The sequence below is a fragment of the Sus scrofa genome, chromosome 9 (genome assembly GCF_054392235.1).
Source record: "Sus scrofa isolate SSC_HxYL_T2T_F1_AM1 chromosome 9, Sscrofa_HxYL_maternal_Yorkshire_Landrace_v2.0, whole genome shotgun sequence".
In the NCBI taxonomy this organism is placed as follows: Eukaryota; Metazoa; Chordata; class Mammalia; order Artiodactyla; family Suidae; genus Sus; species Sus scrofa.
This window is the reverse complement of record NC_139391.1, coordinates 111597334-112150827: the sequence shown is the minus strand read 5'-3', so window position 1 is coordinate 112150827 and position 553494 is coordinate 111597334. Positions and strand designations below refer to the sequence as shown.

General features: G+C 38.7%; 7 protein-coding genes, 5 long non-coding RNA genes, 1 other non-coding gene and 2 pseudogenes across 40 annotated transcripts; 5 read left to right on the top strand and 10 right to left on the bottom strand.

Annotated features, from left to right (window-relative positions):
* Positions 1–8105: 8105 nt before the first annotated feature.
* BCAP29 (B cell receptor associated protein 29) lies at positions 8106–53744 on the bottom strand. Of its 6 annotated transcripts, none has more exons than XM_021102603.2 (8): positions 52861–53262; positions 52659–52765; positions 47736–47836; positions 39471–39621; positions 37743–37878; positions 32731–32839; positions 15928–16028; positions 8106–10868 (listed from the first exon to the last, which is right to left on the bottom strand). In XM_021102603.2, the coding sequence occupies exons 2-8, from the start codon at positions 52748–52750 to the stop codon at positions 10833–10835; spliced, it is 726 nt and encodes a 241-aa protein (XP_020958262.1). In that variant the 5' UTR covers positions 52751–52765; positions 52861–53262; the 3' UTR covers positions 8106–10832. The 6 variants fall into 6 exon arrangements, 5 of the variants coding, with proteins under 5 accessions (XP_020958262.1, XP_084833584.1, XP_020958263.1 ...); XM_084977458.1 differs by having other exon boundaries at positions 52954–53262; XM_021102604.2 differs by having other exon boundaries at positions 53048–53262.
* LOC146400089 (small nucleolar RNA U109) lies at positions 29245–29379 on the bottom strand. Its single transcript, XR_014816940.1, has one exon. It is a non-coding gene; the product is annotated as a small nucleolar RNA U109 (small nucleolar RNA).
* Positions 53745–56021: 2277 nt separating the features above from the next.
* Positions 56022–66765, bottom strand: DUS4L (dihydrouridine synthase 4 like). The gene is given in 7 exon segments (XM_021102600.2): positions 56022–56444; positions 57937–58163; positions 59633–59755; positions 60772–60889; positions 63244–63365; positions 66663–66735; positions 66738–66765. Coding segments are annotated over 7 exon segments (951 nt in total). The 3' UTR covers positions 56022–56184.
* Positions 61163–61254, bottom strand: LOC146400088 (U2 spliceosomal RNA; annotated as a pseudogene).
* Positions 66766–71944: 5179 nt separating the features above from the next.
* COG5 (component of oligomeric golgi complex 5) lies at positions 71945–348960 on the top strand. 4 transcript variants are annotated; one of them, XM_021102595.2, is made up of 22 exons: positions 71945–72056; positions 80110–80249; positions 89629–89686; positions 92420–92474; positions 92574–92643; positions 114412–114532; positions 192460–192590; positions 220580–220745; positions 231703–231815; positions 232065–232142; positions 246565–246646; positions 270842–271046; positions 279087–279248; positions 281770–281869; positions 307350–307460; positions 308924–308986; positions 320236–320339; positions 323235–323472; positions 329498–329574; positions 340310–340436; positions 340847–340926; positions 348227–348960. In XM_021102595.2, the coding sequence occupies exons 1-22, from the start codon at positions 71966–71968 to the stop codon at positions 348339–348341; spliced, it is 2487 nt and encodes an 828-aa protein (XP_020958254.2). In that variant the 5' UTR covers positions 71945–71965; the 3' UTR covers positions 348342–348960. The 4 variants fall into 4 exon arrangements, 2 of the variants coding, with proteins under 2 accessions (XP_020958254.2, XP_084833578.1); XM_084977452.1 differs by having other exon boundaries at positions 92420–92491; XR_014816125.1 differs by lacking the exons at positions 307350–307460; positions 308924–308986; positions 320236–320339; ... (3 more) ...; positions 340847–340926; positions 348227–348960 and adding an exon at positions 283452–285816 and having other exon boundaries at positions 281770–282641.
* GPR22 (G protein-coupled receptor 22) lies at positions 135827–141493 on the bottom strand. 3 transcript variants are annotated; one of them, XM_084977453.1, is made up of 4 exons: positions 141455–141493; positions 141069–141307; positions 139199–140140; positions 135827–137461 (listed from the first exon to the last, which is right to left on the bottom strand). In XM_084977453.1, exons 3-4 carry the CDS (start codon positions 139276–139278, stop codon positions 136135–136137), a joined length of 1407 nt encoding a protein of 468 aa, XP_084833579.1. In that variant the 5' UTR covers positions 139279–140140; positions 141069–141307; positions 141455–141493; the 3' UTR covers positions 135827–136134. The 3 variants fall into 3 exon arrangements, with proteins under 3 accessions (XP_084833579.1, XP_005667791.1, XP_020958256.1); XM_005667734.4 differs by lacking the exon at positions 141455–141493 and having other exon boundaries at positions 139101–140140; positions 141069–141447; XM_021102597.2 differs by lacking the exon at positions 141455–141493 and having other exon boundaries at positions 141069–141447.
* Positions 212002–216939, top strand: LOC146400087 (uncharacterized). The gene is made up of 2 exons (XR_014816132.1): positions 212002–212742; positions 214638–216939. It is a non-coding gene; the product is annotated as an uncharacterized LOC146400087 (long non-coding RNA).
* On the top strand, positions 335222–337046 carry LOC146400086 (uncharacterized). The gene is made up of 2 exons (XR_014816131.1): positions 335222–335357; positions 335451–337046. It is a non-coding gene; the product is annotated as an uncharacterized LOC146400086 (long non-coding RNA).
* A 272-nt stretch (positions 348961–349232) lies between the features above and the next one.
* On the bottom strand, positions 349233–377112 carry HBP1 (HMG-box transcription factor 1). 13 transcript variants are annotated; one of them, XM_084974273.1, is made up of 13 exons: positions 376908–377112; positions 373743–373859; positions 372308–372358; positions 368179–368362; positions 365713–365941; positions 364952–365090; positions 364492–364603; positions 364292–364404; positions 362116–362272; positions 361374–361518; positions 354246–354563; positions 351415–351556; positions 349233–350319 (listed from the first exon to the last, which is right to left on the bottom strand). In XM_084974273.1, the coding sequence occupies exons 4-13, from the start codon at positions 368345–368347 to the stop codon at positions 350302–350304; spliced, it is 1542 nt and encodes a 513-aa protein (XP_084830399.1). In that variant the 5' UTR covers positions 368348–368362; positions 372308–372358; positions 373743–373859; positions 376908–377112; the 3' UTR covers positions 349233–350301.
* LOC110262252 (uncharacterized) lies at positions 376429–403847 on the top strand. Of its 3 annotated transcripts, XM_084977461.1 has the most exons (6): positions 376429–376728; positions 377273–377367; positions 381605–381655; positions 382959–383064; positions 402571–402659; positions 403559–403847. In XM_084977461.1, exons 4-6 carry the CDS (start codon positions 383009–383011, stop codon positions 403669–403671), a joined length of 258 nt encoding a protein of 85 aa, XP_084833587.1. In that variant the 5' UTR covers positions 376429–376728; positions 377273–377367; positions 381605–381655; positions 382959–383008; the 3' UTR covers positions 403672–403847. The 3 variants fall into 3 exon arrangements, 2 of the variants coding, with proteins under 2 accessions (XP_084833587.1, XP_084833585.1); XR_014816128.1 differs by lacking the exons at positions 376429–376728; positions 377273–377367; positions 402571–402659; positions 403559–403847 and adding an exon at positions 377588–377686 and having other exon boundaries at positions 382959–384711; XM_084977459.1 differs by lacking the exons at positions 376429–376728; positions 377273–377367; positions 381605–381655; positions 382959–383064 and adding an exon at positions 401370–401615.
* On the bottom strand, positions 379903–383331 carry LOC146400085 (uncharacterized). The gene is made up of 3 exons (XR_014816129.1): positions 383226–383331; positions 381565–381679; positions 379903–380722 (listed from the first exon to the last, which is right to left on the bottom strand). It is a non-coding gene; the product is annotated as an uncharacterized LOC146400085 (long non-coding RNA).
* PRKAR2B (protein kinase cAMP-dependent type II regulatory subunit beta) lies at positions 385649–492314 on the bottom strand. 3 transcript variants are annotated; one of them, XM_021102599.2, is made up of 11 exons: positions 491735–492314; positions 469377–469412; positions 426909–426961; positions 419741–419824; positions 405957–406063; positions 400944–401097; positions 395303–395404; positions 393715–393789; positions 391067–391132; positions 390792–390930; positions 385649–387615 (listed from the first exon to the last, which is right to left on the bottom strand). In XM_021102599.2, exons 1-11 carry the CDS (start codon positions 492036–492038, stop codon positions 387482–387484), a joined length of 1254 nt encoding a protein of 417 aa, XP_020958258.1. In that variant the 5' UTR covers positions 492039–492314; the 3' UTR covers positions 385649–387481. The 3 variants fall into 3 exon arrangements, with proteins under 3 accessions (XP_020958258.1, XP_084833580.1, XP_084833582.1); XM_084977454.1 differs by lacking the exon at positions 395303–395404; XM_084977456.1 differs by lacking the exons at positions 385649–387615; positions 390792–390930; positions 391067–391132; positions 393715–393789; positions 395303–395404 and adding an exon at positions 396456–399573.
* On the bottom strand, positions 471887–475377 carry LOC146400084 (uncharacterized). Its single transcript, XR_014816130.1, has 3 exons — positions 475323–475377; positions 474743–474941; positions 471887–474556 (listed from the first exon to the last, which is right to left on the bottom strand). It is a non-coding gene; the product is annotated as an uncharacterized LOC146400084 (long non-coding RNA).
* A 15730-nt stretch (positions 492315–508044) lies between the features above and the next one.
* Positions 508045–552883, bottom strand: LOC110255501 (uncharacterized). Of its 2 annotated transcripts, none has more exons than XR_014816124.1 (3): positions 552785–552883; positions 550770–550870; positions 508045–508394 (listed from the first exon to the last, which is right to left on the bottom strand). It is a non-coding gene; the product is annotated as an uncharacterized LOC110255501 (long non-coding RNA). The 2 variants fall into 2 exon arrangements; XR_014816123.1 differs by lacking the exon at positions 508045–508394 and adding an exon at positions 550008–550478.
* LOC100622054 (large ribosomal subunit protein uL22m pseudogene) lies at positions 549298–549926 on the top strand (annotated as a pseudogene).
* Positions 552884–553494: the final 611 nt, after the last annotated feature.

Here is a 553494-nt window from a genome sequence, read left to right as displayed (position 1 = left end):
AGGTTTGTGCCTTTATTTTTATTTTATTAAAAATTTTATGACCACACCCATGGCATAGGGAAGTTCCTGGGCCAGGGATTGAATTCAAGCCCCAGATTCGATCTATGCTGCAGCTGCTGCAATGCTGGATCCTTTAACCCACTGCTCCTGGCTCGGGATCAAGCCCACACCTCCTCAGTGACCCAAGCACCTGCAGTTGGATTCTTAACCCACTGAGCCATAACAGAACCCCTGATTTGTGGCTTTAAAAGCTCTCTTTACTCTGGTATGTATGCAGTTTAGGAGAGAGGAGAAGTGTGTGTTCCAAGAGTTATCTTTTTGCCGTTCTGTTTTCTTTAGGTGAAAATCCAACATCTGATATTTTCCAGGGTTGGAAGAATTTGGCAGCTGCCTTCTTGTGCAAAAACTAAAGGCAGTAGGCTCTGGGCACGTGGAGCTTGGAGGCCCTTTCATTTCTGAGATGTATAATCGTGGTTGGGATTCCCTTGGATATCTGAGTCTAAAAAATTCTCCACACTGAGAACCAATAAAGTGTTATGGGAATCCGATCACAAAAAACATTTTCAAAACTCTCAAATAGTTTCCTCACTATGGTAGAATAATGCCCCCCCACCCCACCTCTCCTGCCGCCAAAGATGACCATATTCTAATCTCTAGATACTGTGTGGGGTTTTTTTCTTTTCTTTTTCTTTTTTCTTTTTGCCTTTTCTAGGGCCGCTCCCGCAGCACATGGAGGTTCCCAGGCTAGGGGTCGAATCGGAGCTGTAGCCGCCGGCCTACGCCAGAGCCACAGCAACGCAGGATCCAAGCTGTGTCTGCAACCTACACCACAGCTCATGGCAACGCCGGATCCTTAACCCACTGAGCTAGGCCAGAGATGTAACCCGCAACCTCATGGGAGTTCCCAGTTGGATTCGTTTCCACTGCACCGTGACGAGAACTCCCCTAGATACTCTTAAGTATGTTAAATTACATGGTAAAGAGGAATTAAGGTAGTAGATGAAATTAAAAAACAGATAGTAGTGGGGAGTGCCCTGGTGGCCCAGCAGTTAAAGACTCAGTGTTGTCACTAACACGGTTCGGGTTACTGCTGTGGTGAGGATTTAATTCCTGGCCTGGGAACTTCTGCATGCCTCGAGTATGGCCAAAAACATATACATATTAATTTTTAAAAAGGCAAATGGTGGAAAATTAGTCATTTTTTTATTTTTTATTTTTGTCTTTTTGTTGTTGTGGCTATTTCTTGGGCTGCTCCCGCGGCATATGGAGGTTCCCAGGCTAGGGGTTGAATCGGAGCTGTAGCCACCGGCCTACGCCAGAGCCACAGCAACGCAGGATCCGAGCTGCGTCTGCAACCTACACCACAGCTCACGGCAACGCCGGATCATTAACCCACTGAGCAAGGGCAGGGACCGAACCCGCAACCTCATGGTTCCTAGTCGGATTCGTTAACCACTGCACCACGACGAGAACTATGAAAATTAGTCATTTTTAAGGTAAAGAAATCATCCTGGCTTCTCTGGATGGACAGAATGCAGACACGAGGGTCCCGAAATGCGAGAAGGGAAGTAGAAAACCAATTCAGAGTGTGATGTGATGCAAGAAAAACTTCACTTGTCCCTGGCTTTGGAGCAGAGGAACGCTGAGCTGGAAAAGGCAAGGAAACAGGTCCTCCTCCAGGGCCTCCGGAAAGAAGCAGCCCTGCTAACACTTGGCTTTTAGCCCCATCACACTCACTGCCCACTTGTAACCTCCACATTGTAAGAGACTATTTTGGTGTGGTTGTGAAACTGACAGCACTCACAGCCTGAACCTAGCCAAAACACACACTGGGACTTGAACCCACGTGCCGCAACTTGAACCCAGCCTAAAACCAGATTAGGACTTAAACCCAGGGTTTTAAATTAGAATTACTCACCCTGTGTCTGGACTCACTGAGGTTCAGGTTTTTATGCCTCGATGCAGAGGAAGTCAGTGAGAGACAGAGTGGTAGGCAAGAAACAGATTGATCAGGACAGGATGCTTGCGAGAGAAGCAAGTGGGCAGGCAAGGAGGCTCTGCCCGAGGATCAGGTGGGCTACAGTTTTATCATTCAAGGGGCGTAAGGATCAGAAGGGCCTGCCTCTTCCTTTCTGGAAGTAGTGGCTCCTCCTTGGTATCCAGTAAGTTGTGTATCAGCTGAGGGGCAGTCTTCAAACTCTGGCCCTTGGTCTGAATTTAAGGCAGGCTTCATCCCATTCCCCAGCCAATGACCTGAGGTAATTTTCACCCCTCCCCTAGTTAAGCAAGGCTGTCTTGTTCTGATGGTTTTCTGGAACTTAACAGGGGTCTCCCAACATCTCCCAGGTTTCCCTCTTTATGATCCTCTACTGGGCCTTCTACAACCACCTGTGCCTACTCTAGCCCTAGCAGTTGTAAGCAACATTTGTGGTTATGTGTTACAGTAGCAATAAGAAATGAATGCATTTATTCTAAAATAAAAAAAGTGATTGTAGTTCATGTTCTGTTAAATTTTGAAAACCTTTCCAGCATTGATGATATGAACATGCCATTAGTTGCCCTCCAATTTCTTACCTAGAGGCAGATTTATATGGAGTTAATGCGCTATAGTCCTTGGGTGTCTCAAGCACACAGGTATCCTTGGACTATTGGAGTGGTAGAGTACAGCCAGGAAGCAGTCCTGATGAATTACCCAGAGAGCCTTAGATGAGAAGGACCTGGAGCTGTAAGGCTCTAGCAATTGGTTGGCATTTCTGCTAATATTCTGAACAAATCCTCCTGTTCAAAACTAATTTTGCTTTGGTACTTTTGTATTCTTTTTCTTACAGAGATCTCCCCAAACTTTATCTGCTTTAAGACCCTCCAAAATCATAGCTCTGCCCCTGTTCTTGCCTTTTTCTTTTCTTTTCTTTTTTTTTTTTTTCTTTCAGTTAGAGGAGTTCCCTTGTGGCTCAGCAGGTGAAGGATCCTGTGTTATCACAGCGGTGGCTCTGGTTACAACTGAGGTGCATGTTAAATCCCTGGTCCGGGAACTTCCATATGCTGCAAGGCATGGCAAAAAACAGTGCATGCTCAAAGAATTAGAAACGTCACACACACAAGTGTGAATATATATATATTTGAATCATTGAGAAAGGAAAAATGAGTTGCTTGAGGAGTTTCCCTTGTGGCTCAGCAGAAACCAACCTGACTAGTATCCATCTACAAGGATGCAGGATTGATCCCTGGCCTTGCTCAGTGGGTTAAGGATCTGGCAGTGCCATGAGCTGTGGTGTAGTTCACATAGGTGGCTTGGATCTAGCATTGCTGTGGCTGTGGTGTAGGCTGGTGGCTACAGCTTCAATTCAACCCCTAGAGTGGAAACTTCCATGTGCTGTGGGTGCAGCCCTAAAAAGACAAACAAACAAAAAGTGTTGCACCTAAGGTTCCAGTGGCTCATAAAACACCCCAGACCCAGGCATTTCCACAATATCAAATCTCCTGATGGGACTTGAACGGAACTAGGTTACTGGCCAGGAATAGGGATTTGTTCATATTTTTAAGAAAGTTGGTCAGGAAGTTCTCATGATGGCGCAGTGGTTAACGAATCTGACTGGGAACCATGAAGTTTTGGGTTTGATCCCTGGCCTTGCTCAGTGGGTTAAGGATCTGGCGTTGCCGTGAGCTGTGGTGTAGGTTACAGATGTGGCTCAGATCTGGCATTGCTGTGGCTCGTGTAGGCCCACGGCTACAGCTCTGATTGGACCCCTAGCCTGGGAACCTCCATATGCCACAGGTATGCCCCTAGAAAAGACAAAAAGAAAAGAAAAGAAAAGAAAAGAAAAGAAAAGAAAAGAAAAGAAATTTGGTCAAAATTGTAGCTGATTTTGGAGTTCTCTTGTGGTGCAGGAGGTTAAGGATCTAGTGTTGTCACTGCAGCAGCTTGGGTTACTGCTGTGTGAGGCTTCAATCCCTGGCCTAGGAATGTCCACATGCCACAGGTGCAGCCAAAAAAAAAAAAAAAATGTAGCTTATTCTATCATAATCTTAAGGCAACAGGACACACTCTAAAGACAAGGAGAAGAATCATCTGAAGAGAATTGGAGGCATTAGAATTGAATTCAACCCAAATAGGCAAACATTATTGCATTCCTATACAAACTGGGCACTGGGCTTTCCTAGAGCAGAAGGTGAGGTGTCAGGGGAATGACAGCACTTATTAGTTAGGGAAAATCATCCTAAATTTCCTCAGCATACATTTTCATTACACAGAATTGGGGGGGTCTACTTTTAAAACATATTTATAAAATTTTCCTTTCAGAATATCCCTTTTCCCTTCTTTCTTCCTTTACCATTGGGTACCGGTTGTTTTTGTTTGTTTTCCTTTTTTGGCTGCACCTGCAGCATGTGGAAGTTCCTTGGCCAGGGATGGAACCAGAACCACTGCAGGAACCAGAGCCACAGCAGTGACAATGCTGAATCCTTAACATGCTGAGCCACCAGGGAACTCCTGGATACCAGTTTTTGTATAATTTTCAGAGTGGTGTAGGTCACATACGCAGCTTGGATCAGAAGAAGTTCTCTCTCTCCCTCTTTTTTTTTTGCTTTTTAGGGTCACACTCACGGCATATGGTGATTCCCAGGCTAGGGGGTCTAATTGGAGCTACAGCTGCCAGCCTACGCCAAAGCCATAGCAACGCCAGATCTGAGCTGCATCTGCAAACTACACCACAGCTCATGGCAATGCCAGATCCTTAACTCATTGAGTGAGGCCAGGGATCGAAGCTGCAACCTCATGGTTCCTAGTTGGATTCATTTCCACTGTGCCATGACGAGAACTCCCAAAAGATGTTCTTTATGTGTTTTACCTCACTTAGATCTCTCAATAAGTCCATGAGGTAGAGTCTTGCTGTCACTATATAAACAAAGAGACTGAGACTCAGAGTGAGATTTGATCCGGATGGTTTATGCATATAAACTCCGTGCTCTACTGCTTCTAGAGCATTTTCTGCCAATAAAGATTCTCATGAAATGTCCAACCACAGGGGATCATCACATGCTCTGTGTCACAGGACAGTGGGTTTCATGCCTTTTCTGTCCTCACATACTGGGTGGTTATGGCACAGTTCCAACACTGACGTTGGATGCCTGGAAGGGTAAATCTCAGTGATGCAGTTAGTGCTGGACTGGGCATGTATGCTTGACCATAGGTAGCTTGAAAAATAAACCCTGACCCCTCAGGTGGTGTTTATATAATCTTGGAGGTCCTGTTGTAGAAAAGCATTCATTGATGCAGGGGAGTAAGAGTGGGTCACAAAATAGTTTGTATAGTATGACCTAATTTTGGGGTTTGTATTTTTATGTTTTTTGGCATGCAGAAGTTCCCAGGCCAGGGATTGAACTCACGCCACAGCAGCCTGATGATGATGGGTCCTGGGGCTGCTAAGCCACCAGGGAACTCCCATGATCTCATTTTTGTATATGTTTGTGTATGTATATAAGAGCATTAACCAAACCAACTGTATTTTTTCTGTGGTTTTTAGGTTTTCTGTTAGTTGTGTGTCAATTTTGTTTCCAGAGGGGAAAAAAAGAAAACGAAATAAATTTAAACTTTTCAGAAAATAAATCCCCATGGAGGGTTATTCCAGGAAGCCCTTGACTGAGAAGTGGTGATCCAGAGGTCATTTACATTCTGGGAAATTGGCAACCTCTGGAAGAATGAAAATGAAATTCTTTGCCATAGGTGTTGCTTCAGGGAGAACAATGATTTCGGAAGGAGCAATAATACACTCTGGAGAAAGTTGGCTGACCAGGGAAGCATCTGGTTTAGGGGGCAAAATGAAACTTAAAATATGTTCTTTGCTCAAATTTAGGAAAGGGGGGGTGGGCAACAAGACCAAAACCCTGTAGGAACTTAAGTCTTTCTAATGTTGTCATGATTAGATCTTAAGCTCTTTTGTGTGTGTGTACAAGGTGTCACTGAATGCTCTTGAATTTGTGTGATATTTGTTCTCCTTGTGGTGAAAGTCACAGTGAAAAGGACAAGAGACCAGAGGTCTACTTTCCTTTTAAACTCTTATGATGTGAGATGCACAACTATTGCAGGGGCACATTGCAGGCCACTGAAGGACTAATAAAGCTTAAGTTAAACAAAAAAGCTTACATGCAGAGGAAGTAGAGATGTAATTTAAAATCATGATCCTGGAGTTCCCTGGTGGTTCAGGGGCTTAAGGACCTGGTGTTGTCACTACTGTGGCTCTGCTTAGAGCTGTGGCTCAGGTTCCATCCCTGGCCTGGGAACTTCCACATGCTGCGGGTGTGGCCAAAAAAAAAAAAAGGAAAAAAACAGCATGATGTAAATATCCTTATGTAAATGGCAGGGAAGATGAGATGAGCCTGAATAAACAGGAAAGAGAAAGAAAAAAAGGTCAATGAGTTTGTGCTGTAAGAACAAAGCTTTTAATTCATGTCTAAGCTGTAAAGAGAAATAATGCTTTAAAAACATCTGCTGTCATTCATTTCTTAAACTATGTAGTGAGAAGCAATTTGGGAGAGGTGAATGCTCTATGGTGTCGGGGACACAGCATCCTGTGTCCTATTCCTTTAGCTCACATGCCTCAATCTCATAATCTTCAGGCAGCAGAATGAAGAAGAAAAAGAAACTGCCACCATGTGACATTCCTTCCTATTTCTACCTACAAGGAGACTGGAAAATATTGTCCTTATGCTTGGCAGCTGTGTGTAAAAACATCCGGATACCACCACAGACGCATGAAAGATTGGAGGTTGGGCCACGCCTAGTACCCTCCGCCACAAGCATTCATTTCGGAGTATTGCAACCTTGGCCACGTTGACACTTGGGGTCAGATAACTCCTTTCTGCGGGGGGCCATCCTGTGCATTGTAGAGTGCGGGCAGCAGCACTCCCTTAGTTGTGACCATGTGAAACACTGCTGAATGTCCCTCGGGAACATCTTCCCTATGCCCTGTGGGGAAATACCTGTTCCACTGTGTGCAGAACTATGTAAGTCTCTGAGCAGGAGACAAAACCCAAACCATAAATGAGATAAATTTCAGACAGTGATGAGTATGAACATACAATATGATGCCAATCATCACTAAAATAGGGCAACAAATAGGGTTGGGATGCAGGAGGTAGTGTGCACGTACAAATGCTGAGGGAGAGCACACAGCTCGCTGCACAAGGAATCTGAACGCAGGAGCGGTTGGTGGGGCAAGTGGACTGAGGTGAGGCTGGAGAGTAGGTGGGGGCCTGATGAGGCCTTGGGAGTTTGATCTGAAGTGCTATGGGAAATAATCATTAGGCTTTAAGCAGGGAGTGCTAAGCTTTCTGAGAACCTGTGCACAGGGGAGCAATGAGAGGGAAAGCAGGGAGCCAAGCAGGAAGTTGTCGTAGCCCAGGCAAGAAGTGATAATGCCTTGGTGTGGCAGTGACAGTAGGAATGGAGATTTGAAGGAGAAAAAGAAGAGGGGAGATGGCTAAGGCCCTCTTTGGGGAAGACCAGCTGGAAGAAGAGTGTCGGGTTTCCACCCATTGTGACATTCGATCCAGCCCGTTACAGATTTGTCTTGTATGTTCCTGCTTTAGTTTCTTGCAGCTGCTGTAACAAATGACTACACACTTGGAGGCTTGAAACAACACATTTACTGTCTCACAGGTCTGCTGTCCAGGATCAGCTTGTGTGGTGTGCACGGTCGTGCTCTCACGGGAGGCTCCTACCTGTCCCTTGCCTTTTCCAGCTCTGGAGGTCACAGCACTCCCATCCCTGCCTCCGTGGTTACAACGCCTGCCCCTCTTGTGTGTGCTAAGAGCTCCCTTTGCCTCCTTCTTAAAAGGATGGCTGTGACTGCACTTAAGGCACACCCAGATTATTCAGGATAATCTCCCCATCTCAGGATCCTTAATCTCATGGCTTGCCATGTATCATATTCACTCTTGCCAGAGAAGAATATTCCCAGGTTCCGGGGATTAGTACATGGATATCTGGGCAGCTGTTGGAAATCACTTATGTCTACAGAAGGAGAGATGAATAAAGTTGTATGCTTAGAGATCAAGTGGAGAACAATACCGTGAAATAATGCTATTTAGTAAATTGATTAAAGAAATGCTAGAAAAAAGGAAATATTTTTTATTAGTGGAATTTCAAGAATTCTATGAAAGGTAGGCTGAAGGATACATTCCAAAGGGCTTCACAGATAACCGTTCTAGATATTGGTCAAGATATAAAAGGACGGATGTTTGCAGGCTGTATAGTGGGTCCTCAAATGCAAGGTGTATCACACGTCAGTGGGGTTGGGCATGGCTCTTCTCTGCGGTGGGATGCAGATGGGATAGTGAGAAGGCTGTGGATGAGGGGGTGGGAATGCAGAGCCAGACCAACTCACAGAGGCAGAGCAGGATGACAGGAGTAGGTGCATCCAGGCGGCTGTGGCTGGAAGGTCTGAGGAAGCAGTTAAATTCCAGTCTCCTGATTGGGGTTCTGGGTAATCTAGTTACCAGTACTGGGGTCCAAGATAGGGCCAGGCAAGCAAAGCGGATGAATAAGGGCAAATTCTAGACGCTCAGCTAGAACTTATAAGTGTGACTTCTTGGAGTCTGGACTTTCAAGGTAGACTTGCAAGCAGGAAGAATCTGACAAAACTCAAGTAACTGACAGAGAAGGGCAAGAATAACACTTTGTGTTTGAATCTATAATACAGCCTAAGATTAGAAGTCATTATTGACAGTAGGAACACAACTCAGTATACAGTCTAAATCCATGGAGTACGTGTTTATGATAGGATTTTCTAAGCACTATCACTGGCGAGGAGAGTCCTAAGAACCAAAAGGCAGAGTCTGAGATGCATTTGGTGTGATGCAAAATACACAGACACAGGGGCCAAACGTCCTGGTTCATACCTTGGCTAGTGTGTGTCAATATTTTGTTTGGCAAATTATAGTTAATTTGTATATAAAAACTGGAGTGATATCTGGGGAACAAGGACACTTGAATTCTAGACTCGAATCCTCACCCTGGATCTAACTATCCGTGTTAACTTGGGAGAGCTGCACACTTTAGGGGTTTCACTTTGCAAACCAGTAAAATTGCGGGTTGAGGACTAAGAATACTTACATGGACACTTTAAAGTGCATTCTGGGACTTTTTCAAATCTTTCGGCTCTTCAAAGGTTGCCCAGACTTTCTCCTGGCTGTATCGTCTGAATAACTTTGAGAATCATTGTGTTCTCTTAGTTTATAGAGTAATCCTTAAATAAATGTTATGATTCCCTTTTGGAGATGAGAAAATGAAAGTCTAGCAAGTTTGCGTAATCTTCAAATCATGTGGTTATATGAGTGGTGAGGCTAGGATCAGAGTTTGGTTCTGCCAATTCTAAAGCTGTGCATTTTCTACTTTTCTGTATGTTTTTCTGTTATCACATTTGATTCCTGTTCACCAGGCCAGGATCCCAAACACTCAGTATCTACATCCTCACCCTGGTAGCTCACACTTGGCTATTTCTAAATTGCTGCTTGTTCAATTTTCTCCTCTGTCTGCGTTCCCTTGCCTTGTTATTTCTGGTGCTGTCAGCCCATATGGTCTACCTCCCATTTCTTACTCTGCTAAATGTCTCCTACATGTCTGTTTTCTATAGTAACTCCTTTTATCTGAAATGAAATTCTTATGGACTTGCTCATTTCACACACTTTACCATGAAAACAATTAAATATGCCATGAAGTTCATGCTAAATGATAATAAACAAAATATAAAATATCAGGAAAGTAAAAACTTCAGTAATTATCTTCTATTTTCTTTTATATTTAGGTTTTTATGAGACAAGGAAGATGGCTTTCAAGTCTAAACACTGGAACAACCTAAATAACATTAATATTACAATCATCCTCTTTTAAAGGAAACTAAATGAATAGCTGAATGGAAAAATAGCTTTCAGAATACAGAAACATCTCAGAGAAACTGTGACACCAGTGTATGTATGTTTGAGGTAATGTCTGTATAATTAGTAACTCTCACAGCAATGGGCAACACTGCTTTTTGGATATGTTATACATTAACTTTCTAAGTCAAAAATTTCACCTTGCAAAATAATTTCAGTTGTGCTATGGCAGTTACGCAGATAGATGTAAACTCCATTCCAAGATGGACTTTAAAGAAGTAGAATGCTTACTAATTACGTGTTATTAACACAAATGCAACAAAAATAGTCCAACAAGTGCAGAAGCACAGTAACAAAAATATAATTATCAATATAGCTGTCTTATGAGAGTAAACTATAGTACAATCAGGTTTAAAAAAACAACTTAAGGTCACTGTGTTTATTTTTTGCTCTTCCTAACTCTTTCTGATAACTATAGTGGCTAAATTCTAATCATTTATCCTCATTTAATCTTCCTATGAACAAATCTGCTGATATTGAATACTATTTTCCAATACATCATCATCTGATTAAGTAATTATTATTACTGGAAATTCACTGAAGCTTTCAAGGCTATTTAATGGTTTCATGCACTTAAAAATCTAATTTTGGAAATAACTAGCTAATGAATTTTTCCTGTTATTGGTAAACAGCCACCATATACCAGTGTTACTATCAGTATCTAAACAAGGTGTTTGACATGCTTATATTTTACTTCAGAGCTGGAAGACAGGCTTTACAATATGTCTGGAACATCAAATATTGTGATAATGCCATTATGATAAGAGCCTATACATGTAGCATTACAAAAAATTCTGGCTGGTATATTTTTCTGAAGTGAATTTTAAATTTTCTAGAGGCTAACATGATAACAAATTTGTCATCTTGACATGGTGTATCACAATCTTCTTTCATAAGGTTCACAGGCCTTTCTTACTGCCTTTCCGTGCATGATCCTGCAAGAAAAAAGTATGACCTAGGTAGTTATAGTGAGAAACAGATTCATAAATAGGACAAGTACTTTTAAAAAACATTCTCTTCTCTGTGTATAGTTATTAACTATGAGAAAAGTCAAATGAAAATATAGATTGAGATGGCATGCCCACTGTGGCTCATCAGTTTAACAACTCGACTAGTCTCTGTGAGGATGCAGGTTCGATCCCTGGCCTCGCTCAGTGGATTAGGGATCCAGCTAGGTGGGTTAATGATCCAGTGTGTTGCCCTTCAAGCTTCGGTGCAGGTCACCATGCGGCTCAGATTCAACCCCTAATCTGGGAACTTCCGTTTGCCGCAAGCATGGCCCTAAAAAGAAAAAGAAAGAAGGAAAATATAGATTCAGAAAGCCTCAAATTTTAAAAAACTATGAAATTTGTAGTTTTACTTGAAGAAGTGTCTGGGGGGAAAAATAATACCCCTGATAAGTTCACTTTTGCCCCTGCTTTAATCTAGCTTGCTTTCATTTCACAGGATGTACTTGGGAAACAAATTTCTAAAACTCCCCTCTTGCAAACTCAATTAGGATTTTTGGCAAAGAAAGAATGAAGGGAACCAAAAAACCCATATGGGATGGCCTTATCTTTTTTTTCCATTCCTCAGATATTTGCCAACAGAACTAGCTTCTCAAATTATACTCTTTGCTAATCACAAGATGACTATAATACATCATTTAAAACTGGGGGGAAAATGGCATAGAAATTAATCTTAAGAGATCATTTGCACTAAGAAGATAGACATCTACACTGAGAAAAACATACCACAAAAAAAAAAGGAGTTGTAACGTTACTGCCTTTTATGGAAAGCCCATCAAGCTGCTGTTCAGGCTGAGCATTAACGCTTCTAAGAGCACCTTTTTTTCCTTCCTTCTTTTTTTAAAAGTTTTATTGAAGTATAGTTGATTTATAATGTGATAATTTCTGATGTACAACCAAGTGATTCAGTTCTAGTGGAGAAGAGGAAATTCTAGCACACTTTTGGCAGGAATATAATCTGGTACAATCACTATGGAAACCAGTATGGAAGTGCCTTATAAAACAAAAAATGGAACTACCGTATGATTGATCCAGCAATTCTACTCTTAGATATTAATCCAAAGAAAATGAAAACACTAATTTTGGAATGAATGGCCAATGAGGAACTGTTGTATAGCACAGGGAACTCAAGAGCACCTTTAATGGCAGGAACTCTAAGCAATCAAGTCAGAAGACAGGACAAGAGGCGGCAGTTTGAGTAAGGTGCTGCTTTTATGTGCTGATACATATCTCACCACTTTAGCAGAGCTAAATGGAGCTGCTATTCTAGACAAGTCCCTTAAGGGTGATTTTCCAAAATGAAATTTAAAAAGAGGCCAGTGCTGATGGGTCTGTGCTGCCAATGACCCTTAGTAAGTCCGTGTTTTCTAGAAGAGAGCCAGGGCAAACAAGGAAAAGCAAAGACTACATATTTTGAAGGGAGTGTTTTCTAATATTTATTCAGTGCCTCTAACAGGGAAGGGATCAGATGGGGAAATCCAAATGGATTTAAAAGATGTAAAGTGGAATTTGCGTAAAGAAACCAGCTTTTTCCTCTCTCACCTGTTTCCTTAATCTTTTAACAGTCCTTTATTTTTATGATTTAAATTTAAAGTAAATCAAGGATGTATAGTTGAAAAGCTATATTTCCCAATGAACTGTGTGATGTAATTCAATTACTGAGGTTGGTTTAACCATAGAAGTAAAATTCATGAAGGACAATTTGATACAGCTTTTTAGTGTAAGTGATCTACAGCAATCTTTGGCTTCTCAAGTGGGTTCAGAAGTTGAATATCAAAGAGTAAGAGGCCGCTTTCTAAGACAATGGTTCTCATTTAATGACACTTAAGTCTCAGACTCTTATTCAGGTTCTCACACTGGACAATGGTAAGCAGGTAGATGGGAAAAAATTGTGTCCAATAAAGAAGTTAGCACCTTATGGTTGTAGAGAGTTATTCTTATTTAAAGATAAAGTGCTTTCATGCACAGGATCTGATTTAATGCTTACAAGATATTACGATCCTCATCTAAGTACTGAAGAAGCCAAGGTGCATAAATGTCAAGTGATTCACAGGGCTGGTAAGCCATGGAACTGAGAGCTTTTTTCCTTCAAACAGCTTTTTATTACAGGGAATTGGTTCTCTAGGTGATGAGAGAGCAGACCCACTAAACAGTAGTAAGGCACCTCGGGGATTACCAACAGCAGAAAACCACCACCACTCTTCAGGCTGGAGGGCAATGCGGGGGATAGCGTTACGGATTCCAGGAAGGAGGCCCACCAGATGGAAGCTGCCCATGGGTACTGGAACCGTGGAAAGAGATGAGACAGCGGGAGAAAATTTGGGCTTTCCCCCTCTTCCCGCCTTCAGTCTCCTACCAGTGCCTCCCTTTGGCTGAATCTGCCAGAAGCTAGGGAATGGATCCCACAACCCACGGTCCAATGACTAGCAGAGAGAGAGAGCATGGTGGCTAATGATGCACATTCTGGAGAAAGATATCCTAACATTGAATACTATCACTTTTCAGTGATATTGGGCACATTATTTAACATTGCTGGGTCTTGTTTTCCTCATTCACAAAAGAGGTTATTAAAATATGTATTTTAATTTGGTGGGCTATGAGAGAGTATGCAGGATAATATATATAAAGCTATCAGCTAAGTGCTTGGTTCAGAGAATACCCTCAGTAAATGCTATCTATTAAGTATTTCAAAAACCTAGATATAAGCAGAAATTAGATCAAACCCTAAATGCATCAAGGCTCTCAACTCTAGGCTTGGCATTTGGCATATATGGGATGGGGTCATATTTTTTTTTCTTTTTAGGGCCGCAACTGCGGCACTGGAGGTTCCCAGGCTAGGGGTCCAATCAGAGCTACAGCTGCTGGCCTACACCACAGCCACAGCAATATCAGATCTGAGCTGTGTCTGTGACCTACACCACAGCTCATGGCAATGCTGGATCCTTAACCCACTGAGCAAGGCCAGGGATTGAGCCTGTGTCCTCATGAATGCAGGAAGGGGTCATTTTTTCAAAGACACAGGTATAATGACTATATTGGGAAGGGATTGCTCACGAAAGCTTTTGAACATCTTTTATCAAGAATGCATAAGCTGCAAGCTTAAGCTTTTTTCTGGGGAAAGAAAATGGATTGAGGGCATCTCGATGTCACATACATTCTTCAGGGATTAAGAGAATTACTAGCTGTTTCCACAATGGGGACATTCAGCAGTGGCCACTCGCCATGAGAAAATGAGGGTGGATTCCTGCTTCTCTTTTTGCCATGGTTTCTGACACCAGGGACAGAATCCACCAGTGCAGATACTCATTCTTGCACCCTGACCTCACAAATGACTATGGGTATCCTGGATTTGGAGCACACGGGGTTATCTATCCTTCTCTGTCTGCCCCATTGTCTAAGTAGGCTAATTAAATCAAACATGCAACTCAACTGGGAATACCAGATTACAAATGTTCTCTGGACTCTCTCTTGACTGGTTCTAATCAAGGTGAAAGTGGCTGGATGAGAGTAAGTCATCCTTTCAGTAAAACTTCTAGAGAGGAATTAATACTGACAACAGTGAATTATCAGCCATTATTCTTTGGGTGTTGACTACCAGACAGGCACAATGCTCAGCACCATTCACATTCTATTTAATCCTCCCAACAAGCCAGTGAGCCTGGTGTTATTATTGTTCTGATTTTCCAGATGAAGGAAAGTGAGCCCCAGAACAGTGACATAACCTGCTTGGGATTGCAAAGCTAGCAAAGTTTATTAGTTGTTCCAGGACTATTAGTTATTCCAGACTAAGAGTTATTCCAAGTCTGTGTGATTCAAAGCTATGAGCACAGTGCTTGCTTGTCTTGTGCTTGGCAATGCTACTTCCTCAAGATACAAAGACCACTGATATGCAGGGAAGTGAGTCCAGGACTAAGGCTTCTAATACAGGGAAATAACTATTGAGTTGTAATTGCTAATAGGCCTTGAATGAAAGCCACCAACGCTGCCAAATTCTCAGGATAAACCCAACCTGAAAGCAGAAGAGCACAGACTCTCCATCTTGGGAGGAACTGGGAGGGCCAGGCTTACCTCTGGAATGGTCTCTTCCCCAAATTCTCCCCATACATGGTCAAAGCAGGCTGGGAAATCAATTCAGGTCAGGGGCTGGAAGCCCAAGAGAGAAGAGGAAGACCAGCCCTAAATGGGGGAATGTAGGGAACTGACTCTTGAGGGACTAGAGGGCAAGAGAGAGAAAACCACGAGAGACTTTGTGGTTCAACGACAAAAAGGTGTCCTTCATTTCCATTTTTCAAATCCACTCTGCAGGTGAAACATACATTTAAATGCCACAGGCTTTGTCCTAAGATGTTTAAAATAGTGGGACAGAAGGAGTAGTGTAATGTGGATATTCAGTCTTTGGCTTTATTTTGACATTCACAAGGCAAATATTCTAAATGGCAAACTAAATTTTCCTAGACCCAGTTTCTCTCTCTCTCTCTCTCAGGTGGAGATTCCCAGCCTAGGGGATGAATTGGAGCTCTAGTCACTGGCCTATGCCACAGCCACAGCAATGCCAGATCCGAGCTGCATCTGCAACCTTACACCACAGCTCACGGCAACGCCAGATCCTAAACCCAGTGAGCAAGGCCAGGGATTGAAGCTGCGTCCTCATGGATGCTAGTCAGATTTGTTTCTACTGAGCCATGATGGGAACTCCCAGTCTGTTTTTCAAAGCTGCCATTTTTATGGCTCATTTCTTTTGCTCAAAACATCACCAAAACTAGAATGCTGTAAGTTAGCATAGCAATAATTCTCTATGTTATAATTATCTTGTATTGCATGCAATATTCCAATCTTCACCCTCCACGTAAAAACTAGATTATTTAATCACTTAGCGAAGTCAAGATTAAGTACATCCTCTTGACTTGGGAAGGACAAATAACCCAAATAACTGATGTAGGTAATTACTATTTCAAAAAGCTGAGGCCATGAAGTGGATGTCACCCACCTGAAGTTCTGAGTGTTCTTTCAGGAGTAAGTCGTACTCTTTTGAAAGTCGCTCTGATTGCACCTTCATTGTCATCACATCGTTTTGTGCCTTAGAAAGGGCTAGAAAATAACAAACAAAACTTAAAATTTTTATTTTGAAATAATTTCAAATTTACAGAAAAGCTGTAATACTTATATGGAAAATTCCTTTGTAGCCTTTACTCAAATGCACCAATTGTTAATGATGTGGACATTGTTACTGTATTCTCTCTTTCCACATACACACAATTATTTTCTTGACCTATTTGAGAATAAGTTCCAGACATCATGCCCCTTTACCCTAACTACTTCATTGTGTGCCTAAGAATAAAGATACAGGAGTTCCCGTCATGGCGCAGTGGTTAACGAATCCAACTAGGAACCATGAGGTTGCGGGTTCAATCCCCGGCCTTGCTCAGGGGGTTAAGGATCCAGCGTTGCAGACGCGGCTCAGATCCTGTGTTGCTGTGGCTGTGGCGGAGGCCAGTGGCTACAGCTCCGATTTGACTCCTAGCCTGGGAACCTCCATATGCTGCGGGAGCAGCCCAAGAAATGGCAAAAAGACAGAAAAAAAAAAAAAAAAAAAGAATAAAGATACATGCATAGTACAGTTACCAAATTTAGGAAATTTAACACTAATCCTTAATTGCTTTTTTGTTCTTTTGCTTTTTTTTAAGGGCTGCACCTGCAACATATGGAAGTTCCAAGGCCAGGGGTCGAATCAGAGCTGTAGCTGACGGCCTACGACAGCCACAGCAACGCTGGATCCTTAACCCACCAAGTGATGCCAGGGACTGAACCCGTGCCCTCGTGCATACTAGTCGGGTTCTTAACCTGCTGAGCTACAATGGGAACTCCACAGATAAAACTTTTTGTCTCTGTTAAGCTATATATATATGATATGATAAACATTTAAGTCTACATATTGTGGAGAAGACAATGAACAAATGTGTAGAAGGAAAGAGTAGCGTAGGATGGACTGGAAAGATTGTGGGAACCCTGAATAGCTCTGCATATAATTCTGCATTTGTAAATCTTTAGGGTAGGAGTTACAGGAAGGAAAGTGTGATTTATAACTTCAAAGTCACTTTTTTGGCAAGATGAAATTAAATTATAGGTTCTATTTATAAACAGTTTGGTTTCCTTTCCTCTTGAGAAGCCATGATACGGGCATTTTTATATATGAATATCTAAGTCATTACCAACCAAGGTGGCTTTTCTATCAATACTTTCTAGACTATTGTGTCAAATTAAACTCTATGCATTGTTCTACATCTGCACTGCCCAATAAATGCTCTAAATCAGTGTTATCCAATATGGTAACCACTAGCTACCTGCGGCTATCAAACTCTTTAAATGTAGCTAGTCCAGTTGAAGAACTGAGTTTTAAATTCAGTTTAACTTAAATTTTTAAACAGCCATACATAGTTAGTACCTAGTCATTCTGGACAGCCATTACTTCCACAGATCCACAAATCTAAATTAGGTATTAAGAGTTGAGTTCGACAAGTTTAATGTGTCACTTGGTAAAGAAAAGTATGGGTTAGATGTGGAGGAGAGATTTCTGGTAGTGGTTATATTTCCCTGGGACCATAGCTACAACATAAAGATTGGGCATGAGGCATTTCCAAGATGAAACTTGAAAATATAAAACATGGTTTATTTTTAGGACCTTCCTTACTAAAAATGCTTAAGAGCCTGGACTTTTGGTATGTAACAAGCAGGGAAGATTCCATAACTTAATTATGACTGAACAGTCTGGAGCTTTTATTAAGCAATTCATCTTAAGTTAAAAATGATTTATACTTATATTTCTCCATGAATTATTTAATAAATTCAATAAATCTTAGATATCAACTCATTAGATCCTTATTAAAGAAATGAAAGATACCATTTTTTCTCAAGAATTGTTAGGAGAAAGATGAGTCAGGTGGGCCTACAAATCTGCAAAAGCAGCTAGAAAACTACTTGGACAGCCAAAAGTTTCTTCTGATCATTACTGGGATGAAGCTACAACAAAACAACTCCAGGCAAATCCTGTTTTTCTTACACTTATTAAGCCAAGGCATGAACTGTGTTTCTGATTTTATTTTGTATTTCAGTGGATATTCATTACCCTAATGAATACCATCTTATTGTTTTCACTCCAATTAGGAGAGCCTGTTACTTTCTCTAGGAGCCTTTTGGACCGTTTCCCAGTCCTTTTTCTATCTCTCATTTTATAAAAATTACACTACTCTGTTTTGGTTATCTTCTACCTCCTTCTGGAACTGCTTTCATGACTAAGGGATTATATAAATTTGTTATCTGACATTTGAATATGCTTGTTTTACTTTGAACCAGGTTATTTTGGAAACAGCATATACAGGGAAGACATAAGACAGGGAGGCTTGAGGTGATAGATCTAAGTCACTGTTTCAATTTTCTCATCTGCCAAAATGAGCTGCTATCATTTGCCAGTGGTGCTATGCAAATGCTGAGATTATTTCAGGAGAAAACTGGCCAGATTCAGTTATGTTCACTAAGAACTTTTTGAGGCACATGAATTATTTATTAATATAAAGAATAACCCCAGGAGTTCCCGTTGTGGTGCAGGGGAAACAAATCTGACTAGTATCCATGAGGATGAAGGTTTGGCCTCCGGCCTCGCCCAGTGGGCTGGGGATCCAGCGTTGCCCTGAGCTGTGGTGTAGGCTGCAGATGCAGCTTGGATCCTGCATTGCTGTGGCTGTGGTGTAGGCTGACAGCTGCAGCTCTGATTCCATCTCTAACCTGAGAACTTCCATATGCTGTGGGTGCGGCCCTTAAAACAAACCAAAACACCCAATTAATGTTACAGTGACAGATAGGAAGCCAAAATGCTAGTGTAAAATGACATGTAAGGAGACCAAAAAATATTTGTGCCAAACCTGTATCTATGGTGCAAAATTTTAGAGACATTGGCATGATAGCTCAAGTTGGCTGTTGTACAACAGCTGTGAGGATTGGGCCAGAGGAAGATATTTTTAATTTGAAAAATTTCCATACATCTAGTGTTGATTTCTTTTCAGTTCACTTGGTACTATTTTTGAGAACTCAAGAGTGTGCAGATATAAGAGCTACGTAGCACTTAATCCTTACATGTACTATTCCTTTACAGTGATCAATCACTGGACTGTTAATCCACAGTAATGACTCCAAAATACATAGAAAGCAGACACACAAAATTCTGTTCAATAAAGAACATTTGTTGTGGTTTTAATCATATTATGGTTATTTTTGTACACGCCTATACTGCCAGGTACACTCGGGAAAGGTTTGTTTTATTCATCGCTTCAATCATTACCCACTCTCTTTGAAACTCACATCCATACGTTGATAAGGTGTGTGGATTCTACTTCCTTTATCTCTTGCCAGTCCATCCATACATTCACTGATCTCTGTCAGCACTGTCCTCCTTCCTAGTTTTAATTATCAAAACGGATTTGTTTCTTAGCTAATTGACTGATTGTCCACAGTAGTGTCAAAGTGACTGCTTGATCCTCTGCCTAAAAACCCTCCAAATGTTAACATATAAACATGGTGAATGAGGCCCTTTATGATGGATCCTGAGCCTACTTTTTCTTTTGTTCATACAAGTGACATGTGAAAGTTCCTGGGCCAGGGATCAAACACCCACCACAGCAGTGACCTGAGCCACTGTGGTGACAATACCAGATTCTTTTTTTTTTTTAACGTTTTAGGGCCACAATGCGCATATGCAAGTTCCCAGGCTAGGGGTCAAATTGGAGCCACAGCCACGCCAGATCCGAGCCTGCAACCTACACCACAGCTCATGACAATACCAGATTCTTAACCCACTGAGCGAGGGCAGGGATCAAACCAATATCGTCATGGATCCTTATCATTAACCACTGAGCCACGAAGGGAACCCCCCCAACACCAGACTCTTAACCTGATGAGCCATCAGGGAACACCCCTAGGCCTACCTCTTTCACTCTTAGATGCTTCTACCTTATTTTCTGCTCCAGTCACACTGAGCTTCTTGCAGTACTTCAAAAAGGCACACTCTTTCAGTTACATGCTGCTCATTTTGTTAAAACTTCCTAGCCCATCTTCCCACCCTAATCTCCCTGCCTTACTCATTCTCTCCCATTTCATCTGGCTAATTAATATTTACCCTTTGAAATGTCAGGAAATTATCTCTGATCTCTTCTGCTGGCTTCTACTTCATCTTGAGTGTAATTTTAATATAGCACTTACCATGCTGAAGTGTAATTACATCCCCACCAGACTGTGGACTATTCAAGAAATGAAGCTGTGTCTTGTCTCTCTCTCTGTTCTGGGCACTTAGTACTGTGACTAGCACATGGTAGGTGCTTAAAATATGTTCCTTAAAGGAAGGAAAGAACAGACAAACAAAAAGCCTAACATTTAAGCACCTGAAAGAGTCACTTGCTGGGAACCAGTTCTTTTTTTCAAAATAAGATGTCCGGTAAGCAATGAGGTGTCACTTTAGTTACCTGATGGGAATCCTGGTTGCAACCAAAAATAGTTACATCTTTTTTTTTTTTTTTTAATGCTTTTTAGGGTCATGCTATGGCATATGGAAGTTCCTAGGCTAGGGGCTGAATCGGAGGTATCACAGCCGTAGCAATGCCAGATCTGAACCTTGTCTGTGACCTGCATCACAGCTCACAGCAACGTCGGATTCTTAACCTACTGAACGAGGACAGGGATCAAACCGGTGTCCTCCTGGATACTAGCTGGGTTTGTTACCGCTGAGCCATAATGGGAACTCCATAAATAAATTAATAAATAAAGACATATCTGTACACAAAAGTTACAAAAATTTATGTAGATACTCTATCCTCAAGGAGCTGGAGCAAAACTCCCTACTTTTTTTTTTTTGGTCTTTTTAGGGCCACACCCATAGCGTATGGATGTTCCCAGGCTAGGGATCAAACTGGAGCTGCAGCTGCTGGCCTATGCCACAGTCACAGCACCATGGGATCTGAGCTGTGTCTGCAACCTACACTGCAGCTGACAGCAATGCCAGATCCTTAACCCGCTGAGCAAGGCCAGGGATTGAACCCTCGTCCTCATGGATATGAGTTGGGTTTGATAACGGCTGAGCCCCAGTGGCAACTCTAAAACTCCCTATTTCTTAAGCATGAGCTGCACATGGTGACTTCCTTTCAAAGACTACATTATGGAAAAAGGGGGGGAAAAAGTAACTTTGAAGTAGAGAAACCTGACAAACACTACCTCAGCTAGGAGTTTAAGGTCAACATCAACAGTGGTGAAGTGTGGGTGTGTATTCTTGATATAATATGATGAAAATGGCAATTTACCTCTGTGACTTTCTTCTGAAGTCCCCAGATACCAGTCTAATTATGGAAAATATCAGAAAAATTCCAATAGAGAAACATTCTACAAAATAACCAGTACTTCCCAAAACTATCAATGTCTTCAAAAATAAGGTAAGTCTGAGAAACTGTTAGAGTCAAAAAGAGCCTATGGAGAAATGCAACTAAATGTGGTATCCTGAACGAGACAGAAAAAAGGTGAAAACGGAGGAAATATGAATAAAGTACGGGCTTGGTCAGTAATAATATATCCATATTGGTTCATTAATTACATAAATGTATCATATCAATATTAGGCTTGGATAACAGGAGACACTGAGCATGGGGTACATGAAAAGTCTTTGTACTATCCTGCCTAGTCTCCTATAAATCTAAACTTCCTTGACATAAACTTTATTTTTAAAAAGTACAGTGGGAAAGACCTTACACAAAACATATGTATTCCAGACAAAATATAGTAAAATTCTTAGGCTATAAGTACTGAGTAAGAACCTATCAAATATGACTCCCCAAATTCCCCTGTTTTAAATAAATGAAAATTTAAAATTTTTTGTGTAAAATCTTATGATGTTTTAAACTTTTTAGAGTATGTATTAAAAAACCCACCAAAGTAGTAATAAAGTCATTGAGTTGATAGTGAGGAGGTAGATAATAGAAAAGCAGATATTCTAGTGAAGCAGCATTGACCTAATACATTTCAAGAATATCGAACTATAGGTCATTTAACCTTCATGCATAAATCTTATGTGTAAAAGGCTTAAGTTACTTTAGAGAAAAGTTGAGGGGCAATATGATTATAAATACCTTATAATATTTAAAATTAGGGTTCATAAAACAACTTTTTAGGGTCTAAATGTACAGCAAATGTAGAAGGGTGGTGAGAATTAAGCTCCTTAACAGCGATGACAAATCTTTACTGTTTTCATCCCAGTCTCTAACTTCTGAGAGTCCATGAAACATAAGAATCCTTCCAAAGGTTCCTACTGCTCTTGATGGTAGGAGATGAAGCTGGTACCAAGATGAAACTGCCCCAAGACAAGGGAGTCATCCACATGTTTATCCACTCAACGTGGGATGCACACCAGCATCAGGCATTCTTCTAAGCGATGAGGATGAAGAGACAGCTATGGTCTCTCCTCTCATAATACCCATTTTCTGGTCAGGCAGGATGACACACAACAAAGAAACCGACCAACCAATAGAGGGTGGTGTGCAAGAAGTTAAAGGAGGGGGGTGGGCTAGAGAACGACTGTGTAGCTACGTTAGGCTGAGAAGTTCCTCGAAAGAGGTGAAATTTAAGCTACTATCCATTCTGTCTGCTGAGGGTGCCTAGAGAAGAACACACCTAGGTCCAAGTCTTATTTTCTAAATACCATTCTCCACTTAAAAGGCTCACTGGAAGAATGGTTGATTCGTGGGCTAGAGGAGGAAAAGCAAAAGATGAGCTTGGAATATCTTGTTATACCAGAATGGCAGCGCTGAAGAATGGGGGCCTGACAAAATGGGACACAGCCTGAAAAGACTCCCACTGGTCAAATCTGAGATGATCGGAACAATAAAACATAATGCTTATAATAAATTATAACCAAATGAATATATTAAACAAGCAAACATTAATAACTGGGGGGAAATGGGAAAGCTCTTCCTTACAACAGTAGTGCATCTCATAAGTGGAGAAGGGATAAGGGAACTAGAAAATCATCACAAAATATAAAAACAGTAAGTGAGAGGAAACTATGAAAAGAGGAAAAAGGATAAGGCAAGTATGTTTCATTTGGGTAAGTAAGGATACAGGGCATTTTGGGGGTATTATTTTTGCATCTCTCCTGTGATTTGAATCATTATGTGATTTGAATTTATGATGTCTGAATAAAAAGTTAAATGGAAAAAAACTGTTACGAAGTAGAGCAACGGGGCAGTGAGAGAAGAAATATAAGATGAAAGGAAGTTTTTGGTTCTTTGGGGGGGAATAAGAGATGCCAAAGGATGTTTGTAGGATGACAGGAAGTGAGGAAGAAACTGCAGAAACAGTCAGAGTCCTTGAGAAGCATAGCTGGGTTGGGAGCCACAGCAAAAGATGAGGGATTAAAACTTAATCCATTGTAGCCTAAGAACAGGCAGAGGTCAGAGCCCAGCTGGGGGAAGATGGCAGTTTCAGTGGTGAGAAGATGTTTTTTTATTAATTCTTTGTGCCCAATGATTTAGAATTTAGAAGTGAGATGAGAAGATCTAGATTTGGAGAGTTGAAAAAGCGAAGATTTTAGAGAAGTGCAATAGGACTGCCAGTGTTGAGGGCCCGCTTGAATGCAGTGACCATTATTTAAAAGAAGTAGTTCCTTCGGCAATGCTGACATGTTTAGGCACAGGTACCAAGTAGATGGATATCTGACCATCACAAGCTAGGTCCTTGAGAAAGGAGGGGAGTGAAGAAGGAAGGAGGGAGAGGTAAGGGAGAGGGGAAGGAGGGGAAGGAGGGATGCAGTTTACAGGAGACTAATTATGATGAACTATGAAACTTAAATTGGATGAGGGAAGAGAGGGCAATAGGGTTTCGGGGTGAAATTTATTAGTATTTATTGAATACTAGGCCTGGAACACTAGGTGCAAGGTGGGACAAAGAGCTGACTTAGATGTAGTCCCTCTCTTCACAGCACTTATAATCTAAGTAAGAAAGACAAAGAAACAAACAAAAATTTCAACAGTGTACACTATTAAGTAAGTAATCACAAGGAAATACAGAGGTCCAGAAGAAGGCCACTCAACCCAGCTTGAAGCGAGAGAGTTTCAGGGAGGCTTCTTAGAGGTAGCAACGAGGAGCTGAAGGACGAGCACAAGCTATTGGAGGGTAAAGAAGAAAATATTAGAGGCAGACAGACCTGCAGTCCTGGGAAGAGGTGAAAAGTGATGAAACACCACCGCAGGAGAACTAGAAACTTCCATATTTAATAAAGGAGAAGGATAAAATTTAGACCGGACAAAGTGGGGGCAGGCACAACTGGAGATGACACTGGAGGACAGATCACAGAAGACCACGTGTGCCATTGTGAAGAGCTTAAAGGTGACAGGAACCAAGAGAAAGTTTTAAATAGTGCACAGGCATAATCAGATCTGGGGTGTTGAAAAACTGCTTTAGTGGCAAAGAAGGCAAACTAATGGCGGAGAGACTAAACTAGGACATGCTTTAGAAGACTGCCTACTTTGCAAGAGGAGGAGTAAGACATTTCTGGAATAGAAACAAAGCTGCCCAAATAATTAGAGAGTAACATTAATGAATAAAACCAAAGACAGCTTTATTTTTCACATGCAAATAACAAAGGGGAAATGAATGACTTTTTTGCACGTGTCTCAACTTCTCCACCATCACTGGGTATACTGGTGTGCGCAGGCCTACCCTCTGGGTTACTGCGAACATGAATGAGGTTTATGGGTAAAGCGCTTTTGGGTTTTAGAAAAGACATGGACTTAAGGCATGCTGATACTTATAAAGATTACTGGCACTCTGGGCCAGGGAACTGATGAGTAGGTTTTCTAATTTAATAAATTAAATCAGCCCCACTGTTACATTGTTGGCGAAAGAAACATCAATATATGCATAAAGACTTCCTTCATTAATCTTAGTTAGGTTGCTAAGTAATGTATTTAAGAAAACAATTTTGGCTCTGTTATTTAGCAAAGAGTAATTACAGATTACATTAATGTGCCTGCTTTGCACTTAAAAGTCAGGATGTACATTTTAGGCAGAACACTGTGTAGGCATAGCTTATACAAATTGCTTTGAAAAGGCTATGCTTTATAAAGCAATTTCATGTGTATGCACAAGGAACACATAGACTCCAGAAGAATTTACAAACCATTATATATGAGAAGTGAATGAGTCAATTTACTTTGAGTATAAAAACTAGTTTTACCATATATAAGCATATATAATTTCTTAAATTATCTGATCAACATTCAAGAAGCACTTAGGTGCACGGCAAATTTTATAACAATAGTAACAGCAGAAACCAATCTCTTCCCTATCATCTCATTTATACTGAAAAAGGTATTATTCTTTATTTGAAGACCCTTAGTAGGGGTTGGTAAACTACTTCTGTAAAGGGCCAGATGGTAAATATTTTTAGCTTTCTATGCTTTGTGGACTCTGTCCAGTGTACTTAACTCCACAGTCACAGAAAATACGTAAACAAATGATCACGGCTTTGTTCCAATAAAAGTTAATTTCTAAAATCAAGGCAGTAGGCTGGATTTGGCTCATGGGCCATAGTTTGCTGATCCCTGTCCTAAAACACACTTAAGAGTCTTAACACTTTCTCTTAGATTATAAACATAGTCAAAAGAATTATAAAACATCTGAACACGAGAGGAGAAGGATCTAACTGATACTGGAAATTTTAAGAAACCTCCTAAGAAGCTCCCCATTTTATCTCTATCAATTTTCCTCAAGGAAAAAGAACAAAGGCTCTACAGTCAGGGGTGCTGCAATGAGATTTTGCTTCAGGAAGAGAAGGTTTTTCCTTCTTTCATTTTCCAGCTCATTTTCCCAGGTGACTGCTTTTCAGAAGTGTTTTCAGAGCAGAGTTGTCCAGCTTAATTTCTATACGTTATTTGGCAGCAAACACAAACCTGGCACAAGCTGATCCTATCTGTATGTCCATCAACATAGAGAACTATGCTTGATTACATCCTTACCATCTGGAACATTTCTGTTATTCAGTGTGCATTCGGCATTCTCCACTCCATGGTGGTTTTTGTTTTTTTAGGGCTGCACCACTCCATGTTTTTTAGTAAACTAATTCATATCATACAGGGCAAGAAATAAATTGTTGTCAGTTTATGTGTATATGCTGGATCAATCCATCTGGGCTATAAGCTCTTCAGGGAAGAGACTGTTTTCTCTTGCTTTAATGCCCCTCAGGGAGCTGATAAAAGCTTCTCCTCAGGTAGCATCAGTTATGCCTGCTGGTTTTGTCAATGGAAAGATATCCTTGAATTTCTGTCTCAAGTTACTATCATCCCTGTAGCTATTGCCTTCTGGTCACAGGATGACACTAAAACAGTTTATTTTACATGTACAGGCCTGGAAACAGATAAAAAGCTCACAGAAAAGAAAGGTGAAAGTAGTCCACAGCAAGAAAGCCTTCTTCTAGTTTAATAATAACATAAACTGCATGTGGAGAAACATAAACTAATAAATGTCAATATATCTTTTATTTTTAAAAAAAACCTTAAAAGGTAAAACCTGACTAAAAGGATGGGTCAGTTTTAAATAACTGATATTCTATAAATTATATACGATCTATAGCCACATCTGTCAAACTATGCTATTCTTTCAAAACATGGGACTTTTATTTTTCAGTTAATAAAAGAAGGAAAGGAGATGTTAAAGAAGCAGAAACTTCCATAGGAGTTATCAGAAAATATGTTTTTTCTTATTCAAATAATAAAAACTCATTTAAAAGGCCATAAAGCAAAAAAATGACTAAAACCACTTTTTTTTTTTTTTTTTTGGTCACACCCACACACATGGAGTCCTGCCAGGGATTGAATCTGAGAGTCACAGCTGTGACTTATGCCACAGCTGCAGCAACACCAGATCCTTTAACCCACTCTGCCGGGATAGGGATCGAACCTGTGTCTAAGTAGCAACTGAGTTGTTACAGAGACAATGTCAGATCCTTAACCCAATGAGCCAGTGGGGACTCCTACCAAGTTTTTTAAAGGATTACAAATTTTAAAATAAGCTGGTGGCTTCGATATAACTGCAAGTTAAAGACTGTTGAGTTTGGAGTTCCCTCCTTGGCATTGTCACTGCTGAGGCTTGGGTTTGATCCCTGGACCGGGAACTTCTACATGTTGCAAGGGTGGAAGAAAGAAAGAAAGGAAGGGAAGAGAAAAAAAGTAAAGAAGAGAAAGAAACAGTTTAGGACTTCTTGCTGTAGTGCAATGGTATTGGTGGTGTCTCTGCAGCATCAGGATGCAGGTTTGATCCCTGGCTTGGCACAGTGGGATAAAGATCTGGCATGGTGCCAACTGAGGTGTAGCTTACAACTATGGCACAGATCAACTGCGTCTTTATCTGATCCCTGGTCAGGGAACTCTGTATGCCGTGGGGTGGCCAAGAGAGAAATAAAAGAAAAGAAAAGAAAAGAAAAAATCACTTAGGATCATATTAAATAGAGTCATCTATTGAAAAAAAGATAGTTCACTCCAACAAGAGTTTGCAACTGTAAAATATGCTTAGGTTAAGACTTTGAGAATCTATTTATTTATTTACTTACTTACTTATTTTGGCCGTGCCTGTGGCATGTGGAAGTTGCCAGGCCAAGGAATGAACATGAGGCAGAGCAGTGACCTGAGCCACCCTAGTGACAATACTGGGTCCTTAACCCACTGCACTGCAAGGGAACACTGGGAATTTATTTTCAGATAGATAGATGGCTCAAATAGTTCCTCTATATGGAACTAGAAACCTCACAGTTTTAACTTTGTATAAAAAGCTTTAGGTCTTATTCTTGCTTAAGACTAAAGAGGCAGGAATTTGGGGTTACTGGTACATAGAATAGTAGTTATCTTGTAATTTTTCTCTCTTATCTGGATCTTGAATTTCTCTCATAATGCACCTCAAATATTTTCATTCCTTGGTCCCTATGTTAGCACGACTTGTTTATTGGGGGTGACGATTCTTTTACAAACTCTAACATCTTTAAGGATAGGAAAGTTGGCCTGTAAAAGGAAATGCTAGAATGCTAGTTCTTTTCAAGGTCAGCCATGGTGTTTTGGAAGCATATCCAGGAAGAGAACTGAATAAACTAGTTCAGAGTTGAATAAATGAAACCTTGTAGTTGATAAACTAGTTTAAGTAGTGTTAGAAGATTCCATTTCCTAGTCCAACTCTAAGATCCCTGTTATATGTTGCCAATACTTAGGCACAGAGAATGAACCTTTACCCACAGTTTCTGTTTTGCTTGTATACATTTTATTTAGGTACCATTTAAAATTTGCTTTAAAGTACTACTCCTGGGTATTTATCCAAAGAAAACTAAAACGCTATTTAGAAAAGATACATGTACCCCTATGTTCACTGCAATATTATTCACAATAGCAAGATATGGAAGCAGCCTAAATGCCTGCCAGTAGATAAAATGGATAAAAAAGTCTGACATACACACACGAATACTACTCAGCCACAAAAAAGAATGAACTCTTGCCATTTGTGATGACATGGATGGACCCAGAGTATATTATGCTAGATGAATTACGTCAGAGCAAGACAAACACTGTATGATTTCACTTGTATGAGGAATTTAAAAAAAAAAAACAAGAGAATTTAAAAAAAGGGAGAGACCAGATTTGTTGTTACTTGAGGTTGGGGGTGGGGAGAGGAGACTCAGATGAACATAGTTGAAAGGTAGAAACTTCCAGTTAGTTATAAGCTAAGTAAGGACTCGGGCTATAATGTACAACATTATAAATACACTGAACGCTGCTGTATTTTATACATAAAAGTTGTTAAGAGAGTAAATCCTAAGCGTTCTCACCACAAGGAAAAACTTTTTTCTGTCTTTATTTTGGTACCTATTTGAGAGGGATGCTCACTAAACTTTTTGTGGTAATCACTTCATGATGCGTGTAAGTCAATTTATTATGCTGTAGACCTTAAACATATAGTGCCGTATGTCAAATAAATTTCAATAAAACTGGAAGAAAAAGAAATAAAACAAAATTTGCTTTATCCTCAATAGGCATGCTTTTTAAGGACAGTTTAAATTATGTTCCATGTTAAATGATCTTACAATGAATATATTATTTGAAAAGTTCCTAAAAAATTGCTGATAGAAAGAAAAAGAAAGGAAGGAAGAAAAGGAAAGGAAGGAAGAAAAAAGTACCAAAGAATAAGGGCAGGGTCAAGGAATTTGCCTCACTTTTTTTTTGGTCTTTTTCTTTGCCCTTTATGTAGGACAAGTACACTAGAATAGTACTCAGCCTCCACTATTAGACTGGCAGCCCTGACAACTTTCAATGTGGCATATTATGGATATACTTTTGCTCCTCAAGGAATGAGAAGGAGACATTTCCATACACAACTCATTCACTTTTAAAATCCTATCTACTTTTACCACTGCCTGAACACAAGCAATGACTGTACAGCATATACTTCCTCTAGTTTTAAGAATAAACTCTGCTAAAGTATTAAGAATAAATACAGGGGAGCTCTCCTAGAAGAGTCCTTTGGAGTCATTCTTCTTGGACATCAGAAGATTTTCCACTACATATAATGTCTGTTCTATGAGAGCTTGTGAACTTTATAAATTCTTCAGAGCTTAAGTTCTCATTATTCATGGCAGTGCCCTTTCCCAATTACTCCACACACTGGGACATCAGAGTTACCATTAAACAGATCATTAAAAACAACAGATCAGGTCTTTACGCCTGACTAAGTTAGTCCTGAGTGTAAATTGGGTGCTTTGGGCCATGCACACTCTCTTTTGGCTCACTAGGGTCACAGTATTGCACTGAAGCACAGGTAATTTACTAACTCTGGTCAAAATCCTGAGCTGGTGGTAAAAACTGATGGGGATACTCGCACTACTGAGAGACTGAGTGCCCTTATTACCTGCCATCAGAATAACACTTTTCCAACTTGGGGTGAATCAGTTTAAATAGACATTTGGATTCATGCTTTGCTTCCACTAATATATTTGGAAAAAATGTTTCATGTAAAGAAACACCAAGAGTTCCTGTTGTGGTTCGGTGGGCTAAGGACCTGATGTTGCCTCTGTGAGGATTTGGGTTCAATTCCTGACCTGGCTCAGTAATTAACGAACTGGCAAATTGATGTTGCTACAAGTTGTAGAATAGGCTACAGATGTGGCTCGGACCCGGTGTTGCTGTGGGTTGTGGCACAGGCCTGCAGCTGAAGCTCCAATCTGATCCCTAGCCTGGGAACTTCCATATACAATTCATATGGAAAACTCTCTATTTACCTCTATTAAAAAATAAACTACATTGCTTTTCTACTCAGTTATCAAATATAAAGAAACTTTCTGAAACAATTCTTAAAGCACTGTCAGCCTCACTTTTAGAAATCAATAAATATATTTGAATGGTACTATGTACAAAGCACTGTGCTGCTGAATTCATTCAAATCTTGTATAATTAATTTCTTAGTTCTTGTCTCAATGAATGGATTTGACTGGTATAGGCCAGGACAACATAGCCAGGGTTATATTTCCTTTAGAAATAGAACTTTGGGGAATTCCCTTCGTGGCTCAGCGGTTAACGAACCCAACCAGGATCCATGATGATGTGGGTTCAACCCCTGGCCTCGCTCAGTGGGTTAAGGATCCAGTGTTGCCATGAGCTCTGGTGTAGCTTGCAGACATGGCTCGGATTCCGTGTTGCTGTGGCCATGGTATAGGCTAGTGACTGTAGCTCTGATTCGACCCCTAGCCTGGGGTGCACATGCCATGGGTGCAGCCCCAAAAAGACCAAAAAAAAAAATGGAATCTTGATCTTCTCAAGGTCAGTAATAATGTTATCTAAAATAAAAACTCTGGGTAAATGAAATGTGTTCATAAAATACTACATATCTTGCAGGAACCAAACAGGACATACCCAAACAGGTAAAATCTGCTTTTACCTCAACACTTTGAAGGTAGTTTTGCAGTCTACACTTCAAACACAGAAACTTGGTATCTCTTGTTATCAGATTATAAACAAAATGCCTATATTATCAAAGAGTTCATTTTCTCCAAATATCTGAATTACCTGTTCAAGAAATATTGAGTTTCTTCACATTAATCAAAATAATATGAATTTAGAGTTATACATCAGACTTGTGAGGTTAAAGCTCAAAGTATCTCAGAAGTGGAATTTTTGAAAGGCAAAGGGAGAAAAACTAAGCTGGCCAGGGTTAAGAGAGGTGTTAAGCTTTTCTTGTCTGTACTACTCTGCTTACAACATAAGGAAAAGGATCCTTGACAGATATGAAAAAAAGAAGGCAAGAATTTATAATAATTTTTAAACTAATTAAAGGCATTTTGGAAATAGTCCCTTGCATTCTTCAGAAGGATTAGCAGCAATATTTTGTGCTGGGTAAAAAAAGAACACTATTTCTCTTCTGAAATGTCTGATTACTAAATTTATTTTCATACAAATGTTAAAACTTCATGGTCATGTTCCAAATCTTTTGGAAATGCAGAAGAGCCAACAGTGCAAACTATTACAGGATTTAGAATTTTGGGCTATACTATACCAACCATATATCAACCCTTGTCTAGAAGGTTAATTTTTTAACCTATGGCCTCTAAATGATTTTCTTTTTACTTTAAATAAGGAGGAAAATGACTATATATTTCATATCATATGAAATACCCTATGGATGCTTTTAAAAACAGAATTAGCTTTTATCTTTAGGCCTTCCATCTCAAATTCAAATATATCTTGGTGAACTTAACCCTACCCAAACAATTTAAATAGATAATCAATACCAGCAAGTTATAGTATAGAAATGTCAATTATACAGAGGCCTATTTTTTAAAAAATCCAGCCTTACAAACGGCATAAAGAAAGTCTTTGATTCAGTCACTGACCATTCTCCAGTTCATTTGCAACATAAAGTAGTGGAAGAGATCTGAAACTGGAGAAGGTCTTTGCACTGATCATCGTCTTGACTCTGGCTGAGTTACCCCAGTGTCTGGACTAAATCAGGCCTGTCAGACGCAGGAATGTTGCTCAGGGATCGAGCCATAAACTTTTATTCCGAGCTTCCTGGAATGCCAATGGCCTTGTGGTATCTACTTGTTTGTGCTCTGCGGCCCCAGGCAATAATAACTTGTTCTCGAATAAGATGAAGAAAACTGAAATAGCTGCCTTCAGTGAAATGGTGTTGGGACGCCCTAGCCCAAGCCCTCACTGAAATGTCTTTTGGAATGCTATGTTCAAACTCTCAGCTGACATCCCAGACTGTGACTTACTCTATCCCCAGCCATCTCTTTCAAGGAACGTTTTCTGGCAGGTAGAAAATATGAGAGCTTGCGATAAGCCAGGTATTTTCCTGTAACCAAAACTGTCCCCCTGTGGTTGCTTCTTTCAAAGAAGCAATACACTATGATGGAAAAAGGTGATTCATTTTCCAAAAATGTGTTTACAAGCAACTCTTTAGGAACATATAGCTCTTTTGCTAAGGCAGGAACATCTGTATTTACAACACAGATCTGAAACACCTACATGTTTTTTTGCATAACAGAGCATGTTTCTCTTGGCTGAAACAATGTTTTATCTTCATATTTGAGCAGGAATTTATAAATAGGTCACTCACTGTTTTAGCCAGAAGAACATTTAGCCATTAGTTTTGTTTTGGGGAAAACAATGAAGTGTAGTAGCATAAAATATCATGATACTTTTTCTACTTCTGCACACGCATACACCGTTACCATCTGAAACCTTCTTTAATTCAGTTTGCAGTTTTTCCTTGTCTTCGACTAGTTTTTTATTTTCTTCTTCCAAAATGTGATCTTCTTCTTTGCCATAGTTTTTCAAAAGCTATCAGAAAAGAGAGTTATAGAAAGAAGTAAGCTTGGATTGCAACAGTCAGACATTCTTCCAGGAAAAGAGCTGAATAACATATTTTAAATTACTAGTCTTTATTTTATTCTTTGTCCTTTTCAGTATTTTATACTTTTCTAAAATGTACTTTTGCTAACAGAAACTTGATACTAGGCAAACACACATACAAAATTTCTTCTATGATTAAAATCTCTGAAATGAAAATAACAAGCATTTCTGGTTAAGTTAAATTAAAATTGTATTTTCAAAAATATTCAGATAAATAATGTGAATGTCTTTTCCTTAACTGAGTGATGTAAATCTAAAGAAAAAACATTGTTCTGAAGATAATATTAATTGGAAAGCCACTGTGTTCCCATTGCAGAGCTGTCTACTCAGAAGAGTTTTATATAGATGAATTTATAATGGATAAAGATGGATAAGTGGAGGATAGAGATGGGTAAGTGGAGAATGACTGGGCCACCTCTATGCTTGGAAAAGTCTACCTAATTTTCATTGAACAGTCTCCAAATTGCTTTTATTCAGTTACTCCTTTATAATGTTCTTTATATTTTCAAATCTATTCTGGCTTTTCAAACACTTATTTTATGTTTGAGGCTTATCTTTTCTAGGCAAGAAAAATTAAGATCTGAACAGTAAAATACGACTAAAATAAAAACATCATTGAGTAAACATTTCATAATCTGTATGTCCAGATAGAAACCATTACTGTTAATAGAATTAAGGAGCTGACTTATCTAAAAGAAATTTTAAGATGTTAAGCTACCAAGAAAGGCAAATTAGATTAAAGTTTAAAAAACAGAACATGTACATACTGGTGTGGGTTATTTGACTAAACAAAGTGGCAGCAATTTGATACAGAAGGCTCCCACAGTCAGGTAAAAAAGCAACTCAGGGCAATTTTAAACAGAAAAGAATTTCCACTGCACAGTGATTCCTTTTCTAACATAAGCTGATATATTAAACAAAACTCACAAATTTCTGTTGAATACTGCTACTCCTATGCAAATATTTTACAATGCTAGTACTATAAAGAATAAAAACATAAGAGAAATATGGTTTCCGCTTTCAGGTAACTTTGATCTAACAGAAAGGATAAGACAAGCATAAATACTATACCACAAGATAAAATACAGCACTACTAGTACTACTGTTGTTATAAAGGAGATTCAGTAGATCCAAAGGGGGAATTAAAGCTTACATGAATATATTACATAATTCCAGGAAAATTTTTTAGGAGATAAAGGACTCAAGTACCTATTAAAACCAAAGAAGTCTCGTATCTTCAAAATTAAAAAACAACAAAAAATTTTTTCAAAGAGTAGAAACTAGGAAAAAACCCTCCAAGTCTTTATAAATTTGTTGACTACTTCAAGTTCAAAACAATCCTGTTACTTCACCGATTTCAGTTCACAAAGTCTCCAGTGATTGCCCAAATTGGAAGAGAGTGACTGAGTTACAGGAATGTTTACACTGACTGCTTGAATTATTATATGTCACTGACTTGGAAAAGTTGGATTTTGTGTTGGTCTTGTAAATAAGCTTTCATTACTGCACCTATAAACTTGTTCAACTTTATTATGTGTAACTTGATGCTAGAGAAAGACCAAGAGCTCCGGAATCTGAAATTCAATAGTTACCAGTTACAATAATGCACGTGTTCAGTGTCCCACTTACATTTCCCACCTTGGTAAGTGGCCCCCGAAAAAAATAAAGAGGTAAAGCTCTGTCACTGCTGTTATATTAAAGTAGCTAAATTAAAAGTTAATTGGTCTTTCGTAATTATTTCATTAAATGAGTATTGGAACAGAAAGGGGTCCCAAGCACCATCTGCAAGTCATTTCATAGGCTGGCATTTGATTGAAGGGCATGAAATACTGTGGTTAAGAGTGCGGATTCTAGAGGCAGCCTGCTTGGATTGAAACCTGAGTTCTTTCTCTTATTAGCAGAATGATTTTTGTGCAAGTCAACCTTTCTGTGCCTCCGTTACTTCATCTATAAAATGCAGATAACAACAGTACCGGCCTCATAGGGTTGTTGCAGCAATTGAAAGCGTTAATACCTTACTGTGAAGCATTTGAACAATCTTAGCTATTATTTATAACTTGAAGCCCAGAAGAAATAATGTGACTTGCCCCAGGTCACAATGCTAATTACTGGCAGAACTGGGACTGGCACCCAAGTCTTTTGGGCTTTAGGGCAGAGCACTCTCCATTAGATAATGTGTCTCTGATGGAGAATGAAGGGATGTTTTAGCAATTTTATCCTTTCTCAGCTGGTATTTCAAAACATGTCTTGAAAAAGAAGTCATTTTTGACCTTCTGACCTATGTCCCTTACTGGTCAACCAGTTACACTTTGGGCACCGATATTTATATTCAGGTTGCAGACTTTCTCTCTGATGTGTACTAGCTTCAGCCTGGTTTATCTGTGCACCTATTGTGTATCTAGAGCCACTGACTGAGCACAGATAATGCAGAAGCAGGGAATCAGGAAACCACGGGACCAAAGGAGAGGGAAAAAAAAAGGAAGAAATTGTGGCGGAACAAATAATCAGTAATCATGAAATAAATTTCCTTGCAAGTTAGTGACTGGTTCTGAAAACAATCTCAAAAGAAATGTTTTGTGGAAGGTGCTTTTTTCTGAAGGACAAGACTAATTTAATGATTTAAGTACATTAATTATAGACATACACTATATACAGAGAAAAATAATAGCACCCAAACTACAAAAACACTTTCCATTTTTTTTTTAGAGCTCAAGAGTAAGAGGAAAACTCCTAAAGAATATGAGGGAAAAAAGCAGTGTTCGACAGTAGTTACAACTAATTAACATGATGGGTGTAATTTTAAATCAAGACCAATACATCGTAAATCTACAAATACAAGGCTGTGTGCTTTTGAGTTTAGCGGTCATATATTAACCGAGGCCTTGAGGTTTTTGTTTCGTGCAATGAGATCAAAGGATAGAAAATGAAGCAAATAATATTAAGGTACAAAACGAGGCTGACTGTGCTGGTGAAACACTCCAGTGACTATCGCTTGCTTCTGAATACAGAAACACCCAACAGCTTGATTTCCCAGACCTGTATTTACAATGAAGGGAAAAATTACATGACATATATGGATCAGTGTCTCTTCAAAACAAAGTAATAAACGAGTGCTTATTCTCTAAAAGTTTCCTTAAAAGATGCTGGTCATAATCAACCCAAAGAAACATTTTTCAATCCTGTTTCTATGAAAAAAGGACTTTACCTTTTTGCTGCAGTGGAAATAACCAGACAACATAGGTAAAACATGGGTTTGAGTAGATGACCATGACACTATAGCATCAAAAATATTTTTTTTTTTTTTGCAATGAGTTTTGCCTTAATAGGTTTTAGAAAGTTTTATATTGTACTATGTAACAGCTAATTCATTTACAACTAGTGAAAGGTGATGCTTACAGTTCTTTTCTCTAAGAGGCCGGAATAATTTTTAGGACTTGGATAATTCTCTTTTAGAACTTGGATAATTCTCTACTGTTGGATTCACAACGCCTTTTTTTTTGTTTTGGCTTTTTGGCTTTTAGGGCCATACCTGCTGCATGTGGAGGTTCCCAGACTAGGGGGTCCAATTGGTGCTGTAGATGCCGGCCTACGCCAGAGCCACAGCAACTCGGGATCCGAGCCGTGTCTGCAACCTACACCACAGCTCACGGCAACACCAGGTCCTTAACCCACTGAGCAATGCCAGGGATCGAACCCAAGTCCTCATGGATGCTAGTTGGGTTTGTTAACTGCTGAGTCATGATGGGAACTCCTGGATTCACAATACTTTTTACATAAATATAACTTGGTCTAATATATAGACTGCTTGTACTTCATTAAGTTATAGTAGGGAAATAACCTTATTGCATTATTTTAGGAATAGTTCTACCGGTTCTTTTTTCATTTCTTTCTTTCTTTGTTTTTTAAGGGCTGCACTTGTGGCATATGGAAGTTCCCAGGCTAGGGGTTGAATCAGAGTTACAGCTGCCAGCCTATGCCAGGAATCCCAGCTGCATCTGTGACCTACACCACAGCTCATGGCAATACCGGATCCTTAATCCACTGAGCGAGGCTAGGGATCGAACCCGTGTCCTCATGGACACTAGTTGGATTCGTTTCCACTGAGCCACGAAGGGATCTCCTGATTCCTTTTTTAAGCAGACAAAGAAAGTATTTCAAGGAAAACTTATAGGGCCTAGTATGAACTGAAAACAAGCTATGAGATCTGACCTCTAAATTTTAAACTTAAGAAAAAAATACTCAAAGTAATTTTGTATATTCCATTTGTTCTTTTTACTTAATGTGGAAAACATCACCTGATACACACTCTGAGCAGCAGGAGAAAGACAACATGGCGTTCTCAAAGAATTATCAGCAACAGAACCAAATTAAAGATTTAAAATATCATATGCAGTTATCAATCTACGTCAACTATTTCCCTCTGCTTCCTACACAAACATCATTTAAAGACAAAAAAAAAAAAAAGGGCTTAAAAATAATTTAACCAAAAGGGAAATGGAAACATAGAGACTTATTAAAACTTGCTTTAGGTAATTAAGTAAAACTGACGGTAACAAAGGAATTAAAATTCATCCTCTCAAAACACTTGTTTTCTCCCTGGATCACAGGAAGTAGGTCCAATGGAGTTAACCTACTATGGAGGGAAACTGTGAGAAAACACAAATCTAAAGATAATAAAATACTTCTGAAACATACTTTCATAGAATATTGTTATCACGGTATTCTACTTATCAACTATGAAAATTCTCTTTTTGGTGCTGAAAAATACTCTAACACCCCTTGGGAATATCAACAACATTCATATTAGATTTTAAGAAGAAAATTTAAATACCCGTTTTAGTCTTTCATTCTCTTCCATGAATTTTTTGGCAGCCTTGTTGGTACTTTCTGCTTGACTTTTAAGTACTCCTTTGTTTGATAACTCTTTTGCCAGCTGAGTAATAAGGGTAACCAGGCGTCTCAACACTCTAAGAAAATAAAAAAATGTCAGAGTAGTGTATCAGAAACTGCGACCTTAAGCAGTAATTATCCAGTGACTCCCCTTCGGGTATGGGTGTGGAGGCGGGTGATGTTTAAGGGAAAAAACCATATATGTATAAATATATATATTTGGCTTCACTCATGGTATATGCAAGTTCCTAGGCCAGGGGTCGAATCTGAGCTGCAGGTTGAACCAACGCCACAGCTGCAGCAAAGCCAGATCCTTAACCCACTGCACTGGGCTGGGGATCAAACCCATGCCTCCCAAAGACATGGACATGTAACCCACTGTGCCACAGGGGAACCTCCAGAAATATATACCTATTTTTAATCCAAGACTTCTAGTCAAAACAAGCCTATGTCTCATTTTTTTAAAAAAAAAATCTTTGCTAGAAGACTAGCATTTGTAATGAAGATTCAGTGGTACCTATTTTCTTTGTAGAGGCCTTTGGCCAGGAGAAATAGAAAACTGAATTTCAGTGTGGCAGGGCTAGGAAGAATTTTAATTTTACCTCAGTTCAAAATTTGCTATTTAAAGAGCACTATGTGAGGCTGGCCAAACCTAAAAACTATTCACTGACTTCTATTTATGGGTAACTTCCATTGTTAGCAGTACTAATCATTATCTTCAGTTATTCATTCAACAGATTATTTTCTCAGGGACTGGTTAAGTGTGAAATGCTGTGCTAGGCCCTGGGGACTTGGCAGGAAACAAGACACAGTTACTGCTCTCAAAGAGATTAGGTTCTAGTTGGGGAGGCAAGAGTTAAAGCAGTATTTAAGGAGTCCCTGTTGTGGTGCAGTGGAAATGAATCTGACTAGCATCCATGAGGATGCAAGTTCGATTCCTGGCCTCGCTCAGTGGGTTAAGGATCTGGCATTGCCATGAGCTGGAGTGTAGGCAGCAGATGTGGCTCAGATCTCGTGCTGCTTTGGCTCTGGCACAGGCCAACAGCTACAGCTCTGATTAGACCCCTAGCCTGGGAACCTCCATATGCCGTGGGTGCAGCCCTAAAAAGAAAAAAAAAAACAATGAATGACACTTGAAAAGTACATATACCACACATTCTGTGGGAGTGTACAACAGGAGACGCACCTACTATGGGGGAATGTTGCTTATGGATCTCAGCTTTCCTGAGAAAGGGGCTGAAGGGTGAGTTGAAATTAGCCAGAGAAAGAGGAAAGGGAAGAGTTTGTGCCGAAGGAAAAGCTGGCATGAAGATCCTAAAGCAGAAAGGAATTAGGTATACAATCAGAACTCTGATGCAGAATGAATGAATGAATGAATGAACAAACGAGCAGTGCAGGGCAGTGTGGGTGGAACGCGGCAAACATGTCAGAGAAGCGTATGAGAGGAGGCTCCAGAGAGAAGCAGGGGCCAGACCATGCAGGGCCTTAGGGGCCTATCAAACCTACAAGCCATGACTATGATGTAATATTTGAGTGTGTCATCTGAGTTCTTTTATAAAGATGTTAGCAGACGAAATAGCCCAGAAGAAAAAAAATCTATATAAAATAGGCAGAAAAAAATGAGAAACATAAATCATGTTTTAAAATTGTGCTTAAAAAGGCAACTTACAGCCAAAAAAATAATGAAAATCCAGAAATGTAAAGATTTCTTTGAGACCTAAAGAGTTTCATTTGTGTATGTTCATAGGCAGCAGGTCTGCTAGCTGAGCTCCTTTCAATGGCATGAGCTGAGGAATACTTTCTTACTTCTCTTACAGCATCTATTAGAGAAAAAGAAGGAAATATTACTTTCAGCTTTAAAGAATACAAAGTTATTATTAAAATGGGAAGCAGTTTTAGAATAACTGACCAAACTTTTAGACAATGGACTACTTTAGGTGGAGGCTCTCTGTCTTTCCTCTGCAGTACCTGGGAGGGTATCACACTCAGTAAGTGGATAGTGGTAAACTTCGAATGTCACTGCATTTTGCTTTTTACTATTCATCTGGTACTCACCATCACTGCGCTCTCACCTCTAGCTATACTGCATCTATTATCTTTTACTTTTTCTAGCCCTAACAGGTTGGTTAAAATTCAACCTATTGACAATAACATATATCCCACCACGACCAATTCCAGGAGACTATCTCATTTCTCTTATTGCACTAGTATTTTATTATATCTATTATTCCCCCCCTTTTTTTTCTGGTCTTTTGTCTTTTTAGAGCTGCACCCTCAGCATTTGGAGGTTCCTAGGCTAGAGCTTGAATTGCAGCTACAGCTGCTAGCCTATGCCATAGCCACAGCAACACCAGATCCAAGACACATCTGCAACCTATACCACAGCTCATGGTAATGCTGGATCCTTAATCCACTGAGGCCAGGGATCAAACCCACAACCTCACAGTTCCTAGTCGGATTCATTTCCACTGTGCCATGACAGGAACTCCCCCTCACTTTTTTTTTTAAAGCTGAAGTATAGTTGATTCTCAAAATTTCAGGTGTACAGCAAGGTGATTGAGTTATATATTTGTATTCTTATGCATTTTTTTCATTATAGATTATCATAAGATATTGAATATAGTTCCCTGTGCTATACAGGAGGTCCTTATTTATTTTATATATAGTACACTATTACTTTAAATTATTTATTAAATTGTTGAGATTTTAGAAATAGTTGATTACACTGATGTTTCCACTGACATAGATGGGTTAAAATGAGATTGATCTATGGTGGCACATGGTCTCCCAACTGGCTTGTGGATGGCACCTGCTCCTGGAAATGTTCAGATAGCTGCTCTTTGACGCATTTAATTCTGCTAAGCCTTTAGATTCAGGGGAATCACTTCTTTCTAATGGAAAACAGATTTCATATTATAGCATCTATAGTGCACTCTTAGTCACTGGATTCTTGTAGTCCTAGGGAATATATCTGCTTAGAAGTCACAAAGGCCATCACTTCTTTCTAATGGAAAACAGATTTCATATTATAGCATCTATAGTGCACTCTTAGTCACTGGATTCTTGTAGTCCTAGGGAATATATCTGCTTAGAAGTCACAAAGGCCATTGGAGGAGTTCCTGTCATGGCTCAGCAGTTAGCGAACCCAACTAAATCCATGAGGATGCAGGTTTGATCCCTGGCTTTGCTCAGTGGGTTAAGGATCCAGCGTTGCTGTGAGCTGTGGTGTAGGTCGTAGACAGGGCTCAGATCCCACGTTGCTGTGGCTCTGGCATAGGCCGGTGGCTACAGCTCCAATTCGATCCCTAGCCTGGGAACCTCCATATGCCACAGTTGCGGCCCTAAAAAAGACAAAAAACCCACAAAGGCCAGTGGAGTTAACCAAGTAGGTTGCTCCTTTCATGTGGCCATCAGCATTCACAGGAAAGAGTTATTGCCATACAGGAGAGAGATTCTAGGTGGAAAATCAAGGCCATTTTTACCACTATTCTAATTAACTAATTATTATTTTTTTGGCTGCACCTGTGGCACATGGGAGTTCCCAGACCAGGGATCTAATCCGAGCCACAGCTGTGACCTACGCCACAGCTGCAGCAATGCCGGATCCTTAACCCACTGTGCCAGGCCAGGGATCGAAACTGCGCCACTGATGAGACAACACTGGATCTTTAACCCGCTGCACCACAGCAGGAGCTTTAAAAAAAATAGCAGCTTTATTGAGATAAAATTCACATACCATAACATTTACCCCTTTGTATAATTTGTGAATAATTCAGTGGTTTTGAGTATATTCACAAAGTTGTGTAACCCTCACATTAATATTTTCATCAACCCAAAGAAAAACCCTTATATTCCATAAGAATATCATCCTTCCCCATCCCCCATCTCCTGGTAAACACCAATCTACTTTCTATTTCTCCACTTTTGGCAATTATGAATAATATTGCCATGAACATTCATGTATAATTTTTTGTACTGACACAGGTTTTCATTTCTCTTGGTACAGACCTAGGAGTGGAACTGCTGGATGACAACTCTACATCTAACTTTTTGAGGAACTGCCAAACTTTTCCAAAGCAGCTGTATCAGTTTACATTCCCACAAGAGGTGTATAATGGTTCCAATTTCTCCACATCTCCACCAGTACTTGTTATCTGTGTTTTTTTTTTAAATGATTTTAATTTTTTTCCATTGTAGCTGGTGTTAACTGTGTTTTCGATTACAACCATCCTGATGGGTATGAAGCGGTTTTGTTTTGTACTCCCCTGATGGCTAATGTGTTATGGATCATTTCACATGCTTATTGACCATTTGTGTATCATCTTTGGAGAAATGTCTATTCAGATCCTCTACCCATTTTTTTTTTTTTACTCACTTTTAAATTGGGTTATTTGCCTTTTGATTTGTTCTCCAAATGTCCATTATACTTTTGGGGCGGGGGCAAAACGGTGGCATAGGGAAATTCCCAGGCTAGGGGTCAAAGTGGAGCTACAGCTGCCAGTCTACATCACAGCTCATGGAAACAGTGGATCCTTAACCCACTGAGTAGGGCCAGGGATTGAACCCGCATCCTCATGGATATTAGTCAGCTTCATTTCCGCTGAGCTGCAATGGGAACTCCTTTTATACATTTTTTTTTTCAAACTGGGAGTTACATAATGGGCATTCACTGCATATATTTATGTCTCTTTGGCCTCTTTTTAATGTAGAATACACACAAAAAGACACTGACTAAATTGACAGGCCAATTGTTCTATAGAGTCCACATATTCTAGATTTATCTGCCTATGGTGTAGTAATTTATCTGACTGTAGTAACTTGTTTCCAAAAAAAAAGTAACTCCTGTATTTCCAAAAAACTAGGCATCAGATATAAAGATGTGATTGGATCAGGTTTAATACTTTTGGCAAGAATCCTTCATGGCTGATACCATAAAATTTAGCCTGACCCATACTTTTTGTTGCTAAATTTGATTACTTGATTAAGATGATGTATTAGAGTTCTTAAGAGAAACAGAACAACAGAGTGGGTGTGGGGCAGGGGTGGTGGAGAGGGAGGAAGGGAGGGGAGGGAGATACTTACTTAAAGGAACTGGGACATATAACTGAGATATAATTCACATACTGTAAAGGCTTTTTAGGTCCAGTATTTTGAATGGGACTAAGCTGAATCCACAGATCATTTTGGGAAGAATAAACACTGTAATGATAGTGAGTTTTCTAACTGATAAAAATATCTTCACTTATTTTCACCTTCTTTAATTTCTTCCAGCAATGTTTTTGTAACTTTCATTGTTGAGATCTTGTACATCTTTTTTTTTTTGTCTTTTGTCTTTTTGTTGTTGTTGTTGTTGTTGCTATTTCTTGGGCCGCTCCCGCGGCATATGGAGGTTCCCAGGCTAGGGGTTGAATCGGAGCTGTAGCCACCGGCCTACGCCAGAGCCACAGCAACGTGGGATCCGAGCCGCATCTGCAACCTACACCACAGCTCACGGCAACGCCGGATCGTTAACCCACTGAGCAAGGGCAGGGAGCGAACCCGCAACCTCATGGTTCCTAGTCAGATTCGTTAACCACTGCGCCACGACAGGAACTCCCGATCTTGTACATCTTTTATAAAGTTCTTTTCTAAGTTTTTTTTTTAGGCTTCTTAGTGTACTTATAAAAGGAATTTTTAAAGATTTCACTTTCGAATTACTGCTTATAGTACAGAAATGCACTTCATTTTTTTTCTTTCTTTTTGGCTATGTACGTGGTATGTGGAAATTCCCAAGCCAGAGATCAAACTTACACATCAGTGACCCAAGCCTACAGCAGTGACAACACTGGATCCTTAACCCACTGCACCACCAGGGCACTTCTAGGGCTGTTTTATTTTTAACTTGTAATCCTTTTGCTTTCTATTTTTTTTTCTTGACTTATTATTATCTTGGTTAAGAAATTATCACTTAATTGAGTAAAAATAGTGAAAGTGGACATCTTTGTCTTGCTCCCAATATATGGGGCTAACTTTCTTTTCTTTTTTTTTTTTTGTTTTTAGGCAAGAAATAGATTTATTAGGACAGGACGCTTGTGAGAGATGCAAGCAGGCAGGCATGGAAGCTTTTGGGGCTAACTCTCAAAATGTGACAAAGGATGATGCTAGCTCTAGGTTTTGCAGATGCTCTTTATCAGAATGAGGAATTTTCCTATTTCTAAGTTGCTAACTGAAAAAAAAAAGATTCAATGTTTTCAATATGTTATAAAATAGTTAACACAATAAGACTAGTTAACAACTATTACCATGAATAGTTACAGAATTTCTTTTCCTTGTGATAGGAACTGTTAAGATCTACTCTTAGAGTTTCTGTTGTGGCTCAGTGGGTTAAGAACCTAACACAACGTCTGTGAGGATGCGGGTTTAATCTCTGGCCTCACTCAGTGGGTTAAGGAGCCAGCCTTTACTGAAAGCTGTAGTGCAGGGCAGTTTCAGCTCTGATCTGGTGTTGCTGTGGCTGTGGTGTAGGCCTCAACTGTGGCTCCAATTCAACCTCCAGCCTGGGAAATTTCATATGCAATACAGCATTTTAAAAATTTAATTTAATTTAATCACATCTGCAGCATGTGGAAGTTCCCAGGCCAGGAACTGAACTTGCTCCACAGACCTTTAATCCACTAGGCCCACTGGGGAACTCCTACAATATCATATTACAGACCACAGTCACCATGTTGTATATTACAACGACTTGTAACTGGAAGCTTGAATCTTTTGACTCTTTGCACCCATTTCACTCATCCCAATGCCTGACAACTACCAATCTGTTCTCTGTATTTATTAAGCTTGATTTTATTTTACATTTTTAAGATTCCACATATGAGTGAGATCATACAGTATTTGTCTTTCTCTGACCTATTTCACTTAGCATAATGCCCTCAAGGTCCATTCACATAGTCACAAATGGCAAGATTTCATTTTTTTTAATGGCTTAGTCATTTCTCACATTGCCTCAATAATGTAGTAAAAGCATGATAACCACTACAAAACAACTAAAAACAACAAACAAAATAGTACTTATGAGTTATTGTGAGCAGGCCAGAGGAACCAAATAGTACTATGCAGGTCGTTATTCTTTGGCAATGAAACATGAATAATATACCTAAATCCACTATGCAAAAAAATACTAAAGATTAAGCAATACCATCAGAGAATAAATGTAAATAGTCATAGAAGGTACTTGTAGAATGAATCACTTGCATAATAATGAAGAGCCCATGTCTGAAAGGTGGGGTGGGGGAAACAATAAGGGGAGGGTGTGACACAGTCAGTTTTCTATAAGTCACTTGGAAATAGTCTTTTCTGGGATCACTGTGGAAGCTTTCAAATTCCTGAGATGCATTTCTGCTCACACTAAATTTATTCTCCTGGGTTCCTGCTTCCTTTCTGCCTGTTCCAACTTGCTTTAAAACACACACAGATGCACTCACACTTTTCAGTTAGTACCGGCTCGAGGAACATAAACACCTTGTAATGATTACCTTATTGAGAGATAACCAATAAGGAAAAAAAAAATCCAAAATAAAAGATGAATTAAGTTTGAGTAATTCAAACTACTGGGTTTGGATTATTTATACCAATGGCAGTCTAGTGGATGAGAACACTGGACTAAGTACTTACATACGTTCTGCACTTAAACCTTCTAACACCTCAGGGAAGCAGGTGTTACTACCCTACTGTTGTGAAATGGAAACACTGAGGCTTTGTGGCTAAGTCCCTATCTGCCTGTCTTTACCATCCACGATTAAAGCTCCTGCGTTCATCATTTATGTTCTGATTCTTTGGGAATTAATTACTCCCTTTGCCCACACAAGTAGGCTCCAGCCAGTAGTCAAGATTCTGCTTTGTGTCCCTGACCCCTGGCCATAGTTTATCCAATGAGGACAGGACACCTGATGCTAGCTGGTCAGATTTTTTTCCCTTAGAATTGGAACTGGGATTCAGAAATGGCTAGTGAATACATGTAGCTGGAGTGACAAAACTTGGCGACTGTATGATGCCTATTTAGTGCCCTGGGAGTAGAGTCTGGACAGATAAGGAAGAATGAAGTAGACCCAGGGAGAACTGCCAAGATACAAAAAGGACACTTCAGTGCCTAGGAACATGGCTTCCTTCCTTCCCTGGGCTGCTCTGAAACAACTCTCTATTTTATTTTAAAATTCCCCTTTCTTGCTTAAGTGAGCTTGAGTTGGTTTCTGATATAAGTAACCGAAAGAAACTTGGCTGAAGTTTCCCTTCCTTATACGGATATGTGACAATTTTCAGTAGAAATTCTTATGATAATTTTAGAGTTAGAAGGTCACAATATACTTCCAGAGCTGGTAAGAGCTTCAGAGATTATTTCCTCTCTCCTTACTTTGCAAATTGATAAGCCAAACTCAGATGAAATGACATTCCAAAGGTGTTTTAGTTCGCTGGTGGCAAAGTTGGGACCTGTTTTCCTTAATGTTTTTTACTTGCTTCGTGTTATTTCTTCTATGACTGGAGATTCAATCACTAACATTAATAACATACCATTAATGAGACAAGTACATTTTAAACTGAGGCACAAACCCATTCACACCCTGATACAATTACCTACTCATACCTTCTCACACCAGTTACTCCCAGTTCATAAAGAGGATTCCACTTCAGAGGTTGGTGGTATGGAATGTGAAAACATTTTCTCACAAAACAGTGGCATCCATGGTGGTTATGGCCCCAGGTCGGCCCCTGTAAAACCTACCTAACCCACAACATAATTCCAAGGGAATTCTGAGGGAAAAGATACTCTGCAACGGGTATCAAAGGCTCATGTGCCAAGAGGTAGCTGGGTAATCTCGGACAAATTAGTTAATCTCTCAGCTACTCCTAAAAAACACAGTAATTATTTAGAATCATGGAATTTCCGGTTTGACAAGAACCTTAAAGGTCTACTTCTAATTTCTAAGATACTTGTTATCATGAATTTTCAAATATGCTGAAAAACTAGTATAATAAACATATTTCCACCACATAGATTCAACAATTGTTAGCGTTTTGCCATATTTGCTGTACTTGTCCTTTTTTTTTTTTTTAAACCATTTGAAAGTAAGCTGAAAACATAATGACACTTTACTTCTAAATATTTCAGCATGCAGCTCCTAAGAATAAAGATATACGCCTATGTTACAGCTATTGGTAAATGTTTTCTATAAAGGGCAGATAGGTTTTAGACCACATGGTCTGTTTCAGCTTTCCCACTCTGCAGCTGTTCATGGAAACATGCACAGATAATACATAAACAAATACACGTGGTTATATTCTAATAAAACTTTATTTATAAAAATAGGCATTTGGTCTGCAGGCTGTAGGTTGCTGACTTCTGCTATATAATAATAACACTGTTATAACAACTAAAGTTAACAATAATTGCCTCAATATTATCTAACAATTAGTCCACACTCAAATTTTTGTAGTCTTCAAATGTCTGTGTCGTTGTTTTTCAATCAGGATTCAATCAAGATTCACACCCTACATCTAAAACTCCTTTTGAGGGCCTACTGATTCTATTCCTCTGTTTGTCTCCCTAACAGCTAGGCCCTATGGGTGCCTAGGTCCCTACAATAACAAAGAATTGTATAACTGCTAACTGAAAACTAGGCTATGTATCGCTGCATATAAATCTTAAAACAATGTCAAAGAGATGAAAAACCATTGTACTCTGCTGAAATGTATGCTTAGCATACAGAACAGTAATATCTATCAATTACCTATCAATATATCAATTACCTAGTCTATACGCTATCAATATACTATATAACATAAGGTCAACTGTATACCAAAGGCACCATAAACTTAAATAAAAACTAATGAATTCATTAATAATAATGATAATAACAATTATAGTTAAGCTTAGTCAAAGAAGGAATCAAGTACTTACCTAGAAATAGAACAATCAATAGGACTATAATAGTAAGAAAAGCCTTGTTCCAGAAAGTTGCAATTTTACCCCAGACGCTAAATGAAAAAATCTTCTGCCATCTGTAAAGCAATATGATTACATTAGGTTTAACAAAAATTAAAAGAAAATTTTCAGATACCTTTCTAAATACTGAATTAACACTTTGGTAATTATGTAGTGAGTGAAAAGAATGACAAAATTTTAAATTTTTATGTCATATTAGAGAATTATCAGTTCTTATCAAAAATAATGTCTCATGAAATATAGGACAACTTCTTGCAAATTTATAATAATATGACATTTGCTTATCTTTGGTCTCGTGGCTTAAATATTCTAAAGTAAAAATAACTGAAAGTAAACACACATTGGGAGTTCCTGTTGTGGCTCAGCATTAACAAACCCGACTAGTATCCATGAAGTTGAGGGTTTGATCCTTGGCTTTGCTCAGTGAAGTAAGGATCCGGTGTTGCAATGAACTATGGTGTAGGTCACAGACTCGGTTTGGATCCAGGGTTGCTGTGGCTGTGGTGTAGGCCGGCAGCTGTAGCTCTGATTCAACCCCTGGCCTGGAAACTTCCACATGACCAAAAAGAAAAAAAAAAAATATATATATATATGTATATATGATCAAAATCTTAAAAAGGAGTTCTTACAGCAAAATGTTAAACTCCTGATAGAAGTTATCAGTTTATACCTTCCCTAATAAGGATAATAACTCAGAAATAACAAATATTTATTTTCCTAACAACTAGCAACACTTCAGGAGTAGGGAGATCTGACTCTCTATCCTATTTATTTTTTTAAAATAAAAATAACAGATTCATTTTTAACATCTACTTCAAGTAAAAGAGCTTCTCTACTTTTACCACAGGTAATTTAAAAAATCACTGAGGTGTTATACACATCTTAAATATGTGCCTTGATGGATTTTTATGTATCTATATACCCATGTAATTACCACCCAGATCAAAATCTAAATATGGAGAAAATGAAATAGGGAAATAGTCTAGATAGAATGAACAATATAATCAAAGAAAGTGTGGTAAAAAAGCATCGATTATAAATGGCAATGAGTGGAGTTCCCGTCGTGGCGCAGTGGTTAACAAATCCTACTAGGAACCATGAGGTTGAGGGTTAGATCCCTGGCCTTGCTCAGTGGGTTAAAGGATCCGGTGTTGCCGTGAACTGTGGTATAGACTGCAGACACGGCTCGGATTCCGAGTTGCTGTGGCTCTGGGGTAGGCCGGCAGCTACAGCTCCGATTAGACCCCTAGCCTGAGAACCTCCATATGCTGCGGGAGCAGCCCTAGAAAAGGCAAAAAGACAAAAATAAATAAATAAATGGCAATGAGTGACAAAGTATTCCATCGCACAATTCGAAGTGTAACAATCTTTGCACAAGGGCATTTAAAATGAGGAACACAGAGTTCCCATTGTGGCTCAGGGGAAATGAATCTGACTAGCATACATGATGATACAGATTTGATCCCTGGCATCGATCAGTGGGTTAAGGATCCAGTGTTGCCTTGAGCTACGGTATAGGTGTATTCTGCAAAGCAAATAGTCAAATTCTTACAACTTAAAAAAGTTTTAAGCAGTATCTGTCATGGTGCAGCGGAAACAAATCCACCTAGGAACCAGGAGGTTGTGGGTTCGATCCCTGGCCTCGTTTAGGGGGTTAAGGGTCTGGCATTGCTGTGAGGTGTGGTGTAGGTCGAAGACACGGCTTGGATTCCGAGTTGCTGTGGCTGTGGTGTAGGCTGGCAGGTGTAGCTCCGACTGGACCCCTAGCCTGGGAACCTCCATATGCCGCAGGTGGGGCTCTAAAATAAAAGCAAAAAAAAAAAAATAATAATAATAAAAAATAAATTAATTAAAAAAATAAAAAGTTTTAAGATTATGTTTTGAAAACAACTCTAATTAATAACATGACATTGGTGGAGCGAGGGAGATTGATACAGATGCAGTTTCTTTTGCTTCTATGCTTCTGAACCAAGGACACTATTCAAATTTTACATTACAGAAATCTGCATCTTTAGAAAGAACACATGAGCGGCAACACCTTGATCTAGGTCCAAATGCAAAGTCACATTTGCAGTAAAAAAGGGAGCACAAAACAGATCCCCTACAGGGAACAACTAGAAGTTTATAAGGCTAATTCAAGGAAAAGCTAATAAGAGCTACTATATGGAATCCTCATTATAGTTCTGTTGTAAGCACTTTTACATGTTTTGGCTCATTGAATCACCTCAACCACCGTAAGAGGTGGATGCCCATATTACCTCAATTTTACAGATGAGGAAATTGGCCAGAGAGGGTAAATAAACACCCAAGCTCACATAATAGCATAGAGAGCTGGCATGCAAACTCAGGCAGTCTGACCTCTGAGCATGTATGTGTTTTGTTTTGTTTTGTTTTGTTTTTGGCCAAGCCTGCAGGATGTGGAAGGTCTGCGCCCAGGGATCAAACTCACCACACAGCTGGTACCGGAGCCAAAGCAGTCACAATGCCAGAGCCTTAACCCACTGGGCCACCAAGGGAACTCTCTGAGCATGTGTCTTTAACCAGTGGGTTATGTGAGAAAAAAGTAGACAGACAAATTAACTGAAGACTGAAGGCTTTTCTTTGAAGACTATGGTGATTATACACATAAAGATGAAAAGGTGTGGATACACACAGCAAGAACATATCGTAAATGATCTGTATGCATACATATTTTTCTTATGTACATTTGTATACGAGAATATATTTATATAATGTATGTACATATACACACATCTATCAAATAGCTACTTGATTAGGATAGGAAAAAATTATATTTGGCAGGAAGATAATGATCCATAATTTATGGGCCATCTTTCATGGAGAAAAGATCAACTGACAAGAAAAACTCTGTCAATTCTTAAGCCTTATTTACAAGTCAGATGTTTCTTTCTTTTGAATGTAGGATTCTACTGTTGCAAATATTGCCAAAAAACTTAACAGGGTCTTACTGAGGATTTGAAACAAAATTAACAGGATAAGAGATAGGATGATGGAAAAGAAAGGCTGAAAGACAGATTCTTGTCCAGAAATGCCACAGATCACCTAGATAACCTTAGGCCATTGTACACAGAATGAGTGGGCTGAGGGAGTTCCTTGTGGTGCAACAGGTTAAAGATACCAAATTTTTACTGCTGTAGCTCATGTCACTGCTGAGGTGCAGTTCAATCCCTGGCCCAGGAACTTCCATATGCCGCAGTCCAAAAAAAAAAAAAGAATGAATGGGTTGAATAAAATCATCCTGAAGACCCCTTCTTATGGTATAATTTTCTCTTCTGTAAGGAAAAATAATGACACAGCTAATAGATAAATACAGAAGTGAGTAGAAATCCAGGCAGGAAAGATGCAAGTTAAAAGTTGTGAAAGATTATCAGACCCTGAGTGTAGATAAAAACTTTCATAAGTCTTTTCTGGTCAAAGGATTTTCCTAAATTTGAGTAGGTTATCTTTAGGATCTCATTTATGAAAGATTTTCTTTCATGTGAACAAATGTCATGAAACATTTTTTTTTTTTTTTTTTTAAATGGCTGTACCTGTGGGTCCAGGAATTGAATCTGAGCCATAGTTGCAGTAACGCTGAATCCTTTCTAACCCATCGCTCTGGCCTGGGGATTGAACCTGTGCCTTTGTAATGACCCTAGCCTGTTGCAACTGGATTCTTAACCCACTGTGCCAGAATACAGAGGGAACTCTTGCAACTTTTTTTTTTTTGGTCTTTTTAGGGCTGTACCAGCAGCAATATGGAGGTTCCCATGCTAGGGGTTGAACCAGAGCTATAGCCACTGGTCTATGTCATAGCCACAGCCATGTGGGATCCAAGCTGTGTCTGTGACCTACACCACAGCTCAAGGCAATGCTGGATCCTTAACCCACTGAGCAAGGCCAGGGATCAAACCTGCATGCTCATGGATACTAGTCAGATTCATTTCCACTGAGCCACAATGGGAACTTCTGTCTTGCAACATTTTTATACAAGTATTTCATCATGGAATCTGGATTGAAAACTGAATAAGTGGATCCAAGGCTTCAATTAAAATAGTATTTAATGCCTTGTGAAGGTCCTTTATTAGCATTTATAATATATTTTCATTAATTCTGTGTGACGATAAAGTAGTAAAAGTGCCATTAAACAAACATTAATGAACTAGTGAGGCCAAAACTAAGAAACATTTATAGGCTTAAATTTCTTTCTTTTCTTTCTTTTTTTTCAGGGCTACACCTGTGGCATATGGAAGTTCCCAGGCTAGGGGTTGAATCAGAGTTGCAGCTGCACCACTATCAGATCCCAGATCCTAGCCAACTCTGAGACCACAGCTCACAGCAAAGGCGGATTCTTAACCCACTGAGCGATCAAGGATGGAACCTACATCCTCATGGACACCAGTGGGGTTCTTAACCAGCTAAGCCACAACAGAACTCCTAAGCTTAAGTTTCAAATCGTCATTCCACTGTCCCAGTGAAACCACTTCTGCATCCATGCTGTCCTGGAAACATCATTTACCATTTACTTTTATTGAGTTCATAGTTCTAATTCAGGTCAATAAAACAAAGGTAAAAGCTGATGTGACAAGGCAGGTGTCAAAAGTATGACTAGTGCTTTATTACATCTATTAATCAACAGAACCAGAAGGCCTACGCCCTTTTCCTTTTAGAATGGAGTTATGTGTACATATAACTTTTATATAAAGTGATATTTTAATATGGTTATTATACATTACCTAATTGGTGTGTGAGTTTATCTTAAAAGCACCTTTTATATAATCACTTAAACTCTTAATCTGAAAATTTTTCCACGACACACTAAACCACCTAAAGAGGTAATGGTAAATTGATTATTGTAAGGATTTGGAGGTTTCCTACCTCTGAGGAGGAATAAAAGGTAGACAGAAGATTAAAATGAGTCCTATTTCAGCGTAAAGAAAAGTCGCAACAGCCGCCCACTGAAGTGTCATTTTTTTTCTTCACACCTAAATAGAGAAAACATTTTATTTTACTCTGCCGCCTTTCTGGGTTAAAGGCCAAGCCCCCGGGGAACAATGCTCCCTCCCCGCCGCCGTCCGACCTTCCCCTAAACCGGAGGCGCCCGGCGGTGATCCGCCGCGGGGCCAGAGGGGAGGGAGCAGGACAAGGATGGGCCTGGAGGCCGGGTCTCCACCTCCCCGGCAGCTGTGCAGAACCGGCCCGGGAGCCCTGGCTGCGCCGCGGCCGTGCTTCCCGTCCACCTTGGCGGCGTCAGCAGCCTAACGCACCCTCCGCTAACGCCCGCGCCCTGGGGGCCCTCCCGCTCCGCGAACGCGCCGGGGGCAAGACCAGGCCCGTGGCCCAACCGCGCGGGGGGGGAGTGGCGCGACCCCGCGCTCCACGCCGCCTCGGGCACCGCGGCCCCCGGGGCCCCCGCCGGGCCTTACCCCGCCAGCCGCCGCCCGGCTGCCCGCGCTGCTCCGCGGCCGCCGACGCGAGGGACGTCACACGCCGCAGCGGGGGGAGGGGAGCGGGGCGCGCCCCACCCTGACCCGGCCCCCGGCCCCGGCCGCCGAGCCGCCCGCTCCCTCTCCCCGCTGGGGCCTGGGTCCCCGCCCCCGCCGACCGAGGTTGGAGGTGCGAACACGATAATTAGCAATAATTGTTTTCTAATTGGTGGTGGAGTTCGTGGGTGACTGACTCTTCGATCCCGTGCTTGGGGCTCCCAACTACAACTTATGCGCGAGAGCCAACTTAAAATTTCTGTTTCCGTGGTAGGGGTGCGGTTAACCGACGTTCGGAAAGAGCTTGGGGCAAGGCGCCTGAGCGGGAGCACTGGTGAGGGTGCCGCTAGTTCAGGGGACGCGTCTAAAACGCTCCCCTTTCCTGGTTCGTATTTTGCCATAGGTAGTTTCATGGTCCCGAGTTAGGCCATGTTAAAACAGCAAAGTAATTTGATTGGGTAGTTGGGCCGCATTTTCTTCTAAGAATGTAGCGTCAAAACACACTTCGTGTAACGTTTTCTGCTCTTGTTCAAGGGCTGGGAAGAGGAAATACATTATAGGGTGATGTTTGGGGACTGACAGGAAAGGAAAACAATGTGGGTATGGGTTTATTCTTCCAATTACTATTTTACGGGCTTTCAAATTGCGTGAATATACTCAAGTTATTAACGGTTCTCCCCAGTATTAACCTGTTATTAACGCACATGAAAGGTATTATGCTAGAGACAATTGTTTTGAGAACGTTAAAGAAACGATGAAAATAAAGGGGGGTGGTTATTGAATACAAAAAGACCACATTTAAGTCAGTGCTTTTTCTTCTCACAAATATACTTGATTACATAGAAACGAAATTTACAACACAAAATTAACCATGAGGAACTTAAAAAAAAATTCGTTTAGACTCCTTGCCTTTCTACACCGGTTCCTTGGAAAAGCTGTGCCCTTTAATTACGCTGTTGTTCTCACAACACTGAAGTATTTGCAAACATAAAAAATGACTTAAGTTTTGACTACAGCTTCCTATTTGCTTATACACTATTTACATTTAATGAAAAAGCCGGTTATCCTTAAAAAATCCCGCTAATTTTATAAAATTTGGTTGTGATTATCGCTGTACAACTATAAATGTAATAAAATTCATTGAGTAATTTAAAAATAAACAGAAATGAGAGCAAAGAATGTGCCTAAAAAATGGCAACACAGTGCTTATGTTAAAATGGATTCATTTAATATCCCCAAACTCTTGAACTAAACTGTTTTAGATTATAGTCTCTTTATAACCGTTTTTAGTTATAATAGATGAGTATATTAATTATGGAACTTTTATTTTAACCCAAGATAACTCCTGCAGTAGCACATTCACCACCAACAAAATTCTACTAGTATATTCCCAAACCATGGAACTTTAAAGTTAAAACATCAACTGCTGAAAGGCTTAAAAATAACATTACTAAAAACAGTGTATGAAAATTAGGTTTTTAAATTAAAAATAAAAACCTGGTTGCCATTCTCCAGGAAATAATACTTCAAATATACATTTGCCCGTTGGTATCTTTGGGGGATTGGTTCCAGGTCTCTCACAGATAGGAGTGTCTGTGGATCCTCAAATCCCATATACAAAATTGTCTAGCACCAGGGACTGACTGTGTAATCATATCCAGATTAGCTACCAAACTTTTTATACTTAGGATGTGGGGATGGAAATAGCTCTCAATCTTCTAAGGATCTAGAAGCCTCAAAATGTGACAAATTTAATGTCACTTAAAGAATTTCAGGCCCTAGAAAAAGACAAAAAAAAAAAAAATTCATGGAATCTTAGTTTTAAACATAGAAAACAGCACATCTAACCAAATTGTTACATACTATTTATTTGCTTTTATTATATTTTTTAGGGCCACACCTGCAGTATATGGAAGTTGCCAGGATAGGGGTTGAATCAGAGCTACAGCTGCCATAACCACTTGGGATCCGAGCCTCGTCTTCGACCTACAGCACCTACATTGCAGCTCACAGCAACACTGGATCCTTAACACACTGAGTCAGGCCAGGGATTGAACCTGTGTCCTCACAGACTTGTCTGGTTTGCTTCTACTGAGCCACAACGGGAACTCCCTGCCTTTTTTTGTTTGTTTTTTTAGGGCTGCACCCTTGGCATATGGAGGTTCCCAGGATAGGGGTCTAATCAGAGCTGTTGCTGCTGGCCTATGCCACAGCCACAGCAACGTCAGATCTGAGCTTTGTCTTCGACCTACACCACAGCTCACGGCAATGCCAGATCCTTAACCCACTGAGCAAGGCCAGGCATCAAAGCAGCAACCTCACGGTTCCTAGTTGGATTTATTTCCACTGCACCACAACTGGAACTCCAGTTAATCCCTGTTATATACAATTTAAGACAATTACCTTGAGTGTGGAATTCATGAATTAGGAAGTGGCAGTTTGATTTTCCAATGTATACTTTTAATTTAAGCCCTGAATGCAATTTTATCCAGAATTTCTTGTTCTTTTTCATTTATAGAGATGTTGGTGTTTATTTTCTCAATTTTTGGCACTTATTTTCATTTAAAACATACTTCATGTCAACTTACAGATACTGTATGAGTCATCTTTGTGGTATTAAAATAAAAAGTTTTATTTAAAAATGTTAAAAACATGATTAGGGAAAAAATTCTCACATTTTCTAATCAATAATAGGATTCAAAGCAATGTTTGTCAATGTTTGAACCACCTGCGGTCTTCTTTAAAACTAAATTTTGGGTCCACCCTAGAGATCTACTGAATCACAATCTAGGAATGATTTTTAAAAATCCTCTCAGGGCACTGTTTTTATACTAATGTTTGGGAGCCAATGATTCAAAGTAAAAACCAAAATGTGACCTTGGTTGGTTTCCCTGCACGTATAAAATGAAGAATATATTAATTTAGGAAGACCGGTCAATCCCATAATGGTCTGTAAGGTAATCCAAGACTGCAGATGTGCTAGACAAAGCATTAAATACTTTCTTTTCTTGCCTTGAAGTTATCTTTTCCATCATGTACATTAAATGCTGATGGAAACACATATAAGGAGTTCCAAGTTCAAGAGCAATGTCAACCCAGTCCCAGATGCATTTCAGTGGGGTTTCCTCATATCCAGCAAACATGGCCGGGTTTGCTAATAGTCCTCTTGCAACCATCACACCTACAAATTAAAGCACATCACATGTGTCCACACATTAAGAACTCATAGTTAGAAGGTCAAACTCAATGAAACCAACTGAATATTTAAAAATAACTTAATACAAGATTTCACAATGCCTTAATATTAGTCTAATTCTTAATAAACAATTTGATACTTTTTATAAACCAATTAAGTTTAGATGAACTCATAGACTTATTTTTACTATTATTATTTTTTTATGGCTGTATTCCTAGCATATGGAAGTTCCCAGGACTGGGACTGAAATTGAGCCACAGCTGCAACCTATGCTGCAGGTGCGGCAATGCCAGATCCTTTAACCCTCTGCCCTGGGTTGGGGATTAAACTTGCACCTTCAAAGGGACTTGCGCTACTGCAGTTGGATTCATAGCCCACTGTGCTGTAGCAGGAACACCAAACTTTTTTCAGGGGGGCATACCTGGAGCACGTGAAAGTTCCTGGGCCAGGAGTCACATCGGAGCTGCAGCTGCCGGCCTACGCCACAGCCATAGCAATGCCAGATCTGAGCCGTGTTTGCCACCTACACCACAGCTCACGGCAATCCCGGATCCTTAACCCACTGAGCCAGGCCAAGGATGGAACCCGTGTCCTCATGGATACTAGTCAGGTTCATTGCTGCTGAGCCACAATGGGAACTCTGACCTTTTTTTTTTTTCACTTTTTAAATTTTTTTAGATCTTTTTAGGGCCACACTCACAACATATGAAAGTTCCCAAGCTACTTTAATCTGAGCCGTAGCTGCCAGCCTATGCCACAGCCACAGCAACGCCAGATCCGAGCCACACTGGCGACACTGCTACAGCTTGCAGCAACACTGGATCCTTAACCCACTGAGTGAGACCAGGGATCAAACCTGCATCCTCATGAATACTAGGTGGATTCTTAACCCACTGAGCCACAACTGGAACTCCCAGATCTACAGTTCTTGTAAGATTGTTGTGGATCCTATAATTTCAAAATTATATCTATTTTTCCACAGTATATTTTTTATTTTTTTTTAGAAGACTTATACCTTAAAAAATTAGTCTTTAGGATTTTTTTTTTTTTTTAGGGTAAATTTGGATTTTCTAGCAATAGGTATCACAGGGCTTGGTAAGACAAAGTTTAAGGAGATTATGAAACTCCAGAACAGTTGGGGTTTTTCTGGCTCTGTGACCACTCGCATTCCTTAATTCTTATTTCTATTCTATGTTTTATTTTACTAACAGGCTATGTGGAAGATTCTTAACTAGTCCCTCACTGGATGAGATGGTGGCAGAAAAGTAAACTGAATTAACCTACCCCGATTAAAATAATCTGTTAGAAGAATTAACATCATTTAAATAAACTGCTTAGTTTAAATAGGTATAACAGGAAAACATGACTCCATGTGAAAGGAAAATAATGAAAATCACATTAACATGACTTTGCTATCCCTACTCTTTAATTTTTTTTGCTAATTAAAAGACAAAAAACTCAAGTACTTATTTCTTACCATCTGTCCCAGTCATGTGCCACACATTTTCTGCTTCTTTTAAGCTTCTGATGTCTCCATTAGCAATTACAGGTATAGACATACTTTCTTTAATTATTTTAATGGCCTCATAGTGAACTGGCTGATGTCTTTCTTCAACAGTTCTTCCATGGACTGTAATCCAGGAAACTCCTGTTGCTTCAGCCTTCCGACAGAGATCTACAGTTCTTGTAAGGTCACTGTGGATCCTATAATTTCAAAATTATATCTGTTTTTTCACAGTACACAAATCTTAACACTAAAATCAATAAACTAAAACTGTTTTATCTAAGACGTTATTTAGTTAGCTTTACTATAGCATATATTACCACGTGCTACTATCAATAAGGTTCAAGAATCATTTCCTGTTCAAGACCTCAAATTTAGTTTTTTCACTACCGACAATAATAGGATGACAAATTAGTTTTACCTAGGGCTCCTCTCTTTTTGCCTTGATAACTGAAAAATTCATTGAAGTATTGCCACAGATGAATTCAAAGTTGCTATCTTGGAGTTCCCGTCGTGGTGCAGTGGTTAACGAATCCGACTAGGAACCATGAGGTTGCGAGTTCAGTGTCTGCCCTTGCTCAGTGGGTTAACGATCCGGTGTTGCTGTGAGCTGTGGTGTAGGTTGCAGACTCGGCTCGGATCCCGAGTTGCTGTGGCTCTGGCATAGGCCAGCGGCCACAGCTCCGATTGGACCCCTAACCTGGGAACCTCCATATGCCACCGGAGCGGCCCAAGAAATAGCAAAAAAAAAAAAAACAAAAACAAAGTTGCTATCTTAATATTTTCTGTGCATGCCCCCAATCCTTAAGTGGGAGGACTATAATAATTTATCTTGAAATACCAAAAAATGAATTTCTAGTTTATTTTCTTTTCATTGTGAAATTTTAGTGCAAATATCCTGATTTTCTACTCTGGGTATTAGGACTGTTTCTTAGCATTAATTAATTAAATAGTACACAGAAAAAGTTTCTTTTGAGAAAGAGCTTTTAATAAAGAAAAGTTTTTAATAAAAAATAATTTTAATAAAAATAATTAAAAATATTTTAATTTTTGTTAAAGATACAGAGAGGTAGGCATTTTGGATCATAAATAAAAATTATGGTTATCTTTCACTTGCTAAATGTCTTGTTTCAATATTTTCATATACCAGATATCTCCACACCCCCAGACAAAAAGGGTATTCTTTTTTTCAAAACTTTTCTTTTTCTTTTTAGGGCCGCACCTGCGGCATGTGGAAGTTCTCAGGCTAGAGGTCGAATTGGAGCTGCAGCTGCTGGCCTACACCACAGCCACAGCAACACCAGCAAGACCTGAGCTGCATCTGTGACCTGTGCTTCAGCTTGCAGCAATGCCAGATCCTTAACCCATTAAGTGAGGCCAGGGATTGATGAACCTTCATCATCATGGACACTATGTTGGGTTCTTAACCCACTGAGTCACAATGGGAACTCCAGACAAAAGGAATATTCTTGGAGTTCTCTTGTGGCACAGTGGATTAAAATCCAACATTGTCATGGCAGTGGCTCAAGTGATTAATGTGGCACAGGTTTGATCTCTGGCCTGGGAACTTCCATCTGCCATAACACCCCCCCCCGCCAAAAAAAAGGAATATTCTTTTATTTCTTAAGTAATGGACTATCTTGTCAATAGATTAAATTATTATCTTTACCTTATTTTAATAGATACTGAAAATCTGGGATTTTCCACTTGATTCCTCACTTGTTTCACCATATCTTTAACAAGCTCTGGCTTGTTTATTAAGCAAGCTCCATAACCTTCTGCTAATGCCCACCTTTAAAAAGTAAACACAACAACAAATACATTGTAAATAGCTGGAAGACAAGATAACAAATTCTAAAAGCACTGTAAATGCATTTATCTATTTCTCTATCTAGCAATGTGGAAAGGAACCAGATTTTTAAAATTCATAGATCCAACATTTCTAAGTGTACTGAGATTAGCAAAACATGTTCCCAGATTAAGGAGTATTTAGGGAAACAGTTTGCACTGGCAAGTGGGAAAATTCAAGTTCATTCAACCAAAACAGATTTAAGTATTTGTAATTAATTGCAATTACTTCAGATTTTTTAAATTCCAAATTTGATGTTTATTGTACATAACAAGAAGTTTTATTAATCTTAAGAGTAGAAAGATATTTTTGACTTACAGCATTCCAACACCACTAAAAAGCTTACTGAATTCTCCTAATGAGTACACAAGTATGTCTAATCTGTTTTGGATTATGCTATACATAAAACCTTGCTTTTATTCTTTGAACACTTGTTAAATTATTGACAGATAATCTAGTATAGTGCCAGGAAGGTAAGGATATTATCATCACATTAAGTACATCTTATCAACACCCAGTTACTCAGACTCAACCAAATAACTATGGTATAGAAAGAAAAGGTCAGTTATAAGAAGGTATTCTTACAACTGAAGTAAGAGAAGAAAGTGGTGATTTCCCCAAATCACAGTTATAGTGTTTAGAGCAAGTATGTATGACATAGCAGTAAAAATACATTTTAAACATTAGACTCTCACATAACTACTTATGGATGAGGTTCAAGGCAGATCCCCACAAAAAAATTATAGTGATGAGATGAGACAAAAACTTGTTAAGGGTCTACATACTGTTTTAGCCATGATTTCTAAATAATATTTCCTTATTTTTTCTTTTTATTTAGAGCTCAAGTTCTTTATTTTCCTTATTTTGTAAGTTTTGGAAAACCAGAATGATAGTTTACCATATTCACATAGGTTTTTTGTAATCTTTTTGAAAATTCTTCCAACTTCTTTGAGCTTTACCTCTGAGGGCAACCACAGTTAATGTCTATTCCATTTGCATAAGGACAGACAATACGAGCAGCATCAGATAGAAGTCTTGCATCATTAGCAGCAAATTGAACAATCAATGGGCAATCACCTGATAAAATGAATAGCTCAACATTAAAATTCACAGAAACACACGCATATACACCATACGCGCACACACACAGAGATAAATTCTAATGTTTGTGCAGTATAAAATAACTATTTTTAGCCTAAGAAGATCTGTTCAAACAAGATAGCATTAAAATAATTTAAAATATTTTAAACTACATGCAATCATGCAATTTACACTGGTATAAATTCTAATGTACACAATTTGATGAGATGAAAAGTCTTATTAACACTCTTGCCAAACAGACCTCTTTCTGAAAGATGAAAATTAGCTTAATGAATTCCAGAACGATTTTACATATACCTGTAAAACTTCACTTGATCTTAGCCAAAAGGCCAAGAAGCGATTATACCTGTAAAACTTAAACAAATGCGAACATTTTATGTACTTTGCTATGCCTACTGTGTTTTCCTCCGGATGTATCTGGGACCTGTATTCAGCCTGTCTTCCTCTTTTTAGTGGCATATTCCACTGCAAATGGGTGGGCCGTACAGTGAGAATCTAGAAAGTTTTTCACTTGTGACTACTGCAAACAATGCTGTGATGAGGATACTCTCATATACACGCTTTTATGAGTATATTCATAGAGTAAATTCCAAGGAGTATAACTGTTGGGCAGGCATCTAACGTTCTGGAAGATACTACGAAATTTTCTTTCAAGTTTACCAGTACAGATACACACCAATGTGGATGACAGCTGTGGTTCCCTTACAACTTATTTTACACTATATACCCAATACCACATATTTCTATTTGGGGCCTCCCTCTTCATATTCTTTGCACAGTTCTCTATACACCATTTTTCTTTTAGTTGTCCCTTTTTTATTATTAAAATTTTTTTAAAACAAAGAAATCAGCCCTGCTCTCTATCATAAATATTATATTTTCCCCAGTTTTTCGTTTGTCTTTGAGTATATCTGTGTTCTTTTCTTACATATAAAAGTTTAAAATTTAATACAGCCAAATGTATTAGAGCCTCCCTGGGTTTTAAAGGACACATTTTCTTAGATTTCTGGGTATCACTGTAGTTCCAATGATTCAAAATTTTTCTTTTCCTTGTCTTTTTAGGGCCACACCTGCAGCATATGGAAGTCACCAGGCTACGGGGTTTAATCACAGCCACAGCCACAGCAATGCCAGATCTGAGCAGCATTTGTGACCTATACCAAAGCTCAAGGCAACGCTGGACTAACTCACTTGAGTGAGGCCAGAGATCAAACCTGTGTCCTCATGTATACTAGTCGGGTTCATTACCGCCAAACCACAACAGGGACTCCTGATTCAGAATTTCTATGGCAGTCCACCGATTTATAGGAATGGATTATCACAGAATAGCAAAGTTTGCTTTTTTCTTATTTAACAACCATTTAAATATATTTGGTCAAACGCATTTTCAATTCAGTGCTAGAAGCTGAGGACACATCAATAAGACATAGTTCCAACTCTCAAGGAGTCTAGTGGGGGAGACAGGTCTGAGAAGAAATTAGAGTTGCAACAGAAAGTACATGCTTAGGAGAAAGGACATGAAGGGACAGTGACTAGGACAGTTTGTTGGCCACAACTTGAGAGCGTTAAGAAGCATGAACTGTCCTTTCCCAGAGAGATAGGGATCTGGGGCACAGGCATGACTAAGGACATTCTAGGTAGAGCAGTGTGAGAGATTAGGGCATGTTCAGGGACTCAACAATAACTTATAAAGTCAGTGGGCCATGGAGAGAAACTAGTGGAAGGTAAAGTTGTAAAGCATGTATTCAGAGGCTAGATCATAAAGAAATTCACATATTATCCATAGGGGCAGGAATTTTACTCTTTAGGTTGGTAGTTCACAATCACCTGGAGGGCTTTTTAAAACACAGATTGCTCAACACAGAGTTTCTGATTCAGTAGGCCTGTACTGGAGTCCAGAAATTTCCATTTCTTGCAAGTTTTCAGATAATGATGTTTGGGGAAATCACACTTTGAGAACCACTCGTTTAACAATGAGTGATCCGAGGAAGATCTTGAACAGGGAAAAAAGTGATCAAATGTACATTTTAGAAAGGTCACTTGGGGCTGTCTGGAGGATAGTTTGGAATAGGGTAAGACCAGAGGCTGTGAGACAGGAATCTTATCTCAGAGTCCAGGTGAGAGGATGGAGGCCTTAATGAAGGCTGACCTACACTTTGATATATTATCAGGCACTGAATAAAAATGTATTTTTAAAAACTTATTAAAACATACAAAAAAATCAAAAGATCTTAAAATTTCTAAATTGTGTTGTCTCTGATTAGACAAAAGAGTGTTGAAAGGGTTTTTTTTAAGTTTTACAAAGGCAGCAAACTCTGGCTTTCACATACCTTGGTTTGTGGTAAATTCACTGTCTCTGGCTTTTACGGATCGGACAAAATCAGCAGCAACTATCATTGGTGTATAGCACAGATCGCAACTGTACTTTCTTACGAGTGTTCTAAAAGCCAACCTGTGAGCACATAAAACTTTAATTAGGCATTTAGAAAACATCATAATCCTGCATACTTCAGAGTTTAATTTAGTTAATTATTAAATATTTAGGGAAAGCTCTGCCTATGGGAAGATGCAGTGGATGTACTTTTCCCCATTCTTCCTTCTTCCTATAACTAAAAATTCTGGGTATTATATGTAAAATAAACATAAGGCAACTCTGAAACGTGGAGAGAAGAGAGCAGATGGGCTAGTGACCTCAGGCAGGACCTAAGGAATAACAATGGTGAGTTCTCTGGGTTTTCTTTTGCCTCGGATATCCTGGAGACAACAACAGCCTCAGCAAGAGCCTACTCTCTCTAACCAAAGGACCAGGAAAGGGGCAAAAAGTTTTGAGATTACAATGGCTCTACTCCAGCCTAACACCAGAGAAAAAAACACGGCTCCCACATCCACAAGCAAAGGTCGAGTGGGGAGCCCAGACTTCTACCTTTCTACGTGGTGTTAGAGAAGACCAAGTAGGGAGCTGGGACTTCAATCCCTGCTGGCCAGTAACACAGAGGGTATCAGTGGACATGATGTGGGGAGCCTGGAATTCGATACTTAGCAGGCAGTAGCGAGGTGCCCTGTGCCCTCCTCTCTCCTCCCACCCCACTCCCCGCAGGGAGTAGTGTCAGAGAATGCCTAGCGAAGAGCCAGACTTTCATCATCGCCCAGCAGTTACCAAGCCTCCCCCTGCATGGGGAGCTGGAACTCTCACCCCTCCTCAGCAGTAATGAGAAGCCTCATGCCCCCAGGATGTCAAAGGAGACCATGTGGAAAAGCTAGACTCCTGCCTCCACCTGAAAGTAATGAGGTCGTGCTTTCTCAACCTTCTCCTGCTGTGGTGGTGTCAGAAAAAGCTAGTTAAAGCAGAAGCTTCAATATTCAGAATCAATCACTGTAATCCACCCTATTAAAGGCTAAAGAAGAAAAAAAAATCACATGATTGCACCAACTGATGCAGAAAAAGCACTTGACAAAACAGTATTCATTCATTCATGATTAAAAAAAAGCAACAACAACAAACTCAGAAAAACATGGAAACTTCTCAACTTATTGAGAAGCATCTACAAAAAATTCCACTGTCAACATTATACTTAAAGGTCAAAGACAGAATACCTTCCACCTAGATCAAGAACAAGGGAAAGATATCTGCTCTCATTGCTCTTATTCAACACAGGAACTTCCGGTCAGTGAAATAAGGTGTGAAGAATAAAAGGCATATGATGGAAAGGAAGAGGTAAAACTATCTCTATTTGCAGATGACATGATTGTCTTCTTAGATGATCCCAAGGAATTTATAAGAAGAACCTCCTAGAACCAATAAGTTAATTTAGCAGGTTCACAGGATGTAAGATCAACACGCATAAAGCGATTTTACTTCTATATACCAGCAATGAACTCATGGACACCGAAATTAAAAGTACAATAATAACAGAGTGTAAGCCTTACAAAATATGTACAGAATTTGTAGGCTGAAAACTATACAACACTGATGGAATAAATCAAAGAAGATCTAAATAAATGGAGTGACATACTGTGCTCATGAGGATACTCAACACAGAAAATGATTCCCCAAATTGGTATACATATTTAATTAATTCTTATGGAAATTCCAACAATATTTGTTTGTGGATACAGAAAAGATCATCCTAAAATTTACTTGGAAAGGCAAAGGAACTAGAAAAAGACAAAGTGGGATTTGGTCTAATTTCAAGACTTATAGCTATGTAATTAAGACTGTGTGGTACTGGCAGAGAGAAAGACACAGATCAATGGATTAGACAGAGAAAGCAGAAAAAGAACCACAGAAACATACCCAACTAAGTTTTGATAAAGATGCAAAAGTAAGTCAATAGTGGAAACACAACCTTTTCAACAATTGTGATGGAGAAATTAGACATCCATAGACCAAAAAAATGAACCTCAGGGAGTTCCCATTATGGCTCAGCACGTAAAGAACCTGACTAGTATCCATGAGAATGTGGGTTCGGTCCCTGGCCTTTCTCAGTGGGCTAAGGAACCAGCATTGTCATGAGCTACGGTGTAGATCACAGACCGGCTCAGATTCCACATTGCTGTGACTGTGGTGTAGGCTCGCAGCAGCTACAGCTCCAATTTGACCCTTAGCCTGGGAACTTTCACATGCTGCAGGTGCAGCCCTAAAAAGCAAAAAAAAAAAAACAAAAAACCCAACCAACCAACCAAACAAACAACAAAACAAAACAAACCCCCCCAGCCTAATCTCATACTTAAATGAAAATTATTCAAAATCATAAACGTAAAACACAAATTAGAAAACTTTGAGAAAAAAACATGGGAGAAAATTTTCAGTATCCAGAGCTACAGAAATATTTTTATACTCGACAACAAAGGTACAATTTTCAAAAGGGAAAACTGATAAAATGGACTTCATTATTAAAAAAAAGTTCTTTTCTCCAGAAGCCCTTGTTAAGAGGCTGAAAAGACAAACTACATGTTGAGAGAAAATATATGCAAACCACATATCTGACAAAACAGTAGTATCTAGAATATACAGAGAACTCAAAACTCAAGAGTAAACAAAACCAAAACAACTTAAAAAAAAAAAAAAGGCAAACTGATTCAAAATCACACAAAGGGCTTGAACAGACGTTTCTCCAAAGAGGATATACAAATGGCCAATGAGCACATCACTAGAAAAATACACATAAAAACTGACAGGAGTTTCCTTGTGGCTTAGTGATTTAGGATCCAGCATTGTCACTGCTGTGGTGAGGGTTACTGCCATGGCAAGGGTTAGAGCCCTGGCCTGGGAACTTATGCATTCCGAAGCCAAAAAACAAACAAATACAACCAAAATGAACAACAACAACAAAACCCTCAGCAGATAACATGTTGATGAGAATGTTGAGAAACTGAAATTCTTGTGTACTGCTAGAAGGAACGTAAAATGCGGATGAATAGATAAACAAAATGTAGAATATACATACAATGAATATTATTCAGCCTTAAAAAGGAAGTTAATCCTGATACATGGCACAACACAGGTGAACCTTGAGGCTCACTGAATTCACTTGAGGCTCAGTGAATTAAGTCAGTCTCAAAAAGACAAATATTGTCTGATTCTATTTAGGTCATACACATACCAGGCAGGTGGTAGCACCAGAACTTGAGCCTGGATTATGATCCCAAAGCTGGGCATTTGAAGATCTCATGTGGTGGGTGGTCTTACAAAGTCAGAGCAGAAGATGGAAATCACATCTTAATTCATTAGCCATTTAACAGTACTTACTTTGAATATCTAACCATTGGAGCACAGACTTTTACCAGCTGCCCAGAATGAAACAATTCGATTGGATCTTTTTTTCTTGACATGTTGTGTAGGCACTCTTCATGAACACAGATTTGTTTCAAATCTGAAAAAGTTTGCATTAAGAAAAGTTACTTTCACTTGATGAATCTCATCATTCTTACAATTTCAATTGCCAAGAACTTATATTTTTCATTATGCTTGTGGGCTTAGGAATCTTATCACATTCTTTTCACAGTATCAAATATGATACTACAGAATTCTGACTCTATTAATAAGCCACATATAATTTTCAGCACCCTGTGAAATTATGATGATTATTCTGTACAAATTATGTTTGTTCAAATCAAATACTAACAGTTTTCAATCTATACTTAACTCACTATAATAACATTTTCTGCTCAAATTAATAAATGCTCAGGATGTGGTGATGTAGTAAATAACTTTTCCTAGAATGCATACTAAGATTTTCCACATTACTTTTTAGTTTTTCCATATTATTTTGGCATTGAGAAATCAAAAAATTTTAATTGAATCATTTCATATATAATACTACGTATGTCTGGCATTTTGAAGTACCTTGTTTTATCCAGGAAAGTTAAATGGCATTAACAGGACTTTAAGTAGTTAGTGTTTAGAAAAAACACAGGTATGTTTGGGAGTTCCCTTGTGGCTGAGAAGATAAGGATCTGTTGTTGTCACTGCTGTGGCTCTGGTTACAGCTGTGGCGCTGGTCCAACCCATGGCTCTGGATGCCTCAAGTGTAGCCGGGGGCGGGGGGGGGGGGAAGAGAGAGAGATATACTGATGTGTTTAATGTTATTATTTGTTTTTTAGGGCTGCATTCATGGCATATGAAGATTACAGGCTAGGGGTCGAATCAGCTGCTAGCCTACACCACAGCCACAGCAATGCAGGATCCTTAACCCAGAGTAAGGCCAGGGATCAAACCTGTGTCCACATGGATGTTAGTCAGATTTGTTGACCACTGAGCCACGACAGGAATTCCAATGTTATTATTTTTAAAACTTTAAAAATTTAAATGTGGTATTATTTCTTGAAAATTTCAATTGTAATCACTTAAAAGCATAGTACACCCAAAGAGGGTCAAGTGATTAAATTAGGTAATTCCTAAGTGTTTTAGAGTTGCTGTACTTAAGATCCTATCATTCAATAGTGTTGACTGCTTTCCATATTCCAATTTCATCCTTAGTAACTGAGAAACACTTATGGGGCAACTTCAGAAAAGTCTAATTGCTCAACATGCGATTTTTTATTTGGCTAATCCTGAAAGTACTGATGGAACCTAAATTATCAACCATCAATTTCAATTTCCTTAGATAGGATGTACAGCTGGAATAAGATAAACTTATAATCAGTTTATCACTGTTTATCTTCTTACTGTTATAAGAATTTAGACAGTTACTAGCTTGTTTCTTTAAAATTCATGATTAGAAAGATGTAAGCCACCTACATTGGTAAAGTATAAAGGAAAAAGAAAGTAGTTGCCTTTTCATGAATTAAACCTGCTTCTTCTCTCTTCATGCCATATCCTGGTTATGCCATCACCATCCATCCCCATGCACTCAAGTCAGAAACCTGTGGCTTGTTCTCCACTCACCATCTCCTACAGGTGTGTCAACTAAGTTGTACCTTTAATTAAACCTTAAGCACATGTTGATTCCCCTCATACTCAGTGTACTCATAATCCTCCATCCTGATGACTCTTGACAATCTTTTCTGAATCCCAGTTGATCTTATTCAACAAGGATTAAGTTCCTACTACATGCTGGGAACACAGATGAAAATACATTTCCGGTGTATTAAGAGTTAGACTTACACAACAACTCTAATACACATCATCAAACACAATTTAAACACTGAAGAATTAACTGTCTATATAAGTGCGGGACGTCAACAATACAGGAGGGACAGCTTGGGCTGACACTACGTGGGAGATGGGGAAGTGTTCAGTTACAGAGAACAATGCATACAAAGCCATGCAGGCCTGAAAAGGCTTGATGTTTTCAGTGAACCATTAATAATAGTTCAGCACTGCTTGAGTTGTAACTAGAGAGGGCATGAGAGGGCCTTATTAGTTATGGGTCTTAGATACCAGGTTAAGTTTTGGTAGATTTTGTACTGCAGGGCCTTGGTTCTCAGCAATGTTTTTACCTCTGTGGGTGATTTTTACATATGCACTCAACATGTTAACCTGTGCATATGACATACTTCCATGGGCATGTATTTTTGTGTAGATTGTTTTTTCTCTCCTTGTATATTAGTTGTAATTGAAAATTTTTAGCAGGGACAATATATGGCACAAATGAACCTTTCCACAGAAAAGAAAAGCATGGACTTGGAGAATAGGTTTGTGGTTGCCAAGGGGGAAGAAGAGGGAGTGGGATGGATTGGGAGCTTGGGGTTAATAGATGCAGACTATTGACTTTAGAATGGATTAGCAATGAGATCCGGCTGTGTAGCACTGGGAACTATGTCTAGTCCCTTATGATGAAGCATGATAATGCGAGAAAAAAGAATGTATACACGTATGTGTAACTGGGTCACCATGCTATACAGCAGCAAAATGACAGAACACTGTAAACCAGCTATAATGGAAAAAAATAAAAATCATTATATAAATTAAAAAAAGAAAAATTTTAGCAGGGAAATAACATGATCAAATTTCTGTTTTAGAAAGATTTCGCTGGAGGGGGTGGGACTGTTGGTAAACTATCAGTCAGAAGACCACTGCAGTAGGCCAGGCCATGTGTAATGGGACTCTGGAAGTGAGGATAGAGAAAAGGGAAGACATTTATGAGCTATTTAAAAATAAAAATAAATTAGCAAGACATTTAGAGGTGGAAATCACTTGATGACACAGCATTTATGTAGTAAGAGAGAAGTGGAGTATGATGTGTACACTTCTGGCTTTAGAAACTCGGTGGATGGCAATTTCAATCAATAAAACAGAACCAGAAGGAGGAAGAGGCTTTGTGAAACATGGGTTCACACCTAAGCACACTGAACTTGAGATTCTCAAGGGACTTCCAGGTGGTGATGCCGCATAACTGGTTATATAGATGCAGTGCTCAAGAAAAAAACTAGAGATATACACTGAGTCTTTAAACTTTAGAAAATATGTGGAAACTAAAAATATGGACAAACAACTTGTGGATGCCACACCTCATAGAAACCTTTAGAAGCACCAACATTTAAGTAAAAGAGAGAAAAAAGAATTCAAAAGAGACAGATGAGTTCTAGAGCTGGGAGGAATAAACCTGAAGTGTGATATTCAAAAGCGCCAATAGAGGGGATGGTTTACAAAGGAGGGAGGGAATTAGCACCTTCTTTTCTTTTTTTTGTCCCAGCAGTGGCTTGATGGGGATTCTCAGTTCTCAGACCAGGCTTGAACCTGGGCTGCAGAGGTGAAAGGGTGCAGAGGTGAAAGGGCCTAGTGCTTACTAGAGAACCAGGGAACGCCCAGGGTAATAAGCATCTTAAACATCACGGAAAAGTAAGGTAAGCACTAAAAAGTGTCCAGTGGCAACTAGGTCATTAGCGACTTTAGCAAGAATAATTTCATTCTTCTTCATTCCTTTAGTCCCTGTATATGGCACTAGGAAGAACTCCTTTAATACATTTTTGCTGAATGAATACATCAGCAGGATGGACCTGGGGAGCTTTCAAAACCAAGCAGGATGCCCAAACCATACCCCAGCCCAATTCCATGCGAATCTTTGCGATTAGGCATCATTGGTTGTTAAAGCTCTCCAGGTGATTTTTATGTGCAGCCAAACTTGAGAATAAATCAATCCACATCTTCCAAAGCACCTGGTATTATTATTTGTTTAAACGGGTTTCTACCTACCATTAGCTCCTTTGGGATAAGATAGGAATTGAGTCTAATGTTTGTAAATTCATGCTGGTATATATAGTTGGGACTCGAAACACTTCATCGAATGAATATTACGCAACTTTTCTAAAAACTTTCAATGTAAAAGCCAGGGAAGGAAAAACAACCCATACTTCAAAAAACTTAAGTCATTGTTAATATTCAAATATTATTAAAGCCAAATTTTGTGTATACAGAATATGAAACTTATGTGAGTCTGAGCACACTGCCCTTGGCAATTTGAATAACCTCTATTCAGAACAATCAATCTTATTCACAACATGCTTGAGATCAAACAAATTATTTAGGAAAAAACCTCTGAAACAAAGTCAAGAGAAAGCTTAAAGCAGTGCACAACTATTTGCTTACTTGAGTTGTTATGAGTACTTAAAGCTTTTAGGCTTATGCAGTACTTCGTACAGCTTTTGGCAGAAGTATTATTACCACACATTCTCTAAATTCTGTTAGAATGAAAGAGAACCTTTAGCTCTAGAGCTGGGAAAAGCCGATTCCCTGTGTACATACTATATACAAAGGGAAAGTTAATGTTTCTTTTCACGAAGTAATGCTTAACCTCCTTGCATATGTGTGGTTGATCTGGTAACATATTAGCATTTATCGCGGGACAAAGAGAGGTCAACAATGCAGATGTAACAATGGAGAAGATATAATGGGAACTAACATGATTTTACAGCTATCCATCAATTTGTAACAAGGAGAAGTCTGGCGTCGCTCATAACACGTGGCTGAAACTAAGCGGTAGATAAAGCGTAAGGTCACCGTCTGATGGAAGGGTTGGTAGAGGTTGAATCCCACTCGTCTGTTCCTGGTTCAGTCTTCCTACTTCAATGACTTTCACCTCTCCTAATTCTCCCCACTATTCCCCCCTGGCAACTTTCCTCCCCAAGCTTTTCCCGCCTGCCTTTACCCAAGAATGCCAATCAAGGCGCGTTACGGATAAAACTGGGTAGGTATTAACTCCCACCAGCTGTGCAGCGAAACTCCCAGAAACCCCCGCTCTCTTCTCTTGCCTCCATCAATACGCCCCTGCTCTTAGGTTAAATACTTGCTTTGGCGGTAAGTGTTGCGGCCACATTCCGGCGCTCAGTTCTCTTCCGCCTAGGGAACTCCGCCAGCCCCAGGAGCGCGGCAGCAGACGGAGGAAAGCGGCGGCCCCGGATCTCGGTTTCTCACGTGCGCCTGGCTCTCGGAACCCACCTGCTCTGGGGTCCCCTGTTCCCAGCCCGCATCCGCCCAGCGGGCACCGCACAGCTGATTCTCCACGCCGCCGGGGAGCCGCGGGCCGGGCGGAGCGGGTGGCGCCGAGATTCTGCGTCATCACCTGGGCGGGGCGGGCCGCCGTTGACGCCATCACCTCCGCACCTGCCAACATGGAAGGTGACGGCGGCGTAGCTGTGGCTGGTTTTAAGGCTCTGGGCTCTGCAACGGCTGCTGCGGCAGTCAGGGAGCTTCTGCAGGACGGTAAGAAGTTGGGGTCTGGCCGGGCAGGGAGTCTGGGGAGCTGTTCTCTTCCGCCTCTGGGCCCGGGTGGTGTACTCGAGCCGTCGCTTTGCAGAAAGTTTTCCTGTCTCTACTTGACCACTCCCCTCCGCCCGGCCCCCTGGCGTCTGGGTGCTGGCCTTGCCAACCTCTTTATCCAGGGACTTGCTGTCCCCTTGGCTTCCAGGTGTCCTGGGGGATATTGGACTTATGGAAGCTCCTCATTTCAAGTCTCCCCTCCACGCGCTTGGGGCTTCGCTGATGTTCGGAGTTCCCATACGCAGCGGCCCATTGCTACCGCAATTCTTGACCGAAGATTGAAGTGTCCTATTCCCTGAACAGTAAGACATGGAACAGATAAGCGCGTGATGAAAGCGGCCCTCATTTTTAAGTAAAGTTGGAAACATTCTCTCTGTTAATGAATTCTTGGACTACACAGGTGGCCCAACTTCAAGCTCGGCTTTGTTTTTTTACTGGGCGTTTATCCACAGCCACACGTGGCGGAGGGTTCGGAGCATTAATCAGGCTGGGATTACTCACAATGTTTTGAATGTAGCAAGCAGGTTTATTGATAGTTTTGGACAGAAGTTGTTAGAAATAAGTTAGACATTGTTCGTTTGAGAAGCACATAAAATTGCGTTACTGAAGTTAACATGCTTCAAGTCTGTTTTCCTTCAGAATAAAGTTTTAAGTTTTTAAGATCCTTCTCATCCGTTTTCAATTTTCTTCTCTAACCTCCATCACGGTTTACTTTGTATTTAAATCACTTCTGTACTTAATCTTTTCTACTGCGTTGTAAAACTCGTTTTATACTCTACAGATTTAACAACAGTACGTTGCACACATTAGGTGCAGAATATGTGATTTTGTTTTAAATTGAACATCTCAGTAAGAAGGATATGCACACATTTGTAGACCAAAATAATGAACGAATAAAGTTCAAAAAATTTTGTTTCCTCTGTTGTATACATTATTATTGATCTTAAATGACTTGCCTCATGATTTATATACTTTTGTCAGAATTAACAAATGATGTTTGCTGAACTAGATTGCGTTAGATTCTTTAGGTTAGGCTCTATTGCTAATCCATCTTTGTATATTAATTTAAACTTAGTTTAATCAAGTTCTGCGCTCCTGATAATATGTGCAGTTCCCACCCTCTAGCTCACCATTTTGGTAGGGAAAATAGTCTTATAGAGCTATAAAGATAAGCGCTGTAATATAGTGTTGTAAGTAGCAGTGGAATTGTATATTCAAAGTCAAACAATACAAAGAAGATGATAACTGGGAGTGGTTAAGTGAATGTCAGGAAAGGCTTTCTAGATGGTTTTGGAAGGTAAATAATCCTCAGTTCTGCTTATTGTATTTTCATATTTATTTCTCTTTCCCATCTTCCACAGTAATTATTTGATTTTTTTTTAAACTCTTTTCAAACCTCTCCCTTGAAGCTTAACAAATGATTTTCAAGTTCCCTTAAAAAAAAAAAAAAAAAGACTCTACCAGATATTGGGCATCCTCCATATCTTGCCATTAAACCTAGAAACTAAGCCTACTCTACTCTTCTCCCTCAAAACGTTCCTAAAGAATTAAACATTTCCATCAGTAGCAGTGACTCACTATGTCAGGAATCTGCCAGTGATACAGGATAGGATTAATAGGGTTAGTGAGGAGATGCATAGTTGGAAATTTTTTGAGGTGTTTCTGATGTGCCTCCTATAGGAATGAGGGAACTGTATGAGAAGCATTATATAACTTTTCTGTTTAAGGAGAAAAGTCTGTCCTTAGTATTCAGCCTTTGTTGTATTTGATCTTTGTAAGATCTTTGACACTACTGACCATTAATTTCTTTAAACTGTCCTTTGTTTTTTTTTTTGTTTTTTTTTTTCCTTCTCTGCTGTTTCTCTTTCTTTCTGAACACTTAGTTTCTGTTTTCTTTGTTTCTTTTTTTGGGGGGGCACACCTGTGGTATAAGGAAGTTTCCAGGTTAGGAGTCAAATCAAACCTGCAGCTTTCAGCCTATGCCATAGCGAGGGCATTGTTGGATCTGAGCCGTATCTGCGACCTATGCCTCAGCTTGCAGCAGTGCTGGATGCTTAACTCACTGAGTAAGGCCAGGGATGGAACCCACATCCTCACAGATATTATGTTGGGTTCTTAACCCTCTGAGTCGCTACCGGAAGTCCTAATTTTTTAGATTATAGTATAGTTGATTTACAGTGTTGTGACAATTTCTGCAGTACAGCAAAATATACACAAGCACACATTCCTTTTCTTAAATTATCTTCCATTATGGTCTATTCCAAGAGACTGAATATAGTTCCTTATGCTATACAGTAGGACCTCAATGCTTATCCATTCTAAATTTACATCCACTAACTCCAAACTCCTAGACCATCCAACCCCCCACCCCCTCCCCCTTGGCAACCACAAATTTGTTCTCGATGTCTGTGAGTCTATCTTGTAGATAGGTTCATATGTGCCATATTTTAGATTCCACATATAAGTGATATCATATGCTATTTGTCTTTCTCTTTTTTACTGACTTATGAGAATCTCTGGTTGCATCCATGTTGCTTCAAATGGCATTATTTCATTCTTTTATGGCTGAGTAGTAGTCCGTTGTATAAGTACTACATCTTTTTTTGTTTTGAAATTTTTTTATTAGAGTTGATTTACAATGCTCTGTCAGTTTCTGCTGTATAGCAAAGTAACCCAGTTATATATATATATATATATGTACTCTTTTTTTTCACATTATCCTCCATCATGTTTCATCACAAGTGATCAGATATAGTTCCTTGGGCTATACAGCAGAAGCTCATTGTTTATCTATCCAAATGCAATTGTTTGCATCTACTAACCCCAAACTCCCAGTCCATCCCACTCCCTCCCTCCTGCCCCTTGGCAACCACAAGTCTGTTCTCCATGTCCATGAGTTTGTTTCTTTTCTGTAGATAGGTTCGTTTGTGCCATATATTAGATTCCAAATATAAGTGATGTCATAGGGTATTTGTCTTTCTCTGACTTACTTCACTTAATGTGAGAGTCTCTAGTTCCATCGATGTTGCTGCAAATAGTATTCTGTTCTTTTTTATGACTGCGTGGTATTCCATTATGTATATATACCACATCTTCTTAATCCATTCATCTGTTGATGGGCATTTAGGTTGTTCCCATGTTTTGGCTATTGTGATAGTGCTGCATTGAACATACAGGTGCTTGTATCTTTTTGAATGGAAGTTTTGTCCCCATATATGCTGGGATTTGTCCAGTGGGATTGCTGGATCATATGGTAGCTCTGCATTTAGTTTTCTGAGGTACCTCCATACTGTTTTCCACATGGTTATACCACTTTACATTCCCACCAACAGTGTAGGCGGCTTCCCTTTTCTCCACACCCTCTCTAGCATTTGTTATTTGTAGACTTACTAATGATGGCCATTCTGACTGGTGTGAGGTGGTACCTCATTGTAGTTTTGATTTACAATAATAATTAGTGATGTTGTACATTTTTTTCATGTGCTTGTTGGCCATCTGTATGTCTTTAGAGAAATGTCTATTTAGGTCTTCTGCCCATATTTCAATTGGTTTGTTTGTTTTCGGGTTGTTGAGTTGTATAAGTTGTTTTTATATTTTGGAGATAAAGCTCTGTTGGTTGCATTGTTTGCAGCTATCTTCTGTCATCATGTAGGTTGTCTTTTTTTCTTTGTTTTTCTTCTTTTTTTTTTTTTTCGTGGTTTCCTTTGCTGTGCAAAAATTGTAAGTTTGATTAGGTCAAATTGGTTTATTTTTGTTTTTATTTCTGTGGCCTTGGGAGACTGACCTAAGAAAACATTAGTATGATTGATGTCAGAGAATGTTTTGCATGTGTTTTCTTCTGGGAGTTTGATGGTATCTTGTCTTATGTTTAAGTCTTTAGGTCATTTTGAGTTTATTTTTGTGCATGATGTGAGGGTGTGTTCTAGTTTCATCACTTTACATGCAGCTATACAGTTTTACCAACACCACTTACTGAAGAGACTTTTTCCCCTTTTACATTCTTGCTTCCATTGTCAAAGACCGATTGACTGTAGGTATCTGTGTTTATTTCTGGGCTCTCTATTCTGTTCCATTGATCCATATGTCTCTTTTGTACCAGTACCACACTCTCTTGATTACTGTAGCTTTGTAATATTGTCTGAAGTCTGGGAGAGTTATGCCTCCTTCTTTATTTTTTTTTCCCCCACTCAGTATTGCTTTGGTAATTCTAGGTCTTTTATGCTTCCATATAAATTTTTGGATTATTTGGTCTAGTTTTGTGACGTCATGGGTAATTTGATACAGATCGCATTAAATCTGTAGTTTGCTTTGGGTAGTGTGGCCATTTAAACAATACTAACTCTTACAATCCAGGAGAATGTTATATCTTTCCATTTATTTGAATTGTCTTTAATTACCTTTATTGACTTCCTTGGTCAGGCTTATTCCTAGGTATTTATTTTTTTGATGCAGTTTTAAAAGGTTTTTTTTTTTTTTTTTTTTTGTCTTTTTTGTCTTTTGTTGTTGTTGTTGCTATTTCTTGGGCCGCTCCCGCGGCATATGGAGGTTCCCAGGCTAGGGGCTGAATCGGAGCTGTAGCCACCGGCCTACGCCAGAGCCACAGCAACGCGGGATCCGAGCCGCGTCTGCAACCTACACCACAGCTCACGGCAACGGATCATTAACCCACTGAGCAAGGGCAGGGACCGAACCCGCAACCTCATGGTTCCTAGTCGGATTCGTTAACCACTGCACCATGACGGGAACTCCAGGTTTTTTTTTAATGCTCCTTTTCTAATATTTCATTGTTACTATACAGAAATGCAACCAATTTCTGAATGTTAATCTTGTATCCTGCTACTTTTCTGAATTCATTGATCAGTTTGAGTAGTTTTCATGTGGAGTCCTTAGGGTTTTCTATGTATAGTATCATGTCATCTGCATATAGTGATAATTTTACCTTTTCTCTTCCAGTTTGAGTACCTGTTATTTCTTTCTCTTGTCTGATTGCTGAGGCTAGGACATCCAGTACTATGTTGAATAAAAGAGGTTAGAGTGAACACTTTATTCTTTCGTTGGTCTCATTTCTTTTATGTACACCCCCCCCACACTATTGTGGTGTTTTCCTGATTGTGAACGCTATCATGCCTATTTTCCTTTTTTAATCGTAAAATTCCTTCCTAAGGCATCTGGTCTTTTTTTCATGGTTTGAAAATTAATACACAGATTAATGGTATGGTTCTTACCTCTCTTCTGAACTATAAAACTAATTCTGTTGGCTATTTCTATTTTGAGCCTGAACAAGCACTGCTGATTCTACATATGAAATCCATGTGTGAACATAGCCTAGGTTCTGTACATTAAAGTAAAATGAATTTTTTGTTCTTTTCTTTTTAGGGCCGCACCCGCAGTATGTGGAGGTTCCCAGGCTAGGGGTCCAGTCAGAGCTTCAGCTGCCAGCCTACACCACAGCAACACAGGATCTGAGCTGTGTCTGTGGCCTACTCTGCAGCTCATGGCAACACCGGATCCTTAACCCATTGAGCAAGACCAGGGATCAAATCTACAACCTCATTGTTCCTGGCTGGATTAGTTTCCGCTGCACCATGATGGAAACTCCAAATTCTTTTTTTTTTTTTTTTTTTTTTTTTTTTTTAATTCCCTCTCCCCTAACCTTTTCCTCTGGCAGTCTCTGTTACTGTTAATTAAGTGTGGTAAGTTAGATGTATGCTTGTTCCCTATGTAGGTAGTGAATTCCTTGAAGGCAGGAGTGCATTCATGTTCATCTTTAAACAAAGATTCCTGGTTGGCTACTTCATGAGAAGCTGAATTCCCTCTGTCAGTTAATCAAGAAACTTAAGAATTCTCTTTTAACTCTAGGTCTATCAAATCACCTATTTTCAGCTTGTCTCTAAGTTTTATATGTTACAGTGTCAATATTTACTGAATTTTTCTCTTCCTTGACATTATTAGTGCTACCGTTTTTGGTCTGGTTTTCATCCTGTCACTTGGGCTGTTAACGTACCATCTTACTAGCCTCTGTGGCTCTATTCTGTCTGTGGATGTTCTGGTAAATGAGCTTTCTGGGAAAATCGAAAAAGCCCTCATTTTGTATTATATGTCAATTTTCATAGGGTAAATACCCTCACCATGATCAGTTTTAAGATAACTATATTGTGGAGTTCCCATCGTGGCACAGTGGTTAACGAATCCAACTTGGAACCATGAGGTTGCAGGTTCGATCCCTGGCCTTGCTCAGTGGGTTAAGGATCCAGCATTGCTGTGAGCTGTGCTATAGGCTGCAGACATGGCTTGGATCCTGAGTTGCTGTGGCCATTGGCTGCAGCTCCGATTCGACCCCTAGCCTGGGAACCTCCATATGCTGTGGGTGCGGCCATAGAAAAGGCAAAAAAAAAAAAAAAAAAAGATAACTGTATTGTGAGGTCAGCTAGCTCACACAATTCTTGAAAATTTAACAGTTGGCCCTCTGGAACCAATGTGAGCTAGCCCCAGGACACCACTGCAGGGCCAATCCGCTTTTAGTCATCTTCCATACTGCGGCCAGAATCCGCTCTACAACACAATGCTAACAGAGCTCTTTCTTGGCTTTGAAACCTTAAATGGGATATAGTCTGAACATTTTGGATGTTTTTGCCCCTTTTCAGACTACACCCCAGCCTTCCTTTGGAATCTCAAATCCTGTTACTTTTGACATTGTTCAGTACACATGCACACTGATCTAGACATACTGAAGTCAGTATTTCCCCTATTTCTCACAACATGCCATTGAATTTGCTGCCTTTAAACTTTCTGTCTTGAAATTGCTATCTCCACATCTCTACCTGGCAGGATTCTTAATTCTGAGAACAGTCTGGCAAACTTGAAGGAAATGGGATTCTCAAAATTAAGGCCAGTTTCCATCCTTCACTCAACTCCACTTTGAGAGTAGTCAGGAATGAGTCTTTGCTTTTAGCAGAATGAGACTTCCAGCTGATATATAGACTAGTTCATTCAACCAGTGTTGAGCACTTGCCACGTGTCAGACTCTGTGGATGTGGTAGTAAACAAAGTAAAGAACCTTGTTCTCATGGAGCATACATTATACTCAATATAGACAATTGATATTTTTTCATAAGTACTTTGTTGTGCTTATTCGTTTCATCATCTCTGTCAAGGCAGTCTTAAGCAGATCTACCATATAGTTAGGAGCTAGTCATTTATACCTACATTGACTTCACTTCTGTGTATCTATTTTTAACTCATAACTCTCTCCATTTTCCTTTCACAGATTTCTGGATTTTTATATGGAAAGATATCTTCTTAACATCTAGCATCGCTTCTTTTTCTTCTTTCTCTTCAGGGTCTACTTTCAACAGTAATACCTATAATTTTGTAGTTTCCTACTTCTATTCAAATTGCACATTCACTTTATTATAACAGTATGTGTGCATTGATCTAGAGATACCAGAAACCATAAATACCAAATATAGTCAATTTTCCTGCTGTCATCGTCAGTGACCTTGTTTTCTTGAGTTAAAGGGTGTGGTTAGTAGTGATTTTTTTAATCTTGTACCTCATATTTTTCTTTTGATTCTCTGGCAAAAGCTAGCTTTTAACAGTATGCATAGTGGTCCAGAGTGTGGGTTCTGCAGCTAGACTTCCTGGATTCAAATCTCAGGGAGGTTGCACAAGTTGCGTGCCCTGACTGTGTCTTTCTTCGTCTGCAGAAAGGGAAAGATGGTTGTTCCAACAGTGTTGTTTGAATATTGAATGACTGAGTATGTATAAAGTGCTTAGATCAGTGCCTGACACATAAGTTCTTAGTGAATGTCACCATTCTTCTGCTATTCCACCTGCCCCTTCCTTCTCATGTATAGTAGAAAGCATTTATAACAGTCCGTGGTGCATAGAAAGACCTCAAAATATGTTTCACTATGATTGTAATTGTCCTCTTGTTTAATACCTGTAGTTTAATGCAGTGTAATTAATAAAGATTTTTTTCTTATTTTTTTCCCAGAATGTTATAGTGATTTTTTAAATGAAGACTTTGATGTAAAGACTTACACTTCTCAATCTATTCATCAAGCTGTAATTGCTGAACAACTAGCAAAACTTGCCCAGGGAATCAGTCAGCTGGATAAAGAACTACACCTACAGGTAATTCTAATCTTCTGGATTATACAGATTATTCAGGCCAGGGTGCTAATATATCACTTTAATAATCCTTTTGTTATTTAAATGCATACTTAGGTGAACAAATGCATATATTTCATGGTGTAGCATATTTTTCCAAGTATACTTTTTTTTTTTTTTTTTTTTTGTCTTTTTGCTATTTCTTTGGGCCACTCCCGCGGCATATGGAGGTTCCCAGGCTAGGGGCTGAATCGGAGCTGTAGCCCCTGGCCTACACCAGAGCCACAGCAACGCAGGATCCGAGCCACCTCTGCAACCTACACCACAGCTCACGGCAACGCCGGATCCTTAACCCACTGAGCAAGGGCAGGGACCGAACCCGCAACCTCGTGGTTCCCAGTCGGATTCATTAACCACTGCGCCACGACGGGAACTACTTCCAAGTATACTTTTAAAGTTATCTGTAAACTACTTCTTCTTTAAAAATTTTATAAATATACTTGATTTACAATGTTCTGTAAATTTCTGCTTACACCAATCATACATATATACATTCTTTTTCTCATGTTGTTTTCCATCATGTTCTATCACAAGAGATTGGATATGGTTTCCTGTGCTAAATAGCTTGACATCATTGCTTATTCATTCTAAATGTAATAGTTTGAATCTACTAACCCCAAACTCCCAGTCCATCCCACTCCCTCCCTCCTGCCCCTTGGCAACCATAAGTCCGTTCTCCATGTCCATGAGTTTGTTTCTTTTCTGTAGATAGGTTCGTTTGTGCCATATATTAGATTCCAAATATAAGTGTTGTCATAGGGTATTTGTCTTTCTCTGACTTACTTCACTTAATATGAGAGTCTCTAGTTCCATCGCTGTTGCTGCAAATAGTATTCTGTTCTTTTTTATGACTGCGTGGTATTCCATTATGTATATATACCACATCTTCTTAATCCATTCATCTGTCGATGGGCATTTAGGTTGTTCCCATGTTTTGGCTATTGTGATAGTGCTGCATTGGACATACAGGTGCTTGTATCTTTTTGAATGGAAGTTTTGTCCCCATATATGCTGGGATTTGTCCAGTGGGATTGCTGGATCATATGGTAGCTCTGCATTTAGTTTTCTGAGGTACCTCCATACTGTTTTCCACAGTGGTTGTACCACTTTACATTCCCACCAACAGTGTAGGCGGCTTCCCTTTTCTCCACACCCTCTCTAGCATTTGTTATTTGTAGACTTACTAATGATGGCCATTCTGACTGGTGTGAGGTGGTACCTCATTGTAGTTTTGATTTACAATAATAATTAGTGATGTTGTACATTTTTTTCATGTGCTTGTTGGCCATCTGTATGTCTTTAGAGAAATGTCTGTTTAGGTCTTCTGCCCATATTTCAATTGGTGTTTGTTTTTTTTTTTTTGTTTTTTTTTTTTTTGTCTTTTTGCCATTTCTTGGGCCGCTCCCGCGGCATATGGAGGTTCCCAAGCTAGGGGTCTAATCAGAACTGTAGCTGCCAGCCTATTCCAGAGACACAGCAACGCGGGATCCGAGCTGCGTCTGCAACCTTCACCACAGGTCACAGCAACGCCAGATCATTAACCCACTGAGCAAGGGCAGGGATCGAACCCGCAACCTCATGGTTCCTAGTCGGATTCGTTAACCACTGCGCCACGACGGGAACTCCTCAATTGGTTTGTTTTCGGGTTGTTGAGTTGTATAAGTTGTTTTTATATTTTGGAGATAAAGCTCTGTTGGTTGCATTGTTTGCAGCTATTTTCTCTCATCATGTAGGTTGTCTTTTTTTCTTTGTTTTTCTTCTTTTTAATTTTTTTTTTGTTCGTGGTTTCCTTTGCTGTGCAAAAATTGTAAGTTTGATTAGGTCAAATTGGTTTATTTTTGTTTTTATTTCTGTGGCCTTGGGAGACTGACCTAAGAAAACATTAGTATGATTAATGTCAGAGAATGTTTTGCATGTGTTTTCTTCTGGGAGTTTGATGGTATCTTGTCTTATGTTTAAGTCTTTAGGTCATTTTGAGTTTATTTTTGTGCATGATGTGAGGGTGTGTTCTAGTTTCATCATTTTACATGCAGCTGTCCAGTTTTCCTAGCATCACTTGCTGAAGAGACTATTTCTTTCTCATTTTATTTTCTTGCTTCCTTTGTCAAAGATTAATTGACAGTAGGTGTCTGAGATTATTTCTGTATTTTCTATTCTGTTCCATTGTTAAAAAGTGAATATACCCATCTCTCCTTTTAGTCATACTTTATTTTCATCATCTTAACTGATGTGGAGGACTATAGGTAGGCAAAAAAATAGGATGTCTTTGATAAAGATAGTAGAAAATGGAATTTTAGAAGCAGAACAATGTGAATAAGAAAACCTGAGGAGTTCCCGATGTCAGCTGAGCAGTAATGAACCCGACTAGTATCCATGAGGATTTGGATTCAATCCTTGCCCTTGCTCATTGGGTTAAGGATCCAGCATTATCATTAGCTGTGGTGTAGGCTGACAGCTGCTGCTTTGATTCGACCCCAAACCTGGGACCTTCCATATGCCGTACTTGTGACCCTAAAAGCAAAGAAAAACAAAGCAAAACCTGTTGTGCTTTCACTGCTGTGGCGTGGGTTCAATCCCAGGTCTGGGAACTGAGATAAAACATAAAGCCACTGCACACCAAAGCAAACAAACAATCAAACAAACAAAAAACAAAAAAACATGAAAAACAAGAAGGAAGGAAAAACTGGGGTGTTCCTATTGGCAGTTCACATTTTATGAGCACAAAATGTAACATTTGATGAAATTATAGTAAGTTGGTAAATTCGTGGTGAATAGAAGGGTAGTTAGGAGGTGGGTCCTAGGCTCAGTTTTACTGTTACTTTTTTTTTTTTTTTTTTTTTAAACTGTTGTACCCCTGGCATGTGGAACTTCCCTGACTGGGGATTGAACCTGTGCCACAGCAGTGACAGTGTCAGATCCCACTGAGCACTAGGGAAATCCGAGTCTTGCTTTCTCTAAAAAAATATGTGTAATGGATTGGAGTGAATAATGGGGAAAAGGATATTTTAGTGGAAAATCTTGGAGATTCCTCCTGTTCTATAATTGTAAGGTTTTACAAGTTTGTTTTATGGTGTCCTTCCTAGTGTTACCTTTTTTTCTGAGCAGGCACTTAATAAATATTTAAATGAGAGAACAAATACATCAATAATTGATTTACTGGGAAACCTCGATCTGGTATAATATGAAATGTGTCCACTTAAATTTTTTTAAGTTTCCGAAATTTTATTCACTAATTATAATTGATGTTTTGGTTTTATCTTTTTTCATTTTATAATGGAAAAAATAAAAATCAGTTAAATTTATGTTTTACTTTATCTACCAAACGAGCAGCTTAGGACTAGGATGATGTCTAAGATCAATTTAACTCCAAAATTCTGGTTTTATAGTTAATAGATCATTGTTTATTGAAAAACATTTATAAGACAGTTTTAATTGTCAGGCTTTGCATTAGGCTGTGAAGATAGAACAATGAACACATTTCCTGGCTCAAAGGATTCATAGACCAGTGGCAGATGCAGATAGAAATAATGGCAGGCAAGTAATACCTGTTTTAAATAGAATTGTACCAAGTTTTTATGGGAGCAGGGGAAAACACACTTAACTCTGCCTAGGTTTCTCAGGGGTAACTTTTTGCAAGAGCTACCTGAAATTCTGCCTTTTTGTGGTTGACATTTTCCTTATTCTTTGCATGTAATACCTTATCTGAAGGAATTGATAAAAACTTAAAATATATTTAGCATCTCCTAGAGGGGGCAAGTTATAGTTGTTTTGGATGTGAGGTAGAGGAAATTTTTGAGTCCTAGTATGATAACTGAGCCTTTTCCAATTATTTTTCTGCAGAAGCAAAATTGGGATAGTGCTAATGAAACCCGTAAATAAAATATAATAAAAAAATTTAAAATATCTGATGAGAATACAATCATAGTAGGAGACCTTAATACGCCCCTCACATCAATGGACAGATCCTCTAGACAGAAAACCAATAAAGCAACAGAGATCCTAAAGGAAACAATAGAAAAGTTAGACTTAATTGATATCTTCAGGACACTACATCCAAAAAGCAGAATACACATTCTTTTCAAATGCTCATGGAACATTCTCAAGAATCGACCACATATTGGGACACAAAGCTAACCTCAGTAAATTTAGGAGCATAGAAATTATCTCAAGTATCTTCTCTGACTACAATGCCATGAAATTAGAAATCAACCATGGGAAAAGGAAAGAGAAAAAACCTACTACATGGAGACTGAACAACATGCTACTAAAAAACCAATGGGTCAATGAGGAAATCAAGAAGGAAATTAAAAACTACCTTGAAACAAATGATAATGAAGACACAACCTCTCAAAATCTATGGGATGCTGCGAAAGCAGTGCTCAGAGGGAAATTTATAGCAATATAGGCCTTTCTCAAAAAAGAAGAAAGATCCCAAATTGACAACTTAACCCTCCACCTAAATGAATTAGAAAAAGAAGAACAAAAAAGTCCTAAAGTCAGCAGAAGGAAGGAAATTATAAAGATCAAAGAAGAAATCAATAAAATAGAGACTCAAAAAACAATAGAGAAAATTAATAAAAACAAGAGCTGGTTCTTTGAAAAGGTGAACAAAATTGACAAACCCCTGGCCAGACTCACTAAAAAGAGGAGAGAAAGAACCCAAATAACCAAAATTATAAATGAAAAAGGAGAAATCACAACAGATACAGCAGAAATACAAAAAACCATAAGAGAATACTATGAACAACTATATGGCAACAAGTTTGACAATCTGGAAGAAATGGACAATTTTCTAGAATCTTACAGCTTGCCAAAACTGAATCAAGCAGAAACAGACCAACTGAACAGACCGATCACTAGAAATGAAATTGAAGAGGTCATAAAATCACTCCCTACACATAAAAGTCCAGGACCAGATGGCTTCACAGGTGAATTCTATCAAACATATAAAGAGGAATTGGTGCCCATCCTCCTTAAACTCTTTCAAAAGGTTGAAGAAGGAATACTCCCAAAGACATTCTATGATGCCACCATCACCCTAATTCCAAAACCAGAGATACCACCAAAAAAGAAAACGATCGCCCAATATCATTGATGAATATAGATGCAAAAATTCTCAACAAAATCTTAGCCAACCGAATCCAACAACATATCAAAAAAATTATACACCATGACCAGGTTGGGTTCATCCCAGGTTCACAAGGATGGTTCAACATATGCAAATCAATCAGCATCATATACCACATTAACAAAAAAAAAAGTCAAAAATCATATGATCATCTCAATAGACGCAGAAAAAGCATTTGACAAAGTCCAACATCCATTCATGATCAAGACCCTCGCCAAAGTGGGTATAGAGGGAACATTCCTGAACATAATCAAAGCCATTTATGATAAACCCACAGCGAATATAATACTCAATGGGGAAAAACTGAAAGGCTTCTCAGTCAAATCTGGAACAAGACAGGGATGCCCAGTCTCACCACTGCTCTTCAACATAGTTTTGGAAGTCCTAGCCACAGCAATTAGACAAACAAGAAATAAAAGACATCCATATAGGAAGAGAAGAGATCAAACTGTCACTGTATGCAGATGACATGATACTATACATAGAAAACCCGAAGGACTCAACCCAAAAACTACTTGAACTGATTAATAAATTCAGCAAAGTAGCAGGATATAAGATTAACATTCAGAAGTCAGTCGCATTTCTGTATATCAGCAATGAAATATTAGAAAAGGAATACAAAAATACGATACCTTTTAAAATTGCACCTCACAAAATCAAATACCTCGGAATACACCTGACCAAGGAGGTAAAGGACCTATATGCCGAGAACTATAAAACTTTAATCAAAGAAATCAAAGAAGATGTAAAGAAATGGAAAGATATTCCATGTTCCTGGATTGGAAAAATCAATATTGTGAAAATGGCCATCCTACCCAAAGCAATCTACAGATTCAATGCAATCCCTATCAAATTACCCATGACATTTTTCACAGAACTAGAACAAACAATCCAAACATTTATATGGAACCACAAAAGACCCAGAATCGCCAAAGCAATCCTGAGAAACAAAAACCAAGCAGGAGGCATAATTCTCCCAGACTTCAAGAAATACTACAAAGCCACAGTCATCAAAACAGTGTGGTACTGGTATCAAAACAGACAGACCAATGGAACAGAATAGAGAACCCGGAAATAAACCCTGACACCTGTGGTCAATTAATCTTTGAGAAGGGAGGCAAGAACATAAAATGGGAAAAAGAAAGTCTATTCAGCAAGCATTGCTGGGAAACCTGGACAGCTGCATGCAAAGCAATGAAACTAGAACACACCCTCACACCATGCACAAAAATAAACTCCAAATGGCTGAAAGACTTAAATATACGACAGGACACCATCAAACTCCTAGAAGAAAACATAGGCAAAACACTCTCTGACATCAACATCATGAATGTTTTCTCAGGTCAGTCTCTCAAAGCAATAGAAATTAGAGCAAAAATAAACCCATGGGACCTCATCAAACTGAAAAGCTTTTGCACAGCAAAGGAAACCCAAAAGAAAACAAAAAGACAACTTACAGAATGGGAGAAAATAGTTTCAAACAATGCAGCTGACAAGGGCTTAATCTCTAGATTATATAAGCAACTTATACAACCCAACAGCAAAAAAGCCAATCAGTCAATGGAAAAATGGGCAAAAGACCTGAATAGACATTTCTCCAAAGAAGATATACAGATGGCCAACAAACACATGAAAAAATGCTCAACATCGGTGAGTATAAGAGAAATGCAAATCAAAACTACCATGAGATACCACCTCACACCAGTCAGAATGGCCATCATTAATAAATCCACAAATAACAAGTGCTGGAGGGGGTGTGGAGAAAAGGGAACCCTCCTGCACTGCTGGTGGGAATGTAAACTGGTACAGCCACTATGGAGAACAGTTTGGAGATACCTTAGAAATCTATACACAGAACTTCCATATGACCCCACAATCCCACTCTTGGGCATATATCTGGACAAAACTTTCCTTAAAAAAGACACATGCACCCGCATGTTCATTGCAGCACTATTCACAATAGCTGGAACATGGAAACAACCCAAATGTCCATCGACAGATGATTGGATTCGGAAGAAGTGGTATATATACACAATGGAATACTCCTCAGCCATAAAAAAGAATGACGTGATGCCATTTGCAGCAACATGGATGGAACTAGAGAATCTCATCCTGAGTGAAATGAGCCAGAAAGACAAAGACAAATACCATATGATATCACTTATAACTGGAATCTAATATCCAACACAAATGAACATCTCCTCAGAAAAGAAAATCATGGACTTGGAGAAGAGACTTGTGGCTGCCTGATGGGAGGGGGAGGGAGTGGGAGGGATCGGGAGCTTGGGCTTATCAGACACATCTGATTACAAGGAGATCCTGCTGAATAGCATTGAGAACTTTGAGAACTTTGTCTAGATACTCATGTTGCAACAGAACAAAGGGTGGGGAAAAAATGTATACATGTAAGGATAACTTGATCCCCTTGCTGTACAGTGGGAAAATTAAAAAAAAAAAATCACTGAGATGGTTAAAATTACAAAAAGTATACTGAGGTATGTATTAGGGCTTTAGTACAAGGAGCAGAAACCCCTCTAGGTATTTAAAGCAGGGAGATATTTAATACAGAGCATTGGGTGGACATGGTTGAAAGATCTACTGTAAATCCAATACCGAGGCCTGAAATCTCCTGCTCTTACCTCTCATAACACTGAAAGTTCAGCTTCTAGATACTTGGTAACACAACTCTGGAATGATCATTATGGCTTTCTCAACTGTCTTCAGTTTTTCAGGTCTCAGGATCTTGCTTACTAGCTGAAACAGTAATGGGAAGATAGCCTTCCTGTTTTTTCTGTCTTCTAAATCTCTTGGAAATTCAGTTGACTGCAGAGGAATCTGGGAACTTGTAGTTGTTTTTTTAGGTTTTTCAACCTTTCCAAAGTAGCATAAGGGACAAAGAAGAGAGAATTAAGGAAAATTCATTTTGTTAGGAGGGATGTATTAACAACCATATCAGTGTATTGGGGAAAATTCAAACATCTTCCTGATAAGGGACATAGGAGACCAAAAATAATATTTATTTTAGATGGATGTGATAGAGGAGCTTGATTGAATGATAGTGATATCTGAAACAGGACAAAGTAGAGGATGTAGGGGTTCCAGTGAATGAATCTTTGCTGATTAGGAGCTTCTGTTTACAGACTAGACATGAAACTTCTTATTGTAATAAAGGGTACAGAATAATAAGGATTCCTGCATTATTCTAAAGCTTTGCATGATTTCTTGATGTTTCTAGGAATCTCTTGCATGTGGCTTTTAATGCTTATGTTTTTTGATATAATTCTTCACACTTCCCTCATTTTCTTAAAAATATCAATCTTCTGCAGGGAAGACAGTTTGCTGCGACAGTGGGAACCTAGAAGCAGGGAGATGTTCAGGGATAGTTGGGCGTTGATTCTGTTATCTTTACAAATTAGAATGTATTCTTGATGATGCTAAATTAAGTTCAAGAACTAGCACTATTTGCAATAGCCAAGACATGGAAACAACCTAAATGTCCATCGACAGAGGAGTGGATCAAGAAGATGTGGTACATATACACAATGGAGTATTACTCAGCCATTAAAAGGAACAAAATACCAGCATATTTAGCAACATGGATGGACCTAGAAATTATCATGCTAAGTGAAGTCAGCCATACAATGAGACACCAACATCAAATGCTTTCACTGACATGTGGAATCTGAAAAAAGGACAGACTGAACATCTCTGCAGAACAGATGCTGACTCACAGATATTGAAAAACTTATGTTCTCTGGAGGAGACAGTTTGGGGGGTGGGGGCATGTGCTTGGGTTGTGGGATGGAAATCCTGTGAAATTGGATTGTTATGATCATTATACAACTACAGATGTGATAAATTCATTTGAGTAATAAAGAAAAAAACTAGAAAAACCTGATGTTTGAAAACATCCTTTGAAGGGAATTAGCATGGCAAGAATTAGCTGTTATTTTGTTTTTCAGTTTTGGTACACCTACACCTGCACATCCCACTAGGAAATCAAGAAGCTAGTGAAAACACTTCTTTGGCTGTATGTCAAACTCTAAGCGTGTTTGTGTTCCTGTCGATTGTTCATCTCAAACACACCTTTATAATTTACATCTTTCTTTTTTGTTATTAGCATTTTCCTCCTTTGCATATAGGGAGAGACCTTCAATTCTACAAAAGAAAAATACCTAATACTTGGAATGCTTATTATTCATTCTTGATTTTCAGGTCGTTGCAAGACATGAAGATTTATTGGCACAAGCAACTGGGATTGAGTCTTTAGAAGGTATATTTCCATTAACTGTCATATAGAGCTAGTTCAGGGCTTGGAAACTTGACGTGAAGGATCAGAAAGTAAATATTTTAGACTTTGCAAGCCATGCTGTCTTGGTTGCAACTACTAAGCTTTACAGAGTGAAAGCAGCCAGGTGCTATGTAAATGAACGTGTATGGCTGTGTTCCAACAAAACTTTAATAATTAAACTGCTGACCCCTGAGCTAAACTATCTGGGTTTAAATCCTTGCTTTGCCACTTACTACATGTGCAACTTTGGACAAGTTATTTAACCTTTCAGTGCCTGAGTTTTATTTATAAAGAGGTATAGTAATATGTACTAACATTGCATTATTTTGAGGATTAAATGCTTAGAACAGTTCCCGGCACATAGTTAGTACTTCTGTAACTTTTAATGAATGAAAACAATAGTGAACACCACCAAAATAGTGGAAATAGGCTTGAATTCTTTCCTTATGTTTACTTTGATTTTTTGAAGAGTTTCAAAGAAAGCCGTAGTAGAATAACAATACAATGGATTTTTATTATGAACCCTCTTATTTTTGTTTGACTACATCTTATGAATTTTTCATTTGCTCTTTAATGAAGTGAACTACATTTCATAAATATGAAATGTTAATATTGTATTTTTTATTTTCACTTGTGTTGCGATCGCTGTTATTAATCATTGCACATCAAAAGAGAGCTAAGTGATTTTTTTCCCTTTGTTGACCAAATTCTCAAAGGGAAAGGATATTGCTTTCTGTGATGCAGTGTTCTTTAATGCTTCCCCCAGTGTGTCTTATGCATACTCAAAGGTATTATTCTCACTAAACACACTGTTTCTAAAGCATCCTGATTAAGAACACAGTATTTCAGAAATGATAGTTTGACTATTATTTGAATATTTAGGATAGATAGATATCAGATTATGTTTGTGGGATAATTAAGAGGGTCTAAATAGTGACTTCCTATTGGAAATTGATTTTTTTAATCTCGTGATATTTTTAAATGTTTCTGGAAACAAGGAAACCATACTTTGTGGGTTTTTTTTTTTTTGAACTATAGTTGATTTATAGTGTTCTGTTAATTTCTGCCATAGTGCGCAGTGACTTGGAAGCCAAGAGAAAAAAATGTTTTAGGGAGGAAGGGAGTCATGAGGGAATTCCCTCGTGGCATAGTTGGTTAAGGATCCAGTATTGTTGCTGCTGTGGCTCAGGTCACAGGCTTTGATCCCTGCTTAGGAACTTCCACATGCCACAGGTACAGCCAAAAAAAATTAAGTCTTTTATTTTTAAAAAAATGTATCATGGATTTCTAAGAGTTCTAACAACATGAAGACAGAACTGACAATAGAATTTGGCACCTTGGAGGTTTCTGGTGACTTTGACAAGATGTGTATTGGTTGAGTATGTGTGAAAGCTATTGAGAGTGGGTTGTGGAAAGAATAAGATGTAAGGGAGTGATGATCACAAGTAAAGGGAGTTCATTCTTCAAGTTTTAAGGTCAGTAAACCATAAAACCAGCAGAAAAATGGAAGTCCTTGGGTCCAGAAAGGATTCTCTTGGACTGAGCCATATTAAAACATATTTGTATGTGGATAGGAACGTTAATTAATTCTAATATTTCTTCATCAAATATGTAACAATATCTACACTTAAATTGACTTAAATGTTATGTTTCAGAGCTATAGCTCTGGCAGTTGGATATAGAAACTGAATTTTAAAAGAATGGAGCTCAAAAGAAGTATCTATAATACTGGAAAACCTATTGAAGGGAAATAAAATAGTAAAGTTTAAGATCTATCTTCCTGAAAATAATTTTACAGTTTGGCAAATAGTTCTTCATCATGTTATGCGATTAGTAAGGGCAATAATATACTTGTTGTCCATTATTTATTACTGGGTTTAGAGTATACCAGGCAGAGAGTACGTCATTTCCACATTGTTCAGGGTTTTGTAGACCAGGCAGTGGACATAGGAGCAAAGGGGAAACTTTGGAAGGGTTTTAGCAAATGGGTTGTATGATATAATTTGTACTTCCAAAGATCACTCAGGCTTCTTTGTTTGTGATTGTAGTACAATGCATATTAACATGAAATTTACATTTTGAACTATATAATTCAGTGGGTTTAACTACATTTGCAGTGTTGTTCGACCATCTCTATCCAGTTCCAGAACTTTTTCATCACCCCAGATGGAAATTTTACACCCATTAAGCAATCACTCCCCATTCCTTGTCAGACTTCCTTAGTGGAGCAAGGATTGGAGGGGTAATACCAGTTAGAGGCTTTTACAGTGGTCTAGGTAAAAGAGATTGGCTGCTTGAATTGTGATGATGGCAGAAAAAAAAATTGAAAACTTTCTTTTTTTCTTTTTGTTTTTTTTAAACCCAGATTTTTGTTTTTTTTTTTTTTTGTCTTTTGTCTTTGTTGTTGTTGTTGCTATTTCTTGGGCCGCTCCCGCGGCATATGGAGGTTCCCAGGCTAGGGGTTGAATCGGAGCTGTGGCCACCGGCCTACACCAGAGCCACAGCAACGCGGGATCCGAGCCGCGTCTGCAACCTACACCACAGCTCACGGCAATGCCGGATCGTTAACCCACTGAGCAAGGGCAGGGACCGAACCCGCAACCTCATGGTTCCTAGTCGGATTCGTTAACCACTGCGCCACGACGGGAACTCCTTAAACCCAGTTTTGATAATTTATAAATTTGTCAAGTAATATAAGCTGTTATGTTTTTGTAGGTGTTCTTCAAATGATGCAGACAAGAATTGGAGCTTTACAGGGAGCTGTTGATAGGTACTGTTATTAATTTTGTAAGTAAATGAAATGGAAAGATTTTTATACATTAATATTTTAGAGATAATTTTGTCACTTCTCTCTTTGTTTTTCCTTTAGGATGAAAGCAAAAATTGTTGAGCCATACAATAAAATAGTAGCCCGTACTGCTCAACTAGCAAGACTTCAGGTATGTTCTCATTTGTCACTTCTTTATACTTTTTGATTAATTTTGTTTTTGTAAGTGGAAAGATTTCAAAAGAATGAAAATTCTGAGGCAGTAAGAATATGAGAGAAAAGGAAAAATACTAAAGCGCTTTAAAAGAAGATATCCAGTTTAAAAAATAAAAACAAACTACTATTCAAGTGAATTATTTTCGCTCTTATTGTTGGAGTGTATAATCATTTTACTAACTTTTTAGAATTCAGAATTATTTAATAGAGAACACAAAGTAACCTAATGTTTATTCTTACAGTTCGTTATGATCAAGTGTAAGGAACCCAAAACTCTGGCTTATTCCAATAGTAGTACTTATGGTTATTCAGGAAATTCACTTTTTGACTAAAATTTAGTAATTTTCTAGCTTTATGGAAGAGATACACAAAACATTTAAAATTTTATTTTCCACATAGTTTTCACGATTATTCAAGGACTATTTGCCTGTATTTAGATATGTAGATTGTTTCATACTTTGTACAGTGTAGGTACTATTGCTGTGATTAATTTTATACTTACAGTGTTTTTCCCTCTTTGGATTATTTTCCTAAGAAATCTGGGAAATTTGCACTCTGTTTTACAAAGCAAAGTAAAAGTTTCTTTTGTTTTCCTCACTCCCTTTTTACATTTTATTAATGTAATCTGAGGGCCTGATACTTTCCTGTCTTTTTTGTTTTTTTCTTCTTGTGTGTCTTTTATTAGTAGCACCTTTCCCTTCCCCCTTGGGGAATCTTATTTACCATTGTTCTATGTCCTTTTCCTATTGGTTCCCTTATTTCCTGTTGTTTTTGTCTACAATTGTACTATTTTATCCAGGCCCACTCCCCTGTTTTACCTTTGATAATTTGGTCTTTAATATTCAATGTCTGCTGTATGCCAGAGCTTTGGGAATCCCAGGTCATTTTGGTGTCTTTCCTCAGTTCACTAAATATCACCAAACCTTACTCTGCTCCAGACCATGGCCTAAGTCTCTGACTGGAGGCATCATTATGACTGTGACATCTTCTATCAAGTAGCTAAGAGTAGGGGAGACAGGCTGATGATTACAAGGTATTGCAATAAAGTCTATAAACTGTCGTAATTAACACTAAAGAATGTTTACTATATGCTCAGTGCTTTACCTTCATTATCTTTTTCCTTATAGTAATCCTAAGAGATTGTTTTATAGATGGAAACATTGAAAGTTTTCCGTCAAATTACTTTTAACCTATTTTTGTCTGATTTTATTTTATTTTTGTCTTTTTGCCATTTCTTGGGCCGCTTCCACAGCATGTGGAGGTTACCAGGCTAGGGGTCAAATCGGAGCTGTAGCTGCTGGCCTACACCACAGCCACAGCCACACAGGATCTGAGCCGCATCTGCAACCTACATCACAGCTCACGGCAACGCCAGATCCTTAATTCACTGAGCAAGTCCAGGAATCGAACCCGCAACCTCTTGGTTCCTAGTCAGAGTCATTAACCACTGAGCCCTGATGGGAACTCCCTGTTTTTGTCTGATTTTAAAGTTTATTTCTCATAAGCAGCATTTATATGTTGGGTCTTGCTTTTTTAACCAGTCTTTAAAAATCTGCTTTTTAATTGAGATGCTTAGACCGTTTATATTTAATGTGATTATTGACATGGTTGTGTTTAAGTCTTTCATTTTCTTATCTGTTTTCTGTTTGTCCTGTTTGTTCTTTGCTCCTTGTTTCTTCTTTTTCTGCCTTGTTTGGTGTTAATTGAGTTTTTTTGTGATTGCATTTATTTCCTTTGTTGGTTTATTAGCTCTAACTCTTGCTTTTTTAATTTTACCGATTGCTCTAGGATATATTGTATACATTTTAACTGCTCAGTGTACCTTCTAGTGATATTATAGCATTTCACGTATAGTATATAGACGTTATAATAGTATACTTTCATTTCTTCCCTCCCCACTTTTGTGCCATTATTATACATTTTACTTTTACATTGTTATAAACCCACAATAGATTGTTATTGTTTTTCCTTCAACAGTCATTTTTTAAAGAGATTTTAAAAGATAATTTACCTCTGCAGTTGCCATGCTTTTCTTTCCTTTGATTAGACCCATATCTCTAGGTGGAATCATTTTACTTGTCCCCTAAGAACTTCTTTTTAACTTTTTTGTGGTGTGGATCTGCTGTTGATAAATTCTTTCAGCTTTTGTATGTCTAAAGAAATCTTTATTTCATCTTTGATTTTGAAGGGTATTTTTGCTGGACGTAGAATTGAATGATTTGTTGCTTTCAGTACCCCAAAGATACTGCTTAGCTGTTTTCTCATTTGCATTGTTTCATATGAAAAATGTGTGATCTTTGTTTTTCTTTACATAAAATTTTTTTTCTCACCCTGTTTTTCAGGTTTTCATTTAGCACTGGGTTTTGAGCAATTTCACTATTATTTGCCATTGTATAGTTGCTTTGTGTGTGTGTGTGTGTGTTCATTTTTGCTTATAGTTCATTGAGCTTTTTTATTTGTCGGTGTAAAATTTTCATCAAATATGGAAAATTTATGGCCATTATTTCTCCAAATAGTTTGTCTCTCCCTGCCGTTTCTTCTCCTTCTGGGACTACAGTTAGTAATATGTTAGGTGTCTTGAAGGTGTCCCACAGATGACCCAGAGCTGACTGAATGCTCTATTCATTTTTTCCCCCCACAGCCTGCTTTTCCCTGTGTGTTTTATTTTGGATAATTTTTATCACTTTCACTTCAAGTTTACTAATCATTTCTTCAGTGCCAATCTGCTGCTAATCTCATTTAGTGTAGTTTTCATTTTAGACATTTTTGTTTTTATCTCCAGAAGTTTGATATGGGTGTTTTCTTTACTTTTCAATTTATCTACTTAACTTTTTGAACATATGGAATATTACTAAAATAACTGGTTAAATGTCTTTGCTAGTTTATAGCGTGTGCCATTCATACTACAGGCCAGTGTTAGAGCATTTCCATCACTGCAAAAAGATCCTTCATTGTGTGTTTGTCATTGTCTTACTCCATTCAAGCTGCTCTGACAGAATACCATAGATCGTGGCTTATAAACTACAGAAACTTAATTCTCACATTTTTGGAGGCTGGAGGTGCAAATCAGGATTACAGCGCGGTTGAGTCCTGGTGAGGATCCGCTTCTTGGTTGCAAATAGTCATTTTCTTATTATATCCTCAACTGGCAGAGAGGATTAGAGAGCTCTCTGGGGTCTTTTTATAAAGGCAATAATCCCATTCATGAGGGCTTCACTCTTATGACCTACTTACCTCCCAAGGTCTCTGCCTCCTAATATTAGCACTTTGGGGATTAGGATTCCAACATGTGAATTTTGTCATTTAGCCTGTTCTAGCCACCAATCCCTCTTCCTTCCTATCCTCGGTCCTAGGGAACCATTAATCTATTTTCTGTCTCTATAGATTTGCCTTTTCTGTTAATTTCATATAAATGGAGTCATAGGAGTTCCTGTCGTGGCGCAGTGGTTAACGAATCCGACTAGGAACCATGAGGTTGCGGGTTCGATCCCTGCCCTTGCTCAGTGGGTTAAGGATCCGGCATTGCCGTGAGCTGTGGTGTAGGTTGCAGACGAGGCTCGGATCCCAAGTGGCTGTGGCTGTGGCGTAGGCTGGCAGCTACAGCTCCGATTCTACCCCTAGCCTGGGAACCTCCATATGCCGCAGGAGCAGCCCAAGAAATGGCAAAAAGACCAAATAAATAAATAAATGGAGTCATATAAGATATACTAAATAGCCTTTTGTGCCTGGCTTTTTACACTTTGCATAATGCTTTAAGATTCGTCCATGTCATAGATTGTTAACAGTAGTTCATTCCCCCCCCCCTTTTTTTTTTAAATTGTTGAATCTGTCCATTTTATGGACATAGCACTTTTTGTTTATCCATTCACAGTTGCAGACAATTTGGATTGTTTTTAGTTACTGGCTTTTTTTTTTTTTTTTTGCTTTTCAGGGCCACACTCAGGGCATATGGAAGTTCCCAGGCTGGGGGTTGAATTGGAGCTGCAGTTGGTGGCCTACACCATGGTCACAGCAATGCCGGATCTGAGCCACATCTGTAATCTACATCACAGCTCACTGCAATGCCAGATCCTTAACCCACTGAGTGAGGCCAAGGATCAAACTCACATCCTCAAGGATCATAGTTGGGTTTGTAACCTGCTGAGCCACAACAAGAATTCCTCTAGTTACTGTTTTTTATGAATAACATTGCTGTGAACATTTGATTACATGTTTTTGCCTGGACTTCTGCTTTCATTTCATTTCTTTTATTCATTTTTAAACTTGGGTTATTCAGAAATATTTTAAAAGTTTTACATGGCTAGTTATATCTCATTGCTTGTTTTATTGCTAGGTCAGCTAACTCTGATGATAAAACAAAAACTTAACATGTGCCTTAACATCATTTCATTGTAATTAATAGTCATCTACAGGAGTTACCATTCATACAGTAATGGCAAACTTATTTTGTAAGGAGTTCATGTAATACATTTTTTAGGCTTTGTGAGTTATGTGTCTCTTGGCAAGTGTTCAACTAATGTTGTAGTTGGCTCTGTTTTGGTAAAATTGAAGGTTAGGTCTGGCCTGCTTCTTGTTAACTCCGGTTCTGTATGTTGAAGTTGTGATTGATATAGGATATTCAGCTAATAAATCAATTTTGAATGCAATGTTGGACTTTCTTTTCAGTTGTATATTATGTATAACTAGCAGTGGATTCTCACATTCCTTTGCACATTTTTTTGGTATAACTCAGACTGTTGTTGTCCTTAAATTGTAATCGATGTGTCAATGCTTTTGTGAAGTCCTCTCCTGCTCTTCTGGTAGAGCAGAATATTTATTTTTTATTTTTTTTGCTTGTTTGTTTCTTTTTGTTACTGTTCATTTTAGGGCCACCCAGGTGGCACATGGAAGTTCCAAGGCTATGGGTGGAGTTGGAGCTGCAGCAGCTGGCCTGTACCGCAGCCACAGCAACACCAGATCTGAGCTGTGTCTGTGACGTATGCTATAGCTCATAGCAATGCCGGATCCTTAATCCACTGAGCGATGCCAGGGATCGAACGTTTGTCCTCATGGATCCTAGTTGGGTTTGTTACCACTGAGCCAAAACAATGAGAACTCCTATTGTTTGGTTTGTTTAATGTCCTAATTTATTTCCATTATAATACTTTCTATGTAATGTTCCCTTTCCTCACACTCTTCTATAAGACTAAGCTCCTTGAAAGCTGTGATAATATATTGTTAATATTTGAATTTCTAGCAGTAGCATAATGTTACATACTGTATTAAATACTTAAGAAATAAGTGAAATGATTCGTTCTTGGTCTGCCCTAGTTACAGTATTTTTTAAAAATAAGAAGCATGTATTACTCAACAAGAAATATAGTAAGAATTTTTGATGGGCTTATGCATGTCTCTCATAACAGCTTGAGAAATAGAGCACATGAGAAGAATTTGAGTGTCTTAGTCTTTTTCTGAAGGAGGAGAGATTTGGGCTCTTTCAGAGATAACCACTGAGGAGTATGTAGACAGTGACGATACACAGGAACCTGTCTTAATAATCAAAGAGGCACCACGGGACAATGGAATATTGCTTGGCCTATAACAGCACCCTCATAATTACTCTTTCCTGTAACTCAGTCTCTGCAACTTTACGGCTGTGCTACTTTTTTTTTTTCTTTTACAGCCATTAAGGATTAACCCTCATTCTCCTTTTCACTTGCTCATCGTTTCTTCTCATTCTTGTTTCTTTTGTCCCAAAGCTTCTATTTTTTACCCCTTCAGCTTCTGCCCTATCCTGCACACTCACTTTGCTGAGGAAGAACAGTGTCTGTCAGTAACAGTTCTTGGTGTTTCTTATACAAGACAATATAGATTATATAGTTATACAGGAGAATACTGTACTTACAGGTTACTGGTGACCGCCTTGATATGGCTTCCTTTGAGCTAGCTTTGTTTCCATGACCTAATCGGTCATGGCTGAGGACCTGAAATACGGTGAACCACACATAAAGAATTGCCCAAGGGAGTTCCCGTTGTGGCGCAGTGGTTAACAAATCTGACTAGGAACCAAGAGGTTGCGGGTTCAATGCCTGCCTTGCTCGGTGGGTTAAGGACCTGGTGTTGCTGTGAGCTGTGGTGTGGGTCGCAGATGCATCTTGGATCCTGCATTGCTGTGGCTCTGGCATAGGCCAGTGGCTACAGCTCCTATTAGACCCCTAGCCTGGGAACCTCTGTATGCCGCAGGAGCGGTTCAAGAAAAGGCAAAAAGACAAAAAAAAAAAAAAAAAAAAAAGTTGCCCAAGCTGAAGAAGGGCGTGGGTACTGCCAGTGCTGCTCAAAGCATGGGAGCTATGGTTATACTTTTTTTTTTTTTTTTTTTTCCCGTCTTTTTAGAACTGCACCCACAGTATATGGGGGTTATCAGGCTAAGGACTGAATTGGAACTGTAGCTGAAGGCCTACACCACAGCCACAGCAACCCCAGATTTGAGCTGTGTCAACAACCTACACCATGGCTTACGGCAGCATCAGATCCATAACCCATTGAGCGAGGCCAGGGATTGAACCTGCATCCTCATGGATGCTAGATTTGTTTCCGCTGAGCCATGATGGGAACTCCTGCAGTCTTACTTTTATGTTAAAATATACATTAAAACAATACTTAATCTCCATAGTTAATTTGCGATTTAAATATTGCTTTTTAGAATAAGGTTTTCATTTGAAACTAAAAATCATTGCATTAAGTTTACTAGAATTTTTTTTCTTATGAAAGAATAGAGTAATATTGTTAACTGATTACTGAGGAAAGTAATTATGCTGCTTAAATCTTAATAGACTTGTCTCTATAAAGTTAAATTTTATAAAGGTTTTTTCTTTCAGACACAGATGGAAATTAACTTTTTTAGCTTACAAAACTTTATATATGAAGATCTAGAATTAGTTTTATTAGCAGAACTTTTCAGGACCATTAGTCTTTATGTGCGTCATATGATGTTGATTCAGTGATAGATTATTGCTTAATTTTAGGCGATAAATTAAAATTTAATGTAAGTTCACTTCTTTGCTTTCAACTCCAGACCTTAAACATGTCAGAATCATGCATTTCTTTTCTCCCCTTTGTTTAGTACAGTCTTTTGAAAGTAAGTTTTAAGAATCTTATTTATTTTTACTACCTAGGTAGGTATTTTTGATAAAAAGTTTTTTCATGTTTATACAAGACTTTATGAAAAGTTTCAAGTATTCTGAATCATTCAGTTTTTGTAATTAGGTTTAAAAGTTATGTATCATCATTTATTTGTGACTAAACTGAGGTTCTGAAAGTTAACTTGTTGGGAGTTCATACAGCCAGTATGCAACAGCCTTAAGACTATGAAGTAGAATTTTCTTCTCTAAATTTAGTATTTTTGGATTTTGATTCTGTGAAATGTGTAAAAATGTAGAAAATATTTTTCAGAAGCTTACTTGTAGGTATAAATATTAAAATCAAATCTAGGTTCATAATAACACAGATGCAGAGCTCTGGACTGGGAGTTATGAAACCTGACTGCATTCTTCAACCCTCTAGCTGCATGAACAATGAACAAACTTGACTTTCTTCCCTTGCTGTGGCTTGTGGATATAATTGACATATAACATTGTGTAAATTTAAGAGGTATAATGTGATAATTTGCTACAGGTATATATTGTGAAATAATTAACTGCAATAGGGTTATTAACACATACTTCATATAATTACCATTTTTGTCGTTGTGGTCATGGTGGTGTGTGTTTTTTTGTTTTTTGGTAGTATCTTTTAACAATGAAAGTTTGGACTGGATTTATGAATTCTCTTCCAGCTCTAAAATGCAGTGATTCTCTGAAGCTGTGATAGTTTCTTTTATGAATATTTTTATTTTTCATGGTTTATAAGCATGAGAAGTCATAGTTTGTGTTTAAGATAGACACTTTTTATTATTGTTGTTAAATATTAGCCCTCATTTTCTGTACTCTTATTGTAAAAAAATATTACACTCCTGTATAGGTACAACTAAACTGAATAACTTTGGTCAAGTTATTATAAAGAGAGAAAGAAAAGAAGAGAAAAGAAAAACATCTAGGTACATTTTGATGTCTTTGTTTACAGTATTTACTTTTTCTGAAGTTGAGGCACATTCATCTTAGAAATTTGTTGCCATTCAGACTGCTTTGAAATCCAAGGGTGCTTTTGAGGTTTTATATTAACTATTTTTGTTCTGTTCACTTTGTCTAGACATTTCCATTTTAAACTTTGGGGAAACTTTAATGTTGTTGTTTAATCTTTTTATTCTTGGAGCTCCTAATTTATTTAAATGCATTTGGTATAAGAAAGCAAAAAAGAAATAAGTAGGAAGTTGTTTTTGCCTTGAATGTAAAATCCCTATGATGTACCCTCAATTAGATAAAGTACTTTTACAGTTAATTTCTTTGACTTTTTATCCTCATTACACTGTTTCCAGAAAGCCTTTTCTTTCTTCTAGCAGAAGCTTCCAACTTCATCTATATACAGGAATACTTGAGTTGAATTTAATTATCACCCTAAGAATCCTCTCTATCTTAGCTCATTTTAGTAACATCATTTGCTTATGAACTGCCTCAGAGTTTTTCAGAAAGAAATTTTTAAGAGCTTATTATTCCTTACATAGGGTATTTAAAATTTTTAAACTTGAAAATTATATAAGTAAATGAGTTTTAAACTTTCAAATCTTTTAAGTTTTTAGCACTTTTAATTATGTTTTTGAAAATATAACAGCTTTATTGAGGTATAATTCACATACCTACATGTAACTTCTTAAATCTTTAAAAAATTTTTTGCTTTTTATCATTTTACTTTTTAATTTTTATGTAATGCACACATATTAGCTTTTCAAAGTTTTTTATTGAATTTTTTAACTTTGAAATTATATAAGAAAGTTTAAGAAAATCTTGCAATACAGAAGGAAGAAATAGTTCATAAAACCTTTTGTTTTACACTCGTGTTTTATATGCATGTGGTTTTCATCATACTTTTTTGTGTCGTTTTATCTTTTTTTTTTTTTTTTTTTTTTTTTTTAGGGTCACTCCCATGGCACATGGAAGTTGCCAGGCTAGGGGTCAAATTGGAGCTGCAGCTGCTGCCCTACAGCACAGCCACAGCAATGTGGGATCTGAGCTGTGCTTGCAACCTACACTGCAGCTCATGGCAACACCAGATCCTTAACTCACTGAGTGAGGCCAGGGATTGAACCCACATCCTCATGGATTCTATTCAGGTTTGTTACCACTGAGCGACGACAGAAACACCTCATCATACTTTTGTAAGGTCTTTTCTTAGTTTGCCGTTGATATGATGTTAACATCTTTTTTTTCTTTTTTCTTTTTTTTTTTTTTTTTTTTTTTTTTGTCTTTTTGCCTTTTCTAGGGCTGCTCCCGTGGCATATGGAGGTTCCCAGGCTAGGGGTCTAATTGGAGCTACAGCTGCCGGCCTACGCCAGAACCACAGCAACGTGGTATCCAAGCCGCATCTGTGACGTACACCACAGCTCATGGCAACGCTGGATCTTTAACCCACTGAGCAAGGCCAGGGATCGAACCCACAACCTCATGGTTCCTAGTTGGATTCATTAACCACTGCACCATGACGGGAACTCCTTATCTATCTTGTTGTATGTGATTATGGCTTATTTTACTGGCCATATAATTATCCACCAAACAAGTGAATTACCACAAAGGAAGGAAGAGGGAAGATAACAACAACATAAACACCATGAAAACATAAAGAGCAGGTAGGAGAGCAAACCACTGCTGATGGAGGTGATGCTGTGCTAGTTTGGGACCTAGTATTCACAGGGCACAGCAGCCTTTTTTTCTGCCCTGGAAAAGCCACTTTGTATGTAAGAAGTTCCATCATCATGAGACCATCATGCTGTGAGGAAGCACATACCAGCCATGGGGTGATGACAGGGAGAGATGTACCGAGGCACCAGACTTGAGAGTGAAACCTCCCTTTACTGAGCGCAGCTTGAGTGAGTAATCCCAGGGATACCACATGGAACATTTGACCCCTGTCTCAATTGTGAGAAATAACAACTTGTTTATAATGAGTGATTTGGGGCTGCTTTCTTTTGCAGCAATAGATAATTGATACAGCAGCCAAATGGATTTTGAAGTATAGAGACTGCCATCCACATAGAATCCAGGGGATATTGTTCCTATGAATATTTCCTTAGGAATATGATTGAAAATGTACTTGAGACAGTCAAAATGACCAGAGAAACATCAAAGTAAAAACTAGTGATGAGCCTTAGAACTAGGAATAAATGAGGGATAAAAAGTAGTGTGTCGTGGCTCTTATGACAGAAAATTCAACTGTAAAAACTTTGTGGGGAGAGTATGTACAGAACAGTTTTTGAGAACTTTCTTTAGCAGTCTTATTTGTGTTTGTAGTATTGGTTTTGTATTCAGGTAATTTTTTTTCTGTACAGTAAAGCAAACAAATACTTGTTTTAAAGTGTTAATTATAGTTGATCTATAATGTGTTAATTTCTATTGTACAACAAAGTGATTCAGTTATACTTACATGCATATCCATTGTTTTTAAGATTCTTTTCCTATATAGGTTATTATAGAATATTGGGTAGTTTTGCCTGTGCTATACAGTACGTCCTTGTTGATTAATCTATTTTATGCATAGTAGTGTGTATATGTTAATCCCAAACTCCTAATTTATCCCTCCCCCTCACCTTTCTTCTTTGGTAAGCATAAGTTTGTTTCCAAAGTCTGTAAATCTGATTGTTTTGTAAATAAGTTCGTTTGTATCATCTTTTTAGATTCCATGTATAAGTAGTATCATATATTTGTCTTTCTCTGACTTGCTTCACTTAGTATGACAATCTCTAAGTCCATCTAAGTTGCTGCAAATAGTATTGTTTCATTCTTTTTTATGGTTGAGTAATATTCTATTGTATATATTTACCATATCTTCTTTATCCGCTCCTCTTTTGATGGACATTTAGATAGCCTCTGTGTCTTGGTTTTTGTAAATAGTGCTGCACAGAGATTGGGGTACATGTATCTTTTTGAATTATGGTTTTCTACAGACATGTGCCCAGAATTGGGATTGCTGCATCATACGGTAGTTCCAATTTGAATGTTTTGAGGAACCTCTATATTGCTTCCCATAGTGGTTGAATCAGTTCACATTCCCACCAACAGTGTAAGAGTGTTATACCTTTTCTTTGCATCCTTGCCAGCATTTATTGTATGTAGACTTTCTGATGATGGCCATATTGCCTGGTATAAGGTGGTACTTCATAGTAATTTTGATTTGCATTTCTCTAATAATTAATGATGTTGAGCATCTTTTCATGTGTTTTTTTGGCCATCTTTCTTATCTGGAGAGATGTCTATTTAGATCTATCCATTTTTTGGTGGGGTTGTTTTGTTTTGTTTTTGATATTGAGCTGCATGAGGTATTTGTATATTTTGGAGATTAATCCCTTGTTATTCACTTTATTTGCAAGTATTTTCTCCAATTCTGTAGGTTGTCTTTTCATTTTGTTTATGGTCTCCTTTGCTGTGCAAAATCTTTTAAGTTTAATAAGGTCCCATTTGTTTATTTTATCTATTTACTTATTTATTGCTTTTCAGGGCCACACCTGTGACATATGGAGGTTCCCAGGCTAGGGATAGCTGCCAGCCTATGAAGCAGCCATGGCAACACCAGATCCAAGCCACATCTATGGCCTATGCCACAGCTGGAGGCAATATCAGATCCTTAACTCACTGAGCGAGGCCTGGGATCAAACCTGAATCCTCAAGGATACTGATCAGGTTCTTAACCTACTGAGCCACAACAGAAACTCGTTATTTTTGTTTATTTTCATTATTCCAGGAGGTGGATGCAAAAAATATCGATGTGGTTTATGTCAGAGAGGGTTCTGCCTGTGTTTCCTCTGAGAGTTTTTTTATTTTTATTTATTTATTTATTTTTTATTTTTTTGTTTTTTTAGGGCCACATTCATGACATATGGAGTTTCCCAGTGTAGGGGTCCAGTCAGAGCTACAACTGCCAGCCTACACCACAGCCACAGCAATCCCAAAACCAAGCCACATCTGCAACCTACACCACAGCTCATGGCAACGCTGGATCCTTAACCCACTGAGCACCTCTGACAGTTTTATAGTATCTGGTCTTACATTTAGGTTTTTAATCTATTTTGAGTTTATTTTTGTGTATAGTGTTAGAGAGTATTCTATTTTTATTCTTTTACGGGTAGCTGTCCAGTTTTTCCAGCACCACTTATTAAAGAAAGTGTCTTTTCTCCATTATGTATTTTTTCTGCTTTGTCATAGATTAGTTGTCCATAGGTGTATGGGTTTTCTTCTGGGCTTTCTATCCTGTTCCATTTATCTGTCTGTTTCTGTGCTAGCACCACACTCTTTTGATTACTATAGCTTTGTAGTCTGAAGTCGGAGAGCCTGATATGTGCAGGCCCATTTTTCTTTCTCAGGATTGCTTTGGCTCTTCCAGGTCTTTAGCATTTCCATACAAATTTTAAAATATTTTGTTCTAGTTCTTGAAAATGCCACTGGTAATTTGATAGGGTTTGCACTGAGCCTGTAGATTGTCTGGGGTAGTAAAGTCATTCTGACAGTATTGGTTCTTCAAATCTAAGAAAATAGTTTATTTTTCTATCTGTTTGTTTCACCTTTGATTTCTTTCAAAAGTGTCTTATAGTTTTCAGGGTACAGGTCTTTTGCCTCCTTAGGTAGTTTTATTCTTAGGTATTTTATTCTTTTTGATGTAGTGGCAAATGGGATTGTTTCCTTAATTTCTCTTTCTGATCTTTTCTTGTTACTGTATAGAAATGTGAGTGATTTTTGCGTCCTGCAACTTTATCGAATGCACTGATGAGCTCCAGTAGTTTTCTGATAGTATCTCTAGGATTTTCCATGTATAGTGTCATGTCATCTTCAAACAGGGACAGTTTTACTTCTTTTCCAATTTGGATTCCTTTTATTTCATTTTCTTCACTGATTGCCATGGCTAGACTTCCAAAACTATGTTGAATAAAAGTGGCAAGAGTGGACATCCTTGTCTTGTTCCTGATCTTGGCGGAAATTCAGCTTTTCACTGTTGAGAATGAGCTCTGGTTTTGTCATATATGGCCTTTATTATGTTCAGGTTACCTCTATGCCCACTTTCTGACGGGTTTTTATTATAAGTGGGTGTTGGATTTTGTCAGAAGATTTTTCCGCAGCTATTTAGATGATTTTGTGGCTTTTATTCTTCAGTTTGTGTGGTGTATAATACTGATTTGCAGATAATGAAAAGTCCTTGCATCCCTGGGATAAATCCTTCTTGATCATGGTATATGATTTTTTAAATGTATTGTTGGATTCAGTTTCCTAGTATTTTGTTGGGGATTTCTGCATCTGTATTCATCAGTGATATTGGCCTGTAATTTTCTTTCCTGTTGTATCTTCATTTGGTTTCAGTATTAGGGTAATGGTGGCCTCATAGAATGAGTTTGGGAGTGTTCTTTTCCCCTGCAGTGTTTTTGTTTGTTTGTTTGTCTGTCTTTTCTAGGGCTGCACCCATGGCATATGGAGGTTCCCAGTCTGGGGGTCTAATCTGAGCTGTGGGCACCAGCCTACGCCAGGGCCACAGAAACGTGGGATCTGAGCCATGTTAGCAACCTAAAACACAGCTCACAGCAACCGCTGGATCCTTAACCCACTGAGCAAGGCCAGGGGTGGAACCTGCAACCTCATGGTTCCTAGTCAGATTCGTTTCCGCTGTGGAACTCCCCTGCAGTGTTTTGAAATAGTTGCAGAAGGATAGAAATTAACTTCTCTCTAAATGTTTGATAGAATTCACCTGTGAAGCCATCTGGTCCTTGACTTTGGTTTGTTGGAGGTTTTTTGTTTGTTTGGTTTTTTTTTTTTGTTTGTTTTCCTTTTTGACCGCACCCACAGCACATGTCAGTTCCTGGGCCAGGAAACTATGCCACAGCTGCAGCAATGCTGGATCCTTATCCTACTGCTCTGGGGTGGAGATTGAACTGGTGCCTTCACAGAGACAAGCTGGATCACTAACCCTCTGTGCCACTGGGGGAACTCCATGCTGTTGGAAGTTTTAAGATTACAGTTTCAATTTCAGAACTTGTGATTGGTTTGTTCATATTTTCTGTTTCTTCCTTGCTCAGTCTTGAAAGATAACACCTTTCTAAGAATTTGTCCATTTTTCATTCTAAATTGTCTGTTTTTATTGGCATTCTGTTGGTTGTAGTAGTTTCTAATGAACTTTTGTATAATCCATGGTGTCAGTTGTAACTTCTTTTTCATTTCTAATTTTATCGGTTTGAGCCATCTCCCTTTTTTTCTTGATGACTGGCTAAAAGTTTCTTAATTTTGTTGATCTTTTCAAAGAACCATCTTTTAGTTTCATTGATATTTTCTATTTCCTTTTCTTTTAGTTTCATTGACCCTTTCTATTGTTTTCATCTCTATTTATTTCTGCTCTGATCTTTATAATTTCCTTCTAATTTTGGGTTTTTTTTTTCTTTCTTTAATTGCTTTAGCTATAAGTTCTTTATTTTAGATTTTTCTTTTTCCCTAAAGTAAGCTTGTATAGCTATAAAATTCCTTGTTAGAACTGCTTTTGCTGTATCCTGCAGGTTTTGGATTATCATGTTTTCTTTTTCATTTGTCTCTAGGTAGTTTTTGATTTCTTCATTGATTCATTGATTGTTTAGTAGCATATTGTTTAGTATCCACATGTTCATATTTTTTTGCAGTGTTTTTTTTTTTTTTTCCTATAGTTGATTTTTTTTTTTTTTTTTTTCCTGTAGTCTTATAGTGTTGTGGCTAGAAAAGATGCTCAATGTGATTTCGGTATTCTGAGATTTAACAAGGCTTGATTTGTGTCCCAGCATGTAATCTATCCTGGAGAATGTTCCATTTGCATTTAAGAAGAATGTGTATTCTGCTGCTTTTGGGTGGAGTGTTCTATAAATAATGATTAAGTCCACCTGGTCACATTTCATATGATTTTTTTGTTTGCTTTTTTTTAGGGCTATGCCCATGTCATATGGAAGTTCCCAGGCTAGGTGTCAAATTGGAGCTTCAACTTCCAGCCTCTGCCACAGCCATGGCCACACCAAATCCAAGCTGCTGCTCCACCTTTCTTTTGATTTTTAGAATACCTTTTTCCATCCTCTCACTTTTAGTCTATATATGTCCTTAGATCTGAAGTGGGTCTCTTGTGGGCAGCATACTCTCCTTAGGATTACTGATTTTGTGCTCATATTTGTGTGTTGATGATTTCCTACCTTTACTGTATGTTTGCCTTCCTAGTAAGCCTTCTCATTTGTAATTTTCTTGTTCCTTGTTGTGGCCTTTTCTGCCTAGAGAAGTTCCTTTAGCACTTGCTCTAAAGCTGGTTTGGTGGTACTGAAGTCTCTTAGCTTTTGCTTGTTTCTAAAGCTTTTGATTTTTCTGTTGAAATGGAGCAAGAACATTGCTGGGTAGAGTATTTTGGGTTGTAGGTTTTTGCCTTTCATCACTTTAATTATATTGTACCACTCCTTTCTGTAGTATTTCTGCTTAAAAAGCAGCTGGTAATCTTATGGGTTTCCCTTGTATGTTAGTTGTTGCTTTTCCCTAGTTGCTTTTAATACTTTGTCTTTAATTTTGATAAATTTGATTAATATGTGTCTTGGTGTATACCTTCTTGAGTTTATCCTGTATGGTACTCTCTGTGCTTCCTTGAGTGAGTGTTTACTTCCCCACATTAGGGAAGTTTTTGGCTATTATCTCTTCACATGTTTTCTCTGGTCGTTTCTCTCACTCCTCCTTCTGGGTCCCTGTTTAATGTGAATATTGGTGCATTTAATGTAGTCCCACAGTTCTCTTAGACTGTCTTAATTTCTTTTCGTTCTGTAATTCTGTTCCACCCGTCTGTCTTCCGTCTCACTTATTTGTTCTTCTGCTGCAGGTATTCTATTGATGCCTTCTAGTGTATTTTTCACTTGGGTTATTTTATTAATCATCTCTGTTCATTAAATCAACAATTTCTTTCTTTTCTTTTCTGCTTTTTAGGACCACACCTGTGGCATATGGACGTTCCCAGGCTAGGGGTCGAATCGGAACTGCAGCTGCTAGCTTGTGCCATGGCTACAGCAACGCAGGATCTGAGCCACATGTGCGGCCTACACCATGCTCATGGCAATGCCAGATCTCTGTCTCCGACTCCCTAAGTGAGGCCAGGGATTGAACCTGCACCCTCATGGATACTAGTTGGATTCTTTTCTGTGTGCCACAGTGGGAACTCCAAAAGCTTCAATTTCTTTGTTAAGCATTTTTTGTGGTTTCTCAATCTGTGGCTCCATTTTTTTCCCTGAGATCTTGAATCATCCTTACTATCATTATTTGGAAGTATTTCTCCTGTAAGTTGCCTAGCTCCGCGTTCCTTAATTGTTCTGGGGTTTTGTCTTTTTCTTTCATCTGGAGTTATTTCTCTGCCATTTCATTTTGTCCTGCTGTCCATGTTTGTAGTCTTCTTTGTGCGGGCTGCAGGGGTGTATGCTTCTGGAGGCTACCCTTTTGTGTGTGAAGTTGATCCAGGGGCTTGTGCTGGCTTCCTAACGGGAGGGACTTGTGCCTCAAGTGGCACTGGTGTGAGGAGCCAGCTAGTTCTCATCCCTCTAGTGGGTAGGGCTGTGTCGAGGGGTGTGATTAAAGGTCACTCTATACCTAGGATGACTTTAGGCAGCCTGTCTGCTGATGGGTTGGGCTGTGTTCCTACCCTGTTAGTTGTTTGCCTGGGACTTCTGAGCAACTTGAGCCTGCAGGCTCTTGTTGGATGGGGCCAGATTTTTCCAAAATGGCAACTTGACTGGACCTCCACCTCTACTGTCCTGCCCACCCCCACCATGAGCCACAGCCAACTCCTGCTTTCCCAGGTGACCCTCTAAGACACCAGGTAGGTCTGATCTAGATTTTTAGGGAGTTCCTGCTTTACCCGTAAAACCCTGTTTGTGTCCTCCAAGAGTGGAGTCTCTTTTTCCCCCAGTACTGTGGAGCTTCTGTGCTCAAGCCCCACAGGCCCTCAACACCAAGTGCTCTGAGGGTTCCTCTTCTCAAAGCCAACCCTCTAGACTGGGGGAACCTGACATGGGGTTTAAAGCTCTCACAACTGTTGAAGAGCATCTGCACTATAGTTATTTTCCAGTTTGTGGTTTGCCTACTTGGTGTGTATGGGGTTTGCTTATATCAGGAAAGCGCTCCTCTATTATCTTGCTGTGGCTTCTTGTCTTTTGGGTGTAGACTCTTGTTTTTGGTAGTTTCCAGGCTATTTTGTCTATGGTTATTCAGCAGTTGTGATTTTGGTGTATTCATGAGAGGAGGCAAGCTTGAGTCCTTCTACTCCACCGTCTTGTCTCTAATCCTTCACAAAAGAATAATTTTTAATAGTCTAATTCTGTTATTTCTTATATCTCTGGAACCAGAGGTCTCTGTATGGGAGAAATAATTTAGAGACATGTGTAAGAAGATTGTGAACACACCGTGCTCCTAATTTTTAATTGCAAGTATCAGTATGAACTCAACAGATATTTTAATCTTATCTTAAAATGGTATATACACTGTATGTATATATTTTAGTACATATAATGTTAATCTGAGGATATCTATGTGTATTGTGGAATAAAGCAAATGAATATTTATGTGATATTTTAATTTTGACATTTCCTAGCTGTGTCTAGTGATAAGTCTCAGAAATGAGCAAACTTGGTTTCCAAAATGTGGTCTTCAGATGCTACTGACTTCTAAATGTAACCATGGCTTCTTCAATAAATCTTTGATTCCAGATTTGGGGTGAGAAGTACACAAAATGATCCTGGAATGTTTTTATACCATATATATGAAGAAAACTCTCAATAACTTCTAGTTAGAGTCATGGCAGAAGATTTCAGGAGCTAACTTGAAGAGGCCCTAGGGTGACCAAGTATGTCAATTTGAGCACTTGAAGTCCCATGTTCTGGGGAACCTCTTAGTGTTGGCCAAGTCAGTACAGATGATCAGCCTCAGAGGTGCCCACTGGCCAAAAAATGGAACCATGTAAGGATAAGAGCTATAATGGACTGGCATTTTTATTATGTTTAAATCTATAAGTTCATAATGACACCTAAAACAATGAACTGATAGTTAATGTTTGGTGTGTATTAGGAAATCAGCCCTTAATTTTGAAAAGTGATAAATCAAGAGGAAGAATCCAGTGTTTATTCTTACTTTTCTATACCAGTGGACAGTACCACTGGTAAACAGGTGTAGATGAGCTAGAGTTTCTTGTCATAGAGACATTTTATATGCTAGGAAGTAAGGACAAAATGATGAAACTGGAGTATAACCATTTTGTAGTCTTACTATGTTTTAGTAGATTTTGACATTGATTATCAGTGGCTGCTAACAACACAAAAAGAGAGAAAATTATACATATGTTATAAAAACACTTCTACCAAATGAAGAATTTTGCCCAGAATATTAGACCTGAGTCCAGTGAAGCTGCTTATGTCCACCTTCTAATATATAGGGAATACAGAAGATAGAGACACTTGTTAAACTACACTCTGGCAATGCAACCAGGAAAACTCAGTCTGTGGGAAACTATAGGACAGATGATCCTGTACATTCAACAGATTGCAAAGGAAAAAAGGAGATGCTTGGAGAACCATATAAATTTTATTTTATTTATTTAATTTTTTGTCTTTTTGCCTTTTCTTGAGCCGCTCCTGTGGCATATGGAGGTTGCAGCCAAGCCGCGTCTGCAACCTACACCACAGCTCACAGCAACACCAGATCCTTAACCCACTGAGCAAGGCCAGGGATCGAACCCGCAACCTTATGGTTCCTAGGGGGATTCGTTAACCACTGCGCCACGACAGGAACTCCTATATAAATTTTAAAAAGAGCAAAGTAAACTATAATACTTACATATCTACACTTCAGTGATAAAGTCATAAATAAAAGTAAGGAAGTGATGATCACAAAAGCCAGAATGGTATCTTTCCATGGGTTTTGTCTCCTGATCTGCATGGTAGTCCTAAGTTCACTTAGCTAATTTTTGTGGTTTCCTTACTCATAATATCTAAATTCACCTATATTTTTAAAGACTTGATCTTTTAAGATCAATTTAGATTCGCAGCAGAATTGGGAGGAATATACAGATTTCTCGCACATCCCTTGCCCCCACACATACGTACATAGCCTCCACCTTAATCAACATCTGCCACCAGAGTGACACATTTGTTACAATTGATGAGCTTACACTGACACATCATTATCAAAGTCCATAGTTCACTCTTGATGTACATTTTATGGGTTTTGAGAAATGTATAATGACATTTATCTATCATTATAATATCACACAGTTGTTTCAGTGCTTTAAAAATCCTCTGTCTCTTCATTCCTCCTACTCCTGGTAACCACTGATCTTTTTACTGTCTCCATGGTTTTATCTTTTCCAGAATGTCATATAATTGAAATCATATAGTTTGTAGCCTTTTCAGATGGACTCTTAGTAATATGCATTTAAAGTTCTTCCTGTGTCTTTTCATGGCTTGATATATCGTCTTTTTAGGGCTGAGTTACATGTTTGTATTATATTTGATAATAAAAGTCTGAAATAAAAGATAAAGAAGAAAAGGAAATTGATTGGAGTGGAGGCAACTATATTAGGAAACCATGAGAGTAGATGCCTTATAGATTATCTAAGATGTGTTGACTGAGGGTTTTATTAAATGCTCTCCTGAGAAGATTCAATATAATCTGTTAGTAGACAGTCACTGAGCTTTATTAAAAAGGGGGCTGGAGTGCTGAAAACTGTGTTTCTAAGAAGATAAATCTAGCAGGATGAATTTCAATAAGAGACTGGAAAGCTAGCAAGGAGACCACGGTGTTAAGGTAAAGGTGATAAAAATTGGATTAGGGTGACGACTGTAGGAATAGAGGTAAAGTAACTGTTGTGAGTTATGCAACAGAAGTATAGTCACTAATACTTGATGACAGCTTAAGTAGAGTTGAAAAGAAAAGCATTAGAAGTAAGCTCAGTGATTTCATGTTTGAGGGCATATCCTTTATTGAGAAGGTATTGGGAAATTCTGGAAGGACAGTTCTTGGTGATTAGACTAAACAAGAGCTAATATTTCTCCCCATGATGTTTTCATAATCTAAGAGGAATGACTGCTAGGGATTGTACATTCCAAGTAGTACATCTAAAAAGGTAATTCTGACGAATGGGAAACTGACAACAGTGGTTGTTTTTGGTAAGTGCATAGTTGGGACACAGAGTTATAATGGTGACTTTTTTTTTTTGACTTTTTAATCTTATTAATCTGCTGAATTTCTATTACATATTCAGATAATAAAATTTAATTAAAAGATAAAGATGCCCCGATCTTTCAGCTCATAGAGGGAAATCCTTATTTTGGTGTTCTTTTATTATTTTAAGTACTTCAGACTATACTTACTTGGAAAAGCAGTTAGGTAAATGTTTTTAGTACTTGGTTGCCTTTGACTTACATGTTTTGGTAAACATTGTATATTTGTGTATGTTATGCATGCATGCGTGTGTGATTGTAGCTGTGTGTGGCTCTGGGGTGTGTGTGTGTGTGTGTGTATTTTACTCAGAAAAAAATGTTTAGCTGGAGCTTCAGGGACCCTGTCTTCCCAGTACTTTTAAGTCTTATTGCTACCAGTTAGGATTTTCCTCCTCAGATGGGAGGTTTCTTACTTCTGAACCAGCTTCAGAGCTATTCAGAGATGGTGGTGGTACAGCAGCATAGATGGTCTCTCTTTTCTTTATTATCACTACTGAAGGTGAAAGTCACTACATGTATGTTATTCCATCAGTCTCCCTTCTCATTCTCCACCAGGTGAATCGCCCTAGATTGTCTTTGTAATAAAGTATCCTGAAATACGCAAGTATTTATTTCAATGCCAGATCCAATAGGATAAAGGTAAAGTCCTTGCAGATAGATAAGACCCAGTATTGGATCTGGCATTGAAAAAGGGAATAAAGGTGATCTGTAAGTGATAAGAGTTTTTTGTTTGTTTTAATAACTTTCCCTTTTACAATTTGTCACTAATGATTAAAAAAAGAAAAACCTATTAGGAAAAATCAGTAAGGCCTGCTTATTCTTTAAGGTCAAATGAAATTGGGAGTTTTAAGTCCATTCCCTTGGGGGCACATGAAAGAGACTAGGATTGAAAACAATAGGAAACAGTAGGGAGCTAAGCAGGTGTCGCACAATGGTTGTCAAACTTGGCTGCACACTGGGACTGCGTGAGGATAGTAAAAACAAATACCGATGCATAGCTTCATAGAGATTCTGACTTAATTGGTCAAGGCTCTGTCTAGCCTGGACATTGGAACTTTCTGAATCTACGCACTTGAATTTAATGAGGTCAAGACTGACAACCGCTGGCCTAGAGAATAAAAACTGGTCTAGGACTTAGGGGATGAGTACTTGGGTTTTATAGCACGTCAATCCCAAATTCTCTTTGTTTGTGAAATGATGCTTTTTGAAGACTTGTGATTATTTATGTTTCTGATTGGTGGAGAACAAAAAAAAAAGAATGAATGATTCAGTCATAAAAAATGAAGGAGTCTTTAGCATCTGGAAAGAATAGACAGATGCACATAGTAATAAACCTTTGTGGATTGACTTGACTTATTTAACATTGCACAGGTTGCCTGTGATTTGCTTCGGAGAATAATTCGAATCTTGTATCTCAGTAAGAGACTCCACGGACAACTGCAGGGGGGGAGTAGAGAGATAACAAAAGCTGCTCAGAGTCTCAATGAACTTGGTAAGTTCTTTTGTTTATTGATTCATTCATTGAAGGAAATTTGTGTAGTTTCCAGTTTTTGGTGATTGTAAATAGAACTACTTCAATATTTGCATACAGGTCTTACTTAAGATTTCATTTCCCTAGGAAAAATGTCCAAGAGAAATACTGTTTTTTAGAATATAAATCCCATGTTGACATTATGCCTAGAAGATATATTGAATTCATTGCTTCATTTGTCATTCTTTTCTCAAACATTTAGAGCAGCCTCTTGACTTCCAAGGGTTTTGCAGTCATGGTTTTGACTATTAACAAGTTGCAAAGGTCCATGATAAAGCAGTTCATAATTTTTCAGGGAACATTTTGAATATCTACTGAGTGCACATGGAACTAACACCTGCATTTTAATGAAACTTGGTGGTTTTCTTCTTTTCATGCGGTACTCAGTTTTTCTGAAGTTGATATGCTTAGTGAATTTGTACCTTTGTAGGTTCAGAAGGTCTTTGATTATATCCATCTCAAATATCAAGAGTCTACTTATTCTTAGTAATGTGCTCTGAAAGTAGTTATGTCAAAAGGATATCAGAAAGATGTGCATTATATGTTCTTTTTGAATTTTCCTATCTTTGATATTTAAATTACATAGTCATGCCATAATGCTTTTTCCCTGCTTCTTTACTTAGGAAATGTAATATCCTTCACAAATCATGCTTCAACAACATTTCAATTTATAATATTCAGATGCATTGCTTAGACACATCATTGGGAATATATTAAATTTGTGACAGTATGTTTGGAATATATTGTATAAAAATTAATTTTCAAGCAGTGAGTAATGCTTCAGTGTTTTTTCCACAATACGTGCTAGATACGGAAATGTAAAAATCCTAGTATCGTCAGTTATTTTTTGCTTTATCACATTTAATTTCTGTGCTCCAAAAAATAAACTTTAGGATAATAGAATTATTAAAAACAAACTCAAATTATTCCGAGGTTTATTATGTATATTTATATATTTGTCATCACTGACACTCTTCCATATTAAAAAAACTGCTAGATTTTGATTATGATTATCATCTCTTTTAGAAACAACAAATGCTATAATGCAAATGATGATGTCTTCTTTTTTATTTTTTTATTTTTAGGGCCACACCTGTGGCACATGGAGGTTCCCAGTCCAGGGTTCAAATCAGAGCTGTAGCTGCTGGTCTATACCACAGCCACGGCCACGGCCACATGGGATCCAAGCCGCATCTGCGACCTACATCACAGCTCATAGCAACGCCGGATCGCCAACCCACTGATCAAGGCCAGGGATTGAACCTGCATCCTCATGGATGCTAGTCAGATTTGTTTCTGCTGAGCCACAATGGGAGCTCCTCTTATTTTTTAAAAAGCAGGCACAATTACCTTTCATAATTGTTGCTGCTGTGTAGAGTATAAGCTCATCCTTCCAATGAGACATTGGCTTTACCCAAAGTTTTATAAGTATTAAATAAGGGCAGGTTGTTGAGAAAGGTTAGTAAATGGTGAAGTTATCTCAAAATGGATTGTGTTAATTTAAATTTTTAAAACTTTGCAGATTATCATTTTAAAGCCAAGCAGAATTTGTGAAGGCATCATGTCTTCATCATTCACCACTGTGGTTCAGTCTTGGCTAGTTCTGGCATTGTCAATAAGGAGGAGCCAAGAGGGGGATAAAAAAGTGTCTACATTTGGAATTACTATTTTAATAAAAGTAATGATTTCATAATCACTACTGTAGTTATACATGTGCAGTAAATGACATTTCTATGCTTGGAACATCTCTTTATTATCAATGTCTGTATCTGTCTGGTTATGGTTCTCATTAGAAAGAATAAAATGATGAAGAGTAGCAGGCCCTTGAAATTAGCTTAAAACCATTCTCTCAAACTTGAGAGGTCTTGAGGCTTGAAATGTAGTGACCAGATAAAATACATTGACATCTGGAATTCAAGTATATTCTGAGGTACTTTGGGGAATGTCAGTGCCTGCTAATGGGCACAGATTTCTCTTTGGAGTGGTGAAAATGTTCTGGAATTAAACAGTGGATTGTTGCACAGCCTTGTCAATACACAAAAAAGCCAGTGAATTTTATGTTTTAAAAGGTTGATTTTTTTATTTTTTATTTTTATTTTTGGTCTTTTGTCTTTTTAGGGCCATACCAAGGGCATATGGAGTTTCCTAGGCCTAGGGGTCTAATCGGAGCTATTGTTGCTGGCCTACGCCAGAGCCACAGCAACACCAGATTGAGCTGCGTCTGCAACCTACACCACAGCTCACAGCAATGCCGGATCCTTAACCCACCGAGTGAGGCTGGGGATCGAGCCTGCAACCTCATGGTTCCTAGTCAGATTTGTTTCTGCTGCACCAAAACAGGAACTCCAAAAGGTTGATTTTTATTCTACATGAATTATGTATCAATTTAAAATTATATATCAATTTAAAAAATATATTCTGGTATCTAGTGACGATTATCTCATGCTGGTACATTTTCTTTTTTAAAAAATTGGGGTCTAAGTTATATACAGTACACTGCAGCATGTTGAAAATGTACAGGAGTTCCCATTGTGGATGAGTGGTTAAATGAACCCAACTAGTATCCATAAGAATGCAGCTGCGATCCCTGGCCTTGCTCAGTGAGTTAAGGATCCAGCATTGCTGTGAGCTGTGGTGTAGGTCGCAGACATGGCTCAGATCCCATGTTGCTGTGGCTCTGGCGTAGGCCAGCAGCTTCAGCTCTGATTTGACCCCTAGCCTGGGAACTTCCATATGCTGTGGGAGTGGCCCTAAAAAACACTCACACACAAAAAAGAAAGTGTACAGTTCAGCAAGTTTTGGCACAAAACCATCCCTAGTATTAAAATAGTGAACATAACCCTCACCTCCAAAAGTTTCCTTATGCCCCTTGATAATTCCTCCTCAGGCATTTATGGATCTGCTTTCTGTCACTGTGGATTAGTTGGCACTTTAAAGAATTTTATGTAAATGGAATCATACTGTTTGTATGGTTTCTTGTTTTTGTTTGTTTTATTTTGTTTTGTCAGCTTAATTATTTGGAGATTGACCCATGTTGTGTGTATCAATAGCTTATTTTGTTTTATTGCTGAGTAGTTTCCCATTATATGGATATCATACAGTTGGTTTATGCATTCACCTGTTGAGGATATTTGAGTTCCTAGTTTTTGCTGTTACAAATCAAGTTGCTGTGGACGTTCATATGAGGTATATGTATGGACATTTGCTTTCATTTCTCTTTGATAAAAATGTAAGTGTGGAATGGTCAGATCATGTGGTAAATGTATGTTTAACTTAAAGAAATTTCCCAGCTGTTCCCACCCGAAGTGTATGAAAACTCCAGTTTTCCTGCATCATTGTCAACCCTTATTATAGTCAATCATCTTGATTTTAGCCATTCTAATAGGTGTGGATTAGGGTCTTGTTTTTGAGTTCACCCACAAAAAATTTACTAGAGCTAATAAAGGAGTTTAGCAAGATTAAAGAATATAAGAGCAACATGCAAAATTAGTTTTATATCTATATACTGTTAACAAGCAATTAGAAATTGAAATTCAAAAATACTGCTTTAGCAAGATTAAAGAATATAAGAGCAACCTGCAAAATTAGTTTTATATCTATATACTGTTAACAAGCAATTAGAAATTGAAATTCAAAAATACTGCTTACAGTAGCATCAAAAATATGAACTATTTAGGGTTTAATTTGACAAGATACATAAGACCTGTATACTGACAACTAGAAAACATTGTTTAGAACAATTAAAAAAGACCTAAATAAATAAACCTGTCCATGAAGTGCAAGACTTTATAGAGTTTATTAATAGGCCCATTCTCCCTAAATTTATCTGTATAAATTCAACATAATTATAATCTGAATCCCAGCAAGCTTTTATTAGAAATTGACAAACTGATTTTAAAATTTGTATAGAAATGCAAAGAATCTAGAATAGCCAAAAACTTCTAAAAGAAAACAAAGTTGGACCATTGTCCTACATGATTTGAAGACCTCTATTACAAAGATTTATAGTAATCAAGACAAAAAATAGATAAGTAGGTCAGTGGAATGGAATAGAGAGCCCAGAAATAGATCCACACGTGTAAGAACAGCACATTTAGTGGAGAAATACAGGCTTTTTCAACAGATGGAACTGGGACAATTGGGTATCCATATGAAAAACAGAACTTTTATTCAGACTTCACTTCATACAAAAACATAACTAAATTCAATGGATCATAGTCCTAAAACTAAAACTATAGTTGTACCTCACTTCATAAAAAAATAATAACTGCAAAGAGATCATAGTCATAAAGGTAAAACCTAAAACTATTGAATTAATAGAAACAGAACATTTTTTATGATTCTGAATTAGAAAATGATTTCTTAGATGTATCAACCAAAGCACACTTCACCCACACAGAGAAATTTATAAATCAGACATTTTCACAATTTAAAGCTTCTGTGAGTGTTACTGTTAGAAGAATGAAAACAAAAGCTATAGAAAGAAATACTTGCAGGGTATGTATTTAATAAAGAATTTGGAGTTCCCGTCGTGGCGCAGTGGTTAACAAATCTGACTAGGAACCATGAGGTTGCGGGTTCGATCCCTGCCCTTGCTCAGTGGGTCAAGGTTCCGGCGTTGCCGTGAGCTGTGGTGTAGGTCGCAGACGCGGCTCGGATCCTATGTTGCTGTGGCTCTGGCGTAGGCTGGCAGCTATAGCTCCGATTGGACCCCTAGCCTGGGAACCTCCATATGCTGCGGGAGCAGCCCAAGAAATGGCAAAAAGACAAAAAACAAAAACAACAAAAAGAATTTGTGTCTAGAATATATTAAAAAAAAAAAACTTTCAACACTGGTAAGAACACAACCTAATTAAAAAATAGGCAAAAGATTTGAACATGCACCAAAGCAAAAGGTGAATGGCACATATGCACATAAGATACTCAACATTATTAGGCACTAGGGAAATGAAAAGTAAAATCATGCTGGTCGGGAGTTCCCTTTGTGGTTCAGTGGTTAACGAATCTGACTAGGATCCATGAGGATTCGAGTTCAATCCCTGGCGTCGCTCAATGGGTTAAGGATCCAGTGTTACCATGAGCTGTGGTGTAGGTAGCAGATGAGGCTTGGATCCCACATTGCTGCTGTTGTGGCTGTGACTTAGGCCAGCAGCTGCATCTCGGATTTGACCCCTAGCCTGGGAATTTCCATATACTGTGGGTGCGGCCCTAAAATAGCGAAATAAATAAATAAAATCATACTAGTGTCTTATTGACCGAATAAGAATTATTTAATTGCAGATTATTAGTATGTAATGATTAAAAAATAAAAATACATAGTGCAGATTTCATTATTGTATCATATTGATTTATGGCTTCATTAAATTTGAGACTAGATGAAAATTTAGGTGAGTCATTACAAATTGGTAACATTTTTTTGTAAGCATTAGTTAAGATGACATACTTAAATCACACTTAGGGTATTCTGTGTTGTGGTTGTGGGTTAATTGTTGTTAGTGACTTAACATTTTGCGTCAAAGCTTTATTGAGTAATCATTTAAAGATCATTTTTTAGAAGTGTAATCAAGCAATAAATTTTAATCAAGCAGTTGGATGTGATAGAAAGTATTTTCTTCATTTTTATTGTGTGATCTGTTCCTGAGTTTTGTAATTTAGTTGCTAAACTGCAGTATATTAACACCATATGTCATGACAAATATGATAGATGAGCCGCAACAGGAACTCCAACAGACACCTTTGTTATGCAGAGATATGAAATGTTAACTGACGATTTTAAAGTAAACAGCTATAATGGGGTGGAGCTTATAAAATATCCTGCCTGCTCTTCTGATATCATGGCTAATGATATATTTTTTCCCTTTTGCTCTTAAGAAACAGATAATGAATAGCCTTAGGCCACATCAGAGATTTGTAAGGGTAAATAATTTGGGTGTTAAAGGAGACCACTTTTTTTTTTTGGTCTTTTTAGGACCGAACCTACGGCATATGGAGGTTCCCAGGGGTCAGTCAGAGCTGTAGCTGCTGGCTGCCACAGCCACTGCAGTGTGGGATCCGAGCGTGTCTGTGACCTACACCACAGCTCACAGATCCTTAATCCACTGAACGAGGCCAGGGATCGAACCCTCATCCTCATGGATACTAGTCGGGTTCGCTAACTGCTAAGCCATGACAGGAACTCCTAAAGGAAACTATTTTTTAGTCTAATCAGGTTTGCATATTCATTTCTGTGCTGATATGTTTTAAAAGCTTATTATGTGCTTATCTCTAAGACTGTTTTAGAGTTATCCTAAAACAGGATTTATAAAGACCATTTGTGATCTTTGGGACACTTGGATGTTACTTCAGATCTGGTTTAGACATGTGATGGAACCTAGTTATAAGCCATACTTACTTAATTTCTAACAAAAATAAGAATAGTATTTAGTCAGGATTTCATAGACATTTCTTGTACAATCTTCTAGTAAGGTTAAGATAGGGTTAAGTAGTTCAAAATATTATTTGTCTTTAAACTGTATCCTGAGGAATTCTGCTTGGTCCTCTCTTAAATACTGAACTGTGGTAATTGCTGGATGGAGGGTGAAGAGAGAAGGTATTTTGTTTTTTTGTTTGTTAAATGTGGTTTGGGAATATTTAAGAATAGCCATCTAATTGTTGTGGAAACTTGCCATCTGAAACAGTTGTAGATATTGTAGATATTGTAGAGGGTGTTAGGCTGTAGCAATGAAACTAAAATCTGAATGGAAGTAGCTGGGAAGACTTGTGATGGCCAATGACCTAATGAACAAATCGGGTTGACTGGGCACTTGGAACCTAGTCATTTTAACATAATAACTAGAGCAACACAATATTCACAAATTTTCCTTTTGTCTAAGTAATATTTACCTTCCTGACACTTAGAGACTTCAAAACATTATAAAATTGTACTGTAAAACAACATAATTGTTCCTGCTCTGTAGTTTGTAATTAAGAGACAGGAGAGCATAGTCTTTGAAGCCCTCTAGAGTTTAAGTCCCATTTTTATCCCTCTTGCTAATTGTGAATTTTGACAAGATAAATTGTCTCTGAGATTTCAAAGGACCCCTGGGTAGATTTAGTGAGACAAATTTATAGATTGTCTTTGACCATGCCTAGTATATAGTAGGTCCCCCAAATGTTGCTATTCTCTTATCCTTCCTTTTTTTTAGAAATAGAACTGAAGGATGAATTTACATACTATTTTGAAGGTCACATTGCTTATACATTGTCATTGGTGGTTGTGTGTTCTTGTGTGTGCAAAAATGCCGTCTTTTTTGTTTTTCCTTAAAAAAATCATAGGATGTAAAGTACATTTCTCATGCATTTTTTTCTGGTAACAATATTGAAATCTTACTATAAAGATTTTCAAGTTAAATTTGGGTGCTGGTGTAGAATAAACACATTTAAGTGAAAATCAAGTCTCAGATACTGAGACAAGAAAAAAATACTTCTTTAAGGAACTAGAGTAATCAATCCATAGTGGGTTTTTTTGTTTTTTGTTTTTTGTTTTTTGTTTTTTTTTTTTTTTACATTACACAACTGCGTTGAAAATGCATTTATTATGTTTTAAAATAAAATTTTAGAAAAATGATAAAAGCTGTTATTGATTGCTCTGTGGCAAATGTTACGCTCAACATTGTATATTGAGGCTTCACCACAGTCCCCGGAGGTAGATGCAGTCATTTTACAGATGGGGCAACAGAATCTGGATGAGATTAAATCATGGTCCCAGGATTACACAGCTATTAAGAAGTAGACTTGTACTTGCAATTATTATTTATTTCTTTCACTTGTACCTAGTGCAGGTGCTAATGAGCTCCAAAGTATGAGACTCAAGAATTGTGTGAATTTGGGACTTTTGCAAATTGGGGTAGAGGCCAACAATATTACTTGTTAGTGGAAGTTGAAAGACCCATGAAACTTAAAAAAAAAAAAATTAATATAATTGTTTCTCTTTTCCTCCATTGATGCTGACTGCATTTTTCTTTTGAGATAAGAGATTGGTTTAGGATTTAAATTATTCATTTTGAGTATTCCAAGAAAATAAAAATATGCCTTAGATAGGGGTTTGTATTTTGCTTCTGATTATTTAAATGTATTCTAGAGAACATGTAAGAGTATTAAATCAGCATTATTTAAATAGACTTCAGAATTCCAGTTGTGGCTCAGTGGGTTAAAAACCCAACATAGTGTCCGTGAGGATGTGGGTTCAATCCCAGGCCTGTTCAGTGGGTTAAGGACCCTGTGTGGCCACAGCCTGTGGTGTAGGTCACAGGTGCAGCTCTGCTGCAGCTCCCATTTGACCCTTAGCCCAGGAACTTCCATATGCTGTGGGTGTGGCCATGAAAAAATAATAATAAATAGACCTCATAATTTAACATTTTATTGAAGTGTAAAAAAGATGCACAATCTCTAAGTATACAGCTTAATAATTTTTTTTTAGTTTTGATTGCCTTTCCTAATTAAAAGTACAAGATAATAGTTGAAAACTTTAAAAAGGAACCTGCCAAAGGCTGAAGAAAGCACAATTAATGTACCATCTTTCTGGAGTTGCCCTGGGTTTTTTAAATGAAAAATGTTAAGTTTCATGTATTTTAACTTTTTTTTTTTTTTTTTTTTTTTTTTCTCTTTAGGGCTGCACCCACAGCATATGGAGGTTCCCATGCTAGGAGTCAAATTGGAGCTACAGCTGCTGCCTACATCATAGCACAGCAACATGTGTCTGAACCGCATCTGTGACCTACACCACAGCTTGTGGCAACACCGGATCCTTAACCACTGAGCAAGGCCAGGGGTTAAACCCGTATCCTCATGGCTACTAGTTGGGTTTGTTAACCTTTGAGCCACGACAAGAACTCCATGTTTAACATTTTAACTTTGGGAAAATGCAATAGTTTGAATGTTGGTTGAAGAAATGAGAAAAATGCTATCTACCACTATGCTAGTTTAAAGTAAGCCAAAAAAATTAAGTAACTATGGTCTTTTAATGTTTTTAAATCTACAAACTGTGGCAAAGGAATGAGTAGTTCATAAAGTATGCTTATAAGGAGTTCCCACTGTGGCTCAGTGGAACTTCCATATGCTATAGGTGTGGGCCTTTGAGAAAAAGTATGCTCATAAATGAATGTGACATAAAACTAAAGAGAAACAAGACCTGGATATTGACAAATTATCTCAGTCTGGGCAGTATCTGTGAGGAAAATGTCTGTTTTAAAAATATTTTGGTGACCAGTTAATTTGACTTTCAGAGGCTCAGTTATATTTAGGTTTCATTTAATATGATTTTTTCTTTTTTAAGGGCCTCACCTGTGGTATATGGAAGTTCCCAGGCTAGGGGTCATATGGCAACTGAAGCTGTCAGCCTACGCCATAGCCATGGCAACACCAGGTCTGAGCCATGTCTGCTACCTATACCGCAGCTCAGGACAACACTGGATCCTTAACCCACTGGGTGAGGTCAGGGATCAAATCCTCATCTTTGTGGACACTGCAGACACTAGTTGGGTTGTTACTGCCGAGCCACTACAGGAACTCCTAATAGTTTCTTTTTCTTTCCTTCTTTCCTTCTTTCCTTCCTTCCTTTTTTTTGTATTTTGTCTTTTGAGGGCCATACCCGCGGCATATGGAGGTTCCCAGGCTAAGGGTCTAATCGGAGCTGTAGCTGCTGGCCTAAGCTACAGCCACAGCAATGCTAGATACAAGCCGTGTCTGCAACCTACACCATAGCTCACGGCAACATCTAATCCTTAATTCACTGAGTGAGGCCAGGGATCGAACCCGCAACCTCTTGGTTCCTAGTTGGATTTGTTTCTGCTGCGCCACAATGGGAACTCAAATAGTTTCTTAATTTGTAAAATTATTCTAACAATATACTACTTGTGAAAACTAGGAAATTCAGGTATTTATTAATTGCTGAAAACTAGACAGTGTAGGTGTAGTTATCTCCTATGGATTCATTTTGAGAACCCTCCCAATTGCTTTCTTGTACCTTATTAATCTATGATACATACACTTTTGCACTTAATATTATATTATGGGTATCCTTCCATGTTAATAAACATAAATCTGTGTCACTTTAATGGCTGGATAATATTCAGCTGAAAACTTTCCAATAATTTGTGTGAATAGTCTAGTGTTGTTAATTATTTTTATCATTTATGTATTAATTACTAATATAGCTATCCTTTGATGACTATGCTTGGAGATATACTTTTGCATAATTATTCCCTTGCTTCTTTAGGATAAATTTAAGAAGTTGAATTTCCTGGTCAGAAGTTGTATTTCAAATTTTGCTTAATATTTCAGAATGAGAAAATACCTACAACTTTGTCATAACTAATGGACATGAGCGTTTTAAAATTATTTGCCAGTCATGTGAAAAACAATATAATGACCTTTTTTTTTTTTTTTTAACTTATTCTAATTTGCATTTGTTTTTGCTGTGTTTGAACAGTTTTGTGTTTGTCTTTTGCTTTTCACTTTGAGTTACTTGTTCTTGGCCCATTTCCTATTGCTTTGTTGGTTTATAGGTATGTATTTTTTTTAAGATTTTAATTTTTTCTATTATATTGGATTTACAGTGTTCTGTCAATTTCTGCTGTGCAGCAGAAGTGACCCAGTCATCCATCCATATTTGTGTATATGCTTTTTCTCACATTATCCTCCATCATGTCCCATAACAAGTGATTAGGTATAGTTCCCTGTGCTATACAGCAGTAATCTCATTGCTTATCTATTCCAAATGCAATAGTTGAATCTACTAACCACAAACTCCTAGGCCATCCCACTCCCTCCTCCCCCCTCCCAATTGGCAACCATAAGTCTTTTTCAAGTCTACAAGTTTGTTTCTTTTCTGTATATAGGTTCGTTTGTGCCATATATTAGATTCTACATATAAGTGATAAAATATGGTGTTTGTCTTTCTCTTTCTGACTTCACTTAGTATGAGAGTCTCTAGTCCCATCATTGTTGCTATAAATGGCATCTTTCTTTTTTATGGCTGAGTAGTATTCCATTGTGTGTATATGTACCACATCTTTTTAATCCATACATCTGTTGTTGGACATTTAGGTTGTTTCCATGGCTCAGGAACTGTGAATAGTTCTGCAGTGAACATAGTGGGTGCATGTATCATTTTCAGTTAAAGCTTTGTTCTGATATATACTGGGAGTGAGATTGCCAGATCATATGATAATTATGTATTTAGTTTTCTGAGGAACCTCCATACTGGTTTCCATAGTGATTGTACCAATTTACATTCCCACCAACAGTCAAGGAGGGTTCCCTTTTCTCAACACCTTCTCCACCATTTGTTATTTGTTGACTTGTTAATGATGGCCATTCTGACTGGTATGAGGTGGTCCATCATTGTAGTATTGATTTGCATTTCTCTAATGATTAGTGATGTTGAGCATTTTTTCATGTGTCTGTTGACCATCCATATATCTTCTTTAGAGAAATGTCTGTTTAGGGCCTCTGCCAATTTGTCAATTGGGTTGTTGGTTTTTTTGCTGTTGAGTTCTAAGAATTGTTTGTATATTTTGGAGATTAAGCCCTTGTAAGTTGCATCATTTGAAACTATTTTCTACCATTCTGTATGTTGTCTTTCTGTTTCTTTTTTTAAGGTTTCCTTCTGTGTAAAAGCTTGTAAGTTTGATAGGTCCCATTGGTTTATTTTTGTTTTTATTTCTTTTGCCTTGGGAGACTGACCTAAGAAAATATTTGTATGGATAATGTCCTAGAATGTTTTGCCTATGTTCTCCTCTAGGAGTTTTATGGTGTCCTGTCTTATGTTTAATTTTTAAGCCATTTTGAGTTTATTTTTGTGCATGGTGTGAGGGTGTGTTCCAATTTCATTGATTTACATGAGGCTGTCCAGTTGCCCCAGCACCACTTGCTGAGAAAACTGTCTTTTTCCCATTTTATCTTCTTGCCTTCTTTGTCGAAGATTAATTGACTGTACGTGTCTGGGTTTATTTCTGGGCCCTCTATTCTGTTCCATTGGTCTGTATGTCTGTTTTGGTACCAGAACCACACTGTCTTGATTACTGTAGCTTTGTAATATTGTCTGAAGTTTGAGAGAGTTATGCTTCTGGCTTGGTTTTTTCCCTTCTGGATTGCTTTGGCAATTCTGAGTCTTTTATGGTTCCATATAAATTTTTGGAGTGTTTGTTCTAGTTCTGTGGAAAATGTCGTGGGTAATTTGATGGGATTGCATTGAATCCGTAATTTGCTTTGGGTAGTATGGCCATTTTAACAATATTAGTTCAACCAATCCAGGAGCATGGTATATCTTTCCATTTCTTTGAATCGTCTTTAATTTCCTTGATTAATGTTTTATAGTTCTAAGCATATAAGTCTTTCACTTCCTCCCTACAGTCAAGTCTAGGACCAGATGGCTTCACAGGTGAATTCAACCAAACACACAAAGAAGAGTTTATATCCATGCTTCTGAAACTTTTCCAAAAGGCTGAAGAAAGAACACTCCCAAAGATTCTGTAATGCCACCATCACCCTGATACCAAACCCAAAGATACTACCAAAAAAGAATATTATAGGCCAGTATCTTTGATGAACATAGACAAAAAATTCTCAGCAAAATTTTAACCAACCAAATCCAACAACATATAAAAATGATCATACACCACAACCAAGTGGAATTCATTCCAAGTTCACAAGGATTGTTCAACATATGCAGATCAGTGTCATACACCACATTAATGTAAGAAAAGTAAAAAACCACATGATCATCACAATAATGCAGAAAAAGCATTTGATAAAATTCAGCATCCGTTCATGATAAAAACTCTTACTGGGAGGGTATTTTCACATAAAGCCATTTATGACAAACCCACATACAATAATAATACTCAGGGGAGAAAAGCTGAAAGCCTTCCCACTAAAATCTGGAACAAGACAAGGATGCCCACTCTCACAACTTGTATTCAACATAGTATTCTAAGTCCTAGCCACAGTAATCAGGTAAACAAAAGAAAATAAATAAAAGGTATCCAAATTGGAAGAGAAGAGGTAAAATTGTCACTGGATGCAGTTGACCTGATACTACATGTAGAAAACCCTAAGGACTTCACACTAAAACTGTTCGAACTGATCAGTGAATTCAGCAAAGTAGCAGGATACAAGATTAACATTCAGAAATCATTTGCATTTCTGTATACTAACAATGAAATATTAGGAAAGGAATATAAAAATAAAATACTTTTTAAAATAGCACCCCCCAAAATAAATACCTAGGAATAAAACTGACTATAGGTGTATATTTTTTATGCAATAGAGGTAACTTAGCTTTACTTTATAAACTGTAAGTATGATTCCCAGTTTTTTGTTGTTGTTTTTTTTTTTTAATCTTACTGTTTGATTTTAAGTGCTGTTTCCTTTCTTCAGCTTTTCTGGGGTATGTGCTCCTTTTCCTTTGAGGTCCAGTGCTCTTCATATCTGCTCTTCCTGTAGTTGTATTTTGCCTTGTGATATTGATGTTGACAGATTGCCACCACTTTTGTAAGTGCATACAACCCAAACCTTTTATGAAATGTTTAAATTTGGGCAAGTGAGGGCTTAAGTGCTATTACAATGAGCCTTATAAAAGCGCTTTTATGATAACACATTTGCTTATGGTAGTAACTAGTATTTTATGGTTATTAACTCCTCTACAATTTCATCTGGGCATTTTGCAATCTGCCTACTAGGTCCTGTGACATATGTTATTCATTAAGGTTTTAGAAACAGTTCTGTAGTTTGAGGAGTTAGTTGTGTTGTAGAACCAGTGAGTGTGTTCGTTAATATAAATGATACTGATAAAAGAATAAAAGTAAAAGCTTCTCATTTCTAATCCCTTGTGTTTAACACCAGTGATAAAATATTTATGTGGTGTCTTTTATCATGTAGTTGAAAGCAGTTTTTTCATTTTCATTCATTATATCAATTCAGACTGTATCTTTGAATCATTGGTAGTTAGATGACTTAATGAGGATTAGAAATTTGGGGCAAAGTAGATTTATCTTAAAGTAAGTTGAGTGCTTTAACTTGTCATTTTAGAGTTTGCTAACAACCATCTCTGTGCAAGGGCGGAATGCCATTTGCCAGATGTTGGTATTTGCCTCAGCTCAGGTTTATGGTTTTGCAATTAACCATTTCTCTGCCAGTTACTTTTTCCAATTTTGTTGAGAATATTTATGGAAGTTTTCTCTGAAGGCTAATCAGTCTATTCGTTTCTCTTAATTAATGAATCTCTGAAAATTGGGGACTGAGGGGATGAGAAGAGAGAGTACATTGGAGTTATCTGGGGCCTTTTGTTTTTTGTTTTGTTTTTAAGAATACCTGTCTTGGGAGTTCCCATCATGGTACAGTGGAAACGAATCCCACTAGTAACCATGCAGTTGCGTGTTCGATCCCTGGCCTCGCTCAGTGGGTTAAGGATCTGGCGTTGCCATGAGCTGTGGTGTAGGTCTCAGACGTGGCTCAGATCTGGTGTTGCCGTGGCTGTGGCATAGGCCAGCAGCTACAACTCTGACTAGACCCCTAGCTTGGGAACCTCCATGTGCCACGAGTGTGGCCCTAGAAAAGACAAAAAAAAAAAAAAAAAGAATACCTATCTTATTGTCAGTTGGAAGTGCCATATCTCTCTTGGAACCAGTCTGATCAGCCCCGTAGATGTGTTCAAAATGGTTACAATTCACTGTTGTAATATTCTAGAATCTATCCTTGGATTAAACCAGAATTATAGGGGTTTTTGTACCTGGACAGTATTGTATTACTCATTCCCATATAATTCTTTTTACTGACTTTTCCTTTAGTTTGATGGCATTATTGTACATTGAGGAAAATTATAATGATCAGCCTTATGAAAATCCTTGTCTTTTTCTATAAGGTTGTTGTGTTTTTTGCATCTTGAAGGACCTAAGAAACAACCATATGAGACTTTGATTCTCTTTAAAGTTATTATAGAAACATTGCTTATATATTCTATACCTTCTGAGAAGATCCATGAAAGGCAGTGCTTTCTGGTCTCAGTATTAAGATTAGTTTGTACTGAAGTTCCCTGGTGGCCTAGTGGGTTTAGGATACGGCTTTGTCAGTGCTGTGTCTTGGGTCACTGCTGTGGCGTGTGTTCAATCCCTAGGCTGGGAAGTTCTGCGAGCTTGAGCACAGCCAGAAAAGAAAGAAAGAATGGTTTGTACGTTGAAAGAGCTAGAGGATGTATATTTTATCGATTTGTTAAGAGTCATGTAATCAACCCCTTTTCTATCTGACCTAAAAGAACACATAAGGAACAATTTTTGACTCACTTCTTGTAAGAATTTAAGACTTAATAAGTGTTTTGCATTTTTATTTTATACTGGGATTACTTTTAATTTAACTTTTTTCATTCTTTTCATCATAACCTTATTATCTTCTCTTGCTCCTTTTTCTTTTCTCCCTGAAAAATTGGTGGATGTGTATTGGTAGTGTGCCTTGTTTAATACCTCTCAGAAATATATGACATAATTGCTTTCATGGAAGCAGTGTGAGGAAAATGACCTCAATCCCAGACAGACTCAGTTCTCCTTTTTTATCTTATTTGATGTTTCAGGGTTTGATAATGGTTATAGCGTTGATACTGGTGGCCCTGACAAGAATGACAGCACTTTCTACCACTCGCTGGTGGAAGTACAAAGCTGTCATGCCTGAAAGCCATGGATACAGCTTGTAGAGGTCTGTAAAAAAATGTGTGACTAGAAGGGTAGAGATACTTAGAGTTGTTTTCCCACATTATTTTCTACATCTCAGTACTTCTCTGTTCCAGATGTTTGCAAATTATTAGACTGTTATTTTATTCTACTTCTTATAATGTCATATATATTATCATATTACTAATCTGACCAGTCTGCTGACTGGATTTCTTTTTTAATCCTTTTGTTGTTTTGAATGCTTTTTAGAAAAAGTCAGTCTTCAAATTAGTTTTCTTCTGTGAATTCTAACCCACAATTCTGTGTTCTCTTTGTATTTCTCTAAGAGCTGAGTATCTCTGAATATTTTAGATCCTTTTCGTGTCTTATTGGAGTTTAATTATCTTGTAGTTCTCATTTACCATAGGATCTGATCTTCCTTTTCCCTAACATTATTACTAGTCATCTCATGTTTAGCTTTCTTGGGTTCCCCATAGGGGGCTCACATTCAGGAGTACACACAGGTATCCATCTTTGAGATGTAAAGAAAATAGGCACCAGAAGTTTTCCCTAGTTTTTAACTTTCTCATCTTACTGAGTGGAAAGAAAAGAAATAGATTATTTTATGGTTTTGCTCTTGCTTTTAAACTCCATTTAGCAAAATACCCTGCTTCACAGTTTGACAAATTACCTTTCTTACCTTTTTGAAGCTATTTAGTAGAATAGTAAAAGGTTTAAGTATTTGATATTTTATCAGTATTATTTTTTGTGAACTTTGCTGTATTTTTTTTAATTTTTGAAAATTATTTTTATGCAGCCATTACAAAGAATGAAGGAGATATAGTTGGATGGATATTTATAATAAATTATTAGGAAAGAAACAAAGGGTGATATTTATATTTTTTTATGTTACCTTGGAATTTCCCACTAAGTGTTCATAATTTTTTGTAATTAATAAATTACTAGGAGTGCCCATTGTGGCTCAGTGAGTTAAGAACCTGACACAGTGTCTATAAGGATGTGGGTTCAATCCCTGGCCTTAGTCAGTGCTGCAGCATGGGTCACAGATGCAGTTCAGATCTGGTGGTGTTATGGTTGTGGTGTAGGCCTCAGATAAAGCTCCAATTCGACCCCTAGCCTGGAAACTTGTCTATGCCATGGGTGAGGCTGTTAAATAGGAGAGAAAAATTGCCAAAGAAGAAAATACATTTAATGTAAAAATCAAATAAACTAATATGTAAAATATAAATTAAAACATCAAATTTTCATTTTCATTTTCAATAGTTTGTAATAACTAGAAGAATAATGTTACTTATTTTACTTAATTGAATTTTCTGCTTTGCCAGAAATTCTTTTTGTTATCCATGTACTCAATACAAAGTGTAGTGAAAAAGTACTTAGAATATTGAGGATAGTCTGATTTCTTGTGATCCTTTTTATGGGCATCATTTTTAATTTTTTAATCTCATATCAGTTGTCTTACTAGTCAGTTGGCATATCATAATGATTTTACCCTCACCTTGCCTCTCACATCTGTACGCTCTTTTGCAGAGCTACTGCCAGCACTTTTTGCCAGGCTTTTAATTACCTTTCAGGGTGATAGCAGCAGCTTCCCATCCTGTTTTACCCAGCCAATAATTTGCTTTCTCAGCTTCCCATTTCTTTGTATTTCTCAATCAACTCTTTCTACAAATTGCTGTTTATGTATTTATTTAAGCTCTTTTTTTTTTTTTTTTTTTTTTTTTTTTTTTTTTGGCTTTTGGCTTTTTTAGGGCTGCACCCACCACATAGGGAGGTTCCCAGGCTAGGGGTCTAATCGGAGCTGTAGCTGCAAGCCTACGCCACAGCCTTAGTAACGCAGGATCCGAGCTATGTCTGCGACCTATACCACAGCTCACGGGGCAACATCAGATCCTTAACCCACTGAGCAAGGCCAGGGATGGAACCTGCAACCTCATGATTCATTTCCGCTGCGCCACAAAGGTAACTCCTAAGCTCATTTCTTATTTTGTTATTCCCCTCCTCCGATTTCTGTGCTGGCATTTGAGGCCTTCTGTCTTTTGGTTCTACTTTCACTTATCAAATCAACTTCTCACTACTCTATTTTCTTTTAAAGAGAACAATATACTGTTTCCAAAATGTGCTTTAATGGCTTTCCTCAACAGCCCTTTTGTTTACATTGTTCTTAAGTACAACATAATTCTTAAGTCTGTTAAGAAATTTACTCCTTTCAAATAATATTTGCCACGTTCTACTTTTTAAATAGATATTACCATACTTTTACTACCTTGATTCTAGATTAAGTTCTGAGGGTAACATATGAACTTCTGACATATAAGTATCTGCCGTAATGCCTTCAACTTTGTAAGAATTCGAATGTTAATTGAATTACCAAGCTTATTACTTAAGTGTACATTCATAAAATATGATAAAATTAAAAGTTTTATTGACTTCGGGAAGTAATCTTGAAATAATTGTGTTGAATAAATCCCTACTAATAAGCACTTGCTTTCTTACACTTCTTAGATTTTTACCTTTAAATCTAATCTCAGTGAAATGAGTTTTATTTTTTTAATGTCTGAATAACTGAGGTTTTTGTATAATTTTATTTGGGGGATTAAAAAATAGATCACTTACCTAAAAGTTGACTTATCATGGGTGAGAAGTACAGAATAATTATGAATGGCATTTTAAATAAAAGCATAATTATAAATCTTTTTATACTATGTTCGAACATCTGTTGGGTACTAATTGGTAGAGTGAATAACAAGCTCCTTAAATTACGAAATAAAACAAAAGAGAATATAACAGTTCTTGTTGAGCTCATCTTTGTTTAGTTTTTAAAAAATAATAGTAATTCTATAGTTTTGAAGAACTAACTCATGTAACTGTATAGAAATAGATATCTATATCTGTGATTTATGGCAGATGGGTAGAAAAATAAAATTTTAGGAATGATACCATATTGAATTTACTGTTACCTCTGTTGCTTTTGCATTAAAAAATTTCCTTCCAACATGAAAAATTAGCATTAATGCTTTTCTGGGTAAAATTATTTCACGTAAAAATTTACATGTTGTGGTAAAGGCCATCATAAGAAAAATATACATATTTCACCTTTTCATTGAACAAACATTTTTTTAAAAAGTTGTTTGAGCATCTCATTCTCTCTCTGAGCTGCTTTTAGCTGGGATCAGTAATTGCAAACATATTTGTGACTTGTTTTTAAAAGCTGAATTTTAACAGAAATATTTTGGTTTACGTGTTACATATTATTTAACACTAAAAAGCTTATGAGAGATTATCTGGTAAACTGAATGTTCTTTGTTGTAAATCTGGTGGGCGCACTTTTGTCTATTGAAAAGATCATTATATATTGGGCAGAAATCTTGTTGATTGTTTCAGTGTCAAGTGTGGAAGTAGTAACAATTTAAAGGACAGTTGTATAACATTTGCCATTTATTCCTTATTTTGTTATATTTCTTATTACAGAGAACAAGAGGGCATGAAAACAGTTTAAGCAAATTTATTAGAAAAATGTTTTTTAGGAGTTCCCGTGGCTTAGCGGAAATGAATCCGACTAGTATCCACAAGGACGTGGGTTCAGTCCCTGGCCTCGCTCAGTGGGTTAAGGATCTGGCGTTGCCCTGAGCTGTGGTGTGGGTTGCACACGCAGCTCAGATCCTGTGTGGCTGTGGCATCCGGTGGCTACAGCTCTGATTCAACCCCTAGCCTGGGAACCTCCTAAAAAGCAAAACAAAACAAAGCAAAGAAAAATGTTTTTTAACTGAGTTTTTCAGCACGTTTATAGACTTAAAGGTTAAAAATATTTAAAACACAAAGGATTTTTCTTAATATGAAAAACTCCTTTTCTAGGGAGCTCCCTGGGAGCCTAGGACATTAAGGATCTGGTGATGTCACTGCTATGGCATAGGTTTGATCCCTGGCCTGGGAACTTCCACATGCTGTGGGTGTGGCCAAAAAAGAAAAAAGGAAACTTTTCTAAAAACAGTCTAATTTTTATTAAGATTATAAAACTAGATATTAAAACTTTAATTAAGCTAAGAAATCTAAGTATAAAATTAGTTTAAAAATGTTATTGTGTCAGAAGATATTCTGTACCAAATAAATTAATCAAATGAAAAATTTCTTAGTATTTTTATGGAGTCTTGATTTCTCTTTAGTGTTTCAAAAAGTAAGTCTTACTTAATGCTACATTTTGTCAAATTGAAACATTTCTTTAATTCCATAAAAGAGCACAGAGTAAGGCAGAAGGAAAATGCTTCTCTGCCAAGATTTGACACTGTGTTAACATTATTATCAAATATATATCACTATTAAATTTGTCATGTAACTTCAGTGAATTCAGTGCATGGTGCTCATTTCCCAAAGGGCTAAAGTATTCAGCAAACTAGATTGGAGGAATTTCATTTATTTATACAAAAGTGGTATATTATTAGGTTATTTGACATAAAAATTTTTTGTTTAAAAATGAGTTGCTGCTTGATTTAGTGAATACAGTATGAAAAAAAGAATAAAGTATTGTCCAATTAATCAGTTATAAGGTAGCAACTATTTGCCTACTTTAAAAAACTTATTGCTGTTTTTCAGATATAGTGATAATTAGTACTCACTGATAGATTGCTGGATTATAATAATTGGAAAATACTTGTTTGATATGAAATTCTCAAGCCTGATATCTATGGTTCGGATTGGTAATTTCATAGTTTTCTGACATGAATTGAGGATTGGAGACAAAATGCTTTGTAAGTTAAATTAAGTGCTATAGAGTTAAAAAAAAAACACAATATTTATTCCCACTTTAATGATTTTCAGAGTTCAAAGAACTACTGTATTTTGAAACACTCAGTTCTGATAGTGTAAGAATATTTTGTAAACTGTATTAGTGTAACGGTGCTGTGTATCTAAAATTAGAAATAGTTGGCTTTTCTAAAATGATACATAAAGTCTTTTTTTTCCCTTCCTTATATTCAGATTTTAATAGTTAACCTCTGTTAACCAAAAAAGTCCTACATGAATAAAGTTAGGATGTTAGTTTATTTTAATGCACTGGTTTTTACTGATATACTCTATTAATCCAGAGCATTTGGCTTAGACACAACCAAAATGAGGAAGGAGAAAAGAGGCTTTAATTTTCTTCCTTCCTCTTACTGTCAGTTTATTTGTGTATGATCAGCATAGTGCCCTCAATCTTAGAAAAATCAATCTCTTTTTCATAATATACCTCAGTTTCAAAGTTTCCCTCTCTTGGGGTGCACATACAGGGTTGTTTTGTTTTTTGGTTCTTAAAATCCTGATACGTCCTACAATTTCCTGTATTCTAAAAAGGATAAAATTTCATTTTTTTGATATATCAAATACTGTAGCAAGTAGACATACTAGGGAAACTAATATAGTAGTATAGAAAATCCTAGATCATTTTGATTGTTTGGAACCCATAATTTTGGTTTTTATGTTAAAATGCTATTCCACTTCTCAGCATATAAATATATTTATAGTTTGTGGCCTAGAAACAATACACTTAAAAAAAAAGCAAGAATACTTGTGTCAGTTATTTTAAAGTTATACACTGTTTTAAGGCTATGTATTTATTCTTTAGAAAATATGACTTACATGAATATCTTCTGATGGACATAATATTGACAAAATATACACGATATTATCTTAACAAACTGCCATGCAACAAATACATTAATGAAGAAATTGAATATATATGACCTAATCTAATCTTGACATTTACATTGAAAATTTACAACATAACCAGTACTTAAAATGTTTTTCTTATATTTGGCAGTAATTTCATTTTTTACAATTTAAATTTAAAACTTCTGAATGTGGGTTTGGTGAAACTTAGGCTTTTCCCTAGTCTGTGACAACCTGAGGTACTAAACATTTTTCTCGTATTTCACTGTCTTCAAAGGGAATTTTTTTATTTCTTTTAGGATCTATCCAAGAGTTATGTATTACAGCATTATTAGGCATGGGATCAGCTTCCACTATGGAAACAACTCGCTTTTTCATTTTACTTTTTAACACCTTTTGAAATTTTTGTCTAGTGAATGCATATAATAGAGGGTGAAATATAGTTGTTCCATAACCCATGACTAGAAAACACAACCTTAATTTTACTAAAAGGTCACTTGGGCCTAAACATAAAATGGTGGTATTTAAAACAGAAATTGGTGTCCAGCAGAGAAGAAATGTAGAAATAATCAATAAAGACATTTTGAAGACCCTTTTTTGCCTTTCTCGTCGTTCACGGTGTCGTTTCACAGCTCGCCGGAGGGCAATTATTACCGAGACTGAAGTTCTAACACCAAAGACTACATTTCTCCCACCACTGCTTTGTGACATGTCTGTAGTCTCATGTTGTGTGGTTAGAGAAATCGTTTTTTTCTTTCTTGCTTTCTTCTTCTGCCCTGTTGAGAATCTTGTGCCTATTCGAATATTAAGAGCCTGAAGTATTTTGGTGTATGTGATTAGCATCACTATGACAGTGAAAAAGAATATTGGGATCTGTACTAGCAGGTGATAATACATTCCCAGTTCAGTGTAGTATTCATTCGTACTGACACACAAAAGTGTCTTGTTTTCCCATGTATTTCCACTTTGAAGGCTGAAAAAATTTACCTCAATAAAGGGAATCAGGAAAGAGAAAAATGAAAAAATCCAAATGGATATCATTAGCATTACAGCTCTGCCCATCGTCAGAATTCGGTTCGCAGGCTTTACAGAGATGTCATATCTGTCCAAAGTGATAGCAAAAACGTTGATTGCTGTTGAGACACTTGCAAAAGATACACAGGCCTCGTGGAAACAGCAGATGAGAGCAGTGTTACTCTCCAGTGAAAGCAGAAGGATAACTATAGTTAGAGGAATACATCCCACACAAATTATTACATCAAGTACATGAAGATTCATTGTAATAATGTTACTGACAGAGTTGATTAAGTTGGATTTCATGCAGTAAAGTACCAATACGGTGAGGTTGCTGCCAAGTCCCAACACAATTTCTAACATAAGAAATCCGGTGAGAGACACTTGAAAGCTTAATGGATATGATAGTGGTTGGTACATATTGGTGTTGATGTCATCAATGTCATCTCGCACTGTAATGTTAGATTCAGACTGCATGTTGATTTCCAGAATGGGAGAAAAACACATTCTTTTGGAGCAGTTGGTTTTTTCCCTAGAAAGTGAAATAGAATAAACTATTTGATATTTGGCAATTTAAATGACGTATAAAACCTGTGTTCTTTGTAAAAAATCTTTTTGTGTACTTGGTTTAATTTTTAAGTTTGTAAACTATTCATGGAAAATGTAGAATTAGGAAACATCGAGGTTGCATTGTTTTGATGTAAAAGGAAATTGGGTTCCCCATTTGAAGAAATAACTGTGGGGATTACTCCTATATAGTTGAAAATTATTTAATAAACTAAAAAGATTTTCTTATTTGGGTGTTTCAAGGTTATTATTCGAGATACAGTATAATTTTATAGAGTGAAACTACCCAGTATGCAAAACTAATTTTAGCCCAGTGTTCTAAGATTTCATTTTAAAATGTTGTTAGCAGGTGGAAAATAAATGCTATTTTACTATGTTGTAGCATAATTCGTGTGGTGTTACTATTCCCATGAGATTTGAAATGAACAGGACAAATACTCATTTAAAATGGTAAATGGCACAGAGCATTAGTTTGTTTTAAATCACTTTGTCCATGTCCTTAATTCAAATTCATATCCAGAAGTCAACAGTGTACTTGGGGATACCTGGAGTTATTTCCCACCAAAGTAGGCAGATGATAAATATCTCATATTTCGAAGTGAAAGTGCTCACTGAACATTAAAATAAGTCAGCTTATAAAAATTGGAAGAAAAGGGACATTTTGAAGTAAAAACGCCACAAACCTTGATAAAAGAGCACTAATCACTCCTGTGAATGAATGACTTAATTTTGTGACCATGCCCTTTCGCATCTTGTGAAAGGAGAAAATTGAAATTTAATATATTAAGAAATAGCCATTTTTGAGATGGAAAAGAATGTGTATGAATTGATTTTATTAGTTTAAACAGAAACTTTAAAGTGAAAAATGAAATTTTAGGGAAAACAAGCATCTGAAACCCATTTTCTGAAGAGTCTATTAAAGTTACACATTCCCTGTGAATCCTTTTGTACAAATCACCCAGTGTATATCATTTTGAGGGAAATTAAAAAAAAAAAAACAAACTCTTGCTAATTCATGCATATCTGTATTTTAATATATAGAAGATTAGAGTAATTTATAAAATAATGTCTTGTTTTATAGGCTAAAATGTCAGTAGTTAGTATATTAGTTAAAGATAAAATCATACAACCAACTATATTTCACATTTCACGTACAGCATTTTGACTGAAAAATCAAATTATAAAAGCTAATTTCAGAATTTTCAGGATTCATGTTAGCCTTTTGCTTGATGTAACCTTTAACAAGTTTTAGAATACAGTTTTATTTATGCATACTGTTTTAGAGGTAGTAATTCAGAAACACAAATAACATTATTAATTTCTTTTCAACTTGATATAAAACATTACTGCAGTCATATATTTGAGTAGGTGAAGGTCTTAGCCAGCACTGAAATCCTATACAAATGGGAAATTTTAAAATGTGCCAAATTTTCTGATCTGACAGATTAATCAGGTCTTTGTCACATCACTTAGATTTAGAATTAAATAAAGCAGAAATGTCAAGTTACATGATGATTAAGGAAAAGGCATCTACTCTAGGGCAAAGGTCTTTTCTTTTGTAAATGTTAAACAGTGGTGTGGGGCGCATGCATCTTCTGACCTACCTGTTTGCTGTTGCCTTATGGGCCTTTTGGCTCACTATAGCAGTTTTTCACAGTATGATACGTGATGTCAATTGACAGATTTTGACATGAATTTTTACCTGACAACAGTGAAGTAGCTGTGTTTTATTTCATGTCTTGTAGGAATGCTTTCATTTTCTCTCCAATACTTCAACTGCATGAATTGTGAGATTTAGTTGGCTGATGGATTTCTAAAGACCAGCACAAAATATTTGTGTTTGTTTTGCCTTAAAAAGTCACGACCAAGAGAAACTTCCTCAAATGATAGGCATTATGTTTCCCTTTGAGAGAATATATGATGGTGTCTCTTTATTTTCCAGATCATGTGAAAACAAAAAAGGAAACATAAGGTGTCTAGTTTCTAAAATGTACTTAGACATCCTTTGTTAACAAATGTAAATCTCTTTCTATAGCAGTCCTCATTATTTTGAAATGATTTCTTGATCATATAACTTGCTTTATATTATAAATCCAGTCCATGTTCTCTTGATAAAAACCATCCGCTATTTAATTTGGTTTGTTTTCATTAGAAGAGGATACATAATTGGCCATAAAACTCAGCTGGAAAAATCCTTTAGTAGTATCAGTTGATACAAATATCAGAATATTTAGTGCAGAGAATACTTGCTTCAGCTTCATTTAGCCTGCTGGTAATGAGTGTCATTCTTTTGGTAATCCATGTTGCATTGTTTTTTCAAGAATCGGTGGCTCCACGGTTCTGCTATGTTAAAGTATAAACTCCCCCTTGAAAAATGCTCACCATTTTGTTTTCAGGCTTTTACAGTTGTGTTGTTTTTCATTTTGTGGCTATTTTATATACTATCATCTTAGGATGATTACCGTCGATGTTATATCCCAGCAGCAATGTAGACCTATATTCTCTGGTTTTAACTCCTTGATGTCTTAAAATCATGTGTTGCAAGAATATCCTGCAGTTTGTGGTTTAGACAGCTAGGGAGATGATCAGTCAGATGCATTCTTCATACTGTCAGTTGTAAATACTGAATTAGCTGCTTTGGACCCTTGTGAAAAAAGAAAAAAATTCGTTAAGGAATAGGGTTCCTACTAATTTCCAGTTAATTGAAAGTTACTTTAGTTTTCTTTTTTTAACACCATACACAGAATTTGTTATTAAAGTAAGCAAACTGTATGATGAGAGCCCTAGCTTTTGCATAAATTTAGGGGTTTCTTTAAATAAAATATTCTTTTTGCTAACAAAGATTGTAAATATTGTTATTTAGTAACAGAGTTAACATTACAAATATTATCATGAGAGAAAAGCTGTATATTTTTAAACTAATTTCTGTTCTCATTTTAGAAGCCAACCTGTATTTTCAGAGCTTAAGAGCAACTAGCTTACATTAAACATACTGTCACTTCTTCTTTATAATAAATTTAAAAATATTCCCTGCTATAAAATACTGTAGCTTAATTATTAGCACATGGTTTGAATTTTAACTGATTAAAGCAGATTCCATGATAAAATACTATCAATTTCCACTGATGAACTGTTCATGTAATTGAAATGTAAAGGGTAATACAAAATGTAACTGCAAATTCAGTAATTTTCAATGGACATGCCCAATAATAAACTTAACCTAAAATTGAGTAATAGATGACATCTAAATAGTAAACCTGATTCTTTCAAGAAATAAAAGCATTTTTTGAATGCTTGAGAAAGAGTGCCGACGACCTTAGATATTTAGTATAACTAAAGTGATTTAAAAGCTGATATCTTCATAGTGATTCAACAAAGAATTCTTTTTAACATTGCATCCTAATTACATCTAAAAGATAATCATGTCTTAAATAGCTCTAAAAGGTACATGTTTAGCAATAAGTAAAAATAAGCAAATAACTCTTAAAATTTAGGCTGAAATTTTTCAAAGTATTTTACCCCACTTGCCAGTTCAAAAGCAGCTGTATACTGTGATAAGGAACACATCTTACCTCTGCTAAAGACTTGATGTAGTTGAAGCGTTTCCAGTTTTGATTGATTCATTTTGTTCACCTGTTAGTAGAGGACTGGGAGAAGAGACTCAGAAACACCTCTTCGAAACAGACCTTAATGAAAATATGTGACTGTCCTGTGCCATTGTTTCAGCAGTACTGCTAATGTATGGTACATGGAGTGCTGCTTAGAGGCTGCTGCAGTCTCTCACTCTTCCTACTGTGGAATCAATAAGCATCTGAAAATACATAATGAAAGTAATTTAACATACTGAAGGCTTCTTGTCTCCAGAGACAACATTTAGATTCAGTCTTTCTCAAAAGGAATGGCACTGCTTTTCAGAGGAAAGCCTGTTCTGGGCAGCTTTTGCAGAATGACAGCCTACCTTGTCGCTCTCTCCACTGCAGAGAGATGCAGTGCATTCACTAATTTTGATTGGTCAGTTGTATTGGGCTTAAATTGTGCTTCATATGTATAGCAGGGATTCCCCCCCCCCTCCTGTTTTATATAAGGATGCTTTTTTAAAAGGCTATATTTATAAGTGGTTGTATGTTGCTTTTAAATAGAGCATGAGTAAATTAATCTTTAAAAAAATGTGTATTCTATTCTGGTTTGTTGTTCACATATGCCAAACATTAAAAAATATAGGGAGGTGGCAGGAGGAGGGGGAGCAAGAAGGAATTATATAGCAAAATATATATATTCTTTTTAAAGCCTTGGATAATACTTGAAAGTATTTTGGTTGTATATGTGTTTTGGATTGAGATTCTTTGTTCTACAAATAGAAAGCCACCACATCTTTATTGTGAACCACATTGAATTTCAACTAGTTTGTTTGTATTCAAGTCATCTTCTCTGTGTGCTCAAAATTGTTGTGAACATCTCAAGGTGTTAAAACATTGTCATGACTGCAAATATTCATTTGTTCAGGTATTCATTCATTTCATTCATTCATTGAAAATGTTAATAGAGCTTGATCTAAGGTGATTATACCCTAAAATATATTTTTTTAATCCAATGCAGTTAGCATAGTCTCAGTATGTGAAGATTTAATCCTGTGCATTACTTTTGAGATTACTACTCAGTCTTCACCTCTGGTAATCTGTTTTTTTCAGTAGATAAATACCAATCATGTGTCATAATATTTTATTTCACCTGGCTATTTCTGTTTTTATCCTGGGTTAAATCCACTTATAGTGGATTGCTATGCCTTAATATTATATGCAGCTATATGCTAACGTTATTGGGTATATATATAATTACATATCTTCATAAGTTACAGAGCTAAATTATTTTAGGATACATATGCTATAAAAGAATAAAAATAATGGTATAAGTAACTTAAAATATTACTTTAAAATAAAATTTCTATTAACCTTGGTAACTTAAAAGTAATTTTCAGTATTGAGGAACACATTTTACCAAGGAAACTTTTTTAGGTTTGAGTATATAAACTGTCTGTGTTTTGTATCTGTTAATAAAATAGAAGGCATATTGCAATTCATTGAATTACTAGAATATTGATTACCTATTTCCATTTTCATCCTATTTCCATGGATTACCTATTTCCATTACTATTTCTAATGTTTGTCATCTGCATTTTAAAAAATGTATGCTACGTTTTTACTTTGTAGTTGGAATTGTTCATAACTTTTGGAAATCAGTATGCATTTTAATAATCTTCCATTGCTTGTGTTTAAGCTTCATAGGGGCCTGGCTGTATAGTATATGAGCTGTGAATTGCATTTTCTTATAAATTGAGAATAATGGGGTGGAAAATTTTGTTGTGAATTTCTAAAATTTTCTGCACAGCTTTGGGTGACAGGAGTTTGAGTAATGATAAAAATTAAAATATTGCACTACCTTTTATGCATTTTGCAAGTTGAAAAAAAGGATCTTAGAATGCTACTCATGTTCAAAGATAGCACATGCATGTGTGCACATACACAATATTATGTGAAGTTTAAAACTAAAACCAAAGAAAAGATAGCATCAGTTGAAACTTGTGGTAGAGATGAGAAGTTATTAACATAGTGAAAGACATACAGTGCTTTTCTGCCGGAGAATTTAAGTATTCGCTTATATTATCATCAAAATATCCCTGTGAGGTAAAGGAAACAAAGGCATAGAGAAGTTTAATGACTTGAAACAGTCGAAGTGAGTTAGCAGCAGAGCCAGGGTTAGAATTCTGCAACCCCCCCTCTAACTGTAGCAAGCCCCTCTCTCTTTAGAAAAGTTATGAAGGTACTTGGGACTTGTACCAATTGGATGATTTGGATTCAGTCACTACTTATTAGTCATTGACTTTGGGCATGTCAGGTATTCTCTGGGTCACAATATAGCTTTGACTTTTTAAACTGATATATACTTCTGTGCTCTGTTCAGCTTTCTATGAGGCAGTATTTCCAAGTTATATACTAAAACTATTTTGAAAAAATAAATTCTGGGATCTCTGTAAGAAATATTGGCAGCAAAAAAAGTTCAGGTCTAGGCATTGCGTTTTATTCCTGTGACTTGGACAATATGTCACAAGTAATAGTTACTTCTTACGTCATTCAGTGCTTAGGTTAGTTTTCTTTATAAGAACCCCAAATTGGTTTGGTGATTATAAGTTTCTCTGACTTCTTAGCAGGATAATTCAGAATTCCTTTGCTTTTAATTTTAACAAAGATGAAAATATCTGAACCCCTGGATTGAGAATCAGAGTATATTATTTTCAGGAAAAAATTAATAAAGTATAAATGTCAGAATTTACCAAGATTCCTATTTCCATAGCAACAGATTTTCACAATTTGCATGTAATGTATTTTGTATTCCTATAGGATACTAACTTTGAAAAATGCTATAATTAGTGTTTGAAATCAGATGCTATAAAATCATTTTGTAGATTACTTATCAATTAGTTAATTAATAACCTGGCAAAGCAATTTAACTTTCCTAATGATAACTAAGCAGTAGATACAAATCTTACCCTCAGATGTCTCTGTTAAAATCCTTTTTCATAAGTTGTATGTTGCTTTTAGTTATAAATATTTTGAGTGACTTTTTTTAGTTTAGGAACTAAAATTTCTAAAATTCCTGATATGGGAGTCTTTGATGTTAAATTTTTTATATTTGCCCCCTTAAGTTTGGACACCTGTGAGCATGAGAGAGTACTTTATTGTTCACATTTAAATTCACTATTCGTATCATATCATTCTTATCTAGCTTGTGTCTGGCTCTGATGCTACGTTTTTGATGATTTTTAATTTGTAAATTGAAAAACTCAACTTTGTGAAGTGTTGGATTTAACTATAGCTAATGGTGCTTTGAAATTGTTATCAAAGGATATATATGCAAAAGCAGTTTTTAATTGTCAAAAAAATCACTTTTTAAATTATATTGCTTAAAGGGTACATTTTCATGAGCACTTAATAGTTAATGCTTAATTCTCTCTCATATTGGAGACCAAGGTAGAAAGGATTATTTCAGTTTAAAGCCAATTGAGAAATTTCATTTGGCTTCTCAGCTTTAAATTTTTTTCACAACAAATGTTTTACCAGAAAAATAGAAATGGACCATCTGCTGAAACCTCCATCAAGTGGGGAGTAGCCAGGGTAGTAGAGAGTCAACAACATTAGTGATTCATTATCTGTAAAAAGAGAATAATTGAAAACTGATTGTGCCTGGGTAAAGTACATGCATCAGAACTGTATACTCTCAACCAAAAAACTCCACCATGTGTTCCTCCCCTCCTTCCCTACCTCACCTAAGGAGGGCATTTAAATTTTTTCATTTTCATTTTTCACAGTATGTGATTATAATTCATTTGCCAGAAACTATTGTAAAAATAATGGCATTTCTTTCCATTTTTCTCATTCATCCCTCGATTTTGGACCCTGTGACTGTTAGTACTTTTTAATCTCCGTCTGTTGTCCTCCTCTTGGCATGTTGTTTTTGGAGCTTTGTCCAGATTATTTCCACCCCTGCCCCCAATTTTCTGGCTCTTTTGACTGCCTTATATCCCTTTTTGCATCTTTAAATATGGATTTTATTGATGTTTTTGTCTTATATTTCCATCATAGAATTATACAAATATGTTTGTGCTTTTTTTTTTTACCACATTGATTTCTCTTTCTATTCTGTTGCTGCTTCATTTTTATTTAATTCTCCTATTTCAGGTTATTATGCAGAATCTAATTCCTTTCTGTGTTCTGAAACCAAGTTAGTTGATTAACTAGATTATATATTTAACAAAGCTATGGCAAATCCCCTCTTTCTGTGCTATTATGAGTCCTTTGATCTGGGGGAGACGTAGCTGAATGCCTTTCTATGAAATAGTAGTCTATCGTTGAGACTAGTTAGATGCATACTTTTTTAAGAAGGCAGCCATTTTTATGTGTAAAGCTAGAAAATGGTGGAGTTCAGCTACAAGCTCAGTAATGTCCATGGTACTGCTTGGGGTATCCATTTGGGAAAATGGATACATTTTAAGGGTTTACTGATAGTTGGAGTTCCCGTCGTGGCTCAGTGGTTAACGAATCTGACTAGGAACCATGAGGTTGCGGGTTCGATCCCTAGCCTTGCTTAGTGGGTTAAGGCATTTCCATGAGCTGTGGTGAAGGTGGCAGACTCGGCTCGGATCCCGCGTTGCTGTGGCTGTGGTGTAGGCCAGCAGCTACAGCTCTGATTCGACCCCTAGCCTGGGAACCTCCATATGCCGCAGGAACGGCCATAGAAAAGGCAAGAAGACCCCCCCCCCCCCAAAAAAGAGTTTGCTGATAGTTAAGGTCTGTGCTTACTGGTGACTTTCTGCTAGTAAAATACCAAAATATATTTTCAGTTATTGCTACCTTCTAGTCCCCATTTAGGGACTTACCATCTATAAAAAGTCCTGCTAATATCTACAAAAAGTTCTGATGTGATTTTGATTGATGTTGCAGAGGATTTATGGATCAATTTGGGGGGATTGATATCTTAACAATATTATCTTCCAATTTATGGGCATGACACCTCTCATTTTTAGGTTTTATTTGATTTTATTGGTGTGTTATAGTATTTAGCTTATAGATCCTGCACATATTTATTAGATTTGTACCTAATTATTTAGTGCTATTAAAGTAGTACCTAATTTTAAAAAAGAAACAAAATCACAATTGTTTATCTTTGGTTTATAAAAACACAGGGTTTTTTGTATATTGAACTCATGTCCTGGAGCTTTACTGAGCTTGTATATTAGTTTTGGGAGCTTTTTTGTGAATTCCAATGTGTTGTCTATACAGACAATAATGTTGTCTGCAAATAGAGACAGTTTCCTTCCTTCCTTCCTTCTTTTTCTTTTTTGTTGCTTTTTAGGGCCAAACCTGTGGTATATGGAAGTTCCCAGGCTAGGGGTCGAATTGGAGCTACAGCTGCCAGCCTACACCACAGCCACAGCAATGCAGGATCCAAGCTGCATCTGTAACTTACACCACAGCTCATGGCCACACCAGATCTTTAACCCTCATGGATCCTCTTTACCACTGAGCCACAAAGGGAAACCCCGGGTTACTTCCTGAATCATGTGGAACTTTTATTTCTTTTCTTAGCTTATGTTACTGACCTCTGGTATTAGATTTGATAGAAGTGTTTTAGGAGAAACAATCTGCCATGGGCCCTAAGCATCCGTGAATATCCCAGGGCATGCTGGGTATGCTAAAAATGAAAAGACCCAACTGCTCTATACCTGGTCCATTTCTCAGGTATGTGTTTGAATCTGGCAGCCTCGAGGGTTGCAGTAATGACTCCCCAAAGAGAAGACTTGGTTCTGCTTGTTGTGATGCAAACCCACTGTATCCAGAGTATCCACCTAGGCCCCTCTGCTAAGAGGACTTGCACGGGAAGGTGAACTGTCAATGACATGATCCCTCATACTGCTTGCTGTGTCTTGAGTCCTTTGCTTCTGATCCAGGCATCCTAAGTCTTCTGCCAGTATACATGACAGAAATAGGCAAGCTTCGTAGCTCTCAAGTAGGGTAAAATCCTTGATCCTTCACGATTTTTGACAAATTTGGCAACAGGGACGTGCTGTTGACCAAAACATAACTTGCTACAAAAGAGTAGACAAGGGCCCTCATGGCCTGGTTTAGAGGATGTGAGATCCAGTAGAAATCCAGTAGCAAATGCTCTTATTTAGTGGTCGGCTAGTAGATTTCCGACTGAGTTAAATGTTAATGAGTTTTTAGAAGCTAAGCAGTGAGGGAACTAAACAAAGCTACCCAAATGGTACTTTGGTTGTTGCTCGCGTTCTAGACTGTAGATAGAAAGAGTGTTAGTACATCAGTGAGGCAGCAAGCCTCTGAGCCTAGGCAGAAGGCATTATGGCCATAGCTGCTGAATGAAGGTCTTCCAGGAGCTGAAATAAAAGGCGTCAGCAATGAGGATACAGAGCTTTGGGTAGTCTTAATACATTTTAAGTTCATTTGTTGAGTCTCGGTAGGCAGCCACTTGAAATTGAATGTAAATGCAAAGCCTTGACTATTGTACAGAGCTGCTTTTTCCCTTTTTGCCTTCTGACTCCTCTCTCCCCCTCTTCTCTAACCCGAGCTGTTAAAATAGAGGCCAAGGGGACCTCAAGGAGGGGGAGGAATTCAAACTTCTATAGCTCTTTTAGATAGTAGTGCTCAAGCACCGTCCAACCTGGTCGCTTGGGGAGAAAGCATAGTAGGTGGCAAGAAGACTGAAGGCACTGGGGACTGCAGGGTGAAGCTGTCACAGGGTGCACAGGGGCAAATTAAGAGCCTCTAGGCCCAGGGGTTTACAGGAGCTCCGAGGTATAGGGGAGGAAGCGGCAGCAACCCTGTGGTGAGGAGCCAAGCAAAGAAAAGCCTCCCACCACCTCAGCCCTCTTCTGCAAGCTAGCCTCTCCCACTACCCTGTACTCCCCAGGGTCCTGGTCAAATAATGGTGTCTCCGGTAGCTGTGGTTATAGTCCCTTTTTGTGTGTGTGTTGAATTCTTTGGTTGGTGTTCCTGCAGGAGGCAAAACTCAAATTGAAGGAAAGCTAAAGTGTGGGTGGAGCCTTTGTATTTTTTCTATGTCCTGTTGTTCTGGCTTTATGTGCCAAATGTGTGTTTGGTATTGATGTTTTTTACATGCTTATGTTGTGAACGTTTATAAACTTGCAGGAGATGTTTCCCATTCCCTGGCTCCTGTATGTCCCCTCCCTGGTGATCCAGCATAGTGTTATCATCCCAGGAGCAAAGAGAAAACCACAGCTTTAGTTACAGACATGGTGGCTGCTACAGTGCTCAGGCCGTTTCTTAGTACAGCAGTGCCACCTGCCTGGCCAAGCCACCAAGTGCACCTCTTTTGAACAGGCCTCCTGGGAAGGTCTTGTTAAAACCAGGCATCTGACCCATAGATGCCTCGTGATTCTCTGGCTTCATGTCACCATTTAGAGTGGAGCAAATATAACTTGAACTTGATGACTAATGAGGAAGGGCCCAATAGATTTTATTAATCAAACGAAAATGGCTTGTTCAAGGGTGCAGCTGGCCTGGCCTTAGTGTAATACTGGTTTTGCATGAAGGGATGAAAGCATTCCCTTTTGAGGAAAACTTTCCTTTCATTCTACCACCTGAAGCAAACCACTGGTTCACCAGGGCCCTATATTCACAGAAGTTCCTGAACATCCTTGGGCCTGGCTCACTGATGGTTTGGCCAAGTTATAATTTGATGGTATTGCCGTGACCTGTGGTATAGGTTTCAGACGCAGCACATATCTGGCGTTGCTGTGGCTGTGGCATAGGCTGGCAGCTCCAGCTCCAATTCGACCCCTAGCCTAGAAACTTCCATATGCTGTGGGCGCGGCCCTAAAAAGACCAAAAAAAAAAAGTATCCATTGTGCTGCTGCAGCTGTTGTACATCAGTGTCAGCTACAGAAAATGAGAGTGGATATGATCTCTCCGTTTCTTTCTCATAGCTCTGACCAGTACCCTTGTTGACTAACATTGTTATATTTTTACTGACTCTTGGGCCGTTGCCTATAGCATAGCAGCCTTCAGGTGTACCACTTGGAAGATAGGTGAAAAACATCTGTCTTTGGGACTGCAAACCATGGAAACAAATTGTAGCCACCAGTCAATTTGGGTTACTCAAGCCTGTACCTCTCAGTTGCTGTCATTTTTACTTGGACGCATTATCAAAAATAGCGATATATTCACCATGGTAGACTGGGTAACCATGGCATCCTGGGTTTCAGGAAAGGGGACTTCTCAATGTCCCTCCTCCACTTCTTCTCATAGTGGAATTCCTTTTCCTTTACTAGGAGTATAGGGGTTTTGCTTTTCCTTCTCCTAGCTTGAATGGATTTTCGACAGTATTCTGAAAATAAGAGTGTTTGTTGTACATCCTTCAGTGATTTTAGGCCTTTATTTACCCCTGTACTAGAGATGGTAGTAAGGATCCAGGCTGAACATGAAGTTCATGAACCTGAATCCTTTTTCTCAGTGATTGCTGTTTCCATCCCCAAGCCTGTACCATGAGGGATGCTTTCTCAGCTCTCTCACTCTGCACCTGGTCTGTTTTGGTGCGAACCTCGTGAAATGTCTGACAAAGAACCTGTGAATGGGTGTGCCTTCCTTTGTATTTGTGGCCTCCATGGGATCTATATTTTCTTACTAGCACACACTCATCCTTTAGCTAAGTTATTTTTCATGGTGTCCAGTGTTTCTTCCCTCTGAATTCAAGTGCTTATGTCCCTGTTCATCCTTCATTTTTTCTTTTCTACCTTCTTTTGGACTGAATGACTTCTGCTATTCCATTTTAGTAAAAATTACTATTTTTAGTAATTAATGAGTAATAAAATGGATTAGTAAATAGTCTATTGACCTATTAGCTATATCTTTTAGATTTCTTAATTTAGTGGTTGTCTCAGATTTTATGATAACTTTTAACAGTCTTTTTACAAGTAATAGATCACATCACATATATATATATGTTAGATTCTTACTCTAATAATATCACTTCCTTTGGCCTTCTTCCATCTTTTGTGCTATTTTTTAAAAAAGTTTACTTCTCCTTATGTTACGAACTTCATAATAGGTCATTACTATTTTTTAAGCAGTCAGTTATCTTTTAAATGTTAAAGATAAAAATTATGCATATATTTGTAATTTCTGATACTTTATTTTTGTACATCAGAGATTCTGGCATTAAGAACTTTGACTTTTTTTGTAGTACAGGCTTTCTGGCAACAGGTTGCTTCTACTTGTGTCAAAGGTGTGTTCCTTGTGTCTTCATTTTTTACTTATTTTCATTTTATGTAAAGAACTATATTGACTTTTTTCTTTTGTCATTTAAAATTTTGTTTTCTCTGTGCATAGTTTCTGATGAGAGGTCTGTAATCAGTCTCATCTCTGTTCATTGTTATGTAATTTGACTTTTTCCTCTGGCCCTTTTTAAGATTTTATTTCATTGTTTCCACAGTTTAATTGTGATGTACTTTGATACGGTTTCTTTATGTTTACCTTCCTTTGGGTTCTCGTATATTCTGGGATCTGTGTTGTTGGTACTTCTGTTATTTGTTGTTTGTTTTTTGTTTTTCTCATCAAATTTGAAAAAAATCTGTTTTTCAAGTATTTTTCCCTTCTCATATCTTTTCTCTTCTTCTGGAACTCTAATAATGTGTATTTAATAATGTGTATTACATAAAATTAAGCCTCTATTCACTGATATTTTGTAGTTTTAGTTCGGGTTTTGTTGGCTCTGGTTTTAGGTTAATTGATCATCTCTCTCTTTTTTTTTTTTTTTTTTTGTCTTTTTGCCATTTCTTGAGCCGCTCCCGCGGCATATGGAGGTTCCCAGGCTAGGGACTGAATTGGAGCCATACCCCCGGCCTACGCCAGAGCCACAGCAATGCAGGATACAAGCCGCGTCTGTGACCTACACCACAGCTCACGGCAACGCTGGATCCTTAACCCCCTGAGCAAGGCCAGGGATGGAACCCGCAACCTCATGGTTCCTAGTCGGATTCGTTAACCACTGCGCCACGACGGGAACTCCCTAATTGATCATCTCTTTTGTAGTATCTGGTCTGAATTGAGCCCTTCCCTAGGCACATATCCATTCTCTCTTATCAGTTTTTATAGTTCCCATTTTCTCTTCATTGTGCTCATATTTTTCTTCAAATCTGTAGACATAATTATAGTTAGATATTTTAAGATCTTTATCTCTTTCTTTGATCATCTTTTTGCATCTTGATATTTCTAATAATTTCTGATTGACCATTGTGTTTGAATACTGTAAATGGATTTTGTTGTTTTCCTTTAGTGAATGTTGTACTTTGTTCCTTCAGGTAGCCACGTTACTTGTGGATCAACTTGATTCTTTTGAGGGTTTTTTTTGCCTTTTTAGGGCCATGCCCATGGCATATGGAATCTCCCAGGCTAGGGGCAGCAGTTGAATCAAAACTGCAGCCACTGGCCTACACCACAGCAGTGCGGGATGTGAGCCAAATCTGTGACCTATACCGCAGTTCGTGGCAATGCCAGATCCTTAACCCACTGAGTGAGGCCAGGGACTGAACCTTTGTCCTCAGGGATACTACTCAGATTTGTTTCCTCTGAGCCACAACAGCAACTCTGAGGTTTGTTTTTTAAGCTATGTTGGGGTAGCTTTAGAGAAACATTTACACTAAGACTAATTTAGCCTTACTGTTAAGGCATGATCCATAGATCTATAACAAATTCCCCTGTGTGCATTTTTTCTTTCTTTTTGCTTCCCAAGCTGAAATATCTTGCAGTGCTCTCTCTCTTGAGCTCTGAGAGTTGATCAGTTTGTAGCTTTCTTTGCCTGGCCTCTATAGTCTTATCATATATATTCAAAACATAATATTTCTTTGAAGACTCAAGAAACCTTATATAGAAATTTCTGGAACTATTTCTCTGTTTAGCTTACTTTTTTTCTGTGTCAGCTTCTGGCTGCCTCAGCCTTCCTTAACTCAAATTTATCCCTTCAGTATGTCTAGATCATTTTGCTCTACGAGGGTTTTCTCTTACATTGTAGGGGAAGTGTATTGAGGCAAAAGACCTGGATGATTATAGATTTCACTTCGCTTGTTTTCCAGGGATCACAGTCTTGCATTTTCTATTGTCCATTATCTGAAAGTAGTATTTTCATATAATTTGTCCAGTTTTCTAATTGCTAGGTTAAGTGCTATACTAATTATTCTCTTAGTTTGGAAGTTCCAGATTTGTTTTTAAAAACTTATTATCATGGAATTTCTTTTAGCAATTGATTATGAACCATCTTGCAGCATTCCTTTTATCAATGTCTTAAAATTATTAAAGTCTTTGATGACTTTTACTTTTTATACCTGATTTCTTTAATTTCTTAAGTTACAGTCTGGTAATATTTTATATCATGTAATTCAGGTTCTTTGCATATAAGGTAATACTTGTCTGCACAATTTTGTTTTGTAAGTGCTTCTTTTTTTTTTTTTTTGGTCTTTTTGTCTTTTTAGGGCCACACCTGCGGCATATGGAGGTACCCAGGCTAGGGGTCAAATTGGAGCTATAGCCGCTGGCCCACGCCAGAGCCACAGCAATGCAGATCTGAGCCACATATGCAGCCTATAGCACAGTTCATGGCAACGCCGGATCCTTAACCCACTGAGCGAGGCCAGGGATCGAACTGGCATCCTCATAGATGCTAGTCCAGTTTGCTAACTGCTGAGCCATGACAGGAACTCCTGTAAGTGCTTCTATTAATTTTTTTCCCAGTTGAAGAAAAAGATGACATTGCTGGAGAAGAGATCATATAGCTAGAGAGATTAATGCTTTCACAAATTCTTGTAATCTCTAGTCATTTCCTCTTCTCACATGTGCTATTAGATAGACAAGGGATTGACAGGCTTTTTCTGTAAAGGGCCAGATGGTAAATATTTTAGACTTTTGGGACTACATACAGTCTGTATCGCATATTCTTTTTTTCATTACTAACTCTTTAAACATGTAAAAATCATTCTTACCTTGAATGTTTGGCCCATGAGCCTTAGTTTGATTACCCTTGACATAGACCGGCACAACTTTGTTCAAGGAACCTTATCCTCTCTCTCATGTTTTCTTTTTACCAGAAAACCTTATTTCTTCTTCAATGAAAAAAGTAGAATCTTGGCATTTCCTGTTCTGGTACAGTGGGTTAAGAATCTGACTGCAGCAGCTTGGGTCGGTGCAGAGGTGTCGGTTCATTCCTGGCCTCGCGCAGTGGGTTAGGATTTGGTGTTGCTGAAGCTGTGGTGTAGGTTGCAACTGAAGCTCAGATTCAGTCTCTGGCCCAGGAACTACCATATACCATGGGTGAGGCCATTGGAAAAAAAAAATCCGAAAAACAAAATGAGAAAACCAGATGCTTGAAACTTGTCAGCTTCTTGCTTCTTATGTATGCCATCTCAAAGCCTATCTAGACTTAAGTTATTTGTGTTAAGTGAAGAATGTATGTATACCTATTCTTTAATTTAAGCCTAAACCTAATATGTGGATTCCTGCTTTCATCCTTTTCCAAGTTCATTTACACCTTATTCCATTTTGCTCTCATATATGTTGTCTTGCTTCATTCTTCCAACTGTACTCCATGACTATGTGCATATTTGCTCTCTCTCCTGCTGTTTTGAATATTTATGACATCTTAAAATGTTGATTTTTAAGGAAAAAATTCAAACCACTAGAGCAGTTTATCTTAGACACTTTTAGTTAAATTTAAATTGCAAATATGAAAAAGTTGCTTTTAAATTGTTATAAAGTACATAGATATAATATGTTTTTAACAACACATACTCATTCTGAGTTGATCTCGGCCGTATTTGTCTTCATTTTATAAATTAACAGCTCCCCTGCCCCCAAGTGACAAGACTAATAGAATTAGAACATCTCAAGCAGAAATGTTCTGTTATGGGGAGGGAAATCGTTCTCTAAAAGGCAAAACATCAAGTACAGATTTTTTTTTAATTAAAAAAAATTGAAATCAAACTAGATCTAGGCACATTGTGTTGCAGGCATCACTTCACAAATCTGCCAACGCATGTCCTTTCTGAGATTCAACACAGCTGCTGTCCCTATCAGTCTCTCTTCTCTCCTCTTCTTGGTAGTGGTTTGCATTGGTTGTTTTGGTTGATGATAGGGAAAGAAAAAATACCAAAGAATCTCTTCCTGATCTTTCTTATGATATCATGGATTTAAAAATAAAACAATAATGTGAATCAGTAGCAACTTCTGGATCACTCTCATACTAGAAACATGAAGGGCATTAGGTGTTTTAAATATAGATGAGTCCATTTAAACAAAAAGATAAACTTTAAGGAATAAGGTTACTTGTAAAGAATAAGACACATTTAAAAACTACATGTTCTTACAACAGTTTGTTCTATTCTTTTTTCTATAACACAGTTATTCCTCCCCCGCTCCCCACACAACAGATTTGTAATGTAAGAATAGAATCATGGTTCAGCCTGCAACTCCCAGAGGTAAAACACACAGTACTAGACTTCCATCTGTAGATTTTACTTTTCAGATTTCATGTCATTTTCTGAGTTAAATTCAAATTTGAAATCATCTTAAGCTTTCAAGGACTGTATTTATTATGTTAGGTTGTTGTCTTAAGTGGCTACCTCATAAAGCAGTTATAATATTAGGTGCAGTTATTCTTTGATTAATCTTTTGAAATCATATATACTACAATTTGGCAGTGGTTTGTGTCTTTAAAATTTTAATTGTTAGCTGTTGTCTTATTTGATTAGTTTTATAATGGTCTTTTACTCTTGAATTTTCCTGTCCCTCCCTCTTTTTTGATGGATATACAACAGCATCATTTACAAGTGTTTTATCTGTAGTAGAGAATTTCTAAAAAAAAAATTTGAATTGGATGTTTTGGATATGTAAATATAACTCAAAATTACTCAAAAGTAAGAAAAATACTGAGTTAATGGAAAAGATTCATAATACAATAATTTAATATTTTTAAATGCATGTTTGAGGAGTTCTCCTGAGGTGCAGTGGGTTAAGGATGTGGCATTATATCACTGCAGCGGCTTGGATTGCTGCTGTGGCATGGGATTGATCCACGGCCCATAAATTTCCACATGCTGTGAGCATGACCAAAAAATTTTTTTAAATGTATGTTTGACATTGCACTTGTATTTGAGTGTATTTGAGCCTAGAATAAAGAATCATAAATATATTGATATTGTAATAGCTTGTCAAATACTTAAATCTGTTGAATTACAGATAAACTCTTTTACTAGTATAATCAAAATTTGTACTGTGCTATGATGCTCTTTTTTTGAACATGTGACATAATGAAGATATTTCAGATAAGTTAAAAATACAGTTGTTTTCACTAGCTTTAAAAAGATCAGTAAAAGTGTTATCACAATGATTTATGTTACCTGGGGAAATTGCTTTGTGAAAACATTAAATCAGTTAACATTTTAGGTTTTAAATGTTTTTCACTTGATTTGGAGGATTCCCTGATGTACACAGTGTTTTGTTTATTTACTGAGACAAGAGTCTGAAACATGTTGGAGTTGCTGATGTTCAGGGAGTCATTTAGTTAATATGTGAGCCTAATCCTGACCACCTACCCAGTCTCATCCTGGTTAGTTCTCTGTATTGTTCTTTCCTTCTCTCTTTTTGTCTCTTTAGGGCTGCACCTGCGGCATATGGAGGTTCCCAGGTTAGGGGTCAAATCAGAGCTGCAGCCACTGGCCTACACCACAGCCATAGCAACACCAGATCCGAGCCACATCTGAGACCTATACCACACCTCACGGCAATGCCGGATCCTTAACCCACTGAGCGGGGCCAGGGATCAGATCTGTATCCTCGTGGATACCAGTCAGATTCATTTCCTTTGAGCCACTACAGGAACTCCAATTCTCTGTATTTTTCTGATTTTCATTAGTAATATTATATAAGTCTCATAAGAGTCATATTTAAAAACTAGGAAATTCTTGAAGCTCTTATTTATATCTTTTGAGTGTGCTATATTAATATGGAAGATTTTACTCATGTACTTTCAGCTGTAATTCTTTTACATGACTGTTGTTCAGGAGGTTATTTTAAATAATATGAAAATCACCATAGGAATGTCTGATCAATAATCTCAGCTAGTCATTTAACAGATATTTGTTCAGTACCTTTTTTGTGTTGTATGTAAAGTGGTAGGGAAAGAGTGATAAATGAACAGGTTTGTAGTTTACTAAGAGAGGCAGACAAATATAACCATGATGGTATAGAGTGAGTACAGTGCTAAGGGTCAGGTATGAGTTGCTGTGGAATCAGAACAGGGACAGTAAACTAGAGGGAGGTGTTTCAAGAAAGCTTTCCAGAGGCGGTAGATAAGCTCATATGAATGATATTCAGGATAAGCCAACTCATGGGGATGGGTAGTGATCCACATTGGTGGAAGTATATTAGACAGAAGAGATAGCCATTTCTAGCAGAAGTTTGAGGAAGGGAAAACAAAGGAAGAGGACAGGAAAGTGGGAGAGAGAAGGCCAGATAGTAAATGGTCATGCAAGCCACGTTAGAGAATTTGAACTTTTACAGAAGAGCAGTGATGACTCCAGTAAAGGCTTTTAAATAAGAGAATAACATGGTCAGACTTGCTTTTTTTTTTTGGGCTGCACCCACAGCATGTAGAAGTTGTTGAGCCAGGGATTGAATCTGTGCCGCAGCAGTGACCTGAGCTTCTGTAGTGGCATCGCCAGATCCTTAACCCGCTGCACTACAAGAGAACTCCCAGACTTGCACTTTAGATAGCAATGCGAAATGGATTGGAAGATTGGGAATGTAATTAGAGACAGGGAAACCTAGTATGTTAGGGAAGAGTTGATGGTGGTAAGAATTATTGGAGTATTGAGGATGGAACAAAGTAGAGATGCATTTTAAGCACTGAGATTTGGTCAAAGGAGTAGGGCTGCTCACTGAGTTACAGAGCTTGGTTTGCTGAGGGATGATTTTAAGTGTATATTGAGACATGTTGAATTTAACATGCTTGTTGGACACCCAGGTGTAGGTGTCTAATAGGGAGCCATTTTTGTGGATTTGGAATACAGGAGAAAAAAAGGGACACCAGATACATATCTGTCGTTATTTCCACATATAGACAGTGATTAAATATGAAGAGGAATGGAGTTGAATCCCCCAAAGGGAGTAGAAGTAGGATTAATCACTGAGAAATTACAATATGTAAGGGGTGGGTATAGGAAAAGAAAACTAAAAGGTGATAGCTAGAGAGGTGGAAGGGTATGCTATGATGGAAACTAAGAAGAGATAGCATTTTAATCCTAGAAGTAGTCAATACTGTTAGATACTGCTGAAACTATAAGTAAGATTGAAAAGTGGTCTTGGGATTTAGCCAAAAAAAGTAGTTGATGACCTTAGCAAGCACTGGCATTGCAATCAAGTGAAAACTGGTGTAGGTGTGTCTTCCATATGACCCTTTCAATGGAGAGTTAATTTCAGGTGTCAAGTGTAGTTATAAAGCATTTATTTCATGTTTGTCCAGGGTGGGGGGTGGGGAGGAACAGTGTGAGAGTGAAATAAATTTGTGGGAAATTATTTTTGAAGACTTGTAAATGAGAATACAAACCTGATTCTTAAAATGCTCTAATTTGAAATTTTATAAAGGAGAAGCAGAAAGAGGTGCCATAAACATAATTTGGATTTGAAATAAGTGGTTTAATATAAACTCTACCAATTACTAGGACTTTCATTTTTGTAGATAATACATTATTATTGACAGAATTTACTGAAATAATATATGAAAAATGTTTAGCATGATGCCTGACCAGGTGTTCATGTGTATATTTATATATGTGATATATTGAACACTTTATATATAACTGAAATAAATTAGAAATTTAAAAGAAAAAATATTTCTTAAATCATACTGTTCCTGGGGATGTGGTAAACAGAATAATAGTCCCCCAAAGATTTTCATGTTGTATTTCCTCAAACCTGTGAACACATTACATTAAAAGAGATGTAGCAAAAGAGACACATTACAGCAAAAGAGACTTACTAGATAATATGAGTATGACTACTGACCTTGAGATGGTGAGATTACCCTGGACTATCTGGATGGGCTCAGTTTAATTCATGGGCCCTTAAAAGTGAAGACCCTTTGCCAGCTGGAGTTGGAAGAGATTCTAAACCATCCATGTCCTGCTTACCCCTATTTCAGAGGCTGGATCCCTAGTCTTTAAAATTGTGCAGAATTTCCTTTTCTTACCTAACAGATTGACATTTACTCAGTTCGTGGGTCATAGTTTGGTATATAAGGCAAGAGCCTTATTAACATAACGGTAGGCTTATCATTTTGAGGAATATTTTGAATTTAAAAGTATACTTATTTTCCTAAATATAAATAAATCCCTGATTGATGGAATTTAAAATGTTTTAATGAAGTGAATAACTTTAGACAGTGGGGGAGGTTTTTCAGCATTAGTCATTAAAATTTAGCACATATGGTTTAAGTAAATGCCAGAAGAAATACAAGTAATATGCTGTGAAAATTCAGAAGATACATTATTTACAGTTCGGGAGCATAGAAAAGATGTTATATGTAGTTAGCACCAAAGATGGGATTTTGGAAAATGGGAAGGTGCAAGCATTTAGGGTTAAAGGGGAGTAGTTACGATTCTAGGTGGAGCAAAATGGAAGCTCTAGCTTATTGGTTAAATATAGTAGATTGCATGTGCACCTTTATGTCTGCCTTGTTCTTAAAATTCACTAAAATGGCAGTAAGGGACTAAAATGTATACATTTACAAGGACAAAGAATCCATAAGGAGATACAGCAGATGAGAGGAATTAAAGAACTTTGCAACATGAAAAGCAGATAGATGAGGAGTAGTTGAATCATTGAAGTGCATAAAGTTAAAATGTTAATACTTGCAAAGAGGGAAGCCAAGAAGAAACATGTCACCCCACAGAATTATGGAAAGACGCAGAATTAGAAGATCATAGCTCTTAAAGATAGGGAGAGGAATGGGACTAAAAAGAAGGGGAAATGTTGAATTTCCTCTAAGCCATCACTTAGAACTTTGAGGAAAGCAGTTTGGTGTTGGAAAACAGGTGCCTTGACTGGTAATACTCTATTAGCAACTATACCCTGCCTAAGATCCATTCGTATGGTCATTTGAAGGTTAACAGGACAAATCTGGAAAAACTGAAACAGATGGTTTCTCTAAATCTAGGGACGATAGAAGAAAGGAAGTAGTAGTTTGGTACCCTTCAGTTCCCTGTAGGCAAATCTTTTCTCCTCTTTAATGGCATAGCCCTTAGTTTTAGCGCTGGGTTTTCTCTTCTTGTCTGAATCTGCCTTGAATGAAGTGTTTGTATGGTGAGCCTCCTCTCTAATTGTGTGCTATAAGACTGTAATCTTGTTAAAGCCGTTCTTGGCTCATCTATCATGATAATGGCCACAAATATATTTCTGCTCACTTTGTGTGTGTGTCTACTTAATAAGGGAAACTGCTATTTTCTTCCTACTTTTCTGCCCTGTTTTCCTCTCTGCTTCATACTGAGCATATGCATTCACATATTCCTCTTTGCCTCTTTTACCAGAAGGAATAACTAAAACTAGACTATGTTGTAGCTGCCAGAAGTTTTAAATCTCTTACTGATTTCTGTGGAAAAGTTCGGAATTAAAACTAACTAGAATTAGAGTTCCCATCGTGGCTCAGCAGTTAACAAACCCAGCTAGTATCCAAAAGGATGCGGGATTTGATCCCTGGCTTCACTCAGTGGGTTAAGGATCCGGCATTGCCGTGAGCCGTGGTGTAGGTCACAGAGGTGGCTCAGATCCCGAGTTGCTGTGGCTATTGTGTAGGCCAACGGCTGTAGCTCCTATTCAACCCCTAGCCTGGAAATATCCATATGCCTTGGGTGTGGTCCTAAGAAGACAAAAAACAAAACAACAACAACAACATACCAGAATTAATCTTCTGGTAATTAATTAATTCAAACAAGTATTTATTGAAGTTGTCCCCTCTCTTAGATATGGCCCTAAGCACTAGAGATACAACAGCCTAATTTCTGCTCTCAGGTAGATTATAAGAATGTTTTGTGGGGCAATTTGATAAGTAAATACATATATGGTGCTATTTACTGATAGGGAAAATACTGAGGGAAGAGCAGATTTATGGGGAAATAATTCATTTTAGATATACTAAATATATCTAAATATATTTTAGCTACCCAGGAGGAGATGATTTGTCAGGGAGTTTATGGAGGAGGTTGGGGCTGAGAATATAAACTTGGGGTGAGTAGTGTGTGGGTGATAACGACCCTAGAAACTGAGCTCTTTCTCAGCAAGAGCCCTGGCTTCTTTTCTTGTCCCCTCATCCATAGTCTCTTCCCTTTGCAGTTCACTCTCCAAACTTAAACTTCTACTCTTTTCCTCCCCATCACCTCCTTCCTCTGGTTTCTGCTACTCATCCCTCCTATGCCCCTCTCCTGCTTTTTTCCAGCATATAAGTATCATTTTGGCACAGAACTTCCTCTTTTTCCCAGTTTTTCAGATTCTGGTAAAGTACAGTCTATCCTGACTATACCCTCATCCAGGCTCCCATGCTTCACAATTTCCAGTCTGTTACCACCATGGTGATTTTACTAAGGTTTAAGAGCTCATAATGGCATTTTCTCTGGTCTCACATCTATAGCCTCTACTCTCTGGAAACCGTGTGGATAAAGGAAAGGAACAGTGTTGTGCCTGTGTTGGATGACCTACTTAATGGATACTTGAGATTCCAGAAAACTCCATCCTTTGGGTAGAAATCTTGGAACCACTGGCTTTTGGACGGAGAGGGCAAGTAGTGAGGCATCTAGCAATGTTTAAAAAGGACATAGCATCGCAAGAAAATTGAATTTGAGGACTGTGAATTTAATCCAATATTAAAATAATCAGTTAACTACATTGACAGTTAAATTTTTTCTTCTTATGGCAGTGCCTGCAACATATGGAAGGTCAAATCAGAGCTGCAGTAGAGGCCTAAGCCATAACCATGGCAAAACCAGATATTAGCCGCATCTGCATCCTGCATTGCAACTTGCGGCAATGTGGGATCCTTAACCCACTGAGCAAGGCTGGGGATTGAATCTGCATCCTCACAGAGGTAACATCAGGTCCTTAACCTATTGAGCCACAGTGGGAACTCCTACATTGACAGTTTAAATGACAACAACTGTCTAAATAGATAGAGTAAAACTATTCAGTATATTAACATCTATATTGTAACAGATGTTACAATACAGTAACAACAAATAATAGGGGATGCCCTTAATCTGATTAGGAATGTCTGTAAAACAAATGGAAGGAGAGCCAGGTTTCAGTTGGAACAGAAGATATAATTTGTTCACAAATTTTGTTTGTGACTCTCTAAATTATGTTTCCCCTCATGGCCTTTTATTTCTAAGTACTTAAATCATAGTTTGTAATTACTTATTTACAAGTACTGTATATCAACACTTTGGCTGTGGATAATGTAAACACCGCCATGCCATGGCATGAAAGTAACAGCTGCATCTTTCTTATGAACTGTTGTTCAGGGATGGTATAAAGGAACTGTGGATGATGTCAAGGAACCAAGCTTCTTCTCTTTTTCTACTCTACCACTCTTACTTTTATCCAGAGGGCCTCAAAAAGAGTGCTGTACTTCTAAGTATCATGTTTAGGTTCCAGATGGGAAGAAGAAGTCCACAAAGGAAGAGGTTGTGTCTATCTCAGGAAGTAAAACTTTCCCAGAAATCCTTGACAGATTGGGTAACTCACTGCCCTGAACAAAACTGAAGTTCTGTTAGTAATGAAGAAGGGAAAAGTGAATATTGGCTGGGCAGCTTGCTTTTAACAAGTATTTAGTATACTACTGTTATGGGGAAACAGGAATTGCAGCTTCTATGGGGAATATCTGATTTTGTTATTGTTAAAAGCATATTAGAAAACATTAAAATGATGGTTTTAATATAATGAATGATATATTAATACATAATAAATAAAAGTAAACAAATATGCACATAAAAATCATGTTAAATCTTATTGTTCCTGTCTGAACAGTGAGATCTCGAGGAGCAATGGTCACACAGTGGCTATTCTGTAATAATTGTCCAAGAAAGGGAAAGACACACTCAGTTCTGTTCAAGCACCAACACCGAGGATCTTGAAGATAGACAGTATCACATAAGCAAGAGAAGATAGACAGTATCACATAAGCAAGAATAATAAGTCTTATTTCAGTTTCAGATAATTGTTTTAAAATAAGTGACATTGTGCACACATAATCATAATGCAGTAGCTTAATGTCAAGTAGAATTCACTGGGGCTAGATACTCACCTTTTTGGAGCAGAGTGGGTGGAGGAAAAGAAATTTGATAAAGGAGGAAGGAAATCATGTGGCAGTCAATTCCTTGATGTCCTATATTGAATAAAATTTCTGATTATAATAACTTGCATTTCTGTAAAACATTAATATTTTCTAAAGTTTTCGCAAATATCTCACTTGACACTCATACTAATCCAGGGAGGTGATCCCAATTTAATCAGTGAGCAAACTGAGGCTCAGAAAGTTGTTTGCCTAGAGTTTCTTGGCCTATGAATGAAGAAATTGAGACGGGATCTCTCTGATTCCTAACTTGCAGTCTGGATTTTGGGTAATACATGCTGTTTGACCACAAATTATGTTACCGGATGTCTTCTCTTAATTAAGTCAGATATTATTGTAAATGCACATTCACTTTTTTAAAAAGATGCATTATAGGTATATGATTTATTTTAATTATTAAATAATAACCTTTTAAAATCTTTAAAGGGAGGAACAATGAGTCTTGATATTTGCTGACCCACCTGTAATTCAACTTTACTGTAGTTTCCTATCGCATTGAGTTTTTCATTAGGTGAGCCAATGAAGTCCCCCGCCCTTTTGTTAAAGTCAGATTTAGTTTTGTTTGTTTCAGTTGCAAGCAAAAATAAGCAATATTTTAAAAAACTTAACCAATATAAGTTTAATATTAATACTCTGCTTAAAATAGAAAGCTTTTTGGAATTCCCATCATGGCTCAGGGGAAACAAATCTGACTAGCATCCATGAGGACGCAGGTTTGATCCCTGGCCTTGATCAGTGGGTTGAGGATCTGGCGTTGCCGTGAGCTGCGGTGTAGGTCACAGATGTGGCTTGGATCCTGCATTGCTGTAGCTGCGTTGTTGGCCAGCAGCTACAACTCCAATTCGACCCCTAGCCTGGGAACCTCTGTATGCCGCAGGTGTGGCCTTAAAAAGACCAAAAACGAAGAAAAAAAGCTTTTTGGGGTAAGACATACATAACAAAATTTGATACTTTAACCATTTTTGTGTATAGATCTATGGAATTACATACATTCACATAGTTGTGCAACCATCATCATCATCTGCAGAATGCTTTCATCTCCCAGCCTGAAACTACCCATTCCATACTAACTATCCATCCTCCTTGCCCCTCAGTCGCTGGCAACCATTTTACTTTCTGTCTTTTTTAATTTGACTTCCATACAGGTACTAAATCTGTATGGAATGATTCTGTTTTTGTCTTTTTGTGACTACCTTATTTCACTTATATAATGTCTTCAAGATTGATCCACATTGTAGTTTGTGTCGGAATTTCCTTTTTAAGGCTAAATGATGTTCTATTATATGTGTGCACCACATGTTCTTTATCCATTCACCTATCTACGAACATTTGGTGTGCTTCTACCATCTAAATATTGTGAATAACGCTGCTGTGAACATGAATATACAAATATCTGTTCAAGTTTCTGCTTTAGAATCTTTTTTGGTATATCATAATTGATCAATCATGTCTTCCACAGCAGCAGTGCCATTTTTACATTCCCACCAACAGTGTCCAATGATTGTAATTTCTTCACATCCTTGTCAACACTTGCTATTTTCTGGTTTTTGATAGTGGCCCTCATAGCGGATATAAGGTGATATCTTATTGTGGATTCGATTTACATTTCTCTCATTATTAATAATGTCAGGCATCTTTTCATATGCTTGTTGGCCATTTGTATATCATTTTTGGAGAGATGTCTCCTTAAGTCCTTGGTCCATCTTTTAATTAAAATTTTTTTTTTTTTTTTGCTTTTTAGGGCCTCACCTGCAGCATATGGAGGTTCCCAAGCTAGGGGTCCAAATAGCCTACACTATAACCACAGCAACATCAGATCCAAGCTGCATCTGTGACCTACACCACAGCTCATGGCAATGCTGGATCTTAACCTACTGAGAGAGGCCAGGGATCAAACCCGCAGCCTCATGGTTCCTAGTTGGATTTGTTTTCACTGAGCCACAGTGGGAACTCCCCTTTGTCTATTTTTAAATTGAGTTGGGTGTTTTGTTGTTGTTCTTGAGTTGTAGGAATTCTTTATATATTTTGAATAATAACCTCTTATCAGATATGATTTGAAAATGTTTTCTCCTGTTCTGTAGGTTGTCTTTTCGCTTAGTTGACTGTGTCCTTTGATGCACAGAGTTTTAACTTTGAAAAAGACGAGTCAAACTTGAACAAAGTTGGGGGAACTTAAACATTCTGATTTCAATACCTACTCTAAGGTTATAGTAATTAAGATAGTTTGATGCTGCAGTAAGGATGGAACTATATATACATTAATGAAATAGAATTTTAGATTCTAGAAATAAACTGTCACATTCATAGTTACGTCTTACAAAGCTATGAAGACAATTCATTGGGGGCAATGAATAGTCTTTTTACTAAGTGATGCTAGGACGAGAGGTCACCTACATACAGAGAAATGAGTTTGCACCTCCTTACACCATGCAAAAAAGGAACTCAAAATATGTCATAGACCTAAATATAAGAGTTAAAATCAAGAACTCCTAGAAGGAAATGTGTATTTTTTTGGACTTGGTTTCTTAAATAAGACACAAAGAGGATAAATGACAAAAGGAAGAATAGATAAATTGTACTTGATTGAAATTAAAAACTTTTGTCCATCAGTGACGTCATCAAGAAAGTGAAAAGATAAGACAACATCAAGAAAATAAAAAGACAGCCCATAGAATGGGAGATAATACTTGTAAATCATGTATATGACAAGGTACTTGTATGCAGAAAAATATAAAGAATTCTTTCAACTCAAAAATTAAAAAAGACAACCCAAATAAAAAAATGGATAAAAGACTTTAATAGATATGTCTTAAAAGAAGATACACAAATATCCAATAAGCACATGAAAAGATGCTCAGCATCATTAGACATTAGGGGAATACCAATCAAAACCACAAGAAAATACCACTTCATACCTGCTAGAATGAAAAAGACAGTAGTAAGTGTTGGTGAGAATGTGAAGAAATTGAAACTCTCATGTCTTGCTAATGGGAATGTAAAGTGGTGCACTAACTTGGAAAAGAGTTTGCTAGTTTCTCAAAATGCTGAACATACAATTACCATACACCCCATCAATTCTACTCATAGTAACTAAGAGGAGTGAAAACATAAATCTGCATAAAAACTTATACATGAAAATTCATAGCAGCATTATTCATAATAGCCCCACATTGGAAACAGCCTAAATGTTCATCAACCAATGAATGGATGAAGAAACATCTATCCATATGTGGAATATTATTTGGCAATAAAAAGGAATGAGGTACTGATACATGCTGCATCATGAGTGAACCTTGAAAACATTGTGCTAAGTGAAAGAAGCTAATCACAAAAGACCAAATTGTATTATCTTATTTATGTGAAATGTCCAGACTAGATAAAACCGTAGCAACAGAAAGTAGGTTAATGATTACCTGGAGCTGGGGCAGAGTGGGTTGAGGGGAGAAGCAGAAATAGGAAATGACTGTTAATAGGCATGGAGTTTCTTTTTGGGGTGAAAACAGAGTTGTAAAATTAGATTATGGTGATGGTTGTATAGCTTTAAACATATATATATATTCTTTCTATGGATTCTACATATATATGTACAGTTTAAATGGGTGGATTTGATGGTATGTAACGTATGTCAAACTAGAAAAACAGAATACATAAGATTATTTTATAAAATCATATGTATAAAAACAACAGAACTTACAACCAAATGCTGAACAACCTTCAATCAAATGGACTGGAAACTTTCAAAAAGATATCTTACTCCAGAAGACAAAGAGAAGGCCACATCAAGAGGTAGGAGGGGCAATTATGTGATATAAGCAACCCCATACCTCCTGGGTGGGAAACCCCACAGACTGGAAAGTAACTGTTTCACAAAGACTCACTTACAGGAGTGAGAGTTCTGAGCCCCACATCAAACCCCCACATGTGGGGATCCAGCACTGGGAGAAAGAGCCCCCAGAGCATCTGGCATTGAAGGCCAGTGGGGCTTGTGTGCAGGAGCTCCACGGGACTGGGGGAAACAGGAACAGAATACACATTCTTCTTAAGTGCACATGGACCATTCTCTAAGATTGATCACATCCCGGGCTACAAATCCAACCTTGGTGACTTTAAGAAAATTGAAATCATATCAAGCATCTTTTCCGACCACAACGCTATGCGACTGGAAATCAACAAGAAAAAAACCTGCAAAAAAAAAACACAAACCCGTGGAGACTCAACAACATGCTACTAAATAACCAATGGATCACTGAAGAAATCAAAGAGGAAATTAAAAAATACCTAGAAGCAAATGACAACAAAGATGGAACACTCCAAAACCTATGGGATGCAGCAAAATCCGTTCTAAGAGGAAAGATTATAGCAATACAAGCCCACCTCAGCAAACAAGAAAAAGCTCAAATAAACAAGCTAACGTTACATCTAAAGCAGCTCGAGAGAGAACAGACAAGACCTAAAGTTAGCAGAAGGAAAGAAATCATAAAGGTCAGAGCAGAAATCAATGATATAGGAACAAAGAAAACCTTAGAAAAAAATCAATGAAACTAAAAGCTGGTTCTTTGAAAAGATCAGCAAAATTGATAAACCCTTAGCCAGACTTATCAAGAAGAAAGAAAACTCAAATCAATACAATTAGAAATGAAAAAGGAGAAGTAACAACGGACATTACAGAAATACAAAGGATCATAAGAGACTACTATATGCAACTATATGCCAATAAAACAGAAAACCTAGAAGAAATGGACAAATTCTTAGAAAGGTACAATCTTCCAAGACTAAAGCAAGATGAAATAGAAAAGATGAACAGACCAATCACAAGAACTGAAATTGAAACTGTGATTAAAAAACTTCCAACAAACCAAAGTCCAGGACCAGATGGCTTCATGGGCAAATTCTATCAAACCTTTAGAGAAGAGCTAGCACCTATCCTTATGAAACTATTCCAAAAAATCACAGAGGAAGGGACACTCCCAAACTCATTCTATGAGGCCACCATCACCCTGATACCAAAACCAGACAAAGATACCACAAAAAAAAGAAAACTACTGGCCAATTTCACTGATGAACATAGATGCAAAAATCCTCAACAAAATACTAGCAAACTGCATCCAACAATACATTAAAAGGATTGTACATCATGATCAAATGGGATTTATCCTAGGAGTGCAAGAGTTCTTCAATATCTGCAAATCCATCAGTGTGATACACATTAACAAACTGAAGAATAAAAACCATATGATCCTCTCAATAGATGGAGAAAAAAGCCTCTGACAATTTCCAGCACCCATTTCTGAAAAAAACCCTTCAGAAAGTGGGCATAGAGGGAATCTACCTCAACATAATAAAGGCCATGTATGACAAAACCACACAGCTAACATCATTCTCAATGGTGAAAAGCTGAGAGAATTCCCATTGAGATCAGGAACAAGACACTCTTGTCACTACTCTTCAACATAGTTCTGGAAGTCCTAGCCACAGCAATCAGAGAAGTAAATGAAATAAAAGGAATCCAAATTGGAAAGGAAGAAGTAAAACTATCCCTATTTTCAGATGACATGATACTATACCTAGAGAATCCTAAGACTCTACCAGAAAACTGGTAGAGCTCATCCATGAATTTGGCAAAGTAGCAGGATACAAAATTAATACAGAAATTGACTGCATTTCTATATACTAACATTGAAAGATCAGAAAGAGAAATTTACCATTGCATCCAAAAGAGTAAAATACCCAGGAGTGAACCTTATCTAAAGAGACAATAGACCTGTACTCTGAAAACTGTAAGACACTGATGAAAGAAGTCAAAGATGACACAAATACATGGAAAGACATACCATGCTCTTAGATGGGAAGAATCAGTATTATCAACATGACTGTACTTCCCAAGGCAATCTACAGATTCAATGCAATCCCTATCAAATTACCAAGGACATTTTTCACAGAACTCAAACAAAATATTTTAAAGTTTGTCTGGAAGCACAAAAGACCCAAACTAGCCAAAGACATCCTAAAAAAGAAAAATGGAGCTGGAGGAATCAGGCTCCCTGACTTCAGACTATACTACAAAGCAACAATCATCAAAACCATATGGTACTGGCACAAAGACAGGAATATAGATCAGTGGAACAGGATAGAAAGCTCAGAATTAAACCCACACACCCACAGCCAACTAATCTATGACAAAGAAGGCAAGAATATATACAATGGAGAAAGGACAGCTTGTTCACTAAGTGGTGCTGGGAAAACTGGATAGCCACATGGAAAAGAATGAAATGAGAACACCCCCTAACACCATACACAAAAATAAACTCCAAATGGATTAAAGACCTAGGTATAAAAGCAGACACTATAAAACTCTTAGAGGAAAACATAGGCCAAACACTCCGACATAAATGACAGATCCATCTCTTAGAGTAATGACAGTCAAAACAAAAATAAACAAATGGGACCTAATTAAACTTAAAAGTTTCTGGACAGCAAAGGAAACCCTAAACAAAATGAGAAGACAACCCACAGAATGGGAGAAAATATTTGCAAATGAATTAACTGACAACGGATTAATCTCCAAAATTTATAAACACCTCCTACCGCTCAATGCCAAAAAAAGAAATGAACCCATCAGAAAATGGGCAGAAGATCCAGACAGACAGTTCTCCAAAGAAGACAAACGGATGGCCAAAAGACCCATGAAAAGATGTTCTACATCACTCATCATTAGAGAAATGCAAATCACATCCACTATGAGGTACCATCTTACACCAGCCAGAATGGCCATCATCAAAAAGTCTACAAACAATAAGTGCTGGAGAGGGTGTGGAGAAAAAGTAACCCTATTACACTGTTGGCGGGATTGTAAATGGGTGCAGCCCCTGTGGAAGACATTATGGAGATTTTTCAGGGAACTAAAAATAGAACTACCATTTGATCCAGCTGTCCCACTCCTGGGCATCTATCCAAAGAAAACCATGACTCGCAAAGACACGTACTCCGATATTCATTGCAGCACTATTTGCAATAGTCAAGACATGGAAACAACCTAAATGTCCATCAACAGAGGAGTGGATCAAGAAGATGTGGTACATATACACGATGGAATATTACTCAGCCATTAAAAGGAATGAAATACCGGCATTTTTAGCAACATCGATGGACCTAGAAATTATCATGCTAAGTGAAGTCAGCCATACAATGAGACACCAACATCAAATGCTTTCACTGACTTGTGGAATCTGAAAAAAGGGCACAATGAACTTCTTTGCAGAACAGACACAGACTCACAGACTTTGAAAAACTTACGGTTTCCAAAGGAGACAGTTTGGGTGGGGGGATGCACTGGGTTGTGGGATGGAAATCCTATAAAATTGGGCTGTGATGATCATTGTACAACTATAAATGTTGTAAATTCATTGAGCAATAAAAAAGTGATATATATATATATGTATTTTTATTTTTTGGTCTATTTGCCTTTTCTAGGGCTGCTCCCAAGGCATATGGAGGTTCCCAGGCTAGGGGTCTAATGGGAGCTGTAGCCACTGGCCTTCGCCAGAGCCACAGCAACGCAGTATCCAAGCTGTGTCTGCAGCCTACACCACAGCTCGTGGCAACGCCAGATCCTTAACCCACTGAGCAAGGCCAGGGACCGGGTTTGTTAACCACTGAACCACGACGGGAACTCAAAAAAAGTGATATTTTAAAACAAAATAAAATCATCTGGAGACTGTACCTTTTTTTTTTTTTTCTTTTTGCCATTTGTCTTTTTGGGCCACACCTGCGGCATATGGAGGTTCCCAGGCTAGGGGTCTAATCGGAGCTGTAGCTGCTGGCCTACGTCAGAGCCACAGCAGTGCCAGATCTGAGCGCGTGTGCAACCTACACTACAGCTCATGGTAACGCTGGATCCTTAACCCACTGAGCAAGGCGAGGGATCGAACCGGCAACGTCATGGTTCCTAGTCTGATAGCTTCTGCTGCGCCACGACGGGAACTCCGAGACTCTACCATTATTATACTCATTTTTAAAGTAGAAGAATCATTAGAATATTTTGGTTTTTGAAATTTCTTTACCCTTTATATGGGTAACAACTTATATACCTAGTTTATGTGATATGATCATGGTTTAATGTAGGATCTGGTCACCCAGACTTTCCTAGGAGTGTCTAAGTGCTATTTTAGGATTTATGTAATTAGAGACCTCCTTGCAACTCTTTCAAAGCTATCACTTTCGTAATGTGCTTACCAGAGCTCCACCAGGATCCTTGTTTATTTAATCCCTTTGAGAGTTTAACTAATATGTAGTAGTTCCGTAAAGATTCTATGTAGTAAAATCTATATTTGTATTTTTATAGAAATAGTGTATTTTAGGTAAAATTTGAACAGTACTCTTTGTGATATTCTAGTACTTAGTCTCTTTCATTGTTCAATTGGTTTTTCATGCATAATTTTTTATTATTTTCTTGTAATATGGAGCTGAAGGACAAGAAATGAAAATGGTGGAATTGACCTCATGATCTCCATTTTATTTAGCAGCGTATCTGATTCCTGTGCTTTAGGCCTAGATAGTTTTTTTTTTCCATTTTCCTAACTCCTCTTTGTCGTCATAATTCATTGTGAAAACTGTATTCTGTAGCTCAAGAGCTCTTAAGCTAAGAGAATACGGGGAACTTTCTGGTAATGGGCCAGTGAGTGTTGTATTAGAAGGTTTAATGGCTTATCCTGCAGCATTTCTGCCTGTGGAACCTTCAGTGACTTCAATTCTCAATGAAGTTCTTTAGTCTATAGCTTCAAGCCTAAATGGGCTGATTTTAAATGGGGGGAAAAAAGTAAATATATTGAAGAAAAGATGTATTAGTTTTTCCCAGGGCTAATCTAAAAATTTTTCGGAAACTGAGTGACTTAAAACAACACAAATTTATTCTTTCACAGTTCTGGAGGCTAAGAGTCTGAAATCAATGCTATTTGCAAGGCAATGCTGTGAAATTTCTAGGGGAAGAATCCTTCTTTGACTTTTCTAGCATTTGGTTGCTGCTGGAAATCCTTAGTTTTATAAATCTTTGCCTCTGTCTTAACATGGCTTTCTTCCCTGTGGGTCTTGGTCTTTGCATGGTATTCTCCTTTGCATGTGTGATGGAGTCTAAATTTCCTTATTTTATAAGGACTCCTGTCATTGGAGTAGGGCCCTTCCTAGTCTAGTGTGACCTTAATTGGATTATATCTACAAAGAACCTTTTTACAAATAAAGTCACATTTACAGGTATTGGGGGCTAAGGGTTTTTTGTTTGTTTGTTTTGTTTGTTTGTTTGTTTGTTCTCTTTTAGGGCCACACCTATGGCATATGGCTAGGGGTCGAATCAGATCTGCAGCTGCTGGCCTGGGCCACAGCAATGCAGGATCTGAGCCGTGTCTGCGACCTACACCACAGCTCATGGCAACACCAGATCCTTAACCCACTGAGGGAGGCCAGGGAATGGAATCCTCATCCTCATGGATCCTAGTTGGGTTACCACTGAGCCACGATGGGAACTCCTGGGGGCTAAGGGTTTAGCATGTCTTTTTGAGGGGCACAATTCAATTTATAATAGAGTATGTTTTGTTTTTGAGTATATTTAACAAGTTGTGAAATAATTTGTGAGTGCAGTGTTTTTACAGGGAATTTAGATGAAGTGAATTTGATTAAAAGCAATGAAAGATAAGAAAGAGAAAGAATTATCAACTTTGGGCCATTGTCAGTTTTGATGTATTAACAAAGCCAAGCCTTAACCACGCATCTCTGGTCTCCTGGTTTGAAGCCCCTGGTGGTTTGGACCCCTTCATTATTTCCTCCCTACCCTCTACTCTTTGTGTATGCATTGCTTTTGGAGAGAGTTCTTAAAGTGTTTATGATCAGAATAGATGAAGTGCTTTAAGATCAGAGGAACTAATTTTTGTGGCTGTTTTGTCAGGTAGGCCCTTCACTACCTCACTGCAAAACCCTAAACCCATATAACAAGTGGCAGTTGAAGATCACTTGGGTATTTTTCTGGGTCCGTGACCACTGGCAGATTCTAATACTTCACCTTTTGCCAGCACTCCAGTTCCTAACTGGAGATATCCTTATCTATTAATCAGGTTCTTTGTTGAGGCCAACTGAATCTACTCCTGCTAGTTTAAGTAGAAAGGAATAATTCAAAGATGTTAGAGTGTATGAAGAGAGCAAAGCTTTCTAAAATCAAAGAATCAGAGTTTGATCTTGAACAGCCAGATGCTTGAAATATTCTGCCACACTTGTAGGACTGTTCTGTCCATACTACCATTGGTTTCACTTCCCCAAACCTGCCTTTAAAATGTAATTATAAACTTGGGCAAGATAATTAACTGCCCTGTGCCTCAATTTTATTGTCTGTAAAGTAGAATAGATGCAAATACCAAACTAAAGGGTTGTTTTATTATGTGAGTAACTTACAAGTTCTTAAGATGCTGTCTGGACACCCTAGTGTATTAGTTTGCTAGGGCTGCTATAATGGAAAACTATAATTTGGATAGCTTAAACAACAGATATTTTTTATCTCACAGTTCTGCAGTCTAGAAGTTAGAGAAGAAAGGAACCGCCCCCATCTTTGCTTCTAGGTTTTTAAAGCTGGCGTAATAGTTAAACTGGCATGAAACAGATTAATAGGAGAAAAACTAATTTCATATATAAGGGAACCCTACAGATGTGAAGGTCTCAGACGTCAGGCAGTTGAGGCTTGTGTGCCATCTGGAGCTAAGGAGAAGGGGACAGGAGTCCAGGACAATGGAAAGTGCAGATGTTGGCTAAGTAAATATTTGCCATGCTGCGCAGGTAAGCCTTGCTTTTATGATTTAAAAAGTCTAACATTAGCTTTCTTCCTGGTACAGACTCTCCCTAAATTCATTTAGACAGTTAGGTGACAAGTAAAATAATAAACTCTTTCCAAGTGTGTTAGGCCTTGCTTTCCTTAAGCTCAAAATAATCCACATGCCTGGTGGCACATTTGGGGTTCACATGTTCTGCTCCCTCTCAAAGTCTAAAATCAAGATATTGGTAGGGTTCATTTCTTCTGAGGACTTTGAGGAAAAAATCTGTTGTGTGCCTCTCCCCTGCTTATGGTGGTGTGGTAATCCTTAATGTTCTTTGTCTTTTGGGAGCATCACCCCAGTTTTTCCCTTCATGCTCAACATGGCATTCTCCCTGTGTGTTGGTGACTATGTCCAAATTTCCCCTTTTTATAAGAATATCAGTCATTAAATTAGGAACCTCACTTAACTAACTCTATCTGAAACTACCTTATTTCCAAACAAGGTCATATTTTGAGGTACTGGTGTCTATAACTTCAACATATGAATTTGAGGAGGGGAACACAATCCAACCGTTAATGAATAGTAAGCACTGTATGATTGTTAATTATTACTCTGGTATTCTTTTTTTTTTTTTTTTTTTGTCTTTGGTCTTTTTAAGGCTGTACCTGCAGCATATGGAGGTTCCCAGGCTGGGGGTCGAATCGGAGCTACAGCTGCTGGCCCACACCGCAGCCACAGCAACACGGGATCTGAGCCGTGTCTGCAACCTATAACACAGCTCACGGCAGTGCCGGATCCTTAACCCACTGAGTGAGCCCAGGGATCGAACCCACGACCTCGTGGTTCCTAGTCGGATTCAGTAACCACTGAGCCATGACAGGAACTCCAATTACTCTGTTATTCTGATAACTAGTTGTGTTATGGCTCTAACTCTTCTAATCTTATGCATCAATGTGTTTCATTTGTAACAGATGGGTTTTTTCTTTTTCTTTTTTTGTCCACACCCACAGCATATGGGAGTTCCTGGGCCAGGGATTGAATCTGAGCTGCAGCTGTGACCTACATCCCAGCTGTAGCAACACTGGATCCTTAACCCACTGTGCTAGGCCAGGAATCGAACCCACACCACTGCAAAGACATCTGTAGCAACACAGGATCTTTAACCCACTGCACCATAGCAGGAACTCTGAATATTTATTAATAAATAAGTAATAAATGGAACCACATAATGTGTGCTTTGTTTTATCTATAGTTTAGAGAGTAACTATTTTTAGGGGAGAATTTAATTCTGTAAACCTTAGTAATTATCACTAATAAATTTCATGTTGTTTTTCCACATAAGGATGCTTCATAGTGTGAGTTTTTCGATTTTCATGTAGCTATACAATGTTGTATTATGTTTTTTAACATAAAATTAATATGGCTAGAAGTTGTCATATTTCATATATATGGAAAGAAGATTTACAGATCTATGGTTATAGATGTTTATTTAATGAATACTCTTTATACAAGAATAAGATATATGGATATGTATACTTTTTTTTTTAAGTTTTCAGGGATTTATTGGTTGATGAGCTATACCACAATCTACAGAATTTCAGAATTTACTTTTCTGAGTAATTTCAGTTTAGGAAGTAAAACATAGTGTTATCTTAATGGAAGTGGGCTTGTGAACATTTGCACATTTTGTTATAGTTGAAAATACAACAGAAGTCCTAAGTTTTAGTATCTTATTTGGGGAATAAAAGTTCAAATAATAGGAACAGTTATTTTTCCATTAATACTAAAGGAAATTAAATTAGTTTTAGAATAAGAAATTGGAGAAACAAAGCATCTTATTGCCAATTATAAAAATTAGACAAGTATGAAATTCTATCACCTTTCTAAAAAAATAAACATGCCGAATAGTATTTTAAATCCATACATCATTTTCTAATTCCTTTATAATTTGTCTTTGAAAGACCTTTCCAGTCTCACTTTGCCTACATCCATGCAGTAGCCTAGACACAGACTTGATGTTCTTAAATGGGTTTACCTTTTCTCATAATTTCCTTCCAAATACTGCCTCCTTCTCATAGAAAATTCTGGTTATCTTTCTGTTTTACTCCTTCTTTGAAAGGATCCAGAATTCTTTTAGACATTTTAAATCTCACCAGTTTAATCATTTTACAGTATTTTTAGCCTGTCAACTTATGAGTTACAAAATGGTATTTGGATATGTATACTTCTTATCCTTTATATTATTGTGTCTTGGTGCTTTATATTATATATTAGATTCTTTGTTGAGTTTTTTTAAAATCAATCTGAATGTTTATTAAACAATGGAGAGTTATGTTGTTAATACACAGCAAAATTCCCCTTTGCTCTTCTTTCTTCCTTATGGTCCAAACCCTTTGTCTTTGTTGAGATTTTTAAAGGATTTAAAAAAGGAATTCTATTAGTCAATTTATATGGATTTTGTTTCTTTTGTTGGTGATTTTTTTGGGGGTAGGGGGCAGTGCCCACGGCCTGCCAAAGATCTCAGGGATCAAATCCGCACCATAGCAGTGACCCAAGCACCAGCAGTGACAACACCAGATCCTTAACCTACTGAGCCACCAGGGAACTCCTTTTCTTTTCCTTTATTTACCCCTCACCCACCTTGTGAAAGTTCCTGGACTAGGGATCAAACCCAAGCCACAGGAATAACAATGCTGAATCTTTAACCACTAGGCCACCAGGGAACTCCAATTTTGTTTCTTTTAGTTTTACATCTAAACCAGTATGGTGTAATCATTGTATTTTCCTAAGAGTGCTCAGTGAGTGCTAGTGCTGCAAGATCTTCTGCAGTTGGAGGGGAAAAATGAGAGATAAATAGATTTGGGAAATACTATCTGTAATATGCCTCTTTTTGATGATTTGATTGCATATTGGTGGTTCTGAGAATTAGGGAAACCTACTTTATATTATGGGTTTTTTTTTTTTTTTTTTTTTTTGGTCTTTTCTAGGGCCACTCCTGTGGCATATGGAAGTTCCCAGGCTAGGGGTCTAATCAGAGCCATAGCCACCAGGCCTGCACCAGAGCCACAGCAACGCAGGATCCGAGCCGGATCTGCGACCTACACCACAGCTCAGGGCAACACCGGATCCTTAACCCACTGAGCAAAGCCAGGAATCAAACCCGCAACCTCATGATTCCTAGTCAGGTTCATTAACCATTGCGCCACGACGGAACTCCTTTATATTATGTTTAACCCAGCATTTCCTAAATTTATCCTAACACCTACTAATATAGGTAGAGTCAGTGTCCATCAAACATTTAATCTTTTGGATTGTCAGGACTCCAGAGAAGCAAGTCCCTCTACTATCTACAATTAGGAATTATGCGGTTGTTGTTAGCTTTCTGGGACAAAAATCTTTTAATGTATAAGTTTATTGTTAAGCTTTTTGGTTAGGAGGATTATAGTTGTTTTGTGGTTTATTGGCAAAGCTATAATATAAACATTTTGAAGGGTAGGATTGATGTCTGTTGTCTGTGTATATAAGGCAGTATCTAGCACATGGGAGACATTTAAATGGCTGTTTGAGAGAGAAAATCAAAATTACTCTTGATGTCTTTCATAAGTAAGATAAACAAGGAAAATGATTTTTTTTTGTTGTATTTCTGTTGCAATTTTTCATGATTAAAAAAAGAAAGCTTCATTGAGGTATAATTAAGAGATAATAACTTGCACATGTTTAGAGTGTACCATTTGATAAACTTGGACATACTTCTATGATGAGAACCTTGACATCAACACTGTCAAGGTAACAGATACACTCATCACTTCCAAAAGTTTCCACGTAAGACTTCCCTTGTCATCCTGAGGGAAACCCTGACCTCCACTCTAGCTTCCATTTTCTAACATTTTATAAATAGAATCACATAATATGTACACTTTTTGGGTCTGATTTCTTTATTACAGCGTAATTATTTGAGTCAAGTATATTGTTTGTGGGGTAAAGTTATTCATAATATTCCTTCTTTAACCTTTTAATATTGGTAGTTTCTTTAGTGATAGCCTCTCTCTCAGTCCTGATATTGGTAATTTATATGTTCTTTTTTCTTACTCATTTTACTTTTTTTTTTTTTTTTTTTTTATCTTTTTAGGGCCGCCCCCAATGCATATGGAGTTTCCCAGGCTAGGGGTCAAATCGGAGCTACAACTGCCAGCCTGTGCCACAGCAATGCAGGATCTGAGCTGCATCTGACACCTACACCACAGCTCATGGCAACACCAGATCCTTAACCCACTGAGCGAGGTCAGGAATATTATGTTTTACTTTTTCAATCTTACTTTTTTTAAAACTTATTTTAAAAAATAAAACTGTTGTTAATTTACACTGTTGCCTTAGTTTCAAGCATATATATAGCAAAGTGGTTCAATTATACATACATACTCTTTTTCAGGTTTTTTCCATTACAGGTTATTATAAGATACTGAGTATAGTTCCCTGTGATCAATCACACTAATCTTCTAAAAGAACTAATTTTTGGTTTCATTGATATGCTCTAAAATTTTCGATTTCTACTTTGTTCTTTATTATTTCCTTTATCCTGCTTGCCTAGGGTTTTGTTTTTCTTTTCTAGTTTTCTAAGTTGGATTAGAGTTTCACCTGCTTAAAACCTTTCTTCTTTCCTAATATAGGTCTTTACTGCTATAAATGTCTGTTTGTTTTTGGCAGTATCCTGCAAATTCTGCTATATTGTGTTTTCATTTAGTTTAAAATTTATAATTTCTTGATTTCTTCTTTGAGCATGAGGTTTTTTTTAAAGAAGTTGTTTTGAATATATAGCATTTTCTACAAAAACTTTTTTTTCTTTTGTTTGTTTTTTAGGGCCACACCCGCGGCATATGGAGGTTCCCAGGCTAGGGGTCAAGTCAGAGCTACAGCTGCTAGCCTACACCACAGCCATAGCAACCCCAGATCCGAGCTACATCTGTGAGCTACACCACAGCTCACTGCAACGCCAGATCCTTAACCTACTGAGCACCATTTACTGAAGAAACTGTCTTTTCTGCATTGTATGTTCTTGCTTCCTTTGTTGTAGATTAATTGACCATAGGTAGATGGGTTTATTTCTGGGCTTTCTATCCTGTTCCATTGATTTACATGTTTGTTTTTGTGCCATCACCATACTCTTTCTTTCTTTCTTTCTTTTTCTTTTTTTCTTTTTTTTTTTTTTTTTTTGCACATCTGTGGCATGTGGAAGTTCCATGGCCAGTCAAATCTGCATGGCAGTTGTGACCCGGGCCACACCTGTGGCAACACTGGGTCTGTAACCCTTTGTACCACAAAGGAACTTCCAGTACCATACTATTTTAATTTACTGTGACTTTATAGTATAGTCTGAAGTCAGGGAGTGTGCTTTCTCCAGCTCCATTCTTCAGTGGGTTAAAAATCCAGTGTCAGAATTCCAGTTGTGGCTCAGTGGTAATGAATCCAGCTAATACCAATGAGGACATGGATTCGATCCCTGGCCTCGCTCAGTGGGTTATGGATCAAGCGTTGCTGTGAGCTGTGGTATAGGTTGCAGACGCAGCTCGGATCCGCATTGCTGTGGCCATGGCGTAGGCTGGCAGATACAGCGCTGATTCAAACCCTAGCCTAGGAACTTCATATGCCACAGGTGCAGCCCTTAAAAAAAAAAAAAAAAAAAAAAAAAAAAAAAAAAAAAAAAAAAAAAAAAAAATTCCAGCATCATTGTTGTGGCTCTGCTACTGCTTTGGCACAGGTTTGATCCCTTGCCTGAGTAATTTTATATGCAGTGGGCACAGCCAAAAAATAATAAAACATGAAAAAGATTGTTTTGGCTGTTTAGTTAGGGTCTTTTGTGTTTTCATACAAATTAAAAAAATTTTTGTTCTACTTTTGTGAAAAATGCCATTGGTAATTCGATAGGTATTACATTGAATCTGTAGATTGCCCTGTATTGTATGATCATTTTATCAACATTAATTCTTTCAATCCAGGAGCATACGCTATCTTTCTATTTCTTTCATCTTCAGTTTTCTTTATTAGTGCTGTATAGTTTTCAGTGCATGGGTTTTTCATCTCCTTGGGAAATTTATTCTTAGGTATTTTTTCCACATGCTTTTAAACAAGTATTTTTTTACTTTAGCTTTCTGATATTTCATTTTTAGTGCATAGAAATGCCATAGATTTCTGTATATTAATCTTGTGTTCTGCTGCCTTGCTGCATTCACTTATTCTAAGAGTTTTTATGTGGATTTTAGGTTTTTCTATATACAGTATCATGTCATCTATAGATAGTGATAGTTTTACCTCTTCCTTTCCAATTCGGAAACCCAAAACAAGCCAAAGAAGGAAACTAAAAAAGATATCAGAAAATCAATGAAATTGAAATCAGAAATAAAAAAATCCATCAAACTGAAAGTTGACTCTTTGCAAATATCAATAAAATTAATAAACCCCTAGTAAGATCAAGAAAAAAGGACAGAAGACATAATTGACTACCGATTACAAGACTGAAAAAGAAGATACCACTACAGACCTCACAGCATTAAAAGAATAGTGAAATATTATGGATATCTCTACAACTTACAAGAAATTATTAGAACTCATAAAAAATGATCTGAAATTGAATTCCTTCAATTTGACATGCTGTTCAAGACATTCTGAATAAGAAATCTACAAACCTGATGGTTTCCCTATAATGGAAAAAAGAAACAGTCCGTTAGAATACAATAGAAGAAGGAATACTTCCCAGACTAAAAAAAAAAAAAAAAAAATGTTACAAACGTTATCCCTTAAGAATATAGACATAAAAATCCTCAAAATATTATCAAATCAGATTACTCTGCTAAAAAAACAGAGACGTTAAAAAACAAACAGAACTATAGAACCATCTCTCTTAAAAGCATAAATGAAAAAATTCTCACCAAATTTTAGCAAATAGGATCTAACAATATATAAAAAGAATAATACATAATAATTGATTTGCATATATTGAACCATTCTTGTGATCCTGGAATAAATACAACTTTATGGTAAATAATCCTTTTGATGTATTGTTGGATTTAGTCGCTAATGTTTTGTTGAGGATTTTTGCATTTATGTTCATCAGAGATACTACTTATCTATAATTTTCTTTTGCTTGTAGTGTCTTTGTCCTATTTTGTTATGAGGGTGATGGTGGTCTCATAGAATGACTTTGAGAGTGTTCCATCTTCTTCAGATTTTTGTAATGGTTTGAGAAGGATAGGTATTAATTCTTATTTTTGTGTTTGATACAATTCCTCAGTGAAGCTATACAATTCTATACTTTTGTTTGCAGGGAGTTTGGGGAGTTTATTTTGCATTTTTTCTAGTATCTTGAGGCATTAGCTTGCGTTATTGATAGCCTTTTTGTCTAATAACACATTTTTCCCAAGAACACATTTAGTGTTATTAAATTCTTCCAACCCCTGCCCCAGTTGAAACCCACAGATTTTGACATTGCTTTTTCATTTTCATTCAGTTCAGTATTTTTAAAAAAATTTTTATTATAGTCAATTTGCAATGTTCTGACAATTTCTGCTGTATACAGAGTGACCCGGTTATACCCATATACACATTCTTTTTCTCATCCTTCATCATGTTCCATCACAAGTGATTAGATATAGTTCCCTATGCTGTACAGCAGGATCTCATTTCTTATTCATTCCAAATGCAGTTATTGCATCTACTAACCCCAAACTCCCAGTCCATCCCACTCCCTCCACCTCTCTCTCCCCCTTGGCAACTACAAGTCTGCTCTCCATGTCCATGAGTTTGTTTCTTTTTTGTAGATAGGTTCACTAGTGGCATATATTAGATTCTACATGTAAGTGATATCATATGGTATTTGTATTTCTCTTTCTGATTTACTTCACTTAGTATGAGAGTCTCTAGTTCCATCATTGAGGCTGTAAATGGCCTTATTTTGTTCTTTTTAATGGCTGATTAGTATTCCATTGTGTATATGTACCACATCTTCTTAATCCATTCATCTGTCGATGAACATTTAAGTTGTTTCCATGTCTCCACTTTTGATAATCATGCTGCAATGAACATAGGGGTGCATGTATCTTTTTCAATGAAAGTTTTGTCTGGATATATGCCCAAGAGTGGGATTGCTGGATCATATGGTAGTTCTACATTTAGTATTCTGAGGAACCTTCGTACTGTTTTCCGTAGTGGTTGCACCAATTTACATTCCTACCAGCAGTATAGGAAGAGTTCCCTTTTCTCCACACCTTCTCCAGCATTTCAGTTCAATATTTTTGAAAAAAATTTCTCTGAGATCTTTTGTGGTCCATTGATTATTTAGAAATGTGATGTTTAACTTTGGAATGTTTGGAAATTTTATATTTTCCTGTTATTGATTCTTAGTTTGATTCTATTATGATTTGAAGAACTTCAGTATGTTTTAAACATAGGAATGTATGATTTCAATTCTTTTAAATTTGTTTTATGACCTAGGACATGCTCTCTTTTGGTTAATGGTCCATGTATAGTTGAACAGAATGAATATTGTTTTTATTGGGTGGAGTGTTCTGTGGCTGCCACTTAGATTCCCTTGGTTTATAGTGGTGGTTATTTTTTCCATTCCTTGCTGATTTGATCTCATGCTTTTCAGTTGCTGAGAGGAGGGGTATTAGCTCATACTTCTGGTTAAATTGGAAGGTAGGCACTAAATAAAGCACCTGAAATAGCTTTCTGGAGGGGAAAAAAGGTTGGTTTTATATAAATCCATGTTTTAGAACTATAATGTCATATCAACAGCACCATAGTTAGAGAGTTAGGAGAAGAAAAAAACAACTGTGGCCAAAGGAAAAACAGGAACTAGAGAAAATACACTGGTGTGTCATCTTCCTTTTTTTTTTTTTTTCTTTGGCCCTGGGCAATTTTTTGTGTTTGCTGAAAAAAGAGTAAGACTTAGAAAAGGAAAACTAATCCCCCTTTTTAATAGTAAGGGTTTTCTCCACCCTAATGTGAGAGCCAAGAAAAAAAGTAAATCTTTTGTTAGTAAATTTTCATGAGGCTATGAGGAGCAAGAAGGATCAACTTGCCCTGAGAAGTGCTTTGGAATTGAAATAGAAAGATTTCACTCAAAGGAGTTTTCTTTAAGCCTGAGGCTTATTTTGTGCATAGTTTAAGCAGTAGTATCAATTAAGCATTGATTACTAAAGTCCAAATTTTAATGTTTGTTTTTATTTTTATTTTTGTATTACTGAACTCCTTAAGATTATCTTTTTTTCAAGGCCCTTCTTTCTTCCCTCCATCAAAAAAAAAAAAAGATGTTAGTAACTGATATTCCACTTATGAAAACAATGTTATTTACATGTTTTGGGTGGTTTATAAAACATTTTTCAAGCATATCATCTCATTTGATCCTGTGAGATTTATAACACATTTTTTTTTATTCCTTATTTTTGGAATCTCAGAAAGGTTAAGTGATTTTTATCAGGTCATAATATTGAGTAGGGTAACACTGAAGTATTCTTTTTCTTAATTCAACATTCTTTCTATAATACCCTGTCTTTGAAAGGATGTACCTGTTTTATCTTAAACTAGAATAGAACTGACTTTAATTAAAGAAAAATTTTATTAATTATACAAGTGCTCCAGTGATTATGTATTATTTAATTTTACATAAGGATAAATTTTGAAAATTATTAGAAACCTTTAGTCAATTTTCAGACATTAACTTAATCCTTATATAAACTTGTTTTTAAAAATCCTTTGAGTATTCTTTGATAACTGTAAATTGTGTTTTTAATGGTAATACTTTTATGTGTTTAATTTATTTCAAATTATTTTTATTCTCTTACGAATTTTATTTTTTCAATAGAAAAAAATTAGAAAATGTGTGTATTAATAGTTGTGAAACTTCTCTTGTAATTCATTTGGTTAAGGAATTATTTTCCTACATAGTTGGAATAAGTATTTGGTATTGTTTAAAATTTCTTTCTGTGATCAGTTTTATATATTCTGAGAAGCTTTTATTAATGATTTTTCCTATTTTGTCTAGTTGTATTTTGATATTTATATATTTAAATCTTACACCTTTTAAACCTATGTTATTTTGTTCTCTATGTAATCATTTTTTTACTTTTGTGTAAATACCACCTTACTTTCTAAAATTTTTATAATTTCATTTTTTTCATTTTTATTATATATTATTAAAATCATTTTGCAATTGTACATAAACATTTTTCTTGAAAATTTTTTTCTGTAAACCTGTTTTATCATCAGATTCAAGATATCAACTTAAATATGACTAAAGCGTGTCAAATATAAACAAACTTTTTGTACCTAGAATAAGGAAATGAAAATCAGTATATGTATGTAATTGTCATTATTGGAGTTTTGTTGGAGTTTTTTCTTCTTTTTATGGCTACACCTGCAGCATATGGAAGTTCTCACATGCCAAATCAGGGCTGCCGCTGCCGGCCTACACCGCAGCCAGGGCAACACTGGCTCCCAGCCCCATCTGCGAGATACTGCTGTTTGGAGAACACTGGATCCTTAACCCACTGAGCAAGACCTTCATATTCATGAAAGCTATGCTGGATTCTTTACCCTCTGAGCCACATTGGGAGCTCTATGGAGTTTTTGACATTTACTTTTTCTCTAAGTTTAATTTTGAGGTTTCCTTAGTGAAACAATTTTTTTTTTAATGAGGAGGGAAGGTAATTTTTAAAACAATCCTATCTTAGACTTCACCATTTGTCACAAGTATCCTGGGATGATGATGTTGTTGTCTTTGCTGCTATTATGATAATGGTGATGATGATACACCTTCAGTAAGTGGATGCTTAGATTTCATTGTTGATTGAATGAATTATTATTATTATTATTGTTATTATTTTGCTTTTTAGGGCTGCTCTCATGGCATATGGAAGTTCCCAGGCTAGGGGTCGAATCAGAGCTACAGTTGCTGGCCTCCACCACAGCCACAGCAACGCTAGATCCAAGCCATATCTGTGACCTATACCACAGCTCATGGCCACCCCAGATCCCTCACCCCACTGAGCGAGGTCAGTGATCAAACCCCACATCCTCACAGATCCTAGTCGGATTTGTTTCCGCTGCTCCACAACAGGCACTCCCTAGACAAATTAATTTTATCAGTGTTATAACCCTGCATCATCCATGTTGATTGGTGTTGTTTTGCGCTTGTTGGTTGTTTTATCTCAATTTAAATTTGTTATTTAGCTCAATATTCTCTAGGAGCTGTGTTCTTTATAAAACACATGATGTGATGGCAAAGAAGATTGATATTGCAGGCCAGTTAAAATATAGTCATTGTGATAAGCCCTGATCTTACAGTGCTATTTATTTTTACTTAAAGGTAAACTTTTTATTGAATGGATTCTTCAAAATCAGCTTTCCTTTTTAGATTATTTGTCAGTCTGCCATGCCAGATAAGCCTTTATAAATCACAGCCTTACATTTTGCTATTTGCTTTTGTAAAAAATAGGCTTCAGTCTAAAGTTTCTAAATAATCAGTGCTGTGTAGAAAAATCAGAGGTAGAGCTTTTTTTATAAATCGTGTAATTGTATGATTATATTCTGGAAACAGCCTTAGGAAGTAATATATAAATAAATAACTAAAAATTAACAAATTAAGAGACTGGGAAAATATTCATAGCAAATATGTTAGACAAACAGTGTTATTGTATAATTAATACAGAGTGATCTAAAAAAGGTAGGGAGTAAAAATTATGTAGATAGTCTCAAAAGGAGATGCAGATAGTGATAGTTACTCAGCCTTATTATTTAAAAATTCATGTTAAAAAAAAATCATGTCAGACCTTCATTAAGAACATACTTCTAGCAGCATATAAAACATTCAGTGCAGTCTTAATATCTAGTTAAGTAACACCTATAGGTTATTGGAAATTGTATAAAGTGTTACAGCTGTTTTGAACAGTACTTACACAATTGATATCAGTAGGCTTAAAATTGCTACTTCAATCCAGTAATTCTGCTTTATCTTCCAAGGAAGTGTAGTTATAGATATTTTAAATATGTATTGTCTTTATGATAAATATTTATTCCATTTAGGCAGATGGCTAAGTAATTTTTGTTCATTTATTTGATGAAATATTGGGCAACTATCAAAAACTGGTATTTTTAAGTACAATCATGGTATGGGTGAATGCTTATAGCATTAAGTTGCAACATTAAGACACTGTGCTTAAGTAAAATACAAAAAATTGAACAAAATAACTCATGGGTAGGTTAAAAAGAAGGGCAAGATTTAAAGTAATAGAGTAGAACTTTACTTTTAAGCACAAACAAGATTTTAAGTATTTTAGGAACATCTGAAGGTTGCTTGAAATTTCTCTGAAGTGCTGATCTGATTTGTGCTCTTTGCAAAGTTGGTATGTAGGAGGGAGTCACTTTCATCAGTAAGTGACTATAGCCAACTGCCCAGTCCTGTATGTCAATTTTTGCTTTTTCTGCTCTTTCTCACATAAACATCTAGGGGGAGGATATATGCTATTTTGAAATTACTTGAGGATTTGAAGATATCATAAATTTCTGAGACATGTCCATGTATATTCCAGTGATCCACTTGGCAGTTGTGGCCTCCATGTTGTGGGATTATATAATTTCCCTTATTTGAAATATTTTTCTGGATTTCAGGAACTCTTAGAACATGGTACTTTTAAAAGGAAAAGCCTTTTTTCTGTTACTAGTTAATAATGCTAATATTAAACTCTTTTCAGGAGACAGGGCTACAGTGTCTTCATATTCCATTACTCCCATATAGATTTTGGAACTTTTCATCTCTAGAAGTTCAATTTGTGCCTTACTTTATTACCCATATCTTTACTAACATGTTTAGTCTTTTCTGTTTTGAACACATGAAATAAAAGTTATAATAACTATAGTAATGCCCTTGTTTATAGTACTCTAATCTGTGCCATTGGTTCATACTTATTTAATATTTAATGGAAAAAAAAAGCAAAAATATTTTTAAAATGTGTAAGCTACACATACTACCTATCAAGTTTAAATATTAGGATATTGTCAACATGTTGTGTCGCATATCTCTATAACTTTTCCTAATGTTGCTAATGTGTGTATGTTCCTTAAATAATAAATTAATCTTACATCACGTAATATAATTTACCTCTTGCTGTATGTATTCTAAAACTTGTTCTTCTTCTTTAGTGTTACGTTATTGGGAGATGTCGATATTGATGTGTTTACTGGTCATTGTTAGTTTTCACTCTTCTGTAGAAGCATTTTGAATGAATGTATTTTATTGTTCTCCATTTGATGGTCATTTCAGTCATATACAGCCTTGTTTTGTTTTTAGCATTGCTGTTACGAACATTCTTGTACATGTCTTTGGATGTACAAATGGAAGAATTTCTTTGAGTTACATGCCTAAGAATGGCATATTTTGGTTATAGTGATATTCATATGGAATTTTATCAGATTATCAAAATTGGCTTCCAAAGTGGTTTTATCTCATTTACAATGTTTCTGTTTATATACACACATATTATATACACATATATGCACAGGCATGCATATACACAAACCAACATTTGTATGTATATATGTATTTACTGTTGCAGTTACCATTGTAGAAAATACCTTTCTACTCAAATATATTCACTTTTTTTTTCTTTTTAAAGATGACTTATTTTAGAAACAGTATTAGAGAGTAGAAATTTGTTATTATCTGGCCACTTTATTTTAATTTTTATGTTTTTGTTGACTTCCCGTTTGCTCTAAAAGCTGTGCATGTGTAACATATTAAAATAGTCCTATAAAGTTTATTATTAAAAATAGTGATCCTCTGCCCTTTTTTTCTGCTCACTTTACTTTTCCTCAGTGATAACCATTTTTATCATTTTTTTGCTGATTCTTTTGATATTTACCTGAGATAGCTCTAATTCACCTGCCTGTATTTACACTTCTTAATTTTTAACTTCTTTGGCTCCCCACTTTGAAGCATGATTTAACCACCTTCATTTCTTCCAACTTCCAGCACAATCCCAACTTTTACAACTTCATCTCTTTTACCCCAAACAAATAATTCAGTGCTAATGTTATTATGAAAAGTTAATGCATAGCTGAGTCATTTAGAAAAAAGTGATTTTCTTTTCTTTTAAACAGAAGAGGATAGTAGTAAAGGTAGAGGCAGTAAGGATTTTGAAATCAGTAAGGAGGCTTTATATTGCAAAGGAGGATTTGTGGAAGGAGATAAGAAATCAATGGAAAGTCATAGATTCTGTGAATTGGAGGGTAACATGATGAGAATGTTTATTCTGGTAGTTATGTGTAGTAATGACTTGAACATTGAAAGCCTCTTAAAATGACTGGCATGTGTTTTAGTTGTAAATAATTTTTATGCCATTGAGGTTTAGTTTGAAGACTAAAGAAATAAAAAGAAATGCGAAATTCCAGGAAATAGTGCAATAAATAGTCACTAAGATCAGGTGACTTTCATGGGGCAAAACAAAGCATAAGAAGTTTATTCTAAAATTTTAGTACTTTTAGGCCGGCCAGTGAAAATGGAAAAATCAGAATTCATTTTTCAGTATCTTAAGTTTCAAAAAGTAGAGTACATTTGACCAAAAATTTTATGTTTATAATACCCATCCTCTTAATAACAAAAAATTAAACTTTGTTTCCTAAAATTTTTGATTGAATTACAGTTAATTTACTGTATTTCAGGTATACAGCAAAGTAATTCAGTTGTATATATATATATATATATATACACACACACACACAGATACATGTATTTATACTTTTTCAGATTCTTTTCCATAAGTAATTAAAGGATATTGAAAATACTTCCCTGTGCCATATAGTAGAATCTTGTTGTTTATCAATTTTTTATATAGTAGTGTGTATCTGTTTTATATATAGTAGTGTATATCTGTAGTAGGGTGTAGTAGTGTGATCCTCCATACCATTCTCCATAGTAGCTGCACCAAATTTACATTCCCACCAACAGTGTAGAAGAGTTCCCTTTTCTGCACACTCTCTCTAGCATTTATTGTTTGTAGTCTCTTTGATGATGGCCATTCTGACTGGTGTGAGGTGATACCTCATTGTAGTTTTGATTTGCATTTCTCTAATAATTAACAATGTTGAGCATCTTTTCATGTGTTTTTTTTAGCCATCTCCATGTTGTCTTTGGAGAAATGTCTATTTAGATCTTATGCTCATTTTTAAATTTTTTTTTAGATATTGAACTGCATGAGTTGTTTGTATATTTTGGAGATTAATCCCCTGTGGATTGCTTCATTTGCAGAGATTTTCTTCCATTCTGTGGGTTGTCTTTTCATTTTGCTTTATGATTTCCTTTGCTGTGCAAAAGCTTTTAAGTTTAATTAGGTCCCATTGGTTTATTCTTATTTTTATTTTCATTACTCTGGGAGGTGGATCTGAAAAGTTACTACTGTGGTTTATGTTAAAGTGTTCCACCTATGTTTTCCTCTAAGAGTATCTGGTCTTAGATTTAGGTCTTTTAAACCATTTTGAGTTTATTTTTGTGTGTGGTATTAGAGAGTGTGCTAATTTAAATCTTTTACGTGTAGCTGTCCAGTTTTCCCAGTACCACTTATTGAAGATCGTCTTTTCTCCATTGCGTATTCTTGCCTCCTTTGTCATAGATTAATTGACCATAAGTGTGTAGTTTTATTTCTGGACTTTCTTTCCTGTTCCATTTATCTACATGTTTGTGGTTTTTTGCCAGTACCATACTGTTTTGATGACTGAAGCTTTGTAGTATAGTCTTAAGTCAGGGAACCTGATCCTCCAGCTCTGTTTTTCTTTCTCAAGATTGCTTTGGCTATTTGAGTTCTTTTGTGTTTGAATGCAAATTTAAAATTTTTCTATTCTTGTTCTGTGATAAATGCCGTTGTTTTTTTTTGTTTGTTTGTTTGTTTTTCTTCAGCTGCACCTGCAGCATTTGGAAGTTCTCAGGCCAGGAGTCAAATCTGAGCCACAGCTGCAACCTAATCCACAGATGTGACAATGACAGATCCTTTAGTCACTGTGCCACAGCAGGAACTCCACCATTGGTATTTTGATAGGAAAATCTGTAGATTACCTTGGGTAGTGTGGTCATTTTAACAGTATTGATTCTTCTAATACAAAAACACATGTGTTTGCATCATCCTCAATTTCTTTAATTAGCATATTAAAGTTTTTGGAATAGAGATATTTTGCTTTCTTAGGTGGGTTTATTCCTAAGTATTTTGTTCTTTGTGATGCAATGGTAAGTGAGATTGTTTCCTAACATCTTCCTGATCTTTTGTTGTTAGTATATGGAAATGAAGTTTCTGTGTATTAATTTTGTATCCTGAAACTTTAACTTTGGTAGTGTCTTTAGGAATTTCTATATATGGAATCATGTCATCAGCAAACATTCATAGTTTAACTTTTTCCTTTCCAATTTGGATTTATTTTACTTGTTTATGTTCTCTGATTACTGTGGCTGGGACTTCCAAGACTATGAAAATCTTACCCATCCTCTTGATAACTTTGCTAGATATTTTGGTTGAATTTCTTTTTCTCTCATCTATTAGATTAAATTTCTCTCATATAAGTAAACAAAGAGATGAACAATATCATTTCTTTTCCACAAAAATTACTAGTCTTATAATTTTCTCACTAAAGAGATGATGAGTACATTAAATCCAAATAGATCACTTTAATTTCCTCATACATGTTTTTGGTACATGAAATGATTCAACAGGTATTAGTGTTAAGTGGCTAGAAAGATAGTTCTGGCTGTGTACACCACATTTATTGGGGTTTAATTGTTAGAGTATAAGGGTCTCATATTTCAAAATTTGTCATTTTAGCATATTTTGTATATTTTACAACTTCTACATGTTATTAATATATTTTATTAAACTTGCAATACAGAGTTCCCATCGTGGCTCAGCTGAAACAAACCTGACTAGGATCCATGAGGATGCAGGTTTGATCCCTGGCCTCGTTCACCACAGTTGCCATGAGCTGTGGTGTAGGTCGCAGATGTGGCTAGGATCCCGTGTTGCTGTGACTGTGGTGTAGGCCAGTGGCTACAGCTCCAATTCGATCCCTAGCCTGGGAACCTCCATATGCTGCAGGTGCAGTCCTAAAAAGACAAATAAATAAATAAATAAACTTAGAATACTGGTTATTTAGTGCTATCATTGTTCTAACATGGCTAAATTTAGTTCCCTGAAAAACTGAGCCTGATGTGATTTTTACCCTTTTACTGTGCAAAGTGGAAGACTATAGGAGGAATACTATCTGACCTCTAAATACAAAGCTTTCTTCTCTCTGAGACTTGTGGGATTGGCTTGAGGTGATCTAGTGAGAAGACTGAAGTTGGATAGACCTGAATTTAAATTCTGCTTTAGTGGTTACCAGCCAAGGTGATTTTGTTCATAATGTAGTATTTCTAGCAAGGTTGTTGAGACTATTACCTATAATATAAAATTAATAAATACACATGTCTAATTTAGTGCCTTCCACATGTCAGGTCTCCAGAAATTGTAGTTACTGTAATTGAAATCATCATCATCTTTTTGTTGGTGGCACTAGTCCCCTCGATGTGCTTCACAAAAATTAGATGTAAAGAGGAGTTACCACTTGGGTGCAGTGGTACCGGCAGGTGTCTCTGGAGTACTGGGATGCAGGTTCCATCCCTGGCCGGCACAGTAGGTTAAAGGACTTGGTGTTGCCACAGCTGCCAGAGTGGATCACAGCTGCAGCTCAGATTTGATCCCTGGCCTGGGAATACCACATGCTGCGGGATGGCCAAAACAGAAAAAAAAAGAATAGGTATAAAAAGACATGGCACACTGATAGCTATTGTGTGTGACAAAAACAGGAGAGGAATCCCTCCATTCTCCTGAGTGGGTGGGTAGTATTGCTTCATTTTACCCCCTTCCTCCCCTCTGCTCCTTTTTTGCCTGTATCTCTTTTATTTAAATGCAGGTTTTGGGGGAATTCACATCGTGGTTCAGCATTTTAAAAATGCTCAGTTAGCAGTAACCACTATTAGTTGCCCTTTATGTTGTTTCCTTTTGTCCTCTTGTGTAAAACTATACTGTTTAATCAGCAAATATTTGAGTGCCATTAAGTGATTAGTTAACACTGTTCTAGATGCTTTAATGTAGTTTCACCTAGGCAGTACGTTGTGATTCAGCTGAAGAAAAATGCAGTAATATCTAAGTGCTAGAAATATATTTTTTATTAAGACTTAAAGTTAAAACATTAGTTCTCATTAGAATATAGTGAAAAACACATTTGACATTCAGTTGAGTAACTGGAAAATAGTCATCTTTTATCTAAATCTGTTTTATTTTTTGAAAATAATTTATCTTGTTGAGATAGAAAATATGACATTTAAAGCTCTAAGATGCATAGTGAAACCTTGATCATTATTTGTAGCATTTTAGTTACCTTAGTTATGTCTAAGATTAAGCCAAAAAGTAAAAAAAAAAAAAAATTAAAATTAACTTCTAAAAATTTAAATGTGCAGAGACAACTGTTGTTAACTTCTTGGTAAATATCTTTTCACACTTCTTGCTCTGCATATATAATTCTATAAATAGAGTTTATAATTCTATAAATTGTATAATTGTGTTAATAGAATTAACAGTTTCTAGAATTATAAACTGCATATAATTGTTATATATAATTATACAGAGTTAATTTGTCTATAATTTTCTTTGGAAAATTCTTCAGTGTAAATAACTATATTTTATCTTATGATAACGTAAACTGTCAGTATGTTAAAGTTTTTTCATTATTAATTAATCATTCTCCAAGCTATGGATATTTGTTTCAAATATTTTGTTATAGAATAACTTTTAAAACTGTCTTGCAACTTGATAAATTTCTAAGATCATCAGGGTATTTGTTAAAGTAAATTTGGCACACTTTTTTTGTGAGCTGTTGATGTTACTTTGAGTTTATAATAGTCATGATTTTGTTCTTGCTTTACCAGTTCTATCATATTTGGAAAATTTTCCTCCAGAGTAAAATTACTTATTAAGTAGTTATTTTTTAAGTTGAAAATCTTTCAGATTTTGAAAGAGAACAGTGTTCAACAGCAAATCTATAATCTTTCAAAGAAGTTGAATGTGATGCTTTGATACCTTGATATTTATTCTATACTGAAATATTTAAATGTATGTGTTTTTTTTTTCAATAGATTATCTTTCTCAAGGAATAGATCTTTCTGGAATAGAAGTAATAGAAAATGATCTACTTTTTATTGCAAGAGCTCGACTCGAAGTGGAAAATCAAGCTAAGCGCCTATTGGAGCAGGGTGTGGAAACTCAGGTAATAAAAACAATGCCACCTTTTTAATGTGAAAAGTATGTCATTATCTAGATGAATATTTGATTTTGTACTTAAAAGATTAATATATTTCCTTATTTTATCACTGAGGAACTCTTATCTACAGTTTAGCTGGAGATAGGTCATAAAAGTAAGTACAAGGAAATTTAAAAATATATACATATTTATTTTGCCAAAAATAGATTCTGGTAGTTTCTGTTGTGGCACAGTGGAAATGAATCTGACTAGGAACCATGAGGTTGCGGGTTTGATCCCTGGCCTCGCTCAGTGGGTTAAGAATCTGGCATTGCCGGGAGTTCCCATCGTGGCGCAGTGGTTAACGAATCCGACTAGGAACCATGAGGTTGCGGGTTCGGTCCCTGCCCTTGCTCAGTGGGTTAACGATCTGGCGTTGCTGTGAGCTGTGGTGTAGGTTGCAGACGCGGCTCGGATCCTGCGTTGCTGTGGCTCTGGTGTAGGCCAGTGGCTACAGCTCCAATTCGACCCCTAGCCTGGGAACCTCCATATGCCGCGGGAGCGGCCCAAGAAATAGCAAAAAGACAAAAAAAAAAAAAAAAAAAAAGAATCTGGCATTGCCGTGAGCTGTGGTGTAGGTTGCAGATGTGGCTGGTATCCCACATTGCTGTGGCTATGGTGTAGGCCAGCAGCTACAGCTCCAATTTGACCCCTAGCTTGGGAACTTCCATATGCCATGGGTGTGCCGTAAAAATACGATAGATAGATAGATAGATAGATAAAATAAAAATAGATTCTAAGATTTCTAATGTATGATGTATATATGAAATTTATTTTTAAAAATTTATGTGTAGATAGGTAATTAATAGATGTTAAGTATGCATTTTTTGTCCAAATCACTGGTACTCATTGAAGGTTTTCAGCAACTCCGTAAGGATGGTATTATTGCTGTTGCCATTTTACAAATGGGAAAGCTGAACACTTAAATAATTGGTCAAAGATCACACATTCAGTAAATGGTATAATTTAGCACACATTAAGCACTATAATCCCAGAATCTGGCACCCTTAATCACTGTGCCAGAATTTTTTTTTTACTTAACTTGAGATTTCTTCTAAGGTTTTGTTTTCCTGGATGCTTAATTTTCTGGATTAGAAAAAACCTAAAGGTATTGATGTAGTAGAATTAAACAGAAATCTCTGTTCTTCTGCATTTGTATTGCACCCAGATATTTTCTCCACTTTTGTTGGGCTCAAATACAGGTTATTAATATCTGTTTATAAATTCATTTTCTTTAAACCAGGAATTTAATTTTGTGCACTTGTATTTGACAAAAGTACTTTTATAAATACTCAATTCTTAATCTCTAAATCAGGAAGGTACTTATTTGACTTCTGATTCTTAAATGTTGCAATTAAAAATAATGCAATGTCATTTACTGCTTTAAATGAACTTTTAAAGTTGATTATCATATATATAATCAAAAGTGAACAAATACTGCTGTGTGAACACACCTATGAAATCAAAACTAGGTCAGGAAATGGGACATTACCAGCACTTCTGGCATCTCTTTCTTCACTCCCTCTCACAATCACTGCTCTCTACTTTCCCAAAGGTAGCTTTCGTTCTAACACTGGAGTTTAGTTCCATGGGCTGCCAATTATGTTTTAAATCTAGATCTTCACTATGAAGATAAAATGCTTATACTATTAAAAAATAAGATACTCGTCTACATCAAATAAAAGAAGATACTTTATTCTCAAAGAAATAGCCAAGCAATTGCAAGTCACCTTTGAATTAAGAAAATTGGTATCAACCCAGCTCATTTAGTTGTAAGAAAGGAAGCAATTAACATTTCAGAACGTACAGTATTGCAAGATTTTTGTATTCATCTATATGTTGGTATTATCACTACATCAGGGATTTAAACCTTTATTTATATATATGCTTTTTAAAATTCTTTACCTGTGAAGTTTTTATTGCTATGTATTATGTATATGTATGCATATATCTTTAATTTGTGCAGTTCTTAATATTTTACTGTATTTTAGATTCACGGGAATAAAAAATGGTCATAAGGAAACAGTATCCCAGTTTGTAGAATTAAAAAATGCTGCTTTTAATAGAGATTGGGGATTTTAACTAAAAGAAATAGTTACTTTTAAAGGCTTATTTTTTTATTGTATTTTTATTTCTGTAAAGTGGGAAAATATTGTCTGGGATACTTGTTCCTAAGCAAACTATTTTAGGTATGTTATTTTGTGTACATTTTAGTAATTGTCAAATATGACTGCTTCAGTTTTTAAAATTAAACTAAAATTGAACTGATAAGAGATAGCAACAACAACAACAACAAAAGACGAAAAAAAAAAAAAAAAAAGATAAAAAAAAAAAAAAAGGGAGTTCCCGTCGTGGCGCAGTGGTTAACGAATCCGACTAGGAACCATGAGGTCTCGGGTTCGGTCCCTGCCCTTGCTCAGTGGGTTAACAATCCGGCGTTGCCGTGAGCTGTGGTGTAGGTTGCAGACGCGGCTCGGATCCCGAGTTGCTGTGGCTCTGGCGTAGGCCGGTGGCTACAGCTCCAATTCAACCCCTAGCCTGGGAACCTCCATATGCCGCGGGAGCGGCCCAAGAGATAGCAACAACAACAACAACAAAAGACGAAAAAAAAAAAAAAAAAAAGATAAAATTGAACTGATAAACTTTTAGATATTTTAAATATTGATAGAGTTGTTAGATATCCAGACTGTGAAAAGTTATACAAAAGATTATATGAATCTGACTATTGTTGTTTAGCAAGTGGCCTGTATCTAATCAATGAGATTAAGTTATAAAGAAGAAAAATTTTTAAATACTGTGTGTCTACATGTGTAGATGTGGAATGATCTGAGTGAGACCAGGGAGCTATAATTCTGTTGTATGCTTCAGTGTAGTTTAGAGGAAGGATAGATTCCACTCAGTGGATGGAAAATAATAAGACCGTATATATTAAATTATCATAGTTTATTGACATTAGCCATTAATATTTTCTAATTCATTTGTCTTATTAAAGTCCATAGGTATAAAATAACGTTCTTAATATAATTTGGCTTCCTACATAATTTTCCGAAAGGGAGAAAATGTACTGACTTGCCAGTTTTAGCATTCTGGTTCATTTCACAGTTTTTACGTTATTTCTCCTGTGTAAATTTTTACTTGTGTTTATAACATCATTTATTTCCACATTTAGTCGTGTATGTCTATCTCCCTCAGACCTGGGTTCTCTGGGTTATTTTCACAAATAAAAGTCAGGTTTCTGGCTTTGCAGAGCTGAGAAGATTAAACCCTTATCAATAGTGATGTCCCTGAGATAATATCCTTGGGAAGCAAGATGTCTTCCCGAATGGAAAGAGCCTGTGTTTTGGAGGCTCTTTCCTTTTCCTCTTAGAAGGCAACAAGATAGAGGTGTCATCCAGTGGTGTCAGCAGGCAGTTTAGGAATTAAGGCGAAAACTAAGCTTTAGTGAATGCCCGTTCTCTGCCAGGATTTCACTTAGTTATTTCACTTAGTTGTTATCTCAATCACAGTTAACAAATACATGAGGAAGATATAATTATCCACTTGTTATAGTTAAGGAAACAAAGGCCTGGGAAGAGTAAGAAATCAGCTGAATAGTACTTAGCCAGCAAGTGGTAGAGTCATGATTTCCTCTGTTCTTCAACAGGACAAAGCAGTTTATTCTAATTTTGTTAAATAAATACATTTTAAGTCTGGAGTGTCTGATTTCCTACATTCTTCAATAGGACAAAGCAGTGTATTCTAATTTTGTTAAATTTTGTTAAACACATTTTAAATCATTTGCAATTTGTGTAACAATTTATATTGAAAAAGATTTTATAGTGTAAAAATTTCTTTGGGAAGTCTCTATATGATGAACAATCTAAACCAGTTTTTCAGTATTCCTCAGAATTTTTATGCTTCTCTGGCCATCTTTTTTGTTTGTTTCTTTTTCTGAAGTGACTGCTTTAGACCCTGCACTTTCCATCAATCTTCTCCCTCACCCCACACACCAGTGAGGGCAGATGCCCTTAATTTCATGGAGGTACCTCTTATACCACCTCTATTCTGGATCCCATTTTCTTTTTTTTTATTTTTATTTATTTTTTTTGTCTTTTTGCTATTTCTTTGGGCCGCTCCCGCGGCATATGGAGGTTCCCAGGCTAGGGGTCCAATCGGAGCTGTAGCCACTGGCCTACGCCAGAGCCACAGCAACGCGGGATCCGAGCCGCGTCTGCAACCTACACCACAGCTCAGGGCAATGCCAGATCGTTAACCCACTGAGCAAGGGCAGGGACGAACCCGCAACCTCATGGTTCCTAGTCAGATTCGTTAACCACTGCGCCACGACGGGAACTCCCCTGGATCCCATTTTCTTAGGAAACCTTATCTTGTTTATATTCCTGTCTCTCATATCTTCATCATCTCTCTTTTACTCTTCTCATCAGCATTTAAATATACATCTTTTATGCCACTCTCCCCTGTGTTTTGTTTTTCAGTCTCACAAGCTTTCTTTTAGTTTTTCACTTGCCAATGTTTCGTCCTCTGTTAGGGCTTTCATGTCCTTTTTATACTTTCTCCACTTCCCATTATAACAGATGCTGCAGCTTTTATCTGTTAGATTCTCAAAATATTCTTCCATTTATAAAAAATCATTGAAATTGTTAAATATTATTATTAATCTGACCAGCATCCATGAGGCCTCACTCAGTGGGTTAAGAATCTGGCGTTGACATGAGCTGTGGTATGGGTTGCAGATGCCACTTGGATCTGGTGTTGCTGTGGCTGTGGCACAGGTCAGTGGTTACAGTTCCAATTTGACCCCTAGCCTGGGAACCTCCATATGCCGTGGGTGCAGCCCTAAAAAAAACAAACAAAATCAATTTCCGACGTTAACTCAGCTTCTCAAAAATGTTAGTGATCTTCTTTTATTATGTAGTTAGTGGCCATCATTTTCAGTATCAATTAATTATGAAACTTAAATTTACTAAAAGAAAATTAGAGTAATTGGTAGCATTCTTTTTTCAAAACCAGCATTTTAAAAATAAATGCAGGTAAATTGTTTTTGATCATTACTCTTTTCCCTAATTACCTAAATGTGCTATATTCATTTTGTAAGTTTTAATAGGTTTATAGTATAGAAAATCTCCACTACAGTATTATAAAATATTTGTCTTGGTAGCCATAAACTAAAAAAATTATTTAGATACTAAGGAACCGTTGTTTCTTCCTACATTGGAAAACTATAAACTTCCGATTTCACAAAACCATATTATTTCTATATGGAAAAGGTTTGTATTGATACCATTGCCATTTCCTTACAAAAAGCTCAGAAGCTCAGTAGGATTGATGACCTAGAGTACATCTTCTGGTGAAGCATGCCGTTATCACTACGTTAGAAAAATCTTCGATTCGACTCGCAGTCTTTATCACAAACATGGGGCTAGGTATGGAAACCATCTGCATCTCTTCCTTGACTCCTATTTCTTTCTTTCTCTCTTTTTTGATGATCCTGAGAATATTTGATTGAAAGAAGCCAAAGAAAGAGAGTAATCTTAAGGTATTTTCAGGATTGCAGCAAACTCCATTACCTTAAACTCTGACTAGCTTTCAAAAATAGGTGATAGAGATTTTGATTTGGATGAGTTCCTGCATCACCATAGATACCAGGCCCCCACAGTGAAAGGATGACATTTTAATTAGAAAAATGGCTTTAACTTGTGAATTGCAGGCTTCTCCAGTAAACAAATCCAGGACTTTCTGGAGGTTCTAGGATGGAGGAAGATGATGTGCTCACTTGTCTTTAAAAGTCATCAAGAAGAGGATCTCTCAGCTCCATGCTGGGCTGTAATCTCCCCTGAGGAATTGTTGCTAGTCCTGGGAGGTAAACATCCACAAGCATACCTTTTTCCTGAGTCAGAAAGCCTCTGTGCTCAGGTCCACAGAGTGCTGGTGCTTATCAGTTGTCAGCTAAAGTACTATGACAGCATGATCTAGACAGAGTCTCTCTCTCTCTAAGATGACAGTATAGAATTGAAGTTCACTAAATGAATGTCTGTGTAGCATGCAGTAAGTGATTTTGATGTTTTGAACTCTTTTTACTTTCGTAGTTAAAAATTCTGAATTGTTTCCAGCACAGGAAGGGTACCAATTCAAATGTGTTGTATGGAAGATTTATGAGAGTTAAGCATATTCTTAAGCTCCAAAAAGAGCTTTCTGGCAAAGTTGAACCCATTGATTCCTTTTGTCATTAATTATCATAGTTCAGCATGCAGCAAGTCTCTTGTGGTCCTTTTTTCCTCTATGTGCCTAACGAACAGCAGCAGTATACTTAGCATCAGTTGATTTATCAAGCTGCATATCTACTGTAAGAGGTCTAGCTTTCCTATTGTTAGCTGCTAGTTTTCCTGGCTGGTCTCATGAATTCTAGAACAGATCTTATTGTTTGAATCTACAGAAACTCCTTTTGTATATTTGGTCCCAATGGTTTTGCCATTTACTAAATATGTTTCAATAATTTTTCAACTCTGGTAGGAAGTATTTTTCTAAACACACATTAAACAGTTTGAGAAGATGGGTGAGATGGGTGAAGGGGGCCAAAAACAAACTTCCAATTATAGAATAAGTAAGTCATGAGGATATAATGTACAGCATGGTAACTATAGTTAATAAGTCTTCATTCTGTATTTGAAAGTTGCTAAGAGAGCAGATCTTAAAAGTTCTCATTACAAGAAAAAAATTTTTCTATTAACTAGACCTAAATTGTGGCAATCACTTTGCAATATATACAAATATCAAATTATTATGTTATACACCTGAAACTAATATAATGTTGTTTGTCAGTTATACCTCAGTTTTTAAGACATAAATGTGATTATAGTGAGGGCTCTTCAATTTACACAGATCTTTATTTTCTTTATTTTACTTAGCCTCAGTAGATAATTTGCCACCCCCTCCTCTCATCTGTTTGCTCCTATCACTGCTAGCTTTCCTTAGATTTTTACCTGATCATCTGAATGTTTTCCCTAAAGCTTAATTAGTCTTTTACTTATTTAGCATGTGCTCACCATTTTATCCTTAAATTTGAGTGGAAATTAACCTGAACTCTTATTTAAACTCTTAAATCAAGGGTTGGCAAAACTACAGTCTATGGACTGTTTTTGTATGGCCCACATTCCAAGAATTGTTTTTACATTTTTAAATGGTTGGGGAAAAAAAAAGAACAACATACAACAGAGACCATATGTGGCCTCCAAAGTCTAAAAATATTTACTGTCTCGCCCTTTAAGGACATTAAAAAATGTGCTGTTCCCTGCTTTAAATCATCGTGTTTTCTTCATGATGGGTGCTTTAATGTTTTCGTTCATCTTTTTCTTCCTCCCAGCACTGTTTCCTCATTTTCAGTATTTCAGTTATCATATGGTATTTCTCTTTGTTTTTATTTTATGCTAAATATGAAGTATTAATGTTTTTCTCATTTCTAAATTATGTGATCATATTATTTTCTTACTCTTTAATATTGTCTCTTGTCATGAACAACCTACAGTAACATTGGTTGCTTTTTTATCTTACTGCTTTCTTGCAGTATAGATTCATCTCTTTAACTGTGTCTGCTTTCAGCCTTAAGGTCTTTTGATATTATTGCTTTACATAGTTTTTCAGTTCATTGAATGGCATTTCATCTTCATCCTGTCCTGTGAATGATTTTTTCAATAAATAACTAAATTTTCATTGTATTTCATATAGAATCCTATCACTACTCTCTGGTTAAATATCAGTAAATATTCTTTAATTTTGTGTACTTGTTTTCCATTTCTCAAAAATTATGAGTTTTTCAAAACCTTTCTTTAATGCTCTGTAATGACCTACATGGGAAAAGAATCTGAAAAAGAATAGATACATGAATAACTGATTCCCTTTGCTGTACACCTGAAACTAACACAACATTGTAAGTCAACTATACTCCAATAAATTTTTTTAAAACCTCTTCATTATATTATTTTTAACTCAATTTAAACAATCTCATGCTAGCTTTCTATTAGAATAGTAAATACTAAAAATTTTATTTGATAATTCAGAAAAAAATGAAGAACCAGGCAACCACTTTGCATCACTATAGATTAATTTGCATTTTCCATAGTTTTATGTAATTGGAGTCATACAGTGTGTTCTTTCCTGTGTCTGGCTCTATCCATTCAATATAATTATTTTGAGATTGAATCGCATTGTGTGCTTTGGTAGTTTGGTCCTAATTAGCGTTCCATTTTTTTGAACTACATTTATCTGTTCACTTATTAACAAGCATTTGGGTTATTTCCAGTTGGGGGCTACTGCAAATAAAGCAGCCAGTTACATGTGTTTGTGTCCACAGGTTTCCTTTTTCTTGAGTAAATACCTAAGGCAAAGAGTGGTTGAGTTTTTGCAAAGAATGATATGTTTACTTTTTATAGTGACTGCTAGTTTTCCAAAGAGGTTCTGTCATTGCATGTTCCCACATCAGTAGATTGGAGTTTTGGTTCCTCCAGATCCTCACCATAATCTGATCTTGGCAGTCTTTTTTTTTTCTTTTTTTTGGCCACACTCAGGGCATGTGGAAGTTCCCAGGCCAAGAATCAAACCCATGCCATAATTGCAGCCTGCACCACAGCTGCAGCAACACTGGATCCTTAACCCACTGTGCCAATTTCCTTGGCAGTCTTTTAAATTTAAGCCATTTTAATGGGGATATAGTAGATTCTTAGTGTAGTTTTAATTTATCTTTTCTTAATTGCTGTGTGACAAACTTTATAAATGCCTAATAGTAAAAGGTCTTAGCTAACATTTAAAGACTTGATGTTGGGAATTCCCTGGTGGTTAGGACTTGACACTTTTACCGCTGTGATCTGGGACCTGAGATCCCACATCAAGCTGCTGCACTCTGGGCCAAACACACACACAAACACACACACTGACTTTACTGTCTTCTTATTGGTCTATAAGAATTCTTCATGTATTCTGGGTACAAGTATTTTGTCATACATGTGAATTATAAATATTTTCTCCCATTCTGTGGCTTGCCTTTTTCTCTTTTAGCATTATTATGGATGTGTGATTTACATACCATAACATTTGTGCATTTAAGCATGTAGTTTGATGAGTTTTACTAAATTTATACAGTTGTGCAGCCATCTCACAACCTAGATTTTTTTTTTTTAATCTGTCACCATAAAACAATTCCCTCTTAACTCTTTGCCGTCAGTTCCTCCTCCCACCCCCAGACGCAGGCAATCACTGATTTGCTTTCTGTCTCTCTAGAGTTGCCATTTACTAAAAATGTTATATAAATGGCACCATACTGTAGATAATCTTAAATATCCAGTTTCTTTTACTTAACACAGTGTCTTTTTTAGGTTCATCTGTGTTGTTGCATGTATAATAAGTAGGCAGTTTTACTGCAGAGTAAGTTCCAATCTATAGATCTGCACACTTTGTTTATGTATTGATAGGTTGATGGACATTCAGTTGTTTACAGTTTTGGACTATTATTAAGGATAATGTTGCATGTTTTTTTTAATACCCCTTTACATAGAAAAGCCATATTTTTTAGTTTTGATAAAGGTTAGTTCATCCATGTATTCATCTGCATGTTAAATAAGAAAATTTTGCCTACCCTACAATTGGAAAGCTTTCCTCCTGTGTTTTCTTTCAGAAGTTTATACCTTTATGTTTTAAGTTTAATTTCTATGTGCAGTGTAAGGTTCGTTTTTTTCCTCCTAGACATATTCAGTTGTTTGAGCACCTTTGTTGAAAAAGATTATTTTTTTCTCTCTTGAATTACTTCATTGTGAATTGCATATATTTTGGCACCTTGAGAATATTTAATTGCCTGTCAGTCTTTCACCTAATGGTTTTAACATCTGTGGATGATTTTTGTCTAAATCTTTTTTTTTTCCAACAAAGATTGTGAAAGAGTAATTTTCTATTTTTATTATTACTCTATATTTGTTAGCTGTGATTCTTTGTAAAGAATAATTTTCACTCACTAATTATGGCTACTTGGTTACCCTGAACTGAAGTTCCTTTTTAAAATGATGGATAAATATTTAAATTTTGCATTTCATTACCAATTTACGGAGTAATGAGTTATTTATATAATGAATCACCTCCAGTGGTAGGAAATGAGGCACAATTGTGTTCTCTTTTGGTTTTCATTTATTTTTTTAAAGTCTTATTATGGATTCACATTTTTGAATATTATGTTTTAATCAGTTTGGTGTTGGATGGGACTACTAGAGCCATAACAACAAGCTAGACCAATGGTGACTGAAGCAGATAGGGGTTTGTCTGGATGTGGGTGGTGGTAACATTGGTTCACCAGCATGCAGGCCTTTCCGTTCTGCCTTCCTTAGTACCCCCTTGCTTGTCACATCATGGTCACAAGATGGTCACACCATAGGCATTATGTCCATGTTCAGGTATGGAAATGGGGCAGTTGCAGCTGCCAGCCAAAAGGCATTGTTACAAAATCCTTTTTCAGAACTCACCCAGCAGACCAGATATAGGTCTTGCATTGGCCAGATGAGGGTCTCCTGGTCACCTTGCTTTTAGGAGGACTGTGAAAGCAAGTATCTAGCAAAGAGGAACACACCTGTCAGCATGGCTTAAACTACTCATGAGCCATTGCTACCCTGCAGTGTACATCGCCACCCCTGGGGAAAACTGGGTTCTTACTAATAAGAAAGAGGAAATGAATTTTAGGGAATAACTAACAACGCCTGCCATACATGTCTTTGGTAAAGCACAGAATGACTAGAGTTATTATGTTGTATTGCTTTATTTAAAAGTAAGCCGTAGGAGTTCCCCTTGTGGTTCAGTGGATTAAAGACCCAATGTAGTGTCCATGAGGATATGAGTTTGATCCCTGGCCTCAGTCAGTGGGTTAAGGATCCAGCATTCTGCAAGCTGTGGTGTAATTTGCAGATGTGCCTTGGATCTGGTGTTGCTGTGGCTGTGGTGTAGGCCTACAGCTGAGGCTCCAGTTTGACCTCTAACCTGGGAACCTCCATAGGCTGCAGGTGTAGCCCTAAAAAGAAACAAAAAAGGGGAGTTCCCATTGCAGCTCAGTGGTTAAGGAATCCGACTAGGAACCATGAGGTTGTGGGTTCGATCCCTGGCCTCGCTCAGTGGGTCAGGGATCCGGCGTCACCGTGAGCTGTGGTGTAGGTTACAGATGTGGCTTGGATCCTGAGTTGCTGTGGCTGTGGTGTAGGTCGGTGGTTAAAGCTCTGATTAGACCCCTAGCCTGGGAACCTCCATATGCTGCAAGTGTGGCCCTAGGAAAGACAAAAAAAAAAAAAGAAAAGAAAAAAAAAAGCTGCAAATATACATTTAAATTAAAAATTTATTTTAAAAGAGTAAGATTTGGGGGCTTGCCACATTAATGTCTCATTATAACTTATGTTTTCCTATAAATTTCATTTTATTATTGGGCACAATTTTAGTGTTCTTGAAATATCTGCTATTACCTGATACAATGAGAATATTATTCTAAGTATTGACATCATTTAAAAACTTTTTACTTAATGCTAAACTATAAATTCATAAAGACTGCATTCTTCAGGTTCATTTTATAAAGAAATACGGACGTTACAACTACAGATGTGATAAATTCATTGAGTAATAAAAAAATAATAAAGAAATGCGGATGTTAAAAGAACTTTCTTCTCTGTTGATCATCTCTTTACCTTCTCTGTTTTCTTAAGCTCCCTGTTACTTCCTTTTCTGCAGTACCTTGCACTTCCAGTCCATGTTCACTTTCATTCTTTTCTCTTCTTTTTCTTTGTACTCTCATTTGTCCCATGCCTTTTTATAGCTCTTCATTTTTTCTGTTTCTTTTCAAAAAGGGCTATAATAGAGTTGATTTCTGGTTGATATGATCATGTTGCACTATTAAATGTTCTTCTTAGTCTCTTAATTTCATTTGGGTTATGCGCTGTTGACTGCTGATTGTTAACAGGTTCTGAAATAATCCTATTAGGTTAGCTGAGACGTACATATCAAGCATTAGTGGGCTGTGTGCTACTGAATCAGAAAAGCCACTGGTAAGCTCTGGATCACAACCGAGGTAGCTAATATAATTCTTCCTTTTAAATTGTGTTATTTAATGTGATTCTCTCTTCCTTTAGTCCTTGTAATCTCCCATGGGGCTCCATTAAGCTTTCATTGTTTAGACATGTCATAGCTTCAAAAAAAGTGTCAAGTGTGTGTATCATGTTACAGCACACAGATATTATAAATTGCCATTAATGTTTTGGCCTTTTATATTGTTATTGTGTATAAATGGTTGTGAATTTGAATATTAGAACTCCCAGTTATCGTGCATGATTTAGGTGATAGGCTTTTTATTGTCTTACATTTACCTAAAAACCACCCAGTTTTATTAAATACATAGTCTACTGAGGGAATGGTTTAAAGAATTACCTGATTTGTGATAAAAATTCCTAGGTCTGTATCCTTTACATGCTATCAAAAGTAAAATAAGAAGCTATGTTTTTTTCCAGCAGTAGGGATCGTCTATATAGCGAAAGATACCTGTTCTTTGAATTTTTGCTTGAAGTGACTTTGTGTCTTGCTTACTATAACCTTTGTGTTTTTCAGGAAGCCATTAGGTCGCGTCCCTCTCTCTTCCTCCCCACCTTTCTCTGTCTTGAAACCTCAGTAATAATCAAAACAAAATAGCAGCAGCAAAATTTATATTCTTTATTTGTCCTTTTCCTTTTGTTAGCTCATTGTATTCTTTTATATACAAAAGCTAAAGAAAAAGAATGTAACTGCTGAAGAATTATTTCATTAGGGGAAGGTAAAATGTTAGTCTTGGCGATACAAGAGTTATTTGGTCCTTGCAGAGTGCATCCCTGATCTTGAACATTTATGTGATTTTTGCTTCTAATTAAATAAAATTCTGTCACCTTTTCCATTTCTAATTTAAATTTCACGAAGCTTTTAAAATTCTATCAGACTTTTGATTTAATACTGTATTTATGCTCACAGAGGTCATCTCATTAACTGTAGCTTAGTTAATGCTAGAATATTGCTTGCTATTTTATGGAACAATCTTTACAAGAGTCTTGCTATATCTCTGTTCCGTTAGCTCAGCGCCAGCTGTTGCTTTGGTTACAGTGTTCCTGTTTTGGCAAGCTTTTAGGGATCCTAAACAACCAGGCTTCTTTTTTGACTATATTCTTAAGGGATTTTATTTTCCTCCCATGTAATGCTAAAGAGATGTTGAAAAAGAAAGGAAAAAATTACATCATATGTATTTGTTTCCAAAGCTGAAGGAATAATTTTAGTTTAATAAAGAAAATGGTTGTGCCATCTCCTGAAATGTTTTTGAAGAGGTAGAAGTCTATCTTGACCTATTTATGAAATTAGCCTTTTACTCTATTACATGTTTTTCATTTACTCTTATATTACAGTTTATGAAGTTGGGAAATTTCATATAAGATTAAGTGATTTATTGAAGGTCACAGTGACAATTTGTAGAAAATTATTCTTAGAATATTGACTCTCGTTTAAAGAGAAGACATCATCTCGAAGACATCACTACTTTTTCAGTAGAAGTTTATCTCTTTCTAGAAAGCACGGTATTTTTCAAATGTATCTATTCTTTTTTGAGATCTCTTACAAATACCTGCAAAACTGATATAATCTGGAAATGTAGAGTCAAATGGTGACAGGATGATCTGTTTCAGAGTATGGATTAGGGGATGATAGGGCCAAGGCCTAGAGTCAGCCTGCCACTTAGCAACTGTGGGTCTACCTTTTGATATCTTAGTTTCCTAACTGTAAAATGAGCATCGTAATAGTTATTCCAATATAACTATTGCAACACAGTTCCAATACACAGTTATGTTGTGTTGACGAAATAAAATCATTGGTTATAAGGCCATTTTAATCATTACTGTCTGGGGAGAAAGCGTCTCCATATAGTACACTGTTTCCACAGTTGAGAGTGGACAGTGCAATGAATGTGGCCCTCCCAAGGTTCACAGAGTGCCAGGAATGAGCCTGGTTTTTTTTATAAAGGAGGGGAGGCTGGGTAGGTGGTGTAAGGAAACAGAGAAGTCCTAGAGCTGATCCTGAAGCATTGAGAAAAGAGGCCCAGAAAGCAGGCAGTTCCAAGTTGAGTAGCTGATTAAATTATTCACAGTGTATTTGTCAGGATTATCTGTGGAATGATAAAGAGGATCCTATTAAGCACAATTTGTGATTTTTCTGATTTAAACCATGCAAAAGTTGTGATTTGCAGGAGAGAATGGGGAGCCAGGTGAATGAGGCAAGGAGTTGATTAAGTGTCTACTGCTGAGTTAAAACCATCAAACTTCCCAGAGAACACAGGGACCCTGAGTACTAGGAAAGAGTTTTTTCCTGGGCACTTTTCAGGGAGACTTACCTTGTATACAAGCAAGATTGGCTGGCCTATTTGTACAGAAAGATAAAATAAGTACCGACCTCCCAACAATGACCTGTAGGTTGCTAGCATTCATGCTGAGGTTGTATCAGTTTGCATTAATATTCAAAATAAGAACCAGGTGACTTATTCTGAGAATCACCCCCTATTTTTCTTATTTAAGTAGCCTTTCTTGGTAGTTCCCATTGTGGTTCAGCAGTAAAATACCCAGCTAGTATCTCTGAGGATGCCTGTTCCATCCCTGTCCTCACTCAGTGGGTTAAGGATCTGGTGTTGCCTTGAGCTGCGGTATAGGTTGCAGATGCACTTTGGATCTGGAGTGCTGTGGCTCTTGCTGGCAGCTGCAGCTCTGATTCTACCCCTAGTCTGGGAACTTACATATGTCATGGGTGTGGCCCTAAAAAAGCAAAGTAAATAAATAAATAACCTTTCTTTCATCAAGTAATGATAGTGGATAATTTTCTTAAATGTTCTTACTAAGCAAAGTAGTAGCATTCATTGGTCATTCTCCTACTTACTTTTTAACTTTATTTTTCTGTTTAAAGAAAACCAGACTTTTCTTAATTGGTACTTACAATTATTTGCAAATAATAATTGTTATTTAGGAAAAGCATTAACTTTTTTTTAATTTATTTTTTACTGTTATTTCCCCCCAACACACTTATTTTTTTCACTGTACATCATGGGGACCCAGTTACACATACATGTATACATAATTTTTTTCTCCCATTGTCATGCTGCGTTGTATCTAGGCATAGTTCTCAGTGTACACAGCAGGATCTCATTGTTAATTCGTTCCAAAAGCAATAGTTTGCATCCGTTAACCTCAAGCTCCCAATCCCTCCCATTCCCTCCCCCTCCCTCCAGGGAAACCACAAGTCTATTCTCCAAGTCCATGATTTTCTTTTCTGTGGAAAGGTTCATTTGTGCCATATATTAGATTCCAGATATAAGTGATATCATATGGTATTTGTCTTTCTCTTTCTGACTTACTTCACTCAGTATGAGAGTCTCTAGTTCCATCCATGTTGCTGCAAATGGCATTATTTTGTTCTTTTTTATGGCTGAGTAGTACTCCATTGTGTATATACACCACATCTTCCTAATCCAATCATCAGTTAAGGGACATTTGAGTTGTTTCCATGTCTTGGCTATTGTGAATAGAGCTGCAATAAACATGTGGGTGCATGTGTCTTTCTTAAGGAAAGTTTTGTCCAGACATATGCCCAAGAGTGGGATTGCTAGATCATATGGTAGTTCTATGTATAGTTTTCTAAGGCACCTCCATACTGTTCTCCATAGTGGTTGTACCAGCTTACATTCCCACCAGCAGTGCAGGAGGATTCCCTTTTCTCCACATCTCCTCTAGCACTTGTTATTTGTGGACTTATTAATGATGACCATTCTGACTGGTGTGAGGTGGTATCTCATGGTAGTTTTGATTTACATTTCTCTAATAATCAGCGATGTTGAGCATTTTTTCATGTGCTTGTTGGCCATCTGTATATCTTCCTTGGAGAAACCTCTATTCAGGTCTTTTGCCCATTTTTCAATTGAGTTGTTGGTTTTTATGCTGTTGAGTTGTATAAGTTGCTGGTATATTCTAGAGATTAAGCCCTTGTCATTTGCATTGTTTGAAACTATTTTCTCCCATTCTGTAAGTTGTCTTTTTGTTTTCTTTTTGGTTTCCTTTGCTGTGCAAAAGCTTTTCAGTTTGATTAGGTCCCATTGGTTTATTTTTGCTTTTATTTCTGTTGCTTTGGGAGACTGACCTGAGAAAATATTCATAAGGTTGATGTCAGAGAATGTTTTGCCTATGTTCTCTTCCATGAGTTTGATGATGTCTTGTCTTATGTTTGAACTTTAAAATCAGACATTTTAATGTTTGAATCCCGGCTCTGCCATTTATTCTTTTTTTGTTTTGGAACTTCAGCTAACTTCTCTACTCTTCAGTTTTCCCACCTTTCATTAGGGAGCAATAGTAGCTATTTGGAATGTTTTTTTGGGGAAAGATTAGACATCACCTGTGTAAAGCCCCTAAAATAATGCCTGGTTCATAATAGGGCCTTACTGTATGACTACAGCAGAAACATTATTTTTACTACAATTATCCAGATCCCTTGGCCTTCTTACTAAACCTATCAAATTAGGCTGTCTGAAGATGAAATCCAAGCATCCGTATTTTTATTTTATTATTATTATTATTGCTATTTTAGGTCCACACCTGAGGCATATAGAGGTTCCCAGGCTAGGGGTCAAATCAGAGCTACAGCTGCTGGCCTGCACCACAGCCACAGCAATGCAGGATCCGAGCTACGTCTGCAACCTATGCCACAGCTCACAGCAATGCCAGATCCTAACCCCCCCAGCAAGGCCAGGGATTGAACCCACATCCTCATGGATCCTAGTCGGGTTCATTAACCACTGAGCCATGAAGGGAACTCCTGTATTTTTAAAATTGTGTCAAAATACACATAACATAAAATTTTACCATCATCATCCTCATTCAGTGTACAGTTCTGTAGTGTTATGTAGGTTTGCATCATCACGTATCCATCTCCAGAGCTCTCTTCGTCTCCCTGAACTGAAACCCTGTAACCACTAAACAACTCCCATTCCTCTCTGTCCACTGGCCCTTGGCAACCACCATTCTATTTTCCGTCTCCATGGATTTGTCTACTCTAGACACTGTCTTCACATAAATATAACTATCTTCATAAAATGTAATCATATGGTATTTTTTGAGACTGATTTATATTACCTAGCATAATGTGCTTGAAATTATCCATGTTGTAGCATGTGATATAATTTCTTTCCTTTTTAAGCCTGAATAATATTTCATTACATGATTACCACATTTTCTTGATCCATTCAGTGAACACTTGAGTTGCAAGCATATGCATTTTTACTAGGGCTACTGTCTTATTAAATTACCACAAAATAGGTGGCTTAAAACAACAGAAACTTATTCTGTCACAGTTCTAGTGGTTAGAAATCCAAATGAAGGTGTTGCCAGGGTCATGGTTCCTCTGAAGGCTGTAGGGAAGAATCATGTCTGGCCTCTAGTGGCCCCAGTCAGTCCTTGTAGTCCCATGGCTTATAACTGTTATCACTCCATTCTCTGCCTCTGTTGTCAAGTGGCCTTTTTCACTGCATGTAGTATTCTCTCATAAGAACATCAATCATTGTATTGAGAGCTTACTGTAATCCAGTATGACCTCATCTCAACTTAATTATACAGCTGCAAAGACTCTGCCCCCAAGTAAGGTCGTATTCTGAAGAGTTGTCTGGACATGAATTTTGAGGAGACATATTCAACCCACTACAGTCTCTAAAATTTAATCTGTTTGGAAAGCATTTAAACATCTGGCATCTTGGTCTGCCATAACAAACAAGACTGGATGGCTTAAGTAGCAGAAATTTATTTTCTCATAGTTTTGAAAGCTGGAAAGTCCAAGATCAAGTTCTGCTGAAGGCTCTCTTCCTGACTTGCAGACAGCCGTCTTCTCTCTCTGTCCTTACATGTAGGGAGCGTGCACAGGCTTTCTGATGTCTGTCTCTCTCTCTTTTTTTTTAATAATGATTTTTATTTTTTTCATTATGGCTGGTTAATAGTGTTCTGTCAGTTTTCCACTGTGCAGCAAGGTGACCCAGTTACACATACATATATATGTTCTTTTTCCTCACATGATCATGCTCCATCATAAGTGACTAGATATAGTTCCCAGTGCTATACAGCAGGATCTCATTGCTTATTTATTCTAAAGGCAATAGTTTGTATCTATTAACCCCAAATTCCCAATACTTCCCCCTCCCCCTTGGCAACCGTAAGTCTGTTCTCCATGTCCATGAGTGTCTTTTCTGATGTCTCTCTTTATAAGGTCACTAATGCCATCAGACCAGGGACCCTCATGACCTCATCTAACGCTAATTAGCTCCCTCACCTCAACATACTATTGTCGGAGTCCCCATCGTGGCGCAGTGGTTAACGAATCCGACTAGGAACCATGAGGTTGTGGGTTCGGTCCCTGCCCTTGCTCAGTGGATTAAGGATCCGGCGTTGCCGTGAGCTGTGGTGTAGGTTGCAGATGCGGCTCGGATCCCACGTTGCTGTGGCTCTGGCATTGGCCGGTGGCTACAGCTCCGATTCGACCCCTAGCCTGGGAACCTCCATATGCCACGGGAGCGGCCCAAAGAAATAGCAAAGACAAAAAAAAAAACAAAACAAAAAAAAACCATACTATTGTCGTATTGTCATTGACATAGCCTTGGGAGTTAGACCCTCACTGAATTAGGGTGGGGGTGGGGAGCAGGGAGCTGGGACAAACGTTTAGTCCATTACAGAATTGAAAACCAAAATACATATTTCAGGAGTTTCTGTCGTGGTGCAGCAGAAATAAATCCAACTAGGAACCATGAGGTTGTGGGTTCGATCCCTGGCCTTAGTCAGTGGGTTAATGATCTGGTGTTGCTGTAAACTGTAATGTAGGTCGAACATGCAGCTTGGGTCCTGCGGTGCTGTGCTGTGGTGTAGATCAGCGGCTACAGCTCCAATTCAGCCCCTAGCCTGGGAACCTCCATATGCCTCAGGTGCAGCCCTAAAAAGCAAAAGCAAAAGCAAAACAAAATACATATTTCACATTAGGCAATATTTGGGAAGGCCATTACTTTTAAAAGTAGTGATAGGTAATTATGATTGTGCATACACATTCACATAAAACTTGCTTATATTGCCTTGAGAAAAAATTACACAAATTTATGATTATTTAATAGTTTAAATTTCATCTGTCATTTATTTAATCTATTATCTTTGCCCCAGAAAAAACCGTGAAGCATTATAGAATGATATTTTAGCTTTTTTTTTTTTTTTTTTTTTGTATTTTGTCTTTTTGTTGTTGTTGTTGTTGTTGTTGCTATTTCTTGGGCCGCTCCCGCGGCATATGGAGGTTCCCAGGCTAGGGGTCGAATCGGAGCTGTAGCCACCGGCCTACACCAGAGCCCCAGCAACTTGGGATCCGAGCCGCGTCTGCAGCCTACACCACAGCTCACGGCAACGCCAGATCGTTAACCCGCTGAGCAAGGGCAGGGACCGAACCCGCAACCTCATGGTTCCTAGTCGGATTCGTTAACCACTGCGCCACGACGGGAACTCCTATTTTAGCTATTTAAGCATAGACCTTTTCTGATCTACATTTTTTTGTCATAATCTCTTTCATTTCCTATTATTTACTTTAGACTTTATAATAAAAATAATCAACAGAAAAGTACATACATCATAAAAGTGCAGCTCAATGAATTTTTCACAAAGCAGATGTACATAACCAGCATTTAGATTAAAAAAACTAAAACCTTACAAGTCTTTCACATGCCTCCCTTTTCAGTTAACAAGTTCGTCCAGGTGATTCTTTTATATATACCAAAAGTTTGAAGGCAACTCAGACTTTACACTTCTAGATTTGTGTAGTTCTCTTTCAGGTGTTAGATTAGTGGATTTAGTTGTCCTTCTATGTGTTTTCATTAAACTCTCCATTGCTCCTCTCATTTATCACAGTAGATTCTTTTGTTTTGTTTTGTTTGTGGTCTTTTTAGGGCCACACCTGAAGCATGTGGAAGTTACCAGGCCAGGGGTCGAATCAGAGCTGTGGCTGCTGGCCTATACCACAGCCACAGCAACTCGGGATCTGAGCCACATCTGTGACCTACACCACAGCTTACGGCAATGCCGGATCCTTAACCCACTGAGCGAGGCCAGGGATCAAACCTTCGTCCTCATGGATGCTAGTCAGATTCATTTCTGCTGAGCCACAATGGGAACTCCTATCATAGTAGTTGCTAATTGCTGCTTTAATGTCTTTATCTTCCATTAGACCATAGATATTGAAAGGTCAGACAACAATGTATTTGCTTTCTTTTTTCATTACTGATGTCTTGTACAGTGCTAGTATGGAGTGAATGATACACGTTGAAAGATAGTAAAATCACTGTGTTTTACTATTTGTAAGAGTAATAGAATTCATCTAGTTCAGTCCCCTCATACACATGAGGGAACTAAAAACCTATAATTTATTATCAATCACAGTCCAGAAAAAGCCTCTGGTCAAAAATACGTGGTATTTGTCTGTTTTGAGGAAGAATGGTGCGGAAGGGACACTAATGTTCTTTATCGTTAGGAGATGCTGTTCATTTAAATTATAGCTTGACTAAATTATTTCATTTCCAATTTTTTTGATGGTCCCAGTTTTAACTTTGCTGAGAATATTCTATCATCCTAATTTCTGTCCTCTCACCAATTCTGTTCTTTATTCCCTTAAAGATTTATAGTTTCTAACACCTCATTTTCATTATGTATTATGTCAATTTAGCTTGCTACTCAGACTACGTTCCTGTGATTATTCATCTCAAAAGTGTTCTCATTTCCTACCAAGAATGTCTCTTGGCACCTTGGACCCAGCGTCTCTAACAGCTAGTACTTGATTAGCAGTGGCCTTTCGCCCTCCCATCCCACCACTCTCCCCCCCACTCACCCAGGTGATCTCCCTCTTTGGATTATCCTTTTTCTTTTTCCATGCTTTTAGTCCCCCACACTTGAAGCTTCAGTATATGGTAGATTGTTTCTTACCTCCTGTCCATTGTAGTCAGTCAGTGTCCAGTTTCTTTTCAGTGTTTCCGAATCTTTTATTCGGTCCTGTTCTTTGTATTCTCATCCTAACTCCCTAGTTCAAGCTATGGTTCCTTTAAAAAAAAAAAGAAATATTGCCTCAGCTAATGTAATTATTTTTACTTCCTCAAATAACATAGATTATAATATTTAGAAAACATGAATGACTTAACTAATACCAATGTATAATATGGAAATTTCGCAGAATGCTATTCCAGGTTGTCAGTGACCAGACCCTTATTTGCCTGAATAACATTATCCTTTTTTTTTTCCATGTATGCAAAATTCCAGGCAATAAAACCTGTATATGACTCAAGCATACTTTGTAGCTTTCCTCTATTAGTTCTCTGTTTATTGTGTTCTTTTTACCAAAAAATTCTGTCTTCACATGAATAAATGATTCTTATTTTTCAAAGTCTTACAGAGTCATCTAGTCGGGTGGTTACCAAATGTTGGTTCCCTGGTGGCTACATCTGAAGAACTTTGAAAATACAGTAACCAGGCCTCAATCTGAAGTTAGAATTCTAACTAGTGGACTTTGAATTTTTTGAGTTGAGGTCTTGTTGGCTACATTTCTATTAAAAAAAGTTCTTCAGGTGGCTTTGGGATTCCTTCTTTCATCAGTCCTCATCATTTTTAAATTTATAAATTGGACATGAGGAGAGAGCTGAGTCCCTCAGAGTTACTTAAATAGGATCTATTGGGTAACTTTACTTATTTCAGTGCTAACTAAAGATGAGGTGATAAGAATTTCTTAGGAACTGGAACAAAGACTATTCTCAGCATTAAGAATTTTTTTAGAATATTAATAAATGATCTGAGGGAATTCCCGTCATGGTTTAGTGGTTAACGAACCCAACTAGTACCCATGAGGACTTGGGTTTGATCCCTGGCCTCGCTTAGTGGGCTAAGGATCTGACATTGCTGTGAGCTGTGGTGTAGGTAGGAGACACGGCTTGAATCTAGCATCGCTATGGCTGTGGCATAGGCTGGCAGCTCAGCTCCAATTTGACCCCTAGTCTGAGAATCTCCAAATGACACAGGCGTGGCCTCGAAAAGACAAGAAGAAAATAAATTATCTGAGAACCAATGTTTTCTATTACTCAGATACTGAATATCAGGCATTTTATATTAGTTACCTCAGTAGTCTTTTCAACATTCACACAAATACATTAGCAAACTACATCAGAAAGTTTACTTGTTCACTTCCTCAACTGATAATTCTTGAATACCTATCTTTCTAGCACTTGTACTAGAAGCTACCAGTATAGCACTGAACAAAAACTTGGACCTTCCCTCAGAGATATTAAAATCTGATTAAGAATAAACATTAATTATGTAAAGTAAAATTGTATCAGTGATCAGTTGTCCCAAGGCACATGGCTTATCTATAGCACAGCTGGGTTTTTGTCCTTAGACTATCTAATTTTAAAACACCACATTCTTTCCACTATACTATGATGCCAGCAGATCAAAGTAAAGGTAATGAAAGTTTGTTGAGCTCCTCTTCCTATCTTCAGTGCTAGATCAGCTATACAGATTATTTCATTTACCTCTGAGGCTGATGCTATTATTTGCGTCACTGAGCAAATGAGGAAACTAAGTCTCAGGGAGGTTAAGTAATTTGCTACCATTTTGGCCACAAATGTGAGGGCTTGAATTTGGATCTAAATGTGACTCCAAAGTCTGAAATAGAAATAACAAAAGCTTGTAATAGGATCAACAAAGTCAAAAGGTGGTTATAAGGATCAACGAAGTTAAAAGTTGGTTTGATAAGATTAATATATGTTGATAAACATTGAAAAAAACTGATGAGAGGAGGAAAACTATTTGTTAAAAGAGCCGCAGATCACCAGTACTAAGAATTAAAAGAATTGATCTAATTATAGATCCAACAGAAACTAAAAAGTTAATAAGAGAATATTAGACATAGCTTTATACCAATAAATTAGAAAATTTAGATGAAATTGTGAAATTTCTAGAAAAACAGCCTACCAAAATAACAATGGGAAAATTAGAAAATCTGAGTAGTCTTACTGACAAAATTGAGTTTTTAAGTCATTAAACACTTTTATAGAAAACTGCCAAGACAGGTAGCTTCACTGGTGAATTCATCCATGCACTTAATAAATAAACTAGTGATATATAAACGGTCCAAGAGTTGAGAAAGAGTGAACAGTTAACTATTTTTTAAGGCCAGTGTAAACTTGAAATCAAAATAAGAATATTATGAGGAAGAAAAATTACTAGCTATCTTAAAAATTGATTGAAAAATACTAAACAAATATTAGCAAATATAATTCTGGGATATCTGAAAAGGATAATTCATCATGACCAAGATGGCTTTAGTTTAGTTTAGAATTAGAATGTAATTTCTTCAATAAAGAAAAAATTGATAATCTCAACACATACAGAAAGAGCATTTAGTAGAATTCAGCACCAGTCTATGAAAAAAATACTCTTGGTAGACCAAGAATAGAACTTCCTTAATTCACTTTTGTTACTTCTACTCAGCAGGTTACTGAATATCCTAGCAAGGGATAAGAAAAAGCAATAAATGAAGAATGACTGTAAAGGAAGAAACACAGATTATTCAAAGATAACATGATAATGCAGGAGGATGAATGGATAGGCTAAGGTAGATTTCTACTCTGAAATACTCCATAGTAGTGAAAATGACAGCTATTGCTACCTGCAATGACATGGATGAATTTTACAAATAAGATATTGACTAAACAAAGACAAACGTAAAATAATACTTTATGGCTCTATTTATGTAAAATTCAAAAACAGGTCAATCTAATGAATGGTGTTAGAAGTTATGATAGTCATACTATCTGGGGGTTTGGGATTGGCAGATACACACTCTGGTATATGGAATGATTGGCCAAAGGGGACCTCCTGTATAACACAGAGAGCCGTACACAATATTCTATAATCATCTCTGTGGAAAAGAATTTGAAAGAGAATGGATATGTGTACATGCATAACTGAGTCACTTTGTCGTTCAGCAGAAATGATCACAACAGCTGTACTTCAATAATACTTTAACAAAGGAAATTACAGGAAAAAAAAGTAGATGATGAAAAGAAACTTGATCTTCGTAAAAATGTAGAGTGGAACAAAGAGGGGAGTCAGAGCCTTTATGTAAGGCAGTGAGTTTAATATTTATGTGTTCATGGCTGACTCATGGCTAAAATTAAAAACTTGAAACTGTACTCAAAAAAAAAAAAGAACAGTTGTGTTTAGAGTTTCAATGAATTATGTCTAAATAAATATACTTCATCCATGAATGTTTGTCCTAAAAAAAAAAATAGTATTTAGAGACATGCAGTTGGGGAAACTATACAAGATTGACAGGTTCTGCTAATACTTGTTTTCATGGTATAGGTGGTAGTTACATAGGTGTGTTCATTTTGTGATAATTTTTTTTTCATCTTTTTAGAACCGTACCTACGGCATATGGAGGTTCTGAGGCTAGGGGTCAAATCAGAGCTGTAGCTGTTGGCCTACCCCATAGCCACAGCAACGTGGGATCTGACCCGCATCTGCAACCTACACAACTCTTGGCAACGCCGAATCCTTAACCCACTGAACGAGGCCAGGGAGTGAACCTGCATCCTGCATCCTTATGGATACTAGTCAAATTTGTTTCTGCTGAGCCATGATGGAAACTCCCCATTTTGTGATAATTCTTAAAGCTATGTTTATATAATTTAAAAATTCCTCTGTATGTGTATTAAAGAATTTTATCTCAAATTATTATTTAGATAATAAATTTATTTCTCAAGTAACAGATGATATGTTTATATTAAACTGTGAGTATGAATTACTGGCATTAATAGAAAAACTGGCATTAATAGAAAAAGCAAGCTTAAAATTACATCTAGAATTTTTCTAAGTAGTATAAATTATTATACTATTGCTAGTATAGCAATAGTATAATAATTTGCTATATTAGATGCTTTTTATTGAAGTATGTTTGACATTTCATGTTGGTTTTAGTACAACAGTGATTTGACATCAAATACATTACTAAATGATCATCATGATAGGTCTTATTACCATCTGTTATATGCAAATTATCACAATATTGTTGACAGTATTTCCTAGCTATACACTACATCCCTGTGACTTATTTATTTTGTAAGTGAAAGTTTGTACTTCTTAATTCCTTTCACCTACTTCACCTAACCCCTCAAGCTCCCTCCGCTCTGGCAACCACCAGTTTGCTCTGTGTATCTCTGTCTGTTTCTGTTTTGTTTGGCTTGTTCATTTGTTTTGTTTTTTGCACTCCACATATACATGAGATCATAGAGTATTTATCTTTCTGACTTATTTCACTAAGTATGAACCCTCTAAGTGCATCCATGTTGTCGCTAATGTCAAGATTTCATTCTTTTTATGGTTGAATAATACTGCAGTGTATCTATCACATCTTTTTTATCCATTTATCTATCGATGGATAGTTACTTCCATATATATTGGCTGTTGTATAACACTTCAGTGAGCATAGAGGTACATATGTATTTTTGAATTAGTATTTTTGTACTCTTTGGCTAAATACCCAGAAGTGGAACCACTGGATTTTAGGGCATTATTTTTAACTTTCTGAGGATCCCTGTACTGTTTTCCATAGTGGCTGCCTCAGTTTATATTCTGACTAACAGTGTACAAGGGTCTCCTTTTTTTTCCCACATCACTGCTAACATTTATTTGTCTTTTTGATCATAGCCATTCTGATATTGTATGCTTCTTTAATAATGCATTGTACATGTTACCATTTTGAAAAGGTTTTAGTTAATTTTTGGAGTAGGAACTTATAAAGACTCCATTTTAGTTAGATCTTTGAAGTGAAATATGACCATTAACATAAACATATAATTTTCATGGAATTCCCTGGTAGTTCAGTTAGTTAAGGATCTTGTGTTGCCACTGCTGTGACGCGGGTTTGATCCCTGGCTGGGGAACTTCTGCATGTCATGGACACGGAAAATAAAACAACACACAGAAAAATTCCCCCCCAAAAAAATGTACATTTAACTTTCAGTGTGCATTCATTGTAAGCTGTTGAAGTTACAGAATTAATTGTACATCACTGAAACCCTATATGTTGAGGAACTTCTTTTCAGGTCCTTTGAGGATAATAAAGGCAATAAATATAATTTTATTGTATGTATCTCTATTTCTAGTTTCATAAGATGGAAATAGTCTTCGAAATTGCTCAAGCAATGCTTTTTTTAGACTATGTAGACATTTGAATAGTGATAGGAAAAATTTCTTTTCCTTCTTCTAATTTTGATTCTTGATATCCACTGAAAAGTAAGAGAAGAAAATCACTATGGATGGAATGGAACTAATAGCAACCCAAAGTGCTATACCGTGTATTTTTAGTTAATAATTTTGTATAAAATAGCTGTCTCCCTTTTTCTTTATTAGTACATTGATACAGAATTGACAGTATAGCCTAGATAAAATTCTATTATAATCATATCAAATTGAATTTGTTTCATTAAAATATATTTTAGTAGGAGGCAATGTCCATTGGCTTCTTTTTCTTGTCTAATTTTTTAGAAAATCTAAAATGGATATTGGCATTCACCAGCCATGTTTCCTGATATTTTCCTTAAGCTGATTCTTCTCTACCTCTGAGAGAGAGTGTGTGTGTGTCTGCCTGCCTGCCAGCATATACTATTACTAACACCAGTAGATTTCAGAAATAACATTTTTTCTTATTTGTAAACTTAACAGTCAAGAAAATGTTAGTGAAATTACTTAACTTTTTAACTATATGCCATTAATAACAAACACTGAATCATAAATTAAAGAGAAATTTCAGCTGTTTGGGCCTAGATATATATACTGCTGTACAAGATCTGTCCTGATGATTCAGTCATTTACTTAGTGACAAGTCCAGCAAACTATTTATATCACTGTGGACCTAAATCTATTCATCAAGAGTATTTCTGCTACCCATCTCTTTACTTACCTCTCTCTGCTTCAGTCACTCTGCTCCAGCCACCATCATGGCCTAATTGCTGTTTCACTAGCTACCAAGCACAATTTACCCTGTACTTTGGTTGGTGACTTTGCCCAGAACTGTATTTCCTCATATCCTCCTAAGATTTCCTACCTTACTGGGTGCAGGATTCTGTTTATGTATCATTCTAGAGGTGACTTCTCTGACTTTTCCCTCTGTATTATTCCATATCATTCTTTCTTCTTACTCCTTCCCTTTTGCGGCATTTATCACTAGCTGCTATTCTATTTATTTTTTACATATTTCTCAGTAAATATAAGATCCATGAGGGCACCTACTCAGTTGGTTTTATTTATTACTGTATTTCTAGCACATAGAAGCAAGATAGACCCATAGTGAGAACTGTTTAAATATTTGTGATTTGAATAAATAAATGAATGAGAAATGTAATGAATAATAGTATCAGTCTGCATGGCTCAGTCCTCAGTTAACTGCAGAATTCATTTATTTATTCTGTAAATGAATGTAGGGTTCTTTTTAGTTCCAGCATGGCTGTCTTCATAAGGATTGGTGATAAAATTTAAATACGCTCTAATAACATAAAAGGTTTTTGATTTTGTTATCTTTTGACAGGGAAAAGGAAAAGGGAGAAAGTCATACATGTGGTATTGAACTTTATCTTTTATGAAATAAATGACTAAAAGTAATATATGTTTCAAATACATTGCCTTTGCTCTTGTCTGTGATAATTTTAAGATATGGTAGTAAAAATAAAACAATAAAATAAGGTAGTAACTGTTCAGGTGCCACTTAAAGTTGTGGATTCATGCTGGTTTTGTTTCTTTTCCTATTTATATCTATTCCCAACCAACCCCACCACCACGTTTTTAAAGAATCCAACCCAGGTCGGAACAGCTCTTCAGGTTTTCCATAATCTTGGAACTTTGAAGGATACTATTACCAGTGTCGTGGATGGATATTGTGCTACCATAGAAGAAAATATCAACAGTGCGTTAGACATCAAAGTTTTGACTCAGCCTTCCCAGTCAGCTCTGAGAGGTATGGATGCGGTTTATATTTAGCTTCTTTATTTATTTATAACTGAGAAGTTCTTTGAATAGTATGTGAAACACTCAAGTCTCAAAGTAATCCAATGACTCATTTTTTAGTAGACAGAAAATGAGAGAAGAAATTATGTTTTAGAATTTATTTATAACTTTTTTGTCTAATCAGTGACTTGAACTGGCCAATTGGTATATTCAGAACTTCTAGATAAAAACTATAAACTGTGTCTTCTTTTAGTTCAGAGGAAACAGATGCAAGGAAAAAAAGAAACATTTTTTTTTTTCTTTCTGAAATCCTTATCCTCATATGTACTTACTGAGGCAGAAAATATTTTTTAAGGAAATACGATCTCTATCTCATCTTTCTGAGCTTTTTCTCCTGATTCTGGTACTCAGGAGCAATAATGGCTAAATATAGTGGAGATAGAAGCTGATCAAAGCTTTGGGAACATTACAACTACAGCAAACTCTAAAGAAAACAAAATGCAGTAGATTCACAGTGGGGTAGGTCGATTCAAGGTAGCAGTCCTAAGCCTTTTCCTGCCAAAACATGCATGATGATGACATCCACTTGTGTAACACACTTCATACACAGGAAAGATTACACTTTTTGTGTACATCTCATTTTTCTAAGCGATGCAAACTCTGCACTTCTCTGCCTATGGTCTGTCTGCTGTGCAGTTAATATGGATGAACTGGGCTTGCTCCTAGGAGAGACCAAGTGCTCTTTGTTTATGTTAGATTCCATCCCTCACAGCCATTCCTTAAAAGATCCCCTCTGTCTGCCACATCATTGGTTTTTCTTTTATTATGTCTCTTTCCCATCACATAGAGTCATGCTATTTATTGTATCTTCTGTGTAAAGACGGGCAAACACATCTATCTTGACTCCATTTCTTCCTTCAGTTTTCTGTCTGATTTCTTCGTAGTACAGACAAAGTCCCGAAAGTGTTGGCTATACTGTTGTCTCCAGTTTTTTTCTCTTCCTATTTTTCTATTGAAGAAGATACTCTAATATCATAGAGTTGTCCTCAAGGATAAATGACACATGTAAAATTAATAACAGAGTTCTTGATACAGGGCTACTATTTAAAAAATTGCAACCATTGATTATTATTTTTATGTTTGTTATATAAACACAGCCTTAAATAACACAGGATATATGTCACTCATAAATAATTTGCACTAGATAAAAAGAGATAAAAGAATCTCAGATCTTAAAGGGATTTTCAAAGGTTAGCCCTCGCCTCTGAATAGGTCTGTATTAAGACCATCCCAAAAGGAGAGCTTTGAAAAGAAATTGCCAGAGAAGATTTCACTGTCAGCTTTTCCCTGCAATTATTCTCAGAAAGTTTGATCTAATGTTTAAATTTCCAGAAGCAGTTTAATCTCATTCCCTCCTGTATTGTCAAGAATAGAAAAAATTGAAAGCAGTTATTCTCATGCTGTCAGTCCTAATGTATGCCCCCCCCCCTTTGAAAGGATAAAGAGTTTTAAAGCCTTATTATCATCTGTTGAGGAGTGGATACCATGATTTAATGTCGAAGCCTTAAGCATAAATCCTCTCTTATTTTTAAGAAGAATAACCACTGTTATTTTTTTAATGTTACCTTGGCAGTTTTAATGTTAATTTCCTGATCTTGTCGATTATGTAGTAGAATGTCCTCTTTGTTGGAAATACACATTAAAGCTTTCCTGGGTGATAGGGCATCATGTCAATAACTTATTCCCAAATGATTCAGGAAAAAATATCTTCTCTATATTTTCAAATTTTCTATATGTTTAAGATTGTCTCAAACGTCTAAAAATAAGTAACATTATGGAGTTTCCTAGTGGCTCAGTGGTGAACGAATCTGACTAGGAACCATGAGGTTGCAGGTTCAATCCCTGCCCTTGCTCAGTGGGTTAACGATCTGGCGTTGCCGTGAGCTGTGGTGTAGGTCGCAGACACGGCTCGGATCTGGATCCCACATTGCTGTGGCTCTGGTGTAGGCCAGTGGCTACAGCTCCAATTCGACCCCTAGCCTGGGAACCTCCGTATGCCGCAGGAGCAGCCCTAGAAAAGCAAAAAGACAGAAAAAGACAGGAAAAAAAAAAAAGTAACATTATTATAATTTTAGGGGAAAACATGTTACCCAGGATGTATCCGAAAGTTTATAATTCAATAAGAAAAAGATAAACCACTCAATTGAAAAAATAAAGACTATAAATAGGCAGCTATAGAAGAACACATCCAATAGACAGGAAAAGATGTTCAGCCTCTTTTTAGAGGATATGAATGAGTTAGAAGGGAATACAAATGATGCAAGATGCTATTTCTCAGTCATGAAATTGGCAAAATCTTAATCTAAGATAGGACCAAATATTGGATGAATGCAGAAACTCCTGTACTCTGATTGTTGGAGAATAAAGTGTTTCAACCACTATAGTCAGTTTTATCAAACTGATATCCAAGGTTACACATGGCATACCTTGGGAGTTCCCTGGTTGCTCAGTGGATTAAGGATCTGACGTCACTGCTGTAGCATAGGTTTCAGTCCCTGGCCCGGGAACTTCTGCATGCCACAGATTTGGTGAAAAATTTTTATAAATGGGTATACCTTATAATCTTACCTTTTCTCTTATAAAAATATACCCTAGAGAAACTGGCATCTATGTATAAGAATTTTTATTTTACTATTATTCGTAATAGTTAAACTTTGAAAATCATCGTTTGCACTGGAAAAATGAATAAACTTGAGTTACTAAGTAGACTAGTATACAATATTTAAATTAATTTATCAATATAGATAATTCTGAACACCCTTAAATGAAAAAAACAGGTTTCAGAAGGATACAGTATGATACATACTAAAAGCCTAAGAACATGACAGACTGTGCTATATATTCTTTTATGTGCATACATATGTAATGAAAGTATAAATATATACATTGTAATAATCATTAATTTCAAAATAACATTAGCTTGGGGCAGGGAGGGAGATCAAGGAAAATGAGACTAGGAAGGAAGGGGTATACAGGGACCATCACTTTATTTATTCATCCTTTTTAAAATTTTTATTTTTTAAGACTATTTTTTAAAGTAGTTTTAGGTTCACAGGAAAATTAAGAGCAAAGTATAATTTCTCACATACCCTCATCCCTACACACAAGCCTGTCTCATTATCAACATCCCTCACCAGAGTGCTGCATTTGTTATAATTGGTGAACCTACATTGATATGTCATAATCACGCAAAGTCCATAGTTTATACTAGCGTTACTGTTGGTTTTGTATGTCTATGGGTTTGGACAAACTTATAGTGAATGCCATATCTCCATCAGTATAATATCAAACAATACTTTCATGTGCCTAGAAATCCTCTGCCTATTCATCTCCCTCATCCCAGCCCTCATAATCACTGATCTTATTATTGTCTCTGTATGAATATAATTAATGCTTTTTTCAGAATGTTATCTTGTTGGAATTATACATTATGTGGCCTTTGCAGATTGGCTTCTTTCACTTGCTAGTAAGCATTTAAGTTTCCTCCATGTCTTTTCATGGCTTGATAGATTTTTTTTTAAGTGCTAAATAATTTTCTATTGTATGGAGGTACCACATTTTATTTATCCATCTACCTAGTGAAATATTCTGAGTGCTTTCAAATTTTGGCATTTTGAACAAAAGCTTCATCTGTGTACAGGTTTTTGTCTGAACATAAGTTTCAGCTCTTTGGGGTAAATACCAAAGAGTACAGTTGCTGAATTGTATGGTAAAAGTATGTTTAGTGTATTAAGAAACGACCAAACTGTCTTCCAAAGTAGTTTTACCATTTTGTGTTTATGCTGTCAGTAAAAGAGGGTTTCTGTTGCCCCATATCCTCACCAGCATTTGGTTTTACTGCTGTTCCAGATTTTGGCCATTCTGATAAATATGTACTAGTATCTCAGCGTTGTTTTAAATTGCATTTCCCTGATGATGTATGATGTGGCACATGTCTTCGTATGCTTATTTGCCATCTGTGTATCTGCAAACAAAGGCATTTTTACGTCTTACTTCCCAGTGTATGCCTTTCTTTCCCTCTCTTGCCTTATTGCATTAGCAAGGACTTACACTATAATATTGAAAAGTACTGGTGAGAGGGGACATTCTTACCTTGTACCTAATCTTAAGGGGAACACTTCTCATCATTAAGTATGATGTTAGCTGCATTAATAAATAGTCTTTATTAAGTTAATAAAGTTTCCTTTATACTTAGTTTATTGAAAGTTTTTAACATTAATGGGTGTTGGATTTTGTCAAATGTGACCAAATGTATTGATGTGATCATGTGAAGTTTTTTTGTTTGTTTGTTTTAGCCTATTGATGTGATGAATTACATAAACTGGTTTTCAACTATTGAACCAGGCTTACATACCTGGGGTAAATCCCACTTGGTGATACTGCCAAAACCTTTTTATACATTTTTGGATTTTATTTGCTAATATTTTGTTGAGGATTTTTACATCTCTGTTCATGAGATGTTGTCTGTAGTTTTATTTTCTTGTGTTATCTTTGCCTGGTTTTAGTATTAGGGTAATACTGTTCCCATGAAATGAGTCACAAAATGTTCCCTCTGCTTCTGTCTTCCGAAGAAGGTAGTAGAGAATTGGTATAACATCTTCCTTAAGTGTTTGGTAGATCACATTGGACCCATCTGGGCCTGTGCTTTTGTTTTGGATCACTATTAAGTATTTATTCAACTTCCTTGATAGTTATAGGCCTGTTCCAATTATCTCTTTATTCTTGTATGAACTTTTGCAGATTTCTTTCAAGGAATTGGTCTATTTCATTTGGGTTATCAAATTTGTGGGCATAGAGTTGTTCATAGTATTCCTTTGTCATACTTTCAGTTAACATGGGATCTACACGGTGATATGTTGTCTTTCATTTCTGATATTAGTAATTTGTATCCTCTCCCTTTTTTCCTTAGTTAGCCTGGATATAGGATTAAAAATTTTACTAATCTTTTCAAAGAACCAGCTCTCTGGTTTCATTGATTTTCTCTATTCATTTCCTATTTGCATTGTCACTGGTTTGTGCTGATATCCTTATTATTTCTTTTGTTTCTTTGTCTTCAGTTTACTCTTCCTAGTTTCCTAAGACAGAAACTTAAGTAATTGATTTTAGATCTTTCTATTTTTTTTAAGTAATTGATTTTAGATCTTTCTCTTTTTAAATATATGCTTTCATATCATTAATTACCCTCTTTATTTCTTCTTAACTTTTGAGGAATATTTTTGCATAGTACAGAATCTTAGGCTCTTTTTTTTTTTCTCAACTTTTAAATATTTCATTCTGCTCTCTTCTTGCTTGCACAGTTTCTAAAAAGTTGTATGTAACTCTTTGTTTCTCTATATGTAAAATTTTTTTTTCCTCTGACTTAGGATTTTTTCCTTCTCTTTGATTTTCTTTAATTTGAAAATGATATGCATAAGTTTTGCTTGTTTTTTAGTTTTTTGTTTTTGTTTTTTTTTTTTTAGCATTTATCCAGCTTGAAGGACTCTGAGCTTCATGGATCTGTGTCCTGATCCTTGACATTAGTTTGGGGAAATTCTCAGTCTTTATTGTTTAAAATATTTTTTTCTGTTCCTTTTTCTCATCTCCTTTTTATTTTACCATATGGTATGTTATACCTTTTGTAGTTGTCCCAGAGTCTTTAGATATTTTCTTCTGTTTCATTTTGTTTTAAATACTTTTTGAGGATTGTATCGATAGATCCTTTAGGTCACAGATTCTTCCTCAGCCATGCTCTGTCTACTAAAAAGTCCATCAAAGGCATGCTTCGTTTCTGTTACAGTGTTTTGTTTTGTTTTTTGTTTTTTGGGTTTTTTTTTAATCTCTAGTAGTTCTTTTTGTCTCCTTCACAGGGATTTTCATCTGTTTGCTCTCATTACCCATCTGTTCTTGCATGTCTGCTTTACCCATTAGAGACTTTAGCATGTTAATCTTGAGTGTTTTAAATACCTGGTTTGGTAATCTCAATACCCCTGCTTTGTCTGGTTCTGATGCTTGTTCTTTCTCTTAAAATTGAGTTTTTGACCTTTTGTTATACCTTGCAAGTTGTTCTTTTTTTCTACAGGTACTGCTGTAAATAGGTCTTTAATAATGTAGTGAGATGTGTGGGGAGGGGAAAGCATTTTATGGTGCTATTATTAGGTCTTACTCTTTTAGTGAGCTTATACCTTTGTACTTGGAACTTCACACAGGTTTAAAATTTTCTTCTTCTTCTTTAGGTGGGGAAGGATGACTAGAGTGGGCTGGGGTTGGTTATTTCCTTTCCCAACTCAGTTAGGATCTGATAACACCCTAGCAGGTAAGGTTCTCATTAGTTTTCATTAATTCTCCGGAGACTAGGCCTTGTTAAGAAAAGAGTGCTCTCTGCTCTTAAAAAAAAATAAAATAAAATAAAATTAGGGAGTTCCTGTTGTGGATCAGCAGAAAATGAATCTGACTAGTATCCATGAGGATTCAGGTTCGATCCCTGGCCTCACTTGACAGGTCAGGGATCCGACATTGCCATGAGCTATGGTGTAGGTCACAGATGCTGCTTGGATCCCGAGTTGCTGTGGCTGTGGCATAGCCTGGCAGCTGTAGTTCCTATTTAACCCTCAGTCTGGGAACTCGCATATGCCACAGGTGTGGCCCTAAAAAAAAAAAAAAGAAAAAAAAAATTGAACTACATACAGCAGTTCCACTCCTGGGTTATCCAAAAGAAAATGAAAATACTAATTTGAAAGATATATGCACCTCTATATCTGTAGCAGCATTATTTATAATAGCCAAGATATGGAAACAGCCTAAGTGCTCATCAATATATGAATCAATAAACAAAAAGTGATATGCAGTGGAGTATTACCCATAAAAAGAATAAACTTTTGCCATTTATGGCAAAATAGATGGCTCTAGAGGTATTAGGCTAAGAGGTATTAGGCTAAGTGAAATAAGTCAGACAGAGAAAGATAAATACTGTACAATTTCACTTACGTATAGTCTCTAAAACAAAACAAATGAACATAACAAGACAGAATGAGAATCATAGATACACAGAACAAACACATGGTTGCTAGATGGGAAGTAGTTAGGGGAAGGAGAGAGATAGGTTAAGGGATATTAAGAGGTACAAATTTCCAGTTAAAAAACAAATGAATCATGGGTATGAAATGTACAGTGTGGGAAATACAGTCAATAATTATTTAATGTTTTTGTATGGTGACAGATAGTCACTAGGCTTATGGTGACCATTTTGGATATGTAGTAGTATATGTTATATACCAGGAACGAATGTAATATTGTAGGTCAATTATACTTCAAAAACAAATAGATACACTCAGAAAAAATTAGATTTGTGGTTGCCAGAGGTAGAGGGGAGGGGAAGAGGGAATTGGATAAAGGCCATCAAAAGCTATAAAATTCCAGTTATAAGATATGTAAGTACTAGGAATATCATGTGTAGCGTGATGAACATAATTAACACTGCTGCTGTGTGTTATATATAAAAGTTGTTAAGAGAGCAAATCCTAAGAGTACTCATAACAAGGAAAAACATTTTTTTTTTCCAAAAAAGAAAAGAACAAGAGTACTCTGGTGTATATCAAAATGATTTCCCCCATGCTCCTGCTGGGAGCCTGAGGGGATTTTTCTTCATTATTCATCATGTAACCTAGCTGAACCTTTGAAGGTAAAGCTCACAATACTGTGGGATCCTCTTTTGCTTATTTAACTCTCAGAGTTGTCCACACTGAGCTCTAGCAATTCATTAGTTACAGTTCAGGTCTTCCCACCTTGACACTGGTTCCCACAGCATTTTCCGGGGGAGGCTTTGCTCTGGTGAGGAGCTATTCCCACCTGAGACAATTGTATATTGTTTTAGTATTAGCTCTCTGGTCCATGTACACTTTTCCTTAGTATTCCTTGTACAGCATTGCAAATAATTTTAAGAATTAATTAGACCTAGTTTTGAACAGTAATTATTATTATTATTTTTTTTTCTTGTCATGGCTGCACCTGTGGCATATGGAAGTTCCCGGGCTAGGGGTTAAATCAGAGCTGCAGCTGTAGACTTATGACCATAGCCATAGCAACACTGGATCTGAACTGCATCTATGACCTATGCTGCAGCTTGCAGCAATACCAGATCCTTACCTACCAAGTGAAGTCAGGGATCAAACTGTATCTTCACGGATACAGTTCTCAACTCTCTGAGCCACAATGGTAACTCTGGAATTACTCATATTTTTAAAGCCAATGTCTCTCTCCTTTATATGTCTCTTTTCTTATTGCTTTCCACTATTATCAGAGTAAAGAATAATACCATCACTTTACTAAAGGAATATGTAGTTCTTTTCTAAAGTTGGAGTTGTGGAAAAATTAGAATGAAAAGCTTACAAACATAGCTTCTTGTTTTCTTGATTCTTGCCCTCTGTAAAAGCAGGATAGACTAGTCATTACTGGGCTCTTGTACTGCCTGGTTTTTAAGCTTAATTTGGATTGAAATGTATGCTTTTCAGTTTGAGTTTAAAATTGCTTCTTTTTATGTTGAAACATTTCAAATCTGTACAAATAGTTGTGTGTATCTCTTATATCCAGTAACATTCTCAGGCATCACTGTCACTCAAGAAATTTCACATCGATAGGTTAATATTATTTTAGCATGTAATCCTAGTCAGTATTTTTTAGTTATTTTCACAAAATATTCTTTATATCTGCTTTTCCTCCTCCCAACTTGAGCCAGTCAGCAATTACGCTTTTCTGTTGGTTATCTTGTCTCTGCTCTCCTTTAATCCAAAACAACCCTGCTGCCTTTTTTTGCCTTTTAAGGCATAAACACGTTTGGAGAGCCCCACAATCTGAATTTGTTTCTTCATGATTTCATTCAGGGTGAACAAACTGGTAAGATGATAATGTTGTATATTTCTCATTACATCATAGCAGGAAGCACCAAAATTATGTCAATTTGTCTCATTATTGCTTATTGGTTATTATGGTGTATGCCAGATTGCTTCTTATAAAAACTACTCTTTCCTTTGTAATAAGTAAGTAATTTGTGGTCGTATTTTGATAGACCATGTGAATATCCTGTTCTCCGTAACATTTTACCCAGTGTTTTAGTGTCCAGTGATAATTTTTCCCTCAATTATTTACTAGTTAGCAGTTATAAAGTGATGATTTGCTTTTTTCTAATTTTGTCATTCCTTCTGCTTTTATTAACTGACACTCTTCTGTAAGCATCAGTTCCCACACTTTTTAATCAACTAGTATATTATAGACCATTGTCATCATTATTATTTTGGACGGGGATTCCCATTTGTCTCTTTTAAAAAGAATTTTTTATTGTAGTTGATTTACAATGTTCTCTCAGTTTCTGCCATACAGAAGTGACCCAGTTACACGTGTACATACATTCTTTTTCTCAATTACCCTCTGTCATGTTCCATCCCAAGTGATTGGCTATAGTTCCCTGCCTGTTTGTCTTTGAACATGTATTTTGTTCTCTGGTGCAATATATACCAGGTTCATCTTCTGTTTTTTTTTTTTTGTCTTTTTTTTTTTTGTTGTTGTTGTTGCTATTTCTTGGGCCGCTCCCGCGGCATATGGAGGTTCCCAGGCTAGGGGTTGAATCGGAGCTGTAGCCACCGGCCTACGCCAGAGCCACAGCAACGCGGGATCCGAGCCGCGTCTGCAACCTACACCACAGCTCACGGCAACGCCGGATCCTTAACCCACTGAGCAAGGGCAGGGACCGAACCCGCGACCTCATGGTTCCTAGTCGGATTCGTTAACCACTGCGCCACGACGGGAACTCCTCATCTTCTGTTTTCACTGCTCCAGATAGGGAATCACTTTTTTTTTTTTTTTCCCAATGAGGTTTTTTTTTTTTTTTTTTTTCCAATGAGTTTCTTTTATTGGGGAATGGTGCCATGGATTTCAAAATTTGGGTATTAAGAATACTCTTTTCTATTAAAGAGTTGTCATTTCTCTCTTTTTAGAGAACAGAATTGGCAAATACGTCTAATTCCCATTACGTATTTGTATCTTTATTCAGTTGATACTGAAAGCCTTGGTTTGTACCATTCTAAAATATAGCTAAACTAGTTTCAGCATTACTTTCAAGCAACACATCTATTAAGTACCATGTAATACTCTGTTACAATTCTTTTTTCACCTAAATATATCTTACTAAAGTCAGGATTCTGCAAATTAAAATTACTTGAATTAATTATTTTCCCATGCGTGGTTGTATTATTAATTTGACCATTAGTTTTATGTGTTTCTGTATTTTTTGTATTAAATTATAGTTTGTTTTTTTCATTCTTTCAAAATTTAAATTTATCTTGAAATATGTAAAACACTTATGTGGTCCAGAGACTTACCACTTCTGTCCATGTTCCTTTCACCCGGAACTGTCTTCCACCACCCCAGCTCCCCCTTCTAGGAAACCCTTTTCATTCATTCTGTTCTCCGTATTATCTTTGCTGGCTATAGTGTGTGTGTGTCTGTGAGAGAGAGAGACAGAGGGAGAGAGAGATATCTTATGTCCCTTCCTTAAACACAAAAAGTTAAATTTTTTTTTATTATATCACTCAAAAGAAATTCTTATTTCTTGAAATTCCTATTGTGGCTCAGCGGGTTAAGAACCCAACATCATGTCTGTTAGGTTGCAGGTTCGATCCCTGGGCTCGCTCAGTGAGATAAGGTTCCTGCCTTGCTGTGGCGTAGACTGGCAGCTGTAGCTCCAATTCCACTGCTAGCCTGGGCACCTCCATATGCCATGTGTACAGTCATTTAAAAAAAAAGAAAGAAAGAAAAGAAATTATTATTTCATCAAAAAGGAACTTCTCAGTTTTTAGCCTTCATGTGCTTTTTGTAATATATACTTTGTTATGTTTGGAAATTTTTGTTTTTCATGGTTCTTTTTGTCACATAAACAGGGGGTCCTGGACGATCTACGATGCCAACGCCAGGAAACACTGCAGTGTTTCGTGCTTCCCTCTGGACCAATATGGAGAAACTTGTGGATCATATTTTTACTGTTTGTGGCCAGGTAGATATTTTAGAGATTTCAAAAACCATTAATTACAGGTTAATTCCTGGTTATTCTAAGTTGTATGACCTTGGGCATGTTTCTTAAAAATCTCTAAGCATTCAGATTACCGATGCTAGCTGATTATAATGTTTGTAAGAGTGGTAGCAAAATGCTTTTTTCCTTACTCTTTCTAATGCCAATGCTTTGTACTTATTTCATTTGAAAATACTCCATTATATACATTATCTCTCTCTTTTCCTTTTTTAGGTACAACATCTACAAAAAATATTAGCCAAGAAGAGAGATCCTGTCTCTCACATTTGTTTCATTGAAGAAATAGTTAAGGTATGTTTAAATGGAAATATTATCTCTTTATTGAAGAATTCAGGAAGATACTGAACCAGTGTTGTGTTTCTATCTTACATAGAAGCTACATATCAAATAGCTAAAGGGAAATAAATGTCTTGACAGCCACAAGTTTTCATTGCATGCTTGTTTATTGAGTAAATGCTAGCTAATACTATTTATAGACTAATTTCTGAAGTGCGTATTGTAATTTCACATTTTCTGTCATATAAATGATTTATTGTAAAAGTTTTTTGAAGTCCCAATAGAGTAAGATGAAAAATTTTGTCATTTAAGAGGTTTTTTTATTGGTTGTTATATTGTCTTATAAAGTCTTCTCTGAAGATGGTAGGATCCACTCAGTTAATTATTCCTATAAAGCACATTGCTATATTAATTTTTCATTTTCTAAAGTCTGCCTTCTGTTATCTACCAATCTACTGCCTCATAGGGCACAAAAATTCCTTCTATGCATAGAAATCTTTGAGTCTACAGTTTATTGATTCATTTTTATGTTTTTGATAATGATGACTGGAACAGCTAATTATTTTATTCATCATTAAATCTTGTGTGTGTGTGTGTGTGTGTGCTTTTTGAGCCACACCCGTGGCATATGGAAGTTCCCAGGCCAGAGGTCAAATCAGAGCTACAGCTGCTGGCCACAGCCACACAGGATCCAAACTGCATCTTTGACCTACACAACAGCTCATGGTACTGCCAGATCCCCGACCCACTCGAACCCGCATCCTCATGAATACTTTCGGATTCATTTCCACTGCGCCACAACGAGTTTGCGCCAAACTCCAGGTTTCCAGCATCCTGGTGTAGATAGTTTCCTTTGTAGTTCATTTTGAAATATATTATTTCCTGTGTTGGGGATCTCTAAAACCACCCCCAAGTTTGGTGATTTGTTAGGAGGAGTCACAGCACTCAATACATAGTCCTGCTTGTGGCTGTAATATATTATAGTGAAAGTATATGAAGCAAGTTAGAGGAAGACAAATACTGGATGATTTAACTTATATGGGAATCTAAAAAACAAAACAAATGAACAAACGTAAGAAAATAGAAATCAAGTTAAAGTTACAGAGAACAGATAGGTGGTTGCCAGAGGGAAGGGAGGAGAGAAGAAGAGAAGGGAGATTAAAGATACAGACTTCTAGTTGCAGAGTAAATGAGTGATGGCTATGAGATATACAGTTTGAGGAATATAGTCAATAATTATGTAATATCTTTGTGTGGTGACATATCATGGTGATTATTGTTAATCATACAGAAATACCGAATCATTGTGTTGTGCAACAGTAACTAACATAGTGTTTTAGGTCAGTTATATGGCAAAAACAGACAAACTGAAAAAGAGCTCAGATTTTTGGTTACCAGAGACAGGGTTGGGAGTGGGGTAAGGTGAGAGGATATTGAATGAAGGCAGTCAGAAGGTACAAACTTCCAATGTCAAGATAAATAAATGCTAGGGATAAAATGTGTAGCATGATGAATATAATTAACACTGCTCTATGTTAGATGTGAAGGTTGTTAAGAGAGCAAATCCTAAGAGTTTTCACCACAAAGAATTTTTTTTTCTGTTTTTTTAATTCTGTATCTATGTGAGATGCTGGATGTTCACTAAACTTATTGTGATAGATGGTGTATGTAAGTCAAATCATTATGCTGTGTACCTGAAACTCATACAGTGCTACATGTCAGTTATATCTCAATAAAAACTGGAAGAAAAAAAGTATCTGGGAGTTCCCATTGGGGCTCAGGGTAAACAAACCCGACTAGTATCCATGAGGATGCGGGATTGATCGCTGGCCTTGCTCAGTGGGCTAAGGATCCTATGTTACCTGTTGGTGTAGATGGCAGATGCAGCTCAGATCCTGCATTGCAATGGCTGTGGCGTAGGCTGGCCTGGCCACTGCAGCTCTGATTTGACCCCTAGCCTGGAAACTTTCACATGTTGCTGGTGCAGCCCTAAAAAGAAAAAAAAAGAAAAAGTATCTGAACCAGAATCAACATAGGGTAGGTACATAGGGTGAAGTCTGAAGGAAACACTAAATGCAAGCTTCTAAGAGTCCTCTCCTACTAGAGTTAGGACACACTTAATTCTTCCTCCAGTAGGTTGTGACAGCATTTGTGGAACACTGACTTCCATAGACGCTCACCTTGAGCCTGAGAGCACTAATAGCAGATCTTCATTTTTATGGGCAAGCAGCTACACATGGTAATATCGCTCATTTCTTCTGGCTGTGGCCATCTTTCTACCCAAATTCTTTGCATCTTTATATGGAGTGGCTTGATTGCAGGCTTTTACTATCTAATTCCTTGTATATGTTTTTATTTGTTTTCAATAGTTTACTTAATATTCTGTTAACAACATAACAATTATAATGAAACCATTATATTCAAGAGTCTAAAGCAAAGATTAAAAATAACACGCCATTTAAAGAGACTTTTGTTTGTTATAATTATTTCATTGGGCAAAGTTTCTACATAAAACCCGTGTATCAATTCTTGTCAAAAATCAGAGTGAATGAAGACTGGCAACTTATATGGGCCAGGTTTTTAAAGTGTGTGAATTATAACTGATTAAAAAGATTTATTAGGACTAGGGATATATGCTTTCATTTCATTCATCCTTTTTATTTACTTACAAAATCTTATTTAAAATAAAACCAATAAAAATTACTTTTTCACACTGTTTTTTAAGAATGTAGTCATATGCAACACACATAAATATTTAGATTTATAAATTTTAAAATAACTTTACAGTTTAGTTGATACTGTTTTTTGTTAATTTTGCTTGTTTTTTTTGTTGTTGTTTTTGTTTTTTTGTGGTTTTTTTTTGGCTTTTTAGGGCCACACCCACAGCATATGGAGGTTCCCAGACTAGGGGTCAATTTAGACCTATAGCTGCTGGTCTACCCAACAGTCACAGCAACACCAGATCCAAGCTCCATTCGTGACCTACACCATAGCTCATGGCAACTCCAGATCCTTAGCCCACTGAGAAAGGCCAGGGATCAAACCTGTGTCCTCATGGATACTAGTCAGATTCCTTTTCCCTGGGCCATGAAAGGAACTCCTGATAATTTTTTTAAGGTAATATTTATTAATAAAAATTTAGTCCTTCTTGGGGCTTGGGGTTCATTGTTCTCATCTGTATTCAGAAACAATCAATGTTTTTTAAAAAGTCCAAAATAACTTTTGACTCCATATATTTGGGAATTCCAGGGCAAGAAAAAAGTAAAAAAAAACTCTAGGAAAAATATCCATTATAAATTGCAAAGACAGCACATAAATTTTAGTATATTCACTATAATTTCTTCAAATAGTCTCTTTCATTATTATAAAGCTGTAAACACATACTCTTGCTAATTATATGATAAACAACAATGTAAGAATGTTATTTGGTTGAAATAGTTATCAATGACAGGAAAACCTTTGTAAAAAAATTAAAAAGTGTAGGATTTTTACGATGATTTGAGGCCCTAAGTAATGATCCTTAAGATCTTTAGAAAAATTTAAACTTGAAAAGGTGATGACATGTATCAGGTGTCTTGGGTCATTGAAGGTCAATATCTAGACCAAGAGCCTCTTGTAATTTCTTTTTGAAGAAAAGGTTATAAACAGAATGTTTTTACACTATTAGTTTTTTTTGCAGCTTTACAGTTTTTAAGGATATTTCCTGGTACTGAAATTTCTTTGTGATTTAGTGGTTTAGTTTTTTTTTTTTTTTTGTCTTTTTGTCTTTTTTGTTGTTGTTGTTGTTGTTGTTGTTGTTGTTGTTGCTATTTCTTGGGCTGCTCCTGCGGCATATGGAGGTTCCCAGGCTAGGGGTTGAATCGGAGCTGTAGCCACCGGCCTACGCCAGAGCCACAGCAACACAGGATCCGAGCCGCGTCTGCAACCTACACCACAGCTCACGGCAACGCCGGATCGTTAATCCACTGAGCAAGGGCAGGGACCGAACCTGCAACCTCATGGTTCCTAGTCGGATTCGTTAACCACTGCGCCACGACGGGAACTCCAGTAGTTTAGTTTTTTAAATCTTTGAATATATTAAAAAAAAAAAAATCAGGGAGTTCCCGCCGTGGCTCAGTGATTAGCAAATCTGACTGGGGACCATGGGGTATGGGTTTGATCCCTGGCCTTGCTCAGTGGGTTGAGGATCCCACGTTGCTGTGGCTCTGGAGTAGGCTGGCGGCTGCTGCTCCATTTGGACCCCTAGCCTGGGGATCTCCATGTGCTTCGGGTGCGGCCCTAGAAAAGGCAAAAAGAAGTGTTCCCGTCGTGGCGCAGTGGTTAACGAATCCGACTAAGAACCATGAGGTTGCGGGTTTGATCCCTGGCCTCACTTAGTGGGTTAAGGATCTGGCATTGCTGTGAGCTGTGGTGTAGGTTGCAGACGTGGCTTGGACCCAAGTGGCTGTGGCTGTGGCATAGGCCGGGAACCTCCATATGCCGTGGGTGCGGCCCCAGAAAAGGCAAAAAGACAAAAAAAAAAAAAAAAAAAAATTAAAACAGCGTAAATAATTCAAAATAAAATGATTTAGAATTTGTCATATGCTTTCTATAGTATTTATTTAGAAATTAATGCTTTGTTTTCCTAGAAAGATGATTTGTAGCAAATACCTTTTTATCAGATTGCAGTCTACCAGAAAAAGTTCATTTTTTAAAAATTTTGTAGGAGTATAGGTGACTTACAGTGTTGTGTTAATTTAAGGTGTACAGCAAAGTGAATCAGTTATATATATATACATATATACATTTATTTTCAGATTCTTCAGAAAAAATTTTTTAATTTATTTATTACATTTTTATAAGGAAAAGTCCATATTTTGAAATTCACTGAAAGCTCAGTTAACAGATATTTTCTTTTGGTTTATAATATTAATATAAACAAACTTACACTATTAAATCATGTCGGGTAGGAAAGTTAGAAATTCATTTTCCAGGTTTCTTTGTTTTTAAGCCATTTGATTCTTTTTTTTTTTTTTTTTTTTTTCAAAAAATCCTCTGGTTCTTTATTTTAATTACAGTTAATTACCAATATATTAGTTTCAGGTATACAAAATAGTGATTTTTAAAATGAATTTACTGTATTCAAAGTTATAAAATAATAAGCCATTTGATTCTAATGTTTCTGTAATTCACTGTAAAACGGGATGGAACTTAACTTCTTGCCAACTTATTTTCAAAAAAAACTTACTTTGCATTTTCCTTTGTTAAATGCTTTTTACAATTATTACTCTTTTATTGTACTTAAGTACCTACAGATTTCTTTTAAAATTAATGGACTTTATTTTTTATCTTTATTTTTATTTTTTGTCTTTTTGCCTTTTCTAGGGCCACTCCTGTGACATATGGAGGTTCCCAGGCTAGGGGTCGAATTGGAGCCGTAGCCACCAGCCTGTGCCAGAGCCCCAGCAACTTGGGATCCGAGCCGAGTCTGTAACCTACACCACAGCTCACGGCAATGCTGGGTCCTTAACCCACTGAGCAAGGCCAGGGATTGACCCCGAAATCTCATGGTTCCTAGTCGGATTTGTTAACCACTGAGCCACGACGGGAACTCCTGGACTTTATTTTTTAGAGCAACTTAAGTTTTACACAAAAATGAACAGAAAATATGATTTATTTATTAGGTTATTATAACATCTGTTATTCATTATGCAAAACATAACTGTACAACACAATGAGCTAATCCTAATATAAATTATGGACTTTAGCTATCAATAATACATCAATCATGGTCCATCAGTTGTAACAAATGCACCGCATCAGTGCAAGCTGCTTACTGCATTATGCAAATGCGTAATTTCTTGTATCATCATTATAGTATCATACAAAAGAGGTTCAGTAGTTTCATTTCTTTGAAAATCCTCTATACTCTTCCTGTTCATCCTTCACCTACTGATCTCCTTAACCCCTGGCAACCACTGATTTTTTTCTTTCTTTCTTTTTTTTTTTTTTTTTTTTTGCTTTTTAGGTCCACTCCTGGCGCACATGGAAGATACCAGGCTAGGGGTCGAATTGGAGCTACAGCTGCAGGCCTACACCACAGCCATAGCAATGCAGGATCCAAGCCATGTCTGCGACCTATACCACAGCTCACAGCAACGCCAGATCCTTAACCCACTGTGTGAGGCCAGGGATCGAATTTGTTTCCGCTGTACCACACTGGGAACTACCCCCACTTTTTACTGGCTTTAGACTTTTGTCTTTTCCAGAGTATCGTATAATTAGAATCATTTAGTAAGTTGTCTTTTCGTACTGGTTTCTCTCATTTAGTAATATGCATTTAAGGTTCTTTCGTGTCTTTTCATTGCATAATTGCTTATTTCTTTTTATCACTGAATAGTATTTCATTATATGAATGTACCTAGTTTGTTCACCCATTCACCTGTTGAAGGACATGTTGCTTCCATTTTTTGGCAGTTGTGAATAAAACTGCTGTAAACATTCATGTGCAGGTTTTTGTGTGGACATAAATTTGAGCTCATTTGAATAAATACTAAGGACTGTGATTACTGTGTTTTAGACTATGTTTAGCTTTGTAAGAAATGGCCAAACACGGAGTTCCCGTCGTGGCGCAGTGGTTAACGAATCCGACTAGGAACCATGAGGTCACGGGTTCGATCCCTGCCGTTGCTCAGTGGGTTAATGATCCGGTGTTGCCGTGAGCTGTGGTGTAGGTCGCAGACGCGGCTCGGATCCCATGTTGCTGTGGCTCTGGCGTAGGCCGGTGGCTACAGCTCCGATTCTACTCCTAGCCTGGGAACCTCCATATGCCGCGGGAGCGGCCCAAAGAAATAGCAAAAAAGACAAAAAAAAAAAAAAAAGAAAAAAAGAAATGGCCAAACAGTCTCCCATCATGACTGCATCATTTTGCATTCTCACCAGCAGAGAAACAGAATTCGCGTTGTTCCACATCTTCACTAGCATTTGGTATTGTCAGTGTTTGGGGCTTTAGCTATGCTAATAAATATGTACTGCTATCTCATTGATTTGATTTGTATTTCCTTATGGATTTTTAAAAGATTATGTTTATGGGGAAAATTCGATTAGTTAAATTTCTAAGACTTTATCTGTAGGAGAATGAACGGACTGCCTTGCCATGCTCATTATTTAATATTCAATTGTTAAAGTTGATTCGGTGCTTAAAATATCTTAAAATATTCTGGAATAATTTTTATTAAGTGTAGTTATTTTTAGCATTTGGACTGCCAAATATGTGAAAGGTCACCTTTCTGAATACCTGTTCAAGTAGTGTTAAAGGCAGGATAGTACGGTGATTAAGAACTGGCTCCTTGAGCCTTAGTATCAATCAGAGCTAAGATTTCCTTCATTGATTCTGCAACCATGAGTAGGTTCTGTAATCTTTCAGAATGTCAAATATCAAATGAAGATGATAATTCTACCCTTAGATCTGATGTATTCTGAGGGAAAGTTAGATAATGGAAATTTAATTCAGAGATTGGCTCAGTAATCATGATTATTATTTTAATTGTTCTTTTTAATCTTTGAAACTTTTATTCAAAGGTCACAAATAGACTGTAAGGTAATAAAGAACCCTACCATGTGAGAAAGTCAGTTGTTTTAATGGTTTTAATAAAATGATACTCATGTTGAGATTCAGAAATTAAGAAGTCATGCTTCCTTAAGACAGTATCAAGGATTTACTGTCAGTGTTTCATGGTTGTATGTCTCACTTTACTAAGGAATCATGAGTTTATGATCTAACATTTGGTAATTTTATAGTCATGAAAACAATGAAAATGATTTTCCTTCATTCTGTGAGGTCTTGTGAGAATTGTTAAATTACTGTTCTTTTATTAGGACAAAAAACGTATTTACTTTAAAAACTTCATTTTTGAAGATAATACTGCCTAATCTGCCTTGCTGTTTTTAAGATGTCTGATTTCAGATGATAGAATTCATAGTCTAATCATAGTAATGTACAAAAGGAGAAAAAATGATCCTACATGATGATAGTTTCTGGAATGCTTTATAAGTTCAGAAGGTTTTATAGTAGATGTTCATCATGTTATAAAGAGTACTTAAGATGTAAAGAGGGCGTAAATGGATTGAGTATAAAATAAAACTGGGCCAATTATATCAGGTATAACAAATCTTAAGAGAATAGTTTTGATGTAGAGCCTTTCAAAAGTTTTTCCTTAATTAAGAAAACTGATGCTACTTCTGCTTAATTTAATAAATGCTCTAACTTGTAAGTTTAGCCCATTATTTCCTGTTCATACTGTAATTTGAAAAACACACCTTTATGCCTGTCAGTCATATTAATTGCTTATGGCATTTAAACATGGGATATACTTTTTTCCCTTTTCCATATTATATTTTCCAAAGCTTACTTAAATGGAAAAATGGATTCATTTTATTTATTTTTATTTTATTTTTATTGTAGTTGATTTATAGTATTCTGTCAATTTCTGTTGTACTCACTTAATTTATTTATTTATTTTTTGGCTTTTGTCCTTTTAGGGCTGCACCCATGGCATATGGAGGTTCCCAGGCTAGGGATCTAATCGGAGCTATAGCTGCCAGCCTACGCCAGAGCCACAGCAAGACCAGAGATCGAACCCACAAACTCATGGTTCCTAGTTGGATTTGTTTCCGCTGCGCCATGACGGGAACTCCTCATTTCATTTTAAATTAGTTTTTAGACATCAAAAATTCAGTTTTGGTATTTTTTAAAACCAGTTAAAAGTTCTAGTATCACTATGTAATTATCAATACTATATGTAACACTTTGTTTGAAAGTGAGTGTAGCAAATTATTGACAAATTATTCAAGATCCACACATTGGAAAAAGGTTGTGGATTCTCATCTGTAGAATTAAGCCAATTTAGCTGTATGTGGGAGTATAGATATGATACTTTCATTTTCTAAGCCAGCAATTTTTATCATCGAACAGAATCTTGTAATCATGTGTGTAGGATGTATTAGGCTTTATTTGGAATGTGTTCAGCATTTTGAGCAGCTATAGTACTAAGAAGAATTTTAACTATGAAAAAGAATGTGATTTCTTTTGCCCTTTTAGACGTTTCAAATGATTGGGTAATAGTACATAGGACTCAGAAAAAAATTTAGAACAGCCAAATATGAAATCTTTAATATTATGAGAAAAATGTTTAACTATTTATCAGTGGCATTTTGATTTACAAGATCAGGTAGCAATAAGCCAGTTACATTTCTAAGTCACATCCTATCAATAAACAGTTGTATCCATATGTGTTAGAAGATTTTCACTTTACCAGTATGGGGACTAGTTTTCGTTTTTGTTTTTGTTTTTAATTAAAGCATAGTTGATTTACAAGGTTGTGCCATTGGGGGCTATTTATTTTTAAAGGCTCTCATCCTGCTGTAAAACAAATTTTAGATGTTAGAAAAGCATAATTTTTAATATGCTCTCGGCTTTGAAAAAAGTAAGAAAATCTCTGAGGGGCCTATACATACATAGATATCCATAAGCGGATAGAGTAGTTGAAACTGCAGTGGAGATTTGTGAGCTCTAAGTCATTGCAAAAGCCGGAGTTGCCCTGGGGTCACATGCCCACATCAGCAATGGTCTCTGGCCACTGGGCGCTGGGGCTCTACTGTGATGGAGGAATCTTGCATTAAACTGAGACCTGTGACTGTGGCTCACATGTTCCTTGGTTGGTAACAGTACCAACAGTACCTACTCCCACGAGAAATAAACACAGATCCTCTGTAGAAGAAGCATTTCTAGTTTTTGCTATCAGAATTCTCCACATGTTAAGGTCAGCCAACTATGATCTCACAGTTAAAAATCACCAGTCCTATAAATAAACTAGAAGCTATGATCGAGAGTCACCAGGAAAAATAAAGACAATGAAAAACAGGTTTTAGATTCCTAAAGAACTTCTGAAGGACATTATGGATTTCAGATGTTAGAATTTAGCAATAAAGAATCTAAAATATCTGTATACATTTTAGAAGTAAAGAATGGAATAAAAAGTGAGAAACAAATGACTTAAGAAATGACGAGGTAGGTCAAAGAAGAACCAAGTAGAACATTTAGAAATTAAAAATAAAATCATTGAGGGAGTTCCCCTTGGGGCTCAGCACGTTAGGAACCCAACTAGTATCTATGAGGATGCAGGTTAAATCCCTGGCCTTGCTCAGTAGGTTAAGCTTCCAGCATTGCCTTGACCTATGGTGTAGGTCGCAGCTTAGATCCCAATGTTGCTATGGCTGTGGCGTAGGCCGACAGTTGCAGCTCCGATTTGACCCCTAGCCTGGGAACTTCGTTATGCCACAGTTGAGGCCCTAAAAAGCAAAAACAAAGTAATAAATAAATAAAATCATTGAAATAAAATTTCAGCAGATAGGTTAAATGGATATTTTATATTATTAGCAGAAATTAGCAGCCTGGCATATATAATTGATTAAATTATTCAGAATGCAGCGTTAAAAAAGAAGGAAAAAAAAGAGGAGTTCCTGTCCTGGCACAGTGGTTAATTAACGAATCTGACTAGGAACCATGAGGTTGCAGGTTCAATCCCTGGCCTTGCTCAGTGGGTTAAGGATCCAGCATTGCCATGAGCTGTGGTGTAGGTTGCAGGCGCAGCTCGGACCTGGCGTTGCTGTGGCTGTGGTGTAGGCCGGCAGCTACAGCTCTAATTAGACCCCTATCCTGGGAATCTCCATATGCCACAAGCGCAGCCCTAGGGAAGATGAAAAAAAAAGAGACAAAAAAAAAAAAGAAAGAAAGAAAGAAAAAAGAAAAGAGTATGGAAAAAACAAGAGCTTAAAAATTTTGGAGGATTGGGAATTCCTGTCGTGGCTCAGCAGTAACGAACCCAACTGGTATCATTGACGACGTGGGTTCAATCCCTGGCCTCACTCAGTCAGTTTAGGATCTGTCATTGCCATGAGCTGTGATGTAGGTTGCAGATGCAGCTTGAATCCTGCTTTGGTGATACAGGATTCAAGCTACAAGCTGTAGCTGTGTAGGCCAGCAGCTATAGCTCCAATTCAACCCCTACCCCTACCCACGTGCCATGGGTGCAGCCCTAAAAAAAGACCAAAAAAAAAAAAAAAAATCTGGAGGATTGAATGAGGCTTTACCATAAGGCTAATTAGAAAAAGAAAGCTAATTTAAAACAACAAAATGGGGCCTCTGCTGTCATGAATGGAGCTTATATTCTAGTGGTTGTTCCAAGTTTTAAATGAGATAATATCTGGTATCGCTTATTACATAATGGACATTCAGAAAACGTTAATTCTCAGTTAAGTTTCAAATATATTTCTAGAGTGTAGGCACTTTGTCTAGGTTCTTCTCTGTTTAAAAGTACCTACTTCTTCACTTTGAGGTTTTGGGTGATTTCTCACTAAGAAGGAAGAAGTAGCCAGATTGTCTGGGACTCAGTGTTTTCTTTCAAAAGGGCATGTTTAGGAATTCTTGCTGTGGCTTAGTGGGTTAATGATCTGGCATTGTCTCTGTGGTAGCATGGGTTTGATCCTCTGTCTGGCAGTGAGTTAAGGATCCAGTGTTGTAACAGCTGTGGTGTAGGTTTCAGTTGTGGCTCAGATTCCATCCCTAGCCCAGGTACTTCCATTTGCTGTGGGTGCAGACAAAAAAGAAAAAATGAGGGCGGGGGGACAGCGAAAGTCTCAGATTTAGAATTTTCTTATTAACTTTGGTAATTCTAAAAAGCTTTGAAGAATTCCTGTTATTTCTAGAAATCTATTTCAGTAATTCCATGGAATTACAAACATGATTTACTTCAAATGATTTTATGATTAATTGTAGGAATAGATAATGACATACTCAAAACAAATACAAGAAAAAGCCTCTGGGGAAGATAAAAGCAAACAAAAATAATACACAGTTCAAACACAGATAACAAAGAAAGCATAAAAGGAGATGATAAAAGCAAAAGCAACCTGTTAGGTAAACATATTTGATTTGTAATTTCTTATTAAAAGACAAAGTGTTTAAAAATAAAATGTTATCAGAGTAACATCAAAAAAGCAAATGACATAGAAAGAATAAAAATAAATGAATTGACAAACATTTCTAAAGTGAAAGCCATAGGGACAGTATTAATTTCAGATAAAATAAGACAAATAATAGTACATAGATTAAAAAGTCACACAGACTTGATAGTTTCTTCAACAAAAGGTGCCAGATACAGCATGATACATCCTCTTAAGAATAAAAGGAAGAGGAGCCTCATGGCCCCAAAGGGTTTATGAGGGGTCATTAGCAGGGTATACATTAGCAAGGAGAACCAAGGTGCAAACCTAGGTGCACTGGGTTGCTGCAGATAGGTGCTGCGGTCTGCAGAAGCACAATGGTGATTCTCTAGATGCTATGCATAGATAGCTGATACTAAGCTTCCTCAAATGCTAATGATTGTTAAATGCCTAAAGGTCAGAATAAAAGCTCAATCAGCAACCAGCTATGTGAGTTTTAAAATAATTTAAAATAACCTATATCCTGCACCTACAACCCCTTTCTCACTTGACAAAATCCTAAAGAACACAGTAAAAGCAGTGTGGTTTCTTGAGGCAGTGCTCTTGGTCCCTGAGACCTTGAGTCCCCCAGTTCCCCCTTTACTTAAGAAAAAAAAAAAAAGGGTACCAGAAAAACGATCTCTCTGTGAAAAATAAGGAAATTGAACCCTTACCTTAAACCAAATTCAAAAATTAATTCAAAGTGAATTAAAGCCCTGCATCTGAGACCAGAAATTGTAAAACTCCTAGTAGAAAACATACTGCACCTTAAGTCACAGTTGTGGCTCAGATTCAATCCCTGGCCCAGGAACTTCTATATGCTGCAGGTATTGCCATAAAATTAAAACAAACCAAAACAAAACACTAACTCATGAAGTGGTAACTCCCCACTTTCCTCTTTCTCCAATCCTGGTAATCTCTGTTCTGCTTTTTGTCTCTATGAATTTGTCTATTCTAGATCCTTCATATAACTGGAATAATATAGTATTTGTCCTTTTGTGGCTGGCTTATTTCACCTGACTAGTATCCATGAGGATGTGGGTTCGATCCCTGGCCTCGCTCAGTGGGTTAAGGATCCGGCGTGGCTGCAAGCTGCAGCATAGGTTACAGATGCAGCTCAGATCCTGTGTTGTTGTGGCTGAGGTGTAGGCCAGCAGCTGCAGCTATGATTTGCCCTGGCCTGGGAACTTGCATATGCCTCTGGTGTAGCCACAAAAAAAAAGAGGAAGGAAAAAAATATTGACCCAAGGGTTTTTTTGTTTGTTTGTTTTTGTGGGTTTTGTGTGTGTGTGTCTACAGCCACCAAATTTTCTCATCTTAGAGGGAAAGCTTTCAGATTTTTACCATTATGATGTTAGTTGTAGACTTTTCATGTGTTGCTTTTACTATGTTGAGATAATTATGTAGCATATTCCTACCTTATTAGTGGTTTTATCATGAAAGTGTATTGAATTTTGTCAGACTGCTTTTTTGTACATCTGTTGAGATGATTACATGGCTTTGTCCTTCATTCTGTTAATGTGATGTATTATAATAGTTCTTCAATATGATGAAAAACATCTACTAAAAAAAAAAAAAAAAATTAAAGTATGGGAGTTTCTGTTGTGACTCTGCAGTAATGAACTTGACTAGTATCCATGAGGGCACAGGTTCAATCCCCTGGCCCCACCTGTTTAAGGTTCTAGCGTTGCCATGAGCTGCAGTGAATGTTGCAGGTGTGGCATAGATCTGGTGTGGCTGTGGCTGTGACATAGGCCGGCAGCTGCAATTCTGATTAGATCCCTAGCCTGGGAACTTCCATATGCCACAGGTGCTGCCCTAAAAAGAAAAAGAAAAAAAAATTATAGTTGATTTACAGTGTTGTGTTAGTTTCAGGTGTATAGCAAAGTGATTCCATTTTACATATCTATTGTCTCTATTTATTAGTCTTTAGATTCTTTTCCGTTATAGGTTATTGTAAGAAATTGAATGAATGTGGTTTCCTGTGCTATACAGTAAGTCTTTGTTGGAAAAAGATCCTCTTTAAACTCATGCGTATGATATACTGTGCACGTGTTGCATAAAATCTTTGCATAAAATCAGTTTTGCCATCACTTTATAAGAAATTAGCAATGATTTGATTTGACTTTTTGATGATACACAATATCCATTTCTTTTTGTTGTTGTTTTACTTTTTGGCTGCTCAAACTCACATAGCTAGTGAGTAGCAGAGAAGGGTGATGACTGCTAACCTGAATATGAGACATGATTGAGACATAAACATATTTCTGCTTAGTTACTTAACAGTTCCACTATTTGATAGTTAGATGTCTTAGGAATTTTAACTTAAATATGTTTTAATACATTTTCAATGCTATGTCTTCTCCATTAATTTTTTTTTTAATTTCATGAATATATCTCATTTTTTGGGTCATAGGATGGACACTCTGAAATTTTATACACGTTTTGGAATTCAGTTACTCAAGCACTTTCTTCTCAATTTCATAAAGCAACAAATTGTAAGTATAGTATTTATTTTACAAAATCATTACAAAGTTTTTCATTTACTTTAAAATTTATAAAACATATATTTTTAAAAACTCCTGGCTCATTGTCCTTTTTTATGTTACCTACATATTCAGTTCTAAGAGTTGTATATAATTTTTATATTTTTAACATACTTAATTTGTGGAATAAAATTCTCCAGAAGAATAAGTTAATTCTGCATAATTTAGTCAGAAGAACTTTGTCTGCGTTTTTCCTATGTAAAGAGTGTTTGATGTTGAAGAATTTAGTTAATGCCTGTAGAGTATTTTCATTCCTAACATAGAGATATTAGAATGCAGAGAATTTATAACTTTTTCCTTGTTGTTAAAATGAAGATTTGATGAAGGAACAGATGAAATACCTACATCATGAATTTAAAGTTGCTTTTAACCAAATATCAAAATTTTTCTTAGTTTGTTTCTGTAATGAAATAACAGCACAGCATAGTTCTAAGCAGTGATATATACAAACTAACTAGTATCTGCTAAGTGTTTTTGTCTAATCACTGAATGTAAAAGCATTGGATGTTCCTAGACCTTTTAAAAGGGTTTCAAGAGTTTGCATTGAGTTTAGTTTTTTATTCATATTTACTGAAAGTACCTAGTATATGGAAATACTTAGTCCCTCACAACCCCAGATTGAATAACCACACTCTCTGCCTCCCTACTTGGATTTCAAAAAAGTATGTAGTAAAGCTGTGAATACAGAGGAGGTCTTCATGCGTGGCCAGGGTTTATTTAGGGACTGTTTCATCCCATCTGCAAGTATAAACCACACTACTCAGAGAATACCCTGCATTAGCGATCTGTTTTAGTCAGCTTTTTTGAGATATATTTTACATACAGTAAAATTCACAATTTTGAGCCGAAAAATCTATGCATTTTGACAGTTGTTTATATCCTTAGGACCACATCACAATTAAGATGTAGAACATTGCCATCATCCCCCAGATGTCCCTCATGCACTAGTTAATGTCCTCTTCCCACCTCCTGGCTCCCCATAGCTAATAAGCTTTCTATCAATGTAAATTTGCCATGCAGTTCCCCTTCCTGGCGCAGTGGAAACGAATCCGACTAGGAACCATGAGATGGTGGATTTGATCCCTGCTCAGTGGGTTAAGGATCTGGCGTTGCTGTGAGCTGTGGTGTAGGTCGCAGACAAGGCTCTGGCGAAGGCCAGCAGCTACAGCTCCGATTAGACCCCTAGCCTGGTAACCTCCATATGCCACGGGCACGGCCCTAAGAGGACAAAAGACAAAATATTTATATATATTTAAGTTTGCCTTTCCTAGATTTCATAAAAATGTAATCATGCAGTATGAGTTCTTTTATACCAACAGAGTTAAAGATTTATTCGTGTCATTGCGTATTATCAGTAGTCCATTTTTTAAATTGCTGATTAAAATTTTGTTTTATAGGTGTATATACAGTTCATCCAGTCCCCAGTTGAGGGATAACTGGGTTGTTACAGTCTGGGGTGATTATGTAAAGCTACTGCAGTCATTTACATAAAGGTCTTTTGTAGACATATGTCTTCATTCTCTCAGTAAATACATAAAAGTAGAATTTCCTGATCATTTAATAAGTATATATTTAAATAATTGCTAAAGTATTTTTTAAGGTGGATTTCATTCCCATCAAGAATGTATGGTAATTTCATTTGCTCTACATTTTTATCAGTTCATGACATTATCATTTTAATTTTAGCCATTCTTGTGTTAGTGGATTTTCATTGTGGTTGTAATTTCCATTAGCCTTAAAGACTAGTGGTGACCATGTTTTCACATTTTTATTTCCCACCTGTGTATCTTCTTTCGTTAAGTCAAAATTACTGGAGTTCCTGCCATGGCACAGTGGGATCAGAAGTATCTTGGAAGCACTGGGACACAGGTTAAATCCCTGGCCAGGCACAGTGGGTTAAAGATCCCGTGTTGCCGCTGCAGCTTAGATTGTGACTAAGGCTCAGATCTGATCCCTGGCCCAGGAACTCCATATTCAGCGGGGTGGCCAAAAAAAAAAAAAAAAAAAGGAAATATCAAAATCACTAACATTTTAGTTTCATTTAATTTTTTTAGCTTATTGCTTGTCTTAGTGAGTCTTAGTGATATCTTTATATATTTATTATTAATATTTTCAAATATCCAGATTCTAGGTCATTTCTCAGATGTATGCTTTGCAGATATTGTCTGTGTCTGTGGTTCGCCTTTTCATGTTCTTAACATTATCTTCCAAATGACAAAAGCTTTTAATTTTGATAAAGTCCAATTTATTAATTTTCCTGTTATAATTAGAATTTTTTTTGACCCAAGAAATCTTTGTCTGACTTAAGGCCATAAGTATTTCCTCTTATGTTTTATTTTGGAAGTTTTACTAGATTTGTTTTGGAGTTAATTTTCATATATGATGTGAGATAAGGGTCAAAGTTTTTTCTTTGCATGTATATCTAAAAAGTTATACTCTGCCTATTGACTGCCCTGGAGCTTTTGTTGAAAATCATGTTGCTATGTATGTGTAAGACTATTGTTGACCCTGCCTTGTTTCATTTTATTTTTGCACATCTATGTTTGTATAAATATCATATCATCTTAATTATTAACATACAAGTCCTCCTAATTTATTTATATATAATTATTTTGGTTATTCTAGGCCCTTTACATTTCCACATGTATATATTTTAGAATTAGGTTATTGTTCTTATAAAGTTTCTCCTGGAATTTTGATTAGGAATGCATTGAATCTGTTGACCAGTTTGTGATGAAGTCACATCTGAACAGCATTGAGTCTTGTGATCCACAAATGTGATGTATCTTCCTGTTACTCTAGGTCTTTTAATTTTCTCTTATCAATGCTGTATAGTTTTTAGTGAGCGGGGCTGGCAAATCTTAAATTTATTACAGTTTCATATATTTTGATGCTGTTGTAAATGGTTCTTTTAATTTTACTTTACAGTTGTTCATTGTTAAAATACAGTTGATTTTTATGTACTGTCCTCGCATCCTTGACTTTATTTGCACTACTTATTCTAGTAGCTCGGGGAGATTTCTAAGGACTTTTTATATCAGTGATCATATAGTCTGCAAATAAAGACAGTTGTACTTCTTTTCCAATCTGGCTTGCTTGCTTGCTTTTTTCTTCTTTTCCTTTTCTTTCTTTTCCTTTTCTTTCATTTTTTTTGGTCTTTTTTTAGGACCACTCCCACAGCATATGGAGATTCCCAGACTAGGGGTCAAATTGGAACTGTAGCCACTGGGCTACCCCACAGCCACAGCCATGCCAGATCTGAGCCACGTCTCTGACCTGCACCACAGCTGATGGCAATGCCGGAAACTAAACCCACAGAGCAAGGCAAGGCCAGGGGTCAAACCTGCATCCTCATGGATACCCGTCAGATTTGTTTTGGCAGAGCGATGACGGGAACTCCTGAAATCTGGCTTTCTTTTTTTGTCGTCTTCCTACACTGACTAACACTTCCAGTATAGTGTAGAATTGAAGTGGTTTTTGCTTTGTTCACAATCTTAGAAAGTGTTCAGTTAACTTTAATAAGATCTTAACTGTAGGTTTTTCAGTGATGCCCTCAATCAAATTGAGGATGTTCTCTTCTAATTCTAATTTTTTGACAGTTTTTATTTTGAACTGTTGTTGATTTTTTCCATTGATTATCTGCAATCATTTAGATGATCAAATGATTTTAATTATTTTAGTCTGTTAATATTATGAATTACATTGATTTTTTTTCACTATTGAACTAATCTTGCATTCTTGGATAAATATCACATGGTCATGATGCATTGTTATCCTTTTTATATTTTTGGATTCAAATTGCTTCAAAAAGTTTAAGATTTTTGATTCTATGTTTACAAGATATTAATCCTTAGGGGTTTTTTCTGTTGTTGTTTCTTGTAATGCCTTTTCCAGTTTGGAATAAGGGTAATGCTAACCTCAGATAATAAATTAGGAATTATTTTCTCCTTCTCAGTTTTCTCAAGCAGTTTGAATAGAATTGGTATTTATTTTTTCCCTACGTAGAATTCACCAAAGAAGTCATCTAGGACTGGAATTTTCTTTATAGGAAGTTTTAACTACAAAGTCAACTTTTTTCATAGATATAGGATTACTCCATTTATTTCTTCTTGAGTGAGTGTTGAAAGTTTGTCTTTCAAAGAATTTTTCCAGGTCATCATAGTTCCCTAATTTTTTGGCATAAAGTTGCTTGCAATGCTTCCATATTACCCTTTGAATGTATATAGAATCTGATGTGATATTCCTTTTCTTATTCCTGATGTTATTAGTTTCTTTCTTCTCTTTTTTCTATTTTAACTAAAAGTTTATTAATTTCATTCATCTCAGAAATCAACATTTGATTTCATTGATTTTTCTGTTTTTTATTTTAAGTATTATTTATTTTTTCTCTTTGCTTTGAGTTTGTTTTGCTCACTTTCTTGTTTATTAAGGCTAAATAAGTTCAGATTATTTATTTAAACTTTTCTTTCTTAATATAAATGTTTATGTTACAAATCCCTGAGTTTTATATACCACAGTCAGGTTATTATTTCCCCACACGTACAGAAAAATTAAAAGAATAGTGAAATAAACACACACACACACCTTTGACTCAAGTTAACAGTTTTCCAACTAAATCAACATGTTTATTTGAAATTTACAATTTATGAATCTGTTTAGGAGATAGTTTTTCAGATATTCAACTATATTATTATGTAAATATACCCTTTCAATAGTTTCTTGCTCTATGTTTAAAAGTAATGTTTTTTTATGAAAATAATTATAACCATGAAATTTTTTTAGTGTTTAACTTTCACACTGTGTGCTGCTTATGTTTAATGGAATACATTCAGTAAGAAAATACAAAGATGTAAATTTACCTACAAAATAGATAAGCATAATTATAAAATTTATCAATGCTTCACTTTATAGAATAAAAGAAAGCAAATGCAAAGGCTGTTTATAGTTGTTTCAGTGTTTCTGTTTTCAGGTTTTCATTAAAAATTTACTTTATCGGAGTTCCCGTCGTGGCGCAGTGGTTAACGAATCCGACTAGGAACCATGAGGTTGCGGGTTTGATCCCTGCCCTTGCTCAGTGGGTCAAGGTTCTGGCGTTGCCGTGAGCTGTGGTGTAGGTCGCAGACGCGGCTCAGATCCTGCGTTGCTGTGGCTCTGGCGTAGGCTGGCAGCTACAGCTCCGATTCGACCCCTAGCCCGGGAACCTCCATATGCTGCAGGAGCGGCCCAAGAAATGGCAAAAAGACAAAAAAAAAAAAAAAAAAATTTACTTTATCACTTTAAAGACTTTATAGACACCTTGGAGTTATTCTAGACCATATTTTATTTCCTTTCTTTAATTTGCATTTTGCATATTTCTTGCCTCAACATGACAGGAATGTACAAAAAAAACCCATAGCATACTTGAAATTTTTCAGACTTTGTATGTACCATTACATCTTCCAATAGTGTTTATCACTGGTTGATTTAGCCCATTTTTTACTAGAAATTCTATAAGATAAAGTTCATCTCAATGGATCACACAAATACTGAGAGAGTTTAACCCTAGGAAGTGGGACTGGAATGGAAATACCCTTCTCTCATTCAGTCCTCTGTGTCAGTTTGGGGTCTGGTTGATGAGTTTTCTTCTCATCATTACTTTTTTTCCACTCTTTGCATGTCTAATAATTTTTGATTGAGTATCAGACATGAATTTTACCTTGTTTGGTACTAGATACTTTTGTCTTCCTATAAATGTTCTTATTCTCAGATATTGTAAAGTTACTAAAAAATTATTTGGTCCTTTAGAGTCTTGCTCTTTAGATTTATTGGCAAAAACTGAGCAGTGTTTATTCTAGAGCTAATTATTTCCCACTACTGAGGCTAGACTCTTATTACTCAACCAAATAGTTTGTGAATTATGAGGGTTTTTTTGTTGGACTCTTTCAGGAACAGACACTCTTTTCCATTCTTGTGTGAAGAATAGGTATAGTCTCTCTAATCTTTTTGCTCTAACTACTGCCCCTACCTCCCCCAGACTCCTGGAAGTTTCCTCACACACATATGCTGGTTGGTGTCTTGTTGAATATTGAAGGAGAACCATTTGCAGATCTTTGCAGTTCTCTGTTAATGCCGCTCTCTCTTCTCGGGCATGCTGTCCTATGCATTCCAGTTGCTTCTCTCTACCTGGTCTTGGAGACCATAAGGGCAGAAAAGTCTCTTCCTCTTTCCTCCGTCTCAGCCTGGAAACTAGTGCTGGCAGTTACAGGGTTCAGCTCATTTCTTTCCTATCTCTCAAGGATCACATTATTTCATGTTTTTTCTGTTGCTTTGGGGGTTTTTTTAGTTGTTTCAGATAGGAGGGTAATTCTGGTCCCTGTTCCTCCATCTTACTAGAAAGAAGCAGAAGTCCCTCATCTAGTTTTAAGGACAGTGATTAAAATGATGTTTAAAAATATTATATGATATGTGTGTGTTTAATAGTACTGTCATTTACTTAGCATTGGTCATCTGCATTCGTATTTTCCTTAACCATTACAACCCTTGGCACTCTCCAAATGCCCTCTTTTTCCCATTCTGCTCACTTGAGTAATATCCTTATCTCCTGGGTCATCAGGACAGTTAATGTGATGAGGAAGCTCAGTGTTCTGTACCTTCTTTCCAAAGTAAAGCCTTTTTTCCTCCCTTTGGGCCTTAGAAGGCAAGGTAACTGCTTCAAAGCCACCCATTTACAGGTGACTGCCTGCCTGCTTTGTTTACCCTATCTCTCAGCAACATCATTCTCTTTTTTTATTTTGCATTTCCATTTTTCTTTTGATTTTTCCTCCTCTGATAATAGAAACTAAAACAAAACTAGGAAGTTTGTCTTTCGTTACTATCCAATCCCTCCTCTTTAATTCAGCAGTGCTCAAACTACTCTCAAAGAGTAGTTTACATTTTATTATCTTCATTTTCATACTGTCAGTTTCTCAACTAGATGTACTCTTGACTATCTTCCATTCTACTGAAATTGTTTTGAAGTAAGCAATGACTCTCTCTCTTTTTTTTCTTTTTTTCCATATCTTTTTTCTTTTTGGCTGCACCTGCAGCATATGGAGGAAGTTCCCAGACCAGGGACTGAACTGGAGCCACAGCAGTGACAATGCCAAATCCTTAACCACTAGGCCACTGGGGAACTCCACCCTACCTTTTCATTACCAAATCTGGATGTTTTTCTAATCCTGTGGAACTTAACTGGCTGATGTAGTCAAAGAAGCCACTGAGAGAAAACACAGTATTTTTAGACAGAAAAAATGCCATCACTATTTTACATTCAGAATAGTTGGTTACTTTTGCTAACATTATTACTGTAATAACTTCCTTTGGGAGAACTCCAAAGTAAGTTTTTTTGGTTAAGTACTGTCCATTTATATAGCACATACAGTCCCTGAAGTGTACTGTAGTACTTCTTAAAATTATAGACAGGCAATATTAAGGAAATGCAACCATCTGCAGAAGTGAAGTTATACACAATGTAACAGATTGTCTAAGTAATATTTTGCAGAAAATATCTAAAGAGAAAATTTCCTAGTTAGGATCATGTTCTTTCAGATTATAAATGTTCATGCTTAGTAAAAAGAAGTTCTGCTAGATATAATCTAGGGGTTTGACAATTAATTTTCTTTATTTAAAAGAAAAGGGGCCTGAATTTGTCACCATGAAGATCCAAAATGGCTTATATAAGAAATGTTCTGCTTTAATTATCTATGGCTGATAGTTATTTCCAAGATAATTTCTAAACTTTATGTCTATTATTTCTCTATTGCAGTTTCCAGATAATAATGTTTGTTCTCCAACCTGTTGGGTTATGATACATACATTTTTTTCAAGTCTCAATAAAAACATGAAAAATATGCATCATCATTTTGAACTCTGAAATGACATCATAATTCTTCTTTGTAATTTAAAGATTTTCCCAAAATGTCTTATCTCCCTTACTTAGTTTTTCTCCATAGCTCTTATCACTTCCTAATACACTGTATTATTTGTTATGCCAGGGCCCTTCTCTCCATCCACTAGCATGTAATTCCCTATAAGACATGGAATACTGTATTGATCAGGCACTTCAATGTCTGAAAGAGTACCTAGCACACTGTAACGCTTCATTAAATGCTTGCAGACTGGAAGGAAGGAAGCAAGGAAGAAACAATGCCACTGTCCTTTTATAAAAGCTTAAAACTTAAAAACAGTGCTTATTTGAAATGTGCTTAAAATATGGTAACAAGTAAGTCTTAAAATATTTAAATCCCTTTGTGCAGTATTAGTCTCTCAAAATTGTTAAGCAAGTCAAAGAGATGATTCATACAATTAAGAGAGCAACATGGTATATATGTATCTGTAGTGCTTTGGAAAATCAAGTGTGAATAAGAGAATACACAGGAGATACACACATTTGAAGATTTAGAAAGCTTTAAGCCTTGAACTATATGCTAAAACTCGGTATTGCTTTCTTTTAAAAAATACAGTGATTGGAGTTCCTGTTGTGGCACAACAGAAATGAATCCAACTAGGAACCATGAGGTTGCAGGTTCAATCCCAGGCCTCACTTATTGGGTTAAGGATGTGGCATTGCCATGAGCTGTGGTGTAGGTCGCAGATGTGGCTCAGATCCTGCATTGCTGTGGCTGTGGCGTAGGCTGGCTGCTGTAGCTCTGATTGGACCCCTAGCCTGGGAACCTCCGTATGCTGTGGGTGCAGCCGTAAAAAGCAAAAACAAACAGAAAAAAAACCAAAAATACATTGATAAATCAGGAGTTCAGCCTTCTTAAGAAGTAGGGGGATAAACAAGCTATACAATTATTAATACTTTATTTAATGTAGCTTTTTTTAATGTAGAATAGTGTCCATGTTAAATGAGATTTTACTGTGATGCATTTCTTAAAAGTTAATGTACAACTTAAATATATATACTTGGGGTATCTCATCCCTCATTTTAAGAACCTTTCAGCATTTTGATCCCTGCAGCTGAAGCATTCTTTCGTTACAAAGTTTTAATGAGTTTATAGGGAACCATACTATGCACCATATATAGCACATAAAGAAGAAAACGTGTAGCTTGCTCAAAAAGAGAATTTGAAAACTTAAGAAGAGTATTTTATGAAAGTACTCAAAGTTTATATAACCTGAAGGAAAGAAAATCTAATCATAAAGCAAGTTTTTAAAAACTTTCTTTGGCAGGACAAATTTGATCATGTAATTCTCTGATAAAATACTGCATTGAGAAAATTATGTTGTAGGGAGTTCCCTGGTGACTTAGCAGTTAAGGATCTGGGTTAGTCACTGCTGTGGCGCAGGTTTGATCCCCAGCCTGGGGACTTCTGTGTGCTGTGGGCACAACAAAAAAAATTTATGTTGTACATACTAATAAAATATTGTAAATCAGTTGAATCTAACTTTCATTGATTTCTCATTGCTCTTTTAAAAAATCATCATTAGAGTAAAATGCATGGGATCCTTGAACAATGTGGTGTCTCAGAGCACCTTCTGTGCAGCAAGAAATCCACATGTTGCTGTTGTTGGCCCTCCAGATTTGTGATTCTGCATCTGTGAATTCACCTAACTGCAGACTGTGTAGTAGTACTGTAAAAAACCCACGTATAAGTGGATGCATTCAGTTCAAACCCATATTGTTCAAGGGTCAACTGTACTCATTTAAAAAAGTATGAGTATCATACTTAGATACCTGAGTGAATTTTCCACATCTCAATACAAAATCAAGATCCAGAAACAGAATGTTACCTACATCCAGAAGCCCCCCTTAGGCTGCCTTCTAGTTCCTGCCTGCTATTCTCCTAACAAGAGTAACCACAAATTTTTTTTTTTTTTTTTTTTTGGTCTTTTTGCTATTTCTTGGGCTGCTCCCGCGGCATATGGCGGTTCCCAGGCTACGGGTCTAATCGGAGCTGTAGCCACAGGCCTACGCCAGAGCCACAGCAACGCATGATCCGAGCCACGTCTGCAACCTACACCACAGCTCACGGCAACACCGGATCATTAACCCACTGAGCAAGGGCAGGGACCGAACTCGCAACTTCATGGTTCCTAGTCGGATTTGTTAACCACTGCGCCATGACGGGAACTCCGAAACCACAAATTTCTGATGGTATGGATTTTTTTATTTTAATTACGGTTAGTTTGGAGTTCCCTTCATGGCTCAGCAGTTACGGAATCTGACTAGGATCCATGAGGACGTGGGTTCAATCCCTAGCCTTGCTCAGTGAGCTAAGGATCCGGCATTGTGGTCAGCTGTGGTGTAGGTCACAGATGCAGCTCGGATCCTGCATTGCTGTGGCTGTGACGTAGGCTGGTGGCTATAGCTCCGATTTGACCCCTAGCTGAGAAACTCCATATGCCGCAGGTATGGCCCTAAAATAGCAATAAATAAATAAATAAAATAAAATTACTGTTATTTTATATAGATAAAACCATCCAGTTTTACTCTTGTGTTTGTTGTCCAAATCTCTTGCTCTACATGTTTCTAAGAGTCTTAGAGATTGCTGCATGTACTTGTAAGTCATTCTCGGCATTATAAAATAATCCATTCTGTGAATGTGTTAGAATATATTTATCCACCACATTATAGATGAGTGTTGAGGTGGTTTCCCATTTTGAGCTATTTTAAGTAATGATGCTTGGCAATTGTGTCCTTTTTTCTTGGGAATAAACCCAGAAATGGAAAATAGGTAGTTGTGATAGACAGAATAATAGCTCTCCCAGAAATTTGCTTGTGTTACCTTACATGGCAGAAAGGATTTTGCAGATGTGATTGAACAATCTTGATGTGAAGAGATTATCCTGAATCTTCTGGGTGGGCCCATGTAGTCATAAAGGTCCTTAGAGGGGTGCAAGGGAGGTGAAAGTCGGAGAGGAGATGTTACCGTGGAAGTAGAGATCGAAAGGATGCAATTGCTGGAAGGGGACCACAAGCCAAGGAATGGAGGCAAGTGGAAAAGTCAAGTAAAAAACCTCCTAGAACCTCCAGAAGGAAGGCAACTCTCATGACACCTTAATTGTGGTTTCACTAAACCAAGTTTGTACCTCTGACCTCCAGAAGTGCAAGACAATACACTTACATTGTTTTAAGCCACCAAGTTTGTAGTAACTTGTTTCAGTAGCTGTAGGACATGAATATGGTAGGTGAGTATGCATGTATTTAGTTTTGGTAGACATTGCCAAAAAGTTTTCCAGCATTGCTATACCATTTTAAACTCCCATTGACAGTATGAGTCCCAGTTTTTCCTTGTCCTTGCAGCACTTGGACTTTCTGGTTTTTGTTTTAGCCTTTCTGATGGATGTTTAGTTAAATCACATTGTGGATTTAATTTTTATTTCCTTTGTGATTAATGATATTATTCATTTTTTTCATATATTCTTTGGCCATTTGCATATGCTCTTTTACAGAATCTGTTCATTTTCTATAGAATTGTCAGTCTTACTGATTCATAGGGTTTTATTTGCATATTATGAAGTATTTTGCTGGATTCTTTTCTCTCCCTTTGGCTAACCATGTCAATTTGAGTTGGTTTGGAGTTGCTCCAATTTATTAAAACTTTGTCTATCTCTAGTTCTCTCTTTTTCTTAGGCACTCTTCTCGTAAGCTTTTAATTGCGAAGTTGGAGGGTCTTTTTCTCCTCTGCCTTGAAATAATTGTGGTTGACCTAACTGTCATCCAGAGATTTCCAGACAGGCTCTTTCGCCTCTCACCACATGAAGCTGCAGAATCTGGTGACTGTCTTCCTAGAAGGAACACCTGCTTCTGTTTGTAGCATGTTCTCTCCCCACCCCAGGTGGTCTTGTTTCCTGAGAATATGTTCACAACAAATATGAAGGATGTTTTACCTCTGCACTTTGAGGCTCTAGACCTGGTTCCCAGCTTTCCTTGCAACTGCATAATTAAGTAAATCTTCCATAGGATGCATGGGTTGAAAATAATTGTTTCAAAATATTCACTCCAGCCCCACGAACTAAAAAGTTTTGCCAGTTTCCCACTTTTCCAGCAGAGGTTCACTGTGTGGGCCAAGCTTGAATTTTTGAAAATAGATCTGCCCTCTTTCGTTGTCGCAATGGGAGCAAGGGTCTGCCTCCATTCTTTTCCTGTTACTCTCAAGATACAGCCCCAACCTGACACTCTGGTCCTTTCCTATCTCTTTAGCACTCATTTTTTCTCCTTTGTAAATTTCTTTATCTCTGTACTTGAGCTTTAGTTCTTGAATGAATTACCCTCTTTCTTTTTTCAGTGTTTACAAATACCTGAAACACACATTTCTATTCTCTTTCTCATATGGATAACTCACTCTCATCTTTCCAGTCTCAGTTTAGAAACAGAGTGTTCCTCAACTCGTCCCTCCCCCACACACACACACAAATATGGGTATGACATCCTCTTTCTGCTCCCACAAAGCTCTCACATGTTCCCAATTTTAGTACTCACCCCTCTGCATTGTAATAGCTCACTTCCTTGTCTGTTTCTCCCACTGGGCTCTAGAGAAAGCTTCTCTGTGTACCTCTGTTCCACATTATATTCCAGTCACATAGGACAGTGCTCAGTACAGTAGACAACCTATTGAAATGGATCTCTAAAATGTTAAATTAGTATTAAAGGCTTTAAGAATTAGGAGGAAATCTGAAGAAAAAACAACCTGTAAGATAAAAATACTCATTTAAAAAGTAAACATTTATAAGATAAACGAGACCCTAAAATATGAAGCACTTTTAGGAAACAAACAGTACATATATAATAAACAGGTATGTGCAAGCATGGTGTAAAAGTATTAGGATTATTATTATAGGATAAAGAATAGTCACATAATTTTTGTTTTGCCCTTATGCCTTTATTTTATTTTTTTGCCCTGAGCATTTTATATCATCACTTATAAAGTAGGAAGCAGTTTCTTTGAGGTAAAAGAAAGCAAATAGGAGATGAAGATATTTAATTAAATCTTCCATGAAGATTTGTTGAGTGGATAAATGTGATCCAGTAGTTATGGAAATGATTAAACTGATCAGAGTTGAAGAGTTCCAGTAGTTATGAAAATGAATAAAGAGCTCAGAGAAAAAAAATCTTCTCTTTGCTTCATATAGTAGGGTAAATTCCAAGTGGATCAAAGAATTACATGTAAAATACAAAGCCATTCAGGTGCTACAAGAAATATAAGTGAACAAGCTAGGAATAGGGAAAACTTGTCTGATTTAGTATACAGAAACAATGATGAAAAGATTGATAATTGATTATACTTAAAAATTTACATGGAGGAAAAACACCTTTAAGTAAAATAAAAATACAACAAACTAGAAAAATACAACTTACATCAAAGCAAAGGAGTTAGTGTCCTTGATATTCATAAAGCTTCTAAAATAAGAAAAACAACAGTACAGAAAAAAATTGTGGGTATCTCTTAAGTGCTCGAAAAAGATGCTCCGTGTCACTCAGAGAAATGCAAAATAAAAGTGCACAGAAACTCCATTTCTCATCAAGTTAGCAAAAAGTCAAAAAAGTTTGATAACACTCTGTTGTCAAGCCTATGGTGGGGGGACATAATCACTCTCACACATTTTTTTTTACAGTAAAAAAAATTTTACACATTGTTAATTAGCATACCAACTTTAATTTCTAAGAAAATTAATGAAATATACAAGTATCTAACAAAATTATACAAGCAGTTGTTTTTTACTCTGCTGTTCTACTTCTAAGAATGTCTTCCATAAATGCACTAGCAAAAATATCAAGAGGCATATTTTGGGAATATGCCCAGTTGGCTGTTCATAGCATCATTATGTGGAAAAAACTGGAAACAGCACAAATGTTCATAAGTAGAAGATTAGTTAAACAAATGGTGATGCATCCATAGAATGGACGGTGCATCCATAGAATGGAATGCCATGCAGCTATACAAAGGAATAAGAAATAAAAAAAGAAATGAGGAATATTTTTATATACTGCCATGGAGCAATCTCCAAATTATATTGTGTAAGTTCTTAAAAAATGAGGTGTAAGAGGAGTTCCTGTTGTGGCTCAGCAGGAATGAGTCTGACTAGTATCCATGAGGATACAGGTTCAGTCCCTGGCATGAGCTGTGTTGTAAGTCGCAGACTCTGCTCAGATCCTGCTTTGCTGTGACTGTGGTGTAGGCTAGTGGCTACAGCTCTGATTCGACCCCTAGCATGGGAACCTCCATGTGCCTCAAGTGTGGCCCTAAAAACTCAAAAAAAATAAAATGAGATGTAAGTAAATACATGTTCTTGCTCATATTTTTAAATAGTATAAGGATAAACCAGAAAATCCAGGAAAAAAAAATGTTTACCAGTAGTGTGGGAGGGAGCTTGTGAAGAATGCATTGGAGAATCCAGAGATAAAAGCTAGACTTCTTTGAATATACTTTTTTGTGGAAATTTAACTTTGAAGTTAAATAAATAGCTTATATAGTTGTAAAACAAAATTAAAATGAAAGATGAAATTACTGGAGTTCCCACTGTGGCCTAATGGTAACGAACCCAACTAGTCTCTATGAGGATGCAGGTCCGATCATTGCTCAGTGGGTTAAGGATCTGGCATTGTCTCGAACCGTGGTGTAGGTTGCAGGCACTGCTCAGATCCCACGTTGCTGTGACTGTGGCATAGCCTAGCAGCTGCAGCTCCAATTTGACCCCTAGCTTGGGAATTTCCATATGCCACAGGTTCAGCTCTAAAAACCCAAAGAAAAATAAGCGAAAAAAAAGAAGAAATTACTGAAAATCAAAAGAATGGAAATCTTAATGCAAATATATGTCCAGTTGGAAGCACAACTACACAGAGGCACTCTTTCATTTGATTTTTTACTTTACTCATTTGACTACCTTTTTTAAAACTATTCTTTAAAATTGGAATATGGTTAATTTAAAATATTGTGTTAGTTTTCAGGTTACAGCACAGTGATTCAGTTACGTATATTCAGCTATATACGTAATATATATGCATATTTTAATTCTTTTCCATTATAGGTTATTAAAAGATATTGAATCTAGTTCCCTGTGATATAGAGTAGTAGGTAGGTTGTTTATCTATTTTATGACCATTTTGTTGTTAAACACAGTAATATGTCTTCATAGCCCTACTGAAATATACTTACAGGGTAACAAAAGCTTTCCCCAAAATACATTAACTCTTTTCAATAATTGTATTCTTTATAGTAGTGTTATTGTTAGAATGTTGTTTGTGTGTTGTGGTGTAAATAATTATGTTTTTGTTATAGTGAATCTGGATTTTCAGCATAGGTGAAACAAGATATTAAAATGGGTATGATTGACAACGTATTTTTCTTTAAAAATATATAATTTTATTTGCATTCATTTCAGAGCCTTGCTCATCAAAAAAGCCTAGAAATAATGACCATTTCATTAGTACTGAACCCCTCTAACACTAATGTTATGGTTTTATTTTTTATTTTTATTTTTTTTGTCTTTGTAGTGTCACACCCTCGGCACATAAAGTTCCAAGGGTAGGGGTCGAATTGGAGCTTTAGCCGCTGGCCTGCTCCACAGCCACAATAACACTAGATCCAAGCTGCATCTGCAACCTACACCACAGCTCACGGCAATGCCAGATCCTTAATCCACTGAATGAGGCCAGGAAGCAAACCCCTGTGCTCACGGATACTAGTTGGGTTCGTTACCACTGCTCCACCACGGGAATTCTCTGATGTCATGGTTTTAAAACTTGATTTCCCATTAAAAGAAATCACAGTTCCTTGAAGAAATGGCTGGTTTGGGGTTTGGGGCAGGATATATGCAGGATAATTTTGTAACATCATACACTAGAAAGCACAGAAGATATGAAGACCAAGACTATTAAGATTGAGTTAATGACTCAGGAAGCAATTTGAATAGATATATCTACCAGAAGGAATAAATTTAGCATCCAGAAGCATAACAGTCACAAATGATTGAAATTCATCCAGTATGTCTAAATCCATGAGTTCATAATGATACAAAAAAAAAAATACTCTTTGGTTATCCTTGGTGAAACCATGGTAACCTACTCCTTACTTTGAAAAGTGGTAGATAAAGGGGGAAAAATTAAGCATTTTTCCTGCTTTTCTTATACAAATGCTATGTCAGAGAAGCCAAATAATAGCATTTTTTACTTATAAAAATATTATCTGTAATAAGTATGCAAAGAATGTTACAGTATATTCATTTTGGAATCTTCTAGTAGATCTGGGCAATGACTATTAATGGACAGCTAATATAAAAAGGCAGATAATACACAAATTCAGATGCTACGTATGTAGTAGTCTTATCAGAAATTATAGACCCTGGAATCAGAAGGAATCTCTTATCAGTTGCAGTGATTTTAAACTTGGTTGCACATTAGAATCACTTGCAGAGTGTTTAAAAATTTCAAAGCCTAGGCTCCAGTTACATTAAAGTTTCTGAGGGTGAGGCCCAAGCATCAGGATATTTTAAAGCTTCCAAAGTTGTTTGTGCAGCCAAGCTTGAAATGTACTGTTTAAGATCCAGCTGATTATTCACAGGAAGTTTGGGGATCAGAGAGTGTGATCTGCAAAATCCAGACTGCTCTGTAGGATATATGACCCAGTTTCTTAAGTAAAGAATTAAAAGGAATTTAAAAAGAGGAATTATATATGATGAGGCTTGATGATATATCAACTTCTTATAATATAGGGACTATTTATGGGTCCTAAATCAAACAAACCATAAAAAGGTCACAAGTCAGTCATGTAAATATGATCACGGGTAATTTTTTGAAGTGTGATAAAAGAAGAACTATGGTTATTTTTTTATAGTCTTTACTATCAGAGATACATGCTGAAATATTTATCAGTGAAATGATATGATGTTTAAAATTGGTTCCAAAGTAACTGGCATTAGTGGAAGAGGATTGGCTAGAGATATAGATAAAATAAGATTGAGTTGATAAGTGATGGATAGGGAGAGGTTCTCTTCCTATTATATGTTTAAAATCTAACATAACAGTTTTTTCAAAATCTCAAGGGAAATATTTAAGACAGGAGAAAGAAGTCAGCAAAGAAGAACAAGAAAAACAGATCAGAAGAGTAGAAAACCCAGGAGAGAACAGGATTATGGTGAGATTCACAGAGGAGTGAGTGATCAGCAGAGATCCAGTGAGAGGAGATCAGACAGACACCCACAGGTTTTGGCAGTCAGAATGGGACTGTAACTTTTATCAAAAGAGTTTCAGCAGCATTCTGGCAGTTGGAAGTCAGTTGCAGCCTGGAGAAGAGAAGGAAATGTGTGTAGATGACTAATACAGGGAAGGACAGGACAGTGAGGACAAGTCAACTGTTAGAGGGTCAAGGGGAAGCATTTGCCATGTTATTTGTACTTTCGGTTTTTTATGTGATGAGAGCATGGTCAATCTTTTCTTTTTAATTGATGGGAAGCTAAAAATACAGAAGAGAATAATAGTCTTGGAGGAGGTGAAATGAGATTAAATTAAGCATGGAAGTTGAAAAATTGATCGTATGTAGAATGGATACCTGTTCCTGTGAAGAAGGCTGAAAACTAGAACTATTATAGGGGAATAGAGGGTAAGAAGTTGAAGGCGACCTTTATTTTTATTGTGACCTTTATTTTTTATTAAGAAATAATGAGGAGGGCCATCTTCATATCATAAATGGATTCAGGGTTAACTAGTGAAGAGTCTGGAGGAGAATGTCTATAGATTTTATATTCCTCCTAAAAGGGAAGGTTGTGGTATAGATGCATACTCAGTTGGTACTGGATTCCATAACTTTCTGTTGCTGCTCTTGTGAACAAAACCAAACCAAAACAAAACCTAAGAAACCTTGTAGGAACCATAGCCAGATATTTTCAGACAGTTATTCCATCCTATTTTTATATATATAAATATATACTTATAAATACACATTTATAAATATTTTTATATATTTTTGTGTATAAAATATATTTTATGTATAAAATACAATTATGAATATATGATACATGTAAATATGTGTGTTTTAAAATATACGTATTTATAAATATACATATTTGTATACAAATATTGTATGTATATATTTAAATATACATATTTATATAATTTATATGATTATGTGTATATATATAATTTGTACATGTGGCTAATCTTAGATTTTGGGTTTTTTTAAAGTCAAATTCTCCATTCAAAGCTTAATGTTTTAGTCTTTGATCAGATTTTCCATTTAAAACTTGCCTTTTACTGTCTTTTCATCTTAAATGGGGTTTCTCGGAGGTTTTAAAAGGTCTGTTTTCTATTCTGATTTAGCATTATTAATTCATAATTTTAGAATTAAATCAAAAGATGTTAATCCTCAATAAAATATATTTACAATTAGTTTTAGTTCATATAAACATTGATTTGCTTTTACTATATGTCTTGGACCATAGATTTCTGGAACTTAGAAGGAGTTCTTTTTATTACTAATGGGAAAACGTATTAATCATATTTTATTCTGTACTTCTGAACTACTTTTATGGTGTATTGAGGCTATTTTTTTTCAAAAATACTTTAAACAGGAGTTCCCGTCGTGGCGCAGTGGTTAACGAATCCGACTAGGAACCATGAGGTTGCGGGTTCGGTCCCTGCCCTTGCTCAGTGGGTTAACGATCCGGCGTTGCCGTGAGCTGTGGTGTAGGTTGCAGACGCGGCTCGGATCCCGCGTTGCTGTGGCTCTGGCGTAGGCCGGTGGCTACAGCTCCGATTCAACCCCTAGCCTGGGAACCGCCATATGCCGCGGGAGCGGCCCAAGAAATAGCAACAACAATAACAACAAAAATAAAAACAAATAAATAAATAAAATACTTTAAACAATTTTTATATGAAACTTGACTAAGAAGGAGTAAAAAAAGTCTATAGTATATGAGTATTTGAAAAGTAGGCATTTGTCAGACTGCTTGAGAGAGATGCTGAAGCAGGGGGCCTAGAAAGTCTGACCCATAGAAACTGAAATAATAAATGTGTTTTTAAAAATAAGCAGCTACATTTGTGGCAATTTATTACAAACCATTGGATACCTAATGCAATTATGAAACCAAACAGTTTCCAAAACATACCAAACCCAGTATATTACTGAAGTCCTTTGCTTTCATAGAGCTAGGTGATTAAGTGCAAGGCTAACAGTTTTTATTGGGAATTGAACCAGTTAGGAAAGAGGTCAACTAGAAATGAGTAGTAATTACTGTAAAAAAAGGAAGGACTCAACCTGGCTATAGTGGCTGATTCTCTGAGGCCAAGGTATCTAAAAAACTTGGCAAGTTGTTAAAACAAGAGCAGTGGTCTCTGTTGGGATAATCCTTTGCATTTGCTGTTTCTTCCATCTGAATCCTTCTTTTCCCATATATCCAGGTAGGTCACAGCCATGCTACACTCAGAGAGGTCCTCCCTGTCTGCAATAAATAAAATGTCACTCACTATTTGTTCTCTAACCTTGCCTTACTATTCTTCAAAGCACCTAACACTGCCTGGCATTATGTTATACACTGACTTGTGTATTGTCTTTCTCCTTCACTAGAATATAAGCTCCTTAGGGGTAGGATCTTTGCTTGTTGTGTTCACTACTATATATGCACCATTTACAACAGTACTTGTCATGTAATAAATGATAAGTAAATATGTGTTGAGTGGATAAATCTACATTCCAGATTTCATACTGACCAGAATTTTGTTGTCTGAAGGTAGGTGGGAGTTCTAAGGAGTAATGCCCATTGTTGGTCCAGACCCTAGTCAGTGGCCTACAGATGAGGTATTTCAGCCACTCCACTGGGAGATGGAGTAGCAGAAGCATAGATACAGACTGGATTTAGTGTAACTACTCAAGACTAAGGCAGGAGCTGTGAGATAGAGCAACTATTAGGACCATCCTCTAAAGCCTTTGAACCAGGGGGTCTGGGAGTAGTAAGGCAATTAAGCCTAGGCTATTAGAATCTAGGAAAATAATGTATTCCATATCTAGACTTTTCTTCATTCTTTTTTCATTTTGTTTGTTCATTCAATAATTCAATTCCTGGTATTTAGGTAAAGGAAATAAAAAGACAAGTCAAATAATATCCATGTTCTCATTAAATTTGCATTTTAAAGGAGGAACATAGACAGTCAACACAGATTAATGAGTAACTTCTTACAGTGTTCATTACTATGAAGAAATCTTTGTAAAACAAGGTACTGGAATAAAGATGAATTTCATTTCCCTGTTAGTGTCTGTATTGGAATCAGTAGTTACTGCTCAAAAAGAACTGTTGCTCTTACAAGGGTATAATCTGAGTAACGAATTACTAAATAATGTGATTAGTAACCTGTCATTTTCTATCTAGAAATTATTTTTTAGATTATTAAGATGTGCCATATGTGTTCCGTAGACATTTATCAAATGATTGATTATAATCAAGTTTATAGGTAATTAATGTGAACATTTGATAAATACTTATAAAAATTTAACTTCAAGATTTAATACACACAGAGTTCTATCGTGGAGCTTCGGAAATGAATCTGACTAGGAACCATGAGGTTGCGGGTTGGATCCCTGGCCTCGCTCAGTGGGTTAAGGATCTGGCGGTGCCTTGAGCTGTGGTGTAGGTTGCAGACACAGCTCGTATCTGGCTTTGCTGTGGCTGTGGTGTAGGCCGGCAGCTACAGCTCCAATTAGACCCCTAGCCTGGGAACCTCCGTTTGCCATGGGTGTGGCCCTAAAAGGATAAAAGATGAAAGATAAAAAAAGAAAAAAAAAAGAAAAAGATTTAACACACAATATTTATTTGTAAGCTTTAAGTATATTTGACTTAAGTAACTTAGAATTGATTAATCACTCACATTTACTAAGATAATGAAGTTTGACTATCTGAAACCCTCAGCTGTGATTTGCTCTACTCTATCATTAAATATTTGCTTGTTTCAGGCAATGTGCTAAGTACCAAATATGCATTGAAGAAATCAAGTATTGTCCTTGTCTTCATAGAGTTTATAGTCAAGTTGGGGAAACATATTTTAAGCAAATGAAATTAGAAATTACGGTAAATGCAAAGAAGGCAAAGAACAGATTGTTAATAGAATATCATTTAGATTAGAGGAGTTGAGAACTGTAAAGGATCTGAGATTCTGCCCTACTTAAAAAGACTAGCCTGCCAAAGTTTTCTCAATATTGTCAAAAGACATGAAACTCCTGGGTCAGAGCAGAAGGATTTTCTTACTCACAGCACAACAAGCTGCATGAGTGTTGGCGTAGTTGTTTGTACAGTTCTCATGCCTCCAGGTCATTTTGAGTCCAAGTGAATGACTGGTATGCTCTGAGTTTGCGTCATGGATGAGAACCTTAAAGCTTGGAAAATTTACCACTTTTGTCTTAAGCAATAAGCTCTTTGTGAGCAGGGCAAAGTTACCTCATCTTTCAGGGTTGCTTACTACTAATGCAAACCCAATAAACAGACTGTATAATTAGAGCAACCAGGAAAAAAAAAAAGGCAACCAGGGGCTTGCACTACTGCCATACCCTGCAAGAATGTGGGGAAACTCAGGAGCATGGTGAATTGCTTCTTCATCAGAGAATAGGGATTTCAAAGAAGTCCTGAGTTTTGTTGGTTTTTTTTTTTGTTTTGTTTTGGGGTTTTTTGTTTTGTTTTTTGAGTTTTACTACAGTATACTTGGTGTACAATAAACTGAATATAATTAAAGTGAACAGTTTGGTAAGTTTTGACATATATGCACAACCACGAAAGCATCACAACAATCAAGACCAGTGAACAGGAGTTCCGGTCATGGCACAGTGGTTAACGAATCTGACTAGGAACCATGAGGTTGCGGGTTCGATCCCTGGCTTTACTCAGTGGGTTAAGGATCTGGCATTGCCTTGAGCTGTGGTGTAGGTTGCAGACGCGGCTTGGATCCTGCATTGCTGTGGCTCTGGCGTAGGCCTGCGGCTACAGCTCCAATTGAACCCCTAGCCTGGGAACCGCCATATGCCGCAGGAGTGGCCCTAGAAAAGGCAAAAAAAAAAAAATTTAAAAAAAAGACAAAAAAAAAAAAAAAAAAAAAAAGACCAGTGAATATATTTATCACCTACAAAACTCTCCATGTACTCCTTTGTAATTCCTCTCCCTGCCGTCTCCTTTCTCCTTCCCCAGGCAAATTCTGACCTACTTTTTATCACTATGTGTTAGTTTACTTTCCCTAGAGCTGTGTACAAATTGAATGACATAGCACATATTATTTATTCTTATATGTCTTTCATGCAGTGTGATTGTATTTAGATTCATTCATATTATAATGTGTACTTACTGCTAGATAGTATTCCATTGTGCAACTGTACTACGCTTTGTATATGCATTCACTTGTTGATGGACATTTTGGTGGTTTCCAGTTTTTAGCTGTTACAGCTAAAGGTGCTTTAAATGTTCTTGTGTAACTCTTAGGAACATATACTTTTATTCTGTTGAATAAACATATAGAAGAGGAATAGTTTGATCATGTGGTAGGTATATCTTTAACAGTATAAGAAAAGGCCAGACTCTCTTGCCAAATGATCATACAGTTTTTCCTTTCCTCCAATAGTATATGAGAGTTTCAGTTCCTCTATCTTTATCAACATTTGATTTTTTTAATTTTAGCTATTCTAACAGGTATATAATCATATATCATTGTGATTTTTGGGGGGGGGACTTGACTCTAAAAACAAAGACAACAACAACAACAAAAAATAAGTGAGACTGTGGCAAACAGAAAAGCCTCTGCACAGCAAAGGAAGTCATCAACAGAACAATAGGGCAGCCTACTGAGTGGGAAAAAAATTTCCAAATCGTATCTCTGATAAGGGGTTAATATCCAAAATGTATGTAGAATTCATGTAACTCAATAGCAAAAACCCAAACTATCCAGTTAAAAAATGGGCAGAGGATCTGAGTAGACATTTTTTTCAAAGACAGTATACAGTTGGCCAACAGGTACATGAAAAGATGCTTAACGTCACTAATAATCAGCAAAATGCAAATCAAAACCACAGTGAGACATCACCTCACAAGTGGTGGAATGGTTAGTATCAAAAAGACAAGAAATAGGGAGTTCCCTTGTGGTGTAGTAGGTTAAGGATCTATTATAGGCACTGCTGTGGCTTAGGTCACTGCTCTGGTGTGGGTTTGATCCCGGGCATGGGAACTTCCACTAGCTGCGGGTATCTCTCCACCCCCACCAAAAAAAAAAAAAAAGGCAAGAAATAGCACATATTGATGAGGTTTTAGAAAAAAGGGAACCCTTAAGCACTGTTGGTGAGACTGTAAACTGGTGTAGCCACTCTGAAAAACAGTATGGAGTGTCCTCAGAAATTTAGAAATTGAACTCATTCAGCAATTCCTCTCTGGGTATTTATCCAGAAATTTTCAAATACATTTTTCTGTTACTGATTTCTAATCTAAAATTATTTTGGTTTTCATGCTTTGAATGACTTGAAATCTTTTAAATTTATTCAAGCTGTTCCATGGCATCAGAAATCGTTGATTTTTGGTAAAAGTTTCATGAAAATAATGGTTACTTTAGTGTTTTGGATGAAGCACTCTTTAAACGTCAGTGAAGTAGGAGTTCCCTTCATGGCTCAGCAGAAATGAATCTGACTAGCATCTATGAGGAAGCAGGTTTGATCCCTGGCCTTGCTCAGTGGGTTAAGGATCTGGCGTTGCCATGAGCCTGTGGTGTAGGTCATAGATGTGGCTCGGATCCCACATTGCTGTGGCTGTGGTGTAGGCCAGCGGCTACAGCTCCAATTGGACCCCTAGCCTGGGAACCTCCATATTCTGTGGGTGCGGCCCTAAAAAGACAAAAAAAGTCAGTAAATTTTGGGTGTTGGTGGTTTTTTGTTTTTTTTTTAATGCTTATTGATTTTCCATGTATTTGTTTAAAAGTTATCGAGAGAATTAAAATCTTCACCTGTAATTATCGATTTGTCTCTTTTTCTTGTAAATTAAATATCTAAGTGTATGGTCCACATATCAAGTGTAGTAAATAGTCTAACATTATTTTGAAAGGCCTAATTAAAATGCATCTTCAGTTTGTCCTATAATGTAGGCTATTTGTAGCACCATCTTCATACATAAAATAAATTTTTATTTGCCACATTTTATCTTTTATCTAATCCATTTTATTGTTTTGCTTGGCAGCTTCTATGTTTTTGAAACATGCATTTGAAGGAGAATACCCTAAATTATTGCGTCTTTATAATGACTTATGGAAGCGTCTTCAACAACACAGCCTAAGTATTCAAGGAAATTTTAATTCAACTGGAACTGCAGACCTCTATGCTGACTTACAACACATGGAAGATGACACACAAGACGTGTTCATACCAAAAAAGCCAGAGTATGAGTACGTTGGTTTAACTTGTTTGTTGGCATGTTAAAGATTTTGTCTTTTATTTGTACTCTAACTTAGAATTTTGGAAAACACTAATCTTTCTGAGGATTCATAATAATCCTTATTTCTTTATTTACCTTAAAAGACTTCATAACACTTTTAACTGAAGAAGGTTGAACGTTATCCTTCGTTGAGCAGTCTGGTTCCTAATTAGAATCCATTGTAAAGTATAACGCCAAGTAAGGTGACTAGAAGCTAAGAGATGAGCATGTCATTATCATTTATCTTCTGTTGCAGTATACCTGTAATTACATCAGATAGCATCATTATAGATGGACTAGTGACATAAATGTGATATAAAAGGAATGTGTTCAGGAACTATAGTGAAAATATATCTTCTTGTGGGAGAAAACTAAGCACCGTCAAAATTAAACCTGAAAGTCTGTTGGATTATTCATGAAGTACAGTATATGTAGCCATAATTATGGGCCACATTGGGAAACAGTGTACCATCTCACTCGGTTTAAACCAGCCAGCTTTTCTTCCTAAATTGAAAAAGAGTATTATTTTCAAATTTCTGTCTGAGCACCAAATCAATCGATTGGCTTGCACACCTTCTTTAAATATTAGGATCATGGAATTCCCAATGTGGCACCATGAGTTAAGGATCCAGCGTTGTCCTGCAGTGGCTCAGGTTCAGTCCCTGGCCTGGGAACGTTCACATGCCATGGATGTGGCCAAAAAATAAATAAATGGAACACTAGGATCATATTTATTCAGATGAGACCAACTCAAGTAACAGCAGATTCTTATCACCTGCCTTGTAAGAAAAACCTTGGATAGATTTGTGCTGTTTTAATGTCTATTTCTCTTTCAGTTTTTTCCCCCCTAAATAGTTCAAATTGAATTGTATTCACTGTAGTATGAAGTTCTGACTGGTAAAATATAGGCTGTAGACGTTTTGACTTGCAAAATAAGTGGCATAAGGGTAGACTAGAGTGATAGGAAGGGAATGGTTCTCTTCTGTTACTCTTTTATGCTAAGCATGGAGACTAGCTGAGGACTAATGCAAGAAGGGGACAAGAGCACCGAACCCAGATCTGTTGATCTAGAAAGATCTAACATTATATTAAGGTTTTTTTTAAGCATATAAAACAGCATATATAATATCATTCTATTTCTGGCTTAGTTTTATTTTTAAATTCATCTGCTTGCACTGAAAAGGTCTAGAAGTACACATACTAAAAGATAATACTGTTTTATCTTCAGGAGGTAGAGTTTTTATATTTTCTACTTTTATTTTAAATGAGCATATGTTACTTGTGTGGGTGGGGAGAAAGGCAGTAAATTGATCGTGGAGGGAAAAAAATTTAGGAAAAAGCAACTGTGTTTTGACTAGTGGGACATCGTTGTCACCTTTTGGAGACTAACTTCAGTAAAGTAGTTGGTGGGGAAGAGGAGGGACCCATGTTCTAAGAAGCCAAAAAATAATGAGGGTAATAAGGAGCCAAATGCAATAGGTTTTATGTATTCTTTTCAGAAGTGAGGCAGGGAAGAAAATATGTTTGACCATGTTACCTGAGCCAAAGGAAAGTTTTTTTTGTTGTTGTTTTTAACGATGGAGAGTTGAGAGTGTTTATAGACAGAAGTAGCCAGTGGAGAAAGAGATAAGAGGTACAGGAAAGAAGAGATAATGAATGGAACAAGGCCTTAGAAGAATCTGAATGGCATTAAGGCACAAATAACCAGGCTAACATTTTTTTTTTTTTTTACCATTGATTATTCGTGCTGAATTTTTGTAAGCCTTTCTTGCTATAGAGAAAATAAAACAAGATAATTTGATAGAGTGCCTTATGTTGGGTGGTCAGGGAAGATGTTTATGAGAAGGTAACATTTGACCTGAGATCTAAATGCTGTGAAGAAATCAAACGTGGAAGATTTGGAGTCAGTTTTTTGTAGGCAGAGAGAAGAGCAAATTTAGAGTCTTTGAGAAAATTAAGATGGAGAGGTTGAGGAATTGAAAGCTAGAACGCAATGAGTGAGGAATAGAGAGGAGTATAAAATTGGGTCAGAGAAGAAGGGAAATGTCGGATCATGTAGAGCTTTATTCTTCATGACTTTGGAGTTTATTCAAAACAGTGGAACCATTGCTTTTAAACAGAGGAATGATAGGAACAGATAAACAGTTTAAAATTAGCGCTCTGGGAGTTCCTGTAGTGGCTCAGTGGAAATGAATCTGACTAGTATCCGTGAGGACGCAGGTTTGATCCCTGGCTTTGCTTAGTGAGTTAACAATCCAGTATTGCTGTAAGTTGTGATATAGGTCTAAGATGTGATCGGATCCTGAGTTGCTGTGGCTGAGGTGTAGGCCAGCACCTACAGCTCTGATTCCACCCCTAGCCTGGGAACCTCCATATGCTGCAGGTGCAGCCCTAAAAAGACAAAAATAAAATATGCACTCTGGGAGTTCCCTTTGTGGCTCAGTGGTAATGAACCTGACTAATATCCTTGAGGATGTGTGGATTCAATACCTGGCCTCGCTCAGTGGATCAAAGATCTGCCATTGCCATAAGCTGTAGTGTAGTTCGCAGATGTGGCTTGGATCTGGCGTTGCTATGGCTGTGGTATAGGCTGGCAGCTGCAGCTCTGATTCAACCCCTAGCCCAAGAACCTCCATGTGCCATGGGTGAAGCCCTAAAAAGAAAAAAAAAAAAAAAAGAGCACTCTGGCTTCTGTGTGGACTACTAAAGGTCAGGGTTACCACAGGGGAAGAGAAGTGGAAAATGGAATCTGTTTTGTTTATCCATATAAGAAATGATAATGGCTTGAAGTAGGATGAATGGATGAGATGGCAATAACTGTTCACAGTCACGATATAATTTAGAGGGCAAGCCAGTAGAACTTGCTGGTAGATTGGATTTGAGAGGACACAATGAATCAAGGATATGCTTGGACCTGTTGGGAGAAGACTAATGGCTGGAAGACATTGTTTCTTTCATCAAGTAGTATTGAATTAAGTTTTTTCTTTTGAAACCGTTGAATTAAAGATGCCATAGAGCTGTAATAGAGTTGTTGAAAAGGTAGTTGAATGTGAGTCACAGTTGGAAATACATATTTGAGAGTCATCACTATGCAGAGCTTTAAAAATCATGGGATTGGGAGTTCCCATTGTGGCTCAGTGGTTAATGAATCTGACTAGGAACCATGAGGTTGCGGGTTCAATCTCTGGCCTTGCTCAGTGGGTTAAGGATCCAGTGTTGCCGTGAGCTGTGGTGTAGGTCGTATTTGCGGCTCAGACCCCATGTTGCTGTGACTCTGGCGTAGGCTGGAGGCTACAGCTCTGATTAGACCCCTAGCCTGGGAACCTTCATATGCCTCGAATGTGGCCCTAGAAAAAACAAAAAATAAAAATAAAAATCATGGGATTGGAGGAGATTCCGTATGGAAGATTTATATAAAGAGAAAAGGGAACCTTGGCCCAAGATAGGGACTCCAAAATTTATAGATGGTTCAGAGGAGTGGCAGCCCAAAGGACTAAGACAGGGGAAAATGGTGAGATAGGAGGAAAACTAAAAGTTGCGTCAGTTTAAGTTGGAGGAGGAATGGTTAACTGTGTCACATACTGTTGAAAAGCTGAAGAAGCTTAGGACGGGAAATTGGCATCTTAATATAGCAAAATAAGGTTGTTCAGGTCCTAGATGTGGAATGGTAGATACAAAAGCACTGTTAGAATTGATTGAAGACAGAGTAGGAAATTGCCTTCTGGGATGACAGCACTCCCCAGGCCACTGACCCCAGTGAACCTGTGAAAACTGTTAAAACCAAAAATAGTAATAATAATAATAACTTAAAGCATCTGAAAAAGATTTTAAAAGCAAACAGTAGATGAAGAATCATCTGCTCAAGAAAATCAATGAGTGTTCAGTGGAAAGAATTCTGTAAGAACCTGTGATATTAGAGCCAAGACTGTTTTTTTCTCCCTCCCACTGTCCAGCTCAACAAGGCTTACACTCTCTTCCAGACTGGTTGCCAAAAAACAAAGGGCTCTCTCTACCTGGCTCTCTCTCCCCAACTCCCAGCTGGAGGGCTTTCTTCCTAAGAAGAGCAGAACCACAGCATTGTTCTATCCTACCAATTAGCTCAAGCTAAGTCTCAGAGAAATGAGATCAGTACATGGGTGCTTACTATGCCCAATACCCACATGTTGTAAATGTTTTATCACAATAAAAACAAAGCATATTAAGCAAATTTTTTAAAATATGTTCACACAGATATTTGTACACCAGTAGTTATAGCAACCTTCAAAATAGCCAAAAGACAGAAATAGCCCAAATATCCATCAACAAACAAATGGGTAACCAAAGGTGGTATATCCATACAGTGGAACACTATGCAGCCATAAAAAGTCATGAAGTACTGACACATATTACAGCATGACTGAACCTTGAAAAAATTATACTAAGAAGGCAGACATAAAACTCATACACTGATACTATTCTTATGAAAATCAGGAATAGCAAAATATTTTAAAAAGGAATAGCAAAATCATATAAAGTATACAACATGTGAAATGTATTAGTGGTTTCTCAGGGCTGGGGATGGGGTGAGAGGGGTAAAGGTTTAAAGCTAAAGGGTATGAGGTTTCTTTTGGAGAGAAGTGTTCTAAGATTGACCATGGTGATGGTTGCACACACCTGTGAACATACCGAAAACCATTTAATTGTACACTTTAAATGGTTGAATTGAAAGTAAATTTCAGTAAACCCGTTTTTTAAAAAGAAAATGAGAAAGAAGGAGGTATGTTCAGTTTTTCTGAGAGGTTATGTTATAAACAAAGGAATTAATAACTCTTTCCTTGAGTTAATAAGAAAATCACGGAGGGTAGATGAATTTACAAAGAAAAAAGGGAAAACAATTACAGAAATACCAAGCTGACAAAGGTTATTGCTGGTGGTTTTGGTCTTAGTTTAAAATAGAAGCAGATGGTCACTTACAAAGAGTGAAGGGCTATGAAAATAGAATTTGAATATGTTGAGCTCTGGGTCTCTTGAAATTAAGGATTTTACATAAATGTGTAATAGAGACAATTTGATTTTTCTCTGTAATGCTTGGGCAGCTTAGCAGCAGATAGAGAGGCCATCTAAATGAGATTTTCTTAGAGCTTTGCAAGGAAGATAAATTCAAATATCAGGATGTTAATGAGAACACCTTGCAGTAGTTGGCTGTGGATGAGGACAGAAGACCTGGTAGGCTACTGGAGGACAAGCATAGCAGAGGGTGCCTTAGCAGTGATCATTGTAAGGTCAGAGTAGAGTCTTTTGAGTAAAATCTAACGCTTGTATTGATCCACAGGGCCCAGCATAAGTGTCCGTCTTTTCTCCTAGACTTGATGTTGTCCTGCTCTCCTGTCACTAAGTGCTCTGTTCCTCTAACTTTCTGGCAAACATGGCCAGGTATGGTCTCTTCTCGGGGCCTTTGTGCTTGCGGTTCTGTCCTCATAGAAAATGCCTACCCTGGAAATCTATGGAGCATGTTCCCTCCTTCCCCTCAGATCTGCTCACCCCATATAACATTGGATGAAAAAAGCCCTTCGCCTTCCTTGCCTTATTTTTCTCTTAGAATCTATCACTCTCCATTGTATTCCATGTTAACTCATTTAAAATTTTTATTTCTGAAGTTCCTGTCATGGCTCAGCAGTTTACGAACCCAACTCGCATCCATGAGGACTCAGGTTCAATTCCTGGCCTCACTCACTGGGTTAAGGATCCGGCATTGCCATGAGCTGTGGTGTAGGTCGCAGATGTGGCTTGGATCCAGCAGTGCTGTGATTCTGGCATAGGCCAGCAGCTGCAGCTCTGATTCGACTCCTAGCCTGGGAACTTCCATATACCACGGGTACAGCCCTAAAAAGACAAAATAAAAAAAATATTTATTTCTTTTGTGTGTGTGTGTCTCTTAGAAGCATGTAAACTTTTAGACAACAGGGAAGTTAATTGCTGCATTTCCCTCACCTAGGCATGCTGTAGAAATTTAAGAGAATTTGTAGGAGGGGAGGAGATGGGATAAGTTGGGGTGTGGAAAGTTGTCTTTAAGCTCTTAGAAGTGGAGCAGTTCAAAATGACACCTCAAATATGGAGGCTCCAAAGTAATGCAAAATGGAGTTCCTGTCATGGTGTAGTGGAAACTAATCCAACCAGGAACCATGAGGTTGTGGGTTCGATCCCTGGCCTTGCTCAGTGGGTTGGGGATCCAGCGTTGCCATGAGCTGTAGTGTAGGTCACAGACGTGGCTTGGATCCCGCGTTGCTATGGCTCTGGAACAGGCTGGTGGCTACAGCTCCGATTAGACCTTAGCCTGGGAAACTCCATATGCCGCCCATGCGGCCCTAAAAAGACAAAAGGCAAAAAAATAGTAAGAAAATAAAAAAACAAAGTAATGCTAAAATAAGGGGGAGTTCCCCTTGTGGCTCTGCAGTAATGAACCCAACTAGTTTCCATGAGGACATGGGTTCGATCTGGCATTGCCTTGACCTGTAGTGTAGGTCGCAGACGCAGTTTGGATTCCAAGTTGCCATGGCTGTGGTGTAGGCTAGCAGCTACAGCTACGATTCAACCCCTAGCCTGGGAACGTCTGTGTGCTACAGTTACGACCTCAAAAAGGAAAAAAGAATTACAAAAAAATAAAAGTAGTCTTCTAGTACAGGACAGGTTTTAGAAAAGTTGTCTGTTTTCCTATAATCACCACGGCTCCTTAGAACAGATTTGGAGAACAGGAGGAATGTTAGGATTTATAATTTAGTGTTGAAATTGCTGCAGAAGAGGGAAGAGCCTTCTTAGGGTCAGTAAATGACAGGAGCAAAAATAGGGAAGACATTTAAATAGCTCGCGTGGACTTCAGTAGAGGGTTGCCTCAGACGGATTTAGACGCTAGTTCTTCCCTGTTCCCGTTGTGGTCTTTCTGTCTTCATCTATTACAGAAGTTATTCTAGTTAGTACTTTACCTGCAACGTTTCTTCACTAGACTGTAAAGCAATTTAAATCTCCATCTTCCCAGCACTTAACAAGCGCCTGGGACATAGTATTCTTGTAGGGTAGCAAGGGTGGAAAAGGAGAAAGCCAAGTTTCCTAGATCTGAAGGAGCAAGTCGCATGTTTTCAAGATTAGCATTTAGGATGAAGACTTTGTTGGGTTTGTTTGTTTTCTTAAGACAGTGGAAGGGCAAGTGGAGTGATCATAAACAGGGGTGCTGTGAGAAGATAGAGTTTATTATAGGAGTAAGCAAGCAGAAAGGAAAAAAATGGTTATAGGTGTTTGATAGTAGTTGTCAGAGGTAAGATACAAGATCCGATAGCTGGGCAACTAAATGAAAATCCGCAGGAATAATTGAAGACACGGGAGAACTAAGGAGGAAAGAAATGTTTATTAGGCTGTTTTAGTTTGTGAGCAGTGTTGTAAAACAAATTAACGTAGAACTCCAATTGGGAGTATTGATGTGATTTATGTGGTTATGTGGGACATTTGCAATACTTTTTATTTTGTCCCCATTTCTGTTAGTAACATTTTTGGCACCTGAAGACTGGTAAAAACCTACCCCTGTATACTTCCCTCTCAGACACTGAGCTTATACCAGGGCAGCTGTGTGTGGAAATGGGTTGAGCCAGTGGGAGCAGGTCTCTGCACACTTGGCCTCTCTTGTCTGCTCTGTTAAAAACAGGCTAAATGAAGGCAAGACCCCATTAGAATTAATAAGATTTTGCAGTGTTATTCTCTTAGTTTCAAGTGACAAACTGCAGTAGATACTGGTGCATACTATCTTGCAGTTAGACCTAGAAATTATGTATGAATTAAAATGTTTAGTCCTTAATGAGTGTTTAACTATGAAATGTATTTGTAAATATATTTATACATTTTTAAACATTTTTTTTTCTTTTCTTCACATAGAGCTACATTTTATATGGGAGATATGTTTTTAAGAAAGGCATTTACAACCTGATACAATAGCATTTAGTTTTGTATAATTTAAGTTCATTTTTAACAAACTTTGTTTCCACAGTCCAGAAAAGGCTTTGAAAGACGCACTACAACCCTACGAGGCTGCTTATCTGTCAAAATCCTTATCTCGACTCCTTGATCCTATCAATTTGGTTTTTCCTCCTGGTGGTCGTAATCCTCCTTCTGCGGACGAACTTGAAGGTATCATTAAAACTATAGCAAGGTATGTTATATTTTATATAATGACATATCATAAAATGCCTGCCACATTAGTTAGTGATGTATGAGGGCAGTACGTTTTCTTTCCTTTTTTTTTTTTGTCTTTTTTTGAGGGCCACACCCACAGCATTTGGAGGTTCCCAGGCTAGGGGTCTAATCAGAGCTGTTGCCTCTGGCCCATGCCAGAGCCACAGCAATGCCAGATCCGAGCCGCCTCTGCGACCTACACTGCAGCCTATGGCAATGCCGGATCCCCAACCCACTGAGCGAGGCCAGGGATCGAACCCACAACCTCATCGTTCCTAGTTGGATTCGTTTCTGCTGTGCCATGATGGGTACTCCAAAGGCAGTACATTTTCAATTTATCTCAAATTATTCAAGCAGTTAGTCTGGCAATTAAAACAAGAGCTTTGCAGTAAATGAGTACACATGTAGTAAGTACTTGAGATTCCAATTAATAAAACCATTTAAATGCGGTCCAAAAATAGTCAATTTACAGTTATTCTGTATCTTGTCAAGGATACAAAGTAAGGCAACCTAATTCTTTATGCCATATTAAATTTCTAAAATTACACAGGAAAGTAAGTATAAAAATAATTTTACAAACTGATTAAATAAAGCACAGAGATAAATTTTTTAAATCTTAAATCCAGAAAGTACCTCATGGCATACAAGGATTATAATCCTGATTAGGCTACTCATGTTTACTATTTTAAGCTTTCTAAGTGAATGCGACAGCTTTTAAAACCTCCTCGAAAGGAATGTGTCCTGGTAGAGGTGCCACCTGAAGGCTTGCAGACAATGTGATCATACTGTTGCCTTTAGACATTTTACAGCCACCCAGGTTAATCTGCCTTTGAGACTAGTTCAGTTTCTGTCATAGCTAACAAGTTGTCCGAACAGTAGGTCTATACATTTATAGGTGAACATTTTGAAGAGTAAAAATAGTAGTTAGGCAATACAGGATCAAGATAGAGAAGTCTAGATTCCTTTAGGTTACCAATTTGAAGATGGTGATTCTGAGGCGTTTCAGGGTAAGGATAAAAAGCCCCCAGGTGGAGTTCCCGTCGTGGCGCAGTGGTTAACGAATCCGACTAGGAACCATGAGGTTGCGGGTTCGATCCCTGCCCTTGCTCAGTGGGTTAACAATCCGGCGTTGCTGTGAGCTGTGGTGTAGGTTGCAGACGCGGCTCGGATCCCGCGTTGCTGTGGCTCTGGCGTAGGCCGGTGGCTACAGCTCCGATTCAACCCCTGGCCTGGGAACCTCCATATGCTGCGGGAGTGGCCCAAGAAATAGCAACAGCAACAACAACAACAAAAGACAAAAAGACAAAAAAAAAAAAAAAGCCCCCAGGTATAAAATGCATAAGCGTATTTCCTATCTGTACAGTGTCAAAATTGCTCAGCATCTTAACCCTAAATCTTTCCACAATTAACTTGACTTTCCAAAGTCCGACTCTAGATTTTTTACCGTAATGTCTCTGTTATCTGGTTAGTACAGTAGTCACAAAAACAGCCTTAGATGCAGCTTGATCTCGTTGACCTATTTGTGGACATGTTGGAGCTCTCTCTCCCATCCCCCTGTGCAGCTTGACGTTGCTGTGATTGGTTATAACCTGAAACTTGAAGAAGCAAACTTATGCCATTGTTTAATAGAATGTGAAAGTAAACATTCATAAAATTATGTCTCACTGTTATATGAGAGGGCATTTTTGTCACACATAGTATGCACTAGTTCTGTTTCAAAGTCCTTTGCTTTCTTCATGAAGAGAATCTGGTCAGTGCCAAGCTTTACTCTGCTGCTTCAGACAATCATTACTTTTCTTGCTTTCTACTTTGTGTGTGGGTTTTCATGCAGTTTTTAACTCCTGGTGTACTTTCCATGGTCTTTATACTTTTTTTTTTTTTTTTTTTTTTTTTGCACTTAGCTCAAATGTCTCAATCTAATGTTAAAGGTGGAAATAAGCATGAAAAATACTTAAAGAATCCAAATTTTTAAAACTTCGAATTAAATCCTTTTTACACTTTTGATACATTTAAAAAAGCCACTCTATCAAAATAGCATGAATTGGCATAATTCCTGCAGAAACTGAGTTATCTTTATGTGTTGTGTAATTTATATTTTTAGCCTGTGTCCTTCCAGGGTCACCATTTCCATTCAAGAGCTGTCATTTCCTTGCAGATGTCTATGATATGCAGTGTCTCTAATTGCACTTATCAGTTTTAACAAGAGTGCTACTTTTAAAATCTGTACACAATTTACTCTCTTAATCACAGCCTGAACCCACACATGACATGCTTTTATTAAAGAGAAACTGGTCATTAGCTAAACCATCTCAGAGCACTTGTTCCTAATGCTGAATTTAGGATGGAAAATGCAACAATGCAGTAAGTTCTTGGAAGCAGTAGTGAAATCTATAAAAAGAATCACCACATTGTTTATTGAGTTTAGGTTTATGTGTTGCTCTTTACTTTGTTGATGAACTATGTTGTTAATAATTAAAGTCTGTTTTTGTTTCCTTCAGTGAACTAAATGTAGCGGCTGTTGATGCAAACCTCACATTAGCTGTGTCAAAAAATGTGGCTAAGACCATCCAGTTGTATGGCATAAAATCAGAGCAGCTGGTAAGAGATAGTCCCTTCTGTAAACTGTCGTGACTTTGTTTAAAATTACTTATTATATAGTACTTGAATTACTATAAATATTGAATTGACTGAATATTAATTTACTAGAAAATGTTACATTGAAATTTTGAAACTTTCCTATGAATTTAAACCAGAAAAAATGTTAACATCTCTTTAAAAACTGACCCTCCTAACATTGTTACATTTTCAGAATGCAGGCAGGTTTTTTGTTTGTTTTTTTACAGCCACACCTGCAGCATGTGGAAGTTACTGGGCCATGGGTCAAATCTGAGCTACAGCTACAGGCCTCTGCCACAGCAACACCAGGTCCGAACCACATCTGCAACCTATGCCACAGCTTACAGCAACACTGGATCCTTAAACCACTGAGCCAGGCCAGAGATAAATCCCGAATCCTCACAGAGACACTGTTGGGTCCTTAACCTGCTGAGCCACAGGGGAACTGAACTCCCAGGTAGGCTTTATAAGACTTTAAAAAATGCATGTGCCACTTTATAGGCTAAATCATATATATATATTTAAGCATTATTATTTCAAATTGATCAGATTTACTCTCTCATGTGACCACTCCAGATATCATTCATGTACTGTTACCTAGTGTGGAACTGATTTGAACCATTAGAAAATGATTAGAAGAAGTGAAGTGCTTAACATTGTAGAAGAAAAATGTTGATTTACTTTCTGAAAGTTCTAACCCTAGACCATAGAAGCTTAATTCCAAAATTACTTTACCTGACTTTTTTTTTTTAGGGCCACACTCAAGGCATGTGGAAGTTCCCAGGCTACGGGTCAAATCGGAGCTACAGTTGCCAGCCTACACCACAGCCACAGCAACGCAGGATCCGAGCCGCGTCTGCAACCTACACCATAACTCACTGCTACGCCAGATCCTTAACCCACTGAGCAAGGCCAGGGATTGGGCCCGCATCCTCATGGATTTTAGTCAGGTTCGTTAACCACCGAGCCAGGACAGGAACTCCAAAATTACTCTACTTGAAACAGATGTTTGCATATATTTAAAATAATAGCTGCATAACTGAATCGTAGTCTTATTCTCTACATTAATGTTTTAAAGTTACATATGTGTGCTAACTGAAATCCGAGGAACAAGGCTTTAATCCAAGGCCGAAATCCAAGGAACAGCTGTCATTGATGGACTAATTTTAGAGAATGTGACAAAATTTAGTATCTCTACTGTCTTTATAGTAGTAGCCAACCAGGATGGTGGTTTTTTGCTTATGTGTTTGTTTTTTTGGCCTGACTGCTCCCAATTAAAACATTGTCGAATGAAGTGCAACTGGCCCTTGAGCAACTTGGGGGGTTAGGGAAACCTACCCTCCCTGCTTTTAAAAGTCCATGTGTAGGAGTTCCCTTTGTGGCTCAGTGGTTAATGAATCCGACTAGTGACCATGAGGTTGTGGGTTTGATCCCTGGCCTCGCTCAGTGGGTTAAGGATTCAGTGTTGCTGTGAGCTGTGGTGTAGGTCACAGACGCAGCTTGGATCCCGTGTTGCTGTGGCTCTGGCATAGGCCAGCGGCTACAGCTCCGATTCGACCCCTAGCCTGGGAACCTCCATATGCCACGGGAGTGGCCCAAGAAATGGCAAAAAGACAAAAAAACAAAAACAAAAACAAACCCTCTGTATGGTGGTTTCTCCTTATCATCCCTTTGGTGTAGATGGACCCAACCAACTGTGGATCATGTAGTACTGTAGTATTTACTGTTAAAAAGAATCCACATGTAAATGGACCCTTGCAGTTCAAACTTAGGTTGTTTGAGGGTCAGCAGTAACCTGGTTTTACCTATGTCCTAGTAGTTCCAGTTAGTTCTTGAAAAAATTTTAGAGTAGGATGCTAACAAATTGAACTGAAGGAATTTGCATAAAATGATCCTTGGTGGTAAAAGTCGTATCATGAGGCTTGCTGCTTTCAGTTCCAATGGATGGCCCCATTTTGTTTGCTTAGTAATTTTCTGTTCAATTATTCTTGCAGCCTTGACAAATAATTTAGAAGCATCTTTTTTTAAGCTTTGTTTTTTGAATACTGGGCCTGTAGAGACCCTGGAAGCTCTTTGTAGGTAATTAGATGACTAATTTTTCTCTCAAACTTTTTTAAATAGAAGCATTATTAAGATGTTTATTACTTTTAACAACATGGTTTAGTGCTGTAAAATGAAACTCTATATCCAATAGAATTCAGTGTAATTACTGAAAGGGTCAGAAAAAAATATCCTTGGAGGTGGTCTCACCTGAAGACAAGATTATTAAGTAAGAGCCTGCATTTGTTTGGAAAGTATTTCACTTTTCTGTGTCATGGAGGGCAGCAATAAATGTAGCATGTGACTTCAGTTAAGGCGGTAATGATAAAAACTTTGAAAAAATTAAAATATATGAAAAGCAGTTGATTGAATTGATGCTGTTGGTCCAGTAGTCTGTGACCCTAAATTACTCAGGCCTACCAAACCTACAAGTCACTGACCCAAAAAATTTTTAACTAAATTTTTCCTTTTTTTGAAGTGTTTTACTTTTCTACTTTCATTTTAGTGTTTAAAGATAGCCTAAGCCTTAAGAGTACAAAGAGCATCATATGCTTTATTTTTTTTTAAACGTTATTGATTAATGCCAATTAACATTTAAATGTTCATCTCTTATTTTTTGGCTCTTAATGACACTATTTCTGCCACTTTTTTCTGTTTTTAAATTTGACAAGTTATGTTATTTGATCTTGCCATATTCTTCTTCCTTTATAATTATTTCACTGAAAACATTTAGAGAAAAATAGCCAAGTATTAAATCTTTAAGGAGAGAAAGATTGAAACACATTTTAAAGTAGAATATCTATTCTATCTGTAAATGGAAATGTTGACTTGAAATTTGGTATAACTAAGTCTCTAAATGGAGAATTCTTTTTATAAATGAAATGTGTAAGCCTTAAGTCCTCATGGTTGAAAAGTGATAGAAATCAGATCCTTAATGAATGTTTAAGCAGTGAGATAAAGGAAAGTAGAATTTTGACTGTTTTCAAAAAGGGTGACTTGAAAATACAAAACTTGAAAATGTAGAATGAACAGTTTTCCACAATCTTAAATTTGTTTTCCTAAAGGTTAGTTGAGGAATTTTCTTGGCTATCAGAATCTTTTATCATGCTTAACTATGGCTTTAATTCACATCAGGAGAAGGAATCATGAAAGGGTTTTTCAAGTTGATCCTATGGCCATCTAAACTCACTATGTACATTTGTGTATATTCTTTCATATGCCTATAAAAGCTATATGTTTTTTCTTTTCAACCTTTTTATTTTAGCATTTTGGGTAGGATATAGTAGAATATAACATAAATTATATACATAGTACATATATTTGCTTATAGTAATCTGAAATTAGTTTATCTTTATACATGTATTTTTTTTTCTAAATCTTCTTTGTTATTAATCACCAAAGTTTTGTATTATTTAATCCTAAAGCTCTGTAGGGACAAATCTTTATATAACTTTTTTTCTGACTCTTGTGCCAGAGAATTCATTTTTAAGGTTAGGGTAGGACCATAAAAATAAGTACTATTATTAAGCATCTCTAGTGGTTTGGATTTCACCAAGCCATTAAAATGTGTTATCTCGTTTATTTCATAACAACCCTTGAAATGGGAAGTATCAATATCTGCCACCATAAAATGTGGAAATAAGGGCTAACAAAGGTTGGTAGCCTGCCCCATATGACTGCTGAAAGTACAGTGCCAGCTAGCAAGCCTTGAAACTAGTACTGAGACTTCAGATTTGAGTCTAGTCCAAGCTTTAAAACTCTGTTGTACAACACAAGTACATCTTTCTTTTTTACTTAGGTAATTTTGTTTTGTGATTTATTTATTCTTTTGCCATATGACATAGAAAGCTGTATCTACTATTTTAATAAATGCCCATTATCTTTATGTATCATAGTTTATTTCTTTGTTCTTAATGGATAGTGTCTTAGTCCTTTAGGGATACTATAACAAAATGCCAAAAACTGGGTGACTTATCAACAATAGCAATTTATATCTCATAGTTCTGGAGACTGGGAAGTCTAAGATCAAGGCATCATCAAATTCAGTATTTGGTGAGAACCCCTTTCCTGGTTTGTAAATAGCTCTTTTTCTGTAAGCTCACAGGGTAGAAAGGGCTAGGGGACTTTCTCAAGCCTCCTTTATAAAGGCACTAATCCCATTCATAAGTTCTCTGCCCTCTTGACCTAATAACCTCTCAAAGACTCTACCTCCTAATAAATACTATCACATTGAGCATTGCGTTTCAACATATGCATTGAGGGGATACAAGCATTCAGACTATAGCAGATATTTAGGTGGTTTGGTTGTTTAATCAAGAAATAACAAGGATTGGAATTCCCATTGGGACGAAGCAGAAGTGAATCCAACTAGTGACCATGAGGTTGTGGGTTCGATCCCTGGCCTCGCTCAGTGGGCTAAGAAACTGGTGTTGCCATGAGCTGTAGTGTAGGTGTAGGTTGCGGATGTGGCTCGGATCTGGCGTTGCTATGGCTGTGGCATAAAGCAGCAGCTATAGGTCCGTTTTGACCCCTAGCCTGGGAACCTCCATGTGCTATGGGTGTGGCCCTAAGAAGCAAAAAACAAACAAACAAACAAACAAAACAAGGAAGAAAGGAAAAAAGAAATAACAAGGATTTAGCCTGGAATTCTCACATCTGAGCTATAGATCATAGGGTTTGCTTCCTTGAACGTGTATTTAATTTAGTATGTATCATGAATACTAAAGGTGGTCTTTTGTGAAAATGATGTCAGTGTTATTTTAGACTGTCTCCATTTAAAATTTGTTGTTGTTGTTGTCTTTTTAGGGCCACACCTGTGGCATATGCAGGTTCCCAGGCTAGAGATTGAATCGGAACTGTAGATGCTGGCCTCCACCACAGCTCACGACAGCGCCAGATCCTTAACCCACTGAGTGAGGCCAGGGATCAAACCTGCATCCTCATGGATGCTAGTCAGATTCGTTTTCGCTAAGCCCGGACAGGAACTCCTCATTTATTTACTTGTTTATTTATATATATATGTTTTTTTCCTACTGTACAGCATGGTGACCCAGTTACTTACATGTATACATTCTTTTTTCTCACATTATATGTTCCATTTTAAGTGACTAGACAGAGTTCCCAGTGCTCCTGAGCATGATCCCATTGCTAGACCATCCCAAAGGCAACATTCTGCAACTATTTACCCCAAGCCCCCAGGCCCACTCACTCCCTCCCCTTCCCCACCTTGGCAACCACAAGTCTATTCTCCAAGTCCATGATTTTCTTTTCTATGGAAAGGAGGAACTCCTCTTTTTAAAATTCTTATTTATTTGTCTTGACCACAATTGTGAAGTTATAATTAATTTACTAAGTAGAATATTATGTTCCAAATACACACACATGCCTATAGATGTATAAATCATAACGTTTTTGATTGAACTGAACAAATTGGTTACTTAATGGTGATATACTGGTAGTTTGTAGAGTCATGAAATGTGACCTTTAGTAGAAAGTGTCATTAGACCTTGCTATCACAAGTTGGAAACAATATTTTTCTTATTCCATATGTATTAAAAAGGAAATTAAAATATTAGTATATAAGGGAATTACTATGGTACCTTGATAATTTATAAACTATTGTGATGACAGAGTTACAGGCAAAGATACTAGTAAGTATTCCTTTTAAAAGGTGAATTGTTAGGGAATTTTATGACAATAACTATTATCTGATCGTTTCCAGGAATGACATATGGACTCTTAGTGTAAATGTCAAATGTTATGAACTGTGAAAAAGTAGATTGGCATTTAATTAGTTTGCAGACCATTTGAAACAATAATAGGAATGACATTTAAGGGGAGGTTTCAACTTCAGTGCAGGTCGGTTACTGTGTAAGACGGGGTCAGTAGCTCTCGATGGTAGTAGGTGTTTTTTTTTTTTTCAAACTTTGTAAATATACACTTTATTCTTTGTATAATTAATAAGTAGTTTGAAGATTTGACATTCTTCTAGTGAAAGAAAACCTACAAGTTTGGTATTTAAATGATGATATAGAAGCATATGAGTTTAACTTTTTTAGTTTTAAAAGGATTGTTAAATGCAGATTTAAATGTCATCTACCTGAAAAATACTGTTTCATATAATATCAAATGGTGATAGCCTATGTTATTAACATTCTAATAAAAGATTTTTTAAAATATGAAATCACTTGGCAGAGTTTTTATATTATATGCAAACAGAAGAAAGGTATCAGTAGATTCTCTTGGGCTAAATGCACTTTAGCTGTTTTAAAAATACACTGATCTCTTTGGGTTACCTGCCCTCTGATTATTGCAGTGGCTCAGGTTTGCTCCCAGGCCAGGGAACTTCTGCCCGCTGTGGGTGTGGCCAAAGAAAAATTAGGATGCAAACTAAAATTCACTACAGTTGAGTATGAAAGAATCCATTTGCATCTAAGAAGTGATTGATTGTCTTTATCCTTTACTATAGCAAGCACATAGCAGCTATCTTTTGAGCTAAAGTCACTAGTATGAATTTGTGCCAATTTAGAGTATTTTCTGAGACATACTTTTAAAAAATGGTACATATGAAAAGAATTCTCTCTGTGCTAGGAATCCAAAAAGTCTTCTTTCTCCTTTGTGAGCAGCCTTTTTGAAAAATCATTGTTCTGTATCTTTGGATAGAAATTGTTCATCTCAGAGGTTTGTGAAGGGGTTTCAAGCCATCTTGTGTACCCCAGGAAATTATAAAATGTTATTTTGTGTGAGTTTTTTCTGGAAAAATGTTGTAACAGATTTTGAAAAGGTCTATGACCCCCTCCTCCCAAAATAACTAAAAAATATATGGAAAAATCTCAAATATTTGGAAGCTAAATAACATGCTTTCAAATAATTTCTGGGTCAAAGAAGGAAATGTAAAAATATATTTTAGGTAAATAAGCCATATCAAAATATATCATGTCTTAAAACTCATGGGATGCCGTTAACTTAGGGAGGTACAGAGCATTAAATACTTATATTGGGTGCAAAAAACGGGGGGGGTCTCAAATTACTATTTGAATATTCCACCTCAATTAGGAGAAAAAAAAAACAGATCCATAGCAGTTTAATTTAAAGAAGGAAATAATAAAGACAAGAGCAGAAATCAATAAAAAACAGAAAACTGGTAGAGAAAAATCAATGAAACCAAAAGCCTGTTCTGGAATTAGTAGAGTGGCTTTTGTAAACTCAGTGTACATGAAGGGGAAGAAAGAATAAAGAATTTCTTTCTGCCCTCCGGGGTTCAATAGCTGGATCTATGAAATAAACTGACAATAGGCAGCTTAACAGGAAAAACAGTATACAGATTTATTAAAATTTTAATAGTGTGTGCATGCATTAGGGCATCACAGGGGGAAAAAGTGAATACCTTAAAGAGAGATGGTATTTAAACATTTATATCCCCTTTTAATAAGGGGTGGGGGGGTATAGATTACTTAGGAGGAAATTAATGATTTTTAGAAAAGTTGAATGGGGTCTTAGAAGGATAAATGGAAGATACGATACTTTGACAAACTTGTTTTGGGCATGATGTTTCCTTGTGGTTTCCTCTCCTGTGATAAAAGTCAATCTTCCCTGGCTAGTGAAACTTGTAGGAGGAGAACTTATACTTGGACTCCTTTCTGAGGATCTGCCTTTAGATAGTTAAATAAGGTGAGTTCAGAGAAAGGCTTTCCTTGTAGTTGCTGTTTTTCAAATGCCTTGAGCTTAAAATAATCAATATACCAAAGCAGATGTTTTGGAATGGCTTGTAATGAACTCCTTTATACACAAGGTATACAAAAATCAACTATTTCTATTTATCAACTGTAAACAAAAATATAATTTATTTTTAAAAAACACTATAGGGGTTCCCATCATGGCTGAGTGATAATGAATCCAACTAGTATCCATGAGGACATGAGTTCGATCCCTGGACTTGCTCAGTGGGTTAAGGATCCAGCAGCCAGCAGCTGTGGTGTAGGTCGCAGATGCAGCTTGGATCCCTCGTTGCTGTGGCTGTGGCCTAGGCTGGCAGCTACAGCTCTGATTCAACCCCTGGCCTGGGAACTTCCGTATGCCATAGATGCAGCCCTGAAAAGGAAAACAAAACGAAACAAAACCCACTATTGATAGTGGCATCAGAAAATACCAAATTCCTAGGAGTTCCCATTGTGGCTCAGCAGGTTAAGAACCCAACTGGTATCCATGAGGATGCGGGTTCAATCCCTAGCCTCACTCAGTGGGTTAAAGATCAGCATTGACACAAGCAGCAGCTTAGGTCACAGATATGGCTTGGATCCATTGTTGCTGTGGCTGTGGTATAGGCCAGTGGCTGCAGCTCTATTTCTCTCGCTAGACTGGTAACTTCCATGTGCCGCAGGTAAAGCCCTAAAAAGAAAGGGGTTAAAAAAAAAGAAAAGAAAAGAACAAATTCCTATGATGAATTCAATAAAATAAGGGCAAGAGTACACTGAAAACTAAGTTATACCAAGAGAAATTTAAAGAAGAATTAAATAAAGGATGACATATACCCTGTTCTTAATTTGGACCACTCAGTGCTATGAATGTGTCAGTTCTTCCAGAATTGTTCAATGTAGCAGTATGCTTTTTATCCCTAAAGGGAGATTTGCTCTGCTAGATATCAAGGCCCGTTATAAACCTATAATTATTAAGGTAGTGAAGTATAAGCTCAAGGTTAGAGAAATGGAATGTTGAAAAAGAAGCAGCGCCACACATAAATGGTCACATGATTTGTGACAGAGATGGCACTGGAGAGAAGTAGGGAAAGGATAGTCTTTTCAGGAAGTGGTGGTGTTTCCTCAGTGGTCTTATGGGGAAAAAAAAGAAAGTTGACCTTTACCAGAGACAAAAATCAATTGTAGGTGGAGCGCAGATCTAAAATGTTAAAGGAAAACGTAATAGAAATGCCTGCACATGTACATCATGAGAGATGTATTTCAGTATTGCTTGTGATAGCCTCAAACTAGAAACAACCCAAATACAAATTAACAATAGAATGGGTACATAAATTCTGAGGTATTCTTCAGTGGAATTCTATATATCGTTTAAAAATGAACAAACCATAGCTTACATACATTCCTATTCAAATGAATCTCAGTCATAATATAGAGCAAAATATAAATATACATAATAATGTTACTGTAAATGAAATAATAATAATACACCGTGTTCTAAATAATTGCATTTTATGAAGAAGTCACCTTGCAGAAGGAAGCCAAAGACCGGGATTGAGCGGGAACCACATGAGAAGGTGTATGGACTGCTAGTAATGTTTAAATTTTTAATCTGTGGTTATAAGAGTTTTTGATATGTGATAATTCCTTTATTCTTCCATTGACTTTTTAAATTTCTATCTTGATTTTATACTTCAATTAAAAATACTTGGAGTTCCCATCGTGGCTCAGCAGAAATGAATCTAACTAGCATCCATGAGGATGCAGGTTTGATCCCTGGCCTCACTGATTGGTTTAAGGATCTGGCCTTGCCGTGAGCTGTGGTGTAGGTCACAGATGTGGCTTGGATCTGGCATTCACGTGGCTGTGGCATAGGCCAGCGGCTACAGCTCCAACTTGACCCCTAGCCTGGGAACCTCCATATGCCATGGGTACAGCCCTAAAAATACAAAAAAAAAAAAAAAAAAAAAAATGCTTAACAAAACTGTACAGGGATGGATATAGGTGGTGCCTAGGTATATCCTCGCTTTATAGGAGATTAGTCATTCATTCTAAAACATATGAAAGATTTGGAGGACTTTATAAATTTTGGAAGCTGTTTAGTGAATCTCTTGTATTTAATAAACTAATCTTAGGGGAAAAAAGTGGAAAAGGACACACAACTCAGAAGAAGAGTTGCCTTTTTGTTCTTCCTTAGTTCACCAACCATTCACTTCTCCCCAGTTTAAACCTCCTAAAATAAACTAAGCAAAACAATGTAATATGCTCTGCATTTTAGAATTTTGGGGAGGGGGTGCATTTTTTTTTGAGTATAGTTTTTTTTTTTTTACTTTTTTATGGAAGTATCGTTGCTGTACAATATTATATAAGTTTCAAGTGTGCTGTATACTGATTTATAATTTTTAAAGGTTGGACTTCATTTATAGTTACTATAAAATATTGGCTATATTCCCCCTGTTGTACAGTATATTCTTGTAGCTCACACCTTGTAGTTTGTACCTCTAACTCCCCTAACCCTATATTGCCTCTCTCCCTCTTCTCTTTCCCTCTCCCCAGTGGTAATCACTAGTTTGTTCTCTATAACTGTTGTCTGCTTCTTTTTTGTTACATTCACTATTTTATTTTTTAGATTCTCCATATAAATGATACTGTACAGTATTTGTGTTTCTCTGATTTACTTCACTTAGTATATAGATTTTTCACTTTTGTTAATTCAAAACGTATGCGAGCACCATGATGGCTGAGAACCCTATTTAAAATCTAATTTCTAACAGCAATCATTCTAATAATCTTGAAAGAGTAATAGTAATGACACAAGAGTATTGTACTCTGGGGAGCTGAGATCCCCTTCCTTCCTTTCTCAAACATCCAAAGAAAATCCTTCAAGGAAATATTGATAGTTTGGGAGTTCAGTTACAAATCAGTGAGAGAATAGCTTTGTAGTCTTGTGAAGATTTCTATATGCTGACTTGGAAAAGTCTCAAGGTATATTATTAGGCTAGAAAAAGAAGTTGAAAATAGTACATTTAGTCATCCCACCTGTAAGTAAAATAGATGTGTGAAATAAATGCTGTTTTATGGTTTTTCTGTTTCCTTTTCCTTTTTTAATAGAAGGCCACAAGGACCTATTATTGTCAGACTCGAGAATTGGACTATGGATGTGCAGAGAGAACTTCTGTTTTTCAGTTTATACTTTTCAGTTATCTCTTTGCAAGTTTTAAACAGAAGAAGTAATTTAATTAGTAGCCAAAAGGATTGGTCACACCGAATGGGGCTGAGGAGACGGAAACAAGTAGCTTTTAAAATCCAGGAGAAATCTAAAAGTTGTTTGAAGGAGTTTTAGTTGTGGACTTTGGTTTTACCACCCTGAAGTGGCATGTTGAGCTCAGGGCCCCTAGTTCTAAGCAGTCTACTCTTTCAGCTTTGCTCATATGCCTGGTCTCCTGGATACTGAAAGACTAGAAACTGACTAAATGCTCTGGCTTTCCTAGAATTCCTATGATCCACTCTAATATCCTTGAAGCTGTAGCCTCAGTTCTAGATTGCAGCAGCCCTTGTAGGGTATCTGAGGGCCTTGGCCTTCACTCTGAGAGGGGAAACTCTTTAATGGTTGAATACAGAAGGAGGAAATCTAACTCAAAAGGAAGGACTGAAATACAGAAAGGGGAGTTCCCATCGTGGTGCAGTGGAAATGAATCCGACTAGAACCTATGAGGATGCAGGTTCGATCCCTGGCCTTGCACAGCGAATTAAAGATCCGGCGGCTGTGGCGTAGGCTGGCAGCTGTAGCTCCAATTCGACCTTTAGCCTGAGAACTTCACCATGTTGCAGGTGCAGCCCTAAAAAGTAAAAAAATAGAAATACAAGAACAATATTGTAAGCATACTCACTTGGTAAGTATGTAGGTAAGTCTAAGCTTTAGTTGTATAAAATAAATAATAGTGACTAATTTGGGGCATGTAAATTTAAAAAAACCCTAAATTACAAGTCCACTTTAAAGTTTAGAGTAAGGAAGGTATAATGAATTTTAAAGCATTCTAAAATGCTTGTATTATTCAGGAGGATTATAAAGCCATAGATAATTTGACTTGAGTATAATTATAACAATGTAATTATGGCCACTGAAAGAATAGAAATAGAATATATAACTTCTAGGGAGTTCCTACTGTGGCATAGTAGGCTAAGGATCCAGCATTGTTTCTCTGGCAGAGCAGATTCAATCCCCAGCCTAGCGCAGTAGGTTAAGGATCCACTGTTGCCACAGCTGTGGCATAGGTCATGGCTTTGGCCCAGATTCAGTCTCTGGCTTGGGAGCTTCGATATCCTTCAGGTGAGGCCAAAAAAAAAAAAAAAAAAAAAAAAATATATATATATATATATATATATATATACACACACACACACACACACACACACATATATACATATATATGCATATACATATATACATAGATATATACACATATACATATATATAAATTAACAGGAAAAGTGGGTAAAAAAGAAAAGTACCAGGTCCCTAAAAAGCTGAAAAGTAAATAATAAAATGCCAAAAAAACATATAGAAATTTCATAGTAAGATGGATTCCAAGTATATCATTGATCATAGTACACTGCCCAGTGACGTGTCTTAAGTTGAACAGAATTAATAACTAAATTTTAGTTTGTGCAATATACCTAGAACATAAGGACACATAAAGAATAAAAGTAAAGGAGTGGAGGAAAAATGTTTCAGGCAAATAGTAATTAGACAAAAGCTGATATAACTGTATTAACATCAGGCAGAATAGACTAAAGCAAAAAGCATCATTAAGGGTTGGGGAGAGAGGTGTCATAAAATGAGAAAGGGAACAATTTACTGGGAAGGTATGAGAATTCTGATAAACCTTACAACATAATAAGACAAAGTGGTTGGAATTTCAGAGAAAAATTGACAAATCTACTAACAAGATGGAAAGTTGTGGTGTTAAGGAGGTCAGTGAGGCCACGGTAGAATGGTACTCTTTAGAACTACTTCCTAAGACTCCTCAATTATAATCATTTATGGCAAACATAGAATGACATTGTCAGATTTTGCAAAAGAAATTGGTAATTTTTTAGATAGTCATTGCTCTCAATCAGGTAATTAACCTTTTTTTTCTGGTTTGATCTTATAAATACTGCTATTATAATGAGTGCCTCATTAGCTTGGAGCTCAATTGTACATTTTTTTATTAGTAAGACTTCAGTTAAATTGAAAATTACCTTTATATATAAAGAACTTCTTTGCTATGAAAATTTATAATGAATACAAGATTATAGGTTTAATTATACTGGCACTTATATCTCTCAAAAACTGCCAAAGTACTAGTCTACATACAAATATGTGAACTACTAATTATTTTTTATTAAATTTTATTGGCTAACTTTGGCCTTAATAGTAGGGTGCTGGGATTCTGGTTTTTCTGTGTCCCTCAGGGTAATAAACCTAATTTCTTTTGGAAATTCTGTGGTTTGAAATTCAGTCTGTACTAAAGTTAAATTACTCTAAATCAAAGAGGTCATTCTCTATATGTCAAGGTTTTTTTCTGTTGATTAATAGTCTTAGAATTCATTATTGGAGTTCCCATCGTGGCGCAGTGGTTAATGAATCCGACTAGGAACCATGAGGTTGAGGGTTCGGTCCCTGGCCTTGCTCAGTGGGTTAAGGATCCGGTATTGCGGTGAGCTGTGGTGTAGGTTCTTGGCTCGGATCCTGCATTGCTGTGGTTCTGGCGTAGGCCAGGGGCTATAGTTCGGATTCAACCCCTAGCCTGGGAACCTCCACATGCCGCGGGAGCGGCCCAAAGAAATAGCAAAAATACAAAAAAAAAAAAAAAAAAAAAAAAAAAGAATTCATTATTGGAAGATGGGGAAAGTTCAGTAGACGTGACAGTGAACCGTTCTCTTTTCCTCAAAGAATTACAATATGCAAATTTATGACTCTAAATTTAATTAACAAGGCCAGCATTTTAGGAGCCAGTCATTGGTCATGGGGAGGTGGAAACTGCATCTGTTGTTCAAAAGCCTTAGGTCCTTTGAAGAAAAATAAAGTAAAAGCTCCAAGTGATCCATTCCTGGCAAACTGTGTTTTCTTTCCACCCACATGGGATTGCCAAATCCCACATGCCGGGTAAAATTTTTGACTTAAAGAACAGGAGCATGGGGGAGAAGATGTAAAGGAGGTTGATAACAGGTCTTTTTAAACAGTATACAGGATATCTGAGCAATACAGCTTAGAATTACAAAGTTGTATTTGATTCCTTTGTTGGTTTTATTCATCTCTCTGCTTTAAACAAGATTTGGTTTCCAGCTTTTCAGTTACATGTTTACTGTCCAAAGGGAAAGCATCTCAAGCTGTCATCTCTTTGCTGTCAGATTTATGTGAAGATTTAGTCTGATGTCAAGATGTAACATTACCATTGAATCTGTTCTATGATTGAATATACCTATCCTTATTTTTAGCTAAACAGATGTGTAGTATAACACCTCTATTTTATTACTATTAAGTAGTTAAATACTTGACAAATTCAACAGTCTGAAATATAAATAAGAACCAGGAAGGACCTAAAAACGTCCTCTGAACTTCTAGAGTTGTTATCACAATGTCCACGCACTAAAGTAGCAACTTAATTCTTAGAGAAATCTCCTAGCTTTCATGTGGTTAGACCCCTAGTTTCCTAATTTAAAGCAAATTAGACAAAGATGAGGGGGAATAAGATCAAAAGGAAACTGGCACCTGATTCTCTTAGGTAATAAGAGAAAGATTGTTAAAATCATCAAAACTTAAAAGGGAAAAACACAAAATTTCAAAAGATATAGTAATCCAAAGCCATTTAGTGAGTGAAGGAGCAAGCAGCCATATACACTGTATGAAGCTCTGATACAGTTACTTTTAAAACATAGATGTGTAATAGCACAAAAACACCTTCACTAATGAACATGTGCATGGTTAATTTAAGTAGAATTAGCCTTCTTAAGGTATATATTCTGTGTATCTTATTCATGAAACCAGAAAAGTGTCAACATGCACTGTAGCAAGAGTTTCATGAAAGTATTTTCTGAAAGTTTTAACACTTAAGGAAATGTTATTTATCAGCAAAGTTTGGTTAGGTTGACATGCCAGGAAAATGAAGAATTGCTACGTAAACCTGTGGATTTGTCCTTTACTGTATACATTTGCAGAAACATGCCCTATGTCCGGATTCCAAATACAGTATTTCTAATGTATTACATTACAGTGTAATACATTTCTAATGTATTACAAACTGTATTTAGTGTTAGGGATGTTAGATAACTTAATTGTGAGTGTGTGTCTATATATGTGTGTGTATATATATCATAAGATAATTGGCATTTATAGTAATATAATTCTTATGTTTTTGGGTTTTTTTTTTTTTTTTTTTTTGCTTTTTAGGGCCACACTTGTGGCATATGGAGGTTCCCAGGCTAGGGGTCTAATCGAAGCTACAGCTGCTGGTCTACCCCACAGTTACAGCAACATGGTATCTGAGCCACATCTATGACCTACACCACAGCTCACGGCAATGCTGGATCATTAACCCACTCAACAGAGGCCAGGGATCGAACCCGCAACCTCATGGTTCCTACTTGGATTCGTTTCTACTGCGCCACAACAGGAACTCCTTATGTTCTTTACTCTGAACCAAGTATTCTGTGATGAAAGCATTTGATAAGTAAATATAAATAAAATTACTTTCATCTGTGTCACAGATTAGTAGATCACAAGAGGCCGTATTTCCCAAGAACGTTATTTTTTTTTTTCTTCTTTTTTTGGCTGCCCTAAAACTGGGCCAGGGATCAGATCCCAGTGCAGTTGGGCTAGGGGTCAAATTGGAGCTGCAGCTGCCAGCCTATGCCACAACCACAGCAGTGCCAGATCCAAGCCATGCCTGCAGTCTACATTGCAGCTCATGGCAACGCCGGATCCTTAACCCACGGAATGAGACCAGGGATCAAACCCATGTCCTTATGGACACTAATCGAGTTTTTTACTGCTGAGCCACTACGGGAACTCCTGTATAACAATTTCTAAGTGTGTTCTACAAGTGAGCCTTCTAGACGATGGAATTACACTGTGCCCTTTACTAGCATTCTGGTAAGTTTCTACATTATGTAGTCCTTCATACTATTTAACATTTTTGCTTCATTTCTTTCTAGTCTTTTGTGAGAGCAAACTGCTAGGCACAGACAAATCGGTGTTTTTGGCTTGTTTTTTTACAATTAGCTCTGTAACATAAGCATTTCCCACTGTTACTTGTTCTAGCATGTGAATTGCCTAATATACCCAGCTATTCTCTTATTCTTAGACATGTAGGGCTTTCCATTTTTTCTGTTTTATAAGTAGCATTATTCTTGTGTATATGGCTTTATTATTTTCTTAGGATACATTTATTTGAAAAAATTTTATTGACGTGTAGCTGATCTACAATGTTGTGTTAATTTCTGCTGTACAGCAAAGCGACTCAGTTATATATATGTGAATTCTTTTTTGCAAAGATACATTTCTAATGGGGGCTATGTAAGAATAGTTATTTTGAGGCTATGGGAATATATACTCATCAGCATCTCTTGACCCGGAAAGCATTTAGGTGAACTATAGAATATACTTAGAATTATTGACCCATATGTCCAGAAAAACTGATACAATGTCATTCAGGGATTACAAATATCCCTTTCCTATGTCGGGCCTAAGAGATTTGTAGTCACTGCCTGGAGTGCTGTGTTACAAGACCGTAACAGGGACAGAGTTGATTACTGAAGTCTTCTATGTGTGGGAGGGGGATGTGACAATCTGAGAGCTAGATATTTGCCTTTTATACACTCCATTAAAATAATATAAATAATAATATAAATAACCTTTTCTGTGTAGTTTTTTAGTTTTTTTTTTTTTTTTTGGTTTTTTTGTTTGTTTGTTTTAACCGCGAACTCCAAAATTGGATAGAAAGCATGTATGAAGTCAAAAAAAAGTTTTCTTTTTTTTTTTTTCTTTTTTAGGGCCATGCCCATGGCATATGGACGTTCCCAGGCTAGGGATCTAATTGGAACTACAATTGCGGAACTACACCACAGCCACAGCAATGCGGGATCCAGTCTACATCTGCAACCTACACCACAGTTCATGCCAAGGCCAGATCCCAACCCACTGAGAGAGGCCACGGATTGAACCTGCATCCTCTTGAATCCTAGTTGGGTTCAGTAACCCCTGAACCACAAAGGGAACTCCCAAAAGAATGTCTTAATATAAATTTCACATTAAATTTTTTTATTTTGGTAGCTATAATACAAATATGCTCACCACTTTGAGAAACATAAATATAGATATAATAATAATTGAAGGTTCATCAAAACTTATTTAAGTTTTTGTTAAAAATATCCCATTTAGGAGTTCCTGTCATGGCACAGCGGTTAACGAATCCGACTAGGAACCATGAGGTTGCGTGTGGGTTCGATCCCTGGCCTTGCTCATTGGTTAAGGATCCGGCGTTGCCGTGAGCTGTGGTGTAGGTCGCAGACGTGGCTTGGATCCCGCGTTGCTGTGGCTCTGGTGTAGGCCGGTGGCTACAGCTTCGTTTCAACCCCTAGCCTGGGAACCTCCATATGCCATGGTAGTGGCCCTAGAAAAGACAAAAAAAAAAAAAAAAAAAAAAAAATCCGATTTAACATAAAAATGTCAATGTTTTGTCTTGTTTCCATGTGGAGAGCAATGTAGATTGGTATATGTTTCACATTGTCTTAAATCTATGAAATTCTAATACATAATAATACTCTTTTCCTCATTTGTTTTATATGTGATTGCAAAGAAATATTTTTTAAAGTATGACCAAATTCACATAAGGAGTTTTCTTATACTCTTGACATTTCCTTAGCAGTAATGGAAATTATAGATAAATAGAACACTGGTGGTATTTTCATGCTATCTGGAAAGTAACTTAGCCTTCTCTCTTGTTCATTTTAGACATTCTTCTGAGTCACCAACTTTTTAATTCCCCAAAAGTAGTTTTCATTAGATTATCTGAGTAGAAGTTTAAAGGTTTCATCCAACTCATCTGTTGAATTATCAGTTTTATTTCTTGTAGCCCTCAGATGTGATCTTAGGGCGATCTTGGGGACATTTCATTTACAAATTTACAATTATATAAAAACATTTATCATGTTAAACTGTATTTACATAGCTTATCATTGTTTCAAGAATTTCATCTCAGTTGTTTCTCATACATTGAATTCACACAAAGTTCCTACTGAGCTGATGTACAGAATTAGAATTTCTGAAAAGTATGTTCTTCACATAGTTAAAAAGGAATAGTATGTCTTGTTATTTGTCATCAGAACCCTCTTAATTGTTAAGGATTTCTTTACTCTTTGGATTTCCTTTCTTCCCATGTGCATGTCGGGGGGTGGGGTAGGTACGTGGGGGTATATAATTTTTATTTTATTTTTTATTTTATTTTTTAGTGATTTTAATTTTTTCCATTATAGCTGGTTTACAATGTTCTGTCAGTTTTCTGCTGTACAGCATCATGGCCCAGTGACACACATATATATACATATATATATTCACACACATTCTTTTTCTCATATTATCCTCCATCATGCTCTATCACTTATCCTCCATCATGCTCCATCACAAGTGACTATATATAGTTCCCAGTGCTGTATAGCAAGATCTCATTGCTTATCCATTTCAAAGGCAATAGTTTGCATCTATTAACCCCAGATTCCCGGTCCCTCCCAGTCCCTCCCCTCCCATTTGGCAGTCACAAGTCTGTTCTCTATGTCCATGAGTTTCTTTTCTGTGGAAAGGTTTGTTTGTGCCTATATTATGTTCCAGATATAAGTGATAACATGTGGTATGTCTTTCTTTTTCTGAATTACTTCACTTAATCTGAGAGTCTCTAGTTCCATCCATCTTGCTGCAAATGGCATATGACCCAGCAATCCCACTCTTGGGCATATATCCAGACAAAACTTTCCTTGAAAAAGACACATGCACCTGCATGTTCATTGCAGCTCTATCCACAATAGCCAAGAAATGGAAACAACCTAAATGTCCATTAACAGATGAATGGATTAAGAAGATGTGGTATAGGGAGTTCCCGTCATGGCACAGTGGTTAACGAATCCGACTAGGAACCATGAGGTTGCAGGTTCGGTCCCTGCCCTTGCTCAGTGGGTTAACGATCCGGCGTTGCCATGAGCTGTGGTGTAGGTTGCAGATGCAGCTCAGATCCCACGTTGCTGTGGCTCTGGTGTAGGCCGGTGGCTACAGCTCCGATTCAACCCCTAGCCTGGGAACCTCCATATGCCGCGGGAGTGGCCCAAGAAATAGCAACAACAACAACAACAAAGACAAAAGACAAAAAAAAAAAAAAAAAAAGAAGATGTGGTATATATACACAATGGAATACTATTCAGCCATTAAAAAGAACAAAATAATGCCATTTGCAACCACATGGATGGAACTAGAGACTCTCATACTAAGGGGTGTGTGATTTTTAAAACTCAAATGCAGCTCTTTTGGTTTTCAACATCTTTCCAGACTTTACTAAGCAGTATAACTTGATTGACCAGTATGTGTATTTTTAATAGTTTAGACATTTGAATCTTTTACTACTTCTCACTTTCTAGTCTCCTAGTTGCTGATGCTTTATAGCCAAAGCTATATTTATTCACCTCCATTTAATTTTACTCGTCTCAAATGAGGTGGCCTTTGAAAGAACAACAATGGGAAACCATTACTCTGGTCCTCCAGTCATTGACCTGATACCTAGTAGAGCATCTTCTACTTTAAGATGCCTTGCTGAAAATGTATGTGAATTAGTGAAGAATCAGTCTTAAGAAGTTCAAATGAAGAAAATAACTTGAAACAATGAAAATTATTAACAGCTGAAGAAGTGTGGAAGCTGAAATGAAGAATGTCTGCTCTGGAGTTCCTGTCATGGCTCAGTGGTTAACGAACCCGACTAGTATCCATGAGGAGGTGGGTTCGACCCCTGGCTTTGCTCAGTGGGTTAAGGATCCAGCATTGCCATGAACAGTGGTATAGGTTGCAGACACAGCTCAGATCCCATGTTGCCGTGGCTCTGGCGTAGGCCAGTAGCTATAGCTCCGAATTGACCCTTAGCCTGGGAACCTCTATATGTTGTGGGTATGGCCCTAAAAAGACAAAATACAAAAAAAAAAAAAAAAAAAAATGCCTGCTCTGTCCAAGAACTTCATTACCACAACCAAAAAGGAGCCAAAATTCAGTCTCTACCTACCAGCAGCTTCATTAGCCTTTGGTTCTGATTCCTCAGTCCTAATCTGTACCCATGGTCCTTAGCCAGTCCTGTCATAGGCTGGAGCTTGGAGAAGTGGGTAGTAGGGAAAAGGACTAAGCAAAAGGGATGTGAGAAGAAAATGAGAACAAGACCTAGAATGGCTGGAGGTAAAAATGATAATACCTTACATTGTTATGGTATTTTACAGTTTAGAAAGGATACTTTGGTATCGACTGTATTGTTAGTTTCATGTTCCAGATGAAGAAATTGAGGCCACAAGTTACTCACCTAGCTAGTGGTAGAGAAAAGTCTAGATTACTAAGTCTAGTGTTCATTTTATTGTAGACATTTTAGGAACAGCAGGAGAATAGGTAAAACAAACTCAGGTAAAAGCATGAAGTGGAATACCACATAGCAATAAAAAGGAACAAACATGCTGGGTGAAAGAAGCTTTATATTCACGTTCATAAAAAACTTTACATAAAGATATAGAATAAACAAAACTAATCAGTGAGATGAAGTCATTGGTAGCAAATATAGTCTTGTCTACAAGTTATTTTGAGATGCATCAAAAATATGAAATGGATAGAGGGATGGATAACATAAGCAAGTATTATGAAATGTTAATTATAGACTTTAAGTGGTCAGTAGATGGGTTTCTACTTACAAGTCTTTTAAGTGTTTGTAATGTTAGAAAAAATAGTGTGTTAACTTATAGTGTTTTTGAAAATAATATGTGTGAGCAAAAATTTATAAAAAAAAACTTTCCCAAGAAGAACACAGTGGCAGCAGGAGCTGGTAAAAGACTGAATGATATGTGAAATACTGTCTTTGGAACTTGTTAAAAATATCTTTCCATATTGTCTGTGAATCTAGCTGCACTTAAAGCCAAGACTTATCAAGCCAGAAAGGGAGGATTGACTGAGAAGTGGGATAAAGGACCCTTCTGCAGTGATGTGGTTAGAATTACACAAGTAAAACCATTTGCCAAATCTTGATGAACTGTGCACTTCATGTCTGCATTTCATTATACATAAATTTTACCTTACAAATAAAAAATGTTTAAACGCGTATGTAAATATTAAATTCCACTTCATTCTATGCATGCGTAAGTGTTTAGGGGTAAAGGGGTAAAGCATACTGATATCTAAAAATTACTCTGAAATGATTCAGAAATATAAAATGAATTGAAGATAAGTGATAGGTATATAAAACCAACTGTAAGATGTCATTTGTAAAGTCTGGGTTATCAGTATATGGGATTCACTGTTTAGTTCTTAAAATCTAATGGAGAAGATGACAGGGAACTAAATCAGAGTCCAGGCAAGGGAATCCCCATCGTGGTGCAGCATAAACGAATCCAACTAGGAACCGTGAGGTTGTGCATTTTGATTCCTGGCTTTACTCAGTGAGTTAAGGATCTGGTGTTGCCATGACCTGTGGTGTAGGTCGCAGACGTGGCTCGGATCCTGCATTGCTATGGCTATAGCATAGGCTGGCGGCTGTAGCTCCGATTGGACCCCTAGCCTGGGAATCTCCATATACCTCGGGTGTGGCCCTGAAAAAAAAAAAAAAAAGAGTCCAGTCAGGGTATTGAAAAAATAATCTATAAATGGAATTAATTTAGAGTTATTACGGGAGTAAGTAGCATCGAGGACACCCAGTGCCCAGATTTTGGTGTCTAATACCACTTCCCACTAAAAGAAACCAGGGCTTCTTTGGGAACATGGCTGATTCCAGATAAAAATATTGTATCAATGTAAATTTATGAAGCTGATTAGTGAATGAAGGTTTTATAAGAGAATAGTCCCACTTTAGAAAATACACCCTGAAATATTTAGAGATAAAGGACCATAACATATGTATGATTTAGAAAAAATTACACATATACACGTGAGAGAGAGAGACTACAAATAATAAAGCAAATGGGGTAAATTGTTAACAGCAGGTAAACCTGGTTCCTTGCATTATTTTTATTAAAACATTTTGTAAGTTTGAAATTATTTTCTTCAAAAAGATGATGGCAGGGATGGTGCTGGAAAGAAACACAGGACGATTCAATTAGTTAAGGTTTTGGACTGATTCTGTTCTGCTGTAAGGCCAAGATAAGTGTCAGATTATCTTTCAGTTTTCAGTCTTCTCGTGTTACATTTTCACCTTGATATTTAAAGTTTGTTCCTTGTTTTTGGTATAGTGATACTTCATTTTTAGTTCTTTCATAGTGTCAGTGTTTTGCTCTTATAGCTGTAATATTTTCTTCACTGGACTTTTTTGTTTTGTTTGTCTTTTTAGGGCCTCACCACGGCATATGGAGGTTTCCAGGCTAGGCGTTGAATCAGAGCTGTAGCTGCTGGCCTAGCCACAGTCACAGCAACATGGGATCCAAGCCACATCTGTGACCTACGCCATAGCTCACGGCAATGCCGGATCCTTAATCCACTGAGTGAGGCCAGGGATGGGACCCAAACCCACGTCCTCATGGATACCAGTTGGGTTCATTAACCACCAAGCCAATGCGGGAACTTCTCTTCACTGAACTTTGTAAGTGAATTGAATTTAGCCATCTTATTATCTTAACCTTAGTTTTCACAGGCTTTCAGAGTTTTCAGAGGGTTTTCAGATAACCCTTGTAGTGTCAGAAGTTTTCTTTCTATACTTTTTTGTCTTTTTGCCATTTCTTGGGCCGCTCCTGTGGCATATGGAGGTTCCCAGGCTAGGGGTCTAATCGTTGCTGTGGCTGCTGGCCTACGCCAGCAGCCACAGCAACTCGGGATCCAAGCTGCATCTGTGACCTACACCATAGCTCATGGCAACGCTGGATCCTTAACCCACTGAGCAACGCCAAGGATCGAACCCGAAACCTCATGGTTCCTAGTCGGATTTGTTAACCACTGAGCCATGACTCCTTTCTGTACTTTTTTAAAAACAGCTTTATTAAAATATAATTCCCTCATTTAAAATGTACAGATCATTGGGTTCTTTTTTTTTTTTTTAAAGCATATTCACAGTCAAATTTAGAACATTTCATCACCCCAAGAAGAAATCTCCTACCCATTAGCAGTCACTCCCCAATTTCCCCTTTAACAATTACTAATCTACTTGTTGTTTCTGTGGATTTGCTTATTATGGATATTTCATGTAAATGTAATCATTTAATATGTGGCCTTTTGTAACTGGCTTCTTTTTACTTTCAAGGTACAGCTGTGTTGTAGCAGGTGTTAGGATTTAATTCTTTTTTTTTTCTGAGTAATGTTCCATTGTATGGATATACTACATCTTATTTATCCATCGCTAGTTGGTTTACATTTAGGTTCTTTCCATTTGGGGCTATTTTGCTGTGAATAATGTTGTTGTGAATAGTTGTATACACGTTTTTGTCTGAATATGTGTTTTTATTTCTTTTGTGTATGTAACTAAAAGTCAAATTGGGGGTATATACTCACCCTGTTTATCTTTGAGGAACTACCAGATTGTTTTCCAGAGCATCTACTCCATTTTAAATTCTCACCAGCAATGCACAGTTTCTCTCCATCCTGGCAAACATGTTATTACCTGTCTTTTTTATTGTAGCCTCCTAATAGGTATAACATGGGCCTTTCTATACTTTTAAACCTTGCAATATGATCAGTTCTCATTAATAAGATGATCTCAAAAAAAAAATGATCTCGACCCTTTTCTAGCACTGAGCATGTCTCAATTAAATGTGGAATACGTAAAATCAGTGGAAATAAGATATGAAAAACTGTCTTCCCATTTCTTTCTGAGGACTTCAAAGTTATTCGGAAAGAATCTCAAGAAAAGTAAGAGATTGGATTTATTTTTAAAGGCACAGCTAGAATCATAACTTCTAAATTCCATGATAGACAGATACATATTTAGCATCTGACCCCCTGCGTCTACCATAAGCATCATTGCCACCGTAATCTCCAGAGTGCCTTCAGAGCCTCTCCCTACCTCAGCATAGTACAGGGCCCACCATCTGCTTTCTTTCTCCTGGGGGCTCAGATCTTCTGTTCCTGTTGGCTCACCACATTATAGATTAAATTGGACTTTTAAGCTCATCGGAGAACTAGCCATTAATTTTTAACATAGTTTCTGTAGGAAAAGTACAGGTTTTTTTTCAGTCCACCAACTTACAGATGACTGTTTAAGAACACAACTTACTTATAGGTTGGTGACTCTCTGTGTCCATGAGGAAAGACATAATAACTTGGAGTTATTTGACCTAATATCAAAAAGCTTTGTTGACTTAAAGCCCGTCAACATGGATTGTAACTTTAACAAAGGATTATTCTCTTTATTTTAATTTTTGTTTTTTTTTTTTTTGTCTTTTTGCCATTTCTTGAGCTATACCCGCGGCACATGGAGGTTCCCAGGCTAGGGGTCCAATCGGAGCCACAGCCACCAGCCTACACCAGAGCCACAGCAACGCGGAATCCAAACCGCGTCTGCGACCCACACCACAGCTCACAGCAATGCCAGATCCTTAACCCACTGAGTAAGGCCAGGGATTGAACCCGCAACCTCATGGTTCCTAGTCAGATTCATTAACCACGGAGCCGTGATGGGAACTCCCAACTTCCTTTTTAACCTATGAAAAATAAGAATAATATCCTTCTTTCACCACTCATTTCACTGGAATATTATGATGACTATCAAATGAACATAGTATGCAGGTTAGGTTTATTTCTTCCTTTCTCCCTCTCTTCCTTTTTTTCTTCTTTCTTCTTTTTTTGGGGGGCGCGGTGGGGCGGCTTACTTCCAAAGTTTTGAGTAGAAAAAAGACTGTCGGCAGAAGGTATCCTTCAGAAGTTCTGTGCTTATGTATCAAAATAACAGCACATACTGGACTTTGGGGTTGCACTTCCCTCAGGAGAGCATCAGCTGTGACGGACTGATGAAGGATGTTCTTCCCGCGCAAGACTAATTAGGCTTCCGCACCTATGGTGTCGTCTCTACAGAGATTCCTGGCTCTGCCTAAGGTCCAGAGCTTGACCTGAATATTTCCAATTAGGATTCACTTTGTCAGGGGACCATAAAGTTCCCCCCAGTTATTTATTTATTTATTTATTTATTGTCTTTTTGCCATTTCTTGGGCCACTCCCGCAGCATATGAAGGTTCCCAGGCTAGGGGTCGAATCGGAGCTGCAGCCACCGGCCTACGCCAGAGCCACAGCAACGCAGGATCCGAGCTGCGTCTGCAACCTACACCACAGCTCACAGCAACGCCGGATCGTTAACCCACTGAGCAAGGGCAGGGACCGAACCCTCAACCTCATGGTTCCTAGTCGGATTCGTCAACCACTGCGCCACGACGGGAACTCCTCCACCCCCCCCAGTTAAATATGAACTTTTGTGAACTCCTCCACCCCCCCCAGTTAAATATGAACTTTTGTTTTGGTCATTTCTTTTTGTGTTGCATTCTTACAGCTCTCCACACAAGGAGATGCAAGTCAGGTGATTGGGCCTCTTACAGAAGGGCAGAGAAGAAACGTGGCAGTAGTGAATTCACTATATAAGTTGCACCAGTCGGTAACAAAGGTAACCTTTATTTTAATTAAGTTCTTTTGACTTAACTGCAAGTTCTTTCTTCTTGTCCCGATTTAAACCACTATGAATTACTATTTCATTTTTTGCAGAAGAATACAATGAAAATATGATTGTGAAATACGCTGAGGCTTGAACTCTTTCTAAACAATATTTGATCCTGATTCTTACTATTTATATGGCTTTTTGTGTATACACTTAGTTTAAAACACATGAACTGTAGATCCTCAAGTTTGCTTGGTGTAGTCAAGTTTATTGAACAAATGATTTAAGGATGAATTGTACATGCTTTATACCTATTAGAAAACATAATTTAATATCCTGTGGGTGGTAGTAAATTACAGTAAAGCTGGTAATGACAAGAACTCGTAAGCCCTTTAACATGTCAGAGAGGTTCTATCTTTGCCCCCCAAAATGGGGGAGGAGATGCATTAAAAACAGTGAACTTTTATGATATAATCACTGAAGACAACTTGTAGGTAGAAATTTTCTTTTTCTGTTGTTGTTCTGCTAATTTTTTTTTTCAAATGACTGGATATTAACTTGTTTGCCTTCATATATTATGTCTAAGATGAACTGTAAACTTAATTTTGGGAAAACATCACTTTCCATCCCACGTTTGATTTAGTCACTTGTGTTTTCTCCCTATTAATGATTTTCAAAATGTTTGGTAAGTACAGAGATGGTTAGAAGCCAAAGATTAGAGGATGTTAAAAAATTTGACCTCTAATACGAGCTTTTTGTATGTTAGATTGTACCTTAGAATATTATAACAATTTTTGATTTACTTAAAATTTTTAACAAGTTCTTTTATCAATTATGGGTTTCCAAAAATGTGTATTTTTGCATGCTAAACAAAATCTATTTTTAAAAGTTATAATCAGGTAAATCTCAGAAAACTAAATAACAAAAGTAAATAAAGAATATATGATATAGTTTCTATTTCCTTTAATTACTGTAAAGAGCCATAAGCAATGAAAATTTACATTTATTTAGCCTGATTTAAATGCCTTTACTGATACTTTCAGAATTTTGATAATGTTGGCATTGATTTGTAAAAAAGGGAAACATTTGACATTTGTATTTTAAAGACTTGTTAAAAATTATAATCAACCTCAAAAAAGTGAGTCTGAGTTTTTTAAAAGAAGTAAATATGGCTTTAGACTGACCTTTTCAGGTTAAAACTTTGTAATGAAAAACTAAAGTGCATAAAGGAAAGCTACCTCTTAGAATTCTTAGTGTTTCAATTATTTGAAGTAGATCTTTGCTTTATGTTGGAAAATACTTTTAAACTTACCCTAACTACTAAATACTAATGAATTTTTAAAACATGTATGAGATACTACTCTCAAGTAATGATAGTATTTTATATGTGGCTTGTGGAAACAATTTAATCATGTTCTGATCAAAATTAGTGTTTATAAAAATAAATAAAACTATAACTGGATTTATTCTAGGTGGTTTCCAGTCAGAGTTCATTCCCACCAGCAGCTGAGCAAACTATCATTTCAGCCCTAAAGGTAAAGGAATTTAATCTTTGACTCTGGGAGTGGGTTTTAGAATTATTTGTTTGGATGAGTGGGAAGTGTCACATTTTAAAAATAGTTCAGAATCTTCTACATTTGCCAAAAGTAGCATGTTGATAATTATCCTATAAAGAGAGCCTACATGTGTGCTTATATCTTCTAGAATTTAAAAATAGACCGTGTTGATGTCTGCAGACTGTATTCCACTTATGATCCTTGTATCATAAGCTAGAGAGGCAAGAATCTTAAAAGTATTCACTGCACCTTAGGGAAGTACAGCCCAATTATCCCAGCAAAGCAGTGGTTCTCCACCAGGGTGATTTTGTCCCCTAAGGGACATTTAACAATATATGGGTACATTTTTGATTGTCATGACCAGGGATCAGGTGCTACTTGCCTCTAGTGCTGGAAATTCTATTAAATATCCTGCAGTGCACAGGACAACCCTCCAAGAATTATCAGGCCCAAAATGTCAGTAATACCAAGGTACTCTAATGTGTTTCTGTAAGGTGTGACACCAGGGACAATTCCCATTTTTACATGTAACATAAATATACTCCCTTTCTAGTACTCAGGAAGTCTGAGAATCTGAACTTCTGAGGTCAGATTCTGTCCATAGGTAAAAATAACGTTGGGGGAGTTCCTGTTGTGCCGCAGTGGAAACAAATCCTGCTAGGAACCGTGAGATTGCAGGTTCCATCCCTGGCCTCACTCAATGGGTTAGGGATCCGGCATTGCCCTGAGCTCTGGTGTAGGATACAGACGCGGCTCGGATCTGGCGTTGCTGTGACTGAGGTGTAGGCCAGCAGCTACAGCTCCGCTTAGACCCCTAGCCTGGCAACCTCCATATGCCACACAGGTGTGGCCCTTAAATGACAAAAAAGATGAATAATAATAATAATAATAAAAATAAGTAATATCGGGGAGTTCCCGTTGTGGCTCAGTGATTAAAGAATCCAACTAGGAACCATGAGGTTGAGTCCCTGGCCTCGCTCAGTAGGTTAAGTATCCGGTGTTGCCGTGAGCTGTGGTGTAGGTCACAGATGCAGCTTGGATCCCGCGTTGCTGTGGATGTGGTGTACGCTGGCAGCTGTAGCTCTGATTAGACCCCTAGCCTGGGAACCTCCATGTGCCTCCGGTATGGCCCAGAAAAACCAAGTAATAATAATAATATTGGCATGAGATTCAGATTCAGAGCCACGGTGGAGATTCATGGTTCATAATAGGTAACTCTTTTAAAAAGAAGCAGACAATTCATTCTTATAATAGTAAAAGGTACCCTTTATTTAGCACCTGCCACTTGCCAGTCACATGCAGTATGTTGAAATATTCAATATTCAAGTTATTATCAAGACAGCTATTATAAAAACAATATTGAAGGCAGCCGTTAGGTATTATTATCCCCATTTTATACATCTAAGAAATAATACTTTGCTCAAAGTCATATAGCTGGGGAACCTAAATCTCAGTGACTCAAAAGAATCCTGTTTATTACTACATCATCCATTGCCACCATCATCCATTCATTCATTTATTAAATGCTTGTTTAATACTAACTAAATATATAAGTAACTTTGCATATAGTAAAGCAAAGTCTGGAGCTCAGCTGCTTATATATGAATCCTGTCTCTGTTTCATAGAGCTATTTATCTAATGACCTCAGACAAGTTAGTAAGTTTTCTCTTGCCTTAGTTTGTACATCTAAAAAGTGCTACAGTATACCTTCACAAAGGCAATAAGTGTCAACTATTAGATTGAATTTAGGTCACTTGGGTACAGTTAAGAGAGAGAGAGAAAAAGAGAGATGGTCTACCAGTAAACTCCAGGGAGATATATTTAATACAAAGAAAGAACAATGAGAGTGAGGAAGAAAATTGGGAGAGATGGTGTCACAAATCCTAAAGGAGAAGGGAACTTCTGAGGTCAGATTCTGTCCGTAGGTGACATAGGTGGGGGATTTAACAGACCGCAAAACTTAAGGAGACTAAATTCATATATGAGGTAGGAGGAGACAGTCTGTTTTTCCCCCAACATAGTAAAAGTACGCTTGGATGTTTTCTCTCTACCTTTTTTCTTTTTCCCAGGTGTGCTTATCTCATTAGGATGAAGTATGACAAAGCTGCCATAATAAGAGTAGTTTTTTAGTAGGAGTTGTTCAGTTTATTGATAATCAATAGATACTATAAAGTCAAGCCAGTAAGACAGACCAAAGGTCCTAATGTTCTTGCTTCCAGGCAGCGAATAGATGTGGTCTTCATTTCTGTGTATAGCTCTACATTTTGTCTTTATTTTCTAGCTGTAGCTGTCAAATATTCTTTTTTCAATTTAATTTTTATTTTATATTGGAGTATAATTGATTACAGTGTATTCGTTTTAGGGGTACTGCAAAGCAGTTCAGTTATACATATAACATATATCCATTCTTTTTCAGATTCTTTTCCCATATAGGTTATTACAGAATATTGAGTAGAGTTCCCTGTGCTCTACAGTAGATCCCTGTTGGTTATGTGTTTTATATATAATAGTGTGTTTATGTTAATCCCAAACTCCTAATTTACCTCCCACCCGCTTCCCCTCTTGGTAACCATAAGTTTGTTTTTTTTGTTTTTTTTTTGTTTTTTGTCTTTTGTTGTTGTTGTTGTTGTTGTTGCTATTTCTTGGGCCGCTCCCACGGCATATGGAGGTTCCCAGGCTAGGAGTTGAATTGGAGCTGTAGCCACTGGCCTACACCAGAGCCACAGCAACACGGGATCCGAGCCACGTCTGCAACCTACACCACAGCTCACGGCAATGCCGGATCGTTAACCCACTGAGCAAGGGCAGGGACCGAACCCGAAACCTCATGGTTCCTAGTCGGATTCGTTAACCACTGCGCCACGACGGGAACTCCCCATAAGTTTGTTTTTAAAGTCTGTGAGACTTTCTTTTTCGTGAATAAATTCGTTTCCCTTTTTTTTTAGGTTCCACCTATAAGCAATATCATATGATATTTATCTTAGTCTGACTTACTTCACTTAGTATGATAATCTCTAGTTGCATCCATGTTGCTATAAATGGCATTATTTCATTTATTTTTATGGCTAGTATTTCATTCATATTTCCATGGTATATATGTACCACATCTCCTTTATCCATTGTTCTATCAATGGGCATGCCTTGGCAGTTGTAAATAGTACTGCTGTATGAACATTGGGGTGCATGTATCTTTTCAAATCATAGTTTTCTCTGGCTATGTGCCCAGGAGTGGGATTGGTGGATCATATGGTAGTTCTGTTTTTAGTTTTTGAAGGAATTTCCATACTGTTCTCCATAGTGGTTGTACTAATTTACATTCCCACCAACAGTTGTAGGAGGGTTCTGTTTTCTCCACACCATATCCAGCATTTATTGTTTGTAGACTTTTGATGACGGTCATTCTGACTGGTATGAGAAAATACTTCATTGCAGTTTTGATTAACAGTTCTCTGATAATTAGTGATGTTGAGCATCTTTTCATGTGTTTTTTTGGCCATCTGTCTGCCTTCTTTAGAGAAATGTCTAGCTCTTCTGCCCATTTTTATTTTGGCCACACCCACGGCATGTGGAAGTTCCTGGTCAAGGGATAAAACCCACACCACAGCAAGGGCTCACACCACTATAGTAACAATGCTAGATCCTTAACCTGCTGTGCTAAAAGGGAACTCTGATCTTCTGCCCATTTATTGATTGGATTGTGTTTGTGTTTTTTCTGTTTTTTGGTGTTGATCTGCATGAGCTATTTATATATTTTCACAATTAATCCCTTATTGGTCACTTTGTTTGCAAAGATTTTGTCCCATTCTGTGAGTTATCTTTTAATTTTGTTTATGGTTTCCTTTGTTGTGCAAAAGCTTTTAAGTTTAATTAGGTCTCATTTGTTTGCCAAACATTTTTTGATCACTACCCAAGATAAATACATTTTACATTGTACTCGTTACATAATACATAGCATTTACAAATGCATATGCATATATAGTTGCATATGTAAAGAATATGCGTCTATACACATTTCTATAATTGAAACAAAGATTTCAGAAAACAGTACTTTTCTTATTTTGTGTGATGTAGTCTATTTTATATACTCATCTACTACTTTTTAAAACGTTCTGTTACTGGTCCACTTAACTGATTTTTTGACCCCTAATGATCAGAACTCATGGTTTGAGAAAGTCCATTCTGTGGGTTAAGAAAGAGTGCCATGGAGTTCCCTTATGGCTCAGCTGGTTAAGTATCTGACATTGTCACTGCAATGGCTCTGGTTACTATAGTGGCGCAGGTTCAGTCCCTGGCCTGAGAACTTCTGGATGCTGCGGGCAGGGCCAAAGGAAAAAAAAAAGAGTGCCTGCAGTGTCCCTGCTAATTAGAAACTGAATTGCTTGTGTTAACAGACTTCAATGAAATAGTGTTGGCCTTGCTTTTTAGTTAAATTTTATTAAAAATCATTATGACATACTACATGAAGAACAGTAGATCCAGTCGTGGTGTAGCCAAAACAAATTGACTAGGAACCATGAGGTTGCAGTTTCGATCCCTAGCCCCTCTCAGTGGGTTAAGGATCTCGTGTTGCCATCAGCTGTGGTGTAGGTTGCAGATGCAGCTTAGATCTGATGTTGCTGTGGCTCTGACGCAGGCCTGCAGCTGTGGCTCTGATTCAACCCCTAGCCTGGGAACCTCTATATGCTGCGGATGTGGCACTAAAAAGAAAAAAAAAAAAATTGCAGAACAAACAAAACCCTCTGACTCAAAGAACAAAAGAGAATCTTGTATTTATCAAACTGTAGGAAACTTAAGTACATCACTTTGAATTAGGGTAGAATGTTATAAAGCATAAATGACTGCAGCCCAAGAACCAAAAATCTATATGCTTTTATTTCTTGACAGTAAAGATACTAAACACACTTTTTTTTTTGTCTTTTCTAGGGCCTCTTCCCGCGGCATATGGAGGTTCCCAGGCTAGGGGTCTAATCGGAGCTGTAGCTGCTGGCCTACGCCAGAGCCACAGCAACACAGGATCTGAGCCACGTCTGCAACCTACACCACAGCTCATGGCAACGCCAGATCCAGATCCTTAACCCACTGAGCAAGGCCAGGGGTTGAACCCACAACCTCATGGCTCCACTGCACCATGACGGGAACTCCCAAAACACTTTTTTTTTTTTTTCCCACTGTACAGCAAGGGGATCAAGTTATCCTTACATGTATACATTACAATTACATTTTTTTCCCCCACCCTTTGTTCTGTTGCAACATGAGTATCTAGACAAAGTTCTCAATGCTACTCAGCAGGATCTCCTTGTAAATCTATTCTAAGTTGTGTCTGATAAGCCCAAGCTCCCAATCCCTCCCACTCCCTCCCTCTCCCATCAGGCAGCCACAAGTCTTTTCTCCAAGTCCATGATTTTCTTTTCTGAGGAGATGTTCATTTGTGCTGGATATTAGATTCCAGTTATAAGTGATATCATATGGTATTTGTCTTTGTTTTTCTGGCTCATTTTACTCACTATGAGATTCTTTAGTTCTATCTGTGTTTCTGCAAATGAGTGAGGTCAGGGTTTGAACCGGCATCCTCATGAAGTTGTGGGTTCAAACCCTGACCTCACTCAGTGGGTTAAGGATCCAGCGATGCCATGAGCTGTGGTGTAGGTCACAGATGTGGTGTAGGCTGGCAGCTGGAGCTCCGATTCCACCGCTATCCTGGGAACTTCCATGTGCCATAGAGGCAGCCCTCAAAAGAAAACAAACAAACAACAAACCCATATAATTTTTTAAATAGACAAAGAAAAATCTATTTGATGAAACAATGCCATCTATAATTTTAATAGGTCCCAGTAAACCAGGAATAGAAGTTGTTCAATCTGATAAAGGCCACCTAGGAAAACACTTTACTTTAAATGGTAAAATACTGAATGTTTTCAGGAACAAATTGACCAGCCCACTCTCACCAGTTCTAGGCAACATGGTACTGGAGGTTCTAGCAGGTCAAATAAGGCAAGGAAGAGAGGCATCAAGCTCAGCACAGAAGAAATAAAACTGCCTCTATCTGTACATGGAAATGATGGTGTACACAGAAAACTTAACAGGTGGGAAAGGTTTCCCACTTAGGCAAAATATTAAACAGAAGAGAGAGCATTACACGGAACGCCTTCATATAAAGGATGGGTAGAGGTTAATAACTGCCAAAGTCTGAAATAACTAAGACTGCAAAAAACCTGAAGCCTCAGCAATCCAGAATATTCCCTTGTATAGAATACCAAACCTACACAACAAAGAACCGTCATACATAAACTTGCAATATAATCACTATCCACACAAGACAATCTCGGTAATAAACGGATCAGAATTACTGGACTAAGGTGTTTAAATGCTACTTACAGATAAAGTGGTTAAAATGATTCTAAATGTATACTCATTAATACTAACTATACTATCCATGATACAGTATACAGTGCTTGTAACATGAGATGATGACCTTCAAACATTTAATTTTGGATAAAATCTCAACAAGGTAGAAAAGACAAGACTGTTATGTGTTTGTACCCATACTTTTTAGTAAATGAAAAGTGTGTTTTGGGAGTTCCCATCGTGGCACAGTGGTTACTTTTTAGTAAATAAAAAGTGTGTTTTGGATGAAAAAATGCTCAACGTCGTTGATTATAAGAGAAATGCAAATCAAAACTACCATGAGATACCACCTCACACCAGTCAGAATGGCCATCATTAATAAATCCACAAATAACAAGTGCTGGAGGGGCTGTGCAGAAAAGGGAACCCTCCTGCACTGTTGGTGGGAATGTAAACTGGTACAGCCACTACGGAGAACAGTTTGGAGATACCTTAGAAATCTATACATAGAACCTCCATATGACCCCACAATCCTACTCTTGGGCATATATCTGGACAAAACTCTACTTAAGAGAGACACAAGCACCCGCATGTTCATTGCAGCACTATTCACAATAGCCAGGACATGGAAACAACCCAAATGTCTATCGACAGATGATTAGATTCGGAAGATGTGGTATATATACACAACGGAATACTACTCAGCCATTAAAAAGAATGACATAATGCCATTTGCAGAAACACAGATAGAACTAGAGAATCTCATAGTGAGAAGGAAATAAAGACAAAAAAACAAAAAAGACAAAAGCAGAAATTAGTGAAACAGAATAACAAATAGTAGAGACAATAAAGCAAAAAGTTGGTTCTTTGGAAAGATCAATGAAGATGATAAACTCACAGCTAGACTGATAAATAAAAAGGTGACACCAATCAACAATATAAAAAATGAAAAAAAGGTTATCTGTATAGTTCCTACAAACATTAAATGGAGAGTAACAGAATATTCTCTCCATTATTCTGACAAATTAGATAACTCAGATGAATAGACATATACCTTGAAAGTCACAAAGCATCAAAGCTCATTCAGGAAAAAACAGATAACCTGGATAGCCCTGTAAATTAAATGTGTAGTTATAAACTATCTCAAAAAAAAATTCATCCCAACTGACTTCACTGGTGAATTCTACTATGCATTTGAGAAAGCTACACAAATTTTTTCAGAAGACAGAAGAGGAAGAAACACTTCCAAAACCAAAGAATTATAAAAAAGAAAACTATAACCAATATCCTATATTACTTCAGATACGAACATCTTTAAAAAACTGTGTAAATCAAATCCAGGAATACATAAAAAGGGTAAGACCATCATGACCTGTAAGATACTTCGTTAACAGCATGAAGAACTAAAACCATATAATTTTTTTTTAGGAGTTCCCATTGTGGCTAAGCAGAAACAAACCCGCCTTTAATTCTGTCGATTTTTGACTCCTCAGTTTTGAGTCTCTATTACTCTATTAGCTCTGTTATTTATGTATCTGTATTTATCATTTTTTATGCCTTACTGATGAACTGACCCTTTTGTCATTGTGAGATACCCTTCTTTAGTTTTGTTAATACTTACTGTCATGCATTCTATTTTATCTGATCTTAATTTAATATCAGTCTCTTGTCTTTTAAAGTTTACCTGATGTATATTCTGTCCATTTACTTTCAACTCTTCTGTGTCTTTATTTTCTAGATGCATCTCCTGTAGACAGTATAAGTTGTTTTGCCTTCTGGTCTATTCTGATAATCTCTGTATTTTAATTGTGGTGTTTAGTCCATTAACATAGTACAGTTACCAAACAGGCTTTATTATTTGATTTTGTTTGTCCCCTTTGTTTTGTTTTGTTAATTTACCCTTTTCCTCCTCTTCTGCCTTCTTTTGGATTATTTGAAAAGGTTTTTTTAATTTCATTTTAATTTATTTGTTGCATTTCCGTCTACAGGGCTGTGTGTTTTTGGTTTTTGTTTTTAGTTTTTCTGTGGATGTGTGCATCCTTAACTTTCCTCAGTCTTTTAGAGTTAATATTGTACTATGTCAAGTGAAATATAAAACTTTGTATTTGTCAAAGTACCTTTATATCCACTTTCATGTAGTGTGATTTTCTTGGCTTAAAATTTCCATTTTGACTCTTTTTTTATATTTTCAGTCACTCAACTGAGATTTCTTACTATTTTTTTTTATTAGGGGCATTTTTTTCTGTACCTCACTGAAGTTCTTGCCTGCATAATAATTGTAGAGTCTGTATCATTTCAGAGTTGTCAGCTATTGATTGTCTTGTCCCTTTAGAATTGATAACATTTCCTAGCTTTTTATATGTAGCCATTTTTAATATATCCCAGACAGTGTGGACATTATATTGTGTAGACTTGGTATTTTTTTGTATTGCTCCTAAAGGGTTGACAGGAGTTCCTTTGTGGTGCAGTGGGTTAAGGATCCAAGTGCTGTCACTGCAGCAACTCAGGTTACGGTCATGGCACAGTTTCAAACCGTGGCCTGGAAATTTGTACCTGCTGTTCTTCTTTCACAGTGTCTCCACCTGGTCTGTCATCTCTATTCTTGCTGCTCTGATTTGGTTCAGGCACTCACCACTTTTGCAGGTGTACTCCTAACCTTTAGTCTAACTCATGCAGTCTACTGTCCAGCATGACTTTTCCCAAATTCAGATCTTTTCTGTTTCGTTTTGTCTTTTAGGGCCACATCCGTGGCATATGGAGGTTCCCAGTCTAGGTGTCCATTCGGAGCTACAGCTGCTGGCCTACGCCACAGCCACAGCCACATCAGATCTGAGTTGCATCTGCGACCTATACCACAGCTCACAGCAATGCCAGATCCTTAACCCATTGAGCGAGGCCAGGGATTGAACCCACAACCTCATGGTTCCTAGTTGGATTCATTTCCTCTGTGCCACAATGTGAACTCCCCAAATTCAGATCTTTAACCACTTTTTTTTTATTGCTCAAAATCCATCTTTGTTTTCCCAGTCCCTTCAAGATAAATTCCCATCTTCTGTGGAGACTACACAGAGTGCATCTGCTGTCTCTCTTTTACGTGGACAGGCCCCTCACACTGTGTTGAACACTTTTTAGGTCCCCAGATGCATCAGCTTCCCCAGGCTCCTTGCCTTTGATGGATGTGCTCCCAACCTCACCCACCCCACAACTCACACTTGGTTCCTACCTATTTTGATCTTTTAAGTACAGTTCAAGCAATACCTTTTGTGTTTCAAAACCTCTCAGGCTAAGTTGGAGGTCTCTCCCAAAGCCCTCTATACAGCATCATATCACCACAGCGTATCTGTTGTCACTAGGTTCTAAGCTCCTGGCAGGCATACTGTGTGTGCACACATTCTCTCCTGCTCTCTGTCTGTTTTCATCCTTTATTTCAGGAAGGAAAGCCTAGAGGGATGCGGGGAGGGGGGTTAAAGAGAAAATGCAGAGCCCACCTTTCTCTCTCAGTCCTATATACATATGCTTATTTTTACCAGAGATTTATGGCTGGAGATGACATTTAGGAATTTAATGAGTAAAGGTCCTATTTAACCTTCTCTCATTGATTTTAACCGTATGAGCCATCCATTTTCCTTATATGTAATCATATAAGGAAAAGTCATCTATTTTCCTTATATGTAATCAGCATTGAAGCATATATAAAATACATAAAATTTAGATTTGTGTGTGTTTACAGAGGCCCAATCTAATTTTCACAGTGAAAAGTCATACTAGAGTTCCTGCTGTGGTGCAATGGGTTAAGAATCCAGCTGCAGTGGCTTGGGTTGCAGCAGAAGTGCAGGTTCAATCCCTGGCCTTGCCCAGTGGGATGAAGGATCTGGCACAGATGTGACTTGGATTTAGTCCCTGGCCTAGGAACTTCCATATGCTGCAGGTACAGCCATTAAAACAAACAAACAAACAAAAAAAAAAACCCCAGAACTCCTCGTACCTAAGGCCTAGGGTCTTACATAACCTAACCAGTGATTATACCTCACAGTAGAATAGTTTCTCAACCTCAGCACTGTTGACATTTTAGGCTGGGTAGTTCTGTCGTGGGAGCCTAACTTCTGCATTGTAGGAAGTTTAGCAGCATCTCTGTCCTCTTTCCACTAGATGCTAGTAGCAGACGCCTCCCCCACCCCAGCTGTGACAGTCAAAAATGTCTCCAAACATTGCCAAATGTCCTCTGTGGAGCAAAATTGCCCCCAGTTCAGAATCACTGCTATAGAATGCTACAAACAGAAATCTAATCCATGAAATGTCTAGCTGTTCTACCCTCTAAGAATCACTAGCATATTTATTATATTCAGTCTGATCAAAAGCATATGATGTTCTAGTTTTGAAGAATTACTTTTGGTCTTGCCTCACTCTTTTAGAAACTTTTTAAAATGTGTAAATTTGATCTTTGCTTCTTAAGTGGCACTATCCCTTCTTTTCTCTAAGGGTTCATTTGGGCATTTCACTTGCTAAAAATTTAAGACAAGTGGGGGAGTTGAAACTTTCCACATTTTTTAAGCCTTAAAGATCATTACTGACAGCAGTTAGAAGAGCAGACTTATGTTGCATTAGTATAGTTAAACTGTGTATAGTCTGAATTTGATATAATAAGAAAATGTTTAATCAAAGTGCTTCTCACAACTCCAATTCCTTGGTGTTTGGTCATTTTAAATTTTACCTGTTTTGGAGTCTGCTGATGGTCTAGCAGTTAAGGATGCAGCATTGTCACTGCTGTGGCTCAGGTCACTGCTGTGACTTGGGTTTAATCCCTGGCCTGGGAACTTCCGCATGCCACAGATACACAGCCAGAAAATAAATTTTTCTTCTCCTTAATTTCACATTCTTTTCAGGCGATCCATGTGCTAATGGGAAACGCTGTGCAGCCCTTACTGACATCAGTGGGAGATGCTATAGAGGCCATCATCATCACTATGCACCAAGAAGATTTTTCTGGGTAATAACTTTCAATCAGTGTCTTCACTACCTTTTTTGCATTTGTTTTCCATTCCCACCTCCACCTCTACTCTTTGGGCCCTGTACGAATTAGAGCCTCTTGTGATGGGGTTGGCTTCCAACCTTATCTTGCTATTTTATTCATCGAGCACCATTAGCAGATTAAATTTTTTCAGTTCTTGTTTTCATCATTTCTCTCCTGTCATTGAAACATAGAATCATTAACATCTATGGGACTCAGCACTTCAGGATGTTTGGTACCGCTTTCCCTTTGCAGTTTTACCTTTTTCCTCACTTCTCAAAAATAGCCTATGCTTGAGCCTCTGGTGTAAGCATGGCGTTCCTTGTACAAAATGTCCTGCCTCTGCCACTCTGCTAGTCTGATTCCTGCTCTGGCTTTGGGGGTAAGATCCTGCCTAACCTCATCCAAAGATGACTTTCCTTTCTCAGAGATCTTATGGCAGTCTAATCTGGTCATATCGCTCCCAGCCACAAACACTCTGGTATTCCATAGCTGTTTCATGTGTGTACTGCTGATCTATATCATATGTATCTTGAGAATAAGAATCATAGTTCTGGAGTTTCCGTTGTGGCTCAGCAGTAACGAACCTGACTAGTATCTATGAGCACCTGGGTTTGATCTCTGGCCACACTCAATTCGTTGAGGATCTGGCATTGTCACGAGCTGTAGCGTAGGTCACAGACTCCGCTTGGATGTTGTATTGCTGTGGCTGTGGCTTAAGCCGACAGCTTCAGCTCTGATTAGACCCCTGGCCTGGGAACTTCCATATGCAGCAGGTGCAGCCCTAAAAAGAAAAAAAAAAATCATAATTCCTGGCTTTACTGAAATGTTTTAAGTAGAGTAAAATGGTTTTGACTTAGTATATTAGAAAACTATCTCTAAAGAATTTGAAATAGTTATTTGCACATTCTTAGAGTGATTAAAAAAATTAGCCATACTAGAGAGCTAAACACACATATATTAGTGTGTAGCTATGCGTTTTATATGCCTACTTCATAGTTACTATTTTTTAACTATCCTGTATATTTATATTGTTTTACAGAGGATATGCTTTATTAAATTTCTGACCATTAGTCTGTAGAAAAATTATGTGATTATTATACTGTCCTTTAATTTTTCATGTCATTTATTTCATTAGCAAGGTATCTTGAAAGATGAAAAAGTCTCACTGAGGACCCCAGAATGACTGGTGACACTTGGCATGCATGCGTTTCTTTAGTCCTGCCCTCTGCCTCTGTGCGTGGGCCCTTGTTACAAAGACCCTCACATTTCTGCCCAGCTTCCTACGGGCACTACATCAATTGAAAACCTCTTACTAAATGCTTTGACATAATTGGGAAAACTGAGCTTTAGCAATTGCCAAGAAAATTGCTAAATAAATATATTCTAATAAATTTAAAATCAAGCCTCTAATCCACACTGAGAATTACTAATATGTATTTCAGAATTTTGTCTAATATGTAGTTTTACTTATATGGACACATGCTTATGGAACTTGTTTTAGTATGTTTTCTAAACCTCAAGGAAGTCATATCTCTTGGCCAGATTAAAATTCTTCAAACAATCTTCCAGAGTCGTACCAAGATGATGACAGTGCTTTTGAAAAAGCATAAGAAGATTAGAAAGAGATTGGTCCTTTTTAAATTTTTTGCTGCCTAGCCTTTTGGACTGACAAAATCTGAAGAAAGATAAGCCATGATGGTCTGACTTTGGCAAAACCAAACCCCATGTAAAGATTGCCACCCACTACTTACTAAGGTGTTCCTGTACTCTGAACCAGGCAGCACCCCACCTTGTGACAGTGGCAGGTGGCAGCATTCTACTGTGTCTCCTCCGTGGCCTGGCCATAGTTAGGACATTCTTTCTTACACCTGAATGGAATCTCCTCCTGCTGGAATGTCATGTGCTTTGTCTGTTTCTGTCTGCTTTCTGGAAGTGGAAGACCTCTGGTTAGCATCCTACTTGTAATGACCATTGCTGTATTTTAAAATAATTGAGTTTACCTCAGTCTCTTGCTCTGGGCATTTGCATCATATCTGCTGTTCTTCCCTAGACCATTGCCAGTTCTCTACATCATTCTCAGAATATGGAAACAGTTATTTTTTGAAAAAGATTCAGCAGTCTATAGCCAGTGAGCTCATTGGCTAGCTAATTAATATCAGGTGATTTCTAATTTTGGCATAACTCTTCTTTCCTATAAATATTTCTCATTCTTTTCATATATTCTTTAAAGAGCAATTATAAACACTTATAAATTATAAATAGTATTTCATGGAGCATCAGCTGGCATCATCTGTTGATCCAAATTAAAGCCTTTCCAAACATCATCTGGGAGGAAAAAATTGCACACCATGTGTATTGTTACATAACCAGTTCCACAGTCAGAATTCTACTATTGGACTGATTGGATTAAATAGCACAAGCGCAGAGCTATCTTTGCCAAGAATTTGGGGAAGGCAGCATTTTTCTGTTGCTACAAAGTGTAAAATCCTATTTCACTATCTATTATTGATGTATTCCATTTTGCATCCACATGTGTGCGGATGGCGAGTTGTAAGCTGCAAAAAACCTTGGGAGGTCAGAGTGCATGAGGCATTTCAGTGAATCATCTAAGACAGATGGCTGTCTGTCTTGTTCTTCATAGATTGTCCGTAAATTGACTCCAAGATTCCTTCCGTCATCTTCCTAGCATCCTAAAACAGTCTTTGGAATATAATTTAAACATTATTTTATGCGCTTTAACTCTTAGCAAAAATAAACAATGCCTTTTCTACTGTAGAGGAATGAAATTGCTTAGGAGTGAAATAGCAGGCAGAAGGGAGATAAAAGTCACATAGTGTCTTTAAGTGCCCTGGCTGGTGTTTTCTTTTGCAGATCATCCCCCGGCCCAGAAAAGCCTGATGTTCCCTGTTCTCTCTACATGAAGGAGCTTCAGGGTTTCATTGCCAGAGTTATGAGTGACTACTTTAAACACTTTGAGTGCTCGGATTTCGTCTTTGACAACACTGAAGCCATTGCCCAAAGAGCCATTGAACTTTTCATCCGCAATGCCAGTCTCATAAGACCTCTTGGTGAAGGTGGGAAAATGCGACTTGCTGCTGATTTTGCACAGGTAAATAGATACACAGCTACAAAGGGAGGAAAGTTTCAGCCTCAATATTATCTGTTAAATAAAAGACTATGTATTCTTCAGTGTTTTAAAGAGTTGAAACATGAAGAAAAGTAAATCCAAACCTAATTGGTTAAAAAAAAAAAAAAAGGAAAGAATTTAAAGACACTTTCATATCAGATTTTTTTTGTATTTAACAAAAGAATCATCAAGCATCTTTGGAATTTCAAGATTAAGTTGAAGGTAGCTCATTCCACAGTAAAGCAACATTCACCAATTTTATGTAATATGGGGCTCTTTCACTATTTTACTGTCCCACCACATCAGTATTGATAAGAATAATTGATTAACGTTGCTGGAAAATAATGTAGGCCATGAAATTTATCCTTCAAATAGTGGAAAGGGGCGGTCTGTTGTCACGTAAAGCTTCGACACATCCGTAGTCCTCTGTGGCCAGTTCAACATTCCGGGACAGTGTTCTAATTAATTTATGTGCACAGAGGACTAGGTGAATTATTTGCTCTCCCTCTATTAAATAAGAGTATCTTTCTTGTGCATAGCCACCCTCGAAATTATTCCACGCTATCTAATAAGAATGAGGTAGAGTAACATTTAAATAGCAAAACCATAATCAGCTCTTATGGAAAGGTTTTTTTCTTTGTTCTGTAGACATATTTTTTTAAAAAGCATTGGAATAACATCAGAGAAGAAGAAATGCCTCGAACATCTACTTTCATTAAAAAGATTCAGAATTCATATTTAAATTGCATGTCAAAGGTTAACTCATTTTTTTAAGGCTTTCAAAGCTGTTAGCTTTGCTGGTCTAAATAGTTACTCAAATGGAATATTCCTATGTAGTGTGCCAGATCCTACCTGTTTATAAACAGAGACAAATTGAAGTGTCGACTTTACTTCTGTGTGTATTTGGGAGCAAGTCTTGGTTCATTATTCCTGCTCCAAGGAAAGGCTCCGGAGGGCTGAGTGATGGTTGTGGACCCTCCCTCATACCTGATGGTTACAGCAAGGAACAGGTACATATCCTAATGTTTCAAGAGCTGGGCTCTTTGCATATTACTTGGTCTAGAATTAGTCACTTTCACCCCCTGAGACTACTAGGTCAGAGTAAAGAGCCTTTGTAAAATAGGCGTTTAGTAGCCTCAGCATGAAAATAGAAAATATTGGAGTTCCTGTGGTGGCTTAGCAGTTAAAGAACCTGACTAGTATCAATGAGGATGCAGGTTCCATCCGTGGCCTTGCTCAGTGGGTTAAGGATCCGGTGTTGCCATAAGCTGCAGCGGAGGTCGCAGACTCTGCTGGGGTCCCGCATTGCTGTGGCTGTGGTGTAGGCGGACAGCTGCAGCACTGATTTGACCCCTAGCCTGGGAACCTCCATCCATGTGCCGCGGGTGCAGCCCTAAAAAGACAAAAGACCAAAAAAAAGAAAGAAAGAAAGAAAATAGAAAGTGTTACCATTGGTCTGGTTCGTTTTGCCCTTCTCTTTATTTATCAGCTTAATTCTCAGGCATCTGTACATTTTGCTGTTCTAGGTGAACTCCAGCTCAACCTTTTACTGGAGTTACAGGCTGCTTATCGAAATGAAAAGACAGTATTATACCAAGACCTCCTCTTATTTGTTAAAAACACTGTGAGCTGTACTCAAATGGGTGCCTGTTCTTCTTTTCCCCTTTCCTCCTTCATTTTGTTTTTCTTTTCCTTTCTGTTCTCTCTGCTGGGTTCCCTCCCCCACCAGTTTATTTGCATTCTGCTCCAGCTGGTTCTTGAGTCACTTTCCTGGAGGCAGCACTTCAAGTCCAATTAGAGTGGCAGCAGAGCAGGAGATGGCCAAAATGAGAGCGCTGCAGGAAAAAGCTTTTTGAATTTGTTTTTTTGTTTTAATGATATGTTTCTGTGTGAAAGCTGGAGAGCATGGTCCTGTAACCCTTGCTTCTATAGCTAGCACCTGCTCAAAGTAGGGCAGGGTTGCACTCCCACTTTGCTTAAATTGTAGTCAGCATTGCTTCTTTCTTAAGCCATGTTGCCCAGTAAACCACACCTTTTCTCAGGTCTCTTTGATTAAGATAAATGAAAGCCACCAATCATTATGACTAACCTAGGCTCCAAGGCAGCCTTTGTTTTCCAATTCTTTTATAGAGGAACTGCATTTACCCAAACAGCCTTCCCTCCGTATTGAGTATATTTTCTAGCCCTGCAGTGACACTATTTGCTGCAGCCTGTGTGGTTCACTCCTGGACAGTGTTCCCGTTTCAGAACATCGTGCCACTCACTGTGTGGTGGTTCCCTGGTCCTAAGGGGTGTGGGCACAGGAAAGACAGGTGCAAGCACTTCTAAGGTGAATTGCATTTGTGACCAGTGGCTTTGGCAAATAGTATCCAGCTGTTACATCATCCCTCCATATCTTAAAAATGTTAAATTGGAATTTGGGGTTTTTTGGGTTTTTTTATTGTGGTTTCTTCCCACAACTGCAATTATGTGATATTGTACCTCAGCTTGCATCCTTGGCTGGAAGTGTTTTTCTGGAGTGAGTTGAAACACTTAAATGGCGCCACCCTGACACTTATATTCATGGCAGGCATCACCTGGGACTAGAAAACCTTTTGGCTGCCTAATTATTGAAAGTTCTATCAATTTGTATTTGAAATTAAAGCTGTTGAGGTCCCTGGAATTAAGAATACACAGATCCTCTGTGGGTTTGAAAAGAGTTCTTTGATCAAAGTGCCTGCTCTTCTGGCATAAATAACAGAGAAAGACCTCAGAAGAAACCAACAGAGGAGGTTTCGGAATGCTGATTATGTAGCATAAAGTCCAGTTGCAAAAACAGCTAATGATACATGGTAAAGATTTCTTACAATCCTAGCTTCTCCCCGTGGCACCATTGCACAGGTGAAAGAGAAAGCTGTTGCCGAGTGCCATCTGGAGGGTTCGCGGTGAGGGCAGTGCCTACATACAGCCCACTTAGGAATCAGGTCAGGGCATGAGGTGGTTTCCTCCTGGTAATTAATTCCCTACTGTGACCACATGGTCTCTGTGTTTACCCTAATCCCATAGCAGCTCTAAAGCACGAAGCCTGTCCAAGGCCGCTGGGGCTCTGCTGATGCAGAATCTCTCTGGGGGCTTGTCCACACTGCCCTCTGAACCACACATTTCCCTCTGACTCTCAATTTCATGTCTTTCCTGAGGAAAAGGATGGCTTTTGACGTTGGCATTGAATTTACTCAGGGGTATGCCTAGGAATTTCTATTTATTTCTAGTGCCCTTTCAATAGACCTTTATATCTGTCTTGCTTTTTGCCTGAAACTATAAATTTAGGGAAAAAAGAACCCAAATAATCAAGATTCTGATTCCTCTTGCCTTTTCCCTTGAACAGTGTCAGGCAGGAGTGCCCTCGGCGTATCCAGAGACGCCCTGTGGTTACCCAAATGTCTCCGGTGGGTGAGGAGCAGCTCTGTAATTAGTTCACCGTGCCTGCAGAGCCGCCTGTTCACCCCCTCCAACAGGAGAGCTGGGGAGAGGCGGTCACAGATGCCATTTTTGTATCCACAGCTAATTGCAGAGTCACCTCCTCTAAAAGGAACACTTCTGCCCTTTAGAAACACGGCCTTTATTGTTTAATGGAACTCTGGCAGAAGAAAACAGTTTTTAGTACCCTAGAGGTCTTTTATGGATGAAAAATTTATTTTAAACATTTAACATTTTGAAATTACCCTATGGTGGAGAAGTCTCCTGCAGTCACCATAGATTACACAGCCATTCAAGGTCATATACTCTGATATCATAATTTTGTCCTAGCCACTTACTTGTATTAGCTCAGTCCTGCTCAAATGCTAAGGCCAAGGTTGTTTGGTTTATCTTTGAAGATGATGAAGCCCACTGGAGTAAGTGAAAAAAAAAAAAAATTGCCAAGAACATTTCATGAAAAATACTTAACATAATTGCAGTGTGTAGAAAACCATTATACATATGCAGTGCACGCCCACACACAGAGTCATAGGTACATGATAATCACATTTTTACTCTGTGCTCACTGTAAAACAAATGGCACATTCAGTGGGAAACCAGAAACTGCACTGAGTACACTAAACAGGTCCCAAGGAACAGCCCATAACCCATTGGCTCAAAGCTGCTCTCTTTTGCATTTTTGGGCAGAGTCTGACTTTTATTCCTCAGATTTTTCTTTTTTTTTTTTTTCTTAAGCTGCAGTGTGCAGCAGCTTGATCCAACCCAGGCTGCAGTGGTGAAAGTGCCAAACCCTGACCACTAGGCCACCAGGAAACTGCTGATTTCTCTTTTTATTTACCTGTTCTTTTGAATTTTATTTTTTTTTTATTTTTTTTTTTTTTGTCTTTTTGCTATTTCTTGGGCCGCTCCCGCGGCATATGGAGGTTCCCAGGCTAGGGGTCGAATCGGAGCTGTAGCCACAGGCCTACGCCAAAGCCACAGCAACGCAGGATCCGAGCCGCATCTGCAATCTACACCGCAGCTCACGGCAACGCCGGATCGTTAACCCACTGAGCAAGGGCAGGGACCGAACCCGCAACCTCATGGTTCCTAGTCGGATTCGTTAACCACTGTGCCACGACGGGAACTCCTGTTCTTTTGAATTTTAGAGAGAGAAATTCACTCACTGGTCACTGGTCACTGGTCACGAGTCACCCTCAAGACCACCTGGAGGAGGAAGCAGCCCTTCAGGGCTCCCCTGATACTCAGTTCATACATTTGATTTCACCCTTGTCACTTTGCTGAATAATAATCAGAATGTGTCTGTGTGCCCATGTATGTACACACGTACCTTTCTTACAATTTAGGTAAAAAAAAAAAAAAAAAAAAATTACACTGTTTAAGTAAATATATATCCCCCTCCTGGATAAATTTGGGAGCACTCCTTGAAGGCAAGACCATCTAATTCATCTTCTCATCTCCATGTCTTGCTTGGTACCTGGAAATTAATTGAGAGTCAAAAATGTTTCTCAAATAAGTGAAAGATTAGGTCTGTATAGTCTTCCAGTGGCAAGATGTGAGCAGTTCTTCGGAAAGGTGGCCAGTAGGACAGAAACCCCGTTTTTCTTTCATATGTTTTTCTTTTTTTCTTTCTTTTTTTTTTTCCCCTATGTTTTTCTTAAAGATGTTGATTTATCAGGGAGCAGCCTTTTCTCAGACATTTTCTAAACTATTCTTTACCACGGTCCTGATCTTAATGAGTATGGCGAAATGGTTTATCATCTGAGTACCAACCACTATGCAAACATTTTATATATGCATTGACAAAGAAAAGGTATCCTCTAAAACTCCAGTTAATGACAATAAAATTTCCAGTCAGAGGAGGAAAATAAAGAGAAGTGAAAGTACTAGTTGCTAAATTCTTCAGTCAGGAAGCAAATTAATTCGCTAACAATTTAAAAGGGGGAAAGTTTCTAAAATACTGATAATAATTGCCAGCATTTAACAAGTGCTTATCATATGCCATGCACCTAATGCTTTGTGAAATTAATTTATTTGCATAATTTTATGGAAGATATTACCTATTTTTGACAGGTGAGGACCTTGCAACTTAAAAGAGGTTGCGTCCATGGCCACACAACTTGTCATCATTGGTTAGGAATTCTGACACAGATGTGCTGCCTCCAGAGTCAGGGCCTTATCACTTGAGCCAGCCTGGTAAAAACTGTCATCATTTATGTTTAATGTAAAAAGGCTTGTGATGCCTGCTTAAAGTACAGGCCCACAGTCTCGAAAACCTTCCTTTTCCTGATTTTTCAATGGAAGAAAAAAAATCTAAATTTTCTCCACTTACATAATAAAAAATGTTTTTCTATTTTTTTGAAGGAATTATCTCATCTTTTTGTGAAAGTTATCCAAGTTCTTGCCTTTTAATAAACTTGACTTTCAAAACTTGCCTCATAGTATAGACAAAATTTAATTTACTGCACACTATAACTTTCTGTGATCCAGGTGTGCCTCCAGTTCGCTTCAAGAAACTTATAAAGCTTTGGGGTATCTCTTAATATTTCAGATGGAGTTGGCTGTGGGTCCGTTCTGCAGAAGAGTATCTGATTTAGGAAAGTCCTATCGAATGCTCAGGTCATTCAGGTAAGACCTAGTTCTGTTACCACTGTTAATATCTCCATATCCCATTAGCAGATAAACCCGCTCCTATTCTTGGGGAACTATACAAATTTGCCATTAGTCAACCATTTCGTGACATACAACAATGGCATTTTCATATGATTTATCCTGAAAATTATTATTTAAAACCAGAAACTTTGGCGTTCCCATTGTGGCTCAGTAGAATTGAATCTGATTAGCATGCATGAGAATGCAGGTTCGATCCCTGACCTTGCCCAGTGGGTTAAGGATCCGGCATTGCCATGAGCTGTGGTGTAGGTCACAGACATGGCTTGGATCTGGCCTTGCTGTGGCTGTTGGTGTAGGACGGCAGCTACAGCTCCAATTAGACTCATAGCCTGGGAACTTCCATATGCTGCAGGTTCTCCCCATCCCACCCCCACCCCCGGCACAAAAAAATAAAACCAGAAACTTACACAGAACTATATGCAGTGATGTGTCTTTGTGTGTGACAGTTCACAAGATTGAGCTGGTAAATTTTTTTATTATGCTCTCTCTAGGGGGATTTTTTAAAAGTCCTCGGTTTTTATCGAAATATATTGAGCTTATTGAATACCAGGCAGTTCATAATTACACAGACATCTTTTTCTGAAAATTTTACTTGTTCATTTATTGTATCCAACCCAATCTACTTCTCAAAAGATTATAGGTTGCATTCCATAACAAAACTATTAAAGTATTCAGGGAATGACTATATGACTTAGGTTAAAGATGGCTAATGTAGGAGTTCCCGTCGTGGCGCAGTGGTTAACAAATCCGACAAGGAACCTTGAGGTTTCGAGTTCGATCCTGGCCTTGCTCAGTGGGTTAAGGATCCGTTGTTGCTGTGAGCTGTGGTGTGGGTTGTGGGTGCGGCTTGGATCTGGTGCTGCTGTGGCGTAGGCCAGCGGCTATAGCTCCGATTAGACCCCTAGCCTGGGAACCTCCGTATGCCGCCGGAGCGGCCCAAGAAATGGCAAAAAGACAAGAGACAAAAAAAAAAAAAAAAAAAAAAAAGATGGCTAATGTTAGTTGAGCACAGAATATAGGATTGAGCTTCCTAGAAACTAGTTCAAAAAGAAAAAGAATGAGTTAATTCAAACTCATGAGCTAAATTTAACAGAAAAATCCTTTTCGGTGTTCAATGCTTGGATGAGCTTTTTACCGACCAAAATTTTAAAGAATATTAAAAAGCTGAATGACCAGGTCTTAAGTATAAGATTTTAGAAGAAAAAAAGATATTTTTCAATGGCTATTTATTCCATATGCCAGATTTCCCAAACTCTTTTTCACATCAGGACACACATAGCAAATGTATACACACAAATAGATGGCCATCCCTGAGGGCCTGATGGATTGACGCAGTACTTATGGCCATTTTCTGAGCATACCCTACCAGATGGGAAGCCTTGGTTTCACTTACCTGTAATATCCAAGAGCCTAACGGTTTGTGAAAGTTTCTTTATAAAAGGCAGGTAAGAGAGTCCAGGCCTGTGACTTTCTATAAACTGACTCTCTTGGTACTAGAAACTAGAGGAGTAAGCCGTATGTTCTTTAAAGGATTGCGTCACGCCTCAAGTCAGCCAAGCTTTTGGTAGAAAATTCAGATATAATGTCTCTTGAAATGTAAGAACCCAGGGTTGTTGATCAAAAGTGGAGGCTTATCTTTTACTTTGCCTATCTGTAATTGGCATAGTTGGCTGTTTTTTTTCTGTTTGTTTTGTTTTTTTTTTTAATTCCAACCTAAGAGACTGAATTGTTTTTCTCAAATGCCCATCTGTACAGAGTTGGATTTCAAAAAAAACTGAAAGTGGGATCTCAGGCATTTTCAGATACCTTCTTTGGATGAGCTCAAAACTTTTATAAAGTATTTAAATAGTTTGTTGCACTCTTAAGGTTTGGAACTATGAAATATGGACAGGTTGAAGGATTAAGGGATACTGAGGTTACTGATCCACCAGTCCTCTGTATGTACCATAAAGATAACCTTAATAAAACTCCTGCAAAGTCACTTACTTTGAGTAAGATGGTAACACGGCAGTCCCAGATGATAAAATTCTGCCCTGAGGATCTTAGTGAGCTGGAGAATATTAACCACCTAGTTATTTTAAAAAGTATGGGAAAAGCTGTGCTTTGGGATTTGCTCTTTTAAGAATAGGCTATTATTTTTGATAGTCCTGGCTCCCATGTTTAGTTATTTATTCCGTGTATGTACTAAAATAGTACTTATCTTCCCGTTTGCTGAGGCGAGATGGCCTTTATCCGAGTGCTTTTAAAGTTGTGTCACAGTATGCAGCTACACATTCTGAGGGTTTCACATAAGAACAATTCTATTTTAAGTCACTTAAAATTTTCTGTCAACCTCAATTTTCACACACACACAAAAAAAACGATCCTAAAAGGAGTATTTAACCCCGTGCTGTACAGTGAGGGAGGGGGGAGTATGCTGGGAGAAATAACAATTAAAAAAAAAAAAGGGAGTATTTAAATTTTGAATATTGACACCTTCTAGTATCTATTTAATGAATAAGAAAATAATGATTGGTTAGTGTATAATTCTTTAAAATCCTGTGTTCTTTATAGCTGGTTCCTTCATGAGGCACTTGTCAATCTAGGTGTGTTTCAAAAATGTGACCATGACTTACAGTAAGAGATATTTTATGTTACCATCTGCATATACTTGCATAGATACACACTTAAACCCATGCCAACCCACATGTATGCCATGAAACAGTAATTACTCTTTTTTTCTTTATTATAGTTGATTTAAAAGTAATTACTCTTTCTTCAGGTGATATTCCCTGATATTTCTTTTTCATTGGTTATTTGAGTCCATTCAGTTGGTTTCACAACCCACTCATGTTTGGCATCCAGCAGTTTCACACCTTTCTCAAAGGGCTCTTGACTCGAACTTCAGCTGCTGTGGTGACGAGGACAGAGTTTTGTTCCTTTACCTACAAAGATTTATGCTTTTTTCTCCAGGGACTCTGGTACCCTGAGCTCTTTCTGCAGACCCTCAACTCCCAAGGCCTTGACACATATATAGGGTCATCCGAGTCTTGCTTTCTCCATATCTTGAATTCAGTGAAAAATTCTGACAGAGATTTATATCTACCAGTATATTCCCACAGAGATACTGAACCTACAGAAATCTCTTGGATTGATTCTAGCACTTTCTCAGTTGTTTGAGAGGTCTTAGACAACTATTTGATACAGGCTTTAGGATTAAATAGATCAGGAAATAAAATGGAAGCATAGTCTCTTCTGGGGTTCAAACCTAGCCCTAGTCTCAAAAGGTTCCAGGCCCTATCTTTGGAGAAGAGGGATGCCAGCCAGTAAGGCTGCCTCTGCTATAAATGTTGCCGGGAAAGGCCCTGGCCCTGCCAGCTTCTCTGCAGTTGTCCTAACCCAAGAGGGGAACTGACTTAGGACTCTTACCCCTGTGGAGGTCCTCCAGAATTCCTTCCTAGAGAGAGGGGAAAATCAGTACAGCGGCATCTTTATTCCAGTAACCCATTTCTAGGCCCTTAATTTGCTACCTGCAAAAACTTCTTGCAAGATCTCTCTCTTCTCCACAATTAGCCCTGAGCAGTTGCAGGAGTTCTCGTTGTGGCTCAGTGGGTGACAAACCTGACTGGTATCCGTGAGCCTCGCCGGGTGGATTAAAGGATGCGGCATTGCTGTGAGCTGAGGTGTAGGTCACAGACACGGCTCGGATCTCATGTTACCGTGGCTGTGGCTTAGGCTGGCAGCTGCAGCTTCAGTTTGACCCCTAGCCTGGGAACCTCCATGTGCGGCAGGTGCAGCCCTAAAAAAAGAAAAAAATATATGTATGCAGCCATTAACATAACTTGATGTTGTTATTTAATATCTCATAATATGAAAAATACTTCCTATTGCATCACAAAATGGAAAAACAGGCTGCTCCACAGTATGTATGATATGGAGCCTGACTGATTTAAAAACAGTAACGTGTATGTGGAGAGAGGAAAAGCGAAGGATAAACCTCAGAATGTTACCTTTGGAGAGTAGCATTGTTACCGGTGAGTTTTCCTTCAGAGGTTTTCTGTATTTTTCAAATTTGGTACTTTGGTTGTTTTATATTTGTACTTTTTTGTATATTTGTTTTATATTTGGTACTTTGGTTGTTGTATATTTGTTTTATATTTGTATATATTTAACAATCCCTCTTGCATTGTTTCTCCTATTTGAAAATAACAGCGGAGTCTAAAAATAATATAAAATATGCTAAAACATGATACAGTGGGGTGGGGGGGGCAAGAAATATAGGCAGCCAAATGCCCAAAACCCAGAACTTTAGAAGCAGTGGCTGCAGGAGGAGGCAGCGGACCCAGTGCCAGAGAGAGTGACAGTGCCAGGCAGGGACCCTTCCAGTCCAGGCCCCAGGTGCAGCCCTGCGCCCCCGCCCCTCCCACACACACAGGGACACCCCAACCTTAGCCGCCCGCCCTTCCCCCATCAGGCAGCCATCTGTCGCAGAGCACTTCTCCTTGATGGCAATGTTAGTGGACTCTCTTTTAATGAGGCCAGCAAGCGTCTTGCATATATTTACATTTTACTGTCTACTGAGAGTTTCTCAGGCAGCAGGAATCTTTTCTTATGCTGGAGAGAGTGCACCTTTGGAAGGCTGCGACCTTAGGGATTTGGCCCTGTGTGGTTTGCATTGTACACAAGACGCACCAGGCCCCCTCCTTGTCCACCCCTCTGCAGCAGGACAGTGTCCCCCAGGTAGTGTCAGGGATGGAGGTTACTTTTGCCTCCCCCTGTCAGAGCAGATGGGTGTGGGGCAGAGGACAGGAAGAGCCGCAGGCCTCTCACCACTCAGGGCCAGACCCTGCCTTCGGGAGGCCTCTCACCTTCACCTCCCCCACCCCCACTCCCCCAGCCCCCCAGCCCCAAGTCATGTCCACCGCCTGCTCTGCCAGAAGCTTCCTTTTCATGATGTCATGAAAGAGCACCGGAGTTCAGGAGATCTGGGCTGTTGTGATAGATGTTAGGGAGAGAGGGGCGCTGGGAGACCAGAGCCAGCAGGAAGGCGACCTTAACTATAGGACTCTGAGCGTTTCCCGTGTCTGCAGTTGACAGCCGCAGTCAGACGCTGCTCCAAATGGCGCACTGACCCTGCCTGCGGGGCTGCAGGGCGCGCATCTCTGCCGCTCCCCCAAGAGCACCTCCTGCACTCAGCTCCCCTCCGGTGTTCTCAGTGCTTTCTTTCCACTTCATCCAGCCCCTGCAGTAATGATTTCCCCAAGGGTTCTGCGTGGTTAACGCTGAGTTTCTGATGTCAGCATTGAGGCCAGAGGCGGCGACCTCTGGGGCTTGGTGTGCTTTGCTTGGTGTGCTCCTCTTAGGCAGTGCTGGGAGCACCTGCGTCAGTGAGGAGGGCAGGAGATTTCGTGTGTTAGCGTTTTCATTCCAGCAGTCATGATGTGATGGTTTATCTTGCTAAGCCTGCGCTCAATGTTGTGCTGGTATTTTCTCAGTTTGCCCTCACAAGTGCAGCTCAGAGCCTGGGATGGATGACCCCCAGGAAGTGGTCGAGGCTGAGGGGGCCGGGTTTTCAGGGCTGCACATCTGAAAAATGTGTGAGAGTTGCAGAGCTGTGTTTCAGACCCAGGGCTGCCTGACCCCAGAACCTGTGCTCCTGACCCCTGCGCTGGACAGCTTATTCCAGAAGCTCCCCTTCGTCTTCACTCAACTGTTCCTAGAGCAGCTTGCGAGTCCTTAACTGAATCGTTCAGGAAAAGGTCAGAAAATATTGAAGAGAATCTAAACTCCCCACTGTGGTGGTGACCTCCTGCTACGAAACGCCCCATCTCCCTGTCTTCCGCCGCCCACAGGCTTCCGGGAGATGCCTCAGGAATCTTGAGCCAGATGTGCCCTCTTATTCCTGGAAGAGGACTGCCTGAAGCCGCCTTGGTCCACTGGGACCGACAGCCTGGACTCCAGGACTGGAACCTTGGGGGGTCCCGAGCCCTGATTCATCCCTGGTCACCAGCCTCCTCCCCATCCCTTCTGGCACACCCACGGCCCCTCCTGCCCCCATATCTGGGCCTCTTCCCTTCTCTCTGAAGCCCCACTGTGTCCAGTGCAGGGGGGAGTCCTGGGCCCTCTCCACCCTGCCCCCCTCATTTCTCTGCTGACTCCAGATCTCAGGGCACATTCTCAGTGGTCTGGCTGCCCCCCAGGTTCGGAGCAGAGGTAGTGGCCAGCGGCGCAGGTCATGACCACTGATGCTGGTTGCAGACAGGGAAGGACTCTACTCTTCCTTCACTTCGTAACTGGCCTTGGCAGAAGCCCGCCAGCTCCACAGCTGTGGCTCACTTTTTAATGTGGAGGTCTTCGACTAGAAATAGAATTTTTTTCTGATGGGGCCTAATACTTGATTAATTAAGACCATCAGCTGCCTGTAAAGATTCACCTTGAAAGTGTTGCTATTTTGAGTATTGGTCTTTAAGAATGATTTTGTGGCATTTGGGGTATCTGCGTTTCATAGCACCTTAATTTCCTTTTGTTCCTTGTATCACTTCAGATGGTGATTAATTTTTTTAACTTGCTGGTATTTCAGATTCCACCTGGAATCAGGGAGAAGGGAGGTTTTCATGCTGTGTTCTTTCAGCCTATTAAAACAGGCACCAGAAGCAAAATGTATGCATTTGATGTGCATAGGTAATTATGTCAGCGACGCATAGTATGTAATCAGATCCAGTTTTGCTTTCCGTGGCTCTTTTGGCGGTCCTCTTAGCGGCTAGAGTGGACGATTTGGTCTTGGCAGAAAAGTAACAGCTGTGACTCAGAGCTCCAGATGGACAGGTGATTGATCAAAAGACCCTATTTCAAAATAAGCTGGTTTCTACCAGCCCTGTCCTGGGCAGGCTCCTTGCATAGCTCAGCTGGGCTGCTGGGCGTTACAGATCCTTCCTCTCTCCCACCGTCTCCCTCCCTCTTTTCCATCCTTCTCCCCTTTCTGCCCTTGTATTTTTGCAGTTTTCATCAGGAATATATTGAAGAAGGAGTTCCCCTCGTGCCTCAGTGCTTAGTGAACCCAAATAGCAGCCCTGAGTTTGCGGGTTCGATCCTTGGCCTCGCTCAGTGGATTAAGGATCCTGTGTTGCCATGAGGTGTGGTGTAGGTTGCAGACACGGCTCGGATCCCGAGTTGCTGTGGCTGTGGCGTAGGCCAGTGGCTGCGGCTCCGGTTGGACCCCTAGCCTGGGAACCTCCATATACCGCTGGTGCAGCCCTAAAAAAAAGTTGAAAAAAAATATATTGAAGGAGGGAGTTCTCTGGTAGCCTAGTTGTTAAGGATTTAGTATTGTCACTGCTACAGCATGGGTTTGAACCCTGGTGTGGGAATTTCTGCATGCCGTGAGTGCAGCCAAAAATAAAAATATATATGTAGAGAGAGAGAGAGAGAAAGAAGGAAAAAAAGAAAAACACAAATATTCAAGCCATAAAGCTAATTTAATTGCTATACGTAAGTTTCAGATTTGACTTTAAACTTCCTAAAGCCAAAGATGAAAGAGGAACAGAATTAGCCATGTAATTCTCATTTTCAGGAGGAAGGAAATACACCAACTCTTAGGAAAAAGTTCAGTGTTTCTTAGTAACTCATCTAAGGCATATGTACACGGATTTCATATAGGGAGCACTGAGAGAGTTTGGGGACAGAAATTCTCGGCAGTTTGATGTCATCAAGGCAGAAAGGATTCCATATGGCTGCTCTTCAGTAAGTCGAGGGCTGCCATACAGGGCTGACCCCTTCCCCCAGGTCTCCTCATGTCACGAATTAGGGTTCAAGTTGAATCCTACTGTGTCACAGGACCAGGGACAGCCAGGAGACAAGTGAAGGCATGAGTTCTCCGTCCCCCCACATCCCTCAGAGTAGCCTCTCAGGCCCGCCAGGCCTTTAGGAGGAGCCCCAGCCCCCACAGCCCTTTCCCTCATAGAGCTCAGACATGGGTGCAGCCACGTCGGTGGGTGCCTGGCCCTGGGCTGAATCTGGACCTTGGGCTCTGAGGTGTTCACCGTCTCCTCTGGGACAGTTTGTGGGAAGTGGAGCTGGGTACTGCCTCATCCCCTTCTCACCCAGAGTCAGCGTCCAGAAGCTTCTAAGACAGAGCCACTCCTTGGTCCACAGGTCCTTCTGGTCATGCCAGGTGAAAATATCTCCAAGAGAGGCTGGGACGATATGTTCAAGTACAGAGGCGACTAAGGGGACACTTTGACCCAAGGAGATAATTTGGGGTACCTAAAGAGATAATAACTGCATGGCCTTCACATTTTTTGCGGGGGGCGGGGGAGGGGGAAGGGTGGCCATGGCATGTAGCAGCTTGATGTGGGCTCTCAGTTCCCAGACCAGGGATTGAACGCCAGGCCGCAGCAGTGAAAGCACCAAGTCCTAACCACTAGACCACCAGGGAACTCCCAGCTGCATGGCCTTCAGATGGTGTCCTGGAAACATTCATTTTTACACATAGGTTTTCCTGTAGGGGTTGTTGACAGTTTGAAGTTGTACTTTCTCCAGGGGTGTTTGTTTCTCGCCGAGAAAAAAGTCTGTTCTAAAAACAGGATGAGTTGTTGCTACAGGTGATATCCTAACAGAAGCTGGCCTGGCAGAATGAAGAGCCAGGCTGCCCAGGTTTGAGTTGGTGCTGTGCCCTTTCCTAGCCTTTATTGAATCTCTCTTCCCCTCCGTCTGTCTATCTTTAAAATGGGGATGTAGCAGTGCCTACCTGACAGGGTTGTTTGGAGTTCACATTTATAAAGCTTTTAAAGCAGTGCCTGGCACACTGTAAGGGCCATATGTCTGTGGCAGCCCTTGCTGCGGTTTTTAAAACTAGGAGGTTTGCTTAGATGGAAACAGGGCCATCCACACCCAGGGAAGGACTTGCAGGGATGCCTGCAGGCAAAACCCAAACCCCCTCAGCAATGTTTCCTCCATGACGAGGTGCCCGATGCACTGCCTGAAGCTCTGCCGCGTGGAAGAGCTTCTGAGATGACTGGCCTGGCAGGTGCACCACAGGCAGCCATAGGGCGCCTTCGTCGCGCTCTCACGAGGGGCCTGCTTCCCAGCCGCCTGGATGGCTGGTGGGTGGCAGGCAACACTGGCGAACTGAAATGTGCCCACTGTCGCTAAAGGCAATAAATTATTGAATAATGTTATCTTACAAAACAGTTGCAATTAGAAGAGTCCTCACCAAGTCTAAGTTTTACTTTTAGAATAGTTCACATAAAGACAGTCTTTCTGGTAATATTCTGGATCCAACCAGAACCAGCTGTCTGTTGAGAACACTCCCGACTCTTGGCATCAAACCGTACCATCAGTGTGACGTAGAAGTGGTCTCCAGTTTGTGCAGGCCTTCTGCTGTAGACTGGAGTGAGTATCCGGGGCTGAAGAGAGAGGGTGCAGAGCTGTTCTACACGCTTCACAGTCGCTGCTGCTCTGTCAGGAGATGTGGCCGCCGTCTTGCCTCTTGAGATTCAGCCTCTACAACTTGGCCTGTAATTAACTCTTATCCCTCTGAGCCCAAAGCCAAGGAGGGGTCAATAAAGGCGTCAAATTCTGCTTGCTAGCCTTTTGACAAGGTGATTGGTAATAGTGTAGATTTGCTTGCAGGTTTCATAAAGGGCACAAACATCCCCAGTTTGGTTCCAGACCACTGCAATCAGGCAACTATCACAATACAGCAAGTCCAAAGTTTTTGGTTTCCTAGTGCACATTAAAGCTATGTTTATACTATACCGTAGTTTACTGAGTGTGTAGTAACATTGTGTCTAAAATAAACAATTGTACATAAACAATTGTACATAAAACAAACACTTTATTGTAAAAAAAAAAAATAATGCTAAACCATCATCTGACAATGCAGGGTTGCCACAAACCTTCAATTTGTTAAAAAAAAAAAAAAAAAAAAAAAATCAGGAGTTCCCGTCGTGGCGCAGTGGTTAACGAATCCGACTAGGAACCATGAGGTTGCGGGTTCCATCCCTGGCCTTGCTCAGTGGGTTAAGGATCCAGCGTTGCCGTGAGCTGTGGTGTAGGTCGCAGACGCGGCTCAGTTCCCGAGTTGCTGTGGCTCTGGCGTAGACCAGCGGCTACAGCTCCGATTGGACCCCTAGCCTGGGAACCTCCATATGCCGAGGGAGCAGCCCTAGAAAAGGCAAAAAGACACACACACACACACACAAAAATCCCCACCATATCTGCAAAGCCCCATGTGTCTGCGTGGATGGGGTTACGCAGACACACGGTGTACAAGTATGAAGGGATGTTCAGTGAGGTAGTGATTTCATAGATACAAGGACATAAGTGCCCTTTGAACATTGTGTAGAAAATGTGTGAATTTACCCACATTATAGTCCAAGGAAGCATTTTATATAAAATGAAAGCTGAAAGTTTTGACCACCGTAAGAATCCCTTAGTTGTAACTGCTTGAAAGCTTTAAGGGTATGCTTTGATTTTAGCAGGTCAGCCTGCGTGTGTGTGTGTCTGTGTGTGTCTGGATTAAACAAGGGGTTCAGAAACAGTTGAGAATTAGCCAGTCTAGGAAGAATGGTGGCGTTTGTCCTTCTACTGCATAGCACGCTGCTATACTCCTACTGTGCAGTTAGAGTCTACTCATAGGCTGAGTCTTCTACCGAATCACCTCTTTCCATATTGCACAGCATGAAATAACTTCTGTCTTTCCTTCTTTTAGACCACTGCTCTTCCAGACCAGTGAACACATGGCCAGCAGTCCTGCAGTGGGGGATGTTATTCCATTCAGCATCATTATTCAGTTTTTGTTCACAAGAGCACCTGCTGAGCTGAAATCTCCCTTCCAGGTAAGGAAGTGAAGCCAGAACCCTCGTAGGCATCTTCCCTCTGAGGCTAGTAGTGCGGCGCCTACTTGCCGAAGGTGCCTTGGCCTTCTCCTGCCTTATTTAATCTGGGCAGTGAATGATTAAGGAAGGAAAATCCCACTGCCCAGCTGCTACTGTCTCCGCAGAATAAAAATCATCTGAGGCATCTCAAATTAGCCCTTTCAATAATAGTGACACGAGTCGTTTGTGTTCCTAAAGCTTTTTTGACGGAGGTGGGGTGACCCACCCTCAGTTGGCACATCGGGAAGGCCCTTTGGGAGGCAGAAGGGTGTGAGGAGGGCTGCCAGGGCAGGTGTTTGGGGTCCTCTCACCCCGGGGCTGTCCTCTGAACCCTGGGGTGCTCATTCCTCTGATTGGGTCTCATCCTGCAGAGGGCGGAGTGGTCCCACGCACGCTTCTCCCAGTGGCTGGATGATCATCCCTCTGAAAAGGACAGGCTCCTTCTCATCAGGTAAAGCCACATGTTCCTGAGCCCTGAAGCCCAGGGCAGGGCATGGGAGGAGCAAGGAGTAGGGTGCCTGTGGGGTGCTCCTCCGGGCGGGGGTGTGCTGAAGGGGGAGCTGTTGGGCAGCCGGGTTTTGTTGTCTTTGTCTCTGACATGCCCTCTCGTGGTGTTCCCGGCTGGAGGCAGCCCTGAGAACCATGCACTTCTGGTTTGGTAAACCTCAGCCATAAAAGACACCTTGCCTTTGTTGCCAAAACCCTGCCTCTGTACACTGGCACTGAATTAAATCCCACAGACAGTTTTGGGTGAAGAAAAGAATAATAGCTTTATTGCTTTGCCAGGCAAAGGGGGCCATAGCATGCTCATGGCCTCAAAACTGTGTCCCTTCCTGGAGGGGACAGCGAGGCATCTTAAGTGTTCAAGGAGCAGGATGTGATCTGCTGTGGACCACCTGATTGGTTGGGGCTGAGGTAATTGAGAGTCAGCATCCAACCTTCTGGTTCCAGTCGTGCTTGTGGGCAGCGTACAGTTAACTTCTTCCACCTGGTGGGGCTCCAGTAGCTGCAGAACAGCTCCAAGCACGTAGCCCTTGAGGAGGAACTAAAGGTCCTTGACTTTGTTGCCTGGCCAAACTATCATTTTGTCTTGGCTTGACTGTTTTCCTTTCTTTCTGCATTTTCTCACTTCTCTGATTAAATTTATTCTTTGACTAAGGTTTTTCTGCAGACAAAAGGCACAATGTTATAAATCAACTGTACTTAAAAAAAAAAAAAAAGAAAAAAAGGCAGGCAGAGGGCACGGGTGGGGCTGTGTTCTGGGAAGGCCTCACACGGTCCTGCTGCCTTACATCTTGGCTCCACGTTCTGCTTCATTTCCACGCAGGGCAGTTACTGAAGTGGGGGAGCACAGATGTGAGTCAGCGTGATACAGTTCTTTGTAGAAAACAAGGATACCCAGTAGCCTGGTGCCTCTCAAGTGCATTTATGCACATGTGCACGCGCGCACACACACACACTGTGCTCGGGGTGCGATGCTTCCACTGCCACACACGACTTTTTAGGCATATGTCTTCCATCACCATTCTCCTCCGAAATTCCTCTCAAAATCTCCAGAGACCTTTTGGCCTCCAAATCCAAAAGTTCCGTTCTCACTTTATCTCGCCACAGCTTGTCTAGAGATGACACCACTGCCTTCTCGAACCTCCTCAGCCACTGACTGAGTGCACACATGTTTACAGATTTCCGCTGTGGGCCAGGTAGGCCCTGAGGACACGAGCAGACCAAGATGGCCCTGCCCTCCTGGGTCTTCCCCGACACCAGGGTCGTCTGTCTCTTCTAACCTCGGTGGCCGTTTTTCTCCCACAGTCTCATTTGCCAGGCTGTCTTCTTCTGCCCACTCCTGAAATGTCCTCATTTCCTGCAGTGTTTCTGGCCCTTTTCCTTCACATTTGGTCTGGACTTGGGTCCCTGGTGAGCTCACTCAGACCCATGGTTCTGGTCTGTCATTCACCTTGGTCGCCCCAGGCCTCAGGCCAGCACACTTGCTGTCCTGTATCACCACTCAAAGACCCACAGAAATCACAACGCCAAATGTTAAAAACAAATCGTCTTTCCTCTCAAACCCGCTCATTCTCCTAGACTCCCTGTCCTGGTTGGGGTGTCACTGTCACCTATATCCAGCCAAGCTTGAAAACCTTTAAGCCACCATTCAGCTCTTCTGTCACCCTCATTCTCCAAAGCCTGTCAGCCGTGCCTCTTAAATCCCCCTTGAAGCCATTCTCAGCTCTTCTGGGGATCCTAATGCCATTGATCTGGGGATCACAGCTGCAGACAAGCCTTTGCTTGAGCCCAAGTGCGAAGGACGCGTTCCAAGCTCGTGTGGGGCTCACTCGCAGAGTCCGGAAAAATCCAGGTGTCAAGGCCACACCCTCGACTACCTGAGAATCTCTGGGGCTGGGACCCAGCATCTGGATTCCTCACCTTGGCCCAGGCAGTTCCACAGCACAGAAGGCTGAAGCCCTAGTTGCCAGGGGAGGGGCTCCCCCAAGGAAGGAAGCTGGCAGGTCCTTGAGGAACACCAGCCCCTCCGATTCTGGGAGTGGCCCTGAGTCCTCAGGTTCGGTGATCAGAGTCCAGGGGAGCCCCTGGCCCCCTGGCGCCTGTGCGGATCAAGAGGAGAGTGGCCCAGACCCCTGCTCTCCCTCGTCTGTTACCCTCCCAGCTGTGAGGGTCCGACCAGGAAATGGGGAGGGCCCCCCGGGGAACCTGTCCTGAAAGGCTTTGGGGGTGGCTAAGCGGCTGCGTGGAGCTGACGGGGGCGTGAGTGTCTGGGTTTGCCAGAGTCCCACAGACGCGCTCAGCTGCAGCCCACTTGGTAATGGATGAGGACTCAGGATTCAGTTACTTGAACGGGGTTCATTTCTGTTCTTAACAAGTTGGAATGAGTTCATCTGCAGCAGTTGTCCTGCTGTGGGCCTATCACAAATCTCTTTTCTTTTGCTTCTCTTTAAAAATGTCTTCTGAGTGATTTGATCAGCCGTGCTGTTGCTAAGCCTGTATTTAGCAACCGAAAAGCTTAGAAATACTCCCAGGCTTTTTGAATAAGGCCCGCCCTTCACTCCACACAGGGCTGCTCTCAGAGCCTTCCTGGCCTGAGCAGCCACTTCAGCCCTCCTCCGGGGATTCCAGCACACGGGGCTCCCGCCACAGCCCCGGCTCTTGGCAAGGAGGGGAGCTTTGTCCTCGAGGGTCTTCTTTCTTATCTGTTACTGCAAAACTGACGTCATCCCTGCATACCGAAGCACCGCTGGATGACTTTCTTGCCCCTCTAGATAAACCCCGGGTGAGTATTGCCCTTTAAATGTCAGCAAGTCGCTTTGGCTCTGGGGGCAGCCCTTGCCACACACGCCTCTGCTCCTCCCGGCTGGACATGTTGTCTTAAGTAGGGCAGGTCCTTGGGGGTGCAGCCACTGCTGTGGAACAAATGGCAAGTAATGGACTCTCCTCCGCCTTCCTCTCTGCTTCCTTTTGACACCAGGTATTTCTCTGGAGCTTGAATGGATACTCGTGAAGTTAATTTTTCAAAGCAGAGTGATCACTGATCCTGGGGCCAAGTGGGGTTGGTGGGGAAGGTGGTACCTCCTCCGCCCCACCAGGCGTGTTGGCCCAGGGTGGGAGCGGGGGCGGGGGCGGGCACGGCAGCCGGGGCAGCACCTGTGGGTCTGCAGGGGTTGAACGTGTTCTCAGCAGACATGAAGACTGAGGTTTTGATGCCGAACTGCGGAAGAGGTAGGACTGACTCTTGATATTGGCAGTGGAGCAGCAACTCTTCTTACTGTGGCCTCCTCACCCTCTGCTTCTCCTGAGTCTGAGCAGAAGACCTTTATGGTGTCAAAACTTCTTAGACTTTATTTGCTTACTAGCGCTTTTCATCCAGACAGTTCTCAGACAGCTCTCAGTCTGTGCATTCTCGGACCCCTTGCCCCGTCCAGGGCCCACAAGCTGGGCACCGTTCCCTTGGCTCCTCGGTGCTTCTGTGGAACCACACGGTCCCTGCTGATGGAGGGTAAGGTGTGGTCTCTCCTCGTGGTGTTCCCCTGGCACAAGACACCTACCGGTTCTGGGAACTGGGTCCCTGAGATGGGACCAAGGGGAGGGTGGAGCCAGGAAAGACCTATGAAGGCACCTGGCAGTGGTTGAGGCATTTATGTATTTCAGTACCAAGCACACTGATATTTTAATACCTGACAAAAATCATTTTGTGTTCCATAAAAACCTCCCCTTGGTTACTTAATATCACATTGGGCAGTGTTACTGTGTTACCACAAGCCCTTCCTCTACAAATTGTTTGCATAATTCCTGTACTAATTTTTTTGTCAATAAGGGTAACTTTAATAATCTTCCTATTTTGGATACAAATCAGAGTTGAGACTCTTATATAATGCTTGGCCTGACTTCCAAGAAAGCTTATGTTTTGCTCAAGCAAATGGAGTAATATGATAATTGCTTAAACATCTTGCTCTAATTTTACGTGGGATGATGGCAGCTTTAATTTTTTTTCTCTTCATAGTTCTGATGGTGTTTTTGATGAATAAACACTAACCAAACTTATTTCTCAACTTTCTTCCACATACTGTGTAGTTTATGTAATGTCTTTCCCTTTTAAAGCAGATGAAAGTAAGTGGATTTTTATCCACTTATTAGATAACATGAGTCTAAGCCATTCACTGCAGAATGATTACAGTGTCTGTGAATCTCAGTGCACTCATTTCTTAGACTGATGCATATACACCATCGTCTCAAAGACAGCCGAGGCCCTGGGGATTTCGCTGCTGTGTCTGAATCTCCAGGGCTTACATGTTGGGAGGGGGGCGATTGTGCAGCAATTCAAATAGTGTTCCTGAAAGAAGCAAGTTTTTTCATCGAGGAACATTTAGTTTAAGCTCAGCTCTGACATGAACTAAGGCATCTCAAAGACTTTGTTCTCTAAGGACATTCAGTTCCACTTTGCATGCCTGTACTTTTGAGGATCCCTACACTCAGGTTTCTCTTCTGTTTATTTTCTTCTGTGAGTTTGTCTTTACTCTTTGGGGGGGAAGGGCGGGGGGGGGGGTCCTTTTAGGGCTAAACCCGCAGCTGATGAAGTTCCCAGGCTAGGAGTCGAATCAGAGCCATAGCTGCCAGCCTACACCACAGCCACAGCAATGCCAGATCCGAGCCGCATCTGCGAACTATACCAGTGGGCAACACTGGATCCCCAACCCACTGAGCGAGGCCAGGGATCGAACCCGCATCCTCATGGTCACCAGTTGGGTTTGTTAGTGCTGAGCCACACGGGAACTCCTGTCTTTACTTCTCATTACAGTTCTATCTTCCTGTACTTGTAATTCATTTTCTAAATTCATTCACCCTGCATTTGTCAGGCACTAAGTTCTGGAGCTACATAAGTGAACCAAACAACCCCAGCCTTCAATTGTTACATCTTAAGAGGGAACCTTGCCGCAAACTGATCCTCACCCTCCCCTGTGAGCCTGCATGTTCCAAGCAAGGGTAAATCGCTTGCTCCTTCCGTGGAGAATCTGAGGCCCTCAGGAGGATGGTCGGGAAAACCGTTTTCGAGGGCTTTGTAGGGATGTGGCTGTACGTGGAATAAAGCCAGGTGCTTCGGTGTAATCTTTTAACTCCCGTAACTAAATTATGGAGTATTCTTCCCACTTTGCAGACGAGCACACAGGCTCACAGCATAGCCCACCCAGATCACACAGCTAGGAGAGGGGGGCAGAGCCCCACGTACCACCTGTGCTTCTGAAAGTAGGGCCCGCCAGGCCCTCCACACAGCAGATTGATTCCTAGTTGGATGACTTCCGTGTGAGGGGTACATTTACTTTACTTGGAGCCAGTGGAAAGTCCTAAGTTTTTCTGCTGCTTCGTGTGACTCCAGGGTGGTTTCGGTTATTTTGTGCTGCCTGGAGTTAGGAAAGGTTTTATTTTAAACAACACATTTGCCGTGGTCCTAAATAAAAGCTTTTCAAGGAAGAAAGCAGGCAAGGGCGTTCCAGAGATCGGGATGGTAACAAGGCAGGCCTGGGGTCATGAGACAGTCCGTTGGTGGAAGGGAAACAGGCCCTTGTGGAGCTTGACCTGCCTAGGCAGAGGCTTATCTGTTTCAGGCGAATCCCTGCACTGGCATCCAGATCTCTCCCTGGCAGACACTGGGGTTGGGCTAAGAGCCACTGCTCTGCATGTGTCTGTAACACAATGGAAACTAATGGTTTGAGGGTCTTTTTAGGCCACAGAAAATGGTCTAGAACCCAGCCGTAGCACAGAGCTGGGGAAGCTTGATGGTGAAGCTGGGGTTCCCTGGGCTTGTGCGTTTAGACACCATCCCAGTGGGAAGAGGGCACAGCAAGGGATGGACCTCAGGCGTCTCTCACTGTGGTGTGGCAGATCCTCTAGCGCTGGGCTGACAGCACCTACAAGGCTACTAAAGTAATCAGGGCACAAAATGGCACGGTTCCAATAGAAGCAAAGGGAGGGGTCCAATGTAATAATATGTGGGGTAAACTCTACAGGACTTGCTAACTGGCCAGGTTAAGACTGAAAGAGAATTTAAATATAGACCTGAGGAGATCCTATCCTTTGCTGAAAGAAGGGGGCAGAACACTAGCCTTAGCGTGATTTTTTTTTTTTTTGATAGTTTTTAGAGCAGCTTTAAGTTCACAGCAAATTTGAGAAAGTTCAGATTTTCCACATGCCTTGCACAGTCTCCCCCACTCCTCCAGTGTGGTCGATTTTTACAGTTGGTGGATGGCCCCAGGGTTCGACAGGTGAGTTTGAGGCACACCTGGGAGAAATCAAATGAACACAGAAATCAGGAGGGAGGCCGGAACCGGGAATGAGAGATTGGAGACTCAGTTTCGTATGAAACATTACGGTGGGCAGAGGGATTGAAGGCCATCACAGTGTGAGCGCAGAGCTGGACACACTCCCAGCAAGCATATTCTCTGTAGTTAAATGAAAATAATGACCGAACCTGACCGAGGATTAAGATTGTGTTTGGGGACAAACAAAACAGTTAAGAATTACATATTAAATGGGTTTTGAGATAAATATGTGAGCTACGTAATGGGATTACCTACATCCTTATAGATGTGCTTGGATCTCAGTGTGGAACTTTGTGACAAAGATTTCTTTTGCTTGGAACTTAAATAGACCAATAATGAAAAATATTCACCAATGAAAAGCACAGGGCTGGATTGGCCTGTGGGTTAGTTTGCTAACCCTCTGATCTGATTCATGGGAATATCATCATCATGCCCTTGGCTAAATTCAGATTGCCTTGTCACATAATGTGCCAACACGTAGAGCCCCGGCACCAATTTATCCTGCTCACGGGTTCCCATTCTCTAAGTAGCAGGAGTAGTGAGTGCGGCCTGCTAGCATCAGCTTGTTCAAGCCTCCAGCAGCCCGCGCTCCCTGCGGTGCAGGGCGCCCTCTTGTGCTCAGTGACTAGACCTACAGGCCGCGCCAATCCCGCACACACCTCTTCAACAACAGGAAAGCAGACCAGAGAGAAACTGAGCAGCTCTGCCGCCAGAGGGCCTCCAGTTATGTGATTAGATCCTAAGTGCAATGCAGACTGAAAATGTGCAGCTTTACAGTTTAACCACAGGAACACTACCAACAGACTTTGCGGGCTGTTGGTCAACTGGGCAAAACAGTTCCAGAAATGGGCTTCTTTCATATATTGGCATCCTCCAGGCTATTATTTATATAATTTTTGACACTGTTTTCATTTTGGTTTTCAGAGGCGCGCTGGAAGCTTATGTTCAATCAGTAAGAAGCAGAGATGGCAAAGAATTTGCACCAGTATATCCCATAATGGTTCAACTGCTCCAGAAAGCTATGTCTACGCTTCAGTAATAATGTGCAATATTTCTTAATCTCCATTTTGGGTTAACCCATCCAAGGTTGGCAACTAAAGACATGCTCTAAAAGACAGCTACTACCTACTATTTTGAAAACATAGTTGATTTTTCTGTATTGCCTGTTGGTCTTTTCCTGTTTACCTCTTAATCCCTTCTGCCTTCCACAGCATAAAATGTCAAAATAGATTCATTCATTTTCAAACTCTATGGATCTGATTTTTCCAGAAACTCTTCTCTCCTTCCAGGTTTTTTTGAGGCTACCTACAATGTCTTTCCCATCACACAGCAGATGCCCCACTGCTTCTTAGAGAGATGATCAAGTTAGTAAGTATGACGTATTCTCCTTCACTGGATAGGTCATAGCCCAGTATTTTCCACATTTAGCTGCACATTAGAATCACTGGTAGCTTTAAAAAATATTGATGCCCAATTTGTACTCCCTATTAAGACGTCTGGGGGCAGGGGCCAGGCATTCATATTTTTTAAAAGCATCAAGCATTTTCCAACATGCAACAGTTCGAGAACCAGTGCCATATCGCAGGGCTAAGATGCAGGGCTAAATGTGTTAATGTGTCATACTACATCTTTAATAAAAGAGAGCATGGCTGTCTTCACATCCTGTGTGTCATCTTATTAAAAGCAGACTTTTGGGGGCTCTTCAAACTTTATAACAGAGCTGCCAAATTAAATATTTTTACTTTACATGGATTCTTACAAATAGTAGATAATCTAGATCCTTGTTTTTCAACTATTGCCCATGCCATCATTAACATTTTATTTTAAATTTCGTGTTGAAAATCCATAAGCCACTTAAAATATTTCCCATCCCTTGAACCTGTTATTCATGTGTAATGTTCAGTCAGGATCAATCAGCAAAAGTCAGATAAACAATTTTTTTCATTTTATTTGAAATAATATACAAGAATATAGTGTGCAAAATTTAGGGGCAACATCATGAAGAAGTGTAATGAACTGAAATCAATTTTACAGCTGTGATTCTTAACCAGAAACACCACTTGGTAAGTAACATGAAAAGCCATGATTGTAGCTCAGAGCAAAAGCAGCTGTATTGCCAATGTGTTTGCTCTCATTGTAGACAGTTGGAGAAAAGTAAAGTGCAAGTGTTGCACTGCTTAAGTGCAAAGTCCGCCCCCACCATAGAGATACGATGACAAATACGATATTGAGATACGTGGCTGAGGAGATAGAGGACACAAAGTTAAAAATACAATGGTGTCAACTGTTAATAGCACCATTACAGTGACTATATCCCAATGCTATTAACTAACTTTACCTTGGCCTGGGCAGGTCTCCATCGACGTAGGGAAAGGGTGCCGCCACCGGGTGCATCTGCTCCGTGGGCCCTGGGGCTGCAGCAGGTGGCTCTTAGGCTGGGACACTGACACCACTCACCTGCCCCATGTTCTGGCACCCTCTTGGCACTGGCCAGACTAGGAGCCTCCGTGTTTGGCACAGACGCTGAGCCATGTGGTGGCTGCTCAAGGAAAGGCCAACTCCCAGCTTCTGCTTCATTCCGTTATGTGTACAATACAGATTAATAAGCAGTAAGGAGCCAATGTATAAACAGCAGTTACATATTTTTAAATTCCCCTTTTGTACAATTTAAAATAGAACATGTATACACTTCTTTCTACTGTACTTTAGCACCACAGGATATCAATTTTCAAGCCTATATTACCTGATAGACATATATGAAGTTTGGAAGAAAAATAAGGCAATTTGGTTTACAATGTTGATAGTTTTAGCTTACTTAATGCTCTAATGGAGAAAGCAAATCCTCACTCTTATTATTAAATCATTTCAAGACTCAATGCTGTCAGTATCTTATGGTCACACAGATTCAGGACATACGGTGAGACCTTGATCTTCTTAAGTCTTTCCACTGACAGTCAATGTTTATGCAAATACAGACTTAAGAACATAATCATCCTGGTTTAATGTTGTTGTGAGCCCTGTGGAGATAAAAATTAAAACTCAGTGAATGTTTACAAATCAATATGGTAATTCTATAAAGAAAGCTAAGATGGGTCATATAATGTTTATAACTTTTCTGTTAAAAAAAGATCACCTTCTTAAAGGTGTGATTTTATTTTTTAAGTTTAATATATTGATGGTTCAACCATCCAGAAAATTTATGAAAATGATGAGACAAGAGAGATGGACTAGGATGACATAAAGGGGACTGAGGCAAAAATCCTACCACATGGAATGCTAAGGGAACAATAACTCCAAAAATTGCATTCAGCCACCCTCCCGTACTGGAATCTGACTACTGACTACTTCAAAAGGAATTCTTTAGCAGATGTGAACTGCATGTTACTGTACAGAAATAGGCATAAATATACAGAATGAATTAGGACCTCCTTGGCCAGTCCTCCTGCTGCAGAGTACTCATGTCTTCCTCTTATTTTTAAATGGCATTTCAAATTGAGCTCATTCTAGTCTATCATGTGAAGTTTTCTTCTAATTCATCAAAACTACTTAAATTATGCCAGTCTACTAATGGGCAAGTTCAAAGAGTCAAGTTTATCCAAGACGGCATTATTACATTGCAAACTTTTTTATCAGCCTTCCTGAGACTTTCTCTTTTCCTTCTTGAGATTTCTAATCTAGAATTTTTGTGCGCATGTCAGAAGTGCCCCTGAAAGTTGGCTGATTTACCCTCGTACATCCATCCTCCTTAGCCCATCACCAATTAAGCAAAGGCTGTTGAGACATACCACCCCAAATTAGAAAAATTTTTTACTATGATATTAATGAATTAATAACACCCATGTGTCAAACCCAGCTAGAAATACTGCATTCCAAATTTTTCCATCCCAGCATCTCCAGCAAACATTCCTACTTTCCATGCCAAAAGTAAACGGCATTAATGATGAAAGGCGCCCTGCCCTTATATGATGATGTAAAAACACTATTAGGTTTTGAAAGATAAAAAGGCTGAGAGACAGCATTAACACTCTTTTAAAGGTTTTAACAACTGTTCCACTATGTTAGTACAATTTTGGAGATAAGATCATTTTAAGCAATTACTTGTTGAAACATACTGAATTGGTTCTTTTCCGTTTCCAACAGTCAGGATTTAAACGTTTTTGTTCTTCAGCCAAAGCCTTTGCTTCTAATGTATACATCCTTCTCTCTTCATTTTTCATTTTCTTCCACCTGTCACCAAGGATCACACTTATGGCTCTGTAAAATAAACATTTACACAGTTTTGAAGGCAAGAATTTTCCAAAAAAACCTCATGTCCAGTGCTGCTACTTCAGGAAAAAAATATAAAGTTGAAACACAAAAATATCATCCAATGCAGAGAAGGGGAAAGGTCAAGGCTATAGAAGTCACTGCCAGTAAAATCCTAAGTAATAATGGCCCATTCATCAGAAGCTTGGCGCAGTTAAAGCCTCCTGGTATAGGGCCAATATTTCCACTTGTCAAAGGACATCTAAAATGGCTGAAAAGTGGTTATTTTACACAGTTCAGATTTGAAGAAAAAAGTTAAATATTTCAAATGGTTTAAATTACCATTGGGTACATCAGTTTTTCAAAGATGTTTAAGATATTAAGGCAGACAATGTTCAGTATCAGTGGCATAAAGTATTTATTCACTTTGTATTGAAAGCTAATCTTTTTGTGCCCATAACCCACTATCTTTTGCAAAGTCTTTTTCCTTCATGCAACCACAGTGAAAATGTGGTGGTGGTAACCATGTACACTTCGCTCGTATTTCCTTGGGCAACACCAAGTAAACCATAGGCAGTATTTGTAGTTACCACTTAAGAAAACTGGATAAACTCAAGGGGGGACAGGTCAAACTGGGAAAATGCATTATGGCAGAAATTTGAAGCTATTTCCTATTTGTATTTCTTAATCTGCTTCCGAACCTACTAAAATCATCTCATTCCGGACAGACAGACACAAGCCACTTTCTTTCCGTGAAGAGCTCTTAACCCTTAATATCACGACACTCATACAGGACAGAAGGTCCAGAATGATTGATGAAGTGTGAACAAAAGATCTCCCGCTTGCTGATATGGAAGCTAGAGAACAAACATGTAAGCTTTAGAACAAAAGTCACCTAAGGCTCTTAACTCCTTAAAAAGAAATTAAATAATGTAGTAAATTGTGTGTGTGTTATTTTTCTCAGTAAGTCAATGCAGTTAAACACTGTACTACTACTTCTATTAAAATAAAAACCAGTTTTTATAGTCTCCGGGTTAAAGATAGTATATAATGATGACAAATTTACTAAATTCATTAAAAATATTCGCATATGTATCAGTTCCCACGTTGGAGATGCACGTGGTATAAGAAGCTTTTTAAAATGCAAATACCTGGAGTTCCCGTCGTGGCTCAGTGGTTAATGAAACCGACTAGGAACCATGAGGTTGCGGGTTCCATCCCTGGCCTCGCTCAGTGGGTTGAGGATCCAGCATTGCCATGAACTGTGGTGTAAGTCACAGATTTTGGCTCAGATCCTGAGTTGCTGTGGCTGTGGTGTAGGCCAGAAGCTACAGCTCTAATTTGACTCCTAGCCTGGGAACCTGCATATGCCACGAATGTGGCCCTAAAAAAAAATTCTCATCACAAGAAAAAATCTCATAACTATATATGGTGATGCCTATTAACTGAACTTTTTGTGACCATTTCTTAATATATACAAATAGCAAATCATTATGTTGTACACGTGAAACTAATATCATTGTCAATTATATCTCAAATATACATATATATATATAAATTGAGGTCATGAGTCATTCAAAACTGAATTATTTTACATGCATAATCATTTAACTATGATATCAAGAGTAAAGAGAACTAGGAAGACTAGAAAATGATAATTGTAACTCGTGGAGAACTTGGTTTGAGAAGTGAGCAGTAGAGGATTTTAAGAGATGAGGGAAAGGTACAAACAAACAGTAGGATGGACTGGTGTTGGCTTAGCTTTTTTTTTGCAAAGGGCTGCAGCCATGGCATGTGGAGGTTCCCAGGCTAGGGGGTGGAATCAGAGCTATGGCTTCCAGCCTACACCACAACCACAGCCATGCCAGATCTGAGCCACATCTGCGACCTACACCAAAGCTCAGGACAACACCAGATCCTTAACCCACAGAGCAAGGCCAAGGATGGAACCCACATTCTTATGGATACTAGTCAGGTTCATTTCTGCTGAGTCACAGTGGGAACTGCTGGTGTTAGCTTTTATTCCTGAGCTCTGTTAAAGACCCTCTAAATTTATTCTTTGGACAAATCTGGCCATCACCACAAATTGTCAATGTCTGCACACACCATAGTGTGTAAAATAAATACATCTTGAGATCTGATTTAAGAAGGTGCTGGTCTTTTAGCTTTTCTATAAAGATGAGAGAGTAGCTGTTAGAACTGTGTCCTCTGGAGTTCCCGTCATGGAGCAGCAGACACGAATCCAACTAGCAACCGTGAGGTTGCAGGTTCGATCCCTGGCCTCATGGTGCCGTGAGCTGTGGTAGAGGGTGCAGACGCGGCTTGGATCTGGCTTTGCTGGTGGCCAGCAGCTGTAGCTCCAATTCAACCCCTAGCCTGGGAACCTCCATGAGCCGCCTGTGCGGCCCTAAAAAGCGGGAAAAAAAAAAAAAAAGAATTCTGTCCTCTAACAGAAAGTGACAGTCAATATTATCTTAGAAGGCAGATCCTTACCTCTTAGCTACCCTGTCTAGGTATGATATAAAACAGTTACAACACGACTCTAAAAATTCCACTTAAACTTTTCCTTTAAAGTCACTCTAAAAAACAGAATTCAGTAATAAAAGCTATTGAAGAATAAGTTACTCAGCCATCCCAGTTCCTGTGAACTGCACTAAAGTGTCACTCAATTATTATAATCAGAATCACCACTTTTTACCTGTTATCTTTCCCTGGATACATCTGAGTATATTCAACTCTGTATTTTTTGGCAAAAAGCATGAAGGCATTCATTGGTCTTTTGCACTTGTTAGGAGAAGTGGCACTCACAGTCCCTGAGCTGTGGTTCTTGACAGCTTTTGCATACAAAGAACTGGAAGAGAGCTGTGATGGTCCAGGTGAGCCACAGTTTTTACTGAATGCAGATCTTGCAAAGTCTTGACCTCCAGGTCCTCCACAAGACAAAGATGCACGACGCTGGCGAGCCATACTACTTAGCACATAGACTGCAGAAGAATCCATAGGCGTGAAGTCATAGCTAAAAATAAATTTATTAACAGGGTTTTAATTCAATTAATCATCTAATTTGAAAAAAACAAGATAAAAAAAGAAAACTTTAACATCTGATTGGAATTTTCAATATATTTTATTTACCTTATATAACATTCCCAACACTACTTTGAACGACTTCACCACTGACAGATGCTTGTAAAATGAAAGCTTATGTATGTACTTACTAAAAATTTTTTTTCTTTTTCGGCCACACCTGCTATACCACAGCTGCAGCTAACCCCAAATCCTTAACCCACTATGCTGGGCCAAGAATCAAACCTGTGCTGCCACAGAGACAGTGCCAGGTCTTTAACCCACTGCACCACAGCAGGAACTTCTAAAATTTTTTTAAATCCAGGAGTTCCCATCGTGGTTCATTGGTTAAGGAATCTGACTAGGAACCATGAGGTTGTGGGTTTGATCCCTGGCCTTGCTCAGTGGGTTCAGGATCCGGCAATGCGGTGAGCTGTGCTGTGGGTCTGGCGTAGGCTGGTAGCTACAGCTCCGATTAGATCCCTAGCCTGGGAACCTCCATGTGCCACAGGAGTGGCCCTAGAATAGACAAAGACAAAAAAAAATTTTTTTTAATTAAAAAATAAAAAAGATTTTAAATCCAAAGAGAATACAAAAAAAGGAAAAAAAAACTGTAAAGAATGTGTTAATAATCTACCTGCTTTATTCATAGCAAGTACCTCCTTCAGATCCCATACAACTCACTTATTCCTACTTAGGATTTATTTTTTGGGGGAGACAAATCTGATAATCTGTTGACCAACAGAAATCTAAACCCAGATCTGTCTGACCACCTCCAATGCCCCAGGCTTTCTCACCAGTACCATGGTACTCAGCATTTCTGTTGGCTAACCTCGAGGACCAGACTAATTGAAAACATAACCAGAAAATTAGAGCTATTGTAGATCACAGCAGGAAGAGCTACCTATCAAAAGAATTCTCATTTCAACTCTCTTAACCCAACTACTTACACTTTTTACCTTAACAGAAAATCTTTTACTCTAAACCCAACTCCTACTTCTCTCCCTGAAACAAATTCTGGCAATCCATCAACATGGGTTGATATTAGCTACCAGAACAGTATCTGCCTACAAGTAAAGCACTATGACATTCTGGAGACAGCTATGTGAGTGCGGTCCACACCATTCACTGCACACAATAAAAAGGACTTCCACCAATTAAGTCACACACATCTGCCTTTTTTTTTTTTCTTTTTTACCGCCGCACTTGCAGCATGAGGAAGTTCTGAGCTAGAGGTCGAATCAGAGCTGCAGCTACCAGCCTAGACCACAGCCACAGCAACACCAGATCAGAGCCACATCCGCAACCTACACCGCGACTTGCAGCAATGCCAGATCCTTAACCCACTGAGCGAGGCCAGGGATCGATCAAACCAGTATCTTCAAGGACACTGTAAAAGGTTCTCATGCCACTGAGCCACTACCAGAACTCCCAATATTTGTTTTACCTGAAATAACTGTAAAGTATAACTCCAAAATCATCTAATAAATGCTTAGCAATCAATATTATGTCAGAGAAACAATTTTTGCTATCTTAAGCCCCCTCATATATAGTTTAGAAAAATAGCAACTTTAATAAGCATTATAACCTAAAGAATATTAATCTCTACTGAAGGAAAATATTTAATTATAATTTGAAACACCAAAAGATTTAAAAATAGAGTAAGCTGACTACTGAAATTTGAAACCAACTAGTGGTACAAATATAACCATCATCCATTTCCATTATGGACAAAATTTCAAGTAGTTTGGCATAATCACAGAATTCAGGATTTTGACATGACTACAGCATTATACATGATACTCCATAAAATATCTTTTAAAAAAAGCTTCATCTGCTATACTCAGCACTTGTTCTCTTCACTATCTGCAGGTCCTGAAAATGTACCTGTCGCACACCTTGCTTTTTCTGCATGCCTCTCCTCAAGCTCAGGTGCCCTTTCCCATTGTCACTGTCTATTCCCCTCTCAGCAAAACTCTACAGCACTGTAGTATCTAAGAACCATGTCACAAGTGTTAACTCATTTAACTCTCCCTTCAATAGTATCCTCCTTTTACAGCCTTTTTTTTTTTTTTTTTTTTGAAGACCCAAAGAAAAATTAACTTACCCCAGTTTCCACAGCAAATCTATCCAGAGCCAGGACTTGAATGCAGGCAGTTAGCTCCAGACAGAACTATGTTCCTACCAGGCTACACTGCCTCTCAACCAGCACATACCACACTATACACACAGACTAATTCATCTTCTTGTCTAGACAGCAAGCGGAGACAGGCCTGTGTCTTCAACAATTTTAAATCCCCCAATGCCACCACACACTAGGCTCTCAAAATGTCTGATGACTGACCCAGAGGAATTCTGGAGAGCATGACAATGTAAAATTTTAATTGGGTTTAAAGTCCACCTCTGCCACTTACTAATAATATACCCTTGGGCAGGTTAAACAAACCCTGCAGTCTCAAGGTTACTTCTAAAATGAAGCTAAAACATGCTATGCAATGTTGCATAGCTGAGAGAACAATTTACATAAAACACTAAAGGCAGAGGCCAGCACGTAGTAGGTACCCAACTGAAGTACCAATTACTATTGCAGAAGTAGCCCTGAATGGGAAATGGAGTATTAAATTTGTATTTCTCTAAGATAAAAACTTGAATCCTACTTTTGACACTAACAGCTTTCTTCTGGGCATATATTCCTTACTCTCAGCTTTAGTTCTCTCTCTGTAAAATGAGAATACTAAGAGAATAGTGAAGATTAAATAAATTAACACATGTACAGTACCCCGTACTTAAAAGGCACCCAGTAAGTTAGTGCACTACTTGAACAGAAACACCCACTTCAGAAGCGACTGTCCTAAACCTGCCTGAGGCCTAGAGGACTGGCCTCCATTTCCACTCTCACATGGGCTGCTTCAAATCGAGCTCTCACTTGGAAGCATCCTTTCCAGAGCTGCAAACTGTTGCAGCGCTCATCAATTTATTACTGACTTCTGGTTCTCAGCAAGCCAAAGTCTACTCAATGCCCTCCCCTGTCAGCATAACCTGAGAGCTTATCCCAATCCCCAAGTGGTACTTGGGAATTTATTCTGGAGTTCCACTTCAACGAAGTGTTTCTTCTTCCTGCCTTTCTTTCTCTTCTTGACCTCCTTATGCCAGGGAGCATTCCTCTTACCTTGCCAAGTCATAACCTAATCCACAATGAAAATTTAGTCAACTTCATGCTTTTCAACTTTTTCATGGATTCTCCTGGATGAAACTGCCCATTTCCAATCCTTCATGAGGGGAAAAGGAAAGGAGTTGCTTTCGCTCCATAGTGAAGTAAGACTAATGCCCAAAGTCATCCTAAAAGTGAGTGCTATTTAATGGGCCCAAGTGGTGAGAACTTGCCATCTTATAAAAACAGGAATTAGACAGCCAACAACTTAAAAAGGGAAAGTTTTGCACAATGAAATATATATAAAACATGTATAAAACATTTTAACAAGTTAAAAAGCATACAACCAAATATGAATGAACCCATAATCTAAATTAAGAAATAGAATATATAGAAAAAGGTATTTATAATATCACTTAAATTCCACATTTTCCACCTCCAGAGATAACCATTCTCCTGAATTATCATTCCCTTAATTTCCCAGTAATATTATAAAGTACATTCATAAATGACAAAAACTACAGTTACATTAGTTCTGTTAAAATGGCAATTATTTTATTAACATTATATATAATGTTCTTTTGTACAGAAAATTAACATTGCAGGCCTGCTATCTTTTCAAAGGCTTACTTACATACAAGGCTGGTCCTGACCAGCATCTGGAACTTGGATTTCAGGAGGGTTCCCATCGCCCCCTCAACTGATAAGAGTGGCTGTTTCTAAACTGTGTGTACAAACTGTACAGTTTACCTAAACACCTACTTTCCCTATGGAAGTTTTGGTACATGCCAGGCAGAGGCAGCCTACGCGACAGCTTCCAATAAACCCCCTGATACAGAGTGTCTAATATGCTTCCCAATAGGTGTCAATTCACACATGTGGTCATAACTCATTGCTGAGAGAAATAAGCTTGTCTTGTGTGACTCCACCGGGAGAGGACTTCTGCCCACATCCCTCCTTTTCATGACTCTGCTTTATATTCTTTTGCTGTAAGAAATCACAGCAGTGCATATGACTAGGTACTGGATCCTGTGAGTCCTCCCAGTAAATCACTGAACCTGGGAGCGAACTTGAGGATCCCTGGCATAACATAACTGCCTAATGTGTATTTTATATACTATAGAAGGATTATATTAATGTAATTTTGTTTTAGATATATTTCCAAAGAACATATGATTCCATCAAAAAAAAAAAAAAAAAAAAAACCAGAATCGTAACAGTAAATTTCTGAGACTAATTTTTACTTAACATCATTTTGAAAATTGATTCATGTTCTATTTTTTTTCCCTTTTTGACCACACCTGTGGCATGCATAAGCTCCCGGGCCAGGGATCAAACCCGCACCACAGCAGTGACAATGCTGAATCCTTAACCTGCTGAAGGATCTGATATTGCCGCAGCTGTGGTGTGGGTCGCTACTGTGACTCAGGTTTGATCCCTGGCCCAGGAACTTCCACATGCCTCAGGTGGGGCCAAAAATTAAATAAAATTATGTAGCTAAGGCTCATCTTCCACTGACAAAAAGAATTCCACTGTATGACTGTAGCACAATATATGCGTTCACTCTCTAGCTACTGTTCCCACATCTTTGCTATCATAAGTATCACAGATAAGAACTTTGTATATCTCCCAGCGCATGTCTGCAAGGACATGCAAGGACATTCTCTAGGCTGTATACACAGAGAAGTGGGATTGCTGAATTTCAGTGTTAAAGGCATCATGGATCTACACGCTAAGAATACTCTTGAGTATCAGACCTTAACACTGTCTTGTTTTCCAAAGAGTGTATGTGAGAGAGTCAAGGAGCATTCAGATTCCAATATTGCAAATGTTTATTAAGCATATAGCCTATGCCAGCTCATGTGCTGGTTGCTTTTTTTGTTGTTTCTGTTTTTAACATCTCACTTACTCTTTCAAATAAAAACATATTAACCTTTTATTTTATTACACTGAATGAAATAAAATCTACAGGCCAGCAGAAACTCAAGAATTCTCCACTTAATGCATATAAATTTGATAATTATCTTAAAATAAGAATGGGTCTTAAAATCCCACATACTACATACAGAGTTTTTCTGGTGTCCTTTTGGGAGGAGGGTGACCAGCTGTTCCATTCTCCTAGAACTGAGTGAGAGGTTCCCAGAGATGCAGGACTATTAGTGTAAAACCAGAAAAGTCCCTTATAAATGCAAACAGCTGTCCAACCCTCTCCCACGTGTCAGTACACAGGGTTCTTGTCCTGTTCTGCTGCTTATTAACAGGGGGTCTCAGGAAAATTACTTTCCTTTTTAGGTCTCTCCAAAGTCAAGTTTTTGCTATTTTTATGATTTGTTAATCCATGCAACTAATGGCCCTGGTCAAAATGAATATTAAACAAAAACACAGTTAACAAAAGAAAAAAGATACAACTTAGAGACTTATGAACTGGCTCAAAACAACTGGCCAGATTTAGTAAATTTTTTTTTTTTTTTTTAATCACAGCTGACCTATTTAATTCTTAGTCACATGATGTGGTACTTTTTTTCCTAATCTAATCCTAAATGTTTTATAAAATCACTTTTTCTGTATGACTACTCTGTAGAGTAAAATGGCTCTTTTTTTTAAAAAAAAAAAAAAAAGTATATATAGTTGACTTACAATGTTGTGTTTCTGGTGTACAGCAAAGTGATTCAATTTCACACACACACACACTTTTCAGATTCTTTCCCATCATGGTTTTTTATAGGATGTTAAATATAGTTCCCTATGCTGGAGTTCCCATCATGGCTCAGTGGTTAGCGAATCCGACTGGGAACCGTGAGGTTGTAGGTTCGGGATCCCTGGCCTTGCTCAGTGGGTTAAGGATCTAGCGTTGCCGTGAGCTGTGGAGTTGGTTGCAGACAAGGCTCGGATCCAGCGTTGCTGTGGCTCTGGCGTAGGCCGCCAGCGGCTACAGCTCCAATTCGACCCCTAGCCTGGTAATCTCCATGTGCCGCAGGAGCGGCCTAAAAAGTGGCAAAAGACAAAAAAAAGTGTGTGTGTGTGTGTGTATAGTTCCCTATGCTATACAGTAGAACCTTGTTTATTTTATATACAGTAATTTATATCCGCTAATCTCAAACTACTAATTTATCCCTCACTGCCTTCTTCCCTTTTGGTAACCATAAATTTGTTTTCTACATCTCTTTTCTAAGTTCTTATTTTTTTTTAGATTCCACATATAAGTGGTATCATATATTTGTCTTTCTCTGACTCACTTCACTTAGAATGATAATCTCTAGGTCCATCCATGTTGTTCAAATGGCATTATCTCATTCTTTGTAAAACTCCTCTTGAACTACTATTTTACTTAAATTACTGAATATTTTTCCATTTAATCATATACAGTTGCCTCTTGAACAACATGGGTTTGCACTGCATGGTCCATTTAGATGTGGATTTTTTTCAAAAATAAATACTACTCAGTCCATGTTTGGTTGAATCTACCTACACGGAAGGCTGGCTGTAAGTCATAGGTGGATTTCTGACTGCGTGGAGGGTCAGTGTCCCTTACCCCTGGGTTCCTAAACATCAATCATGAAGAAGGTTAGAGGTAAACTTTAACAGAGAAAAAAAATTTTTCTAAAGTATTACCTTTTAAATGTATCAAAAACACCTGAATCATCAAAATTAATGGCATCGGGGTGTCCAGGAGGTAGACATACATCACCAACATGAATTTCACAACATGGAATGCCATGCTGCACCACAGTCAAGCTTGGATAAAATGAAGACCAACCTAAGGTCAAATCAAACCACAGTTACAGAAAGGATGGAAAGTGAAAGTACCTGAATTATTTATTATAAAACAGACATATCACTTCAGAGTCTTTAAAAAGTTATTAAACTGAGATTTTTAACACAAGTCATGTATCTTGGCCACAGAGCAAAAATAGTATGTGATAAATGATGATGATTGAGACCATGAAATAGTCTGTGAATCATTATGTCTGACATAGTGTTACTGTAATAGGCTTTGAAACATGATTCAGGTATAAAGCGTATTTGGCTTAAACCTTAAACCAAAATGGAATTACCAGAATACTCCATTCCCCAAACTATATTAAGACAACAGAGAACTTATTATAGTATGCTACATGAATCTAAAAAGTTTATACCCACAGGAAGTAGAGCTCCACCTGACTACTGCTAAGACACCTAAATGACATTAGGTATTATTATAAGGCATTTCCTTTGGTAGTTTTATTTAGTTTGAAAGAAGTTTTCTCTTGAAAAATTTTTTTCTTAGTCATCAAAGAATTATGCCACAAGACATAATTATAGATTTAAGAAGCTTTCTTTAAAAAGTTACTACAAATTCAAATTGAAGCCCTACCTTTATTTTTAACATAGAAAGGGTGGTCCAGTTTACACTCTACAGTAAGTAAACCATCTTCTACTGTACCAGGATCAAAAGTCAACTTCAGTACAGACTCGCCAAATGATACACTTTCTTCATGTGATAACAACTTTAGACCATCAGAACCATAGCCCTGGAAATACATGCATAGAATGAATAAATTGGCAATATTCAAGTCAACATGGAGTGAAGTTCCTATTATGTTTTTTAGACTTTGTAGAAAAGGTAAATAAACTAGGACAAGATTCCTGCCATTAAGGAGCTTCTGACCCAGCGGTGAAGAAAGGCAGAAATATGAATTACTACAATATAAAGCGGACTGGAACAAGCACTTCAAGCATAAATATAAGGCCAATGAAGTTCAATAAAGGGAGATAATAACCCCAAAAGAAAGATTAGGGGGGCTTTCAATTCCCATTTGAATTGGAATCTAAAAGAGGAAAGAAATTTAGAAAGGTAGAACATGCCTTACATTAGGAATGGTTGTAACCAACAATTTCTTTGGAGAGTGCTGAGTATATGCTAAAAACTCAAGATTAATTCATTGTTGGGGCAAATGAGACTGCAAAGGGAGGCCCACTTAGTAAGTAATGCGATCTTAAAGAGAGGCAAAGTGCTTAAACTTTCCTTTGAGAAGGTATTGGGAAGTGAATGAATATATTTTTATTAATATGACTATCAATTTTAAGATGATGATAAAGTCTACAGATAAAAGGTACCTCTAGTATTCAATTTATTTGAAGATAATGAGGAAAACCCATTACAGTCTTGAACTGACAAGTGCAGTGGTGGTAGAACCAAGCTAAACTTAAATTCGGCCAATATTTATTGAGCACTTAGTTCAGAGAAAAACAAAGGAGGCAGACATGCCAATAGCTAGCTATTAGTATCCACTCAGAATAACTAATGAAAGAAAAGGATAACTGCAAAGAAATCTTTACGGAAACAATTAACTGACTATGAAGGAAGGAAACAATCAACTTCATGGGTTTGAATCTGGCAATCAAGAAGGATATAACACTTTTAAAAGAAAAGGGGAAAAAAATAGGCCTGGAGGGGTAAGAAAAGGGTGAGTCCAGTGTTGGTTATCCTAATAACTAAATTACAGAATCTTCTTAGAGATCTAAGAACTTAAAACTAATCAAATCCCATCTTACAGATCAGGAAGCCAGTGCCAGCGGGGTGAATAGTCTGCCCGAGGCCAGCCATGCAAATAGTTGGCCAAGCTCGAGGGTCTAGATCTTTTGACTTCCAGAGAAGAGCAGTCTCCACAGGCCACTGTGGAGCTGGGTGGTATCAGCAGAGCAGTGGTAAAGAGAGGCATCAACAAAGTCAAGACACCAGTAGGAGAATCACATCACTGCCATGCTACACAAACCAAGAGGAGACAGTCCCCTGCGCCAAAGGCTGCAGAGATGTCAGACAGAACAAGCAGAAATCTCTTTAGAAATTAGAATTAAGCTAGTAACCTCTGGGACAATTTTAGTAGAGCAGTTGAGGCTAAAGTCAGGCTAGAGTAAACTTTACTTTGAAGCTAATAGCAAGAGGGGGAAACTGAAGGCAGCCAAGTCGGGACTATTTTTCTCAAGAGGCTCAGTAACAGGTGACAGCAGGATCAAAACAGGAATTTTAAACAAGCACACTTCACCTGCCCAATTTCTCTGCCCACAGTGGAGATGGAGAAATTAAAGGTTTCAAAGATAAAGGTTTCAATCAATATTTATCCTTCTGCTGCCCACTACTGCTTTTGCTTATAGACTTAGAAAATGCCAGTATTTTATGGGGTTATTTTGAAAGTAATTTAACATCAACTCTCAATAAACCATACAGGAATTTTGTAGATTACCTAATAAAAAGCTTTGGTTTGTTTGTTTATTCATTTTAAGTTTAATGACAGTTTAGTTTTCCCTAAAATAAAATGTATAAAAAGTGCTAAGAAATACTTTTTCCCACCTAAGAAAGTTTTGTTACAAAGGTAAAACCTAAAGTCACTGCTCCTCAGGCTAAGCAACAGAGTAGTCACAAAACCTCTTCCCAAAATGTAGATGTCATTTGCATACAAAAGTAAATGAAGGATACTCCTATAGGTTAATAGTAAACTTTATGCTCCTTTGTGAAAGACTTGGAAAAGCCTTAAGAATTTTAAATCAACCTTGTGAGTGCCCATCTGGAGATCTTCCTCATTATCACAGCCTTCGGTTCTGGCAAAATCTTCCACATCCTGCCATTCCTTATTGCTTCCCTTATGAAAGCACAGTCGTGTGCCTAAAGTTTAATTAAAAAACAAATAATTAGATATGTGACTACTGTGCTACACAAGTAAACTACAGAAATTTCAAGTATTTCTTTTACCTTTCAAAAAACAGTGCCAAGCAGTTGAAGGCCAGGAATTGCACCATCCCAAATCATCATCATCTGAGAGGGAGGACATGCAGAAAATACCAGATTCTGACTCGCTGTTTGCCTGTGAAAACACATTATAAACTTAATTTTTATTTTTAAAATATATTTTGTTAATATGCATCTTTAGGCTCTCTTATTAGAGGATAACTTATTCTTAGGGGAAAAAAAAAATGCCTTTGAACTGAAGTTTTGGGAAGCTTTAGCTAATAAATGCCTGTTCCCACTACTAACAAACTTGCCTAACAGTTAACAGAGCTGTACATAAAATCTAATCCAGATCACAAGCAGAACAAGGAGAGATGCTATTTCCCATCTGTGTGTGCTGCAAAAGAATTTCTTAGAGAGGGAAAGTTAATGTATGTCATCTGCTGTGCAAACTGTAAAAGCTGAATCTCATGAATAAACTTACCCTTTCATGTCTGACTGGTGTTTCCTCCTTCCAGTGGTGATGAGGGAAGCCTGGCTCACTCTTAGAAGAGGACACTGGTGGAGGGCGTGCATAGGAATGTAAACTTTTGCTAGTAGCTATGATGTGTACAGGAGATGATCTAAAATAAAGAAGCCATTTCAGCTATAAAGCAAAGGTCCTTAAAATAGAGCTTTCCCTTTGATAAAAAGAAGTACATATTCACAACACCAATGTTATTACATAAAGACACCTATGCAAAACTAGTAAAGACATCACCACACCATAAATCACCATACGCCACCGCAACACTGGATCAGAGCTGCATTTGCGACCTACACTGCAGCTTGCAGCAACACCAGATCCTTAACCCACCGAATGAGGCCAGGGATCAAACCTGCATCCTCATGGACACTAGGTCGGGTTCTTAATCTGCTGAGTCACAACAGAATTTTCAGAAATAACTTTTAAATGAGGATCTAATAAGCTACTCTAACTTTAATAAGCTACTCATTAGATGGTCAACAGCATTATTACTTTTTTTCTTTTTGGCCATGCCTGTGGCATGTTGAAGTTCCTGGGCCAGGGATCAAACCCATGCCACAATAGTGACCCAAGCCACTGCAGTGACGATGCCAGATCTTTTAACCTGCTGTGCCACAGGAGAACTCTGCATTATTATTCCTAAAACTAGGAAAAAAAAAAAAACAACAGTGCTTTGCAAGGATAGAAGTTTTTAATTAAAGTACAGCCAATATTCCCACCTGTTGTAAAATGAGCACTGCATAAGAGGACTCTGCGGACTGGTAGCAATATTTGCTAATTCTGTTAGCCAATCCACCTCATTCTCACGGTAAGTATTTTCCGATATGTCTGAGGTATTCTGGTTCCAAGATGGTCTGGGATATTCTTGATGTGACACATCTGAACTCAGCTGGTATATGGCAGATTGAGTAGAATCACTTTGAACAGCCTGAAGTTCAGGAAGATCATCTGCAAATAAGCACACTCAAAATTTTAAGAAGGAAATTACTAATACAGGGAACAATATTATAATGACAATTGAAGAAAGGCTCTTCCTCAAATGTAGCTAGTTAATTTTGTGAGGAAAAGTGTAAATTCAAAATATTTTCTGGAATGAAACAAGTTTCAATCCAAAAAAAAAAAAACCAAAACCTGACACCTTATACATTTAAGGGTCAAGAGAGCCTAATAAATGTAAACATATTAATGAGGTCACTATCCAAACCATGTAATTACCACAACTGTTCACAAACTGGTTTCTAATTCCACACCCCCCAAGTTTTTTATAGCTCACCCAAGAATAATCCATACATCCCACAGACATTTTTATGTTACCATATTAATGAGGAAAAAGGCATTTTATGTGTGCATATATTAAATTACTGTTCACACACTTTAACCTGTTATACAAGATTACTGTAATAAACAAAACCAACAACTTTTTTTCCCTTATTTTTTAGGGCTGCACCCGGAGCACATGGAGGTTCCCAGACTAGAGGTTGATCGGAGCCGTAGCTGCCAGCTTACACCACAGCCACAGCAACATGGGATTCCCAACCCACTGAGTGAGGCCAGGGATCAAACCCACATCCTCATAGATACTAGTCAGATTAGTTTCCACTGTACCACAATGAGAACTCCTGAAATCAACAATTTTCAAAGATGAAACTTAGATCATGTTATTAATTTTTAGATACTACTTATTCAACTGTCTATGCTAAATTATTTATTTTAATGAGAAAGTCTGAACCCAGTAATATTTATTAATTACTTTTTCCAAAAGGTGAGTTCATGCCAGACTCGAGTTATTTAAGAAAGAAAACTATACACCAAGGCTATGAACACTGTAAGGAAAATTGAATTCTAAAAAACTGAATTAAAAAAAGAGAAAGGAGGAGAAGAAAAGTATCTTGCAGGCCTTTAAAAAAAACAAAAAACAAAAAAAAAAAGCTCTGAAACACATACCTAACAAACTCCAGATCCCCAGGTCTCTTCAATATTTAGGTCAAGAAGTTCTTCTAGTCTGAGGAATTCTCCTAAACTGTCACTATAAAAGGACATACTCGTAATTCCTATTCAGGGGAATATCCCAGAATAGCTCCTAAAACTGAAATGTCTTACGAGTACCAATTTAGGATATCGATTCATAAAACTAAAAGGTATCCCCCTTTTCAGAGGAGCCAAAGCATCATACCAACTTAAAGATAGTCACTCTCTATAATTCTCATGGTACTGTAGTAGTTTCCGTTCTCTCACTGTCAGCCCTTAACTATCACATCTTTATTTACTGTGAAGAGTTTATCTCTTTTAAACTCTAGGTATAGGGGTAGTACATGTTTTTGACCTCCAGATCCTTCTGAAACCTAAAATGTGATGATGGAGAATCAAAAACCTGATTGAAATGGTGCATCCTCCTCAACAGCAACCACTACTCAATGACCATCTGGACCCACAAGCCTTTAGCATTCAAACAGGTTATATCCCAAGACCTTCAGTATCTCCAAATTCCCAAAGAGACTGGAGCACATAACCTCCTCTAGTTTATCATTTATAAAACGAGAACAATCACATTTCACTGCTTTTCTGAACTCAAGGAAAACTGCATATTAAACAGGGACAAAACCAAGAAGAAAAGCTGGGCAGCAAGCCAAGGTCACTCATCAGTGGCTTACTCTCTTCAACACTGGCCTCAAAGCAATGCAATTCAAAGTCATACCTCAACAAACCTACACACGTCTACAGGTCCTGTATGTTTGGAGTAGCTCAGTAGCAGTGATAATCACAGAAGTCAGATCCTCAAGTCTCAAAGCTCCACTGTAATTTTCTCATCATATCAAGGAGCCAGGCATGAAGAGTAGCCAGGCAGTTTGCTGAGTTCACGTCAATGTTTCAAAAGTAAGTCAATGTTTCAAAAGTAAGACTTTTTAAAAAGCCACACAGCAAGGTTTTAACAACTAAGGTGTTTAAAGACTCCACTTTAGCCACAAGGCCTGTTTAGTTTGATAATTTGTAAATGAGTCTCTATGATAACTATAACTAGCCCAAAGTTATCTTGGCTTTAAGTAATATTTTATAGCAATAACAAGAAAACACTGAAAACTATGATACAAAAACTTCACATGCTTTTTTAGCAGTTCTAGGTAGGTGGAAAAGCTAGCTAAACATGAAAATTAATCTGAATCTCGCTGAGATTCAATTTTGTTTACCAAGCTCCATGTGTTCATCACAAGAGTTGTATCCAGGAGAGGATGGCAAATTTTCATTACACTGCAGCAGTTCCAATGAGTCATTCATTCCTGAAGTTCTCTTGTCCATTACCAGCAGGAGTTTCTGTACTGCATTAGGCATCTGATTTGTCTTTACTTCCCACACCATGTTATGGTGCTCCGACTTAAAATAAAAATTTAAAAAATGTCAAATCATGATTTGAAAATGATATAAAATCAGACATATCAATGTTATAGCTTTAACTTATTCATACATTGCTACTTGCATTCTTCTCAAAACTTTTAGACATGGATGACAGATGGACTATTCTGGTGAAGATTCTATTTTAATTTCTCTACTTATTAACTGTGTTCATTATTTTGTTTTCTCATCTTCTGAAAGTGAGCAAGTTTAACAAACTTAAAATTACATTCTCTAAAGAACATTAAAGAAAGAGTTGCTTAAAATGGCCATATATTATACTTCTCATAAACATGTTTTCTTAATGAGAATTCAGAACCTAATCATAATAAAAAAAAAATACATGTCCTTCTGAATAGGCTACTATTTCTAGAAAGATGAATAATAATCATGGGAAACAGCAAAACAAATAGTAAATCTATCATTATATTAAGTCTACCATTATAATGAAAAAGAAAACTATATGAATTAATACACCTAAATAATTTCTCAGCAAAATCTACCAATTAAATTTCATTATGACAGTAAAATGTGATTTTAACTCTTACACTCTTGACTTTGGCAACTATCAAATTAATCATTTAGCATGAGCAACAGCACCAGGAAGATTCCCTGATTTCTCAGGCTCTACAAGCTCAATTTTCAAAAATGTTCTAATGAACTAATATGAAATACACAAAAAATTCTAACATTCCTTTTTTTTCAAAATAAAACAAGAAAATACACTGCTGTTAAAAGTCACTAAAAGTTAAGAACCCTAGCCCAAGCTGATCAAACAATGCAGTGAAAAAGCTTTCTAAGAGCTTTCTAAGCTATGACATAATCACCAACAAATTTTTTTCTACAAAGTCTTTATTCATGAATTTTTAAATTATGAAATGTTATCGTGACTATAAACTATATGACCACTGTGGAAAAAAATGAAAAAATTTCTAATCCCACCAACTAGATTTAGATACTGTTATATTTTGGTGTATTATCTTTGGTGTACAATCCAACCCTTTTCATGCAGATACCTACAATCATTTGTTTTCCTTCATACTTTATGTTTTCCTTAACATAAGTTCATAAGCATTTTCCTAGGTCACTAATTTTTTCAAAGATCCATTTTAAATAAATAATACACATCATCAGGAGGTACCAAAATTTACCTATCCCGCCTACTGCTAAACATGTTCCCATTTTTTTCACTCTTCTAAATAACATTACAAAGTATTTGTTTACATACAATTATTTCTTTTTTTTTTTCCTTCCTTGCTTTTTAGGGCCATACCCAGGGCAAATGCAAGTTCCCAGACTAGGGGTCAGGTCAGAACTACAGCTGCCAGCCTATATCACAGCAACAAGGGACCCGAGCGGCATCTGCAACCTATGCAACAGCTCACGGCAACACCAGATCCCCAACTCACGGAGTGAGGTCAGGAATGGAACCCACATCCTCATGGATCCTAGCCAGGTTCATTACTACTGAGCTGCAACGGGAACTCCTGATTATTTCTTTAGCTTCCCAGAGACAGATCAATAGTTGGATGGCAATTAAACATCTTCTTAAGGTTCCTGACACAAACAGCCAAACTGCCTATTGCCTTTTACTTTATTTCTAAATTTTTTTTCAGATGCTTTCTGCCTGCACCCCTCAAACATTACCCAATTCTTGGGCACTGCTCTAGGACCTTACACAATACCAACTGTAAGATGTACTATGGAGTAGTGAAAAGGGCACTGGGTAAGTACAAGGAAACACTGGTTTGATTCCAGCTTGATCACTTATTAAATCTACGATCTAAGTGACCAAACTTCTTACTTACTCAATATCTCCACCTGCAAACAGGGCTAATAACACCTGCTCTCATTTCCTCCTTGAATAGTTGTGAGGATGAACTTAAAAAAAGGACTTCTTAAAAAAAAAAAAATTACCCCTAGCTTGACAATATGGCATTATTATATTTTGGGCACTTAATGTTCTAAACAGAAAAGTTACTGAAAATAGCTAACAACAGGAGACCCAGATAGCTAGCAATTCAGCTTCAAAAATCTCCTCCCTAGGAAATATAAGCTTTCCAGCACATCTCAATAAAGGCACATATCATGTCATTACTTTTAAGCAAATCAAAGTTGATCTAAAAGATATCTGAAGCATTCTCAAGAAATGAACATTCCAGTAATTACAATCCATCGTATAGTAATTAATCACAATCTTATTATATAGTTACAGCAAATCTGCTAGGGTGTAGCAATTAACTTCCTACAAAATTGGTGGCTATAAGGGACGTGGCTAGTAATACAAATCAATTTTTCAAGCATAAGTGGCCCAAACCCTGATTATGAGCCTATACCTTCTTACTGCAAAAGCCAAGCAAACTTATCTTGATCCGTGATTCTCAACCCTTGTGGCACACAGAACCACGTATGCTTTAAACCAATGATGCTCAGGCCCCACCTTCTAGAGAATGTGATTTACTTGGTCTGGGGTACAAACCTATGCACTGGTTTTTCTTTCTTTTCTTTCAAAACAACCCCTGGTGCATCACGAGAACCAACAGGTTAAGAATGACTGCTACATCCCTTTTTTATCTAAATATGTGTATACAGGAGTTCTCTTGTGGTGCAGCAGGTTAAGGATCTGGCATTGTCCCTGCCATGGCTCGGGTCAATGCTGCAGCATGGGTTCCATCCCCGGCCCAGGAACTTCCACATGCCACAAATGCAGCCAAGTAAATAAATTAACTAAAATAAATCCACACGTGTGTATATATTCATTTCTTTCTTTCTTCTTTTTTTTTTTTTTTTTTTTTTGGTCTTTTCTGCCATTTCTTGGGCCGCTCCCGTGGCACATGGAGGTTCCCAGGCTAGGGGTCTAAATGGAGCTGTAGCCGCCGGCCTACGCCAGAGCCACAGCAACGCAGGATCCGTCTGCAACCTACACCACAGCTCACGGCAACTCCAGATCGTCAACCCACTGAGCAAGGGCAGGGATCGAACCCAAAACCTCATGGTTCCTAGTCAGATTCGTTAACCACTGCGCCATGATGGGAACTCCCTATATTCATTTCTTTAACACATATTCCATACAAGGCATTATACTAGGTGCAATGCTGAACCTCGATGATGAACAGTTTATCATGATTCTCAAGAAAACTACACTTTAGTGCAAAGACATAAGCAAATGACCATAGTTCTGCAGGGCTGGGCTATGAATGGGTAAAAAGGGAGGAGGGGAGGCTCCCAATGAAACTCACATGAGCAAATTCAGTTAGCAAAGCACTGGATGAGTTCAGAAGAACATAGATGCCAGAAGGTACCATGGCCTGTGTGTCTTGTGGTCATAAATACTAAGGTTGGAAAGGCAGACTGGCATCAGAATCTTCAATCCTAGTTTAGAGAAACTGGTCCGTTGTTTGTTTTTTTTGTAGACAAGGATAAGTACTTGGAAGTAAGACTACTGAGTTTATACATTGTATTTGCTATTTACTAACTGTGTGCTCTGGACAATTCATTTAAAATCTTTATGCCTTGTCTGTAAAATGGAAATAATAATAAAAGCACCTATATAGGTTGTTGTAAAACTCAGTGAACTAACAATAGTGCCTAACAGAGCAAATTCTCAAAGTAGAGTGGCCAGAATTATTGTCAACAACTAGTAGACAAGGGGAATCATGCAAATTTTTGAACAAAGGTCTCACATAATCAGAGCTATCCTTTAAACATTTTTTTCAGTCTACTTAAAAAATTCTACTGCAACACAGTATGAGTTTGCAAGAATACCTGTAACAAATGTTTAAGGGAAAGTGTATTAAAAACACTATATTCAGGAGTTCCCCAGCAGTTAAGGACTCCGTGTTGTCATTGCTGTGGCTCAGGAACTTCCATGTGCCGCAGACGTGGCAAAAAAACAAAACAAAACAAACAAAAAAACAGCATACTCACATTCCCGATTTCTGTCTATGCCACCCGCTCCCAGCTTTCTTTGATAGGGTGCTCAAAAAAGAAATGGTAATAGGTAGTGTCAGTGTAGGGTCCTTATTTAATAATGCCCAAAACATGTGAAGAACTAGAAATTCTATATGAGTTCTTAAAACAGTTGATATTAAATTTAAATAACAGATTTGAACTCTTTTCATGGAAAACTTTCCAACATCTTAAGTATGGAGAACACAATTTAACCAAACTTAATGACTCAAATTCTGAATGAACATCTACTGTACGTACTTCATATACTGACATGACTGGTATAAGCTGGCTCGAGCTGCAATCTTGAAATTTTTCTCATTTTTTTCCCCTTTATTATGAAATTCAGAGTGACTATACATACAGATCTCCTCAGAGTTATTCTTAAGGATATGAAACAAAGCTGCTCTTGGGAGCCACAGAAGCAGAGCTGCAGTCCCTCTGGTCCCTCCTGGCCCTCTGCAGCTAGCTCTGCTATTCCCCCTCCGCAGGTCCTGAGCGCCCATTCACATGCACTCACATCTCCTTGCAAATCCCAGCATTTCTTCAGCACTTTGTCTCAGAATCTATCAACATCCCATCACAATACTCCTCAAATCAAGTTGGAAAAACATTTTAGTTCCAAAACAAATGACAAAAGGGACAAAATAAATACTTGCTTAACTTGAGTTCTGTATGTTTATATGCACCTTTCACTGTCCAAGGCTATCAAAAATTTGGTCTTGAGATAGTGGAGGGTTTCCTTCTGTAAACCTCCTTGGAGCTTAGACTTCAAATTCAGACTAGAAATTGACCCACTAGCCAAGTAACCCGGGCAAGTTGCTTAACCCCAAGGTACCTTTACTTATTTCACAGGGCTACTGTGAGAATTAAATACATGAAACCAAAAGTCAAACCCATACGCAAACTTTCAGTTTTCTGTCTCTCAGTTTTCTGTCAAAGTATCTGGGGGAAGCAAGGCCTTGACATAGTAAAGGAACACCAGAGAGTCTGTACTCAAAAGTAACTCCCCCACATACACCAGTTAAACATTCATTTTGATAAATAAACAAGCTCCTCTTTCAAATTTCTCCTGGTAGGGCTAACACTATTGTTCATTCATGCTTCTGTATACTGCTTTGGTATTATAGGATTCAACATAGCTTATCTTGTGTTTTAGTTAACTCTACACACATCCACTTCTCCACTGTATCAGTGATTCTCAAAAGGAAAGAATAAAACTCTCCAGCAGTTGTACTTTAAAATGTCATGTTCAATATTACAAAATTTTTTGAGGTGAGAAGGCCCTATTGTCCTTGTTTTGCAAATTTTCAGAAGTGAATACCCACAAAATCTTGAGAGAAAGGAAAGGAAAACTAATAGCTAAGTTTCAGTGAATGAGAAAGAAGGAAATGAGGTTTTACTAAATGTTTACCTACTATGTGCTGAGCATTTCCACATACTTCATCTCAGCTCTGAACAAAGTATGAGAAAAACAGGGCTCTAACAAGTGAATAGGACCATTTTCCCTTCAAAAACAAATCAAAACAACCTGAGAAAAAGGACAAAAGGTAAAGACCAACATAGGTTACACATCTACTTTTAAGAGTCTATTCCTCCCAGAATCCTTATCTTTCCATCCTCATTATGGATATCAAGGGAAGTGATCTACAGCCCTCCTCCAATCCTGAAGGACTTCTCTATCAAGCTCAAATTGTTTGGCGAAGAGGGGATGACGAGAAAGTAATGTGCAATTACTTTCTACCTCTAACACTGGGAATTAAGTTAGTATTTTAAATGGATTACATAATTCCAAGCTAAAATGAGCCTCCATAAAAAACTGTAGTAAGTGCAACTTTCTATACCAAAAACATTTGGGGGCCTTAATGCAGTTAACTAAAAAACTACAGTTATTTTAGAATTTTTTCTTTCTTTCTTTCCTTCTTTCTCTATTTCTTGGTATTGTTTTATCTTTTTTTTTTTTCCTTTTTTTCGGCTGCACCCCTGCCATGCAGACATTTCCAGGCCAGGCATCAAACCCAAACAAAAGCAGCAACCTGAGTTCACAGCAGTGACAACAGCAGATCCTTAACCCACTGAGCTACCAGAAACCTCCTAAAACATTTACAATGATTAACTTTAAGATTTCAGTATAAATTATAAGAAGTACCAGAGTAAATGTAGATCAAAATATGAAGGAATATGAGCATTACTGACAAGTCAGGCATAAACAAGAATATACAAGAGTGGAGTTCCCGTCGTGGTGCAGTGGTTAACGAAACCGACTAGGAACCATGAGGTTGCGGGTTCGATCCCTGCCCTTGCTCAGTGGGTTAAGGATCCAGGGTTGCTGTGAGCTGTGGTGAAGGTTGCAGACGCAGCTCGGATCCCGCGTTGCTGTGGCTCTGGCATAGGCCGGTGACTCCAGCTCCTATTCAACTCCTAGCCTGGGAACTTCCATATGCCGCGGGAGCGGCCCAAGAAATGGCAAAAAGACAACAACAACAACAACAAAAAAAAAAAAAAAGAAAGAAAGAATATACAAGAGTATCACTGTTAATAAAGAATATCATTTTTCCTGAATTTTGTGATATACAATTTGTCAGCTTAAAAAATTTGTTGTGATTTATTTTCTCATACTAGATATATATTCACTATCATACCGAAAATACATGTAAAATACCTGGCATAATCTAATAAACATGCTACAAACTTCTTATGGTAGCTTAAGGAAGAAAAAATTTTAAAGGTACTGATATTTTTATTTGAAACAGAAACACAAGAGACCAGCTTGCAATTCTCCCTCAAGAACCTTCAGTGGCTGGCAGTTTATTCATTCATGAAACCCAAGCCATTTGCCTTCATCACTGAGTATTTGGATAGTGAGGAAAAAGTCCAAAGAAATTAAAATACAGTGGAGGAGACAACCCTTAAAGCGACAGTACCATGTTTTAAGTCTGAGAGGTAGGCACTGAGAAGCATGGAAATTTGTGGGGAACCCGGGAGAAGGTAACTTTTAAAATAATGTATGTGGTACAAGTATGAGAAGTAAACAAAGGGGAAGAGTTTTAAAGGCTGAAAAAGGTAATTCGGTTTATGAAACGAAATAAAATGGAAACTAGAAAGTGAAATCAAGATTCACTTCATAAATACTGGTGTTTTGCTGAAAACGTGGTAAAACGGCCTCCTCAAAAGTATAAAGTAGCTCTTTTACTTAATACGCTTAACGAGTATATTTCATTCTTTTGAATATAATTCAGATTTCCTTAAAACTTTGCCAACTATTGCCTACTCGGCAAGAACTGAGTGGTTTAATCACGGAAACTGAACAGCTGACCCCAACACTCTCGCTAGCAAGCTAAAGCAGAAAACAACAGCAAAAACAGCAACAAAAAGCAAAGACAGAAAGTCCTACGAGTACAATACAAATGTAAATCACTATCAATAGCTAAACAATAAAAGTATTTACAAAGGTTAAGGTCAGTTTAATTCTCAAAAGGTAACTGATGGAATCATTCGCTGCTAATTAGAGGGAAATAAATATAAACCACTTAGTCGGAATTGTTGGTGGAACTCAACACTTCCGAATATAAACACAACTCCCTATCGTCCTCCCTTAGTATCAGTGGCTCCCAGAGCTAAAGGCTCTAGAATACATCCCCGCATTCAGCGCTTCTTTTACAGAAGGTTGTTGCCGAAAACTCCTAAAGAATGAACTCCAGAAGGTGAAGAATGCCCAACGGCGAGTAAAATCCCCTAACCAGCAAGTAGCGTTTAAAGAAACCACAAAAACCCGGCCCCGGCTGCCGATTTCGCCTGGATTCTTTTTTGTTTTGTTTTAATCTGCCTGGGGCAGCAGCATAGGTTGGAAGGAGAAGACTGGAATCTCCTGCCAAACCTCGGCTCCGGGTCAAACGGAGGCACAGCCTCCAGGTTCACGCCAAGTCCATCCCCCACCCTCTTTCGCCATTCATCGCGTTCCCTCCCCTCCCCCCATCATGTGACCGCAGCCTGGACTCCAGGCTTGTTTTTCCCCTCGGCTCAGCCCCACCGCGCAGGCGCCACGGAGCCCATTCATTCGAACTGCGTAACAATGAGCTCCGGGGCCCAGCAGCTCCGCGAGCTTCCCAGCTCGTCCCAAAGCCCCTCTCTGCCCGAAAGAGGCGGCGCCTCACTAGAGTCCCCCACCCCCGGCCAGCTGCCCACCCCAGGCCAACCTCCGACCCCCCGCCCACACGCGAGGAGTTGAGGTCAAACTTTCTTGGGCAGCCCCGCTGCCGCGTCAGGCCCCTTCCCCCGCCTAGGCCTGCCCCATCTTCCCACCCGGCCCGGCCACCCACCGCGCAACCCGGCCCGGGGCGTCATCCTCGCCAACGCCTCCCAGCCTCAGTCCCGAGACCCCCGCTGGCCGCGAAGCTCAGGTGAGCTCGCGGGAGGCGCCACTCCAGGGGGTTCGCCACGGGCAAGTATCGGTCGGTTAACTGCTCCCACCATGAGGAAGAGGAGCGCGAACCCAAGCCTGCCCGGCGGCCGGATCCCCTCGGGATCCTGCCCCTCCCTTCCCCACCCCCACCCCTTCCCGAACAGAAAGACAACAAACCCGTCGCGGAGTGCAGGCAGCCCTGGCTCGGGCCCCCCTGGCCGCGACAGCACCACAGGCAGCTCCCATACTCCCTCTCCGACTGACGACGGCCTCCCTGGCACGCGTTACCGCTCCCGCCGCCGCTCTTAGTTCTCAACCGAAACTTTCCTACTTACCAAACCCGTCGCCATTACCAAGTCTTTCAAGCTTCGTCTTCCCCCTCCCCTCAACCCCCCGGGGGTTGGGCCTCCGAGCAGCTCCTTCGCCCTATTATTGGTCTGAGGAACTGCCATTCGACCATTTCCCTTTCCCATTGGGTGATACCGTGGTCCTTCTCGCGGGGCGGGCTTGTATTGACTTTTGTGTTGTGTTCACTGGAGAAGATGGTGTGTCAATCACTACGATGAGCGCTTCGGATTGGATTGCTGCCGAGACTCCCGGGACGCGAGCCAAACTTTGCACCCGAAAAGGATTGTGGGTTCGTAGTCTCATCCTAGTTTCATGCCTCTCGGAACCTGCAGGTCGGAGGAACGTTGGACTACAGTTCCCAAGACCGCCTGCAGAGTGCGGTCTTGATAGTAAACAAGAGTCATAGGGACACGTGTATCAGCTCGTTTGTTTTGCTGTCTGGGACAAAAGGGAGGGGGCGGAGGAAGGGAGTGTTTCAAAGCTTTGGCCTCTTCCCTTCCTTTGGGCCTTTCCTAGCACTCAAAGCAGCTTCACGTCTCTCGCAGCACCCATTCCGGGCCATAAACAGCCAGAGTCGCTCGCGGCTCAAAGTTTGGCAGGAGGCCAAGGTATTGTTTTAGAGAGAAGGGAAGGAGATGACTGCACAAGCGGAAGCAGTGCAGCATAGCGAGGGACCCAGTCACCCACAAATCACGGCCCCAGGCTTGATGAGGATAATAAAGACGGTGCTGAGCTCCAGTCGGAGGACAGCCTTCCTTTACAACGCGCCTAGCCTCACCACTCTCGGGACAGCAGCTTGAGGCTTCTCTGCCAACTCTGTTCAGTTCTCTCAAGATTTGTTGAATGCCGGCTACGTGCCAGGCACTGAGAGGCTTGGAGATGAACAGAAAGAGAGAAGCTCAGAGTCTGGAGAATTTACAGAGGTCTAAGGGGCCGGAAGTGGGGGCGATTTGCTGTTGACTTTGGTATTGAGCGAAATCAAAGCGGTGTTTTGCGTATTGAACCGCTTGAGGGTGGTTTAAGATAATATAGAGGGGGCTATAATGTATGACAAAGTGATTTATTTTGTAAATCATTTTCTAAGTTTCTGCGGTGAGTTTTTGTTAACCATTTTTCCTCTCCAGAGGGCTTCCCATTGATGAAAGATGAATGACTTCCCACTTCGTGTCCATCAGAGTTCCTCCTTAAGTTACTAATGCTCTGACTCAGCCGAGGAGGAGGATGACTTCTCTGGCTTTATAGTTACCTTCACTTTAAACAAGGCGGTCCACCACAGTCCCTAGTCTGTAATTGATGTTATTACCATTCCCATTACAAAAACATTATTAAGCTTTTTTCCTTTGAACCTTTAGTGTTTAATCATTTCAGCTACGCTTTAGGCTTTATATCTTTAGATGACTATATGCATGCTTAAAATTGAGGAAAAATTACATTCGTGAGAAACCTATATTTGAAAAGGAGCCTTAAATCCTAGCTGATTATTCCTTTACACCCCCTACATTCCTTGAATTTTTAAATCTACCCGAAAGCCACAGAACAAATCAAGAATTACAGAACAACTCTCCTATACTGAAACAAATTTTAAATTGTTTTAGGGATTCCCTGTTTGAATTCCTCAAATGAAATTATAGAATAGTCCTCCCCACCCTGTGAGCTGAGATTTACTTTCTGTATTCACAAATAGTAATCAAACATTTTTTTTTGTTTCTTAATTTAGAGAATCAATAAAATGCCTAAATTTGTCCCTGAGTTAAAAGGACAAGATTTGTATTTATCATCTTCCAGAGATTAATAGAGTGATCCCAAATAGCCCTGCTATTTTGTGTATTTTTATTTTCTTCCTTCCCTTTGTATTTTAAACAGTGGGAGGATCACTGGAACTCAGAATTGTAAAGTTTGAAAATATGAACTCCGGTGTTTAATATCTTTTTTTTTTTTTGAGATGATATCTCATAGTAGTTTTTTTTTTTTTAATTTTAGTGGAGTATAGTTAACATACATTGTATTAGTTTCAGGTGTACAGCAAAGTGAATCAGTTATACATATAAATATATCCATTCTTTTTTCCCGTATAGGTTATTACAATCTATTGAGTAGATTTTCCTGTGCTATACAGGAGGTTCTTGTTAATCAGTGATTAATTTCTTGACAAAAAGAAAAAAGTCCATGGAATTCATCTGATCATTTAAAACTAAAATCTGAGCTATTTATGCCTAATTCCCTCCAGGAAACTAAAAAGCTTTCCCTCTCCCAAAAAATGAACTTGTGCCACTCCTCTCCCCTCTTCACTGCATACACCAGGAAATTATTTTCTCTGACCCTTAATTTATTTTAAAAGGTTTTCTAACAACGAAGTCCTACCCTATAGCACAGGTAACTATATCTAATCTCCTGGGATAGACCATGATGGAAAATAATATTTTAAAAAAGAGTAAGTGTGTGACTGAGTCACTTTGCTGTACAGCAGAAATTGGCACAACACTGTATATCAGCCACACTTTAATTTAGAAAAAAAAAGTCAAATAGAAAATATAAATAAAAATAATTGAATTTAGCTCATAAAAATTTTGGAGTTTCTGCTGTGGCACTACCAGATCGGTGGTATCTTGGGAGCCCTGGGACATGGGTTCAATCCCTGGCCTGGCGCACTGGGTTGAGTATCCCTGGGATGGCCAAAACGAAAAAATAAAATAAATAAATAAAAGAAAAAGTTTATCAAATTGTTTTTAAAATTTTTCTATTTAAAGTGTTTACTCAAAACCTTAGGGGAGATATTTTCATTTGTGGGAACAATAACTTCAACTTCAGATCTTACTGTACAGTATTATAAATTGTGATATTTTAATAGCACTGTAAAGGTTTTCCATTCATTCATTCAAAAATATTAATTTAGTTCCTACTCTTGGTTGACCATGGTTAGTTGATACGAATACAGAGATAAAAATATTTTCACATACTTTCATTTTTGTCCAAATATTAAATAGAAGAGTAAAATCCCCATAGTTCAGTCACAACTGATTAAATATCAGTATTAGAATCTCTACACCTTTAAGTAGACAATTAGTCCTGTCTTCTGGCTCTCCTGGGAAGCTAAATGCCTACTTAGTACCTTATGTATATTTAACAGGAACAACATCCACTCTTGAATGACTAACAAAACCAGCCAACTCATAAACCAAAACAAAGATCAAAGTACAAAATCATTAAGATCGCCCTAGAAATCTTTACATATGTAAATTATACTCTTTCACTAAAACAGATATAATTAAAGAATTTTTATATCAATTATATATTTGTATGTAAAAGTATAATAAAATGTTTGTTTTAGTATATATAAATTTAATAAGATACTTGCACGATAAAATTGACATTAAAAAATCAGTTTTCTTGGGCAGTTCCCATCATGGTGCAGTGGTTAACGAATCCAACTAGGAACCCTGAGGTTGCAGGTTCGATCCCTGGCCTTGCTCAGTGGGTTAAGGATCCGGCATGGCCTTGCACTGTGGTGTAGGTCCCAGAGGCGGCTCGGATCCCACGTTGCTGTGACTCTGGCGTAGGCCGGTGGCTAAGGCACGTTATGGCGGTGGCTGAGGCTCCGATTCGACCCCTAGCCTGGGAACCTCCATATGCCTCGGGAAGCAGCCCTGGAAAAGACAAAAAAAAAAAAAAAAAAATCAGTTTTCTTTAAATAGCACCTACTTTTGGTTAGTACAGATACCATATATACACACAGACATATTACACATAAACTGTGCCCAATGTGTCAAGAAGTTGTTATGTACAATCAAAATGTCTTGGAGTCCCCCAGTGGCCTAGTGGGTTAAGGATCTGGCATTGTTCACTACTATGGCTCTGGTTACTGCTCTGACAGGTTCAGTCCCTGGCCTGGGAACTTCCACAGGCCTTGGGCGTGGCCAAAAAAAGTAGAAATATGAGGGTTTTCATCTGCTCAAAGTTCACGTGTCTTTCATTGCAAGTTCTCTAGAGTACGTAATTCCACAACACAAACTCACACACAGGAGTTCCCCTCATGGCTCAGCAGGTTAAGAACCAAACATAGCATCCATAATGATGTGGTTCAATCCCTGGCCCTGGCTAAGTGGGTTAAGGAGCCAGCATTGCTGTGAGCTGTGGTATAAGTCATAGACACAGCTCAGATTTGCCCTTACTGTGGGTGTGGTGTGGGCCAGCAGCTGCAGCTCCGATTTGACCCCTAGACTGGGGAACTTCCATATGCCACAGGTTCAGCCCTAAAAAGGAGAAGAAAAAAAAACCCAAAACAAACTCGCACACATTTTCTTTCATGTTATGTTTGGTATTCTAGGCCTTTCTCTACATACATACATATATATATTTTTTTTTTCTTTTTTTTTGCCAGTCAAATGTAGCTCATTTTAGAGACAATTCTGATAAAAAGCAATTAAGATCATAGGGATAATATATACTTAAATGTGCTACACTTAATATTATTTTTGCTTCCATTTACCTCCCCTCGAATTCACATTTATCTCTTCTGTATTTCTTAGGCATCTTTTTGTCTGGTCCATCCAACAGGCATCATTCTGTCTGAGCAATCAGTAAGTATCTTCTGAACAGATAAACTGAAGGAGAAAATAAGCAGTATGAATTTTCTTATTAACATAATAGCACATTATACATTATGCTGTATTCATATGCTCTTTAGAACACTGAACTCATTAAATAGCTTCCGTGTGCTTTAAGTGTCACTTGATCAATAGGGTCATCACTGTTTTTTTGAGAACAGGTCTCACCTTATCTGTATAAAATAAGCACTACCTTGTCATTCATTTTGATTGCCAGTCAAAGGCAGATGATATTTGTCTAACATATTGCAGCTCCTTCAGGGTACTCAGCATGTCACAATACTCTCCATAGTAATAAAAATGAGGATATTGAAGTTCAGGATTAAGGCGGTGCAGTTACAAGGAAAAGATTTGCCAAAGATGTCTTTAGAGTGAGCACTTTGCCTAAGATAATTAAAATATTATTTGGCTTTAAAAATGTCATTCGTGTACATTTTAAGAGTCCAGTCACATCGTAAAAGGAGGTATTGAATGTCAATCTTCAGCCTAAAACAGGCAGTGCGATTCCAGAGGTACGAGACTCTTGTTCCTCAGCAGGACAGTGGGAGGTTTCAGGGCAGGGATGGAAAACCAGCAATTAGAAGCCAACTTTATCCAAGATTTTGCCTGGTCATGTGTATGCCTCATAAATTCATTCGAGTGTTCTACTTGCAGTGGAAATTTGCTGAAATGAAAACATTGAGGGTTTCACTTCCGGGTTGTGGCAGTGAAGAGTCAAGGCGGATTCTGTCACTTGAGAGTCCATTTCTAGCTCACACTTAACCACCCCCTTGCACCTGGGAAAAAAAGCCACTTTGTTTTTCCAATCGTTGCTGAACACAAGTGCTTGACTCACCGTTGAGGCCCAACAACCCAAAACATCAGAGTCTGGAGCAGAGAAAGGTCTATGTGAGGGCCAAGCCAGGAGACTGGGCAGCTCATAATCAAAAACCCCAAACTCCCCAACAGAATGGGGAAGACTTTTTAAAGGCAAAATTGGGGGTGCCGGCTCAGGGTGTGTGGCTTTCTTCTGATTGGTGTGCGGTAAGAGGGTGGTGTCCAGGAATCTTGTGCTCAGCCTCAAGTTGCCATCCTCCACCCGCGGGGGAGAGGGGGGGAAACATCTCAGTTCCTCCAGAAGAGCTTAAAGACGAGCATCAGTTATGTATATCCCTTCAGGAGGCACCAGGACACTGTCCCATGGCTGTGCTGCTCTTTCTGGATGGCTTTTCCTTTGTTTCCATATTCCCTCACTTCGCGAATTACTAACTGCTTGAATCTGCCCTTTGGAACGCAGGCAAGGTCTACAAGGCTGAAGCCTTTTTCTCCAAACAAGAAGCTGGGGACATGAAAGGCGTTTGCACCCAGGAGCCTCCCACAGGGTCCAGCTTGTTTTCACAATTGTGAGTAAACAATGCATTTAGCTACTACAATGGCTCAGTTGTAATTGGTGTTACCAAAACATTTCATGTATTTACATTTTGCAGTGGCTTATTTATTTATTTGGGAAAATAGCAGACCCAGGCTGCGGTTAAAATCTATTGAGGTGAGAAAAAACACCTACCTAAACAAGTAGCATTTCATTTTTATGGTGGAGACAATTGCTTCCATAGCATCTGTCATCCCATCTTCTCATATATAAACGTTAACATGCTTCTTCAGGACTTCCTAGACAACATAAGAGTTACAAACTTGGAGCATAAAAAGGGACAGGAAGACCTAGATCTATTGGTCAAATAAAGTTTTCTTCTCAAATCAGTCTTACTATCCACATTAGGAACTTGACACACGTTTTCATATACTAGGCTCAATTACATCGTTATTAATAGAATATGAGTGTAGACAAGAAAAAACATTGCCTGACATTTCAGTAAACAAAGAATGTTGCTGGTCATCAAGCCCTCAGCCACTGCAGCCACCCTTGACTGTGCAGCCTGAGGGGAATTCAGGATGGAGAAAAATAGGATACCAGCCTGGATAGTTAAGATGCTTATCAAAGGAATACTTTCAGTGAGCCCAGACTCTTGCATCGCTCCATACATAGAAAAGCACTAAAATCATTAACTTGAGATGCCTGGTTTTTGTGAGTAGCAGGAACCTTGCGATGTTCAACTGCTGCTGCCCTCTCCCCCGCCAGCAAAAACCACTGTGTAGCCTGGCTCTTCCCTGACCTCTTTGGAAAAGTTCTTCAGAGCTGAGGGGCTGCTTCCCAGGCCACAGTCCTCAATCAGATCCCTGAATAAAATATAACTGGCATCTTTTAGGCTGTGTGGGGCTTTTTATTCAGTTGACTTTGAGAGACCTGCAATCGGCAGGCTGCACCAAGAGATCTCAATTTCCCGTGAGTTCCACCGCAGATTCACAATCAAAGATTTTGGTGGAGTCCTGATTTTTCTGTTATACAAATGGAACTGACTTAAACTTTCCTATAGGTATTGCTGGGCACCCAGGTGCTCTGCAAATACCTGATACATGTTATTGCTCACATTTCCGTAATTCATTTTACTCTCAAGGTGGCTTTTTTTTTTTTTTACTCTTTTTTTTTACTGCCTGTGAAGACCAACAACTATGTCAGTTGCTCAACCAGTTTTGCTTCCTTGAAAAGCATCCTGGAACAGCTCTTGATCCAATTTCTTCTCGTCAGAATTCTGATAGTCGACATGAGGCTGTACCTCTCTCACTCCTTTATTTTAGAAGCCAGTATTCCTTGTCATTCGGTTTCTCTCTGTATTAATAATCCTTTTTCTCCTGTGTGTGTTACTATCTCTGTTTCTGCTCTAGGTATTAACATTTTACTTAGGAGAACCCCTTTTTCAGCTATTGAAGCTGGATAACACAGCTTATCCAGATGTATTACTTACCACACTAGGCTTATACATTCTTAATTTTCTTTTAAGAATGCCGAAGGCCATCTAGTACTTGCTATTAATGTGACATTTCTTTTAAAAGTTAGAAAAATTACATCCATATTTTAAAGATGCTTTAAAAAGGAAAAAGACTCCATGCTTAATCCTACATATTTCAATAAAACCTGAGTTCTTTGCTTCGTGCCCTGTGTTTCACTTGAAGGATTTTTCTTTTTATGGCTGCACTTGCAGCAGGCATATGCAAACTGACAGGTTAGGGGTCAAATCAGAGCTGCAGCTGAGGCCTATGCCACAGCAGCAACACTGGATCTGAGCCACATCTGTGATCTACACTGCAGTTTGTGGCAATGCTGGATCCTTAACCCACTGAGCCAGACCAGAGGTCGAACCTGCATCCTCACAGACGCTAAGTTGGGTTTTTAACACTGAATCACCATGGGAACCCCACTTGCAGACTTTTTTAGCATTTTAAATAGTTTCCTAGCTAGCCAAGGTTTATAACAATAAACCAAATATATTCACACAATGTGCATCACCGTTAGTGTTTATGTTAATATATACACATCAAGCTCTAGTTCTTATTGATAAGAAGGGGACACACACACACACACACACACACACACACACACACACACGCTCTCTCTCTCTCTCATTCTGTATGCATTTATATAAAACAAAGGGAAGCACCTTGGTGTTGAAAGACTGTCTTCCCAGAATTCTTAGTCACACATCCTGGAATGAACCATCAACAGAGAATTTCCAAATAGTAAGGACTCTTGGTTGGTGATTAAACAATGAAGTCCACAACTCAAACTTGAGGTGTTTTAATTACTGAACACGTAAATTCCCTAGTTAACCAGATTTATTTGGTTATTCTGAATGGCCAAATTAGTTTGCAACATACCACAGCTATTTATATCACACATGGCCCAGAGTTAAGATTTTCAAAAACCTACTGTCCTACAGAGCCATACTTCCTTGCTGCATGATGCCCGGGGCCTAGCTTTCACATATGCCATATCTCTGTCATGCTTTTCACATGTATAGTGTGCTTTATGGAAGTAAGCCAAAACAAAAAAAAAACAAAAAAAACAAAAAAAAAACCCCACCTCATTAAAAATTTTATTATAAAAGTGTGCTTTATTATAAGGAAAATTTAAATATAACCAACAATACCGAAAATAATGTAACTGGCATTTACAGTCTTGGTCAGAGTTCTTTATTAAACAGGCATTTGTAATTAACAATCAGCTTATGCAACAAAATAGGTAACTTGAAAAAGTGAATAAAGTTAGGAATACAGAATAATGAACTAGGAACATGGGGTTCTTTGAGTTTTTTTCTTGTTTAGCAGACATGGCTTTTAAAACCTGAAATAGAAAACAAGTCCTCTTCACCTAGTAGGCTCTCTTCCTACTTCCAGGTAATGGGAAAGTTTGGAAAATTGTTGAAGTGTTCTAAAATGTGGCCCGAAGGTATACTTTATATGCTTCTTATATAGACATTATCCATTTTAACATATTTTAACCACGTCTTCATTACACAAGCAAGACCATAAACATTCTCTCTTAAGACCACACTAGCCACAGAATATTTTTACTCATGTAGATATTTCTTTGAAAAAGATTCCCAAAGTGAAATTGCTCATTTAAAAGTGAACAACGGATTAGAAATAATCTCATTCGACATTGGGGTCATGTAGGCCTAGAAATCACATAAGAGTATACTGATTTGGCTGAATGTCATTACATTCATTTGATGTAGCAGAATAATTAAACATATCAATTGTCAACAAAAACCTATGCATTTGGGTTCACTCTGCATTTCTGAGAGTCTACATTAGCGCAAATGGCAAGGCCTAATAGTGTATCCGGAATGGGGAGAAATTCCATTTATCTTTATACATTTATCTTTATTCCATTTATCTTTGTTTTGCTTACAAACATTTATTTCTCCCACCTTGGAAACCCACGGGAGTAGATGTCTGCAAAGGAATGTATTATGTACGCTTAGCGGAGAACCCAGAAATATCCTGTAGGCATGTTGATAAGGACCCCAAATATTTTTGCTATAGGAGACATTTTTCTCATCATATGTAATAAGATCTTAGGCTTTTAGAAGATAAGTAAATTTAAAGAGCATTTTAAAATACTGGTCACATTAAATGGCAAACTCAAATTTTTAAAGATAACGAATACAGAGAATGGCAAAATGAAAAAAGGAAGCAGGTATATGAGGAAAATAATGACCTCTCATCTAAAAAGACTCTTCGCTATTATCATGACTAAACTGCCTGTCCTTAAAACCACTGGAATATGTAGATTACTGACGTTATGCCAAAGAAGTCAAAATGTACTTTATTGCAAAAATATAAAAGGTTTTAAAATTGCATATGATGTTTTATACCATTTCACCAATAGGCCAAGGCCGGGGTATAACTTATCAAGCCAGGAAAACTCTAAAACAAAAATGATTAAATTGTACTTACTACATACAGTGAGTTGTAAAAAGAATGTAATGCCATGCTGTATAGCATGATTCACTGCCAAGTTCTCTCTTACATGGGCGTAGTCATAACCTATCAATCCAAGTAAGTCAAAATGAACACACATTGCCTATGATAACATCCTTTAATTGCATTCTTAAACACAGATACTTTCAATATATTACAATTATTGAATAAACCTTTCAGTCAAATCATAATTGTGTGGAGTAGTAGAAAGTCATTTTATCAGTATGTTGATATTTTTTTGATCTACTCTTTTAGAAAGTGATGTTAAAGTCTACTGACTATTAAATCACTACTCTGTTTACCGATACATTGTCAATGTAAAAAAAGGAAAAAACCTGAAATCACAGAAAATGCTTGGCATCTACACAAACACATTCTCAGTGGACTAACCACTACTGTGTAACTGTGTCACTATAGGTCTTTTTGCTCCATACTTTTGCTTCATGCAGTGGGTTCAACAATATCCATGTTTGTTCCAAATAGGGCAACTAATTGTTCTTCATAGGTAGCGATGTTCCTTTTCATAATTTCCATGCAAGGTCCCAAAAGCCTTTCAAATGCTTGCACATCCATGGCTAAGAAGAAGGGAGAAGAAAAAGAAAAAAAAATGTTCTTTGCAAATCTGCAGAATTTCTTAGTCATTAATGGTACCTATTCTGCATATGTCAATGATGCAGTGGCATTTTTAGATACATATTAAATACAAGAATGTGCATAAAGACAAACATTCCACTTCAAAAAGGAAGCTGCCAGTGTCCTTTGGCAATAAGTTGTGCAATTCTAGCTTGGTGGGTGGTTCCTGGTCCAGGTTGAAAGAATGAAGGAGGGACTGTTACAGCAAGGCCTCAGAATTTTATTTTTACCTACTTACTTACTTACTTATTTATTTTTGTCTTTTTGCTTTTCTAGGGCTGCTCCCGCGGCATATGGAGGTTCCCAGGCTAGGGGTCCAATCGGAGCTGTTGCTACCGGCCTACGCCAGAGCCACAGCAACTCGGGATCCGAGCCACGTCTTCGACCGACACCACAGCTCACGGCAATGCAGGATCCTTAACCCACTGAGCAAGGCCAGGGATCGAACCCGCAACCCCGTGGTTCCTAGTCGGATTTGTTAACCACTGCGCCACGATGGGAACTCCAAGGCCTCAGAATTTTAAAAATAAAATAGTTTTGATGTCACTAACCTTAGTAATTAATATGAACTCCTTCAAGGTGGCAAGGGAGTGTTTTCTGTCCTATTTTCCCTCTTCAGGGTTTACAATCCGATGTTGTGAAGACCAAATGTTACTAATTTTTTATAATTTTTACTTTTTTACACTATGGTCTAGGCAATTCAAAATAGCCAAAATAATGATTTTATCCACTTCTATAGATATGTGCTCTATGTTGCTTAGCTCACCTGGCTCAAGCATTTTTTAAACTGAATTTATAATATACACATGAAAATACGATCATACTATCATAGAAATACAAATTAAAATACTTTTTCTTTTGCCTTTCAAATTTGCAGAAGGAGAAAAGGCAATGTTTACAAGAACAGAATGAATGGACATTCTTGCACCGCTGGTAGCATGTAAATAAGTACAAATAAAAGTGATCTGGCAATATGTATCAAAAACTGTAAGAGAAAACCCACTTCCAAAAACCATTTCTCAGGAAAAATCCTATACATGGAAAAGGGATCTATGCATACACTCACACAAAAAAGCCCTCTCCTGGGAGTTTCCTGGTGATCTGGTGGTTAGGATTCAGCACTTGCATTGCTGCAGCCCAGGTTCAATCCCAGGTCTGGGAATCGAGAGCCCCTATCAAGCTGCTGCGTGCCTCAGCCAAACAAACAAATGCCAAAAAACTACCTCATCCCCCCAACAGAGCCAAAACACCCAAAATATTTAACAGTGGAGAGTGATTCAAAATTTGCATATATTTACCTAATCTTACAATTAGATGTAATAAATAGGAGAAAATGCGTAAGCAATAATGAATGAAAAAAGCAATTTACAAAACTCCTTAGAAACAGAAAACCCATACAAATAAAAAAAGATGAGAAGGAGTTACAACAGGAATGTGGAAACCACTGAGGGGTGGGGGTGGTATTGGTGACACTTAGTTTTTCCTATCTTTTCAGTATTTCTCAAATTTAATGTGACTATAATAATTTATTATAGAAAAAAATTACTGGGACTTCACTCACATCCCCTTTATTCCTGCTGTCTAATACTTCTCCTCAGGGAAACTACCTCTCAGCTTCTAACTGTCTTCTTTTTTTCATCCACGTATAACACTTGATTAATATTATACTTCAAACCTTTTAAAAAGCAACTTTTCTAGGAAAACTGTGAGGATACTTGCAAGTCGTAAGAACACTGAAAGCTCAATTTATTCTATGGGACTGTGAATAAAGAGCACAGAGTGGCTGATTACTTTTGAATGAGTTTTCTTAAAGAAAATATCATCTAGATTGATATCTTCTGAAATATCTTTTTCATTATTAATTTCAAAAAATTTATTTTTGGCCGTGCCCAGGACATGTGGACGTTCCCAGGCCGGGGATGGAACCTGTACCACAGTAAGGACCTGAGCCGCTGCAGTGACAACGCTGGATCCTTAATGCGCCACAAGGGAACTGTCATTTTTTTTTCAGTATTAAAATAAGTTATTTCTCATATATAAAATCTCAGCTATAAACAGATGTCTTTCGGCTGAAGATGGCATTTCTGCCAAGCTAATATGTGGTACACGGATGTAATAAACAGCTAACCGAGATTTTATTGGCTCTGACAAACTTGAACCTTTGTTCTGTAGTACTAGGAGGAGAAGTATGCTAGGGAAATTCCAACTTTCCCTGTAGAGATTAGAATACTTCATAAATATACTGTTTGAGGCTTTTTTTTTTTTTTTTTTTTTTTTTTGGTCTTTTTGCCATTTCTTGAGCCGAACCCATGGTGTATGGAGGTTCCCAGGCTAGGGGTAGAATCGGAGCTGTAGCCAGCCGCCGGCCTATGCCAGAGCCACAGCAACATGGGATCCGAGCCGTGACTGCGACCTACACCACAGCTCATGACAATGCAGGATCCTTAACCCACTGAGCAAGGCCAGGGATCAAACCTGCAACCTCACGGTTCCTAGTCGGATTCATTAATCACTGAGCCACGATGGGAACTCTCAAGGCTTCTTTTTTGAGGAACACAGTGCAGGTTGTTTATTTGAAAGGTTAGATATAAAATTTGGTACTCAATGACATACTAAAATAAGGTGTTATTTCATGCCTATATAAAAGAACACGAGATAGGATGTGAAAAAAATTTTTTTTGCTTTCTTTTTTTTACGGCGGCACTGGAGGCCTATGGAGATTCCCAGGCTAGGGGTCCAATTGGAGCTACAGCTGCTGGCCTACAGCACAGACACAGCAACAGGCAATCTGAACTGCATCGGTGACCTACACCACAGCTCACCGCAATGAGGGATTACTGACCCACTGAGCAAGGCCAGGGATTGAATCTGTATTCTCATGGATACTAGTTGGATTCATTTCCGCTGTGCCATGAGGGGAACTCCCTAGGCTGTGGAAATTTTTAAAGAAAAGCGGCTTCCACAAACTGATTCTCTAATGGGATGAATCTTAGCCTTGTATTTTGCAGGGACCATAAAACCCGTGAACCCAGTAAAAGAATCCATGCAGTGTGAATATGTACAATGCAGACAGAACAATTTCAACCAGGGGAAGCAGGCTGGTGGCCGAGCATCCTACCTAAACATTTGACGGTTCCGATGGCGTGTGCGGAAGCCGCTCGGGGTTTGTTCGTTACCAGGGCAAGTTCTCCGAAGTACTGTCCCCGGGAACACCGAGCAATTTCCACGGCACCGTTCTCCTCCACTTCTGACTTCCCCTGATGGGATAATTGAAAGTCTTAACGTTTACTTGGCTTAAGAAAAATAAAACTTCACCTGAGTCTCAACATCAGAAAGAATATCCTCTTTCTTGCTAATAGTATGTGGATTTCTTAGGACGTAATGGACACTTACCTTCCTTTTCATGGTAATTTTGACTTCTCCAGATTCTACAATGAAAAAAGAATCAGCCAAATCTCCCTATCAGAATAAAGCAAAAACAGGGGGTGAAAATGCAAATCTAGTTGACAGCAATCCTGCCGCCCATCATCCCCCTGAAATCAATCTGACCCCAAAGTACAGATGATCTGCCTGAAAGGTGAAACCCACGGGAACAGGTGTACCTCCCCTTCTAAATCGTGGGGTTACGACAGAAGATTATATCATAACGATTTCATTCGTAAAATGATTTGAAATGATATACTCTCTACCATAGCAGTTCTGCTAACAATTAGCCAAGACAATATGGCAAATAACCCTGTGGTAAAAATTTCGCCCAAAGTACAGCCTGCAAAAAGGCACGTACGGCATCAGAAACGGCAGTCCCCTTCCCTGGTGGCATCTCCTCCTTGGGCGGCTCCTGCGCTGCTGCTCAAGAAGCGCTAAAAGGTGCCCCTGTGCCATCCTAATCTAACACGCCTCGGCCGTGGCGAGCTCAGATAAACCAGCTGCTGCCAAAGAGTTGAGAAAGCAGGCAGACTTCCTAGGAAGCAGTATGTGGGTTTGCAGCACAGGGGACCAAACTGCAGAAGCCAGTTTACCCACAATCCAGCCCAAGGCCCCAGAAAAACTTCTAAAAGAAGGAGTTGCCATGTCTGACAACAGAGCCCTGTTCTCTTGCTTTTGAACAAATGGCATGACCTACAGTGATGCCTTCTGAATTAAACTGTATTAATACGAAAGAAAACAGACTCTTCTGAGCCTTTCAAAGTGATTTCTGGAGAAACTCAGGCATTTCAAAATTCTTTAGTACAGTTCAGTAATTCGAACAGATCAAAAAATAGTTGAAAACTGTGAGAACCCATAGGAGAAAATGAATGGACTGATGCACTTTTAATTAGCAAGAAATAAACACTTGTAGAACAATTTCAGTATGTTTAGCTATTAGCGGTACAGTGCAGGAAGAAATACAAAAATATAGTCTTTGAATGTTAAAATAAGATTTAGAATTATATTTAAGTTTTTATATGCTCTGTATCACATTTATTAAAGAATAAATTCAACCTTCCCTGTAAAAAAACAAAAAACAAAAAAACAAAAGCAAAAATTCTTTAATACAGTTAAAGAAATGTGGTATCAGATTACATCGCAAAAATAAATGCTGAGTCTAGATTATAGTGTAGTGCCCACACGTCCATTTATAAATGCTTAAAAGGCAACTAATGCCTAAAGATACCTGTACAGTAGAAAAGTGACAGAACAATGTAAACCAGCTATAATGGAAAAAATAAAAATCATTAAAATAAAACAAATAAAGATACCTTTTTTAAAAAATAAATAAATAAATAAATAAAGATACCTTTAACAAACTCTTAGTGGACCTATAACCTCTCCCTTACATTTCTGTATCAGGTTTTCCTAAGAGCTTCATTTTAATTTGCAAGTAAATTTTGTTTTCAAAATGTGCTCGAAATGCAAGCGAAACTAGCGAATTAAGTTCTGGGGGCTGTGTCAAGGTCAGTTTTCTAGTCTGACGCTGTACTAGTGACACAAAGACGCACTGGCAGATACTGGGGGAAGGGTGAGTGGGACTTCTCTTTTTTCAACTTCCTGTGAATCTGTAGTTATTTCAGTTATTTGAAAAAATCATTTCGAAAGTCTACTTTACAATTTTTCCATTTCTATCGCAGAACCTTGGCCTTGTTCTCTAATTGGATCTGTGTCATCCAGATCCCTGAAGGTGCTAATCCCTATGTATGGAGGGGCAGGGGGCACTCATTCAGTTACTGGCTTATCTGCCTTCTACAGTAATTATTCTTTTCTTAGCCTCACAGACCTTATGTCTTGTTTCACATACATCAAGAGACAGTATTTTAAATAAAGATTATAATCCAGTATAATATCACAATATAAAAATCACACAACTGGTTAAAAATCTGTTTAAATCATTCCCTCAATGCTTCAAAAATGTAACTACAAAAAGTATTACCACTGGTATGCTTTATCTGTGAACTTCAACTGTCCTCATAAATCCTGTTTCTTGGCAGCTCTATTCTAACCAAGGTACATATGTATGGCTGCTGGTTCCAACTGGGATCTTAGAAAAGCATTAGGGGTTGGACAGGATGCTGGTCCCATTTAGTGCCTGGAAGTCGGTACAAAATATGGTGCAGCGAGTTCCCTTCCTGGTTAATTTTATCAGGGAGCAGCCCCAGGAGACTGAACGGATGGTGCAAAAACTCTCTATCTTCCAGTGCACCCTCTGAGTCCTTATTAATAAACCTCATGGAACGATTACCATTTTCTTCCTCTTATAAATGACTTTTTATTCTTTATATACACGTGGCTTTCATGTCAGGTACAAATATAAAATGATGCAGAAATCCATTTGATGATTTAATACATATTCATTAAGAGTTAATTACAAAAATACAAATATTCAAATAGCTTAATGGCTGTAAATTAAACCATTTTTAACAAATCATTTGGTAGAAGTAATATTCATTTAATCAATCACTACATACTAATTATACACACACACACAAAGCATTTAGCAAGCCTTAAAATGTCTAAGAGCCTTTCGGAAAATAACTCTAAACTGAATTCCATAAACAGTATTATACCTGAGCAATGATTTGTTCTCCATCGTTGTACACTTTGGTGCCTATTACATCCACCACTTTCAGGCGTTCAGAAACCTACAAAGGAAAAGAAGATTATACAGCTGACCCCTGAACAACATGGGGTTAAACTGTGCATATCCACTTACATGCAGATTTTTTCAATAAACAGTCCCCCCACCCCCACTCCCATCCATGGGTGCAGAACCAGGAGATAGGGACAGCCAACTGTAAGGGACTGAGCACCCACCAAGGTCCTGGAAACAGTCCTGCAGATACTGAGGGACAAGACTATATGAAACAGCCTGATCGGGTAATCTTAACTATTTCAGGTTTTTTCGTTCCTTTCTGGCCACACCCATAGCATGTTAGTTCCCACACACCAGGGATGGAACCCACACCACAGCAGAGACCCAAGCCACCGCTGTGACACTGATGGATCCTCAATCCACTGCCCCACAGATCTTCCTTAACTGTTTCAAGGTTTAAAAATGGTAGCCTATAGGCCAAATAAACTGAGCAATGTGTGGGTCTGTATGTGTGTGTGTTTGCTGTATTAACTGCCCACATTTTAAAATAAATTTTCAATAAAAACTTGAATTTCCAGCTTCTCTTGAAAAATCGGGACACTCAGCAACAGTCAGCCCATATCTCCAAATTGCAAAAATAAACTCTGTTAGACTAGCAGCTGTTTCTTTAGATGGAGCACATGTTTTCCAGTTTACCAAAGTCCCATCCTGGCTTGGTTTTCTTCAATATGTTAACTCTAAGGCATGTGCATTTCCAACCCCTGAGCTATTTTTATTTAGAGAGAACTGTTGCTGGAAAAGATCAGCTGCCCAAAATGCATTCTGAAATGTGGCCTGAATTTCTACTACTTTAAGCCAACAGAGAGTCACATCCGCCCATGAGTTCGTCAGTCCGAAGGACTATGGCTTAGATGCTGGAAGGATGGCAGTGCTGTCTCTAAGATGGGAAGTGGGGTGGGAGGAGGTTTGGGCCGGATTAGGTGTGAGCTTTCTATCAGACACCCCAGAGAAAATGTTAAATATGCAGTTAGATAAATGAGCCTGGCGTTCAAGGGCTGGGCCTTGCCCAGTAACAACAATTCTAAGAGGCATCAACATAATAGACTTATAAGCCAGGGGATTTGACAAGTTCACCATGTGAAGAGGGTTAGGGTGAGCCTGCCAAAAGAAAAAGAGACCCTAGAATGCCAATTTTAGGAGAAAGGAGAAGAGGAATAAAGGAGGAGAGGCCAGTGAGGATGTGCTGTATTTGGATAATCTGATCCTATAAAGGCATAACTAAGCGGCCACTGCCTACATTTGTGGGGTTCTTTTAAGTCTGCGTTCAGATAAAGACCAAATACAGATCTGCCAAGGATGCTCCTAGGAGTCTATTGCTTACATACGACAAAACAAATGCAGCTATAGGCAGGAAAAGAAAGGCTGAGCTGTACAAACGCTATATAATCTTCTCAAATGAAAATATGGATAAATTATTATTCAAAGAAACTTCCAATAGAACTAAGCATTCCCAACAAAACAAAAGCTTTTAAAGCAAAATAAAAGCACAAACATATACTTACTTCCAAAGATTTAAGGAATGGCAGTGACTCAATAAAGCTTTCATACATTTTCCTCTTTTTGGCATTATTTTTTACAATTATTCTCCTGAAGGTTACCCTGTCCTAAAGGCAGAATGTCAAATACGAAGACAGTTAAAAGGTAGACTTTATGGGGAAAGAAGGTTTGAAGAGACAGTTTGAATTTATTCCCTACGAAGAACAAACAATAATTGAAGATTTTGAAATAAAAGATGAACATCATTATACTTCTAACGTAACTCATTTCAGATTACTTCTTTAAGCATACATGTAGAACCATATAAAACGTGACTTTCAGGTTTTTTAAAGAAAGCACCAACGTGTAACCGGCGGGCTACACCACAAGGTGGCGCTGTCGCACCACTTAATACGCTCCCCGTTCTTTCCTGCCCCACCCCCTCCCCTTTTGAGAGAAAAGTGATTTATGACGTATGCATTAAAGGTATAAACAATACGTTGATATGACATACCTATATACTGTGAAATGATTACCACCACAGATGGTTAATACCGCTATCACCTCACATAATTATCATTTCTTTTCTGTGGTAAGAACATTAAAGATTTATTCTTTGCAGCTTTCAAGTATATACTGTTGTTAACTATAATCATCACGTTTTACACCGGATCCTCAAAACTTACTCATAACTGCAAGTTTTTTCTCTTTAACCTACCTCTTCCCCACCACCCTCAGCCCCTGGCAACCCCATCATCCTACTTAGTTTCTGAGAATTGAAACCAGCAAGTGAGTTCTTTCGCTACAGATAACAGCCTTAGAGTGTTATGAAATCAATTCGGTGGGACATGACTGGCATTTTTTTTAGGTGTAACTGGCACACAACATTTTATTAGTTTCAAATGTACAACATAATGATTCAGTATCTGTATATATCGTGAAATGATCATATTAACTCTAATTAACATCCATCACCATACATAGCTACCACATTTTTTTTCTTGTGATGAGAAATTTCAAATGTACAACACTGTTACTATTAACTGGTTACCGTGGTGTATACTCTGTCCTCAGCATGCATTTGTATCTAGAAATTTGTACCTTTTGACCCCCTTGACCCATGACCGGCATTTTCATCTTTAAAAAAGAAAAAACAAAAGAGAAAATCTGTGGGCATCCTTTTTAGTCAAGTGTTGAGTTATATATTTATTTCCATTATACACAAAGGCACACAAACATATACACTGGTGTGACATTTCCTAATGTGTTTCTTGTGGACTGCAGTAAAAAAAAAAACGATGGAAAACAGTATTAGGAAAAATTTTTAATCATGCACTTACAATGTAAAGAGATATAGAAAAATTATTGACTAGGCTTTTTATCACATCCATATACCAGAGTTTCTTTTTTAAAATATACAGAGAAACTACGACTTCTTTGAGGAGAGTTTGATGACAGTGTTTATCATGCTCATCATTCTAAAATGTTCCTATGTTTATACTACTTAACCTCAAGGATACAGAAGTGAAATAAGGAACCAGGGAAAACTTTAAAGCTAATGGCTCTAAAAATGGTTTTACTACAAATTTTATATTACAAAAATTCCTACCAAACATTTAGTTCTCAGAGTCCTCAGAATTACGTTAGTTTGGCATAAACTGATAAACAACAATACCGTTTAATATAAAGTAAAATTAATTGGAATATGTTCTTTAATAAATTACTGTGCCAACATATTAAGGCTGAATTTAAATGAACTGATAGGATGGGGGAAAAATGCAAGTGTGGATTAAGTCTCTAGGAAACTAAACATCTTGTTCTCCGATTTCGTTTATTATAATTTTATAAGGGTTATAATTTAGACTTAGTCATTTTTTAAAAAGAGAAAAAAATTTAAGATAATTGTAAAATATTGAAATAATTTCCAAGTCTAGCTCTGCATCAGAATCAGCAGTGGTGTTTTAAAAAAAAAAGTTTCTAAGATCCCATACTTTATTTTTATTTATTTACTTTTTTTAGGACCATACCCAGGGCATATGGAAGTTCCCAAGCTAGGGGTTGAATTGGAGCCACAGCTGCCAAGCCTACACCACAGCCACAGCAACGAGGGATCGGTGTTTGCAACCTACTTTGCAGCTCATGGCAACACCAGATCCTTAACCCAGTGAGTGAGGCCAGGGATCGAACCTGAATCCTCATGGATCCCAGTCAGGTTCTTAAGACACAGAGCCACAACGGAAACTCCTAAGATCCCACACTTTAATGACTCAAAATCTTGGCACACAGGACTCTATATATAATAATCTGTATTCTGTAAAAACTCTCCAAGTGACTCTGCTATGTAATCTGGTCTGGGGACTGGCTGCACACCACTTTATGAAGAAGAGTTTACAGCAAAACAGAGAAGCCTAGAAAGAGGTTAGCAATTTAGAAATTAATCATAATGAGCAATGTGTGTCAGAAAAAAATTTCTATTAGTGGCTCACCTCTTCACACCCACTGTGACATAAAAATAAAATCCAGAAAGTCCCATTTCAAAGATTTTCATCCTATAGTCATTTCAGTCCTCACCTCTCTGAATCACCAGCACAGTCCTGCAGATCAGTTAATTCCCCAGGGCTAACAGTGACCTCGTCTTATTTACAAAGCTGGACTCTTCTACAAAGGACTTTTCTCTTGAGATTTGCTTATCTTTATACCTGCACTGATGCGGCAGAGCTCCTCCAATCTGTTGGTCTTAAAACTTTCTCCGGAAGGGGGCTGGTTAGGTGAATTGCTAAGAAAGCAGGTTTGAAGTATTAACTGATTATGTTAATTATTATGATTTTTAAAAGCAGCTATTGCACTTATGCACACACCCCAAGGTGATCATCACAAACTGTCCACTTTCTTTTTTTAACGGCTGCACCTATGGCATATGAAGTTCTCAGGCCAGGGACTGACTCCAAACCACATCTGCAACCTATGCCACAGTTGTAGTAATGTCAGATCCTTTACGCCACTGTACTGGGGCTGGGGATTGAACTTGCACCTCCACAGTGACCCGAGCTGCTGCAGTTGAATTCTTAACTCACTGTGCCACTGTTTGTAAAGTTTAAAATATGTACAGATTAGTAAAAATCTCTGAAAATGACCTAAGTATCATGCACCCTGGGAAATGCTGGGCCTTTGTCAGTAGTTTAGGGTTCCCGCCAGGGCTGAAAACTATCAGGAATCAAAAGGCCAACCAGCTAAATATGTGACCTTGTTCAGAGGAACTGCAGAGAGGAGGCTTCCGTGTGACAATCTGATTCTGGATAGCAACCCCATCAGGATGATTAAATTTTCAGTGATGCCTTCCTTAAGGAAACTCAAGACAGGGCAGGTAAGCACTTCCTAGGGGCCAAGTTCACTCAGGTTTGAGTTTTTAACTTTGCTGGCTTTGGGTACTGAGATCTTTCATCCTCCTTAAAACACTTCAGATGATGAGCCTGAAACAATTCCAATTCCAACTGGAAACAATTCCAATTCTTCTTCCAGCACTTAAAAAGTGACTCATCACATTTTTAATAAGTAAACAAGTAACTGCCTGGTTTTAATAAGAAGAAATGAGACAAAAAAACAAAAGAGGGGGAGCTCCCATCATGGCTCAGTGGTTAACGAATCCAACTAGGAACCATGAGGTTGCGGGTTCGATTCCTGGCCTTGCTCAGTGGGTTAAGGATCCGGCGTTGCCGTGAGCTGTGGTGTAGGTTGCAGACGAGGCTCAGAGTTGCTGTGGCTCTGGCGCAGGCTGGCAGCTGCAGCTCTGATTCAACCCCTAGCCTAGGAACCTCCAAATGCCACGGGAGCGGCCCAAGAAATGGCAAAAAGACAGAAAAAAAAAAAAAGAAGTGCACAATATATCTCATTTTTCCAATCAAGAGATTTCTATCAGCTGAATCCACTTCAGAGTCCAACACTGTGTGGTGACTGATAATGCGTAACTCCTGTGAAGCTGCAGTCCTGTACTTCTTGTTACCTCACCTCGCCTCCTTAAAAGGACTTGTCAGAAATAACTGAGTAGATGCATGTCAAAACTATAGGGTGGGAAGTTCCTGTTGTGGCTCAGTGGTACCAGACCCAACTAGTGTCCATGAGGATACAGGTTCGAACCCTGCCCCCGCTCCGTGGATCGGGCATTGGCGTGATCGGTGGTCTAAGTCTCAGACGCAGCTCGGATCCCGCGTTGTTGTGGCTGTGGCTGTGTTGCAGACTGGGGGCTGCAGCTCTGATTTGACCATTGGCCTGGGAACTTCCACAGGCCACAGGTACAACCCTAAAAAGCAAAAGACAAAAGTGTACATATATAGTGTGTGATGTTTCTCACAATGTTAAAAGAGAATACAAATATTGTCAACCTTCCCTTAACCAGGGCTGTTTAAATCTGGGCACCAGCAGCACTGCTGTCTCCAGGGGGCTTCTAAGGCTCCGCCTCCTCCCAGACCCAATGAATCAGAATCTGCCTTTTAACTAAATCCCCAGGTGATCCCTAAGCATCAGCTTAAACAGTCTTTCAGAATCTGCTTTGCTGGGGTCTGCTCCTCTGCATCCTAATATCACCTATGAAAAGAATCTCCCTCCCTCCCCTCACCCAAATGTCTTTAAGTCAACTTTCAAGTCTTGTAGACAGGCCACCTTTAAGAAATTTATTTGGGGAAGTTCCCATTGTGGCTCAGCAGGTTAAGAACCTGACTAGTAACCAGGAGGATGTGGGTTCGATCCCTGGCCTCACTCAGTGAGTTAAGGATCTGGCATTGCTGCAACCTGTGGCGTAGTTGCAAATGTGGCTTCCATCCAGTGTTGCCGTGGCTGTGGCATGGGCTGGCAGCTGTAGCTCTGATTTGACTGCTAGCCTGGGAACCTCCATATACCGCAGGTACAGCACTTATAAAGAGAAAAGGAAAAAAAGAAAAAGAAATTTATTTCACCAGGACCCAACCCTCAGAGTCTGATTACATTTCTCAGTGGTGGGGCCTAGTTAAGAGGACTTTTTTAAAACATCCCCAAGTAATTCTGATGTGTAGTAAGTGAGAAGCACAGGAATCAACTATTTTCTCTCTGCAGGGCTGCTTGTCAATGCAGAGTTGTTACAATCAATTTACACCACAGGAGTGGCTCAGATGACAGTGGTTTCTCAAGCATGGACAGGCTTGCTCAAGTACAGGCTGCCGGCCCCACCTGAGTTTCTGAGTCAACGGGCCTGAATCCGTAAGTGGGGCCTCAATCTGCATTTCTAGCAAGTTCCCAGGTCAGGGGACCCACACGCTCTGAGAACCACAGATTATAATACCACAGAAAGCGATCTGAAAAAAACAGCACCGAAGGCTTTGGTTTTTAAGAGGGGTTTAAAAAAAAAAAAAAAAGAGAGGGAGAAGCATTTTGGATCTGTCTTTCGCCTGGTTGGCAGGTTCAACTCCAGACTTGACTGGGAAACAGAAGGCTAACAGTCTTAGTGCACAGTCTTAGTGCACAGTCTTAGGGCACAGTCTTAGGGCACAGTCTTAGTGCCCAAACGGTCAGCATCCAGCAGTTGCTTAATCAACCCCAAACGAAGCTACCTATGAGAACTGAAATACGGCAGCTGCCTGACTTCTGTCATAACAACTTTTACAAAAGATGTTCAGTCCAAAGAAAGACTCCACTCACCAAACCCCACAGAGCACCAGGAGAGGTAGCGGTGATCGTTGCTGCTCTGGGCGTGTTGTACATTAAGGCCAGCTCGCCGAAACTCCCACGATTGTCGTAGTTCCCAACACACCTCCCAACACCGTCGCATTTCACATAAATATCAAATGTCCCTCTGTTGGACAGGTGGAAGAAAAGATGTAAAAGTAATTCAAGCTAAATCTCACTGCAAAATACACAAGCCCTGGGCAATAAAATCTCCATCTTTCTGGGTTGTTTTGTTTTGTTTTGTTTTGTTTTTTTAACATCACTTATCGCTTAGTCTTGCTGCTTGGACGTCATGACACATTTGCCTGTCTGGAAGGGTAAACAGTAAGAGGTTCCCTTCTGCCCTGGCCCAGCCATCCAACTTCCTCCTAGAAATGCTGCTGCTCCCAGCATCTTCCACATCCGTGCAGAGGTCTTCCCACTGGGGAGCAGCAGTAGCTGGGGGCATGCCCAGGGAGCCCCTCTCAGGCACATCAGGGTAATAGGAACCCTCCCCAGATTGTCATCCATGGGTGACAGTTGTTGCTGGGCTCTTATTGTCCTTTCTCTTCTGTTGACCATAATAAAAGGGCATCAATGTGTGACACAGATTCCTCCACCCCAGTTCCAGACAAGCAGAAAGATAAGACCATCAACGGGACTAAGGTGAGGCCTATATTTGTGCCTGCTGGGGCCACTGAGACTAAACTGCACATATTTAAGATAATACATGATCAAAATATAATGAGGAATGCAACCAAACAGAAAATGCAAAGATAGCCATCTGAAGGGATGCGTGTACAAAACTGCTGACTGCAGTGACCTCTGAGCCTAAGAATCACGGAAGATTCTAGGGGCATTCATTTAAAGAGCCTTTGTTTCTCTAACAAACATGTATGACTTGTGAGAACAGAAGAATAGCTTGGAGTTCCCTGGTGGCTCGGTGGGTGAAAGATCTGGTGTTGTCATTGCTGTGGCTCTGGTTACAGCTGTGGCATGGGCTCGATCTCTGGCCCAGGAACTTCTGCATGCCGCAAATGAAGCAAAAACGTTTTGAAGGAGTTCTCATTATGGTACAACAGGATTGGCAGCATCCTGCAGGTTCAGTCCCCGGCCCAGAACAGTGTGTTAAGGATCCAGTGTTGCTGCAGCTGTGGCAAAGGTTGCAGCTGTGGCTCAGATCTGATCCCTGGCCCAAGGCGCTCCGTATGCCACAGGGCAGCCAAAAAAAAAATAATACTGCTCTAGCAATCTGGTCAGCCACAACTGTATAGGACTCACAGGATCCTTTACATTCTAAATAAGGGACTGGAACACAGGAGCCCAAAGCAGGCTGCCTGCTTCCTTAAATCAAGTTTTATGGGAATGACAAGCACACCAGCTGTTTCTGCATTATCAGTAGCTGACTCATGCTAGACAGCAGTGTTGAGCAGTTGCAACATAGATCTCATGGCCTGCAGACCCTACAAAATTTACTCCCTGGCTCTTTAGATCATCTGGCCCTTTGTTAGACTGACCCTCAAACTAAAGCAAAAAGTGATAGAAATGCACACTAAATATCTAATCCTGGTCTTTTTATGGTATTTTCATGGTTATCTTTTAACTGCATTTCTTTTCCTAGGCAAATAAAACTCTGGATCACTGTACTGCATATCATCCAGATCCTATGTTTCCATAAACTTCATTCTTCCTCTGGAGAACACTTTCCAGGTACTGTATTTTATCAGAGAAGGTTTCAAGGTTTGCTCAAACACCTGTGAGGGCAGATAGGCAAAATTTTGTGGCTTTATTCTGTGGCTAAACCCTAGCAAAGACAAAACATAGAGAGCTTTTAAGATTAAGGGAATGATTACGAACAGTAGAGGTAAAACAAAAGCAAAAACATAAGATATTAGACAAAAGGTATTCAAAAATAAGAATAATTGGTTTGGGGAGTTCCCTTGTGGTCTAGTGGTTAGGACTTGGTGCTTTCACTCAGCCCTGGATTCAATCCCTGGCCTGGGAACTGAGAGCCTACATCAAGCTGTTGCACACCATGGTCAAAAAACTTTTTAGAAATAAAATAAATTTTTTTTTTTTTGCTTTTTAGGGCCGCACCTGAGGCATATGGAAGTTCCCAGGCTAGGGGTCTAATCAGAGCTACAGCTGCCGGCCTACGCCACAGCCACAGCAACATGGGATCTTTAACTCACTGAGCAAGACCAGGGATCGAACCTACAACCTCATGGTTCCTAGTCGGATTTGTTTCCACTACACAACATGAACTCCCAAAATAAAATTATTTTTAAAAAAATAATTAAAAAATAAAAATGCTTTAGCTATTGATAGAATTCGAATTTTAAAAGGAGAGTAACTGGTTTTTTAAATATAATTCATGGCTAGAAGCGTTGTTTCAGAGATAGCTTCCAGAATTTGTTTCATGCATAGTATTGTTGAGTACAGATTTGTTCGTCTCTTTATACTTTTGCTCTAAAATGGTTTTCCACATTTCTGCTTTGAATAGGATAAAATACACAACAAATATCCTGATGAGAAGGATAGTCACAGATCAGTCCTGTTAAAATCACATCAGTCTAAAACTGCTGAAATACTGTGTGCTGCTTTTTCAGATTTCTCATCCGAGAATGTGAGGCCCTGGGCAGTGCAGGGCCAACGGAGAGGGGACACACGGTGGTCAAGAGACCTGCACGCTGAACTGGCGCCAAACCCATCATCTGGGTGACCTCGCATCACTTCTGTGTGCCTGGGAGTTTTCATCTGTCAAAGGGGTGATGAGGATCTAACTGGAAAGGGAGGGTACTGTATACAAATGCATGGAGTTCTTCTAGTCAAAAATTATCCCTGTGCTGTATTCGGGGTTCCTATAATTTAATACAATTAAAGAGCTGAGTGAATTTCTGAGGCTTTTTGTTGATGAAGGCTGTTAATGGTACCAAAATCATGACCTTAATTTATATGTGGGAAAATTCTAAAATCATAGTGTCCCCTCAGCCCTGGCTAGTGCAGCCCACAGGTCACCAAGGCCTCAGGGATGAGGGCCTGGAGGGCTCAGAGGGCACCTGTGACGATGCAGGAAAGGTACCACTCACAGAGCCCAGATCAGGAAACAAGGCCTAAGCAGAGAGACAGACAGAAAGGCCTCTGAGGAGAACACAACTCAACCCAGTGCAATCCACCAAATCAGGCTGGGAGCTGGTCTGTGTTCTGCACCAGTGGGCGGGGGTAAGGGTGCCGAATGTCTCATCAACACTTTATCGCTGCTCTTCAGAGGAAATGAAGACTCAGTTTAGACTGCTCTCCAAGCACATTTTAGGTCTGTTACTTCATTATTGCTGAAAGCACACTGTTCTTTTATTTACTTTTTATTGAAGGGTAGTTGGCTTACTATGTTGGTCATTTCTACTATACAGCCAAGTGATTTGGCTATACATACATATATATATAAAATCATTTCCATGTTCTTTCTATCATGGTTTACCACAGAGTATTGAATATAGTTCCCTGTGCTATACAGGAGGACTTGTTCTATATAACAGTTTGCATCTGTTAATCGCAAACTCCCAATCCTTCCTTCCCCAAGTCCCTCCCTCTGGGCAACCACAAGGCTGTTTTCTATCTATGAGCCTCTTTCTTCTGTTTCATAGATAAATTCATTTGTGTCATATTTTAGATTCCACATACAAGTGATGTCATATGGTATTTGTCTTTCTCTGACTTACTTCACTTAGTTTGATAATCTCTAGGTCCACTCATGTTGCTCCAAATGGCATTGTTTCATTCTTTTCATGGCTGAGTAGTATTCCACTCTGTGCAAGTGTGCATGCATGTGTCTGCAAGTGCTACCTCTTCTTCATCCATTCATGTGTTGATGGACGTTAAGGTTGTTTCCATGTCTCAGCTATTGTGCATGCTCCCGCTATGAACATAGGGGCGCGTATATCTTTTTCTTTTAATTTTTATTCCTTTTTTTCATCAATTATCTTCACATTTTTTTCATTTTTTAAAGTTTTATTGAAGTATAGTTGATTTACAATGTTGTGGCATGTATCTTTTTGAATTAGAGTTTTCTCCAGATATCTTCCCAGGAGTGAGATTGCTGGATCATATGGTAGTTCTATTTTTAGTTTTCTGAAAAACCGCCACACAGTTTTTCATAGTGGCTGCACCAATATACGTTCCCACCAACCGTGTAGGAGGGTTCCCTTTTCTCCACACCCTCTCCAGCATTTATTGTTTGTAGCTTTTTAAATGATGGCCATCTGGCCAGTGTGAGATGGTACTTCATTGGAGTTTTGATCTGCATTTCTCTAATAATTAGCGATGTTGAGCATCTTTTCATGAAGCACGATGTTTCTATGAAGTCAAGCACGACTTCAGTTTTTTTAAATTAGATTTTTCAATATAAATGCGGGCCTTTTTACTTAATTTCTCTATAGCATTTTTAAGAAACAAATATAATAATGCATATACAACTCCTGGAAGGATGCACAGACCCCTCACTCTGCTGGTCAGACAATGTTAAAGCAGTGGGAAGAAAGAATAACCTTTCACCTTAGGCCACTCTGAAATATTTGACTTTTTAACCAGGCACATATTGTACTTCACAGTTAACAATAAAGAACCTTTTCGGAGAACATAACAGACTAAATGGTATGGATTCCACATCCAGATGGTGTGCTACACTTGTATTCTCAATCGCAACAGGCATCACTAACCCTGTAGCAGACATAACTACCTCTCAGGTACAAATTAACGCATGAGGAGGCTCCAGGTAAATGGCTGAGATTCACAGATGAACCAAAAGACACCAACTTCCTCTGTACTTTACGCCTCTTTTCCTGCTCTAACACGGTGTCACTGGATGGGCTCACAGCAGGTTTAGGGTGCCCATGATGCAGGAATAAGGATAAAGAGGCAAAAGCCATTATCATAAGTTGATCTGTCAGTCATTCTAATAACTACTAGGATTTTCACTGCATTTCAGCAGTGAAGTTATGCAGAACTTACCTATCGATTACGTAAAAGTTATCGCCATCATCGCCTTGATCAATTACATGTTCCCCTTCCTTGACCAATTTTTCAAACATGGCATCTAATACTTGAGACATCTGCTCCTATTTTTCAAAAAGAAAAGACAGAATCTTTGTTTATTTAGAACATGTTTTCTTAAGTAACCATAATTAGCTTTATATTTCTGTGGACAAGCTCAAAGAAATGGAAATATCATCACTGCCATTAAGTATTAAAAAATACATAGGACAGTCTTCTTCACCGCATACGAATGAGATGATTATATATTTTCTCTCATATTCAGTTTCTGAATAAAAGTAATTATAATTAGTCTATTTCAGAATATTTGCAACTATCACCACTTTCAATATGTAAAATTAACGACCAAACCATCATATATACCTTGTGAAATATAATCTTAGCAACTAAAATAACCAGGATAATAAAGAACTAGAGCAAATGTCTTTTAAAGATAACTGAACTTTTTAAAAACTTCCCTATTTTGGTCATCACTAGAATTTATGTAGAGATTACCTACCTAAACATTTACCTGACTCCAATCCTTCTTGGTTTAGGCTCCAAAACAAAACACAACAGCAACAAGAACAAAAGCAAAACCAAAAATGATTGTGGCAAATAGTCTATCACTATTTTTTGTCACTAAGGTTCTCTTCAAGAAGCAACCATGGACCTTACGAGGATGGATCAAACTTAGCCTATTTAACACTTTTATTCGCTAAAGTGAGCTTGATAGGGCTTAAGGATAAACCTTAAATTAAGTGAGAATAAACTAGGAGGCAAAAGAGATCTCCCCTCCCAACAAGGACAGGAACAATTCAAAGGCCTTTGAATAGTCATAAAAACGGATATGAAGCAACAGGATGATGCAAAGTAATGGAAACGTCAGATTTCAAAATTAAATTTATGTTTATCACAGAGGAAACATGGGGGTGAGGAATACGTTAGGAGACTGGGGTGAACATATGTGCACCATTATATATAAAATAGATGAGTAACAAGCACCTACTGTATAGCACAGGGAAATCTCCTCAATACTGTGTAGTAACCTATATGGGAAAAGAATCTGAAAAGGAATGGATATATGCATAGGTATAACTGATTTACTTTGCTGCACATCTGAAATTAAGTCAACTATATTCCAATAAAATTTTTTTAAAAAGCAAAGTCAGAAGTCGTACAAAGGTTTAGGGTTACCCTCTCTGGGTATAAAAAGGGTACAACCCAACTTCCCAGGCCAACATCAAGTATTACTATAAACAGACTAAGGCACTGAAGATAGATCAGAGGGGGGAAATGCAAGTTGAAAACACAAGTTGAAGAAACACAAAACATTGGAGGTTCCCGTTGTGGCTCAGTGGTTAACGAATCCGATTAGGAACCATGAGGATTCGGGTTCGATCCCTGGCCTTGCTCAGTGGGTTGGGGATCTGGCGTTGCTGTGAGCTTTGGTGTAGGTTGCAGATGTGGCTCGGATCCCGTGCTGCTGTGGCTCTGGTGTAAGCCGGCAGCTACAGCTCTGATTTGACCCCTAGCCTGGGAACCTCCATATGCTGTGGGAGCGGCCCAAGAAAATGGCAAAATGACAAAAAAAAAAAAGGAAACACAAAATATCCTGGATCAAGAGCATGAACAGGCCACGTGCGATTCTCCTGTTTTGAGATCCCATTAACATTGCAGAGAACATGAAGGTGTGACTCCACAACCATGAGAATAGGAAGCGGAAACTGGAGGAGAGATTTCTAGAGCAAAGGGAAGGTAATGGCAGGTGGCAGGGAGAGGGGAAAGGCAGGTGGAGCCTGGGGAAAGGCAGGTGGGCCTGAGGCGTGGAGGGCCGACCACCTGTCAGAGCACCAGAGGCTCCAGATGGGGAAACACCTGGTATGGCAGAACGGGGTTGAGACACCGCTGAAGACAAGGGCACTGACTCAAAGTCCTCCACGACCAGCCAATACTTTCCTTCCAAAGGCCTCCACCCTGAACCCACGACGCCTAGCAACCAGGTGTTAACCAGTCTTCCCAGGCAAAAGATCAGGGTCATGTTCTTGGTAGAAACATAAATTAATGAGAGAGAACTCGAACAGCTCCTGTGAAGACTGGTGCCCTGGAAAGAGGACCCTTGCTTGCTGGAATGAGGGGGTCCCCCAGGTTAACTGCTGGCTCCCTGCCACTCTGCCCACAGGACACGGGGCTGACAGGCCTGCCCTACTTATTCAGGGCTCCAAGTCAGCTCTGTGTTGCTCTCTGGTAGCCAACATGACTAAGACGAACGGCAAACTAACACCAGGTGAGCTAGAAAATTCAGGAGCAGTGATGAGCGTTCAGAAAGTTCAACTTTATATGCCCAGAGATGGTCAAGAGGATGTTACAGCCATGGGATGAAAAAGGGGATATTTAGAGAAAGAGCCAATTAGAACAAAATGGGTAAGGTGAACAATGACAACGCAATTATGAAAATTTTTTCCTCCTTTAAATATTTTTTTGGAGCAGTTTTAGGTTCACAGCAAAATGGGGCAAAACATATAGAGTTCTCACCTGCCTGCTGCACCTCCCACAGTCTCTTCTCTACTATCAACAACCCCCACCAGAGGGTACATTTACTACAAGTGATAAACTGACGTCAATGTCATTATCACTCCAAGTCTGCGGCTGACATTCAGGTTAACCCTTGGGGCTGTATACTCCGTGGGTTTCGACAAATATATAATGACATATACCCATCCTTATGGAATTTTTTTTAAGGAAACAAAGAACTAAGAGGGTAAGAGTTGCCGCTGTGACTCAGTAGGTTAAGAACCTCACACAGTGTCTGTGAGGATGTAGGTTTGATCCCTGCCCTCCCTCACTCAGTGGGTAAAGGAGCCAGTGTTGACACCATCTGTGGTGTAGGTCACAGATGGAGGCCGGATCTGGCATTGCCTTGGCTGGGGCGTAGGCCTCAGCAGCAGCTCTGATTTCACCCCTAGCCTGGAAACTTCCATACGCTGCCGGTGTGGCCCTAAAATAAAAAAATAAAAAAAAATAAAAAAAAAAAAGAACCAAGAAGGTAAATTAAAACCAGCAACTTCAAAGAAAGTCCATAGAGAAATGAAAAGATCAGATTTTCAGAGAAAGTGCTAAGACAGACAACAAAGGGGATGATAAAGAAATATGGGGAGTTCCCGTCGTGGCGCAGTGGTTAACGAATCCGACTAGGAACCATGAGGTTTCGGGTTCGGTCCCTGCCCTTGCTCAGTGGGTTAACGATCCGGCGTTGCCGTGAGCTGTGGTGTAGGTTGCAGACGCGGCTCGGATCCCGCGTTGCTGTGGCTCTGGCTTAGGCCGGTGTCTACGGCTCCAATTCAGCCCCTAGCCTGGGAACCTCCATATGCCACGGGAGCGGCCCAAGAAATAGCAACAACAACAACAACAACAACAAAAGACAAAAGACAAAAAAAAAAAAAGAAATATGGGATGAACTTTTCAGCACCAAAGGATGTAGGTTTTCAGACTGAAAGGGCTCCCTCAAGGGCCCGGCACAACTGATGAGCGGATCCACCACACCCACATACAATGCAGTTTTCAGAACACCAAAGACACTGACCCTCGAGACCTCCAGAAAAAGGGGAAGGAGCTCGACGTTCAACTTCTTTCACAATAAACAGGAATGCAAACACACACTGAAATGCAAGACCTTTCTTCACCTGTCAGACTCAGGAAGACTGAAGTGTTAGAATACACTGTTGGAGATGGCACAGGAAGGAGGCATTCTTTGGCAGATGGCTGATGGGAAGGAAGTCAAACGAACAGACCTCAGAGGGCACACTGTCAGCAGTCAATAACATTCCGAACACGCTACCCTGCACCTCACCATTCCTTGTTCAGAAAGTTATTCTCTAGGGATGTGTGAAGTGACATGTGCACAGGCATTTTTCATTGCAAAATATGCATCACAACAAAAATTTGAAAACTTAAGTTTGTCTGCAGAGCGATGGATAAGTTTGGCACATCTATACATTGGAGAGCTAGGCAGCTATAAACAAATATGAGAAATGTTAAGACCCTGATCTTTTACTGGAGTCGCTGACAAGCTCGAGAACACTCAAAAAAGGGCAACCAGGAAATGTGAACCCTGCAGGGAGAAGAACCGTCAGGGAACCGGAAGCATTCCAGTGAGAGAAACTGGAGTGAACACACCTGCTATCTGCTGTCACACTGATGATGGTGGTGACCCCAGAGGCCAGGACTGTGACTTCTGGGTGGACGTTTCTGGAAATTTTGGAACAATGTAAAGACCTGCCTAGAAAGGAGAGCTGTCTAGCAGCGACGGGGCCTGTCTCGCAAAGAGAGGTGCTCCCTGCCCTGTTCAGGTAGGCAGGCCTCCTTCCCTCCACATGCTGTCAGTGGGGCTCAGTGTTTTTCAAACTGTGTATTCTGGGACCCAGAGGTTTTGTGGAGGTGCTTCAGTGATGAATTCTGTGAAGAGCTGATTTTTTAATACCATTTTAAAAAATGAAGTATAGTTAATTTACAACGTGTTAGTTTCAGGTGTACAGCTAAGTGATTCATTGTGTGTGTGTGTGTGTGTATTTGTATGTATTCTGTTTTTTTGTTTTTTTGTTTTTTTTTGGCTTTCTAGGGCTGTACCTGCAGCATATGGAGGTTCCCAGGCTAGGGGTCAAATCAGAGCTGTAACTGCCGGCCACAGCCACAGCCACGCTAGATCCGAGCCACATCTGTGACTTACACCACAGCTCAGGGCAATGACGGATCCTTAACCCACTGAGAGTGGCCAGGGATTGAACCTGCGCCCTCAGGGATACTAGTCAGATTTGTTTCTGCTGAGCCATGACGGGAACTCCTATGTATTCTTTTTCAGATTCTTTTCTCTTATAGGTTATTATGAAATATTGAGTAGAGTTCCCTGTGCTCTACAGTAGGTTCCTGATAGTCATCTATTTTATATACAGTAGTATGTATGTGTTAAATCCCAAATTCATCCTTAAGGTGTATTCTAACCATTAAATATTGCTGTCTTTTTTTTTTTTTTTTTTTTTTTAAGGGCCATACCTGCTACATAGGGAGGTTCCCAGACTAGGGATCTAATCGGTGCTACAGCTCCTGGCCTACACCACAGCCATTGCAGTGTCAGATTTGAGCCACATCTGTGACCTACACCACACCTCGTGGCAATGCCAGACCCTTAACCCACTGAGCAAGGCCAGGGGTCAAATCTGCAACCTCATGGTTCCTAGTCAGATTCGTTTCCACTGAGCCACAATGGGAACTCCAATCCAACCATTCAATATTAAAACTAATGAAAATCCACGTTTGGATGGATTTTACATACAATTTTTTTAGTGAAGGGCTATTTCAGATAACAGAAAATCAGCCATTCTAAAGTGGACAAGTGTGGCCATAAAGTGGTGGAACCACCACCTGTACCTAGTTTCAAACTACTTTCATCGCCCTGAAAGGACACCCTGTGGCCATTAAGCCGTCACCCCCATTCTCCCCCCTCACTAGGCCCTGACAACCACCATCTGTTTTCTGTCTCTATGGATTTACCTATTTTGGATGTTTCATATAATGGAATCATAGAACACACAGCCTTTTTAATCTGGCTCATTTCACTCATTATCAAGTTTTTGAGGTTCCTCTACATTGTAGCATATGTTATATACTCCATTCCTTTTTACAGATGAATAATATTCACACACACACACCATCCTTTACTTATCCATTCACCTGTCAGTGGACAACTTGGGTTGTTTCAACCTTTTGGCTACTGTGAATACTGCAACTATGAACATACGGACGCGAGTATTCTCTGGAAGACCTGTTTCAATTCTTTGGGATTTATACCTAGGAGTGAAATTGCTGAGTCATATAGTAAATTCTATGCTTAGCTTTTTGAGAAACTGCCAAGCTGTTTTCCACAGGGCTTGAAAAACCTGACTACCAGCACAGGCTGCATTCCAATTTCGCCACATCCTTGCCAGCACCTGTTATTTTCCTTTTTTAAAAAATGATACCCACCCTAGTGACGGTGAAGTGGTATTTCACTGTGGTTCTGACATGTATTTCCCTAGTGACTAACCATGCAGAGCATCTTTTCATGTGCCTATTGGTCATTTGTACACCTTCTCTGGAGAAATGTCTATTCAAGTATTCGGCCCACTTTTAAGTTGGGTTATCTGTCTTTTCATTGCTGAGCTTTAAAATTCTTTTTATAGTCTGGATATGAGGCCCTTATTATTTATATGTGATACACACACAATTTGCAAATATTTTCTCCCATTCTGTACATTGTCTTTTTGCTTTTTTGGATAATGTCTTTTGATACACAAAGCTTTTTATTTTTTATCAAGTCCAATTTATCTTTTTTTCTTTCCTGACTCTTGTTTTCCATGTCTATCTAAGAATCCACTGCTACACTCAAGGTCATAAAGACCTGCCCCTGTGTTTTCTTCTAAGAGTTTTATAGGTCTCTGATCCATCTGGAGTTAGTTCTTGTATATGGTGTGAAGTAGGAGTCCAACTTTGTTCTTTTGTCCCTGGATATCCAGCTATACCGGCAGCATTTGTTGAAAAGATGATTATTTCCCCAGTAAATGATCTCGCCATTTTTGTTGAAATCAAACAGCCCTGGCTGTGTGGGTTTGTTTCTAGACTCTCAGTGTTATTACACTGTTCTATAGGTCTAACCCTAAGCCAGTAACACAACATTTTGATTGCTGTAGCTTTGTAGTAAAAGTTTTGATGTTTGTGTGAGTCCTTCAACTTTGTTCTGTTTTTCAGTATCATTTTGACAATTTGGGGCCTCTCTTCTTGTATAGTTTAATACATTAGACAACAGCTAAATGAAATGTATTTTCATGATTTAGCTTTATAATATATAAATATTGCCAATGTTAACTTTCATAAATACTGATAATTTTTTTTTTTTTTTTTTTTTTTTGCTTTTTAGGGCCGCACCCACAGCGTATGGAGATTCCCAGGCTAGGGGTCTAATCAGAGCTACAGCTGCCAGCCTACACCACAGCCACAGCAACACCAGATCCGAGCTGAGTCTGTGACCTACACCACAGCTCATGGCAACGCCGGATCCTTAACCCACTGAAAAAGGCCAGGGATCAAACCAGAAACCTCATGGTTCTTAGTCAGATACGTTTCCATTGCACCATGACAGGAACTCCTGATAAAAATAATTTTTAAAAAGAATATAGGGAATTCCCATAGTGGCTCAGTGGTTAATAAAACCAACTAGTATCCATGATTAACAAATTAATTATTTACAAGGCCATGTTTGATCCCTTGGCTTTGCTCAGTGCATTAAGGATCCGGCAATGCTGTGAGCTGTGGTGTAAGTCACAGATGCGGCTCAGATCCCATGTTGCTGTGGCTGTGGCAGAGCCCAGCAGCTGTAGCTCCAATTTGACTCCTAGCCTGGGAACTTCCATGTGCCGGGGTTGCGGTCCTAAAACACAAGACCAAAAAAAAAAAGAATATGGAATCTCTATAAATACAGATCTGTTAAGTAAAAAAAAAAAAAAAAGAAAAAGAAACCAACCAACCAACCAACCAACCTAGGCAGAACACTGTGTATAGTTGGCTGCCACCAAAATTTTAAAAAGAATATATATATATATATATATACATATATATATATAGCATAACACTAGAAAAATACACATGATAATGCTCAAAGAACTCAGCTCCTGAGAAACTAGATTGCTAGGAGACAGGAATGGAAGAGAGATTTCTTTTCACTGACTACTCTTTTGTTCCTTTTGAATTTTTGTAAATTGCATACACACATGGATTTACATTTTTTAATTAATCAAAAAATAAACTCTATTTTTCAATTTAGTTTTTGTTTTATACCAAAGTATAGTTGATTTACAGTGCTGTGTTAGTTTCAGCGGTATAGCAAAGTGATTCAGTTATACATATATCCATTCTTTTTCAGATTCTTTTCCCATATAGGTTATTACAGAATATTGAGTAGAGTTCCCTGTGCTCTACAGTAGGTCCTCGCTGATTATTTTATATATAGCAGTGTGTATATGCCAATCCCAAACCTCCAGTCCACCCTACCCCACCACTTTTCACCTTTGGTAACCGTAAATTTGCTTCCAAAGTCTGTGATCTGTTTCTGTTTTGGAAATAGGTTCATTTGTATCACTTGTTTTTAGACTGCACAGGTAACTGATATCATATGCTATGTGTCCTTCTCTTACTTCACTTAGGATGATCATCTCTCAGTCCATCCATGTTGCTGCGAATGGCATTATCTCATTCTCTTTTATGGTTGAGTAATATGCAGTTCATATATGTATACATCTTCTTTATCTGTTCATCTGTTGATGGACATTTCAGTTGCTTCCATGTCTAGGCATTGTAATTAGTGCTGCAATGAACACTGGGGTGCATGCATCTTTTCCAATTGCAGTTTTCTTTGGATATATGCCTAGAAATGGGATTGTTAGATCACAAGGTAGTTCTCTTTTTACTTTTTTAAAGAACCTCCATCCCATTCTACCTAGTAGTTGAACCATTTACATTCCAATGGTATAGGAGGATTTCCTTTTCTCCACACCCTCTCCATCATTTATTATCTGTGGACTTTTTAATGATGGCTGTTCTGACCAGTGTGAGGTAATACTTCACTGTAGTTTTGATTTGCATTTCTCTAATAATTAGTGATGTGGAGCATCTTTTCATGTACTTTTTGGCCATCTGTCTGCCTTCTTTGAAGAAATGTTTATTTAGATCTTCTGTCCATTTTTTGATTGATTGTTGGTTTTTTTTTTTTTTTTGAGCCACAAGAGCTATTTATGTATTTTGGTGATTAATACAAACTCTCTACTTAAACAGAAAATATAATATTGCCTCCTGATGCGGACTAAAAAAAACTTTTGGAAGAAAGATGGTGATGGGGCTGCAGGAAGAAGCTTTCATCCCCTCCCTGGGTCCCTGTGTGAGCTCTAACACCTACTTATGAGACAGCAACCAGGGCTGAAGATGAAGCCAATGGGGCAGTAAGGCAGTGCTTTCTTGATGTGATGCTAATTGGCCTCACGGGGACCATGCTACCCAAATAAGTTCATCAACCCAGGCAACATATGGTCACCTATCAAAATTATGAAATTTGATTAAATGGTTTACTAATATTGCTAACTATTTATATTTCAACTTGTTTAGGGCAGATGGAGGGGGAATATCAGCTTTATTGATCAGCTCTGCCCTGAATATCAAATGGAGAAGAGGGACTATATTGCCATAGTAATTATTTTTGTTATCTCCAGAATTAGCAGCACTTTAAAACATTTTAAAGCTTAAGAATTCATATATGGATATATGAAAAAGTGGTCTCTGATAAAATACCGAACAATTATTTCTTTTAGAACGTCTCTATGTGACAGGTGTCTGTTCTAGTCAATCAAAACGTAATTTCCCCATAATTATGCACAGAGTGAAAAGAACTTAGGAAATATTTAATATGCAGAGGCTTATCTCAGTGACTGACAGCTACTGTAGGAAACCCACATTTTATTCTCCTACGGAATGCAAATTCCAGACAGAGCTCAGGAAAAGGGCTCTGACTCCCTTAAAAAAAATAACAATTTACTCTCCATTTATGAAAGAACCTATCATATGGCATAGGTAAATTATTTCAGTTTGCCTCAAATTAGAAATATTTTAGAAGAAAAATGGCCTACTGAGTTGAGCATTAAAATATTCATGAAAAGGATATCTTCAAAGAGGTTAATAATTATAAATGCTGTGCTCAATGTATGAATATACAGAACTCCAAGGAAAAATGTTCTGAGGCCTAGGAGGTGCTAGATTTTTCAAGCTAAACAATGCTTTCAGGCAAGTCAAATGAGATCGTAGATGCAAAGCCAAGATCATTCCTCATGCTAATTAGTAATCACTGCTTCCCCTTCCAAGTTATTTCATTTTAGGAAAAGGTACCACCTCCACAGCCAGACACTGGGGATCAGCCAGGACTCTTTCAGGTCCTGGTTCATTCAATCACCAAGTACCAACTCTGGCTCATCCTGAGTATTTTATGAAACCATGCCCTTTCCCTCTTCTTTAGCTGAGCTGGGTTTTTTCCCCTGGATCATGGTGCAGTTTCCTCTCTGAGCTCCATTCCTTTGCTCCTGACCTGTCCCTCTCATGCCTTAAACTCCACCCTCTACAATGCCCTCCTAGTAACCTCAGACACACCTTATTATTAACTTCTCTGCTTAAAATGCGACTGCCTCCAGCATGTGTCTGCTACTGTGGTATGACTTTCCACACTGGTCCTTAGAGCATGCACATCTGAGCAGCAACCACTGGATATCTTCTGCTTTAGCCTCTAGGGTTAACGCTCTCTGTATTTTTTGTTCAGCTGGTGATATTCAACTCCTTTTCTGAGGCTCAGTTCAAGTGGCCTCTCCAGCTTTCTGGATCCTCAAGAGAGGCTAAGAGATCACATCCTCTCATAGGGTCCTGCAGTACAGCATTTATCATGTTGTACAAAATCGATTTGTAGGTACATTTGAATCTCTCACCAAATTATAAGTTCCAAGAGCACAAGAACCATGTCTAAGTATTTTTGTGGCATCCAACGCTTTATACAAGCCCTGGAACATGGTGGGTGGTCAAGGAATTGAACTCAAAGGAGCTTCTATAGGATAAGCCGATTATATAAGTGGAAAATGTTATTCAGTTTAAACACATTTGGCAAAAAATGCATATAATAAAAAAAACTAGAAAGCTGTTTAAAACATGAGCTTAACTTAAAATCCTCAATCTGCTATGTTTGGGGATAATTTCTTATTCCGGGTAGTAATATGCTGAGAAAAATTAATGTTCACTTATTTATACACTGCTTCATTTATATTGTGTATCATTCCTAGAAGGGAGAAGTAGGGAAATAAATCAAGATCATATGAACTCAAATTCAAAAAAAGATCTTTTGGAAACAGCTATAGAAATAACTTTATTTCTTCCCTATAAAACATTTAATAAGCATAATTCATGAATTTGGTATTTTCAGGAACTGACTTTTTCCTTTTTGTCATTATGTTTTTGTTTTTTGTTTTTCCTGTTTGCCATTTCTTGAGCCACTCCCTGGTATATGGAGGTTGCCAGGCTAGGGGTCCAATCAGAGCTGTAGCCACCGGCCTACGCCAGAGCCACAGCAACGCAGGATCCGAGCTGCGCCTGTGACCCACACCACAGCTCACGGCAATGCCAGATCCTTAACCCACTGAGCAAGGGCAGGGACCGAACCCGCAACCTCATGGTTCCTAGTCGGATTCGTTAATCACTGAGCCACGACGGGAACTCCTTTTTTGTCATTATGAACTGTGGCCTTTAAAATACATATACTGAAGACCTTCGACAGAGCGGCAAAAGAAGTCTACAAAAGTTCCCATGTTTATAAAAATAACCACTTTAATGAAGTAAAGATGTTCCAGTCAGAATACACCAGCAAAAATTTTTTCTTTTTTTAAAGTTATTTTAAACACAACCAAAGTTTCATAATGTTTTAAAAGCATTTAAGTTGAAATGGAAAGAAAAATCAATTTAATTTAGAGGATGGGATAGAACAGGCAGCATCTCAGGAAAGTGTAAGTGGCAATTATTTCACACATGCCTATTCGACCCTTAGGTTTTAGACACCAGAATATCACTGCTGAACCATTAAAATACCAGCTGAATTAAATATGAACATATGCAAATAACTTGTGGCAGTACCAATATATGGAACTAGAGCGTTTTCACAAGGGGTTCTGGTCTTTCCTACTCAAAGTATGGTTTTAGGTTGAAAGCATCACTGGGAGCTTGAGAGAAATCCAGACTCTCAGGCTCCGCAAGTGACCTACTGAACCAGAATCTGCATTTTCAACAAGATCCTCTGATGACAAATGGGCATCTTAAAGCTTAAGAAGCACACTGTTTTTGGTGACCCTGAAATTCTCCCAGACAAAGTTCTGCCTGGAAAAGAATCTCCTTGGCTAGAGCATACCCTAAGGATAAAAACCTAAGGATTAATTTCACAGCTGTTTGTGTGTATCTGGAGCAAAAGCATTAAATACTAAATTACTTTTAAAAAGTGGAAAAAAAACTCTATCTAAAAATACTAAATTAGTTTAATTCCAATACCAAAATTATCATCTAACACATACACACACGCACACACACGCAGTTGTATCTTTCCACTAATAATTATTTGGACTCCTTTTGATGGGAGATCATGAGACATCACATAGTTTCATGGCCTTTGTTTCACAAAATCATTATCATTCTAGATAAGGGAAATCTGAGATAATCTGAAAGCCCATTATTTCACAAGTTCCTTTTAGTCACTTATTCTACTATTTAATACTACCAGGAAAATTTTCCATTCATAAACCAAACTCCCAAATTTTGTAGCTTAATTCCATGTATTATTCTTCCATTATTAGAGAGAACAACCAGCAACCCCATTCTTTAGAGCTCCGAGTTTTGCCAATCTGGAGGACCTGGATCAAACAGGACAAACCTTGGATTATGTGGTGCTAAAGCAACATCTCCAATGGCGCAAAATATAATCTGTGATCCTAAAGGACATGATATAAACATAACTGGTATTATAAACAGAAGAGCTTTTAAAAGATAACTTCAGGTATAATACGACCCAGCATAGAAGACGTGGTATAACGCAGGACCTTCCTTTTTATAAAAATGGCCTTTTTAAAAAGACCTCATCTTAAAAGAGTGGGTCTTGATCTAATGCTTTCTTTTCTAGGGCATCAATCTGAAGACCATAAGATATTGAGTTTGATCAAAAGGAACTGAAGAAAGTTACAAATGTTCAGCCAGGTTTCCCAGTTAGAACATGGTAGCAGGAGTTCTTTCCCAAATGACCATATAGCCAAGAACAAGCATCATCTGTGATGAAGGAAGCAAAAAGCTTTTAGGTCAGAGAGCAGGGCAAAGTCTAAAAGCATGGTCACTCAGCCTGAGGGAGGGGATTCCAGAAATACACCCAAAACCAAAAGATCCAGAGATCTCAAAATCTTTACAAAGAAGAAGAAGAAAAAAAATCCGTCTTCCTTTAAAGTCAAGTAAAACTTAACCATTAAGTATAAGGGAGTTCCTGTTGTGACTCAGTGGTAACAAACCTGACTAGTATCCATGGGATGTAGGTTCCATCCCTGGCCTCGCTCAGTGGGTTAAGGATCTGGCATTGCTATGAGCTGTGGTGTAGGTCACAGACGTGGCTCAGATCTGGCGTTGCTGTGGCCGTGGTGTAGGCTGGCAGCTGCAGCTCCGATTCAGCCCCTAGCCTGGGAATTTCCATATACCATGGATGTGGCTCTAAAAAGACAAAAATTAAAAATAAATAAATAAAATACGTATAATACAAAAGTTATGCATTAAAAATAATTACTATTAATGGCTGGTGATAGAGGCACTCCCCCATGTTCCTGCAGAGTGGACAAAGTCTTAACTGCTTATATCTGGACCATTTCACAGGGCTGCATTTTCAGCAAGTAACCTTGAAGGATGAGATAAAGTCTTCCCTGGACAAATGGCAGGAGCGCTTACTCCTGCTCTGACAGCAGTGACCTCCCCAGCTCCTAGAACACAGCCCACTGCCTGTGCGAGCATCCACAGTGGGCCTTTACATGACCCAGGTGATGTTAGCTTGTAAAGAGGGTAAGATCCAAGACCCTGCACGGTTCTTCACACTGACACTGGAAAACACCATGTCCATAAATTGCAATTTATCTTACCGGATCCAGGTTCTTAAACAGCAAGATGTCTTTGCAGGCCTCTTGTAATCGATTTCTTTGATCGTCAGTTTTAGGATGTATAATCTAAAAGGACACCAAAATTAACAAACTATTAGTTTACTCACCTGACTCATAAGGGGTAAAATTTCCTAGCAGGACATTACAAGGATGAATCATGAGTGCAGGGGTTCACTTTAGGTGACAAGACATTAACTACCAGCGTGAAGTACGGGAAAGGAATGCAGTTTATCTCGGGAACAGGGTGCATATTTCCTTAATACAGCACTTGAATGTTTGTCAAAGTAGTGTCTTTCCTAGGTTAGTAAGTTCATTCTATAAGGGTCTGGACTGGCTAATCACTTGAGACGTCAAAGCTCCAGGCCACAGGGACATACAAAAGGACACGAGGGTACAGCAGCTCTGCTGAAAATCTAGAGATTGCCTTCTCGTTCTCTTTACTACTCTTTTGTCTTTTTTTTTTTTTGTCTTTTCTAGGGCTGCTTTCACGGCATATGGAGATTCCCAGGTTAGGGGTCTAATTGGAGCCATAGCCACCGGCCTACACCAGAGCCACAGCAACGCGGGATCCGAGCCGCGTCTGCAACCTACACCACAGCTCACGGCAACGCCGGATCCTTAACCCACTAAGCAAGGGCAGGGATCGAACCCACCATCTCATCGTTTATTAACCACTGTGCCACGATGGGAACTCCTCTTTACTACTCTTCAACACTGTTTTATACTCTTTACCACTGAATTCAGTACTCTTTCAGGATGCAGCAGTTCCCTTTGTAACTTGATAAACGTCTCTAAAAGCAAGTAAAGTCTTACCTGTGTGCTCCAGCGCACAACCTACGTAACTAAGCCCCCGGGGAGCAGGCACTCACGCACTGCTGCACCAAGAGAGCGTGGCTCCGAGGAAAGATGAATCCAACCATCCTGGTGTGCTCGTTTCAGAAAGAGCTCAAAGAAAACCATGCTCCCATATGCGCCCAAACTTTTGTTCCAGAGGGCGAAGGCCAAGAGAGTGCCCTCTGTAAGGGGCCGACTCTTCAGCCTCCCCTCTAGCAGAAGGCTTAAGCAACATGGACCCAAAGGTCCATTCTTTGGTGAACATGAGAGGTCAGAGACGGTCCAAAAAGCGGAAGACATCACATCGGTCTCCCAGAGACCCACACACCCCCTTTTCCTGTTCTAATGGTCACGCACACAGAGACCAGACTGTCAGGATAACAAGCAGAGTAGTTCCCCTCCCCCACAAGAACCAGGATCGGGCCATGGTGAGTTCTGTGCCCAGGAATAGATTAAAACTCACAATGGGAAATTAAAATCAGCTTTTCAAACCTATCTCAGATGGCTAAATATCACAGGCCCAAGAAGAAGTGAGGAAATGGACAGTGTAGCTGTGTTATTTATGTTTATGCAGGCTGTTTATACACTACGAAACAGTCTATTAGCCAGTGAGAGAGGAAGTCACTGCCGCTTCTCCTCTAAGGGTAAGGAATGTGCAAACTTTCATTTCCTATCTAATCAACACTGTCTCAAACTAGATCCAGTGATGGCATATGGACCCAGAAAGAGCAGATCCCGCTGCCTAAGAACTCGCTGCTATACAAGAAACTTTAAAAATCCGGATGTGAACTAAGCCATGCCAACCAAAATTCACTTCTGCCTCCTTCAAAGAAGGAAGCCTAACACAGGAAAACAGAATAAAACAAAAAGTTATTTCTCAGGTCACAAAATCCATCTAGAACATCAAACGGAAGCAGTCACAAATGTCTGCCTGCTGAGCTCTATCCTCAGAGAGGAAAGGTTGAGGACACCACGTCACTGACGTTGAACGAATTTCCTAGGTCCGAGGTGGAGCCGCCTCTGCCCAGGGTACCATGGCAGCAAAATCAAAGCTTAGATAACTCTTGTGTCCCTATAAATGTTCCACTTCATCAGAAACACAGTGTATCACCAGTCAAGCCCCCAAAGCCAAGCCAACTCTGGGCTCCAAACTTACTTCCTTGTTCCTTATTCGTTTTCTGGTTCTCTCTTCCTTGTTCCTTATTCTTGACCCTATAAAGAGCGTTCTGCCTTCCACTCCATTTTGCAGGTCTCTGGACCCAAGGGAACAGAGACTGCCTGCTTTATGCCCTGTTAAAGTTTGTATCACCCAATTGTTCAGAAGATGGTCTCCTGCTCCCAAAGACTTGTTTCTTTCTGTTGGGTTTGGTGTGACCCCACAGATGAGATCTGTATCTGGATAACCAACGCTTCAGCAGGGTACCTAAACATGACCTTTGGCGGGGGGGGCCACACCTGTGGCATACGGAAGTCCCCAGGGTAGAGGTCAAATTGGAGCTACGGCTGCCGACCTACACCAAAGCCACAGCCACACCAGACCTAAGCTGCAGCTGCAACCTACACCTCAGCTTTTGGCAACATCATATCCTTAACCCAGTGAGCCAGGGATCGAACCTGCATCCTCATGGATACTAGTCAGGTTCTTAACCTGCTGAGCCACCACGGGAACTCTCCAAATGTGATTTTTATTATACTAGAGGCTACTTTCTTTTCTATTAGAATTTATTTCTGATTTCAGGATAAAAAAAAATCTTACTGGTTAAACAAATATTTATGTAGCATTTACTATGTGTCAGGCACTGTTTTAAGGGCTTTAAATATTGACTAGTTTTATCCTAGTAACAGATCTCATGAAATAGGTGAATTTTAAGTGCTAAGTGAAATGAGTGAGGCAAAGACAAACACCATGTGCTCTCTCAAGCGAGAAGAGTTAAGAAAATTAACCTGACCAAGTAACTTTCTCAACGTCACACAGTTCAGAAGCTGCAGAGCTGGGATTCATCCCAGGTAGGGTGGCCACCAAGTTTATACTATAAACGGGGGTGAGCAAACCATGGCTCAAAGGCCAGATTTCTTTTTGTATGACCCCTGAGCTAAGAATGATCTTACATTTTTAATGATTGGGGGGACCAAAAAAAAAAAATTGAAATACTGTTTCCTGACATGTGAACATTACATGAAATTCAAGTGTCCTTTTTTTTTTTTTTTTGGCTGCAGCAAGCAACAGCTTGATGGGGGAATCTGTTTCCAGACCAAGGATTAAACCCTGGCCACAGTGGTAAAAGCGCCAAATCCTAATCACCATCCACCAGGGAACTCTATGTAAATAAAGTTTTAAAGGTCCCAGCCACGCCCATTCATGTATGTATTGTCTACGTCTGTTTTCAAGCTATCATAACAGAGCTGAACAGTTGCGACAGAATCTGTACAGCCCCCCCAAGCCTAAAGTATTTATTATCCAAGAAAGGTAAAATTCTCAAGAAATAAAAGCTTTACAGGGAAAGTCTGCCAATTCCTGCTATAAATTTCTGCTGCATTTCAACTAAAAAAATTTTAAAAACTAATTAATAAGACCGACAATTTTCTTTAAACACCCCATCTATTTTGTTAATCAAGGGAAGTCTATACAAGTATTTTCCTATCTGTCCAATCTACTCTCCACACAGAGCTGAAAAGTAACCTTTTAAAAATTTCAGTCAGAACACCCCATTCGCCAAATTAAAACCTCGATGGATTCCGTCACGGCTTCGGAGAATTAAATCCCCACTCCTTTCCTTTGCTACCCTCACCTCAGCCACTCAGCCCCAACCACAGCTACCTTCACTGAGTCTCCACCTTCCTCCGTGCTGATGGACGTGGGTTTCTGGCAAGACTCTTGCCACGTCCATCCTTCTGGTCTCACGTCCAAGAAGCCTTCTTCAACTCCTCCATTTAACTAGGGACCCAGGTGATTTAGGGGTTTGGATTTGGTTTTAATTCCCACACCCTGTGACACTGTCCTTTTAACACTTCATGATTTATGACTGTTGGTTAACTTGGCTGTTGTCAGCTTCTGCTATTAGACACTAAGCTCCAAGACGGCAGGGGCTTTTCCACCGCGCTCACTGCTGTACACCCAGCACCTGGCCAGGTAGGCAGAAGGCCCTCTCCAAACACTGAGTAACAGAACAAAGAAATGCTCCACTCTTAAATTCACTGGCTCTTTTCTGCAAGCTTCTACATGCTAGATGTACATAACCCTTACATTCTCACTTATTAAAGGCACTCCAACTAAAATCTGCTATTTTCCAAAATCAAGCTTAAGTATTTAAATTTTCTTTGTAACAAGAACCTACTGTATAGCACAGGGAAATCTACTCCATAGTGTGAATAACCTAAATGGGAAAAAAGAATGGATATGTTTATATGTATGACTGATTCACTTTGCCATACATCTCAAACTAATACAACACTGTTAGGTCAACTATATTCTAATAAAAACTTTAAAAATAAATTATTCTTCTTTGAATAATATCAAAGAATACCTATTTACACTAGCCTGAGATTTAAGGATTTAATAATATAAACAGTCTCTGAAATAAGATAAAGTGTCCAAATGAAATGTTAGTTTCTCAAAATACATTATATGTTTTCTTTACATTTTTTCTAGTATCTGTTTAGAACCAATTAATTCTGAAATCTGTACCAATCATTTCCAAGGGCTATGGTACAAACTGCCTTACAGTATCTAAGACAAAAAATAGTTTATAGTAACATATTTAGATAAAAGTCAACCTAATGGAAAGTCCAAGACACTTTATTATAATGATTAATACATCATTAATAAAATAATGACCAAAAACTATTAAAGTCACATTGAAGGATGTTACAGGGGACAACTTGGGTGAATGCCCAACCCACAAAGATGCCTTCTTCTCCAAAACTGACCTTATTTATTTTTTTAACCTTTTTAAAAAAATTGTAGTTAATTTACAATGTTGTGTTAGTTTTGGGTATATAACAAAGTGATTCAGTTATATATGTACACACACATACGTATGATTTTTTTTTCAGATTCTTTCCCATTGTAAGTTGTTACAGGATATTGAATATATAGTTTCCTGTGCTATAGTAGGTCCTTGTTGTTCATTTTATATATAGTAGTGTGTATATGTTAATCTCAAACTTCTTATTTATCCCTTCCCCTTTTTCCTTTTGGTAACCATAGACCGTTTTCTTGGTCTTCAAGTCTATTTTTATTTTGTAAATAAATTCATTTGTTTAATTTTATTTATTTTGTAAATAAAATCATTTTTTTAATTTTTTTTTTAGATTCCACATATAAGTGATGTTGTATGATATTTGTCTCTGTCTGGCTTCACTCGGTATGATAATCTTGAGGTCCATCCATGTTGCTGCAAATGACATTAGTTCATTCTTTTTTTATGACTGAGTAATATTCCGTTGCAGATACATACCACACCTTCTTTATCTCTGTGGATGGACATTTAGGTTGCTTCCATGTCTGGCTATTGAGAATGGTGCTGCAATGAACTCTGCAGTGCATGTGTCCTTTTGAATTAAGAATCTTCTCTGGATATACATCCAGGAGTGGGGCTGCAGGATGGTCTCACTTATAACTGGCCACAGCCAAGTTGGAACTCCTTGGCCTGGCCCCCCAGCCAAAGTCAGGTCTGTGAGAAAGTCTCCACAGGGAAACTGGGATTTTAAACTGAGAGAGACACAGAGTGATTGGCAGCTGAGTCCCTTCCAATGACAAAACTCTGAGTGCTGCACCACTGCTGTGTAAGGACCCCAGAGGCGGGCTGGCTCCTGCCCACAGTGTGGGGTTTTCTTTAACACTCTCAGGATTTCTATAAGATTTCCAAGCATATGTCCAATAATTCTCCCATGTTTTCTTTTTTCTTTTATCTCAATATGATTGGGTTCTTTCCCACGACCAAATGAATCTTAACTGGTAGAGCCTTCCCAACAAGATGGTTAGAAATCCGTTAGAGTGATCCAGCCAAACCACTTTATCACAGGCATCAAATGGTAGCTAAGAGTTTTCGAGTTCACGAAATACTGTATATTTTTTCCAAACTGCATTTTTAGATGTTTTTTAATTTAGATTGTTACTAAGTTAAAACGGCTTATCAAGCATCTCAATTACTAAATTTTATCATACACATTTATACACAAAGAATGCTGTCTTCAAAGTCGCCTGTTATTGTTTCTGCAAGATACATAAACAAAGGGTAGAGGGGGGAGGGGCTGTTTTTTCAGACCATGTGGAGTCATAATAGCACATTACACGTTAGTAAAGATACCCTGATCCTAAGGCAATGTAATTTCAGACTAGAATTTATAGATTTTATCAAAATATGTAAGTTCTCGAACCAAGAAATGAGTACCTGGTGCTGGAATCCCCGCAGGGACAGGGGTGAATTGGGATTTCCTCAAAATCCTCTGTGTCATTTAAGGCTCCTGATCGTCCTACCACTAGATTTTACTTATATTTCAGGGAGAAAAATGATGTAATGGCTTAGGGACACAGTATCTGCTTTCCTACATTAAAACCCCATCTAACTGAAGTATTTTTCAGAGCTATGGAAAAAGATTTTTGTTTTTATTTTTTAAAGCCAGACAGAAAAAAAAAGGAGCTTTTTTGTAAAGTATGTACTCAGAAAAAAAAAAGTAAATGATTACTTTCCATTTCCAGGCTCAGTCATCTCTTACTTGGTTTACTTTTTACTAAATAAATAACAGGAGAACAGAGTTAAAGGACACAGTTTAAAAACTGCTTCAAACCAAACTGGACAAATTCTTGCAAAAACAATATGTTCTCCAAGGTACCATTTTCTGAGCAAACTATCAGACTCAGATTTTAAAAAATAATAACTGCTGTACTGACATTTTAGATGTAATTTTATTGTGATTTTGTTGTGGTCGTTTTAGAATAAGCTTCTGTTGTGATAAATTAGTAGGAGCAGAAGGCTTTTCCTAGTATTTTTCTTTGCTAGAAATACTAAGAAAAATAACATTATCACTATGGGAAAGACAGCTAAAAATATGTTCATCAGAGACTATATTTTTGCAAGAGAAATAAAACCACAACTGCAGGAAGTTTTTACGTTCATCTTTCTTTTTATCCAAAGTGGATCAAAGTAATTATACAGAACTTGAAGTAAAAGAAAGCTATCAGAGATAAGACTAGGAATAATTCCATTATGCCTCCTGTTAACCTATCTTACCTGTCAACAGCTTTTCTATTATTGTTTTCCTTATCCAGGACAGGAGTTTTATTTAAAATTAATATATTCAGTAAATTACATACCCTGGACTCAGCATCATCTTCTTCTTCATCAGGATTATAAGCTTCTGCACACACTATAAAAATAAAAATGGATGTTTTAAAGATTTTCATTAAAAAACGTGTTACAAAATCTTTAAAAAGTGATGAACAAAAAGAATACTGTGGTGTAAAATAAAACATTAATTCACCTCATCCAGGGCAAGCAGTCTTCTACCCAAAACCAGTTTGCCATTTCAATTTATAAAGAATTTACTAAAACATAAAGCTGTAACTTTAAGACACTGATAACTGCTTTTTTCCCCTCTTATTCAGAAAAACATAGCTTAACCTCTACACCTTCATTTCCAAACTACAGAAATGCATAAGATCAAAAAATTACCTAAAAGAACAAACACATAAAAACATACACACACGTGTGAGGTGATCAATTTAATTATACAGTTATGAGTAACTTTCATAAATTACCCACAATTCAATCTTCCAGGAACTATGAGGTGATCAATTTAATTATACAGTTACGGAGTTCCTGTCGTGGCGCAGTGGTTAACGAATCCAACTAGGAACCATGAGGTTGCGGGTTCGATCCCTGCCCTTGCTCAGTGGGTTAACGATCCGGTATTGCCGTGAGCTGTGGTATAGGTTGCAGACACGGCTCGGATCCCGCGTTGCTGTGGCTCTGGTGTAGGCCAGTGGCTGCAGCTCCGATTGGACCCCTAGCCTGGGAACCTCCATATGCCGCGGGAGCGGCACAAGAAATAGCAAAAAGACAAAAAAATATCTATATATATATACAGTTACGAGTAACTCTCATAAATTACCCACAATTCAATCTTCCAGGAACAAATGCTATTAACATTTTGCATATTCAAGTCTTTATTCTGTGCTAAGTTTATACTGGATACACAATTTTAAAAATTCATTCTTCATTTAATACTGTAAGAATTCTTTGTGCCATGAGAAACATTTGTTAATATTATTTTAAGGACTGCTAATTATTTATCATAAGCCATAACTTACCACTCCCCTAATGCTAGACACAAAGCTGGCTTCTATTAAAACCTTGCAGGAAACATCTTCACGCATTAATATATATCTACATTTCAGATTTTGCTGTGGAATTACTTCCAAATGTTATTTAGGGACTAAAAGGTATGACAATTTTTAAGGCATACTTATCACCAAGTTTTTTTCCAGTGAGACTGTACCCATACAGTGTCCTACAAAGACTGTAAGGAGAGTCCTCTAAATGGTACATCAGAGGCAGATATTACTGCTCAAAATCTTTGCCAATGTAAATGAAAAAATTTTTTAATTTAAAAAATTATTATTGAATTTGAACAATTTTCAAATGTTTATAATAATTTACTTCTGTATTTGGTTTCTTTCTTTTTTTTTTTTGTCTTTTTGCCATTTCTTAGGCCGCTCTCGCAGCATATGGAAGTTCCCAGGCCAGGGGTTCAATCGGAGCTGTAGCCGCCAGCCTACGCCAGAGCCACAGCAACGCAGGATCCGAGCCGTGTCTGCAACCTATACCACAGCTCACGGCAATACCGGATCGTTAACCCACTGAGCAAGGGCAGGGACCGAACCCGCAACCTCATGGTTCCTAGTCGGATTCGCCAACCACTTCGCCATGACAGAACTCCAGTATTGGGTTTCTTTTTGACTTACACCAGTTTCTTAATTCTTTTTTTTTTTTTTTTTTTTTGTCTTTTTGTCTTTTTGTCTATTTTAGGGCCGCACCTGTGGCATATGGAGCTTCCCAGGCCAGGGGTCCAATTGGAGCTGTAGCCACCAGCCTATGCCAGAGCCACAGCAACGCGGGATCCGAGTCACATCTGTGACCCACACCACAGCTCACGGCAACACCGGATCCTTAACCCACTGAGCGAGGCCAGGGATCAAACCTGCAACCTCATGGCTCCTAGTTGGATTTGTTAACCACTGAGCCATGATGGGAACTCCAGTTTCTTAATTCTTAACACCACACTTTATCATATTTCTTACAATCATTCTATCCAGTTTGCTTTTTTTTTTTTTTGGCTGCACCTGCCACATGTGAATATTCCCAGGCCAGGGACTGAACCTGCACCATAGCAGTGACCTGAGCCACACAGCAGTGACAACTCTGCATTCTTAACCACTAGGTCACCAGGGAACTCCAGTTTGCTTTTTCACTATAATTATCAGGTATACAACAATTACGCATGCTTGTTTATTTTTAATGTAGTGATTATTATAGTGATATTTAATGTAGTGCTATTCTGTAATATGACTTAAACCCAATGATAAACATCACAAAAATACCACTGCTTTCGAGTTTGGTATTTGCAAATCTTCTTTATTTGCAAGTCTAAAGATCAGTTATTTCTCTTTTCCTTCAGTTTGTAAAGGTAGACCTTTTTGCATTTACTTTTCAATCCATGTGGGCCTTACTCTGGCGTGGATGTAGAAATGTAAAGAGCAGAGGTCAGGTGAAAGGCTGACAAATGTCTTTCCAGGGGCCTCAGGATGGCCTCAGGAGTTTCATCATCTTTCGCACAATGACTGTCATTATTGCTATAAAACCTGCCGGAAACTTTCTTTAGGCTCTGCTCTATACACCTAGGCCAGTGAATGATTCTTAACCAGCCAATTCTCCCCACCCAGGGGGGCATGAGGCAATGTCCAGAGCCATTCTGGCTGTCACAACTGTGGGGGGGGTTAAGGGGAAGCTACTGTTAGACACCCCACTATGCACAGAATAGCTCTCCCTCCTCCCAACCAAAAATTATCTGGTTCAAAATGTCAACAGGGCGGAGGTGGAAAAACCCTGACCTACCAAATATTTCCTTCCTCAGTTTCAAAACAACCTTAAGACAGGTGTCATATCACCACTTGGCAGATGAAAGAATAGAGCAGGTTATGTTTCTTGGCCAAGATCACACATTGCAACGTCACAGGACCTATACCTGATCCCCTGATTCCAGGACCGTCTAGCTGACTCAAAAGGCCTTGATCTCTCTCTCTCTCTCTCTTTTTTTTTTTCTTTTGATCTTTTTTAGGGCCACACCCGCAGCATATAGAGGTTCCCAGGTGAGGGACTGAATCAGAGCTGCAGCTGTCGGCTTACACCACAGCCATAGCGACACAGGATCCGAGCTGCATCTGTGACCTACACCACAGCTCATGGCAACGCCAGATCCCAAACCCACTGAGAGAGGCCAGGGATTGAACCCATGTCCTCAGGGATTCTAGTTGGGTTTGTTACCACTGAGCCAAGATGAGAACTCTTTTCTTTCTTTTTTTTTTTTTAATGTTTTAGAAAGCAGCTTTACTTGGATATAATTCACATGCCATACAATTCACCTACATAAAGTATACATTCAATGCTTTTTGGTACATTATTAATTTTAGAAAATTGTGGTAAGAGTAGATATAACCTAAAACTTGCTATTTTAGGTGTACAATTCGGTGGCATAAAGTACATTCACAATGTTGAATAAATGTCACCACTATTTATCTCCAAAACATTTTCACTGCCCTAAGCAAAAACCCTGAAACCATAAAGCAATAACTCTCCATTCTTCCTGCTCCTGGCCCCTGGTAACCTCTAATCTACTTTCAGTTTCTATGAATTTGCCTATTCTAGGTAGTTCACATAAGTGGAATCATATAATAGCTGTTCCTTTGTGACAGGCTTTCTTTATTTAGCATGATGACTTCATGGTTCATCCACCTTGAACCATGAAGTCATCAGGTGTTGGAACTTGACTGCTTTTTATGCAAAGGCCTTGTTCTTTTTTCTTTCTTTTTTTTTTTTTTTTTTTTTGTCTTTTTGCCTTTTCTAGGGCCGCTCCCCCGGCATATGGAGGTTCCCAGGCTAGGGGTCTAATCAGAGCTCTAGCCACTGGCCTACGCCAGAGCCACAGCAATGTGGGATCCTAGCCACGTCTGCGACCCACACCACAGCTCACGGCAACACCGGATCCTTAACCCACTGAGCAAGGCCAGGGATCAAACCCGTAACCTCATGGTTCCTAGTCGGATTCGTTTACCACTGAGCCACAACGGGAACTCCAGGCCTTGTTCTTAACCACTGTTCTGCACTTGCCAGCTTTGGTAAACTCGCCAGCACAATGCCTGGATCTCAGTCTTTCCTCTAAAAAATTTAATAGAAGGAGATCTTCTCCTGGAGACAGGCTCCCATTAAAGAACCTCCCTGATGCCTAACACCCAGAATGCCAGCTCAGTGACAAACTTCCTGAAGCAGTATGGAGTCAGTGTGACAGGCCAGCTCTCTCCCTGCAGGAAGGCCACAGCAAAAGCCAAATCACAATTCAAAGGTTGTTCAATGAGAAGGAGACCGGAGGAAGAACGAGTCTGTCAAACAAATTGAATGTTTAATGGCATCCGTGTGGGTCAGCCCGAGGCATCCATACACGACACAGATGGCCCTGCTAATGTGGCCCGGACTCTTGACTGTGCTACTGCAACTCCCCAAAAGCCCAGGGAAACATCCACTTCTAAAGCTTGGTTCCGTAGCTTTCGGTTTCTTCCAAGGAATGGCCAACCACACAGGCAGAACAGACACACAACGTGCAGGACTCAGGGCAAAATGAAAATACAGGCCCATCTTCAAAAATGAAGAATTTCAAAAGGGCGAGAGCAGAACATTAAACCAAACTTAAAAGTCCTGGTGAACGTGGGGCCTGTGAAGCCAGCCATTCTCAGGGCTCTACATGTCCAGTGAGGTGATATGGTAGGTAAGATACTATGTCCTTTAAGGTGTATCAGTGTTAGATTGGTGCTGATCTTTTTTTTTTTTTTTTTTTTTTTTTTTTTGGTCTTTTGTCTTTTTGTCTTTTGTTGTTGTTGTTGTTGCTATTTCTTGGGCCGCTCCCGCGGCATATGGAGGTTCCCAGGCTAGGGGTCGAATCGGAGCTGTAGCCACCGGCCTACGCCAGAGCCACAGCAACGCAGGATCCGAGCCACGTCTGCAACCTACACCACAGCTCACGGCAACGCCGGATCATCAACCCACTGAGCAAGGGCAGGGACCAAACCCGCAACCTCATGGTTCCTAGTCAGATTCGTTAACCACTGCGCCATGATGGGAACTCCTCGGTGCTGATCTTAAATGTTAATCCCCAGAGGCAAATCCTAATTCCCTAAAACCTAAGTTTCAAGCCTCTAAACTCTCTCTCTCTCTTTTTTTTTGGTCTTTTTGCCATTTCTTGGGCCGCTCCCACAGCATATGGAGGTACCCAGGCTAGGGGTTGAATCGGAGCTGTAGCCGCTGGCCTACGCCACAGCCACAGCAGCACCAGATCCAAGCCGTACCCACAACCCACACCACAGCTCACGGCAACGCCAGATTGTTAACCCACTGAGCAAAGCCAGGGATCGAACCCACAACCACATGGTTCCTAGTTGGATTTGTTAACCACTGCGCCATGACGGGAACTCCAAGCCTCTAAACTCTTGACTAAAATTTCTCACTAGTAAGAATCTATCGTCTTTCTCAATAATCAACTGTCCCTGTAATATTTACCATTTAACACCCTTCTGACTTGTGATACCTACCTTATCACATGTTTGTTTATTGACAATTTCTGGGCTATCATTTCATTGACCCATTTGTCGTGCCAATATTACAAGGTTTAGTCCTTGGCACTGATGTGTAATTCGCTATATTAAAATTCATCTAGTGCCATCCCCTACACCCAAATCGAAACACAGCATTTGCAGTTGTGTGCCTCACACCTCCTTATCTTCACTGACACGGAGGACAGCCTCCTCTGATGGGTACTCCTCCACTTCTGCCTTTCTAAGGCATCCCACCCCTCCAGCCCCAACTAAAAGTCAGATCAAGAGCCACGTGTTTATTGGGTCACTTTACTGTACAGCAGAAACTGACAGAACATTGTAAATCAACTAAAATAAAAAAAAATTTTTAAGTAAAAATTTCTTAAAAAGAGTCACGTGTGGACCTCTCATCTACACAGAGCTGACTTAAGCCACCCTGATGCTATGTCCCCTTTGCACTGTCCCTAGAGTGTAGGCAGAGCTCATTAGTATCACTGACCCCACTTTACCAAAGATGTTGCCTCTCCAGGCTGGGACTGTAGCCCTTCAGAGACTTTGTTCATTTGTGTGCTTTGTTCACTTCTATATTTCTCAGGCACTGACCTGGCACACTGCCTGGCTCCATAAACTTTTTTTTTTTTTTTTTAAATGGCTGTACCGTATGGAAGTTCCTGGACCAGAGATTGAATCTGAGCCCCAGCTGTGACCTACGCCTCAACTGCGGCAACGCCACACCCTTTAACACACTGCCCTGGGCCAGGGATCAAACCCATAGCTCCACAGTGACCCAAGCCACTGTAGCTGGATTCTAAACCCACTGGGCCCCAGCAGGAACTCCTCAATGCACTTTTTTTTTTTTTAATTAATGGCCGATTAATGAACAAACAAGCTTGAAGGGCCTTGGCAGCAAACCTGATATCCCCGTTAAATGTCTTCCAATAGTCCACCTGTACTATAGACTAAAACATACGGATGAATAAATGAATGAAGGAATGTAAAGTTCTTCTTTGGAGTTCCCGTCGGGGCTCAGTGGTTAACGAATCCGACTAGGAATCATGAGGTTGCAGGTTCGATCCCTGGCCTTGCTCAGTGGGTTAAGGATCTGGTGTTGCCGTGAGCTGTGGTGAAGGTCGCAGATGCAGCTTGGATCCCATGTTGCTGTGGCTGTGGTGCACGCTGGCAGCTATAGCTCCGATTCGACCCCTAGCCTGGGAACCTCCATGTGCCATGGGAGCAGCCCAAGAAATAGCAGAAAGACAAAAATAAATAAATAAATAAATAAAGTTCTTCTTTGTTAAAAATCCTACACTGTTCCTCCAAGAAATGGAGGCAGAGAGAGAAAATGAGGGAAAATGAAGACATTTTGTCTTGTTCACCAAGAGGCCTGGAGCAAAGATTAGGAACTCAGCAAATATCTGTAAATGGATGAAAGACTCTAAGTTTGGATGGACCCTCAAAGCAAAGCCTCCAGAAAACCTAACGGCCTCGTACTTTTTTTTTTTTTTTTCTGAAATGTACCACATCTCTCATGGGCAGTCTGAAATTGAGACTAAAACTGTATGCTGCAATCTGTTCGGCAACAGACGTGAGCTTTTTTCTTTATGTGAAATCTACACTGAGTTTTCCCTATTATGTTCTGCATATATGTACTTGGACAATACATTAGCCATCTAGAATGTTCCAAAAATTTCAGCAGTGTCCCACATTGCAGACAGTATAATGGGCACTGGAGCAGCCAGACAATGGTGAGAGTTTGCAAGACAAAAGAGGAAAGTGAGAACTACACTGGCTCTGCATCTTCTGGGACCTGGCTCAATCTTCTCATGAACTACACATACACACATATGTACACACACGCATACATGATGGGACAGACAAGGGACAAGGGTTTCTTTTTCCTCCTGACACCAAATACATTTTCTAATACCACTTCTCAACTCTCTGATAGCAACCGAGTGTCTAACAACTCAGTTCAATTCCAACACTGTCTACCCAAAGCTAGCAGCAGATCCCACAAGATAAAGGATGAAGTCTTACAAGACTCTCCCTCCCTTTAGAGACCAACTGCAATCCCCAGGCTGCCCCTACTCTGACCAACCAGCTATAAATTGTGGGTTCCCATGACACCCGTCTCAGGTTCAATCATCCACCAGAACAACTCACAGAACTCAGAAGTGCTTTCCTCGCTCTTACTGGTTTATAATAAAGGATACTGCTCACAAACAGCCAAACAGGGAGTTCCCATTGTGATTCAGCAGTCACGAATCTGACTAGTATCCATGAGGATGGATCTTGCATTGCTGTGGCTGTGGTGTAGGCCAGCAGCTGCAGCTCCAATTCAACCCCTAGCCTGAGAACTTCCACATGCTGAGGGTGCAGGCCTAAACAAACAAACAAAAAAACCCACAACAGCCAAACAGATGAGATGCACAGGGTAAGATATGGCAACAGATGGAGCACGTCCTCGCCCTCTCTGCTGTGCCACTCCCAGCTCCTTGATGTGCTCCTCAGTCTGTAAACTCTCTGAACCCTGTCATTTGGAGGTTGCTACAGAGGTTTTATTACACAGGCATGACTGATTACATTACTGTCCTTTGGGGCTTAACCCCATCTCCCGTTGCTCTCCCCTTCCCCGAGGGTGGGCTGCAAGTTTCAAACTTCTAATCAAAGCTTGGTCTTTCTGGGCCCAGCCCCCATTCTGAAGCCATCCAGGAGCCTCTCAGCTAAGAATCACCTAGTGGGTACACCAGGGCAACTCAGGAGGAGCCCAAGGGTTTTAGGAGCTCTGTGCCAGGCACAGGGACAAAGACCAAGTATCTTTCCTGTTACACCACACAAGGGATTACACCAACTCTCAGGGTTTTTCAGCAAGGGCCCACCGTCCTTTGCTGGTAATGATAAAAATCAGCACAGTCAAAGCAACTTTGACTTGGACAAGTTTGCATAACCTGTTAGCTCTGACAAAGCTCACAAAGGATAAAGGAAGCAGGCCCGGCTCCCTGAGCCACTGGGCCTCAGCATTTGGCATGGAGCCCTGCACACAGTACAACCTCAATAAATATTTGCTGAAGGCATCAAAAGCAAATATGGCCTTTATAGAAAGACTGCATGGTTTAGGGATCTAAAACCCAGAGAAAAAACTGACTCTATAAAAGTATACAAAAGTGTATAAAGTTTACATTGCCAATGTTCTCAATGTGTGAAGATTTTAGCATATTTATTTAAATGATAATCAGCTTAAAATAAAGCTATTATAAAAGCACAGGTGTATTAGACAACAGAGTTCTGATTCAATATGGTTAAACTTAGCTTATTGAAGTGGAAATGTCCTCCTACAAAGGGGGAAAAAAAATGTACCTTTTACAAATACTACTTTAAGGCATGCATTTTTTTTCTTTTCGTTTTTTAGACCCTCATTTTCAAACAAAAAGATTAAATGGGGGAAGAGGCCAAAAAAAAACTTACCTTTTCCCCCCAATATAAAGTACACATATACAACATACAAAACACAACAAGATATACAGTATATCTGTGGTATTAAAATCTCATTGGGGGCAGTTAGGAAGAAATAGCTTTAAAAGACTTAGGGGAAAGGCAATAATAAAAATAAGATTAAGCAGCATACTGGTATAGAGATGTGCTAGGTATAACTAAGTAAAGGGAAGAGGCATAATGATTTTCCCTTTCCCCACATTTCTTCCTACATAATTTGGTGCCTATCTGCTCTGGCACATCGGTGATCATCTTAAGTTGTAAGGCATTTGGAAAGTAGGTCAAAATACAGAAGAAGTTCATGTTTTGATCTCAAATCACATTCAAGCAAAACGACCCAAAGGAAGTCTGGTATATTAATTAAAAAAAACAAAAAACCAACAGTATGTGAAATATGGGGGATGATAACAAAGAGTCATAGATTGATGCAAGTATCTACAGTATCCCATAAGTTGTCTCATCTACATATTTTCTATTACTTTGACTGTGACCTATAACTATGCACCGTAAATAACCACCTGTTCTCTAGGCAATCACAGCCTAGAAAGCAAGACAGAAATCGCATAACCAGGATAGCATTAGTGCCACAATGAAGGTGCATCAAGTGCATAGGAGCACAGAAGAGAAAGGGTGACCTGCTGCTCAGAGATCAAGGCTTTGCAGAAAGAGACCCCCTAAATAATTAATGAAGACTGGAAAAAGGATTCCTGAGAGAGGAGGAGATTGTTTGGTTCACTGCTGTATTTCCAGCACTTGGAAGAGTGAATGGCCCAGAGTAAATGTTAACAAAAATGAATGAAGAAATGAATAATTACTTTAGCCTCACTTCCTGGACACTTAGACTTATGGAAACTGCACCTGGCAGAGTCAGTTGGCTTCCATGACAGTAACAAGCATCCCTAAATCATCCTGACTTAAAACAACAGAAGTTTGCTTCCTGCCTACACTGCATGTCTATCGCAGGACAGTGGGTACTCTGCCTCATGTGGTCTTCAGAGAGGGCCGCACGCTGACAAAGCTGCCACCATTCAGAATGTCACCAGTCCCCAAGACAACGGCAAATCACTGACTCCTGAGGGGGCTCAAGACACAGTATCCCAAAACACAGCACCGCAAAACATGACACCTTGGCATATTGACTATCTTAGGTTGAAGGGGTCTGAGAAAATACCAGAAGCAGGAAGGTCGCTCTGACCTCTCCTTACTCTCTCCCCGTCTTTCCTGAAAGCAGGAGATAAACCTCCCAGGTAAAAGCACCTTCCCCCTGTAGCAGGAGGAAGGGAGAAATTCTTATCACCAGGGCAGAGAAGGCCATATGAACAAACCTTAATACTCCTTCACCGTTTACTACGCACAGCCCAAACCCCTCTGTGTCGTCAATTCTTCACTAATTTATTGCTTCTTTGTGTGAGAGATATGAAAGCCTCTTGGGCTGCTCACTTCTTCAAGTGTTCATTTTCTTGTGAAGGCTATGTATATGTAAAAATGCAATAAAATTCGTAAGCTTTTCTCCTGTTAATCCTATATTAGTTTTTGTTTGTTTGTTCTTTTTAGGGCCACACCTGCAGCATATGGAAGTTCCCAGGCTAAGAGTCGAATCAGAGCTACAGCTGCTGGCCTACACCACAGCCACAGCAATTCTGGATCCGAGCCATATCTGTAACCCACACCACAGCTCATGGCAAGGCTGGATCCTTAACCCACTGAGTAAGGCCAGGGATCAAACCCTCATCCTCATGGATAATAGTCGGGTTCTTAACCCACTGAGCCACAGTGGGAACTCCCTGTGTCAGTTTAATTCTTAAACTCAGCCAGAGACCCAAAGAGGGTACAGGAGAATTTTTCCTCCCCTATACTCCCGAAGCTTCAGCCTGGAGGTGATACATGTCACCTCTGCCAAGAAGGGATACATATTAGATTTCACAGGACAAGTGATGTGATATTTCCTAACTTCAAGGAGACAGGGAAGTGTCATCTTACTATGTGCTCAGTGGAGAGAACACAAGCTGATGCCCAAACCCAAAGTTTCCTCTCCTTCCTTCTCTCTATTATGGCCTTAGAAGTGGTGGGGGGAGTATTGAAATTAACCTTGCAAACGGAAAAAACTTCACTTAAAAATCATAAGGCATAAGGCTCACAAACTCTGAGGACAATCATTACCATGCCCTTAAAACTGCTTTTCAAAGATTAATTGAATACTAAGTTAATAAACATAAAACTTAACATTTTACTATTTCCTACATCAAAATATTAAAAGGTCATTTTATCTACTATGTTACTGCCTATATTTTAGCTACAAAGAGAGCAATATAAATACATCCTGTGCCTTGCAAAAACATTAGCAGGATTCATTAAGCAGTACTTAAGTGAATAAATAATCCCAAGCTCAGTTAAGGGCGCTTCCGGAAAATTTTACTGTGAAAATTTTAGCCAATATGCCTTGGTGAAATGATAGAAACATAGCTTCCACTTAATCCAGTTAGTTTTACCTCCCCCCAAGGTTAAGAATCAGCCCCTCAAAAGCACTTTCCAGTTCTCTATAAAACTCCGTTTTAGGGAGTTCCCGTCGTGGCGCAGTGGTTAACGAATCCGACTAGGAACCATGAGGTTGCGGGTTCGGTCCCTGCCCTTGCTCAGTGGGTTGACGATCCGGCATTGCCATGAGCTGTGGTGTAGGTTGCAGACACGGCTCGGATCCTGCGTTGCTGTGGCTCTGGCGTAGGCCGGTGGCTACAGCTCCAATTAGACCCCTAGCCTGGGAACCTCCACATGCCGCGGAAGCGGCCCAAAGAAATAGCAAAAAGACAAAAAAAAAACAAAAAACAAAAAAAAACCAAAAAACTCCGTTTTACACCTTCATCCAGGCAGGTTTCTAAATCATCGCATACATATAATTACCAATCCTAAAAAAATTCTATAAATTTTTTTCCTGTTACTTTCACTGGAAAATATTCTACTATCACATAAGCTTTTGAGAAATATTAAACATTTCACTTAATCACCCTGATTCATTACAAAACCATTCTTGTGTTTACTAAGAGAGTTAGTTAGGTATCAGACTGCATAATTTACCAAGTCTTCTCTATTTTTATGTTTCTAAAAACTTCTCCAACCTGTATGCCGTTCCTCTTTAAGTGACTGTACTATCAAGAACCACTTGGAATTCCCACCATGGAGTAGGGGTTAAGACCCCAAATGCAGCGGCTTAGATTGCTGTGGAGGCACAGGTTTGATCCCTGGCCTGGTGCAGCGAGTTGAAGGATCCGGTGTTGCCACACCTGGGCTATAGGTAGAAGCTGCAGCACAAGTCTCAGTTGTGGGTCAGATTTCAATCCCTGGCCTGGGAACCTCCATATATCACAGATGTGACCATTAAAAAAAAAAAAAAGATAAAGAAGAACCATTCATACTTCACAAGTAAACCACCATGTTCAGATCACTATTAGATCAGTGTCACTAAGATACATAAATCAGCAGCAACAGAGAACTTCAAACAAATGGGAATTTGCCCATCACTTGCTATTTTTCTATTATGAAAGCTACAGAAACCAAAACATTCTTTAATCTTTTGTTTTCACTGTGTAGGAAGCAACCTAAGTGTCCTTCCATAGCTAAATGGATAAAAAATCTGCTGTGTATGCTCAATGTATATATGGAATATTACATGGCCATAAAAATGGAATCTTGCCCTTTGTGACAACATGGATGGATCTAGAGGGTATTATGCAAAGTGAGATAAGTCAGACAGAGAAAAGATAAATACTGCATAATCTGACTTAAAAGGAGAATCTAAGAAACAAAACAACCAAAGCCAAACAAAACAAAAACAGACTCAGATACAGAAAACAGGTTGTTGCCGTAAGAGAGGAGTTAAGGCAGATGAAATAGGTGAAGAGGATTAAGAGGTACAAACTTCCAGTTATATAATAACTAAGTCCCAGGGATGTAACATACAGCATAAGGAATGTGATTAATATTATTATAAGAACACTGTATGGGGACATATGATTACTAGAATTATCGGAGTTCCCATCGTGGTTCAGCAGAAACAAATCTGACTAACATGCATGAGGATGCAGGTTCGGTTCCTGGCCTCGCTCAGTGGGTTAAGGATCTGGCAATGCTATGAGCTGTGGTGTGGGGCAAAGATGCAGCTCAGATCCCAGGTTGCTGTGGCTGTGGTGTAGGCCAGCAGCTATAGCTCCAATTTGACCCCTAGCCTGGGAACCTCCATACGCCATGGGTGCAGCCCTAAATAGACCAAAAAAAAAAAAAAAAAAGAATGATCACAGTGACCATTTCATAATGTTTGCAAATAGCAAATCATGTAGCAAATATGAAACTAACATAATATTGTACATCATTTATATACATATATTTTTATCTTTCTTTTTCTTTTCTCTCTCTCTCTCTCTCTTTTTTTTTTTTTTTTTTTTTTTTTTTTTTTTTTGGTACACACACGGCACAAGAAAGTTCTGGGGCCAGGAATCGAACTCACACCACAACTGTGACCTGCTGTGGCAATGCCAGGTCTCTAACCCACTGCACTGCAAGTGAACTTCCTATATATATTTTTAAGTATGAATTTTTCTTCAAAACTGCCTCCAAAGAAAAAACAAAGGGTAGACTATGTCAGAACCCATATATACCTGCTAAGTAAATTTTTACTCTAGACTTGGGTTCCAAAGTATTTAAAAACTTTAGATATGAAGTGGGTAGCCTCAATCACTGAATCTATCCTCAATCCATTTTCTTTCCACCACATGCTCAACCCATATAAATTCAGTCTATAAAATACCCATCACCTCTTTTGTTTATTATTTATTTATTTACTTACTTACTTATTTTGCCATTTCTTGGCTGCTCCCGCGGCATATGGAGGTTCCCAGGCTAGGGGTTGAATTGGAGTTGTAGCCTACGCCAGAGCCACAGCAACGCGGGATCCGAGCCACATCGGTGACCTACACCACAGCTCACGGCAACGCCGGATCCTTAACCCACTGAGCAAGGCCAGGGATCGAACCCGCAACCTCATGGTTCCTAGTTGGATTCGTTAACCACTGAGCCACAACGGGAACTCCCACCTCTTTTAATAATTAACTTTTTTGTAAGCACTCTGGCACAATTAAGAGGACAATGGGTTTATGAAAAGAATCGTGTCAACATGAAATATTTCTGTAAGGAGGAATCCAGGACAGGGCAGACTCAAATATTCTACAGAACACCACTGGTCACAGGCCATGAGTAGCCTGTGGGATTCGGGAATGGAGGAAATAAATACCATATAAGCCCTCATTCCCTCTCATGGAACAGGGGTCCCCCAGCAGCTTTCCTTCTATAAGAAAAGGAGCAATGAACAAGATCCAAGAAAGGTCAAATGCAAAGTAATCAAGGGACCCAGTTTTCCAAAGCACATATGCCAAATCACAAATATATTTTAAAGAAATACATTTTCTTTAAAAAGAAAGTATAAAAACTTATACATGACCAAGCATAAGATAAACAGAAAGCCTTAAGAATAATTGAGCACACATTTTGATACCATTAATACCTTAAAGCCTATGTATGTGTTCGCTATTGGTCACTGTAATTCCTCGATGATACTCTCTAGAACCACTAAGAGCACACAGCAAGTGGATCTGTTTGTACCAGACGACAGCACCGTAAGAGAAATTATATTTATGCTTTGCTGAAACGGTTCTAAGGGAAATTGCTGAGCATCATATTTCATGCATACTGTGAGTTTTCAGAAACTAACAGCCAAGAAGAAATCAAAATTGGATTCTGATCCTTCGATTAAATGGCCAAGAAATAGCTTTCCAAGAGTTTGTGCAAATGCTCTATTGTTCAGTTAATGTGATCATCCCTTGGCATTTTATTTTGGTTGAGACCTTGAATCACATTAAAGTAATACGAACACAAATTCTAGCTGGTAATGAATGATATACTCACATTTATCAAAATATAATTTTTCCCGTCATACGCAATAGAGCTACTGTAAGCTTAAAAATAATTTTTTTACTGTTTTTGAGACGAACACTTCTTAGCATGTACCTCTAAAAGAAATATAGGAAGAAAAAAACTACATTATTCTAATTTGTTAATAAATTTCTAGAGCCAATATTATTTGACTAGATGATTCATGGATGTGAAATCTGGACTTAAATATAGCTAGAGTTATAGGAATATAATTTAGTCAATTCCCACTGTCCAGATTTAGTAATAAAATTAAATGTAAGCATCACAGGAATATTTTTCAATTAAGTCTCTCTATGTAATTATCAGAAGTCTAATAAGAATTTCAATGCTATTTTAGAAAAATATGATCTAATTTAACAAAACAATGCATATTAACATCCAAAGACTTGTAATATATAATGTGTATATATACACACGCACAATTCAGTCCAGCTTATTCATTATTTAAAGCCAAAAGAAATTAATCCTGAGAAAAGAAAAATTCCATTTCTATTTTTTAAAGGGAAAATAAAAAAAAAATCACAATTTGTGAGGCAGTAAATGACAGTGATTTTAAAGAATTTTCAACGAAAAAAAAAAAACAATATGGGAGTTCCCATCGTGGCTCAGTGGTTAACAAACCCGACTAGTATCCATGAGGACACAGCTTCAATCCCTGGAAGAAAGGGTTCAATTTTGCAGTAATATTGTTCCATTTGCTGCTGGAAGAGGCTAACTTGATTAAGAAGAGAGGGCAAAAAAATCCATGCCCAGCAATACAGTTGGTAATGACGATCTCTGTGGCAGATAAACAAGAAGGCTAGAGGTTATCTAGCTGGAGGTTGTGGTCTTGGCTGCAGCCAACATCAGACCAACAGACTAACTAGAAGTTTAAAAAAATGAGGCAACCTCAGAAGAGCTTTTCAAATGCTCTCCAAACAACCATGGCCCACTGGCAGGCTGTGTGGGCATGCAAGAGAAACTGGACAGGCCCCAAGCTATTCACACACCCACGCTGTCCATGAGGCTGTTGTGCATACAGAGAAGACGAAGATGGCAGAGCTGGGATAGCCTCTTAAACTACCTGAAGCAACTTAACAGAAACAAACAAACAAACAATCTGATTAAAATATGGGCACAGGATCTGAAAGGACAGTTTTCCAAAGAAGGCATACAGATGCCCAACAGAGACATGAAAAGATGCTCAACATCACTAATCACCAGGAAAATGAGCCTCCTTGTGGCTCAGTGAGTTAAGTGGCATTGTTATTGCTGCGGCTTGGGTCACTGCTATGGTGTGGGTTCAATCCCTGGACCAGGAACTTGTCACATGCCATAGACATGACCAAAAAGAAAAAAAAAAAAAAAACACAATAAGACAGTCCCCTCACACCTGATAGAATGGCTATTATCAAAAAGGCAAGAAATAGCAAGTGATGGAGAGGATGTGGAGAAAAAGGAACCTTTGTGCATTATTGTTAAACTGGTGCAGCCACTACTGGAAACACTATGGAAATTCCTCAAAAAATTAAAAATAAAACTACCATACAATTCAGCAATTCCACATCTGGGTAATTACCTGGAAAAAATGAAATCAGTGTCTCAAAAATACATCTGTACTCCCATGTTCACTGCATTATTTACTATTGCCAAGACATGGAAGCAACCTAAATGACCATCAATGGATGAAGGGGTAAAGAAAATGCGCTATTTATATACAATGGAATATCGTTACTATTTTTTTTACAATGGAATATTATTCAGCATAAAAGAAGGACATTTTGCCAACTGTGACAACATGGATGGACACTGAGGCCATCATGCTGCGTGAAGTAAGGCAGACAGAGAAAGACAAATGAAATATGAGCTCACGTGTACAGAATCTTTAAAAAACAAACAAAAAAAGCAACTCACAGATACAGAGAACAGTCTGATGGTTGTCAGGAAAAAAAGCTACCTACAATTTGAACATGCTCCCCAACTCACACAAGGATCCATCAGCTCAAAAGCCTTTGACTATAACCTCTAACCAATCACTGACTGACCACTAAGCCATGCAGACACAGGGACTACCTCTGGGGAGCCAGAATTATAGTTTTTTTTTCAATTAAATTTAGGAGTTCCCCTATGGTTCATCAGGTTAAGGATCTGGTATTGTCACTGCAGCAGCTCAAGTAGCTGCCGTGGTGTGGATTTGATCTCAGGTCCAGGAACTTCTGCATGCTGCAGATGCAGCCAAAAATTTTTTTTAAATAAATGTTTAAAAAATTTTAAAAAGCAGAGACACTGCCATCCATATACCAGGGTGGAGACAAAATGCACAGATTTAGCCCAGCAAAGTTCCTAAACTAAACAAAACAAAGCAAAAAAAAAAAAAAAAAAAAAAAGGGCAACAGCAAGCCTGAGATAGAATAAATCAGAATTCAGAATTGCTACAAAACCTAATCTAAAAATGCCAGTCTCAGCAAACTTGTAAGACATGCAAAGAAACAGGAAAGCATATTCCATACTCAGGAAAAAAGCAGCCAATGCATATTGTCTCTGAGTAAGCCCAGCTGTGAGACTTCTCAAACAAAGACCTCAAAGCAAATTAAGATGCTTTGGAACTAAAGGACCCATGTTTAAAGAATTAAGGTATGATGACAAAGACTCAACAAATAGAACACCTCAATAAAGAGGTAAAAATTATTTTAAAAAAATGAAATTCTAAAGCAGAAAGGCACAATAACTGAGATGAAAAATTCACTAGATGGGTTCAGCAAGTCTGAATTGGCAGAAGAAAGAATCAAGGAACTTAAAGTAACATTAATAGAAGTTATTCAATTTAAAGAACAGAGAGAATAAAAAGAAGGATTAGAAACGAAGAAAGCTTCAGAGACCTAGAAGGCAACATCAAGCATACTAACCAACACATAATGGCAGTTCCAGAAAGAGAAAGAAAGAGGTAGAAAAAAAAAAAAAAAAGGAAGAAATAATGGCCAAAAAACTCCCAAATTTTATGAAAAATGTTAATGTACAGATCCAAGATGCTCAGTGAACCTTAGCCTGGAATAAACACAAAAGAACCCATACAGGCACATTTTAGCTACACTATTAAAAGTCAAAAACAAAGAAAATCTTCAAAACAGAAAAAAAAAGCTTTATAATACTCAAGGAAACAATAAAACAGTTAATGTTCTCATCTTTTCATCAAAAAACAATGAAGATCAGAAGGCACTAATGGAATATTCAAATTGAAAGAAAAAAACCATCTCACAAGAATTCTATATCCTGCAAAACTCTCCTGCAAAAAATGAAGGTGAAACGAATTCATTCTCAGATAAAAAAAGACTAGAAAAAATTACTGCTGGCAGGTGTGTCCTAAAAGAAACACTAAAGGAAGCCCTTCGGGCTGAAAGGAAATTGACACCAAAGGCTAACTTGAATCAGCAGGAAGAAATGATAAGCACCAAAAAAGGGCAACATTTGGGTAAATTTATAAAACATTTGGGTGGACACGGAGTTCCCGTCATGGCTCAGTGGTTAACAAATCCGACTAGGAACCACGAGGTTGCAGGTATGATCCCTGGCCTTGCTCAGTGGGTTAAGAATCCAGCATTGCTGTGAGCTGTGGTGTAGGTGGCAGACCCAGCTCGGATCCTGAGTCGCTGTAGCTGTGGCGCAGGCCAGCAGCTGTAGCTCCAATTAGACCCCTAGCCTGGGAACCTCCATATGTGGCCCTAGAAAAGACAGCAAGACAAAAAAATGAATAAAGAAAGAAAGAAAGAAAAGAGTATACGAATACATATTTTTTGCTTTTTTTTCCTCTTAATTTTTACTTTAAAAGACAAGGGTACATAAAGCAATAATTATAAGACCAAATTGTTGGTTTTGTAACACATGTAATACATATGTCAGTAACAGCATAATGCACTGACAGTCCAACTCATCCTTCAGTTCCTCCTAGTTCACACACCTGAGTAACGCAGTCTGAACCATTACCTGTGTGGGTAAACTGAGGAAGAGGTTACCTCTTCTTAGTCTGTCCCTAGGTAATACCAAGGTGAAGGGGTGGGGAAGACAATAAGGACCTATTTTGAAACATCTTGACCATTCTTGGGTATGACAGATCTCTGATCAAAAATTTGTAATGCTTTGCATAATATGCAGAACAAAGCCCAAAATCTAACCAAGACTTTCAAGGGTCCCCCATGATCTGATCCAAATCTATTTTTTGAGACTGCTCTCCTACTGTTATAAAATAAATAAAACCCATACATTTCTAACCTTTTTAGACCATTCACTATTATCTCAACCCATTATTATCACATTGGAAATTCACCCCTTCCACTCCCTAGTCCCACCTATCAAAATCCTACTCTCCCCTCAAAGCTCTGCACAAACGCCACATCCTCCCTGACACTTTCCCTAAGCACACAAGTTAAATTAAAGATTAAATGTTTCCTTCTATGCAGACAAACAGAACGCACCTTATTGTATCTTCATTTGGGTGTAATCACATACTATGTGGGGACTAAATTCTAAAAACAATATATGAGGCTGAAGTCTCCTCCAGTCAATGCTATTCGTGAAAATCACATAGAAAGCCACTGCTGATGACAGTCTTATGGTCTGGCACTAAGTCCACAACAATGGGTCTTCCCTCCAGCATTAAAACAGACTGCTTTTTCTGCAGGTGAGCAACAGAAGTTGCTGGTTTACATTCAGAAGCCATGGTGTGTGGAAAATGAATACCTTCAAACCTAGAAACGCTTACTCAGAGAGGTATACAGGAACTGAGCAAGCCAGCAGGAAGGGTGGATCTCTACCTCCCCCTCACCCACTGAGAGCACAAACTTACTGAGTGGATTGTCCATCTGTTCTTCTGAGTGCATGCTCTCTGCAGAGTGTATGTGCAGTGGAATCAGAGTGATGGCAACTCTGTTGTGCTGTCCTACAACTGTCTGGTAGGACAGTCATGGGTACAGAGTCAGCGCTTACCCAGGCTTGAGTACAAGCTAAATCTTATTACTCTCCTTTTTGTTTGTTTGTTTTTTCACCTTTTCTAGGGCCGCTCTCACGGTATATGGAGGTTCCCAGGCCAGGGATTGAATCGGAGCTGTAGCTGCCGGCCTACGCCAGAGTCACAGCAACTCAAAATCTGAGCCTCTTCTGCAACCTACACCACAGCTCACAGCAACGCCGTATCCTTAACCCACTGAGCAAGGCCAGGGATCGAACCTGCAGCCTCATGGTTCCTAGTCAGATTTGTTAACCACTGAGCCACGACGGGAACTCCCTTATTACTCTTCTTTAGCAATCTCACTGAACAGTGTCCTGCAACTGAGTTCATGATAAATGCTTTTTTTTTTTTTTTAGGGCTGCAGATGTGGCATATGGAAGTTCCCAGGCTAGGGGTCAAATCAGAGCTGCAGCTGCCAGCCTACACCACAGCCACAGCAATGCCAGATCCAAGTTTCATCTGAGACCTACAAGTCAGCAATGCCAGATCCTTAACCCACTGAGTAAGGCCAGGGATTGAACCTGAATCCTCATGGATACCACTGGATTCGTTTCTGCTGCATCACAAAGGGAACTCACAATAAATGCTTTTTAATGTAACTTAAGTGAGAGCACAACCAACCAGACACAAAGCTGTCTCTTCTACAGCTATTGGAGTATAAGCATTCCAAAAACATTTTTTTTGCACAAAAAAGCAGTTCTCTCACAAATTAAAAACACCTGCAAGCCTAGGAGAAAAAAAAATCCAAGCAGATTTAAAAATGCAGTAATTTTGCATAATATGAGGGAGCCAGGTAGTTGGTTGCTCTTAATGTTCTGAAGAAATAATATCAAAAAAGTTTGTGAGAGGAAAATTACAGTGACCTTTAGTCTCCCACTTTATCTCTTTGAAAACTGTGTGGCATAAATGTAAAGTATTATTTCTTCTTCGGGGCTTTTCCATTAGTATCTAGATGAACTGATATGCAAGATAAAGTTCCATTCTTTTGAAGAGAAGCAACATTTGCCTGGTATTGTTATTATTGTTATTCTAAGTGTTAAGCTTTAGTCTATCATAAAATGGTAATGTTTCTCAACATAAGAGGACAGATCCAATTGAGTCACCTGCAGTCGAATAGGCAGGTGGTGAAAAGTGACGGGAGCATCCCTCACAAACAGAACTCAGGGCTCATCAACTGTCTCTGATTTGCAAAGGTAGTGAGCTCAGGATACATGTCCCCTTAGGCTGTAAAGGAAGTTCATGAGCCATCAGAGAAGCTGCCTTTGACAAAGATGGAGGCCTTCCTCAGGGCAGCTGGTCTAACCTAAGAATCAGCTAACAGACAGGATTCTAATAATCCAAAATACCCAAATGTCCATCAACAGATGAATGGATTAAGAAGATGTGGTATGTATACACAATGGAATACTACTCAGCCATAAAAAAAGAACAAAATCATGCCATTTGCAGCAATACAGATGGAACATGGAAGGAACTAGAAACTCTCATACTAAATGAAGTCAGAAAAAGAAAGAAAAATACCGTATGATATCGCTTATATCTGGAATCTAATATAGAGCACTAATGAACCTTTCCACAGAACAGAAACTCATGGACTTGGAGAAGACTCGTGGTTGACAAGAGGGAGGGGGAGGGAGTGGGATGGACTGGGAATTTGAGGTTCATAGAGCAAACTATTGTATTTGGAGTGGATAAGCAATGAGGTCCTGCTACACAGCACACGGAACTGTATCTAGTCACTTGCGATGGAATATGATGGATGATAATGTGAGAAAAAGAATATATATATATATATATATATATATGTATTTCTACTGTACAGCAAAGTGACCCAAACATATACACACACACACACACACACACACACACACATGTATATATATACATGTATGTTTGACTGGGTCACTTTGCTGTACAGTACAAATTGACAGGACACTGTAAATCAACTATAATGGAAAAAATTAAAATCATTTAAATATAAAAAAAATTTTTGTTAAAATAAAGCAGCTAGAATTGGTCCCAGATGATGTCAGAGTTCTCTGAGCCCTAGGAGACCCCGGACAGACAAAGAAGACAACTTCCAGGTCAATCCAGGATGGCTGGGCTAGTTAATTAGAACCCTTTCCTGGGATTTTGCGGGGCTTGAATCAGAGGGAACGTCAGGTGAGTCTCTTTCTGGTGGCTACTGCAATAAAGTATGGAGCTGTGGTGGTCACATTCCCATCATATGGAGAAAGCAGCCTAGAGCAGGAGAGAGAATAAAGGCAAGAGATGAAAAGATCCCTTCCCAGTGTTCAAAACCCAGGCTGCATGTGTCCAACTGCATTCCTGCACTTCCTATGGGCAGATGTTTCTGTGAGAACCCCACCCTCACCATTATCTCAGTAAACTTTCCAATTTCATTTGATGGGATTCAACGTGCATTTCCATCACTCCCAATCAAGGAGACATCCAAAATTAAGGGGAACGATGGTTCAAAAAGATCAGAACAACAAGGACAACAAGATGAAAAAAGTTCAACCAATTACTACAAAATAAAACCACAGAGTGGTCACTGACGAAATAAGTATTTTGCAAAACACCAAATGCAAACTTAACTCTTCCACAGAATTGTAACAGTAAAAGTGAGTGATACATAATTCAGGGACCACATGTGGCTCTGACAGGGGTTCACGTGATTCTTCACCTCTGACGTCAGAGAGTGTAAATGACAAAGGTAGTCTGCAAAACTGAAATTCTCTTCCACCAAATGTAACTGTCTTGCAGAACAAATAAGGTTGGCCTCCAGTCTTCAATTCAGTTTTTATGTGTCATGGATTTCAGAACCACTAGCTGGTAGTTCTAATAGTTCTACTGTTTTTATGAAAATGATACATGCACTCTGTAAACAAGTCTTTTTTTTTTTTTTTTTGCTTTTTTTCTTTAGGGTCGCACCCGCAGCGTATGGAGGTTCCCAGGCTAGGGGTCTAATAGGAGCTGTTGCTGCCGGCCTACACCACAGCTCACAGCAACGCCAGATCTGAGCCACGTCTACGACCTACTCCACAGCTCATGGCAATGCCAGATCCTTAACCCACTGAGCAAGGCCACAACCTCTTGGTTCCTAGTCGGATTCATTTCCGCTGCACCACAACGGAAACTCCTCATTTTTTAAAAAAGATATTTTCTTAGCCATGCCCTCAGCATGTGGAAGTTCCCAGGCCAGGGATGAAACCTGCACCACAGCTGCAGTAATACTGGATCCTTAACCCACAGTGCCACAAGGAAACTTCTACAACTCATTTTTTAACTACTGAAGTTTTGTGTTACTGTACGAAAAATGACTCTAACTTTTGCAAAACTAACACATGGAAACTCTTACTTATTAACTATCTGTAAAGCTGTGCTGATGTCTGTGACAATAAAAGTACTATACAGTGTCCCTACATTCTACTAGTTTATAAACCTGGTATGGGGAGGTTAATTCATCTAAGGCAGAAGCACAAATTACCTGTGGTCATATAAAGAGTGACTGACCAAGAGAATGGGATTTAGACAAACTGAGGCATCCCAGCTCTGCCATTTTTTTTTTCCTGTCACTTATTACTTGTGTGACCTCAGAACATTTCTAAGCATTATGAACCTCAATTTTTCTCAACAGTGAGAGGTGGCTATTAAGAACCACCTCACAGACTTGCTATGATTAAATAAATGCCAGCTGTATAGCAATCACATGAAGTATAAACCTTGAAAAATAGACTGATATATATGGTTTGAGCTATAAAGACATATGAATGAAGTAGACTAGATAAATATTCATACTTGCTGTGAATGGGAGCGAGCACCAGACCTGTGCACACACAGTTCGCCTGCAATGCTCCCTCTCAGCAAGCCCCAACATCCTGTGCCTCTCACCTGTTGGGGAAAATGTCACCTCCTGTGAGAGGCACCCCCCCATGTCACTAAGCGTCATGTGTCACTCAATGAAGAACTGAGTCATCCCAGAGATTCTTATTCAGCATGACATCTGAGTGGGCCTTTAGTCCCTAAGAAAGTCTGTGCTGAAGAACACACACTCGAAGGGAAACTCACAAGCTCTATCTGCTCCCCAGACAAGTTGAAGATTTTTGAACCAGTTATTTAACTTCTCTGTGCCTCAGTTTCCTTGTCTGTAAGATGGGGATAATAATAATATCTTACTCAAAAAGTTGAGTTCCCATTCTGGCTCAGCAGGTTAAAAACCCGACTAGTATCCAGAAGGACACAGGTTCTATCCCTGCCCTTGCTCAGTGGGTTAAGGATCCAGCACTGCCGCAGCTGCAGAGTAGGTCGCAGATGTGGCTCAGATCTGGCATTGCCGTGACTGTGGTGTAGACCGGAAGCTGCACCTCGGATTTGACCCCTCGCCTGGGAACTTCCATATGCTGCTTGTGGCCATAAAAAGAAAAAAAAAAAGTTGATAAGAGGATTACATGACATATTTTAAGTCAAAGAATATTCAGAATACAATAGGCAGCCACAACTTGACTAGCTGGGAAGGTCTCTGTTAGGGTAACAGAAAACAGGGTTACGGGGTATTGAGTCTAAGTTTCTCAGGGCCTTGAGTCTAATATTAATTTAAAATGTAGAGACTTTACCATGTGTGATATATAGAATATTATGACAGAGATGTGTTAGATGAATTAGAAAAAAAGAGGAAGACTAAAACAAGAGAGATTACCTAGCTTTGCTATAGCAACCTACCGATGTTTTAAGTGGTATGGTGGCAAGAGAAATAGAAAGAAAGGAAAACCAAGAGTAAAAGTCAGAGATAATCCAGTGACAGACTAGAAACAAGGCCAAGATTCTCAAGTGTATGCAGTAACAATTTAACAGGTATGCTTTCTATCAAAATCTCACAACAGTACAATAAAATCTGATTATCACATTACTCTAGGTTACTGAATACCAGATACAAATGTTTCTAATGAAAGAGATGTGGGTATTACTATGTATTAGCACATAAGAAGCAATATGAAATTACAGTGTGTGTGTATGTAAATACATTTACTTTTTTTTTTTTTAAGGACCACACCCACGGCATATGTAAATTCCAGGCTAGGGGTAGAATCAGAGCTGTAGCTGCCGGCCTACACCACAGCCACAGCAACACGGGATCCGAGCCACATCTGCAACCTATACACAGCTCACAGCCACAACGGATCCTTAACCCACTGAGTGAGGCCAGGGATCAAAGCTGCATCCTCATGGATACTAGTTGGATTTGTTTCTGCCGTACCATAATGGGAACTCCTAAAGTATATTTTTTTATGGTACAGAATACAGCAGTAAATTCTAGCACACTAATATAATATACCAATGGAAATTTTGAGAAAACAATCTGTTAAGATGCATTTTTTGATACTTAAGATATTTTTACAAATATTAAATCTAAGTTATTGGGCAAATACTGACTTTCTTCAACATTTGCCTAAATCATGATTTCCAAACAAAAAATTACTTGACTTAGAAAAACATGGCACTCTGGTGAGAAAAAAAATTAATCATCATTTACAGGGAACTCAATTTAGCCTCTCCACCTACATTTGTATCATTCACTGAAAATTATTAAAGACTAGAAAATGTGTATAAAGTAGGAGATTTTCTATAGTTTTATAGAACAGTTGGCAGTAGTTCATCTTTGTCAGTAGAACGGAGTATTTAAAGAGCTCAGGGTTGGCAGACAGAACGTCTGAATTTGAATCCTGTATCTGTCCCTCTGTCGCTATTACCTTAGCAAGGGTTTAACCTCTGTGTATCAGTGACCTCACCTGTAAGGTTGGAACAATATAGTACCTGTTCTACAGAGGTGCTTTAAGAATAAAATGAATTAATAAGTGCAAAGCACTCATAACAGTTCCTGGCTCATAAGCCCTTAATACATAGTAGCTATTATTATTGAAAGTGTTTCTCATAGGAATTCCAGGTTCTAATTATGCACGAGTAAGTTTGTACACAAAATGGACCTGTAGCACAGAACCCAAATTCTAACTTTTTCAATATAAAATATCTTTACCTCAGGCATATCACATTTCTGATGCCCTTAACACTTCTGAAGTTAAAAAGGAAGAATTAAAAAAAGAAGTCAGTATTGGAGAGATGAAAATGCAAGTTTTGGAAGGAAAACCATGAGAAGCAGTTTGCACAAATGTTCCTTATATATGTATTTCATTTCTCTGCTAGATTCCAAATCTAAAATTAACCTTAAGTAACAGGATTTGAGTCACTGAAACAATGTAACATACTATTTTAGAGCTGCATATGTCCTTAAAAGGCACATTAGAACACATACTCCTTTCCTATGTATGAAAAATGTTCTTGCAGTTTTATAAAATTACATTGTGATTATTATTTTAAACGTTGTGAAATATATGTACTCTCAATAGATATGAAAATATGAGATAGAAACAAAATGTCATTTTCCTATGCCATTTCTTATTCCAGAGTCTGGATGGAACAATGGTTGCTTCTTATATATACTGACTAGTACATCTCAGTCATAATAAATGCCTCTTGCTGGGGTCACTAGGTGCTTCAACCAAGTTTCTAAATAATTTCCAGATAAATATCCAGATAACTTCTAGCTCTGATCCCTAATTACTCATCTAAAATGGGAAAGTATATTCGACAATGTTCTCTGAAATATACCTAAAATTAAAAGCTTGATTCTATGTTAAAAAATGTGTTTGGGTTTGGAGTAAAATAATAGTTGGTATGTATCAGTCATATTTTAAGAAGACCATTAATAATTAATGTTAGGACCAAACAGTGTTCACTCTAGGAATAAAAGGATAGTTCAATATTAGAAAGTCTATTAGTACAACTTAGCATATCATTTTGTTAAAAGAGAAAAAATAAAAACAAGTGATCATATGAATGCTATGAAGGCACTTGCCATATTTCTAATTAAAAAAAAACCTCAGTAGCACTAGCTACTAGCAAACACATATTATCTTCTTCTTATACTTGAGGAAATGTGTTAAGTATTTTACATTATCTCATCAATCAACGAACAATACCTCATGAATCAGGTCCTCTTACCACCATAATGAACTGAGTTCAAAGAGACTAAATAACCCTCTCAGGGGCAAAAGCTCATAAACGGCAAACCGCAATTTGAACCCAAAGCCATCTGACCTCAGAGCTCAAATACTTAACAAATCAGTAAAGGAAAAAAAAATCGAACATGTAGTTAACAGAAAAATAAATACAAATGACCAAAAATAATGAAAAGATGCCAGGCCTTACTCATAAATTTTTTAAGACACTAAAACATACTGATCTATCACACTGATACATATTTTTAAATTCCACAATTATACGTTAAGCATAAGATGAGAGTGTAAATTGATATACTATTTTATTTTATATTTTTTATTATTATTTTTTGTCTTAGGGCTGCACCCGCAGAATATAAAGATTCACAGGCCAGGGGTTTAATTGGAGCTGCAGCTGCCAGCCTACACCATAGTCACAGCAATGCAAGACCTGAGCCGGGTCTGTGACCTACACCACAGCTCAGGGCTTTGCCGGATTCTCAACCCACTGAGCAAGGCCAGGGATCCAACACACATCTTCATGGATACTAGACTGGTTCATTAACCACTAAGCCACAACGGGAACTCCCTAGTATACTCTTTTAAAGGGCAATTTGAAAATGTCTTACAAGTTTCACATGCTCATACCTTTTTTTTTTTTTTTTTTTTTCCTTTTTTAGACACCCCATGGCATATGGAATTCCCAGGCCAGGGATCAGATCCGAACCACAATCTCGACCCAAGTCACAGGTGGGTCGAGTGACTAAGCAATTTCACTTCTAGAAATATATCCTATAGATGCACTTGCACAATTATGCAAAGACACATGTACTTAAAATGTGAATACCGTTATTAATACAGTTTAACACATCTATATAACAGAATACATTTCAGTTATTAAAATAGGATGAAGGGAAGTTCCCTTCATGGCTCAGCAGTTAATGAACCTGACCAGGATCCATGAGGATGTGGTTCAATCCCTGGCCTCACTCAGTGGGCTAAGGATCTGGCATTGCTGTGAGCTGTGGTGTAGGTCACAGATGAGGCTCAGATCTGGCATTGCTGTGGCTATGGTGAAGGCCAGTGGCTGTAGCTCCAATTCAACCTTTAGCCTGGGAACCTCCATGTGCCACACGTGCAGCCATAAAAAGCAAAAAAAAAAAAAAAAAAAAAAAAAAAGATGAGGTACCTGTAGTTTAAGGACATGAAAAGTAGTAATGGCATACTGTTAAGTGCAAAAGGCAACATGTAAAGCTAGATATAACTTTTATTCTAATACGTATATGCATAAAAATGTCTAGAAAGTACCATTAATTGTGGTTACCTCCAGGACTAGGACTGGGAACCATGGGAGAAACCGGCATCTTTAATGTTCATTTTATACCCTTTGTACTATTTGATGTTTCACCATGAGCACATACCAATTTTATAGTTAAAAAAAAATCTTTAAATGATATAAAAAGTACATGTACACACTGATTACAACTATTTAAAAAATGGATACTGATTCACATGTTAGAAAGATTTTAATAGTTAATACACAGTGGGAAAAGAACTCATCATTAAAAAGGCCAAAAAAAAAAAAGAAAAAAAAAAAAGATGCTGATTTACTACCGCAGAAGATGGGGGACAGAAGGCAAGGACTGCAAAGGAACACAAAGAAAATGAACAAACCATCACCTCTAAGCCCTCGCCTCACCCACAGCCACTCCGCTGGCCCTTCTCTCGCCCTCTCCCTTACAAATCACCACGGAGCATTTCACACACTGTTTTCAGACCACTCAGAATACTGGACTCATTGGTTTCCAGTCTACACAAACACATGCCACTCAATTTTTTTTAGTTTTTCTAGGACCCACAAACACTATTACAATCCTACAAACCAAACAAACAGGACTTAATCAGTTCTTGGCCCCTTCCTTAGGTATATCTGCATCATTACTCTTCTGCTTGATTTACAGACATCTGAAAAGCATATATAAATGATAGTCATGACAATATAAATTAAATTGATTTTTCCAAATATGAAGGGGTTTTTTGCCCCCCCTCCAGGGAGAAGCAAAGAGAAATAATAAACCTCACTAAACTGCAAGCAAACCATTTCCAGAAATGTAGTTAATTCCATGTATAAACAGATACCACCGTTTATAATATTTCTAAATATCCATTATTTTGGGTGGCAACATAGTATTTTCAGATATCTAGCTGAATAGGAAAGGAGATAATATTTACATTTATATCAAAATTAATCTGAATCAAGATGTCAAGGGGCAGAGGCAGAGCATAAGTTGCACCAGGAACTGCTTTTTTTACATGGTGTATACGCATCACTTTGGAAAAATTGGAAAAGTCGGTTTTAGTGAATGGTAATACCCCACACTATACTTATTCAGGATGAGAATTTTCTTTCTTTGTTTTTTTACTTCTTAGGGCTGTACCTACGGCATATGGAAGTTCCCAGGCAAGGGGCTGAGTCAGAGGTGCAGCTCCCAACCTACATCACAGCCACAGCAACTCAGGATCCTTAACCCACTGAGTGAGGCTAGGGATCGAACCCACATCCTCATAGATACTAGTTGGGTTCACTACTGCTGAGCCACAACGGGAACTCCAGGGTGAGGATTTTCTAATAACCCTTTCTGGTACTAAGAAAGAAAAAAAAAAAAAAAAGACAAAAACTAAACAATCTGAATCACTCAAATTCGACTGCTAAAAGCATCAGGATATAAACCATTCCGTAATTTGGGGCACAGAAAATGTGATTAACATATAAAGAATACCTTGGGTGTTAGTAAACAACAACAATAAATGCTTCATGAGTATGTGTAGAAATGCAATGCTGGCACCAGAAATTACTCTGAACTGTTGCCTTTTCTCTACTTTGTTGGTAATTTAGTGTATAAAACTTTTAACATAATCTCAAAATTCAGGATAAAAATCATAACAGAAAAAAATGCTAGCATATGTAAATTGATGAAACTGGAATACACCTTCACGCCATGCACAAAAATAAACTCAAAATGGCTTAAAGACTTAAACATAAGACAAGACACCATAAAACTCCTCAAGGAGAACATAGGTAAAACATTCTCTGACATCAACCTTACAAATGTTTTCTCAGGTTAGTCTCCCAAGGCAACAGAAATAAAAACAAAAATAAACCAATGGGACCTAATCAAACCAACAAGCTTTTGCACAGCAAAGGAAACCATTAAAAAAAAAAATACAACCTACAGAATGGGAGAAAATAGTTTCAAACAATGCAACTGACAAGGGCATCATCTCTAAAATATACAAACAACTTATACAACTCAACAGTAAAAAAAGCCAACAACCCAACTGAAAAATGGGCTAAAGACATGAATAGACACTTCTCCAAAGAACATATACAGATGGCCAACAAGCACATGAAGAAATGCTCAGCATCACTGATTATTAGAGAAATGCAAATCAAAACTACTATGAGATACCACTTCACATCAGTCAGAATGGCCATCATTAATAAGTCCACAAACAACTAATGCTGGAGAGGGTGTGGAGAAAAGGGAACCCTCCTGCACTCTTGGTGGGAATGTAAATTGGTACAACCACCATAGAGAACAGTATGGAGGTACCTAAGAAAACTATACATAGAACTACCATATGACCCAGCATTCCCACTCTTGGGCATATATCTGGATAAAACGTTCCTTGGAAAAAACCACATGCATCCATATGTTCATTGCAGCATGATTCACAGTAGCAAAGACAGGGAAACAACTCACATGTCTATCGACAGATGAATGGATTAAGAAGATATGGAATATATACAAAATGAAGTACTACTCAGCCATAAAAAGAACAAAATGATGCTATTTGGAGCAACATGGATGGAACTAGAGACTCTCATACTAAATGAGGTAAGTCAGAAAAAGAAAGACAAATACCATACGATATCACTAATATTGGAATCTAATATATGGCACAAATAAACCTTTCCACAGAAAAGAAAATGATGGCAATGAAGAACAGACTTGTGGTTGCCAAGCGGGAGGGAGTGGGATGGACTGGGAATTTGGAGTTAATGGATACAAACTATTGCATTTGGAATGGATAAGCAATGAGATCCTGCTGTATAAAACTTGGAACTATATTTAGTCACTTACGATGGAGCATGATAACGTGAGAAGAAGAACGTACATATGTATGTGTGACTGGGTCACCTTGATGTACAGTAGAAAATCAACAGAACACTGTAAACAAGCTATAATGGAAAAAAATAAAAATCACTTAAAAAAAAAGAGCTAGATAGAAGTCATTTGGCTTAGTGTATTCCAGAACCCTCACAAACAAGTGCCTCATTTGTCTGTGAAGCATCCAAGATTTCTATAGTTCCACTAGCCTGTGATTCCCATTTAATAAAACAGTTAAAAACTAATTTGATTCCACTGTAAAGAACAAATTAATCAGATTTTGAAAATAAAAAGAACATGACCTCAGGTATGCTAACCTCTTCGTGCCTCAGTTTCCACACCTGAAACATGGAGACAATAGGAAGACCTCCTTTGAAGGCAGCAGCAGTGACTCCCGTGGGTCGTCATGGGGAAAATGGTCAGAGGCAGAGCCTGCACAGTCCCCATGTCCACACTGCAGTCCCATGAGCACATCTACTTTCAAAAATCAGACTATGAGGAGTCAAAACCAAAATAAATGATCCTTAGTCAAGCATTTGAGCAACTTCTCTTATTATGGAAACGTATTCTTTGACAAAAGCAAGGGGAAAGCTCTGGGAATTATAAATTCATGAAAAACATGTAGGACTGTTAGAAAGACTACAAGCCCCAAATGTCGTCACTTATACTAAGCCTCACGTCACCAAACAAACTCGATTACAGTTTCCATTCCCCCAGAACTGGAATCTTAAACCGGCCAATCAGGAGTCACCTGGTCAGCATAGCAGGTCATCTGCTGACAGACCCCTGCCAGCAGGGAAGTGACTGGAAGGGAAGTGACCTTGTAATAACCAGTTAGCTTCTCTGCTTAGTGTCGCTTCCTTGTTCCTGCTCTCTTCTGCCTATAAAAAGGCTTTCATTTTGCACAGCTCCTCAGAGCCCCTTTCTATCTGCTACATGGGATGGTGCATGACTGAACGAACTCTTGCTCCGAAAAATTCTTCCGGTTTTTAATATGCCTCAGTTTATCTTCTAACAGGACTCACCGGCTACCTTCAAAAACATAGAATCCTCTCGGCCTTGAACTCTCTGTCCAGGATGAGACATACAGGATGATTCTCCACAGCTACCACCAATCCAGAGACTTCAGTCCTTCCGCCCAAATAGTTTAACATCAAGAATCTCTTCTATTTGAAAACCATCTTAAAGTTACCAAAAGGGAAGCATGGGGGGAGGGCATAAATTAGGAGTTTGGAATTAACCTATAAGCCCTACCGTACATAAAGCAGATCACCAACAAAGCCTACTGTAGAGCACAGGGAACTCGACTCAGTATTCTGTAATAACTTATATGGCGAAAGAATCTGAAAAACAATGGATATATATATGTATTGACTGAATTACTTTGCTGTATACCTGAAACTAACACAACATTGCAAATCAACTACATACTTCAATAAAATTTATTTAAAAAAAAGAATCCCTCCAAAAAGGATGATTTAACTAAAGACAAACTTTGATTTTATTTAACTTCTAATTTAACTGCCTAGGAGATACAACATGAATGTTTATTTTTTAATCAATAAAAATACATAATTTTGGATTATAAGCCTTTTCATTATTCTAATTCTGAGAAGAGAAGAAAAAGAACAGCAACACTGTCATAGGGCCATAAAATCTGAATAAAGTGAAAATACCAAATAAAAAAGTAACTTGAAAGTAGCATTTTATTTTTAGAAAGCCACAAGAGTACACATGCTAAGTTGAAATTTTCAGTTTCTACTGCAGTTTACCCACTCAGCAACCTGTTGAAAACCAGCTCTGAAAATAACCTCGCAGCATAAAAGCCATTTACATTTTGTGGAGGGCTTTGTGTCTCATACACTATTACTTTATGTTATGCAATGAGCATATCAAATTATCTAGATGTTTTTAAAGAGGACCTATAACTTGGAAATGTTTTCAAATATCTAAGGAGAGGGTCAGTTTCACCTTTTTTTGATGGAGATCAGTAAAGATGGTAACATTTATAATTCCTTGAAACAGGCATAATGATATGATTATTTTTTTTTTTTTTTTGTCTTTTCTAGGGCCGCACTCGCAACACATGGAAGTTCCCAGGATAGGGGTCCAATCAGAGCCGCAGTCGCCAGCCTCCACCACAGCCACAGCATCGCAGGATCTGAGCTGCGTCTGCGACCTACACCATACCTCACGACAATGCCGGATCCTCAACCCACTGAGCGAGGCCAGGGATCGAACCCGCAACCTCATGGTTCCTAGTTGGGTTCATTAACCATTGCGCCACGATGGGAACTCCTGATACAATTATTGAAGCTGTTTAATCTTCCAAATAAAGGCTCCTCTTTTCTACCACCCTGAAAACAATATATCATCAATCTGTTTTCACTGTTTAGCAATTCAATTATACTATCTTATGTAAAATAACAAGAAAATCAATGCTCTCTGGTTTTAATAACACAAGACTGAAGGTAGGAAAAGTGGTGAAGGCGATGAAACCTGGCTGTTATTGACAAGGTAAGAGAAAGAAGACCTGGATACATTTTGTGGTTTTAGTTGTACATTAATGTACATTACCATTAATGTGTGTGTGTGTGTGTGTGTGTGTGTGTGTGTGTGTGTGTGTGTGTGTGTGTGTGTGTGTGTGTGTGTGTCTTTTTAAGGCCGCACCCATGGCATATGGAGGTTCCCAGGCTAGGGGTCAAATTGGAGATGCAGCTGCCAGCCTGCACCACAGCCACGGTAACATGGGATCCGAGCCGCAGCATCTGCGACCTACACCACAGCTCACGACAATGCCTTATCTTTAACCCACTGAGCGAGGCCAGGGATCGAACCCTCATCCTCAGGGATGCTAGTTGGGCTCCTTAACTGCTGCGCCATGACGAGAACTCCATTGTACCATTATTTTTTTATATATATATATCAGAAAACATGATCAAATGATTAGCTAGTATGAAAGACACTGTTGGGCGCTCAGAGTCTCAGAGCCCAGTGACAGTAACATTCTCCTGTAATCAGCTCCAAGAAGCAGCTGGCTCAATCTGATTAAAGGGGGGAGGAGGCTGTGCATACACCCGTTTCAAATTAAAGGTTAAATCTTAAAAAGCGGATCAACTTATTTTCAAAATAACCATCTACAAACACAGCTTATAATTTACAGGAGACTGAAGTTGCTTTTTACCTAAAAAGCTAAATAAAGTATGTTACATTTGAGAGAAATCCCTCCCCTCTCCCCACAAATATCAACACAGTGTTAATGAAATTACTCCAAATGTGGAGTAAGGGAATTAGAAAGACACACAGAATTATGCACTTTGGCCAATTAAAATTAAGTGGGATAGATTAGTGGTGAAAATAACAGAGATACTAATATTGCAGCATTTTCATTAGATTACATTTGACAAATGGAGTCTAATGATATATAAAAGTTTATTTAGCACTCATTAAATGCCACGCACAGTGCTTTAAAAAAAAAAAAAAAGCATTGCCTACATTCTCTTCATGAGTTACAACAGTCTGACTTTATAGAAGAGGGTTTAAGTAAATTGCCCAAGGTCACACAGCTAATAAACAATGCAATTTAAATCCTAAACTGTGCCTGTCAGCCTCTGGCCCAGACCAGAGCCAAATACACTGTATGTGCTCCTTGAATATATTTAAAAAAAAAAATTTTTTTTAAAGCCGCTCCTGCAGCACATGGAAGTTCCTAGATTAAGGGTTGAATCAGAGTTACAGCTGCCAGCTTATGCCATAGCCACAGTAACATGAGATCCAAGCTGCACTTGTGACCTGTAGCATAGCTCATGGCAACACTGGATCCTTAACCCACTGAGCGGGGCCAGGGATCGAACCCACGTCCTCTTGGATACTAGTCGGGTTTGTAACACAATGAGCCACAATGGGAACTTCCTAGCTCTGTCTTCTTGCCACTTCCCAGTTTGGCCATCAACACAGCACACATCAATGTCCATGCCAATTCAATTCTTTTTCAACATCCAGGAGACCCATGTGGACAAGAGGCTGAGCCTGCGAAACCAAACTGGGGAGAATATTGTGCAAAGTGTTTTGCATGGGTTATCCAGTGTTTAAACAACACACTCATCTTGTGAGATAGGTATTGTGTCAATTTCCTATCTTGAGAAATGGAGCCTTTTTAGAAAGGTAGCTAAGCCCCCCTCCATACACACACACTTTTAATAAGTGGACACATAAGGAGCAGAGCAAGTACTCCAACTTGAATCCACAGCCTACTGAATCCACGGCCTACTGCCCCCCCCCCCCTCCAGTAAGAGAGACGCTAACATTTTGAAGCAATGGTTAAGTGAAAGGCAGAAATATCTCCTGGCCTTAAGCATCTGCTTACTCCACAAATGCTTGATGGTGGAGATAAAGTGCAGAGCAGCCTACTATGAAAAAGGACTTTATAATAAAAATAGCCAGCTACTAGTGATAACACATAAATACTCCCCCTACCTTCCTGTTGAAACCCACATCACAAACCTTAAAGACCAGCCCCAAAGGCACCCTTTCTGTGAGCAGCATGCCCTAGAAAAACTATACATTTTCTCCTTTTCACTCTGTGGATATTGTGGTATTTAGCACACTATGAGTCACAGCCAGCCTCCCCATTAGATTCTGAACTTCGTAAAGCCCCTATCTTAACTCTTCTTGCATGCCCTGGCACTGTATCTGCCACAAAATAAAGACTACGTAAATGTTTGCTGAATGAATCAGTAAAATAATTCACGTAGTATTCTCCCCACATGCATTGTACAGTGTTGGTGATGACCAAGCATGAAACAAACTTCTGAAAACAAAATATAAATGTAAAAATATTCATACCAGCAAATTAGTTTGAAAATATGAGAATGACCTCTGGAAAAAAATAATTTGGGGGTTAAAAGCTCTCATCAAATACTTTAAAACAAAAACAATGAACACCAAGGCTACAAAATATTTCCACAATAAAACAAAAGGAAGCATATGTTCCCTGAATCAAGGAAGCATATGTTCCCTGAATCAGATTCAAGACAAGATCTGAACTTCTGCTATTTCACTACTTTTCTTGGAGACTAATCATTTTCTGTTTGGGATGATTTTACTGAATTTTTAATGTGCCATTTTACACAGTGGGTGCAAGCGATTTAAAGACTTAATTTCACCTCAGAATTATTCCAAATGCTAGTTTAGGGGGAATTATAAGATTTTAGCTCTTTTAAAAATATTCAACAAAATTCACTGTTCATGTTATAGCTAAAAATTGAAGTGTAACTAATTATCTACAGGAGAAAAGAAGATTAGCCAATTCATAATCTGGAGTTCCATTTTCACTTCTATAATGAGAAATAATTACATACTGGAGCAAGTGTGCTCAGCAACAGTCTGTGGAAGCAATACTAAATGTCAACGCAAAGATGTCATGGCCTTGGGTGGGGCACTGTGACCAGATAGCGGACATGCCCCTGCAGTCTGAAAACTTGGAACAGGCGATATGAGGAACTGCCTTGTTGGGGAGAACTGTCAGAACTCTAAAAAAACAGATTCCAGAATTTCAGGGAGCCAATTTACGAAAGACAAGATAAATGCAGTCATGACAAATAAATGCCATATAAAATCCTTGACGGAGCATCAACAAGAAAAGGAGGCGAGGAGACAGTAAGGCAAGTACGGAAATCAGACTCTAGACTGCAGATGAGATAACAGCACAGCAGCAAGGTTAAATTCTTTGTGTATTATATTATGTAGAACATGTCCTTGTTCTTAGGAGATACGTGTGAGCCGAAAAGGCTCAGTAAAAAATAAGCAGTGTGTTTGTGTGTGTGCAAGGAAGGAAAGAAAAATGTGGCAAGATAATAACAACTGGGAAATCTAGATACAGGTGTTGACTGAACCATTCCACAAACTCTTGTATAAGCTTGACTTTTTTCAAAACAAAATCCTGAGGTTAAAAAAAATTCAGAGAGCGGGCTGACCTCATGAGAAGGTATTGTCTCAAGAGTAATGGGTCATTTCAATTTGTTTTTCAATTCAAAGCCAAAAACCACAGAGGAAAACTATTATAGTATTTTGAAAAACTGTAATATGCAAACAATAAAAAGTGAGGCCCATATGTGAATACCAAACAGTGTTATGACTCTCTGAGGCTTTCTGATGATTGACCAAGGCACAGACCTGAGAGTTTTATTGCTTTGTTTTAAACTATGTTCAAGAGAAAAGAGCTGACCACTGAAGTTTTTGAGAGCCTACCCACTCTGCTTTATAAAAACCATCTAACTTATCCATCCTAACCAAGGTGACTCTAGCTGTTGTGATCCCCAACTGAAAGAAGACGAAAATAAGAAAGTAAAACTCCATGAGGTAAATATCTTACATGCAAATTCACACAGTAAACGAGTGGTTTCAATTCAAGTATGTGTAACTCTAAGCCCTGAGGTCTTTCCCATATAACATGCTAGACGAACAACAAAGCGACAGAACTGTTGTCTGCTCAAAGCTTTATTCTTCAAAGATTTATTCAGTTCCTACCTCTACTACTACCACTAACTTTTAACAATAACTATAACAATATATGGTATATTTCCATTTTTCCACCAAAAAGAATACTTTTCCAAAACAGAAAGTCATATAAGCTTTAAGAAAAATTAAACCCCGAACGGTCAGTGTTAATTCTATCAAAAGTCCCAAATAAATTATGCATATGACTTCTGTGTATTTAAAAAGACATACTGATAAGAAGTGATTACCCAGAGAAGAAACGGTTTTTAAAGAACAAGAGCAGTATTTCTTTTTCTTTTCTTTAAGAATAGGATTATGGGGGTGCTGTTTAAAAACAAGGTTATGAGTGATCACACTGCAATATATAAATGTATCAAATCAACATCTGTACACCTTAAACATACAGGAAGTTATACATCAGTTACATCTCAATAAACACAGAAGTAAACAAACCAAGGCTATGGAGTGTGTGTCAGGGAAATAACAGAGATATATTTTAGATAAGTCTGACAGTTTCATCTTGTTTTATAGAATTTATCCAATCGAACATAAAGGCAAGATGCCCTCCTTCCAATGCCCATCTGTTTTTAATCTGTTAGTCACACTCCAGTATATGCCTTTCTTTCCTGAACCAGGTAGAAAACTAGCTTACATAACCCAGAAACCTCTACAAACTCTTTAAATTCTAGGAATTTTTTTTGAAAATACTGAGTGAAGCTGATCCCCTTGGCTTAAAGAAATTAAAACCAGGAGTTCCCACTGTGATGCAGTGGGCTGAGAATCTGGTGCTGCTGCAGCTGCGGCAAAAGTTGCAGCGAGGGCTCAGATTTGATCCCTGGCCTGGAAACCTCCATATGCTGCTAGTGCAACAAAAAATAACAAACCAACCAACCCAACAGGTTTGTGGGCAGGCACTGAAGACACAGGAGGAGAGTTCACAGGACTCTGTGATCCGAAGTAATAAAAATATAAAAGTATAAAAATGATCCAAAATAATATATTTGTTAAACACATTCTTTTCTTTTTTGGCCCAAGCCTGCAGCATGTGGAAGTTCCAGGGCCAGGGATCAAACCTGCTCCCACAGCAGTGACAACACTGCATCCTGAACCCACTGAGCTATTAGGTATTAGGGCCTTGTTAAACAAAGTCTTAATATAAACATTCCTCTCATCCTTATGAACCACAACAAAAAGAAAAGGCTTATATAAAAGGAAGAAATGTTTTCTTTGAAGTATTCAGGTTGAAATATTTATTTTTGATAGATGTGGTATAAATATCAAAAGTCAAAACTTCAATGATTTAGGAAACTCCAGTCAGATTAGGAATATATCATAATATACTATTTTTAAATTTTTACTCAATCAGTGACTGAACATCTAACACTGTATGTAACATACTGTTGTAACGTACACATGCAGTATTTATTGTTGTAATTATTATTTAAAAACAGATGAATAAGAAACAAACTCATATCCTATACTTCTGGTTGATTTTACCTGACATTTTTTCCCTTACATTACAGAGCTCATATTACAAATTTAAACACACAGTTTATTTCTGAAAAGAAAGTATTTCTAAACTAAAACTTCATCAAAAAAGATATCCTAAGAAATATATTTAATTATCAAATAGTAATTTCTGTCTTAAGTAGATATTTTTTTTATTTTCATGAAATGCTCCTTTAAAAGAAACTGAAGTATTTTCTCATCTAATAAATTACTTTTAGCCACTAAATTAAATTAACAGAGAACTGTAGAATTTCCTCCTCAAGATATCTTAGGACTGTTTCCGTCTTCTCCCTTGTCAAAAAAGTTTTAAACGAAGACCAGTGGTTTTTTTTCCTAAGATAGTAAATATAATTTTATCTTCCTTGCCTAAAAGCCTGAAAAAGTGTATAAAATGCTTATTAGCACAGTGCCTAACCCATCAGGGGTACTTCATAAATTAGTTCTCTTTTCCTTCCAATAATCAACGTCAAAGGTCATTCTCATGATGCAACCGACAAGGGCTTAATCTCTAGAATATATAAACAACTGATAAAACCCAACAGCAAAAAAAGCGAATCAATCAATGGAAAAATGGGCAAAAGACCTGAATAGACATTTCTCCAAGGAAGATATACAGATGGCCAGCAAACACATGAAAAAATGCTCAACATCATTGATTATTAGAGAAATGCAAATCAAAACTACCATGAGATACCACCTCACACCAGTCAGAATGGCCATCATTAATAAATCCACAAATCACAAGTGCTGGAGGGGCTGTGGAGAAAAGGGAACCCTCCTGCACTGTTGGTGGGAATGTAAACTGGTACAGCCACTATGGAGAGCAGTTTGGAGATACCTTAGAAATCTATACATAGAACTTCCATATGACCCCACAATCCCACTCTTGGGCATCTATCCGGACAAAACTCTCCTTAAAAGAGACACGTGCACCCGCATGTTCATTGCAGCACTATTCACAATAGCCAGGACATGGAAACAATCCAAATGTCCATCGACAGATGATTGGATTCAGAAGATGTGGTATATACACACAATGGAATACTACTCAGCCATTAAAAAGAATGACATAATGCCATCTGCAGCAACATGGATGGAACTAGAGAATCTCATACTGAGTGAAATGAGCCAGAAAGACAAAGACAAATACCATATGATATCACTTATAACTGGAATCTAATATCCAGCACAAATGAACATCTCCTCAGAAAAGAAAATCATGGACTTGGAGAAAAGACTTGTGGCTGCCCAATGGGAGAGGGAGGGAGTGGGAGGGATCGGGAGTTTGGGATTATCAGACACAATTTAGAATAAATTTACAAGGAGATCCTGCTGAGTAGCATTGAGAACTTTGTCTAGATACTCATGTTGCAACAGAACAAAGGGTGGGGAAAAAAATGTAAATGTAATGTATACACATAAGGATAACTTGATCCCCTTGCTATACAGTGGGAAAATAAAACAAAATTTTTTTTTTAAAAAAGGTCATTCTTATAGTGCTTTTCAGACTGTTAGAGTATTAGGGTAACAACATTTACACGTTTTAAAGAGAGGTGATACAACATGACTCTTAAACTTGGTATCACTTTATTTTTCTTTAGCTCATATTTCTTCCTGCTGTTTTCACTGGCATTTCCTACTGTCTGTCATTCTCAGAATAAGTGCAACAACATTTGACTTGAATATGTATTTCTCTGCTGGCATCCCAGTATGTCTGCGTTTCCAGCCAAGTCTGGACACAGATTTAGTGGTGGCAGTGAGGACTAAAATAATGGTGTTTCAAAGCAAACCTACATACTAGAGCCCCTGACCCATCCACGGATGTTAAGTGTACTGAACAACAAATATTAGTGGCATTTGCCCAGAAATAAATGCCTCATGTCATGCAGTTTGAGGCAGAAAAGGAGATCATTTATTCTGAGTCTTAGCTCTGTTTCTATGGTAAGAATCTTACATCGCGAAGACAAGATATCACACTGATTCTCTCTTATTGTTCTGTTTCCACCGCTGCTCATAAATGACTACAAATTACACCAGAACACTATCACCCTTGATGGCTCTACGTTGAGCTGAAGTCTGATGCCTTACTGACATAAACACACTCTCTCATTCCACAAAAGGCATTATGATCTACTCTTTGTTCTCAACATTTAAGATAGCTATGCCTTGACGTGACAAAAAACTCAGGAGGATAAAGCAGATACCGCCCCCACAGAGCTTATGTTCCAGATCCTCTTTCTCCTTAGAGACCAGGTCATAATATAGTAAGAGTAAATCATACCAGAAACGGCTGACAAATTAAAAACAAAACTCAATCTTAAAACACATTTAAGAATAATACAACGCAGATGGAAATATGGTCATTTTATGAAACAAATGAGTCATTTGTATTACACAAACATCAAAAATGATCAGTTTGAAATTTTATCTTGTGTCTCAACCCAAAAAACTGTAGTTCTAGTTAAAACAGTCATTTTTTTCAAACCAAACATGATAGCACTTCATTATCCTCTCACTTCTGAGAAGAAGGTATTCCACAGAGGGGAATTTTCCAAATAAAGTTTATGCACTTCAATGCCCAAACTCACTTTCCTTAAACCATTTAGGACCTAAACGCTGTCAACTGTGTCCTGTTCTTCCCAACCGAGTATCTATACTCAGTACAACAAATGGAATTTGAGCATCTGTCAGTATACTGCTAAGGTCCTCCACTGTGACTCTGCAGGAGGTGACTTGTTATCACTAGGCCAGCCATAGCCCCAGGGTGTTTATAAACACAAAGCAATTTGCTCCTATTCTAAACGGTTCCACGATGACAATGACAAGTTCTTACATCTGCATGTTGAGTTTTCTTGTCCCTTATTTAAAACTCTCATCCTCACCTGTTTCCAGGATGTTCTATACCCAAGTTCTAAACCACTGTATCTAAATCATGGCTGATAAATCAGATAACCATGCAGACAGCATTTATCAAGAGCAGAAATAAACAAAGTAGGGTAAGATTCTTCATAGATTAGCCTCAGGGCACAGTGTGATTTTTAAGTTTAGCCGTTCGGAGGATATTTCCAATTACCTCCTGGCTTCTTGATTTTATCAGATGGTTGTGTTTTCTCAGAAAATAACTAACAAATAAATTATTACTCTGAGCAATTACTCTTTTCATAACTTCTTGTCCAATACTAGCATCATTTTAAAAATGTCATCATTAGTAAGCAAAATCCACACTCGGACTTACCTGAGGCACGCCTTGTGAATCGGTTTATTACTGGAGCTGAAAGAGAAAAGCAGAATAATATGATTAGATAAAATTCTAATTTATCCAAAACCCTTAAAAGGCCCTAAATTGTTAAGTGATCTCGTAAGTTAAACAGGAGAAGGATACGAATGAATAAATAATGCAAGAAGAAATACCATAAGTGTATAAAAATTAAGTATTTAAATTACCTAGTAGCCAAAGAAATACGAATTGATAGCAATATTTCACCTGTTAAATCATCCCCCCCAAAACACCTGAAGTAAAAAAATCCCTAGTTACGTACAGCTGAAATCACTTATAGACAGTATAGATCCATATTTTTGGAAACAATTTGGCAATTACATCCAATGCCATAAAGGTATGTCTCCCTTAATAGAGTAACTCTACGTTCAAGTGATTTATCCTCAAGAAATAATACTGGAGAAGGAAAAAGTAACATATGTACACATCAATTCAACTGCATCATTTTTAAAATGAAAAAATTCAGAAAGCAAAACTAAAATGCCCATGTATACTAAAATCATTATTAGGTGAAGAATAGTATATCCTTGATAGTCTCAGATTAAATATCTGTGGTTTTGACAATTTTTGTGTGGCCCAAAGGTCCACGGCATGTAAATCTGTCTACAAAAGGCTGTAATTTCAGGCTGGTGTGTGGAGGGCATCGCTCAGCTGGTGAGGCCAACTTTGGCCCACTCCTCGCACGTGGCTCTGCTGTTTCATCTTGGTTTTGCTTCCACTTATCTCAAGAAATGAGATTTTTAAAAACCTTATGTCTTGAGAGAAGCAGGTAAGTTTATGGTTCGTATACACAGGAAGAAGTCCCCTGGTCAGGGACTGAACCTGTGTCCAGTGACAACGCTGGATCCTTAACCCACTAAGCCATGAGGGGACTCCTACTTAAATACTTTTAAAGCAATAATTATAAAAATTGTTCACACTATGGAAATAAATAAAGTAAAAAATACAAGTAAAAAAAATAAGACAAAATTTTTGTTGGCATTAGGTTATACTGTGCGCGTACACACACACATACACACACACACAGAGAGGCCTAGGAACAAGCACTAGAAGAAACCTCTGTCAGATGTTTTACACTAATCCCTGCAACCATGTTATTAAGTATCAGCCCTGCCATATTACTGATGATGACATTTTTACAGTAAGGCTCAGAGATAGTGATTAGTTTGCTTTAGATCACACAGCCACCCTGTGGCAGAGCTTGATAATCTGAACTCAGGCACATCCAGCACCAAAAGGCTGCCTCACGTGGAATACATCAAACACAAAGCAAAAATACTGATTCCTGAAATCACACAGTAATAGGTAAATAATCTCCTTCCATATTGAACTCTGCTGTTATTAAAGATTAATTCTGTGAAATAATTCACAAACTCAACTATTAAAATACTGTAGTGGACAGCAAAATTACATCTCCAAACTGACCAAGAGAGATCAACTTTTCACTATTTATATACCAAAATAATTCAGCCATATAGCTGCAAAGTCACAAATTACTTACATAAAAGCCTTCCATCAGGTAAACTGTCTATATATGTTATATACCACACTAAAAACAAAAAAACACAAAAAACAACTTCCATCGGCCTTCTTGAATACTTTCAACCCCCCTTTTCACAACTCCTTCAGAACCTAGTCAGAAATGAGAGTGTGCAACCACAGGAACACAGAATAGACACTGCAGGCTGATCAACGGAGGATGAAGGTACAAAGCCTACCTCAGCCTTAAGGCAAAAACAGAGCAGACACCATTGGCCTGTCCCTTTAGACTTTCTAGACAATGAAATTTCAGCCCTACATGATTCTCAATTCTCAACTGAAATGCTGGGTCATCTTTGTTTCTCTGCGGTCCCTTAGGCTTCTGTGTCTATCTTAAGTGTTCAAAGCAGAGATTTTCAACAAGGTGGCCTCGCCAATTAGGAGGTGTATTCTAAATTTGTGGGAGCAATGTTTTCGATTGCCACAATAATTTAGAGGACATCCTTGGCATTCAACAGACAATGTACAGGTCAGTCCTATGTAACAAAGAACTGTCCTGAATCCCATAATTTTGTCCTATACTACTTTCACATATCCCACTGGACATTCATGTTGGCAACCAAGTCAACTTATAACCATCTGAGCCTAAGTTCTAGCTCTGCTCATATATAAATACAATTATTACAGGCAGTTTTAATACATGTCAAATATTCCACAGCAAAAATGCGACATAAAGGGGATTGGAGAGGGTATTTTGTTTTGTTTGGAATTTTACTAATATTTGTTTTGTGGTTTCAAAGAATCATGTCACTGAGGTAATGCCCTTTGGGGCATGTGAAGGGCCAGTACAAAACTGATCAGACCACATTTGCAGCATTCACATAGTGATTCTACATGTCAGTGGGAAAATCTAACTATATTATGTCTTCCTGTGCACATGTAAGTCCATATCTGCTGAAACACATTTTACTTTCTATGAATTATTTTAATTTTTGCTAAAAATTATTATTAATTTTTAAGTTGTGAGTAGAAAGGTTATACGACTGACTTCCATCTCTCAGAAGTCACCAGGACACGGGATTGGACAGTTAAGATGATGGGGTCACTAGGCAAGTGGTACACAGCCATCAAGATAAACACTGGGTTTTGACAACAATTCTCAAAAATCCAATCCCTCATAAACATATCCTTTCATATCCACTGGCATGGAGGAAACACAAGTGTTTCCTACACAAACTTGAGCAAGTAACCTTCACAATTTTTCTAGTTTTTCAGTCTAGCTACCAAAATGGGGAAGAAGGCTGAGCTTCAGGGTGGAGGCCCTGCTGGAAGCAAAGCAACGTGCACATGGGCAAAGTGTGCAAGGAGTTTTCCTGCTCAGGGACACAAGCACCGGGAAAGGCAGCAGAAGGAAGGGGAAGAAGGACGCACCACTGGGGCACCGAGTGGGGTCTGCAGGCCTGGGCTCCACAGCTGGCCCCATTACCTTCCGTGAATCTGTGGATAATGCAACTTTAAAATTCTCAATTTTAAAAACATGCAAAGTGAGGTCTGCCCTCCTTAACTCAAGGTTTTATGAGGAAAGAAAAACTATGTTCAAAAGTGCCTGTAAACTATAAATTTCTAATCAAATGTGAGATCGATGTTTATTTATTCTGAGCTGGTGTACCAATTTTAACATTACCATTTTTTAAAATATACAAAGCAAACAGCAGCACAAATTCACACCAGAAAGTTAACAGATGATGTTTTAAGATGTACTAAGTTAAATCAGGGTTTCTCAAACTCTTGGTTTCTGCTTTTAAATTTTGCTATTTTATGGATATTCTGTAAGTGTATTTACACATACACACACACACACACACAAACTACTAGAGACCAAGAGAATATAGAAGGAAAAAAAAAAGGAAACATATGATTTAAGAATATTCTAAACTCCTCTAATATTTTAAAGAGAGATGACCTGACATCTTAATGAATCCTCAAGGAAAAATAGGGGAATGTTTATACAGGTTTGACTTTCTCCCAAGTGCCATTCCAGAGGAACAGGGAGAGTCCTGTGTTCCTCTGAGTATCTTAATGCTTGTTTGCCCAGAGACCCCGTCAGTTCCCAAACTGGATGAGTTCTAATTCCTCTGCTCCCAGGAGATCCAGAAGGGTAATGGATGCGAGTTGTCTTTCCTCCTGGAGGATCCTGACAAGAAAAACACTCCATCACTTGAGGTGGCTGAAAGGGCCTCTCTAGTCCTAGCAGTAAAAGGAGCCTCCTACACCTGTGACTTGGGTTCCCCACTGGTGCCAGCAGGACCCTCTTACCTCCTCACCTCTCCAGGCCCTAAGCCCAAGACAAGCAGTGCCAGGCAGATAAGAGGCACTGAGTAGGTAGCTGTGGGTACATCCATCAACTCTGTGAAGTAAACAGAGTGAGTCTCCCTGTCCCACTTATCCTACTGCTTTCTGGAGTGTAGGTACTGAACATTGGAAATATAAGAGTCCCTGCCAATGGAGAGCTCAATCGAGTCTGGGGGTATTTTCAAATACAATGACTGCAAGGGCTTATATCATGCGAGCAGCTACCCTTACAGAGAAACTAAGGTGAAAGAAAAATTCTGTAGAGGACTAGCCTAAGAAATTCTATAAAAACAAAAGCAGTCAGGGGAAAGCATGAACCAATGAGTTCAGTCTGTGAAAAGGAAAGCCAGGTTGACAGTAGTGCAGATTGTCTGCACCTCTGAGCAAAATGCTGGGAGAAAAGCTACAAGTTAAAGAAATAAGATGAGTTCCCGCTCTGTTGCAACGGAATCTATGGGGTCTCTGCAACACCAGGACACAGGTTTGATCCCTGGCCCAGCTCAGTTGGTTAAAGGATCCAGCAGCTTCGGCGTGGGTTGCAACTATGACTTAGATCTGAGTCCTGGCCCAGAAATTCCATATGCCTTGGGGTGGCCAAAAAAGAAAAAAAAAAAAAAAAAAAGAAAGAAAGAAAGAAAGAAGAGCCCTGAGTTGTGCTCTATGGTCATCTCACACACACACACACACACACACACACAGCCACTCTATGTGGGAGCCACACTGGTTAAACGGACTTTTGGAGAAAAGGGTTCGTGTACTCTGAAGTGAGATGTACACAACAATCAGTGGAACATTTAACATCCCTATCCTCCTATGAGTAGCCTTTTCGAGCAACAAATGCTTCCTGAATCTGCTGTCTAAATAAAAGATACTAAAAATTATGTAAATTGAAACCATGTTCACTAATTATTTTTGACAGAATAAATACTTAGCTCAGAGTAAATTAATTTCTCTTATGCCTGTGCTTCAAAAATTAAAACTGAAACAAGGCTCACCCTTCAGTCAAAGAAGAAATAAATTTTTGAAAAGATCAAGGGCAACAAACGCAAATGAACAACAACAACAAAACCTGAAATATTTTGCTCATTAACCTCACAGACACAATCTTCAAACTTTTTTATACTTGTTTCATTTCTGACATTGAAAAGGACCACGTATTTTCCGTGTTTTTGTTAGAGCCATAATCCCCTCAAAGTCCTTCCGATCAAACATGATGGAACTATTCAGAGGCAGGCATCTGGGGGACCAATTTCCTTCTTCCTTTGTGATTATACAGCATGAGATCAGGCAGGACAAATGGAGCATGGCTGGAGGTGGGGCAGAGTGAGATAAAATAGAAATGTTAAGCCTTTAGAATGTGCCAGCTTTAAGACCCCTAAAAAGATGCAGTTTCATTTTATCTATTCATAAAGCAAACTCCTCAAAATATAACATATTCTAAAATACCAAGGTAACAAAATGATTACTCTGGGGGAAAAAAAATTCCTACTTACTTTGCTCATGAATGAACTTGACGCTCCACTTTTTAATTCATGAGGACTTTACCAAAAATGCCCTCTTAGGAACAGAAAGTATCATTTCAGCTAGAAAATCCTAAGGTAACGAAGCTTCTAAAACCGGACACAGAGTTGATGTAATAACAATGTCAAGAAAAAGGCTCCCATATAATTTTAGGATTTTAAAACGCGGTCTCTGAAAAAAAGTAGGAGATAGGAAAAGCCGTTGTCAAAACTCCATCAGTTCAATCTCCACTTCCGCGTGTGCTTAAATTGTCTCCTCTAAACCTACGTGATCGAACACGTGCAAAGGGCAGATTTATGAAGATTAATGTTTTGTTTGGTAGAATGAACAATCCCGACGAGACCACTAGGAAAGCCAAAAGTTCGGGGTGTTCCAAGTGTCACACATCCCTAAAGTCACAATAAAACAGACCCAGAAAAGGGAAATTAAGAAAAATATAAGTGCTCTCGAATGAAGACCAACTGAGTAAACAGTCAGGGGAGGTCATTAAGGTTGGCCTAATCATTAAAGTACAGCTATAGAAAATAACCATATTCAAATTTTCCCCCTTGCCTGCTATTCTAGGCTCAGCTCAAATGTCCCCTCCTAAAGAAACCTTTTTCTGAACACCCACTTTAAAGAAGTCCCCTCCAGGTCCTTTCAATCACATCATTCTGCTTCTTTTCTTCCAAGCAATCAGCACTCTCTGAACATATCTAGTGTATTACGGTGTTTTCTATTTTATCAGAGTGTAGTTGATTTGCAATGTTCTGTCAATTTCAGCTGTACAGCAAAGTGACCCAGTCATACATGCATGTATGACTTTTTTTCTCATACTATCTTCCATCATGGTCTGTCCCAAGAGATTGGATACAGTTCCCTGTGCTGTACAGCAAGACCTCATTGCTTACCTGTTCTAAATGTAATAGTTTGCATCTACTAATCCCAAATTCCCTGTTGGTACTACTCCCCCTCCCTCCCCCTTGACAAACAAAAGTCTGTTCTCCACGTCTGTGAGTCTGTCTCTGTTCTGTAGGTTCATCTGTGCCATATTTTTGATTCCACATATAAAAGGTATCATACGGTTTTGATGTTTCTCTTTCTGACTGACTTCATTTAGTATGAGAATCTGTAGTTGCATCTATGTTGCTGCAAACAGCATTATTTCATTCTTTTTTACGGCTGAGTAGTTAAGTGTATTATATTTACTGTGTGTTTCCTCCCAGCTACTGAGAGGACCATGTCTTTCCTTGTCTGTTTCACTAAGATATCCCCAAGCTCCTAGAACAATGCTTGATATATATAACATGTATTTGGCTCAAAAAATACTGAATGAACAATATTTCAAACAATTAATATAACAGGGGTATTTCTTGGTATGCATAGATTATTTGGACAATTGTAAGTGATAACTTATAATACATATTACATTTATGAAACCTATAAATTAAAATACAGTATTGGCATAAACATAAAATAGACTTAAAAAGAGTAGAGCTTGGAGTTGCCATTGTGGCTCAGCAGTATGAACCCAACTAGTATCGATGAGGATGCAGGTTTGATTTCCTGACCTCACTCAGTGGGTTAAGGATCTGGTGTTGCCTTGAGCTGTGTCGTATGTAGGTCCCAGACGCAGCTCAGATCCCACATTGCTGTGGCTGTGGCGCAGGCTGGCAGCTGCAGCTCCCATTCGACCCCTAGCCTGGGAACTTCCATATGCTGCACTATGGCCCTAAAAAGCAAAAAACAAACAAAACAGACAAACAAAAAAAAACAGTAGAGCTTGGAGTTCCCGTCATGGCTCAGTGGTTAATGAATCCAACTAGGAACCCATGAGGTTGCGGGTTCGATCCCTGCCCTTGCTCAGTGGGTTAACGATCCTGCATTGCCATGAGCTGTGGTGTAGGTTGCAGATGCGGCTCGGATCCCGCGGCTCTGGTGTAGACCAGCGGCTACAGCTCCAATTGGACCGCTCTGGTGTAGACCAGCGGCTACAGCTCCGATTGGACCTCTAGCCTGGGAACCTCCATATGCCCCAAGAGCAGCCCAAGAAAATGGCAAAAAGACCAAAAAAAAAAAAAAAAAAAACCAGTAGAGCTTGACTGGCCTTTGGCTTTTTGTACAAGTAGCAAAAAGTAATCCCATTTATGCCCCATAATTATAAAAATGTAACCCAGATGCTAGTTTCCAACAAAAATAATAAAAAATTTCACAAGATGATCAGTGCAGAAAGCAACGGCACTTTTTAATTAAAATATGGAGAAGAGGATTTCACGAGGATCCATGTTTCCAATTTTTTTAAATCAAATTAAAATTGACATGGAAGGAAGGAAGGAGGGTAGGTGGGAGGGGAGCAGAGGGAAGGGAAAAACCCTCCTAAAAATCAATAAGAAAAACACAATTGGTCAGAGAGAAAAAAATGGGGAGAAAAAAGTTTTTTCACAGAAGAGGAACTCTCAATATGATCAACCAACACAAAAAGATGTTCAAGATCCCTAGTAATCAGGGAAAAGCAAATTTTCAATTCACAATGAGATTTCAAGCCTATCAGCAAAGCTGGTTAAAATCTGACAATATGAAGCGGCAGCATGAATGTGGAGAACCAGGAACTCTTATACTACTGCTGCAAGTGTAAACTGGTGTAACAGCTTTGCAGAGTCAACACAGCAACAGAAGGTGCCGTGGGTGCTGTGCACTCCCGACAGCCAGCCTGCGCAGGCTTAGGTGTGTACCCTGACGTGTAGTCTACAATCTCCATGGTCTCAAAACCTCTTCACACTCTTTTTTTTTTTTGTCTTTTTGCTATCCCTTGGGCCGCTCCAGCGGCATATGGAGGTTCCCAGGCTAGGGGTCCAACTGGAGCCGTAGCCACCGGCCTACGCCAGAGCCACAGCAACATGGGATCCGAGCCGCGTCTGCAACCTACACCACAGCTCACGGCAACGGCGGATCGTTAACCCACTGAGCAAGGGCAGGGACCGAACCCGCAACCTCATGGTTCCTAGTCGGATCCGTTAACCACTGCGCCACGACGGGAACTCCCACACTCTTAACAATTGTTTGCTTACATGAGTTAGAGCCATCAATATGTATTGTATTAGGAATTAAAACTGCTTTTAAAATGTCATTTTGCTTAAAATTAACACCAATACAATTATAGGCTATCGTACATAACATTTTTTATGAAAATAACTGTATTTTCCAAAACAAAAAAATTTGACAAAAAGAATGATTCTGTTTTACATTTCTGCAAATCTGTTGTATAGAAGACAGCTGGGATCTCAAATCTGCTTCTGCATTCAATCTGCTGCAATATCATACATTATGTTCCCTCTGAAAAGCTCCATTACACACTTATGAGAGAATAAGGGGGAAAGAGGCAAAGAACTTATTGTTATTATTATAGTTTTCACTCTATAGATTCTTGAAAAGGCCAAGGAGCAGGAGGAGAATGGTCCTCTAGGAGTCTCCAGAACACACTATGAAAAACTCTAAGACAGCTGCATAACATACACACACACACACACACACACATTATGCTCACAATAGCACTATAAAAACAACAAATTAGAAACAAGCAGGGGAGTTCCAGACGTGGCGCAGGGGAAACAAATCTGACTAGGAACCATGAGGTTGTGGGTTCAATTCCTGGCCTCACTCAGTAGGTTAAGGATTCAGCTGTGAGCTGTGGTGTAGGTCACAGATGTGGCTGGGATCTGGGGTTTCTATGGCTCTGGCATAGGCTGGCAGCAACAGCTCTGATGAGACCCCTAGCCTGGGAACCTCCATATGCTGCGGGTACAGCTCTAAAAGGACAAAAGACAAAGAAAAAAGAAACAAGCAAAATATTTATCAAGGATAAAGTGTCTATATACATATATATATACACACACACATATATATACACCAATAGTTTAAAATAAAAGCTACATGAATCAATGTAACACTGTCTTAAACACTGTTCTCAAAATTAAGTTGAAGGATAATTTATAAAAATGAAACTTTTGTAGTGGCACAATCTATACAAACTCTGAATATATGAAAAATAGCCTTATTTCTAACGAATGAATAAAGGCCTATGTAGTAATAGTACAAAAACATGCAGAGAAGGAGTTCACCTGTGGTTCAATGGGTTAAGGATCTGGCACTGTCACAGCAGTGGCTCAAATTGCTGCTGTGGTACAGGTTCAATACCTGGCCAGTAACTTCCACATGCTGTGCATGTAACGAAAAAAAACACGTATAGGAAACAGAATCACCAATTCATCACAGTGATGGTGATCAATGAACAAGTTAAGAGAATGGAATAAAACAGGGGTACACAAGGGGACTCCTACTATATATGTGATATTTTCTTAAAAGAAGAAAAAAACTTAAGTGCTAAAATGTTAAAATTTGTTAGACACAGGGGATGCCTTATGTGAGAATTCCTTATTTAGTGTCTGTACATTTTTATATACTGGGAATATCTCACAATTTAAAAAGAGAGAAGGAAAAAACTTTTGCTCTTCTTGGTTCTGGCAGATAAAAGTCTCTCGGGGAGTTCCCGTCGTGGCTCAATGGTTAAGGAACCCAACTAGGATCCATAAGGATGCGAGTTTGATCCCTGGCCTCGCTCAGTGGGTTCAGGATCCAGCGTGACTGTGAGCTGTCGTGTAGGTCACAGATGTGGCTAGGATCCTGCGTTGCTGTGGCTGTGGTGTAGGCCAGCAGCAGTAGCTCTGATTGAACCCCTAGCCTAGGAATCTCCATAAGCCGCAGCTGTGACCCCTAAAACAGCAAAAAAAAAAAAAAAAAAAGTCTCGGTGTGCTCTAACACTCTCTGTCCAACCAGATTAGCTCACATTGCCTTTTTTTTTCTTTAATTATCTTTGACATATATAAAAATATATAAAAACTGTATATACTTAAGGTGTGCAATTTGGTGTTTTGACATGTGAATACACTGTAAAAAGATCACCACAATCAAGCTAAACAATTTAGCCATCACCTCTATTAGACACGTGTGCAAATTTCAAGCATATGATACAGTCATGCTAAGTGTCACCAGGCTGTATACATTAGATCTCCAGAACTCTTTCATCTTGCATAACTGAAGCTTTGTACCCTTTTTATGCTAAATGTGCTCCCAAAATACAGTTTCCAAAATATCCTTTCTACAAATGAGTTTTTCTTAAAATTCAAACAGTAAAATACCATCTGAACTCTTTTTAAGGAATTATAAGGAAATGTTGTTTTAAGGAATTATTAGCAATCACAGGTCCTAATGTTGCTAGGTTGGTAAAGTGCCATTAATGACAGTCAAATAAGATACTAAAGACTTGTGAACAACTCCATGTCATGTAAAAACAAAGATATCCAAAAGGATTGGTTTTTTTTTTTTCCTTTCAAAAAAATCTGTGAAGACAGCAACTTGTAGTGAAGCAAGTATAGGATTATGGGTTTTCAGAATAAAACCACATTCTAATGTAAAACTTAGGTGTGAAAACATGTCCCACCATGAGTTTACTTTCATAAATATTATGACATGTGGAAATGGCAACAAGCTGTCAATTTAATGCAACTTATTTTTTCCAATTAGTTTATATTTCAGGCACGTATTCATGTTTTTACCATAAGCATATGCCTCATTTAAATCAAAGTATTTTCAATACCCCTACCTAATCTTTCCCAATTTGTTTTAAAAGGACTTATTAAAACTTGAATAAAACCATAAAATTGGAGATTTTGCTCACACAAATTTATTTATTCTAGCAGTTAAACACCGATTCTCAAGGGAGGAGATGGGTGTGAAAACAAAGCAAAGCTTTATATCATTGCTTTTTTTAAAAAACTTATTTTTTTAGAGTCAGACTATTTACCTTACACATGCAACAGAATTCAAGAAGGACCTGAGAATTAAAAAAGCAGCATTTTTTAAGTTTGAAACACTTAACTGAAAGATCTAAAGACCTGACTTTTATATTCTTTTATTGATAACTTCTTTAAAAATACTATTACTACACTGCCTTGAAAGCAATCTCAAGTTTCTGACATTTCCAATCAAACTTCATTTTTAAAAACTGTCTTGTTCTGACTTCTAAAACTTGCCCTTTCTTTCTTCCTGCCTTTCTCTGTTTTTGTTTTCTTTTTTTTTTTTTTTTAAACAAACCCATATATAAGGCTTAGTTTATGTCAGACACTGTTAACTCATTTAATTCCTACCACAGCACTTAGGTAAGTGCCATCATGATTCCCATTTCATAGATGAAGAAACTGAGTCACAGGTGGTTTTGATTCCAAAAGTTATAAACGGCAGAGTCAGAATTCAAAGCCAAAGCCTATGCCAAAGTGAAGTCATAGATTTTTAAAAGTTTCCACTGTTTCTGATTTTTCAGCACTACTTTAAAATTCTGAGCACTAAAAGCAATCTGTTTTGTTTTCCATAAACTATCAGGTTTAAGATGTACAAGTCAGAGGAAAGGTGCTCTACTGACCATGTTTATCAAATTAGTGGAGGGGAAAAAAATGAGAGTATAGGAAAGAAAAAAAGTTGAGGTAGATGATAACACATTCAATTCAGGACAACCTTATCTGGAGGTGCCTGTAAAAGATGCTGGTGGAGCAGGCTGATAAGTAGGTAGATCTGTCAACCTGAATCTTAGCTTGATTCCAGCGCTGAAGCTAGAGTTAAAGCTGGAGGGCTCCAAACGGAGAGTGAGCCCTGCGGGGTGGGCTAGATTCACACAATCAAGGGAGGAAAGCAGCCTGCTTTCATGGTGATTACAAGGACGAGGCAAGACAGAGAGGGAAGAAAGGACAAAGCAGGTTCAGAGGAAGAGATGAGTTTGGGATTTCGCATGGGCTCATAGAGGCAGAAGCAGTGACACAGTGTTTGGGGGGAGGAGGGTCAGAACGTCTCCTTGATGAGAATGTGCAATCCTCAGCCCCAACCAGTCCGAGTGCTTGGCTTCTTCATATTTTACACAGTGACCAAATATCAGGTCAAAATACAATGCCACTTCATTTTTAATATAATGAAGTCTGAACCTATGAAACTGAAGAAAGGCAGGCGAAGGCTTTTATGTTTCATGAAGATGTTTAAAAAATGCATTCATGTAAAGGATTATTAGGAGACTATTTTAAATATTCACAGGCCCAAGGTTTTAATCACTTTAGAAATACACACTCACAGGGTGTGGAGAAAAGGGAAGCCTCCCACTGTTGGTGGGAATGAAAATTGGTACAGCCACTATGGAAACGGTATGGAGATACCTTAGAAAACTATACATAGAACTAGCATATGACCCAGCAATCCCACTCTTGGGCATATATCTGGACAAAACTTTCCTTGAAGAAGATACATGCACCAGTTCACTGCAGCACTATTCACAGTAGCTAAGACATGGAAACAACCTAAATGTCCATCAACGGATGAATGGATTAAGAAGATGTGATATATATATACACAATGGAATACTACTCAGCTGTAAAAAAGAACAAAATAATGCCATTTGCAGCCACATGGATGGAACTAGAGACACTCATACTAAGTGAAATAAGTCAGAAAGAGAAAGACAAATACTATATATCACTTATATCTGGGATCTAATGTACAGCACAAATAAACCTTTCCACAGAAAAGAAACCCATGGACTTTGGAAGGGATAAGCAATGAGGTTCTGCTGTATAGCACTGGGAACTATATCTAATCACTTAGGATGGAGCATGATGGATGATAATGTGAGAAAAAGAACGTACATATGTATGGGTGACTGAGTCTCTTTGCAGTACTGTAGGAAATTGACAGAACACTGTAAACCAGCTATAATGTAAAAAATAAAAATCATTTAAAAAATAAAAAAAGGAAACATACCACTCACAGACATTTACTATTATTAGATATTCAATATTCAAAGTGTATTTGAGCACCTACTGTGGGCAAAGTGCATGCAGGCAGGAAAGTAAGTCTTAGAGCGAGGCAGCATACTCCTGCATATCCCTGACTGCCTGCCTGCCTGCCTTCGGTGGGCACATCTCACACCCACCGAGCTTACTCTGATGTAGGGCACGTTCACCCTGCCATATTGACACCATTCATGTCAACCAGAGAATCTTGCAAGGCTTTTCTGGTCGTGTGAAACACGAGCTAACCTTTGGATAAAGAGTAGATTTGGCAGACCGTGAAGGAAAGAGGACTGAGAACTCAGGACCAAGAGAATATTTGTCTCCATCAATGTTGAACTAGGTTCCTCTACAGTGTATATTCACTACTCAATGGATGTTTATGAAAGAACCCCTTTTTTTGTGTGTCTAGGAGTTTAAAAGAGGAAGTCAAAGTTGACTACAGCTAGCTTTACTAACAGAGTATCAGATTAAGTTGTATTATTAGGATTGTGGTCTCCGAAATGAATTAATGTACCCCAAGGCAGAGTATGAGGCAATCTTTTAGGGTATAGGAAAAAAATTAGACCTTGTTTACAACTACTTTTTACTTCTTCCTTTCAAAATTTGTATCATGAGATGCTTTACCACATACATAATAATTAATATTCTGGGACATGCACAAAATGTATAGAGACATACATGGGGGATGCCTACTCAAATCTAATAGATTAGGGTACATAATCAAAAAAGTTTTGAGAATTAAACAGCTCAGTATATGAGGTGTTCATCTCTAAAAATAAACATTTTATTGAGTTTCTAAAGTGTATAAAGTGCTAATTTTGGTAGAACGGACAGAGAAAAATTTGTAAAAGGGACAGATCAATTGTTGGGCTAGACTAAATTTTTAGAGGGACAAGCAGGGAGCTTACTTTTTGATATATGGTTCTTTTCAACCATGTTACTGCTGTAAGAGTTACTAAAAATGAAATGCAGGTACCATGGTTAAGAAGAAGGGCTCTGAATTTAGACTGTCAGGTTCAAGTCCTGACTCTACCACTTAACCTTGGGGAAGGCTGAATGATATGTATCAATAGCCTTTATTTCAGTGTCTGGCATTTAAGCAGCCAAAAATGTTAATGGTGATTAAATAAAAAAAAAATATATAAATCAACAAACATTCTTTCTTTTTTTAAAAAACTCTTTTCCGGGCCGTACCGTGGCATATGGAAGTTCCCAACCTAGAGGTTGAATAGGAGCTACAGGTGCCAGCCACAGCAACGACAGATCTGAGTTGCATCTGCGACCTACACCACAGCTCATGGCAACAGCAGATCCTTAACCCACTGAGCCGGGCAAGGGATTGAACCCTCGTCCTCATGGATACTAGTGGGGTTCGCTACCACTGAGCCACCACGGGAACTCCAACATTAGCTTTCTATGGTAAGTGAAATGAAACAGCTGAGTCATGTTTTAATTCAGAACCTTTTACAAGGATGTTTTTTGAGTCTAACTAAAATGTATTTAAACAAATGGAAGTTTTTCTCTTCTTTTTTTATCAAAAAAAAAATCCTCTCAATATCATTCCCATGAACTATTTTGTCTTGGAACAGCTAGCATAAATTAAACAATGTCAGTCCCTAGCCAAATAGATACCGGAATGACTGTACAGAGTATATCTTCTTGGTTTCCCTGTTATGTAGAACATGTGTTTATATTTTGACCTTTTGTCTTTTTTTAAAACACAGAAACATTTTTAAACAGCAGCAACTGGAATGATTTTTTTTTTTTTTTTTTTAGTTTCCAAACATATTAAGCTACACATGGCAGAGACTATTGCTGAAACATTTAAAAATGTTACACCAACTGTGTTTATATTTCTGATTTTTTTTAGATTGTTTTGTTTTCATATAAGCCGTGACCTGAAAATTTTAGCTCAAATTCTTTCCACAAAATAATTACATAATGGAACAGTCTGAGTCATTTTGAATTTCCGAAACACAAAACTCACTCCCATAAAATAAAGATAATGATCAGCATGATAGTGTGGTTTGTATATGGGCTTCGGCAACTATTCCAACAACTAAACGGCATGGACAAGGCTGGGAGGACAATAAGAACAGGACCAAAACCACCATAATAACTCAACCAACTCAGAAAAGTCACTGCACGTTTTTTGTTTGTTTGTTTGTTTGTTTTTCCATTGCCTCTTCTTAAACAACTGATACAAAATAAAAATCTAAGATTTCACTGCAAGGAAAAAAATCAAAGAGGAAAAAAAAAAGGTAACCCTGAAGGCAAAAGTACAAAAGTAGTACTTCTCTCTAGCCTAGCCATTTAAACCTTATCTATCGCCCTGATGGAAGACAGAAAGGATTCGTAGTATGTAAGTTAATATAAATGACACACAAAATGTAACTGATGGTTCCATGAACAAAGAGGCCCGAACCGACTAAATGTGAGTAAGGAACATCTCTGGTCTTCAGCTCTCCATCTGTTAAATGAAATAGACCACATATACTATCTATGAGATAATCTCCGACAAAAAGATTGCTTGTTTCTCAAATACAGAGACAGTAAACTTAAGAGAGTAATTATTTCTTTTTGCTAAAAAAAAAAAAAAAAAAAAGGAGGTGGCTCTCAATAAATACATCTGTGCTGAGTGACTGAGCACAGCATCCTCTCTCCCAACGTACACACAACTCCTCCTAACAGGCTCTCCCAGGCTCAGCCCCTTTCCTGTATGACTGCAGACACTCCTGAGAGAGACCTCAAGGTCAGTCACGCAGTCCTCGTCCCCAAAGCCTTCACCCCAAATATTCCATCAGCCTTAGCCTCCACCACAGGCCTTCTCTATTGCTGTTACTCTCACTAAAGGACTTTTTAAATAGATCACAAATAAACTGCTCCCTGATGATTTCAAATGCCTCTTGTCAGTATTTACACAGTGGAAAAAGAAACACATTTGGTTTTTGACCCAACCAACAACAAAATCTGAAATCCATGGAACGAGATTTGCAACAATCAATAACCACTAGATATTGACTCTGTCCCACCCAGACACACTACCTCACTTTATGCGGGACCTCAAATGGAAAGCTTTCATGACTTCAAATGGAAAACTTGTTACAGTCGTACATTTAATAATAGATAAACAATTTGATTTTTAAGATAGGTAAACATATGAAAGTATCCAATGCTTCAGTTTTTTGTTTAGGCGTTTGCATTCTATGCCATCACTTCAGAAGAAGTGTCAGTTACTCAAAGAACCCTTTACAAGTTCCAACCAATTTTACTCCTCTCTCTCTTCCCATCCCTCCATGGCTTCCTTTTCCCAAAGTCTAAAGTAATAGATGGCTAAGAGTTTGAGAAAGAACACTCTTTTGTCCTTTGATTACCCAATTTCAATCCCTAAAGCAATCCATTTACTACTACTATTAAAATGACTAATGTTCTTATACGTTCTACTTTGAAAAATCACAATTGCTATCCTAACTCAAAAATATTTTTTAACTTCCCTAATGTTTTATGCTCATAACTAAAATCATGGCTTCAATATTTGTGCTATTGTCATGAATGATGTAGTCCATTTCAGGAGGATTTAAAACTGCTATATAAATGTCTAATAGCCATAAAGTCTCATTAATCACAAAATCCTGGAGCGCTTAGCTCCACATGGTGAGTTGAAAGGATGTGGGTTTTATTACTACACACCATAACTTCACATTAAGTCCTAAGCGGAACCACCCAGTAAACTCATTTCCTACTGCATCTCTCTAAAAAGTGCACACAGTAGATTCACTCCCACCAAACATGATGAAGTTGCTGTTCTGAAAGAACAGTTTCCACTTCTGTAAGTCTTCATGTTAATGAGATCACTTGATTGGCAAGCAACCCATGCTTGCTGTGTGCCCTGTCCTCGGGGCCTCACAAACATGACTCCCTTTATCCTCCTGACAACCTGAGGAGGCAGGTACTAAGACTACCGTGACACGTCAACATGCTTAGCACAGCGCTTCATACACACAAGAAAATAAATGTGGTCGGAATCTAAAGTCAACTCCCCAAACCTGACTTTCACGAACATTTTTCAAACCAATTAAATGGATTCAAGAGATTGATAACACATTGAAGAGCCATTTGAACTTTCAGTCCACTACATAGATACCACTGCAAAAATAAATCTCTTTAGTCCTATGTGGAGAGCTACATAAAATGGAAGGCAAGAGCTAAGGACTGCCTGCTTTGTCTCATAACAGTCTCTAGAAGCACCGGGAGAGCAAGTTCTTAAATGAGGGCCCATAGATGTGAGGCTAAAAAATTGGTCAAAGCAATACTTCTTTAAGGCTATGATTACTGCTCTACACTTTCCTGCTGTCAGGCCATAAATGCAATAGGCCAACATCCTTTTTCACTCCCAGTATGAACACGGTTAAGAACGTTTTCACAGCTGATTCTTGGGAAATCAATCTGTCTACCGCCCTTACTGCTTTGCCATCTCATTTTAGGAAGACCATATATGCCCTTTCAGCTGGATGAATTTCTGACTTTTACTCTTCCAAGTGACAATGAAGCTTAATTCCTCGAATTCAGTATCTAGCAGAGATGAAGAATATTTGCTCACAATCCTCTAAGAAAAATTTTTCAGACGTGTGAACATTGTTCTCAACTCTCCTGCAACCATGTACTCTCATGATAAATACCTTTGTTCTCATCATCTCCCACTCGAAGCTTCAACTTTCCAATATTTTGCATAATTTTCAAGATCTCTGCTACTCTCCACATTCCCTTTAAATCGTAAAAAAGCAAAGGTAGATAAAGTCCTCCAACAAAGATGTGACGTCAATCAGAGTTAAGAGGATTAAGTCATAGATTTTACACGCTAAATTTCTATTTATATACCTTTGACACGCTTACTCATAAGCTATGGTTTTATATTTTTGCCTTGGGTATCCACTTTGAAGTCTAGATTTTTTTTCTTCCACAATACAGAACATTAGTTCTTCTACATTTTATGTTGGTTTATTGTTCTTCCAGGTTGATTGATCTTCACCTGCCCACATGTAATTAGTTTTGTTTCTAACCACTTGTCAATTTATCAGAGTAATTTGGAATTTTATTGACTTCCTTTTATAATTTCAGCCATTTCACTGAAGAAATAATTGAGCAACACAAGATCTTACAATGATGTCTGTATAAAACCATTAATTACCATGGACTCCACTCCACAATGGTACTGATCCAATTCTTTGGCCTACTGTAAACCCTCCTAATAAAATCCAAGCCTAGGGACACTGCCCTTGCAGAAGTGACAAGTCAAGTATTATTTGCTTTCTGTAGGATGGGGAAGAGGGAGGCATAATCTCCATTCTAGCTTCTCTTGGGACATCGAGAGTTTCCAGAAAGGGGATCACCATATGTCACTATAATTCTAACACCTAAAGGTTGCCCTTTTAACCAGAATTGACACTGAACTGAAAGTAAACATCAGAGGTGATAAAATTAGAAGAGAATAGGAGGGGGATGGGAAAGCTATCAGCAGAGGAAGGGGTCCTTTGGAAAGGCAGAAGAAAAGTCAAGACCACCTTCGCCCATATGACTTCTGGCCCAGGGCCATCAATGGCTATGGTACCAAACCTGGGTTCACTTACTTGAGTCAACCACCACACTGAGTTCAAGGTCATAGGCTTGATCTCTCTATGTGAGTCAATGGATAGCAGTTTCACGGTCAAAACCTTGCTATTTGGCCCAGCCTCTTACACATACCATCGCTTGTCCTAAAAGGATTCATAAGAGTATGAATCAATCAATGCAAATCTTTACAGGGAAAATAACCAGGAAGACCTGACCTGTGAGTCAGGCCATTATACGAATCGCACTAAGGAAAAAACCTCTTATGGTCTTGGGTTAGAGAGATGTGAGTGAGAAACCAGGCTCTACTACTTACTAGTCCTATGTATGACTTTGGATGGGTTAATTTTTCAGAACCTTAAAGGCCTCAGAGAGCTTGACATGAAAGGGCTGCTCCAGTGAGGCCAGCCCCACCCTCCTCCTAAGAAAGGGTGTTCCACCTGTGTTCCATTCTCTGTAGCACGCTAGCTATAAAACACCGGGCAAGTGACAGTCTCATCTTTCTTATTAAGCTGAGATAATGAATTGAAGCATTTAGACAGTGCCTCGTACACAGTGAATGTCAATAAATGGCAGCTAGTTTTAGGCTGCTAATAAGAGAAAGGGATCTTATAATCACCACTATCTGCTGATCTGTATTTTTCAAAGGGTGGTCGGGGAACTGTGGTTATCAGAATGACCTGGGGGTGTCTGTAAAGAAGAGATTCCCTGTCCCATTCCAACCTATTCTAAAAAGCTCTCCAAGAACAGTACCAGGTAATATTCATTTCTGAATCAAACTTCCTTGAGATATCTACTAAAATTTAAGAATTACTGATCCAGGAGTTCCCTGGTGGCCTAATAGTTAAGCATTTGGCCTTCTCACTGCTGTGGCTTGGGTCACTGCCGTGTTGAGGGTTAGATCTGTGGCCTGGCAATTTCCAAATGCCACAGGCACGGCCAAAAATAAATTAATTAATAAAAAAAAAGAATTATTGATCCAGCTGATCTTGCATCATGTCACAATAAATTAAGCCTTGTTTTCCGGTACTTATTCTTTATTATGCCAGGAGAATTACCCAGTATCTGGTGTTTTATAATTCTGGTACATTTTTGGACTTAGACCTTAAACTGATAGGCTCACAGGCTCACACCTGTTTCCCCCCCACCCCACTCCCCATGGCACTATTTTGACTCTTTTTCCTCCTGTGGCTGCAGATCGGCAAACTATGGCCTTGATCAATGGCCAGTTTTGTACAGTTCTAGTCTCCAGAGGGAATATGTATGTAAAGGGATGATTAAAGAAAAGAAGAATATTCAGATACCATATGTTGCTCACAGCGCCTACAACATTTATTGTTGGGCCCTTTCCAAACAAGTCTGCCAACCCTATAACTGTTTTTAAACTGGGGGTCTCAACACAATTTACTTTTAAAAAATTAAGAGAGACCTGATTAGAATAAAAAATATTCTAATAGATATTTTCTATGGCACATAGAAAAGGGAAGTACTGCTGCCAAAGTTTCTGTTATACATATGCACATGTGTGCCCTGGATGATGATCAAATTGTATTTGGATGCAATCAAAAAAGTCTTTGTGGGTGCGATGGGGAGTAAGCAGGGCAATTCATTAACAAGTATTTACTAAAACTCACACTGAATAATTTTTACAATAAAGATGCTTTGGAGAGTCTAAAACCATATAAAAAGATCCCTACTGTTCAGAAGCTAATGGCTTATTTCTTCACTGCAAAATGGCAATCAAATCTGTTCTGTGTACAATAGACATTGTTGTCAGGAGAAAACGAAATCATCAATGCAAAGTACTTCAAAAGCATTATACAAACAAAATATTTTAGTTATAACTAACAACATAATGAATAGAATGAATACAGGTTTTTTACCAAGTGCCCTTAGTCCCTAGGTTTTCTCCAATCTTGGAAATGAGTTCTTTCGTGTGTGTGTGTGTGTGTGTACACGCGCATGTGAATGTACTCTTGTGTGTGCATGTGTCTCAGGAGTACAAAACAAGTATTAGATGCCTCTGCCCTTTCTGTGTCATCAATCATAGGCTTCTTCTGCCCATCTTTCTTAAAATATGTACTCTTTTATCCTTTTCTCATTTCAGGTAGGAAAAGCATTCCATCAAATTCTTGTGCAAAATGAACAATGAAGACTATTACTATCGTAGCCCTAGAACACCACAAAGTCCAAAATTAAAATTTTTAAAGTAGCAATCTTTCCTTTCACCTTCAGAGAGCACTCATTTCCACGTTTTTTTTTGTGTGTGATTGCTTCAGACATGCTAAAAATACATTAATTTTATAACACATTTCAACAATTCTGCAAAGAAAAGGAACACCTTCCTAGGAACATATACAAGGAAATGACACTGGAAAATGTCTTCATTATATGGAATGCACTCTGGACACACAAACCAGAGGGAGTGTAAATAAATAAAAGGTAGTGTGATGCTGAATGAACATTTGGTCTTACACCACAAAGAGAAAAGCACTTGCACATTTGCACCCCCATATATTTTAGGCTGGGATGCCATAAAGATGGGACTTAGGCATGTTGTGTCTGTGTGTGTCAGAGAGGGTTGTAAGCACAAGGGGTGGGACCTGCCAGGAGCAGCTATTTGAGAAAATCCCTTTTTCTTTCCCATTCATTCTTTCTAGCTTCAGTGTCTGGCACAGTCCCTACAATTACTCACTGGCTTTTCATTCTAAAGACAACCAACAAGCTTTCAGAACTTCCTACAGTGTTTTTCACACACTTTTTTTTTTTTTTAAGGCACCAAATAATTCAATAGTTGTTTAAAATAAAAAGAAAACCATTAGCCCGTTTCCTCATTCCAAAGACCCCATGGGTGGCAGGCTAAACAGGATCCTTTGTTGTGAGTCCAAAAACACTACAACGCCGCATTGGTAAATTGGAAAATAATAGATTACTCTGTTTCCAAGAATGCCAAAGCTATCACCATAAATTTTGCTCTGCCTCGTGAGTCCAATTCCACGCTCCTTTTAGTAAATTTGCAGTCCGAACAACAGTAAAGGCAATCCGACCGAACACCCTTCGCCTTTTCGCTTTGGACACTCCATTAATAAACATAAGGGCTGAAAGAGGATGCCAAGTGGGCCAGCTGCCTTTATGCAAAATGATACCCGTCGAGAGAAATGTCTCCAACCCTAGTCAAAGTTATCTCTCAGATGCCCACCGCAAGCTGGCCGGCCTCGGCCTCCGAGCCCAGGACGAGAAGGGGCGGGTGGGCAGAGAAGCCTCACCTCCCGACTTCCCATCTCCAGAGGGAGGGACGAGGGGGAGGGCACGACTAGAGCGCTGAGTAGGAAGGTGGGCGAGTGGGAGACAGAAATGGATGCTGAGGGGGTGGGCGCGATGGGAAGGTAGGGAAGGTGGGGACCGCGAGGAGAGATGGGTGAGCCGAGCTACCGGACCGAAGAGCTAAGGGGGAGCGGCGCGCGCGGGGGGGCGGGGGGTCGGATCCTCACCGTTGAACGCCCCTGCGTCCGCGGCCTCCTCCTCCTCCTCTCCGTTCTCCGAGTCGGTGTGCATAGGCTCCTCGGCAAAATTGACCCCCTTGCTGGGGGTGCCGCCCCCGCCGGCGGCGCTCGCGTCCCCCCAGGTCCTGCCCTCATGGCCGAAGCGCGCTGCACCCTTGCGCTCATTCTCCTCCTGCAGGCGCGTGAAGTGCTGCAGCGCGAACTCCAGCAGGTCCGCGGGCTGGTGCCTCAGCACCTCCACCGTGAAGCCCTGCAGCAGCTCAGTCAGTCCTGCCGGGATCTCGATGCTCATCCTGCCTCCCCTGCCGGCGGGCACCCGGGCGCCGCCCTCGCCCCCTCCCGGGACCGGCCTCGGGCCCCGCGGCCACCGAGCGAGCGCGGACGGCGCTGGCGGCGCTACCGGCACCGAGCGCGGCGCACTGGGCCCTGGCGGCCCGGCTGGCCCGGCCCGCGGCTCCTGGCGCGCGGCTGCTCCGTGCGGCGACGGCGGCGGCGGCGGCTGAACGAGCGCGGCCCGAGGAGGGCTGGCAGCATCTCCGGCTCCTCCTGCTCCTGCCGCTGCCGCTCCTCTCCCCCCGCCCGGGCCGCCCCGCCCCCGCCGCGGCGCGCGGGAGGGGGCCCCCGGAGCGCCCCACGTGATTCCCGGAAACCATGGCAACCTCCGCCCGCTGGCTCCTCGCTCCCGCAGCAGTTCCGACCGCTGCGGGCCTGAAGACGCAGGCAGGTGCCGGCGGGTTTGCGGGGCGCGCTCGGAGGGGCTAGGCCGAGGCAGGGGCCCCACCACCCGAGACTAGACGGGTCACACCCGCACCCCGCCCAGGCGCTTCTCGCTGTCCACCTGTCCGCATATGCCAAAGCTGCCAGGCCACTCAGCCGAATTCCCACGCCTCATTCACCACTTGGAGCCCACGCCGAGGTGGTGCCGCGCGATTTGCCCTGAAACTTCGGCCTCCACCTTGGCATTTTATTTTTCTCGAGAATCTAGTTGAATTGATAAATGTAGAAGATGTCTTTTGTTTAAAGTCATATAGTGGTACTGGTTTTCTTTTGCACAAAAAGATAATGCAACATTTTATCCAGCATTTCTCCATCTGTCCTATTGTATTGTTTTGCTTCACTGATGCTCTCCCTTTGTCCAGTCTATTCAATTAGTACTTGTTAAGACAAATGCACCATTTATTGGGAGGTACTTACCAAAGTTAGTCGATGGTCTTTAAACAGGACAGCGCAGCAATTGGAATAAAATGTCACTGTCAAGTCAGAAGGCCCTCAAGCAAAAAAAGCTTTGCCTGGTTAAACCGTTATTGTTTATTTTAAAACTTTCCCCTTAGGCTTTGAGTGGTTTTGAATTATATTTCCCAAAATAGGAATACATACTTCCATACAAAGAGCAGTAGAGTGGGAGATACAGAAGTTCCTGCGGTGATGCAGCGGGTTCCTGACAAGTTTCCATGAGGATGTGGGTTCCAGCCCTGGCCTCATTCAGTGGGTTAAGGATCATGCGTTACCCCCACAAGCCGCAGCGAAGAGTCCCAAACGCGGCTGGGATGCGGAGTAGCTAGAATCTGGAGTGGCTGTGGCATAGGTGGCAGCTGCAGCTGAATTGAAACCCTAGCCTGGGAACTTCATATGCCCTGCAGGTACAGCCCTATAAAAGAAAAAAAAGAAAGCAAAAACGAAAAACAGAATTGGAAATGTATGTGCTTAGAGAAGTTCTTGACTTTAAAAGGAGGCTTATTCTGCAAATATTTACAGTTTGAATTAGGAAATTATTTTTTTGCCAATTAAATGCTATTTTAAAATACATCATTTTTACCATGACTATATCATTGTAAATAAAATATCTCAAAAGCAAGATGATTTAGTTATTCTTCTAAAAAATTCCACAAAAAAAAGTTAATACATGGCTTAGAAAATTCAAAGTCTAGAAATCAATATGTAGCAAACTAGTCCCTTTTATAAAAATACATGTTGGTGTTACCTCTTTGTTTATAATACAACTTGTAGTCATTCCATGAGGGGATGTTTTCTCTATTTTCATTTCTTAATCTCACAATATGTTGTCTTGAAATATAGTAAGTTACTTCTAATGGTAAGCGTCAAGCATTTTAAGGAATAAGCAGTTTATAAAAATACCATGGCCCACAATATTAGTCAACTCTAACCATACAAACATTGCATATTATTATTGTCTTTATAGATCCAGCATTTTAAGACAAGTTTGTATCATCTGTCTTCATTTATGATGATAGTTTTTATTAACAAGAAAATGCAAAATAAAGTAGCTTAAACAAAAAGGAAGTGTATTTCTCTGTAATGTAAATGCAAACAGTTCAGGGCTGGTATGTTGCTTCTAGGACATCAGGCACCCAGCCTCCTTCCAGTTTGTTGCTCTGTAATCCTCAGTTTGTTGTCCAAATTGCTGCTCTACCCCCAGTTTACTCATCCACATTTCACCCAAGAGGAAAGTGGAAAAGAAAAGCCCCCTCCCAACACACACACACACCCCTAAACATACCAATTCCTCTTTTATCCACTTGGCCAGAACCTAGTCAATGGTCACACCTGTGCTGGGGTAGACTGCATTTTCCAAAAGTAGCTAAAAAAAATGTCTCCTGTCCCATGTGCTCTTCGACATTGTGAACTTGCCATTCCCTAGACAAGAGCTGAAGCATTGGAGTTCCCTTGTGGCACAGCAGGGTAAGGATTCAATGTTGCCACTGACGTGGCTCGGGTCTCTGCTGCGGTGGGGGACCAATCCCTGGGCAGGGAACTTCTACATGCCATACGCAGGGCCAAAAAAAAAAAAAAGTAAAAAAAAAAGTTGAAACATTAATTCCCCTCCTCTTGAATCTGGGTGGGCTTCTGACTGCTTTGATAGAAGTCATGCCAGCATGACAGAAGCAGACCTGTGAGGCCCCATCTGAAATCTTTTGAGCATAATAAAAAGGTTGCTTTAAGCCTCTATGTTTTGAGGTAATTTGTGACACAGCAATAGTAACTAAAATGCATGACTATAAGGAAAGCTGGGGAATGTAAGCTTTATTTTGAGCCGTCCTGTGCCAAGCAAACATTGGAGATGAAGGAGAACCAATTCTGGTGACAGCAATCAGTGTCTGCCACAGTGCTTAACACCCTTTCCCCCAGGAATGACAGAAGAAAAAAGCACTACTTTCCCAAACATTAACACAAGCCATATTTCAAAGTAGCGTTCTACATTTCGTGTTTCAAATTGCCATTGTTCCTTTTTGTGTATTTACTGTATAAGTCATGGTGGATTGCTCGGTCACCAACCACAATGGCAGGGTCATGTGGCTGTCATTTCTTTCGGGGTATAGAAGTGAGTCAGGCATGAAATGCATAATTGGATTAGATAACCTATATGGCCTCTCCCATCCCGGGATATTCTACAAGAGTTTAATACTAAAAGAAGACACATTGGATTTAAAATGTCTTTGCAAACAGCTCTCTGATGACATTTTTTTTTTTTTTTTTTTTTTTTGCCCTTTTTAAGGGCTGCATCCATGGCATATGTAGGTTCCCAGGTTAGGGGTTGAATTGGAGCTGTAGCTGAGGGCCTACACCACAGCCACAGCAACACGGGATCCAAGCCGCGTCTGCAAACTGCACCTCAGCTCACAGCAATGCCGGGGATTGAACTTGCGTCCTCATGGATACTAGTCAGGAACATTACCACTGAGCCACAGTGGGAACTCTCTGATGACAATTTTTGTTTGCATCGTTCTTAAATCAATACCCATGACCTGAAAAAGTAAAGCTTGAGCCTGATATTCCCATTATGTTAATATTGTTGTCAGAACAAACATTCACATCTCAAATCATATTCTGGCTTTTATTCACTACCCCATAACCATTTTGATAATATTGTATGATTTCCCTTGCTTTTATTTTCAGAATATTTCCTTTTGAACTTTGGAGTGCGGTGACAGTGACTCGCGGGGACTATTGATCTTTGAATTCTTTAAAAGAACATCACTGATATTGATTTTTTGGTTGTTGATTTACAAAGCAATTTACACTAGTTTCTCAGAGAATCAGAAGCAACAGCAAAAGAACTCCAGGAGTTCTGTACTGGAACGAAATAAGACTGCTACCAAATTTCTTTCCACACATGGAAAATTAAACAGATATTGGACAGAGACATGAGTTTGTTTATATGCTGCAGCTAAAACAGGACAGCAGCATGGACAAGCCAGTAGGTAGGGCAAGCTTTACAATGGCTAATAAGTAATTACGGCCAATCAGCCTTACAGCACTTCTTACCAATAATTAATATATTAGCTAGTGACTATGTAATGCATCAATAGATGTACTCTGATCAAGCCTCTTTGGTGCAAGAAATATATACCCACTCAAGGCAAAAAAAAAAAAAAAAAAAAAAAATAGGCAAATTGTAAGGACCAGGGGCTGTGTTTGCACAGGGGCCTCTGTGGCTGTCACTTTCAGTCTTACATACATTTAAGAGCTCAGCACTGATTACAGGTTTGGTGTCTCTAGTTGATATTTACGAGAGAGAGAATTGAGTAGCGTTGACTAGCTTGAGTGACAGGTTCTCTCCTGGTTCAGTCTGTGTGGCCAGTAGGGTTTGGCACAAGGGTCAGGTAGCAAAAACACATGACAAAGCCTGCCTCTTCAGCGACAGGAAAGTCCCCCAAACAGGCATTATCCTGTTTGGGCACTGTCACACTTATCTGCTAGAAGATGACCTCATGGCCTGAAAACCTGGCAGTAGACATTTGCATTGAGACTAAATAAAATGTTTCATCTCTAGATGCAGCTTTGCAAAGGATTGCCTCTAGAAGACCAATGGAACTCAAAATTTAGGATGCACCAGAAGCACTTGCAGGACTTGTTACAAAACAGTTGTTGGCTGCACACTCCCATCCCCCAGTTTTCAGACGCAAACATTGGGAGGTGGGACCTGGGAATGTGCATTTCTCTCAAACTCCCAGGTGATGCTTATGTTGAGGATCTAGGGACCGCACGTGGAGATCCGCTACACTAGATTCCCCAGGGAAGAGTTTATACACATACTATATGCATACAGAGAAAAACAACTGTTTGAAATAACTTTGCTTAATGTCAAAGCATAGGTTTTTCTTTGGCTAAAGGAGGACTAGAAGCAACTTCATTATTCTGTTCTCCTTTAAGGGGTCTTGTGAAGATAAAGAGATTCTCAAAAGCAACAGAGAATGTGTCCTTAAATGCTGCCTTCGGTAAACAGCATGTGGGTTTCCTATTAAGGACTAGATCAGACTCACAAGTTTATCTCTGTTTTCTGAAATGCCACTGAAATAATAGCTAAAGGAATGGGGAAAATAAAACAAAATGATCAAGTCCTAAAGGCAAAAGAATGAGAGAACCGTAATAAAAATTTAAATCATAATAAGAAAATTTTAATTATTCAGCTTTTAAAAGGCAGGAAATTCTGACACATGCCTCAACGTGGATGAACCTTGAGGACATTACTGAAATAAGCCAGTCACAAAAAGACAAACACTGTGCGATTCCCCTTATAGGAGGTTATCTAAGCTCTCAAAATTCATAGAAACAGAAAGCAGAATGGTGGTTGCCAGGAGCTGAGGGGCGGGGGGTGGGGGGAAATGAGGAGTTGTTGTTTAATTGGTAAAAGAGTTTCAGTTTTGCAAGATGAAAACATTCTGGGGTTGGTTACCCAGCAGTGTGAATATACTTAACACCACTGTACTAGAGACTTAAAAATGGTTAAGACGGTAAACTTTGTTCTGTGTATTTTACCACTTTTAAAAACTTAAAAAAAAAAAAACATTTTATTAAAAGAAAAAAGAAGAGACAAGAGCAGATGGCAGTTGTCTGCTAGAACTTTGGAGCTAACTTAGTGAACTACAGAGCCCTGGAACGTAAGCTCGGGTGAGGGGCAGTGAGAGGAAGCCAGCAGGAGGGAGATGGCTGCTGCATCACAGGGCTTAGAAGCCCAGAATCTGAAGACCCTGGGGGCCTCTGAAGGGGAGAAGGAGCCAGGGTTAGTGAAATGTCTGTAACAGGCACGGACAACACTGTCCACCCTCTGGGCCCTCCTCTGTCCTATGTAGGCCAACAGCTGCTTTCCTTGACTCCCAGCAGGAGGAGGAGTTGACTCTGTAGAGGTGGACACAGCTGATTGTCAGGATAACCTACAGTCCTGAAAAGAAGTGGGGACTGATTCTGATTTGGTGAACTACTTATCAGTAGCCTCCTTCCCCAACTAGACTCCTCAAAGTCTGAGAACCAGATTTGCACGCTCCCAGAGAGGAAATCAGAGGACTCCTTTTTAAGGAACTGACAACCCCCCCAAACAAGACCTACAGATGCTGACAGTTGAGGTTCCCTCAGTAAAAAACAGCTGTCTTTTCACCCCATGTTGAAGTTCACCAGTCCATAACTGTGAACCAGTCCATAACCACCCCTACCCCTACACACCTCACAAACATGAATTCAGGTGGGACTCCTCAGATTTCCAAGGCAAATTTTTAGTATGAAAGACTGGGACCAAAATAAGTGAACTAGCAAAATAAAGTCAGAGAAGTAAAGACAGCAGTGAACAGAAGCGTTTGGGAAATGAGTGAATGATCGTTTAAGAGAAAACTAGACAATTGAAGAAAACATGTCTACTCCAGAGAAAAAGAGAAGGTTGAACGAGACAGGAAATAAAATCAAAGGACACTCTGTGAGCAATATTTATGTAGACATAACAATGACAACGTAAGTACTGATTCAAAGAGTGCAGTATGACGGTATCAGGCAGAAAAAGAGAAAAGAGGAGAGTGTGTCTATGTGTGTTTCTGTGTTTTGGGACCGTGGAATAAGAGCACTCGGTCCTGAGGTTCTATCACACAAGATCAACAGAAATATCTAATTGGAGAATCAAGAAACAGTAACATACATTTATTTATTTTTAATTTTTTTTTTTTTAAAAAAACTTTTATGCCTGCACCCACAGCATGTGGAGGTTCCTGGGACTGACGCTGAGCTGCAGCTGTGACCTAGGCCACAGCTTCAGCAATGCTGGATCCTTAACCCACTGCACCAGGCCAGGGATCAGACTGCACCTCTGCAGTGACCTGAGCTGCTACAGTCAGATTCCTAACCCACTGAGACATAGCGGGGACTCATATCTATTATTTAGAAATACGTCATTATGTAGCAAAATAAATACCTAAAATAACTGCAAGTGGTTGTTTCTGGGAACTGGGAATGACATACACATATTACTTTATCTAAAGAGTATGATTTTTTTCCTTTTTTTTTTTTTTTTTTGGCCACCCCAGAGCATATGGAATTCAGGCCAGAAATCAGATCTGAGCTTCACTGGATCCTTAACCTACTATGCTGAGCCAGGGATCAAACCTGTGTTCCAGTGCCCCAGAGACGCCACCAACCCCATTGCACCACAGGAGTGCAGGTACCATCCAAGTATACTAATTTCTATGGCAGGTGCTAAGTTACTGGGATCCCTACAAGTCATATAATTCTTTTTTTCTGGGTTCAGGGGACCATATAGCTGCAATTGTCCAGTCTTTATTTCGTAGGCTAAACATCTCATGGGAAATCCCAAGCCTGCATCAAGTTCCATGAATTTTAGAAATTGGCTGCTCCTGAGACAGGTAGGCTACTTTTTTTTTTTTTTTTTTTTTTTTTTTTTTGGTCTTTTTCCCTTTTCTAGGGCCGCTTCCCATGGCATATGGAGGTTCCCAGGCTAGGGGTTGAATCGGAGCTGTAGACACTGGCCTATGCCAGAGCCACAGCAACACGAGATCCAAGCTGCGGATCTGCAACCTGCACCACAGGTCATGGCAACGCCGGATCCTTAACCCACTGAGCAAGGGCAGGGACCGAACCCGCAACCTCATGGTTCCTAGTCAGATTTGTTAACCACTGCGCCATGACTGGAACTCCAGACTACTTTTGACAGGGAAGGACCTTCACAGTATTCATTCTCTAAATATCCTATTTATTATCCCACTTAGTTGAATGTTTATGAAATTTTCCTTTGTTTTATAATATCTTATTCTACTTCAGTTATTTACTTTTTTTGGTTCCTTGTTTTCTTTCTCCAGTTTAGTGCCTCCATCATTACTTGCGAATTTTAAGAACCACGATTCCCAGGTGTAGAAACCTCTTGCTAATCAGCATCCCTCCGGGATCAAATGCTCCATTTTTGCTTTCAGTCCTCTTAGAGCTAATGTGTCCTGTATTTGAAGAACAGTTTACCCTTTGCCCTGCTTCAGGGTCGTAGCATCTTTTGTTTATTGAACTTCATGGTCAAGTAAATTCCAGTTGAATCTTTTCTTGCCAACAGAAACAAATTGCATGTATCAGAACAGAATGGGGATTCTTGGAGGTGTTTAAACTGCATTTTTATTTACCATGTTAAAGGTAGATCTTTTGTATTTTCCAACTCTCCTTTATTGCCCAAGTTCTAGAATTTGTAAAAACACAGGTAAGCCAGGCTTGCATGGCAAACATAGAGCTAGGTATCATTTTTGATAGACTAAGGATCATTCATATCTTTTTGTGCATGAATGTTTATGTTTATCCAGGAACAGTCCTTGATGCAATCCTTCTGCAGATGACTCCAAAATGAAATAGATTTTTGGTTCAGGCATCTCTCCTAACCACCAAACCCACAATTTTCTTTACCTGATAGAAGACTCTCCATGGCGATATTGCCAACACTTCAAATTCAATCACCAAACTTGTCAGAAGCAAAAGTTAAGCTCTGCCCCCTCAGAATTGCTCTCCCTGCTCTGTTCCCTTTATCTGTAAGTGGCATCATAACACCTTCTAGTTACTGGCTTAGAGTTACTGTTGACCTTTGCCTCCCACATCTCAAAGTGGATTAGTTGTCAAATCATGTTGATTCTATTTTTGTGGTATCTTGCTGTCATTTGTCCTCTCTCTGCCATTTCTAATATCTCTGTCATAGCATTCTCAGGCTGCCATAGCAAAATACCACGGCCTGGGTGACAAACGACAGAAGCTTGTTTTCTCACAGTTCTGAGGGGTAGAAGTCTGAGATCAGAATGCCCGCCTGGTCAGGTTCTGGCGAGGGCTCTCTTCCTGGTTTGTAGACAACCCCCTGCTCATTCAGCACTCCCATGGCCTTTCTCAGTCTGTGTGCTTAGACAAAGGGAATGATCTCTCTTTCTTGTGAGACCACCAGTCCTATTGAATTAGGACCCCATGCTCATGGCCTCATTTAACCTTAATAACCTCCTAAAAGCCTTGTCTCCAAATAAGTCACATCAGAGGGGTTAGGGCTTCAACATAAACATTTTGGGGTGACACATTTCATTCAGTCCATAACACTGTACCGAGCAACGTCTTCATCACTTCTTGCCAGACAAGGGTCTTCTAACTCACCTTCCTGTCTCCATCTTTCCCATTTCTTATTACACTTTATTTTGAAAAACCTTTTCTAGGGACATTGCTGTTTATGTCACTTTCCACTTTACAAAAACAAAAACAAAAAACCCCCTGCCAATGGCTTTTTGTTTCCTGGAGAATAAAAGCAAATCTCATTACCATGAAATTGAAGGACATTGATAATCTGATTCCAACCTAATTTCCCAGCTTTAGCTCAGAGTTGCTCCTCATGCCATTTACACCACAACCAGTCTGGAACACCTGCCTTTCTCTTAAAGCTCCTCTCAGTTTCCTGCCTCCACACCTTCACTGACTGTCTTTGCCCACCTGGAAACCCTTACACATGTTCTCATTAGAAATCCTACCTCTTGGTCATAGGCCATCCCATATGAAAACTTCTTTGACCCCCTGGCCAGAAGTAACCACTCCCTGTTTTGTGCATCCTTCTTTACTTGTATGATAACTTTTTATTTTATTTGTGGAATTATGTGGTCTCCCTCTGGAAAACAGTCTGCTTGGAGAAACTGGTCTTGGCCTGGCTTGCATAGGCCAGATTCTTGCAGGGCTTAATACCTATGGGTAGTCAGTGAATATTCATTAATATGAACCATGAGTCTATCAAAGGGAATGATAATATTTCATAGTTAAACCTACATAAGATAGTTTTAAAATCACTGATTGTCAGCTGTGTTAATTGAAGCCATATTCTATTCCATACCTCAGGATTAGAGAAAATATTTTATTTGAAGAAAGGGTTTTGTTGCCAAATGTTTTAAACCATTTATCTTATGCAATTCCTTTACTATGTAAATGAGAAAAATGAGGCTGGATGGAGATTAAAAATGGTATTTCCAAGGTTTCCCAGGTATTTAGTAGCAGAAACAGAATCAGCAAGATACACACACGTATGCATCTCAACTGTAACAACTGGAAAAATGTATTTACAGAGCAGCTTAGTGACCTTATCTTTTTTTAAGATGTTGCCCTGATACTGGGAAAATGAAGATAACACCTGAAATGAATCATAATAACTCAGTGAGAGCACCTAAGTTTAAATCTTTTTTTTTTTTTTTTTTTTTTTAAGGGCCATACCCTTGGCATATGGAAGTTTCCAGGCTAGGGGTCAAATTGGAGCTGCAGCTGCCGGCCTACACCACAGCCAGAGCAACAGCAGATCCAAGCTGCATCTGTGACCAACACTGCAGCTCACAGCAATGCTGGATCCTTAACTCACTGAGCAAGGCCAGGGATCGAACCCACATCCTCATGGGTTCTTAACCCACTGAGCCACAATGGGAACTCCCTAAGGTTAAATTTGTTAAGTCATTTCTTCCAAGCACTGTTTTGGACTTCGAGACTATGAAAGTTTCCATTTTCTCAGGAAAAGTACTATTTTTCAAGGATCCTCAAAAAGGCTGGATAGGAGTTCCCGTCGTGGCGCAGTGGTTAACGAATCCGACTAGGAACCATGAGCTTGCGGGTTCGATCCCTGCCCTTGCTCAGTGGGTTAACGATCCGGCGTTGCCGGGAGCTGGGGTGTAGGTTGAAGACGCGGCTCGGATCCCGCGTTGCTGTGGCTCTGGTGTAGGCCGGTGGCTACGGCTCCGATTTGACCCCTAGCCTGGGAACCTCCATATGCCGCAGGAGCGGCCTAGAAATGGCAAAAAGACAAACAAAACAAAACAAAAGAACCTGCCACTTAAAGGACGAAGAGCTCAGTGAAGCATGCCTTTTCGGGTAAGAAATAATCCAGGGAGGATGGGAAGCTATTGGGAAGACAGTTTATCATCAGTAAGAATAATAATACCTCCAGGAGGCTACTTCCTGGTCCAATTTATATATTTAGATTTGATTTCCTATTTTGGGGATACATCCCAGTGAATCGAAAATACTAATGCTGAGAGGTGCATTAAGCAAAAAGGAATAAGAATAAGCCTTGAAAGATATTTGAAATGCAACCATTTTTCAGGATTTAAAAATGTGGCAAGTTACCTGGCTGACATAGATTATGGAACATTTTCTTTAACAGCTGTAGTGGCTCTCTGGGAGAATTCAGCCATGAAGTCAACATTATTTAAAGCACCTATTCAGTGCCAGGCACTGTGCTAGGACTTCTGGTGACACAAAAGGGCAATTAGGATAGAGGTAAAAGTTTTCTGTCCTTACATTCTGCTTAGAGAGACTGATATTACACAGATAAATAGAACATAAATTACATAATTATGAAGAAATACAAGAGGCATCTGAGAGCATATGCACTGGGAAGCCTAATTAATTTGGAAGTGAGTGGAACTGCATCCTCCTAGTCAACTGCTAGAATTGGGTATAGGCACTGCATCTTTTGCTATTAAATGGAAGCAGAGGATATTAGGGGCTGGGCTGCCAGAGCAAGAGCAGCTGATAACGTTATGCAGATCCTTGGCTCAGAGCTAACGCCTCCAAGACAGAAGTTGGCAAAATATAGCCATCTTCCTTAAAACCACCTCCCACAAAGGCATCTTCCCACAGTGTGCAGGGACCCTGTCCAGTCCCCCCAAGCTGGCTTTACTGTATAATTGCAGGAGCCTCTCACTCTAATGGGAAGTAGGACAAACAGGTCAACATCAGTCAGAAAAAAAATACTTATTTATTATTTTTTTAAATCTGGCTAATGCTTTAGTCATAAAACTTCATAAATGTTTTATTATTTTATTTTTGTCTTTTGTCCTTTTAGGGCAGCACCCTCAGCATATGGAGGTTCCCAGGCTAGGGGTCTAATCAGAGCTGTAGCTGCCGACCAGATCCGAGCCATGTCTGTGACCTACACCACAGCTCACGGCAACGCCAGGACCTTAACCCACTGAGCGAGGCCAAGGATTGAACCCACATACTCATGGTTCCTAGTCGGATTTGTTTCCACTGTGCCATGACTGGAACTCCAGATGTTTTAAATTTAAAATGATTTTTCTGGTGTTATAAAAAGAGAAGAAACTTGAAATACTCGTGGTTGTAATATTTACCCAAAGCTAATCTTTTCTCCTTTCATTATTTATATATTGATGGGTTTCTTCTATGAAATTCTATTCGTTTTTATTTGAATTTCCATTTGGTTGTTGTTTTTTTTTTTTTTTTTTTTTTTTTTTTTTTCAGCTGCACCCACAGCATATGGAAGTTCCCCAGCCAGAAGTTCCCTGGTCGATTTGAACCCAAGCTGCATCTGTGACCTCCACCACAGCTGCGGCAATGCTGGATCCTTAACCCACTGTGCCACAGTGGGAACTCCTGAAGTTTTATTCATTTTTATAGTGCAGATTTATTAACTGTTAATATAACAGAAACCTAAATTTAAATATCTCCACCCACTCATTGTACTTTTTTCTTTTTCTTTTTGGTTTCTATGTATATTTATTTCTACTCAGACAGGATTTTCTTCCTAAGACTTGGATGCGCTATTTTATGTCAAATAATTCCTTAAATCTAATTTATTTCTGTGTTGTGTTCTGTGGTCTGTGTCACACATCTCCTGATTGATCTATGCTCTCTCTGCTTCCTACTTTGTATTTAAGTCATAGTTCCCTAAATAGAAGAAGCCTATTAACCCTTTGTTCTCCATTCATGATTTCCAGAAAACTTTGCTATGGGGCTTTACCCCAAAAATTATTTCTGACACAACACTGTAAATCAACTATATTTGATAAAACTTTTAGAAATGAAAAAACAATTATTTCTGAGTCTATCCATCTTTCTGCAAATGTGGAGCCTAAACACCCACGATGTTATTGTTTTCAGCAGCCATCACTGTTTTATAGACTATCGCATTCTGCTCATTCCCTCCCTTGATTCAAGATCAGTCTCCAGGGGCTCATCTCCTTTACTGATGCTTCCTAAGTTGTGTTTGAATTCACTGACACCCTGCTGCCCATCCCACCACCCCCTATTTTCTCCATTCAATTACAAGTAGCTTACCTTTTCTTTAAGTTCCCCATCTGTTATCCAATAGTCATCAGTTTGAGAAAAGCTGAACAGATCCCTCTAAAATACGCATTATTGCATCATGGCCCAGCTCTAATGAATGTTCCTTTTCTTTTCTGGAAGTTGCAAGAGGAGGACTACAGTACTCTCATATGGCATAAACCACAGTAAAACCAGACAAAACAAGCACTGGTACTACTTCACACCTGTCAGAATGGCCATTGCTAACAAGTCCACAAATAACAAATGCTGGAGAGGGTGTGGAGAAAAGGGCACGCTCCTACACTGTTGGTGGGAATGTAAATTGGTACAACCACTGTGGAAAACAGCATGGAGGTACCTCAGAAAACCAAATATAGAATGACCATATGACCCAGCAATCCCACTCTTGGGCATATATCTGGACAAAACTTTCCTTGAAAAAGATATGGCAAGATACATACCGTATGTTCACTGCAGCACTATTCACAATAGCCAAGACATAGAAACAACCTAAATGTCCATCAACAGATGAACTGATTAAGAAAATATTGTGTGTGTGTACACACACACACAATGGAATACTACTCAGCTGTAAAAAAGAATGAAATAATGCCATCTGCAGCAACATGAATGAACTAAGAGATTCTTATATGAAGTGAAGTACATCAGAAAGAGAAAGAAAAATACCATATGCTATCACTTATATCTGGAATCTAATATATGGCACAAATGAACCTTTCCACAGAAAAGAAAATCATGGACTTGGAGAATAGACTTGTGGTTGCCAAGGGGGAGGGGGAGGGAGTGGGATGGATGGGGAGCTTGGGGTTAGTGGATACAAACTATTGCCTTTAGAATGGATTAGCCATGAGATCCTGCTGTGTAGCACTGGGAACTATATCCAGTCACTTGTGATAGAACATGATGGAGGATAAAGGATAAAAATTATATATATATATATATATATATAGAGAGAGAGAGAGAGAGAGAGTGACTGGGTCACTTTGCTGTACAGTACAAGTTGACAGAACACTATAAATCTATAATGGAAAAAAATCATAAAATTAAAAAAAAATGAGCACTGAATGCTGAAGATTAGGTTTGGGTCACTTCACCTTTCTGGGTCTTAGTTTTTTCTACAAAATGAAGGAATTAGAGAGAGCTCCTGTTGTGGCTCAGCAGGTTAAGAACCTGACTAGTATCCATGAAGATGTGGGTTCGATCCCTGGCCTCGCTCAGTAGGTTAAGGATGCAACAACCTGCAGTGTAGGTCATAGATGCAGCTTGGACTTTGTGATGGAGGTCTTGCCTTGTTGTAGCTGTGGTGTAGGCTGGCAGTTGCAGCTCCAGTTTGCCCCCTAGCCTGGGAACTTCCATACACTGTAGGTGAGGCCCTAAAAAGAAAAAAAAAAAAAAAAAAAAGAAAGAAAGGAAGGAATTAGATACTAGATAATCTCTAAGATTCATTTCAGGCCTAAAATCCTATAATTCTATGAATGGTTCAATAGAAATACTTTGCATCCTATACAATGTGTCATAATTTTAAACTCTATAAGAAATCATCTGTTTAATATTCTCTTTATTTAGTATATCTTCCAATTTTGTTTTGCCTCCTTTCATCTTTTTTTTTTTTTTTTTTTTTTTTTTTTAAGGTATGCACCTCTGGCATATGGAGGTTCCCAGGTTAGGGGTTGAATTGGAGTTATAGCCACTGGCCTACACCACCGCCACAGAAATGCCAGATCTGAGCCGCATCTGTGACCTACACCAAAGCTCACAGCAATGCCAGATCCTTAACCCATTGAGCAGGGCCAGGGATTGAACCTGCATCCTCATGAATACTAGTCAGATTAGTTTCTACTGAGCCACATGGGAATGCCTCTTTTTGGCTTTTTGAAAAACCTCACTCTTAAGATTCTAATGAAAATTTAATTTTCTTTTCTCGTTCTTGAAATATTTTTCCTCTTTTCTGCCTCAATCATGCTATACTTGCTCACACTGAATCTAGACCTCTATATTTGTCACCAAAATGAAAACAGAATCCATCTGTTCTTGTCATCCTTATAATAATATTATTTTTGTAGGTTACAACTTACATATGCTCTTTCCCTTATTTATACAGTGTACCGGACTTAAATCTGCAGCACATTTTTAAAAATAATATTTTAAATAATAATACATAAGATTATTTAAAAAACGAGCAAATACAAAGAAAAAAAATTAGAATTTCCCGTATCACTTATATCCAGAGACAACAGCTGTTATTTTTTAAAACAAGTTTGGGATCACACTTTATGTATTATTTTCTGTCAATCCTTTGATCCACCAAACAAACTGGTTTTACCAATTCTAGTCCTTTTCTCTTTATTTATATAGCTGCTCTCTTCCATAAATAAGAGATTTCCAATCTTTAATAACTGTCTATTTTCACTGATTATGCACAGAAATTTTTGCTTATTAATGTTTCATTAGCATTTTACCATGGAGTATATTTTCAGAGTTTCTATTGTTATGCATATTGCAGAGGGTTGCATGAATATGCTTGCCTTATTTCAAGCTTTATCCATAATGTATTGGAATTGTAATCACATTTTCCTAGCATTTTTATTTGTTTCACACAATTAGAAGGCAACCCATATGTTGGCTCTATTTTTAAAAGATTTCTGTCTCAGTGTATTGACGACTGTCTCCTGAGACAAAGGCACTATTCAAATTCTTTTGGCCATTCTGTTATTGATTTTAAGATACTGGAAAGTCTAGTCCATCATCTTTTTTTTGGTAGCATAATTTTAGGCATGAGGTGTTATTCTTTCACTTGCTACTACTAGTTTGTGCAGTGAAATTATGAAACAAATTTAATCTGAATACAAGCATACCGAGCCCCTAATTACCGCTATCCTTTTGTTAGCTTCCTTAAATGAAAGAGTCAAAAGCTCTGGTGTCATGGATTTTTTTTTTATTTCCCTTTTCTCCAGAAGCAAAGCAAATCCATCTGCCAAAGGCTTGTTTTAACAGTAGGGGAATTATTAGCAAATGCAGTGGTGAGCCAGTCTGTTCCAGGAACTCTCCTTTTCCTCCTGAACTTTATTATGCTTTCTAACGCTCAGACGTTTGCCTCTGCCACTGAAAATACAGTCTCCCATTAGGAAAATAAACAGTACAATCCCAGAGCATTAGAAGGAGTTCTGTTTCATCCCCTAATACTTGCATAATCCTAAGAGGCTGTCTTTTCAGGGCTGGACTGCAGGACATTAATCACTCCCTAGGAGTCTCGCTGTCACTCACAAGTTATTGCAGCCTTCTCTTTTCCCTGGAGGGAAAAAACAAAAAAAAACAAAAAGAACCCCATGAGGTAGGCTCTCCTACTGTATTCATCTTCTCTTTTTACTGATATTTATTTACTTACTACTTTCTTATTTATCCATCTTTCTATAGAAACAAGGACCATTTTCTTCTCCATCTGACTTATAGTCATCTGTCTCTCAGTAAAACTTAGCTTGAGTCAGTAGCGTCTTTCACCTTTCCCAAACTTGCTTGCTCATTTCTTCTTCTTTTCATTTGGTAAGGGCCTGAGCCTGTGGCATATGGAAGTTCCTGGGCTAAGGATCCAATCAGAACTACAGGTGCCAGCCTTTGCCACAGTCACACCCATGGATCCAAGCCACACCTGTGACCTACACTGCAGCTTGCAGCAACACTGGATCCTTGACCCACTGAGCAGGGCCAGGGATTAAACCTCCATCCTCATGGATGGTGGTTGGGTTCTTAACCTGCTGAGCCACAACAGGAACGCTTCAGTTTTTCTTTAATGTTAGTGGTTTCCCCTTCTGGATTCATTCACACTCCTTTGGCTGCCTCCCTGGTGCCATGCAGCAGCACCCCCCCCCCCCACTTCCCTCTGTCTTCTTCCTTCTCCTCCCATCTCTGTCTCACAATCTGACACCACTCACCAATCTTACATCAGCTAGGCCAGGCATTTTACTCAGCCACTCTTCTGATTCTAAGCATAAAGCGCAGCTACTCTCTTATTACGAGTCCTTGCTTGTGTGGGAACGAGTTATTATCTTTCAGAAGACACTGTTTGAAAAAAATTCCACTTTGCTTTTTATGGTATCTATTCTTCTTGAGTTTTGCTTTTCTTCTCTGATGTTGATCCATGGTTGAGACTGAAAAATGAAAGCTGAATGCAAAGAAATCAAAGACTAGAGGAGTTCCCGTCGTGGAGCAGTGGTTAACGAATCCGACTAGGAACCATGAGGTTGCGGGTTCGATCCCTGGCCTTGCTCAGTGGGTTAACGATCCGGCGTTGCCGTGAGCTGTGGTGTAGGTTGCAGACGTGGCTCGGATCCCGCGTTGCTGTGGCTCTGGCGCAGGCCGGTGGCTACAGCTCCGATTCGACCCCTAGCCTGGGAACCTCCATATGCTGCGGAAGCGGCCCTAGAAATAGCAAAAAAAAAAAAAAAAAAAAAAGAAAACAAAGACTAGAAAAGAAATAATCCGCACTTAGGGATGAGCAACATCCACAAGCATCAGAATCAGCAGAAAGTTCAGAGGAGTTCCTGTCGTGGCTCAGAGGTTAACGAATCCGACTAGGAACCATGAGGTTGCAGGTTCGATCCCTGTCCTTGCTCAGTGGGTTAAGGATCTGGCGTTGCTGTGAGCTGTGGTGTAGGCTGCAGACGTGGCTTGGATCCCTCATTGCTGTGGCCCTGGTGTAGGCTGGCGGCTACAGCTCCGATTCAACCCCTAGCCTGGGAACCTCCATATGCCTCGGGAGCGGCCCTAGAAAAGGCAAAAAGACAAAAAAAAAGAAAGTTCAGAGGGCCCCCTCATCCTGTATTAAATGTAACTTAAAGCCACAATGAGAGAGGTTCATAGGGAGGCATTTATACTTAGCAAGATGGTCTTGTACCTTTCACAAAGGCCCCAAATATATTTTATTTTATTTTATTTTTTGCTTTATAGGGTCGCATCTGTGGCACATGTAAATTCCCTGGCCAATGGCTGAATCAGAGCCGTAGCCACCAGCCTACACCACAGCTGCAACAACGCAGGATCTGAGCCGCATCTGACCTATACCACAGCTCATAGCAATGCCAGATCCTTAAACCCACTGAATTAGGCCAGGGATTGAACCCACATCCTCATGGATACTAGTTGGGCTAGTTTCCACTGAGCCACAATGGGAACTCCCTCCCTTTTAAAATAATTCTATTTATTTATTTATTTATTTTCAAACCATAGAATTAATTGGCAAGTTGATCAACTAATTTTCACTGAGATCAAATCTTTTGCTAAGAAGGGTAATGACTGTAGTTTTAGTTATTTTATGGAGGCTTACTAATCACTGATAGCCATCCCCTCTCCAAATATATATATATATTTTTTTTTTCTTTCTTTTCTTTTCTTTTTTTTTTTTTCTTTTTAAGGCTGCAACTGTGGCATATGGAAGTTGCCAGTTTAGGGGTCAAATTGGAGCTGCAGTTGAGGCCTACCCCACAGCCATGGCAACACTGGATCCGAGCTAATTCTGTGAACTACGCCACAGCTTACGGCAATGCCGGACCCTTAACCCACTGAACGAGGCCAGGGATCAAACCCTCATACCCACAGAGACAATGTCGTGTCCTTAACTCGCTGAGCTACAACAGGAACTCCCCCTCTCCAACTATTACTATTGAACTAGCAGAACTTCCTTTACCCCTAGCCTTCCAGATCTTTCCACAAATACTGTCACAAGGATTTTAGATGGAAAGAGTAACTCTTGGATCTTGGAGGCAGTTTTAAGGAAGAAAAAATGACAGGGAACTCAGTATATATTTTTTAAAGTCTCTCTCTCAATGTATATACGTATGTGTGTGTATTATGTATGTGAGTGAAATCAGAAATAATGAGCATAGTCTCTCGACTTCAGTGATGAGCGCCATAGAGGGTAATCATATGCTCCCACGAAATCCTGTCCCACCGTAATAAATAGAATATTGGACTTGTACAGACCATGATCTGATCAATCTGATCAGAATGGCACTTTGCAAATTTTTAAATTGTAAACCATTTTTTTTCATATATTCTATAGAAACCGTAACATTTTGTGTTCCAAATATGTTGATTTGGCACCTCCCTAACCCATCAGGCGTCTGTGGTTTTTAGTTGTTCTCTGAACATTTTTTTTGTCTGTGCTGTGCAAGAGTGTTTTATAAGCAGCATTTTTTTCTGATTACTCTTTCTCTTTTCTCTGCCTTCCTTCCCCTTCTCTACTCTATTAATTGACTATTGCTACGTAACAAACCACCCTTAACCTTAGCAGTTTAAAACAACAAATATTATCTCATAATTTATGTGGGTTTGGAATTCAGGAGAAGCTCAGAGGGATGGTTCCTGCTCTGGATGGAACTCGAGTTGTTATCTAGGGCTGCAGTCATCTGAAGGCTGTGTGGGAGCTGGAGAGTCTGCTTCCAAGATGGTGCACTCAGAGGGCTATGCGCTGTTGGTGCTAGTTACTCTCCATGGGGTACGTGAGTTTCCATACAATGTGGCAGCTGGCTTGCCCCAGAGAAAATGTCCTAGGGTGAGTGCAAGGCATCAGTCACATTTTCTTGCATGTGACCTTGATTTGGAAGTGAAACACTATCTCTTTTACCATATTCTGTTCATTGGAAGCAAGTTAGTAAATCCAGCCTACACTCAAGAAGAGAGGAATCTAGCTCTATCTCTTAAAAGGAGAATTTTTTTTTTTCCCTTTGTACAGCTGAACCAGTGGCACATGGAAGTCCCAGGCCAGGGATGGAACCCATGCTACAGCAGCAACCTAAGCTGCTGCAGTGACAACGCTGGACTGTTCACCTACTGTGGCACAAGGGGACTCCTCTCGTCTTGCTTACCTTTACCTCCCATTGGTAATATATGGGTTTAAAGTCAACATCAACCTGCAGGAAAGGGATGCCCTGCCCAAAGGAGATAATTGAGGAGAATTTAACAAAGAAACTTTACAATGGTATGGACAGAATTTAGGGAAACCAACAAGGGACAGTGCACAGTCCTAGGACTAGAAACACCAGGGAACTGTTACTGTCCTGACACCAAAAGGGGAGAAGGAGGAGAAATAATCCCAGCCTGATTTCCTTCTTCTTTCTGATCTTCAATGTCCCATTTATTGGTAAAGCCCAGCCTTCTCTGGCTAGAGAGTAGACCTAATAAATGGAAAATAGGCAGCACACCCCTAAACGGGGTTAAAATTATACTTTGAACATGAACATAGGAGTAATGAAAACATTACAGATAAAACCACACTTATATAGAGAGGACCCAACAGATTGCTAGTGCCCAAATATAATCTGGGTAATCTGGATCACTTTAGGGGGGCAAGATTGAATGATGATTATGTCTAAGAAAATTATATTTAGTTAATTGTATTGTATTGTGTCAAGAGAATGAATGTGTCAGTAGAAGGATATAGAGAAAGATAGAATATGACAGCTTCTCCAGCAGTGGGCAGAGAGATGGTGCCCTGACCCATGAACACCAGTATCTTCTGTGAGGCAGATGACTGGTGAGGGCAGATGAAAGCACCAGTATCACAGCTCCACGGCACTGGGCACTAAGGGCATCCATCTCACGCTCCTTTGCTGTGATCCATTCTCTTTAGCAATCTCTTGATGCTAATGCTGTGGGAGACAGGGAAGTGAGCGGATGGGCACATCCTAGTTCTTGGGCGACTCCCTGAGATGGGCCACCAAGTGAGGGTCCTTGGCTTCGTGCAGGAAAGAATTCAAGTGAGAGCTCAAGTAGAGTGAAAGTGGATTTTTCAGGGAGATGATACACTCCATGGATGGAATGTGGGCCATCTCAGAAGGTGAGAGGACCCTGGGGTATGGGGTTGTTCATTTTGATGGGCTGGGTAATTATACACTAACAAGTGGGAGAATTATTCCAACTATTTTGGAGAAGAGGTGGGGAATTTTCAGCAACTGGGCCACTGCCCATTTTGCAGTCTTTTATGGTCAGACTTGGAACTGTCCTTTTGCTGGTGGGTGTGTCATTTAGCTGAAGTATTGCAATGGGTCTATAGTGGGGCTCAAGGTCTACTGGAAGTCAGATCTTTCACCATCATGGGCTTCGTTGGTTCTAACCAGTTTTTGTTATACTCAGTTTCCCTCAAGGTCTGTGTTCCCCTCCTCCTTCTTTTAAAGGTTGTCCCTGCCCCCCCCCCTTCCTGTCTCATTAATCTCCCATGAAAGAATGTGCTCATCAGAGACTACAAATCTCCAAGTCTTTCATATTCATTTCTCTTACTATCCATCAATCAATTGGCCTTCTGGTGGTTATGACAGGGATGGAGTAGGATAGTTACACAGGCAGTTGTAAAAGTCCCAGTAGGAGACCATAGATAGAGAGGGAAGCCTAGGGAACTTTGGGAGATCACTGCAAGTTAATAATCACTCAAGAAAGCTATCAGAATGTCTTGGAATGAAGCAGACTTGCTTAACTATAAAACCATAAATAAAAGCATGAGATATGCCTCAGATCATTAAGTGAAAAATAAAATGAGGCTTGCATTCAAGTTCAGCAAGATAATGATCCTTAAAACCAAAGACAGGAATTTAAGGGAAAGATGACATTCTAAAATAGGAGACACTCATCATATGGAAACCTGAGATGATTCAACATATTTTAGCATATATTACCACTCTTCTGCTGATTTGAATAAGCACCATGACAGTCCTAGTTTGCCCTCATAGGGTCAATACTCTTTTACCGATGTGAAGGAGGAGCTAGTGAAGTAACCCTGATGTCTACTCGAAGAATGAGGGAGAAGGTGGTCTTTTCCCCCTCCCCACTTTCCTTGGGTTATAAAAATGTAGTCTGCCTAATTCTGGGGGCAGAGTCTCCCTGCCTGCCCACTTGCATCTCCCATGAGCATCCTATCTTAATAAATCTATTTCTTGCCTTTGTTTCTCATTGAATTCCTTCTGCACTGAGACACAAAGAACCTGAGGCTCAGTAAGTCCGTACACCAGGTGAGTGATTCTAGTTAAAAACAAAAACCCACATGGGTTCAAGTCCCAATCTGGGTTTGGGCTGAGTTCGAGTCAGAGGTGCTTAGGTTTCAGTCATGTCTTTGTGAACTTGGCTAAGCCTGAGTCCATCCCCAAGAGATGGATGTTGGCTTGGGAGAAGATCAGGTTTCTGCATCTACAAAGCCCAAGGGTCAGCCGCTGGATTGGGGGAACACCCTAAATGGAAAGAAAGGCAGCCCTGTGAGGACCTGCCAGGTCCTGCCACTCACCTGTCTTGGAACCACCACACTCTATCATAATTACTTGTTTAGCTGTTTGTCTCTGTTGCTAGATTCAAGGCACTATGATTTATACGTCCATCTTAGTTTCTGGTTTATTGCCAGAGAACAAGATTAATAATTACTTGTTGAAATGAATGAAGGAAGGAAAGAATGAATTTGTGGAGGTATATATGTGGATCTTCCCAAAAGTTAGTCGTTACCTCAATTTGAAAATCTCAATTTTCAAAACTGTAACACCTTGAATCAACATCCTGCTGTAGAGCTGACTTTTACTCTCCCTCTGTACTGGGTTTCCTCATGGAGCATCTTTCTGTTTTCTCTTTCCCTCTTCCTCATTTGGAGCCTCATTGGAGTCTTAATCTCTTTTCATCCTGGGCAGTATTTTTTTTGGTTATAAAACTGAGCAGGGCCCTGTGGGGCTCCTGAGTACAAGGCTTTCTGTGTCCCCCATTTCTTGTTTTTAGGGAATAAATTTCAGCCTCCATGGTCTTCCCTGAGTTCCAAAGCATAGGTTCAAACAGTTGCTAATCAGAGAAGGGAAGGGATGCAGAGACCAGGGAGGAGCAGTCAAGAAACAATAGTGCAGCCTTGGGGCAGGGTCCTGGTTCCTCCTCAAGGGATACACATAACAATATCTTTGAATTCTTCTGAAGAACTAAACCCACCACCAGATGAAAGATGCTGAGAAGCAGTCTTCATTCCATAAAGAAAGAGGACCACCAGAACCAGTCCCAGGGCCACTAAACACCAACTTGAAAGAAGAACAGAAGCTTGGATCTGCCCTGTTCCTTATCTGTGGCCCTATTTTCCACTCCCAAACTATAAAACCCTTTCCTTTTCCATCCCAAAGGCAGACAATCTTTAAGCATTAACCTGCTGTGGTGTCCTTAACCTGGCAAAGCAATAAAGCTATTTTTTTAAATTCTTCTTCTTCACTCAAAACTCTGTCTCTGCATTTCTATTCAGCACTGGTGGACAGAGGGCAAATTTCCAGCAACACTTGTGCCGCAACGTTTGTCTCTCAGCTTCACCATCATGTTTTCATCTAAGTCTTCTTTGATCATACTTACTCTTTTCTTTGTTTCTTTCCTTCCATTTTTTTTTTTTTTGAGTGGGTGTTCATAATATCTGGTTCTTTTTTTTTTTTTTTTTTTGGTCTTTTTGCCATTTGTTGGGCCACTCCAGCAGCCAGGCTAGGGGTTGAATCGGAGTTGTAGCCGCCGGCCTACACCACAGCCACAGTAACATGGGATCCGAGCTGCGTCTGCGACCTACACCACAGCTCACGGTAACACCGGACCCTTAGCCCACTGAGCAAGACCAGGGATCGAACCCACCACCTCATGGTTCCTAGTCGGATTCGTTAACCACTGAGCCACGATGGGAACTCCTCTGGTTCTTATTACATTTCCCCTTTTTTGCTCTCATTTGTCTTTCCATTTCTATTCCTTTCCCCTTGCTCTCATTGCCCTGAGTGGTCTTTCTCAAGCCTCTTCCCCTTACTTTCTTCTATTTACTCTTCCATCCATATTAAGTGAGGCACTATTTTTTCCTTTTGTTTAAACCTCTGTGCATTCCTAGTTACAGCTGCTGCCAAGGGCTTCTTTGCCTCACTCCTTTCTGGCTCTGAGAAATTAGGTTTCCTTTGCCATTTCAAAAAAGTTTTAGTTTCATTTGCCATTTCAAAAATTCAAATTTTCAAAGATACAGAAAAACAGAGAGAATAATAGAATCTCTATCACCTAGCTTCAATAAATATCAACATTTGACAGTTTTGTTTCTAGATGTGACCATCTGGAGGCTCAGCTATAACAAACCCAACTAGTATCCATGGGACTCGGGTTCAATTCCCTGGCCTCACTCAGTGGGTTAAGGATCCAGCATTGCTATGAGATACGGTGTAGTTCAAAGACGAGGCTTGGAATCCGCGTGGATGTGGCTGTGGTGTAGGCTGGCGGCTGCAGCTCTGATTTGACCCCCAGCCTGGGAACCTCCATATGCCATGGATGGGGCCCTAAAAAAAGACCAAATTAAATAAATAAATAGGTGTGACCTTCTAAGATTATATATTATTGAACTCCTCTTTCCCTCTAACCTGCAAGTATGAAGCAGATTGTATTCAAATGCCCTCTGAAATCTTAGAATATTCAGGCAGAATCAGCTGTTCACTGCTCTGTTTCCATCACACACTCTGCACAAACTTCTGTGAAGGTAGTTCTCATCCCACTGTTCTATTTGTTAGAATAAATGATAAAAATTATTTTTTTTGCCCCCTTTCTCCTAGATTGTGAGGCTGGGAGTTTTATCTCCCTTTTCTCTCTAGAATCTTGTATGCAGTGCCTGGCACTTAATGGCTTTTAACAGAAAGTTCTTGAATGAATGAATGAAGAATAAATGAAAAAAAAATGCCACAAGTTATTTCTATTTCAAGTGAAACATTCAGGTATTCTGATATATTCTTCTCTGCCTATCTGACTTTTTTTTTTCCTCTGAGGTAATGCAGTTTTTCACTCAGTTGATTTAGGTTACATATTTTAATATCATTTATACAATATCTACATTGTTTCTATCAACCATTGTATTTCTAAATCATACTAACACCAACATTTATGTACACTTATTATGTGCTGGGCACTGTACACAGTCCTTTGCAAATGTTATCTATGTTAATCCTAAATTACAGCAGCCCAAGGAGTTCCCATTGTGGCTCAGCAGGTTAAGAACCCGGCATACTGTCTGTGAGGATGTGGGTTCAATCTCTGGCCTTGCTCAGTGGGTTAAGGATCTAGCATTGCCACAAGCTGTGGCATAGGTCACATACACGGTTCGGATCTGGCTTTGCTGTGACTGTTGTGTGGACTGCAGCTGCGGCTCCGATTTGACCCCTGGCCTGGGAACGTCCATGTGCCTCAGGTGAGGCTATAAAAAGGAAAAAAAAAAGTATATATAAAATATATGCATATATATAATATATATTATATATAAACATATTATATATAATATATAAATATATAATATATATAAACATATAATATATATAAATATATATATATATATATATATATATATAAATAAAGCCCACAAACTAGAAACAATTATCATCCCCATTCTCCAGAAGAGGAAGCCATGGTACAGGGAGAACAAGTAACTTGTCAAGGTCACATCACCAATGAATGGAGACGTCAGTATTTAAACCTATATCTGGAGTTCCCATCATGGTGCAGTGGAAACGAATCTGACTAGGAACCATGAGGTTGCGGGTTTGATCCCCAGCCTCGCCCAGTGGGTGAAGGATCCAGCATTGCTCTGAGCTATGGCGTAGGTCATAGATGTGGCTCAGATCTGGCGTTGCTATGGTTGTGATGTAGGCTGGCAGCAACAGCTCTGATTAGACCCCTAGCCTGGGAACATCCACAAGCTACAGGTGTGGCCCTAGAAAGACAAAAGATACACACACACACACAAAAAAAATCCCCCAAAACCTACATCTATTTGATTCCAGAGGGTGAGCATCTAACCATGATGCTATACAACCCTGGAAATGGTCTTTATCTTAGTGCTATTTGTGTCCAGCCAACAGCTCTAACTCTTTCTCTCTAGATACTGTGTCCAAAATAAATAAGAAATTGCTCTACTCCTTAGGCTCAAGTCTTGCTCTTTCTGCTCTTTCACCCTTGGCAACTGAAATGTCTCTTGAAGTCTTCCCCAGTGAGTTTACATTCTGAGTTCCCACACAAAATCCTCCTGCAGGCCCTTGTTGCTTACTTTTCATCTTCTCCTGATGACAGATAGTTCTTTGGATGGCTTCATGATCCATTTGCCTTTCCTCCAGGGACTAAAAGTCTTTTCTTTCTCCTTGCGGAAGCATGAGTCCACACTACCAATAGGACGCTTCCATCTTTTTTGCTTCCTTTTTGTTCCTGACTCCTACTTCTGCCTTTTTTCCTTTCTTTCTTCCTTCCTTCCTTCCTTCCCTCCCTCCCTCCTTTCTTTCTTTCTTTCCTTCCTTCCTTCCTTGCTTCCTTCCTTCTCTCTCTCTCTCTCTCTCTCTCTCTTTCAGGGGTGCACATGCAGCATATGGAAGTTCCCAGGCTAGGGGTTGAATCGGAGTTGCAGCTTCTTCAGTCTATGCAACAGCCATGACAATGGATCCAAGCCACATTTTCAACCTACGCTGAAGCTTGTGGCAATACCGGATCCTTGACCCACTGAGTGAGGCCAGGGATCAAATTCATCCTCATGGATGCTAATTGGGTTCTTAACCCTCTGAGCTACAATGGGAACTCCTACTTCTACCTTTTTCTTACATCATCACTTCAGTCACCCTGGTCTTTAGACCTCCTTGTCTTGGGCGCATCATGATCTTATCTGAGCACTAGAACAAATGTGGGTTCTTCCATGCTCAGCATCACTTTGGGCATCATCTTTCATGCCCATCACTCTTGATCCATGTGTTCTGGTAGGACTGGCTTCCCCCTGGCGCCAAGGATGGGACGACGAACCAGGCCTGGGCAACCATATTCTGAATGACTCTAACCATAGTCATTAAATCAGAACGAGCACATGACTGGTGGTGAGTCAATCAAGTCCTTTAAGGGGGATTGTGCTATTAAGCAAGAGTCACTTCCTCCTGAGGTTGTAGAGACTCAGGATGATCTAAGTGAGCAACCACTGTGGGATATCTCTGTTACAGGTGGAGAGAGCCTGTTTGAGAATGGAGTCTTCATAGAGGGTTTAATATAGAAAAATGTAGAGATAGGTATTCCTGACTCCACAGTTTAGAGCCTGAATCCAACCATGCCTAAAGTCATCTCAACCTCTGAGCGTGACAACCATCATCCGAAAAACACTCTACAGAGTAGGTATATAAGCTGTTGTTGTGGGAGAGAGAATAGCCCCCTTCATTAAATACATATACTGTGGTTGATTGGGTGTTGAAGAAAGAGGCAGATATAAGCACAGGAAGTTTCAAACCGTGTCCTGAACTAGGCTGAGGGCTTCCATAACAGTTTCTTAGGGTACACCATGGAAATCAGAAACCAGGATTAAGAATAGCTCTGTATTTGTTTTCTATACTAGGATTTAAAATAAAGTTTCTGAAGAAAGGCTCTGTCGCTAACAAAAGCAAAAATAAAATTTTTTTGAAAATCATTGACATAATGTTTATGTTAGTTCTCCTTGAAACCCAACTTCTGTTCTCTGAATCCTGCTCTGTAGCCGGTTGGGATGAATTTATATCCTCAACTACACAACCATTTAATTGCATTTCATAGTTCTTTCTCTTCTCCCTTTCGGGAGGGGGGGGGGATAAATTAGGCATTTCCCACACATACTTTCTCTCCTTTCTCATCAGTGTCAGCCAATTCAGATGTTCAACAAAATTCAAATTCAGCAAATATTTATTGAGGGCAAGCTGCTATTATGTGCTGTATTTTGTAACGCTCATGAGTTCTTTCAACTCCCTGAGAGGTGGGTAGCTGTTTATATTTGTGTTTAATGAATGGAGTGATCATATCAAACATGGCAAGGCGAATTATTAATAAAGCTAGAATTATATCCTCTACCATAGTCAGATATAAAATAAGAAGTTTGGGAACAGACAGGCTTGGATTTGAATCTTGGTTTGTTGCTTACTAATTTTTGGAACTTGAACAAGTAATTCATCTCCCCAAGCCTCAGTTTTCTACCGATGAAATGTAATATTCTCTACCTTGTAATGCCATATGTAGATTATATTAAACAACGTGTTAAGCACATTAGTACAAAGTTGGCTCAGGAACTGTTAGTTTCCTTCTACTCAACCAGGAAATACCCATGTCCCTCTCTCCAGGATAATTGCACAGAAAACAGGACAGTTACATGTTTAACTCCCTTTAAATACTGTTTTCCATTTAGATGCTCAAATACACAGAATGTATGTCATGATATTTAGACATTTCATTATTATTATTATTATTATTTTACTACTACTTTTTGTCTTTTTAGGGCCGCATCCACAGCATATGAAGGTTCCAGGAGTGAAATCAGGGCTATAGCTACCAGCCTACACCACAGCCGCATCCACAGGATATGAAAGTTCCAGGAATGAAATCAGAGCTTTAGCTGCCAGCCTACACCACAGCCATAGCAACTCAGGATCTGAGCCACGTCTGCAACCTACACCACAGCTCACGGCAACCCTGGATCCTTAACTCACTGAACGAGGCCAGGGATTGAACCCGCATCCTCATGGATGCTGGTCAGATTCGTTTCTGCTGAGCCACGACGGGAACTCCAGTCATTTCATTATGATCAGACACTTACTGGCCAGTAAGAGAATCCACTACTTACTGTAGATTCTCAACACTAAGATTCATAGTAGACAAGAAGCAACGCCAAATTATTTTTTTAAATTTTGCCCAAGAAGGATGAAGGGAGGAAGATTTGAAATTTTTTTCAACAAATTACAACTTCTTTCCAGCCATGTGAATCTAGCCGTTATTTACTAAATCAACAATCAAGGATTTAGGCCTAATTTCGCTGGGCACTGTTCTAGGAGCTGGACATACAATGTGACAAGATGGACCAAAGCCGTGCAGAGGATGGAGTGGATATGGATGACCTCCATTCTGCCCCTCTGCCCCATGGCCCTTATAATTGCTTCAGTAGTTTTATGCAGCAAATTATGTTTTGTACCGCTGAACTAAGAGTGATGTTTACATTTTTTTAAAGAGACCCTGTGTCGCCTGCAAAGCCTGAAATATTTACCATCTGGCCCTTTACAGAAAATATTTGCTGACCCCGGTTTAGAGTGACCTAAAACTCTGTCATCAAGACCAGAGTAAACAGTTTTAGGGTGTACCCATTAGAGTCTTTTTAATTAATAATTTGTACTTATGTAAAACAATGTTATTATGTACTATGATTGTTAAGCAGGGTTAAGGAATATAAAAAATAGTGGATAGTGGGAGGATAGACTTTTTGTATCAATTTTGGTAAAAAAAGAATCCTCTTTTGTAAGTCATTTGACTTTAACTTTGTTTTCCTAGACTGTAACCTCCACATAAAATATGGACCTTCTCTATCTAGCTTTTCTGGGATTTTTCTTCTCTTTTTTTGCCTGTACCAAAAATAGCGGATTAGAAGATGACATGGAGAAGGACCAATATGCTCAGTGACAAAGGGGAAGACAGAAGAGAAGGTACCTGCTGTCACTCCTGCCCTGTGATGCTTGCTACTTAAAAATCTCTTAGTCTTTCCATCTAAATATGCTCTGCCCTCCCCCTTCGCAACTACAAGTCTCTTTATGTCTGTGAGTCTGTTTCTGTTTTGTAGATAGGATAATTTCTGCCAGGGAGTTTTGGGTTGGTAGATGCAAACTATCACATTTTGAATGGGTAAGCAATGAGGTCTTACTGTATAGCACAGGGAACTTTATCCAGTCTCTTGGGATAGACCATGATGGAAGATAATATGATAAAAATAATGTATATATATGTATGACTGTCTCACTATGCTGTACAGCAGAAATTGGCACAACACTGTAAGTCAACTATAATATAAAAAAATATGCTCTGCACTTCTTCCTTGTACCACATTTATATACTGTGAGACAGCCCTCATTTCACTTATGTTTCTCAGTACTCTGTCTGTTTCATGCACGTATTCATTTCCTTCCCTTCCTGCTGGCCCTGGCTTCTCTTCCTTGGGCAAAGCAAGGGTCACTGCACACACTCAATGCCTGGGTTTGCTAGCTTTCACCCCAAAGGGTAATGCAGAGCCTTGGAGTTGCATCTTCTTCTTCCTCTGGTAACGGCTTCCAGGTAACAAGATTCTCAGTGCCCACCCTGAGCTTGCCATAAACAGTCCTTGTATCATCCTAGTACTGAAGAGTCTGTGCCAAACCAAGCTTGCAGTTACATGATTCAAAGAGGCTTCCAGCTTTAGTACCCTGCTTCCATCGCTAGCCCAAGTGTCCTGGCTTGGGTGTTAGCAAATTAGCGCCAGCTCTTCTTCCTCTGATTTGTTGCTGGATCTGGGCCAGCTACTTAGCTTTTGAATGCCTAAATCCTCACATCTGTAACATTAAGATAACGCCGACTTTTATTTCAGCTTCTGGGAATAGAATTAAACTCTATATGGACATTGATGTTCCCATAGTAACAGTCACGCAAGGTATCTAGCGTGCCACTGAAGGCAATAAATTATTTATGATAAGTACTTGTAAAAACTCCTGTCACTGTAATAGAAGAGTCTTACGGGAAATCCTGGGGCTGTATCACGTTAATTTGCACTCATTATTTCAGGGAGATTTCATTATTCTGATCCAAACCACCTAATTCTAAATTCGCAGAATAAAATCAATTAGCACACATTGGAGCTGTTGAATTCCGAACCAGTCCGGAGTGCAATGGGGCCCTTGTAAGGGATAGGAAGAGACCAACTTCCTGAGGCTATTCATTAAAATAAGGGAGGAGTCAATGGGTGTGGTTTATCTGGGCAGAGATAGCTCCAAATTGGGACTGGCTGAAGAAAACAATGTTAGGTAGCTCTGCCAAAACAAAATGTTTGTACTGTTGTTACTGTTATCATTGTTTGGGGAAATTTTGAATATACAACAAACTATTAAAAAAAAGGTAATAGTAATTACCCATAGTTCCCTCATTCAGAGAGGATATTAACATTTTTGGTTTATAGCCTTCCTATCTTTTCTTCTACACTTCTATTTTTCCAAATATTGTTTTATAACCTGCTTCTTGATTTGTGCACATTTTTCCAAGTCATGAAATATTCTTGCCATATTATGAACATGTCATCATAAAGATGTATTCATTTATTTAACCAGCTCACAATTTTTAAACATTTAAATTGTATCCTGACTTGTCATTTAATTAAAATCAACTCATGTAGCCACCTGAGATCTCCTGTAAATGTAGCTAACAAGTCTTAGGTTTACAAATATCAACACATTCACTGCTGACAACACTCCCTTTTTTTCCTTCCTGGTGATTTTGCTATCAGCTCACTAGCACAAAAACACCCAAATTCCCCTTCAAAAGGAAATACCCATAAAAGTCTCAAAAGGAGAGGGCCATTGCTTAAATTTTGTTTTCCCATGTTCTTTGGTCCTGGCATATGGATCTTTTGCCTAAAACATTTTTTTCTTAATCTTACTGAAAATATCTTTTTCTTTCTGAATTCTTTTGGGCTCTAAATACAACATTTAAAAAAATTTATTGGGGTAATTGATTTACAGTGTTGTGTTCATTTCTTCTGTACAGCAAAATGACTCAGTTATACATACACATATTCTTTTTTGTATTCTTTTTCATTATGGTTTATCAGAGGATATTGAGTATAGTTCCCTGTGCTATACAGTAGAACCTTGTTGTTTATCCATCCTATACATAATAGTTTACCTCTGCTGGAGTTCCCATCGTGGCGCAGCAGGAAATGAATCCGACTAGGAACATTGAGGTTGCCAGTTTGATCCCTGGCCTCCTCGCTCAGTGCTCAGCGCATCAAGGATCTGGCGTTGCCGTGAGTTGTGGTGTAGGTTGCAGAATTCGGCTCGGATCCTGCGTTGCTGTGACTGTGGTGTGGGCTGACAGCTGTAGCTCCCATTAGACCACTAGACTGTGAACCTCCGCATGCCGTGGGTGAGGCTCTAAAAAAGCAAAAAAAACCTTTACCTCCATGAATCCCAAATTCTGAATCCTTCCCTCTCCCTCCCACTCCCCCTTGGCAACCACAATCCTATTCTCTATATGTAGGAGTTGGTTTCCGTTTTGTTACATGTGTTAATTTGCATTGTATTTTATTTTGTTTTTTGTTTTTTTTTTTTTGATTGCTTGTTTGCTTTTTAGGGCTGCACCTGCAGCATATGGAAGTTCCCAGACTAGGGTTTGAATCTGAGCTGTTGCTGGCCTACACCAGAGCCACAGCAACGTGGGATCCGAGCTGAGCCTACAAACTACGACACAGGTCATGGAAAGGCTGGAGCCTTAACCCACTGAGCAAGGCAAGGGATTGAACCCGCATCCTCATGGAAACTAGTTGGGTTTGTTACTGTTGACCCAAAACAGGAATTCCAATTTGTGTTGTATTTTAGATTCCGTATTTAAGTGGTATCATATAGCATTTCTCCTCTTTCTCTCTCTCTCTCTCTTTTTAAGGGCTGAACCTGTGGCATATGGAAGCTCCTGGGCTAGGCATCAAATCAGAGCTGCAAAGCCAGCCTATACCACAGCCACAGCAATGCTGGATCAGAGTCGCATCTGTGACCTATGCTGCAGCTTGTAGCAACACCAGATCCTTAACTGACTGAGTGAGGCCAGGGATCGAACCCACATCCTCACTGACACCATGTCAGGTTCTTAACCTGCCGAGCCACAATGGGAATGCCTATATCTCTCTTTCTGACTTAACTTCACCTAGTATGATAATCTCTAGGTAAATATTGCTGTAAATGGTATTACATGTTGCTGTAAATGGCATTATTTCATTCTTTTTAATGCCTGAGTGATATTCCATTTATATTTATGTACCAGATCTTCTTCATTTATTTATTTTTCCTTTTTTTTTTTTTTTTTTTTTTAGGGCCACACTTGCGGCATATGGAAGTTCTCACGCCAGAGGTCTAATTAGAGCTGCAGCTGCTGGCCTATGTCACAGTCACAACAACGTGGGATCCAGGCCTTGTCTGCAGCCTACACCACCACTCACACAACCACGGATTCTTAATCCACTGATCATGGCCAGGAATTGAACCTGTGTCTCATGGATACTAGTTGAGTTCGTTACCACTGAGCCACAACAGCAACTCCCTCTACCACATCTTCTTTATCCATTTCTCTATCAGTGGACATTTAGACTGTTTCCATAATGTCTTGACTATTGTAAACTACAACACTAATCTCTTCATATAAATTGCAAATCCATCCCTCTTATTCTTTTTTTTTTTTTTTTTTTGTGGCATGTGGAAGTTCCCAGACCTGGGATTGAAGCCATACCACAGCAGTAAAAATGTTGGTTCCTTAACCTGCTAGACCATCAGGGAATTCCTTTCTTATTCATTTTTGATAATGATATTTAACTTTCTTTTTTAATGGGGTTGTATTATCTCACCCAGTAGTTCTTAAACATTTTAGTATCAAACAAAAAACAAAACAAAACAAAACAAAAGGAGTTTCCATCATGGCTCAGTGGTTAACAAACCCAACTAGTATCCATGAGGACACGGGTTCCATCCCTGGCCTTGCTCAGTGAGTTAAGGATCCAGTGTTGCCATGAGCTGTGGTGTAGGTCACAGACATGGCTTGGATCTGGCATTGCTGTGGCTGTGGTGTAGGCTGGCAGCTGTAGCTCCGATTTGACCCCTAGCCTGGGAACCTCCGTATGCTGCAGGTTTAGCCCAAAAAAAGAAAAAAAGACAAAAGACAGCAACGACAAAAAAAAAAATTAATATCAAAATCCTTTTAAAACTTGAGGACCCTAAAAAGCTTTGTTTATGTGAGCTATATCTATAGCTATTTATCATATTAGAAATCAAAACTGAGAAATTTAAAATTTATGTAGTGTTTCATTTTAAAGTAACAATAAGGAGCCTATTACATATTAAAATAACTGACATTTTATGATATAATTATATCTTGGGAAGCAAAGAAAATTCAGTGAGAAGCCCATGGCATTGTTTTATATTTTGCAAGTTTCTTTAACGTCAGCAGTAACAAAAGGCAGCCGGATTCTCCAATCTGCTTCTACACTGGCAGCACTGTCATATTTTGTTTTGATTAAAGTACCTAAAGAAAATCCTGCCTCGTACAGATATGTGGCTGGAAAAGGAAAGACCTGGAGGACCTTCTGAAAGGCCTTGGAAACTTGCAGGGATCCTCTACCCACACTTTCACAACTGCTGCTCTAAAGTGACTGTAATTGCTAGAGAGTCTTTTCATGCTTTAATTTCCTTTTTGTAAAAGTATGGTGGTAACAACAGTAGTTCAAAGTGCTCTGAAATCTTAACATGAAAAACACTACAGTGATAGGCAGAAACCTCTACCTGTATAGAAAACAGGAAACCACTTCCCTGCGGCATTTGGGAGACATGATGTCCAAAGTGACACGAGGGCCAAAGCAAGGTGGTCTTTCCAACGGACACTACAGTGTCACATTTTTACCACCACAACCAAAACCTAGGAATTTTCTAAAGAAAACTTAAAAGTTTCATGGAGTTCCCGTTGTGGCGCAGTGGTTAACAAATCCGACTAGGAACCATGTGATTGCGGGTTCGATCCCTGGCCTTGCCCTGTGGGTTAAGGATCCGGCGTTGCCGTGAGCTGTGGTGTAGGTTGCAGACGAGGCTCAGATCCCGAGTTGCTGTGGCTCTGGCGCAGGCCGGAGGCTACAGCTCCGATTCGACCCCTAGCCTGGGAATCTACATGTGCCACGGGAGCGGCCCTAGAAAAGGCAAAAAGACAAAAAAAAAAAAAAGAAAGAAAACTTAGAAGTTTCTTAAGTTGGTAAACAAACAAAACAACAACAAACCCCACCATTTTCTCAGGAGGGTAAAGATGTGAATTCTGGTTCAAGACGAAGAGAAGCTTCTTGAACTCCCTTGCTGGAAGTTATCTTGGTATTTTTTGATCTGTAAAATGGACTCATGGTTTGCTTCTTTCGAAGTGTTGAATGTGTCTTGTTTTAATTTGGGACAGGGTGGAACTCATCCCTATTGGACATTTTGGAGTCAGTGTCAACTTTTTCATGGTGGACGTCCTAGTGGGTTCTGTGTACTGCAACCCGTCCTGTAGGAGCCACCAGACTGCTCTGTATGAACTTGGCAGTGGCTGGCCTGCATGCGGGAACATGGGGATACCTCATGGGGCTACCTCATTCTGTTTAATCTAACTCACCCCAAAAGGAAGGATCTGGAGGCAGCAGGGCACAGAAGGCTCTGTCCTTAATCCCCACCCAGAGGTCCAGGAGACTGTCCTTCCCTGTAAGCACCTTACACTCATGACCCTTGTGTCTGGCTGCAGCTCTGCTCCCAGCCTTTGAGGGCCAGGCATGAGGTGGGGCACAGATGTTTTTCTCTGATTTGTCCCTAATTTTGGATTGTATCTCAACATGTTGCAGCCTGGATTTCGGGAAGCCTGTGTGTGTGCTTTTAGTAAATGAAGATAATAGGCTGGGTGAGGATGAAACAAAGGAAAGATAGTGTTTTGAAAACACTTTAAGTCCCATGTAGGAATTCCTGTCGTGGTGCAGTGGAAATGAATCTGACTAGGAACCATGAGGTTGTAGGTTCAATCCTTGGCCTGGATCAGTGAGTTAAGGATCCGGCATTGCCGTGAACTGTGGTGTAGTTTGCAGATGTGGCTCCAATCTGGCATTGCTGTGGCTGTGGTGTAGGCCAGCAGCTGTAGCTCCGATTAGACCCCTAGCCCGGGAATCTCCATATGCCGTGGGTGCAGGCCAAAAAGACAAAAAAAAAAAAAAAAAAAAAAAAATTAAATCCCATGTGAGCATAATACTTGTCATTTTTTTAAAAAGTGCCTAAACAGTCCTTAATGTGAGGAACGGGGATGAATAGGGACACAGAGGACCTGAGGAGAATCTTTGACTTGCTCCTATCAGGTCAGGGAAAAGAACATGCAGGATCCTCCCCAGACCTTCTCACTATTCTTATCCTCTCCGCGGAGTTCCCAACATTAAGCTGACCTTGGCTAAAAAGCCCATGGTTGGTCCCCTACCTCTCCACTCTGTCACGAATGCAAGGTATAGTCCATAACTGAATATTTCTATCTCCCTATCTAATCAGATGACTCGTTCTGTCATGAAAAACTGGTTGTAGCCTTCATTATCAATGACTTTATTACTCAAGCCTTTTATACTTCTTTGATATCTAAAATAGTAGCTAATAAAATCCCTGCATATTCTCTTTATGAGAACGTATCAAACGCTTCAGTGTGTACATACAACATTTAAAAAATCCTCTGTTGTTCACTTAAAAGTAAGCAGAGCCCTGGCACTCCAAAAAATTTAGGATTTAGACATTGATTCTTGAGTGAAATCTTAGCTTCTTTGTGTTTAATTAGACTTCAGTTGCTTCAAGGTCACCTACATTTGGAAAAGATCCCTGATTCTAATTGTGATAATCTCATGCTTGTTGAATTCTACCAGAAAGGAAGTTTTTTTCCTTTGACAAAGTAGCATTTATTCTCATTCTTGACAAGTTCATTTTGATGAGCACTGCCTCATTTATACTTTCACGGGGATGGCACACCCCGAAAATCTTGAGTTCCCAAAGAAATGAGGCAATCACGTTTTAATGGATGAGGCTTTGAGTCCTTGTCAAAGGACTTTATCCTCTTGCTATGTGCAAATATTTTAGACTCTGTGCACTGAATTTTCTTTGTTGCAATAATGGAACTATGTTTCCCATGGGTCTGTTAAAGGTGTTGCAGTTTGAACGAGAAAATGTCTCTAATGCACTTGGAGTTTCTAGATGTGGCTTGGCCATGGATTAAAGTGACTTATTTTCTAGAGAGCCAAGATAGGACAAACTGGGTGACTGAGGGAAAGGGCTCAACAGGAGTCAAGACAGAGGAATTTGAAAGAGGGAGCTTGGAACAAAGTTGTATGGGCTTCTTTGGCTGCCATATTTCCTGTGGCAAGGTGACACTCTTAGGCTCCCTAGTATTCCGACTTTTCTTAGCTTCCCTGGGAAAATGGAGGTAAATTCTAGGCTCCCAGCTGAACACTAGACAAAAGGCTCCAGCTATCCTGTAAACCATGTCACCTTAGTTTATATACAAATATTGGACAAGATGAGAAAAATATTTGAGCCAAAGATTATATCCCAGAGAACATGTCAAGCATAAACAGAATTACTATTTCTACTTATTTGACAATAAATAGGGATTTGTTTCCAGCTTTACTAAGATATGATTAACATATAACAGTATAGAAGTTTAAAGTTACAGCATGATGACATGGCATTCATATATTGCAAACGGATTACTACAATACGTTTAGTTAACATTATCTCCTCGTGTAGATACAAAAAAAAAAAAAAAAGTTTTTTTCTATGTGTTAGGAAGCTTTAGGATCAGCTCCTTTAGCAGCTTTCCTATGTACCCACATACCATACAGCAGAGTTCATGTTAGTCACCATGCTGCCTGTTACCTCCCCAGGACTTACTTATTATTATTATTATTTTGTCTTTTTAAGTCTGCACCCATAGCATATGGACATTCCCAGGCTAGAGGTCAAATCAGAGCCATAGCTGTTGGCCTATACCACAGCCACAGCAAGACCAGATCTGAGATGCATCTGTGTCCCGCACCACAGTTCACAGCAACACCGGATCCTCAACCCACTGAGCAAGGCTAGGAATTGAACCTGCGTCCTCATGGATATTAGTTGGGTTCATTACTGCTGAGCCATGAAGGAAACTCACAGGATTTCTCTTACATTAGAAGTTTGTACTTTTTGAACATCTTCTTCTAATTCTCTCTTCCCTCACTCCCTGACTTTTTTTTTCCCTTTGTGGTAAGAACTTTTAAGATCTACTCTTTAGCACCTTTCAAGTACACAACACAGTATTGTTAACTGGAGTCACTATACAGAGATTTTTTTTTTTTAGAGCAGGTATCACTTCCATTCTGGCGGCCTTTCTTACACATCTCACATATGAGATATTATATGTGAGATATAAACATAGTAATTTCATATACTGTGGAATTATTGCAACACTTAAAATCTAGTTTTGCATCACAGCAAAATAAGAGCCTGAGCTGTCATGTTCCCATAGGTGTGTCTGAAAGGAAAAGGGTGACCACATTTGAGTTTAGAATTAGGGAAGGAGAGACAGAGATAGGGAAGGCTATCAAAGCTACTGCCATTGTAGGTCCTGCTGCAGTTGCCCTGATAAAGTCAGGAGGAAGGAAGCCAGCCTGAGTCCTGGGTCTTGAACAACTTGATCTACTAGTGAGAGAGGAAAATAGAAGCACTAAAGAATGTATCAGCAAACAGTGTCTTAAGAACAGTTGAACAATGTTAACAGAAGATGAACCAGTTTCTGCTGTCAAGTGTTTCTAGCAAAAAAAGATGTGCCCTCCTGCTTTAGATGTAATGACCATGCTAAGAATGAAGAATACCTCACAGGGATATCTTTCCAAAGCCTTTAGGATGTGAGTCATTCTATCAGCATCTTGAGCAAAAGACAGCTTAGTTATGGAGGACTTGCAGAAAATGACATTTCATCCCCCAGTCTAGCTAACACAACAATTCCTTTAAAGGACTAGTTCTAGGATTTGTTACCAGTTAACGGTGAGAACATTCCCAGGACACAGGGACCATTTAACTATTTCACGTGGTCCAAGAGAAGCTGGCTAAAGAGTTTCCCTTCCTCTGTTTTCTTCTTACCCAGTGTTCCTTCTTCTCTGTTACACTACTCTCAAGAAAGGATTCCATCAATTCCTTTCTCTAAAGAGACAGAAAGAGAAAACAACCAACCAAGGTTGAATGTGTTTCCTTTCTCAGGGGCGTTCTAATTAGGGAGCTAAAGAATTAAACTCTACTTGTAGACTTTCAAGCATCAGCTAGCCCGGTGGGAAAGAATTTGGAGAGGCAAGGAGAACATTGTCTATTCTACCTAGTTTTTTCTCTTTGTCTCTAGCATGAGGCCCAGTGGGTCCCCACTTACTTGGTGGACATCACCCTTGCAGCCCTTCAGAACCCGTACTTGTCTATGTTGTCTTTCAGGGAAAATGGCACTGCTTCAAGGACTGGGTCTAATATGACTCTACAGCAGTTATACCTTTATATATACATATATGGCCATATATTTTTATTATACTTTTAAAATTATACATATGCAATTTTTTTAATGGCCAAACCTAAGGCATATGGGAGTTTCCCAGGCTAGGGGTCGAATGGGAGCTGTGGCTGCCAGCCTAAATGACACCCTCAGCAACACTGGATCTGAGCTGCATCTGTGAGCTGCATCTATGCTGCAGCTTGCAGCAATGCCAGATCCTTAACCCTCTGAGTGAGGCCAGGGATCAAACCTGCATCCTCACAGAGACTACATCTGGTCCTTAACCTGCTGAGCCACAATGGGAACACCTGTACTTTTATATTTAAGACACACAAAAAAATGGAATCACATTTACTCCTCTCTAAAAAACTATGAAGTCATTATTATCCCTGTTTCATAGATGCAGAAACTGAGGCTCAGATAAATGGCTTGTGCAAGATGAACAGATGGAAAAGATAGAACCAAGGTACTGAGTTTGGATTTAACATCCAAATCCATGTTCTTCCCACTCTGCTACAATGTGTCACAGTAACGACATCATTCTAAAAACATATTAGAGTGATGTCCAAATGGTTTCAAGAGACAGTTTCCCTGAAATCAACCATGACTCTGTGGTACCTCCATGGACACTCACAGGCCACTAAGATGGGCAGACAGGTGCTCTGAGCACCAGCAAGTGTGAGGCCCTGTAGAGAGCTCTTCTCCAATCTGTTGGGGCTTGTATGGACCTAGTCACCTGACCTACCCACAGAATTGGGGAATAACCCATATTCAGACATTTCCAAGGGCAAACTGGTTAGCTCACACTTACATGCGCACACACAAATGGTTTGCACCTTATGCTTTCCTTACTGGAACCTATTCCTCCCAATATCTCTTAGGAGACTCTTCTGGGAGAACAAAATAGGCACACTTGGAATCATTACTATATTTTAAATGACGATATTTTCAAAGGCACATATTCTGAATAAAGGATTATTTCTTGATTACTGAGTTTATTATATGAACATTCTTACAAATATATAAAAATACATAGCCATTCAGTTATGGTTCTGAATCAATTGCTATTATGATTATTTTTTTCCATAGCTAGCCACACAACGTATTTCTTGTTCATGCCACGATGTCTGTCCTGGTTCATTCAGCAAGTGGTTCCACTCCACACCATCACTCCAGGCTGACCGGGGTTTACCAACAGAGAGCTACACCTTCTGACACATACCATTTCATCAGGTGCCAAGGCAGAGAGAAAGCACTAGAGTGTCTTGCATTAGCCATTCGTGTTTCAGTTTCGAAGTGCCTCATACCATTTCTACCCCACAGCTCCCTGGCCAGAATGTTACATAGCTCTCCCTCAATTCTAAGGAGGAGGGAAATCGAATCCTCTCCTGTGTCTGGAAGGAGAGAGAGGCCGACAGGCGAGGCTCCTTACACAAGTGTCCTACCCCAGTTGCCCACCAAACAAAATTCTGTCCTTCCTCTAATTCTTATTCAGCTGAAATGCTGTGAGGCCTTCATTGTCTCTTCCCCAGATTTCAGGTCCCCTCCATGCTGTCAGCCCTCTGTGCAGACTGACACTACTGCAGCTGTTATACTGGATTGTAGTTGTAATTGTTGATTTGCATGTCCTGTAGAGGGAAAAAATCATGCCTTTTCACTTTGATATCCTCAGCTCAATCACTATCACTGTTATTATTTTGTCCTAGCCCGCGGCATGTGGCAGTTCCCAGGCCACAATCAAATCCACACCACAGCAGTGACCTGAGCTGTTGCAGTGACGACGACGGATCCTGAACCCACTGCACCACAAGTGAACTCCTGAGTTGCTATTTTTTTTTTTTTGTCTCTTTTAGGGCCTCACCTACAGCATATGGAGGTTCCCAGGCTAGGGGTCAAATCAGAGCTGTAGCAACACTGGATCTGAGCCACGTCTGTGACTTAAACCACAGTTCACGGCAACAGCGGATCCTTAACCCACTTAGCAAGACCAGGGATCGAACCTGTGCCCTCATGAATGCTAGTCAGATTCATTTCCACTGAGCCACGACGGGAACTCCAGTTGCTATTTTTTGAATATGGTAAAAATTACATGACCGCAGAGGGGTTTGGAACTATGCTGTATTTATAGCAAGCCAAGTGAACTGAAAATCTGACATGAAAATTGTTATCCTTATGTGAAAAACTTTAAGAAAATGTATTCTGATCACATAATTTTAGGATGTGATAGCAACAAAAACCTCTGATCCTCTGGTCATGGTCATTAGAATAGCATTTTAGAGACATCAGCATACCTAAATGAGACGTTGCATTTAAGGTATGACTCTTCCGTAATCGGTGTAATGCCGAAGGTTTGTGGCATCTGGATGGTCTACCACTGGTTTGCTAAACCTCCAAAATTCAGAGAAGCAAGCTTTGTTTTATCAGGTGGGGCTCGTGGCCTGAATGCCCCGCTAAAGGTGGGGTCACCAGCACAGTTCCAAGATGGCGCCACGGCTGCAAAGAATGTGAAATGACTCTGCTGTTAGCACTTTTTAACGTTCGAGGTTAGCACTTGTCATGGAATTCAAATGGTGCCAACCATCTTTTATTAGTCTGTCCCATGGGACCTTTATTGTTATTTTGAACGAGATCTATTTTGGTTTAATTCTATGGGAACCACACATAGTTTGTATGCTTGCCAGAGATTTATTTTCCAATGAGTATTACTCAATTCTAAATAAGTACATTATGCTGGGACATAGTAGTTCAATTAGGAACGCCATTTAAAATTATATAAAGTAGCCCTGACTTTTGTGTAACCCCAATAGTCTGGTAACTAAAAGTGAGTATGGGCTTTGCTTATTGTCTTTCAAAGAGAGCCATTTTAAACAAAAACATCTTCTTTTCAAAAGTCATTAAGAACTGATTTGTTGCAACAGTGTGGCTTATTTGTTGATTTACATCACAGCTTTGATTTGTACAGCTGCTCAATGTGTTTATTCATGCCTGAGACAAACATGATGTTGACTATAATAACTAGAAAATTAATATCACATGTCCCATCCATAGCAGAAAAAAGGAAACATTTTCTTGTGTAACTTTTGCTGCGTGATATATGTGGACATCTTGAACTTCTTTCCAGAGGCAGGAAAGACCTTTTGTTTTACTGTACTGAGCGTTAAAGGATGGAGAGTAAGACTATGTCTCTTTGACCTGAGAAAAGCAGAATATTTTGACTTGCAACAAAGGTTAACTCCCAGAACTGGAAGAAGAAAAAAGGGACCATCTTATTACAAGACAACCTCATTGCAAGGGCAATCTTCAAGTGTCTCAGACCCTGGGGGATCCACAGATGTTATATTCTATTCAGTGGAATAACAGAATCTTTGAGCAAAACTGTCTAAGCAAAGTCTACAGAAAATGATGACTCTTTATCAAAGCTTAAAAAAATAACAAAATTACAAAACCGCTACAAAGATGGTTGGCAGAATATTAAGGAAACAACTGAAGGGATTTTTAGTAAATATCATTTATTCTCTTGTCAAAAGAAAATAAAGCAGGGTTTTGTTCGTTTGGATGGTTGATTTAGTTTTTTTTTTTTTTTTTTTTTTTAATTTTAGAGACACACATAAACCATGGAAGACTATATGACTTAAAGTGGTCATGAAAGCAAGCATGTGCTCAAATATCTAAGTTATAAAATAAAATTTCACATTTTCTTATATTTTGTTTTGCTTTTTAAATGAAGGTTTTTTTAATGTTCTTCTTTACATAGAGAAAATGATAATGTTTATAAATAGTAAAGTTCCATAATCTTGACTAGATAACTATGCTGATATTAAAAAAAATTAAGTAATATAATCCTATGTTTTAAAAAATTCAACTAGTACTGGGAAGTGTAAACAAAAAATAAATGTATTCTCCCCCGAAACATTCTTCCCCAGTCATCAGCCTATTTTCCCAAAGGAGCGGGCGTTAGCATTTGCTTGATCATCCTTTCAGAAAAGGGAATATATCCTCAGACACAAACACACACACACACACACACACACACACACACTTTTTTTAAAGCAATATAGGTCCATGTTTTAAAACGAAATAAATATGTAAATAAAATAAACATATTTAAAAATATATGTATGCATGTGTATATATATATGTGTGTGTATGTGCATATGTATACAATCAAATTTTTCATGGCGTTATGTCGTTTCATTATATATTTTCAAAATAATATATTTGCAGATCTTCCCATATCAACAACACACAGAACTTTTAACAGCTGTGTTATTAGTCCATTATATAGTACACTGCAAGTTATTCAACCAGTCCCTTACTGATTAACATTGAAGTTGTTTTTATTTTTTGTGAATATATCTGTTATGAGTTGGAAGTTGAATAGCTGGTAAAAAGATGTTTACATTTTAAATTTTGATAGGGACTGTCTAATTTGTTGAATCAGTTTTCTCTCCCATCAGTATTTGAGAGTTACTATTTCTCTAGCACAAGGTATTACCAACATTTTATATTTTCTCTCAAGAGAAATTCAAATTATATCCCTCCATTTTGTTCTTTTTTAAATCAACAGACATTTTACTTCAAGGAAAATTAGAAGGTACTTGCTTTTGAAGCATGTGGTATCTTATTCCAGTGATATGTGGATGCATGAAGGAGAAAAAAAATCTTTTGATTTAGTAAGACTGGACTGGCAAATGTGGCTAATACCAAGTCAAACTTCGTAGACCAATGAATTTTAGGAAACTTAAAAGAGAAGATTAAACTTTGACTCTCCTGTGCAGCTGGGGGGAGGGGAGAATGGGAAGTTGTTGAATGGATAGAGTTTCAGTTTTGCAAGATGCAAAGAATTCTGGGAGTTCCCGTCGTGGCGCAGTGGTTAACGAAACCGACTAGGAACCATGAGGTTGCGGGTTCGGTCCCTGCCCTTGCTCAGTGGGTTAACGATCCGGCGTTGCCATGAGCTGTGGTGTAGGTTGCAGACGCGGCTCGGATCCCGCATTGCTGTGGCTCTGGCGTAGGCCGGTGGCTACAGCTCTGATTGGACCCCTAGCCTGGGAACCTCCATATGCCACGGGAGCGGCCCAAGAAATAGCAACAACAACAACAACAACAAAAACAAAAAAAAAAAGACAAAAAAAAAAAAAAAAGAATTCTGGAGATTGGTTGTATGATGTGAATATATAGTTAACACTATTGATCTGTGTACATAAAAAAGGTTAAGGTAGTGCATTTTATGTTATGTGAATTTTACCACAATTCAAAAAAAAGATAACATGCAGATTTATACATCTATATGGAAAGAAGACAGTTACCAGAGATTTAACCTCAAGGGTATAATGGAAGGACCTCTACCAGAAATCCAGGCAAGTGCTTTCAGAGACCAATGTCCATTACATAATCAGATAAGGCCCAGAATACAAAGATCCCTGGCAATGGACTCCAATTTAATATAAGGCACACATGGCTAATAGCAGCAGAGTAATCGCCCCTCTTCTGATCTAGAACAGTCACCCACTGTACCTATGATCACCAAGACATCTCCCCACCTGGGAAAGCACCTTTCTCCTGAGCCTGATCTAATGCATCTTCAAATAAACCTGTACTCATTGTCTTCAGTTCCCTTCTTCAATGACCAGATTTGGTACCTGGAGTTGAAGACGACACAGGCCCACCAAGAAGAGGACGACCACAGTGTGGAGTAAGGGGCTCTGACATTCATCATTGTTTAAAAGTACTTTTTAATACTTTTCTTTGTCATACCTCCCAGCCACTGTGTGAGAAAAACTAGAATGAAAGGAAGAGTGAAGTCTCCAGAATGGAGAAAATAATTACCTTGTCCACAAGGTCCTAATTAAGAGAGCAAACAAATCACTTATGAAAATAAAATGCACTTGTCATGGAAACATAACTCACAATGAATGTTAAGGAGTTATCTAAAGTGTTTGCCACACTTGATAATCCCATTTCTCTAGTCTTCAGTGGAAGTTGGACAGTTGCCTGCTGGCATTTGTAAGTCATAATTTAGCACAAAGCAGAGGTTCTCAACCTTGGGTGTACATTAGAATCACCTGGGTATCTTTTAAGTCTGGCATCTTGGAGGCATCCTCGACCAATTAATCAGAATCTCTGAGCTGGGTCTGCAGGTAATTCCAATGTGCAGCTAAGGCTAAGAACCAATGGCACAAAGATTCTCAACTTCAGTGTATATAATCCTTGGAGGATTTTCCCCTCCCTCAACAGAAATTTGGTTTAGTAGCTTAGGGATTCTTCCTAAGATCTGCATTTCTTACATGCATATGGCTCTGGTGCACACTTAGAAAAATACTACTACAGTGGCTGAAATTCCTAATATTCCATCCTAATCCTGAATGTCTTCTGCTTCTCCATAAACCTGGTCCCCTGGGCTTTATTAATAAGGCTATTTACCCCAAGCTAATAATTTTTATTGTTTTGCCCCTGGAATGTGACCCAAGATCTTCACACATCAATTGCAGTTAACGACGCCATATAATTCAATGAAATCCTGATCAAGGCTGAACAGAGTGGAAAAATTACATCCTAGTCTCTCCACGCCATGCTTTTGGTCGTAACTCCCAGAGTCATACTTTTAAAAAACAATGCAATATTCGCCACTATCATCAACATCAAAATGTATCATTAGGGTTGCTCTGCTGAGTCACTATGAACCTGAGAATATTTTTAAGTAAACTTTTACAGAATTAGGCCTCTGAAGTGCTTTTGCATTTTTTCTTTCAAAGTTTCGTGTTTATTAAATTTTACCATGATTATGTTTTACTGCTGCTCAACTAATCACTTCAACATCGTTGGCAAATGATGGGTACATATCTGTTCCATGTCTCAAGTCATCAAAAGCAACATGAAATATTCTGATGCTCAGTACAGATCCTGTACGTTTACACTTTTTACTTCCCCAAGGCTCACCTAGAACTCTCTATGACTGCTTGAATAATCATACCAGAATGGTCAGAGTCAGTACTGTGGAGTGAAGAGGGACTGGGCTTTGGGAATAGATGAACCTAGTTGAGAGTCCCTGCTCCAGCTGTGTGACCTTAGACAGCAATCCCATAGAGTCTCAATTTTTTTTTCTTCTGAAAATATGCAGCTAAAATACCTTTCTTGGTGGAGTAGTTTGGCAAAGATTAAATGAAATGCAAAAGTATTTAACGCCTTGGCTGACACACAGTAAGGTGCTTGATAAATAGTTTTTTTTTCTTTCATGCACTATAAGATCGATAACATGAACAGCTGAGGGTATATAGACATTCTTCTAACTCAATCAGCTCAAAGAATTATAGGAAAGGAAAAATAATTCAAACCAGGGTTGGACTAATCCTCAGAAGTTCACTCAACCAAGGGTGACTGGGTTAGCTCTAGCGTCAGGTGATGTTGGGCAAGGGGCACTCTGAGTCCTGGGTGGGAATCAAGTCAGGCGACATAAGGCCAAGGCCAAGAATGAGGCATGGGGTGAAGCCAAGAAGACCAACCTGAGCCAAAGAGAGGCAGAGGCCGGTGCTCAAAGGCAGTGGAGGTCAACACTGAGGGACAGCCAGCCATCAAGGAACATGAATAAGCCTAGAGGAGGCAAAGGGTCAGCCCAAGGAAGAGCCCAGGAGCCCAGGAGATCTGCATTGGTGAGATGGTGGAGCCTGTGCAAGGAGAGACTCTAGGGCAGCAAGGCCCAGGCTGAGGTCATCCAGGAGTCACAGTACAACCTTCAGAGTCAGTGAAGAGTCTGACTTGACAGCGTCAGAGGCAGTCTTGTCTTTTTATATAGGCTGGCTAAATTTTCTGTCCTCACCTTCTGGTAGGCTCTCTTTGGCATAAATGTACTCTCTACGATTAGGCGCTATGCTAGGACGTGTAGACTAATAATGTAACTCCAAAATGCAGCTTAGCACAATACAAGTTTGTTTTAAGCTCCTATCACAGTCCACCCCAAGTCTGTGCAGGTGGGTAGAAAAGGGCTCTGCTTCATGCCGCATTTGGCGACCCAGGCTCCGTTCATGGTGGCCCTGCCGTCTTTCAACAGGGATTCTTGACTTTTTTTTTTTCTTATTCATTTTTTGGGCATGAATTCTATTGGAACTTATTGAAGTTTTGTGGACTTTATCTCAGCATAAGGTTTTTAATTGTGTAAAAGAAAATGCATGGTATTACAAAGGAAACAAACTACATCAAAATACTGTTACCAAAATCATAAAAATAGAAAACTGTGAAAGAGTAATACATGTGCTTCTTTATCAGTGTGGGTCATTTTCCTTTTTTTTTTTAAATGTAATGATTTTTATTTTTTCCATTATAGTTGGTTTATAGTGTTCTCTCAATTTTATACTTATAGCAAAGTGACCCAGTCAGATATATATATAGGCGTGTATATATATATATATATATACACGCACTCACACACACACACACACACACATATATACATTCTTTTTCTCACATTTTCCTCCATCATGTTCCATCACAAGTGACTAGATATAATTCCCTGTGCTACACAGCAGGATCTCCTTGCTTATAATGTGGGTCATTTGTCACTTGGGGCATCGTCATGCTGGAGGACTTCCAGCACTGAGTGTGCACTGCTGACCCTGAATCATGGTCAGCACCACAGTCCAGCACTTACCAGGGTTTATGTACATTATTCTCATTATCTATTGCTGTGTAACAAACGACCCCCAAAACTTGGCGGCTTAAAACAACCTTTTTATCTTGCTGGGTAATCTGTTTAGTATCTACATGGCATCCCCTAGGGCAGCTAGGGCTTCCCGCGGGCATCTTCCAAGATGCCATCCACATTCACATGATTGGCACCCCAGTGCTCCTTGGCCCCCATGTCCACATGGCTAAGGCTTCGGCTTCTCACAGCATGGTGGTCTCAGGGTGGCAGCTAGCTTCTAAGAAAAAGCATTCCAAGGGATGGACGTAGAAGCTGAGAGTATAAATATGGATAATTTTCTAACTTAATCTAGTCTGTGAAATTATGAGAAAGGGAAAATAACTCAAGCTAGTATTGTACAAAGCCACAGAAGGTCACTCAACCAACAGTGACTAGGTCAACTCCAGCATCAAGGTGATGTTAAAGAGAGGCCATAATCTACTGTAAAAATAGTACTAGGGCTCACCTGCATTCAAGGGGGAACAGGCATGGGCCTCACCTCTCAATGGGAGGGATACCAAAGAAATGGTGGCCATCTTTAATGTCTCATATATATATACTTTATGACATGCTTTTATATGAAATCTCATTTAATCTGTGTAATAACACTATGTAGTAGGCCTCACTCTTTCCATTTTACTGATGAGGAGACAGAACCTCAAAGAAATTAAGTATTTTGTCCAAAGTCACAAACCTAGTAAGTTTGAAACTAACTAAGCTAGTCTGATTCCTATGACTGGGCTCTTAATTCCTGTCTATTCTGTCTTCCATTTGACTTTACTTGAATCTACTACTTGCAAAGCAACATGGAATCTATCAGAAAAGTAAAGCAGTAGTAGACTGTAGAAGATCTGTTGGTTGCCTATCCAACATTCATTCTCTCCCTCTTCCTAAATTTATTTGGGATAGCAAATCTCACCACCAAAGGGCCATAATCCACAGTCTGATTGATTGACTGATTGATTGTTAGGGCTGCATCCGCCACATATGGAAGTTCCCAGGCTAGGGGATGAATCGGAGCTGCAGCTGCCAGGCTACACCACAGCCACAGCAACCCACAGCAATGCAGCATCCAAGCTGCATCTGCGATTTATACTGCAGGTCACGGCAACACTGGATCCTTAATCCACTGAGCAAGGCCAGGGATGGAATCCCCATCCTCATGGATACTAGTTGGGTTCATTACTGCTGAGCCAAAATGGGAACTGCAATTGAAAGGCCCTTGGAGTTAGTCACAGCATCACAAGGAAGGCTAAGCTCAAAATCCAGGTGAGATGAAGAACCCAGACCATGCCAAAGGATACATGATAGAGACCTATCTGCTGTTCCCACTAAATTCTGGGTGTTCCTGTGGGCTCAATAGGTCACAGTTAAATTCTTAACTATTCCAGCTTCTTTGTTTCACTCATTCCAGGTTTAAAGTCATGAGTGGAATTATCTGATTGGCCAAGACTGATTTATACACCTGAGCCCAGTCTTTCAAGTATGGCGAAATCAAGGATTAGGATCTTCCACTGAGACCTATGTAATGGCGAATACCTCCCAATACAGGAAAGGGCTCCTTCAAATTCCCTATAAATGTCCACTACATCTGGTATACTGAGGATCAAGTGTGTTTACAAGTGTATTTATCACATAAGTTCTGCTGCATGTATTGGAGACCCAAAGTAACTGTGACTTAAACATGGGAAAAATTTATCTTCTCTCATGTTACAGTCAAGAAACAGATAGTCCCAGGGAGGGTATGGAGGTTTCACTCCATGAGGTTATTCAGTGCTTCAAGGTTTTTCTTGTCTTGTTCTACGATACTTAGGCTATTGCCGTCACCCACATGGTCCCTTATGACAGATCATCACATCCACATCCACACTGTGAGCAGCACAACAGACAATGGAGGAATGATGGGCATGCCCTTCCATTAAGACACATCCCAGAGCTGAACATATTTCCTATCACATGCAATTGGCCAGCTCTTATTTACATGACTACACTCAATTCTACGGGAGGCTAAACAATGCGATCTTTAGTCTGAACATCCATGTAAATATCTACCAATCAAGGGTTCCATCACTATAAGGGACAAGAGACACTGGAGGACAACCAATATTGAAGCAATCTCTCCTTCAACAAGAGCAGGTTGAAACTTAAGCATATGAGAGTAGGGGAGAATATAATAGAATTTTCTGGGAGGGTTGCTGAATGCAGTTACTTTAGAATGTGAAAAATGCCTCCAGATGTCTTTAAAATGGGACAGTTCTTTGTGTGTAATGAAATAGGTTGAGAAAAGGGACGGTTCATGCCAGGCTGTCTTAATGTTTACATTCAGAAATGACAAAGGTTGAAAAATAGGACTGAATGAAAGTTTAAAGGTCTTTCTCGGGGCAGATTGCTACACCCAGAATTGGATGCTTGGCAGAATGCAGCACGCCAGTCCAAACACTCCTCTGGGTCTTTTCAGAAAATGCAATGGCCCCTAAGGAGGTCAGAGAGGCCTTGGGGCTAGAGGTGATGTAGCAAATGCTGGGATAAATTAGCAAATGATAAATATAAGAGCAAATTGGGTGCAAGTTCAAAACTGTAGAAATATCATGGGGTTAGAGGGCACATGTACGTCTGAGTTATCTTGCAACATGCTCCTCCGGGCAAAGAGTAACGAGGCTCTAAGCTACTGGTAGCAAGGGCAGAGGGCAGTGTCCAGAGAGTGACAGTTGGGTCAGAACCTCCCAGGACCACTGCTGCCTGGCTGGCAGGCTCCTGGGCTGACTCTTCTGAACCACACTTTCTGAAATAGTCTAAAAGCCACTGATTTCCTAGGGGAGCAGCAGTGATTGCCTCATCTCTGCCATTGCATACGTCTCAAAAGCTTCTTACAGGTATTCTCTTTTCTTATGCTTTCAGGTTTATTACAAACATATACACGTCCTCCAAGCAACCTACGTGTATCACAGGGAGCTTTGGTTTAGTATTATTGTTTTTGTTGCCTTCTACTTTTTTTCCACATTATATAAATATTAATAAAAATATAGGAGTTCCCGCTGTGGCTCAGTGGTTAACGAATCTGACTAGGAACCATGAGGTTGCGGGTTTGATCCCTGGCCTTGCTCAGTGGGTTAAGGATCTGGCGTTGCTGTGAGCTGTGGTGTGGGTCGCAGACACAGCTCAGATCCCGTGTTGCTGTGGCTCTGGTGTAGGCCAGCGGCTGTAGCTCCCATTGGACCTCTAGCCTGGGAACCTTCATATGCCGCGGGTGTGGCCCAAGAAATGGCAAACACACACACACACACAAACACACACACACACACACACACAATATATATATATAGATAGATTCCTGGACTGATGTTAACATTTCTAATAATAATTATAGTATTAATAGTAGCCAGTATTTGTTTACTGACCTAGTGCTTTACATGTACGTTCAAATTTTTTTTTAAAAAATTGAGGTATAACTGACATACCCCATTATATTAGTTTTAGGTGTACAAAAGGATGGTTCTGTATATATTTTGGGAAATGATCACCACCATAAGTCTTATTCACATCCGTCATCAGATATACAGAATTTGTCCGAGAGTGTGTATGATAAAAACCTCCGAGATCAACTCTCCTAGCAATTTTCAAATATGCAATACAGTATTATTAAGGGAGTTAGTGCTCCATTTGCATAAAGTTTCAGTTGCCATGCTGTATATTACATACCCATGACTTATTCTATAGCTGGAAGTTTGTACCTTTCGTCTCCTTTCACTCATTTTGCCTGCCTCCAGACCCCACCTCTGGCAACCACCAATAAGTTCTCTGTATCTATGAGGTTGGTGCTTTTGTTTTAGATTCCACATATAAGTGAGATTTCATATAGCATTTGTCTTTCTCTGTCTGACTTATTTCACTTAGCATAATGCCCCCGAGGTCCATTCACGGTGTCACAAATGACAAAATTCTGTTCTTTTAATTATGGCTGAATAACCTTCCATTGTGTTGATATACCACATTTTCCATATCTTGGCTCTAAATAATCCTGCAATGAACACAGTGGTTTCTTTTTCTCCTGGTCTACTGCAATTCATTTAAATTGAGGAAGTCCAAAAAGATGGACTTCCAGAAAAAGATGGCTAAAGGACTATTTATTGCTTTTCCTAGTACAACACCACGTTCTAAATTCTTCCCTATTCCACCACTGAACAGCAGCAAATCAACAGCCTTGCCCATTGGTGGATGAATGCGGCATATACACACGATGGAATATTACTCAGTCTTGAAAAGGAGGGAAATTCTGACCTATGATACAGTGATAAACATTGAAGGCATTATGCTAAGTGAAATAAACCAGTCATAAAAAGACAAATACAGTATAATTCCACTGACATGAGGTACTAGAGTAGTCACATTCGCAGAGACACAAGGTAGAATAGTGGTAGCCAGGGCCTGGGGAGGAGGCAAATGGGGAGTTAGTGCTTCATGTGTACAAAGTTGCAGTTTTGCAAGGTGAAAAGCGATCTGCGGATGGATGGTGGTGATGGCTGTGCAACAATGTCGATGTACTTAATACCACTGAACTGTACACTAAAAAACAGTTGACATGGTGAATTCTGTGTTGTGCCCATTTTACCAAAATAGGAAAAATTTGGGAAAAAATATAAACAGCCTCATGTGAGATCTCCATGGATAAAACGGACTGGGCTTCTACACTCTTCTTTCTTTTCTAATACCTACCTTCAGACTTTTCAAGCAGTGTTTTCATAGCCCTCCCGGTTCTAAGTAGCTGCAAGAGCTAACGTATCACGTGATAGGTTCATACTCTCTTCGTGAGAATTTATTCAACCTTCCCTTGTGGTGTCCTTCTATCTTTGTATTTATTTATTTATTTGGCCACACCTGCGGCATACATAAGTTCCAGGGCCTGGAATCGAATCCAAGCCACAGCTGGGATCCATGCCACAGCTGTTGCAACACCAAATCCCTAACCTACTGTACCACAGCAGGAATTCCCCTATCTTTTTATCTTTTTCTTTGCTTTTTAGGGCCACAGCCATGGCATATGGATGTTCCCAGGCTAGGGGTCAAATTGGAGCTACAGCCTCTGGCCTACACCAGAGCCACAGCCATGCCAGATCTGAGCTGCATCTGTGATCTACACCACAGCTCATGGCAGTGCCGGATCCTTAACCCACTGAGCAAAACCAGGGATTAAACCCAAAACCTCATGGCTCCTAGTTGAATTCGTTTCCCCTGAACCATGATGGGAACTCCCCCTGTCTTTTTACCTTATTTTATTATTATGTCTGCAATGTCTGTCTCACTCAGATCCTGTCAGTGGACAAGAGCACAGGTTCTGCATTTAGACTGCCTGGATGGAATCCCTGCTTTACTGCTTATTTTCTGTAAGCCCTTGGACCAGTGACTTAACCTACCTATGTGTGTTTCCTTCTCTGTATAATGGTGATGATGATAGTGTCTAGGCATGTGAGCTTTAAATGATTTAATACACATAAAGAGCTTAGGACAGTACCTGTCACATAGCAAGCACTCAATGGATATTAGCTATTACTATAATAAAATTGACTATCATTATTTCCAGAAGTTCTTTCTGGGAGTCTTCAGTAGGAAGCACCTCTCGATGTTCTAGCTGGGCTTCCTCATTCTGGTAAGAATACTTCTCCTTACTTTGGGTAACTGCCATTCTAAGTGATTCTGTTAATCCTGGTCTCACCCAAATTGCAAAGCATTGGGTGGGCATTTAATCAAGGCCTGGCCTATCGTATGGTACTTCATCCCTCCAGGAGTAGAGACTGGTTCAAAGTGTGGGCCCGGGATCCAAGGAGAGCCAATCAGAGTTCCTCTTTGGTGGTGACAGGCAGATGCTAGAATACAGCAGTCCATGTTTCTGCCAGGTCTCCTGAGCTGAGACAATGAAAGCTTTGATATACAGGCAGCCCTCTTCCCTGTGTGCACAGAGGAAGCTCCTCTGAGATGGGAAGCAATAAGACCAAAACCCAAAAGCAAGAACTGAGAGATGTGGGGTGGGAGGGGAAGGAGAGATAAGGGCCTAGAACTTTGAACTGGGGAGCTGGGGGTGGGGGTGGGGGCAACCCTCTGTCAGATCTTATCCAAACCTTCCCAGGTCTGGAACCCCAAAGGGTGTCTTTTTGCTTAAGGTGGTTTGAGCTGAGCTGTTGCCATTGTTACTTAAAGACTTAAGGCTAAGATGCCCTTTACACTGAATTTGTCCTTTCTCCCTCCCTTCTCTTCCTTCCACCCCTTTCTTCCCAGACCCCTGAGTGACAAGGCCCTTGATCTGAATGGAGACTGTCAGACTTCCCTGTAGAAACCATTTCTCTTCTTTTCCTGTTCCAGGAGTTTTCCACCTCTAGCTAACTTTCCTGATTTCCTTTGCTGGCTTCACCAACTGTGACCTGAAATCCTTATTTCCTCCTTCTTCCAGTCTCTTCTCAAGGACTCCCTCTCCTATACATACCTTTGCTCTTCCCTTTTGTCACCTCAGACAACTTCTCTGTCTTCTTGTGTCTTCTCTTTCTTCCTCTTTTGCTTGTTTTCTGTATCTTTGCAGCTGGTACCTTTACACCATTCTTCTCCTCTGATCTTAATCTTGGGACAGCTGCACAAATGTGTTCTTTTTGGACGCAGACATCACATTCTAACCCTCCTACCCACCTATTTTTTTTTTAAATCTATAGAAGATATTGCTGAGTTATGTTTCATATTGAAGTGCTTCCCAGCTAGGCATTCCTCATCTCTGGCTGCAGTGAATTATCAGTCCCTAAATGATAAGTATTAGCAGTATCTAATTTCACTTTCTTCATGGCAATGATTCAGTTTCTTACTTATTCCTCCAATCAAACCTCAAACCAACCCCTTTATCTAGGGCTGTTAAACTCTCGGAGGTATTTATTTCTTTATTTTAGGGCCGTATTTATTTATTTATTTTATTAATTTATTTATTTATGCACGTGTGGCATATGAAAGTTCCCAGGCTAGGGGTCAAATCGGAGCTACAACTGCTGGCCACAGCCACAGCTTCAGGACCTGGGATCCAAGCCGCAACTGTGACCTACAGTGCTGCTCACAGCAACGCTGGATCCTTAACCCACTGAGTGAGGCCAGGGATCAAACTCACGTCCTCATGGATCCTGGTCTGGTTCATGACCGCCGAGCCACGACGGGAACTCCCTCTCAGAGTTATTTACATGCAATTCATACAGCTCTTTCTTAGATTACAATTCCAACTGATAAATGTAGCAGGAATGAAGAATACACAAAGTCAACATTAGGCAAATGCCTAGTAGTAAGGGTTGTAGGGAAGAACCATTGATAGATGCTAAAAAATCAGTGAGCATGCACCCGCATGTTCATTGCAGCACTATTCACAATAGCCAGGACATGGAAACAATCCAAATGTCCATCGACAGATGATTGGATTCGGAAGATGTGGTATATATACACAATGGAATACTACTCAGCCATAAAAAGGAATGACATAATGCCATTTGCAGCAACATGGATGGAACTAGAGAATCTCATCCTGAGTGAAATGAGCCAGAAAGACAAAGACAAATACCATATGATATCACTTATAACTGGAATCTAATATCCAGCACAAATGAACATCTCCTCAGAAAAGAAAATCATGGACTTGGAGAAGAGACTTGTGGCTGCCTGATGGGAGAGGGAGGGAGTGGGAGGGATCGGGAGCTTGGGCTTATCAGACACAACTTAGAATAGATCTACAAGGAGATCCTGCTGAATAGCATTGAGAACTTTGTCTAGATACTCATGTTGCAACAGAAGAAAGGGTGGGGGAAAATGTAATTGTAATGTATACATGTAAGGATAACCTGACCCCCTTGCTGTACAGTGGGAAAATAAAAAAAAAATGATACAAATAAATTATTTACAAAATAGAAAAAAAAATCAGTGAGCAAAGCATAAAGAGAAACAGGGTATTTCCATAGGCTCCAAGAATCCCCCCACAAGATATGTAATGGTTATAAAGTGGGAAATTGTCATGTTACACTAAAGAAACCTAGAAGACACCACCTTAGGCAGGTGATCAAGATGAACATCACCACGAATAAGACACAGCAACATCGTATAACCATGATATGCTGCACTAAGAAGTGTGCAATGTTCCATTGTAGATGTTCCTGCGAAAGATGCACAATCTCAGTTGAGTCATGAGAAATCATCTAACAAGTCCCAACTGAGACACATTCTGTAAAAGAACTGACCAGTCCTCTTCAAAAGTCTCAGTCATGCTAAGGAAAGACTGAAAAACACTTGCAGACAGAGGAGTCAGAAGAATGAAATGCATATTTACCTGGACTGGAACATGGGCAAAAAAAAGGACAGCTGAGGACAAGCGAAATTGGAGCAATGTCTGCAAGTTAGATAATGCTGTTATCAACGTTAATTTTCTAATTAGATAATTACATTGATTTACTGTCTGAGTTACAGCACTTGGCTCAGGAGTTTTAAAAGCTGCTCAGATGTTTCTAATGTGCAAAATTTGAGAAACACTGATCTCCCTATATGGCAAAGAAGGGGAGTCTTAAATATGAATAATGGCCCAGGAACTAGCTGCAGTTTGTCCCACTAGTCCTCTTATATAAATCCTTGCAAAGATTGCTACCAGCCACTTCCTCCAACACTTGGATAGAAGATGGAATGGACTTCTTATAGGTGGGGCACCAGCAGAGCAGAGAGGAGCCAGGTGTGACTGTGTCCCTTGTGCAAGTCTCCCAGCCCAGCCTCCTATCTGGCCACTGCTGTGATGACTAGTGTCCTGCGGTCCAATTTTTTTTTTTTTTTTTTTTTTTTGTCTTTTTGCCTTCTCTAGGGCCGCACCCTCGGCATATGGAGGCTAGGGATCTAAGGCTAGGGGGTCTAATCTGAGCTGTAGCCGCCAGCCTATACCAGAGCCACAGCAACGTGGGATCCTAGGCATATCTGCAACCTACACCACTGCTCATGGCAATGCCAGATCCTTAACCCACTGAGCGAGGCCAGGGATCGAACCCACAACTTCATGGTTCCTAGTCAGATTTGTTAACCACTGAGCCACTGATGGGAACCCCTCCTGTGGGCTTTGATGGGCCTCATGCAGATGCAGTTGAGCTTGTGCCATGAACAGCTCACTTCTGGCCCTGGGGCTTTGTTGACGCTGAGGCAAGGAAAGCCTATGGGAACCCACCCATGTACAGCCCAGAAGCGTGGGGGAGTTAACGGCCATCCCCAGTGTTCTCCCCTCCGTAGATGGTTCAGAGCATCCTCTGCTCTTCAAAAGGTCTGGGCAGGATGGAGCCCTTAGCCATGGCCAGCTCAGTTTCATATTCTTGTATTGTTTTTTTCTCTCCTTTTCCGTCCTGCCCTATTGCTCCCAGAATCACATTCCCAAATAAACAACTTACAAGTTTGAGGAGAGATGGTGGCAGTAAGACTGCCATGTTTTGGTGCATTATAGATGCAGAATCTGAGGGAAACTGGCCTTGGGGCTTCTTTCATCTCATAACACTTGGCCGCTATCACTTATTCACACAAGTGCTTCTTTTGAAATTTCTCGAAAATGGGAGAATAAGAATACAATGATTTATCCTCCACAACAGCTTGGAGAAACTCCTCAGAGACCAAATGAAACCAGCTGTTGTTGAAGAAAAAGTACAGCAAAGACAAGATGTGGTATTTGGTAAAACTGATGAAAGGAATGTCCATTGCCCAGGCTTGGGATCAGCTGGAATTCAGTGACCCAGAAGGGGCCCAAATAGTTAGAGAGGTTCTCTTGGAAGCACACAGTATGGCAGTGAGAGGCTGCAATATGGAATCCAGACCCAACATATTACAGCTGAGGGCACCTTAGGGCGAGGCCAGTACCTGAAACACAGCTGGTAGCGACACAGAGCTGGCTTTGGGATCATGAAGGTTTGTTGCCATCATTTTGGAAGTTGTTGGAAGGCCCCCCACCTCCACCTGAAGCACCAAAGATAGCGTCCCCCACCCCCCACCAAAGAATATATTCAGGAACTTTGCAACTGGACCATCACATTCACACTCTGAAAGGAGAATTCAGACTCCATGGTGTATATACTTTACTATTTGTTTCCTGAAAACCAACAAACCTTAAAGACAAATGCTTCTCATCAGGAAAAAAAAAACCCCAACAATAACTTCACCAGTTCCAAAGACTCCATTTTTCAGAGAACCAAGACTAAGGTATTTCCACAGAAACAACACTGATTCCATCCTGGCAACTCCAGGATGTCTGCTAAGAGTCTTTTCTGGTTTTTGCGCTCCTCCCCTCTTGCCTCCTCTTCTGTTTTATGGAAGGTGAAAATGGCTAGTCCAGTATCAGCTTGCTTTCCTTTTTGACCAGTCTTCCCTAATTCTTCAACTTCCCTCTGCTGTCCTTCTCTTTCCATGGCTCCACTGGTGGTTGATATCCCATCCTTACCAGCCCCTTGGCCAAAGGCAGCAGAAATCCAGCTGCTTAAACTGCTTTCCTGCTCTGCTTCAATATATATCCAGGAACATCGAAACTGGACCATCCCAGTCACTCTCTGTGATGGGAGAATTCAGACTCTACAGTGTGTATATTTTACCACTTCTTTCCTGAAAACAAACAAAACTTAAAGACAAACGCTTCTTTTATGAAAAACAGCCACAGAACAGCAAAAACCTTACCAGTTCCAAAGGCCTGATTTTTCAGAGAGGCCAAGATACTTTCCATGAAAACAATAAACGGGCTGCTTAAACGACTTTCCTGCTTTGCTTCAAAAGCTGTTGCTGCTATTGCCCTTGCCACTGTCCTTCCCTCCTCTAGCGCCTGCCTGTGTGTGTCAATTGGCTCTGGTGACCCTTTCCTTCTGACCAGTCCACCGGCTCTGAGTTCCCCAACTGTACCTTCAGGACTTGCAACTTCCCTCCAGTGGGTCATCACCTCATCAGCTTCTTTGCACACACGCCACTCATGAGGTCATTATCCTTTGGCAAGGGCAGCAGTGCTGTGGGGCAAATAGGGAACGAATCAGTGAAGTGATAGTCCCTAAGTGCTGTTTGACTTCTTCCAGATGACAATAATGGGTTGATTCATTTGATAAACGTCTATTCAGTGCCCAACACATGCCACTCCACTCATTGTTTTTTACTGCTGGGTATGTAGCAGTGAATAAAACCAACAGAAAGTCCCTGCCCACATGCAGCTTATATTCCAATGAATAGGCAGCAGCTGCAGCTCTGATTCAACTCATAGCCTTGGAATTTCCATATGCTGCAGGTGCAGCCCTAAAACAAAACAAAACAAAAAAAAAAAAAAAAAAAAAAAGCAGTCATTTTCCATTATACCTTTGCAGGGAATGGGGGGAAATTAGTGATAGAAGTGGGACTGAAATATTATATCTCTCTTTCCTTCTAAAAATAGTTTATTTTTTTTCTTACTGTATACTGCTTTTCTCTATAACTCTTTCCTTAATGGTGGGCATAGCATGTATTCTACACTTTATAGCTAAACTCTTATTAGTCTTCTTACTCAATATTAAAATTTGTCTTTGACCCATTACCCCAGTTACCCTGGGTTTTTCTCCATTGAGAGAATGCTCGATACCTAAATGGGCTTTAGTTGTTAACTATTAAAGGCTGGTCAGCTTACCTTTCCCTGCCTTGGCTGAGCCACACACCCTGAAGGGCAGGAATTGGCATTTAGAGCAGGGCTGAGGCTCAGTTTTCCACTGTTTTTCCCTCTGAGCTGCAGCTCTTTTTCATTGATATCTCTGCTTTTTTTTTTTTTTTTTTTGTCGTCTTAGGGCTGCACCCCCAGCACATGGAGGTTCCCAGGCTAGGGGTTGAATCGGAGCTGTAGCCGATGGCCTACACCACAGCCCCAGCAACAAGGGATCCGAGGCACATCTGTGACCTATACCACTGCTCATGGCAAGGCCAGATCCTTAACCCACTGAGTGAGGCCAGGAATCGAACCCCCATCCTCATGGTTACGAGCCAGATTAGTTTCTGCTGAGCCACAACAGGACTCCTCTTTGTGGTTTTGAAAATACTTTGCCACATTCTCAGAACTGTAACTTACTATTTATTAGAGCAACAGAAGGAAACGCTTCCTTAGTAACAGCCTGCTTTAAAATCATCATTATTCTTATTAGAGGGACAATTAGTTAATGAGACTAGGGATATCTTTGATATCTGGGTAGGAACAGTTCAGCTTCATAGATGAGCAAGCTGGTTCAGAATGAGGCCAAGGGAGACGCCGTCTTCTCTAATTTCCCCCCATTCCTTGCAAAGGTAATGGAAAATGACTGCATGCCTTTTTTTTTTTTTTTTTTTTTCCCCCTTTCTTTTCAGGGCCACACCTGCAGGGTCTGGAAGTTCCAAGGCTATGAGTTGAATCAGAGCTGCAGCTGCTGCCTATGCCACAGCCCCAGTAACACCAGATCCAAGCCACATGTGCGACCTAAATGGCAGCTTTCGGCAATGCCAGATCCTTAACCCACTGAGTGAGGCCAGGGACAGAACCCACAGCCTCATGGATACTAGTCAGATTCTTAACCCGCTGAGCCACAACTCCCTGAGTGCTTTTTCTTTTGGACGTGCGTGCTCTTTGGGAATTTGCTGTTGTTTTTGAAGGTGAAGGCATTTGTACAGTAGGCTCCAGATAGAATGCTATCCAACATCTGTTTTCAAACATAATTTGGGGAAAGGGCATCTCCGTTTCTTGATGGATTTGAAAGATGGAGAACTCACCAGCTGACTTCTTTACAAGTCAGTCTATAAGCCATCCCTCCCCTCTTTCTGCGGCTCACATTCTGGTTACTTGAGATGATTTGAGGGCTGCAAGATCTCCTCCATTGGGAAGAGTTGGTCTTTGAAAATTTGCCTTTACAGATTGGTTCTGTTGCATTAAGAATTACCTTTATGTTATTAATATCTTCTAAAATATAAACATTCTTTGGAAGGTGTTAGGAGAATGGTAGTTTTTCCTCTACCATTTTAGGTTCTTGCTTGGCTGAGAACACCTAGTAATAAAAGGCAGATGAGCAAGAAAAAAAATTTAACTACATACGTACTTAGGTACATACATGCTGGAGTCCCACAAGATATGACTCAAAGAAATGACCCAGCATACATTTTAGACAAGAAAACAATTGATTTGTAAAGAATTGACAAGACAAAGGGGGTAGTAAAATGACGAAGTAACAAGGTTTGGTAGTTCCCATTGTGGCTCAGCGGAAATGAATCTGACTAGTATCCATGAGGATGCAGGTTTGACCCCTAGCCTCGCTCAGTGGGTTAAGGATCTGGAGTTGCTGTGAGCTGTGGTGTAGGTCATAGATGCGGCTTGGATCCTGCCTTGCTGTGGCTGTGATGTAGGCCAGCAGCTGTAGCTCTGATTTGTCCCCTAGCCTGGGAACCTCCATGTGCCCCATGTGTGGTCCTAAAAACCAACCAACCAACCAACCAAACAAACAAAAAACCCATAAAAAATAAAGAAGTAACAAGGTTTATATAACCCTCTTAGCCCTGCCTGTGGTGATGTATCAGGATGCCTTCTGCCTTCCAGGTACAGAGTCCCTTTCACAGGGGAGATTAAGCTCCTCTTTCAGGGGGACATTGGTGGGTC

What these genes read in the sequence shown, in the direction of transcription:
- COG5 (XM_021102595.2), top strand. Translation starts at nt 71,966, where the DNA reads ATGGAAGGTGACGGCGGCGTAGCTGTGGCTGGTTTTAAGGCTCTGGGC. An exon ending in CAGGGAGCTTCTGCAGGACG is followed by an intron (nt 72,057 to 80,109) that starts GTAAGAAGTTGG and finishes TTTTTTTCCCAG; the next exon opens with AATGTTATAGTGATTTTTTA. An exon ending in AGCTGAAATCTCCCTTCCAG is followed by an intron (nt 340,437 to 340,846) that starts GTAAGGAAGTGA and finishes CTCATCCTGCAG; the next exon opens with AGGGCGGAGTGGTCCCACGC.
- PRKAR2B (XM_021102599.2), bottom strand. Translation starts at nt 492,038, where the DNA reads ATGAGCATCGAGATCCCGGCAGGACTGACTGAGCTGCTGCAGGGCTTC. An exon ending in GAGAACAAATCATTGCTCAG is followed by an intron (nt 391,133 to 393,714) that starts GTATAATACTGT and finishes TTATTCTGATAG; the next exon opens with GGAGATTTGGCTGATTCTTT. An exon ending in CGGAACCGTCAAATGTTTAG is followed by an intron (nt 387,616 to 390,791) that starts GTAGGATGCTCG and finishes CCTTCTTCTTAG; the next exon opens with CCATGGATGTGCAAGCATTT.
- HBP1 (XM_021102059.2), bottom strand. Translation starts at nt 376,976, where the DNA reads ATGGGAGCTGCCTGTGGTGCTGTCGCGGCCAGGGGGGCCCGAGCCAGG. An exon ending in CAGTGCTCATTTTACAACAG is followed by an intron (nt 365,091 to 365,712) that starts GTGGGAATATTG and finishes TCTTTATTTTAG; the next exon opens with ATCATCTCCTGTACACATCA. An exon ending in GTTTTTGATACATTTAAAAG is followed by an intron (nt 354,564 to 361,373) that starts GTAATACTTTAG and finishes ATTTATTTTTAG; the next exon opens with CTATGACTTCACGCCTATGG.
- LOC110262252 (XM_084977459.1), top strand. Translation starts at nt 401,479, where the DNA reads ATGGGTGACAGTTGTTGCTGGGCTCTTATTGTCCTTTCTCTTCTGTTG. An exon ending in AGACCATCAACGGGACTAAG is followed by an intron (nt 401,616 to 402,570) that starts GTGAGGCCTATA and finishes TTCTTTTCCTAG; the next exon opens with GCAAATAAAACTCTGGATCA. An exon ending in CTCTGGAGAACACTTTCCAG is followed by an intron (nt 402,660 to 403,558) that starts GTACTGTATTTT and finishes CTGCTTTTTCAG; the next exon opens with ATTTCTCATCCGAGAATGTG.
- GPR22 (XM_084977453.1), bottom strand. Translation starts at nt 139,278, where the DNA reads ATGCAGTTGAAGTATTGGAGAGAAAATGAAAGCATTCCTACAAGACAT. An exon ending in AGCTACTTCACTGTTGTCAG is followed by an intron (nt 137,462 to 139,198) that starts GTAAAAATTCAT and finishes TTCACTTTCTAG; the next exon opens with GGAAAAAACCAACTGCTCCA.
- BCAP29 (XM_084977457.1), bottom strand. Translation starts at nt 52,750, where the DNA reads ATGACACTTCAGTGGGCGGCTGTTGCGACTTTTCTTTACGCTGAAATA. An exon ending in AGAATGAAAGACTAAAACGG is followed by an intron (nt 32,840 to 37,742) that starts GTATTTAAATTT and finishes CTTTTCTGATAG; the next exon opens with CTTTTGAAAAACTATGGCAA. An exon ending in CGTGTGCAGAAGTAGAAAAA is followed by an intron (nt 21,317 to 32,697) that starts GTATCATGATAT and finishes TTCCATAATTAG; the next exon opens with ACTGGTATCTGGGGACTTCA.